This window comes from Ursus arctos, unplaced genomic scaffold (genome assembly GCF_023065955.2).
Source record: "Ursus arctos isolate Adak ecotype North America unplaced genomic scaffold, UrsArc2.0 scaffold_24, whole genome shotgun sequence".
In the NCBI taxonomy this organism is placed as follows: Eukaryota; Metazoa; Chordata; class Mammalia; order Carnivora; family Ursidae; genus Ursus; species Ursus arctos.
In genome coordinates this window covers 10,772,483-11,304,516 of record NW_026622919.1, presented here as the reverse complement: position 1 = coordinate 11,304,516, position 532,034 = coordinate 10,772,483, and the positions used below count along the sequence as shown (strand labels likewise).

General features: G+C 39.5%; 5 protein-coding genes, 1 long non-coding RNA gene and 1 other non-coding gene across 28 annotated transcripts; all 7 read right to left on the bottom strand.

Moving 5' to 3' along the window:
• Positions 1 to 125,136: 125,136 nt before the first annotated feature.
• On the bottom strand, positions 125,137 to 138,233 carry LOC130544710 (uncharacterized). Of its 2 annotated transcripts, XR_008961202.1 has the most exons (6): positions 138,161 to 138,233; positions 137,536 to 137,636; positions 134,184 to 137,369; positions 128,155 to 128,256; positions 126,675 to 126,772; positions 125,137 to 125,423 (listed from the first exon to the last, which is right to left on the bottom strand). It is a non-coding gene; the product is annotated as an uncharacterized LOC130544710 (long non-coding RNA). The 2 variants fall into 2 exon arrangements; XR_008961201.1 differs by having other exon boundaries at positions 134,184 to 137,636.
• Positions 138,234 to 150,046: 11,813 nt separating this feature from the next.
• On the bottom strand, positions 150,047 to 215,472 carry LOC113265233 (ABC-type organic anion transporter ABCA8). Of its 2 annotated transcripts, XM_057317846.1 has the most exons (40): positions 215,079 to 215,321; positions 213,659 to 214,007; positions 209,293 to 209,394; positions 207,997 to 208,201; positions 204,554 to 204,718; positions 201,793 to 201,896; positions 200,177 to 200,403; positions 198,497 to 198,638; positions 197,974 to 198,159; positions 196,024 to 196,171; positions 193,323 to 193,491; positions 191,443 to 191,501; positions 190,589 to 190,699; positions 189,381 to 189,556; positions 188,768 to 188,887; positions 188,195 to 188,333; positions 187,515 to 187,605; positions 184,081 to 184,220; positions 180,434 to 180,553; positions 178,139 to 178,337; positions 176,024 to 176,190; positions 173,034 to 173,167; positions 172,375 to 172,512; positions 169,524 to 169,631; positions 164,747 to 164,920; positions 164,437 to 164,550; positions 162,321 to 162,440; positions 161,419 to 161,484; positions 160,869 to 160,960; positions 159,539 to 159,659; positions 158,563 to 158,680; positions 157,806 to 157,897; positions 155,596 to 155,756; positions 154,878 to 154,953; positions 154,710 to 154,804; positions 153,868 to 153,987; positions 153,557 to 153,697; positions 152,125 to 152,204; positions 150,545 to 150,600; positions 150,047 to 150,419 (listed from the first exon to the last, which is right to left on the bottom strand). In XM_057317846.1, exons 3-40 carry the CDS (start codon positions 209,386 to 209,388, stop codon positions 150,321 to 150,323), a joined length of 4,869 nt encoding a protein of 1,622 aa, XP_057173829.1. In that variant the 5' UTR covers positions 209,389 to 209,394; positions 213,659 to 214,007; positions 215,079 to 215,321; the 3' UTR covers positions 150,047 to 150,320. The 2 variants fall into 2 exon arrangements, with proteins under 2 accessions (XP_057173829.1, XP_026368156.2); XM_026512371.4 differs by lacking the exon at positions 213,659 to 214,007 and having other exon boundaries at positions 215,079 to 215,472.
• Positions 168,724 to 168,828, bottom strand: LOC113265708 (U6 spliceosomal RNA). Its single transcript, XR_003320115.1, has one exon. It is a non-coding gene; the product is annotated as a U6 spliceosomal RNA (small nuclear RNA).
• An 18,811-nt stretch (positions 215,473 to 234,283) lies between the features above and the next one.
• ABCA9 (ATP binding cassette subfamily A member 9) lies at positions 234,284 to 297,466 on the bottom strand. Of its 12 annotated transcripts, XM_048225825.2 has the most exons (41): positions 297,337 to 297,466; positions 294,161 to 294,450; positions 289,523 to 289,618; positions 288,990 to 289,091; positions 286,722 to 286,929; positions 284,703 to 284,867; positions 284,037 to 284,140; positions 283,218 to 283,444; positions 274,531 to 274,672; positions 274,089 to 274,274; positions 273,081 to 273,228; positions 272,508 to 272,676; positions 271,838 to 271,899; positions 270,965 to 271,075; positions 270,371 to 270,546; positions 270,050 to 270,169; positions 269,697 to 269,835; positions 268,946 to 269,036; positions 266,413 to 266,552; positions 263,523 to 263,642; positions 262,127 to 262,325; positions 260,073 to 260,239; positions 258,647 to 258,780; positions 255,804 to 255,941; positions 253,909 to 254,016; positions 253,131 to 253,304; positions 252,830 to 252,943; positions 250,800 to 250,919; positions 248,209 to 248,277; positions 247,671 to 247,762; positions 246,402 to 246,522; positions 245,700 to 245,817; positions 244,700 to 244,791; positions 242,485 to 242,645; positions 242,014 to 242,089; positions 241,847 to 241,941; positions 240,926 to 241,045; positions 240,613 to 240,753; positions 239,636 to 239,715; positions 236,733 to 236,788; positions 234,284 to 236,607 (listed from the first exon to the last, which is right to left on the bottom strand). In XM_048225825.2, the coding sequence occupies exons 2-41, from the start codon at positions 294,197 to 294,199 to the stop codon at positions 236,509 to 236,511; spliced, it is 5,019 nt and encodes a 1,672-aa protein (XP_048081782.1). In that variant the 5' UTR covers positions 294,200 to 294,450; positions 297,337 to 297,466; the 3' UTR covers positions 234,284 to 236,508. The 12 variants fall into 12 exon arrangements, with proteins under 12 accessions (XP_048081782.1, XP_044245040.2, XP_048081784.1 ...); XM_044389105.3 differs by having other exon boundaries at positions 241,847 to 242,089; XM_048225827.2 differs by lacking the exon at positions 253,909 to 254,016.
• Positions 297,467 to 306,774: 9,308 nt separating this feature from the next.
• Positions 306,775 to 379,500, bottom strand: ABCA6 (ATP binding cassette subfamily A member 6). 5 transcript variants are annotated; one of them, XM_044389100.3, is made up of 41 exons: positions 378,750 to 378,845; positions 378,149 to 378,228; positions 372,307 to 372,458; positions 366,449 to 366,552; positions 364,724 to 364,922; positions 363,505 to 363,666; positions 361,920 to 362,023; positions 361,319 to 361,545; positions 357,590 to 357,731; positions 356,630 to 356,815; positions 352,177 to 352,324; positions 350,445 to 350,610; positions 348,294 to 348,352; positions 345,058 to 345,168; positions 344,267 to 344,442; positions 343,945 to 344,064; positions 343,555 to 343,693; positions 342,911 to 343,001; positions 341,675 to 341,814; positions 338,396 to 338,512; positions 337,191 to 337,371; positions 336,642 to 336,808; positions 333,727 to 333,860; positions 331,528 to 331,665; positions 327,913 to 328,020; positions 326,927 to 327,100; positions 326,385 to 326,498; positions 323,973 to 324,089; positions 322,335 to 322,412; positions 320,965 to 321,056; positions 320,144 to 320,264; positions 318,765 to 318,882; positions 317,578 to 317,669; positions 316,938 to 317,116; positions 316,408 to 316,483; positions 316,240 to 316,334; positions 312,861 to 312,980; positions 312,295 to 312,435; positions 310,818 to 310,897; positions 308,988 to 309,043; positions 306,775 to 308,856 (listed from the first exon to the last, which is right to left on the bottom strand). In XM_044389100.3, exons 4-41 carry the CDS (start codon positions 366,542 to 366,544, stop codon positions 308,755 to 308,757), a joined length of 4,866 nt encoding a protein of 1,621 aa, XP_044245035.3. In that variant the 5' UTR covers positions 366,545 to 366,552; positions 372,307 to 372,458; positions 378,149 to 378,228; positions 378,750 to 378,845; the 3' UTR covers positions 306,775 to 308,754. The 5 variants fall into 5 exon arrangements, with proteins under 5 accessions (XP_044245035.3, XP_057173830.1, XP_044245034.3 ...); XM_057317847.1 differs by lacking the exon at positions 378,149 to 378,228 and having other exon boundaries at positions 366,449 to 366,549; positions 378,750 to 379,500; XM_044389099.3 differs by lacking the exon at positions 378,750 to 378,845 and having other exon boundaries at positions 366,449 to 366,549; positions 378,149 to 378,237.
• Positions 379,501 to 379,580: 80 nt separating this feature from the next.
• On the bottom strand, positions 379,581 to 446,789 carry LOC113265664 (ATP-binding cassette sub-family A member 10-like). The gene is given in 40 exon segments (XM_057318210.1): positions 379,581 to 379,660; positions 380,911 to 381,095; positions 381,217 to 381,272; positions 382,158 to 382,211; positions 382,214 to 382,236; positions 385,102 to 385,242; positions 385,434 to 385,455; positions 385,458 to 385,552; positions 386,095 to 386,189; positions 386,264 to 386,339; positions 386,643 to 386,821; positions 388,132 to 388,223; positions 388,602 to 388,665; positions 388,667 to 388,720; positions 389,342 to 389,461; positions 389,603 to 389,678; positions 390,357 to 390,448; positions 393,392 to 393,478; positions 394,894 to 395,076; positions 400,895 to 401,008; positions 401,439 to 401,609; positions 402,432 to 402,558; positions 403,499 to 403,716; positions 405,093 to 405,102; positions 405,168 to 405,359; positions 406,970 to 407,193; positions 408,023 to 408,157; positions 408,329 to 408,504; positions 408,866 to 408,910; positions 408,913 to 408,974; positions 410,214 to 410,300; positions 414,534 to 414,702; positions 420,774 to 420,948; positions 422,128 to 422,313; positions 422,532 to 422,673; positions 428,920 to 429,145; positions 431,416 to 431,547; positions 431,873 to 432,037; positions 436,019 to 436,164; positions 437,647 to 446,789. Coding segments are annotated over 38 exon segments (4,392 nt in total). The 5' UTR covers positions 436,047 to 436,164; positions 437,647 to 446,789; the 3' UTR covers positions 379,581 to 379,660; positions 380,911 to 380,996.
• A 2,832-nt stretch (positions 446,790 to 449,621) lies between these two features.
• Positions 449,622 to 517,446, bottom strand: ABCA5 (ATP binding cassette subfamily A member 5). 5 transcript variants are annotated; one of them, XM_048225835.2, is made up of 40 exons: positions 517,115 to 517,293; positions 511,310 to 511,463; positions 505,084 to 505,200; positions 503,872 to 504,076; positions 501,821 to 501,982; positions 500,868 to 500,956; positions 498,912 to 499,141; positions 497,184 to 497,325; positions 496,060 to 496,248; positions 494,451 to 494,598; positions 492,357 to 492,525; positions 491,191 to 491,249; positions 486,193 to 486,303; positions 484,768 to 484,943; positions 484,100 to 484,219; positions 483,074 to 483,212; positions 481,988 to 482,078; positions 481,664 to 481,803; positions 480,629 to 480,748; positions 477,518 to 477,719; positions 475,076 to 475,245; positions 472,194 to 472,321; positions 471,649 to 471,786; positions 470,208 to 470,321; positions 468,404 to 468,574; positions 467,302 to 467,415; positions 466,787 to 466,921; positions 465,179 to 465,253; positions 464,581 to 464,672; positions 462,400 to 462,526; positions 461,969 to 462,086; positions 461,781 to 461,872; positions 456,236 to 456,411; positions 455,575 to 455,650; positions 455,362 to 455,456; positions 454,280 to 454,399; positions 453,045 to 453,194; positions 452,584 to 452,663; positions 451,545 to 451,600; positions 449,622 to 450,599 (listed from the first exon to the last, which is right to left on the bottom strand). In XM_048225835.2, the coding sequence occupies exons 3-40, from the start codon at positions 505,183 to 505,185 to the stop codon at positions 450,492 to 450,494; spliced, it is 4,929 nt and encodes a 1,642-aa protein (XP_048081792.2). In that variant the 5' UTR covers positions 505,186 to 505,200; positions 511,310 to 511,463; positions 517,115 to 517,293; the 3' UTR covers positions 449,622 to 450,491. The 5 variants fall into 5 exon arrangements, 4 of the variants coding, with proteins under 4 accessions (XP_048081792.2, XP_044245030.3, XP_026368144.3 ...); XM_044389095.3 differs by lacking the exons at positions 511,310 to 511,463; positions 517,115 to 517,293 and adding an exon at positions 517,336 to 517,446; XM_026512359.4 differs by lacking the exon at positions 511,310 to 511,463.
• Positions 517,447 to 532,034: the final 14,588 nt, after the last annotated feature.

Below are 532,034 nucleotides of genomic sequence, written 5' to 3'. Positions count from 1 at the left end.
CTAGCATGCAGATACAAACACGATGTCCTCCTGTTGAAAAGCCCGCGTGGCTTCTCGTTGCGTCTGGATCAGGCTACTCACTGGGACGTGGCTCTTCATCGTTTGGCTTCCGTCTCCCCTTCCTGCTTCATCTCTCAGCTCTCCTACGCCCTTCAGGTTTCACCCCAGAATACTTTCTGCAGTTCCCGAAGTGCTTCATGCTCTGGTAGACATGCCTTTATTCAAAAGCTCTTTTGCATTTCCCCACCTGGAGAGTGTCTATTGTCTGCCCAAGCTTTGGCCACTTGTCCTCCTTTCTCTGATGCTTTTCCTCATGCCTATTAAGCTCAGCGCTGTGTGCTTTCCTGTACCCCTGGCAACTCTTTGCATACACTCCGATTAAAGCATTGGCCAGGTTGTGTTCAGCTGTTTGTATGTGTTAGAGGTTGAATTATACCCTCCGCCCCACCCCTACCAATTTATATGTTGAAATCCTAACCTTAATACCTCAGAATGTGATCTTATGTGGAAATAGGGTCATTGCAGATGTAATTGATTAAGAAGAGTTCATGTCAGAACAGAGTGGTCCCTTAACCCAATAAAACTGGAGTCCTTATAAAGAAGGGAAATTTGGACCCAGAGCTATGCACACCGGGGAATCTCCATGTGGAGATGAGGACAGAGATCAGGATCATGCTTCTAGAAGCCACGGATCGCTGGAGATGGCCAGCAAACCACCAGAAACTAGGTAAGAGGCAAGCAGCTGATTCACTCTCATGGTCCTTGGGAGAGACGATCCCTGTCGACATCTTAATCTCAGACCTGTGACCTCCAGAACCAGAGACAATACACTTCTGTTGTTTTTGTTTGTTTGTTTTGTTTTTAAAGATTTTATTTATTCGACAGAGAGAGAGACAGCCAGGGAGAGAGGGAACACAAGCAGGGGGAGTGGGAGAGGAAGAAGCAGGCTCATAGCGGAAGAGCCTGATGTGAGGCTCGATCCCATAACGCCAGGATCACACCCTGAGCTGAGGGCAGACGCTTAACCGCTGTGCCACCCAGGCGCCCCAATAAACTTCTGTTTTTTAAGCGCCCAATTTGTGGTCCTTTGTGACAGGATCCCTAGACACCAACATAGTCCCTATGTCTGCCTTCCTCACTCAAGTGCGGACGGAGAATGTTACTTATCTCTGGGCCCGAAGCTCTGAGGACAGGACCCATCACCTGCAGGAGAAGTTGGCGCTCAGTGAATGAAGGGAAATCTTTGAGGGCAGGGATCTCAGGCTGTCTCTGCAACTGTAGGGTATCACATAGGGCCTGGTACATGGGAGGGGCTTCACTATGGGTGACAATAAAATGACATCATTTTAGGCTCTGTAGGAGACATAGGAGAAGTATCAGACATGGTTCCTGCCTTCAAGCATCTTTTATGATTCTTAGAGAAAAGAGATCTGTCTGTACCTACGAAACAATTGAGAAAAAATCTGAGGCATTATGCTAGCCAGATTAGGGAGTCCATGCCCCTGCATGCATTAAAGGAGCCAATGCAAAGGGCACCTGTGTTTCCTTTCATCTAGCTAAATATCAAGCTCTTTACTTCTAGGCATTAAATCATGAGAACAACAGAGTCAATATTTAAACACAAGGGTTCCTCAATCTGTGAAGGTTATACTCTGTTCTTATCTTGCACATGTCTGCATGTTGCTTGAAACTCAACTAGTTGTTTCTTATTTGTGTGGTTGGTTTTCTACGCTGGACCGTATCTCTGAGTACAGGGCCAGCACGCTTTCTTCTTTCTCCTGCTTCTATAGGATCTCGTGCATAGCAAGGCATCCAGCTGAGAATGAACCCATTCCTATGGGATCAAGGCTGTGTGTGTCTGGGGTCGAGGTGCGTTCATGTAGGAGGGGGATGATTACGAACTGTATTTAAAGTAAAAATCTGGACTTATAAAATCTGGCCCTAGATAAATGTTAGCTATTATATTTAATTGGAATATCTAAGTTTTAGGAATCTTAATGGACCTATTGAAAGGGCAATAGGTAAGAGACATATAATAAACTCTGTAGTAAGGCAGTTATCTGTGTCTCTAAAAGTTGTTGTTACTTTACAGATGTTACTGCTGTTAACTTCCAGCAGTCTCAGCTATCCCTTGAAAGAGAAGGAAGGCAGTTCGAGTACTATAAACGGTGGATCCTGAATGCAGTGAGATGAAGAAATGATTTGGTGTCATACCCATCTCTTCTTTTATTCTGAGCTAGAAAGAATAGAACTTCCTTTTCATGACCAAGACATAATGCTTCACTCTAGGCCAGACATTTCTCCAAGTGCAGCCTATGCATCAGAATTACCTGGGGTGTTTACAAAAATGCAAATTCTGGGGTCACACACTTGATCTAGTGAATCCAGAATCTTTGGAAGTGGTCCCAGGAATTTGCAATTTTGATAAGCTGATTCTTAACAGCTTATAAGTTTCTGTGCACCCAAGGGAACAATTCTGATAGACGCTGAAGTTGGGGAATCATTGGTTGAGAGGATAGTGCTAATGAGAACAGTCATATTCTTTTTTTTTTTTTTTAAAGATTTTATTTATTTATTCGACAGAGATAGAGACAGCCAGCGAGAGAGGGAACACAAGCAGGGGGAGTGGGAGAGGAAGAAGCAGGCTCATAGCGGAAGAGCCTGATGTGGGGCTCGTTCCCGGATCGCCGGGATCACGCCTTGAGCCGAAGGCAGACACTTAACCGCTGTGCCACCCAGGAGCCCCGAGAACAGTCATATTCTAAATGACCCAGCTAGGATCTATGTGCAGTGTTGGCCATCCAACTTGTGTCATAAGGCCATGAGGGAGCTTCTAGAGAGAGTGTGTTTGACCCAACAGGATCTGTCTCGGCTACTGCTGCTGGAGAAAACAAACACGCAACTCCTGTGCCAAATGGTGGTATGTAGCGTGATCTTGCTGTAAATGTCATGTCTTTGCTTATTAGTAAATTTCCTTTGGGAAACTGAATTACCTTCTCTGGCCTCGGTTTTCTCCTCTGAAACATGAAACAGAAATGAACGATCTCTGAGGCCCCATTCAGTTCTAAACAATGATTATTTTACCACTTTTTCTTGTATTAAGCATATAATAATCAAGGTTTTTTGTTTTGTTTTGTTTTGTTTTGCATAACCTATTCTCACTATATACCAAATAATTGAGATAGGAAGCCAGTACATTGTATAGGAAGAGTAAGAGCACGGAACTGACAATCAAGTTTAGATTTTGGTCCTGGCTCAGTGACATAGGGGCAACGTATTTACTGTCTCTGGGCTTCATTTTCCTCACATGTGCAATGAATATTTTAAGTGAGACAATTTCAAAATTCCCTTCCAGAATTAATTTCCTCCAGGAATGATGATGAAATGTCAATGAAAACTGAGAGAATCCATTGCCAGCAGACCTGTTCCAACAGAAACACGAAAGCAAGTTTTTCAGATGGATGGCAAATACTGCCAGAGGGAAACTTAGAACATCAAGAGTGAAGGAAGAGTAACAGGAATGATAAAAATCTGAGTAAATAGAATGATTGTTTTTCTCTTCTTAAGTTCTTTAAAATATGTATGATGGTCAAAAGCAAAAACTATAATTACGGAGTTTAAATACATATAGACATAATAATCATAACAACATAAGGGGAGGAGGGTAAAGGTATCTGTATGCTGGGAAGGGTTCTATATTCCACCTAAAGTAGTGAAATATTAAGTCTAAGTAGATCGAGAAAGGTTAAGTTTGTATATTCAATCCCTAACATGACCACTGAAAAAAAGCACACTAAGATGTAATCACAACTCAATAGACAGATTAAAACGGAACACTAAAAATATTCAAATATTACACAAAAAAGCAGGAAAGGGGTTAGAGTGGGACAAAGAACAGAGGGAACAAACAGAAAACAAATTATAAAATGGTAGACTTAAATGCAAACAGAAAAATAATAATATTAAATGTAAGTGGTCTAAATATATAAAATAAAAGACTGAGATCATCAGAATGGGTTAAATAAAACAAAAACAAACAAAACCCAAGACCAATAAATATTAAAGAAAACCCAGACCAGTGCTAAGCTGACTACAAGAAACCTGATGCAAATATAATGACACAGGAAAGTTAAAAAGGGAAGAATAGAAAATGATACAGCAGGCGAACACTCATCAAACGATATCTGGAATGCCTATATTAATATCAGGCAGAGTAGACTGTAGAGCAAGAAGGTTATGAGGGATAGGAAGAAACATTACATACCGATAAAAGGGTCAATCCACCAGTAACTATAATCCTAAGTGTGTATGTTTCTAACAACGAGCTTCAAAGTACATGAAGTAAAACTAATAAGCTTGAAAGAAGAAATGGACAAATCCAACAATTATAGCTGGAGACTCAAACTTTTTTTTTTCCTGTGCAATTAATAGAACAGGGATGTAGAAAATAGGCAAGGATATAGAGGAACTGAACAAGAGTAACAGCCAACTGGATCCAACCGACATCTGTAATGCACTCAACTCAACACAGTGCATATTCTTTTTAAGTGTAGATGACAGTTAGCAAGGTTGACTATATCCTGGGTTATAAAACAAACACAAATTTAAAAGAATAAAAATCATACAAATTATGTTTTCTGATCATAATAGAATTAGACTAGAAATCAATTACAGAAAAATAACTGATAAGTCCCTATGAATTTGGAAAGATAAACATATACTTACCATCTGACCCAGTAATTCCATGACTAGGTATTTACCCAAATTAATTAAAAACTTATATGTGCACAGGACCTGTTTATGAAGGATAATAACATCTTTATTAATAATTGCCAAAAATCATGGGGCACTTGTGTGGCTCAGTGGGTGAAGGTCTGCCTTCAGATCAGGTCATGATCCCGGACTCCTGGGACTGAGCCCTGCATTGGGCTCCCTGCTCAGTGGGGAGCCTGCTTCTCCCTCTGCCCCTTACCCCACTTGTGCTTTCTCTTTCTTGTTCTCTCTCTCTCAAATAAATAAATAAATAAAATCTTAAAAAATAATTGCCAAAAATCAGAAATAACACAAATATCCTTCCATGGGCAAAACAGATCGAGTGTTGTACACCCATACAATGGAATGCTACTTAGCAATAACAAGGAACAAAATATTGACATACACAACAGCATGGATGCATCTCAAGGTATTATGCTGAGTGAAAGAAACCAGTCTCAAAGGTAACATGTTGTATGATTATGATTATGATATCCTAGGAACAGGAAAATTATAGCAACAGAGAATAGGTTATTGGTTGGCAGGTGTTAGGGGCAGTGACAAAATTGTGACTACAAAGGAGCAGCCTGAGAGAGTCTTAAATTAGCTGTATGTGTATTTTTTTTTAAAGATTTTATTTACTTATTTGACAGAGACACAGCCAGCGAGAGAGGGAACACAAGCAAGGGGAGTGGGAGAGGAAGAAGCAGGCTCCCAGTGGAGGAGCCTGATGCAGGGCTCGATCCCAGGACCCTGGGATCACGCCCTGAGCCGAAGGCAGACGCTTAACGACTGCGCCACCCAGGTGCCCCTGTATGTGTATTTTGAATTGGAAGAAATCTATACCCTCGTGTGTGTAGCTGCCTTCGGATGATGTCATTATTCTAGGCGGCACCCTTGTGCCTGTTCTGTGAGCTTCATACACCAGACAGAATAGCAACAGGTGTGTATTGTCTGTTTCAGGTTTTGCAGCACAACTATTTTCAGAAGGCGGGTGTTGGGATTTGGGGGGATGGTCTTTGGACAGTCATGCCTTAAAGTATTTTAATTTTGTCTGACCACTGCTAATCCATTGCACGAATTCGCAGCCAGTGAGTGAGACAAACATTAAACAAATGAAACCCAAATAAATATCTTGTTCTGGCTCAAAGTTCAGTCTCAGACCATCAGTGCAGCTAAAATCAATAGCAATGACTCCAAAACACTTCGAAAATTAACATTGGTCTTAACTCCGTAACTTTCGAGGGAGTGGAGTCGTGAGAACCCAATTTCTGAGATCTGGGATGATTAGCATATCTTTTTAAACATCCTGAATGCATGTGTCTCTCTTTACGAAGTCCATGCTTTATGGTCTCTCTTTCTTTCTTCCCCTCCATCTCACACCTACAAACTCAAGCCCATCATGCCCATTCTCTGCTCTTTATTCCACCCACCCTCGTCTTTTCATCGGTAGGGCAATGCGCTCTGCTCCTGCTGGCTGCCATTTTCCTAGACACTTCCTACACAGTTCAGCCCAACAGGGGTCTATTAGCTGACTGGGTCATTAAAGAATCCTCCCTTCCTCAAAGGAGGATTTCAAATATTTATAGTACAATATGGCAGTATTGTAGTCCTGTCAGACAACGAATGATAAAATTGTCAATTGTGAGAAGTACAATTGCATTATCTTAACTGTCTTCGTGCTTTTTTAAAAGAAAAATGTGGAAGCAAAGATGGAAAGTGGAAAAGATGATTAATCACTCTGGAAGTAGGTAAATGACTGCAGCCCATCTCTGCGCTGACCTGGTCATGCAGTCTTCTCTCTGGGTCAAAGTCCCACACATCGCAAGCTTCTACTGTGTTCCCCTGATGGTAAGGAAAAGGCAGATGGACCCTATGGTTTCTACATTCTCCCTCTCATCTTCCCAACTTTTAAGAACTGAAAATTGGAACTGAGGATCCAGCTCATGGTTTTACACATGCTCTCACAATGAGACAGGGTGTAGAAAGTCATGGTTCTCCTATCCTTGAAGATTCAGGAACCATAGCGGCCATGACCAGGCACATGTGTTGAGCACTCATTTATTTTTGGTGTTCTAGGTGCAGCCTAAGTGAGATGAGTCTGTGGCCAGGACTGGGGCCTGTGGTTACAGATAGGTAGGCCCTCTCCAAAGCTCAGCCCTGCTCAAGAAGGCAACAAGTCTGACTAGCCGCAGTCATGTGTAGTCAGAGACAGGGCTCAACGGCACCTTAGTTTCATGATGTGTATATATTTAATTACATAAATAATACATGAATGCTTTCCCTTTGTAAAGTATGTGGACAATATGCAAGATCTTAGAGCAATAAGGGAAAGTCCCCCTTCTTTCTTCCTCTTCTTATCTTATTCCCTTCCCTGGAGGTAACCACTGTTGCTCTGGTATGACTCCTTCCAACGCAATATACACTCAAATTATTTTTCCTCTACCTTACTAGTAATCAAAGAAATGCAAATGAAAACAATTGACAAGGGGTTCCTTCTTTCTCATTGTATTTTCTTTGCTGAAAATGAATGGAAATATCTAGAGTTGGTTAGGGCTTGGGGAAGGGATTGTAAATTGGAGCAATTGTTCTGGAAGTTAATTTGGCCACGTAAATGCATTTAGACTTTGGATCAATGAGGGTCAGATGAGTTAGGAGATTGAGAGTGCACAAGTTATTTGAACTGAGAGATTTACTCAAAAGAAGTGTTAACCAGCAAAAGCGGTGAGATGCCTCTAAAGGGTCTAGAAGTAGCATGTGCAGAAGCCAGTACATCTAGGCTAAGAAAGGACTAGGAGCTCTCAAGGGTGAGATTCAAATCTCTTTGAAGACCGTGTGTCTACCACTGGAAAACCTAGCCATGGGCGGTGAAGGAACTTTCATATAGCAGGCCATATTGATGTGCAGACATGCCCATGGGAGGGGGAGAAAGTGCCTGAGGGGGACATGGCCAGAGCTGCTTAGGAACAACTACCGATGGGGGTGGTGGTGTGGAGTGTGTCCTGAGAGTGTGTTTAGAGCTGATCTGTGAGGGTTGTGGGGCTCCCAGGTTGCATTAAAAAATTGAGGACTGGGGGCGCCTGGGTGGCACAGCGGTTAAGCGTCTGCCTTCGGCTCAGGGCGTGATCCCGGCATTATGGGATCGAGCCCCACATCAGGCTCTTCCGCTATGAGCCTGCTTCTTCCTCTCCCACTCCCCCTGCTTGTGTTCCCTCTCTCGCTGGCTGTCTCTATCTCCGTCGAATAAATAAAATCTTTAAAAAAAAAATTGAGGACTGGATCCAAAAAGGGAGTGTCCTCCTGCCATTACTGCCTTGCCCTGTGCCCTCCATTGACAAAGCCTATCCCATCATGTGCCAGCCCGTAGCAGGGAAAGTTTTGCTCCAGTGTCACAAAGCAGGGGAAGGAAGGGTCAGTTTGGAACTGAGAGATAAGAAATTGATAACTGGCACAGACTTTGACCTCCAAATTTGATTTATTTTTAAATTTAAGGGGATAATTAAAAGTGTGCATAGGTATTTAGTTAAAGAATGATTATTGCAGTATAGGAAAAAAAAGGGAAACAAGCTCAATGTTCAAATACTGAGAATGGCTTGAGCAAAATAGTGGTTCGTATATAAGAGGAAGACATATTCATTTATAATCATGAAAGATGTTTATATTATTAGGTTAAAAAGTGTGTTGATAACAACTTTTATTTTGTGACCCATTAAAATATTTATACATATATTTCCATGAAAAAATCTTGGAAAGGTTTGGTATCTTATTCATCAACTCTTTGGTAGAACATCTGGCTCCTAGTTGTTGTTTAGTAAATATTTACTGAACAGACGTATTGTTTTAGTTTCCTGGGGCTGCTGTAACAAACTGCCACATGCGTGGTAGCTTAAAATATCAGAAATTTATTCCCACAATTCTGGATACCAGATATCTGAAGTAAAGGGTTAGACTCCCCCCAAGGCTCTAGAGAAGACTTCCTTGTCTCTCCCAGCTTCTGGAGGCTTCAATATTCCTTGGCCTGTGGTGGCACCTCTCTACTCTCTGCCTCTGCCTTCACATGGCCTTCTTCCCTGCCTATGGTTTTCCTCTCCTAGAGGAACAATTGTCTTTGGAGTTAGAACCTACCAGATAATCCAGGATGATTTCATTTTGAGATGCTTAATGTAATTACATTGGCAAAGAACCCCTTTCCAAAGAAGGTCACATTCACAGGCTCTGGGCAGATTTATCTTTTGGAGGGGTGGTGAACCAGCACCGTTCAACTGATTACATGAATGAATGAATATATAATAACATTTTATAGTGGTTTCCTTGGGTGGTAGGATTTATGAATAATCTGAATTTTCTTTTCCCCTTCTCCTCCTCCTCTGTCTTCTTCTTCTCTTTCTCTTTCTTCTCTTTCTCCTTCTCCTTCTCCTCCTTCTTCCCCTTCTCCTCCTCCTCCTCCTCTTTCTTCTTCTTCACCTCACTTTCTTCTTCTCCTCCTCCTCTTTCTTCTTCTTCACTTGACTTATGCAAAGATCTTTATATTACTTTTGACATAAAAAGAAAGTGAAAAAGTACTTGGCATATGAAAAATGAGGAACTACACTGAGAAGTCCTGATTTCATCATCTTGAATATATGGTTGAGCCCATAGTTCACAAAATCCCAAACAGCTGTACCCACTTAGAGAAGGAAACAGTAGGAGAAAATAAAAACTCAGCAGGAGGGCCAGATTCATCACCGGAGACCTATGTTCATTTATGCCCCAGGGCAAACCTAAAGAGTTCCCAGCTGAGATCCTCGCCTAGCCTTCTGGGCAGCTGAGTTGGGCAAACTTGTGGTCTGTGCAACACCCCCCATCTACAGCCACAGACCGAGTTCGGAGTCTCCCCGCATTGCTTCTTCAGCGCAGACCTCCCCCTTCTCCTTTTTCTCCTTGTTCTCCTGCTCTGATTCATTGACGAATTCCTGGGAAGATGTTGGTCCATTAAAAGAGGAAGGCCTGTGACATCAAAAGGCATTTTAAAAAGCTCTCATCTTCTTTTACGGACAGAAGCAATCTTTCCAAAAGGAAAGAAAGGAAAACAAGCGAGTTTGGGCGTAATTACCTTTTTATTTCTCTTAAAGCTGTAGATGTTTTATTTCCAGCCTCTTCGGAAAGCTAACCTTTTTTTGCTCTTAAGCTAAAGTTGAAAGCTAGCCTAAAACATGGATCATTATCCAGTGCTGAACTCGAGATTTGAAATGTCTTCTGGGTAGGAGATCACTTTTTAAAATTCAGGTCATTTCAAAATAATAGTCACCTATTAATGTAAAGAAAAAGAGGGCATTTATTACGATCTTTAAAGTTATTGTCTGAGTTCAGATTGACACTTAGTAGTGACGTTAACACACTGAGATGTCAGTTAACATATTAAGAATAAATAATAATGAATGAATAAATAATGAATGAATGGATACCTGAAATGTAAGAACAGATCATGCTTTTTTTTTTCATAATTGAAATATTTTTATTTTATATACAAAGAGTTAGCATGAAGGTAGATATTTTGGGTATCTGCAGTAAGGTGTGTATCTTGGATGACCCATTCAAGGAAGTTCACTTAATCCAACTTAATGAACCTGTATCTTTCGCCTACCAGTGCAAACATTGGCGGCTCATTTTGAGACCATATTTCCGGAACAGACTGTGCTGGTTTGAGCAGATGTGACAAGAACGAGAACCCTGGCTGAATTTTCTCGACTCCAGTAGAGCTGCTGGTGACCCATCTTGCTTTCTCGGAAGCAATGAAGCAAAAAGATAGCAGTAGGATACTGGATACTAAGAAAAACTAGGACAGTTCTTCTGTTAAGGGCCAGAGAGTAAATATTTTAGACTTTGTAGGCCAGATGGTCTCTGATGCTATGATTCAACTCTCCCATTGTAGTAGGAAAGCAGCCACTGACAATACATACACGAAGGAGCATGGAGCGTTTCCTGGAGCATTCCAATAAAACTTTATTTACAAAACCAGGTGGTGGGCCAGATTTCCTCCATGGGTAGTAGTTTGCTGACCCCTGAATGAGAACCTCAGAGAGTTGCAGAGGAATACCAATCATAGTGGCTCTCCAGAATCGGAGAAAGCAGATTTTTATCTGCTCTGTTGTTTCCTTGTAAGAAGGAAATGCCAACATACTGGCAGATCTATGTGCTTTTTTGGGAAGATTAATTTGGGTTAAGTGATGATTGACGCAAAAGGAAGAATGAGAAAATGAGCCTCTGTATTTGTGAAATAAATGGTTTGATTCTCAGAAGCAAGAATCTTTTCAGTTAATTCTATTGGCAATACTTTTGGCCATTATAATCTGGGAACACATTTAATATTTGCCTTATAAATTCATCTTATTATTATTAAAAAAATTTTTTTTTAAGTAGACTCCATGCCCAGCATGGAGCCCAATGTGGGGTTTGAACTCACAACGCTGAGTTCAAGACCTGAGCTGAGATCTAGAGTTGGATGCTCCAACCGACTGAGCCACCCAGGTGCCCCGTAAGTTCATCGTATCATGTGAAGCTTTTGCCATACAGAGTTATGTGTTGAATGACTGTGGTTTATGCAATGATACAGCCGAATTGGGAAAATAGCCAGGAATGACACACACAAGGGATTTAAATGAAGTCCTTTACCTAAGATTTATTCATCCTTGTTCATTTTTTCCTACATAATATTTGATTGTAAGATAAAATTGAAGAGGAAAGTAAGACACTAGAAATGGATGATCTTTTGGAAGGATTTTTGAAGGAATATAGTTATATTCTGGATTAAAAGTGATTTAAAAAAAAGAAAAAAACAAAACCCAGGGAGGAATGAGCATATTAATTGGAAAGTGAATTGCTTGAGTAAGAATACTTGTGTTTGGTGGCGTTAGCTAGTTGAGGAGATCCCTAACTTCCTACATCTTCACTTTGAAATTGCACGATTTAATGCTCATTCAACCAAATCAAATAATACATGTTGACTCATGTAGCCTCTTAATATCCTTTGCACCAGTTGGGTTCTCTGGGATGCAGAAATGCAGAGGTAGGAGTGCAGAAGATTTACTGCCCAGAGGGAGCCATCTGGCTGCACTGTGGATCTGACGGTCCCGTGAGGAGCTCTGTAGCAAAGAGTGCCTGTTAAGGGAGTCCTGTGTTGGTGGGGATTTTGTGCCATGCATTGCTCAGTCATTGGCAAGACTGCCCTAAGAAGTGGTCTTGGCTACCACTGCCTCACTCAGTTAATGGCTTTAGAAGCTGAACGGGATAAAGAAAGGGGGCGGGTAATCAGAAGGCGGAATGAAGCATGAGAGACTATGGACTCTGAGAAACAAACCGAGGGCTTCGGAGGGGAGAGGGGTGGGGGAATGGGATAGACCGGTGATGGGTAGTAAGGAGGGCACGTATTGCATGGTGCACTGGGTGTTATACGCAACTAATGAATCATCGAACTTTACATCAAAAACCAGGGATGTACTGTATGGTGACTAACATAATATAATAAAAAAACATTAAAAAAAAAAAAAGAAGAAGAAGCTGAGATGGAGCCAACAGCTGGAGGCTGTCAACTGGCCATACAGCTAGGCAGTGAGTCCTTTCTTGAATGGGGGGGGGGTGTCTGAGTGGCACATCTCCAGGTTTGACACATTATTTTAACTTTCTGACTCTTCCTTTCAAGTCTCACTAGCTGATTTGTCTTCTCTGCCTTTTGCAGTGAAGTTCCCAGAAATCTCTGCTCATTCCTCTCTCTGTTATAGACTCTTTCTAGAAGATTTCTTCCACTTACATGGCTCTATTGTGGCTTATTATTCTCACCTACACCAGGGATTACCTATACATTTATAACAATTTGGGGTATTAGATAGAATTACAGTTGGGGGCATAAAACATAAAGCCCAAATAACAATGGTTTAAAAGTAAAATGAATTTGGATATTCTCAGTCGAGCAGTGGAATGGTGGCTGTCTGTTCAGAAACCCAGAATCCTTCTATCATTCTACCCTGAAATCCTAGTGTATGGCTTCCGTATTCAAGATCACATCACGGTCAAAATGGCTGGTGAGGTTCCAGCTATCACATCCTTGATCTTAGCAGAAGAAAAATGGGAGAGTGGAAGAGCAGAGAGAGCCTACCTCCCATCTGACTAATCCAAATTTAAGCGATTTTTCTGGAAGTCCATTACAATATTCCTTTTACACCTTTGGTTACACCATAGTCACATGTCTACATTTAGCTACCATGGAAGCTAGAAATGTAGGGTTTCTTTTTGTTTTTTGTTTTTTTTAATTCTAGCCTCTGTAGGAGAGAAAAGCATGCAAGAAGAGGATTGAAATGGATTTTGAGGACCTATATCCATAGTATCTCTCACATTCCCAAATAGGTGTTTCCCAATCATAAGTTTCTTCTGAGTTGAAAACATGCATTCTTCTGTCTCCTAGACATTTCCACCCAGATGTCCCAAAGACAACTCCCTTTGAACATGCGCTAAACTGAACTCCATTATACTGACCCACGATAATGATTATGTTTCCTCCAATATAATTATGCCACTACCTGGTCATCCAAATTCTCTCAATTCATACTCTTCTTTTCTCCTCACTTTCCATATTCAATCTGTCTCATAGTCTTGTGAATGCTTTCCTAGTTATGTTTCCAATATGTCTTTTCTTCCCCATTGCCACTGCCAGGATCTCAGCTTAGGACGTCATTATTTGTGGCTAGAGGATTTTTATACTGCTTTACTCATCTCAGTCTTGAACCTTCTGATCCATTCTTCATGCTGTTGCTGAAGCTGTTTATGCAAAATGTAACTCTGATTACATTGCTCCACAGCTTAAAATCTTACACGGTCTACACAACAAAGGCCAAATGCTTTAGGAAGGCAGGTCTCATGGTCTGATGACTACACTCACTTTGACTTTATCTCTGGCCTCCTGTTGTATATCTTGCGTCTCATCCATGTTATTTTATACCTATATGCCATTGCGAAATACCCAGCATAGCTAGACAGAGATAAGCCCCCTTAAGACAGAAATCTTAAGTTCTGTCTTTCCTGTCGTCATAATGGCCCCCCCTCCAAACCCCGCCCCGGGAGCTCTAGGTTAAAGCTCATGTTCTTCTAATGATGCTCAAAGGGGTTTTTAATCTTTAGGAAGATTACAAAAGGCTGGCTGATTTTAGGAGGAAAGATGATGAGTTTGGATTGCAACATGTTGCATTAAGCTGATGATCTGAAATCCAAATGGAAACATCTAGCGTTAGGAGATTATTGGGGGGGAGAGACATTTGGAGACAAGACTTTGATGAGGTCAGCATAGACTTCACAATATGTTCTGTGAGTAGAGCTGAGGTGGAGAGTTTTGAAGGAACGCTTCAGTGTACTTGGCTGCAAATAATACAAATGCAGCCAATAGCTGTTCTTGTGCGTCCAGGTCTATCGTCGGGCAGGCATGTGGGTAGTTGCTGGCTTGGCTTGGCAGTTCCTTGATGTCAGGGTACAGACTTGGCTTCTGTACTCTTCTCTTGACCTTCCATCATGGTGGCAAGATGACATTGCTCAATGGGTCACGTTCTTGTGTGGCAATATCCCAAGAAAGAAGGGATGGGCAGGAAGAAATGGCTTTCTCCTTATATGCCTCTTTAATAGGAAATACAAGATTTCCCAGAACACCTCAGAGGTCTTCCCCTTATCATTGATCAGAAATAGGCCACATGTCCATCCCTCCACTAATCACTGTTAAATGGGAGCAGTTTGCCATGAGTGGGCTGAGCACCCTGTTCTGTTAGTGAGATAGCAAGTGAGATCGGCAACCGTAGGTGCCGCCATAGGGTCTATCAAGACTCAGGACTGGATCACAGTTTTGAGAGAATGAACATGAAACTACAACAGGAAAAAGACAGGCCAGTAGGCTGGTGTTGGTCAGGTAGCCCTCTTCACTTAAGAAGAGGGGTCAGAAAATGGTCAACGGTGTCAAATGTAGTGACGAAGTCAAGAAGAATGACTGAACAAAGACTGAAAAATGTGACTTGCAGAAATTCTTGGTGAACTTTAAGAGCAATGCGTTCCATTGGATGCTTGGGTTGGAAACAGAAAGTCATGGAGTAAATGGAGGAATCCAATGACGTAGACATACAGGCAGAATGTGTACAGTGACATCAGGTTTTTGATGGTGAATGGAAGGCAGGTCAGAGGGCAAGGCAGCTAGCCACGGGCATCGTGGAAAGTGAGAGGTAGGGGCGCCTGGGTGGCTCAGTCATTAAGCGTCTGCCTTCGGCTCAGGGCGTGATCCCGGCGTTCTGAGATCGAGCCCCACATCAGGCTCCTCCGCTGGGAGCCTGCTTCTTCCTCTCCCACTCCCCCCGCTTGTGTTCCCTCTCTCGCTGGCTATCTCCCTCTCTGTCAAATAAATAAATAAAATCTTAAAAAAAAAAAAAAAGAAAGAAAAGTGAGAGGTATTTCACAACAGGGAGGTCCGGGTTCATGATAGGTGGGTGTGAGGGAGTCAATGGGGAAAAGGAAATAGAAAGCATGCAAGAAATGGAGAACAAGTGACGTCCCAGAGGCTATGGAGGAAAGAAGTGAAAAGTTCACTTTTTAGAGGAAGAGAAACACATAATCAGAGGCTGGAGGGAAGGATGACAAAAGCTGGTGGATATTTTGAGAGGATGACAAAAGAAATACAAAAGCTTAAAATGGATCTTAGAGAAGCAGGAGGTTTGGTCATCTCTGGAACTTACTGAGACTAAAAGTGGAGAGTAGATAGAAGGAAGAAATGGGTTGGAAGTGCTGGATTGAGGAGCGAGGAGGAGATGTGGAAGATCAAGGATTGGGAACAGTTTACAAGTCTAGAACAGAAATTAAAATAGGAAGGAAAAAAAAAAAACTCCTGGGAAATTAAATTTGATGACCAAAGGGAAAAGGAAGCCAGAAACCTATAAATTTCCCTGAGAAGGGAAGGATTTATAGAGGAAGAAAAATGTGATGTGGAAAATCCATTTTTGGCTTTTCCCAGCCTCCTGCTGTTTGTGAAATAACAAATAATGTTTCTCAAACCCCAAATGTTTCAATTTCCTTAGTTGAAAGATGCCACGTTACCGTGATACTATTTATAAAGTGAGGCTTTGTTTGCTCAATCTTACTCAGGATGACAAAGCCAGAAATAAGTCTCTGGGACAGAATTCAAGTCAGTTAAATCAAGGACACATATAAGGTCCACATCGTCTGTACTAGACATGAGGCTTTGAGATGACCTACAATATAATATCCTTTCACCTGCCTTAATTGGGAAGATTTAAAAAATAAACATAAGCATCAGAGAGATAGAGATGAAGATATCAACATTTTAACTCATAAACCACTGTATTGGAGGTTGGGGGTTAATCTGGCCTGTAGGCTTGTTTATACTCCCCTGGATCGAACTTGCATCCCTTTCCCAATCTGGAGACCTTCTTCGCTGGAATGGTCCTGCTACAGGAAACTTTCTGGATGGCCACGAAGACGCGAGAATTCTGTGAGAATAGAGGTAAACAATAGGTAGCTGTTTCCTGAAACAGAGAATGAGCCAACTCAGATCCTTTTGCCAAACTCATGAATCAGGGAAGTCATCTTCTGCTTCCCTGCAGGGGGGAGTCATTGAGGGGGAAAGAGAGAGTCCTGAGTCTAATTAATGTCCTTTCCTTGGAATGCGTATTAAGTATCCCTCCCCAAACATGGCTCTGTGTCAGGCCCAGGGGTACAAGGGGATATAAAGATAAATAAGACATGCACAGCATTTAAGAACTTACAATCTAGCACGAGAAAGAAGAAATAGCCTGGTGGACGGACAGAAACACAGAGACCCAAGAGCATGGGGCGAGTGGCATTCAGTGTAGGGGGAAGGAAAAGGAAAACAAGGAATTGAAAGGACCCAGAAGGTAGAGGCCCTCACAAGTTTTACTAAGGAGTTTTTATGACACAAATCATAAGAAGGCATGGGAACTTCTGAGCAGAGGAGTGAATAAGCGAGTAGGAGAGTGTAGGATGGTTGAGAATGGAGGACAGGCTTAGGGGGAGAGGCAATGAACACTTGAATAAGGCGCTAATCAAGAGAAACGTTGGTGATAGAAACCACAGTGGAGGGTTGGCTACGGGGTGTCAATAAATATGGGGCAGTTAAAGTATCTTCCAAGGCAAAGCAGGGAAATGGGGAGAAGACAGTGAGTTTGGTTTTGTATACATTGAGTTGGATAGGTTGGAAAGGTCTGCACTGTTTTGGAAGGGAGTTAGAAATAAACAAAGAAACACACATGGACAACAGTAAACAAATGAGCATTTGCTATGTGGTGAGCCCTGTCCTAGTTACTGGAGACACAGCAGTAAAGCTGTCAGATCTTGTCCTCGTCCTCATACACCTTACCATTGATCCACACCACTCCCATCTGTGAGTGGCGGCCCCTCGACCCTCCTCCTCGCTGTTTGCCAGGCACTTAGGGGAATCTCCAAGCAGATGGGCCTGGAAACCAGCATACGTCCTGTAGTTGCCACATTGCCCTGTCCTGCCCACAATCCCCCGCCCAGCCTACTTGTTCATGCTATTCCCGTGGCCCCCAAACCCTGCGCTTATGAGGGCACCGGTGTCACAAGCAAGGGTGTGGCTTTGTACGCTGTGTCTCCTGGGCTTGCCAAGTTCCACGTTTTCCGTCTGGACTTTCACAACTCATGGTCTTCCCTCCCCCATGGAGTTCCAAGGGACCCAGTGCGGTGGGGTGGGCAGTGCATAGACCTTGTTCCATTCTCCCTCAGGCTTCCAATAGCACTTCTTTTGGTTCATTTCCAAAATTTCCTCTTTCAAATGCCTGCTGCAAATAGAAGAAGCTCCCATGCATATGAAAGGAGACAATAGTGGGGTATATATGTATGTGTGTATATATGTGCATGTGTGCACGTGTGCACGTACGTGTGCATGTATATTTGCACGTGTGTATACATGCATGTGTGTATATGAGCATGCGTATCTATGCAAATGTGTGTATGTGCATGTGTGTGCATGTGTATATGTATGTATATGTGTGCATGTGAATATATGTATGGGGGGTGTGCTTGCATGTGTGTGTACATGTCTATCCTAGCAGCAGGCATATCAAAATACATTGCTACTCAAGTAATTGCAACAAAGTAGAATGACTGTGGTGTGAAGGGAGGTAGGGGAGCCGTGGAAGCAGAGGAGGGGACACTACAAGACTCTAGGACAGAGATTCCCAAGCTTTGTGGGTTCACAAAATTCTTAGTGCCTTAGTAACCCTCTTCTAGCATCCTAGGCTGAAAGAAATACCTAGGGGTTCTGTTCAAATGGACAGGTCCAAAACACCAAGTATTCAGGTCCTAATGATTTGGTAGCTGTTTTTTTTTAAATACACATAAATGGAAAAAAAAATTTAATTTTATTCTTAAAAACCATTATAAATGACCCTTGAGCATATGAGTTTGAACTGCATGGGTCCATTTATATGCAGTTTTTTTCCAGTAAGTATAATACTGTAAATGTATTTTTTCTTTCTTACGATTTTCTTTAATTTTCTCTAGCTTACTTTATCATAATAATACAGTATATAAGTTATACATGCTAGTTATTTATGTTATCCGTAAGGCTTCTGGTCAACAGTAGGTTATTGGTAGTTAAGTTTTTGGAGAATCGGAAGCTACAGGGAGGTTTTCGGCTGCACAGGGGTAAGTGTCCCTGACCACCACGTTGTTTAAGGGTCAGTTGTTCTTGCTAATGACATGTCTGTGCCTGTTGAGCTGCCCAGCTTCTTGAATCTTGAAATCAGATTGGACACCATCACCCTCGTGAGCCCTTTCCATGTTGATTTGCATGTGGTGGTACTTGCCTTTTTAAATCACATCGACTTCTAGATTTTAAATCAAATCTAACGTCTCTCAAATTTGATGTCACCAAAAGGAATGTAGTGATCTAATGTCGAAACTGCAAAATACCTTGAACTAGGAATTCTCACAGTGGCCAACAGATGTCAACCGTCGTTGGATTTCCCTTGCAATGTAACGATACCCCAGAGTTCTCCCTGTGCGCTCATTACAGTGCCCGGAGGCACCTTGATCCCTTAGTGTAGGGGCATCAAGGGAGGGTCTCTGGGACAAAAGGAGCTTTGAACCAAGACACTAACAATGAGAAGGAATAGTCCGGACAAAGGGGTGCTTGCAGCAACTTTGCAAGGAGGGCAATGTTTTGTGAGGAAGTCTCATTCCTGAAGGAATGTGATGAGTTTGAGCAACTTGTCCGCATTTAAGGGTATTTATCCTATCTGATTTTATATGTAAATATACATATTCTTTGTAATACATTACAATATGACATACATTATGTTCTATATATTATGTAATTGTATATATATAAATACAGTATATTTATATACATATATGCACACACATATACATATATATACACACACACATGTACACACACCCATATCTATATATATATCTACAGTATACGTATGAATAGATACTCACATCCAGTTGTTTTCTCACTGCTGTGGGGGACAGCTAAGGGTGCTCACCGGGCAGGAGCCCTGGAGGGTATTCAGCGGAGGCTGTGAATCTTGGATTTGTAGCAGAACCAATCGGCATGGGTTTACAATTTCCTCCAGCCATATTTGGCAGTCCGGGAACAGGAATAGAGAAAATAGATGGTTGGCTTTATTCAGCGTGAGGAATTGGCAAAATAGATGTGGCAGAAAATCAAGGGGTCTGAGGATGTGAGGATTTAGAAAGTTCGCTGTCTTAGCCTCAAAACCTGATTTACACAACGCTTTGGGGGAGCTATTGTTGCCCGCGGGAGGCCCTTTGTGGCTCTTTATCCCTGATTGGTAAAAATCTCTTTTTGCTTCTGACGCTGGACCCCTCGTATGATCTTTCACACCCCAGAGTCTCCTTTCACTCTTGTAAATATATGTTTTTCTACCTGCTGTTTTCTGTTTGGAACCAGAAATCATGTTCCCATTATTTGGCTGTTAGACCTTCTGGACTGATCTTTTCTCTCATGTCTCTTCCCTCTCCACCCAATACTTTCAACTCCTTATTTCTGTTTTTTGTTTTTGTTTTTTTTTTTGGAAAAGAAACTAGAATGAACTTTATCTTCAAGGTCATCCATGGAAATTTTTATTTGGGGTGCTTTATATTTGCTTCTCTGCTCTGATAAATAAATTCTTGTTTTATGGGTACATTATCTTCTCATAACTCTCCAAGGACGTAATTTAGTATTTAAAAAAATCCTGCACTCTCTGTTTTCCTTCCTTCTTTTCTCTCTCTCTCCCTCTCTTCCTCCCACCTTTTCCCATCCTCTCTCCATTCCCTCTGCCTCTGTCCTCCTTCTCTCTTCTTCTTTTCCTTTTTTTTTTTTTTTTTGTAATTAGCCCAAGTTCTGGGCATATTGAGAAATAAGGTAAAAAAGTAAGGTAGATGTGAGATCAGAATACCACTTTTGGGGGCACCTGGGTGGCTCAGGCAGTTCGGCGTCTGCCTTTGGCTCAGGTCATGGTCCCAGGGTCCTGGGATTGAGTTCTGCATCGGGTTCCCTGCTCAGCAGGGCGTCTGCTTCTCCCTCTCCCTCTGCCTGCCACTCCATTGGCTTGTACTGTCTCTCTCTCTCTCTCAAGTAAATAAATAAATAAAATCTTTTTTTAAAAATACCACTTTCATTAAACTATTGAAAGTTCAGGTAGGGATATGGCTTAGAGTGAGAGTCAAGTGGGCTTGATGGAACCCGATAATTATAGACTTCTGTACTCAGTCATGGGCAACGCTGGACTGAGACAGGCCTCCTCTCATGGTAAGACATTGGGGAAGAGCAGGAGAAAACACTCTCTCTGTTGGACAGACTCTCCTCCAAAAGGAAAGAGTGGAGCTGAACAAAGCCTGGCCAGTTCTTCTTCCTCGATTTACCATTCCTGCTCTGCAGAAGGATCAAGTGAGAGATTGGGAGAGGCCAAGAGTGTCACATTTCTAATTGGAAGGGGACACCAGAGCTTGGTAAGTTTCCCTGCTAATGTCTCCCTGGAGCAGAGGGTGATGGCCTGGCTTCTGTCACTCCGTACCCAGGAGCCGGTGGGGCAGGTGAAGGCGTTGACTGTGACGAATATTGACTTCCATCGTATCCTCCAGGATTACTCCTTCTGTCCCTCCCACCACACTCTGTGATATCAGGTGTCCTTGGTTTCTGAGTCTCTCTGAGGTCCTCTCCTCAGTCCTCTGCTTTTGTTCATGGCCTTGTGGCCTGTTAAAAAAAAGTTACTCCCCCTGCTTGCTTTCCATTCTATACACCCTTGTGGCTCTCTCCCACTCATCGATATTCCTGCTCCTGGAGTCTCTGTCCTGGAGAATTTATATTTTTATTCCGTTTCTGTGTAAAGATGTGCACAAAAGCAGAAGCTCTAGATTCTTACTCTCACTTCAGCACAAACCAAGTATATGACTTTGGACACTTGTTATAAGGTTTAAACATTATAATATGTGTAAAATGCTCAGATCCATGACTGACACAGTGATAAATGTGAGTTTCATCATGATAACCTCATTGTCTTCTTAGCGGAGTTTTGGGAAGGGTAGGAGATAAACGGGAGTGTTCTATCACCGTCTTTGTAGGGGGTCTTCATAATTCTAATTTTTATTGGTTTTCGTCCACATCGTTATTTCCATGAAGGCAGGATCCATGTCTCTCCTATTCTTACTGTAGCCATTGCAGTCGGCACACCACATAGCATGTGGTATTGTGTTCAGGCACTATTTGTGGGTGAATTACTGAAAACGGGTTCACTCATAATGCTCCTTGTAGGAGGCAAATTATACAGGACTTAAGAACATGGGCTTTTGAATTAGCCTTGTTGAGCTTGAATTATTGCTGGGTCATTCACTGGTTCTATAACCTTGGACGCGTTCTTCATTTGTCCAATTCTCAATCTCTTCACCTGTAAAATGAGGATGAAAATAGTGCCTACTTCATAGGGCTAATATGAGGACCAAAAGAAATACATTGGGTGAAGCCCTTAGCATAACGCCTGGCACATAGTCGTTGCTCAATAAATATGAGCTGCTATTATTATTGTTCTTCTAATTGTTTGTTTTCTACATGCCAGTCACGGGGCTAGGCACACTTAGATGCATCATTTATTGAGTGCCTGGAGTTTGGTGTTTCCTGTACTTAATCCCATAGTAGTGAAGAGTGTAGTTTCTAGAGTCTGATGGCCTGGGTTTGAATTCAGGCCTCAGCTGAATAATTTTGAGCGAGTTACTTAAGCCTCACTACCAATGTTTGGAGAATGAGGGTAGTCATGAAGCAAACCCCATAAAGCCCTTAACACGTGGTAAGCTCTTAGCCCATAGTAAGCACATGTTCAGTAAATGCTAGTGATGATGATGGAGAAGGTGGTGATGATGGTGACAGTGATGGTGGGGATGACCCTGATAAAGATGAGGAGGATAAGAATGATGGTGGTGACACAGGGATGTCAATGACCATGTTGATCATGATGCCGGTGACAAAGATGGCTACCCTGTCTTGAGAAACGCCAGAGGGCAGAGGGGTTGAATATCCATCTAGCTTCCTGATTGTGTGACCTTGGACGAGCTACCTTTTCTCCTTAAATTTCAGCATCCTCCTTCGTAAAAACAAGCAACGATCCCATGGGGCCATTGGGAAGTCCGGATGGGACACTACCTGTCATTAATTCCAGGAGGCATATTGTTCCTAGCTTCACATCTCTGCAACCAGGGATGCACCTTACAATTCCTGCCAGATGGGTGAGCCTAAGTTTGGTATTTATACAGCAAGTACTCATCACTGGAGAAATGACCACAGCGCCATTTTTTTTCTTGCAAAACAATGACTGCTTCACGAGATCTAAGAAAGATATTCATGAGTAGATAAAGCCGTGTTATTTATTTATTTTTCCTGAACTATGTGCAGGAGGCTTTCTTATCCCATGCCAAGTAATGCAATTGAAAGCAGGAGACATTGTGACATTCCACAGACGCCCGATGAAAGACATTTCAAAGCAAGGAAAAGCTGTTGTGATTGATTGTAGCAAGATCAAGACAACATCAACAGCAAAACTTGCAGAACGGGTGTCAGTGTTAGAAGAATAGCCCAGAGGAGAATCGTTGACAGCATGAAGGGTGATTTTGTGTGGAAAAACGTGGACGTTGATAGCTCTGATTTGAAAAGCAATTTAGAACATTCATACTTCGAATGTTCGATCTCTCTTGTATTTTTTTCTCATTAAGACATGCAGCTCTCTATAGTTAACAATGGCTAAATTGTAAGTCTAAAGCAGCTCTTTCAATAGGTAGACAGTAAAAAATTCATCTCATAATTTTATTGCCAATGTCTTATTTACTTTTAGCATGTATAGAGAACAATGGTATGTCCTTTGGTTGATGACATTTTAGATTTGATGAAAAACAGTAATATATGTAGAATTCTCTGCACCGTGCCATAGTTACTTTATTTTTGTCCCATTTTATCTCAATAAGATTTACAAAAACTTGGAAAAAATACATTCCTGTGGTAGCCAGTCTTCACGAGGCTTGCCGGTGATTCCTGCCTCCTGGCTTTCATGGCCTTACGTGATACCCTTCTACACTGAAGAGGGCTTGCTTTTGTGGCTAATAGGACATCTCAGAAATGATAGAGCACGGCTTCGTCGGCTCGGTAATTCAAACATTGCCAAGTCCGTCTTACTGTCTTAGATCACTCGCTCTGGAGGAACCAGCCACTGTGTCATTAGGCAGTCCTAAGCAGGAGCTATAATGATGAGGAAACGAGCCCTTTTGCCAACAGCCACAGTGGTTATAAATATTTATGTGAATAGTATCATTCTCTTTGTGTGTTTCTAAAACCTACATTTTTATACAATAATCGTGTGGATCGCTTTCCATGTTAATAAATAGAGACCATCATTGGGAATGAATGCTAAGTACTCCTTTGTCTGTATCTGCCATATTTTGCTTATCTAATCCCCTATTAATGGACTTTGAAGTGACTTCTAATTTTTCTCCACTGTAAAGTGTGCAGCAATAAACATTCTCGTATAATTGCTAGTGACTGCTAGTTAAAAGCAGCACGTGTTCTTTTTTTTTTTTTTAAGATTTTATTTATTTATTCGACAGAGAGATAGAGACAGCCAGCGAGAGAGGGAACACAAGCAGGGGGAGTGGGAGAGGAAGAAGCAGGCTCATAGCGGAGGAGCCTGATGTGGGGCTCGATCCCATAACGCCGGGATCACGCCCTGAGCCGAAGGCAAACGCTTAATGACTGCGCCACCCAGGCGCCCCAAAAGCAGCACGTGTTCTGATACGTGTTGGCAAGCCACCTTCCAGAAGTTTTTTTTTTAAGATTTTATTTATTTATTTGAGCGAGAGAGGGAGGGAGCACACAAGCAGAGTTAGGGCCTGATCAGGGAGGTGAACACAGGGCTCGATCCCGGGACCCTGAGATCATGACCTGAGCCGAAGGCAGATGCTTAACCGACTGAGCCACCCAGGAGACCCGACCACCGTCCAGAAGTCTTGCCCACCACTGTTTTATTTTTATGTAATAAAATTGATCTCTTTACTTTTTGAGTTCTGTTACTTCAAAACTTAGTAGAGTATTTGTTTCAAAGACTTGGCGTACCTTTGTGTCATTTTCCTATAATTCGACTAGAAAGATAAAACTTTCATCTAACTGGAGCACACGGGTTTTTGATTTCCTTCTTTATCAGGAATAAAGTGACAACGTTTCTTCAAGGGTCAGGTGGTTGAGGTAGGGTTGATTCTGGATAAATCTGTATTTACTCTTCTTATTTCTACAAGTTATTCATGACTCGTTCTCGGAATAAATGCAAAAGCAAACACATAGAAAGAGATGAATAAAAAACTCATGCTCTTCATCTGTCTCTCTACCCCAGGGGTAACTGGTTTTATGACTTTGGTGTGTACCCTTCCGTTCTTTTTCTTTTGTATTCACCTATATAACACGTGCATGCAACAACACGTGGATCTGTTGTGTGCTGGCTTTCATATAAATGTGATCCTCATACGTATTTTGCAGAGTGCATTCTCCACCCAGTACTATGACGTGGTGGCATTTCCATGTCAGTTTCTTTCTTCGTTTCCGGACCTACCTCATCCCCCTTCACGGATATGGAGTATCTCATAACACGGGTGCACCATAGTTTTTGTCACCATTTCCAGCTGACGGACATTCAGGTTGTTCCATGATTAAAAAAGATAATGCAGGGGCGCCTGGGTGGCACAGTGGTTGAGCGTCTGCCTTCGGCTCAGGGCGTGATCCTAGCGTTGTGGGATCGAGCCCCACATCAGGCTCCTCCGCTGGGAGCCTGCTTCTTCCTCTCCCACTCCCCCTGCTTGTGTTCCCTCTCTCGCTGGCTGTCTCTATCTCTGTCGAATGAATAAATAAATAAAATCTTTAAAAAAAAAAAAAGATAATGCAGTCAGCAACTTTGTATGCATGTGTCTTTTGGGGACCCTTTCTCTAGGAGAGATAATAGAAGTGGAGTTATTCCGTCAAAGGAGAAGCATATTTGAAATATAGTTTCATTGAGACCTCAGTGTTTCTCCACCATGTTTTCATTATTACCCCCTTCTAAGAGAAAATTAAGTTAAACAGAACTTAGTAAATTTGGAGCGCCTGGGTGGCTCAGTCGGTTAAGCGTCTGTCTTCAGCTCGGGTCACGATCTCGGGGTCCTGGGATCAGTCCCACCTTGGGTTCCTTGCTCAGAGGGGAGCCTGCTTCTCCCTCTGCTTCTGCCTCTCTCCCTGCTTGTGTTCTCTCTCTCTTTCTGACAAATAAATAAATAAATCTTAAAAAAAAAACCAAATTAGTAAATTAACGACTTAAATGAATTAAAACCAAAATAAATTAAATTCTCCCTGATGAGACACATCGAGGGCTAAAGACTAAGGTTTTGTGGGGGTAGAGTTGAACATTGTAGTATCTAAGACATTTTTTGCCTCCAAGAACCATTTTTTGCCCCCTTGAGGGCAATATTGCCCTTGCCCGAAAATGCACGATTTGGATAAACGCAAGCTGAAACTTTTTTGTTGGGTGAACCAATGGAAAAGACATCTCTTTTTTGAGAGGGCTGTGAGATGCCACCTTTGAGTCTTGAACTCTTGTGGCGGTTAGCACTTGCGGCTTTCTGGGACCCCTAAAAAATATTTACCAAATCGAACCGAATGATGACAACACAATGTCCAAGAACATTATTATGTTTGCCACAAAGCAGAGCAGACAGACTGCTCATTTGTTCTCCTTCTTCAGCCATTAATTGATATTGTCAAGAATCACTAGGCTATCACTGGGTAATTTACGGAGGAAAAATACACGGAAAAGAAATAATTGAGCTAGAGGCTGTCACTCCCGGGAGCTCGCTCATGCATTCCTTTTGTAGCAGCTTTGCATGTTTAAGGAGAACGGAATCCGGCCCAGGAGGCTTGTCCTTTGAAATGCGCTTTGCAACAAGGAGAATGGCCGGAAAACCAAGCCGTTGCTTTGGTTATGTGAGAAAAACCTTGATGGCTTTGAAAGAAATCGGGGCCCTTCAACATCGGAAAACTGCAAACATGAAAAACATTTAGAAATGAGGACTTGTAGCTCTGTAGTACGAACCTAAGAATCGTACCGATGTGAAAGGAAGGGGGGCTTTAAACAGTCACAGGAACAAGACAGAAGTCATTAGCAGGGAGGCTTGGAAGAGCGGTGCAGACACAGCTGTTATCTCGGTGCTGTTGGGGGGGGGGTTGGTGGGAAGGGGGTCGGGGGGTAAGGAGGCTTATGCCTCTGTGTTCTCATCTTTCTGCCCTGCGCCGGCTGTGTTATCCTGGGCAAACCGCTTGGTGACTCTGGTCCCCAGCTGAGCTGGACGAGCTGGAAGCCAAAAGGTTTTGCTCAAATCACTTGGGTGGAGAGATTTAATGTCAAAACATTTAGAACTGCAGCTGAGAGCTAATAAAATGCTAATGTTGGAATGAGGAGGCTTCCTGGAGTCGTAAGGAACGTTTTTATGCATGTGTGAATGTTTTCATTTCCATAGTTATGGTTTCACTTTAATGTGGATGAGAAAAAAAATACAAGCACATCAAACTACTGATTCCATAGATAGTATTTATTACTTAGGAGGTAGCTTTTAAAAAACAAATTCGTTGTGAATTGATTTAAGTAAAAAAAATATGTAAGGCTTGTGTATGGAAATGGTGTTTTTTTTTTTTTTTTTTTTTTTTTAAAGAGTGAAGATGTTTCTGGAAGGAGTACAGTTTGGGAGCAGTGATTTAAGCCGTTCCTCCCTGCGACTGGCTACACTACCCAGCGTGCACCTGTCAGAAGTGGTTAAAATCATTCACTGTGTCTTCTGTAGCTGAAAAGGAAGAACACGCAAGGAATTTCCAAGATGATTTCAGCACCCCTGTTAGGTATCCAAAACGCAAAACACTTCTTAAAAACAGTAAAAGCCACCATTTATGGAGGGACACTTTGCCCAGCGCTATTCTAAATGTTTCATGTATAGGGTTTCATTGAATCCTCACAACAGCCCTGGGAACTAAATTCCATTATGACGATCACTGTCCCCATTTTACAGATGAGGAAATGGAGGCCCAGAGAGCACTTTGCTTGGGGGTCTGGAGCTAGTAAGTGAAGAGGGCAAGATTTGAACTCAGGCAGATGAATTCTGGAGCCCGCCCTGTTCTCCACGTTCATTATATAATTCTGCACAACTCCCACCATAAGACATCCCTCCTGCTGGAACAGTTGGGGGCTTCATTTTTTTTTTTTTAAAGACTTTATACTTTTTAGAGAAGTTTTGGGTTTAAAGCAAACCGAGAGAATGGCACAGAGATTTCCCATAAACCGCCCCCTCCCGCCGCTGCCCCAACACATGGCCTCTCGGCATCGCTCCCTAGAAGGGTCGGATTGTTATGCCCGCTGAACCCACACGGACACGTCGTCATCACCCAGAATCCATAGCTTACCTTAGGGTTCACTCTTGGCGTTGCGCATTTATGGGTTTGGACAAATGTATGATGACCCCTAGCCCTCGTTATAATATCATACAGACTATTTTCGCTGCCTCAAGATCACCTGGGGCATTTTTGCTCCGCCTTGAGATGGGGCCCGAGATCCAGCGTTTTAACAAGCTCCCAGGTGACGTTGTTCCTGCAGGTCCTGGGACCACACTTCGAATAGAAAGAACCTTTTGTTCTTGCAGGAGGCATGGTTCTTGTCCTTTCTTCACTCACACTGTCTCCATGGCATCAGCGGAGCTCGGCGTATGCATGAAGTTGGACACAAACTCGTGGCAGTGAAACGGGATATTTGGCAATCGGAGGGGAGCTCGATTCAGCACATATGTGTCTACGGATTTCTCCCTTCCTGCGTTTGTTGGCTAAAAAGGGAGCATATTTAGCGTTTCTCCAAGAGAAAAGCAAACAACGGGCTCAGATTCACAGGGCGCAAAGGCGTAGCCCTCTCTTTTTAGGGAAAGAGGGTTCCTAATACACTTGGAGAGGGTTCAGCATTGGTCTTGGGCTGCAAACTGGTTTTTAACTTTATGTAACATTTTGGCCCTTTTCCTAAGTAGAAGTGTTTCGAAATTGTTTGACGTCCCAGCTCTGGGATGTCTATAAAGAGACAAATTGTCCTTTCATATGAGCTGACTTGGCAGGAAAGCATGGCTTGTCTCTCTTGCTGTCCAGAAATCTCCTAAACTTGTGGCCTGTAACCTCTTCTTTTTGATCTTTTCCCAGGGTCTGCTTTGAGCCTGGAGTCTGCCAGTAATGCTCTCCTGGTTTGCATTCAATTGTAGAAAATTGTCGTAGGTGGAACTCTCAGCCCAGAAGCCTCAGTGTATGAGAAGAACAACTTATATTTTTGAAATTCGGTCTCATTTCCATTTCAAGCCCCCATGTCACCAGGGTGGAAAACATTATTTGCAGTTAACTTGGGGTTTCTTCCCACTCCAGGATTGTATTTAAATGTGGGGGAGCTAGAGGTCTGATGATCTTAGCTACGCTTTAATGTACTCTTTTTATATATATTTTAAAGATTTTATTTATTTACTTGAGAGAGAGAGAGCAAAAGAGAGCACAAGTGGGGGAGAGGGGCAGACGGAGAGGGAGAAGCAGACCCCTAGCTAAGCAGGGAGCCGGCACATGGGGCTCAATCCCAGGATCCCAGGACCATGCCCTGAGCTGAAGGCAGACGCTTAACCAACTGAGCCACGCAGGTGTCCCAATGTACTCTTTTTATAAGGGTGTTAGATGAGACATCTGCCACCCATTCTGGTCCTCCCTCATTGGCCTAGCATGTCACCATAGAGACTTCCTTGTTCCCGTTTGTATGGTTCCTACACAGCTTTACTTGCCTTCAAGATTTCCAATGAATATTTTATCTAAGCTGATAGTCCTTTCTAGGCCTAGGCTTTTAAAACATTAGAGCCAGGAAAATATTATTTTTTCCTACTGTTTCCTTGTTTACATCATCCCCTGAACTAATAAGCATAAAATAGCTTTGTTGTGAAAAAAACGGAAGAAGGGCCAAAAAAGAGAAAGCATGGGTTCAATTTGAAATAGATGACCTTGCTATAAAATCCAATGCCCTAGATGAATGCCATGCAATCTGCATAGATCTAGGTGCATTTTTTGACTGTGTTCCCACCCTCGACATGTTTTAATGATTCCACCATTCCCCTAAATACTAATCCTCATATTTGTTCTTCTATATTCAGGTTCACCTGTTGTCTGCCAAAGAAGCACGGAGTCCCACTGGAGGGAGATCCAGAGCTGGGGAAGGAAGGAGGATAGCAGAGGACACCTGAGAACTTTGCAGGGTCATGGCTTGGAAACTGCGGCTTATACCGATTGGCCTAGCCTGTGTGACTGTGCAGCAAGGGGAGAGAAACTAATGGTAATTAACCAGTGATTGAGATAATACCAGGAGCAAGTTTGCTTTCCTGTGTATCACAGGGTGGTGGTTAAGGATATTGGCTTTGGAGTGAAAAAAACCTACATTTGATTCCTGGCCCTGGCACTTCCATACGGTTGACTTGGACAAGCTACTTCACCTCGTCGATTTTTCAAACGTGGATAATAGGGGCATATGGTAGGACTGTTGGAATGTTTGAATGAGATAGCGTAATGCATGCTAGGAGCTTGGTATACGGAGTGTCTGGCCTTTTGCGAGCACAGAATAAATGGTAACCTAATATAATCATACACATAGGGTTGGTTTTCTGAAAATTTCCTCTATTTAGTTATCTTCCAGGAGGTCCTTTGTTTGGTCCTTATTTATGAAGATGGAAAAAACCTAAGAGGGACAAAGATGTCTATTGAACTATGCTTAAGGCCTGTAAGTAGGCATAGCCACTGATAGAGATTTGCCATCATTCCTTCTACCGTAGAAATTATGGTGCTAACACACTTTATTTTGAACATGTTGATTTAGAAAGCCTAAGACCCTAGTTTTCATATACAAGACTTGATGCAACTTGTAAAATATTCCCAAATGCTTCTTGTGGGAAGACTAGGGTAGGCCATACTTGTGGAATCACAGCTGGAATCATAACCGAAAAGTAAGACACGTGGTTTGTAGTTGGCAAAGGAAAGGATATTTTCACCCTAAACATGCAGCTCATTTACATGAATTGAGGCCAGATATTTACAAGCTGCAAAGCTCTAGACAGGTTCCCAAAAAGTCCATGAGCAGGGTCTGGTCACATTTCTAGTGCTCTAAACTGAGTTTTACATTACAGAGCTCATAAATATGGATGAATCTCAGTCTGTTGCCATTAGCGTGGTTTTGGGGACTCTGCTCTAAATTTCTGGACTCCCTTTATCCAGGAACCTAAGCTTGGAAATGACAAACATTTACCAGCCTCTGAGTTCCAACAGAGATCGGCTGCTATGACGTCAGCCAGCTAATCTCTTGGGATGTCTCCACGGACCCCCTCGTCCCATGTATAGGTCCTCCTCCACCTTTTGTATGTTCTCCTCATCCTTCCTTCCACCTTTGCTTTTTTCTTTCTAGCTTATTCTTAGACAAAACAAAATAAACATAGAAATTGACCAATATCATCTGGTATGGTAGAAGTTCTATCTTTGTGTAGTGGTATAGTTAACTTGCAGTTAACTTCTTTCCAAACTTACTTTTTTTTTTTTTAAGATTTTATTTATTTACTTGACAGAGAGAGAGAGAGACAGCCAGCGAGAGAGGGAACACAGGCAGGGGGAGTGGGAGAGGAAGAAGCAGGCTCCCAGCAGAGGAGCCTGATGTGGGGCTCGATCCCATGACTCCGGGATCACGTCCTGAGCCGAAGGCAGACGCTTAATGACTAAGCCACCCAGGCGCCCCTCAAACTTACTTCTTGATATATTTTTTTACGATTTTATTTATCCATTTGAGAGAGAGAGAGCGAGAGCACAAGCAGATGGAGGGGTAGAGGGAGAGAGAGAAGAAGGTGATATAAGAACTCTAAGTTTGTATGCATTCAGTAATATGTCATCAAAATACATAAGGCAGTATAATTTTTATGATAAAAAAGAAAATATCATGCAGTTGAAAAATATATGTATAAGGCGAATATGGACAGAACCACAATTGTGTTGGCAGATTTTAGCACATCTGTCTCAGTGGCTGGTAAAATAAGTGAAAAAAGAAAACCAGCATCAACATACAGAATTTGAAAAACCAATTAATAAATTTGATCTAAGGACATGTAGGGAACATGTAGTCAACTACTACAGAAATCACATTGATTTCAAGTGCACAATAAAAATTGTATGTGGACACATAAGGAAGTCTTATCAAATTTGAGAGTGCAAACCAGTGTTTGACTTCTAAACAGAATTCAATAAAATTAAAAATCAACAACAACCACAAATGATGTTGGAATAACTAGACATGCGTATATAAAAAGTGAACCCCACCCTGTATATGGGGTTCACTCTTTGTGAAATATATATATATTTATATCACATTATATACAAAAATTAATTCAAAGTAAATCTTAGATGTAAAGGTAACAGCTGAAATTATAAAATTCTGGAAGAATCCATGGGAGGAAATCTTCATGGCCTTAGAATAAGCAAAGATTTCTTAGGATAAAAAAAGGGCACTAATCATTAAATAAATGAATGTACTGGACTTCATCAAAATTAAAGACTTTTAATTCAAAAGACAATGTTAAGAAAACAAAGAGGCAGACCATCGACTCAGGAAGTTTTGGCAATACGTGAATATGGCAAATGATTTATGTTAAGAATAAAGGACTCTAAATAGCTCAATGGTAAAAGGGCAATAACCCAATAAAATTGGGCAAAAGATTTATAAAAGAAGATATTTTAATGGTAAAGAAGCAATAAAGGGATGTTGAACATCGTCAGGCACAGATAAATGCAAATTAAAACCAGTCGGATGGCTAAAATTAAAAAGGCTCACACTAGCAAATGTTGGTGGGGATGCGGAAAAATTAGAACCCAATGTTTTACTGCTGGGAATGTAAAATTGTAGAAACTCTTTAGAAAAAAAGTTGGATAGTTTCTTCTCTCTCTCTTTTTTTTCTTTTTAATTGTATTTTTTCCCTTTGTCTATTTCACCCCTCCCCCCACCCACCTCCCTTCTGGCAACCACCAATTTGTTCTCTGTATTTAAGAGTCTGTTTTATGATTGCTTCTTTTTTCTTTGTTTGTTCATTTGTTTTGTTTCTTAAATTCCACATATGAGTGAAATCATGTGGTATTTGTCTTTCTCTGACTGACTTATTTTACTTAGCATTGTACCCTCTAGGCCCACCCATGTTGTTGCAAATGGCAAGTTCTCATCTTTTTTTATGGCTAAGTAATAACCCATTGTATATAGATGCCACGTCTTCTGTATTCATTCTTCTGTGGTGGACACTCGGGTTGCTTGCATATCTTGGCTATTATAAATAATGTTGCAATAAACATCGGGGGGCATATATCTTTCTGAATTAGTGTTTTTGGTTTTTGGGTATAAATATCCAGTAGTAGAGTTACGGGATCATATGGTAATTCTATTTTTAGTTTTTTGAGGAGCCGCCATACTGTTTTCCACAGTTGACTGCACCAATTTGCATCCCCACCGACAGTGCACGAGGATTCCTTTTTCTCTGCATCCTTGCCAATGATTATTTCTTGTGTTTTTGGTGTTAACCATTCGGACAGGTATAAAGTGACATCTCATTGTGGTTTTGATTTGCATTTCCCTGATGATGAGTGATGTCGAACATCTTTTCATACGTCTGTTGGCCATCTCCATGTCTTCTTTGGAAAAATGTCAATTTAGGTCCTCTGCCATTTTTTAATCAGATTTTTTTTTTTTTTTGGTGTTGAGTTGTATAGTTCTTTATATATTTTGGATATTAAGTTTCTTAGAAAGTGTATACATTTATCATATGATTCAGAAGTTTCATTGCTAGGTAGGTACATAAAAGAAATGAACACATATATCCACAAAAAGAACTGGAGATCTTCCTCGACTTATGATGGAGTTATAACCCAATAAAGTCGAAAATATCATTAAGTTGAAAAAGTGTTTAATACACCTACTCTCCTGAATATCATAGCTTAGCCTCGCCCACCTGAACTTGCTCAGAACACTTCCATTAGCCTACAGTTGTGCAAAATCATCTAACATAAAGCCGATTTTAGCTCATGTAACTTCCTGAATACTGTACTGGAAATGAAAGCAGTATGGTCACGGGGGATAGAACGGTTGTCCGTGTATCAGTTGTTTCCCCTCCTGATTGCTGGGTTGACGAGGAGCTGCAGCTCGCTGTCCCCGCTCAGCATCATGAGAGAGGATTAGACCACATACTGCAACCTGGGAAAAGACCCAAATTCAAAATTCAAAGTACCGTTTCTACTGAATAAGCATCACTTTTGCACCATGGTAAAGTCTAAAAATCGTAAGTCGAACCATCATAAGTCTGGGACCATCTGTACAGAGAGATGTTTATTGTCATTTTATCGATAAAAACAAAAAACTGGAGACGACCCAGATGTTCGTCAGTGAACGGGCAGATTGTGACATAGCCATTCAATCAAATACTCCTTCAGCGCTAAAAAGAAACAAGCTACTGATACATGTAACGACACGACTGTGTCTCGAAAACATTATGACGCATGACAGAAGGTCAAGAGTATATGACCTTATCCATGTGAAATTCTCTGGTGGACAGAACTAGTGTGTAGTGAAGGAAAGCAGTTCAGTGGTTGTCTGGAGCTGAGGGTAGAGATGGAGAATCTTTTCGAGGGAAGAAAATATTCTGTATCTTAATTGTGGTAGTGGTTATGTGTTTCCATTTTTCAAAATTCGCTAAACTGTATATTAAAATGTGTTATATGGTATGCAATTATACCTAAATATATACCTAAATATACTAAATAAAATTATACCTAAATAAAATTAAAAAGAAAAAAATCAATGACAAAAATATTAAGACACACACTTCTAAATAAACCGTGGGAGAAAGAGGCTACAGAAACGTAGTAGGAATCATTTAACAAAATTCACTGTTCATACGGAACTTACCTTTTGAGCGGAATTCTAGTGTAAATTTAATGGGAAATAAGATTGTTTCCAACTCATCACTGTTACTGTTAAGGCCGGACAAAATTTACAGTGGTGCAAATAATTGGAGAGAGGCGCTTACAGAGTTCTAAATGGTTGAACCACATATAAACCCTAGTCTGGGATGGAGAGCCCGTATTCTACTTGCTTTAAGCTACGTACGCCTCTCATTGAGATGCCAGCTGTCAGAACAGGCACCTTATAGAGCCTCCTTAATTCTTTGCATCTCGCTCGCAAGGCGTACAGCGTTGTATGGCTGAACTTACAGCTGTTCCCATACATTGTCTTCCAGAAAGTGGGGAGGCGGAATATTTGACTCAACTCCGAATAATGAGCATATTGACCTTTGGAGAGAAGAAAGCTACCTTCAAGGTATCAAAGAACCCCCCTGCAAATGTTTGCCATAATTATGCTACGTCCGTCAAATTCGCCTCTCCTTAAATTTATGTTTCTAAAAAACATGCAGCAGCAGGGAAAATGCCTGTGATAGAATCCTCAGTACAAAAAAAAAAAAAAAAAAAAGCCCATTACAAAATTCGATAGAGACCTTCATAACAACTGTATATGAAACAGAAGAATAAGATAAAAGAAAGGGGAAATGTAGCAAATTCTTAACCCTGGTAGTGCTAGGATGGTAGGATTTGGGGTGAAATATATGTTCGTTCCCTTATTTTTTACCAAAACAAAGGAAATTCGAATGCATCAGTGCTGTTCAACAGCAGGACCCACTTCCTCCATTTCAGAAATGCCTGTTTGGGAGGCAAGGTGGGAGGGAAGATTGAGTGTGTTGACTTTCGGCAGACAGGAAGGACTGAAATTGACCACCTGCTTTTCAATCTTTAAGTACACAGTCAAATTATACAAAGGTAAACAGCAGGCATCCTTTCCAGCCTTGAGTCTCAGAAGAGACTTACCAAAAGCTCTCCTTCCCAAACTTCCTCTCTCACTGACCTGCTATGACCTAGAGATTTCAGGGCTGTGGCTGGGAACAGGGTTCTGGTCCGGAGCAGAAAAAATGGGAAGGCACATAAATCCTAAGGGAGCATAGGAGCAGGGAATGAGTGGGATTGTCTCATGAGATAACTTCTTGCCCAGAACCAAGAAGGAAATAAGCAGGACCATACACCCTGATAATTCAGGCTGCCACGGGCTCAGACACATCCTGTGCGCAACAGCCCCACGGAAGGAACTTGGACTTCAGAGTTAGATAAACGTGGGAGGAGAACCATTTGACCTTGGACAAGTTAGTTACCTTCGCTGACCCGCAGCGTCTTCCTTGAAAAAGGTGGGTAGTAATAGCTATCAATATTATCCAGACTTTTTTGTTACAAACACGAGAAACTCACTTAAGCCAACTTCAGCACAAGTTGAATTTATTTGAAGAGAATTTCAGGAGAATTTATTTGAAGGCTGCTGGGGTGTCCTCTAACTTCAGAAGAAAAGGAAGGAGGAGCAGAAAGCCACCAGCAAACCAGGGACAGTGGTGTCTCCTTTCTTTTCTTACTTTTCTCTTGCTCATGTCTTCATGCTTCCACCCCACGCTCCAGGCTGGCTTCTGAGCTAATTATGGGGGAGGGTGGGGGCGGGAGGGTGGGAGGACTGCTGTATAAACTTGGCTGTGAAAGTGGTTATTTTAAAATACTTGTTTGGGGACTTTCCGTATGGGTGACACAGGTCTTCAGAATTGTTTCTCGTATTGACTGAAGTGCCACAGGGTGTCTGTTTCTTGCCTAGGCTGCTCCAGTGGTCCGCCTCAAGTGCATAGAAACAGCCACACCATGTTTTCCATTGCATCTCAAGTGAGCTGTTGGCCTAGGATGTGATCAGTCTCTGTCTTCTGTGTGCTGCTTTGTCTGCCACAAGCTTGTTTTGTTGGCTTGTAAAATTTCAACAGCTGGTGACGAGTGGGGGGAGTGGCTGAGAAAGCCCACCCCCTTTTTTTGAACTTGCACAACAGTGGGAGAAATTGTTCATGACGAGGACTAATGTTTTGTGAATTTATCTACCCCGTTGTTTATATGTATATTACAAAGAGACTGACCAGAGAGGGAAGGGAGGGAGAGAGACTAAAGCCAGAAATGCTAACAGGTTATAATTCTCAACTTACCTCTACGGATAAATTCTATCCTGAGTCAGAAAGGCAAAATTCCCACTTCTTCTTCTTCTTCTTCTTTTTTTTTTTTTAAGATTTTATTTGTTCATTTGACACAGAGAGAGAGACAGCCAGCGAGAGAGGGAACACAAGCAGGGGGAGTGGGAGAGGAAGAAGCAGGCTCCCAGTGCAGGAGCCTGATGCGGGGCTCGATCCCAGAATGCTGGGATCACGCCCTGAGCCAAAGGCAGACGCTTAACGACTGAGCCACCCAGGCGCCCCCAAAATTTCCACTTCTAATAACAATAAAGAAGGTTGTTACACCGTTTCATAGTTAAAATTGACAGCCTCAGTCCACAGAGAGGCTGGCTTTTTCCAAGTTCTAAGAAGAGACACTTGGATTAGACCAACTTGGACAAGCTTCCCCTTTCTAGACTGATCATCTGGGGCCAGGCAGTGAAGTCTCACCATTCAAATGGCTTCTGAGGGTTCACCACTCTGCGTAAGGGGCACAGCGACAGGGCCACGGGATGTTGGACCTACACTCCGCCACACATCCTCAGAAGGTAAAGATCGGGTTTATGTGAAAACCCCAGCACCACGTTTGAGATGAAACAAAACAAGCATTAGTTTCCTTTCCTGAAGCATGACCCTGTTTCCCAAGAGCTCAGAATGACGTTCCCGATGCTGGTTACTCTTGGCTCTGTGATGTGTCTGTACCGAGGAGGGGGTAAAATGGTACGTGTTTCTAAGAACCCGAAGAAACTGCTGACGTAAGCGATGAGCTGTCAGGGCTAGCTTTCAATTTTCATTTTATTCTTGAAATACTCACTCTCGATAATACTCCAGGTCTACACAGAGCTAAAGCTCGACCTTCCGGGTTATTTCGATAATCCTCACGGGGGTCCTTTGGAAAGGGCAGACATCACAATCCTCATTTTGCAAACATGTTCAGTGGAGCTCAGGGAGGTCACCTTGGAGACTTGTCCAAGGTGACGTAAATTAGGGGTGCAATTTCACTCAGGTCCTATCATTCCTTTTTTTTTTTTTTCAAGATTTTATTTATTTATTTGACAGAGAGACAGCCAGAGAGAGAGGCAACACAAGCAGGGGGAGTGGGAGAGGAAGAAGCAGGCTCATAGCGGAGGAGCCCGATGTGGGGCTCGATCCCATAACGCCGGGATCACGCCCTGAGCCGAAGGCAGACGCCTAACGACTGAGCCACCCAGGTCCTATCATTCCTAACCTACTGTCATGTTGGCTAGACAAGGCAGCGTCCTCTTGGGAGTTTCACACTCGTCGATAGCTCCAGACATTTATTTTAGCAGAATTTGGTGTATGATCGAGGCTTGGCAAGGCCCGTTCAATCCGTAATGACCGTTGGGTGTGGGCTAGACGTACGCGCCCTGCCTGCAGGTGGCTTAGAGAACAGCGGCAGGGCTCTAATATTGTTGAACAAATAGTTCTAGGGCTGATTAATTTATTTTATCCTAAAATCTACTTAGAAAATGTATAGAGTATTTTGAAATAAACCAGAGAGAAAGGAAACTTGAAAACCTTCCTACCCTTTGACCAAGCATCCTACTTGAAGAGGTTTCCAATTTTTTCGCCATTACAAACAACTTCGTGGTGAATCTTCTTTTCCTTCTTCTTCCTACACACATCTTCGTAGTACTATTTCTGGTATTTTCGGAGGATAGATTCTTAGAAATGGAATTTTGGATTCCATGTATATGGGCATTAATTAATTCACTAATTAATTAATATTTGTGGGTTTACAATCATAGCAACAATGTATGAGGGTGTGTTTGGTTTTGCTTTCTTGCTAACAGTGGATGTGCTCAACATTTGCTAAATATTTGTTGTAATAATTATGATCTCTTTACAGTCTAAGTGAAGTGTAGCATATTTTCGTGTTTGCTCAGGATTTGTGTTTCCTTGCCTATAGTCTGGTCGTACCCTTCACTTAGTTTTGTTTGTTTCCTGTTGAGATGTTAGCCCATTTATTGATTTGCAGTAACTTTATTTTTTTTATTTTTATATTTTTTAAAGATTTTATTTATTTATTTGACAGAGATAGAGACAGCCAGCGAGAGAGGGAACACAAGCAGGGGAGTGGGAGAGGAAGAAGCAGGCTCATAGCAGAGGAGCCTGATATGGGGCTCGATCCCACAACGCCAGGATCACGCCCTGAGCCGAAGGCAGACGCTTAACCGCTGTGCCACCCAGGCGCCCCTGCAGTAACTTTATATTTGATATTATTTCTTCATCCATTGTAGCAGCCAAAAACATTTTCTTCCGGCTGCTATCGGTCTGTTTGTTTTTAACCTCGTTTTTGGTGCTATTTGTACTGTTTTTGTGTTGTCAAATCTGTCGGATTGGTTCATTTACACCTTCTCAGGTTTATATCTTACTTAGGCAGCCTTTCTTAGCCTTAAATCAATAAAAATACCTCTCTGGTTTTTTCTAACGCTTTTGTAGTTTTGTGGTTTATCTTTAGGTATTTAATCCATCTGGAATTTGTGTTTGTGGATGGCATGAGGGAGGGATCCAACCTGTTTTTTCAAAACGGAAAGTCTCAACACAAGGATTCAATACTGTTTCTTTTTCTCTCCACTTTAAAAATGCTACCTCATGCACCATGTGCTCACGTATTCATGCTTCTGTTTCTGGGCCAAAAATCATTGATTCTAATTTGTAACTGTCACCCAATCGGTGTTACTTAGGCAGATACACAGCTTCCTAATATCAAAACCAAACTACTTTTGAAAGGAACAGTCCTGTCTCAACTGTGATAATTCTTTTATCCCTCAGGTCTTCAGCATTTATGGCTGATTTTCTTTCTTTTGTTGCACGCGGTTCTGTTACTCCTGAAACATGTTAGCGTGCATATAGGCCTGATTTGTCCCATAAACGTGGCAAGTCTGGTAGCTTTTCCTCTTGCATATTCCCCAAGATTATTAGGTTTTATGTGGAGCCCTGAACTTAGCCAATTTCAACAGGCTTTTCCTTGGGATTATTCTTTAGGCCTTGTTTTCTTTTGCTTCCAGGAGAAATCACAATATCCTGGATTTTTTTTTTTTTAAAGATTTTATTCATTTGACAGGATAGAGACAGCCAGCGAGAGAGGGAACACAAGCAGGGGGAGTGGGAGAGGAAGAAGCAGGCTCATAGCGGAGGAGCCTGATGTGGGGCGTGATCCCGTAACGCGGGATCACGCCCTGAGCCGAAGGCAGACGCTTAACCGCTGTGCCACCCAGGCGCCCCAATATCCTGGATTCTTAAAAGTGAGAAGGAGTCATAAGTCATCGGAAGCACGTACAACTTCCTACGTCCCACTCTAACACTTCTGTTTGGCTTGAGGGTGAGCCCTAGAATCTGCACTTTTAAAAAAACCAAGTCTTTTCTCTTCCTGTTGGCTAGTCTCTCATTTGTAAATAAGGTGAGAGTTGGACAACCAGAGCTGTGAGAACAAAACCTCTGGTGTGGCAAATGATTCTTTAGGGCCACTGTTTCTAGTTCCCTAACAAGAGATGCTGCAAATAAACGCTTGGGTCCTATTGTTGCAAAGGAACAAGGTCCTTGTTCCAAGTCTTGTTGCAAAGACTTCTTAGACATTTACTTCAATGAAACAAACTGGAGATCTTCTAACAAAATGGAACCAGCAAAGCCAAGGAAAGAAAGACAAGAAAAATCCAAAAGCACTAGATTGTGAAACTACTCTGTTGAATGTCTTGCATCCTTTCAGAATAAATGGGGATCAGGCATGACACTTCTAGAAGTTTCTCTCCTCTGAAGGCACCACCAGAAGAAAGATTCCAACGCTAGCATCAGTCCGTTGCCGTGGAAGCTGACCCAGAATGAACCGTTGCTTTCTTTTTCACCGCCCTTTCTTCTGGAAATTATTAAGAGATAGATGCCAGACAGCAGAATTTGAGAAAATGCCAGAAGTGTGTCTGATCTGGTTCTTAAGAGATGCAAATGCGTGAAAGGAATTACACACACAATGGATGGAATCATAATATTTTATGCTGTCCTCTCTACATCAAGGCTTAATTGGACCTTGTTTAACAAAAAAACAAGAAGACAAATGGGCGCTCTGTTTGTCAAGAGGAGAGGAGACTTCTAGATCTTTCACTTCTGATAATTCAAGTCCAGACTCAACCAATTAGTGCATTTATAAAGGATTCCATTTCTCAGTGCCAATGTATAGACAGTTCCCGACTTACGATGGTTCGACTTAATGACTGACATTAAGATGGTGTAACAGCAAAACATATTCAGTAGAAACTGTATTCTAAATTTGAATTTTGATCTTTTCCCAGGCTAGTGATAAGTGGTACAAAAGTGATCTCAGGTTTTTTCCCTTTGGCTCTTTTTTTTTTTTTTTTAAGATTTTATTTATTTATCCGAGAGAGAGAGATCACAAGCAGGGGGGAGGGGTAGAAGAAGCAAGCTCTCCACTGAGCCTGATGCGGGACTCAATCCCAGGACCCTGAGATCGTGACCTGAGCCGAAGGCAGACGCTTCACCTACTGAGCCATCCAAGCGCCCATCCCTTTGCATCTTTTATGGAGCGGTGTCTATTACAGTCTGAATTGTGTCCTCCCCATCCACAAAATTCAAATGTTGAAGTTCTAACTTCCAGAACCTCAGAATGTGACCTTATTTAGAAATAGGGTCATTGCGGATGTAGTTGCTTAGGAGCAGGAATTACCGGAGTCCTACCGGAGTGGGGCCCGCACACAGGGAGGAGGCCATGTGCAGGTAAAGGCGGAGATCAGGGTGGCACACAGAAGCAAAGAACTGGCAGAAATTGCCAGCAGGCCACCAGAGGCCAAGAGACAGGTATGGAATGGATTCTCCTTCCCAGTCCTCAGAAGGAACCCACCCTGCCAACCTTGATCTTAGGCTGCTGGCTTCCAGAACTGTGTAAGAATACATTTCTTTTATTCTCAGCCACCCAGTGTTTGAAGCTTTGTTATGGAAACCCAGGAAACTAATTCAGCGCTAAATTTACTTTCTTGGAAAGTAGTTGATATTTCAGGTACGGCTGGTCGAACCAGAGGAATCAGCTTTGAGGCCAGGTCATTGGAGACAAGTGATAAAGACTGATTTACAATTTGATTTAATTAAAAGAAAACTTTTATTTAACATTTGCTCTGTCAAGGATTGGACTGGATGCTCAAAGGGGCTATAAAGGTAAGACACAGATCACCTCCTTAAGGAACAGTCTAAGAAGGGATAGGAAAACGTAAGAAAAGTTGACATGGCTACATAAAATAGTCCTGTAATACAGGTCCAAATGCTGCTGGACTTAAGCAGATCAAATTACGTTGGGAAGAGTAAGACAAGTTTTGTTTTGTCTTTTTAGAAAAGGTCATATGTGATCTAGTTCTTAAACGTTGGTAAAATTTAGACAGGTAGAAATTGTTGGGAGAAGGGGAGAAAGTAGTGGGAGAAAATTTCAAAGTTGTTTTAATTTGTGTGAACCTGAATTGTGGGGATTTGAAAACATGATGTTAATAAAGTCCCATTTACAGCACAAAATTTGGAATTGTTCTTATTCTCCAAATTACAAACACAGCTGGTTGTATAATTTCTAAACAGGCAGAGCTGAACGGATAGTAAACTGTGTTCAACTTATTACTAAATGTCGATGCCTCTCTTACCGGTAAAACCAATTACTCACTCTTCCATGTTGTTACTGTAATTAGTCCAGAAACCAATCTGTTGTTTGTACAGTTTGAAAATTCTATGAATGATTGTGGCAATTACTATGCTATTATTTTAACACCTACAATTATTAATAATTTAAAGTCTTTACATGTTAGGTAACAATATTATCTAAGCTTTTATTATGTGCTGGTGTTAAGCCAATATGGAAAAATGTGTCTAAAAACGATCAATAATTCTGCAGCAATGTTAGATATGGTATAATACGCCAAAGGCGAGGGCTCGGTGGTTGTCATACACAATAAGGGTAATTTAGAAGAATTCTCTCTCAAAACACGAGCGCTAATGTTGAGCATAAACAAAACAAGTGGGTACACCTTGGGTTCACAAAAACTCTATAATTGGACAACATAATGAGGGTACGTGGAAAAACGGATAGCTACCCATCTGAAAGAAAATTTTGCTTGTAGCTGTATGTGTTCGGAGAACGTAGACTCCAAACTTTGTAGATGTTCCCGCAGGATAATTTCACCTAAGATACATGAATCGAAGAAACACATTCCTTGCGCCAAATCGGACCGCCTCTAGCTGAGAAGGTCCACTGGGGATGGGAGGCAGTAAAGGTGGGAAAGTTGAACGAACTAGAGAAAAGGTGAGCGGCGTAGCTTGGTGGGAGCATGGAGGAGAGGGAACTGGACTGGAAAAGGGTGTCAGGAGCACCCACGAACTGTCTCCATCTCCCAGGTAAAGCAGGCAGTAGGGCAAGCCCCGAGCAGGGCAGCGGTGATGTGTCTGAGAAGGCAGATGCTTGCCAAAGCTGAACACTAAGTGAATGACTCCTCAGAGCCATCCTGTGGAAAGTTATCACTACCTACATGGGCAGACATGACGTGAGATGTCCCCAGGTCCTGAGATCCATCACAGTCCTCTCCCGCCCAGCTCCAGTATGTCATTTTCTCCATCCCTGCCTTTGGCAGAAGGGGAAGCGACAGGCACCTGTTCCTAATTCCTGGAGTCCCAGAATTCTAGGAAATCAAGGAGAGTGGCTCTGAAATGCATTTGGTCCGTATAAATGACAACTCTTTTCTTTTTTTTAGGGTACATTGCTGGCACAATCACACAGCTGTTTCCTGAATCAAAGATCAACTTGCGAGATTCGTTTTTACTGGTGGCCTAGGGGTAATTGCTTCTGTAAAACATCTGCTCCATAATTAGGAAACAAAGATTTCTTTGCCCCGACTTTCCAAAGGGAAAGTTTCAGGATCATCATCAAAACACAATGAGGGTTGTTTGCAGGGGGATTTTTCTTTTCTATTTTTTTTCTTTCTAGAAAAGTAGCGAGGAGACCCCAATGAATTAAATCAGTCAATTCAAAGGAATTTCATTCTGAAAGGAAGTGAGGCCATATTGGAGTTAGGGGCTTTCCCTGCCAAGTCCATACATAGTGGTCATTCTAGGGCATCATTCACCCCCTTGAGTTTAAGATCTGCTTTAGCAAAAAATACGATTTGGGGTGCCTCGGGCTTGCTCTGATTTGCAGTTCAGGTCCATGTCCTGTGGCTGCAGGCTGGTTATGCTTCCATCCCCCCGAGAGAGCTACTGTCGTGTTCGATTGTCAGCTGTCTCTCTCCCCTTCTCTGTATGTCACTTCTGCCATACTCACGACTGCACACCTCTGCCTCCTGAACTCTCCAATCTTCCTACAGTTCTCCCTACATCGTACCCAGGCCCTGATCCGACTCTCTTCATTCACTGTTGCGAGCTTCTCAGTCTCAATCCTAAATGCATCCCGTTCAGATTTCTCGCTTCTGCCTTGCAAGTTTCCCAAAGCAGATTCTCTCCCAGAGCTCGTGTAACACGTTGAAGGACATTCGTTCCTCTCTCTTTACTCTCCCAAACTCCTGTCCTTTGCAGGCCACTCTTCCCCTGACCAGGAATGCTGGTCTTGCCTGCAGTTCCGCACTACTACTCACTACATATTCCTTCCCAGGGGGACCTCATCCTTTTCCCCCCGTCACCGTCTATTTGTGTGAATTTGCAGTGCATACACTTGTCTTCTGAGTTCCAGATCCAGGGAGCCAACCAACCGAATAGCTCCTCTTCAATGTTGTATCTGTTTCCTACGGCTTCTACACCAAATTCCTACAGGCTGGACAGCTGAAGACAATAGAAATTGCTAGATAACATAGTGCTGTTGGAATTACTTTTAGGTAAAAATAATAGCTTGTCAACTAGCATGAGGACTGTTATGCGTGATCTCTCACTGGAGAAAGGAAAGTACTCGGGTTTTGTGTGTTGGCTAACATGGCTTGGAGGCACCCCTTACCGTGAGCAGGGTAGGAGAAGCTTGCAAGGTGGGAGCCCATTCTCTTAGACTGAGAATCTGAGGCTGGGTCCTTGAATGATCTCGTGTTCAGCCTCTGACTCCTGAACGTTTCTGGGTGCCTGAATCCAACCGAGAGTAGCTGAATGGTGCTTCTGGAACATTGTAGTGATTGTCTCAGTCAAAACTTTTCTAATTAAGATGGTGGTTCGTAGCTCCCAAAAGACAGAGAGCTGCAACTTCATTTGAGTCCACAGAACAGATTGCATGAGCTGTTTTGTATCTGCTCGCCAATAAGTGTTGAATAAATGTCCAGGCAGGAGGAAGAATTTGGTTTGACATTTTCTTTCCTTATGACCTAGCAGGAAGGTTGGAAAAGAATAGCTAAAACTTCCCCACTCCAAATTTTAGCAGCTATCATTACCTACAAAAGGAACTTAGAAGTTGGGCAAGATCCTTTGGCCAGCTCTCAACATAAGTATATGTAAAAACAATAGACCACTCGTCATCAACTTATGAATTGAAATAGGCTTCAGACAGAAAAGAATGAAGTTCTTTATTTGGACAATTTAGAGTTGTTGCTTTAAAGAAAAATGTCTTTTAAGCCCCAGGAAATATCTAGAGGAAGGTGGAAGAGGAGGAATTCAAAGATTAGTGATGGCCACATTAAAAGCCAAGAGGGCAAGGATGCAGACACCCACTCTGGAAAGACAGCTGTGGCTGAGGCTTGGGAGCTGGAGTCCTCTTGAATCCAAGGGTAATGAGGAAAAAACTGGTCAGGAAAAATATGTCCAATTGCAATTATCTTTGCCAATAAGGATTTGTGACTTATTTGTTTCTTTTTAAAAAAAATTCTATTTAAATTCAATTTAGTTAACATATAGTAGGGTTCAAGGTAGAGTTTAGTGATTCACCAGTCGTATGTAACACCCAGTGCCCATTACATCCAGTGCCCTCCTTAATGCCCGTCACCCAGTTACCCCTTCCTTCCACCCCCTCCCCTCCAGCAACCCTCAGTTTATTTCCTATGATTAAGTCTCTATTGGTTTGCCTCCCTCTCTGTTTTTTTTTTAAAGATTTTATTTATTCATTTGAGAGAGAGAGAGACAGAGAGAGCACAAGGAAGGAGGGGCAAAGGGAGAAGTAGACTCCCTGCTGAGCTGGGAGCCCGATGTGGGGCTGGATCTCAGGACCTGGAGATCATGACCTGAGCTGAAGGCAGATGCTTAACCATCTGAGCCACCCAGGCGCCCCTCCCTCTCTGTTTTTATCTTATTTTGTTTTTTCTTCCCTTCCCCCATGTTCATCTACTTGTTTCTTAAATTCCACATATAGGTGAAATCATATGGTATTTGTCTTTCTTTGACTGACTTCATTTAGCGTAATATCCTCTAGTTCCATCCATGTCATTGCAAATGGCAAGATTTCATTCTTTTTGATGGCTGAGTAATATTCCGTGTGTGTGTGTGTGTGTGTGTGTGTGTGTGTGTGTGTGTGTGTGTATGATATTTGCTCCTCTTAAATCAAGACCAGACAAGGGCCAGATGCCAGCAAGGCCATGACAGTAGTGACCTACAAACCAAATAGTAGGACAGTGGGGTTAAGGACAGACCCATCTGGCCTGAGGAAACAGCAGTTAGGGTTCAAGCCCTGCCTTGTCATTTTCTTCCTGCCCTGTGTTTCCTCTGGTTTGAGACACAAGGTTGGTGTTTTGGGGACCAAAAGGCAAACAACAAACAAGAGGAGATTTTATTTTGGGGTGAACATAGTTTCAACTAATGAAATATTTCACTGTGTATTTTACTCTCTGGACAGGACAGTGGTAAGAATGAAAAGTGGGTAAGTGAGGGAAGGATATGCCCTCCATTCCTCCTTCCCTAGTTTCATTTTTAAATGTTGCTTAACTGATCCCACATTGACTTCCTTTCACTCCACGGCAAACTGCTTTATTTCTTATTCAGTCATCATAGCATACCGATTTGTCCCGTGGCTTCTGGATAGATGGTGTTTGCAACCTCAGCAGGGGCATGAAGAAAGAAAGAAAAAGAAAGAAAGAAAGAAAGAAAGAAAGAAAGAAAGAAAGAAAGAGAGAGAGAGAGAGAGAGAGAGAAAGAAAGAAAGAAAGAAAGAAAGAAAGAAAGAAAGAAAGAAAGAAAGAAAGAAAGAAAGAAAAGAGAGAAAAGAGAGAAAGGGAGACTGGTTACTCCAGAAAGGAAAGGGCTAGAGGCAATATGATTTTGATAAACTTAAAGGAACAGCTGGTAAACCTTCCTGAAGGCTATGGCTCTTTATTTTCCAGATGCTAACGTCTCTACCTTAAAAAGAAGAGCAGAGAGAATCATCCCGGTTGGGAGGTAAACCAGCTGGGTGACGGAATAGCAATGATGTACACATTGGCTCTTCTCCATTCCAGCTTCTGTGGCAGGGCTTGACATCTTTACACATGGCATGATGGCTCTGGAAACCTGGAACACCTTTCTGTGCAATGCTCCCAGGCCATGTCGGTATTTCGAGTTTGGAGGTCCCAGACTACATTTTTAAAATTAATTAATGCTCTACTTTCTTATTTAATTTTTGAGGTATAGTTGACATATAACATGAGTTTCAAGTGTACGACATACGTTCGATATTTGTACATATCGTGAAGGAATCACCACAGGAAGTCCAGCCACCATCCGTCACCATACGTAGTTACAATTTTTTTCTTGTGATGATGACTTTTGAGATCAACTTTCTTAGCAACTTTAAAGTATGCAATATGGTATTATTAACTATAGTCATTATGCTGTACATTAGATCTCCATGACTAAATTATTTTATAACTGGAAGCTTGTGTCTTTTTACTCCCTTCCTCTATTTCTCCCATCCCTCATCCCTTGCCTCTGGCAACGACCAATCTGTTCTCTGTATCTACAGACTTGGGGTTTTTTGTTGTTGTTGTTTTTTCAAAAATTCCACATGTAAGTGAGATCGTATGGTATTTGTTTTTCTCTGTGTGGCATTTCCCTTAGCGTACTGCCCTCAAGGTTCACTCATGTTGTTGCAATAACAAGATTTCATTCCTTTTTTTTTTTTTTGAGAGAGAGAGACAGAAAGAGTGCAAGTGGGGGGATAGGAGCAGAGGGAGAGGGAGAGAGAGAATCCCAAGCAGACTCCACGCACAGCCCAGAGCCCAATGTGGGGCTCGGTCTCGCAACCCTGAGATCATAACCTGAGCTGAAATCAAGAGTCAGATGCTTAACCAACTGAGCCACCAAGGCACCCCAAGAGTTCATTCTTTTTTATGGCTGAATAGTACTCCATCACACACACACACACACACACACACACACACACACACACACACACACATCTTTATCCATTTGTCCATAGCTTGGCTATTGTAAATAATGCTGCAATGAACATGGACGTACATATATCTTTTTGAATTAGTGTTTTCATTTTCTTAGATAAATACCCAGAAGTGAAATTGGTGGCTTATCTGGTAGTTCTAATTTTTTTTTATTGGAGTATAATCAACATACAGTGTTATGTTAGTTTCAGGTGTACGATGTAATGGTTCAATATTTCTGTGCATTACTCCATGCTCACAGCTCACCACCATAAATATACTCTTAATCCCCTTTGTCTATTTCCCTCATTGTTAGCTCTTTTTTTAATTTGTTGAAGAACCACCCTACTGTTTCCACCGTGGCTGTATCATTTTACACTCCTTCCAAAAATGCACGAAGTTTCCAGTTTCTTTACATCCTCATCCACACTTGCTATCTCCTGGGTTCTGTTTTGCTTTTTTTTTTTTTTTTAAACATTTTATTTATTTATTTGAGAGAGAGAGAGACAGCCAGCAAGAGAAAGAACACAAGCAGGGGGAGTGGGAGAGGAAGAAGCAGGCTCCCAACAGAGGAGCCTGATGCGGGGCTTGATCCCAGAATGCCGGGATCACGCCCTGAGCTGAAGGCAGACGCTTAACGACTGAGTCACCCAGGCACCCCTCCATTTTGCTTTTTAACAGTAGTTGAACTAATGGGTGTGAGGTGGAGAGCAACGACATTTGAAAGTAGCTTTGTTCTCCACTGGACAACCTGATGATGCTGTTTTACCCACATGCGTATGAATAAGGATACTTGTCCAATCTACCGCTTAGTGTTTGACTATGGTGCTGTTGTTACATGAAGAATAGACAGGTGGATTCACACTGAAAGACACTGTCAGGGGCCTGTGGCATAAGAAAATGGGAAAGAACCAAGCAGGGCGCAACTTCAGCGAGCAAGGGAATTTCAGTGCAAGTGTGGACAAGGCTGAGCTGAGCTGGTGAATGCTTCGTGGTAGACTGGTCAAATTATATACCTTGGACTCAGATCCTTATTAAAGGCCTGCACCTCAGAGACATTTCGGCCGACTGAGGCACATCATTATGAAGACTGGGCATGATAACAGTAATTTAAATGAAGTTAAAAGAGCGGTCTAAATTAGAACAGGTACTCAGGTTTCAGCGGCTCTCAAGAAGAGTCTCCATGGGTTGAAGAAAATTCGCTGGAGGAGTAATGAGCAAAATCATCTTTTGAAGGTGAACTTTACCAGCCCTGGTGAGCGAGGGTTAGAAACAGGTAGCTCGTCCCGGGGCTCGAAGGGTTCTATTGTGTTCTTTCGAGTCATGCCAGGACAGAACAATTTTCAGCAGCAGCTTGGACTACCCTGTGACTCAGTTATGTTCTGTCAGAGTTTTGCATCAAATGCTGCCTTGTCCCTTCTGGCACAGCTAAATGGTTACCCGGTCCCGGATGAGGGGAGCTGCAGAACCGCTCTCTCAAGGAATCCCCGATGGAGAATGTGGCATTTTTCCCCTGCACCTGTCCCAAGCTGTGCTTCGCCGCTGTCTTCCAAACACTCTGTACCCATCGGGGTGATGGCGAGCTTCTTGGGAGGAAGGGAGGAGTCGTTTTGTTGCCGCACTCTCTTGACACCCAGCAGAGGAAACACTCGGCAGAGGTGTGGGAGTTTGGCTGACTTGTGGTAAAAAATAAACATGGTTTCCTGTTTGCCTCTTATTTTCATTCCTAAGTGATGAGGAGCTGCTGGTACTTCCTGCCAGGACTCGCAGTGTATGCAGGCAAAGAAGGTGTCATTTGGGGACCAAAAAATATCCATACCAACAACCTTGCAAAAATCCTCACCTCTCACTGGTCAGTGTCATTGCTTAAAGTAATACTGAGTATCTAAAATGGGGCTGAATCATTGTGTTACTTGGAGGGTTGAAAGACTGACACCTTGAAGCATTATAATTTTCTCATGCATCCAATTAGCTTGAAGCAATTCCAAGTCCAGCCAATATTCAGCTGTCCATCCGTCCATCCATCTACCCAACCTCCATCCATTTTTTTAATTGCCTCTTTACTCCCAACTGATTTTACACAATCTAAGATTGATCTTACATGGTCTTGTGACTTTTTAATAATTCCAGGTGTACATACTAGCTTTTCCGGGGAGACTGCAAGCTTCTGAGTGAAGGGAGACCATCTAATACTTGGAAACGTTCTCACCAGAGTGCAGAGCAAAAGGCTGGGTGCCCAATAGGTGTACGACCTACTCGTGTTAAAAATGAACGAGACCTGGGTGCTGGTCTGCCCAGCCTGGCAGGGTTGGAAGGCCTCCACACCAAGCCCTCCTTCTCTCTCCCTGCAGGACTGCTGCAGCGTGACTGTTTTCAGACTGGTTTATGAGACTGCCTCAGTGACTCAAACACACAGGGCTACCTCAGGGAAATGCCTGCCCATTGCAGGAGAGTCTGCTGACGTCCACTTTTCAGTCTTGGAGCTTTCAAACCTCCTGTCTGCGCTCTGTCACGGCACATTCGCCTCTGAGTCACCTGGTGGGCTCACTGGCACCATCGGTAGTCCGGGTAACAGCTGCCTCATTAGTGCAAAACCACACTTGGTGTCCAAAGCCTGGGTGCCATGTGTCATTTCATTCCTCACTCCTTCGCCGGACGTTTAATGAGCCATCTTTGAGTACCAGGCATTGGACAGGGCGCGGGGGAATACAGTGGGGCATCACACGTAATCGCCACTCTTTGGGAAAGCAGAGCCCTGGGGCTGGACAGCAGATGATCCCAATTCATTGTGATAAACCCCGGAACCGTGGAGAAAATAGAGAGGAACTAATTCCACACGTAAGCGAGGGGGAAGCTTCCCCGAGAAGGTGATTTTCCAGTTGAGTCCTGAGGCTCAGCGGGAGTCCCCCAGGGGAGAAGGAGAGGCAGGACAGTGGTGACAGAGGGGATCCGTGCGCACAGGTGGGAGCAGTGGAAGACTCCAGGATACGCATCAGTGAGACGCAGCTGGGTGCGAGTGCCGGAGCGTGGGTGTGAGGGGGTGGAGCTCCAAGGGGGTGGGAGAGCATGGGGAGGGGAGGCTGGAACAGGGGCAGGAAGGCTGTGGGTGGGTGGCATGCTGGGGATGTGGGCTCTGGTAGACAGACAACGGGGAGCCATTTATGGAGTGGGGAGACACAATCGCATTTGAGCCTCAGAAAAATCTTTCTGAGATTTGGCTCAGAATGGCTAGAGCACTATAGTAAGTGTAGAGAAGGGATGGTGAGTGTGAAACTCGGATAGTAGAGGGAGGCTGGAAACAAGAGACATTCTTTGTTTGAAAGATGCTTAGAAAGTGGAGCCGTAGGTGAGCGACACACACACGCACGCGCGCGTGCGCACACAGATGTTAAGATCGACCCCAAGATTCCAGTTCCAAGAGCTTGACAGCTTTATTTTATTTTTTTAAGATTTTTATTTATTTATTTGAGAGAGAGAGAGAGACCAGCAAGAGAGGGAACACAAGCAGGGGGAGTGGGAGAGGAAGAAGCAGGCTTCCAGTGGAGGAGCCTGATGCGGGGCTCGATCCCAGAACACCGGGATCAAGCCCTGAGCTGAAGGCAGACGCTTAACGACTGAGCCACCCAGGCGCCCCTTGACAGCTTTATTAAACGAGATGGGGAGCGTGGGAGAGATTGAAGCTGTTGGCGGGAGTGTTATGTTTTGGGCTGGACATGCTGACCCAGAGACCCCCAGGCAAGTCTGGAACTCACAGGGGGAAGGACGAAGGTACAAAGGGTGTTGTTTAAGGACTATAGAACTCTGCACTTGACTCCCAGATCACAGCTTTAAGGTAAAATGGGGAGCTTTATCTTCTTGCGCATTGGCTCGGCTTGGGTGCGAGTCTATCACTGTAATTTACTGACAGCCTGACCTTACGGAAGCTAACCCGCAGCTCCCAGCCTGCTCGCCCGTCTGAAAGATGGGAGGATATGAGCATCAACCCATAGTGTTGATGTATGCATCCAGGGTTGTGGTGATGGGCTGAGACCCAGGAGACCCTCTGCAAACACTGTAATCAGCACGGTGCAGAGTTCTGAAAAGACCTTACTAAGCACTCAAGTGGGCTCTGTGCAAATTTAGTTATTCCCCAAATTCTCAATTTAAGAAAAATTCCAGAAGATCCTTCTGGCTCCTGAGCTAGGTGCAGGGTTTCATTTTGCTTACCAAAGCCCTATTTCCTCGCCTTCATTATTCCTTGAGGAAGGCTGTAGCTTCGGAAGGACACTGGGCCCTGACATTCAGCTCACGTGTTCCCTTTCCTGGCATTCCAGAAAAACAAATGTTGGAAAAAAACCCCAAAGCCTACTGTCCACACAGCAGTCCTCAGCGATTCCTGCAATTGCCCGGTTCCATGGCTATTCACGACGTGCAGATTATAGGGTTACATCGCTAAAGGCTCTGTGGCTCAACCAGATAAAACTAAATAAAAAAGAAACATGCAAACGTTGGATGTTTTCTGAGCATATGGCAGCAGTTTCCTCTAGCCAGCAAGAAATAGGAACAAAACCAAACCAAACTGTGAGGGTTTTTTTGTTTTGTTTTGTTTTGTTTTGTTTTTTTCTGTTTTGTGTTGCTTCTCAAGGATGTGGATTATCTGGGACCCAGGAGTGCTTATAAGGAGCAGCCCCGTGTGAAAATACCTTGTATTAATAAAAAGGGTAAAAGGGCAGGATTTTTGCAGTGTGTAAGTGGGCTGTGTTTGGGGGGTGGGTGTTAGACCTGTGTTGTGGAACTTGCATAGGGTGGCGGGCTGTAGGTCTCCAGGCCAGCCTGGGCAAATACACCTATTCCAGCAAATAGCACCACCATCCACCCTGTTCCCGAAGCAACTGTGTGCTGGTTCTGAACAGGTGTAAAACAGAAGTTACTGCTCGTTGGGGCTATTGGGTGGAGGACAAGCCTGGGAGAGCATGTCTGGGCTCTAGAGGGGGCTCGTCAAGTGCCCACGTGAGAGAGGAGGCAGGTGTGTGATGGCACTGTTATACTTCCTTGAGACTTAAAAATAGTGGATTATTATAGTGGAACAAGAGTGTGGATGAAATGAGGTAACTCCACAAAAGCCTTTAACCCAGTGCCAGGAACAAAGTGATTACTCGGGATATGCTGGCTGATGCTGTCATTATTACTTCTCACTTACGAATCTTGCCTTGCTCGAAGCCGATAGTGGAAGCAAGCTTTGTCTACGTAGATCTTGCTTTGTGTATTAATGGGTTCCTGCAAAGCTGTATAGAAATCAGATTTATTGTCAGTTGTGAATTAAATTGATAATTCTTCTTTTTAATGCTGGGGCACATGGGCTAAGTGTTGGAATTCTCCTCGGTGGGTCTCAAGCTTTCATTGGCTTCCATTGTGACAGTATAGAGCCTTTTCTCTTGCTTGGGTCTGGGTGGAAGGCTACACCTTGTTTAAAGGAAAACATGCCCAGGTTGGGTAGCACTGATGTTAAGCCCTCACTAGCGCCCATACAGAGCTTGGCCTGTGGTATGGAATCCTCTGCCCGAAAGCAGCAGCAGGTGGGAAGGAGTGGAATAAAAGGAGAGAAAGCCAGAAGCTTACACACAAACTGCCATGTTATGCACAGGGTATGCAGGATGGTTCCTTAACACATATGGCCAATTAGCCTGCAGGCAGGTAGAATAGTGATGGGGGCAGCATTAGACAGCCCTCTGCCATAGATCCTTCTAGAAAAGGAACTGGATAAGTTCTTCACTTCCTTTGCTGGTAATTTCATCCCTAAGAAGGTAGACGAAGCCACACAGAGGACTTCCACTTGGGACTTAAACCAGTAAGGAAGACTGGCTGGGAACATAAGGGCGAGGGCAGCTTTGGGGGAGAATGCCCACTGGGTAAGCAGGATCCCATAGTGGTAGGAGCCTAGGTTCTGGAGCACCATCTCCTGGGTCCAAATTCCGCTTCTTCTACTTATTAGCTATGTTCCTTTACCTTGCCTTGACTCTGTTTTCCTCTTTGGAAAGTGGGGATAATAGTAGTATGTACTTCATAGCACGCTCGCAGAAAGTCAATGCAGCAACACACTTAGTACATGGTAAGTATTAGTATGCGATACATTTTAGCTGTTAGTGTTATTGTTACTTGAGTTCATATTTGTGATGGAAAATTTAGATGGACATAATCATAGACTCAAGACCTTAGGGAAAAATTTTAAAAACGTGAGGTCAGGAAAGCAGGTAGCTTAGCCAGAAATTATAAAGGGGAATCTGGGTTAAGACAGCTCAGCAAGGTTTTCCTGTAAAGGGCCAGATAGTAAATAGTTTCAGCTTTGGGTCTCTGTTGCAACTAATCAACTCTGCTCTTGCAGTACAAAAGCAGCAGTAGACAATATGTAAACCAATGGGCATGTCTGTGTTTCAATAAAACTTTATTTATAAAAACAGGAGGAGGGCCAGATTTAGCCAGAGAACTGTAGCTTGTGGATCCCTGGCTCAAGCAAAATGGGAAACACTAAAATATAAAATTCTGCCTGTGTAATTGTAAAAGATGTCAGTAAGATGAAAAGCAAGCAAGCAATTAATCAACAGAGCTGCAAAGGGAGCTGTTTGCCTTAGATTGAAAGAGGATAGATTCCAAATGACATATTTGAGAAAGGGTTAGTATCCAAAGTATATAAAGAACGTATACAACACAGCACCCCCAAAACAAAGAATCCAATTAAGAAATGGTCACAAGAAATGAACAGACATTTCTCTAAAGCAGACATCCAGATGGCCAACAGACGTGAAAAGATGCTCAGTATCACTCATCATCGGGGAAATGCAAATCCAAACTACAATGAGATATGACGTCACACCTGTCAGAATGGCTAAAATCAAAAACACAAGAAACACGTGTTGGCGAGGATGTGGAAAAAGGGAACCCTCATGCTGGTTCAGTCCCTGTGGAGAACAGTACAGAGGTTCCTTAAAAAATTAAGATTAGAATTACCCTATGATCCAGTAATCACACTACTGGGTATTTACCCCCAAAATACAAAAACACTAATTTAAAGGGATACATGAACTCCTATGTTCATTGCAGCATTATATACAATAGCCAAATGATGGAAGCAGCCCAAGTGTCCATCCATAGGTGAATGGATAAAGAGGCGATACTTGTATATATCCATCTGGATGTCTTCTTTGAGAAATGGAATATTACAAACCCATAAAAAGAATGAAATCTTGCCATTTGCAATGACATGGGTGGAGCTAGAGAGTATAACGCTAAGCAAAATAAGTCAGTCAGAGAAAGACAAGGACCATATGATTTCACTCATACGTGGAATTTAAGAAACAAACCAAAAAAAATGAGCAAAGGGAAAGAAAGGACAGAGAGAGACAAACCGAGAAACTGACTCTTAACTATGGAGAACAAACTGCTGGTTACCAGAGGGGAGTGTGGTGAGGGGATGGGTGAAATGGGTGATGGGGATGAAGGGGGGTGCTTGTCATGAGCCCCAGGTATCGAACGGAAGTGTTGAATCACCCTGTTGTACCCCTGAAACTAACATAACACCATGTGTTAACTATACCAGAATTTAAAATTAAATTAAATTAAATAAAAAAAGAAACTCCAAGAAAAAAAAAAGATAAAAGAAAAAGGACACGTGCCCCAAAGAGGAGGAACTATGTCTTCTGCACACATACAGTTCAGAAATGTCTGAAGGTCAATAGCTGTCCTAACAAAAAGATGAAGCCCTCCATGAATTTGTGAAAAAAGTTAAGGATTTTTTTTTAAGAAGAAAGAATAAGTTTTGTTTCTGTTTTGGGGGGTTGTGTAGTATGTTCAAAAGATGGAAGCAAGAGAAGGATACAGCACCTTCCCAGGGACAGGGCTGTAAGGAAGCACCCTCCATGGCTTCGGTAACCATGGCAACACAAGAAGGGGCCTGGAAGTGGACCAGGTGGCCTGTCAAGAGAAGTCAGGCAATGGTGGAAAATGACAACCCAGGGAAAACTAGGGAAAGAGATTGAGGGCCAAAGGAAACCCGGCATTACCAATAACGGCAAGAGAATGAAAAGCAATCTAAAAGTGCCGAAGGGCGGGGGAGACGCCTAGGTGGCTCAGTCAGTCAAGCCTCTGCCTTGGGCTCAGGTCAGGATTCCAGGGTCCTGGGATCGAGTCCCACATCGGGCTCCTGGTCAGTGGGGAGTCTGCTCCCTCTGCCTCTGCCTGCCACTCCCCCCGCTTGTGCTGTCTCTCAAATAAATAAATAAAATTTAAAAAATAAATAAAAGTGCCCGGATGAAACACTAGTTGTCTCTAAATGGTGTGATTTGGGTCATTATTTTCTTGATTGGACTTTTGAGTAGTTTTTATTATAAGCATCCATTACTTTTAAAATCAAAGGAAAATGAAAGCTAGTTAAGGTGGAGGAGGCTTCTGGGGAGAGCATCCTTAGGATGGAGGCTTAAAAATTATACGGAGATAGATTTTCACCCAGCATAAATAGAAATTTCTCACTGTCATGGTCTGACCTGCAAGCTAGTGACTGTCCACTGTGGCAGACATGGATGGCTCCCCCATCAAGCATTTTATTACCTTCTTTTAGCGATGGTAGAACTTGCATCCCAGTAAACACCCAATACTTGCCTCACCAGCTTCTTGTGGTTATGGCATGAGCAAGCTGCACCATCCTGGCCAAGGAGAATTGCTGAAAAATCTGCTGAGTGGCTCCCAGGGGCGGTTCTCTCTCTCTCTCTCTCTCTCTCTCTCTCTCTCTCTCTGTGTGTGTGTGTGTGGTGTGTGTGTGTACACTTGTGCATGTATTTATAGCACGAGAAGAAACTTTGGCCTTCCAGCGTTTGATGTATTGATATGAGGATGTGGTGTTTGGTGCAGTGGCAACCACTTTGTCACCACGAGGAGTGAATCCCAAGGTTGCCATCCAACACTCTGGTGATGGTACACCAGGAGGATGGAAAGAGTGGGGTCCCCGAATCACTGAACTATAGCCATCCCTCCCCCATCTTTAGACTTCTGAGAAACACCTGTTGAGGATTCAGTTCTCATTAAGTGTTGCAGCTCCTAATTGTCTCCCTCTCCCCAGAATATTCACACAGAGGCATGTAGGTGGCTCTCAAGTTAGCTAAATGTTAAGTCAGATTTGAGAATGTCTCAGCATTCCTGAGTCTCTGGGCTCTCACTGGGTTAATGCAAAACCTTGCCGTAAGGGGCTAGAACACAGTTTAAAATTTTTTATTATTTCATGTCATTAGATTTTGTTGCTTTAACTATTGGGGGGAATAAAGGCATTTTAATGTGACTCGCTGGCTTCTCTTTCTCACAGTGGCTGCCATCCTTTCTCACGCCTAGCTCTGTGGAAGACAAGGGTAAATCCTGGAGAGTCCCTTCAGTGGTGCAGGAAATGCCCATTCTCTGCAGGGACGGACCCATGGGCAGGTCCTGGGGAAACACCAGTCTTCGCATCTCCTGTGAGGTGGAGAATAATGGCAATGACGTACAGTGTGGGGGTGGGGAGCACCAGCTCCAGCACAACAGCTTCACCTCCGGTTCTGCATGGAGCCACGGTAATCTTGGGCAAATTACTTAAGATGTCTCAGCTTTTCTTGCTTCATCGATAATGTGAGGGTGATGTTAAATGTGGTGGGGGTCATGACCATTAAGGATTGGTAAAATCTTTAACGTTATACCTGGTGCGTGGCACAAACCCAACACCTGGGTGAGGCTGTTCCCAGTCCATGGGAAAACCAGGAGGAGTTGGTCACCCTGCCAACCGATGAAGTGAACAAGGTTGGGAAGGAGGCCCCAGTGACAGTGAACAGAGAATTTGTTAACAAAGGAAATCCTGGGAATTTACATTTTAATCAGGCTTCCCACGTGATTCGTATGCACACTCAAATGTTAGAATCATAAGAATGTATGTCTAGAAAGACATCACAGCAATGGTTTTAAGGAAATGCATTTTGGAATGGTCCCACTTGAACTGACTTGAAGGTCACAGGTGGGGTAGAGGGATAGGAGCCAGACCCATCTTCCCTTAGCACGCGAACCTCCCTTTTCCCCAGACCTCTCTCTCCTCTTGAAATGGTCTTGTTTCACAACACCACAGCTGCAACTGTTTGCCCACGGCTACCTTCCACTAGGTACTAGGCTATATTCAGTCTCTTGTGGTTATGGGATTATTGTTCTCAGTTCTTTACTCCCTCCTACCTACAAACTTGCAGTCAATAGAAACGGAATGAGCATCTTTTTCTGCAGGCCGGCAGGTGAGAGACATGGGTAGTTGCAATGATAAGCCAATAAATTTTAGGGTCATTTGTTACACAGCATTTTTGTGGCCAGAACTGACTACTACATTTCTTAAAAGGGGAAAGAACTGGGGTTTGTCAGTGTTCTCAATAAAAGACTTAAAAACCCTTTTCCAAGGCGAAGCTTGCTCACCGTCATGGCGAGGGCCTGGAAAGGGGAGAAGATCTGCCCAAACTGATAGCACTTGTGCATGCTGATATCTCCAAAGCGACTGCGACGCTCCTTCCGGCCGGCCATTCTCTTCTCTGCCTTCAGGTCCATGACGTGCCGGAAGGGGCCCTGCTGGGGCAGACGGGCCACATGCACCTGCAGTGAGGAGCCCAGGTAGCGTGTGGTTACCAAGTCCCACGGGCTCACACCAACACTAGGTGTACTTTTTAAAACAGCCAGCTCTTGCTCATGCCTCTTGATTCTTAGTTGGATTTCCATTTACCTTTCTTAATTTTCTGTGGCCTTGGGAGACGGATCAAAGGGCCATCCCTTCTGTTTGTTGCTGGGAGTCAGGCATGCTGGATTGGGGGTCAGGCACTGAGTTCTAGTTATGAGCTTTCCACTCGCTACAGGACCTTGACTGGTCACCACCCACCCGCATGGTGGATTATTTACAAGGTCTTTTTCCAGCCTTGAAATGGTACGGTTTATATGGCACTGGAATGTCAAGAATGGCATGGGTGGAAAGCCATCCTTCTTGGAGGCAAGGGGCAGGAGGCGGGGTGCGACATGTGTTGGAGGGTCCTATCTTGCGATTCTACTCTTGCTTCTATTAGAAACTGAGGAACACAGGAGCCCTGACTGACTTCCACTATGAGAGACACCACCGTAAGGTGCACAGTGGATTTCCCAAGCCAGAGAGGTCCCCTTCACAGCGCCCCTTGCCTGGACCCAGCCCTCTCTTGCAGGGTCCTGCTGGGTCGCGACAGTGCCGATCTGTGCCTTCCGACTGCTGTGATGCTTGTTTTCACCTGCTCTTCCCGCTCCTGACGATCTCACCCTCACTTCGATCCCTCTCCTGCCCTAGCCTCTTTGGGCGGACAACAGAGCATCAAATTCTGCCGGCACATCAGTGTCTCCAAAGAGCTGATCCCTCCTCCTGCTCTGCCCGTGTGTGGCCAGTGGGAGGGTGGTGCCCAGCCTAGATTCTGACCCCGGGGCCACCCCAGCACGCCCTGCCCTCCCTGCCTGCAGGGCAGGCTCAGCAAACCTTGTCTCTATCCACCTGGTGATTCTTTTACGCCCCAACAGAGGCAGGGACACGGTTGGGAACATGGGGAGGGGAGGGATTCCTGCTACTAAAGGCCACCCGTGCCCTTCTTCCTGCAACACACCTGGGATGGTGGGGGCTGCTGAAAAGTGGGCGGCCGGACACGCTGCAGGAACCTCATCCCAATTAGGGGCTTAGGCCATTTCCTGCCTCCCACACAGCAGGAAACACAGATGCGCGTTCCAGCATTGACCATAAGGAGCCAGAAAGACACTGTGATAGCGGCTCTGGAGGCCGGTGGAGGAGCGGACCCAAACCAGAGGCCACTAGGGATTCCAGTGTTCAAACAACCCACTTCCTGGATGGAGAAACTGAGACCCAGCCAGGTGGGAGGACTTTGCTGAGGTCTCTCTGTTACCTTCTTTTGCATCGAGGATCAATTCACTGCATTGCTTCAGGGTGGGGACTCTGTTCCGAGGAAGGTGGTGTCCAGAGCCCACCTTGAAGAGCGATGCATGAATACTCGGGAGCATGGACGGGGTCAGAGCACCCCCCCCCCCCCCCCCGCACCGGGAAGGCAGAGCATATCTGCAGGGCAGAATGACAAGCCTCCAGCTGCCTCCTCCTTTGCCTGGCTTGCCACGTTGCCTCCCTCTGGGAGAGCCAGCATCTCCAGCACCATCATCACCTTCTTAGCACAATTAACATGAGCCTCTGTTTCTGCCTGGGTCTCTCCCCGCTCCACCCCTGCTCCTGCGCCCTCCCCAACTCCTAGTCATCTTTCAGGGCTCTGATTTTGGCTTCCAGTGAGGGGCCACCTCCATTAGAGTTAAGCCCTAACCCCCCAGCTCATCCTCCTCTGGGCTTCCAGACTATTTCCCCAGGGGTCTGTGTCCCCCACTTGACTTCCTGTGACTGTCTCACTCCACTCACTCCTACTCCTTTGGTCTTTGTCAGCACTTCATTTGCTTACCCCTGTGTGGGGCACACTCTCATTCCTCAGTGTGTGAAGGATAAGGGGGAAAGGGATCCTTGGAAGACTCACGTCACGTATTCGTAAGCTCTTTGCTATTGGAGGAGAAAAGTCCCAGCTTCGTCCCGCAGCTTTGGTGGAGCTCAGACTGGAGATTGATGGTGGATAAACAGGTCCCAGAGGGATCAGCAGCTTCCAGTCTGTTCCAGGAAAGCGAGGAGGGAAATGCCATGCTGTTAGGATCCGTGCACAGCGCTAGATCTAGGGTTCCTTTCTTTGTGTTTGACCCACCCACAGAATAACCAGGGAGGTTCGAGCCACTGAGAAGGAGACAGACCCTCGACCCAGAGCCAAGAATGAATGCCCTCATTCGGAGAGACACATGGAACCTATAGGAATATTCTGAATGTTTTCTGGAATAGGATAAGCACGGTGGGCAGTTCTGTTTGCTAGGAGCATTACTGGCAAAGTGTTTTGCTGATGCCACATGAATTACTTATTGCTCTGGGGGCTTAACTGAGTAGAGGAGATCCTTACGGGCTCCAAGACGGTCATTTAATTAGGTTAATTAAATAACGAATGATGTGACCCTCTCACTTTATGGATTTGTGCAGAATTACTTTTTCATATTGGCGCAGAAGTCGGCAAACTTTCTCTGGAGGGGCCAGGTGGTAAATACGTTAGGCTTTGTGGCCATATGATCTCTGTTGTAGCTACACAACGTGGTTGTTGCCGCACAAAAGTCGCCACAGATAACAAGTCAGTAAGCAGGTGTGGCTGCGTCTCAATAAAACTTTATCGATAGGCAGCACATTCAACTTCCGCATGATTTTCATGTGTCGCAAAATATTATTCTTTTGATTTCTTTTTTTCAGCCATTTAAAAACGGCAAAACCGTTCTTAGTTTGCAAGTCATCCAAAACAGACGGCAGGACAAATTTGGCCTAATGGGCTGGAGTTTGCCAAGCTCTGCATTAGCGAATGCTTCAATACGCCCCTGTTGCAAAGAGACAAGGGCTAATTTCCAAAATAGAAATGAGGATTCTGAAGTTTTCTCAGCAATTTCAGAATCGCTGTGCAAGATAGACATCTGGCCCATGACCAAGCCTTGAGCAAACCAAGCCAAGGCTGCCTGGCCTAATTCAATGACAAAAATCTAGGGTCCCAAGGGACCTCGAAGCCATCCAGTTCATATTCTAGACGTTATGTGTGACCACATTTAAACCAACTTAGATACAAGGCTCATTTAGAGATACAAGGCTCTCCAGTCCTAGAGTAAATGATCTCATCATCGTGACCCTTAATCACTGATTTTCACACTGACGACTTAGAAGCACGCGAGGCAGTTCTGTGTAACCCACCTTCCTAATGATGTTGGACCAAATTGCTTCCCCGCCCCCACCCCCCTCCCCCGCCACATGCACCAGAGGCATAACTAACGGCAAGACTCCACCTCCAGGTTTGCCTCTACCGAGCCAGCCATGACCTTAGGTGTTGCTTGTTTCCTTTTCTCTAGATTCTAGGAGCTGGTGCTGTACACAGCCAGGGTGGGAGACCTGGGTCTGCGTGGTATTTGCTCGTGTGGCTCCTGAAAGCTTTCAGCAACCCGGGGATGAAGCATTGCTCTTCCAATAGAATTTCATACTAGAGAATGGAGTAAGGTTGACATAGCAATTTCCCCAGGATGCCAGAGTAGGTAGAAAAAAATAACTCAGAATGATTCTTTCTGGCGTCTGCCAGAATACTTAATTTTTGAGACCATAGTAAGGTTCTGATATTTTAAAAAGCTTCATTGGTGGTGGTGGGCGAGCAGAGCCTAGCCCAGGGTCTTGGATGCAGTGGATTCCCAGGAAGCATTTATAGGGCAAATGAAAGGGGGGAGGCGTTTTGGGGGACACCAAACTGCCAGCTGAAGCCCCTCTCAGGTCCCTGTAGGAACACGGTTTATTCTGGGGGGAAAAGGTTCCCTCTAGACCCAGGCAGACCAAATCCTGTCCTAACTTTACACCACCAGCTCTGTCTTAAGCAGCTCCCACTGGCTCAGTGTTATCTTCAAAGAGGAATCCAGGGGCGCCTGGGTGGCTCAGTTGGTTGAACGTCTGACTCTTGATTTCAGCTCGGGTCATGATCTCAGGGTCGTGAGATAGAGCCCGGCCTCGGGCTCTGAGCTGGGCATGAAGCCTGCTTAAGATGCTCTCTTCCCCTCTGCCCCTCCCTCCCCACTCTAAAAAAAAAAAAAAAAAAAAAAAGGAATCCAGCTTCCCTGGGCTTTGCCAAAGCCTCCTCAGTCAGTAAGTGTCTGCTTTCTGCTGCATTGGCAATCAGTCCTGTTGGAAGCAGGGGCTCTTTGGCAGGTGGAAGGAGCCAGGATGCGTGCCTGGGTTGCAGAGTGTGCCCCTTTGAACAGGAGAAAAACTCTGGAGGGTTAGAAGTGGTGGAAGGGGTGGAGGCTGGGGCTTCACGTTGTTCTTTTTCCTTACGGAATAATTATGACATTTCGGCATTTTTAAATATTCTTCTCGGTAATTTTTTTGGGGGGTGGGGTAGAGGGGAACAGAATGGTCGCCAGGGAGATGGAGGGGAAGTTGGAAAGAGGCTGCCCTCTGGGAGTGATTAAACCCTGGAGAGAGATACACGGAGTCCTAGAAGACGGAGAAGGTTTTTAAAAAGATTATTTACAACATAAAAACTAGCTTCCTGCCCTCAATCCAGAAAGCACTTCTCATCTGGTCCAGGAAGGACATCTTTGCATCTGGGCATTAGACTCTGAGCTCTTGAAGGCACAGTCTGGGTTCTGCTGGTCTTTGAAGCCCCAGCATCCATCCCGAAGCTTGGCATGGAGTAGGTGTTCCATACTTGCAGGTGACAGGGTAAAATAAAGACTGAATGTGCAAGAGGAAGACATGCTGAGCAGCAACTTTCTGGGCAACGTATTCTGTGCTCAGCACGATCCCAGCTACTCCCCAGCCAGAGGCGGGCTGTCTGCGAAAAGGAACAGCAGTCCAGACCTGGGAGAGCGGCTTGAAAAGGTGTGAAATGTGTTGAATTTCAGTCTCTTTGCTGCAAGTAAATGGAATAATCCTTTATCGCTGCTCACATGTCTGGCCTGTCTTGTCTTCAACCGTTTCTCTGTAAGGGGAATTTGGTTTCAGATTGTGGGCAACTATGAGACTTTGGCTCTGGCAGAAATTCTCATCCCTAGCGGTGTATTGGAACATCCTGGGAAGGGGAGGGGGTGCTTAAAAAATCCCAAAGCAAAGCTGCGTCCCAGGCCAAATGCACCTGTGTTCTGGCAGGTGGGACCCTGGACAAGCCCTCCAGGGGATTCGACCTTGAGCAGCCAAGGCTAAGAACCACCAAGGGAGGGTCGAGTTCACCTGTGCTGACACTATTACCAGACAGCAGGTCCTCGGACTGCAAGTTAGCGGCCAAACCAGGGGGGCTTTTAAGGGTGGAAATAATCATCCCATGGATTAGAGTATTCGATTGGAGTCAGCACTTTTTATTTTTGACAGTGGCTTCAATAAGCGAAAAAAACCCCTGAGACTTTGTATCAAAAAGTCACTTAGTTGGATTTTAAAGCTTTATTACTTTTGGCCAGCTTTGGAATGGGGTTGGAGGTGGGGGGGGGATATTTAGTGTTAAGAGAAATGCCATGATTTTTTTAGAGCAAAGTTTACGTTATTATTTTCTGAATCCCCAGCCCCCAACGTGGGGCCTGCCATGTAGGAGATACTTAGAAATGCTGGAATAATTATAGCAGCTGCTGCTTGCTGGATGCTTCCTGTTATAGCCACCATCTCATGGACTCTTCAGAGCCACCATATAAGAGAGGTTCTATCTGTATCTTCATTTAATGGGGTGTGGTAGGCTGACTTCTAAGATGGCCTGAGATTCTGCCCCCTATTATGTATGCCCTGTATAGTTCCCACCCCTTGAGTGTAGGCAGGACCTGTGAATATGATGGGATATAGCTCGTGATTATGTTGCATCATGGCAAAGTTGAAGGGATTTTGCAGATGTGATTAGGGCCCCTGAGCAGTTGACTATAAATTAATTAATAGGGAGTTGATCTCGGGTAGGCCTGACCTAATCAGGTGAGCCCTTTAAAAGAAGTTCAGGGGGCTCAAGACTTAAGTCACGCTGGCCATACAGAAGCATGCCACCATGATTTCTTTCTTTTCTTTTCTTTTTTCTCTTTAAAAGATGTATTTATTTATTTGAGGGGGTGGGGAGAGAGAGCAGGAGGGGCAGAAGGAGAGGGAGAGAATCCCAAGCAAACTCTGCACTGAGCACGGAGCCTGATCCAGGTCTCGAGCCCATGACCTCAAGATTATGACTCTGAGATCATGACCCCAGTTGAAACCAAGAGTCCAACCCTCAACCAACTGTGTCGCCCAAGCGCCCCAATATGCCACCAAGCTTTCTAAAGCTGCAAGCAAAAGGACTCTGGTGACAAGTGAGTCTCAAATAAGAGCTGAGCAGAGGACCCAGCTGAGCTGTGCCTGACTCCTAACCCACAGAAACTGAGATAATGAGAGGGCGTTGCTGTACGTTGCTGAGTTTGTGGTAATCTGTTACCCAGCAGTAGGAAACTAATACACTAGTGAAGGAATAATGACGCAGAGAAGTCATAGGACTTGGCCAAGGCTGCACACGAGGAATGGTGGAGCTGCAAGTGGAACCCTGCCGTTTCTGACCCCTTGTATGACACTGACCCCAGCGTCGGTTTGTGAAATAAAGCTCATCTACTTCAGTGCACGGATTTTCTGTAAACTGTAAATGGGACAAAACCAAGGCTGATCCCTAAGCCTGTTGCTTTGTGAAACAAAGTGGAATCAGAAGCAGGCGGTGTCAGCATATACCACTCTTGGTTTCTACACACGGTGGGGATTGGAGCCACAGGCATGGAAAGCGTGTCTTCTCAGACTTGCGCGCCCAGCTGTCCTCACACGTAGACACATTTGGAAGTCATGCACCGGAGAAGGGCTGAGGAAAACTCTTTTAATAAGGACTGAGAGCACAAAAGCCAATTTACCAAACATCAAAGAAACCTCAAGAAAAAAAGAGACATGGCTGGGGTCACATGGTGACACCCATCTGTTTTGCTCCCGCTAGGAGGATGCCGACCTACTTTTCTGATTGGATCCAGAGTTTAGACCATCATGATTATTAGAGTTGCCCTTCCTTAAAGAAAAGCTAATCTTTACTTCTAGCAGTGGTAATGTACATTTTAATCCAGCTTTTCCAGTGTGTGTGTGTGTGTGTGTGTGTGTGTGTGAAAGTTTGTTGGGTGTCTTGGAAAGTTACTGTTTTCTTCCAGTAGGCTAGAATGTATCTTTCTCTTTTCTCTTCACTCAGCTGTCCTTTTTCTGCCTGGGAAGTAGACGCGATGCACAGAGGTGAGCAGCCATTTTGCGAGCATGAGGACTTATCCTTGTGATAAGAAGAAGGCTATGAATGGCTTGGGTCTCTGATGCCATCACGGAGCCCCCTACCAGCCCTGCACGGCCTTCCTCTGAACATCTTGTCATATGGGGGAAATACCCTCCTCTTTCTGTTGGTGGAATTTTTTCTTTTTATCCCTTCAGGGCAAATGTTTGTCTGATATAAAAATCTAAAAAATAAGTTACACTCCCCAAGTATTTGAAAAATACTTGGTAAACTGTCCAGTGTTAACATATGCAAGGAATAATCCAACATCTTTATTATAATTTAAGGATCCTTTTCTAGAGTTATAATCAGAGTGAAAGGGGGATTCAGAGATGCCTCTCTTCTTCATTACCGACTCATGGGAAGTATGCATAATGGCGTGAGATGGGGAATAGGGTGGCTGAAATAGAATTAGCCACAATAACGCATCACTCATTGGCCCTGAAGTGTTTAATTTTGTCAGAGGCACAGGAGACCCAAGCAATTGTTCTTTGTCTTTGAGCAACCCTTAAGTGAGTATCTGTTTGGGATCTAAAAAGTACATTCAGGTTTGGGGTAAGATGAGTGGGCTTAGCCAATGTATATGCCAGGGAGGCGATCGTCTGCATCATTAGACACAGGACCTGCAACAAGAAGGGGGCAGACCTACTTTCCCCTTCCTGGTCCGATCGCCGCTGGATCACTGAATTCAGCTCAGGAACATCTAGACAGACTGTCTCTCATTCAGAGGAAAATGATGGCCATGGTGCAGACATCAAAATCCTAAAACACTCTTGTGATTTGGGGCTTGGCTGAAGGAGGTGGGAATAATTAGACTGAAGAAGAGTGAACCCAATGGGAGACACGGCAGTTATGAAAGACTGCCTCATAGAAAAGTGACCAAACCCATCTCGCCCCAGCATCTCACCCGCCCCAATGGGTAGAATTGGAACCAGGGATGGAAGCTTCCAGGAGGCAGTTCAGGATTGGGATTTGGCTTTGCTTATGATGCTAAGGCTACAGCTGCCGAAGACAGAGTGGCCCATCTCTGTCGATGGTCACGTCGCTGCGGGCACTTTGGATCGAACGACTGCTTGCGGAGATGGTGTTCAGGGATCCCAACGTTCACATGTTCGCTCCTTCACTCAATGACTTCGCTGACGGATTAGAATTACTTAGTGTCTACTATGTGTCAGGCTCTTAGTGGTCAGACTATGACCTTGAAGATCTCTCCCATCTTGGTGATTCTCGGATGCTCTGAGCACGACAAGCTCCGTTTTGCACAAGGCAGAACCAACGCACCCAAATCTGAGACGAGTTGCACAAAGCCACGCGGCATGTCAGCTGTGGACCCGTCACTGTCTTGAGCCTTGGCTCTGTCTCCTCTCCTTTCTTTTTCAATCATCTGCTGCTTTCAGAGAGAACCCAGTCATGCTCTGCTAAACCATCAAGGCTTGGGGAGCGTGTTTAGACAGGATGTGCAGTTACCCAATACTGGCCTGAATGATGTGTTTTCCTGACTCTGACAAATTGAAGCAAGCTCTCCTTTTGATCTACAATCTTCCAAATCGCCCCAGATCCCCCCGAGCGGAGGCGGGTCATCGGCAAGGGATGTGGTTTGGATTTCATGCAACACATGGCTTTCTGAGTGGGGAGCGGCTGCCGATCCTTCGGATGCCGTCACCCCTGCTCTGCTCTGCCCTGAGATTCCGAAAATTGTTGTGGAAACCGCACATTTCCAAGCGAGCCCATTTCACCCAGTTCTTAAACATGTATGAATCTCCCTTCCTCCCTTTTTCTTTCTCTCTGTCTCTCTCTCTCATGCACGTACACACACACACACACACACACACACACACACACTCCACCTCTCCACTGTCAATCTTTACCTCCTACACCTATAGATGTTTCCTGCAGGATCTCTTGCCTGGCGGCCCCTCCGTGGGGGGAGGAGCGCCGCTCAGGTGGCGAAAGGCAGCCTGGCTTCTGCAGCTGGCCATTCCACAAGCAAGCAAGGGGCCCTTCAGTGCAGGAGGCCTCTCTCCCTTCTGACTGCGTCCGGCTTGCAAGAGGTTAGCGAGAGCAAATTGGCAGCTGTGTAGGACTGTCTGACGCTGGGAAAAGCATCTGTTGGAAAACTTGCTTTGTAATTTCCTGAGCCTTTTGGGGTCAGAAGTGGGTAGAAACCCCCAAATGGAAGAAAAGCCTAATTACTTTCAAGTGGGAGGAAAATAAGAACCAGAAGGGCTCGCCTGGGTGCAGTCTGTGGATTCTGAACTTCAGGCTCCCAGGATAAATGCTTCCAAAGCTTCCCCAAGCACCACTTTCTTCTGGAGCAAGCCCTGGCCTCCTCCTGCGATAATGGATTTGGCCCAGACTGGACCGTCTGGGTGGGAAGGCTGCTCACATTCACCCTCTGCCAACACTGCTCTGGAAGGGGGGCGGGGAATGAGCTGGAGAACAGCACGGGGCCCCTTCCTGCATTCCCTGCATGCGTGTCTTTGATTACGGGTTGGATTCACCAAGGTATTTTCAGCAGCGGAACAGAGCCCGACCCGGAGTGGGTGCTCAGCAAAGAGTCACGGAGTGAGAGAAGCACCCATTTTTGCATCCCGTGCACTCCCTAAAGTTCTTGTCGCTCAGCTGACTTTGTATAAATGACTGCTCTGGGAAACAAAGGTCAAAAAGCAAAGGGGGCTCTGATCACTAAACAGAACTGGAAAGGGTTCTAAATCGGGAAGGTCGGAAGAGTCGGGGAATGGCATACTGCTCTGGGGAGGTATCTGGAAAAGCCGGGGCTTCTGTGCATGCCCTTCCCAAGCCTCTGAGCTTGGAGACGGGAGGAGGCCAGAGATTGCCCCCACATGCCTTTGAAGTTCACAGCTTATCCTCCACTGTGTCCGCAACAAAGATTTTGCAGTTGCTTGGCTTTGAGGCTGAGGACTTTATCCCAAAATAAAGGGTCTCCCCTTCTCTCTCCTACATCGCTTTGCTACGTCTCTTCTCTTCTCTTTCCTTACTCTGCAATTCTCCCTAATTACTAGTTTCAGTCCCGGGGATTAAGACCAAGCTTTGCAAAAAAACCCACTTTTCAAGCTCTCCCTTATCTGGTTCCGTGGTCACAGCTTTCATTGGCCCGAATGTGACTAAAACCGAGAAGGCTTTTAGGGAAGCGAAACTCTGACTTTTCAGAAATGAGCCATGGCTGCATAACGAAAGCCCTTCGTGATTCCGTGAGGATAGGTCTCTGGGGGTAATTAGGAGAATTCTTGTATCCCCTTCTGGCAACTATCATTCGTCACTGCGTTCAGTACGTGGAGTAAGTGATGGCTCTATGTTAATGATCAGAAAATGTTGCATCTTCCTGTTAGCAAATGGGGCTTCAAGATAACTTTTCATAGGAAAAAACCCCCTTGCTCTCCCCTGCCCTGTCCGGGGGGGGGGGCACGCTTGGCAGAAGTGCCGAGTAGATGGATTTGCAGAAGGAGGAAGATGGAGAGGCAGAGAGGACCCCCCTCCCCCCCGCCCTCTGGGCACAGACAACACCACGCTACTCCATATGCTTGGTAAATTCGGGTTGGTAAATTAAAGCTTGAGAGCCACAGGCAAGGGTAAGCCATCCCTTGGGGAATAGGTAGGTGAGGCAGGGGAAAATTCACAAAAGGAGAAGCAAGAAGACATGCTTGCAGCTGGCTTAGCTGCCCTCCTGTGGATGCGCTCCGTGGCTGCTGCTCCCACTCTGAAGACACCTGCCACTGACGCTAAGTGATTCGTTCCACATACTTGAAGGGAGACTGAGTTGGCCAGTGGCTGATCCCAGCCTCCATGGGACATGTCTCGGGTGCAGATCTGTGCTTTGCTGGGCTAACAGGCAGCTCAGCGTGGAAGAGCCCAACTCAGCAGAAGCAAAGGTGATCAATGGGGAAAGGGGTGGGGTCCCTTGGCCAGAACAAAGCTGTCCCGCAGGAATGGTGCGCTCTGCTTTTCCTCCCTGAGAAGGTGAGGCTCCTTGCTTCTGGGGCCCGTGACACAGAATGTGGCCACTGAGCTAATCGGCGTGCACAGCCTTTCATTCCCCTGCTATGGTTCTTTCCGGCCCAGCCCCAGAGCCTACCTAAGCATGGGAATTAGAGCTTTGGAGCCAGAAGTTTGGTCATGAATAGCAGGAGCTCTGCAAACTTCCTGTTCGCAACCACAGTGTTTTTCCTCCCCCAGCAGCTCTGCCCCTGTGTGAGAAGCCCCAGCTCCAGGACCCCATGTTATAAACCCCCTGCAAATGCACGGGGACGGGGTCTGTCTGCAGCCCCAGGCTGACCTTACCCTTAGCATCTTTTCGCAGTTCTGTTCTGCCAAGAGATGGGCCTTCCTTCGTAGCCTTGTCACCTCCTGCGTCGTTTGCTTTGTCCTCAGAGATCTGGGCCCCTTCCCCCTTCTGCAGCATCTGCCCATCAGGCAAGGGCTGGTCTTCAGCGAGATCCTCTTGCTTCTTGGTCTCCTTCTTCCTCTCATGGGGAGCTCTAAGGATAAAGAATCCACCATCAGGTGTGATGTTCTGTGTGACTCCGTAACCCCCAAATGAGTGGCCTGGTATGAGGCCAGAAGAGGAAGTGGCTGAACCAGAATTTTCAACTTCATGAAAAATCACTGAATCTGGGAAGAAAACAAATCGATACTGTCAGCGTATTCTTGTGTATTTGCGCAGCGTAGTAATGAGAGAGGGTGGGACTATCTCCCAAGTGGTAGACCAATCGGAGAACAGGTGTCCCACATAGAATGCTTCCAGCCGTGCCGCTAGAATTACACACATACACACATGTACATATCACAAAGAGAACAGCTCCTACAGGGATGAGACATAGGAGGTCAGGAAACATCTAAGAGCTGGTGTGTGTGTGTAAATAATATATATATATATATATATATATATATATATATATATATATATATGGGAGAGAGAGAGAGGGAGCACAAGTGGGGGGAGAGGCAAAGGGAGAAGCAGACTCCCCGCTGAACAGGGAACCCGATCCCAGGACCTCAGGATCATGACCTGAGCTGAAGGCAGACGCTTCGCCCACTTGCGCCACCCAGGCGCCCCTGGTGTGTATATTTTTATTATGAAGCAATTTTTTTCCAGGTCTTTTTTTTTTTAATTTGGGTATAGTTGACACACAATGTTACTTTAGTTTCAGGTGCATAGCACAGTGATTTGGCTTCTCCACGCTTTATGCTGTGCTCGCCACAAGGTAGCTACCGTGTGTCACCACAGTATTTCATTTTTACAGGATAGTATTAATATACGGCTCATCAAACTATGTTTTCTGTTTCTTTTTTGTCCATTTCCCATTACATCAATTATTCGTGTTTGGGGAGAATATTAAGCAGTTCTTTAGTGACTTTCTTTCTTTCTTTCTTTCTTTCTTTCTTTCTTTCTTTCTTTCTTTCTTTCTTCCTTCCTTCCTTCCTTCCTTCCTTCCTTCCTTCCTTCCTTCCTTCCTTCTTTCTTCTTTCTTTTCTTTCTTTCTTTCTTTCTTTCTTTCTTTCTTTCTTTCTTTCTTTCGATTCTATTTATTTATTTTAGAAAGAGACAGAAAGCACAAGCAGGAGGGGCAGAGGGAGAGGAAGAGAGAATCTAAAGCAGACTCTGTGCTCAGTGTGGAGCCCAAGGCAGGGCTCGATCCCAGGACCCTGAGATTATGACCTGAATCGAAACTAAGAGTCAGATGTTTAACCCACTGCACCACGCAGGTTCCCCGTCAGTGATTTTCCAACATCCAAGTCACCCCACTGGCCAAGACCCACAAGATCCTGCCTGATCTGCCTCTGCTCCCTTCTCCATCTTCTGTTCTACTTAATCTCCCGGCCCCCCACTCCAGTGCTCTTTCTCCAGGAGAACCATCCCAGTGCCCCGGAAATGCTGCTGGCACTTGGGCTTCTGGGATTGGCTTGTCTCTCTCCCTCTGCCTGGAATATAACACTTTCCCTCCTTCCGTTCCCTGAACGCTCATCCTCCTGGGGAACTCCTACTCATCACTTCCTCTATGGTGCTGTTCATGACACTCCCCCCCCCTCCCCGCAGTTCCCACACTGAGATATAGACTTGCCCTCCCTCTGGTCTCTGGTCTCTGTCTTTCTTTTTTTTTTTCCCCAAAGATTTTGTTTATTTATTTGAGAGAGAGAGAGAGCATAAGCAGGGGGAGCAGCAGAGGCAGAGGGAGAAGCAAGCTCCCCGCTATGCAGGGAGCCCAATGTGGGGCTCGATTCCAGGACCCTGGGATCATGACCTGAGCCAAAGGCAGACGCTTGACAGACTCAGCCACCCAGGTCCTCTCTGGCATCTTTCAAGTATCTCCATTTTAGTAGTGACCAGTTGTACAATAAATGGTCTGTTTTCATACCTACTTCCACTGTTAGATTTTATGTTCTATGAAGTCACAGGCTCTGTCTTGTTCACCAATGTCTCCTTAACACATTGCACTATATCTATCAAGAGGCATACCCTTCATCCATATTGGATGGGAGGTTGGATGGATGGAAAGATGACAAGGTATTGAATAAAGGTAGAGAAGAACAAAAGACAGTAGATTCAAAATATTAACTATGTGGAAGGGAATGTCGGAGGGACAAATGTAACCAACCTCAGATCCGCAGGGATGACCAGGGTTAGTTAGGAGCAGAAAGTCCGAGGGTGCTTCTGTACCCGTGAAGGTTGCATCTGGGATTCATCAAGAGTGTCTGACTACAGTAAGGGCTCAGAAAGCAGGACGTGATTTTTGCTTTGGAATTTTGTGGTTAGCACTAAGTGGCAACATCTCTGGTGGATTTAACTTTTTTCCCTGAAAGCCAAAGAAATTTAATCTGAAAACTGGCATCCTAGAGGTGATAATTAGAAGAGAATGGTTAAGGGTATAGAAACATCAGTCTCTGCTTGGAGCCTCAGGTTAGGACCTGTCATTGAAATATCCTCACTGATATTGGACAGAAACCTAAACATTTCTCCGTGCCATGCAAATTTTTAAAAAGTGCATCATTTTTCTTTTATGAGTCTACACTTGGTTTCTGAAGTTGTGGTTCCTGAAGCTTCTCTTCCCTTAGGATGGTTCTCTTGCTCCCCTCAAAAGATCCACTTCAGCAGTTCGTATGCCCCATAGCTGCAAGGAGGTGGGAAGTTTTTTAGGAAAACAAAATTCTTCAGCTTAAAAGAACATCTGCTCTGTGTCTGATCACCAGATACCTCCAACTTTTCTAGCAAGTTGTAACATTTGTACTGACAACCCTAAGGTGTATTTTGGCACATTAAGGAAATCTACACTCAATAAATGTGTTATTATACATGTCTCTAGTGCCCTATTCAAGGACCCTAACGTGCCTCACTCACTTTGGGATGCTTGTTTATAAAGTCGTAGCTGTGCCTTGCCATCAACCAGACCCAGGCAGATAGGCAAACGAGCGCGGGTCCGCAGGACGCAGTTAAGTCTTTCCTTGTCATCAGGTGATGGTCGGGGAGCTGGGGGTGTCCTCCACGAGAGCACATTCTGGCACTTAAAAAATTAAGCGCACAAAATGTTGAAGGGAAGACAATACTTCTTCAAGGGCCCCAAGTCAAGTAACCAGTGACCAGATTCCCATCTGTTTCAAATTAAAGGTGTTTATTATCTTTGCATCTCATTCTGCAATTGCACATCGCCAGTTAGAAAACATCTTCTGGGATCTTATGCACAAATCATGTTTTTATAAGTTGCACTGGCTGTGTGTTTTCACACTCAGGCAACGGTGTCTCTCCCTTCACTTTGACTCTGTGCTTTATCGGAGCTGTGGGAGAGTGCCTGTGGGCTCTACTCACTCGACACTCGTGTTTCGTTGTCGTTGTCATTGTTTTGTTTTGTTTTTCTTTGTTTCGTGATGTCCCAAACTCTATGTTAGTTGTTAGAAGTGGAGTAAGTATAGAAGTGAAGTAATTGTAGTTTGGGAAAGGTGCCAGAAGGAAAACAAACAAGGGTGCCAGCGAAGACAGTCCTTTGGAATGGGTGGTCCCAAAAGCCTCTTTGGGTGAAAGAATTAGGAGCTTCGACCTGAAGGTAAGAAGAAGCTGTTCGAAGAGACACTAGGGGATGAGCATCTGGGCAGTGGAGACAGTCACAATCAAGGCTTCGAGATAGTCCAGGACTTGGAATATTTGTGGAAGAGAAAGCAAGCCAGTGTGGCTGGAGAGGACAGAGAGAGGGAAAGTGGTGTGATTTGCAGCTGGAGGGAGGCCAGAGTCGGGTCAGGCAGGGCCCCACGGGGAATGTTCAGGATTTTAGATTTTATTCCAGAAGCAAGTAGAGAGCCAGCAGAACATGCCATGCTTGGATTTGCATTTCATGAGGATTAGACTGGCCAATCTGTGAAGAAGGGATTGGAGAGGAGGAAGGGGAGGTGCGGGGGGGGGGGCTGGGTGGAAGGTGGCTGCATCAGCCTCCGTGTGAGAGGTGTGTCGGTGGAGGTGGGGGGGGAGGGCAGGATGGAGAGGTTTGGGGAGTAGACTTGGCAAGGCCCCCTGGCCAGAGGGGACAAGGGACAAGAAGACCCAGAGACCCGCTGGTGTTCTGACCTGAACAACACGTGGATGCCAGTGCTACTTACAGGGAACGGGCAGTCCTAGGGGCGCAATGGCCGTTGTGTGGAAAGGTGGGGACCGGATATCTGTTTTGAACGTATGAACCAGGGACACCTGTTTCTAAGCTCTAGGTAGAAATGGAGAAGTCTCTTGGCAAGAAGTCTCTTGGAAGGGTGAAGTTTATCACTTATTGTTGTCACTTTAGAAGTAATGACAGGAACGTTTGGAAGAACATGCCATGGAGCTCAGGACAACTCAGGTTGGAGAAATTGGGGATGGCTCAAGGGTCAATAATAAATGCAGTGAGTGGCATAGTGTGTGGAAATACGTAACAGTGGATTTTCTCCTCTGCAACTTCTCATTTGATCAGACTTCCTTCCTGTGCTGGAATAAAGGTAGGTGCTAGGCGAGAAGTGGGTGCAGGGGGTCCGAGAGCTGCTGGTGCTGAGAAGGATGGCAGAAACATCCAGAAAGGAGGATGAGAAACATGACGTGGAGAGAGAAAGAAGGACTTGGGGCTGGGAAGGCATGCCTAGGGGAGGATACACTCTACCTATTTAATATTGTCCTTTGAGTGTCAGCGAGTGGAACTCTTTTTTTTTTTTTTTTAAAGCAACTCTACAAATGACATTTGCTTTGTAAAGCAAGTAGGAAAAAGCATGAACTGAGGGACCTCGTCTCATTTCTTCGCTGCGTCTCAGCCTTTCTATGCATTTTCCGCAGATTGTTTGTTTTTCCACCAGCCTGCCTGCTTCCGAGTACGCGCCGTCCCACTCTTTACTTTGCTTATCTCCTTTTCTGTTTGCTTATCTCCTTTTCTTTTCTGGATGGTGCTTTTAGGAAGCATAGTATTTGGACGGTGGGGGAGCAGCCTGCAATGCAAAATGCACGGTCGGGAGTTTCTCACCGGCACCTGACTTGGAGGGATAAGATTGTCCCTCTCGATTTCTGGTTTCCATATCTACGATCTCAGAGTCGGGATGGGGAAAGTCTTTGACTTTGGGTAGAAGAAGCCTAAGTTTGGGAGTTACAGAGGCCCGAGTTGGTCCCTTAGCTCTGCTGTTTTCTATTTTGTGACTTCGGGCTTGTGACCTCACGTCTCCCAACCCAATGTTTTCATCCGCCAGGTGGGTAATGATATACATGCAAATTGTGGGGCTGATGTGGAGTGTAAGTGATATGACACAGGTGAAGCTCTTAGCATGGTATTTTATTCATGCTGGTAACCACAAATAGCCCATCATGTCGTTCTTATTAAACTTGCCAACATAAGGGCTGTCAGTCTGACTGGAAACAAACACTACCGGTAGCCTGTAAAGGATGCTGACAAGCATTACGCTGTGCGGGGAGGGGTGCTGGGGTGCTGGGTGGGGTTTCTCTGTCACCGTCCAGCAAAATCTGAAAACAGGAGGCTTATAGTGGGTTTAAATCACCCATTTGTGAAATTGGATAAAATATTGTAATTGAACAATTACATTAAAAAATGGGGGCCTTTCTTATGCAGTGTGCATCACAAGCTTCTCTTAGAACACTGAGCTGGTGACGTGGGGCCCCCACCATTCCAGACGGTGACTGTCAGCTGTCTGATGCTATGATAGGAGGTGCTCTTCCCAGCTCCCCACTGTCCCTTCCCAGCTCCCTGCCCCTCTTAGACAGCCTGGTCTCAGATCTTATATGGACTCTCGACTAGCTTGTATGACCTTGGACAAATTATTTTTTTAAAGATTTATTTATTTATCTGTTTACTTGAAAGGGAGAGAGAGCAAAAGCATGAGCAGGAGGGGCAGAGGGGGAGGGAGAGAGAGAATCTCAAGCCGACTCCGTACTGAGCGCTGAGCCCTGCATAGGGCTCCATCTCACGACCTTGAGATCACGATCTGAGCCAAAACCAAGAGTCAGATGCTTAACTGATTGTGCCACCCTGGCCCTCCTTGGACAAATTCTTTAACTCTCTTAGTCTCAGTTTCCCCATCTGTAAACTGGAGAGAATGGTAATGCTTACTCCAGAAGGTTCTCCTAAGTATTAAATCACATCAACAAAGAGCTTCCCAAGGTGCTTGGCCTGCAGAAAGCACTGGAGGTTAGCTATTGTTATCATCAGAACACTTTGCAAATTTGTGGTCATCTAATGGAAATATAAGCAGGAATAGAATAAGTTACCTTCATTGGCAATTTTTTTTCCATCTGCCATCAAGAAGGAATGGGAACTCCAGAGTGAGAGAGTATGATGACCAACCATGAGCTTCATTTGTTCAATACCTCTGAGTGTTCTGTGTAAATTTCGATGCTCTCTCCTTGACTTCCTCGCAAGACTGACCCTTTACATTGGACCTTTGTGCCAGAGCTGCTGAGTCATATTAGGCGTGGTGAATGCATTTACTCTAATATGGTCATTATTTTTACTTATTGAATCATCTTAATATTATATTAAGATATAGAACATTGAAGGAAATTAATACAGAAAAATATCCACAACCCCTCTGACCTTATCACAAAGGCAGTCACAATTTTTTTATGGCTTCTTTATCCATGTTGTTAAAATACTGGGTGACAGACAGGCCAAAGCCTGTGCTTAAGAAAGGCTGTGCTCCCAGTAGCCAGAACTTGCCCCTGATGACATAAAGGAAGAGAGAGAGGAGCTGGTTACCTGACATTGTCATACGGCATCAAGCTTTTGCTTACTTGGGAGACCTTCCAATTAATGAAGTGGGACATTCTTAGGATGGTGTCCAGAGTCAACAGTGTTGATAGGATTTCACACTTTATTTCCTACTCTTTAGCCTTTGCCCTTAGACAGAATCCCAGGATTCATGGGGATCCCTGTCCATCCTTTCCCTGGCATCCTAGACTATGATTCTGGGGTCTCTAGCCTCCCTTGGAATGTTGACATTATGATGTTCCCAGAAGAATTTTGCAGATGGAATTCCCGGGCCTGTTTTACCGGGAGGCCTCGGGAAGAGATTTTAGGTAAGCTTTGCTTACCTCTGCATGTTTTCTCCCGCGTATGTTCTAATGCACCAGACATTTTTAAGGAAGTGTTTTTCTTGGGTTGGAAAAGGCGCTCCGAAGCAAAATACATCCCCCTGCTCTCATGGGTATCGCTCTGATTTGGAAGCATATGCTGTTCTAAGCAATTGCCTATTCATGTGCTTTCGTGTGCTTGGATCTCTAAAGAAGCACGATCAGATCTGCCCACATCCATGAGGAGCAGAGATGTGTATTTATTTCAACAAGATGGCCGACCGGGGTGAATCCGGAAGTGATACTATGGATTGGGAAGCCTATGTGTGATGGATGAAAGCAGCCGTATTTTGAGATGTCATTTGGCTGTCTGTGTACATACTCCCAGGGTGTTTTCTCAGCAATCCCCGCGGTTCGCAGAAGGGCCTTGGGACAGCCTTGGGGTCACGTGACAAGTACTCCACACCTGTGGGCTTTTCAACTGCGAAGACTGGGGGGCTTCTTAGAGGAATCCCAGGGAAGAAAGTGGGGGAAACACAAAGTAAAACCTAGACACAAGATCTGTGGACAAATGGGTGAAATACATACGCCATTTAAGACTTTATAGTTTTTCCCACTACAAACCAGGCTCTTTGGTACCTGAGGCCTACTGTATTCGTTTTACTAGCATTACCAGATGTGAAATCACACCAACTGAATAAAATGGGAAAAATCAGACCATGATAAACCAGCTTGGCATTATTCCTAACTTCTGTCAGGATTTCCTTCTTGACTCATCAAGAATTGAGAATCACTCTTTAGTTTCCAAACACACAGGGGTGGTTTGGGCTGGGTTTATTTTTTTATTTTTATTTTTTGGGAGGGGTGAGGAGGGCAGAATTGAGTTCTTATTGTGTTGTGGTCAGAGAATATCGCCTGTAGGCTTTATCATACTTTGATATTATTCGAGATGTCCTTTATGGCCTAGCATGTGCTCAATTTTTGGAAGTATGCCCTGAGAACTTGCAAAGAATGTGATTATCTAGGAGTTGAGACAGTTCTAAACATGTGGATTTTATAAAGTATCTACATTATGCTCTTCAAATACCCAACATCGTTATTAATCTTTTGATCACTTGATTAGTTTGTAACAGGTGAATGTTAAAATCATACATTAAGAAGTCCAAATTTTCCTAATGCTGCAACTTTTATGAAATCACTGCTTTTATAGGTCCATGAAATATTGACAGTTTCCTGTGGCTCAACCTAATATTTTGAGGCTGTGTCGCTGATGTTCACTGTCTCTGCTTTCTTATATTTTTCTGGTTTATTATGTGATAACCTTCCTTGTCCTTAAATAATATCTTTTCAAGTCTATTCCATCTGACATGTATATGGTTAAAGCATCTTTATTTCTAGGGTAAGCCGTGTGTCTTTATTCTGATGAAGCTCTATTTGGACTAATGTCTGGCATGCTTTTTTTTTTCTATTTATTATACTTTTTCTTTGCTCTCTGCCCCTTCTCCCTGCCTTATTTTTGACCTTTTAGTCTAGTAGATTTTCTTTAATCTGTTTATTCCTTGCCTGTAAGTCTTTGGAAGTTACATATTCTATTTTTTTTAAAAGATTTTATTTATTTATTCGACAGGATAGAGACAGCCAGCTAGAGAGGGAACACAAGCAGGGGGAGTGGGAGAGGAAGAAGCAGGCTCATAGCGGAGGAGCCTGATGTGGGGCTTGGTCCCATAACGCCGGGATCACGCCCTGAGCCAAAGGCAGATGCTTAACCGCTGTGCCACCCAGGCGCCCCTACATATTCTATTTCTAAGATAGTCTTAGCAACAGAATCACTCTGATGACTTCATTTTTTTTTTTCCCCAGCAAACCCTTGAGCTGCAGGGTATGTTCAGGAGCTGGGATATCTCACATGTGGATAAATCCACCAGGTTCTCCAGAAACCAAGACGCTTTTATTTGGTCACTTATCAGCCTCACATATGTAATTAGTGGAGAGAAGCATAAAATGTCCCTGAGTTTAGTGGAGAACCAAGAGCATTGAAATCCATCTCCTCTGGTGATAAATTTAATAAACTGAGTTTCATGAAATTGTCAGTATTCAATTGGTTTTGACTCAAAAAATGTCAATGTAATGGAGTTCAGGTCCATATTTTACTTCCCCACCACATTTTTATTATTATCAGCTTTTTAAATTTTATTATTTATTTTATTATTTTTAATGAATTAATTAGCTATTATTTTATTTTTATTATTTATTTATTTTATTATTTTTTAATTATTCTTTGCTTCTTTCTTGCACCCTTTCTCTGTTTCCCACCACAAATCTCTGTGTCTCTCTCTTACATGCTCCTCCCTGGCTCTTGCCTTGTGTCTCTTCCCCTGTCTCCAAAACTCTGGGAGAGGAAAGAGGAGAACTTAGGAGTTGAGTCGCTACAATATAGAGGTTAAGAGTGTGGCTCTGTTGCTGGATGGCAGGGCACTGTCCCTCTGAATGACTCTGGGTAAGTCACTTACCCTTTCTGTGCCTTGGTTTCTTATCTCTGAAATAGGGCTCCTAATGGTTCCTGTCTCGTGTTGTTGTGAAGTTTAAATCAGCAAATGTAACCAAAGGATATAGAAAAACACAAGTTGGATGGTCAGTAAATATTAGCTAACCTCCCTGGATCAAAGTCTCCTTTTCTTTCGTTTGACAGGATGAGAAATTGAAAGATGGTCATCATATGTAATTGAGCGCAAAGAGGTCATGAAACAATAAATGCAATATAATTTCAAGTTGTAAAAATAGTACCTATATTTATGCATGCGAAGGAGATACATAGAATTTCCTAGATTATGGCTTATTTATATCTTCCTTTGTGCTTTCTAATTTTTCTACAGTGACCATATATTCTGTGTAATAAACTACACTTTAAAAATGCCTTGACCCGGCTTATTTATGGCTGCTCCATGCAGCGTTTAAATGAGTGAGCTTCGACGCAGAGACTGGGTATGTAAGCGGGAGGACCGCGGGGGTCGATGTGGCCGTTTTAGTCGGGTCCTGACTGTTGGCAGACAGCTAAATTCGATGGGTTCAGAGATTTAGAATTTGGAAACTGAGGCACAGAAACTAAAGCAGTGAGCCGTGGCGTGGGGAACCGGAAGGTCATACATTGGAGCTTGATACGTTGGTCACCGGTGCCCCGCGAGTGAATGAGTGAGCACAAGCAGGTGCCAGGGTGGAACTCGGTAGGGGGGGACATACAGCAGAGACAAGAAAACCTGCAGCCCCAGAGAGAAGGGTGCGGAGAGAAGCTGCCTGAGGTCCTGATGGCACCCCAGCTGTCAGTCCCCAGGGCCCCCAAGGGAGCCGTTGCAAGCAAGCAATGTCCGTGCAACCTCAAAATCCATCTCCCACTTTGGAAGCGAGATGGAGTGAGTTTCTGCCTCTTGCCCACAGAGGCCCAGGGAATTTCCACTGGCTGTTTACCGCAAACCTCGGCTCCTGTTCTTACCAGCCACTCCTCCAACGCACCTGACTGCTTCATCTGCAGCGTTTCAGTCTGTTTTACAGTTGCAGGGTGAGGGAGAAGAGCCTCGCCGCGTTAGCTGGAGGGTCGGCTCTGGCTTCCCGCGGTACCAAGAGCCGTTGGCCCCCGTCTGTCAACATAATTACCGAATCTTAAAAAGCACTAGAGATGGTAGCAAACTTCTCATCAGGAATCTCAGTCTTTCAGAAAGAAGCAAAGTCAGGACATGCCCCTCTGAGGCAGGGCGCGAGGGCTCCGAGCCGTGAAATAATGAGGCCAGGCCTGGCTCGTGTCATTTTCCTTCATCTCGAACTGTCCGCGTCAGACTATTACAACAGGAGATTGCAACCCAAGAAACGTAAGCCGATTGCACTAGGCCGTGGTGATTCCCTCTGAGTCAGACAGCATATTTGAGGTCCCTTAAAACCGTGGGGTTAGAAGATTTTTTTTTAAATACAGAGGAGGAAGGTTTCACTTAATGATAGAACCAGACCTAGCATTTTGCTCTCTTAATTCCAAATTCACGGTTCCAGCTACGAATGTGAAGGCCACCCATGTCCCCCTACCTCCGCCCCAGGGCACCCTGTGCCTCGAGGCCATGGCTCTCTTGAACCGTACCCCTTTTCCTCCCCAAAGATACTCCAGCAGTGGAGAGACCCCGAGTTGGACCTTTGTGGGACTGACTGCCCCGTTCTTCAGGGAGGAATAGGCAGAAGGATGCAGGAGGGGCATCACTTTTCCCAGGACACCACGCTGGGAGAAGAAGTTTCAGGGGTAGTCATTGCTCAACCAGAGACACAGTTGAGAGCGGGATCTGCGGGAGCTCACGAGTTCATTCTGCAAGGTGACTCACTCCGCCCCCGGGCCGCTCTTCTAAGTGAAAGTTGGGGTCATTTATTCTCCTTATCTCAGCTTCTTATCTGGGTACGGAAATGGATTCCAGCTTAAACAGAAAGCATTACACCCAACACAACTTAATGTAATTCACTAACTCAGAGTTATTATCATGTAGATACAGAAAGGCCTGCATACTCTTTATTTTTAAAAAGAGAGAATAAGGAGAGTGAGAGACATTTGAACTAAAACAGTACATTTTTCTTCTACTTAAAAAATATCTACTTGATGATGGATCTGTGGATTGAATATTATTAGTCTCTGCACATTAAAATGGGTTTCCAAAGTATTAGTACTTAAAAAAAAAACAACCTCTTAGCTCCGTGGAATTGACTTCACACATGTATGGAAAAAGAATCGTCACGAATTTCTTGAAAATTCACTAGATGCTTAGATAATCTCATTTATTCATTTAGCCATTCAACAAAAATATATTGAATGGCAACTCTGCACCTGGCATTGTGCCAGATTCAAAGTAGGGAAGTTTCATGATATAAGAGAACAAGTCTGGGACATTCTCCGTGCCACAGAGAATGGGGCCATGGAGAATCAGAGAAGTAAACGATTTGGGGGAAGAATGAAAGCATCCAGGCACTCTGGTGAGGATCTTCATGCCGGAAAGGTTTGGGGAGATTTGGAAGTACTGCAGGGGACTACTGAGTAATCAGGGGGCTTTTCCTTCTGATTGCTCCTATCTCCAAGGGGAAAGGGAAACTTAGGTTTACCGGGCACCCGCTATGGGATAGTCACAGTATTTTATTAAAATTTCCATTTTAACAAAATTATAACAAGTAGCTTCTTGCTTAACTGCTATAGGTTAGATAGGATGGTGGTTAAGAGCAAGGTTTCAGTAGCCAGAATGCCTGGCTTCGAATCCTGTCTCTGCCACAAACCAGCTGTGTGACCTTGAGCAAGTGACCTGACCTCTCTGTGCCTTGATGAGCTCATCTATAAAATGAGGCTAATAGAGAGCCTACATCATGGGCTTGTTCAGAGAATTAAGTAAGTTGATATTTGGTAAGTACTTAGTAAGTTATGTATAAGTACTTGATAAAATAAAAATCTTTTGGGTTCTGAATAACAAGGAAAACGGGGCTCAGAAAGGTCAAGCAGCCTACTCGGAGTCACAAAGTTAGGAAGTGGCTGTGCCTGGGTTTGATTCTGGGTCAGTCTGACTCCAAAGCTCGGCTCTGTGTGCCGTGCTGTCTCCCAGCGGGGACCTACTGCAATTCAGCCAGGTCCTAATTTGGCAAATGACACTGCATTTACCCTAGTATTGAAGGGTGTGTCCGAAGTCTGGAGGGTTGCTGGGCGAGTCTGTTTGCAGGAGGCCTGAGAAGCACGTCCTTCGCAGAGGCCAAGAGACATACTAAGGGTACAGCAGGAGACACTCTCGGGGGAGCCCTAGGCTTTCTCCAAGGGCTTCGCAAGTCGGAATCCCAGGGTGCTAGTCACGTGTCCCTTACGCCACACAGATCACATAAAAGCTACCCATGTCCGTGAGCTTCCTGGGCTCTATGTATTGTTCTAGACGCTTCATACATCGTGCATTCGGAGCATAGATAATAATCTGAATTCCCTCGGACGACCCCCCACAAGCTCTAGAAGTCTGAGTCTTCCTGCAGATTTACTGCCATTATTTTTCACAATCTTTTGCTAATAGAATTGCCATGGAACTGATTGCATCAGCTCTAGAGTGAAATAAAAACCAGAAGGAGGCAGGTTGTGTGGGCGACCCAGTCATATATAAGGGCGAGAAGTTGACTGCGTTACTGTTCTCTCTTCTGGACCAATGTTCTCAGTTTTCTCAGTCAGGTGCGGCCGAGCCCATCCCACGCATATGAGAAAGTGCCGATCTCACATGATGTCAGAAGGAAAAATAAACATGGGAGTGATTACAACTCGCCCTTATTCCTTAAGGAAGAATTTTTTTAAAAGCTTAGCGACTTTGATGCAGAAGGAAATACTTATAAAAAAAGAAGACCTGGTGGCATGTATATGATCCAAGAATCTTTGGTCCTTTCTGGTTTGACCAAAGTATATTTCTGAGCTGCAAAGCTCCATGGTCAAATGCCGCACTATGACGTTTTGATGACAGCGGTGGGATTTTAGGAAAGCCTAGATCTGGATTTTATGACCCTCTCCAACCTGCTGGCCAGTCCCCTGTGATCACAGGGGAGGGTAGAAACGCCAGCAGCAGCGCTGGACTGAACATCGGTATATCGCTTCCATCACAAGAGATCCATGGGCATTTTCCCATTTGAACTCTTCAACTATTCTGTGTGGGAACTGTGTTTAGCTCCCTTCCGAAAGTGGGAGAAACTGAAGTCCAGGAGCTGATGAGACCTGTGTCCCACTGCGTAACTGGCTAGTGGTGGGTCCGGGATCTCTATGTAAGTATTGGGGATACTCCTATTCTATGCAATTGTTGCTGATCAAACAGTAACAAAGGTCTGCTAGAAAAGTTTGATGATCTTAGGCCACTGGGCTGCTGTAACAGAATGCCTTAGCCTGGGTGACTTCCAAAGAACAAATTATTTCTCCCAGGGCTGGAACCTGGGAAGTCCAAGATCAAGGCACTGGCAGATTCGGTGACGAGTGAGGGCCCCTTTCCTGGCCATAGATGGTTGTCTTTTTGCTGTGTGCTCCATGACAGAGGGGGCACGGGAGCTCTGCGGGATCTTTTTTACAGAGTACTAATCTCGTTCACGAGGGCTCTATCCTCACATCCTCCTCCCCTCCCAAACACCCCACCTCCTGATACCATCACATGGGGCCTTAGGATCTAACGTATGAATTTGGGCATGAGGACACCAACATCCACTCTACGGCATTGATATTCATAAAAACAGAGCACGATACTGAAGATAGGAACTTACAAGTCAATGCCCCCCAAAAGTTTAATTCATGAAATTATGTTAAAAACAGCAACCTTGTCCCTCTGCTTGTGTTCCCTCTCTCGCTGGCTGTCTATCTCTGTCAAATAAATAAATAAAAATCTTAAGAAAAAACACAGCAACCTTAGATCCTTGGGGGATTATACATAGCTTTTGCAAAGTTGCCCAATGGAATGGTTTAATGCTGTAAGAACAAATTTTCCAGTTTTGGGGGGCCATGCTGCAACATTGCCAAGTTGTATCATCTGCGAATTCTTGGGATAGTCAAATATAGAAGGGGAGGCCTGCTGATGTGCCCAGTCCATTAAGATAACATTGCAAGAAGAAGTTAATAAGAATCTTTCATATAAAATGACATTTCCTGAGATTTATGTAAAAGTAGTGAATATAAATGATTATGGGGAAGACAGCTTATTAGCAGAAAGATTCCTTTTTCACCTAATCACCAATTATTGTAACCTGGGGGGAAGCCAGCATGGCATCTGCTCACCTTCCTTTGTCATTGAGTGTCTCTCTCTGAGAGGGACACCCACCGACTTGGTGAGGTAGCCAGCTGCCAGCTGGGGGTCCACGTTCCACACAATGATTTCTCCATCCAAACTGATGGTAGCAGGGAGCTCAAGAGGTGGGCAGTCATCCACACCCAAGATATACTCCATGTGGAGCTGTCCTTCCTTCCAAGAAGAGCAGCAACCACGTGAATGTTCTAGAAAGACCACAGAGGGAGCCCCACGTGGGTTCCCAGAGAGGGTAGGTCACCCTCGTGTGGTGCACTGGTGGCTGTTGACATCCCCACATCCCAAAGTGAGCTCTAGCAAGTCTGGAGCCCGGCTCTGCCGACCCCAGCCCTTCCCAGCAGCGGGCAATGTCGCTCCGAGGTCCACTCCAGACTGCTCGCTGGGGTTTTCTTCCCTGGGTACTAATGACTAGGAGAAGCACAGACACAACAACCAGTATCTTCTCTCCCAGTGATCTTGTGGTTCATTTCTCCCACCTAACCCATTCATTCCTCCCCCTCAACATACTCAGGGAATTACTGTATTTTTCTCTGCGTGTTTATGCTGATTACATATTTGTTGGTCTTGTCTCCCGTACACCCTCTTTAAAGGGTGGGGACGGGCCCCTTCTCCACTATCCATTATCTGGAGTGTCTACTCTCAGGACTTCATGCCTGGCGAGGGGTGGGAGTGGGGGTGTGTGGTAAAGACTTGTTTACTGCTGTTCAATGTCTCCGCGTGCCCTGACTTGTACCCCGGGAGCTAGTCCGACCAAACCATGGATGGAGTCTGGTCAAGGCAGTCCCGGTCAATGCCATGCGCAGACAGGAAGTTTCTCCTGTGACTGGAGCACAGGTCAAGGCTCTTTCAGTGGATAAGACATAGTCTGTGCCTTCCAGAGCTTTTCAGGCCAGAGGAGGCATTAGTGAGACCCTTTGCACCTTTGCTCTTAACACCCTCTGGTGGGTCCAATTCATTGTGCAAGGTGTCACTTAGTGATTTGTTACCACTAATAAAGTATTGGATGGGGAAGAGTTACTTTTAAAAGTAAATTTCAGTGGATTCAGACTTATTTTTCTCATAACCCCTCGCAATTTTTCTAGCATTAGTGATGAGTGTGAAACTTTGGGGCTTACGACCTTTTTTTTTCCTTCTGAGGCACATACCTCCCACATCCCGATGGACCGATAGAAGGATTGGTTGCTTCATTCTGGCAGAAACATAAGTAAGAGGGGCAGTGAAGTATGTACAGAAACCGGCTTACCAGCTCTGGCCCCCTTGCCTTGCTCACCAGGGCAAGACCGCGAATCTGAATGCAAGTCACGAGGGGCATGTTATCACTGATGCCATCCGATTATGGGGAGAGGGACGTAAATTCTGATGGGGAAAGAAAGGGATTGGGTGAGGTTCTTGGATGGGACAGATCAACGTTGGGTCTTGTAAGGCAGCCCCAACTTGGGCCGAGAGTTCTGGGGTGTGGGGTCCACCCAGCAGTAAGACTTAGGCAAAGCTGCCACGGGGGAAAGTTTGGAAAGTGTCTGGGATCCTATGAGTAATCCAGAGTGGGAAGAAAGATGGTGAGGAGGGATCTAGACTAAGCTGGGGAAAATCCTGAAGGGTTTTCGATGGAAGATGGAGGTGTCTAGACTTTATACGGTATTCAGTGAGTATCACCTACATTTTTCAAATTTGGCGAATTAATGTGTGTATGCCTGTGTGCTGGGCACATGGAATAGTTCTTAAAGTGTCCTGGGAGGGTTTAGACATGTCTGTCTGCTTTTGGGGGCTGTGTTTATTTCTAAACATAGCATAGTGGTCAAGAGTCCTGGCTCTAATTTGGGTTCAAAAACCGGCTCCTTCACTTATTAACTATAGACCTGGGCTCACCGTGCCTCAGATTCTTCATCTGTAAAATGGGGATAATAAAGGTGCTTATTTCATGGATTTGTTACTAAGTAAGTATTACTAATACTAAGTCATTAGTATTTGTTACTAATGTATTAAGATGTAAGTGCTTAGTATTAAGTAGGTTAAAATATATCTTAGCCCAGAATAAGGGCTAAGTACCAGCCAGCTGCTAATATGATTATTGTTACTATTATCTTTGCTGTGGGGCACCTGGGTGGCTGAGTGGGTTAAGCATCTGCCTTCGGCTCAGATCATGATCTCAGGGTCCTGAGATTGAGCCCCACATCGGGCTCACTACTCAACAGGGAGCCTGCTTCTCCCTCTCCTCCCTGCTCATACTCTCCCTCGCTATCTCTGTCTCTGTCTCTCAAATAAATAAATACAATCTTTAAAAAAGCTATTATTTTTACTGAGTAAGTAGGTGGCTGTTCTCTGGTTATTTCCTGATGATGTGGGTGAAAGAGGACACATCTTCATGAATCAACCCCTATTTGTTTTTTTTTAATGATTTTATTCATTTATTTATTTATTTGAGAGAGAGAGAGAGTGAGTGGGGGGAGGAGCAGAGGGAGAGGGACAAGCAGACTCTGCACTGAGTGCAGAGCCCAATGAGGGGCTTGATCTCACAACCCTGGGATCATGACCTGAATCAAAAATCAAGAGTCAGTTGCTCAACCAACCGAGCCACCTAGGCTCCCCTCAAACCGTATTTCTTGAGTAATCATAGCAATCACTGTGTTATGTTCTGCGAGGGATATAGGGAAGCAAGTTGTGCTCAAAACCCTCAAGGATGTTCCAGTCCAAAGAGAACAAAAAAGACCAAGTGTGGAAAAGCTGAGCAACAGCAAAGCAAAGTTGCCTCAGTTTACCAGGTAGCATGGTCCTGTGCCAGACGAAGCGTCTGACAGCGTGCTTCTCCAACAGTTTGGAGAGGAGGTGATGGCATGTAGGTTGGAGTGCTTTGGGAAATCTGTAAGGATTGAGGAAAAATTGGATGCAGGGATTTAAGTTTCAGTAGGAATTAGATACCCAGGGAAGAGGAGGAGGTGTGTCTGATGCCTTTCTGGGTGTTTGTCACTTTTCACACTCTTTCAGTCATACATTGGTTGGTAGTTTAAGGTGTTCTTTAAATTTTCTCAAGTTCCACGTGCCTATGCTTCTCATGCTTTCTTTATCTTTAAGGCATCTTCCTGGTCCCCACTGTGGGGGCTCTGTGTCATTCTGCATTCAAGAAATGGTCCTTCTCCGGTTTTAGAAATTGTAAATGTGGCCATAGGATCTAGCTCTTAGAGATCAATTAATCTGCACAGACAGATCTTTGCATGTTTCCTAGTTTTGAGAAACACTTTTCCCTCTGCCCCAAATCCCTTTTTCTGTTAATTGGTCGGTAGCCGCTGGTGAGCGAATCCCCATTTACTCCACCATCTGCTTTTTAAAAATGCCTGAAAAGCTTTGCATAAGAAGTTCCACTGATTTGGCCAAAAGGGAGGGAGGAACTGGGGGAAAGGAACCAAGAGGGGGTACCATTGTTCAATGTTCTTAACAGAGACCAGGAAACCAAACATAAGAGAAATGGAACTCAGGAATATTTGAAATGGGTGATTGTCAAGAAAATGGTACATTCAATCCTTGCTATTTGTTGCTTGTGAACATTCTTATTTGTACTTATCCTAATATCTTCTGAAGGGGCTAAACACCGTAGACGGAGGGACTGGACATAATGTGAGACAGGTGGCCTTAAGCGCTCATAAATGTCTGCCGGGTGCCTAGGGCAGCAGAACCAGGAGGAGCAGAGTTCAGTGAAGGACAGAGAGTCATTCGGACCGCTGTGGACAACGATGGGACTCACACGCAGAAGATTCCATGAGCATCTCTGGGAGATGCTCTTCATTCAGGAATACAGAGTCTTTAATGACCAAAGGGCCCAGGCAGAGAAAAAGAAGGAAGGTATTTGGGAGAAGGAAGAGTTACTGGTTCAAGAATCAGGGAAATGAGTGGGAGAGAACTCTGAACAAAGCAGGTGGCCCCCTGTAATGTGGGTGGGCCTTGTCCAATCAGGTGAAGGCATGAAGAGAATCAAAGGCTCACCTCCCTGAAGCAAGAAGGAACTCTGCCAGCAGATGGCCTTTGGGTTTCACTTGCAACATTGTCTCCTCCTGCTTCACCAGCTGACTGCTTTTGGACTTGAATGGGACTCACCAAGCTTCCACAGATGCGTGAGCCAATTCTTTAAAATAAATCAGTCTGTCTCCGAAGAATCCCAACGAATCCCAATTCAAGGTCACATAGCTACTTGGTGGCAGAGACAATATTTAAATCCACTTCTGGCTGACTTCAAATCCCTTATTCTGCTCACCAAAATGTACTCCTTAAGATGCAGGGAAGGGCTTTAAAACAAACAAAACTAAACTAAAACTTGAATCCCTGCCTTCTGATTGGTGTGAAGATTCAAATGGAACCTAATAGGAGATTTAATGGAGGCTCGAGTAACTGGGCTCCCTGCCTCACTGGGCTGGGCTGGGCTGGAGAAAGCACAGCTGGCCTCCAAGGCTGAGAAAACACAGCCTTGGGTCCTTGCCAGCTGGGGTTGGCTGGAATCAGGGTGACCCGATCCTTCTGAGCCCTTCAGTTTCAGTGGAAGGAGTGGTGATGTTTCTTTCCATCCCAGGTGCCTGGAAGTTCAGCTGGGGAGTCCATTATCCCACCAGCAGCTTGCCAAAGAGATACTTTGCTTTTCTGTTCCTTCTCAGTATTTCCTGGCAGCAGACTCCCCCTGTATTCCTGCCCCTCTCGGTCTAAACGGGGGACCTGGACCGCACAGGGGGGAAGTGAACTCAGGGTTCCATGATCTAGGAGAGGAGCTACTGGGTTGAGGCATGACAATACTCTCCCTTATTAATCTTCCCTACTTAGGACCAAGAAGCAGAAGGCCTGAGATAAGGAGGCAATTTTCTCCTGATTCCTTTCTGTCTGTTGGCAGCTTGAGTGGCAGGACTGTAAAACCAGAGAAGTTTTTTCCAATTGCCTTGGGCAGCGGAGTGAGTCCCCATTGTCACATGCCTGAATTCTCCACTTCTGGAAATTAGGGCCAGCTGCTCGGCAGCCAGCCGCTGAGAAATATGGGGGCACCCCTGGCGCAAGGGAAGCACGGAATCCCACCACTCTAACTGGCTTTGTGCTCTTTTGAACGTTGGGGAAAGAAAGGAGGAAGGGAAGTATAATTCTTTTCTCCTGTGGTTTTCTTTCAGGAGATTCTGTGATGTAACTTCAAATAATAAGAATGATCTTTAAAATATTCAGTATACCGAAAGTTACACACTCCAAGGAGCGTTACGCACATTAAACCCTATCAAGGCGGCCATCTTGACTACGTGCTCATTGAAAATCTTTGCTGGACTGTGTGTCTCTTCTGTAGGTGAGTCTCTGCCTCCAGAAACTCAGACTTTGATCATCACAGAGGAAGCAGATTAATTGTATCTCCCGTGTCAATAACCGTAAACGGGTTACATTATCAAGACGTTAAAAATATGGCTGGATTACAAAGTAAAACCCAACTATAAGCTGAGAAAAGGGATATATTTAAAATAAAGTGGCTCACAGAAGTTGACTGTAAAGCCTGGGACAAGGCATGCCAGGCAAATGTAAGTTAGCAGTAAAGTCAGACAGCATTAAAGTCAAGGCAAGGAGCGTTAAATGAAACAAAGTATGTTACTTTGCATTCTTAAAGAGAACCACATTTATGATCTAACAAATATGTTCCATGGTCCATGGGGCCAGGGAGATTCTTTTTCTTTGTTTTCCTTTTTCATCCAGTACTTTGGTGAAAAAATAATAATATTTATTTATTTGTTTATTTACTTACTTATTAAGATTTTATTTTATTTATTTTTAATTTTTTTATTTTTTAAGAGAGAAAGAGTTCAAGCAGGGAGAGGGGTAAATGGAGAGGGAGAGAGAGAGAGTGCAGAGCCCGATACAGGGGCTCGATCTCACTACCCTGAGATCATGACCTGAGCCAAAGTCAAGAGTCTCCACACCCAACGTGAGGCTTGAACTCACAACCCTGTGATCAAGAGTCACGTGCTCTACTAGCTGAGCCAGCCAGTTGCCCGCCAAATTAGAATTTATTGAGACACTTTAAAAATCAGGTGATTTCAAAGTAAAGAACACTCTGTATTTCCAGTTTCTCTTGTAAAATCAGGAAATCCGACCATACTGGGCCTGAATGTTCATGTCACATCCATCAGCCCAGCCAAGGTTGGCAAGCTGCGTCCCGTGGGCCAAGTTCAGCCCGCCACCCCAAGAAACCCACACCAAAGACATTCATGCCAAGACACATAATATAGGGTCAGTATAGAAAAATCAATAGCATTTCCGTGTAATACCAACAGATAAGTAGAAAATGATGTTTTAAAAATAATGTCTTTATCCTAGCATCAAAAATGTAAAAGAAATAGGATAATGTACCTAGCCCAAATTCTAGTACCTTCACATAGAAAACTACAAACATACTATTGTATTCGTTTCCTGGGTCTGCCATTACAGATGACCTAAAACTGGGTGGCTTAAACCAAGCACTCCTTGTTAAGAAACAAAATTTATTCCCCTACATACAGACTTTTTCAGCCCAGGTTCCACGAAAGCATTAATCCCTACAGAAAATGCTTTCAGTACAGATTTAGGACCATTCTAGATAGAAAGGAGAGAAGTTAATTCATTACATACAATACATATTTTAGGGTATTAGGGTTTAATTCCCTGTGGGATCCCTGGTTGGGATGGGTGGTCAGATTCGTCTCTCCTGGAAGTATGGTGGGAGGTCGAGAGGGGGAAAGCGAGCGTGGATATCCTTACCCAGTCCTGCAGGCTGCCTTTTGACCGTATCAGCATGACAGTCATTTCTTTCCAAATACTGGAGAGTGAGTTTTCAACATTCAGGAGGTAATTGGGCCATGAAACATTAATTGTGTACTTAAGAGCTTCTTTTTCCCTTCTTGCTCAAAATAGTCTCTTTGAGATGTTGGCTATGCTGGGATTTCCTTTTCTCTATTCTGTAGCACTCACTTTTGCCACTGCATGATGTTTTCTATTTAGGAATCACAGTTGAAGAAGTGTTTAAGCCACTTATGCTTCCAGGAACCACCGTTGGAGCGATGAAGGCTAAGCTGAGAAGGGAATCACAAGTGGGCTTAAGTGCTTACAAAGTAGGGATCTACAGCAGATCGCCTGCGTCTGGGCATTTCTGGACATTTCAGTAACAGTCTAACCTGGTGGTAACTGTGGTTATACAAGACTCACCCAGTGGGGACTTGGTGCAAGTTGGCTCTTTGATGACCTCGAGCACAAGAGTACAAGAGACCAAAAGAAGGGGGGCAGGTTGCTGGACACACGGAAGAGGGGTCTCCTTTCTCTGGAGGGTGACCCTGTGAGATATAAAACTCCTTCAGCGTAATAGTCTGCAGGCATGTGTGTGAGAGAATGTCCTAGACCTTCATCACCTAAGAAAGAAGATAAGCCACCGTTTCCATGGGGTTCTGGATTGTGTTCATGTTAAAGCATCCCGCACAGGTCAGTTGTTGTGCGTAGACTTCAGTGCCCTTCTACCTTCGTCTGTTAATGTCTAATGAAGATCCCAACCCACTTCTAAGAAGGTTATGTACCCAGGAGGCTCTGAACGTTAAATATATAATAGTGGGTTGAATGGTGGTTCATCCTATGACAAACCTTTTAATTTGCTGGCCAAAGTACATACGCGGAGTGGGGATAATGTTTCGGGAACAGCTTATGCTGATGCAGTGTAGACATGAAGGACGGCAGTCGCTTGTCTCTGGCAGTTGTCGGAGGCATGAATCAAGAATGGGGGCGCCTGGGTGGCACAGCGGTTGAGCGTCTGCCTTCGGCTCAGGGCGTGATCCCGGCGTTGTGGGATCGAGCCCCACATCGGGCTCTTCCACTATGAGCCTGCTTCTTCCTCTCCCACTCCCCCTGCTGGTGTTCCCTCTCTCGCTGGCTGTCTCTCTCTCTGTCGAATAAATAAATAAAATCTTTAAAAAAAAAAGAATGGGTGTTTATCATCCCTTTGTATCATTTAGTAAATATTTATTGAGTATTTACTAGGTTCTGGGGAATATGAAGACAACTCTAACCTCAAGGAACACTCGATGTAGTTAGGAAGACAGACATCTAAACTAATAGTTCCAATGTCATGGGGTAGGGTTCATTAGATCAGGGAAAACATCAGAGTGTCTCTGGATGCAGAGATGCTGGAAGGGAGCCCAGTAAAATGAGTGGACGGAACAGGATGTGCAAAGGAGTGATCAGAAAGACCCAGATGTGTTTAGACGAGTCATTGGGTAAAGCCAGGCAATAAGACAGAGAGAGAGAGAGGAGGGACACCGCCTGTGCATGTGTGGTGCTGGGTGGTAGACCGAGAGAAGAGAATGAATTCTGAAGCTGGAAAGATGGCACAAGGCCCTTAAAAACCATATTCTAGAATTCAGACTTTCAGAGCAAGCAGGTGCACCCGGGAAGCTGGTTCTTGAGACCAAGAACCACTGTAAAACCACTCAGACCATAATTTCCTTTCCGGATTGGTTGGTGACATCAGTCCACGCTTCAGGAATAAGCAGTTGTGAAGGGGGGCGGCTCAACCAGCAAACACCTAAGGCGCTAAGATCGTGCGTATTGAACGGCCCATAACAACCCTTCTAGTCAAAGGCAATCCAAGAAGTGTTGAAATTGTATTTTTTCTTTTCTTCTTCAGGGTTTTAAAGACTTGACTTACCCAGATACAGTCATTTTTTTTTTTTCTTTGTTTTGTTTTAAGAAATGAAGAGGGCCTCAAAGCTTACTATGTGACCTTGTGGAAATTTCTTTTTTTTTTTTTTTAAGATTTTATTTATTTATTTGACAGAGAGAGAGACAGCCAGCGAGAGAGGGAACACAGCAGGGGGAGTGGGAGAGGAAGAAGCAGGCTCCCAGCGGAGGAGCCCGATGTGGGGCTCGATCCCCGTACGCCGGGATCACGCCCTGAGCCAAAGGCAGACGCTTTAACGACTGTGCTACCCAGGCGCCCCCCTTGTGGAAATTTCTTAATCCCACTAAGCTTTTGCATTTTCTCAGCTCTGAGGATAATAATGGTCTCCCCCGCCCCAACCCGCAAAGAGTTTCTGAGAAGCTTTTGTGAGAAAGTCTATGTAAGGTGCTTAGTATAGTGCCTAGAACATAGCAAAATTGTGATCAATGATGAACTCTGATGGGGGTTTCTTTAAAAAAAAAATCTTTATCAATCGATTGTGATTCTTTGATCCTGTACCCTTCACCCTCTCTAAAATATCCTATTGGCTTGATCTCGTTTTCAAACCTTTTTCTCTCTCTTTAAGGGCAGTTGAGTCTAAAACATGGTTGAGACACTGAACTAGGATCTCTTCTGCATGAGGGCCGCCTTCTGATAGAACTGATCCACTCCACTCCTGTTACGAGGGTGAATCAGGATGATGAGCAAAGAGCTTGGGAATCCTGGCATGAGATCTGTCCACAGGCTGCTGCCGCTGGTATGAATAGCTGTGCATCTCCAGGTGCTTTGCTAACGCACCACACCCTAGAGGAGGGAAGGTAGCTAAAAAGAAAACATGGCGCTCTCTCTTCACTGTGGGAAGAGCAAGGGGCATGTTCCATGGAGAGCAAGAGCCAGTGAAAAAGCAAAGCTCACCTTCTGCATCCTTGGAATGGTTGGAGAACCCGCCCTTGGGCTTCACAGATGGCGATTCCCAGAGTGTCTATGCCATGTCCTTGGAGAGTGGCTGTTGGGTGATTGATGATGTAGGGACTCCACAGCTGTACAGAGCCATCGGCCCCTCCTGGGGAAGCTCAGAGACTTGCAAGAGCCAAAGCACATGACCCCTGGGAGAGTGGGCAATAACACAAGGGCTTACAAATGGACAATACAGCCTAGAAGAATGGCTCTCCCACTGGCCTTTCAAAGGTATTTGGGGGTAAATCTCAATCTTGCCCTTTTAACATGCTTTTTGGAGTTTTCCGATTTTGGTCAACGTCTACAATTACTATGAATGCCTTGGAAACTTGCAGAGAACGAAATGATCTGGGTCTCTGGAAAGCATGGTGTTGGGAACGGCTTCACGGCAGAGACTGGACAAGTAGAGATAGCTTAGAAGTTTGGCTGTGATTTTATCTGTCCTGGTTGGGGGTGGGGGGCGAGGAGAAGAAGATGAATAGTAAATGCTATTTTTTGTTGAGAGCTTACTATCTGTGAGGTATTGCTCAACGTGCTTTGGATGTATTTTCTCAGTTAATCCACATGACAAGATACAGACGAGAGCTATGATCACTCCCATTTTGTGGTTGAGGAAACCAAAATTTAAGGAGGTCAAATAAATTACTCCTCGTCACAGAGCTAGTATATAGTAGAACAGGGTCTTTGAATACGGTCTGATCCTGGAGGCTGGACTTTACCCACTTAGCTAAAATATCATGAGTTTTTTTTTTTTTAAGATTTTATTTATTTATTTATGTGACAGAGAGACAGCCAGCGAGAGAGGGGAACACAGCAGGGGAGTGGGAGAGGAAGAAGCAGGCTCCCAGCGGAGGAGCCTGATGTGGGGCTCGATCCCAGAATGCCGGGATCATGCCCTGAGCCGAAGGCAGACGTTCAACGACTGCGCTACCCAGGCGCCCCTAAAATATCATGAGTTTTAACCTGATGGAGAGAAACATTGGCCTAAGCATATTTCTTCAAGAGCAGCACCCACATCTTTGATGAATGTCCTTGACTCTAAGCTTCCAAAGGACAGAGTCTGTGTCTTATTAGAATTTAGTGTCCCTGCAGCTGGCCGTTGGCCCGTACTTGATAACCAATAAATGTTAGTCAGCTCAACTGACTAAATTGATGAGTTCTATATAACAATTTCTGAAAGCCAGCCTTGCAAATGAAGAAATGTTGCCCCTTTACCTTCTTGCGAACAAACAAAAATCACTAACCTCTCTCAAGATTAGAATCCAATTCAATTAAAAAACATGATTTATTTATCTCTGGCAGAAGTTGAAGTTAGAAACATCGTCCTTCTCCCCATTTATTTGCCATAAATTATTAACTTGCGTTAGCATGGTACCTGATACAAATTTGGATGGTATTAAGTAACGGTGGCTTAAAAATATTTGTGAAAACATCGATGTGTTCTTTACAAGACTTGATTTAAATATGTCAGGAGACAGGACTGCTGGCTACCAAGGCAACGTCGAGGGAACCCATTTCATGTGGGTTGTCACATTCGGGCACTTCTCAAGCCCAGGAATGGGTTGGGACAAAACTCAGACCTTTATCTATAATTGTGTAAGCACCAGTGGCTCTGATCAAGTTGAAAGTGCGTTTCTCCCAGGGGTGTGCTGGCAAACGTCTAACAAAAAGCTCTCTCAGGGGGAAAAAAAAAGCCCTAGTGTGTAGCATTGGCTGGTTTGTGTGATATGACTCACTCCAGGTTGATTTTATTTCCATCGAAGATGGAGTTGAAAAGAGATATACATAATCTTCTCTCTGAAAATGGTTTGAATGGGCTCCAACATATCACTTATTCCTCTAGAACTTCTACCCTGGTCTATGTGGGATTCCCGTCTTGCCATCAATGCATACAAATGGCGGCTGGGCTGGTTCCGTTATTGTGGCTTTTTGTCTACTGAGCACTGGAATTTCGTGCGCCGGATGCTCAGGATTAGGGTCCGGATTCATAGGCTAGACAATCTCCTGCGATGTTTTACCCTGAACAGAGAAGTATCTAGAAGGTCCCTGAGAATCCGTATGGCCCAAGACTTTTCAAACACAGTCATGAGGATGGTGGAAGAAGAGTACACTCAGTCTTCACGGTCATCTCCCCAGCATCAGAATGAATAGCTCTTTAGGGACTGATGGGTGGGGGAAGGAGCCCTGTCAACCATCACATGCAGGTTGAGTAGGGAGGGCTATGGTCTGCCTTGATGAACTCTACAGGCAGCCATTTGTCATCTCCCATCCTTGAATCCCCAGAATCCTTGGCCTGAAATGTTCAGTGTAGTTGAGTAAACCGTTATGTGCTAGACCCACAAAGGTGAATGACTCCCAGGCCTTCTGCCAAGGCGCAGGGCAATCAAACGCTGCAGTACACACGCAGGTGACTGGAGAGCTGTCCCTCAGCTAAGGGCTCAGAGAAGAGCATGCCTGAAGCAGACTGAGGTGTGTGGGGTGGTAGTCAGGGAGGGCTTCTTGAAGAAGGCAGGTCCAGATGAACTCTTAAGGGATGAGTTTTTTCCTCCATAGCTTGGTTCAATAGGACTCAAGTCATTCAAGTGAGTTGGACTCTCATTCCATAAAATCTTCATAAAGCAGTCTCTTTCATCTGTTTTAGACCCCAAGCTTCAGGAAGGAAGAAACATTTGGTAGGATTGTCTCTAGATGTAGATGTTAATAGTCCTGGAGCTATAATGAATTTTTGTTGGGAGAGTAGAGTTGGGGAATTTCCTGGTTCTCACAAGAACATACCTGATCAACAGAAATCCAATTTCTACCAGAAAAGGGGCTGAGGGCTGATCCTATAGGGTCCCCTTGTCCTCTCAGACTTAGCAACTGTACTTGTCTAAAGAAGCACTAAGATTATTATTGTAAAACGAAGGTCTACAAGAGCCACTACCTGCAGACAAGTCTTCTCGAGGCTCATGAAGGAGCCAGAGCAATTCGCCCAGCACGGGATGGCCACGTTGTCCACCAGATTTATCCTTCTAAGCCAGTATGTTTTCCTGAGATGAGCTGGGAAACTTCCACCGAGTTTGAAAATGAACACGCACATGGCTGTGAGGTCTTCGGCTACCACAGGAAGTCAAAGCAAGGACATGCCTTGTCCCAGTTCCTATGACGGTGGACGATTACCAGGGGTGGTGCAAAGCTGCCCACTCTTCCAGACAAATAAGAGGGATGAAGTGTGTGTTCTTAGGAATAGTTAGGCAGGATGACTGCCTCAGGGTGACGGCTTTGGTTTGGGGAGACCCAAAGAACTGAGCAGTTTTTTTACGGAATATCCCAGTTACCAATTTGTCTTTCCATGTGTCTTTCAAGGGACTGATGGTGGCCAAAGGACACTGCCCAAGGACTGGGAAGGGGGAGTCTCCACTGATGCCAACAGTGCAACAGCTGGAGGGGACTCAGGGTGGCCTTGAGTAGAGATGCCCGTGTGGTTTAAAGGCACATCCCGTCGGAAGTAAGAGAGAGTACTAGCTAATCTACTCTCTATTCCGTAATCTCAGGTTTGGAAAACTGCCATGGGACTTGGCTTTTGTCAACCATTGAGATGCCCTGGGAGACCCCCAAAATCCAACTAACTCTATGAAAACAAGTTCTGTGAACTTTAGCATTCCTCTGGGGGGGGGGGCAGGGCAGTGCCTACACACCCGACCCTACACTGCAAAGAGATTATAATTTTATTCAGCATTTCCAAAAGGCTATTCTGGGGAATATTGTTCCGACAATATTAAGGGAGAGGTGCTGTGGAAAAAAGTCATTTATGTTCAAGCAAGTCTGGAAAATATGTAGTTAAATAGAGTTAAGATGTTTATTTCCTACAGGCGTTTCAGGGTTTCTCAGTTGCTCTCCTGAATTGTGCGTCTCTAAGAGGGAGACCGTGTATATTTTCAAAGTCAGGTTCTAATGTAAAAGGTAGGCGATGTTTCTACTTTGGGTTACGCGGGTAACACAACATCACTGGCACATTGGCACATCCTTAGGTGAATGTGTGTACTTTAAATAAGAACCAAACAAATACCATATGCACAAGGACAGGATTGGTGGGGGCTGGGGAGGGGGGGGAGTTTTTCGTGGCAGAGATTTAGAAATCAGCCACCTCTGATTGAGGGTCAAGTGCCCATGATTCTAATTCTTTTTTTTTTTAAGATTTTATTTATTTATTTATTTATTTATTTATTTATTTATTTATTTAAACAGAGAGAGAGCGAGAGAGCACAAGCAGGGGGAGTAGCAGAGGGAGAAGGAGAAGCTGGCTCCCCATGAGCAGGGAGCCCAAAATGGGGCTGGATCCCAGGACCCTGGGATCATGACCTGAGCCCAAGGCAGACGCTTCACCGACTGAATCACCCAGGCGCCCAACATGATTCTAACTCTGAATTACTAGGTGACCTTCGCAGGATCACTCAGGGTACCTGGTTCCGTTTCCCCGTATGCAAAGCAGAAATTTAAAAAGTAAAGTCATCTCAAACTTTTCGTACGGAAGTTTGCAAGGATTGAACAAGCCAGCGCTCGAACGCGTGCTGAGCTCTGCGGTCAAGGACATGGCCTAATGACAGGGCGCAGTGCTGACCCCCAGCAGGATTCACGCAGGGGGTTGCAGGGCAGGCTCAGACAGAGTCTCCTGCCAGGACCCGGGACAGCCGGCACCCTGGGGCTCGGCTGAGTCACGCGCGGGGTGCATGGACGTGCAGACAGGTTCGTGCGCCGCACCCTTGGGTGATACTGGCTTCCATCCCCAAAGGACAACCCCGAAGACCTGAAAAGACAGAAAACCAGAACAACAAGCCGGCGGCCCGTATCCTGTAGCAGGCGGAAGGATAACAAAACGGCCGGTCAAACTTTAGCCAGCTTGGCGTCTCCTTTTCTACCAGATCGGGGGCTTTCTCATTCACTGGGGTTTCATGGGACGTGCCCAAGGGGTTATGTGCTTAGAGTCCCCTAAATCCTACCAAAGGATGGCACTTCCAAGATAGCACGCGTCTAAAAAGTGTTTTCTTGTTTTGTTTTTTTTTTCAGTTGGTGGTGATGACAAACTTGTGTACCCTGGGCACGTAGGCAGTATCATTTGTTCGAATTTTATGATTCCTGTGTTCCCATTGCTGAGTCATTGGGGTGTCTTGGAATCTGAGGGGAAAAAAAACCTATGAGGCGGGGCCGGCAAAAGGGATGCCTGAGCTTTTTGAATAGAGCAAGAGCGCCACCTTGCGTTGCGTTGCAAGTGAGCGCTGCAGTCCCTACTTGTGTGATTAGCAATTGGGAGGCGGGACAAAGCGGGCTGGTTCCCTTTTGCACAAGCAGAAGTAAGGCCTGGGCTACCTCTATGACATCCTGAGTTATTTTTAACAAAACGTAGTGTATTTGTCACGCTTGTTCAGAGGAACATAACCAAGGTGTGTATACTATTAAGAGATTTTAAGGAATTGGCTTACACAGCTGGGGAGGCTGGCAAGTTCGAAATGTGTAGGGAATGCCAGCAGGCTGCAAACTCAGGCAGGAGTTGATGTTACAGTCTTGAAGCAAAATTTCTTCATCTCTGGGAAACTTTGGTTTTTGTTCTTAAGGCCTTCAACTGATTGGACAAGGCCCACCCACACTAACCAGAGTGATCTCCTTTATCTAAAGTCAACTGATGGTGGATATTAACCACATCTCAAAATACCTTCACAGCAACACCTAGATCAGTGTTTGATTAAATAACCGGGTGTCCTTTTTTTTTTTATAAAGACTTTATTTATTTAACAGAACAAGAGAGTGGGAGAGCACAAGCAGGGGGAGAGGAAGAAGCAGACTCCCTACTCGATCCCAGGACTCTGAGCTTATGACCTGAGCTGAAGGCAGATGTTTAACTGACTGAGCCACCCAGGCGCCCCAATAACTGGGTATTATTAGACAAACTGACTCATAAAACTCACCATCATAGGTAGCATTGTCAGAGAGGAAGAACTTCCTCTGTCCCCTGGTCCTTCTCACCAAATTTAGAATTAAACTTAAATGAGACAGATTACAAGGAGAAAATCCAATGTAATAGGCTGCCTCTGGGGAATCCACACAGACACCAAATTCCAAGACCATGAGGCAACCAGAAGTGTATAAGAGCTAATAGGAGGGTAGGGCTTGAGAATACAAAGGGGAAGGAGGCCATTAGCAAGAAGGTGATGGAGGTGTTTGGAAAAACAAAGGTGGCCCTTTATGCTGTAAGTTTCTTAGGTAAACGGGAGTGCCTGTTAATGGCTTGCTTCCTGATGCAGGCTCAACTTCCCAGTGCAAATGTCGGCAGTTGAAGGGGAGGTGGAGAGCTTCTCCTGTCTCTGCTGGGTTTTGATTACTTTGAGCTCAAAATAATCTTTTTTTAAAAAAATTATTTATTTATTTATTTGAGAGAGAGAGAGCGAGAGAGAGCAAGAGAGAGAAGACAAGCAGGGGGAGCGGCTGAAGGCAGAGGAAGAAGGCTCCCCACCAAGCAGTGAGCCTGAGGCGGGACTCCATCCTAGGACCCCAGGATCATGACCTGAGCTGAAGGCAGATGCTTCACCGACTGAGCCACCTAAGCACCCCTCAAAATAACCTTTCTGCCAAAGGGGCCCATCTTGCAGCAGCCTGTCCTCTGCCCCTCCAGCAACATTAGCACAGGTGAAAAATATATTTTTTAACATTAACAGTATGAATTATTCTTCACTTGTTTCATGGTTCTATGACTTCGGCAACACCCAGGTCGTATTAGGTGTACTGCCATTGCTAGTTCCTCCTTGTCACAGTGCATTCAATTCTGCAATGTCGCTACCAGCTTGAAATGTGTATTGTGTGACTTCCCCTAATGCCATCGTCACGAAGATATGTGGACTGTGAATACATTTCACAACAGATAGAGTCTTTCCCCAAGTTTGATATTTACCGGTCTGCATGGGTGTGTCATTCCCCAATCAGAATTCTTTGCCCTGCAGTATAAGCAAAGTTCGAGAGGCTGGTGCAGCTTCTCAGAAGCTGATGACTTCTGCCCAGCACTCCTGGAGATGAGGGAACAGAAGGCAAGCTGAGGACAAAGCAGAAACTGACCCCCGCCCCCCATGTACGTGACATTCCTCAGGCACTCCCGGCTGCCCTAAAGGACAAAGAAATAGTTACCGTATAGAGAGCACAATCCCGCAAGACTTGAGTCTCCCTCAGTTTCCAAATGTCTTAGCAGTCTACAAGAACAAAGCATTTCTATCAATAACCCAGCTTCCAGAAGGAAATGTAAATACAATTGAATCTTTGTAGCCTGCAGCCCATAGACAGATACCCATAGACAGAAGCGGGCAGAGTGTCATGTTCCTCCAGGAAGTTCCTGACTCTCTTCACGTTAATGCCTACCTAGAGGGGTCAACAACCTTAACTTGACAATGGCAAGACCTCCGGGACCTGTGAGTCTTCTTTAACATATGAAAGTACTCTCTTGAAACCTCCCTTGTCCTTACCTCCCCCAGCCCCAAAGTATATAATCAGACACCCCTCACAACCCTGGGCAGCCGCTCTTTCTGCCCACCGGTCCTGTCCCTGTGCTTTCATAAATGCCATTTTGCACCAAAGACGTCTCAAGAATTCTTTCTTGGTCGTCGACTCCAGACTCCACCCCACTGAACCTCACCGATATCCCACAACCTCATCCCTGGGAGAAGTGAAGAGTAGAGCTTCCTGCCTGCGTAAGCATCCCACAGAGTGAAACGGCTACTCAGGGTAACTCTTCCATTTGACTTAAAAAAAAAAAGAAAGACTTCTGCTTTGATGGCTTTTTATCTCATATTGACGTAGGAAAGATGTTAGGGTTCAAAACCAACGTCCAAGAAAGAAGTCTTTAGACGTCTTTGGTGCAAAAAGGTGGTTTTATTAAAGCACGGGGACAGGACCCATGGGCAGAAAGAGCTGCACTGGGGTCATGAGAGGCGACCCGTTATATACTTTCAAGTTGGGAGGGAGTTAGGGATAGTGTAAGTCTCTAAGGAATTTCGGAAGCAAGGTTTCTGGACTTTGAGGGGGCTAGCTATTGTTGGGAAAGGGTCATTTATGACTGTCTAATAAAACCTGAATCATGAGACCCTTCAGATGTATATCGGTGGGTCATATCCTTGGGGATGATTGCCAACCCCTATTTTGGGGCCGGAGAGATAAAGGAAGTTTCCAAAGGCATTTTTATGCGTTAAAGTAGACTCACAGGATCCTGGGGGTCGGGCTAAGATTGCCTTGTGCCCTTAGCAAAGTATTAACATCAAAGCAGCTGAGTTCTTAGAGGAAAGTCACTCAGCCTGTTTTAAGGACTTGTCAATGGGCTGTAAGTAGTAAGGAAACATCAATATGATGTTTGAACGAGGCATGCACAGCCCCAAAGACTGAGTATCCATCCTGTGCAGACCCTCAGATAACACGGAGGAGGAGGACGGGAAATCATCAAGCATCCCATTGATGTAGGAAACAAAAGCAGAAGAAAAATTATTAAGTTTTCTTACTACCTGGAGCCTATTGACAAGTCCTTGAGGTGAACAGAGTGACATTACCCTAGGGACTCAAATGCCTGGATGTTGACACTTTCCTAAGGGCAAAAGACAATCGTAGCCCAACCCCCAGGACTCTGTAAGTCTACTTTAACATGTAAGAATTCCTTTGGAAACTTCCTTTATCTCTACCCCTCCCCCTCAGCAAGATGCATGTTGGCAATCATCCCCCAAGTATATGACCCACCCATGTGCATCTGAAGGGTCTCAATGACTAAGGGACAGGTGGGGCTAGGTAGGGAGAGATAGGTTAGGGGCTACGGATCAGGCTCACAAAAACCCCAGGAATGCTGAGGCATAAGGAAACCAGGGAGAAGGGAACAAACCAGACCACCTTGCCCTGAGCATCAGAAATGGGGTCTTTTTATGGCAGTCCCCTTGTGACCAACAAAGAATGACCAGACCCCAAAGAAGAAGTAAGCCATTACAGATGTGATCACCAGTCCTGACTCAAACCAAGACATCACAAGAATGATATGGCCACAAGCAAGCTCTGTGGTCAGTTCTAAATAAAAGACTGTGGGTGGAAGCCCACCTTGGCAACCCTGTTGGGACCCCTCTCACTCCTGAGAGCTTTTTTTTCTGTGTCCTTGTGTAATAAAACTCTATCACTTTATTCACTCTTCTTTGCCCACGAGAATCGTTCTTTGGCTCCGTGAGACGAGAACCCAGCTCTCCCGCTTCACCATGGTTGATTCTTGCTGGAAAGAGAAAAAGAAGACATTGGATCTTAATTGGGACTCTCTGGCCAGATGGCAGAAGCAGGAAAATCCCACAGAATCAGCTAAGAGAGAGGTGGAAGGTACAACATCTCTACAGATCATACTTATTGGTATGTAACTCTAGTTTCTAAACTCATTTCTGAAATGTGCATCTCCCTCAAATTCTTATGTTGTAACTGTATGGAGACAAGACCTTTGAGGAGGTGGTTAGGTTGCAGTGAGGTCACTAGTGTGGGTCCTAATTTAATGATTGGTATCCTTACAAGAAGAGGAGGTTAGAATAGACAGACCCAGGGGAAAGACCACATGAAGACACCTAGAGAAGAAGACATCAAGGAAGCCAAGGAGAGAGGCTTCAGAAGAAACCATCCCTGCCGCCATCTTGATCTCTGACTTCTGGCCCCAAATGGCGAGCAAATACATTTCGGTTGCTTAAGCTCCCCACTTTGTGGTACTTTGCTATGGTAGCCCTAGCGAATTGATAAACAAGACATTTCAGTATTTCCTAAGCCTTAACTGTTCATTATCTGCTTTCATGTGTGTAGACTTGTAGAGTTGATGAGAATTTTAATGATTTGACATTTTAAAATTCTCTTTTCTCTTAGGTTTCTGTGAGCATGGAGTCTAATCGTCACATAATAGGTTTGAGTGTGCATGACCAGCAGACAAAGTCTTCTTTGCATTCAGGTCCTGGACTTCAAGTTTTTTGAATTGTCTGTAACACATATATTTATGTTGTTACTAATACGTGCACATCCCCAGAGGTAACAGGAGTGAAAGTTTCATGAAACAATGCTTTCTTTTATTTATTTATTTATTTATTTATTTATTTTAATGATTTTTTTATTATATTATGTTAGTCACCATACAGTACATCCCCGGTTTCCGATGTAAGGCTCGATGATTCATTAGTTGTGTATAACACCCAGTGCACCGTGCAATAAGTGCCCTCCTTACTACCCATCACCGGTCTATCCCATTCCCCCACCCCCCTCCCCTCTGAGGCCCTCAGTTTGTTTCTCATAGTCCATAGTCTCTCATGTTTCATTCCCCCTTCTGATTACCCCCCCTTTCTTTATCCCTTTCTTCCCCTACAGATCTTCCTAGTTCTTATGTTCCATAGATGAGAGAAATCATATGATAGTTGTCTTTCTCTGCTGAAACAATGCTTTCTTATATTAAGGACTGATACCAGTTTGAAAAGAGTGTGCTAATGGTTACTGTGCCTATAACGCGAGTTGCTGCTACTGATGTAGTTTCTGAATGTAGGTGAGGTGGTGTTGGGGGGTGAGATCCGGAGCTGATGGCCAAGAAAGGATTCTTCAGACATCTCTGGTGCAAAATGGTGGTTTTATTATAGCATGGGGACCAGGACTTTTGGGCAGAAAGAGCTGCACTGGGGTTGTGAGGGGTGACTGATTATATACTTGGAAGTTGGGGGTAAGGGAAAAGGGAGATTTTCAAAAGAACTTTGTATCCTGAAGAGGACCTCCAATGAACTACCCTGTCCACTGAGCTCTGGCCGGGGAAGTACATGAACCAGGATGTGATTTCTGAAATGCCTTCCTATGGCATTTCCTTTCGTGAGCTCATGGACGGGCTTTCAGCAGGCTTGGCAGGTGTTTGCTACGTAAGGAGTAAGGAAGGTGAGGAAGGAGTAAGGAAGAGGAGGACATGATGAAGAGGCTATCACATCTGATGGGAAGAGGATAATGTAAAGAAATGTGGCCTCTGGAAGCTGAGGTCAAAACCTCAGGTATGTAACAGACCACAGGTATCCACAGAGCCCCAGCTTCAGCAGGTAGGCAGCTAAAGAAGAAACACAGCAGGTGAAGGAGAACCTTCTGTTTGGAAAAACCCATTAATTACCAATCAGCAGATGAATCTTGATATTGATACGTGACCAGATGTCTGTCTGTCTCTTCCACTAACAGAACTATAAACTCATGTTTCCCTGCAAACAAACAAATAAACAAACAAACAAACAAACAGGCAGGGAGGGATAAGACAACTAGTTTAATAATGGAGATTGAAGTTCCCATGCCTCCCCATAATACTAGGGGCCCCAAACATCCCTGTGCCCACCTGATCTGGGAAACTGTGCTGGATCTTTTTTTTTCTTCCAAAAAGAAAAGAACTTTAAATATGTTTCTTAGCATTATCTCTCCTTTTCCACTTGAGCAATAAATGTGTGCAGAAGTCATTCTGGTTGGGGCGCCTGGGTGGCTCAGTCGTCAAGCGTCTGCCTTTGGCTCAGGGCATGATCCTGGGGTCCTGGGATCGAGCCCCGCATCGGGCTCCTCCGCTGGAAGCCTGCTTCTTCCTCTCCCACTCCCCCTGCTTGTGTTCCCTCTCTCACTGGCTGTCTCTCTCTCTCTGTCAAATAAATAAATACAATCTTAAAAAAAAAAAAAGAAGTCATTCTGGTCAATAAGATTGTCACTGGCTGTATTAGCTTCAAAGTAAGAGAAGTCAAGAGGAAACAATCCCAAAAGAGGAATATGCTGTGCTCACCAATGGTAGCCTAGGAAATGCTGAGATTCACAAGCCCTGTAGAGGGCAGCATTTCTCCTTGCCCAAAATGTCTTTACTATTTCAAACACATCAATAAGGCAAAGTGGCTCTATTCAAGGAAGTTAAGGAAATCATCTGGGTTCAGGAATGACCGTAAATGCCCCCTGGAAGGGAGAAACCATTGATGACGCACTTTATTATTGCTAGAATTGGTTCCTTCAGCTTCCTCAGCCAGAGTTGAGGGTTGAATTAAGGAAGAAAGGGATAGAATGGAAGCAGACAGAGGATCAGAGGATGAGAAACCATAGATGCCCCGTAAGAAGAAGGTTTCATAGTGACAGCTGGGAATTCACGCTCTCATAAGACCAAGCAATGACCACAATCTCTATTTTGGATTAAGTGTTGGTGCCATCCTGTTCCTGGACCAGAGTTCTCTTACCTTCCGCAGGATGCCTGCCCCATACTCCATGCCCACAAAGGTTTAGATTTTAAATTTCTCGTGGAGAATGAATACCTTATTGAAAAGGAACGCCAGCAATCTCAATACTTGAGGCCCAGTAAGTGAGATAGAGTCTTCTGGAACTCTTGAAGAGTCAAAATTCTACGGGACAATGTGGTAAATTTCCTTGGGGGAATCTTGTCCCAGAGCGTCCCCTGGGCTTTCAAATGTTGGGTTGTTTTTTTGTTTGTTTGTTTGTTTGTTTTGGGTTTTATTTCAGAGTCCTAAAGAGAAAAGCAAACACCCTGCAAATGACAGACATCCAGCTCCTCTGAGGCTTTTCTCTTCACCTTAACCACAGCAAGGTGGAGAAAAACACTAGCAAGGGCTCATCAGCCAGATGAGCACATCTGCCATCTAGAATATTTGTAATTGTGTAGGTCCTTGGAGACAGGTGGGGACTCAAACGGATTGGCAGGAACTTCTTTGGAAAAGTCCAACAGTATCTTCAAATACACAACAGTACAGGACTTACTGAGTGACGGATGGCAGTTAGTCTTCTTGATAGAGTCCAAGATAGGTCTTTGAATTTCATCTGCCCGCCACCCCCCACCTCAAATTTCTGATTTGTATTGCTGCATGCTGGTAGCAATTTGTGATCAGAAATCACCTGATCTTTTGGTCAGTGTGGGCAGAAGTGACCATGGCCACTCCCTTGACTCTGTATAGACGTTCCCATAGCAGAGTGGAAAAGGACTGGAAAGATCAGGTCTCTCATCCTTGCATGAAAATAAAGACTGTGTTCATGAAACCAGAAGGGTAGCTCCTCTCTGACCTTTACTGAAAAGAGTGACTCGCAGTCATATGACCGTCCCTCCTATAGATGACACATCAGGTTGAGCTCCTTGGTGGGAAAGAGATGAGATCTCCTTTCCCAACAGCATGGGACAAGTCTCCTGGGAGGGGGGGGAAGTGGTCATCAATGATGTTTAGTACAATTTAAGTGTTTAAGAAACCCAGAGTACCTATCAGAAATAGACAGAACACCCATGCAAAAAATCGACAAAGAAACAAGGGCTTTGAGGGGCGCCTGGGTAGCGCAGTCGTTAAAGCGTCTGCCTTCGGCTCAGGGCGTGATCCCGGCGTACCGGGATCGAGTCCCACATCGGGCTCCTCCGCTATGAGCCTGCTTCTTCCTCTCCCACTCCCCCTGCTGTGTTCCCTCTCTCGCTGGCTGTCTCTCTGTTAAATAAATAAATAAAATCTTTAAAAAAAAAAAAAAAAGAAACAAGGGCTTTGAATGCCATACTCGACGAGTTGGACCTCATAGATATATATAGAACATTACACCCCAGAACCAGAGAATACTCATTCTATTCTAATGCCCATGGAACATTCTCAAGAATAGACCATGTTCTGGGACACAAAACAGGTCTCAACCGATACCAAAAGACTAAAATTATTCCCTGCATATTCTCAGACCACAACACTTTGAAATTGGAACTTAACCACAGGAAAAATTTGGAAGAAACTCAAACACTTGGAGACTAAGAACCATCCTGCTCAGGAATGATTCGATAAACCAGGAAATCAAAAATCAATTTAAACAATTTATGGAGACCAACGAGAATGAAAACACAATGTCCAAAACCTATGGGATACTGCAAAGGCAGTCCTAAGGGGGAAATACATAGCCATCCAAGCCTCACTCAAAAGAATAGAAAAATCTAAAATGCAGTTTTTATATTCTCACCTCAAGAAGCTGGAACAGCAACAGAGGGACAGGACTAATCCATGCACGAAGCAGTTGACCAAGATTAGAGCAGAAATCAATGAACTAGAAACCAGTAGTACAGTAGAGCAGATCAACAGAACTAGAAGCTGGTTCTTTGAGAGAAGCAATAAATTTGACAGACCGCTGGCAAGACTTATCCAAAAGAACAGAGAAAGGACCCAAATTAATAAAATTATGAATGAAAAAGGAGAGGTCACAATCAACACCAATTGGAAGGATTATTAGAAACTTTTATCAACAGCTTTATGCCAATAAATTAAGCAATCTGGAAAAGATGGAGGCCTTCCTGGCCTTCCTGGAAACCTATAAACTACCAAGACTGAAACAGGAAGAAATTGATTTTTTAAGCAGGCCAATTAATTATGAGGAGATTGAGTCAGTGATAAACAACCTTCCAAAAAACAAAACTCCAGGCCCAGATGGTTTTCCTGGGGAATTCTACCAAACATTCAAAGAAGAAATAATACCTATTCTCCTAAAGCTATTTCAAAAAATAGAAACAGAAGGAAAGCTACCAAACTCATTCTATGAGGCCAATATTACCTTGATCCCCAAACCAGGCAAAGACCCCATCAAAAAGGAGAATTACAGACCGATTTCCCTAATGAACATGGACGCCAAAAATCCTCAACAAGATCCTGGCTAATAGAATCCAACAGTACATTAAAAGGATTATCCATCATGACCAAGGGGGATTCATCCCTGGGATGCAAGGGTGGTTCAACATTCACAAATCGATCGGTGTCTTAGATTTTATCCAGAATGAAAAATTCAAAAATCATGTGATTCTCTCAATGGATGCAGAAAAAGCATTTGACAAAATACAGCATCCTTTCCTGATTAAAACCCTTCAGAGTGTAGGGATAGAGGGTACATTCCTCAATCTCATAAAAACTATCTATGAAAAGCCTACAGCAAATATCATTCTCAATGGGGAAAAGCTGGAAGCCTTTCCCTTAAGGTCAGGAACACGACAAGGATGCCCACTCTTGCCACTATTATTCAACATAGTACTAGAAGTCCTTGCAACAGCAATCAGACAACAAAAGGGATAAAAGGTATCCAAATCGGCAAAGAAGAAGTCAAAATGTCTCTCTTCACAGATGACATGACACTCTATATGGAAAACCCAAAAGAATCCACGCCCAAACTATTAGAAATTACAGAGCAATTCAGTAATGTGGCGGGATACAAAATCAATGCTCAGAAATCAGTTGCACTTCTATACACGAATAATGAGACTGAAGAAAGAGAAATTAGGGAATCCATCCCATTTACAATAGCACCAAAAACCATACGTTACCTTGGAATTAACTTAACCAGAGACGTAAAGGACCTATATTCTAGAAACTATAAATCACTATTGAAAGACATTGAGGAAGACACAAAAAAGATGGAAAAATATTCCATGCTCATGGATCGGAAGAATTAGCATAGTTAACATGTCCATGCTACCCAGAGCAATCTACACTTTCAATGCTATCCCGATCAAAATACCAATGACATTTCTCAAGGAACTGGAACAAATAGTCCTTAAATTTGTATGGAACCAGAAAAGGCCCTGAATCGCCAAGGAACTGTTGAAAAGGAAAAACAAAGCTGGGGGCATCACAATGCCGGATTTCGAGCTGTACTACAAAGCTGTGATCACAAAGACAGCATGGTACTGGCACAAAAACAGACACATAGACCAATGGAACAGAATAGAGAACCCAGAAATGGACCCTCGGCTCTTTGGGCAACTAATCTTTGATAAAGCAGGAAAAAACATCCGGTGGAAAAAAGACAGTCTCTTCAATAAATGGTGCTGGGAAAATTGGACAGCTACATGCAAAAGAATGAAACTTGACCACTCTCTCACACCATACACAAAGATAAACTCCAAATGGATGAAAGACCTCGATGTGAGACAGAAATCCATCAATATCCTAGAGGAGAACATAGGCAGCACCCTCTACGACATCGGCCAAAGCAACGTTTTTCATGACACATCTCCAAAGGCAAGAGAAACAAAAGATAAAATGAACTTGTGGGGCTTCATCAAGATAAAAAGCTTCTGCACAGCCAAGGAAACAGTCAAAAAAACCTAAGAGGCAGCCCACGGAATGGGAGAATATATTTGCAAATGATGCTACAGATAAAAGACTGGTATCCAAGATCTACAAAGAACTTCTCAAACTCAATACATGAGAAACAAATAAACAAATCATAAAATGGGCAGAAGATATGAACAGACACTGTTCCAATGATGACATACAAATGGCTAACAGACACATGAAAAAATGTTCAAAATCATTAGCCATCAGGGAAATTCAAATCAAAACCACACTGAAATACCACCTTACGCCAGTTAGAATGGCAAAAATTGACAAGGCAAGAAACAACAGTTGCTGGAGAGGATGTGGAGAAAGGGGATCCCTCCTACATTGTTGGTGGGAATGCAAGTTGGTACAGCCACTCTGGAAAACAGTGTGGAGGTCCCTTAAAAAGTTAAAAATTGAGCTACCCTATGACCCAGCCATTGCACTACTGGGTATTTACTCCAAAGATAAAGACGTAGTGAAGAGAAGGGCCATATGCACCCCAATATTCATAGCAGCATTGTCCACAATAGCTAAATCGTGGAAGGAACTGAGATGCCCTTCAACAGATGACTGGATTAAGAAGTTGTGGTCCATGTATACAATGGAATATTACTCAGCTATCAGAAAGAACGAGTTCTCAACATTTGCTGCAACATGGACGGCACTGGAGGAGATAATGCTAAGTGAAATAAGTCAAGCAGAGAAAGACAATTATCATATGATTTCTCTCATCTATGGAACATAAGAACTAGGAAGATCGGTAGGGGAAGAAAGGGATAAAGAAAGGGGTGGTAATCAGAAGGGGGAATGAAGCATGAGAGACTATGGACCCTGAGAAACAAACTGAGGGCTTCAGAGGGGAGGGGGGTGGGGGAATGGGATAGGCTGGTGATGGGTAGTAAGGAGGGCACGTATTGCATGGTGCATTGGGTGTTATACGCAAGTAATGAATCATCGAATTTTACATCGGAAACCAGGGATGTACTGTATGGTGACTAACATAATATAATAAAAAAAAATTAAAAAAAAAAAAAGAAACCCAGAGTAGGTTTTCAGGGCATAGTGTTTAATTTTTTTTTTTTGCTTAAAGTAGCAAAACACAGGGAACCAAATCCAGAGGAAGTCTCTGTGGGAGACGAAGGTCAAGTGGGAGGAAGAAAGTGGCCAGTTTATGATTTACTGCTCTTGAGAGGCAAAGCAAATTGCATTTCTCCAGGGAGATTTTCTCAACCCTCAACAGGTTCAGCCAGAGAAAACCATTCGCAAATCCCCAGACAATGATTATGGGACACACTTCTCCTTCCCTCACCCAACCGGGAAACACAATACCGTATGCTAGTAACCCAGCAATAGAAAGTACTCACGTCTAGTATGGAAAATGTACAAAAATTTCTGTACAAGTTTAAATTTCTAGGAAAGGCAGCAAAAAGGCCCACATGATGGATTTCTTTTTTTACTGGTCACGAGTGCTATGAACTCTTAAGCCTGGAGGGGTCTTTGCAAGCCACCCCAACCCATGTGTTCTCATTTGGCACAGAAGAAATAGGAATCCAATCACTTTTGAAAGAGTGATCTCTAGCGCGAGAATTCTAGGAGCTTTAGGGGAGCCAGAATGTTACTATACTCACGTTAGAATCCAGCTCTTCGCATACCACTTAGTTGATTCATGTTCTAAATTGTTTATAGGGAAGCTGATTTTGCTGTAGTTGTCATAACTACATGCTGTGCTGTCATTTCCTGGAACCCGGGGCATTGTTATAGGCAAAGCTTAGTACAATACTATAGATGGGTCTCAGCAACTCAAGGACTTATTGGTTCAGTCTCTCCTTTCTGCTCTCAGGTCATGGAGTTGTTTTCATTGTTGCCTAGCAACGGCACAGTGGCCCCTGTATTGAGGTCCATCCCTCCTGCTTCTAGGAAATCATCATCACCACCCACAAAAAGCTCATATTCTTGCTTGTTTCATGAGCAGAGGTTCTTACGGCCCATTTCTTAGGGCACAGGATCCTTGACATCTTATTAAATTTCCTTACATGAGTATTTCTTGGCCCATGAAGTTTGAAAATTTTGATGTGAAGCGAATTCAATCTGTTAAAATTTTTTTTAAATAAAATTTCATCTGTTAAAAAAGTTTTCCTTAACCTCCAAATTTCTCAGATTCTTCATGAGCTTACGCACGTTGTGACTCTCTTAAAGGCAGATAGAACACGGAGTATTTCCCCAACTTTTTGGATGCGGACACCGTTTTGGCCAAGCATCTTGCGGGAACGACGCCCCCAGGAACCAACGCTGGGAAACGCTGAATTACTTCAACCTGTACCTCATATTTTCCTGGGAAAAACCCTTACAAACTGAAGTTTTCATAGACAATTGTGTTAAGCAGTATACAGCCATAGAGCAAAGATCTACCTTATGACAAACCAGGTACTTATTCAGTCCTTTGTATACATATGCTTTCATATTAGGCTCCTTTTGAAAGCATCTACAGTGATACGTGTCATGGAGAATAACTCATTCATACGGCTCTTTTCTGAAATATCTATCTTCCTCAAAAAACCTTATGTTTGGAAACATGTGCTTCCTATCTGCACCAGAAGATCCCGACAGGTGGCCATGCTCCAGCTCTCTGAAAGACACCACTTTCCAGCATCAGCCGTAAGGGCGCCTTCCAAGTCCTACCTAGTTCAGATTCAAAAAATGCTCTGACTTTTGTGCTGGTGAAAGCGGCCGGTCCCAGGGAAGAATGAAGAGCATCCTTCTTCCCTCACTCTTTCATCAAGAGGGGCACTGAACAGGGAGTTTTGGGAGTATCCCCGGGGTCCAGAGCTGGTTTGAAGGTGCTGCGGAGACAAGCCCAGGGCTGAGAGCTCTTCATATGGTGTCTCAGCATGCCAAGTCTTGGGTTTGCCTTCTTAAGGGTTCGGTCTTTCATGAAAGCCTAAGTACCTGGTCAGCGTAGAGCTGTCTCCTTCCTGGGTAAAACTGCCTTCTTTCTCTGCTGGACCATTCTGGGAAGGCTGGAATAGATGATTTGATCTAGATTTTTTGAGCTTCAGGAAGAAACTTTGTTATTTTGGGGACTCTTTCACTGGGGTTCATTTTTCCTTGCCTTCTTTCCACATACATGGGCTTAGATTAGATGTGAGTCCAAGGAGGTCACTCAATCTTCTGACTTTTGGGCTCAGGGCAGAGGCACAAATGGAGTCCTGGCGGTTTGGATGTAGAAAAGGTTTTGCATAGGGGTTTGGACCCAAAGCTTGTGGTGATAAATGACAGAGTTTCTCCAGAATGGCTCCTTTGCGTGTATCCTGGGTCAACCTTCAATCATAATAGCAATCACAATAAAGGGAGTCAAGTGAATATTTTGATTTCTCAGTGCATAGAGAATGCATGTTCACATGACACTGTGGTCTATTAAGTGTGCAATAGCATTATGTCTAAAAAAATATACGTGTTTTAAATAAAAAGTATTTTATTGCCGAAAAATGCTGACCAGCTACCTGAGCTTTTGGTCAGCTGTAATCACTTCTCACAAATACAATCAGGATGAACAAGTTCGAGATATTGCGAGAATTACCAAGATGTGACACAGAGACACGAAGTGAGCAAATGCTGTTGGAGAAATGTTACCAATAAACTTGCCCAATGCACGGTTGCCACAAACCTTCAATTTGTAAAAAATGCGGTATCCACAAAGTGCCATAAACTGAAGTGTAATAAAACAAGGTATGCCCATAAATAGATGGGGAATTTCAGGTCCTGGATCCCGGTTCTCTGTCTCTCACTCTCTCTTCATGTTTCCTTATCAGAGACACAGAAGTAGTTTTGAGCCTGTTCAGACAACTAAAACCAAATGGCTTATACATCTGATGACATTGGCAGCTGAGAGCATTTTAGAAAGGTCCCCATTCAATTTCCCTTCCCAGAGGTTGAAACTACTTCGGAACATAATGGGTAATTATTCTTCAGTGGGTACATGGACCTCCAAATAAATAAGCACTGAACTCTTGAAACTCTCCTGAGGCTTACTTTGAACGCAGTTCAAGCTGTCACCACCCAGGAGGCCCGGATTAAATTCTAGGGAGAGAAGTGCTTCTCAAACGCAATACATGAAAAACAAATAATCAAACAAAAAAATGGGCAGAAGATATGAACAGACACTTTTCCAATGAAGACATACAAATGGCTAACGGACCCATGAAAAAATGTTCAAAATCATTAGCCATCAGGGAAATTCAAATCAAAACCACCTTGAGATACCATCTTACACCAGTTAGAATGGCAAAAATGGACAAGGCAAGAAACAACAAATGTTGGAGAGGATGTGGAGAAACGGGATCCCTCCTACATTGTTGGTGGGAATGCAAGTTGGTACAGCCCCTTTGGAAAACAGTGTGGAGGTCCCTCAAAAAGTTAAAAATAGAGCTACCATATGACCCAGCAAATGCACTACTGGGTATTTACCCCAAAGATACAGATGTAGTGAAGAGAAGGGCCATATGCACCCCAATGCTCATAGCAGCATTGTCCACAATAGCCAAATTGTGGAAGGAGCCGAGATGCCCTTCAACTGATGAATGGATTAAGAAGATGTGGTCCATATATACAATAGAATATTACTCAGCCATCAGAAAGAACGATTACACAACATTTGCAGCAACATGGATGGGACTGGAGGAGATTATGCTAAGTGAAATAAGTCAAGCAGAGAAAGACAATTATCATATGGTTTCACTCATTTATGGAACATAAGAAATAGCAGGGAGATCAGTAGGAGAAGGAAGGGAAGAATGAAGGGGGGGTAAACAGTAGGGGGAATGAACCATGAGAGACTGTGGACTCTGGGAAACAAACTGAGGGCTTCAGAGGGGAGGGGGGTGGGGGATTGGGATAGGCCGGTGATGGGTATTAAGGAGGGTACATATTGCAGGGAGCACTGGGTGTTATACGCAAACAATGAATCATGGAACACTACATCAGAAACTAAGGATGTACTGTATGGTGACTAACATAACATTAAAAAAAAAAAATTGGGGCCAAAAAAAAAAAAAAAAAAAAAAAAAGTGCTTCGGGTCCAGCCTCCCTGATGGCGTAGACTGACTGCTAGGCCGAAAGCAAGCAAGAAATCGGCCGTGTTGGTTTCCATATCTGACCAGGAGGTGGCGCGATTGGAAAAACCTATGTCTGCATCTCACTAGAAACAAGAAGTTTCTGTTATTCACAGTGAGGTCAAAGACCAAAGCAAAACTGGAAGAAGACCAAATATTGTCAAAGGCAATAATTCATATCTTGAAGATTCTTGCAGTCCCTGGGTGTATGTCTTGGGGAGGGTCCAGAGGAGAAAGGCAATAAGAAATCTCCTATGTACATTCTGGGAATTGTAGAGACGGCTTCCCGTGTTCTTTTAGAGAAAGGTACAAAGACAAAGCGCTCTTATGTTGTCGTAAATAATAAATGGGAGTAGAGTGGGAGAAGGACTTTTTATTCCTTTTCTAGAAAGAAACAGCTTCATGATTCCCGTGCCATGACCTTTCCTTTTGCCCTGGAGGAACAGAAACTTCCTGAGTTCTACAATTAGACCATTTGACATTTCTTACTCTCATGGTATTTAAGACCTGGGAAGGATTTTAGAGAATATTCAGTCCAAGGATTACCCAGCACAGGAATCGATCTCATGAGTAGATAGTAGACACGCTATTTGCAAAGGTCACCAGGGCCAGTGGTCCATTGATACATCTTTCAGTTCATCCTTGGACCTGCATGTGAGGTTTTTGTTTTAACTGAGCTCCTAATGCTGCTTATTCAACACTCTATTTATTCATGATCCATTCATTAAATGGATATCCACTTATGTAATTAATATATGCCCGTGGCTTCCCATGCCAGGCACTGAACAAAACAGGTTATGTGCCTTACCTTACTAAATGCTGTACCCAGCACCTGAGACAAGTACTATTATTTCCCATTTGCAGGTAAAGCAACTAATACTCAGAAAAATTAGGTAATTTGTCCACAGGGACTACCGCTAGCAAGTGGTGATGGTCATGGCAGGGAGCTTGCTTTGAGCCCTCTGACCAACCCAGGGCTCACATACTGAGCTACAATGTTCTCGCTGACCCAAAGTGGGTGTGGATGGCCCCGGAGGGACCCTGTCTTCTCACCCGGCCACCCGAGCATTTTCATCTCAACCCTGCTGGGCACATCTGTGCTGCTGGGCACCTGGATCGATCTTAGGCTCTTCAGTCTAATGCCCCTTCATCCACACGCTAACCTTTCAAATACCTGAGTGCTATGAACATATCCTGGCACTCATTCTATCAATTTTTCTTTTAAGGTTAAACAGACCCAGTTTTCTTTTTTTTTTTTTTTTTAAAGATTTTATTTATTTATTCGACAGAGAGAGAGACAGCCAGCGAGAGAGGGAACACAAGCAGGGGGAGTGGGAGAGGAAGAAGCAGGCTCCTAGCGGAGGAGCCTGATGTGGGGCTCGATCCCATAACGCCGGGATCACGCCCTGAGCCGAAGGCAGACGCTTAACCGCTGTGCCACCCAGGCGCTCCTAGACCCAGTTTTCTAACTGTTCCCTAAAAGACATGGCTTGTGCCCTCTTACTACCCTGTTGGCTCTCTCTGTAACCAAGTCATTTGTCAATGTTTCTCTTTTTTAAAAAAAAAACATGACTTCAGTAGAAATAAATCAGTGGGCGTGATTGCTTTCTTTGAGCCACACAGCATCCTGTCCAGAGTGGGAGGGTATGGGTTCTGATGATATTTCTAAAACCAAACCAGTTATCCTTTGGCCCTGGGTAAACCACTTAATCCCTGTGGGATTCTATTTCCTTATTTGTAGGTCTCTTTGTACTCGTTGTAACCTTCTGAGACTTGCCATTCCTCGTCCATGGGACATCTGCCTGTGCCCTGTGAGGACAGAGGCTGCTTGGGGCTGCTCTCTCCGCCCTTAGAGCACCCCACGGCTGTTTAACTGGCAAAATAATGGATTCCCCACATGGGAATAATTATACCTTCTCTTCCTCCTTTACGGGATTGTGGTGCAAAACAAATGAGAAAAAAGCACTCCGCTAAAAATAATGCTGCTCCCATTACCCACAGACTCTACTGCTTACACTTTTTTTTTAAAAGGCGTATAATTGCTGTGCATGGAATATAATACTCCCTGAGTAGTTTTTCCTTACTTTATTCAACTGTTCATTCATTCTTTATTTTTTAAGAGTCTACTATGGGCTCAGATAATGCATTTTAGTTTAAAGGACTGTTTATAAGCCCAGTAAATTCCTCTCCTCTACTCAAGTTGCACTATTTTCCTTGTCTAATCCTGGCACTCTTTCTTTTCCTCCATCTACTTCTATCACTTACATGTGTACAGTCTAAACCTATTACTTTTACTGCAGTATGCAGTGACTGAGTTTGGTTTCGACTGCATTCGTTAGACATAAAATCCATGTGTTTGTTTTTTTATTTGTTTGCTGGAAAAAATCGTATGGGAAGAATGGGCTGTAGGGGCTCTTTCAAATATAGGAAGGGGCTGATGTGTTTTAATCTATTTCTCCTGATGGAATAAGAAAAGGAAACCATGAAAGCATGGCTTAAAGTGATCTAATTACACCAGGCAAAAATTTTTATTGTGATTGAAAGTTATCAGTCCCTACAGTAACTTGCCCGTTTTAGGCTGAAAGGAGTCTAAAAAGTAAGGACCTTAAAAGAAATTGATACTGGGGATGCTGGTGTATTTTTCTTTTCCATGAGAAGTCTTTCAAAGCAGGTGAAATGCCTTTTTCACTTCCTAATGTTTCCTACAAATGTGTTCCATGAAACTCTGTAATTAGATTCCTTGCAAAAGACTTGTCTATTGGGGCGCCTGGGTGGCGCAGTTGTTAAGCGTCTGCCTTTGGCTCAGGGCGTGATCCCAGCGTTCTGGGATCGAGCCCTACATCAGGCTCTTCTGCTGGGAGCCTGCTTCTTCCTCTCCCACTCCCCCTGCTTGTGTTCCCTCTCTCGCTGGCTGTCTCTGTCAAATAAATAAATAAAATCTTAAAAAAAAAAAAAGACTTGTCTATTATGTGCCCTTCCGAGAGATCTATAATGTACCCCAAAGAAACCAATATAACTTTGTTTAACCCAATGTTGTCCAATCTTGACTTTAGAATCTTTTGTTCACAGAACATGTTTACCATCTTGGGAAATGCATGCATGGAATGATTTGGGACAGATTCAGCTCTAGAAGCCAAGGGGTCCCACCCAAACTCTAGGGGTCTTTGCCTTCTAGATAGCCTTCTTCATTCCTAGACATATGCTGTTTGCAAAAACCCTCCAGCAAATATGAAATAGTCTAAAACAAGTCTTTGCTTCCTATAATTTGAGTCTGAGGTGCAAATATTAGATGAGGTCTCAGAATCCTCTATTACCGTGATTCAGAAAGGTCAACGTAAGACCCAACCAGACTCCAAAGTCTTTCAGTGCCTCAAGATATTCCAAGCACGTTTCATGGAGTTGTCTTCCAGCCGTGGGGGGCTCTATTCTTTAAGTTTGGCCAACACAGTCAAGGAAGTTGCCTCTTTGGGGAAAGTCGGCTGAGCTGAGGCAAGTATTCCATCCATCCCAGACATCCTCCTGCAGAAGATGGAGCCAGGTGCTGCAACCACCCAAGCCGCAGGCCCCGGGCACCTCACTCTATCCAACACTCATGATGTTTTACCTAATCGCATCTGGCCCAGAGTCATGCCAAAGGGAAAGTGAACTTGCCATTGCAGCCTGCGGAGAATTCGATCGTTCTACTCTGCTTCTCCCCTGTGGGATCTCACTAGTTGGGGCTCGGAGTCCTTTTATCTGTCTTACAACAAGAAGACACTGCTGCAGCACCATGATTCTGAGACTCAGTCTTCCTCGGGGCAATCTCTGCTTCCCAGATCTTAATCCTTGCCTGTTGTGTCATAGTCCCAGGACCACAGCCTCACTTCCTAACCCTTCCAGGATCAGAGCCCAATTTTCCCCAGCAGCTGATAGGACAGGTTTTCTTCCCGAGCATTCACATACTGGCAGACCCTGATTCTTCCTGCTCCGAAGCCAGCCAGCAGCCACACAGATCTGAGTATAACCTTGCACTTAATGCTCCCCTTGGTAGAGAGGTGTTTACTGTGGAATTGTTGGGTCATATAGGAACTCTATGTTAACATTCTGAGGATATGCCAAACTTTATTTTATAGTGCCGAATCCTTTTACGTTCTTAACAGCAATGTATGAAGGTTCCAGGACCTCCACATTGTCACCAACACTTGCCAGTTTCTGTTTGTTTGCCTTTTTACCTGGAGACATGCTAGTGGGTGTAGAGTGCTGTCTCATTTTGGTTTTGGTTTGTACTTCCTTATGCCTCATAATGCAGAGCTTCTTTTTATGTGCCTATTGGCTATTTGTAGATCTTGTTTAGAGAAATGTCTTTTCAAATCTTTGCCCTATTTTAAAATTGGGCATTTTATCTTTTTTGTTGAGTTGCAAGATATTTTAAATATATGCTTTGGGTACTCAACCTTTGTCATGTTTGATTGGCAAAAATTTTCTCCCTTTCTGTGGGCTATCTTTTCGTTTTCTGGATAGTGCCTTTTGACACAGGACAGTTTTGAATTTTGAAATCCAAATTATTAATTTTTCCTTGTGCTTTTTGTGTCGTATCTAAGAAATCATTGCCTAATACAAAGTTGCTACGATGCGCACATAGTATACTTAGATTTATAGCTTTAGTTCTTGGGTTTGGTTTTTGATCCATTTTGAGGTAATTTTTGCATATGGTGTGAGGAATAGGTCCCCTTCCATTCTTTTGCATGGGAATACCCTAGAATGTAATCTTGCCTTGTACTTCTATGTTGGGAAAAAGCTTTGTAAAGTCCTTGCAATTACACAATTTCCAAATCAGGAAACTGACTACTTGATTGCAGTTATGAGTACGTGTAGCTGGACCTGTGATTTGGATGCCAACGGTCAGAGGACAGGATCTCGTTCTAACCAATCCCAGAAGACTCTTATGTTATCATGTGGGCTTTTCAATGTAGAGTTTCTGTATGGACTCAGAAGGCCTCAGATTATATTCCAGCAAAGGGCGGCATTTTCCAGGAAGGAGACATCTTTTAGGCAGATGGAGATTTTGGCGATGATGGCATTTAGTTAATGGCATTTGGCTCGCAGGGATCTTGCAACATTGAGTCCTGGGACTGAAGATAGATCATATGATGATAGAGTAAGTTCATGGTCCAATTTCAGGGAAGACAGCAGGATTTTTTTCTAGGGAGTTCTTTTTTCTGTATGCCATCGGCTCTTAAAAAGATGAGACATACCAGACCCAGAAAAAATGCTAACAATCTTGCCCTTTCCACAAGAGATTAGGAGACTAAAATGTGTATCATCAAGAATTTTTATTCCTGCTCAGCAATGGATGAACTAGTTTTTTTCACCCTTGATGAGAGCTTTGTTTAGTTTCATGGGGGTGGGGGGCCCTCATTTTTTGAACCATCTCTCTACTCTTTGATTTGATTAATATTAAATGTCCAAAAATTTAATTAAGATCAATACTTGTGACAAGTGCCCTCCATCTCTCCCAACAAAAAATTGCCACTGGAGTGCATTTAAAATGTGAGTCCGTCTTGACCTTGGGTTCAAGCGAAAAGGTCCCACACAGACAGATCCTTTGACTAGGTGAAGGGGTTATTTGTAGCTCTGAGTTGCTGTGTTTCTTATGAAACAAGAGAGCATTGTCCTGGCCCGTGTGCAGAGACTGGAATGGAATGTTGTGTCACCCCACAGGGTGATAGGAGTTGGGTTTCCCTGTCATGAAGATTGCCCATCTTTGATCAAATGTCAGTTCTAAGGATGGAAGCTTCCTAGAGAAGGGACCGCTTGTTCCCTTGGCACAAATCCAGCTCATGCTGTGTTTGTGTCTCATCGTGTACCAGTGTCCAGCAGCGCCGAGGGGACCAGAGCATACCACCGTAAGACAGTCTCCAAGATACTGATGGCCAGGGTCATGTGACCATCCTGTGAGTGCAATGGCTTTAAACACTGGGTAGAAAGGGGATAACAGAATGAGGAGCCAGGGATTGTTTTTTTTTCACATAAAGTAAAGGAAGTCCTTACCACTCTAAGAACTTGTCCCTTTGGTGTGAAAACTTTTTTCCACTCTATTTATCTCGCTCACTTACTTGCTCCTTGCAAGTAGTTTAAGCATAGTAAACATCTGAGTGGAACTGATTCTGACTAGTTCTGAATTCCTGGTGGAAAGCACAGAATTAGAGCTTCAAGAAACCCCTGCTATGAAATACATAGTCATTATCTTTATTCAAGGTACCGTAAGACACTGGGTCCTGGCGCGAGAACACGATGGAGGTCATCCCACCATTTGATGCTTGGAATAGCAGGAATAATAGTTCTGTTCTTCCCCAATTGAGTACAAACATAATAGCAAGTTGGACAAAAATATATATTCATCCCCAGCCCCCACCCCAACAAGGGAGGTGATTTGAAAAACAAACGTGTTGGGAGAATGGAACACATTCTTTTGGAAATAGGATACTCACAGATAAAAATGCAGGCACAGACCCATACTAGCTGAAATGAAGCGAATTTTCACTGTACCTACCAGCATTTCTCCCCCACCCCACACCCCCTGAACTTAACAGCACCAAAATCTCCTTTCCAGACTGTCTGAAAGATAGAGTCCAAATCTATTCTTCACTGATCATATTCGATCTTTAATCTTGACTGCCGTTATTTTATAACATTCAAATCAGAGACGGTCATGTTTTCTTCATGTAAGTTTCTCTTCATGCTCTAGAATTTTATATTCTGTGCTACGATTCACTATTTTAAAGCCACATGGTGCTAAAGTTTAAATTTTAGAGCTTGTCTACTTTATTACATACAACTTGAAAGGCTTTCCTTCCTTTTTTCTATTTCCTCCTCTTGACTGAAATAGATATATTAAATTAAATCAAAGCAAGCTACGAGCACCTGACAATGAAAAAATATATTTGAGGCAGTCAACAAACAGTGATGTCTGTGACAGTATGTCAGTAGAAATGATGGCTTCATAGTCAAAGCTTTGAGTGTCCACGAATTGCCATGAACTCTTCTTCAGAGTTGGGTGCCACTGATGGTGGTGATGCTTTCGTTAACATTTACTGACTTCTTATCAGGATGCAAATATATGTTCGAATTAGGCTTTCTGGTCGTCATCTCAATCGTTGTGATTCAATTATAAAGTAGGTACTCTTATCAACCATATATTGTACATGAGGAGATCAAGGCTGGACAGACATGGGAATGCAAAGGACTATGGATAGTGACAAGTTCCCACCAGTTCCCACCAGCCCTCCCCTCTGCCCCTGGCAGCTCAGTGGTGACATGAAAAGGTCTGTGTTAATAGCCGGGGAAAATTCTAGTTCAGTCTTGCATCTGGGTTTCAAGATTTTAAAGCTTATGAAAGGAAAGGATAAATGACTGGCAGAGTTCATATTCAAAGAGGAGACTAAGTGTGAAGGGCTACAGACTGGAAATGCGACTATGGTGTCAGCCACAGTGAGCCATCATATAGCACAGATGGGGCCACGCACTGTGGATTGAGTCAGGAAAGATGGGTCGGTGTGCCTTTCATTTTGAAACTCCCTATGTCCTGGGAATCCTGTGGCTCAAAAGAGACATCAGCTTAGAGAACACTAGCACATGGGCCCCGGGACCCTAGACTGCAAAGTGGATAACGAAGAAATGAGAGGAAATACTTTTTGGCTATTTACCTCTAAAGTCTAAAACTGTATCAACAGCTGCATGAAATCAGCAACTAATACCAAACATCACATTTACCTAAAACGTCCAAGCTAGAAGAAGTAGTGTCCCAACTATTAAGTTCTAAGCCTGACTTAGAGATCTTTGTGACAAGATACAAAGAAAGTGCAATCATTCATAGATGCTGGGCAGTTTCTTGAGCTAGTCCTCACATGATAAGTAAGGCATTTCATTTGTTATTTGTGACGCATATATTTGGGACTCAAATGAGGCATCAAACAATACTAAATGTTCTGTGAAGCAAGAGGAAAGCCAACAGCTTCTGACTTTTTTCTATCCTTTCTCCCTCATTTCAAAACAAAAATGTTAATATCACTCCAAGATCCGTAGCAGATGATTAGGTAATGAGAGATGGGGGTGGGGTGGGGGGGAGAATAGAGTCATATCAGCAAGAAAAGCACGCGTGATGGCCATGCATCGAGAGGCAGAGTGAGTGAGAGAACGAGTAATGGAGCCCAGCCATGCAGAGGATTTTATAGTTTACAGACGTTGTTCACATTTTTCTCACGAAGTCAGATGGAGAAAGAGCAGAAAAGCAGATGGTGTACAGGTCAAAGCAGAGAGAAAGACACTCAAACATCCAGTGCCTCATCTACCTAAACTTACATAGACAGCATTTGGAACAATCAGAATCCAAGTAAGACCAAGAAGCAAGAAAAATGCTTTTCTCATATACTGGGTTAGTAAGTGGCTAATTTCGTATTGTTATTTTCATCAACATTGTGAGCAGAAGGCCTTCGTTTGTGAATAAGAGATTTGGAGGATTCTGCATTTCCCTTTTATTTGGTGGTTCCATAGACCACGAGATAAATCTCGATAAATCCTTAGGATAAATCTTGATCAATCTGAACGAAAATCAGAATTTCAGCCATTACTTTCTGCTGTCTTTCTTTGCTCTCATAAACCAGAGGTGACAAAATTTTGACAATGTACATATTAGGTCCTCTACATACCGATTCTTGGGCTTGGGGTCCAAGATTTTGTGCTGTAAACATGGGCTATCTATCATGTTTCATCTTTCTGCCTCCTAGACTTTACCTACAATAGTCACACCAAGGAAAACATAATACACCAAAGTTAGAAAGACAACTACTCTCTGGGTTTAGTCCCGTGGATGTGAGATCACGCTTGCTGGCAAAACCGCGTTTTGGTGTCTTTACCACTGTTCAACCAAACCATAAACATCAGGTGACACTTGTAGGTCCCCAGAGCCATGACCTTTTTGTGAGTTCTGTTGCAGGTAGGGTTATTGTTCTAGTCTACAGTAATTGACTAATGAATGCTCGATCCCAAGATGAATTCAAAGCCAGCCTTCAAATTCCAGGCCTAAGGAAGAAATTTAATTCTGGGGTTACTTCTGGAAATAAAGTGTCCTTTTGGTAATCTTGACTTATCTCAGGGTTTCTGAGAGTGATGACTGGAGTAAAGAGTGTATCAAAATAGTATTCACAAATTTAAGAACAAGTGATTGGATTAAAAGTTCATTTTTTTAATCTAAAAGTTTTTAAAAAGAAGGCATATAAGTAACTTCCAGAACTCTCCTTTCACAGTCAGACATATTAAATTTTTGAGTGCTTTTTAAAAAAATAAAACTTTTCTTCCTCTGGGCGTTATTGATTTATTTTTTAGAAGACAAGTGTATGTCCATGCCCCAAGGGGGTAGAATTTAGTGATTTCCAAGGCTTCTTCCTCCCTCAGATGGAAATTTTTTCTCCTGAGTATTTCTTGAGTGCCATGTGGGTCATTATAGATTCTTGCTGCAAAAAGGGTCAGAGCATCCCAGTGAGAATATGTTTAAAAAAAAAATGTACCAACCATCATAATAATTCCCTGTTTCTTTTTCCCAAATCACTCAGATTGACCAGAAAGCCAGAGCCCTGGGCTCCACCTAATAAGTCATCTGACTTCCAGATGAGATCCTAATGTTGAAAATTTGCAGTGCTTAGCTAAACAAGGAAGACCCCACCAATGTGCTTGGGAAAGTCTTGGAAGTAAAAAGCCTCCTTGGCATTAAAAAAAAAAAAAAAAAGATTCAAGTGAAAAACGCAACAGGAAGCAGAAACATGAGCAGTTTGTTCTCAGGCACTTGTCTTTGGGTGGATTTGGGTTGGGGGTCACAGAGCCAGTGGGCCGGCATCGGGTTGTTTGAATGGGAAATTTCAGGGCTTTGCAAACAAGCCATCAAAGAAGCGTGACTCAATGCGCGAGGAATCATTGGAAACCATCAGAGCTAGAGATTAACCACTAGGAAACTGGCCCATGTTTGCAAAAGGTGGCCAGGCCGTCCAAATAGCACAGAACCACAGCCTCCACTGCCAACCGGGGGACATTCCGTTTAGTACGGGCTGCCACTACCCCAGGAATGTTCCAGTATGTTCCAGTATTCTTTCCCACGGCTTCCATAATTCAAGCTTCCACGGGTGAAGAACTTAATTCTGCATCATTTTACTATTTAAATTGAGGACTTGTTCTTGGATGTGCAGGGTGGCCCAAAGACAGCACAAATGCTAAAGGTTGACACAAGAGGGAGCACTTGTAACTTTGAAATAACAAAAACCACCGTGTCCCCCTTTAAATAGTAGAGCTTTGTTTATTTATTTTTTTTAAAAAACAGCTCTTTTTACAGCTGCACACAGCACCAGATGTTCTCGCTGTGCGGTTCGGGCATAGAAAACCCTTGGAGGCCCCACGCTCATGTTTGTTTCTAGAACTCCCACCTACTCTCTCCCTTTCCTTATTGTTTACGAGAAAAAAAACCATTCTTCTTCCCGCCAGGCGACTTGGAAGGCTGTGTAGGAAGGCTGTGTAATCCCTTCAGGGTAGAAAAAATAAACGCAAGCAAGCTAGAAAGGAGATGGTGGAATAAGGGTAAGAAACTGGTAAATCCTAAATCAGGAGAAGAAGCCATCAGGGAAGAATCTGGAAAGTGAGGTGGAGGAAATGACTGCGTTTTGTGAAGACAGTTGGCTGCAAAGTGAATACAACAAAACAAAAAAACCCCAACTTACCCAAACCGGAACTATTATGCCTTTTGTTTCCGATATGCAAAACATGAAGTTTGATAGGCTTTGTTTTTCCATCAAGACAATTTATTTTCATGCTACAGCTGCAGACAGAAAGGGGAAATATTAAGACAATGAGGAATCCAGGTGTCAGGTCACATGGCTTTACTATTAGGTCCGGCCACGTGCAATCACCAATATTCAACTTCTTGACCTACCGAACTGGCAATTTCATACAGTTCATCTTTTTTTTTTTTTTTTAATGGGCCTTGGTGTTTTTTTTTTTTTTAATTTTTAATTTAAAGTCAGTTCAGTTAACATATATAGTTTCAGGGGTAGAATTTAGTGATTCATCAGTTGCGTATAACACTCAGTGCTCATTCCACCCAGTGCCCTCCTTAATGCCCATCCCCCAATCACCCCATCCCCCCACCCACCTCCCCTCCAGCAACCCTAGTTCATCTTCATATATTTGTGAATGAGACAAGACTGGGTATACTGGGTAGAGTGTGTACAATGGCCACCTGGGTCACAAAGGGATCTTAACCAGTTTGGTTATTACAGTGATTAACTTCCTTCTGGTAACTATCACAGTGAAGATTCTGTCTTGGCCCATGCTAGATCTGACTTGTTTTTGGATAGCCCATGAGCTAGGAGTGATTTTTATATTTTTAAAGAATTGTAGAGAAAAAAAAAGAATATGCAACGGAGACCATATGTAGCCTGCGAAGCCTAAAATATTCACGATCTGACCCTTTAGAGAAAAAAATGTGTGACCAACAGAGTCCCCAGGAGCACCCAGCACCCACACTGCTTTTTCTTGACTCGTCTTATTTTATTTTTTGCTCTTATTGTGATAATCCCAACCTAGTATCTACTGAAAACCAACCACATGTCAAGCACCGTACTAACCAGGTATATGTTAATCTATGTTAACCAAACCGTGGAAGTAGGGACTATTATTATCACCATATATGCAACTGGGAAGAGCTAGAACAGGGATTTGAGACCAGGGACCCGACTTTTGCCAACGTAAGATGTAATACGATTTCCTTCTGGTGTGATTTCAGACTTTTTGTCACCTATATTCTGACAAATGCCTGTAGGGGCCAAGGGCAAACTGCGCAAGTGGACCCCTTGGGCATAAAGATAATTTCGAGTTAAAAGTAATCAAAACCCAGCAGATGCAGGAAAAGCTCTCTGTCTCCCCCTCAACTGCCGAAATTTGCATCAGAAAGGAAAGCCTGTCCCATTAACCGAGACTCCCCTTTACCTAACAAACTTATTGGGCATAATAGGGCAACCCTGTTTTTCCAAACATCTCCTTTCTCCTTCCTGTTAATGGCCTACCTCCCCTTTGTATCCTCAGACCCTACCCCTCTCCTTAGCTCCTAAAAGCTTCTTGTTGCCTCGATGCCTTTGGAATTTCGAGTCTGTGTGGATTCCCCGCACATATGCCCATTACATTTGATTTTCTCCTGCTTACCTGCTTCATGTTGGTTTGATCCTAAGTCCAGATAGAAGGACCACAGGGCAGAGGAAGGTCTTCCTCCTCGACTGTACATACTAGTGCTTTGTAAAGTGGGAGCTGAGGAAGGGAGAGAAATTAACTTTCTAAAGCAAATTAGATATTTTATCCATTTGCATCTCAGTTGTTATGTGAACGTATTTGACTTAGTGTTTAATTCAGCAGTTGAACAAATATTCACCAGGTGATGATGTTGTCTTGGATCTTTGAGAGCTTTAGGGCCTTCTGATCCTCATCACGTAAAAAGAAACGAACCAAATTGTATAATGAAGGAATCGAGAGCCCAGCAGAGTGGTTATCTTAGGTTGGCTCTGACTCCCAGAGTATGACTGGTTGTCTTCTCATCGAGTATTCTTGGGATTAATGGTGCACTTAATGCATTTAGCACTGACCTGCATTTAGTCTCCTCTTCATGGCTTCCAAAAAAAAAAAGAAAAAAGAAGCGTGTGACCCATCCGAAGAACTACTGGTTGAGATCAGGAGGGGTTAAGCATTGATGGTCAGGGAGCCTCTCCTGTACCTTTTGCTGAAGCCTTAGTCCGCCTGTATTGAGACTCTTGGGTAGAAGGAACAGCTATGTTGGGAACATGGTCAAAATGCTGCATTTTCTTCAAATAGACTTATCATTTCTGGGTTGTATGTGTGTGTGTGTGTGTGTGTGTGTATGTGTGTGTCTAGCTTTGTAAAGCATCTGGGGTTTTTATTCTTTTCTTTTTTTTTTAAAAGATTTTTATTTATTTATTTGAGAGAGAGTGAGTGAGAGAGCAGAGCAGGGGTAGGGGCAGGGGCAGAGGGAGAGGAAGCAGACTCCCTGCTGAGCGGGGAGCCCCATGTGGGGCTCGATCCCAGGTCCCTGGGATCATGACCTGAGCTGAAGGGAGACGCTTAACCGACTGGCCACCCAGGCGCCCCATGGGTTTTTTTATTCTGAAAAATAGAAGGTGGAGGTCTATTTTTACTTTCTCAACAATTTTTGGAATGAATCTGGTTCCAGACAATTTCTCCAGCACTGTTGACCAAACATTCTATCTTGTCCCCATGAGGAAAAACTCTTACCTGTGTAGAAATACGTGTGTAAGAGAAAGTTCACAGTTGCTTTCATAGTAATAAAATAAAGAACTTAATTCAAATGTCTGTCATGACTTAGATGTGTTTTAATGGTGTTTGTGCTGCTTTGGCTTCATTGAGGGTCTTGAATCCATAGCCTAATACTTGAGTCGGGTTGGGAGAATTCTCTGTCTTCATCCAAGTACTGTTTCTGCCCCATTCAGTCTCTCCTTGGATTCTGGGAATTGCTGTTATATATATGGTAAACCAGTTGACTACATCGCATGTATTTCTTGGGCTCTGTTCCATCTTTCCTTTCTTCTTCTCTTTTTGTGCTTTAGTTTGAATATTTTCTGATGACTTGTCTGTGAGTCCACTAATTCACAAATAGAGGTGTTTCCAAACCCCTCTGACTCATCAGACTTTGCAAGGATAGCGTAGCTGCTGAAATCCATTAGTAATTCAGTCTGCCTCTGCTGCTTCCCACTAGATTTCTTGGAGGGCCAGTCTACACAGCCGTTGAGCTATACACCAACGATTTCAGGATCATTGGTGTGTAGAATTGGAGGTTCACGCTTTGTGGTTCCTTCCTGTCCAGGATTAATTTCCAGTCACTTATCGGAGCCATGAATCCTGAACTCTGTCTCCTAAATTCAGTATGACTGTTAACTTTCTGCTTAGGCTCTATTCCCAGAATTGGAAAATATTTCCCTTAGGGGAAAAGCTGGATAAATATGGAGCATGTCTAATGTGCACCCCTTCTTTCAAGAGTCACAGCCAATCCAGTTTTTGTATGCTGTAGTTGTCCTCCACTGCCTTTGAATAGCCCCCACCCCGACCTCCAAATTTCATAATTGTTATCATCAGGAAGGTTACTTTGACAAAACTATCTTGTCTTGATTGCAGCTGACATACGCTGCTAAGGATTTGTGCATTGCACTCAGAAGAGTAAGATAGGACTTTAAAAGTTGACATGATCCATGATGTAGTGACTCAAATAAGTAAGTGGAATGACAGCATTTTGGGTTGGTATTAGCTTCCGATTTCGAGGTTGATGCCATTTTGAATATGTATGAGAGGCTGGAAAGCACATGACTTGGGACTTTGGGTTCCTTGGGCAGGAAAGAGCACTACGGGGCAGCAACCTGTCCCCAGTGCAGAGACTAAGTGCATTTGTATCACATATGTTGACACTTAAAAGCTGCCTCTAAATCTACAAGGCATTACACTTTTGCAATCCTCATCTGTTGGAACGCGCTTCCAGCCAGGGCCTGCCAAAAAGCTTGGGTCAGATTCTCGGAAGATGGAGACATTTGATGCCACCCAGGTGGTTGGAAATAGAAAGCAAGGATTTATTCATGCAGCGCCGCTGAATAGTAAGCTTCTAGAAGCATTCTGGAATTGGAAGTCCATGGGTATTTCAAAATCAGACCAAAGGATGGCACCCTTTGAAAATTTAGCTTGGTACATGAAAAGAAAAAAATACAGGAAAGTGTTCTCTATGTCGATTTCAGAAGTGTAAGGCAGAGAAAAGAGCAACACTGTATTAATGACCTTAAAGAACATCTTAATGGTTGTTGGAGGGACTTTTGTTGTTGTTAAGCTGTTTTCAGTTTTGAAAAATTGGCAAAGGAATCTCATGCATTTTTCTGGGAAAGTTGGAGACATTTTACCACGTTCTCGAGAAAGTTGCAAACAAAGCCTTTTTTGTTGATGTACATAACAAGATGGAGTCTGAGGCTTTTTTCTTTTCTTTTTGTTTCATTCTTTCTTTCCTAGGTAATAATAGCTACTAGATAAAGAGGCAGGAAGTAAAATAAGGCTCTAAACCATGAAATTTTCTGCACCAATGTTACATGTAGGTGTAGTGAGTTGACTTTCTAATACCTGGCATTAAGGTTAATTATTTCTTCCCATCATAAACCAAGAAGGCCCAGTGTAGGAATTTAATTAAAATCCTACTATGCTTAGAAGTTGTAATGCATGGGAATATTTTTTCCTGTTCTTTTTTTATGATGCTTCCTCAAAAGTAGTGATGTTACTCTAAGTAGAAGTGAGGTTTAGTTTGTTGGATAGAAGAAGAGGAGGAAAAGAGGTAACTCTAGGGAAAAGGGTGATTTTTTTTTACAAACAATGTTTCTTTTTTTGATTTAAGATTTTATTTATTTATTTGTCAGAGAGTAAGACATAGCACAAGCAGGGGCAGCAGCAGGCAGAGGGAGAAGCAGGCTCCCTGCTGAGCAAGGAGCCTGATGTGAGGCTCGATCCCCGGACCCTGCCCAGGCATCCCAAAGGGTGATTTTCATTAGCAAGAGAGTCCTATATGGAGTTACAATGGAACGGAGAGGCCATGAAGGAGATGGGCCTTATGTACATCCTCACGGGAGGAACCATATTCCAAGGACTTGGCCCAAACACCTGCAAGTGGCCTACGATAGGAGACTCTGCCTAGTGACAGCCTCGGCAACCAGTTATATCATATTTGGTCAAGATTAGCCTTCTGCAGCCATCACCATTCAAAGTCTCTGTAAATGACACCTACAAGCATTCCCTTTTGTCTTTAAAAACCCTTGACCAGGACCCCTGGGTGGCTCAGTCGGTTAAGTGTGTGCCTTCGGCTCAGGTCATGATCCCAGGATCCTGGGATGGAGCCCTGTGTTGGGCTCCTTGCTCAGCAGGGAGTCTGCTTCTCCCTCTGCTTGTGCTCTCCCTCCACTCTTCCTCTGACAAATAAATAAATAAAATCTTAAACAAAACAAAACAAAACACAAAACCCTTGACTCGTTCCTGGAGGGAATGGGACTGTTGGGGTTACCGCCCAATTCTGCATTCCCCAAATGGTAATTCTGAGGCCCCAAATAAGGGCTTTGTTTTTATTTTAGCTCTGCCTCTTTTCTCCATGAATAAATCACATGAAGAGCCCCCTTTCCTCAAACCACTCGCCCTGGTGCATTCCTGAGTTTGCTTATCCTCTTCTCCAGGATTCTAGCTTCTGATGTTTCTGCTCTTTTTTCTGTTTGATTTTCTGGACTTAGTCGCCTAACTCTCTTTTCCTAGTGGCAAGCCATAATCTAGAATTCTCTCTCTATGATAATATATACAACAATGTTATTAATTATATTAGTTGTATTATGCATATAATTACATACATCTGTAATTATATATTATAAAATTTATATATTATATATATTATATTTATATATTACATATTATATTACATATTATATGTATTACATATTGTAATATATGTAATATATATTATATATAATGTATATATTATAATTTTATGTAATATATGTACTATTTTATGTATTTTGTATAATAGTATATACAATTCTAAATTATGGCTTATAACCAGGAAAGATAAATGGATGTTAAGTCCAAAGAATGAAGTAAAATTTCCATATATTCTATACAAATATATATAAAATATTAACATGCATAAAACAAGGATAACTTTTATCTGCTTCTTATAAATTTGATAGAATTTATCCCTAAACCTATCTGGAACCGGGCCTTTCTGGGTGTAAAGGATTCAATTATTATTTCAACATCATTAATGATTTTTTAAAAGATTGATTTATTTATATTAGAGGGTGAGGGCAGTGCAGAGTGAGAGAGACAGAGATTCCTCAAGCAGACTCACTGCAGAGCAAAGAGCCTGACATGGGGCTCAATTCCAGGACCCCAAGATCATGACCTGAGCCCAAATCAAAAGTCAGTCCCTCAACCCACTGAGCAACCCAGGTGCCCCACATCATTAATGATTATTATTCTATCCAATTTGTTTTATTGATCCTTGCCTGTGTCAATTTTGGCATCTCCGATAATTTTTCCAAAGATTCTAGGGTTCCGTTCTCTTTCATTTGTTAAGAAATTCATGCTAATTCAATATGACCCATACATATATTTACGTTTTGCTATCAATTAATGCTATCACGTCAATATTCTGTCCTACAAAAGATGTGTCTTTATTTAGTCTAGCCTCTGTGGGTCTCACCTTCTCCCTTGTTGGCATCCTGAGTATAGTTCTGCAGCGTGATGAATAAAGTTGGGGTGAGGGGTTTTCGTGCTCGTTTAAGCAAACATAAGGTCCATGAGGTCACTGACTTGGTCTTACTTCTGCTATCTCGCTTCCTCCAGCATTATTTTTCTCTTCTGCTCTAACACGTCCTCCAAGAATGTGTCAAGAAAGTGTTTGGTAGACTCTGAAAGGTCTTGGGGGTCTGAGAATGTCTTTATCTCAGTGTCACATTTAAATGGTAGTTCAGCTGGTATAAAATTCTAGCTTCAGAGCTTCTTTTTTGTTCAACCCAATGAAAACACCGCCCCATTCCTAGTCTATGTCCAATATTCCCATTGAAAGATTTTTAACAATATCATCTTTATACGTCTGTGGTTGATCTGCTTTCCCTCTTACGGTGCTTTAAATTTTTCTTTCTGTGTTTGATGTCCTGAAATGTCATGACAATGTACTTGACTTTGAGTTCATTTTTCTCATCTCTCCTGTTTAGCGCTTTACGCACGTTAATTTTGAAGCTTTTGTGTTTCTTTTTTTAATTTTTTAAAAAGATTTTATTCATTTATTTGACAGAGAGACAGTGAGAGAGGGAGCACAAGCAGGGGAGTGGGGGAGGGAGAAGCAGCCTTCCCGCTGAGCAGGGAGCCTGACACAGGGTTAGATCCCGGACCCCGGGATCATGACCTGAGCCGAAGGCAGACGCTTAACGACTGAACCACCCAGGCGCCCCTATGTGTTTCTTTAATTCTGGAAATTTTCAATTGGTATTTCTTCACGTATTTTCCCCTGTGTTAATTTTTTCCTTCTTAGGCAGACCCTATTCGATTATTCTGATGCTTTTCATCTTGCAAATGCCTCAGGTTTCATTTTGTTTATTTTCTTCTGGAACTTTGGGTGAGAGCTCTTTGATTTGACTCACTGTGTTTCAGGGGAATCCCATGTGGGGTGCTGGAGACTGAAGTCTGAGATCAGGGTACAGGGGTGGTTAGGCTCTGGTGAGGGTCCTCCTCCTGGTTAGTGCAGAGCCATCTTCTCTCTGCCCGCATGGCCTTTTCTTGGCACCTGCTTGTGGGGGGGAGAGAGGGAGAGTGAGAGTAAGAGAGAGAGGGGGAGGGAGATCTCTCTCTCTCTCTCTTTTTTAAAAGATTTTATTTATTTGAGAGAGAGAGAGAGAGCACAGTAGGAGAGGGAGAGGGAGAAGCAGACTCCCCAGTGAGCAGAGTCTGACATGTGGCTCCATCCCCGGACCCTGAGATCATGACCTGAGTTGACTGAGCCACCCAGGTGCCCTGAGAGGTATCTCTCAGGTATAAGGCCACCTCCGATCTCATCAGGGCCCCACCCTTATGACGTCATTTAACCTTAACTACCTCCTAAAAGGCCCATCTCTAAATACAGTTGTATTGGGGGTTAGAGCTCCATATATGAATTTGGTCTGGGGGAGACACAATTCAGCCCACAGCACCATCTTTTATAATGCATGCATTTGGAGATAATAGAGACAGTAAATATCTTTAAAAATAATACTATATTGATTCTGTTAACTTCTCTTAAGCTGTGGTATAGATCTGCCGAGGGTCATTAGCTTGAAATTTGGCCTATTTTGTACTGAACTGTGTTTGTCCTCAAAGAGCATAACTTTAGTTGTTGTGGAGGTTACTTAAAATTTGTAACAGTAAAACTATGTCATTGGCAGAGAGAAGAATGCTTATCTTTGGATTTGCTAGGGCAGAGGTCATGCTTTAGAAATTGCAACATCTGTGCACCATTTCCAAGTCCCAGGAAGTGTGAAGGGATTTGAAATTAAACCATACACAAGGGTGGTTCTGTCACTTAGCTTTTTTTTTTTTTAAAGAGTGTTTTTTCTTTTTTTAATTTTATTTATTTATTTGACAGAGAGAGAGACAGCCAGCGAGAGAGGGAACACAAGCAGGGGGAGTGGGAGAGGAAGAAGCAGGCTCCCAGTGTAGGAGCCCGATGTGGGGCTCAATCCCAGGACTTTGGGATCACGCCCTGAGCCGAAGGCAGATGCTTAACGACTGAGCCACCCAGGCGCCCCTGCCACTTAGCTTTTGAGCCTAGGGAAAACTTCAATGAAAACTTGTTGAGCTAAGCCTCAGTTTACTCATCTTTAAAGGATGGAGAATTACTCTTGTTTATTGGGTGACGTTGGTAATCCAGTAACATATGGACGCTCTTAATGTAATATAAAGAGTTTTACATATCAGTGGTAGGAGTAGGAATCCATATTTCCTGTATCAAGAGAAACTAAGGAAAGCCTTTTCTTGTGTTGAATTCCTTCATCTTTTATAAGAGTTTCATCCCTCTCCAAATTCAAATACAGAGGCTATTCTGCTCCTTGTTCAAGATTTGCCATTCAGAGGGTTTAATGACCAAGTTTCTGGGAACCAGGCCAAATGCCTAGGACAACCCTCTCGTATCATTCTAGCTTATTCCCTCAAAGTTTTAGAAATGAAGAAAGAGATCTTTTCGGCTAGTGAATTTAAATCTAATATTTTTATAAAACTATTCCTTCTCTGAAGCCGGGTCTCAGAGAATCTCGGCTCTACAGTAAGTTCAGAGGAATGAGTATCACAATAGGGAAAAAGACGTAGCAAATCGCTGACATAGAGCACAGACTATGAGTGTTCTAGACATTCTAGATGCACACCTAAATGTTTAAATTGTGACAAAATACACGTAATATAAAATTTGCCATCTTCACCATTTTTACGTATACAGTTCAGCAATACCCGTGATGCCCCGCAACCATCACCACCTTCCGTCCCCACAACTAACTTTTCATCTGGCCAAATTGAAACTCTGTACCCATTTCACACTCACCTCCCATTCCTCTTCCGCCATCTTGAAGCAGAGGGGATTTGGAGCCCAGACAATCTGAGAGTGGCTTCTTTCTAGCTTTGTGACCCCACAACCTTGCCAGACCTTGGTTTTCTCTTCCATCCCACTCACCTGCTGGGTTGCTGTGGAGCTCAAGGAGATGTTGTAGGTGCTCTCCTGCATCCTAATATTCCTTACACACAGTCTGTAGAAGCAGCAAGTCACATGCAGCTGTGAGCAATGTTTGAAATGAACCAAACTAAAGGTCCTGTCTAACAGAATCTAAACTTCGCTGTCAAGCAGGTCACAGCTCCCTGAGTATCTGTTCTATCCCTCCTGCTACAGAGATTTCAGACACTGATGGATGGGTTGGTTTAATGATTTTTCCAGGATAGTAAATCCATGTTCAGAGAAGGTTAATAAATCCATTGACCACGACCATACAACTACTTATGAACCCCACCAGGATTAAAACCCAGAGTGGCCTATCATCAAGCTGGTGGTCTCCCCACCGCCCCGAGCTGCTGGAGCACTCACCAAACACTGAGTGAGGGGACAGTGGACCTAGAAAACTCAGTCCCTTTCCTCGATTTCCTCACAATTTTATGAAGAAGACACATTACAGATACTTAATGCAAACCAAGGAAGAGAGCAGAACAACCCACCATCAGATGTTTCACCGCCTTGTCCCAACGAGTGTGTCATCAATGAGAATTCAAGGAAGAAAAATACATTGTGGGCTACGCAGAACTGACAAAGCCTTTTATAGGTAGTTACACCTTTGAGCTTGATTTTGGAGAAAAAAGCACAATTTGGAGAAGAAAGATAATCTAGTTAAGGAGAAGTCAAAGAGTGTAAGAGCTCATAATGATTCTGCAGTAATATTAAGGAACGTGTTCTGAGTCTACAGCAAAGCTAGAGCAGAACACCTGGTTCTTATGCTAATGAGGTTTTAATCCAGGTAAGAAAAAAAAAATGGTCTGTAAGAAACAATTCAAGACCCCATTACGTCACTGAATATATTTCTTGGACAAAATAAGTCCATTATTTATTTGCACCATTCCGAAGAAAAGGCAGTTCTGATCCTAGAACAACCTTCTAAACATAACTATGACAATAATATCATCTCAAATCCTCCCCAAGATGACCCATTTCCCCCTTTCCTACCAGCATCCTTCCAGCACAGCCATTTGCAAGACACTTGGAGACTCAAGAGGGACTTTCAAAATGTCTCTTTGGTTCGCTGAACTATGAAGCCCATTTTCTGCATAAGAAAAAGGCAGTCAGAGCTTGAGTGTGAGCTGGGATGGGATCTGACGCCTCCGGCGCCTGCGAGTTGCCATGGCAACAATATGGCGGAACTGGAAATGATCCTGTAAAGTATCATTTTCAGTGCCCCTTTTAATCAGTTTTTTTTGCAATCCTTTTACCTGTATGTCTTCCCAGCGTGGATCTTTCAAGAGAGTTGTGACGGCAGTGTCTGCTCAGTCAAGTGTCTTCTCCAGTAGTATTTTGCATCCATCAACATTTGCTTGAGACACAAAGACAGACAAGCCACATTCACGACCTCAGCTGGGTTACATTCAGGCTGCACATGTTTCAAGGACTCAATGAATGAGGCTCATTACTAAGAACAATTCATGATTGCCACTTTTGGAAGAACATTGAACTGGCAAAGGTAGGTAGGTGGTAAGTTCAGAGGATGCTGATACCAGGAATATTGGTTGCATACATTTTAGAACAAAGAGTAGCAAGCAGCAAATGAAATGCTTTCTCCCAAGGGATGTTCCAGTGAGCCTTGGTCGCATAACCTGAGGGCTCAAATAAGACCTAATTGTAATATTACCTTCACACCTTTTAATTTCGATCCTACATCCCTTGATAGGAGAATGACCTGATAGGCCGTATCTTCTTGTTCGCAAAGTTTTCTTAAAGTTCATTTTGAAGCAAAACGGGATGATTGTTTTGTTCGACTGCCCCGTTTAATGAGAGTGACATAAATTTGGATTTGCAAACTTTCAAATTGCCCAAATCAGCTGGAGACGATGGACTTACCACTTCTATGCAGGACTGTGAGGCAAGATAGTAATAAAAAGAGCAGAGCTCTGATGTTTCTAGCCGATGTCAGTTAGAGATTTTTCAAAGCTGCAGCAAGTCAACAACTTAATAAGAAACATCACAAATATTTCATCTCTCCAGGGTATGTGCAAGAGTAAATTCCCACATCGGCAGAGAGACAAACAAAATGGTTTCTGATTTGAGCAACAGGAATCACAGCACAAGACAACCCCTTCCTTTGAAAGTGATTTTGGGAAGTTAAAGCAAATTATTATTACTTACCTGCCCCAAATGCTTGGGGCACTTTTTTTAAATTTTATTTTTATTTTTATATTTTTTATGTGAGGCTCTGAATCCTCAAATATAGTTGCATAAGTAAAAAATAATTTTTAAATGGATTTTTCTTTTAATTTAGGTTGAGAATTTGAGATTTTTTTTTTTTAAAGATTTTATTTATTTATTTGACGGAGACAGCCAGTGAGAGAGGGAACACAAGCAGGGGGAGTGGGAGAGGAAGAAGCAGGCTCCTAGTGGAGGAGCCTGATGTGGGGCTCGATCCCAGAACTCTGGGATCACGCTCTGAGCCGAAGGCAGACGCTTAACGACTGTGCCACCCAGAAGCCCCGAGAATTTGAGAATTGTATTTAATAAGATAACATGAGAGATCTATACTCTCCTTCAGTCTTATGGCCTTTTAGGGGAGAAAGGTGGTGGAGGGGAAAGGCTCCCAGGAAGAACTATTAGCCCCTTCTTCTTTGCTTCCCTAACAGGCTAGACACATATTAATTATAGCAGCCTTTACATTTTATTGGAGTCATGTATTCTTTTTGCATCTCTCCCATTCAGCTGAACTTCTCGAGGGCAGAGAGTAGTCTTATTGATCTTTGCATCCCCAGATTTTAGCATGTTCATGGCGCAGTACAAATTAATCGAATAAATGGAGCAAATGGCTGAAATATTGGGGAAGTAGAAGGAATGCTATAAGTACATATGAGCATGAATAGAAAGAGCCATGATCCCAATGACTCGGAAACTCATAAGAAACCTTGATGTTATGGAGACTTTTAACATTGTGTTGCGATTTTGCAAAAATAGCCATAGTGGATATTGACATTGCATGAAGACTAAGGCTACTTCATATGAGGTGGTTTTCCACTCCCAGATTTGTTAAGAACCTCCTGAAATGTAAGGCTTTGTGTGGGACCTCAGCGTTTATCCCCGCGTGCGGCCAAGGGCACCCAATGAGCGGTGAGGGACATAGGTCTCTGGTCCCAGAGGGTGGAGCCTGAGGCAGAGCCCAGTGGTGCCCACGGAAAGCCTTCGTCTTAGGTACTGTGCTAAAACAATCAAAAAGTCACTCATTTTAAGAGATTAATGGACCTAATATTAAAGGATTGAATTATGAATACCCGGCACAAAAGCACATCATCCCTTATCAGAAATAAAATGGTCCTATTCCTCTGAGCAAATGTTGCACGAGCCGTGGCCATCTGCCTTGGCCTGTCTTGTCTGTAAACAGCTGTAAGAGAAACTTAGCATGGAGCCAGGGATCCTTGAGCTCCAAGGAGGGAGCCGCTGTCTTTCCCCCCTTTCCGTTTTCCGGCCATGAGCACAGGTGTCTTGTCTGCATGACCGAAGTTGTCAAATGGCAGCTCTTGTCGCCGCGGGCTCCTCTCTCACGGTGCCGTCAGGTGGTACCGCAGTACAAAGAAATGACAAGGACGACTCCCCTGTTGGAGGCCCTTCTCGGGATCCGTAAGTTTGGAGTCAAACTGTCCATGCCCTTGAGTTCGTAATTTGTTCAGTTCCCAAGGGAGTTAATTTAACATCCAGTATTTTCTTAAGTGACAGTAGAGCAGAGCAAGGAGCAATAACGAGCCCTCCTAAAAGGAGACCAGCCAAGGAGGGAAGGCAGCCCCTCTGGAAGATTCCCATCGCTTTCCGAAACAGGAAGTCTTCCCAGTCCCTGGGGAATCCAGGCACGAAGCTGAGGCGAAGGTGCTGTTTTTGTATGTTTAGTGTGATGAAGAGAATCTCCCTGCCTGATGAAAAAACTAATAAGGCCCTAAGTCAGTAAGGTACTACTTTTGGCACATATCTCGAGAGTTCGGCACTCAAGGCTCACCTTCCTTCGGGCTCCCAATCTCCCGGGCAGCCCTGGAGACACGCACCTGTGCTGAAGTGACGAGCAGACTTATTATGAAGCTGAAGTAGGTTTTTGGGCTGCTCTGGTTCCGGGCTGCTCCACATGAGGTGGGTCTCGCTCTGGGTCAGCAGACGTGGCTGAAGGGAAATCCTGCTTTCCAAAATGGCTGCACACTTTTTGCACTCCGAACCCACTATTGTCACCAAAAGGTGCCAAGCCCCTCAGCTAAACTTGGTTTAAAAAAGCCTTGAGGTTTGTGTCATCTTTGAACAAGGCACACATTCCACCTTCTGCTGGACAAGCCCCTCAGTGCCGGGTCACCGGCAGCAAGGGCAGCAAGGTGAGTGCAGTGTCCAGGCAGACAGCGGGGGTGGGGGGGCACTGCCACACGTGTGCCACTTGCTGTGGGAGCTGGGCTGGGCCTGAACTCAGAATAAGAGGCAGCTACAACACATAGACACGTTCAGAGCAAGAGGTAAGAAGGGCCCAAATTCTTGATGAAGCTGACACAATGCTTCGATCATACTTGTAGATACACAACACTACTTTAATTTTTTAAAAAGATTTCACTTATTTATTTGACAGAGAGAGAGCACAAGTAGGTAAGCAGCACACAGAGGGAGAGGGAGAAGCAGGCTCCCACTGAGCAGAGAGCTCGATGCAGGACTCGATCTCAGGACCCTGGGCTCATGACCTAAGCCAAAGGCAGACACTTAACCGACTGAGCCACCCAGGCAATCCCAAATTTAATTTTTTAAAATACTATTTATCTCTAGCACTCTCGTCTCAGAAATCACAGCCCCTTTGGTCAGGAGCCATGCTTGCATCCTCAGAAAACCAGCTATTAAAATTATTCTTTGTCTAATTACATAGTAGTATAGATTACACTTATTGTGAACTCCAGACTGATGTAATTCCAATCGATGTTTAAAATGTGATCATTGACATACTAACCAAAATGACTATATTTGATGGAACTATTATGTCTCATATAAGGTGTTTTTGTTTTGTTTTGTTTTGTCCAAACAGCTTTCAAATCTATGGCCACAGTTAACAGGAAATACCCACTACTGGTCTTCCTGGCTCATTTCTCCTCTGTCTACGTATCCCAATAGATGCTATGTTTAAATCTGTGCCTTTGTATGAGTTGTGGCCATTAGGAAAGGAAGAATTCCAGTAACGGGGAATTCTCTGGGAATTTGTACTTTGGGTAGAAGGCAGAGGTGGACACATGGCAGAGAGTGTGAGCCACTGGCGATGCCAGACAGAGATACTCGGAGGCAAAGACGGGTCACGCGCCACGTCCACACTCCCAGCGTAGGAGGTGATGAATCCTGAGCTGCTCCAGAGAAACCAAGGCTGGGCCATCCCTCAGAGACCAAACAACCCTCCATAGAACAAGACTGATTTTGCTAGAAGGAGAGAGAATCAAGCCGGGGAGAGAATTAAGGACAAAGTTTAATGACTTCAGTGGGGAAGAATTTATCTCTAATCTAGCATAAACAACCCGCTCATATGGAGAACAGATGTGGCTTCATTCAAGTAAGCACCAAATGAGGTGAAAGGCTTGAAGACAGATGGAATCAGGACTGATCTCTCAGAAATGCAGTGTTGGTCCCAATACATTCCCACACCTCAGCCTGTTGGGTCACCCACTGACCTCTTCTCTCTGATGTCTGCAGCCATGGGCATGAACAGTCCTGGCCCAAACGGAGGGTGCCGTGCAGGGTCAACCTTTCTAAAAAATCATCTGCTCTTTGGCCTTGGGCCACGGTTACTCTTGGTATCACCTCTGCTGAATGTGGAGCATTGCATCACTCCCACTTTTTCTTATAGCCCCCTCTGATCCCCATGTTGGGGTAAGTTTCCTTTTTTCAATGTGTTTTAGGTAGCTTTTATTTTTTCTCAGGATGTCTTCACAGTTCCCGGTTTACCAGTTGTCTCTGTTTTTTCTCATGCTCACCATTCATTAGTTTTTGCATCTTTTTCATAATCTCTGAGGAGTCTGAGTGGGAGGGAAGGATGTAGTTATTTATCTTGAAATAGAAATCTTCCACTTAAGATTGAGATAGAAAATAGCAAGGACACCAAGCATCAGCCTCTTTCCGTTCTCCCCTTCCCCCACAAAAGACTCCCCACCTTCTAGTATATTTCAGAAAGATTGGGCATATCGTTGTACATAAAGACTTTACCGAACAATTGGAGCAGTCAAGGAAAGAAGTGTGAGGCTCCACTGTCTTCCTGTTTAAGCAAGATCTTGAGTCTGTGTGTGAGAGGAGTGAGTTCTTCAAGGCATCATAAGACGGGATATTGAAAACTGGATTTACTCTGTGCCAGTCTCAAGAACAAGCAAAAGGATAGGGGCACCTGGGTGGCTCAGTCATTAAGCATCTGCCTTCAGCTCAGGGTGTGATCCCAGGGACCTGGAATCAAGCCCCGCATCAGGCTCCCTGCTTTGCTGGAAGCCTGCTTCTTTCTCTCCCGCTCCCACTCCCCCTGCTTGTGTTCCCTCTCTCACTGGCTGTCTCTCTCTCTTTGTCAAATAAGTAAATAAAATCTTAAAAAAAAAAAAAAAAGAACAAGCAAAAGGATAAAAAGCACTTGGTTTCAATTGATTTTTTAAAAGCCAAGTTATGTAAGAGCCCCAGTGGTTTGTTTGCCTTCCAGCGTTTATCAATGATACATAGGTTCAGATCTGAGCCTATTTTTCTGACTGTAAAATGCACAAAATCAGTCAGACTCCATTTTTAATGACATGATGACAGAGTTTCTCAGTTGGTTTAAAACAAAAACAGTATTGTAAAGATTTTCTTTTGTTGGCTTTATTTAATCGAAAGTTTGTGAAATTTTGGATTTCCCTCTTGACCTCGAGCAGCTTTCAGGTGGCAAACTATCCAAATTGTAGATAGCCCTCGTTGAAGGAAGATCTCAATGTTTGGCTCAAAAATGTACAGGCATTGCAAGTTTGGATTTCAGGAAAGAAGGGGGAAGGTACCAGAGTATGGTTTAAATGGAAAGTTGGAATCCGATAAAATTTTTGGTGATTCTGGAAGGTCTCAACTGTGTTATCACTGTGTCATTAAAGAGTGAATCAGAACTAGAACAAAGTGGTCATCCATCTTGTCAACATGCAGGAAGTTATTTGAAATCCCAAGGATGCTTCAAAAGCAACCAGCATCGTGGTTTACAAGTACAACAAAGTAGATAGAACCAATCCTTTGTGGAGGCCCTTTGGTTATCATGTTGGGAATTATCAATTAATCTAAGGAATCAGTCATCAACACCATTTTGTTATTCTTTTCTCCATCATACAAAAACATACCTAAAAGCATTAAATGAGTAAGTTTTCTGAGATGAAGGGTCTCTTTAGTGAATTTTTTGGGGTTCAGGATATTTTATTTGGGTATGGAAGAAAATCTCATATGAAGTCCAAATATTTAAAATCTTTAAACTGAAGATAGCTAATAATTGATGAACATCCAGAAGAGTATGGAGATCCTGGAGTGGTGACAAACAACAGACCGCAAGAAAGAATAGAACAGGAAAGTCCTGTGATGAATCTGATTTTTTCTGTGTGTGTTGAGTGATCTTTATCCTCTCATATTTTCACAGCTCCTGATCTTCCAGATGTTCTCTCCCGTGAAGCTTTGTCTTTTACAGGGTATGTGTTCCTTCTATGATAAGTCCATCTTTTCCAATCCCTGAAGCATTGCTTGCCAAAGCAAGCCATTTTCCTAATCCTCATGCAAACTTTCTTAAATTTAGTACATCTCTTTCCAACACTACACTGAGCAAAACTGATAAAGTTTAAGCCTTGGTGGAAGGCCTGATTTGGGTGTCCACCATGGATGCCAAATGGACCCATCTTCCCTCTCAATCCCTCCAGTAAAATGCTCCAGCTTGAGTCTTTGAACCCAGGGGAAATGAGGTAAAGAAGTAAGGATAGTAGAGACAGTCTTCGTGGTGGCATGCTGGAGGTCCAGCTGAATTTCCATATGACTTCAAGTTCTCACATACCAACCAGTGTTTACGCCTTTTGCAGAAAAAAATCAAGTTTTTCTTAATAGAATGTCGCCATTATGGAAGTATTTTCTTACCTACCTACAAGGGCAATTTATTTCCCCTATGTTTTGTGGAATGTTCCAGGCTGATACAGCTCACTCTCCCAGAGGTCTTTTGCAGCTGCAGTATTTCCAAGTGTTCATTTATTGTGAAATCTGGCTGGCCAGATTAGATGAATTCCTTTGAGATACGGCTACAGCCATTTTTAATGTTGAAAAATTATTCTGTTCCCTCTTAAACCCATTTGCAAACATGGCGTATCATTTTACACGTGCCTAAATTTTTATCCACCCATTTCCTCCTGTGTGTTTTTTTGGTTGTTGTTCTAGTTTTTCTGTTCTTTTACCCTTGTCCTCATAGTCGGATTGTATTTTGTTTAGTGCAAGCTATCTCAACTCTTTCTATCAGTGTGAGATGGTATGAATAATAAGTAATAATAAATGAGAATATTATATTCAATAATTCAATCATTTTCTTCTAAAATTCTTGCACATTTAAGCTAAGAGGCAGAGTCATTATATGGGCAGCCACAATCTTTGAAGAACCAGCCTTGTACTTTCTGCTTCTACTTACAAAAATCTCAAGAGTGCAAATCACTGACAAGGAACAAGTAAACCCCTCAACCTGTGTTTTTGAGTCTTTTAAAACCGAGTTCCCTTTACTTCCCAAGTTCACTCTCACTGTGTTATTGATGTTAGGTGAAATGTAAAACAAACAAAATATAATCATCTTGCCTCATTTGAGGACACCTCAACCTATCAGTTCAATCTCTTTGAACCCCAGTGGAGGAGGTAGAGTCCTAATATCCTGTTAGAACACTTCTCAGCTTCGACTTTAATTCACAAATGAAACTAGATGCTCTGAGAAAAAATTGAGCTAGCTTAACTTGGTATTATCAAAGGCCTAAATGCAACATGGATCCATTGGGAAGGGCAGACAGCCTGGATCCCCATCTGCTCAAGTGGCCCGTGACATTACTACTAACTCTATAGTTACCTGTTAATGGTACCGAAAGGAAGGGAAACAGAATCTCACTAAGCCCTTATAAAATTCCTGCCCAGAAGTTTAGAGCATACAATTGAGCAGATGGGTTAATAAAAACAAAAACAAAAGCAGTGTTATTTTTGAAGACTTGGTCATTAGAGGTAACTTGCACGGCGATTTTGAGTGCAGAAACAATGTTAACATAGTTTTATCTTGAATAGGGATATTTGTACTAATTGATCTTTCTCACTAGTCTTAAAGGCTCCAGTAGCTTAACAGACCTTCCCTAGTTCCTTGTATTCAAACTTTGCAAATTTTGCGAACATTTGTCCTTCGAGAACTCTGGCAAAGTCTTCATTAGTGCACAAAATGGCAGATCAGCTCCCTCCCTCTCTAGTCTGGGGTCCCTTGGCACCATCCCTCTTTCTGCCCTGCTGGGATTTCTTGAAGGAGTCAGGCTCTTCGCCCTTATGAAGCACAGAACACAGGTTCTTCATAACATCCCATTTTTTTGAATAGCAGATACACAGCATAGAGTATCCAAAATCTGTATTCACATAGAAATAGCAATCTCTCGGTGTTTGTTTTTAAGCCTCTCTGCCCTTCAAAATCCCTCTTCAGAGAAAACAAAGGAAATGGCCATTTACAAAGGGACCCACAGAGTGTCCAACAAACACAGACTTGATGTGTCACTGCTTAGACAGCTGCAGCTAAATGCCCAGCTGCTGTGGTTTGCATGTTGCAACAAATCCAAGAAAATACACTGAATGGCCACAAGCCATGGCCATGGCCATTATACCAAAAAATGGGCAAATAATCATGGGTTCCAGGCTCAGATCTGAAAAAAGTGGCTCTGGGAACTTTTTGGTCTCCTCTTTCCTATCCCCTTCCTTCAATTCTCTAGGCATGCTTGGCTCCTGATAATCCTTCAGGCCTCAGCTCAAATGTCTCCTCTTCTAAAATATCCCCTTGACCACCTAATCTAAAGTAGCTCCAGTCACTCTCACTTACTATTTGCCCTGCTTTATTGGAGAGTTTCATTGCATTCAATAAATTAGACTCCAACATCTATTCCATCCTCCTTCCTGGGCACTTTCCAGTATTGTAGAGGCCAGAAGTTTCTCCTCTCTTTCGTTTTGGGGTCACTCCAACCAGTCCAGGGAGTCAGATTTCAACTCATCAGGATACTAAGAATTCTTGGCACTTTCAATGGTCTGTCCTCATGAATGCTCTGACTGGTGGCAGCAGAGCAGTACCGGCCTGTCTAGAACCTGGGTACAGGCTACCTCTCAATCCCCAAAGGGAGACTTAGATCATTCAGGCTTCCAGGGGTTAAGACCTCAACTCTAGAATCTCTACAATTTAGATGACATGTGTTTTTTTTCTTGGACATGAAGAGCAGGAAGAAGACACGAGTTTTAAATCACTGGAAGAACGTGAGGACATTTTGGAATTTAAAAAAGAATATTAAGCCTCCCTCCTTCAAAATGTTGCATTTCCTCTGTGTTACATGATTGGTACCGCTTTAGTTAGCCCTTCAATTCTTGCATATCTGTGCATATTCTTCTTGGATGAAGCAGACAAAGGACGTCTCCTGAGACACTTGGTTCCCACCATCTTAAAGTCATTGCATAACTTTCCTGATGCCTTTAGCATTTGTTATTCAACATAATGTATTACTTGACCTCTTTGAGATCTTGGAACACTGTGCTTTTTTTTTTTTTTAATTATGGGAAAAACTCTCCTCCACCGTTTTACTTCAACATTTTAGGAAAGGCTCTGAAAGTGGCATAGATCTGAATAGAAGGGGGTGAGACCAAAAAATGAGCTGGAAAGGAATCAAGCACAAAGATTGGAATAAGACGGAGTTGGGGACAGTGAAACACAAGCCATGTCTCCTTGACATCATACAACTGGTTGAAAATAAAGATATTGGTCCATTAGCTGGGGTATTGCCAATCAGTTTACTTTAATTGAATGTTTCCTTTGAATACTATTTTGTTGGATCTCTATACAACCAAAGGAAAGGCAAAACAAACAAAAAAACAAAGGAAGTTAGAAGAATATTATAGGCTACAAGTGAGATGAAGAGGAAAAGGATGGATAGAGTAAGATTGACCGTAAGGAGCAAAAAGAGTGATTTTTAGCACAGCAATGCTCCCTGTCCTATGTGGCCTGCAGATATAATGGGCTCTTCCAGGTTGGGAGTAAAACCCACAGAGCTAGTCTGTGCTTTTAGCTTCTGGCTTCCCCACTGGCCTCAGAAATGTCTACATCTGCCACGGAGTCACCGAACATTCGTAGTTCACCATGCTCTGTGTGGCCCCATGTCTGTGATTCAGCAGATATCCTCTGCAGGTGCACCAGGTGAGGCCAACGCCAGACGTTGGTCCCACACGAAGCCACGTGAAGACTTTTCCTGGAGAAAGAGAAAGTACAAAACTAAAACTCAGGGTTGACACAAGTGTCACTTTCATTTGTCCACAGACCTGGTTGTCTGTAATGTCAAGGTTGATTCAATCCACAGGCCGAGTAAAAAGGTGCTTAGTGCTGAAATTCTGCTCACTTCAGGATGTCTCTCCCGCTGACCTCCCAGATAACTTCAAAGAAGAAAACAGAGTTAGTTTGTATTATTTCTTTGGGTTGCAATGTGAAGTCTTCTATGGCTTTGTTTTACCTTCCCTTGGTTGTGTAAAGATCCAACAAAATAGTATTCAAGGGAAACATTCAATTAAAGTAAATTGATTGGCTTGGTAGAAACAATACCCCCGCTAATGGACCAATATCTTTATTTTTCAACCAGGTGTAGGATGTCAAGAAGACATGGCTTGTGTCTGAAAATAAGTCTGTTTGGTGTTATTTACAGATACCTTGGCTGGCCCTTAGGAAATGTGGTCAAAACAGGTCCATGTAGATACATCCTTGAGAACTAAGGGTCTAGGGGAGAGAGAGGGAGCCGTCCGGGGCGGAGGAGAGCTTCTTGGTCACTGGATGCTGGTTAACAGCTGGACAGCAGTTGGTGCTGTTACTGCGTTTGTAGCTTTGGGTGGTCGCAGTAACCCTCTGAGGTGGGTACTGGTAGCTCATGTTGGAGATGGTAAACTAGGTGTGCATAGGTAGTAAATGGTAGACCCCAAACTGAATTTAGGCCAACCTCTAAACCACCGTGCCACACAGCAACAGTCGCTGAAGGCAGGAACTGAGTCTTGCCCATGTTTTTGTTCTTAGCTGTGTCGCCTAGACTCTAAGCTGAGGGTAGGTGATGGCCCAGCGAGACTGAAGAAATGGCCCAAGATGGTGATGGAGATGGAGGTTTATCGGGGGGAACTTATGCACTGAGTGTCCAGGAGCAGCAACTAGACAAAGTGTCCACTGCGGAGATCCGCCCACTGCAAGGTTATGTAACATAGCAACTCGCTTCACAACTACTTGTTGCTTCTCCCTTTCTTGCATGGGCAGCATTCCCAGGAGACCAAAGCCTACCATCTGGATATTCGTTGTTACGAAGGAGACGCTCCAGGTTGGCCACCCCCAGAGCCCCTGACCTTGGACGCTGAACAGCACGTTCTTTTGCATAGTCTGCTTGTAGGGAATGCAGAGGAAGGATGGGATCCCCACCTTCTCAAGATAGCGATTGAAGGGGCAATCAGGGTGTGCTTGCACAAACCAGCACAAGATGAGCAAACAGACCTTGGGAAGGGAGCATGGGAGCCATGCTCTCCAGAACAGAATTTTCTGAGCTGCTAAAAATTATCTGAGTCTGAGAGGGTCAGGGATTCCCAAGGGAAGAAAGGACACACAAAGTCAGAACTGGCAGGAAAATTTGCTCAGGGAATCATCTCCACCACTCAGAAAATCTTGTTTAACTACATTTTACGCATGGCAATCACACCCGGTATTTAAAAACAAAAACCAAAAAACAAAAACCACCGTTCTAGGAAATGTCTCTATTTCCCACCACCTTTAACTTCTTTAATCATGGTGTGGTGTTTTTTTGTTTTTTGTTTTTTCTTTACATTTGGTAACATGTTGATGAAAGCAGTGAACTAGCTCTTATATTCGAATTTTTTTCAACTTGATGTCAAAGAATTTGTAAATAGGGAGGCCACTTTGTCAAGAAAAAGACACGTGAAAATATTTGAAATAGAAAATGTACTTCAAAACTGCACATATGAGATTTATGTTTCCCACCAACTTGGTCATTTGATTTGTTACTAAATGGATCAACATTCTTAGACCAGGTGGCAAACATACACAAAACGTCAGTTATAAAAACAGGCAACTCTAAAGCCTCGATTTTAAAATACAATGAAAGTGGGACTTCATTGATTTATAGAAATTTTAAAAAGTACAATAAATTCCTAATAGCCAGTATCAGACTAGGTCTATACTATTGATAGTGTTACCAGCGGATATGGTTTCAGATATACTGATATCAGATATTATGGCCAATGATGGTTTAATATTTTTAGCCAGAAGAATATACATGAAAATTTATTTTAAAAAATGTGTGATGCTTTTAACATGGTCACTTAAAGTTCTTACTAAAATATCAGCTTCACAAAGTATCAAACTTGTAGAAGAATAAATGTACGGACTTTCTCAGCCTAGGTTAGAAAAAAGTATTTTATGGTTTTGATAAAAAATTAAACAAAATGTGTTTATGGTACTCAGAAAATGACATAACCCCATAAAAGTAAATGTATTTATTCAGTATTGTACAGGAAGGTGGAATCAGGGTGACCTGCAGAAACACAGAGGTGGTGACTGGGAGGTGGGCTCAGCCACATGCCTCTGTCCACATGGTTGCTGCAACTGCCCAGCCCTTGCTCCTCCTCTCCACCACAGGAAGAACCATGTCAGTGTCTATAATACGGTTTCTAAAAATATGACATTGATGCTATAAAAATAAATGTCTTAAAAAACAACCACAGGCTTGAATGGAAACATAGGGTATTTGGGGCTTCAAGGGTCTTCCTGTGGGAGGAGCTTCCACTTCACTGAAGGGTCAAGTTCCTCATCAAAGTCGTCCAGCTCCTGCTCCTTGGAGAGCTCCAGGAAAACCTGAGAGGGACAAGAAAGAAGGAAGGATGTCACGCTGCCTCCTGTAGCTCCGAGTGAGTGCAAAGCGTATGCACACGCTGTACATTTGCGGCCCGCGGATGAAACAGTCACTCACACTGACCCACCTGCTCCAGGGTGGACTGGGAGAGGCTGTACTCCTCCAGGTCGAAGCTCTGTTTAACTGCAGAAGGACGGACGGATGTTAGGAGTTCATCTATTTTTATACCCAGACGGTCTTAGAAGTCCGCATACCGTACGAACAGCAATTTTTAAAAACATCTTAAATAAAACAGTTTAGATAAGAATGCTGCTGATTTAAGCACATGCAGTTAAAAGTGCACCCATGCATTCACTGGGGTCTGGGGAGAAGAGTACATACACTGTGCTCATTTAGCACAGAGCTGGAGATTTCTATCTAAGAAGGAAACAGTGCTGAAAAGGTTTCCTTCCGGGTACGTGGGAGCCAGCGCTTTCCACATTCAGCACAGAAAGAGGCTGAAGGAAGACACGTTTTGCAAAAGGAAGCCTCAGAAGATTATGGAGAAAGAACGTCTGTGGTTCCCTGGGGAGTAGATATCCTTTGACCCTCTTTCCACTGTGACTGCTTGCTCCTAATTGAGTTGAAAACCTTCCTCCTTGACCAGAATAGATGGGAAGGGTGGTCACAGCCCTGATAGGAGGCAGCAGCCTGGCAATGTCACCAACAGTACCAGGCCAGTACTGGTCACAGTGCCAATCTGGGAGTGTCTGCATGATCACGTGGTCCAGAAAGTCAGGGTGCTCCCCACAGAGAATGGAAAGGGGGTGTCACCATGACCATGAATGTTATCAGCAGGAGTACAAAGAGCCTTCTAGAACCAGGAGACTTGAATCTCTTCCCTAGGGAAGGTGATAAGCAAGCAAAAAGAGCTGCGACAATGAAAAGAGCATATAGGGAGGGAGTTCCGGCTAGCGCAGCTCAGGGAGGCAGAGTTAATGAGCTCAGGTGGCAAGACAAACACGGGGCGGTGGTGACAGATGCAGTGTGGTCAGTTGTGAAGCACAACAGACACAGGAAGATTGTTTTAATGACCAGACAGGAGGCCAGTTTCTTAATACACAGCCTAAGGCCACAAAATAATACGCCAAGTCCATATAAAATTAAATTGTAAATACGCATCATGCATCAATGTTCCCAAAGAAAGCATCCTCCTTGAATGCATACACAACTGAATTTTGACTTAGGTTTTCCCAATATATATATACAAAAACACATGGAAAAATCCCACAAAGCAAAAGTAAAATCACTCTCATTAACCCCTTGCCCCTCAACACCCCAACACACACAGAATCCTCCACTTCTTTGCTTTTGTGCCCCTAAAATTCAATTGGAGATTTTTAACTTTAAAAATTAACACCTTAGAGATGCCTGGGTGGCTCAATCAGTTAAGCGTCCAGCTCTTGATTTCAGCTCAGGTCAGGATCTCAAGGTCGTGAGATTGAGCCCCGTGCTAGGCTCCACGCTTAGCAAGGAGTCTGCTTGAGAGTCTCTCTCTCTCCCTCTCCCTCTGCCCCTTCTCTTGCTCATGCTCGCTCTCTTAAAATAAATAAAATCTTTGAAATTAACACCTTAGCTCATGTTCCATTTCTGTCAGGCCGATGGATTAGTCTATGATCTGGAATTATCTGCTTTCCAGGATGTTATTTCAAAATTTATTGCTCTTACCCTTCTCTAATGTGAAGAAGGCTTGTGCTAAGGGCCGCACATCTTCCACTGGCAGTTTATAGACCATCACAGAAGAGTACCTGTGGGAGGAGAGGCGGGGCTGAGGCTGATCACACCGTTGCAGGTGCAAGCTGGCTTCGACCCTGTCTCTGGTCGTTATCCTTAAATAAGAGTCAGTGTGGGGCCGGCGAAATGCCTAGGGTGAGGCTGTTCACAAGGAGAACAGGGGATGGGAGAGGCTCATGTCCTTGGCTCCCGGGATGGAGAGGAACAGGTGCAGAGGACACGTGGACATTTGCCCAAGTTGCCTGCCACCTTGTCTTTTCAGCTGAACACTTGCTTCTCCAGCTTCATCTGCCACCAGGGACCGATGCCACGTAGTTTCTTAAAGTCACCCAACTCAGGTGGGGGTCTAAGTCTTTTCTCTAGAGAACTCGTACCTCTCCAGCCTCACCCTGTGCTAGCCAAACTACTTTTCTCATTTAGGGTATCATTGAGTCTGTGATGAGGGGACTGGAAATCACCAGGAATTCAACACCTAATAATGTTCAGCAACAATTTTTAAAAAATAATTTGTCTCCCAGATGAACGTTTGTCTTTTTATCATTTGAAAATCAGGAAGATTTAGATTTCGTTGCATAAGATACTATTTCCTCTATGTATGGGACGGTCATTCTCATCTATTCTGTTCATTCCCTGTGCCTTTGTTACCTGTTTCTGTTCAGTCACGGGCTGCACACAGAAGTACAGCATTTGCTTTGATATTTACACTCCAGGGTAGAAATATTTCCCCACCATATTGTTATGACTTATTATTACTCTTTTCTATCAGTTTTCTCTACTAACTCCTAAATTGTCTGTCTTCTGCAGTAAATTCTAGGCGTTAAAAGTGACCCGAAAGTTAATCTTTGATTTTTTACTGTATGATTTTCCTGAGAACTGACCCATGACCAGACTGTATGTCAAACTGGAAGTGTTAATAGATTTGAAAGAAAATAATTAGCTTTCTATTCCACCTATGCCCCTTGTTAGCTCTGTCATGTGACCTAACTTCTCAGTTTCCTACACTTAAAGATAACATTCAATTCCATTTGTTAAGGTCCTTGTAGTGGCCAGCTGCTCACAGTGCTTTTTGGAAGTCATCTCATTTTTCACTGCAACAACAGTGTCTACCTTGGCAAGTCTCAGTGCGGATGAAACAAGAAAGCACGAGACCACGACCGTGTCTGCAGCTAGTAGGACCCCAGCACATGCTATCTCCGATTTTCCATCAGCTCTCCTCTTCTCTCATTTAGTTTCTGCAGTGTCCCACAGATGCTTTCTTTTAGGTTTCCTTTGGGGCTCAATGTGGACTCTAATGATGCCAAATCCATGACACCAGCAAGGAAAAGCTGACGTTCGGTATCAGCTCAAATCCAGCAGCCCTCTTTACCTTTCCTGGCGGGCAGCCTGGGGGAAAACCCTCAGAACTTCCTGATGGAGGCTTTCCCTCTGCTCGGGGGTCTTCACCTTCATCTCCAGCAGGTAATTCTTGCCAAATTTACTCTTCAGGTGCTGGATGGAACCGATACATCTGGAGGTCGTCACAGAAAAGGGGAAAGGGACGGGGCACACGATGTTTTGAGACTTGATTTGCTGCTGGGGTTGTCTCCAGGCGTCACTGTTAGACCCGGATACAGTGGGTCTAGCTCGGCCGAGCACTGTGCAGCTGGGGGCCGAGGGTGGGTTTGGACGGGCACCCACCTCAGCTTTCCCGACACCATGATGGCCACGCGGTCACACACGGCCTCGGCCTCCGCCATGTAGTGGGTGGTCAGGAGGGCGCCCCTCTCTGTGTCTTTGAAGGTGGCCCGGATCGCCTGCCTACATCGTCAAAAGACCATTTGCAATTAAGTAAGACTTCTAATTAATCATAAATGGGCGGAGAAAAGAATTTTTAGCGGCCTGCGGGTGAGTCATTAGCAAAGGGAGCTCAAGCAAGGGAGGACCCTGGAGAGGGCAGGTGGGACAAGGAGGGTGAGCCAGGTAGGGCCGCTGGACGCGAGGCAGGCGCTGGAGGAGAAGCAGTCACCGGACACGGAGTTGATCACCAGGTTGTGTGGAGAGAGAAATGCTGAGCAAGAGATTGTTAATGAAAGGGCCGTGCCAAGGAACAGAGACAGAATTCAACCACAGGGGCGTCACAACCTAGTAGGAGAAAATACATGCGGAATAAATATTCAAGACAAGATCCAGAACCCACGCCCACCTTTCCAACCTAATGGGAATGACCATTCCCCTCCGGAGCACTGGCCACGACGACCTTGGCCCACAGACGCGCCGCCCGACCTCAAAGATCAGTGGGGCAATGGTCCTACTTACAGTGAGTGTGACTGGGTCCGGCCAATGCTTAGTTTTTCTTCAATGATGAAATATTACCAGAGAGGGTTTGTGTTTGTTTTTCAAAATATTGGTGTTACTAATATTGAGAGGTGTTCCCCCCCCCATTAAGAAACAGTGTAAGGGACCATTTTTACACAAGTAAAACACTTCACAAATTTCCTGCAAGGCGCTGGAGAGGGCCCTGGCTGGGGAGCGCCCCTCACCACATTTGCTGCTGCCCCTCGGGGTCCATGCCGGTGGACGGCTCGTCCAGAAGCACCACCGATGGGTTTCCCAGGATGCTCAGCGCGAAGCACAGCTGCAACGAGAGGAACAGCGAGTCTGGCACCGACCTGTGGGGTGCGCAGAGTGACACTGAGCCCCCCTCTTACCTTCCTCTTTATTCCCTCGGATAAGACCTTCACGGGCAGCTTCAGCTGGTCCTGCAGCTTGAGTGCATCCGCCAACCTGAATTAGCAAACACGCAGGAGCATTACAGTAAGGAAGTAAGGTAGGAGGATGGGCCACGCAGCACAGGGATAGGGAGCAGAGCTCAGAAATGCAGTTCGGAAAATAGATGCCAGGCAATTTTGTAAACAAGATTTTATTTATTTATTTGAGAGAGAGAGGGAGCACAAGCAGGGAGGAGGGGCGGAGGGAGAGGGAGAAGCAGACTCCCCACTGAGCAGGGAGCCCAACACAGGGCTGGATCCCAGGACCCTATGATCATGACCAAATCGGAAGCAGACACTGAACTGACAGAGCCACCCAGATGCCCTGATGCCAGGCAATCTTCAACTAGCTGGTCTGATCCCTCCAGATAGAAAGTTTTCCCTTTTCAAAGAAAATAAGCCCACTTCATGATTTCTAAATAGTTGTTCTATGATAAATACTTTATACTTAGATTTTAGTATTTTTGATAACATTCACCAATGATTTCTATTTTTATATTTAATATGAGAAGAAAATTAACACATCCAGGAAACCAGTTTCTAGTGGGGAATCTACCCTGTGTGATCTGGGTCTCCTGTTCTGGACTGACAGTGAAACTCCTCACTCCCAACCATCTCCCATCCCGGCAGGTATAGAACACATGTGGCTCCCACCCACCTCGAGATGGTGACTGCTGCGTCCGCTTTCCTCAGCCCTTTGATGGCAGCAAACACCTCCAGGTGTTCCTTCATGGTCAGACTGGGCCAAAGCACGTTCTCCTGGGGACAGTACCCCAGGAAGCCCAGGGAGCCCTCCCCAATTCTCCCTTTTAGTAGCACCTGCAAAGAGAAGCGCAGTCTCAGAGCCTGCCTCTGGGTTTGTTTTTCCTGCATATCTCAATGGCCTCTTCTCCTTACAAACCTAGACAAACTAGGCACTCTCTAAGTCCTAACTGGGCTGAATAATCTGTAATCATTCTGCGCGGAGAGAGGCTGTCACAGAGGAAATACATGAAAACAAGTGTGTGCACCTTCTCATCTAAGCTGAAAAGTCGGGTATCTCGCAAATATGTCTTGCCATCATGGCCACCAGGTTATATCCAATTTTTTTGTCATCATAGTCAGGAAACAAGTATATGAATTTATGAAATTTTCATTCTGCTGAGCAAATTGGGCAATAAACAAGTAGAAAAATGAGCGGCTGGAATACAGACAGCTGTCTGTGGTGCTAAGTGGTGCTCTCACGGAAGTAGTCAGGATGCCGGGTCGGGACTAACAGGATGCTGGGGGCGGGGACTAACAGGATGCTGGGGGCGGGGACTAACTACAAACATCACTAGGTAGGATGGTCAGAGACAGCCCCTCTGCTGAGGGACCACTGGGGCGGAAGTGGGACAGGCACCTGCCACGGAAAAGCCCGGAAGAAAGGAATTTGGAGCAGAGCAAAGCACCAGTGCAAAGCCCTGTTCCGTGATGATGCTCGATCTGTTCTTAGACCCGAGGCAAAGCTGGGGGCCTGGCGCACAGTGAGGAAGGCATGTTACAATCGGCCCCTTGAGACAAGCCAGCGGGGTGCAGGGAGGGGCAGTAAGAGGTTGTTGAAAATACCAAAGTACGATGACGATGGCATTTTTTATAAAGATCACACTGGCTGATCTGATTAAAGCTCATTCCATGACACCCAAATAGTTCGCTTTGTTAACTTGGATTTTACTTACCTTTTAAAATAGTTCATTACCGTCTATCTATGCACAGTTGCTACCTCCTTTTTTCCCCCACGCTTAATGAGAAATCAAATAAGGATTTAGGGCCCAGATGGTGACTGAATGGGAGTGTGGGCTCCACTGAGCTAAGGAGTCCAGTTACGGTTGAGAGAGCCACCAACATCCCTGAGCGGACCCGTTCACCATTACGTGCTCTCATCTCAGCTTCGGAGGGACTGTGAATATTTGTTTCCTCTTCCCTCTTTGGTGGGATAAGTGTCAATCATATTCCTGGAGGTCTTTTCCCTTCTGGGCTTGAGCACCACTCCCTCTCCCCTGCTGTGGTGCCACAGACCTCTGCCTTGTATTCCGTTCTCCCCAATCCCTGGACATCCTTTCCAAAGAAGCTCTTAAAGTTGTCTATTTGCTGCCATATAATTTTGGGGGAAATATGTTCTCTATACCTCATGTTGTCTCTCTCTTTACTAAACCTGAGCTCTTTTTCTGGTGTCTGAGCACCTTACGCAGGTCAACTGCATGTACGAGTCAGGTTGACTTCATATCCCTGTTGCTCAATTTTGAATCATTCCTTGAAAACACTCTCAAGAAATAGTGTATTTCTACAAATATATGTCTCAGTATCCAAGCACTTTGTGAAGGACAAGGAATATAATGGCTTAATAAAAGTTTTTTTTTTTTAAAAACCATTTTAATTCAAGATTAAAGCATTACATACTAGGAAGACAATACCCATTGGAAGTACAAATCCTGTATGTCAACTATACTTCCATTTAAAAAAAAAAATCAAAGCCAAAAATGTAATGTGTTACACTGCACTCACTCACTGTTAACAAATAGAAGCAAAGAGTTTGCCAAGAAAAAAAAAAGTGCAAATCCATGTGTTTTATGTTACGATACATAAGGCTTATATAGATTCTGATGTTGATTTCTGATCTGATACTAGACGTTCCCTCTAGATGTCTTTGAAGGCCGAAGTAATTCTTCCCTGCCAATGATTAATTTTTCCATGTATGAGCATGTGAATTTTGTGAATGTGTTATCCCGCTACTTTCTCTACTGCACTCGTCTAGTGATGAAATGAGATTTGCGCTTTACAAAGTTTTCACGTCTTGTGGGTTTATTCGGAGCATCACGAGACAACGCATTCTCCACCGAATTCCCCTACCTGTCCCGCAGTCGGTGTGGTGTCTCCAGTTATCATCTTAATGGATGTGCTTTTACCAGCTCCGTTGTGTCCTAATAATCCTAAAACCTCACCTGAAAAAAAATTGTTTACACTTAATATGAATTGACTTGAAGAGTAAAATTAAGACTAAAACATAGTGTGAAGTCTTGCGATGTGACACGTGTTGTGCTCTGTGCTTTCTATATGGTAGCTCATTTCCTCATCAACCCTGAGAGGTTGTTATCATAATCCCTTTGTACGTATTTGGGGACGGCTCTCGGAGATGAGGTGAGCGGCCCCCGGTCACACGGATGGGAAGGGGTAAAGCCCTTCTTGGAAGCCAGTGTGTCAGACTCCGTCTCCCATGACCCTAAGCACGGCGGGATTAGGACACGAAATGAGGTCATCTCGCAGCAGCTGGTCAAGCCTGCAGGCTGCGCTGGCACAACCCCAGTTCGTTCTCCTGTGAAATATAACAAACACTAGGAAATCGATCATGCGCGTGAAATAGCAATGTCATGGCTTCAGTGGTTTGTTTTAATAGAGTGCTTACGGTTTCCGTGTAGATGTGATTCCGCCCATCCATGGGGTGAGTTACTTATTCTTACTGAGAGATGGGACGTGTAAAAGGTGCTGTGAAGGTCACCTGCTGATGGGTCTGTGTGTGAAACCACGAGGCAATGTACAGAATGACTCTCGTCAAGACATAAAGCTCATGAGGGCCAACAGGGGAAGGGCCGGGGGGGGGGGGTCAAACCTTTTCTAACACAGAAAGAGACATTTCTTGCGGCGATTTTCTTCTTCCTCTTGGAAAAGCAGCATTTCCTTTTCCCCAGATACTCTTTGCGTAGGCAGCTGGCAATAATGACTGGTTTCTGTAAGTGACAAGTAAACCTCATCAGACCTTAATTCTCTCCATTAAATTTGAAGCTCTGTCTTCCCACTTTCTACGCCATCACAAAAGACCTTCCATGAAGGGACATGTTTACTGGCCATTCTCTAATCCTGGTCCTCGGTTTTGGAGAGAAGAGGTGGTCATTTTCCCCTCCTACCAAGGCAGTTACTCAGAAGCACATTATTTTGTGCGGAACAGGAGCAAAGAGACTTGGAGAAGTACTGAGTCCTGCTCTAAGGACAAGACACGGGCTGCTGGCCAGACTTTGCCCTGAAGTCCGTACAGTGCAATTCTCCAAGGAGCAGTGCTATGTGTCACTTTGTTCCCATTCTAAAATTAACAAGTTCTGGGGCGCCTGGGTGGCTCAGTCGGTGAAGCATCTGCCTTCAGCTCAGGTTACGATCTCAGGGTCCTGGGATCGAGCCCCGCCTCAAACTCCCTGCTCAGCAGAGAGTCTGCCTCTCCCTCTCCCTCCGCCCTGCCTCCCCTCCCCCTCACCCTAGCCCCCCACCTTAGCCCCCCACCCATGTGCACCCTCTCTGTCTCAAATAAAAAAAATAAAATCTTTAAAAAATAAAATAAAGTTCTTTCTTGGCTTTTGCAGCTTCGGTTGTACTCCACTTCTTGTTTTTTATTCCAAGAACGACAAACTGAGGTAACGTGACTTTTAATCTGTTTCGATGTAAACAAGATGACTACTTACTATAAGGAAGTCGTGATGTGTGTTTGTACGGGTCAGAGGAACTCAGGACTTTCTGAGGGTCAGACTTGTAGACTGACTACTTTCACTGACAAATGTTTGTGTTAATTGATGAAATAATTACTTCATAGATTTTACCTCATCAGAGTTTGTGGAATTCAAGGCATTTGCTGTTCTCATTCTTTCCATTTGAACATCTTCATCCTCTCCTTCTGGAGCCTCTGGATTTTGACACACATCATTGCTTCTCGGAGAAATTCTAGAGCCAAGAGCCATCCATGAATCATCAATATGGGGTTTTCATCCTTGTATTAAGAATACTGCATTCTTTAAATCTTATGCTTTGAGTAGGTTGGGTAATTAAAAAACTATCATAACTTCGTTTCAGTGAGGTGACTCTTCCTTTCTTCCCAACCTAGTTCCTGTCAAGGGTACTGCTATATTTAGTGACCCTTGATTTGTACGTACCTTTCATCTTACTTATCTATGGAAAGTTCCTTTTCCATTATCACTGGACAACTTAGTATCTATTATCTAATGGAGGATTTTAATAGCATAGTTTAATGATGTGATTTTTCTGGAAACCTTAACTTTAACACCACTGCCATGTTGGCATTATTACATTCTCATAGGGATAATGAGCTGGAGTATTTGAAGTCAGGATGGTCTCCAAAAATACAAGTTGGATGCTTCGTCTCTTTTGAAACCTGGCCATTTCTTGGAAATATGTGTCAGATTCACTTTCTCCTCCACTTGAAGTCTGGTCCTTCATACCCATATATAGGTCATTCTGTTCTCTCTTACCTCAACCTAACCCCCCATACTGATCTTAGATTTCTTAAAGCTCATCTTTCACCTTGCCCACTCAACTGTCTGTAATAGTTAAAGATGAATAAATAGTTAAAGGTCATCTTGCAAGTTGCCCACTCAACTGTCTGTAACAGGTAAAGATGAAACCAATGGGAGACACAGAGGGAATAAGATGCTTATGGCCGTGTCCTTGCACAGTGCAAAAAGACGGTCTCGGCTTTTAAGTCCCATTAATAACTGGACCAATCTGTGATCCACCAGTTGGGCTTCTTACTACCACAGGAAAAGAGCACAATTATTGCTGTCGTTGGCCTATTGATCATTCCATTCTTCCTTCCTGGATTGGCAGCCTTCCTTCAACTGCCAATCTATTTCAATGGATTGATATTTAAATTGAAGTAGTGACATGTAGCTTCCCCCCCTTCTACTGCATGTGGTGTTAGAGCCCTTAGTAATCAATGTTTCAGGTCTGTCTCCCCCCTACTTAAAATCCTCTTTGATTTAGGTACTTGGATCTCTATTTTTTGTATTGGCACATGGCTGCTACCTCAGCCTATCCCAGGACTTGGCAGTTCTTTACTGATTGGTTAATTTATGCATGAAAAAATTTTAAGTATTAATGACTGAAATAAAAGAAGCCAATCTGGTTTCTCCCAACCTAAAGAAGGGATCCTTCCTCATTGATTTCTTTCCAAACTTCCATTCCAGACATCGAAGAATAAAAACGAAGATGATAAAATGAAGGAAAGGCTAGGAAGAAAGAGAAAGAGAGAGATGCGTGATTAGAAGCACTCAAAGAAGAACGTTTCACATCAGGATGAATCAGAAGTAGTCTGATTTCTCCAAAGATACAGTTGGAAAAAACATTATGAATTTCCAATGATCTATTTGTCAAATCGTGAAACTATCAAATTCATTTTCAATCTTCTTTACAGAACTCAGGAAACAAATATAATTATGGAATACCATTACTTTATGTTACTTCCTCTAATACTGGTACAGTGTTTTCAAAATTTGGGAAGCATACTTTCTGGTCAGTCAGTCTTTAGAGAAAAATTTGTTCCATACTTTACAAATACTTTATCTCCATGGGCTACAAATATCCATATGTCTACCTTAACAAAAAAAGTTTCACTGTGTGTACAGGGATTTAAAAGGTTCAGTATCGTAAAAGACACGAAGATTGTTAAAGACAAGTGTGTTCTTACAATTAAGAATACCAGAAATGACACCACACCTCCTGGTTCTTCATCCCCGAAATAAAATATGACCGCCTGCAAAAGGAAAAACAATGGTTAAATAGGAAGTTTTTTGGTTTCATGAACTTTGTCTATATGAATGTGAACTGACCCACTGAACAACCCTATTAACACGTGCCCTGATTTCACCATGGGTACTGGTAGATGTGCATTCCAAAATGTGTAGCAAGAAGTGGTATTCCTTCCTCCCAAGGTCTGTGAGGCACTACGCTTTTATTTGAAGCAATAGGATTAAGCAATTACTCCTTACCTGGCGAGACAATCCTGGGCCTCTGTGTTAGCTTCCTCAAATAATGAGAGAGACACAGGGTTTCCCCTTAGTCCCCAGAGATTCATACACCTTCCTGTGTCCACTGATCCTTCCGAAGTCCTCTTCCTTTTTTTCCCCTCCCTTTCCCCATCTTCACTCACATACTGTATCTTTGCTCCTTTTGTAGAAGTCTATACTTCTCCATTTCTATCTATCTATTTGTGGAAGTTGATACTTCTCTATCAATCAGCTAGAAAAAAAGAGGGGGATTTTATTCCTATTGAATGCCTCTCTAGAAGCTCAGGATCCCAAGATCAGGGGTACTTCATTTGTCTTCTCCTAAAGCTGAACATGCCCAGGAGTGTAGACAGGCTGCTCTATTTCTCACCACCTATTACCCTGTCTCCCACACATGGGCCAAGGCCAGGTTTTCTAACTGGAGCACACGGCCCTATCTGGAAGGAATTCAACTGGAATCCATGAGGTAGAAATCTTTAAATGTCGTGTATATTCATCATGGAGGAGAGCCCCAACCCCAAGCATAGCTTCCACAACTGGTTAAGAATTCCAGGACGCTGGGGCAGACAGAGGCATTACTTACGTGAAAATATAAGAACATACAGCCAACTAACGTGGCATGTGGTACTAAAAAGGTGACGCAGAACAGTGTGACATGTCCATATTGGTCAAACAGCAATATAAACACTGAGAAGATGGTGATCTAAAGAAGACAGAAACATGCATGTTAACCACTCTGCACTTCCGTAGATGTTCCAAATTGAAATGGCTCATCTTGAGGATATTCCTAATTTCACCTCCCACCTCAGAAACACAAGGGAAATCAACATATCTCCATCGACGCGCTCTCTCAGTGACTTAGCCAGATTCCTTTAACTGGGAGTGTCACGAATGACGCATGGCTGGATAAATCTAGGATCTTACAGATAGCCTACTTGCATTACAGAAAAGGAAGAGTGTTGCATTAATTGGTTTTGGAGGTAAAATTAGTAGATAAGCAATAATCAGAGGGAACATAAATTGACATCTGCTGGAAATGACACAACGGCAACAACGAGAGAAGACTTCTGTTAGGGACACCAGTGGGGAAACAGAAGCATGGAACAACCCAGAGTGGCTTCAGCGGAAGTACTCAAATTCAAAATTCAGGGATAAGAGATAGTTACAGGGACAATGGGAGCTCTCAGACCTTTTCTTCTAAAACATTGCATTGATAAAAGCTTCCTAAAAGTTTTTGTACTTCTTTGTATTACATATCACCATTTTTATGGCATTCAGTATATATTTGTAAAAGCATATTTCTTTTTTTAAGATTTATTTATTGATTTGCAAAAGTGGGGGGAGGGGGCACAGGGAGAGAGAGAATCTCAAGCGGACTCCCTGCTGAGCGTGGAGCAGATGAAGGCTCCATCTCCTGAGGCTGAGATCAAGACCTGAGCTGAAATCAAGAGTCTGCTGCTTCATCAACTGAGCCACCCCAGGTGCTCCTGAAAGTATCTTTCTGATCGTATTTCTGTTCTGCACTATAAGCTTCCACGGCTTCCCACAGCCTGTAGAATAAATACTTAAGTGCATCATTCAAGGCCAATGTGGTTCCAACCAATGTTTTTACCATAACTAGGGCCACGGCCACACTGCACATGGTACCCATGCCAGATTATTACCAGTTCCTAGGACAAGCCAAGACTTTCTCCCGAGTCTCTGTTCATTCACTGAATCATCGGTCTTCTCTCGCTACTAAAATCTTAACTCTTCAGGTTTCAGTTCCCCAAGGAAATCTGAGCTCTCATTTTCATGAGTTAATATTTTCCTTCTCTGGTTGTCATAGAAATAATCTTTTAAAAAGAGATAATCTTTCCCTTATCACTCTGTGTCAGTAAGTGGCTGTTGACTTCTCTGTTTACCCTCTGAGTGTCCTCTCAGGGTGGAAACTGTCTATTTCTTCTGCATTATCGGTCTTAGTTTATGACACATGGTTGGAAGCCAATTAATATTTGTTGAAATGATAATTTACTTTTTGGCAGCTGAAATAACAGGAAATTAGCATAGATACTAGGAGATGACACATATTTTTCCTTTCTTGTTTAGATAAAATAAGTGTTGTTTTACGGCATTAATTCTAGGAGAGTATGGAGTAGTTTCTAGTTTTAACTATGCCAGCAACAGTATTTGTAATTCTGTAGAGCTTGGTGGAGGTCTTTGGGCTTATTTCTTTTTCAGTAAGAAGATACAAATGGTTTCCATGTTCCATTCTAGCAAATACTTTATGGTTCTAGAAAAAATTTAGTGACTTTTAAAAAAGACAAGGGTAGAAATTAGGAAGAGGAAAAAGATGCAGATTTTGAAAAGGATCCTACCTAAGGAAAATAAAATATTTTAGACTGTAATACTAAGTTTTCATTCTACTGAGGGCACATTTTAAAGTACTAGCTCCGGGGCACCTGGGTGGCTCAGTCAGTTAAGCGTCTGCCTTGGGCTCAGGTCATGATCCCACAGTCCTGGGATTGCACCCCGTGTCAGGCTCCTGCTCACAGGGAGCCTGCTTCTCCCTCTCCTCCCTGCTCATGCCCTCTTCTTGCCATCTCTGTCTCTCTCTCTCAAATAAATAAATAAATAAAATCTTTAAAAAAAAATAAAGTACTGGCTCAGAATTATATATTTAAATACATAAAATGAATATTCACAAGAAATATACTTACCATATAGAAGCAAAGAGACCAAATGCCACTATTTCTTTTCCCCTTGCGAAAAATGAATGAAATCACATATGTCAAGAAAATAAGGGAGGCAGCATAGCCAACAGCACACAGGATCTGAAATCAACAGGAATGTTTAGTTAATGACAAATGCAATCTAAGAAAACGTTAAGGTTCAGAAGATTGTCAGAGCATAGGGTTCCATACTTAGTTCAGGCATGACAATGTCGAGATCAATGAAAACAGTTTGCCCCTTCAGTTTTTTTTCACTAAATCGTATAATGATATTTGTTCCATGAAGCTGGCCACTTACTTGCATAATCTGATCGACACCTGTCAACAGAGTCTCTGGGATGGTTAAGCCGTATTCCACCAAATACATGAGCAGGATGATGAAGCTGTACATTGGAACATCCACCAGCCCCTGCCCAAACCAGTAAGCAGAAGGGAAGAGGCCCGAAATCCATAGCTGGGACTGAGCTTTGCTCTGTTAAAAAACGGCAAAAATACAAAGTGGTATTTCAATTAGAGGTTTAAGAAAATGTGGCTTATGGGGGCGCCTGGGTGGCGCAGTCGTTAAGCGTCTGCCTTCGGCTCAGGGCGTGATCCCGGCGTTACGGGACCGAGCCCCACATCAGGCTATGAGCCTGCTTCTTCCTCTCCCACTCCCTGCTGTGTTCCCTCTCTCGCTGGCTGTCTCTATCTCTGTCGAATAAATAAATAAAATCTAAAAAAAAAAAAAGAAAGAAAAAAGAAAATGTGGCTTATGTAAGGAAATAGTCAAACAAAATTTTCATTTGTAATAATTCTGCATCATGCTATAAGCATCATCCGGACCAAGGGATACGGAGAGTTCCAAACATGAATGATCAGTTTGCTGCTTTGATGAACAGAGAGAGAACACCTGGTAGAAATATGTGAAGGAAGATCTAAGTGTAATCAAGGTATTGATGCTGCGGTAAACAATATGGAGATTATTGATGTATGGGAGCGTAAATCAAATTACATCTCGGGCAGGAGCCTCATTTAGCTAATCAGAGACCATCAGCAAATTAACTATTTTTTCTAAAGATTTTGTTTATTTGAGAGAGAGAGAGCATGAGTGGGAGAGGGACAGAGGGAGAAGCAGACTCCCTACTGAGCAGGGAGCCCGACGTGAGGCTCGATCCCAGGACCCTGAGATCATGACCAGAGCCGAAGGCAGACCCTTAACCGACTGAGTCACCCAGGTACCCCGAACTTAACTGTTTTTAAAAGAAAAAAATATTCAAAATCATTTAATTGTTTATTATAATTGTTTAATTTGTGCCGAACGCCACATCACTTGATAAGTAATTTTAAAATACGGGATTTGGTATGTTTATTTAAAGAATGACAAGTAATACAAAATACATGATCTATATGTATGTAATAATATTGATGTATGTGTGCATAAATATTTGGATGGGTAATAAATATTTGAATGTGCGCTATGCCAAAACTACCCTAATGCATCATTTACTTATAATTAAAAGAATAAAGCAATTTTATATGTATGTAAGAATACATATAATATTATATATTTATGTAGGATATAATCATAAATAAAATATAGTATTTTGTATATATAAAATATATCATATTTGGGGAGAGACTTGTGCTCTCTCTTTGTATATAATATATATAAAATATTATTACATTCATAAATATTATGTATTTTGTATTCCTTGTCATTCTCTGAATATATACTAAATTATATTTTTAAAAACTACTTATTAACTACTTAAAAATACTACTTAACTACTTATAAATGCTTAAATTCATTTGCTGATGGTCTCTGATTAGTTAAATGAGGCTCCTGTCTTAGACGTAATCTGACCTAAAGATACGTAACAAAATCGCCCAGCAAAGGCCTGTTCAGTTCACACAACTGACAAGGTTCTGGTGATGGGCTGATCTCTGGGTGAAGCCATGAGAGCGACAAATTGTGGTTTTAGGTTCCTGACAGAGCACCTGAGTGCCTGGTGTTGCCATCTATGGAGGCAGGAAATACGGAAGGGGGTACACATTCAAGAATATCATAAATTCAGCTTTGGAGATGTGAAGTTTGAGTTTGTGATGCTGCTCCCAGTGGTGACCCTGAGAAGGGAGTTCAGATCAGCCCTGGAGGTAATGTTAGAAATTAGAGATCTGGGCTAGAGTCAAATCTGTGAGTGACGGGTTAGGTAAAGGGGTTTGAAGCCCTCGGGTTCAATGAGCTTGCCGAGGAGAGAGTGACATCTAGCAAGAAGAGAGAGCTAAGGGCTGAGATCTGAGGAGTTCCAGAATTTAGAGACAATGGGGAAGATTTAGAAGTTCCAATGGAGGCAGACAGACAGTGGCCAATGTGTCGGGAGAACTATGACGGAACTGTGGCATCACACAGGCCAGAGAAAGAAAGCGTGTGCATTTCCTATGACAGACATTTTTATATTAGGACTCTGTTAACACCAGGATGACTGACAGTACATCAGGCCAGCAAATGGCATTCTCCAAGATTCCTGGAGGTTCTTCTAGGAAGAGAAGAGGACATTATCCGGATAACACTCCCTTCTCTTGGACAACAGGAATACTCTGGAGAGGGAGGATGTTTGAAACAGACAAAGATGCTTCTGTAAGGTCATTTTGTGTAATAAAGTTACAAAAATGGAACCATTAAAGGATCTTCTATTAAGATTTGTAAATAGGGGCACCTGGGTGGCACAGTCGTTAAGCGTCTGCCTTCGGCTCAGGGTGTGATCCCGGCGTTATGGGATCGAGCCCCACAACAGGCTCTTCCGCTATGAGCCTGCTTCTTCCTCTCCCACTCCCCCTGCTTGTGTTCCCTCTCTCACTGGCTGTCTCTATCTCTGTCAAATAAATAAATAAAATCTTAAAAAAAAAAAAGATTTGTAAATAAAGCTAATGCGAGAGTTGGCCTGGGTTGATTAGCCATATAAATTCACCACCCCATGACTGCCGCTCAAAATTTGTCTCCACCCAGAACTACTGAATCAGAATCTTCATCTTACAAGATGCTCCAAATTTTGTAGATACACTAAAAATGCATTGGGATTAATGAAGGAGTGTCTGTGAATGAAAATGTATAAGCAGGTTGTCCATTAAACACTGAAATTTGTTTTTTATCTAAGTTCTCACATTTTCAAAATACCATTTTCTTTTCAGTTATCTCAATGCATTAACTTTTTTGAAATGTAATTTCGAAACAATAAAAAATATCCCTGTCAAGTATACAGTTGCATGGGGTTTGACAAATGCATGTATTCCTGTATCACACTCATCATCAAAGTATAGAGCATTTTCATGACCCGCCAGCCCCCAATTTCCCATGCTCCTTTGCAGTCCATAGCCTCTATCACTGGTTGCAAGACACCACAGGTCTGCTTTCTATCACTACGAATGTTATTTCACCTTTCTGAGAATTTCCTATGAATGAAATCCTTCAGAATTTACTCTTTTCTGTCTTCAGAGTTGTATCCATGCTGACACATTTTTAGTTGTTCCTTCTTTTGTATTGCTCATTAGTATTCCATTGTATGGGCACACAAAAATTTATCAATTCACAGCTTGATGGAAATTGGGCCTGTTTCAGATCATTGGCTATTATGAATAAAGCTACCAAGAATGGTCATGTACCAGTCTGTATGTGGAAAGATGTTTTCTTTTCTTCCAGGTAAATACTTAGGGGAGAAATTCTGGGCCATACAAGAAATGTATTTTTACCTTTATCAGACAAAGCCAAATTGCTTAGCAAAGTGATCGTGCCTTTTACATTCCTGCCAAAAATGCATCAGAGTTCCAGTGTCTCCGTATCCTCACAAACTTGGTCTTTTCAGCCATGTTAATGTTATTCGTTTTATTTAATGAGCAGAGGGACTTCACTGGGGCTATCCTCCTGATTACTCATGATATCAGCCATCGTTTCATGGGAGCGTTTTCCTTCTATATATTTTCCTTGGTGAAGTGTTTGTTCAAATATTTGCCCATCCTTAAAATTAGGCTATCTTTTATTATTAAGAGTGCTTTATATTTTTCACACAAATCATTTTTTTTCTTTTCTTTTCTTTTTTTTAAAGATTTTATTTATTCATTAGACAGAGACAGAGACAGCCAGTGAGAGAGGGAACACAAGCAGGGGGAGTGGGAGAGGAAGAAGCAGGCACCCAGCGGAGGAGCCTGATGTGGGGCTCGATCCCAGAACGCTGGGATCACGCCCTGAGCTGAAGGCAGACGCTTAACGACTGTGCCACCCAGGCGCCCCCATTTTTTTTTTCTAATATGGAACGCTTCACAAATTTCTGTGACATCCTTGTGTAGGGACCATGATACTATTCTGAATATCTTTCTAATTTTAGTTTATGCGCTGCCAAAGCAAGCATGATACCAGGCTTTTGTTAGATGTATGAGTAGTGTGAATATTTTTCTCCCAGCCTGAAGCTTTTTATTTTATTATTGGTGTTCTACAAAGAGCAAAAGATTTTAACTTTGACGAGTTTCAAGTTCTCATTTTCTTTGAAGGTATATGCTTATTCCGTTCCTAGGAAAGAACTGTCTACCACGAAATCTATGATTTATTTCAAAATAATTTTGCATATGGCGTGAGGTGAGTGTTGAGAACGTTTTTCTTTCCTCATAGCAATATCAGGTTGTTGTTCTGGTAAAATTTGCTGAATTCCCTGGCACTTTTACTGAAAATCAACTGATAATATCTGAATTGTCTATTTCGTTTCACACGCCCATATGACTCTAAATAAATACAACACATTCTTCATTCCTGTAACTTTGTAGTAAGCCTTGAAGTCAGAAGCATAACTCACCCAACACTGTTTTTTCTTTTTCCACATTATTTTGTCTATTCTAGGCTCTGCATATCCGTGTAAATTTTAGAATCATTCTTGATCTGTAATCTATTTAACCCTATATTTATAAAGACTTAAAAAATTTTTATATCTCAGGACTTATTGCTGAGTTGGCTGCTCTATTAAACGCATATAAATAGCCCTGAGGAAAATCCTGTAATTATATTACCTTCAGTTTCTATTCATACAGAGTAATGAAGGTTTCATTATTACCTTATAATCATCAATGCTTCTCATGGCAATATAAGGAGAACAGGAGGATATCGAAATCAACCAGAAGATGGTATATGCCTGGAATTCAAATGGATTATTCTCTCTTTCCTGAAAATATGAAGAATACAATGAGCAGAATAACAAACTTAAAATTGGTTTTCTGGAATACATTTTAAAAAATATTAAATGGACAATATATACTCCTGCCTTACGTCCCTGCGGAGGTTTCCAAACTCTTTCATTATCCATCCAGTTTTGAAGCTTAACTCGTGGCTGTCTATCCAAATTCATGGATAAGGAAAATGATTCAAAGACGGTGAATGAATAATATGACACAGTTGGAAAATGAAAAAGGACTGGATTAAGAAGATGTGGTCCATATATACAATGGAATATTACTCAGCCATCAGAAAGAACGATTACACAACATTGCAGCAACATGGACGGGACTGGGGGAGATTATGCTAAGTGAAATAAGTCAAGCAGAGAAAGACAATTATCATATGGTTTCACTCATTTATGGAACATAAGAAATAGCAGGGAGATCGGTAGGAGAAGGAAGGGAAGAATGAAGGGGGGGTAAACAGTAGGGGGAATGAACCATGAGAGACTATGGACTCTGGGAAACAAACTGAGGGCTTCAGAGGGGAGGGGGGTGGGGGATTGGGATAGGCCGGTGATGGGTATTAAGGAGGGCACATATTGCATGGTGCACTGGGTGTTATACTCAAATAATGAATCATGGAACATTACATAAAAAACTAAGGATATACTGTATGGTGACTAACATAACATAATAAAAAATTATTATAAAAAAATAAATAAAATTTTAAAAAAGGAGTAAGATTTGTCATCTTCTTATGTTATGCTCCTAAAATTTACTCTGATGTTAAATAATAAATAGTGATCATTCACAGTTGAAACATTCCATTTTTTACTCCTATTTAATTATTTCAAATGTGATAGCTTGAGTCAAAAAATCATATCAGATGTTTTATAGGCACAGTGGCGATAAGTATCTTTCTAGGGACACCACGAGACCAGATAAATATTGGTTGAGGGTTCAAAAGTAGAGATAAAGTACAGTATGAGAAGGGGAAGTGAAATCTCCAAGAAAAATCTTCGCACTTGGCTACAGGGATTGTTGTTCCTGTTTGGAACAATCTTTGAGGACAGAAGATTCACAGACTGCCCTGAAAGCAGTTCCCATGTTACTTTCACGATCCACATAGCTGTTGTTTGATTACGCACATTACTGAAAGAAGTTATAAGCAGAGTCTGGTCGTCTTCAGCCTGGACATTAGAGACACACTTGCTAACTACAGAAAGGTGAGATTTAAGCCTATTGATAGGATCTTTTCAGAACACCTTACGTGCTGGGTTGGTTCGGTACTCAGTGGTAAGTCCGTGACTTTGAGCAGGACAGACACAAGGTCCGAAACTACAGAAAACTCCTACTTGAGCAAGGAATAGGTAAATTCAAATAGAATAGGAAGTGAGTTGCTGGAGATATTAAAGTTCAGATGTTGGGCACATAAGTACAAGGTCAAATAAAGAGGTTGGTATCAACCTCCTCATAGCTAAAAGAGAATGTTTTCGGAGATGGAAGCTCAAGGCAATTTGCTCAATTTGTATCCTCCCTCAGAAACCAGAAAATGGATAGAAGGCAAGTAAATGAACCATAGCATAGGTTCTAAAATTAATTAATACTTGATGGATGATTAGAACTTTTTGCTTTAATGATTTAGCTTCTTACACATTCTTACTGAAAGGGATTTTTATTTTCTGAACACACCAAGAGGTATGTTGTGAGAGGCTAATTCAAGATCTTGCAGGAGTGTATAAAAATAATGGTGGGTTCACTTTATACACACATGGGTAACTGGTCCCTAGCCGTATATATTGTCATAAAACCCTATAGTGGAATGGAATATAGATAGTTTGCTGACCCCTGACATTCATTTATACATATAAAAAATAAATTAATTAGTGATTATCAGGTTCCAGCCCCTACCTCAGGTACAAAATATTATGTAGTGTTAAAAATACATGGTCTCTGTGTTCAAAGAACACTCTTAGAGGAAGAAATATATTTAGGAAATAATCAAAAAGGAATAATTACAAACTCTAATAGGTATTCTGGTTTCCAAACTTAACAAAACTATATACAGTCTAATCACCTGGGCTCTTTTTTAGAAATAAGGATTTTTTTTTTTTTTTTTTGCCCCAGGTATGAAAAGGCTGGTTTGTTAGGTCTAGGGTTGGCTCAGATAATGAGTATATATTACAAGGAACTGGAGTAATTCTAATGTAACCAGTCTGCAAATTTTGGCCTGAACTATGTCCTAAATTTTTTCCTTTTGTAGCATCTCTCAAAGTACTAATAAGACTTCAATTTCTTTTCTTTTCCTCTCTGTCTCCCTCCTGCCTTCCCTCCTTCCTTTCCTTTCCTTCCTTCCATTTTGTGTTATTTTTGTGCTAGTCTCAGTGCTGCATGAGTTCACTTTCATTACCTCACATTCTCTTTGAAAAATATTTTGTTAGTTCTGTTTTGCATTTAAAAAATTGAACCTCTAGGGACACTTGGCTGGCTCAGTTGGTAGAGCATGTGAATCTTGATCTCGGGGTTGTGAGATCCAGCCCCATGGTGGGTGTAGAGATTACTTAAAAAATTGAAGCTCTAAAAAGTGTATTGATTTTTCAATACCAGGAGCTAGCATGAATCCAAATGGTAATTTATTATGCAGTAGTTTACTCAACAAGAACGAGATCACAGCACCAAAAGAGTGATCTGGGAGATCCCTGATGGAGAAGAGTTCAGATCCTGATGGAGGAGAGTCAATATACTTACCCTTAAAAGTGTACTTCTGTCAGTTTGGATATGTGCTGATGGTGTAATCATTCCAAGTAGTGCATTACTAATAACATCCATAAGAACTGGGAAGCAATTGAGTCTTTTGGTATTGCATGCTAATGAAAATCTGTAACTCTAAAATGTAAAAAGCAAGGTTATAAATTCTCAAAGATCTTCCTTTTTTTGCTGAATTCAATATTTTCATGAAAAGATCATGTTTTTAAAATGATGTCAAATAATCAAAACAAAAACAAACACTCTGTAAGTAAAACAAAACATATAGGTAGGCTGTATCTCATTTTCAGGACACCAGACGTCTGGCTTAACATTGGAACCAAGTACTACTGTTTCAGAATAAAACAGAGGTTTCAGAATATATGTATTATAAAACCCCCGAGAGGAAATCTGAGTTCTTTGGACTCAAATATGCACATGACAGTAGGTATTATATAGTATTTATTTTACTAATACACACAGTTTGTCCTGGTGGACAATGATGGAGATACGAATTATTCATCATCTTAATGACTACCATTCACTAAGTAATAAAAGCAGTATTTGTTTTTCATTTCATTTCCTACAGGGGAGAACCGAGTACACTGATATTATATTAGCTTTCCACACCTTTGGGAGACATGAAACAGAGATCAGCATACCTTTGTATTACCAGACACTATGATGGCTCCATTGTAAGATGGGTCATCCAGGCCATTTTTAGTTCCAAATACATCCACCTCCAAAGCTATGTTCTGATGCTCCACAGAACGTATAAAGTCATCAATACTTGCCCCTACGTTGTAGTTAAATATATCAGGTATATCACAAATCTTAGAAAGTCAATATCAAGTTGTAGAGTAAAATTATAATTAATGTCATTATGTGATCCTTACTATAATATGGACTGTCAGGATATTTTTCCACAGAAGAACATACTGGCTACTGTGAATTTAAAGTCTATTCACTTGTCGTATGTTTATTTGCTTCTGATTACTGCTAATGTGAAAGGTAACAGTCTTTTTTACCACCATATGGCATTTGGAATAGGTGTTTTCCCCTAGAATATTGCAATGAGTGGCCACAACAATTAAGGTTTTAATGACACAGATAATCTCCAATAATTAACCACCAAAATTGCTAATCTCACTTCATGACTGGTACATTTATTAACTGACTTTCAAAATGTGTCTTGAAATAGGAAGACAACTTGTTGGATGAAGGCACGGAGAGGCTCATGGACCTTCTCCCAGAAAAGCAACCATAAATTGTGAAAATTACTAAAAATCCAACAAGTTAAAATCTCTTGACTGTCTTAAGGGCATATAGGAAAAAAAAGCCACATTTATTTAAGAAAATCTAATAAATCTGGGTAAGAACACTAAGAAATTGGCATTTGAGCCAAAAACCTATACCTTCACTCCCTGTCCTCGATTAGTATGACACAAGCTCCACTCTGACTGGATCTAGCCAAGAACTTGTGCCTAGGATACAGCTTCCATCTTATGAGTAGGGGATGGATGGAAGAAGAGAACTCCAGACCTCTCACTGCGTGGGATGGAGTTTCTGCAATGCAGGACTGGAAGGAATGAGAGGGCTAGCCCCTCCTAGGAAGATAACTGGATAGCCATTGAAGTTGCATCCCTTCCTCACACCATACACAAAAATTAACTCAAAATGGATCATAGACCTACATATAAGAACTAGGAATACAAAAACCTTAGAAGAAAATAGAGAAATAAATCTTTGTGATCTTGGGTTAGGTAAAGCTTACCTAGATATGACATCAAGCAAGGGAAAAAAAATAAGTTAGACCTCATGAGAATTAAAACATTATGTTTCAAAGGACACCAATGAGAAAATGCAAAGGCAATCTACAGGGTGAGGTGAAATATTTGCAAAACACTTGCAGTTGATTCTTATTATTCATGATACATATATTCTCTAAAGTCACCACAAACAGTGAATTAGTGAATTCTTAATTATTGCTCTGAAGGGGAACACAAGGTTGGGTTCTTGTGAGCCTCTGGTCACAACAGTTTCTTTGACCAATCAATATATCACCATATTTTATATACGTTTTGGTATATATATTGTTGATTCGCTAACATTGATCTCACAGCCAACAGCACTATAGCCCATGCCTGAACAAAGTTTATTTAACACACATATTTTCTCTGTAAGTCACAGTCTTCCCGACATAGGGACACTGGAAAGCACTTCCACACTATTCTTGGGGGCCATTTTCAACAGCAAAATCACCCAAAAAAGCATGAAAATTTGAAAAATATGGCCCTGAATAGACTACAGAAAGGACACTTATGTACAGTATGAGAGCTGAAACAAGAAGGTAGAGTATCACCTTGTACCTCAGATGGAAAGTGTGCAGCAGGTGACTCAAACTTTTCACTTCTCTGAGCATGTCTGTGAATGACTACGGAAGAGCCATGAGTATTGGTTTCAGGGTCACAAATAAATTTTACTGACTAGACGAGTTTGTAAATACAGACTCTGTGAATAGTGAGGATCTCTTGCATCTAATAAGAGACACACATCTAAGAACATAGATAAAGAACATTTAGGACTCAATAAAAAGGACATACAGCCCGTTTTTTAAAAAGACATTTCTCCAAAGGTAGATATACAACTGGTCAGTAAGCACAAGAAAAGATGCCTAAGGTCACTAGCTATTAGCAAAATGCAAATCAAATCACGAGATACTCCTTGATTCACACCAGGACGGGTATGACAAAAAAAGAAAATAACAAGTTTGGAAGAAACTGTGTAGAAACTGGAATCTTCACAAATCGCTAGCATAAGAATAAATTGGGGTAGTCACTTCACAAAAGTTTGACTGTCCCTCAAAAGGTTAAATATAATCGTCATCATATGACCCCACAATTCCATTCCTGGGTTTATATCCCAAAGAGATGAAAAAAAAATGTTCATACAAAAACTTGTACGTAGACCTTTATAGCAACATTAATTCATAATAGCTGGTTATTGGGGACTATACCCATCATCTGATGAATAATAAATAAAATATTGCATATTCATACAACAGAATATTATTCCACAACTTAAAAATAAAATACTGAAACATTCTACAACATAGATGAACCTTGAAAGAAGTCAGTTATAAAAGATCATACATTGTATAATTTTACTTATATTAAATGTCCAGAGTAGCAGATCCTTAGAAACAGGAAGGAAATTTGTGGTTTCTCCGAGCTGGGGACAGAGTGAATGGGAGTGACTACTCAACGAGTATTGGATTTCTTTTCGAGATGAAAATGGTCTAAAATAAGGTAATGGTGGTCACACAATTCTGTGAAATATACTCAAATCCACTGAATTGTACACTTGCAATAAATGGAATAGCACATGAGTTATATCTCAAGCTGTTACACAAAATTTTTTTGATACAAATGCTTTCGTTTTGCACACACCCTCCAAAAAATTAATTTCTCCTCGGCAAATCCTTTCCTAGTTCCTACTCCATTTTGGGCTTCTATTCATCTCCTCAAGCCTCATGAAGAAGTTTTATGATGAAGAAGTCCAAAGCTCATCTTTCTCTCTCATATTTTATGTTTTCTGGGTTCTGCGTATAACAGTGAATGCATTTGGGAATAGAGTATTCACCCGTCATTACCTGTTTTATTGATGATCAATAATTGAGTGAGAGGATCGTGTGGTTGTTGTCCAGGAGCAAGAAAGTATAAATGAGGAGAAAGGTCCCAAGTGTAGCTCTTTTCATATATTTTCATGATGATACTCTTCAAAACAAGAGGGCAAATTCCAACTCCTAAAATCAAGAGCCTACACAGAAGAAAAGGGCCAGCGTGAATGCAGTCATTTCTGAACCTTTCAGAACTGTCGGAGCAGATGCTGATGTCATGCGATCGAGAGATTATGAAAATAAAACATAGAGCTCTCTGCCTCCATTTCTTGAGTATTTTGCCCTTTTCCTACCTCTTAAAGATGGTTAAAATGGGGATTGATCCTTTGCTCACTTCTCTTGTTACTCTCTGGCCATTGTATATCCCGCACAGTTTCAAGGGGGCAGGTGTCCTTTAACTGTGTGTGTAGATTTGGCTTCTCCCTTGAGACTCCCATTCTTTGCCCTCCCTTCCTGCTAGTTAATCCATCAATGCTCTGTACTCAATTTTCTTCACATCTACTCCTCTTCACATAGTCCCTATTTCTGTTAGTGACAGCAGGATTTCTTTAGTCTCCAGGTTCAAATTTTCCATTATTCTTTATTCTTTATTGTCCTGTATTCTCCATTTCAAGTAAGTAGCATTTTTTTTTTTTAATTTGAGAGAGAGAGAGAGAGAGGGTGTGAATGGGGGGAGGGACAGAGGGAGAGGGAGAGAGAGAATCCCCAAGCAGACTCCCTGTTGAACAAGGAGCCTGACACAGGACTCAATCTCACGACCCTGAGACCATGACCTGAGCTGAAACCAAGAGTCAGATGCTTTACCAACGGAGCCACCCCGTCACCCCTCAGTTGAAAATTTTTATCGTTCCTTCATTATATCTTGCCTCAAAACTTTTCTCTATTCCTAATTTCTAGTTTTACAATATTATATCTTGTTTGAATTCTTGCTAAATGCTTGGCATCTCTCCAGATTTTTCTTAAATCATTCTATCTCCTTGTCAAAGATTCTCAATGAATTCCCATTACTTATTTATTTCAAAAGTATTTATTGAGACTCTACTATGTGCTAACTAGCCTCTTATCTTTTTGATGCTTAACTGATAGCCCAGGTACTGATTGACAGCCAAAGTGCCATAGACACAAGGGTGCCAATGAGACGTGATGTGACTCTGAGGAGCAGGGATAGTGCCCATTGTGCACACAGAGAGTATGGGGAGTGAGGGGCGCCTGGTGGCTCAGTCGGTTAAGGGTCTGCCTTCAGCTCAGGTCATGATCCCACGGTCCTGGGACTGTGTCCTGCATCAGGCTCCTTGCTTGGCGGGGAGCTTGCTTCTCCCTCTGCTTGTCACTCCCTCTGTTCGTGCTCTCTTTCTGATAAATAAATAAATTCTTGGAAAAAAAAAGTGAGCTAGCATCACTTAAGAGGGCTGGTGGGAAGTTATGACATGTAGGTAAGAGCAGCTAGAACGCAGCGGGAGAGTCAGGACATCCAGGGAAGTCAGGAGCATTACTGTATAGTATTCAAAATAAGGCATCGGCATATGGGTATGCTGGGGGGAAAAATCCACATCCCAATATTTCAGTCACTTACCCTAGTGGAAAATTTGAAAGAGATGGAAAAACACAGGAAAACTATATTACTTCAACTTTTTTTCTGAAAATTGCCTCCAAAAACTTTACAAATTTCCTCGGCTAGAATGTTGATAGGTAACCACTAAAACCATTAACTTAACTGGATATTATTCTCTATCCAGTTTTGTAGGTGCAGACATTTTTTTTTTAAAGATTTTATTTATTTATTCAACAGAGATAAAGGCAGCCAGCGAGAGAGGGAACAAAGCAGGGGGAGTGGGAGAGGAAGAAGCAGGCTCATAGCAGAGGAGCCTGATGTGGGGCTCGATCCCATAACGCCAGGATCACGCCCTGAGCCGAAGGCAGACGCTTAACCGCTGTGCCACCCAGGCGCCCCTGTAGGTGCAGACATTTATTTTTATTTTTTGATTGTCTTCTCGGTTTTTACATCTTAGATTAGTTTTCTAACGTATTGATTGGAAAAACAACAACAACAACAACAACAAAACACACCCGTGGCCCTCCGACACTCACAGCGATAAGAAAGCTTTTTTTTCATGCTTTAACTTCAAGAAGCGAACCCGTGCAATCGTGCAGACTTGCTGTCTCCAGAGAGCCAGGCCCCCTATTGTCTTTGTCATCTCATTGAGTGAACTAAGAACTTGTTCCGTCTCAACAAGCCTCTCTGTGTCTTCAGTGCTTTCTGCCTGTGCTTCTCCCAACGTGGCAACATCTGCAAAATACAAAAAAACCCCACAACAAAACAATTCATAAAATCCCACTTTCGATGGACCTTATGGAGCTTACTGGAGGAGTTGTTTTACCAACGACATCACAGTCTTCTATAAAACTCTAGGCATTATGTAGTGCTACTGGCTGCTGCCATGAGCTAGAAACATCAATGGAAAATTCATTCCTTGAACAAAAAGAGTAGAAAGGGGATCTTAGATCACTTGGATACAGACAATACATTCAAGAGATTATGATAATATGCAAGATCACATAGTGCCACCCAGGCGCCCCAGAGACTGTCACCTCTCTGACCAAGAGAATAATACCCGCTATTTTTAACCCACCAGATACACGAAAGCACAAGGAAAGCAAAATAATAATAATAATTTTCATAAAGGGAAGAGCCATTCCTGGCGAGATGATACGTATGGGTGTTTTCACATCAGGGGCATGGTAGAAGGAAAGAACAACTTCAGACACGAATGAGAAGAGAGCATTAAACAAACTCTTCTGGTCACATGTGGCCTTGTACCCAAGTCACAAACTGAGTTTACACCTTTTACCAATTCTTTCCCATAAGAACTTCACCAAATGCATGGGAACAAAGGCTGGAGATGGAAAGAAAAGCTAAGAAAGATGCACACCAAGTTACACAGAGTCTTGTGCAAGATATCATCAAGGTACATGGGGCCTTCCTTTGTGAAGGGAATCCACCAGGGGATGGGTACTGGACAAAAGAGCAGAGAGAGCTATACTGAGGTCGAATGGACCTTGGCTGGGTGTAATACATCGACGGGCTAATGTCTGAGTGTAGTGTGGTAAGGTGGAGAGATCTCCTAAGACATGGCGAGCTATGGTCATGAGTAGAGAGTCAGGTTAACTCCGTAGTAATAGAAAAACTGAAGATCCCCCCCAAAACAAATACATTTAAAAAATGATAGCAAACTGAAAATCAGGGAGACCACTCTTATTGTTGAGAAATTGGGCAATGGGGCTGTATAACATAGAGAGAGGTCTTGAATTTTGCCTGTGCTGGAATATGATTTTAATGTCAATAACAATCTGGGAAATCCACAAGTATTTGTACATTGAATGACACATTTATAAATCACCAAGTGTTACAATACTCTCTCATCAAATAGGGTGTATAATGAGAAGTGTAAAATTATTTAAAATAACCAACTAGAAACTTTGGAGTTGAAATGTATAATAATTGATTTTAAATAAATAAAAATAAAAATATAATAAATAAAAGCTCAACGGATGTCTTCTGGTGGAAGAAAGAAATCATGACATGACAAAAGATAAATTGAGATTATTAAGTGTAAAGAACAGAAAGAAAAAGGAAGGAAAAAGTGAAGTCTCAGAGAAATGAGAGACATTATCCAGCATACTAACATACACTACCAGGTACATTAACGAGAAGTTCCAGAAGGAGAGTTGAGAGAGAAAGGGTCAGAAAGTACAGTTGAAGAATGAATGGCTAAAAACTTCCCAAATTTGATGAAAAACATTAAGCACACATATAAGAAGCTCACCAAACTCCCACCAGGATAAATGCAAGGAGAGCAACACCCAACGACAGCAGAGTCAAGCTGTCAGACGCCAAGGACGGAAACAGAATTGGGAAAGCAGCAAGAGAAAAACAACTCATCATACACAAGAGATTCTCAGTAAGATCTGAAGCTGACTTCTCCTCAGAAACCATGGAGGCCAGTGGGCAGTGAGAGGACGTAATCAGAACGCTTGAAGAGAGAGACTGAAAATCAATGTGTCGTCTGAAATTGCTCTTGGGAAGCGGGATGAAGGCAATGAGCCCTGGTTAGAAGAAAACGGGCCATCTCTAATAACAAGGTAATGTTGGCAGTAAAGGTATCAGAAATCACAGGGATGCATTTTGGCTTTATTTATCCCTGTCTAGGAATGGACTTGTGTCTTATGGAAATATATGTTGCACAAATACCGTTACATGTTCATGCATGTATTTTACCTGATTCATCAATAGCTGATTTTCCTTCTAGTTTCAGGAACACTTCGTTCAAGGTGTCATGGAAACTCCGTAATTCATGCATTTTATTGTTCATGCATTTTATTTACCTGATTCATCAATAGCTGATTTTCCTTCTAGTTTCAGGAACACTTCATTCAAGGTTGTCATGGAAACTCCGTAATTCTCAATTCCCAGGCCAGGACACCTATCCAGATCCTCATACAGTGCTGCAGGACACATACAAAGAGCAAATCAAAACAAAAAAAATCGCTAGTGCGCTGAGGACAACTTTTTAAACTAAAAAGCACAAATATATGAAATCACACTTCTGATAAGTCAGACATTTTAAAACTCACATTTCCTAACACGTAACCTTATTCTTCAAACTCTCTATGTTATTTTCCATTGTATATTGTGTTACAGCCCATGTATTAACTTCTTTTGATCAAATATTCATTTATAGTCATTCATATTAAGATTTATTTTAGATTTTTTTTCCTGGCTTGCTTTTAACATTTAATTACCAGTGGAACTTCAGTTTTTTTCAACTTGAGTTAATTGAAGACTCTTTTCCAGAGCCATCTGTGTTTTAACTGACCCGAGGGAAGAACTAATTTTTTGAGAATTAGTTGGATGGTGCAGAAGTTATTTCAGTTCAGAAGATCTCTGTTAAAGGGAAGATATAAATTATAAATCATTTTTTAAAAATTTCAGCTTTTGATGGTGGAAGAAAAAATTCACAAGATCTCACAGAGAATGCACAGCTGACCCAGGGCATCTTGGAATAGTAGGAAAGTGGTAGTCAGTCTCCTGCTAGCAATTCTGTATCCACTCATCCTTTACTATTTTCACCAAAAATACTTTCGGTATTCTTATAACAATGAACAAGGTCCCTGCCTACATGGATCAGAATAATAATTAATTCAATGAAGCTTGAATAAAAACCTAATTTTAAATCCTAGTATGATTATAGACGTCCTGAGGATTCCACCTGCAGCTTCTCGTTGGGCAAAAGGATAAGTTGAAGGCTTTCCATCTTGGTGAGAGTAGCATATACAGAAGAGCAGAAAAGAAGTAAGATTCAAACTGTGAATGAGCCTTAGGTGTCATTCTTCATTTTACCTAAAATTTTACAGACCTCCTCTAAATTATAGCTTGTATGAAAACACATTAATTAGGGTTCAATTGGTATTTTGCCTGATGGCTCTAAGGAATACTTGTGCTGTCACCGTAAAATGTGTATTTGAATGACTTCGTGGGGTAATTTATGTGTCTGTTAACCACACGTATGTCCAGGCTAATTGCTTCAACCACCCAGTGCGGCCCTCATTGTGCCCTATTACCAGGGAGCAAATCTTCTGAATAACATACACAATAAGTAAACTTTTTCTTTCTTTTTTAATTAGACTTTTTATTTTGAGACTATTTTATTTTATTTTTATTTTATTTTATTTTATTTTATTTTTTAGAGACGAGTGAGCAGGGGGAGGGGCAGAGGGAGAGGGGGAATCCCAAGCAGGCCCCACACCCAGTGCAGAGCTCAATCTCATGACCCTGAGATCATGACCTGAGCCAAAATCAAGAGTCTGACACTTAACTGACTACAACCCAGGCGTCCCTTGAGATAATTTTAGATTCACATGTGGTTGTAAAAAATAATAGAGAGATCTCAGTTTCCCCCGATGGTAATATCTTAAAAAGCCACAGTAGGCTATCACAACCATGCTATTGACATTGACACAATCAAGATACAGAACATTTCCATCACCACAAAGATGGTGCTACCCATTGACAGCCACACCCATAGAGCCTGATCCCATCTTCTCCCAACCATCTGCTCTCCACTTCTGTAATTCTGTTACCTCAAGAATGTTATATACATTGAGTCCTAGAATTGGCTATTTCCACTGAGGATAGCTCTATGAATATTCATCAAGGCTATTGCATATGGCAGTCAGCAGCCTGTTCCTTTTTCTTGCTGACTGGCATTACATGTCATGAATGCGCCACAATTTCACCATTTCCTTGTTAAAGGCCATCTGGGTCCTTTAAGCTGTTGTCTGTTCCAAATTAAGCTGCTATAAACATTCATGTACTGGCTTTTGTGCGAATATGGTTTCATATCTCTAGGATAAATGTCCAGTAGTGAAATGATTCAGTTGTATGGGAGCTGCGGTTTAGTGTTTCAAAGGAACTGCAAACTTTTTCCCAGAGTTGGCTGTGCCATTTTACACTCCCATCATCAATGTAGGAGTGATCCATTTTGTCCACATCCTAGCCAGCATTGGATATTATCACTGTGTAAAAAAAATTTTTTTTAGCCATTCTGCTAAGTAGGTAATGAGATCCCGTAGTGGTTTCAATTTGCAGTTCCCTACTGACATATGATGTGCACACCTTTTCATGTGCGTCTCTGCCACCTGTACATCGTCTTCAGTGAAGTGTCTCTTCTTATCTTTTGCACATTTTTCAATTAGGTTGTTTGTTTCTTACAGTTGAGTTTTCAGAGTTCTTTATATGTTCAGATACCAGTCCTTTGTCAGATACATAGTTTGTGAATACCTTCTCCCAGCCTATGGCTCATTCTGTCATCTTCCTAACAGGACCTTTCACAAAACAATTTTTAAATTTTGATGGAGGACAACTTACAATGTTTTGCCTTTCATAGACTGTGATTTTGGTGTCCAGTCTAAGAACTCTGCCTAGCAGTAGATCCTGCAGGTTTTCTCTTATTCATTTAAAAAAATTATGGCTTTATATTTTACATTTAAGTCCATGATTTACATTAAGTTAATTTCTGCATAAGGTGTGAGATTTAGGTAAAGGTTCATTTTTATGCCCATGGATCTACTTGCTCCATTTGTTGGAAAGGTTATCCTTCATCCATTGAATTGCTTTTCCACCTTTGTCAAAAATCAGTGAGGCGTATCTGTATAGGTTTATTTCTGGGTTCTCGGTTCTGTTCTATCTTTGTGTTGATCACTCTGCCAATAGCACATTATCTCGATTATTCTAGTTCACGTAATGCTATAACTCACTCCCTTGGCTCTCCACAGAGTGCTCTGACCAAAACCACAGCTGCCTGCTTCAAAAGAGTTGATGGGGGTGCTCAGAATCTCTGACCAGGCTGATTGCTGGGTGTCTTCTCCTGCAGAAAGTCAGTCTCTGAAGACTGGAAGAGGTGCCTGCTTTATCTAGTGCATAGGCTTTGACACAGAGTGTCAAGGAAAATGAAAAATCAGTAGAAGATGTTTCCAAAAGGGAACAAGATAAACCTCCAAAAACAGACCCTCATGAAATGAAGCTATATGATTTACCTGACAAAGAATTCAAACTAGCTGTCATAAAAAAAAGGAAAAAGCTGCCATAAAGTAAACTCTTATGCATTGGCCTAAAAACCCCAAAGTTATCACAAAAGTCTTGTTAAGAGAAGAATCATGGGGTTGTTTGTAATGGTTAAGCCAGAGGTTTTCAATCACTTGTATTCATTCACAGTTATGAACACTAGAATATTCTGCTATGTACTACAAAGGGAATGAAAGACAAAAAAGCTCCCTAAGATACCCAGACATTGTAATGCAACTATTAGAATATAATATTTCCCACTGTAGATAAAATCATCCAGTTACTGTATTATTCTTTGCATCATGTTTCAAATAGCTGAACGCATTGTAAGCTCTCAATATATAAGAATTATCATTATTACTATGAATATTATTTACATATTTCATTTCATTGTGTTCTTGTACATTACCTGGAAATCTATTTGTTCTTTCTAAAGGCAATATGTAGACAAGTTTTCCTTCACTTTCTGCTGATAATTTGGCATCGGGGATGTGCTGTTTAATAAGTGATGTTATATTTTCCTGAACGTGCATTTCATTCAACTGCAAACTGGTGTTTGAAAAAAAAGATCTATGTTATTTGACATAGTCTCCAGTGGCATGAGGAAAATTAGTAGCTTCTAGGGGACAAAGAAAAATCAATTAAAATCTAATGCAAGAGATAGGCCATTGAAACATAAATGAGAGGACAAAAAAAATCAGATCATGTAAATATAATGGGAGAAAGCAGAGGGAGCTAATCAGAACTACTTGTCAGGCATTCAGGTTATGATGCCCAGACAAGGTTGATACTGACTCAAGTCCTTAAAAGGAAAATAGTGGCAGAGTACAGATACCAGGGACACAACCAGGATTACACCAAATGGAAAATGGTGTAGATTTTTTGAAGGGAGTTTAAGTTGGCTTAAGAGGATTATTGTATTGGGCAAGGAGAAGGGATTTTTGATAGGCAAAGATAAAAAGCAGATTCAGGTATTCAACGGATTCTTTCATGCAGATTTATTAAGTTATTAGTATGTAACAAAAATATCCCTAAATGCTGAGGGTACAATGGTGAATAAGAGAGCATTGCTCTGCTCTTGTGGAGTTGACCATCTAGTGGGGAGACAGGGAGAAAACAAACAGATAAAGAAATGATTAACAATCGTAGTAAGTGCTAGGAAGGAAATGGGTTATAGGTAGAAATTAATTGTGGATGAATGTAGGTATGGGTTGTTGAGGTCGCTAATTTTTGCTTTCTTTGTATGCTAATCCCAGAACTTTGACTAAGAGCAAAGTATCATAGAGAAAACAAGTCTATCCATTAAAAAATACCATGTATAGGGGCGCCTGGGTGGCACAGCAGTTAAGCGTCTGCCTTTGGCTCAGGGCGTGATCCCGGTGTTCTGGGATCGAGCCCCACATCAGGCTCCTCCGCTGGGAGCCTGCTTCTTCCTCTCCCACTCCCCCTGCTTGTGTTTCCTCTCTCGCTGGCTGTCTCTATCTCTGTCGAATAAATAAATAAAATCTTTTAAAAAAAATACCATGTATAATTCCCCAGTGTTGGGAAACAAATAAAAATATATTGAGCAAGGTTATAAAGTATGTAGTATCAGTAGTGGCTTGGCTTCTAACCTCGGTTTTGCCATTTGAAATGTGTTACTTAACTTATCTGGACCGTTTGCTCATTAGCAAAAATGGAATAATGATTCCTAACATCTAAGGTTGTCCTAAGAATTGAATAATAGTGATGTCTGCACTTAGCAAGTCCTTTAAAAATTCCTATTTTATTTGATCAAATGCTTATATTGAAATTATGCTATTTACTCAAGTATTAAGAACATCTGAGAATTTATGCTATTATTAGAAGCTGTGAAACACACTGAGGGAATGAAACAAAAACCAAAAAAATCATAATTGTTCTCCATGATGTTGCTGCCCCCTGAAAGAACAATTTAAGAAATACTTCTTGGTCACTTACAAGCATTTGTGTAGGGTACTAGAGAGGATGGCAGGAGCAGTACATGTATCCTCTCTCGAAGACTGTATAGCTTGGAAATGGAGATCAGTGAACTTTTTCTGAAAGTGACTAGATTGTAAATATTTTAGCCTTTGCAGGCCAGTAGATCTCTACTGCAATTATCCAACACTGCTCTTGCAATGTGGAAGCAGTCACAGGCAATATCTAAACACATGCGTATGGCTGTGTTCCAATCAAACATTATTTCCAGCAACAGGAAGTGGGCTGGCTTTGGCCCATGAATCATAGTTGGCTGGCCCTGATTTAGAAGAAATAAGGTAACTACACAAAGTATTGTCCAGGAGCCCATGAAGACACTTGTGAATCGGGCAGGGAACCTGATGAGCATTTTTAATTTTGAGGACATATTCTGTTGCTATGCTAAGTGCAGGTGCCAAGTCATTTACTTTTCTTTAACCTTTACTTTCAACTAGGAATTGTTATTCCCACTTCATGAGTAAGAAAACTGAGTTTCAGAGAGTTAAATTAATTTCCAAAAAGCAATTCAAACAACGTGGCTTAGGAAATGAAATATTGGAAAAATACACAGAGCTGGAAGATTAATAAAGACTACATGAGATGGCATTCAAATAATGCTTTAGGACTTGAACAGGTGGTAATGGGTCCAAGAAAATGGCAAAGTTCAGCAAATAACCTCAAACAAGGGGAAATGTAGGTCATAATAGGACATGTACTGTGAACAATGAATATTTCATTTTTGGCTAAAGGATATTGAATTGGCTAAGGGCAAATAATAAGGAAATCATGATAGGTTGGGCCACACCAGCATCACAGGACTATAAAATTCGGATTCCAATAGGTAAAATATAACCATTAAAGTTTTTTTGTTTGTTTTGTCTTGTTGTCATATATTTTTTTTTCTTTTTAAGGTATAGATGGTCTAAATCAGAGCCGTAATTTAGACAAACTGACCAATTCACAAATAAATTAAAAGGTAATTTAAAATATGGGCTTGGATATTAGTCTTCGGCATTAAAAATACCCAGGTTCAATTCCTGGCTCTATCGCTTATGAACCTAGGAAGACCAAATGTTTATCCGTAGAGTAAAAGTAACAAGAATTTCTATCTCAAAAGACAAAAGATCTAAATAAAATAACGTTAAGTATCTTATCTCTGAATGACTCAATAACAGCTAGAATATGCTACAATTCAAAATAATGATAAAAATAAAATGAAGTGGATGGAAAGAAGAGAAAGCACAAGAACAGGACAACTGGGAGGAAGAGGAGAAGCAAGGAGCCTACTTAAAAAACTATGTAAACAGGTGGGAGAGAGGAGGAGGGTGTAAAAAAAACGTGTCATTTGTGAAAGTTTCCTTAGTACAAACCTTCCTTAACAGTGTGTTGTGAATATATTTTCTATCACATTTATCTTAATTTTTTTGTTAAGTTATCTTATATTTTCTTTTCTTTTCTTTCCCTTTATTTTGTTTGAGAGACTGTGCATGCCTGCGTTTGAGCTGGGGTGGGTGGGGCTGGAGGGGCAGAGGGAGAGAGAAAGAGAATCTTAAGCAGTCTGCGCACTCTCACAACCCTGAGATCATGACCTGAGCTGAAATCAAGAGTTGGACACTTAACCGACTGAGCCACCCAGGCAGACACCCCAAGTTATCTTATATTTTCAATCTCTACAATCTACCAATCAGTATCTCTCATACACACACAGCAATTCCATATATGTACGCAAGTATCTCCAACGTATGTATATGCCAACATCTGTGTGTCACAAATCAGGAGTTTCTCCTGTGTTGTAATGTGCTACGTCAAGCATCATGCCGCCTCCAGCTCACTTCTCATTCTCCCAGCCTCCGTACGTGGCTCTACCTTAAGTGATAGCCAATGCCCCACTTCTTCTTTAGGAACAGAGAAGAGCCTGCACACCTCAGCTTCCCTTTGGAGAGAAACACTTTCCTATCTGAAAAGGAAGAAGCAAAGAAGAAAGCTTGTTAAGAAGACGCCCATTCTTTCCCAAGAAAAGACAGGTAATCATGACCCAACTCTAATTGAGTTTTGCATGTTTAAATCCAGGGTTTAATAAAGACTCATTGAAACAGGCTCCCTTTAATCTTATTTGTATACTTCAGGCTATTTTGCCATCCAGCCAGCGAGGGAGGTTATAAGGCTGTGTCTTCTGATATAAACTACCATTATATTATTTATTTTAATGGATCACACGCCAAAATTATTTGAATATTTCAAGTTGATTCACTTTAATTTTGTGTAAAAAGATTAATGTATTAGAATACAGACTCTCACTTCTCAATAATTGACTTTCCTGGCAGATCATGCCCCTGTGTTATCAAATGATATAAAATTCAAAGAGACACATGGAAAGGGTTGGGAGTGAGACTCTTTGGGCCCAGTTCACATCATTACCAGTGGTCCAGATTGCCCTGTATGGCTAGATGACCACATTATGAAATAAAGCTGGTCAGAACACCAATCCATATTTTTCAAGTCTCATGAAGACCTCATCAGGACACTTAAGGGAAGTCAGCAGTTACCAGCCAGGATGTCAGCCTCATCCATGAACTGGGTACTGAAGAGGATCACACGGTCTGCTTTCCGCTCCTTCAGGAGGTTCCAAACCTGGTGCCTTGAAAAGGGATCTAATCCAGCAGTTGGTTCATCCAAGAGGAAAACCTACCAAAGACGGATGTATATAAAGGGTATTTCCAGGAAAGTGCTGTTCTTCCAGAAAACATGCTGAAACCATATTACTTATATATTTAAAAGGATATTGTAGTTAGGACCTGGTTATTATATTTAATGCTCTATCACAAACATTTTATCATAGATGTCCTTTGCAAATAAAAGAATCTGAACTACTAAAAGTTTCATTTTTAAAAAATTGAATTCATCTCTAAATTTACTTATTTATTTATTTTTTGATGTAAAGTTCGATGATTCATTAGTTGCGTATAACACCCAGTGCACCATGCAATACGTGCCCTCCTTACTACCCATCACCAGCCTATCCCATTCCCCCACCCCCCTCCCCTCTGAAGCCCTCAGTTTGTTTCTCAGAGTCCATAGTCTCTCATGCTTCATTCATCTCTAAATTTAGTCTGACTTACCTGAGGGTCTCCTAAAATGGCAGTTGCAAAGCTGAGTTTCCTTTTCTGTCCACCACTTAAGTTTTGAGCCAAGACGTCTTGAATATTTTTCATCTCCAGTTCCAGCAAAACTCTTTGTATCTAGCCAAATGACAACATTTATGTCACAAACCAAGATCCCATCCCTCCCCTCTTCCGTCTCCCTCCCCTCCCCTCCCCTTCCCTTTCCAATTTGAAAATACAAGGCTGTAAAGTGTAGTGGTTAAAAGCACGGATCCTGAGGCAAACTGCCTGGATCTGAAAACCGCACCACTTTAACTAGCTGCGTAATCTTGGGCAAGTAACTTGCTTTTGAACTTCAGTTTCCACATGTGTAAAATGGGGATAATAATAGTACTTATTTCATAGAGTTGTTGTGAGGAATAAGTCAATTACTATATTTGAAATTAAGGATAATGCTTGACACATTGTAAATCATACATATATGTTAGCTGTTATCTAAATTAGATTTTTTTTGGCCCAACATTTAGACATGATTTGCACAAATATAATTTAATGAAAGCATAAAGAATTCCATGCAAGTAGAGTTAACAATCTCATTTTGACCAGTACATTCGTTCTAACTATTTAGTACCTCTTTGTCCAGTTCACGGGACCGAATTCCTTTTATTTTAGCAAAGAGCCTGAGATTTTCTTTCACAGTGAGGAAGTCAAACTGCACATTGGATTGTGGACAAATTCCAGTGAGCTTGATGATATTCTCTAGGTCAGTTATTTCTGAAAGTTTGTTGTTATAAATGGTGACTGAACCTATAACAAAGGTTAAAAGTTAATATCAGGGTAATGCTTGAATTAAGATCTTTCTAGACAGACTCTTAACTATAGAGAACATGCTGAGGGTTAACAGAGGGGAGGGGTCTGGGGGGATGGGGGAAATAGTTGATGGGGCTTAAGGAGGGTGCTTGTGATGAGCACGGGTGTTGAACGAAGTGTTGAATCACTATATTGTACACCTGAAACTAATATTGCACTCTATTTTAACTAACCAGAATTGAAATAAACACTTAAAAAGAAAAGCTCTTTCTAGATGAAAAATCACTATACATTTATTAATTACATTTTAGGCACATGATTTTCTCTTCAAGGTCTTTACAATTCAGGTATTATGAGCTTCTGTTATAGTTGTATGGTATACTGGAAAGAGAAAAAAATTTCCATCTGCAGCTTTTCCCATCAAGCTGTCATCTATTTATCCACCCCTCCCATTTAGCCTTGGTTATGTAATGAACAGAATCCTAGCAAATGGGATAGAAGCAGTGACTGTGAAGTTGCCTCTGCACGGAGATACGCCTTCTCTTTGCTTCTGGGATCATGGACCCCTGGGTGAAGAATCCCAACCAGATTCTTGGAAGATGAAAGTCCATGTAAGCAGAAGGGAGCAGCAGTCCTAACTGAAGCCCCAGATATGTGAATTAGGACACACCAAACCATTCAGCACCAGCCAATTAAATCCAGAAACACTGCCAGTCAACCCTCAGAATCATGAGAAATAATAAAACATTTTTATATTAAGCCAATTAATTTGGGGGGATGCTTGTTATACAGCAAAACTAACAGGTACAAATTCAAATGTCAGATAGTAACTAATGACCATGACAATGATTCTCATGAACAACTCAAATTTCACACATACCAATTAAATACTACATACCTCTATAGAGGAATACCGTAAGCTAACCTCCATTTTTTCATAGTTGTCTGTGTTTGTGATTGATAATCAGAAGGACTTTATATTAACAGCTGATTTATATGTTGACCTGACTTTGGGAAAAAACCTCTTACCTTTGGTGGGAACAGATAGCCCGCTAAGAATGTTTAACAGTGTTGATTTTCCAGCTCCACTGTGACCAAGGATTGCTGTGATCTGGCCTTCATATATGTCAAATACCAGATCTAGGAAGAAAAAAGAGAGGGGAAAAAAGATGGGAGAAAGGAAGGAAGGGAAAGTAGTAGGGAGACAGGAAGGAAAACAAACTCAAAAATAAAACTGTATTACGGAGCTAATGGGTTGCCTTTTTATGTCCTTGAATGGCCTTGTTTTCTAAATATGAATACACTGGGTCATTAAATTCAAAATAAAAATAATAAAATGTGCTCTTATCAGTTTATATGTCTATCCTGTTTTGAAATTTTGAAATTATATGGTTTCACAGAAGGTGACAAACCTAACAGTCCCAGGTTCATTGACATTGCCTGGCATATGTGGGTGGATGTTAATATTTATGGACTAAATAACAGATTAATGGTTCAGTAAATTATTATGTGGCTAAAAATCTTTTGAGATAAATTGCTCTTTTTGCACAAAAGAAAAATATACAATATCTACAACAGCTTTGAAATGACAGGAGAAAAATTTGAATTTGTAGAAACCAGCCCCCCAAGAAAATCCTTAGACTACCTCACTATTACACAATGTACCTTTCAACTACATCTAATTCTAAAGCATAATCATTTTTCCCCTAACTTTTATGCAGTCAAAGCATGTGTTAGAAGGTAAATTTTATCATGTGGCTCAAATAATTCATTTCAAATCTGAAATACCACCAGTAATTGCTCACCATGAGCAAAAAATAAAAAATAAAACCAAATCACAAATCAATATCAATATAATAACTAAATGTTCTTCCTCCCCTTACCTTTCAAAGCTTCTATTTTATCAGGCTTTCCTTTATATTCTTTTGTAACATTTCTGATTCTGAAAAGAAAGAAGACACTTCAAGATATAACAATCTTCTTCAGTTTGTAATTCTAGGTTTGGTTGAGAGGATTGAATAAATCTTATGCTCAGGGTACAGGAAGATGTGGGATTTCACTCTCATGAAGTCACGGCTATGTGAGAGCATCAGCTAGAATACTGCTTCCCAGTCTTGGCTCCACATTAGCATAACCTGAGGATTTTTATAAATTTACCTATGCTTCTATCCCATCACCAGATCGTCTGATTCCAAAGCTTAGGGTATGGTCTGGTATTAGTATTGAGGACAGGGATCATCTCTAAACTGCAGAGCCAAGAAAGCTAGACCAACAGGTAACATGGCATCCAGTACTGAAAGGCTCATTATGAACTGCTGGCTCAGCTTTGGAGGTATCTTTGGTTATCTTGAGTCAAGGTCTACAGAAGTTGCTTAAGAGGTACAAGGGTGGAGTAAGGAAGAGATGCAAAGATGTTAACAGTGACAACATGGGTTTTGCAGTCTTATCTAACTGAGCTCATACTATCTATACCAGTTAGTAGCTGTTACCTTAACCAATGTACTTATTCCAGGTAAGTTTCAGCTTTTGCAGCCTGAAACTTTTGAGTGTTTTAGGGTTGTGTTGAAGGATGAGTGAAGTATTTCATCTTGCATGCATAGTGCTTGATACATGATAAATATTCAATAAACATAGAATGGTATCAGTTAGATTACATTGAGTATAATAGAAAGGAATAGAATTAACATACGCTGGGTGCTATTACAGGTCTGGAATCCTAGGAACTTTACTGGTTTGATTCTATCAGGTAAATATGTAATCCATAAACGAAATCAAATTTGTTTTATTTTGTCATCTATTCATCAAAGGATTCAGGGGCCCCATTCATACTGGATTGTTTGATTAGATTCTTCACTCTGTTTTAATCCTATTTACTATCACTCCATAGCACTTGTAGTTGGGTGAGATGATAAAGAGATAGAAGAAATACAAAAAAGAAACACAGAAACACATTAAATAAAGCCATTGCTTTGCTACCTTCCAGCTGCTCTGCTGGAAGTTAAACCTAGCTTAGGTCATAGGACAAATGTAAGGATAGAAGATAAATATGGAACAGGCTAAAATAAAAACTGACATGGGCTCTAGAAGCTCTGTAGGCTGGGGTAATCTGAGACCATTCACAGAGGGCTGACAGGTGTCCATCACTGATGGACAAGTAAGATGCGAGCAGTCAGGGATCTTGAGGACTTTCTTCCTACTTTCTTATTGGAAAGAAAAGTTGCAAGCACCAAAGGAAACACATATCTGGAAACGAAGATGTGCACGACACTCTGACACACCTTCCTCAATTCTCTTTGTGTCTGTCTATAGATCCTTTCTCCCTTCCTCTCCCCTACTCTTTCATTCCCTTTGAAAAGGCAATTAAGAGAAAAGGAAAGAGAAGTTTAAAAAACTGCGAGAAAAAAAAATAGGGAGTATGGTAAAGGAGGTGGGGCAAGGTGTGAATAAATGAGACCAGGCAAAGAAACGAGAGAAGCTAAGGACGGAGAAGAGAAACAGCAGAGAAAAGATTGAGAATCCAGGCAAAGTTTTCATTGGATTATCTTTGTTCTTGAAATCTAAGTTTATATTTAATGTAAATGTCAATGATGTAAGATATAACAGGTTAAAGGAATTTTTCTCTAAACTTGAAGTTGAAAATGATGAAAGTAGCGTGGAGGGGGTTAGGTGGGAGCTGTCCGTAGGGCACAAAAGAGAACTGTGCTGGCCTCGGGGCTGTTAGCTTCTCAGTCTTTGGCCTGCTCTCCATCTGCATCCTTGTTACCTGATGGCTTCTTTCCCATGGAATTCTGGAGGCATTGGTTCAAAGGAGTCATTAGATGAAGGATCTGAATCGATTTCATCTTCGAGGACCACACGATCAACTTCTTGTTGCCGTGACCAAAAGGAGGACTTCAGGAAAAATAAGAGGGGATATCCATGTCCATATTCATCTACACAACCAGGAGACAAATACTGGGTCAATCACCAGTTTAAGGGAAAGAGTCACCCTAATAAAGTAGAGCAATGTCATCTCTTTTCCCAGACACCTGAACACGCCATCAACACAGGGATTGCACACGTTTTCCTTGATAGGTGTAGTCACATAAGGAAAAAAAAATCATTAAAATATCTCTATTATAATAATCGTTCCTACAGGAGGAAAGGAAACTGGAATTTTTAAAAATCTAAGGGGACTTAAATAAGTGTTAAGACTATCTTTAACCCCAAGAAAGCCAGCTATTGGAATACAAATGCAAGATATGCTGGCCATGCTGAATGCTATCTAGGAACCCAGGTGTCATGCCATCGGCAAAGGAAGAAGAAATTGAGAAATTGTGAATTTGTATCCAAAGTCACTATTGGATACAAATATTCCAAGAGAAAACAGAACAGGATTTAATGAAAATGAGGGATACACTGTAAGAAAGGGGCAAAATAATTCATTGAAATTTAACAGAGTGGAATTTTTTTTTCTATTTAGGTTATGTGAATTTTATTTTATTTTATTTTATTTTTTATTTTAATGTTTTTTTATTATGTTAGTCACCATACAGTACATCCCTGGTTTCTTATGTAAAGTTCGATGATTCATTAGTTGCATATAACACCCAGTGCACCATGCAATATGTGCCCTCCTTACTACCCATCACCGGCCTATCCCATTCCCCCACCCCCCTCCCCTCTGAAGCCCTCAGGTTGTTTCTCAGAGTCCAGAGTCTCTCATGCTTCATTCCCCCTTCTGATTACCCCCCCCCCTTTCTTTATCCCTTTCTTCCCCTACCGGTCTTCCTAGTTCTTGTGTTCCATAGATGAGAGAAATCATATGATAATTGTCTTTCTCTGCTTGACTTATTTCACTTAGCATTATCTCCTCCAGTGCCGTCCATGTTGCAGCAAATGTTGAGGACTCGTTCTTTCTGATGGCTGAGTAATATTCCATTGTATATATGGACCACAACTTCTAAAAGCTACTTTGTATTTATGCTGTATCTCATCCCCAAATAATAAGTTTCATCTGAAGCAAATTTACTCTTCATGACCCTCTTTCTGGAAATTAATCCACAGTGTATTTGCATTTAATTGTCATTTCTGTTTCCCTACATGTTGAGAGACATTATGAAATGAAAAAAATACATATATTTCACTAATATTCTGCAAGTGACCTCCAGTGTAATAATGACGGGTTTTTAAACTTATGTGCACTTTTTACGTGTTTAGTCATTCCTTCATGCAATATTGACCAAACATTTGGTATCGAAACACCTGCCATTTGGTATATTATTAGTTAGGACTTATCTTTTTCCCTTTATGAGGAAATCCAGCGAATGAAATTATATAGCTCGATGGGGTCCATTCTATCACCAGATTCACTTTATTATGTCATTTTAGCCAGTTAATTTTCCTTTCTCCCATTCATACTGCTTATCTTTCAAAGAATTTTGAACAAAGTCACCTTGTCCGAATTCAGGCTTACATTCAGTCTTAATGAATGGATGATGCAAATAATTCCAAGTGTATAATAAATGTTTTAGCCAAAATGGTAGACCCTGGCATCTATTACCCTAGACACTTCTGAAACGCAGAGACAATTATTGTTCTTAGGGGATTATCTGAAAACAACAACATGATCAATTCACTGCTTCCAGATGTTTCTCTGCACCTTTGCCCTCACTCTTTCTCCTTTGTCCCTTTGACCAGGTGTTGAATCCTTGACTTAAAAAAAAATACGCTCAATATGTTTATTTCATTAGTAACTTCTATAATTTTTACAGCTTGATTGAATTATGATTGACAGATAAAAACCGTATACATGGAAGGTGTGTAAAGTGATGTTTTGATACAGGCATATATTGTGAAGTATTATCACCATCAAGCTAATTAACATATCATCACCTCACATGGTTATCATTTTTCTGTGTGTGTGTGCGTGCTGAAAACACCCAGGATCTACTATAAAAGCAAAAATGTATGACTTATTGACTTTCTTATTGTGGAACTCTGGGGAGATTTTTAAAAATATAGATGCCCTGGTCCCACCACTGATGAAATGAATCATAATCTCTTTGGGTTGAATTGTGCTTGTTTTTTTTTTTTGTTTTTTTTTTTTTTTTTTAAGTTCCCGAGGTGGTTCTGAAATACAGCCAGGGCTAAGAACCACTGAGCAAACTAGCTAGGCAAAAGCAATTGTAAATTTCCATGATTAAGTACCAAGCCAGACCCATACAGGAAATAGCTTTCTAAGCATCTCTTTAAAAAGAAACAAATGACATTTAGAGCACAGTGAAGTTCAAAGATCAATGACCCTATAAACCAAATTCAAGTTGTAGTTCTGACCGGTCAAGTAGCAAGAAATAAAGAACTAATGCCCTTGTTCATTGCCTTCCTTCTGATGCACAAAGTAGTTTTTAAAATATAAATAACACATGTGTTAGGAGATTCATCTTTAGGAGATAATATTTGATTTTAATCATATCAGTACTCACTTGGCAAAATTTTCTCAAAATAAATCGTCAATGCCACGTAAAAGAAAAGATCAAAAGCCAACATGAAATTTGTTGCTATTATCAGATTGGTGTAGTCCGACGGATTAGGAAATGCATTAGAATTCAAATCATAGTCCAAGTGCAAAAGCTGAAAATTAAAAAGTAATTAATGGAAGGATGTTAGGTTTGTGATAAATCGTAAACAATTAGGTTTAGCATAAGGGAGCATAATAGATACCTTTTGCCTCCCACTGGGAACACAAAGTTGAATGAAACTGCCTTCTTTACAATTCTCAAATCTTTTGGAAAGCACAGGTGTGTGACTGACTGTCATGGAATTTAGTAACTGCTATGATTAAAGCATGTTCCAAGTGAAACTGGAGCATTAGGAGTGTTACGGGATTTTTGTTCCCTTAGTGCCCATGGTTCTTTGTTACACAGCTTTGAAGAATGAAGAGTAGACCAGATGAAGTGTGGTGGGCAGCAAAGCAAAGCTTACTGAGCGATAGTATAAAGCTCCCGGAGAGGGAGGGGACCCGAGAGGGCGGCTGCTCTGGCATTTAGATGTAGGGGTTTTCTAAGCTCTTTTGCAGATGTATCTTGAGCATCCTGAGTGTGGGCCCCCTGTGGACTGGCCACTAAGGTGTGCCAATCAGGGCTTTGATCATGCACCCTTCTACCTATCTGGATGTTGTTCACGTGTTGATGGTCTTTTGGGCTGACATTTGGACACGCACTGCCTCAACTTGTGGTAATGAGCCACGTTTTATGGTTCATTGTTTTGTTTCAGGATGTTTTGCAAAAGCGACTCCAGCAGAGGCTGGTAGACGGGGTGCCATCGTGGTCCTGTCTAATCTGTAAAACAGGATGCTAGTGTGGTTTCGTCTTAGCTGTCCTGGCTCCCTGTTTTCTTGTTGGGGACCCTGGCCCTGACTACCTAAGTGCCCAATGAACTCCTAACAGGAGGAGGCAGGGAAGTATGGGAAAAGGTGACATTTGAGCTCAACCTTAGATAAATTTTTAGCAAATAGGATATAGGACAAACATGTGGTCCTCCTTGAAAGTGGCTACATGAGAGAGAATTCATGATCTTGGAAGAACAAAACAGAACTGGTGTGTTTAAGGAGAACCTGTGGGAAAAGTGGGCTTGTCTATAATGTTCAAATTAATGGGTCTTTTATAATTAATAATCGTTTCATCAAGAACTAAATAACAGTTAAGTATGCAATGATCAACATTGCCATTTAATTGGACGGAAAGCAAAGCGAGTTCACTGTGAGACCCAGATAAAGAGAAATGGCGCTTGATGAGCAGAGATGTAATTTGCTGGTCTATTAATGTGTTTTTAACTTTTGATTTTTTTTCATTTATATGGTGATTGATACATTCATGTGTGTTGTTCAATTACGAAGTCAAAATAAGAGCTAAAATAATTAGAATTAGATTTGCAGTATCAAATCCATATTTAATTAATAGCCAAAGAAAACACTTCAGATCATCTCTGAAGAATGATATGCTGACCTTCCATTTTTTTATTCACCAAATGGCTTATTTTGCTGAGCTCAGTATGCCCAAAGCTTTAAAAGTTCATCTTTGGGGGGGCGCCTGGGTGGCTCAGTGGGTTAAGCCACTGACTCTTGGTTTCGGTTCAGGTCATGATCTTAGGGTCCTGGGATCAAGCCCTGCATTGGACTCTGCACTTAGCACAGAATCCATTTGGGATTCTCTCTCTTTTTCCCCTCTGTCCTTCTCCACTACTCTCTCTCTTTCTCTCAAATAAATAAATAAATAAATCTTAAAAAAAAAAGTTTATCTTTGCAATGTCATGGTAGTTGCACTGAGGCTTTAAATCTGACAATGCTAATCATAGAAAAGACTATAAATAACTGAATTCCAGACAAGAAAGATGTTTCTGAAATGCCATCAATCAACAATTGGGTTGTTTCTCACCTGGGCCATTCCAAGCATGAAGGCAAAGGGGCTAAGAAAGCTTAAAATCCACTCCAAGGACGTAGGAAGTTGCCTGTACAATACTGTAAATCCCAAACTTCCCCAAAAGACGGTGAGAAGGAACACGACCAGACCAGTGAGGAAAGATTTCTTCACCAAGACGCTCATCAGAAAAGCCAAAGCTATCTAAAATGAGAGAAGATCCAGTTGGTTTATATTTCTCTAAGGATTATTCTTAGCATAACACAATAAGGGACTGAATATACAAAATCAGAGTTACATTTTTTTTCCTATAATACAAAACTGTGCTCTACAAATTGCACTATAAACTGGCATTACAAAATACTACAAATCTTTTTTTAAAAAAGCACTACAAGTCAAATACACAGATGTACATAGATGTTCTCGGGCAAACAGCAGACAGTGAAGAAAAGGGATACGGAGAATAATTACCTATTTAGAAGCCAACACTTGATCCTTAGGGTAAGAGTTGAATGGAGAGCTATTCAATTTACCAACTCACCAAAGACAATCCATAGAGGAAGAAGAGGGTGAAGATCGCCATGAAGCCAGTCAGAATGACGAACTGGACAGATTTTATAATAAGTGCCAAGAAAAATGCCATAATGAAGATGAAAACAGCATAGAGCAGACCCCAGGAGAGCCTAGGATGGAAACAAGATGTTATCTTAGAATTTTATGTTCCATTGAAAGGAGGATCCAGAATGGATTCTAACATTATTCATTGATTCATTCTTTCTTTCAGTAGATATTTATTAAGTTTCAGGATATATAAATACAAGGTAAATGTTTTGGGAAGAATTCTTTAGGACTTAGGGATATTTTTTGTCCTAAAATGAATGCCAGAAATACACACACACATATACCTGTACACACACACACATCATTGTGGGATAAAGGAGAAAACACTATTCCACTCTGATTGATTTGGGTTCAAACATTTTTTTCTGCTGCATTCATACTCTGTGACCTTGAGCAAACTCTGTCATCCCTCATAATTTTTTTTATTGCTCTGGACACTAGGAATAATACCCCAGGATTAGTTCAAAGAAGTTATGTCTATGTGGGACACTGTCCTAGTACGTGGTAACCCCTCAGTGAATCTCAGATCCTTTTCTCCTCTCTAGGGCCTCTCTAGGGGTGAGGAGCTTCATGGATTTCCTCAGACATATAGGAGAGTTCACTTTCCTTTCTTCAATTCTTTTATCATGTTGATTAACATTCTTTGAAGGGTATAAAGAAATAATGAAAAACAAAACAGCAGCAAAACCAACAAAATAATAGCCCATACATACAGCAATTACTCTATGCCAGAAAGTGTTTTATGAATTTAGCAAATATAAAATCTTCTTATTTTCACAAAGGCTCTATGCAGAAGCATCGTTATTCTCTTCATTTTCTAGACAAAGAACTTACTGAACAAAGATGTTAAGTAACTATGATTTCAAGTCTAGGCATTTTGGCTCTAGAGTCATTAGATTTCACTGCTGCGCCATACTTCCCTCCAATATTAATTCAACAAGCAGTTCAATATTGACTTATAGGATTTTCTTCCAGACTCCACATCTGTTGCCATTTGCATATTCCACCTGGCTTCCTAGCCTCTGTGTTACTTTACTTTCTCTTCACTACGAGCAACACCTCCATGCTTTTTCAGTCATTATCAAGTTCTTTCTCACACAGGGCCTTGTCCATCCTTGGGATTACACAGCTTCTGACAATTTTTAAATTCAAACTACCCAGACCCTATTCACAATCCTGTTTTGCCAGCTTGTTCCTTCAAATATATTCATCATACCTGATCTTTAGTCTCAAAAGAGCTCCTGATCCTTGACCTCTTTTTCTCCCCTTTCAGTCCTGTGCTGGCTTGAATTCCTTCCACTTCTATCTGGCTTAGATGCCCAAATCCACCATTTCTACTGCACTCTTACCAGTAGACTCAATGGCCATCCCTCATTATCCCTACCTCACAACCACCACGCAAACCCAAACCTGCTTTTCTTTCTTTAGTCTGAGAAGCACGGTAACCCACAGCCTTAACTTGGCAAGCATTACATCAACAACAATTTATCCCATTCATAGGGAAGAGTTAGAAAATCATTAGGTTTGAATACTTATGCTTTGAAGAGGCCCACTTCCCCTGAATCCCTACATTTATTTATTTGTGCTACACTTTACTCACCAGAATGCCGAATCGCAAAGACCCATCATCCTCATCAAGCCCTTCATCTTTTTCCTCTCTCTTGTAATGTTAAGAGAGGCATAATAAGTGAACGAGGAAAAGGAAATAATGCAGAAGAAAATGAAGAAATCAGCTGCAATTCCTCCTTGACTGACGAAGGGATGTGTCTTCATGTTTTTTCCAGTAATGGACATCAACTCCTCCATGACTGAATGATTTGTTGCAGTCTGAAGAAATACATTAAAAAACAAAATTTGTATATTCATGGATGGCACTCTCTTTTTTCTTTCAGTCATCTGTTTTCCTCTGAACACATAACTGGTCAGTCTGGATCTGAGGCTAGCCCAATTTTCACTTCCGTGCTCCACCATGGGCCCACTTGGGGCCCTGACTCCAGGCATTCTGAGCTTCTCACAGTTCTCAAAATGTACAGTGTGCTTTATCACCTCCCTGCCTGACACTGCCTTATAATGCATTTGAAATACATTTATGACCTTATATACTGGCAAATCTTATCTCAATCTTCAGTTTTAAATGTTACTTCAATTAGGAATTCTTCCATGGCTCTGGGAAACAAACCGAGGGCTTCAGAGGGGAGGGGGGTGGGGGAATGGGAAAGGCTGGTGATGGGTAGTAAGGAGGGCACGTATTGCATGGTGCACTGGGTGTTATACGCAACTAATGAATCATCGAACTTTACATCGGAAACCAGGGATGTACTGTACGGTGACTAACATAATATAATAAAAAATCATTATTAAAAAAAAAAGGGAATTCTTCCATGCCATTCTAGGCTGAGAAGTTAGGCTTGTTTACTTACAGACACTTTATACCTTCCTGATACCCTACTTTTCCCTTTCTAATAATGTTCTTTTTAATTTTTTTAAAGTTTTTATTTAAATTCTAGTGAGTTAACATATAGCATAATACAGATTCAGGAGTAGAACTTAGTGATTCATCATTTACATACGACACCCAGTGCTCTTCATAGCAAGTGCCCTCCTCAATGTCCATCACCCAGTTAGCCCCTCCCCCACTCACCTCTCCAGCAACCCTCAGTTTGTTCTCTACAGTTAAGAGTCTCTTACGGTTTGCCTTCCTCTTTCTTTTTTTTTCTTCCCCAATGTTCATCTGTTTTGTTTCTTAAATTCCACATATGAGTGAAATCATATGGTATTTGTCTTTCTCTGACTTATTTTGTTTAGCATAATACACTCTAGCTCCATCCACGTCATTACAAATGACAAGATTTCATTCTTTTTGATGGCTGAGTAATATTCCACTATATATATATATATATATATATATATATATATATATATCTCACAACTTCCTTATCCATTCATCAGTTGATGGACATTTGGGCTCTAATAATGTTCCTATTAGATGCCTGGCTTCCTGACAAGGTTGAATTCTTGGGAGAGAAAATTTCTCTTCTATTTATGTCGGTAGCTCCTAAGACACATAGAAACTTAAATAAACTTTGTTCTAAAGAAACCAGTGATTAAGTGAAAGAACAAGGCTACCCATTTATATTTTATTTCATGAACCTTCTGAGGCCTCTACTACCATTAGTCTGCACGCAACATTAATTAGCACGGAACATATGTACTCACTTCTATAATAGCAGCATTGATAGCAGCTTGAAGAGCCACGAAACCTCTCTCCCAGTATTGTGAAACTTGGCAGTAAACATCTCCACCCATTTCAGAACAATGAGCTTTAAGAAAAGAAAAGAAAGCCATAAATACCATTATGGATTATTTCAGTCCTGATTATAGGAAACAGTGGAGTTTACAATGTCCACATATTCCAAATGTTATTTTGACTCAAGGCCTATGAAAACATAAACTGGAATAATGATTCTCCAAGCAGGGTGGACAGAGCACTGGCAGGGGATATTCTGCATTAAATTAGAATACACTATGCTTTCTCACACCATCTTCCCTGCTTCTTCACCCGTCAAGAATTTTGTGGAGCTCTTCTCTTCCGTGACTTTGTATTGTCCAAACAATCTTTTTATGTTGTTCAAAGGTTAGTAGGTCTCATATGGATTGAGAAGCATATGGATTGAGAACTAAAGCTTTGCCTAACATTGCATACAACACAGGCAATAATGAGCAACTGGGAGTTCGGAGGAGATAACCTGTTATGTTTAAATCATGTCAATCAGAACATCTTCTGAAGAAAAAAATCTTAGAAAAAAAAAGCACCTACCAGTCCATTGAGTATTAAACTGCATTAAAGAGTTTATATTTAATATGATATTTAATATGAAAAAGTAAAATTGAGTATTGGAAATAAAGGCACATTTCATAAACATCTTAAATATTTAAAAGTCATTTGGAAATAGTCAGGCCTACAAACAATGATATAACGAACACATATGGCCAAATTTTACCCATGGCCAAATTTAAAATATGAATAAATCATTACAAATACGATTGGAATCCCTGTATATTGTCTACGATCTTATTGCTGTTCCTAGCACCAAGCTTCTAACTGGCTAGCTGCTTTCCTGAACTTTGTGTTTATATATGCCATTAAGCTTCTATAATGTATCCCCAAACTACACATGTAATTTAACGTTGTTTAACTCCGTATCTTCTATCTCATTATAGTCATCATTCTGCATTTTGCTTCATTTGTTCTATATTATGATTTTGAAATTTATATAAATGGCCTTATTTTTTCTTCTTCTTATGATTGTGGAGAACCACATGGTAGGTATGCAAGTCAATGTATTTATCCATTCTCTCACTGATGATAATTTGGTTAATTTCCTTTTCCTTTTTGCTATTACAAAAAAAAAAAAAAGCCACGGCTATGGAAGTCCTTATATATGTCTTCTCATGAGTATGTATGTATCAGTCAGGATAGTCTATGATATGCCTAGTAACAAACAACCCTCAAAATCTTAATGTCTTATCACAGCAACAGTTTACTTCTCAGACTATAGTTTCGGCATAGGTCTTTGGAAGGAGGGGAGTGAGGTCCTCTGTTTCACATCTAAGGGTTCCAAGTTGACAGAGTTTCCATCTAGCTTGCAGAAGCAGGTGAGGAAAGGGTGTAGAGAACTCGCATCTGTTTTTCAATGCCTTGAATCTAGGTATCTAATTATAGCCACAAAACAATTATTCTATGCCCTCAGAAGGAGAGGAGAATAGGCTGCAAACCTTTAACACAGGGATAAGACTTTCACTAATAAAATTTCTATGATGCTGGGTTACAGGTTACACACATCTTCAACTTAAAAACAAAATTTCTCCACTGTAATTATTTAAAATATTTTATAATATTGGGTTTTCTTTGCTGTGTATCCTTGTCAATACTTTGTATCGTTCTATTTACTGTTTTTGGCCGGTTTGGTTAAATATAAAATGGTATCACATGTAGTTTCAAAATGCATTTCCCTGATTACTAATGGATCTGCATTAGTTTATTCTTGATCTGTTTCTCCTTCTATGAAGTTCCTATTTATATCTTTCACTTCTTTCCTGTTTCTATGCTTTTTTTCTTATTTATTCAGAGAAAATCTTTATATATTCTGATATTGATCTTTCATTAGTTTCATTTGTATAAATATTTCATCACAAGTTTTGCCTTCACTTTTCACTCTCTCTCTGATGTCTTTTGGTAAAGATAATTCCTTAATTTTGATCTAGTTGAAATTAGGAAACGTTTCTTTTATAGTTTGCGTATTTTTTGTTTTCTATTCTACCCCACAGTTACAAAGATATTCTCCTCTACTGACTTCTAGAAAGTTTACAGGATGTTTTTTTCATTGAGTTCTGTCCCTGGAATTGGTTGTTTAGTATGAGATAATTTCATTTTGTTCTCTGTGGAGAGATGATTTACCCACAGTGTCTTCTCAGTCATATGTTAGTTTTCATGTTTACGAGAGAGCTTTCCACTGGATTTGGTGCCCTCTTCATTTTGGGCCCTCAAAAATAAGTTTACTCAGGCATTTGAAGAGAAGCTTCTATTTTATTCATAAACAAATTTACTTTCCTTTAGCAATACTATATTATAACCACATATTGCATCTAATATATATGTATATGTACACATGCATATTTGGAAATGTATAAATAAATATATATTTATTTATATAACCATATATATATTTATTTATAAACCATATATATATTTATATAACCATATATATATATATATATATATAACCATACGTAACCATCTAATACAGTATGTTAACAAACCCAAAACCAATGTACATTTTTAAAATGTGTTGATTATCCTGTTGACATAAATTGCAGATAGGGATTTTTAAATTTGCTATATTAACATCCATTCCTATATACAATTTATGACATAACTGTAGTGGAGGCCACTGGAATTACATAGCTGGAAAGTTACCTTCATGGTCCCTGTGTTCCTTCTTTATTGGGATTCTGTATTCCAGTGAGAATTTCAAATGATATGAGAATGTATTAGTAAAGATGACCTGTATTACTTCCTCATGATAATGTAGCATTAATTCTTTAATATTTTCTTCATTGGAGAGCCCCAAAACTTTTGTACCTGTCATTACAAGAAGGGAATATATTTGTTAGTAAATTACTAGGAGACCAACTTCAGGATGTCATGATAAATTACTTTTACTAGAGTTCTTTATGGAAATAAAACAAAATCAAATATCAACTTTGAGTAGGTCAGGCAGAGTAAAGTTTGGGAAGAGACATTGTTCTTCAGAAGAACTACATGAAAATTAGTTATTTTATTTTCATTTGTAGTACCTGAGCCAATTTCAATCACATATAATATCATTCCATACCAGTTAAACTATTCACAGGAGAATTAGCATTGCAATAAATCTACAATGGTAGTAAAAAAATGGTCATGGATGGTAGTCACTGTGTTTAAATCACAATTAGGATCTGGTTTACAGCAGATGGAAATAATTATAAAGATTCATTTTCCTTTAACAATCTTGACAGTATGGTAAATATACTAAAAAAAAAAGGAAGAATGAAAAATTTAATACGTTAATTGACTATATTGACATCACTAAAATAATCCCTCTTTTCAGCAGATATTGTGTTCGATGCCATACAGATGTCTCATTAAGACTGAAAGAATGAGAGGGCATGCAAAGAAAGTCCTGGATTGGGGTGGGAGTGTTGAAGATGCAACTGGAGGAAAAGACAGCATGTATTTTGATAGAACTATTTTTTTTCTGTAAACTATCCCTTAAACCCATGTGATCTTGAGCAAGTCATGTAAGCTTTATCACTCAATTTCCATTATTTGTGAAATAAACAATAATATCTATTATTAGTACAGAATACTACTATAGAGTACAGAAAAATATAATACAAAATAATATTGTTACAAATAATATTCTATTACTACAGAATAAAGTCTCTATAAAATCTAGCACATGAGAGCATTTAATGAATATCATAATTGCAGTTAAATTATTTATAAAACAAAGATAACAATGCATTCATTGTAGAGATAAACTTGATGTAAAGACCTTGCACACAGTAGTCATTTAATGAATATTTATTAACCCAGTTGCATGGGACCTTGAACTGGGTTGAGAGGGTGTTGTTGAGAGGCACAAATTTATGGCATTGTGAATCACCCCCCCCCCCCACTGGAGAACATTTGTGAACCAGAGGATGAGGGCAAACACATCTTGGGATAGACAGGGAGACCAGACCTTAGGTGGACAGTGCAGATCAGTCTGTGATCTTGAATCAGAAATGGAGTCAGGGTTTGTAGGCAAGACACACAGTGCAGACATGCCAGTTCAGCTGGGAGTAAAGCAGTGGTGCTTGGTGAGGCATGATGGGGAAGCAAGTTGGATGTAAACCATCCACCTGTCTTGGCAGTGTGGGATGCAGCACGGACAGGAAGGAAAAGTCCAACATAATTTGGGAACTGCGGCCATAGAGACTCAAAATAGCAAGAGCCTGAACACAGATTACAGAAAGGTGGTCTTCTGGATACTGAATACAGTTAGGGGGTCAGGATCCAAGCACAAAATTAATGGTTACATAAGTTGTAGTAGAATCATGGACATGGGTTAGCAAAGAGAAGAGACTTTATATAGACTTCCAGTGATTGGGTGGAACAAGATCTAGAAGTTCCCCTTAATAATACTCTTTGTGGGGGATTATGGTATTTAAACTTGATACTGAGTACCTTCCAAGTCACTTTATTTATTTATTTATTTATTTATTTATTTATTTATTTATTTATTGAGTGTGGGGAGGAGCAGAGAGAGGGAGAGAGAATCTCAGGCAGGCTCCATGCTTAGCATAGAGCCCAATGTGGGGCTCAAGTCCATGGCCCTGAGATCATGACCTGAGCGGAAACCAAGAGTCAGACACTTAACCAACTGAGCCACCCACGTGCTCCCAGGTCACGTTTCTGTGTTCCTTTTTTAATTGACATATAAATCATATAACATAAAATTCATCCTTTGAAACTGTACAATTTCATGATTTCTAGTAGATTCACAAAGTTGTGCGAACTCTAAACTGTTTTTAAATTAGAACTCAACTCAGATTTATGGGCCAATCACTGTAGATTTCCCTTTAAGGTGTGCATTTATATTTGCAAAGAATTGTTTTTATTCGCCTGACATTCAGTCCCCCTTCTAGTAAACACTCTAAAATTCATTTGAGATGCGCCCCTCTTCCACTCACATACCATGTCTTTTGGATATGGTCTGCAACATAGCCTAGGAACCCAACCAATGGGCAGTGACAATACTGTATTCTTCTATCGAACGAGATTAGTTCTTGGTGGACCCAAGACCAACACTAATCCAAAGAAGACCATCATTCTAATGGGTCTAATCTCTGAAATTATTTTGAACTGTTGGGAAAGATCTGTATACTTTTCACTGGAGTTGTTTGTGGTAGAGCTTAAATGTAGAGATTCTGCAGGTAAGTCTGCTTCTATTTGGGGAGATTCAATCTGAGAATGAGGCTGGCGCACCATACTATAGACCTGACAATTGGAGACATATTTCTTCCTCTATTGCTGACCCATCTCTATCCATACTCATTTCCTTAAAGTGAGACAAAAGATGTCCCCCTTTCTTTGACACAAGTTGAATTGGGATTCTCTCATTCTCAACTGAAATATTCATGAAAAATATAGTACTGTCGATCTTATTTTGAATATGGTGATAATGTGGCTCAGAGGAGTTGGTGACTTGTAAAACGCACAGCAAACCCAGTCACCGAAGTACTTTTAGTCAAATGTGCTTTCACTCTAAGACTAGCTCTCTTGCCTCTGTTGCAGTAGGCTGTTTTCCCTCTGATTTCAGAAAATTATTCTTCAGGAAAGTGACCTTGACAATCATAATGCTCTTCTCATTTTTCATTGATAAGTATCTTAACACTGAAGGGTGGAAACTTGAAACACAGAATACTCATCAATAGAATCTTCAAATAGAGTAAGACAATTTTTGGTAGTAAAAAGCTGGAGATAGAATTCCCATAATCAAATTCAAGAAAAGACTCATTGCTTTTGTCTCTAATAACAAGCCAATGCTAGAGTGACAGTCTCATTCTAGTAATAATGCTTCCACAGCCAAATGCCAACAATTCCCTAAACACGCCTGCTTTTCAAAGTCTGCCAAACTCTATATTCCATGCTTCCCCCAATGCTATGCAAGATCAAGATTTCTTTGTTGAGAGACTGTGCACTCAATTTCACATAATCTATAAATTTTGACAACACAGTTTATCAACTGAAACGCAAATTAAATGCATGTATCTGGAGTTAAATGAACCAAAAATTGACATCAGAAATTCCTCTTTGGTTGCTAGAAAACTCACCATTCATGAAGGAGGCCAAGGCTACTTTATTCATTATCTGCTGGGTTGTATTTGTGACAGGTGTATATATAAGAGAAAATGCAGAGTCTTTAAATGAGTCTACTGGTCCCAGGTCCACGGCAGGCAGTGAAGAAAAATCATGAACTTTATGATCAGTAGGATACAGATATAAACAAAGTAGGAGGAGCAATGGAGTCAACCATTCCTATACAATCCAAGAGAAAGAATAAAGAAAATTATGATTTTGAATTAGTTATCCACAATCATTTGGTCATGCAGTTTGTCTTGTGCATTCTTCTGCTTTCAATATACGCCACATTATGAACTGTCTGAACTATGTACAGTATAAAATTCAGCAGTCTGAGTAAATCCAATGAGCTCTTATAGGTATTCAAATGTATTTAACACCAGTCTAAAGCATGCACTGATCATGAAAGTATGCGAGGCAACACTGGCAAGCTATTATAAATTATTACCAGCTGGTGTGAGCTGCTCATGCTGTATCTGGTTCTACTGAGAGTCTAGCGTTACATGAGGCAGTTCCAAGGCACTGCTTAACTTAGTAATAATATACTGGCTACGTGCCAAGATCCTGGTATTGGAAACTCAGCACAATTCAGGCAATCAGAAAAACACTGTCTTGTTAGTTATCATTACTAGTCACCTGTAAACTTCCAATAAGACATCACTTTATTTCCTAAATGGGTGATGATAGAAAAATTCACAATTAGATATACAGTAAAATTCTCATTTAGTTAGAAATGCTGCTAATTTATATCTATCTGATTTTCAGAAGATATCAAAGTTCAACCAGGATTTTTGTTACATGGTAAAATGATAGGAGCTAATGCCAATTTTCTTCTTGGCACCAGTGACATTTCCAAGTTCTCTACTCTTTTGAAGAGAATGATTTATTTTTAAAAAGAGAAATTCAAGGGAGAACCTACCAGTTACCCACTTCGTGGGTTTGTTAACCATGCCTTCAGAATCTCAGTGTTTAAACCTGACTATCCACTAGTAGGAACCCTAGCAAACATGTGACCACTGACTTTTAAAACATGTACTGGATTTTCTATTGCTGGCCTGCTTCAGGGCCTTTAGACCTCGACTTGGGGTCTGTGTCGACGGAAATGTCTGAAGACAGACTGAAGTTTGAGGAACAGCTCCTTCTCTTATAGAAAGGTTTTCTGGTTTGGTTTGGTTTTTGGAAGGGGGGATGAACAAAGTGTAGTTACTTCCTAGGGAATATACATTTTCGTATTGTAAATAAGAAGTGACAGAGATATTGAATCATACCATGAAGGACTCTCTTTTCATTCTCCATTTTTTCAGAAGGTTCTTGCATAATAATGCCCATGTCTGCTGACACACACTTATTTCTCTCTTAATCATTTTGCCCTGTTTAATAAGAAAGAAACGGAGAAGATAACGTAAATGTGACGATCTCCGTGAGAAGAAATGCCCTGCAAACAGAAAAAGAGCAGCCTGATAATTGCAGTGCTACAAACGAGTGCTTGGAATCTGTGAGTTCCGGAGTTAGCACGTTATGAGTCCTCTGGCTTTCTTTGTTTCCCACTTGCAAACTCTTTACTTTCTTATGTTTTTGGTCATGCATTGTGTCAGTGATCAATGCATTGCCTCAAAATTCATTCTTTGCAGCCTGCTCTGTGAAAATGGATCTGGGCCTTTTAAATCATTTTCTTTGCCAGCTGGCATGATGTAAAGCTGTGTCAGGAGGGAGGACTGAAAAGACATTGTAGGAGGAAGAGGCTCTCCTTTTTGGTGTCAGAGTGGTTCATTTTCCCTGTTACTAGAGACAGTATTTTTTTTCCCGCTGCTCAGACTAAATGATTTTCTCCAATGTAAAGTGCCTGGATGGTAAAGGTTTCACTGTGTGTATTCAGTAGCTCTTGACTCAAGAGCAGTAATGTATCTGGGAGCCCCAGAGAGCTAGAGCCTTTCCCCCAGAGCTTTGTTTCCTTCAGATCCCCTATTGCAAAGTCAGTGCACTCCTTGTGCCCATGGCTTGACTTTCAGTGGGCTGCAACAACACCCGTCCAAACACATCTTAGTTGACGCAACATGACCCTTGCATGGAGTAAAACAATAGCCATCTACCACCACCAGTGGGGTGGGAAACCTCCCTGCCCGCATTCCTAAGCAAAGGTGAGTTGCTCCTGAGGTTTGCTTGGGACCCAGCATTGACACAAAGCAGAGACAGTCTATCCACCAAGGAAGGGAGAAGCAGCTCTCGTATATCCAAGACCTCCCAACAGATACAAGGATAGATTATACAACAGGTCACAAAACAAGTTATACAGAGTATCTTTTCTGACCATGAGGATAGCAAACTAGAAATCAGCAACAAAAGAAAAGCACGAAGGACATTGAATCAGTGATCAAACACCTCCCAACAAAGAAAAGCCCAGGACCAGATGGCTTCTCTGGTGAATTCTACCAAACATTTTTTTTTTTTTAAATGAAGGGCACCTGGGTGGCTCAGTCAGTTAAGCATCTGCCTTTGGCTCAGGTCATGATCCCAGGGTCCTGGGATCGAATCCTACATCGGGCTCCCTGCTCAGCAGGGAGTCTGCTTCTCCCTCTCCCTCTCCCTCTGCCCCTCCCCTCTGCTCATGCTCTCTCTCCTGTTCTCTCTCTCTCAAATAAATAAACTCTTTAAAAAAATTAAAAAATAAAAAAGAATGACTGCCAGTCCTTCTCAAAGGCTTCCAAAAAATTGAAGGGGAGGGAATACTTTCAAACTCTTCTGTGAGGCCAGCATTACCCCAAGGCCAATGCCAGATGAGGACACTATAAGAAGAGAACATTACAGACCAATATCCCTGAGGAATTTAGATGCAAAAACTCTCAACAAAACACTAGCAAACTGGATTCAACCACACATTAAATGGATCATACACCATGATCAAGTGGGATTCACTCCTAGGGAGCAAGGATGGTTTGACATATGTAAATCAATAAATGTTATACACCATGTGAATAGAATGAAAGGTAAAAATCATATGATTGTCTCAATAGATGCAGACAATGCATTTCACAGAAGACAACATCCTTTCATGATAAAAACCCTCAACAAAGTAGGTATAGAAGGAATATATCTCAACATAATAAAGGCCATATACAATAAGCCCACAGCTAACATCATACTCAATGGGTGAAAGGTTGAGAGCTTTCCCTCTAGGATCAGAACAAGACAAAGACGCACATTCTTACCAAACTCTTGTCCCAATCCCTCATCTTTACTTTTGTCCACACCTTTTGTCTAGTATCTCTCGAGTTCCTTCCTTAAAGGCAGACTATAACTTTGACTGAGAAAGGAGTAGAAGTGACTATGTGCCACTTCTCAGCCTAGCCCTTATGAGGCCTTGGGTGTATCTGTCCCCTTATGGCTCGGTCATTGCTATAAGAACATACTGGGCTAGCCTCTGGGACATGAAAAGCACACGAGAAAGAGCACAGTCATGCCAGTCATGCCAGTATAGAGTAGCCTACATCAGACTATGGCCAGCCAGACTCTAGGGATCTGAGCAAGCCCATCCAAGATCAGCAGAACCTCTGAAAAACCACCCCATGCATCCCAGCGATAAATGTTTATTATCGTGTGTCATTTGTTGTTACTTTTTCTTTTGCTGTGCAATGTAAATGCAGCTATAGACAACAGATATATTACGTAGGATTCCTTATTTAGCTTCTACAATACCATGTTTCTTTGGTTTTAGTGACCTTTTATTTTCGGTTTCTGATTTGATCATGCTATGGTCAGAGGAAGGGCAACTCTGCAAGAGACTGCTTCCTTGAAATTTCTTTCTTTCTTTTTTTTTTTTTTTAAGATTTTATTTATTTATTTGACAGAGAGACAGCCAGTGAGAGAGGGAACACAAGCAGGGGGAGTGGGAGAGGAAGAAGCAGGCTCATAGCGGAAGAGCCTGATGTGGGGCTCGATCCCATAACGCCAGGATCACACCCTGAGCCGAAGGCAGACGCTTAACCGCTGTGCCACCCAGGCGCCCCTGCTTCCTTGAAATTTCTTGAGACTTCCTTGGTGGCACAGCATATTTTAATATTTGGAAATAGTCCACGGATGCTTGAAATAAACATATGTCAGCTTTTAGTTTGTTTTACGTATCTTTATAATTGTGTTCTCTGAATTTTCAGCATCCTTTCTAATGTTATGTTTACGAGATCAATCATTTCATGATAGAATTCTATTAAATTTTTCCAGGCTGATAATAGATTTGCCAATTTCTTATTGTATCTCTGTTACTTTTTACTGTGTGCATTTAAAGGCTAAGAGGTTAGGTGCATGAAATATTGCTCTACTGCTCATATTTTAATGGTAGGTTGCTTCTACTTCTGATAATAGCAGAGACATGAACTTTCTTTAGCTTAGTATTTACCTAATGTAGATTTATCTCTTTCTTTATTTTTAACCTTTTGCCAAATTTTTAAATGTGTGATTAATGTAAGAAAGATTCAGAATTTATTTTTGGAAATTCAAGCTGATAGATAATTTTAAGAAGTGAATTAATTTAGTCATGTATAAATTTCCATTTTGGATGGTCTTTCACTGTGTTTTATTCTCACTTGAAGTCTGCTTTTCCTCTGCTTCTAGTTTTGTCCATATTACCTTCTATTGAAATTTATCAAGTTCCCCCTGCTCCGCCCCAAGTTTTCTTCCTGTCCCAAAGATATAAAAGATATTTACAAAAGTTATTCTTTTGAAGATTACTCTTAATTTTTGGGCTTTCCTGGAAAAATAGAATCTTTCTTATTCAAATGGAAACTCCATGTAATGTAATAACCCTATACTCTTATAGGAAAAGACTTTCTAGATACTTATCTCTCTGCTGAATCTCAAACCCAATCATTCCGGTTATTACTAAATAGAAATTTGGTTCAATTTTTAATTTAAAGAATACATAAAGTGAATTTATTTTAGCCACCTATAGTCAATTAAATTTGCTAATGGATTACCCAGGTTACTCTGGGGAGGCTGTGATGTATTTGAGCTTGTACTTGTGATGGAGGGCAGACACTCCACCTGAACTAGGCTTGGATAGGCTTTAGCCAGGTTAAGAACACAGGACCGTCTGATTTGTGTGCAGGCTAGTTCACAGTGAAAACATCCCATGGACTCTACCTAAAATTGCCTGCAGAGAGCAGCGTTATTCTTCCATACATACCACACCAGCACCAGAGAACTATGTAGCAATAGATCAGGCCTTTCCCCTGAGCAAAGGGCATATATGAATGTGTGTGTGTGTGTGTGTGTGTGTGTGTGCATGTGTGTATGTGAGCTGGTGGTGGTGGATTAGGTAGGGAAATTTATACTTTTTTTTTCTTGCAGAGACCAAAAATACCTCCCAGGAGGAAGTTTCTCCGCGCATAATAATACTACCACATCTTTCCAAAGCCTTAACCAACCAATACTACACAAATATGATTTGCTGAGCCTCTCCAAACACCTGCGGAAATTGAGTGCTTTCAAAAGGTCCTCACTACACGAGGAAGCAGCATATCTAAGCTGAATTACAGAAAGTAACTATATTCTAGAATGATCATCAGTTTTCTGGAAAGCATGCCAGGGACCTGACTTGGGAGGATGAGTCGGGACTTCGGAGCACAGAGCCAACAGATCCACCTTGAACTGGTTCTTAAGTCCTGACTTTGAGGCAAGCGTTCTCCTCCTCCCATGTGTCTGTCATGCTGGCCAAGGATAGAAAACCATGCGGTTGCCATGAACTTCCCCATCGTGATGAGGAATAGATGTGCCCCTGCCCGAAGCTGTCATTCCATTCACACCACAAATGACGCTGAGGGCTCTGCTATTTCCTGGAAACAACACTCAAGGAAGACGTCCAGAAGCCAGTTCCAATGGGAGGTAAATTAGCCACGACAGCCTCGGAGAGCAGTGCCTGGGGAAAGATCTACACATATCTGCTGATGAGGCTGACAGGCACATGTAGGTGGAAGCAGGTTGCATGAAGAGGCTAGAAAGCCCAGGGAATGGCAGTGGGTGGGAGGAAGACAGTTCCCAGGAAGAAAACGAAAAAAAAAAGCATTAGGTCGGGTATCCAGGGATACGGGATTGACGATCCCTATAGGCTATTCCTAGTTTAGCGACTTCAGTGGGGGAACTTTTAAGGGGACTGTGCAAGGTTGGGCAGGAGGGCAAGCTGGCGAAAGAGGTGATCTCACTGTGGAATCTGCCACAGCCAGATAGAGCACGGAAACATCTGTCTGGCTCCAGTCCCTTCGATTTTCCATCAGAAATTAGCGTTGCCTACTTTATTTCCCCCCAACTCATGTATGTTCTGTAGTTTATCCAAAAGACTAAGAACAACTTGAACTCCTTCCTATGCATGCAGCAGACAGTTTCAAGTTGTGAGGACTCTGATTTTTCTCCTCGTATACGGTTGTTAAACTCAGAGCAAAATGCTCACATTGGAGGAGCTTGAAATCTCTGTTTATGAAAATAAGTGCATTTGAAATAATATTGTGATAAGGAAACATGGCATTTTTCAATTGTGGTTCAGTACATCCTGGGCACAGAGTAAAAGATACTGGAAAGCGTCTTACGTTTCCCAAATTCTCATAGCCCGAGAGTGAGAGCCAGAGACAAGACAAATACTTCTGCAAATGCTTCTGGTAAACAGTCTCAGAGTCTAGAACAGTTTATTCAAAATGCCCTCACATTATTGTGCAATAGAAGTAAATAACTATCACTTTGCAAACAACTGAGGTTTACAAATCAATTCTCAAGATACTTAGTTTTTCCAAATTTCTTAGGCAAATTTCGGCTTATTTCCATGCTCAGTTTCTGGTTAAAAATCATTTAAACTCAGTTAAAAATATTTTCACTCAGTGCTTTCCTTTACATAATATGAAACACTGAGTGTTCGAAAACATCAAAATAGCCCATTAGTTTTCAAAATGATTTCCCCACAAGAGGGTCAGCATTCAATTCCCAAAGGCTTATTTCTAATTTTGCGAGAGGATTAAAAGCCAAAAAGGAAACCCCCAACACAAATCACAACACAGACAAAATACAATGAACTTACTTTTGAGACTTTTGAAGCCAGGACTCTGGAGAGGCACAGCGTATCCACCGATCTCCTTATTTAGAAGAAAACAATTCACATTTTTTTCCCCTGGTGTCTACCACATGTCCAGAATCTGCTTTAACTGTTTGACTTCTGTGAAACGTTCCTGCGAGGGCCGCCTTCAGAAGTCACAGCCCGAGCTCTGTGGGCCCTGCCAAACATCGCATTCACGTGACCCCTCTTGGACTGTTGATCTTCTCATTGACATTCGGCCAGTTCCTGCAGAGCGCAATGGCATTCACACTTGGTGGCCTGGCCATATCATAGTATAAGGAGCGTCTTATCAGGGAGCTCCAGTACTCCTAAGCTTTTCTCTATGCTGTCCCAGGTCATTGTTAGCTAATATCCCCATTTAAAGCAGTGCCTTTGAAGGGAAAGTAAACAGTTGAATCAGAGAAAAGCTCCTCTCTACACAGAGCTCTGCACTGCCTGATTGACATCACCCCTTAGATAATCAGGGTTTTCATTTCTGTTTCTCATTTTTACTCAGCTCAGAATATTTCTAATTTCCCTCATGACCCACTCTTTGACCCATGAATTAGGGAAACGTGGGTTAATTTCCAAGTCTCTGGAGATGCTCCTGTTATTTTTGGTTATTGATTTCCAGTTTAATTGTAGGATGGTCAAAAATTTATTTTGTAGGGGCGCCTGGGTGGCACAGGGGTTAAGCGTCTGCCTTCAGCTCAGGGCGTGATCCCGGCGTTATGGGATCGAGCCCCACATCGGGCTCCTCCGCTGGGAGCCTGCTTCTTCCTCTCCCACTCCCCCTGCTTGTGTTCCCTCTCTCGCTGGCTGTCTCTATCTCTGTCAAATAAATAAATAAAATCTTTAAAAAAATTTTTATTTTGTATGTCAGATTTGTTAGGACTTGTTTTCTGACCCAGGATATGATCTGGCTTGGTGAAGATTCCACATGCACTTGAGGAGAAGTGCATTCTGCTGCTGAGTGCGTGGAGGATTACACAGATATCCTTTAGATCTAGTTGGTTGATGGTGGTGTTCAGTTTTTCTATATTTTTGCTGGTTTTCTGTTTACTAAGGAGGGAGCACTGAAGATTTTAATGAAAATTATGGATTTTTCTGTTTTCCTTTCAGATGTCACTAGTCTCGTCCAATCACTTTCACGCTGTGCTGTTAGGTACATATATAGTTAGAACTGGTATGTCTTCTTGGTGAATTGGCCTTTGCATCATTATGTAATAATGCTGTCTCTATGCCTGGTGACTTTCTATGCTCTAAAGTCTACTTTGGCTGATTTTAATATAACCATTCCCACTTCCTTTTGATTGGTTTCCATGGTATATTCTTTCCATCTTTTTTATTTCCAACTATCTGTATCATTCAATATGAAATGAGCTTCTTCTAGACAGTCTACAGTGATGTCATTTTTGTTCATTTCTTTGTTTAAATCCAATCCAGTAACACATGTCCTTTAATTGGTGTGTGTAGACCAGTTACATTTAACCCAACTACTGGTATTTCAGGATTCAGGTCTGCCATGTTATTATGTGTTTTCTCTGATTTTCATTCTTCTGTTTCCCATTTTCTGCCCTCTTTTGTCTTACCTGAAAATTTTAAGTATTCCAATTTACCCACTGTGATATTAAAGCATATATATTTGTGTAGTTATTTTAGTGATTGCTCTAGGGATTACAAGAGACACACTTAACTTTACACAGGCTGCTTAGAAGCAATATTTTACCACTTGACATAGAATGTAGAAGCCTTACGCCCATATAGGGCAGAACAGGTAGGCAGCCAACGGGGTGCTGCTTACTAGCTACAACCAGAACGAGTCAAGAATGGAGATAAGAGGCAGTCCCCATCACTCCAATAAAACGTTATTATTCCTTGTGTAGTTCCCAGTCCTGAGCTAATTTTCAGATCCAGAATCCTCTGTCTGAAGGATTAGCCAGAAGGAAGAATCCCAGAACATCCTTACAAGTATATACTCTGATGGTTTCCCCTAGTCCTTACTCAAAGTGATCTACGGCCATTTACTTGGACGACTGTGCATTGGAGGAAGAAAAAAGTCCTCAGACATTTCAAGAGCTATTGGGCATAGGGCCTCAATGGACACTGGTACCTAGAAAGCTAAAATGTCACAATGGCCTCATTGTTAGAATGGGCGCATGAAGTCAAGGTAATAAATGGGGTTATGGTCAAAGCCTAGCTTTATGTGGTCCCGCTGGGTCTATGAACACACCTAGTGGCCATTTCTCTAACAGCGGGTATATCATTAGAATTAATATACTTGGGGACACCTGGGTGGCTCAGTCGGTTACGTGCCTGCCTTCAGCTCACGACATGATCCCAGGGTCCTGGGATCCCTCAGGTCCCTCAGTGGGGAGCCTGCTTCTCCTTCTCCCTTCTGCCAGTCCCTCTGCTTGTGCGCTCTCTCTCTCTGATAAATAAATAAATGAAACCTTTTTTTTAAAAAAGAATTAATATACTTGGTATTGGGAATAACCCCCATATTGGGTCCCGAGCCTGTTGGGTAAGAAGTCTCACATAATGGGGAAGGGAAAGTGGACACTTCTGATAATTATCTCAACCCACCCCCAGCCAAGACACTGAGTCAAGAACAACACTGCCTCTTGAGGAGAGGGAAAGTAGAGACCATTCATGACATACAGGACACAAAGGAAGTGTATCTACCACATCTTCATTTAATTTACCAGTCTTATGCCTCCAGAAACCAGATGGATCCTGAAGAAGAGCCAGATTATTGTGAGCTCAAACAGGCAGCAACAGCTGCTTTGCCAGACATGGGATCTCTTCCTAGAGCGTGCTATTCAGCTAGTGATTCTTTTCTATTCTGATTAGGAAAGAGTTCATATTCAGGTGAGTTATACAGTAATATTCCTTGGTAGTTTTGCCTCAGGGCTATGTTAATCGTCTTGCCTCTGCTACAGTGTCAGAGATCTAGAGCCTCTCCCAGAACATCATAACGATACATCGGTAGCATCATGCTGATCTGTCAGGACAAGGAGAGATGACCAGGGCATCACTGGCAACATGGGGAAGACCCAAGTGCTCCAGAGAGTAGGCAACACATCCTCTGAGGATAAGGAACCCATCACGTCACTGAAGGCGCTCTGGGTCCAGTGGTCAGGGGTGCATATCTCCTCCAGAGTAAGAGATGAACTGCCACATCTTGCACCCCCTACCAATAGAAGACCGGTACCTAGTATGGCTTTGTGGACTCCGGAGGCAACACATTCAACAGCTAGTAAGACTTCTCCAGCCCATGCACTGCCTCACAGGGAAGGCTGCCATCTTTGATTGAGACCTGAAGTAGGAACGGACTTTACTTCAGAGTGTTCTGCAAACAGTTGCCGCTCCCATCATGTTCTGTTAAAATGAGACTCTTTCGTTGTGTGGGCTTCTTGTCCTTGGAGAATTGATCAGAGACTTGCCAGTCTGCAACCGCTCTAACAGTAAAGATTTCAGGAGCTAACGGAAATCGCTTTGCGTCATCAAGGTCACACATTGTGTGAATGTGCATTCTGCTTTGGTAGAAAAGTTGCGTAAAGAGCTTCATGGTTTACAAAAGTTTCCACCTACGGTTTCTCATCTGAGTTCCATACAACCTAGTGGGTAGATAGGACTAAGAGGACACTAGACTTAGTAAGGTTATGCACTTTGGGGCTTTCATCTCAACCACATAGCTAGAAAGAAGCCAATGCCGTCTCAGATGACCCAGGATTCTAAATTCCAACCTCTTTCTCAAATTAGGTGTTTACTCTGCATTAGCAAATAGATTGTTGAGGGTTATACTCAAACTGATCACCATTTATGGTTTTTGGGGTTTGGGGGTGTTTTGGGTCCAGGAGATAACTGGAATTAGTATTTGGTTTTTATGTTGAGCACATAGGATAACCATCAGGCCAAGATCCCACATTGACCTAAACGAGAGCTGCATGCTTTTAAAGCTGAGTCCTGTACATTGTCAGTTTGATTTGTTATCAAAGGTAACTATCTACGGTCTGTCTATCCACTTCACCCCAGCACCTGCCCTTCCTCCGGCATGAAGACTCATCTCAGCGTCTCTATGTAAAATCATTAACATGAGTTCCACGATAGTTTATACCAAATAATTGGTATAATCATTCAACATTAAGGCATCATATTGAAGCTACAAAAATAATTCTCTTACAAAACCACAGAGGCATAAACAGAACCGATGGGTATTTGGGCTTTTGGGGTCTTCTTGCAGGAGCTTCTGCTTTACCAAGGAATCTATTTTCTCATCAAAATCAGCCAAGTTCTCCTCCTTGGAGAGCTCTGGGACTGCTGTCCTCCTCCAGATTGAATTTCTAACTCCAAAACGATGGAACTATTATTAAGAGTCCATACATTTTTTCACCTTAAAGTAATATAACATTACGCGTCAACTATATTTTAATTAAAAAAAAAAAGGGTTCGTACATTTTTGTGTCCAAAGGATCTGAAAAAGCAACAAAGTATCAACGTTAAGGAAAAAGATAAGGTAAAAAAAGTTTGTGGACTGAGTTTGTCACAGGGTTAAAATATATAATGCATTTGCTTCTGTTGGAGAAAACAAAAAGTGCTTAGATACGGCTTCTGAACTTAAAGGTTCCGTCATGCACATGAGCCAGTGTTTTAACATTCAGCACAGTAGCAGGAAATGGTGGAAGGAAGAAACATTTGAAAAAGGAGGCATCAGAAGATTATAGAGCTGGTTATCTGTGGTTTTTTAGAGCAGATATCCTTCCGTGTCTCTTTCCAGAAACCACTGCAGCTGGCCCTTAACGGGGTGGAACGCCCTTGTTGTTGACCAAAATAGTTTGGGAAGGGCAGTGAGAGCCTGAAGAGGAGCCCAGCAGACTAGACTGAAAATACACCACCAACAGTGGTGGGTCAGTCCTGGCCACAGCGCCAATCCGAGGACAGTGACCAATCAATGACCATGTCGCTGAGACAGTTGAGGTGCTCAGCTTAATCAAAGAATGGATAGAAGATGTGTCCCTGCTCTGAAAAGGAGTCGGGAGTTTCCCAGAACCAGAAAACCTACATGTTTGCAGGTGACAAGCAAGCAAAGATATCACCGAGCAATAACACGGAAAACAGCACAACGAGGAAGTTCTGACTAGCAGAGCCTGTGAGCTAAAGTAGCAAGAAAAACAGACAAAAAACCACAAGACGTTGCTGGAGGGAATGCTCAAGGATGCTCAGTTGTAAACTCAGTTGTAAACCAACCAAAGGAGAACATGTTATTAGCATCTAGGTGAGCGACCCATTTCTTAATCCATGGTGTAAACCGATAAAAGAGTATCAATTACAAAGGGATGTATCTTATATTTTGTGCTTAATGTGTGTGTCTCTACCCTGTAAAAAAATAGTATCCTTTGATGAATATATATAACTGGGTATGTAATCAATTAAGTTTTGTTTATCTTGTACGAACTACTTGCAAAACAATGAAACAAAACACCAAAAAAAACCAAAAAACAAAAAACACAGAGCAAGAGACGAAACCATCCCAGCAACAATATACATGCCTATAACAGAACACCTTACCTCCTTGGTTGCATGGTCTTGAATTTCAGATTCTATTTATTTATTTATTTGACAGAGAGAGAGAGACAGCTAGTGAGAGAGGGAACACAAGCAGGGGGAGTGGGGGAGGAAGAAGCAGGCTACCAGCGGAGCAGGGAGCCCAAAGCGGTGCTCAATGCAGGGTTTGATCCCAGGATCTGGGATCATGCCCTGAACTGAAGGCAGATGCTTAACGACTGAGCCACCCAGGTGCCCCACATGCTCTTGAATTTCAATTTGAGGTTTTTACATTTTCCATATGATTATCAAATTCAATGGATCATAGACATGGATTATTTTAATGTTTGAAATAATCTGCTTCCCAGAGTCTCATTTCAATATTATATCTCTTACCTACTTTTAATTTGAAGAAAGTTTGGGCTAAATGTTGCATAATTTCCCCCAGAAATGTGTAGACCACTGGGGAAGAACCCCTGGGAGACTAGGCTGGCCTCCAGGTTGTCAGGCTACTCCCTATGACGAATGCAAATCTGCAGAAAACTTCTTTCTAGTCTTTATTTGGTAAATATGAATCTGTTCGGTATAGTCACAAAGTCTAGAGTGAATTCACGGTAAAGAAAAGGATTTGGATCATAAGAAGGATTTGGGGGACAAAAGGTAAATCCAGTCAGTTTAGCATCTCAGGGTCCTTGGAAAGAAGCAGGCAGCGCCAGTCCAACTGCCTTTTTGATATCTCTCACCCTACTTTCTAAGCTGCATACTTGACCCTGGGAATCGCTACTCCAATCAAGAGCTCAATGTCCTCATGACACCTGCCATTTCCAAAAAGTTCCCAAGTATACTGGAAATGTAGGTCTAGTCTCTCTTCCCTCCATCTATGCCAGACAAACTGTATTCCTTAAGCATGGGGCAACATGAATGATTTTCTGATTGGGAGGCTGAAAATATTTAAGAATTCAGACTGAAATTCTGTTCGGAAATGTTCAATATTCATAATCTGTTACTTAGATAAATAGGTCACATTTGAAAATCAGAAAGTACTGGATTCCCTTTCATAAGATTTGATTCTATGTATTTGTGGGGCAGTAAAGCTCATTGACCATGCTTATTTACGGTACCTTCGTGATATTCTTGTGTCAGTGAGCTGTACCCTGATTGAGTTATGATGTTCCTTTCCTATTACTGTGGTAGACATGAAGCTCTCATTGAATCCTCCATTCAAGGAAGAAACTGTTGCCTAGCTCTGGGGAGCAGGATCAGTAGACAGCCTCCAGCTGTCATTTCCTTCTGAATCTGCCTTCCCTGTAGAATCCCATCTGACATACGGTCACATTCTTCCTGGACCCATTGTATCCAGTGACTGAGTGAAGCTGGGATGAGGACAACCTTGCCTGCAGAACTCATCCGGAGTCCTCCGCCAGGAAAGCCTGAGGCTTTCTTGCTCTGCTATCACAATTCCACAACCCGTTTTCTCCCATGCTCTTTCTTTTAAAAGGCATGAATCCCTTATTGATTACCTTGTACTCAAAATGCCAATTTAGTGTCGTGCACTAGAGATTCTAACATTTAATATCCGACACGGTCCAAGAAAGCAGGCAAGGAGATGGGATTTTGACATTGGATCGCTCATTTCCTCGCTGGAAATGGAAACCTCCCTTATTTGGGTAGTCTGGTGGTAGGAGAACGCAGACCCGTGCACAGGGGGGTGGGGGGCCAAGGGTTCAAACTTTCACCATTGGAGAATGAGGAAATGCAGTGGTGGAAAGGAATGCACTAGCAGGTACAAATCTCTAAGGCATCTGAGACCATGGTCTCGACAACTGAATACAAGAGTGAAGATATCTGATGGCCACTGCTAAACCCCATTAGCACACTGTAGCTGAGCCCCAGTAACAGACAACTGGAAACCACACAGGAAAACCGTGAGGACACTTCAATTGCACGCAAGAGCCCATGCTGGTAATAAAGTTCCCTCTGCTCTCACATATGCCGATAGGTTTCTGTATTTGTAAAGTATGCAAATGACAGTATGATCTCCATGGACAATTTCAGGTCTGTACTCTATGATTATATTCTAATACTGGCTGAAATGCACTCTTGACCCCCAGGTGAGGAGTTGTATTTAGTCGGGCTACCAAAAGAAGGTGCATTATCTCACCGCAAACACATGGGAACTTCTCAATAATGATTTTTCTGGCTAGCACATTGAAAGGAGAGCCTTCTGCATCGGTTCCTGGAGTACCTCCAACTGATCAGATCACTTCTCTATCACTTACACATTCTTTGCTACAATTAAAATCTCAGAGCTCACATTAATCAGTATATGCCGCAATTCACTTGCTTGCTTGCTTTTCTCACGCATAAATGATTTACAGATGATTGAACTGCTCAGTTCTGAGTCCTGTGCCCTTTTGCAAATATTCACAGACCCATGAACTTCAAACAGAAGTTTGCTGATGCTTCTGATTTTAGACAAGAGGTAGCAGATTGTGTCAAATCACTGTCTCTACTTCAACTCTACAAAAAGCCAAGTTCATTTCTTATCAGAAACCATGCAAGCCAATAGCCAATGGAGCCACATTGTTATAGTAGAAAAAAAAATTAATCCGCTTACATTTCTAATGAAGTAAAGGAAGACAAAATAAATGCTTTTCAGAAAAACAAAAAACAGCTGATAGAACTGGGCACACTGCAAAAAAATAAAAAGAAACAAAGATACATGATGTCAGACTTAATTTTAAAAGTATGACATAAATACATGCTACCAACAAAAAATGAAAGCCCACTTTAAATTTAAAGACCTGAAGATGAGAACTAAAATAATGGGAAAGGTACACTGTGGAAAGGCTTATCGCAGGAAAACTGGAGTGGTACCATTGATACGATACACACTGTACTTCAAGATGAGAATTATTGCCAGCAATGGAGGAATACTTCCTAATAATACGGGGGTTAAGTCATTAAAAGACATGAAAAACCTAAATGGACACAGACCTAAGAGCAGAGTTGGAAAACTCATGAATGAAAAAACAGAACTCCGACAGCTTTATTTGTTTAATAAAAATAGGTGTAAAGAGAAAAGAAAAGAAAAAAAAAAAAAAGGAAAAACCAGAACTGAAAAGACCAATTAAAAGTCCACAGTTATAGTTGGAGATTTTAACATCTCTACCTCAGTAGTTGATAAAATCATTAGATTAAAAAGTCAGTAAGTATATAGGAAATTTGAACAACACAAGCTACTTGAACTCATTGGCCCCTACTGAACACTCCAGGCAAAAAACAAAACAAAACAAAACAAAACAAAACAGATTAAAAAAATAATAATAAATGTGGGGCACCAGCTTGCCTCTCCCTCTCCCTCTGCCTGTCCTGCCTCCCTACCCCCCGCTTGTGCTCACTCTCTCTGTCTCAAATAAACAAATAAAATATTTTTAAAAATAAAAAAATAAATGCACATGGAATATTCATCACAATAGACCTATATTAACCACAAAACAAATCTCAATAAATTTACTAAATTAAAAATATTTTAAAAGTGCACTTGACCAAAAGGGAATTAAATTGAAATTAATCATAGCAATATACCCGGAAATTTCCCAAATAGTTAAACAACATACTTATAATAATGCCTATTTCAAAGAATACATTAAAAGGAAAAATAAAATATTCAAGTGATAAAAATAAAATGCAACATATCAAGATTTCTGAGAGGCAGCTAACACAGTACTTAGAGGACCATTTATGGTTGTCTGTGCTAGTGTAAGAAAAAAGAAAAGTCTAAAATTAACATGGAGACTAGAATAAATAATAAAGGAAAGTAAGAGAGAAATTCAATGAAAGTAGAAGAAGGGTGTTTGGAAGGACTGATAATACTGATGACCTCTGGCCAACCTAATCATAAACACACGCAAACCAACCCATAAATTGTCAGCATCAGGAATGAAAGAAGACTGGCAAAAATACACCAGGTAGTTGGTAAGAAATCCTAGGTAGCAATACTGACATCAAGCTAAATATAACTCAAAGAAAAAAAAATTGAACATGACCATTAATTTATAACAATTATGATATTTGTTCACCAAAAGCCCAGCAACCCGTTTTATAAAACAAAAATTACGAAGAGTTGCCAGGGAGATACGAAGAGGAGTATCACAGAGTGAAATACTTCAACACGGCACCTTCACGAGACAGAGGAATGGGACAAAACACAGTGAGGATCCAGACGATCTGAACAACATATTTAAAAAGGTACGACATAGAGATAGAGATACAAGGAAAACTATAGCTGTACGTGTATATATTTCTATCTACCTGTTTTAAACATTGCAGCAACGAGGTACGATGCGTACCGCTGGGTCTATGTATGTGTCTGTGTATTTTGCATGTGTGCATTAAGTCTGAATTTATGTTGCTATATATTTTTTAAAGATTTTATTTATTTATTCAACAGAGACAGAGACAGCCAGCAAGAGAGGGAACACAAGAGGGGGAGTGGGAGAGGAAGAAGCAGGCTCATAGCAGAGGAGCCTGATGTGGGGCTCAATCCCATAACGCCGGGATCACGTCCTGAGCCGAAGGCAGACGCTTAACCGCTGTGCCACCCAGGTGCCCCTATGTTGCTATATAGTACGTCATTAGAAATAACTTGACACCCGACCACAAGGAACCCACCTTCCTCTGTAATGCACGTGGACCCGTCAGAAATACTGATTCTATATCGGGTCACAAGATCAATCGCTAAGTTCTACGGAAAATGGAAATATTATCAGCAATATTCTGAGAAAACGATGTGATAAGCCTAAGAATTAGCAGCAGAACCTAGAAGGTGTTCCATCTGGAAACTGCATAACCTTCTACTAAACATCTCTTGAGTGGAAAGGGACATAAAATGGGAAGTTGCTGATTTTGTAAAAGGTACTACTCCTAGGACACGACAGGTCAGAATCACTACAAGACCGAATCATAGATTTCGGTAAGTGATAAAAGGAAACATTCATGGCCTTACAGTGTTGGAGTTCTCTGGGTGAAATATGAAACTTAACGCCCCAACCCACCTCCCCACCTCTCACCAAGGCCGAGGGCCAGCAGACAAAGACACAGGCGGGCCACTGCATAGCAGGTGGCGGGTTTAAGAAGCAAGGGGACTTACTTAGAAGGCTTGTCTCCCACACCGCCAGACGAGTAGATCTGGGACCTGCCACCAGAATCTTAATTGTTTATGCAAAGGCCTTAACGGGGTTCAGTCGTGTACACCCTCCATATGGTCTCAACAGCACATTGCCCTCGGAAGGCTGAGACCTTTAAAACGGCCCTGACGTGGGCGAGGCAGGTGGGTTACACATTCCAGGGGCAGGGGAGGAGCGAGCAGCCTGGGATTGCTGGGGCTAGCCCTGGGGGCCTGAGGCAGTCCTGTCCTTCTCGTGACCTCTTCCAACACACACTCCTATCGGAAAAAAGAAAAGAAAGATTTAATTTCACTCACAGGAAGCTCGTAAAATCACAACGAAATAAACTAGAAAGAAGGCCAAAGCAAAGAGACAGCAAAAAAAAAAAAAAAAAGTAAAGATTAGTAGGTGGAGAAGGAAAACAGTAGATCTAACTAATTAACCAAAACTTTTTAATAAACAAACATTTAAAAATATGTAAACCGCTAGCCAACTTAATTATTTGGGGGCCCAAAAGGAAATATAGATTAAAATGAAATATTTAGGGGGGCTGGGTGGCTCAGTCGGTTAAGCATCTGCCTTCAGCTCAGGTCTTGATTCTGGGGTCCTGGAATCCAGCCCCACCACTGGCTTTCCGCTCAGCAGGAGTCTCCTTTTCCCTCTGCCTCTGCCCCTCCCTCCTGCTCATGCTCTCACTCTCTCAAATGAATAAAAAAAAAAAGTTAATGAAATATTTTCTAAAATAGAATAAGAATGCATGCAGATGTGTATACAAACACACATGCATGTGTGCTTCCACAGATGTTTGGAAATTATGTAATGCCATTTTAAATAAGAAATTGGGACCAAAAAAAGATGCCACAATGATATTTTAAAAATATATCAAAATGAAATATTAGAAAACATTATTTCTTAGTGATAATGAAAATACAACATATCGAACTCAGGATTATATCTAAAGTAATGATTAGAGGGCGATTTATAACTCTAAAGGCATGTATTAGAAAAGAAAAAAGGTTGAACATCAGTGACCAAAGCGTCCGTCTTAAAATGCTAGAAATAGAACAGCAACTTTAACCCAACAGAGAAGTCTAGTTGAAAGACAAACAAAGCCAGAATTTGATTCTTGAAAAATAATAATAATAATTGTTAATATACTAGGAGGGCTGAGTAAGAAAATAAGAGAACAGAAAACAAATTATTTATATCAGGAATGAAAAGGAAAGTTTATAAATCCCACTAATATCAAAAAGTAATGAGGGTCTTATAAACTACTACATCTTAATAAATTTGAAAATTCAGATTAAATGAGAAATCCTTAAAAATACAACCTACCAAAAGTAACACAAGAAGAAATTTTTTAAAAATCTAATAATTCTATATCAATTTAATGTAATTGAATTTATCACCACTAACATTTCCTGGGAGGGGAGGAGGGAAATATCCAGGTCTGGATGGAAAATTTTTCTAAATACTTAAGGAAGAACTGGTACACTCTTACAGAAACTTTTCAGAGACTAGAAGGAATACATATGCGGAGAGTTACCTTACTGCTAGACTGGATGGGTCCATGTTATCTCCAGGGACATTGGAAGTTGGCTACTGACCGTTGGCCAGGAGAAGACTAGAAGGGCCAGCTAGTAATTTACAATGTGCTGCTTAAAATGTGAAATGCCCCTGCCGGTACCTGGGGCTATCCTGTCTTCATTGTATGGAGAATATTGAGGTGATAGTTTACATCTAATTTAACCAGTTACAGCCTGGTTTGGATGAATCACCAGTGGGGGATAAACATGTTGCTGTATACTTTCACCTGGGCTCTCCTGAAGCCAATATTCCTTGTACCTATTTTGGTGGCTGATAATTAAAATACAAAGAGTAACCCACGTGACTGAGAAAGGACGGTGAGGACTTCTGGAATTCTCTCAGGCCCCAGATATGTTCCCTGCCCTTTGCTTCCGCTGCCGTACCTTAGCGAAATACACCCAAAGAGACTTGTGCCATCTTTCAATGATCTGCCTCTCTACAATTTAAGGAATTGACACTGTGTACAAGATTTTTAGAAGTATCCTTGGCTCTGCAATTTTAACAATGGCTGTAGCTTTGTTTGGGAGAGAGACAAATGGAGAAGTTTGCCGAAAGAGTAGGTGTTCTGGAACCCCTGGTGCCAGCTGGGTTTCGTGGCATCTCTGGGGTGAAGTCGCTAAAGCACCTCAGTCATGGACAAAAGGAAAAGCTTATCTGGGGCTTTGGTGTTGGTATATCTAGGGCCAAAGATGAATTACAAGTACATTGTAAAAGAAATCCAGGCCGAGGTCAGCCGAGAAAATGGTACCTTGGCTGCTTTGGGCTCCTTCACCGAGAATGAAGGTAACTAAGAAACAGCCCGAGGCCGCCAGAACCACTGAATTATGGCTGGTGATTCAGTCTGTAAGGGAGGGACATAACGTCATAAAGGAGTTTGGGGGAACTCTGTTTTGATGGGAATATGGTCCCTGTTCAATCAATGATCGCCATGAAGATGATAAAGGTAGCAGTGGGGGAGAGTCAAGACTACCTCAACATGGGGAGTTGTGGTCAAAGACTTAGGCTGCTTTGTGAGCCAGCTTAAGGAACTCCCTCCCTCTTGAGCAACTGTTGAAGTGGATTTTACACAGGACTATCAAAGAACTCTTTTTCTCGCACCAGATCCGCCTAAGTGGAAGGGAATGCTCAGTCTTACTCAGACCGTCAGGTAGCACCAGCTTTTGCAGAAATTTGTATAAAGGGACAAATTCCCAATCCCCAGTTAGTTAACCAGGGTAAATGTGGGGGTTGTATAAAGTACAATGAGACAGGAATTGTGCAACTCCAGTCACACATATAAAGTGGAATACGTCTTCTGAGGCTGCCAAAATGTTGGGAATGCAAGCAACTTTAGACTTGGTAACTGGTGAGTCTTCCGTTTCTTTTTATTTTGTCTTTACCTCAATTGATGTAGGATGCTGTCCTAAAAGGGCCTCCCACTGTTTGGCCCCCTCATAGGCCTTTATTGTCAGGGGGATAAGATGGAGGGAGGGACGTTACTGCAGACCTCCTCACCCAGCTACCACAAATGCGTCTGAAAAACGGGGAGGAAATGTCCGTCATTCTGGAAGAAAGAAAATCAGAATAAAAATGTGAAAAACAAAACCCAAAAAACCTTGGAATAATTAAGTCATGTAGACTATGTAGAAGGTTAATTAAAAATGGAAGAAATGGGTAATTACTAAAACTGGAATGGAAAACGAAGGAGCTTAGATGATTCAGATGTCCCACCAGCACTGAGCGCTGCGACAGGACCATGGCAGATGCAAGCCATTTATGCTGGCCTCAGTGACTTTGACACATTCGATGATCACTCAAAAGAGGAAACTACAGTCAATTCAAAACCAGTTTCAAATGAAATGGTGGGAGACAAAGGCCAGAATTATGATCCTGAGCGACGCAAGGGCGAGGGTCTCTTGGCCCAAGTCCTGAAGATAGGTTGGCGTCATGAGCAGTGAGGGATCGGAGATCTTGTTGGAAACGTTTCCCCAGACTTCCCTGATGTCAAATTTCTTACACATACCTTCGTAGATCCTAAATCAAAGAAGCACATCCCACGTGACTAAGAAAGAAGCCTAAGGCACTATTCTCAGAGCCCACTGCTTGCCTATGCTCTTCCCTGGTCTAGCATATCCTTTACCTTTAAAAGCTCACATGAGGAGTCTGAGCGTCCCTTTAGACATCTGATCTTGTGTGATCCACGCAAGTTCCCAATGTGTTTTAGGAGGCCAGCACTACTTTAATACCAACATCAAACAAGGGTATTATAAGAAATGAAAATGATAGCACAATACGTCTCATAAGCCATAAATACAAAATCCTAAGCAAATGTTGCCAAATCAAATCCAGATAATCATGGCCAAATTGGTCATCAACTGGTCCAAGAATGCAAGGCTGGTCAGCATCCAAAAATCAATCAATTTAATTAATCATATTAACCACTAATAATTAATGATTATTTCACTAGAAAAAAAGAAATCATTTCATAAAATTCTATACCCGTTCATAATAAAAACTATCAGCCGACTAAGAAGGGAATTCTTCAATATGATAAAGGATTTTTTTTTTTAAAGATTTTATTTATTTATTCGACAGAGAGAGAGACAGCCAGTGAGAGAGGGAACACAAGCAGGGGGAGTGGGAGAGGAAGAAGCAGGCTCACAGCAGAAGAGCCTGATGTGGGGCTCGATCCCATAACGCCGGGATCACGCCCTGAGCTGAAGGCAGACGCTCAACCGCTGTGCCACCCAGGCGCCCCTGATAAAGGATTTTTTAAAAAACACAGCTAATAACACTCTTCATGGAAGAAGTATGGAATATTTTATCCCTGTGAGTAGGAAAAAGAAGGACGTTCACAATCAGTGGGGTGTCTTCAGCATTGTATTGGCGATCTTACCAGTGCCAAAATGGAGAAAAATGAACTAAAACATAATTATTAGAAAGGAAAAATTAAGACTTATTCAGAGGAATATTTTCATAACATTGAGAAAAACAGCATTTTTAAGGCAACGCTAGCCATAAATGAAATTCTGTTCATTAAAAGGAAGTATGATGAGCATGAAACTAAAAATCACAAAATAAGAGAACATGTGTACATTCACTGCCCAAGTCAATAAACAAAAGGCATACAACATGATTTTTTTTATGAACAAGAAATCTCAGTGCAAAAAAATTTCCAAATGGCCAATAAATGTGAAAAGATATTTAACATCATTAATCATGTATGCAATGTAAATTAAAACCGTAATAAAATACTCATATACACCCACCAGAATGTCTATTATTAAACAGATAGGCAACCACGTGGAAGGCTCAGAATTCTCATATACTATTGATATGACTCGTGTTAATTTGCATGATTACTTTTCATAACCGTTTGATAGTATCTACTATGGGTAAGTAAGTGCCTACTCCATGGCCAGCAGTTGGACACTAGGCATTGGTACACAGAAACGGATGCTTATTTCCACCAGCTGGATGTTCACAGCTGGTTTATGCACTATAGCCTGAATGGATAAATAAATTATGGTAGATTTATACAGTGGAATACCACAGGACAATAAATAAAAGTGATCTGTTGCCATGTAGATGGATTTCACACATAATGTGAAGTTAACAAAAAGAAAATTAGACGTGACCTGCAGAGACAGAGAGGCAGTGACTGGGAGGTGGGGTCAGCCACGTGCCTCTGTTCACACAGTTGCTGCAACTGCCCAGCCCTTGCTCCTCCTCTCCACCACAGGAAGAACCATGTCGTGTTTCTCAGGAAACACATAACATTATAATTATAATATCACAACTTCATCACCCTAAAACATTTTTAGTAAGTTATAACATTATACTTCTTTTTAGAAACATAGGGTTTTTAGGGCTTCAAGGCTCTTCTTGCGGAAGCGTGCACTTCCCTAAGGGGTGAAGTTCTCAGCAAAACTATCCAGTTCCTGCTCCTTGGAGAGGTGCAAGAAAACCTTTCCAGGAAAGCTGGGCAAGGGATAGAGAGAGGGATGTCATGCCTCCTGGAGCTCCAAGAGAGTGCAAGGTCTATGCACATATTGTACATTGATAGTCCATGGATGATAAAAAAAATCACTCACACTGACCCACCTGCTCTAGGCTGGGCAGCAAGAGGCTGTACTGCTCCAGGCTGAATTCAGCTCTGGTTAACTGCAGAAGGACACCATGTATTAGGAGTTCATCTATTTTCAATCTGGATGGTTTACGACATCACCTTAGGGTACAAACAGAAAATACAGGCAAATCTTAAATGGAGGGATGGACAGAGCCCTTCTTGTAGCTAACACACAAACGTGCTTGCTTAGGTTTGGGGGAAAAGAGCGTGTGTTATGCTTGCATGTTGTCCACTTTGCGAGATCTCTGTTTAAGGGAGGAGACACCCTGAGATGTTTTCCTTCCCTGCACGCGAGCTGGTGTTTTAGCAGACGCAGCACAGCAGCAGGAAGCTGTGCGAAGAAGAAACATGTGGAAAAGGCAAACGTCAGGAGATTAGAGTGAAGACAGTTGTGGTTATCTAAGGAACAGAGAGCCTCTTGGGCTTTTTTCCAAAAGCCAATACAGCTTGCCCCTGGTGGAGTTGAAAATCCTTCTGGTTCAACAAAACAGCCTGGGAGGCACAGTTAAGGTCCTTACTGGAGCTCGGCAGATTGGCAATGTGCCACCACATGTCCCAGGCCAAGAGCAGCCCCCGTGCCAATCTGGGATGTACTGTGAATGACCATTTTGTGTCTCCAGTTAACATCCTAATGGATGTGTTTTACTGGCTCCGTTATGTCTTACTAACCCTAAAAGCTCACCTGAAAAAATATATATTAATGATAATAGAAATATTTTTAGAGTTTCAGTATATGGCTGGCTCAGTTGGTTAAGAATCTAACTCTTGATTTTGGTTCAGGTCATGGTCCCAGGGTCATGAGATTGAGTTCCATGTCGGGCTCCATGCTCTGTGCAGAGTCTGCTTGAGATTGTCTCTCTCCCTCTGCCCCTTCCCCCACTCACATGCTCTCTCTCTCTCTCTAAAATAAGTAAACCTTAAAAAAACAAAGTGTGGCAGGAATATACAAAGGGATTCACGATAGGAACAGAAAGCCCGAAAATGAGAGGGAAACACAAAAAATCCATGAAGAAAGAGAGAACTTAAGTAAATGGTGTTGTGACAACTAGCTTGACAAACACAAAAGAAAAAAGTTAGATCCCCACCCTGTGCCTCACACAAAAAACAAAGTGTGGGTGGATTCATGAGAAAATGTGACAGATAAAATTTCAGAGCACTTGGAAGGAAATAGAGAAAAATATACTTTGACTTCCAGAAAGGAAAGTGTTCCTAAAACAGGACATACACAGACACACAATCATAGAGCAAAAATTATAATGTTCAATCATAACAAAATTAAAACCTCAATACAACAAAAGAAATGATAAACAAAATTAAGATTAAGAAAGTTGAAGAGCTGGCAAATGTGTAAAGTTGTCTGAAGCAAAGAACACAGAAAAAGGAATATCCAGAATAAAGATCTCCTAAAAATACATTAGTTTTATATATTTATTTATTTTTAAAGATTTTATTTATTCATTGGAGAGACAGCAAGACAGAGAGCACAAGCAGGGGGAGCAGCAGGCAGAGGGAGAAGCAGGCTCCCCACTGAGCAGGGAGCCCAACACAGGACTTGATCCCAGGACGCTGGGATCAGGACCTGAGCCGAAGGCAGATGCTTAACCATCTGAGCCACCCAGGTGCCCCCAAAATACATTAGTTTTAGAAGTCAAATAAGAAGGTGGGCAGATAATACAAAAGGACAATTCACAAAAGAAGAAAGCTAACTGAGAAGATACTTGACTTCTCTAGAAAATAAGGGAATACAGCCTCAAAGAGCAATGAAATACTATATACCCTTATCAGATGGGCAGACAGAATGGCAATACTCAGCACTGCAGTGGATATAGGAAAATAAATTCTCATATAGTTCAGGTTGGAAAACAGAGAACACTGGGGATACGGACACACACATACATGTCCCTACCCAGTAATTCTGCAATTCCTCTTCTAGGTCCATTATCTAGACATATTCTCTCACACATGCATTAAAGATCTGTGTTATTCTTGGGGTAATCCTTACACAGTCAAAAGTCACAGAATCGTCAAAAGGCACAGAATCATCCAAGTTCAAAATTCTGGTAAGTTTTCTATTTCAACCCTGCAGTATTTTCAAACAAAGTGAAGATTATGTTTTCGTCACAGGGAAAAGAGAAGCTGAGAGTTTCCCTACGTCAAATTAGTGTAAATAAAACAACCTTGAAGAATTAACAAAGTACCCCTTAAGTTGTGTTAGATAACCAATTTCTGAAGATGGGTATTTACCAGTGTATTAACATGGCTAAATACTATGCAGAATCTCAGATGTGTTAATATGTATTTATGGAAACAAGAGACATGTACTTTTTATTTATTTATTTTTCGAGAGAGAGAGGGAGAAAGCCTATGCCAATGGGGCAGGGAGGGGCAGAGGGAGAATCCCAAGCAGGCTCCACACCCAGCATGGAGCCCAACCAGGGCTCAATCTCACGACCCTGAGATCATGACCTGAGCCAAAAGCAAGAGTCAGTTGCTTAACCAACTGCCTCATTTAGCTTTCAATGCTCTTTGCCACACTTGGCGTTTTCAGAGGTCCCTCTGCTTCGGGACACACCAGTTTTTGAGGTTCTTCATTTTCCCTTACCGAAATAATTCACAGACCCTTGTGCAACACGTTACTGAGCCTTGTGCTCTCTTTAAAAAGTTCAAAGAGATGAGAACTTCAAACAGAAGTTACTCCAATGCTTACAAATTTTAAAATGTATTATTGACCATTTTAATTGCAAATTTTCTAGATTGCTTTAAAAAGAACAATTTCGTAGTTTAGTCCAGAGTATTTAATGCAAGACACCAAAACCCCCAAATGCACAAGATACACTGTCTTTAATTCATTTTTTACTTTGCTCCAAGATGATAAAATTTCCAAGCAGTTGGTATAAGGACATATCATTGTAATGCAATGGCGTGACATTTGGACAATGTCTGGAGACATATTTGATCGTCACACTCAGGTGGAGATTGCTACTGGCACCTAGTGGGTACACATCAGGATTGCCATTGAATATTCTACAATACACAGGACAGCCTCTCCTTTCTCCCTACCCCAACAAAGAATTATCTGGCACCAAGTGTCCACAGTACAGCTGTTGAGAAAAACACATCTAGTATGAGAAAAAAAAAAAAAGAGTATCATTAAAATTATTTATTCATAATCACTGCAATGTTTTCCTTTATTAATCCCTTGGAATGAATTACTCTTACTCTCTACTTCAAATACTCCAAACATTCACTCAGTAGAATTTTGTAGATCTGGATTAGGTCATCCCTTCTTGACTTTTTACAATACAATGAAGGGTAGACTCTTCCAAAGGCATCATGTCTTGGGTTGGAAGTTACCGTGGTTTGGCTACACTTTGAGGCTGGTGTGGCACAAACGGGTTGAAAGTGAAGGAAGGGTCACCCTTGTAGAGTTGATGGAGGCAAGGACTGGGGACAGGCTGCTTGGAATAGTTCAAAGGTCTTTGGCAATTGCATCAGTGTCCCAATCAAGAAATACTTAGTCCAGGATTTTGTCCCCACCCGTTTCCTGGAATGATCTGTGTTAGTTCACACAATGTTGACTATCTGGTGTAACAAACCACCCCATAATCTCAGTAATCTCAGTAGCTCGATACCACAGGTGTTCTGTAGGGGTTTCATTTTTTGGTTTTGCATTGGAGTGTGTGTAGGTCTGTGTTTCATGCCTCAGTCCTGCACGGTCCAGAGAGCTCTGTAGGCAGCTCATCTCCAAAGGGTGACCCCCAGGCTAGGCGCCAGAAAACTTGGTGACATCTCTCTTCCCGGCTTGCAGATAGCTACTTTGCCATGGCCTCATGTGATCTTTTCCCTGGGAGTGCACAGAGATACGGTGTGTCTTCCCCTTCCTGTAAAGATACCAGTGCTGTTGGATCAAGGCCTCAATCTTATGACCTCACTGAACCTTTATCTCCTTAAAACCCTATCTCCAAATGCAGCCACACTGGAGTTCGGGGCTTTAACATATAAATTTCGGGGGAACACAATTCAGTCCATAAGAGCTCACAACAACACTAGCAGCAAGAACAACAATAAAAAACTTACCTAAATAAGAGTATACAAGTATATTGCACTGTTTTTAAGGTGTTTACAAGGTCACCAGTTGGAGAGGTCATAACGTACATAAACATGAGAAATTAAGATCTGCATAAGAGTAGACCCTTGCATCACAAGAAAACATATCAAATCAGAAATATGTTTCAAAATTGTAAGATAGGTCATTTTAAAACTTTCATCAACTTGATTATTCAAAACTTACTGAAATTACTTATTTTAACAGGTTTCAAATTTCCTTTACAGTGCCAACAGACAAAACATAGACTTACAAAATAAAATGTGAAAAATGACAGAAAAGAGAAATCCGTGTATTATGAATAAGCAAAAAAAAAAAAAGCAAACAAACTCTGAATTACAAGAAGCAAATGCTTGTTGGATAAGCCCTGGGTATTGTATGGAAGCGCTGTGTCACTGTATTGTACACCTGAAGTTAATATTACACTGTATGTTAACTAACTGGAATTTAAATAAAAACATAAAAAAAAGAAAAGCAAATACCGTGCAGCTCTGCAGTCACTGTGTCCCTTTCCCCTAAAATCAGGATTAGGTCTTACTTTGTCCTTAGGCACTTAATTCAAAAGTATAAGAAAATATTCAATATTTTGATGTTCAAACAAAGAAAATAAAGTAACCTCTGTATCATTTTGAGAAACCCTAACATCCTAAAACAAATGCATTTTTAATTCACTTCCGTATGACATGTGGGATTTAGTTGCCAGTACAGAGGCCCCGTGGTCCGGTTTCGAGACTGTTCTCACCGACTTAGTCCTACTATACATCACACTATTGAGAAAAATGGTGATATGAGTTTCAGAAGCATTTTGCATCATATCTGAGATAAGATACATTAATGACATAAAATATTATCTTTACAAAGAGGCATAAGACGAAAAAGAAACATAGGGTATTTGGGGCTTCAAGAGTCTTCCTGTGGGAGGAGCTTCCACCTCACTGAAGGGTCAAGTTCTTCATCAAAGTCGTCCAGCTCCTGCTCCTTGGAGAGCTCCAGGAAAACCTGAGAGGGACAAGAAAGAAGGAAGGATGTCACGCTGCCTCCTGTAGCTCCGAGTGAGTGCAAAGCGTATGCACACGCTGTACATTTGCGGCCCGCGGATGAAACAGTCACTCACACTGACCCACCTGCTCCAGGGTGGACTGGGAGAGGCTGTACTCCTCCAGGTCGAAGCTCTGTTTAACTGCAGAAGGACGGACGGATGTTAGGAGTTCATCTATTTTTTTATTTGGAGAGTTTTACCAAGTTATGCACAAAATCTACATACAAACAGATTTTAAACATGAAAGATAGGGTAATAAATAGTCTCGGACTAAATACTGAAAGACACGTGCTCGCTTGGGCAGCACATATGCTAAATATGGAAAGGCAAATTCACCCTGTGGTCTTGTACCAGGACGGAAATAAGTCTCCCATTGTCTTAGAGTTTGGGCAGGGGAACACCAGACTGGAAAACAATGTGAGTGGTCCCAGACCACCCATGCAGGGTGAATGGAGAGACGGTTCCCTCTGCGCTGGGTCACTATGACATCTGCCTTCGCTCTCTCTGCTCTGCTCTTCGTTCCGCCAGCTGACTTAAGAGGCTTTTTCTGGTGGTTTCCACTAGTGGTAGCTCATGAGGAGGCACAGGGGAGAGGGGAGATCAAGGCCTTTATTCCTTCACTCCCTCCCTGACATCAACTTTGTTCCTTGATTGAAAGTCACTGCTTCTCATGAGGTCGATTCTACTCCTGTGTTCCAGCCACTGCTTTCTTTCTTAGTCCCTTTGGACCTGAGAACAGCAACACTTCTGTTGTGCTAGCCTTGGGTCATCGCACTGTGCCTTGCCCTTTGGCAAACGGTTCCTGCCTAAACCAAACTTGGTTGAATTATCCTACTTTGAGCTGACCATCTGTTATCAATGCGGACTGTGATTAAGACCCCCAAATGAGCAGATACATAAAAGGAAGAAAATAATGAACCGAGAGGTAAGACTAGAAAGCAAAGGTTTCTTGTGGGCAGTTGTCAGATTGCTGTGGCATTTCCTTTCTCTGCTCGGTGGACAGAGGATATGGGGGATTGGCCTGCTACCTGGGTACATGGGATTGGCCTGCAATCTGGGGACATGGGATTGGGTGTCTCATGTCTGGGAACACATAAAAAATTGGGGACAGTGATGGCCCTGTACTTTCAGAGTTTGGAGAGGCCAAAACGCTGCATTCAATGGGAGGTCCTCCAAGAGATCTCTTGGACAGGGAAGGGAATTCCAAGAAGTGGCCCAGGGGCTTCAAGAGACCAAGAGACCAAGAGAAGAAGGCATCACCACCCCAGACTGGAAGCTTTAGTCCGAGGTTACAGATGGAAGGGTAAAGGGAGTGTTCAAGGAACTCCTTGATGGATCAGGGGGCCCTGATGCCATAGTCTGGCTCTAACGAGCAAATCAAGCTTTGCTCTCATATTATCTCTTCTTCCCTCTCCTTACACTCCACACTGGAGAGGCTCAAAACATCAGCATATGAGCAGAGGAGGGAATAAGATAAGAAAGAAGATAAGACCAACCCTCCCACCTCCCTAGCTTCAAGTCTCCAAATATTAAGCAACTCTGACCTGGGCTGAGAATGCAAGGCTGGAGTTCTGTTGCAGTTTGCAATACCGCAAAGCAATCTGAAGCTATGGGAGAATGAGTCTACATAGCAGGACACAGGAATAGTCACAGGTGTTGTGCTATTGTGCTCGCACACTACAGGGTCTAACTCATTCAATAAATGTGTTGCGGCTGAGAGGGCAACTGTGTCTCACCTAACATTTGGAGGGAAAAAAAATGCTAACTTAATTTCCACCACACAGTGGGCAGAAAACTGTGATAAAAAGTTAGGTTTTCCCCTCAAAAGCAGAACTTCAGTTTTAGCAAATGAAACACAGCAGAAAGAATCTGAGGTAGGGGGAGGGAACATGTTTAAAAGCAGAAACATTAGAAGGCTCTGAAGAAAAGGCTCACTGTGCTCGAGGGACTCAGCCTCCCTGGTACATCTCCCTCCCTGCTCCAAATTGGTCATAAAACACTTCATGCTGATCTGAGTCTGTTGTGGGAATCCTTCCCACAGGAATGATGCAAAACCGGTCACTAGGCTAGAATGGCCACTGTGAAAAACAGTCACATGGGCCGTAAAGCAAAGGTGACCAGCAGAAGGAGGAAGTAAAAAGAAAAGCTATCTGGGGCAATGGTAACCTTGTATCAAGCAGAAACATTTCTCTAAGAACTAGAATGTCTGGGGCTTCTAATGACAGACAGGTGACATGTAAGAAAGCACAGATCAAGGAGAGGGGGAAAGGGATGCTTGGGTGTTTCAGTTGGTTGAGTGTCGGACTCTTGATTTCAGCTTAGGTCTCAATCTCAGGGTCATGAGTTCGAGCCCTGTGTTGGGGAGGGGAAGGTGTTCAGCTTTTTATCAGACTTCATACACTGGTGTGATACACAAAATCAGAGCCCATGATAGATCAATGCCGTATACATAGATCACAATCCAATAGTCTAGAAAGAGTAATGGCTTAGCCCACCCCAACAGAAAGGGACCACCTTAACATCTAATGCAATCTAAGAGTACATACAAACAAAAACAAATGTCTTTTCTTTTTTATATAATGAATTTGTGGACACTCCAGCCCCCAATGCCAATGATCTCTTCCCTCCAGAGCCTCACGCAATTAGGACAGGATTTCACAACCTTGGCACTAATGACACTTCGGTCTGATGCTTCTTGGCTGTGGGAAGGGAGTGACCTGTGTGCATTGATGGGTGTTCAGCATCATCCCTGGCCTTGATCTACAAGATACCAGTCGCACCCCCCAACTCCAGCCCTGGTTGTGACAACCAGTTATCCACAGACATTGCCAAATCACTCGTGGTTGAGAACCACTGGATTAAAAGTCTTAATACTTTATTTCTGATATAACAGCACAATTTCATGCCCATGTACCTCTTACACTGGTTTTATGCAAGATTTGGATTTCTCTGTTTCCCAGAGTCCTAGCTCTAAACAGTCACTCTTACCTATCTCTAATTTGAAGAAAGCTTGCGATAAGGGGCGCACATCCTCAACAGGCAACTTATAGACCATCAGGGAGGAGTACCTGGGAGGAATAGAGAGGAAGGCTGAGCTCCAGGTTTCAAGAAGACAACCATTGATGGATGCCTGTCTAAAAAGCAGCAACAATGTCACCAACAATTTGTTTCAATGGAGGTGTCTGCAGAACCACGGACAGAGCGGTAGTGGGGATGTTCTTTAATCAACAAAAGGTCACTTTACTCAAGCAGAAGCAGGAGGGGGCTCCCACAGTAAGGCTCCCTTTTATTCTCCAGAGGAATGGGAGACAGAGGAGACCAGCAGCACTTGCACCCCAAGAAGGGGAGAGGCAGGATTACTTATGATCCTTCTTTAAAGAGAAAAGAATAGCATCTAAGTACAAAGAACTAACTTCACCTCCTGGCTCCACTGCTAGGATTTGGCATGATCGAACCCATCTGAGCAAGTGCCATTACCGATAATAACAAAAATGCAAAGAGCTCCCACTCACTGGGCTTTGACTGATGCCTGGCACCGGGTCTCGGCTTTAGACAAATGGTCACATGTAATGGGGATGGTTTTACCCTCTAGAAAGGATCCTGATGACCTAGGTCCATGTACACATCAAGACCTGGCACATGATAGAGCTGCCAGGAATATGAATTCCCTTATAATCAGTTTCCAAATCAGTACTTTGCTCTCTTATTTCCCTCCTGCAGAAGGAAATTCCCTTGGAATTGGGCCCTTCTCTAATAATTAATTAATTAATTAATTAAAAATAAATAAAATAATAAATAAATTTAAAAAATAAAATAATAAAATTGATAGACTAATCTCTAGTCCATCAATTAATTAAATCACAATTACCGTAGAGTTTTAAAAAAGAATGATCGAGTAAAGCTTTTATTTTTCTTTGCCATAACAGAAAAACAAAAAGATGAAACAAGCCAACATCTGTGTTTACCTTTCCTGCCGAGCAGCCTGGGGGAAAAGACTCAGAATTTCGCAGTGGAGGGGCTCCACCTGGGTGGGGGTCTTCACCTTCATCTCTAGCAGATAATCTTTGCCAAATTTGCTTTTCAGGTGTTGGATGGAACCGATACATCTGGAGGTAGGAGGAGGATGTAGTCAAGCAAGAGAAGGAGAAGATGAATCAGTTGCCGGTGACTCTGAGCCCCGGGAAGCCAGGGCCATGCAGAGCGGGAGCAGCCCCAGCCCCTGACAGGGATAACTCTGTGCAGGGAAACGTCCTTTGCTCAGGGCCCACGGGCACCCACCTCAGCCTTCCCGACACCATGATGGCCACGCGGTCACACACGGCCTCGGCCTCCGCCATGTAGTGGGTGGTCAGGAGGGCGCCCCTCTCTGTGTCTTTGAAGGTGGCCCGGATCGCCTGCCTACAGTGAGGTCAGGGCCAATGTTAGTTGGTGGGAATGTGCCAGGTACGATGAGAAGACTTTTCAACTAGTGAATTCAGCTTAGACAAAGAAAGGAGTTTTGGAGGGACAGCAGTCATGGAAATACCCAAACTACTGGGTAGAGTACATCATTCAGAACACGGCTGGGGCTGAAGGTAGAAGATGAAATTGGGTAAAAGGTCATTTAGAAAAATACTGAATTCCAAGGATATGTGTGAAGGCAGTGGGAAGAAAGACAGAAAACGGGGAGCACTTGTTTAAAAGCATGATAGTAAAGATATAAACCCTAAAATACAGCAGATTTCAGAATCATTTTAAAAACTTGGGATTTTCTTTCCTCATAAGAACTGTGTATCAGGCTCCCAGCTCAACGGAGAGTCTGCTTCTCCCTCTCCCTCTGCCTCTCCCCCTGCTTGTGCTCTCTCTGTGTCTCTCTCTCTCAAATGAATAAATAAAATCTTAAAAAAAAAAAAAAAGAACTGCATATCGGGTGATGCTGTAGAAATTGGAACTGAGTAACAGACTGATGTGGTTGAGTATAAAAATGGGCCATGCATACCCGAAGATCTATGATGAAAACAAGATTCTCAAGAGTATTAGGCAGTTAGAATGATCTTTTCCTCCATAATAAAAACTGGCTGTGATAGGGCATCAGATTTTCCCCCTTAATATTGCATTTCCTGATAATGTGTGGTCTTTTGCCTTATAAACAATGATTTGGAAGACCAGTTGTTATAGGACTAATAAGTTCACTTAGGATTACTCAGGACGTCTCCTCACCACATTTGCTGCTGCCCCTCGGGGTCCATGCCGGTGGACGGCTCGTCCAGAAGCACCACCGATGGGTTTCCCAGGATGCTCAGCGCAAAGCACAGCTGCAACGAGAGGAACAGCGAGTCTGGCACTGACCTGTGGTGTGCGCAGAGTGGCACTGAGCCCCCTCTTACCTTCCTCTTTATTCCCTCGGATAAGACCTTCACGGGCAGCTGCAGCTGGTCCTGCAGCTTGAGCGCCTCCGCCAACCTGAAGGAAGCAGAGTGAGTCAATCCACATTAACCCCACACTATGGGGAATGTGGGGGGGGGGCAAATCAGCACAAACACTATAGTAGAGACATTTTAAAAAGAGTATTCTGAGTGATCAGAAAATTGAAACTGCCTAGGATACTTCAGGAGGCTTTCATAGTGGTCAAATTCCTATTTTTCAATGATGTCTTTCCATATTAGGAATAATCAATAACATTTTTCTCTGCAGGCTTAACGTGAGAGAATACAACACTCCACTGGCTTCTTGATAACTACGTCTTCTCCCACAGGTGTGGAGTCATTGGTTAGAATCTCCCTTCCTTAATTCTCTGTAATCATCATTCCTATTACACACACCCCCAGAAGAGAACAGGTGTGTCTCCCCCCACGTACTGTGTGATGGTGACTGTGGCGTCCCCTTTCTTCAGCCCTTTGATGGCGGCAAATACCTCCAGATGCTCCCTCACTGATAGGTTGGGCCAGAGCACGTTCTCCTGAGGACAGTATCCCAGGAACCCGAGGGAGTCCCCCTCACTGTTCCCTGTCAAAATCACCTGCACAAAAAGTTCATTCCCACATTCAGTCCAAACTTGTGTATACATGTGTATGGGCACATGAGTGCATAATTCAGTGATGTCCTCCTCTTAGACACAAGTCTGCCAAGATGGTGAAAACTCAATAAATCAAAAGGAAGATATTCCACACTGTCATATCTCTCTGTAGAGTTTATTTCCAAGTCTATGACCTTGGTTGGATTCAGGGTGGCTTACTTGGTTGTTCATCGTTTGACTTCCTTCACTGATCCAAACATTCAAAGGATTAGATAGTTGTTGAGGATTGTACTTCCCCAATGTTAAACTTGCTATAATTATAGGATCTGTTTCACAAGTTTACTATGAGCATTAATAATGGCAGTGGTTCTCAAACAGGGGCAATCTTCCTTCCAGAGGATATTTGGTAATGTCTGGAGATGTTTTTGGTTGTTACACTTGGGTGCTGCTGGGATCAAGTGGACAGAGGCCAGAAATGCCGCATAGGACAGTCCCTCACACACAAAAAATGACCTGGTCCAAAATGTTACCAGTGCCAAACTTAAGAAATCCTGAACTAAGATAATAAATGAAAAGTCCTTGGCACTAGGCTGGCACATAGGAACCAATAAATACTAATAAATAGCCTTTATTATTTTTATGAGCCAACCACTGTGCTCTATGATAATATTAACAGATAATGTGTACCAGGGCTTACTATGGTGCTAGAATCTAAGCATTTTATATGTTTTGAATTACTTTACCCTTAGAAAAACCCTATATGACTCAGGTATTAGTTTTATCATCCCCGTTTCACATAGGAGAAAACTAATATGTGCACAGATTTAGAAACTTGCAGAAGGCCACACAAGGTAAACCTGGGGGTTAACATTGGACTCTGCCTTCAGACTCCAAGCCCTTGACCTCAACGCTATGGTGTCTTTCCCCAGTACAAAAGAAGAGAGAACTAGTTAACATGGGCTCACAGGGTTTTCAATCTAGACAGAGAAATGGAAAATAAAAACAAGTAGACGTGTACAGGGATGAATTATAGACCCTGCTTAATGTTTTCAAGGCAATAAATGCAATAAAGAATAAAAAGGGAAGATCCAGTGTAGCTATGAGCATAGTCAGGGAAAGTCCTTTTGGGGAGGTAAATTTTAAAGTGATGAGAAGGAGGTAACTAAGTACAAAGCCGAAGGAGGAACACTCTAGCCAATGGAAAAATAACCCGAAAGGTCCTACAGAGGGACGATGACCAAAGGCCAATGTGAGCAAGGGGTGAGCAGAGCCCAGATCTTACAGAGCCTTTTTTGGCCATGCTAAAGATTTTGGATCAATTCTGACTGAAGGATGATAAGCAGGATAGTGACATGATCTCAGCTGCATACTTTAAGAACGGCTCTGGCCACTGTGTGGACCAAGAGGAGAAATGGAAAGACAATTTGGAAACCTCTGTTGCAATCCATACCATTAGACAGCCTCTCTTCATGGTCACTCCCTCTGCTCTCGACCTTCTGTCAAATGTCAGCAGCAGGTCCTCCTCAGTGTTGTGGTCCCTGCGGACTGCTGGCCATCATTCATACAACTTGACCCAGACGTACCGCCAAGTGGCATTCACATACCATTCTAGTTTTTGAGTAGGAATTTAGACTATTTTTTTTCCTCTAATCTATGATCTCTCTTTTCTGAATAAATCCTGGATCTTGGCAATTCAATTCAACAAATTCTCAGGATACATAAGTCAACAAAAATAAAAAATAAAAAAACCCAAAGATCTCTGACCGTGAAAAAAGCTAATGTTCAGCTTTACTTACCAAAACATTTCCTTTAAATGTCACTAATTTATTTCGTTCAATAAAATATATGGTGTAGATAAGATAGAGCCCTCTTCGGCACCTAACTATTTTTTGGCATTAAGGAAAGACATATTTAATTAATCCTCTTCATTCCATGCATAACTCAATGGATTCATAAGAAAGGATCATTTATGTATTTTTAAGGCTGTCCTCAATGTTCACGGGTGAGAGCTCGTTCTAGGCAGCATTAATGACGATATTTCTGTGTGGTTTACTGACCTGCCCTGCGGTTGGGTTTGTGTCTCCAGTTATCATCTTAATAGTTGTACTTTTACCAGCTCCGTTGTGTCCTAAGAGCCCTATAACTTCACCTGAAAGAAGTAAGTATGCTTAGAATTATAACTTCAAATAATTACAATAAACATAAAGGCAAATACTATTGGAGGGTTCATTATGTATCAAGCTCTTTGTCAAGTGCACAAATGCGTTAATTCATCTCTTCTTCACACACACCCCCCTAAGTGTTATTACTGGCTTCATTTTATAGGCAAAGAAATTGAGGGGTAAGCAGGATACATAACTCCCCATGGTCATACAGCCACTAAGATGCTAAGCGGGAACTGAAATTTTGATCCAAAGTCTGTTGCATTTCACAGACACTTCCACAAAATGTGCTCTTTGTTAGAAGGGAGACTGCAGGGGCGCCTGGGTGGCACAGCGGTTAAGCATCTGCCTTCGGCTCAGGGTGTGATCCCGGGGTTATGGGATCGAGCCCCACATCAGGCTCCTCTGCTATGGGCCTGCTTCTTCCTCTCCCACTCCCCCTGCTTGTGTTCCCTCTCTCACTGGCTGTCTCTATCTCTGTCAAATGAATAAATAAAATCTTTAAAAAAAACAAAAAAAAGAAGGGAGACTGCACTGCTGTGCCCCAATGAGTTCCCGCCCTACATTCCCTATAGTGAAATTAATAATATTACTTCAAAAGCTATAGCATCCTTCTTAACAGAAAAACTCCCTCTTTTTTTTTTTTTCTGTTCTTTTTTGTTTGTTTGCCTGTTTCAACAGAACACACGGAATTGTCTTGTTAGGCAAAGAAAAAACAGTTATCACAACTGAGGCTTTTAAGCAGGGGGGACCTGCGTGTGCCTGTGGATGAGCGGGCCGCCTTTCCTGATTATCAACAGATGGCCCCAGATTCAGGGACTATTATTCCCTCCCAATGACCTCATCTCGGGAGGTCAAGATAGCTCCGCCAACAGTTAAAACTACCGTCTCCAACCTTTTTTAACACAGAAAGAGACATTTCTTATGGCCACTTTTTTCTTCCTCTTAGCAAAACATTTTCTCTTTTTGCCAGCATATTCCTTCCGTAGACAGCTAGCAATGATGACGGGTTTCTGTAGAGACAAGTAAGTAACAATGGGGCTTTATTCTTACCTTGAAATGAGTGAGTGTGACATATTCCCTCCAACCACATTTTTCCCTGTACGGATTCATGACTCAGACAAGTCCTCCCCCCAGAAACTGCTATTTGCAAGTGAGCTCTCCCAATCTATATTCCCGCAGGGAAATAACATCTGCACCGTATCGCACAATCTGTACTTGCCCTTCTCAGAGAATAGGAATAGAGACATCCACCAAACCAGTAGGACTGTTAAGACACACACGCACGCACACACACGTGCCCACACGTACACAAACACACATAGACCTCGGATGGACTCTCTCCTCTTGCAGTAGGCTTTACTCAGTTCATAAAACTCACAGTTAGGTTTTGTAATGTGTAGCTTTTCTTACCCAAACTACAACCCTGAAAAATAAATTAACAAGTACGTCTCTGCGCATATGTGTGTCTTTTTCCCTTGTTCTCCTAGCTCTGCGGACATTGCATATTCACTGAAGTCAAGTAATGAGCTACGTGTGTAAGGACCAAGGAACCACAGGACCAAAATATTCAGATGAACGTTTTTAGTCATTCTACCTCATCAAAATCTGCAACAGTCCCAGCATTTGTGGTTCTCCTTCTTTCTATCTGAACATCTTCATCCTCTCCTTCAGGTTCTTCTGGGTTTGGAAAAATGCCACTGCTTCTTGGAGAAATTCTAAAATCAAAACAGTGTGATAATCACAGGTTTCCAGTTGAAAAACTTGTAGCAAAAATAATGAGCTTTCTGTAGACTGCTCTCAATTATGTGAATAGATTCGCTGTGAGTACAACATAACCCCCATTTTTCAGCTCTGTGCCATCTGCCTTGCAAACAGCCTGGTTCCCATTGATGAGTCAAATAATGCTACTCTCGCTTTTTGCCTAGGTTTACTTTTCCTTGTTGGTTGTGACTTTTAAAAAAATAGATAAATAAAACAGGACACATTCTCTGGCAAAAGATTTTGGGGCACAGTGTGTGAGAAAGGCATCTAGGAACTGTAATTTTGGCATAGATATTTTGGAATTCTGAAGACTTTGCGAGAACTGTGGATTGAAACATTTGGAATTTGAGACACACCCCAGAAAATTGAGGATACATAATCACTAGTAAGTGTCACTTCTTAGGAATATGTGTCAGAATCACTCCTTCCTGACTGCGATCCATCCAGTTCTTTCCTTCATCACCCCCACGACTGATAACTGCTGATTCTCATCTCCCTCCTCCATGCCATCACAACTTGCTGCTGTCCCCTGATTTCCTGAAACATGGCTGTCATCTTGTTGCAATCCTGCCCTACCACCTACTTTACACTTGAACTTGATTCATATTTTGTGAGTTAGGCGAGGTTTCCAAAACACACCTGTCTTGATTTCCCATTATGTAATTTGCAAAATCTTCCATATGCTTCTCTACTGCAAAGCCCTCCAAAATTAAGCCTTAAATTTTCCATTATCTTCCAACACAAACCTTCAAGTTCTTTCCAGCTATTTTCTCAAATCTATAGAAAGGTGGCATTTATATTAACTTCTGTTCTTTTGCCCAGACTACCCTACCTTTCTGGACTGGCTATACTTACCAATGATTTATCTATACTGGCCCATTATTTTAAAGATTTTTACCTTTCATATATAACTTCCTTTTAGAATGTCAGTAAAATTATGGTCATTAAAGTATCATGAATTATAATAATTTTGTATACTACACAATTCCTTAAAAAACAATCCTCTGGAGTAATTTTTCCTTAATTAACGTCGGCATTTTAAAATGCTTTTAAACAATTAATATTAAAATAAAACATGAAATTGTATTTGAATTTTCTCAACCTGAATACGGGATCTTTTCTCATTGATTTCTTCCTAAAGTTCACTTCCAGACACCGAAGAGCAAAAACGAAAATGCAAAAATGAAGGTAAGGCTAAGGGGAGAAAAAGACAATTAATATTAGAAATCACCACGAAAACAAGTTCCATGTTGGAATTTATTTAAGGAGTTTGATCATATGTACAAAGATAGATCTGATAGCATTTTGACAAGTTTGAAAGACAATCTATTTACTATCTAATGAAACTCTCAGAGCTAGATTCACTGCTCTTCAGAGAAGCTGTGACAGACAAGATAGTAGTAAGTTGGTACCAGGACTATTCATGCCATTGAGAGTCTGGGCTCTACACTCCATGTCACATGATTATTATAAAGATAGCAGTCCAAATTTTAAAGCCTGTGTGTGTGTGTGTGTGTGTGTGTGTGTGTGTTGCTTCAGATTGCATTTTGAAGTGCCAAAATTAAACTTTTTAACTTAATGCTAAGCCTACGAATGTGTCCACCTCATGCAAAAACACTTAAATGCAAATGTATTCTTACTATTAGCAGTGCCAGAAACACAATTTGCTGTTCTGAAGTTCCTAAATAATCCATGGAGTCAGGAGAAATCTGTAAAATGAGGAAAAGTAGGTTTAGATGAACCTATGTCTGTTCTTGAATCTCATCTCAGGTGTAAGATACATTAATTTCCTTTAAATGACTTTGTAAGTGTTCTCTTGTGCAACAGGTAAAAGTGAATTTCCGACTGCACTATGTGTCTTCCTTGCTTCCAAAGTCACTCAGGGACCTCCTCTCCTGTGCTGGACTAGAGGTTGCCATGCTTTTAGAACACTGGGGGTCAGCAGGATTCGCCCTGCTAGGAGAATCCCGGGTAGTGCTGGAAGTACCCATTGAAGCCATGGGCAAGACTTGTCTTAAGACAAACCCTCTCCCCTAACTTTTACCTGCCTTTCTCCCTACATCTGTGCTCCTTCTCTAAGAGCCCTGGAACCATTACATTGCTCTGTCCCTTGTTCCACGCACTCTTAAGAATAATCACGACAACCCCTCATGCTAAAGACAAAGCTCTTCACCTGGAGTTTTGCACGGTTTTCATTAGATTTAAACACATGCATAATATACATAATACACAAGCATAATACATAAGTGCATGATTTTCATTAGATTCACAATACATTTTGAAACATCCCCCAACTCCTTAGTAAATAAAGAGTAAAGAGCCAATTTTGTTTCTTGAGCTTTATTTCCCAGGACTTTTTTCTGAGCAATGTTAAGCAGACATAGTAAATCTCTATCACAACCACCCATAATCATCTAGAAAAGATGATTATGTTTTTCTCATTGAATGGTTTGCCAGGACCCTGACATTATTTCAAATGATGTTATTCTCCTACATGCCTCGACGACCCACTTCCAAAGACCACATCCAAAATCACCTTTAGGCCCCCTAATCTTTGCCCTGTCTACCATGTTTAATTTTTTCAGTTTCCTTGCTCTACTATCCTTACTCCATAATTTGGAGTTGGTGACTCCAACCCTCCAACTCTGCCCCTGTCTCACTGTTCATAACCCTCCTCATTTCCTTAACTTTGTCATTCTCCAGCTTAGAAGCCATGGTCCATTGCTACAGTCCCTCCTTATACAGAACCACTGCTCCATTATCCTTTTCTTTGTCAGACTCACGGGGCAAAACACTAATCCTGATTGAACCCAACTCCACCTGCCCTGAACTGCATCTGGCAAGGGGACTACGAGAAGAAAAACTATCAGCTTTGCTGACTGCACTTGGAAAGTAGGGCAAGGGGTCTTTTAGCACTGCCTGTCAATTCTACTGACCTTCTTTCTGAAATAATTTTTCATATCTTTTCCTCTATCCTCACCACCCCAACGCCCTGTTCACCTCACTCTAAGTTGATAACTTCATCTCTTTCCCTGAGAAAGTGAGATAACTCAGAAAAGAATCATCCATTTTACTACCATCAAAGCCACTAAACTATCTGCCTCTGGCTATGGTCTTGATAAATAGATGGAACGATCCTGCTTAGATGGAAAGCAACCTCTCTGCTTGGGCACTATATGATGTTTGTTTCTCAGCTATTCAAGGAGTTGGCTTCTTAAGTAGTTCATGTTTGTCTTTTTATGTAAAATTTCTCTCCTATAAGCATGTTACCTCCCTTCTTAAACAAAAATGTATTCTCCTCATTCATCTACTTTTCCACCTCTGTTACTCTTTTCAGTGAAACTAGATGTTGGTGTCTCTACCCCCACACTACTTCCTCATCTCACTGTGTCTGCTAAGCTTACTCTTGTTAGGTTTGGTGTTCACTCATTCCTTGAATTCTATCTGGTTAATATCACCAATGACTTCCATGCAGTTAAATCCAGGGGTCTCTTGTCTCAGTCATCAACTTTCTAGACCTCTCATTTGATGGTTGAATCACTCGCTCCTTCCTGAAATATTCTTTATTGCCATCTGGCACGTATCTTTCTATCCAGATACTTTAAGTGTTTAAGTAGAGTTTCTGAGATTCTGGCGCACAACAGTCCCCCACTTTTTCTCCTACCTCATGAGCTCCTCCTCAACCTGACTTGCTGACTCTTCTTCTTACCAATCTTTAAATCTTGGAGTCAAGGCCAAATCTTTGGCCCATTTTTTAGTCTAACTATACTTACCCTGTAGGTTATATTACCTACTGCCATGGCTTTAGATATCATTTATATGCTGATGGATCTCAAGTAACCACATGCTGGATTTCAGACTCATACATCCTACTGGCTATTTGGCATTTCCCATTGCATGTCCATTAGGAAGCTTAAAACCAATATGTCCAAAATTAACAGAAAAAGTACACCTCATTAGCCTCCCAGTAGGGTCATTTGTCCCCAGGAGAGAGGGTTATCATGAGAACTATAAAATTCCACTACTGCGGAGCTGCCCTTGACCTTTATGAACCAAGGCCGTGCTTTTTATTGAATAACATGACTCTTGCCTGTGGTAAGAAAATGATCTTTCCAGAGACAGAGACTTCACATTTTGTAGATAAGGACTCCACCTACATTTTTACAATATTCTAGGCTATCTCCAATGGCCACGCATTTCATGACCTGAGGACAGGCATGAAATTACTCACCTCAGAGAAAATGAATAGAGAACCAATCAGTGCGAAAGGCGGTATTAATATGGTGCAGAGAAATAGCCCTAGAAACCCATATTCATTTAGATCCGCAGCAACTATCGAGAAGATGGTGATCTTAAAAAAAAAAAAAAAGGTGCAGCTTAATTTCACTAAAGCATAAAAAATCTGAATTTTAGGATGTTTTCCAAGAGGGTAGGAATTTATCTTGTAAATGTTCTCATTTTCAGCTTTCCCCTCACAAGGCAGGACTGCCACCATGTTTTTTTCTTTGCAACACAAGATTGTGTCAGAATTCTGTATTTGATTGACTATGCCATTTTTAAGATACACCAGGGTTTCTCAAACTCAATATGCATGCAAATCAGTTGGACTTCTTGCTGAAATTCAGATTCTCACAAGAGGGTCTTTATCACACATTGGTCAATATTTTTCTTTTCTTTTCTTTTTTCATTTCATAGGAGGTCATAGACACCTGTTTGGGTTTATACATACCAGTTATTCATTTTCACAGCTGCATAGTATTTGAGTGGATATGCAAGAATTCAACAATTTTGCCTTCAGAAATGTGTTGTTTCAATTTCTCTGCTTCTATACATAATGGTCTACATAACTCCTTATCTGTTAACAGTCTTAGTCCTTATTTTTTTTTAAGATTTATTTTATTTTGGGAGAAAGAGAGAGAGAGTGAGCATGAGTAGAGGGAGAGGGAGAGAGAATCTCAAACAGACTTCACACTGAGCATAGAGCCCAACACAGGGCTCAATCTCACAACCCTGAGGTCATGACCTGAGCTGAAACCAAGGGTCTGGTGCCTCACTGACTGTGTCACCCAGCTGCCCCAACACTCTTAGTCTTTTAGGAAAGATTCTGAGAGGCATAAATGCAGGTTAAAATTTACATGGATTCACATTTTCAACAATTACTAACAGACTTCAAAAAGATGGTAACAGTCTATGCTCTTACAAACATGAATGGGTGTGCGTGTTACACCACCTCACTGACACTGGGTGCTATAATTAATTACTGTAGGTGTCCTTGTGTTATTGCTGCTGTTAGGTGGATAGCTACATAAGTTTACTATGTCCTATACTATTTGCCATTGGTTTTTAGTAATTTGTCCTTCCTGTGCTTATACTTTTTACTGGGCATTTTTAAAGGAACTGTACAGTGTTTTCTTAATTCATGCAGTTTTCCTCTGTTAGTTTGATAGCTCCTAATAGTGAACCATCATTGCAATCTGAAATAAATCATACTGGACTATGCCTCTTCTTCTTCTTTTAATTTACTTCTGGGTTTGCTTTGTCATCTTTTTATTTAGAGAATTATCTTTGATTTTCCAAATTAACTTATCAATGATTTTCTTTTTCACTCTTTCTTTTTTTTTTAATTTTATTTATTTATTTGTCAGAGAGAGAAAGAGAATGAGCACAGGTAGGAGAGCGGCAGGCAGAGGGAGAAGCAGGCTCCCTGCTGATCAAGGAGCCTGATGCGGGGCTCGATCCCTGGACCCTGAGATCATGACCTGAGCTGAAGGCAGACTCTTAACTGACTGAGCCACCCAGGCATCCCTATCTTTCTTAGGATTTGTTACTAAAATTATGTTCACTTTATAAAAGGAACTTTGTGGATTTTTTTATATGAATATGTTGTAACCATGATTTTGCAAAGTTTTGCAATCTTCATGCATGTTTAACAGAATTCAGTGGTCCCTATCAATGCTTTTATAGCATATTTAAAATTTTTTAAATTCTTTATTCTATTTCTTGATCAGATTAATTTCATCCTTAAATGGCTCTCCTTCCCCCCGCCCCGCTTTATTGAGATATAATTGACACATATGGTTTATAAATATTTTCCCCATCCCATAGGTTGCTCTGTCATTTTGTTGATTGCTTTGTTTGCTATGCAGAAGCTTTTTAGTTTGACATTGTCCCTCTTGTTGATTGTGCCTTTAAAATATATATTCTTAAAATGATTTAAAACTGATTTAAAAATCAAATAATATACACTGTCTGCATACTTACAATTAAGAAGAAAAATGACCAAATACCACTATTCTTTCTCCCATTGCGAAAAATGAATGAAATCACATATGTCAAGAAAACCAGAGACGAGATATATCCAATACTACACAAGATCTGAAAATAGAAATATAAAGGTCAGATAAGGTAAACACTACCTAGGAAAGCATTCATACTTAAACCTCAACTTTCCAAACTATGCTATAGCAAAGGTAATCTGAAGTTCTTTAGTTTAAGATTGATAATCTCATTGCATTCTTGAAATATAGTCTAATAAAACTATCTCATAATTTTTGCCACTTACCTGAACTAATAGGTTCTGAATTATAAATATAATCTCATCTGGGCTAAAAACATAATCCATTATTTGCATCAGAAGGAGGATCAAGAAGTAGAGTGGAATATCCACCAGCGCCTGGCCAAACCAGTAAGCAGAAGGGTAGAGGCCTGAAATCCGTAGCTGGGAATGAGCTTTCCTCTGGGCAAGATAAAGAAGAATCATCAAAAGTGAGGAGCTGAGGCTCGAGAAGTTGCAAATATGTGGTCACAAAATCATTCGTTTTTTTCTGTGTCCCTTTCGTATATTATGCCGATTTAGTCAATGGTACTGTTACTGGCCACACTCCTCCTTCCGGGGGATCGATAGTGCTCCAAACCACATGGTGACCTCATCGTCCAAAGGAGAAATGCAGTAATGTAACCAGCTCACATTCTTTTTCAACAATAAGCCAAAATGCTGTCGTGAGTTGGTTAGGACTGTTTAACTGACTAACTTCACCACCATCTTAAAGCGACCAGAGGGTCGGGGCTACCAATAAAAATCTAAGCGATAAACCAGGTGAAACCTGCCATTCCCTGTTAGCTGATGATACCTCCTCGGCTGTCCTTCCCGAGGTCTCATAGTTGGTCAAGAAAAATAGCACTTTCTTTGTATTTGCCAACCTTTTATTAAAATGCTTAATGATGCATTGTTTCAAACCAATAAATTAGGTGCGCCACCTCCATATAAATGTACCGTCATAGCGTGGAGAAGGGGTTTCTGAGTCATAACAACATGCAAGGGCTTTGTTAACTCTTCTTACTTTATAGTCACCAATGCTGCCCATCGCAATGTAAGGAGCGAAACAGGCTGCCACAGGTATCCAGAAGAAGGCGTTACTCAGGTACCCATGCTCGTAAGACACGTGCTCCTGAAATCATGCAGAACACACGAGCTGCTGGCGACTGGACGTGAGGTTCCTTTGTGCTTAATCTGAACTAAGTCATTCAAATATGTGAATTGGTGCTATGAAGAACGTGGGGGAGCCCCCACCGCACCCCAAATCTCTATAGCTTTCCAATAGTGTGCAAGAGGCACTCCACAGTTCTTACAGCCCTTTCTGAAGAGGCACAGAGGTTACCGAGGTTAACGCGGGGGCGGAAGTTGTTAACTACCTGCGGGACAGCCACATCAAGCAGTGAACAAGGGAAAGGGGAGAGAGCTTGACAGTGAGGGCGTCTCCGCAGCAGGTGAAGGGAAATTCGGCTCTGCATTGCATCTTCCTCTATACAAGGGACTGGCGTCAAAAGCTAAACACTACCCAAGACCATCACACAGGTCACCTAGGCTGTGGCGGCCACATAGGTAGAAGCGACAGGTAGCAGATACAACAAGAGAAAGCAGGATGTCTCCAGAGCACCAGTTCTTCCTCTCTTCATCTCTCCATCTTTCTTCTCTGCTTCCAACCCCAACAGTGGAGAAAAAAGGGGGTACGGAGTCCAGAGCGAGGTCGCGCTCCCTTTTCTACTCCAAGATGTTAGACTAGAAAAGGAAGGGGGGGAGGGCAAAGCCCGCCACTGCCCACCCACCCAGTTCACCCCCGTTAGGCCACGAATTGACCCTGCGGTGTTTGAATTGGCTAGGAAATTGAAGTTTTGGACAGCACTGGAATAATTCTCAATAGTAAAGAGTGACCAGGGAGCTGAAGAGTATGCCCATGGTGTCATTTCAAGAAGGCGAAGGGAGATTCAAGATGGCACAATGATAGAGCTGCACACTCTTCCCCACTGTGGAAATTCTGACTGAGGATCGGGGCAGGCCTGGCAAACTATATTTTAAATAAGAACTGCTTCTAGTTCAAATTCAGCCTGTCTGCTGACCTAGTCAAAGCTGAACGCTCTTTAATGGAAACTCGATGCGCTCCTAAGAAAAATAATATGAACAGCAATAGTGATAATGAGCGCAATTTATCCAGAGCCTGTGGTTTTCTATGTTTATGTGCCTTAATGCTTGTCTATAACTCAGTCAACTGGACCTCGTGCTCACATTGCCTTATTTATTTCTTGAGAAAATTTTGTGATGACGTTTTTGTCTGTATTTTTTCCTGTGGATTGCTGAACCAAGAAAGTCAAGTTGTTAAGGCCATATTGTCTGGCCTTTAAGACTCTGGCTGTTTCAACAAGGTTCCCTTCCCAAGTGCCACAGATGGTGACGGATCTAAGATTAAAAGCTGCAAGTTCTTTTTGCCCATTAATTGTCTTTTCTGCTGTTCCACTGACCCCGAATCATCCAATTCAGGTTATGATGTTACATAATCATTGCTGCATCGTGCATGTATGTATGTGTGTGTGTGTGTGTGTATGTGTGTATAAACCCGTAAATGTAAACTACATGTTTGTAAAACATACACTTATTGAAGAACAAGTTCACAAAAATTAATATGATGATATTCTAGCATTTCAAGTGTCTTCTTAAAAACTCCTTAGGGTTCAGGATAAGTGAGATAATATTATACTTACTTCAGGGGCACCTGGGTGGTGCAGTTGGTGAAGCATCTGACTCTTGATTTCGGCTCAGGTCATGATCTCAGGGTTGTGGGATCGAGCCCCACATCGGGCTCCAAGCTGGGCATGGAACCTGCTTAAGACTCTCTCTCTCTCTCTCTCTCTCTCTCTCTCTCCCCCTCTGCCCCTCCCCCCTCTAAAAAATTATACTTACTTCGAAATATGTGCTTCTGTCAGTCTGAATGTGTTCTGAAGAATTAAAAATTCCAAGTAGCCCATTGCTGATGATATCCATGAGGACAGGAAAGCAATTCAGCCTTTTGGTGTTACATGCTATTGAGAATCTGTGATCCTAAAATATAACAAATATGCATTCTAAGTCCTCAGAAAGCAAATACAAAATTTAATGAAAGAATATGGTAGGAAATCGCTCAAATTATTGGCAAAACAGGAAGGCTAAAGCACTGATGTGATTAATATCACCATCACTCCTATTATTTAATTCCTGATACACTGCAAGGAATTCAGTGTTTTGCTCTCTACTGCCCACAGCATCAGCCATGTGGCTATTTGGGCCTAAACACTCCCAAAACGAAATGCCTCAGATGATTTTTAGCAGCAATATCATAAAACTCCACAAAGTGATGTCTCGTTAACATGGCCATAGGCTTCCTTTCAAAATGCGATACATGCATTTTATAAATTAAGAATGTGTGGATACTTGGAAGCAGAAGGCAGGCAGCTTTGCAATGAAAGCACAGGTTTTCACAAATATGCAGCTTGCAGTAGCAATCCTGCATGTAAAATCTCTTTTCAACATTTGCTGCAACATGGACAGGACTGGAGGAGATAATGCTAAGCGAAATAAGTCAAGCAGAGAAAGACAATTATCATATGGTTTCACTCATTTATGGAACATAAGAAGTAGGAAGATCAGTAGGAGAAGAAAGGGAAGAAGAAAGGGGGGGTAAACAGTAGGGGGAATGAACCATGAGAGACTATGGACTCTGGGAAACAAACTGAGGGCTTCAGAGGGGAGGGGGGTGGGGGATTGGGATAGGCTGGTGATAGGTATTAAGGAGGGCACGTATTGCATGGTGCACTGGGTGTTATACGCAAGTAATGAATCATGGAACTTTACATTGAAAACTAGGGATGTACTGTATGGTGACTAACATAATATAATAAAATATGTTATTAAAAAAATAAATAAAATGGCATTTAAAAATCATTTCAAGTATATGGAAGTCAAGTCATTATGCTGTACACCTTAAAGTTATACAGTGTTGTATCTCAATTGTATCCTAATAAAACTGGGGGGAAATATATGGTAAAAATGTTACATCTCTCTCTCTCTGTCTCTCTCTCTCTCTATACATAACATATGAAATGTTATACATACAAATACATAAGATGATTGCTTCTTGCCCAAATAAAAAGAATATAAGTAAGTTATGATTTGGGCATGCATTTTTGCAAACACAAATAAATCACATGGATTGTATCTAATTTAATTACTCAAAGTTTATTGATCTTAAGAATGCCATTTTTTAAAAACTATTTTTCTGAGCACACCCAAAACTAACCTAATTAAGACATACCAAGGACTAGTTTGATCAAAGGTAATTTCTAATTTTATTACTGGCACAGAAATTATTTCTGAAAATGAACTACAGCAAGTTGCAAATGGTCAAGCTCTGCACCACTTACCTGCTGTGATTTACACATATAACACTGTCTTGTCATCTTTTTCCATTTGTCTACCACAGGGATCTCTCCCCAAACTCCCACAGGGCTAGGGAGGTCATATACATGGGTGAAGCAGCGTGGGGATGGAGCAACTTGGCAAGTCAAGTCCAAGTCTAAACTGGGCAACCGTTTCTCAATTCCAATCACAGACTGCCAGAATTAGCATATGGAGGGATTTTTCAAGAGAAGCAGAAATGTAAATTTTCATAAGAAATACACCAATCTTAAATATAGCCAAATAAGGCAGTCCTTCTCAAACTTCAGTGAGCATACTAATCTGCAGATTTTATTAAAGTGCAGATACTCGGGGCGCCTGGGTGGCTCAGTCTTTAAGCATCTGCCTTCAGTTCAGGGCATGATCCCAGCGTTATGGGTTAGAGCCCCACATCAGGCTCCTCTGCTGAGAGCCTGTTTCTTCCTCTCCCACTCCCCCTGCTTGTGTTCCCTCTCTCTCTGGCTGTCTCTCTCTATGTCAAATAAATAAATAAAATCTTTAAAAAAAATAATAAAGTGCAGATACTCAGTAGGTCTGGAGTGGGGGCTGAGAGTCTGCATTTCTTTTCTTTTTTTCCCCCAATATCTGGCACATAATATTTATTTATTATTTATTATTTTGTATTATTATTATGTTCAATTAGCCAACATATAGTACATCGTTAGTTTTTGATGTAGTGTTCAATGATTCATTGGTTGAGAGTCTGCATTTCTAACAAGCTCCTAGGTGATCCACTGTCGTTGACTCATGAACCGCAAGTTGTAGGAGAAACCAAGAAATTTTTTAATATCAGATAGCTGAATATAAATATTTATCTGAAGATTCGACCCATTTGTGTAAAGTTTAGCAGGCAAGACGTGAGCTTTTTTCCCCATAAAAAATACACAAAAATCTACTGTAAAAAATAATGAGAACTATTATTTTTTTTTTTATTTTTTGGTAATGGAGCTGAGTTCACAATAGATATTAATCAGACTTAATATTAGAGGGTTCATCGAAGTGTCATTTGAGTTGAAATCCAATTGAGAATCAGATTCAAATTCATTATTGGAATGGAATACAGTTGATAATAAGATTTAAATTAGTTATTAATAGTGTATAATTTAATAAGGAATAAAATCAAACAGCACTTCCTTTTATTGGTTATAATGGAGGCTGTGGGCAAATATTTGCAGTACAGCTTCTCCTCTTAAAAATGAGAGACATCCCATCTGTTTGTGTGAAATTGGCCTTTTATGTCCATTGTTAGCTATTATTCAAATGGCAGCCATACCCCATCTTTGGTGGAATGCAACAATCAGAGCCCAACATACCTTGTCATCACCTGACACAGTGATAGCACCATTGTATGATGGCTCGTTTGGGCCACTTCTAGTTCCAAAGGCATCCACTTCCAAAGCTATGTTCTGTTGCCTCAGTGAATGTATAAAGTTATCAATGCTTGACCCTACCATGAAGGTAAAAATCAAAGAAGCAAGAGGGAAGTGAAACAATGGTTAAGTAATACTGAAAAAAAAAAAAAACCTAAAGTAAATGATGTCACCCAAAGCATACCATAATAAAGACTATCCAAGGATTTCCTTAGAAAGGCAGAATTGGTGCTGTGAGACCAAAATCCATTCTGATATCAAAGATAGGACAAGATTACTTTCCCTAGAGCCTAGCCATTTGTATATAATTTCTGTTAGTGTAAAAATACTATTTAAAATGAACATTATAATCCTTAAATATATTAATCTTCCATTTTCTTAGAAATTTGGAACAGATTTTTTCCAGTGCCCAAGAATGCGTAGTACTTAAAAAAAAAATGTGGAAAGACCTCAAAGATCAGTCAGTGATTTATCTTACTAAATCCCCTTTTGTTGCTTGGTGCAATCAGCTTTAGGATTTAAGTAACCTTGCAAGATGTGTTTCTAAAATAAACTCCCCAACCTTGAATTTTTCATTCTTTTAAATTAATTTCCTCTTTGGCCTCAGACATGTTTTCTTTTTTTTTCTTCTTCTTCTTCTTCTTTTTTTTTTTTTTTTTTTGATTCCGTACCTTTGGTTTATTTTTTATTTTTTTTATAATAATTTTTTTTATTATATTATGTTAGTCACCATTCAGTACATCCCTGTTTTTCGATGTAAAGTTCGATGACTCATTAGTTGCGTATAACACCCAGTGCACCATGCAATACGTGCCCTCCTTACTACCCATCACCAGTCTATCCCATTCCCCCACCTCCTCCCCTCTGAAGCCCTCAGTTTGTTTCTCAGAGTCCATAATCTCTCATGCTTCATTCCTCCTTCTGATTACCCCCCCTTTCTTCTTCCCTTTCTTCTCCTACCGATCTTCTTAGTTCTTATGTTCCATAGATGAGAGAAACCATATGATAATTGTCTTTCTCTGCTTGACTTATTTCACTTAGCATTATCTCCTCCAGTGCCGTCCATGTTGCAGCAAATGTTGAGAACTCGTTCTTTCTGATAGCTGAGTAATATTCCATTGTATATATGGACCACAGCTTCTTAATCCAGTCATCTGCTGAAGGGCATCTTGGCTCCTTCCACGATTTAGCTATTGTGGACAATGCTGCTATGAACATTGGGGTGCATTTGGCCCTTCTCTTCACTACGTCTGTATCAGACATGTTTTCTAAGGCATAGAGAATTTTTTTTCTTCTCATGGTTTATGCTGTCTGGGGAATCTCTCAAGAAGAGCCACACTGAAAAGTTACATTTTAGCTCCACGTTTACCTGTTTTATTGATGACCAGCAAGTGGGTCAGAGGGGCTTGAGGTGGTTGTCCTGGCGAGAGGAAGTACATATTAGGAGTCAGTCCCCAAGAATAACTTTTCTGATATAACTCATAGAATAGATGTTCCAAAAGCTGAGGGCAAAAGCTGATGCCAAAAAGCAATAATCTACATGGAGAAAAATGTAAAAGAATAAAACTCATCTCTAGTAATTTTTGTAGGTTTTTAAGTTTGAGTAGATAATGGGTATTAAAATAGAAATAAATTCTAAACACGAATCAAATATAGGAATCATGCATTCCCCCCCCCCACCGCCACCCCTTGTTTCTTTTTTCTAAAATGAAATGGTCTCTACATATCTATGTTTGGTCTTTCTATTTCTCTAAATGCCTCTCCCCCCTCACCACCCCCTGCCCCCATTTTGGACATGTCACTCAAACTCATGATGTTGGCTGGGTATGACTCTTAAATCTCTCTCAGATTCCCCCTTCTTCCCTTTGTTTCCATCTTGCATTTCTTCTTTTTTCTAGACCACTGCACACTGGCATACCACCAACACTCAGACATACTACACTCTGAAATGTTTTCCCCTCCTGGTCCCAATTTGTATAAATTACAACATTTTCTCATTCACTCAAGTTCCAAGGACCATTTTCCACACATCTGTCTCCTTCAAGTCCCTTTTCCAAATAGCTGAAAATTTCTATCATATCATCATTATTAGGTGCCTAAAAACCTTTTCTCTTCCACTTTTCAAGTTTGGACCTTAATTATCTCTCTCCTGACCTCTTTCAATATTGTCCTTAATGACTGTTTTCCTTGTCTCCAGAGTCCACTATGTCCAAACCGTTTTTGCACTGCTGCCCAATTAAGTGCAATTTGGCAATCTGTTTATTTTTTTATTTTAGACAGAGAGTGAGAGTGAGCACAAGTGAGGGGAGGGGTAAAGGGAGAGAGAGAGAGAAATCCCCATGCAGACTCTGCTGAGCACAGAGTCTGACACAGGGCTTGATCTCACGACACTGAGATCATGACCTGAGCAGAAATCTAGAGACAGATGCCCCACTGACTGAACCAGCCAGGTGCCCCCCTGGCAATCTGTTCTAATTATGTCAATCATCTTTTCAAATAAAAAAATAAACTTCAATACTTCCTTATTATTCATAAAGCCCAAACTCTTCAGTTGTATGTAATACATTATCAAAATGATTTTTACTTTTCTGTAGACTTTATGTTGTAATCCACTCAAATTGATAGCAGCTCTTCTGACTTGTCATGTATCTCCAAACTCAGTATTGCCCCCTCTGCCTGCAGATTTTCCATCTTTTTTTCTCTCCTTGGCTAACTGTGACATTTTCCTACACCAGGTTCCAATTCACCCTCATATACAATGATTTTTCTGATGCCCATATTGGAACATAATCTTTCCCATACTGGATGTTCTGGTCTACCTTATAGTCTAATCTTACAGTATGGTTTTTAGTGTACTTCTAATTACCCTCAAGAGCCAAATCTCATGTCTGCTTTATTTTGTTAAGTGTTACAGATATTTAACATTGAGTGTTATACAGAGGTGCTAACAAATATTTTTAATGAATGAATCCTGGCTGGAGAGCAGGGTTTTTGCAAGGAGGTATTACTCAGTGAAGAGCCCGAAGCTATAGGGAAATGTGTGAACCATGAAGGGGATTCCAGAGAGTGGATGGCTCAGATACAGCCTGGCACAGAGCTACTCGGGGAAAGAGGAAGTTCTGGGGATGGGACCCAAGTGCTAACTTCCATGCTTCAGAAAAACAATTTCAACTCTTGGATAAGTGCAGAGTCTATGTGAAATTAAAAGAAAAAGCCCAAGCTTGACCAGGTTTAATTACTACCCACCAAAGCAATTAGAAATTGTTTCCTATGTTAAAAAAAAGACCACATGCAATTACTGGAATTTATCTCAGAGGTTTTTGTGGGGTTTTTTTTTGGTTTTTTGGTTTTTTGGGGTTTTTTTCCCCTTGAATTTATTTTGAGAGCACTGACGCAACATATCTGAAACACTTGGGTACTCACATGGTCAAGAGAGTTTTTTTTTCATTCTTTAACTTGAGGAAGCGAACTTTTGCTATTGCACAGAGCTGCTGCCTCCAAAGAGCCATACCACTGATGGATTTCCTTGTTTCCTTAAAGGAAGACAAAACTTGTTCCAGCTCAACAAGGCTTCCTGTGTCTCTTGTCCTATTACTTTGTAACTCCCCCCAAATTCCAGCATCTATAACACATAAAATCAATAGTTTATAATGCGTCATTCTGGATGTGAATTACTTAGATTTTTCTATGACCATCTTTGCACCAAATGGTGTCAGAGTAGAGAATCTTGGGCAAAGATGCTAATAACTGAATTCATGGCATTACAAGAGTAACTACCAAAGAAAGGAAACAAAACAAAACACAAATATGGTATAACACAAGAAGAAAAACTAATGACATAGTAAAAGAAATCTCGTATTTTCTTTTCTAACGCTTTGTGTCTATAGCTTTAAGGACTTAATTCATCCTAGGTAAATCAATGAAAAGAAACCCATATTTAGCCTAGAAAAATCTAGTCATTGCAAAAGATAAACTATCAGTATTTCTGAGTAAGGTGGAAGAGCTGGTATATATAGAATCTTCCCCATCCCCTTCCAAGGATATGAAATTGGTAGAGACAATATTTTTTCCTGTAGCCATGGTTGAAAACAAGAAAAAAGTTACCTCTTTTGGAAGACAAGCCTAGAGAAACTGATCAACTCTAGACTTTTAGAAAGCTATAATACATGTATATAAAAAGTTAAGCATAACCACAGTATAGAACTTCAAAAGTGGATAAAAGAGGGAAAGAGGTATTTTTAAAAACCCACTCAATCAATAAAAAGATAGAAAATGGAAGAAAAAAAAAGAACATAGTAAAGAGTAAACCAAGCAAGATGTTAGTAAACCAGAAACAAGGAATTATCTTAGGTCAAGTAGAGAGGACTTTCCAAGGAATAGCAATTATACTGACAGCAAATCTTCTGATAGCAACAATGGAACCCTGAAGACATTGGAACAACGTCTTCTAAATGTTATAAGAAAAGTTAATTGTCAACATACAATTCTAATTTCCTTCTCTCTATCACACTTACATTACATATTTATTGTCTACTCCATGAGAACCTAGTTTTTTTTTAGTACTATATCCCACACCTTTAGTAAAATGCATAGTACAAAATAGGGAATTTAAGAGGGGGGACCAACATTGGGAGAAAAGGGAAGGAGACAGAAATACATCTCTTCTCTGCTCTAAGGTTTCCTAAGACCAGTGGAATCTGAGCACCCCCAAAAGCATACAACCTTATCATTCACAGTTTATTTTCAAGATAGAATATTCTACAGAAAGATAAAATTGAAGTTTCTTCTTCTTCTTCTTCTTCTTCTTTTTTTTTTTTACCTGATTCATCAATAGCTGATTTTCCTTCTAATTTCAAGAACACTTCATTCAAAGTTGTCATGGAAACACCATAATTCTCAATGCCCTGGTTAGAGCATCTATCAAGATCTCTGTAAAGATCTAAAAGTCATCAAAAAAATGCATTAGAAGAATATAATTTGTAATGAGATTGTTTGTAACTATATTTTTCAACGATAGAGAACATGTATGATAGGCCAAAAGCATTCATAAGAAACGAAGCTATGATATAGACATTCTCTTATTTCTAAAATAACCTATACAATGTGTTTCCACGTCTTGAATATAAAATTGTAATCATCTATGTTTCATTCTTGGAAAGCTACATATTCAGAGTTCTTTAAGAAATATTATGTTTTGTTTATTCTGCTTAAAAAATTAATTCTCTTTGATTATGGGGAATGTAATAAATGAACTGAATGCTTGTGGTCTCCCATAAATCCATATGTTGGAAACCTTACCCTCTGGTGTGATGGTATTAGGAGGCAGGGGGGCTTTGGGAGGTAATTAGGATTAGATGAGGTCCTGAGGGCAGGGCTTTGATTAATGGGATTAATGCCTTTGAAAGAGTCACAGGAAACCTGGCTTCCTCTCCCTGCTCCCTGCCATATGGGAATACAAGGAGAAGTCTGCACTCTGCAACCCCAAAGAGGTATCTCACTAGAACCCAAAGGTGCTGAACCCAGATCTTGGACTTCGCAGCATACAGAACCATCAAAAAATCAATGTTGACTGTTTGTAAGCCCCCTAGTCTATGGTATGTGTTATAGCACCCCCAACTGACTAAGGTAGGAAATATTAAATTTTAAAACCCCATTAATTCAGAAATATTATTCCAAAAACTGAGAGAAGAATGCTCTTAGGAATAACTAGTAGGCAGTAGAATAACAAATGCAAAAGAACTAATGTTTATAGAAGTAATTAGGTGCTGCACAATCTTCCCTAGTTTAGAGAAATATTTAAATTAAAGGAAAGGACAAAGTATGTAACTTTGCATTACTCTATCTCTCTTTTCCAGCTTCTGACCATGGTATGATTACACAAGAGCCTTGAAAGAAGGTAGGTCTTGAGAGACAAACTGCAAGAGACTCTTAACTATAGGAAACACACTGAGGGTTGCTGGAGGGAAGGGGAGTGGGGGGATGGGGTAACCAGGTGATAGGCATTAAGGAAGGCACTTGATGTAATGAGCACTGGGTGTTATATGCAACTGATGAATTACTGAACTCTACCTCTGAAACTAATAATACACTATGTTAATTAATTCAATTTAAATAAAAAAATAAAAGACATCATGCTGCAAAAAAATTTTTAAAAGAAGGTAGATCTTTCTAGGGATTAGTAGGCCATTTTGAGGTTTTGTTTTTTTTTAAAGATACTGGGAATAATTTGGGGACAGTTCAGGAAAATTTGAAGTAGAATAAAGGATAAACTAATTCAAATATTAGGAGAAATTAAAGGTTTCTATCTTAATGGGGTGTTAGATAAATAAAAATACAGATGTAGTCACAATTTCTAATGAGTTCTAAATGTTGGCTCTTTTTCAGTCTTTCTTTAAATTGTGCATTCCCCTTTGAAATGCATTTAACCAATGATCAGGTAACACTCTGCTTCTGTGGGTTTCATAAAGATTTCTGTTTCCATACATATATGTGTATCAAAGACATGGTGCACACATTTAAGACTGCAGTTATCTCACTGATTTTAAGATAAATACATTTCACCATCTTTTACCGTATTTGTAATGAGCATGAATCATAAATGCTGGTATATCATTGTAAGCAGCGGCATCATTTCTTTCTGTTTCTTTCTTGGTAACATATCCTATAGCTACGGCTGCCTTAGACTTGGAGAAATACCATAGCTTCTATATCAGGTATGATTCCAGGGGTTGTGCTTATTTTTAATACTTTAATAATACATTTAAATATATTAAATCATTTAATCCTCATGAAAATCCTATAAAGTTAGTACTATCATTATCCCCTTGTTACAAATAGGGAAACTGAAGTACAGAAAGGTAATATAACCTGTCCAAGATAACGGAGCTCATAACAACCTTGCTGAGATTGGAACCTACCCAGTCTGGCTTGAGTATCCCGGCTTTCAACCACTGCACCCTACTGTCTAGTGCTACATTTCCTTATGAACCATGATTATGGCAGGCTTATTGATCCAAGCAGGCAGCCAAGGAGCCATTATCCTCCGTTAAAAGCTGGCAAATTCCTTGAACTCAAAGTAAACACATTTTATGGTTATACCTTTTTTTTTTTTTTAAATGCAATCTGCCTCAAAACTCTTGGCAAATGAAAGCATATTGGGAGACCAGGGAGACAAGTGGGAATGGCAATGAACCTCCAGGCTCCTGTATTTGCAGCAAAGTTGTGAGTTTAGAATGTTTGGCAACATACAGGTTGATTGTAATTACTATTCAGTTACTTAGATTATGACATTTTGCCATGGTGTTTATAATAAAACTCTCTGCATGTGGTGGTGTACCGGTCCCTTAGCTCCTATTTAATACTGTATGCTGTTTTCACAGACCCCCTCCTCGCCTAGACCAGGTGCTCTGATTCATTCCTGAAATAGATGTCCCAAATATTCCTAATTTTAGCTTGATGTGGTTCTGTATCTCTTAACTGCCCAGATTGCCACTTGAAGCATATTTAGCATCTTTTGCCTCAGTTTACTCATAAGTGATCTGGGGATAATATCAGGGGCCGATATTAGTAGTAACTCTGGGGAATAGTAAAGGATTACACACAATGCCATGCACTTAGCAAGCATAAAGATGTCAGCCGTCATTCTCAAGGCCACTGTTATTGTTAGTAACTTCGTTATAAATCATTCTGTGGTCTTTATGTTCTGTTACCTGGAAATTTGTTTGTCCTCTCCAAAGGCAAAATATATACAAGCTTTTCTTCACTTTGTGCTGTTAATTTGGCATCAGGGATGTGCTGTTTGACAAGTGATGTTATACTGTCTGGATCACACATTTCATTCAGATGCAAACTGACATTTAAAAAGAGCATGTTAAAGCTATTTTTACCCAACACCATCTCTACAAACAACCTTAGTATGTTTGTCACTTCATTAATAGTTATGAGACTATATATATATATATATATATATATATATATATATATATATAATCTAGTGGAAGAAGCAAGACTTAGAAGTAAATGGTCCAAGTATAGTCCAAATTAATATAGTCCAAACTGTATAATCTAGAGGCACTAGTATAAGGGATAATAACTCAAGGATTATTATTTGGAGGAAGAGATCTTCAGCTGGATGTTGGCTGGAGTGAGGTGGAGGAAACACCTGATTTTGTCTCCATCTATCCCGAGGCTCTGCTTTGAATTTTCCCTTTGCAGTACAGTACGGGTCTTGTAAAAACTAGGACTTGAACATGGTAAACAGACACAGGGGTAACTTGATAGAGTCATTAAGAACATGGTCCTAATGTCCCACTGATCCACGTTCCAAAACTCAGGCTTAAAGTCTTCTGGCATGAGAGACTATGGACTATGAGAAACAAACTGAGGGCTACAGAGGGGAGGGGGGTGGGGGAATGGGATAGGCCGGTGATGGGTAGTAAGGAGGGCACATATTGCATGGTGCACTGGGTGTTATACACAACTAATGAATCATCGAGCCTTATATCGAAAACCGGGGATGTACTGTATGGTGACTAACATAATATAATAAAAAATCATTATAAAAAAAAAAGTCTTCTGGCATCAATTTTCCATCAAAATTCCAATCAATGTTCTAAGACTCAGCTCTCAAAGAATTTCGAAAGAAAGAAAAACAAAGTATGCATGCGATCACACAGAGCCTTGCACCAAGTAAACCCTCACTATATGTTAGCTAATTTTTGTTGTCCAAAATTTATTCAAGTCAAAGCTGATCTGTCTTCTTGGTGAGAACATGTAAAGTTCTTCATGAAATCACTGGATTTTAGAAGTACCGTTATTAGTCACATCCATTAAAATTTACTGAGGCTATCGAGTGATGAGGACTTCACTTTGATGACACAAACCTAAAAAAATCAATTTTAGATAAAACTATTCTGTGTTTACAAGGCCTATGCAATACATGATCCAGGATTCTAAACAGAAAGAATACAGAACCTTCCCAAGAGGAGTTTGGAACATAGCAGTAATACAAAGCAGCGTATTATCAAAGAAATGAGGGAGAGGGAAGTTAAGTCAGTTAAGCACTTGGAACCTTGTCAAATATTCATTCATTCAATATTTTTAGCCTTAACTGCAATGTGGGTATTATTACCGCTATTATATAAATGAAATTATTGAGGATCAGAGACCGGTTAATTAAGTTGCCTGAGGCAATGATTCAAAATAGTGCTTCCCACGTTCCAGAAAGGAGGATGCTTATTAAAGGAGAAAATATTGAGAAAAGACCTTCAAGAATGGATAAGATTTGAACTTGGTTAAAATGGATTGGAAGAGGACATGTCAAACAGAGGTCCTACCTTGAGCAGAGAGAAGACAACTAAATCACAGAACATACTTAGAAAACAGTGAGTGGTTCATTTTAGTTGGAAGGTATTGATTCAATTAGATTGTACCAAGCAATCATGAGGGAATGGTAGATTTGATCAGATTAAACCCTCAGTATATAATGTAGGGAATACATTTAACCTCTGAGGATAAAGCACCTTAAATTATTTTTAAGAAATACTAATATTTTAGCAGGAAGTATAGGAAGAGATTCATATCACACCTGTAATCTTGGCCCAAAGATTCTACCACTTTAAATAATGTGCAGTTGGGCATATTACTAAAACTCCCTGACATGTCAAAGGCTAACAATACCATCTTCTTACAGCTATCTGAAGGATTATATATGATTATATGAATATTCCATATGTAAATATCTTAGCAAGAACGTAGAGCATAGCCAACATGGAATAAGTGATAGACATTACTTAATAAAACAATATAATAATGATAATGATGATGATGATGATTAATAATGATATTAATTACTATCAGGAAGAGAAGGAGATAGAAAAGAATGAGGGAGAAGATGAAGTCAGGGAAAACAGGAGACTTGAAATTGTTGCAATGAACAAAAAGAAGCTTTGGAAAAATGATGAGAGAAGGTTGGAATGTCACTAAATTTCTCTTTGCAAACAATGTGTCATGAAAATATTTTCCAAAAATGTTGTTTAAGCTTAGCTTAATCATTCTTGTAGTCTCCATGTCTACAATCCCACCTGCCCTTCGTTCTAGCTAAGAAAGAGAGCAGTTGTGGTGGTGTTCTAACATGGCACTCTTGAAAGGATTTAATAATTTTGTAGCCTACTTTAACATACTAATACTGAGATCTCTTGTCTGCAACATGTTCTAAGATGTCTCCAACAACACAGGTTGTACCTTAAATGGTAGCCGATGCCCCATTTCTTCTTCAGGAATAGAGAAGAGCCTGCACACTTCAGTATCCCATTGGATATGAACACCTTCCTATCTAAGCAGAAAAGAAAAACAATGCATTGTATTAAGAGGTTATTCTCTTAATATTTTATTCTTAATGTTTATAAAAGAACAAATCCATTAATAAATCATGCATTTTAGGAGCATGACCCACTAGAATATTTGCATTCTACTTCTGGTCATATGTAAGCCAATTTCTTTGTTATCTAATAACTAAAATGATATGTTAGCTTATTCTCTAGTATGCTGAGAAAAATTATACAATGGAGGAATCTGTTTCAAGCCAACTGACATTCCTACTGAATAAAACATAACATATATTTGAGAGTAAGCTATATATTTACAACGAATGAGTTGCTTTGCAATAGGCTCAGAATACATCTATGGAACAATGTACGTGGAGATGTGGACGTTCAAACGGATGACAGCAAGAATCTCTGTCTTCACAACAGTCTCACACACACACACACACACACACACACACAGGGCAGATGTGTTGGAACTTATCTACACATATCTCACACATGTCCCTAATTTCTCACTATGATACATGAGAGAAAACCAAGAACCACCATGAAAGGCCATGGATGGAACTTGAAGGCATTAGGCTAAGTGAGATAAACCAAAGAAAGGGAAAGACAAATACTGTATAATCTCACTTATACGTGGTATCTTAAAAAAAAAAAAAATTCACCAGCCAGGATGTCAGCCTCATCCATGAACTGGGTACTGAAGAGAATGACTCTATCAGATTTCCTCTCTTTTAGGAGGTTCCATACTCGATGCCTTGAAAGAGGGTCTGACCCAGCAGTTGGTTCGTCCAATAGCAAAACCTGCATAGCAGGGGAACATAAAGTCATTTTCCCCTTTCAGGTAAACAAATTTTTAAAGCAATATATATGCACAAGTGTTTGGGAGAAATATCTCACTACTTCATTTTTCATTTGAACAGTTCTTTTACATTTACCCTTTGCAAATTCGGTCTGATGGAATACAAGAGTTCCACAATCCTCAATCTCATTCACTAGTAACTGTGACTTGACTTACTTGAGGGTCTCCTAAAATGGCAATCCCAAAAGTTAGTTTCCTTTTTTGTCCACCGCTTAAATTTTGAGCAAGAATGTCTTGAATATTTTCCATCTCCAAGTCCCTTAATACTTGTTGTACCTAACCAAAAAAAATGAAAGGATGTTTAGTCCAAAACCCAGCATGTTTGTTTTAAAAACACAATCATTTTGCTGTTCGTTGCTAAGGGCCTTTTTATCCTTTCCATGATGAACCATGTAGAGATAACACAAATACATTTAGAATTTTCTAGATAAACAATTTCATGTTCATGGCTGTGTGACGTCTCGTATATTCCTCTACCTCTCGTTCCACTTCATGTGGCTGAATCCCTTTTATTTTAGCGAAGAGCCTGAGATTTTCTTTCACAGTGAGGAAGCCAAATTGCACGTTGGATTGTGGACAGACTCCAGTGAGCTTGCTGATGGTTTCGAAGTCAGCCATTTCCGAAAGGCTGTGATTATAGATGGTGACCGAACCTAGAAGTAGGAAGGTTGACAGTTAGCATCAGCATAACATGCCATGCTTCATTTAAGATATTTTTAAGTGAAAAACAATGTGTGTCAAACGCTAGAGACTTTGAAGCATAGTAACTCTATGGAATACACTATTGGTTGAAAATGTAATGTTCACAATTCATCTGAACCAGTTGGAGGGCCCATTCATAAAGCTCCTTATCTTGAAATATTTAAACCACAAAGATTTTCCTAAATAAATGGAACATACATCTATTAAAAGAATAACTTGAAGAAAGTTGTAAAACTTGTCTCTTAAGTACATGAATGTGACTAGTAGTTAATGAAACTACTGATTGAAATTAACCAACAAAACGAATTAACTAATGAAATGCACAGTTAATGCATTTGCTCATGTTCTTGCCTGTAATTATCTTCTCACCTGACGTTGGGACAGACAGTCCACTGAGGATGTTTAACAGGGTCGTTTTCCCAGCTCCACTGTGACCAAGGAGGGCAGTGATCTGGCCTTCATATATGTCAAATACCAGACCTGGCATTATTACAAAAAAAAATCCTACTCAGATCCTACATATTAACTTTACATTCTCCAAAAATTTTTTTTTAAGATTTTATTTTTTTATTTAGAGAGTGAGAGCACAGCAGGGGGAGGGACAAAGGGAGAGGAAGAGAGAGAATCTCAAGCAGACTCCATGCAGTGTATGGAGCCGGACGTGGAGCTCGATCTCACGACCCTGAGCTCATGACCTGAGCCAAAATCAAGAGTCCGCCACTTCACCAACTGAGCTACCGAGGTGCCCCACATCCTCCAAAAGTTTTGTAATTTCTTACAGCATGGGTGTATTTGGCTAGCAATATTCAAAATAAAATCCATCCCCAAATTCTTCCCTTTAAAATTATATCTTCCGTGATACACACTTTATAGCTATAGCATTGTCATGATATATTCTTATGTAATTGACAATTTTTTTGGATAAGGGCAGTTTTGTCATTAAAAACAGGCTGACTATAATAAAGTTCATTTATTAGGATTAGGGAGTGTGATGATTTGAAAATAAAGAACTTCATGATGCAGCCTTACATCTTTCAGACCTATAATGTATCAATGGTACACCCTGACTTTCTCAAATTGTTCTATGGTTTTACATTTACTCAGAAGGAAACACGATGTGTTCAAATGAAGGAGAATTGTGGTGTCTGGAATATCTGTTCTTTATCCCCACAAAGACAGTACAACAGTGAGGCATAATCACCAAATCGAACAGCCTTGTTATTAATGATGTTAGTTCTTTACCTTTCAAGGCTTCCACTTTTTCATGATTTCCTTTTCTGTATTCTTTCTTAAGATTTCTTATCCTGAAAAAAGAGAGGAAAATGTTTTAAGGACATTGTGGAAGTAGACAGAGAATTGAGAAATCAACAAAGCAATCAGCATTGAATAAAACACATCCATGCTCTCAGAGCGAAGATATGCACAGCATGAGTACCCTGATTTAGGTTTTCTTCCTATCTCTCTGGATGCCTGTCTCCCCTTTTCTGCATCACCTGCCTCTTCCTTCTCCTCTTCTTCATCAGGAAGCAAAGAGGAGAGAGACAGAGTAAATTACAGAGAAAAGGAGAAGAATGACAAGGGACACAATGACAGTGTCTGTCATAAAGAGAGAAGGCACAGAAAGAGAGAATAGCACCAAGAAGACGGAAAAAAAGAAAATGAGAATATGAAGATTATTTATTCCTTGATGTTTGTTGTTCTGCAATAAGATATTCGTAAATATAAATGCTGACAATGTGGGAAAACAAAGTGCTTTTAACAATAATTGTGGTCTTTCATGAGTGGAACAGCTTGGATGTAGGTGGGTACAAAGAGGCACCCAAGAAATCTTTGTCACGTCTGTGTTTTGCCTGATAGACCTCTCGTCCCTTATCTGTTCTCCATTTGCAACTTCGTGTAATTTACTTATTACCTGATGGCTTCTTTCCCATGGAATTCTGGAGACACAGGTTCAAAAGAGTCGTTGGGTGAAGAATCTGAATCTGTTTCATTCTCAAGAGTCACATGATCAGCCCTTTGGTGTTGAAACCAAAAAGAGGATTTCATGAAAAACCAAGGAGAACGTCGATGTCCATATTCAGCTACACAGACAGGAGGCAATGGAACATTGCATCAGTCACCATTTTAAGGATTACTGACCACAGGACAGCTTGTCAAGACAACTGCTTTGGGAAGCATTTAGACACCCTTAAGATCCAGTACCAAGCACTAGCTTTCTTCATCTAGCGCTAATACAAGCATTAATAGTATAATGATCCTTAATCTCTTGCAAGTGTCTCTTTTTAACAAGAAACAATTTAAAGTATTGTGGTAGAATGAGATCTTAGAAAGCAATTCTATAAACAAAGTGCAGGATACTGTTGGGCTCATTTTAGAAATTTTGGAAAAAATGCTTGATAATTTATATTCGAAATGTTGTCGACTGTTATTTTAAAGAAATGCACTGAATGAAACAGCATTGAATCACCATTAGGTTACTACTTACTGGGCAAAATGTTGTCAAAATATAATGTCAAAGCCAAATACAGAAGAGCATCAAAAACCAACATGAACAGAGTAGCTATTATTAGGTATGGGTTGTCTGAAGAATCCAAATGGATGTTAGAATTCACATCAAAGTCCAAATGTATAAGCTGGAAAAAAGATACATACATTGAATTTTAAAAGGATAAATAGAATATTAAGACTTTTTATTGTCTTATTTCTGCTGACCACTGGGATTGAACAGATAAATAAAACATGGCTCCTGTCTTCACAGAGCTCTAATCTATTGGAAGACATAGCAGTGAATCCATCTAACTACAAAGCAATTTGGGAAATTAGGGGAGGTAGGTACTAAGGGCTTAGAGACCATGGGCAGAAGTAGGCAAACCCTCTGGGAAGTAAAAACTCAAAGGAGGGGCTTCCTGAGGATTTCATCAGGTGTAGGGTGGGGGCAAAGGGGACATTTAGGAAGGGGACACTATTTGAAAGTCAAAACATGAAAGGCTAAAAGTACTTCAGTGGTTGAACAGAAGACAAAAGAATAATTTCTTATTATAGAAATTACAGAGATACAATTACATTACATATAATGTAACCTTTTATGTAGCATTTTATGGTTATGATGTCACACTTAGAATTAAACTTTCTGAGAAGAGGTTCAGTTTCATGTACAACTGGCCAATTAAAAATAAAAATTTATTTCTTCTGAATTCCTGGTTTTCAAATACTTGCAATAATATCAAGGGTCATGTTTCCTGTGCACTTAATTAGTAGAATGTTCATTGGGACAACCCATTGAAAGCATCAGTAATAGAGTATCAACATATATTTAGTGACTTAAAATAAAGCCAGTTACTCTGAGAAAAATAAAAAACCTCCCCAATACCTTAGATGTATATCTTTACAAAAGTGGATGGGAATTTTGATGCTTAGAACATAGAGCATGTATTCCTCAGAGAGGATTTTTTTAATGTTCTGTAAAAAATGAAATAATTATATTAACTCTTACCTGGGCCATTCCAGCAGTAAAAGCAAAAGGGCTAAGAAGACATAAGGTCCATTCCAAAAATGCAGGAAGATGTCTGTACAATGCAGTGAATCCCAGACTCCCCCAAAAGACAGTAAGGAGAAAGACAACCAACCCAGTAAGGAAGGGTTTCTTTATCAACACGCTCATCAGGAAAGCTAAAGTTATCTGAGAGGAGAGAAAAACTTCAGGTAGTATATGATTCTCTGAGAATCATCAGTAGTATAATAAAAATAATTTCATAATACAAAAATACATAACATCCATTCCTCCGCCCCCACCCCCAAATACTGTCTCATGCAAATACTCATATACTGCAAACAGAAACAGAAGAGGTGTGACCAGAATTAGTGAGAAATGACTGGTAGGTTTCTCTGAGAGAGAGAAAAAGAGAGAGAGAGAGATATTAAATTCACCAACTCACCAAAGACAGGCCATAGAGGAGAAAGAGGGTGAAGACCACCACGAAGCCAGTTAGGACGACAACTTGGGCGGATTTTACAATAAGAGCCATCAAAGTAGCCACAATAAAGATGAAGCCAGCATACATCAAACCCCAGGAAAGCCTAGCACAGAAACTAAGCATCAGTTCAAGGGCTGGTACTTTATCACTTGATTTATGCATTTACTCTGAAAATGATTTGGGAAGCTTACCCTCTATCAAGCGTAAAGGGAATATAACAGCTAAGAGATTAAAAAACGTCTCTGTCCCCAAAGTTCGTATGCTACTGGAGAAGGTAGGCAATAACAAGTACAGAGATCAAGTAGGTAACTAATTGCAAAATTAGAAAAGAAATAGACTGAGTCAAATAATGAGGGTAATTGGGAACAGTTTTCTGGGAAGACATCTACGACCTACGTGTCCATTCTGGACTTCTTTTCAGTAAAGTATAAACACTATGGACAAAAAACAGATGACGAAGCAGGGATCAGCAAACTTTTTCTCTGATGAGCCAGATAGTAAATCTTTTAGGCTTTTCGGACCAATCGGTCTCTTGCAACTACTGAAGTCTGCCTTTGCAGTCATGGACAACATGCAAATGACTGGGCTCTGTTCCAATAACAATTTATTTGTAGACACTGACATTTGAATTTCATATAAGCTATTATATGCCATAAAATATTATTGTTCTTTTGATTTTTTTAGACATTTTCATAAAAGCCATTCCTAGCTTGCAGATTGTTAAAAAAGGGTCATAGTTTGCCGACCCCTGATGATTAGATATAGATTAGGTATAGATCAGATATACACATAGACATAGGAACACAGAGATACAGAAAGGTAGATGGATACAAAGATGTGTTTTTCTTGCTATCAATGCCAAAGAAACAGGAAGAAAGCTTTTTATAGGGGAAAGAGAACAAGCTTTCTAACTATACAGATGTAGGTTCGGTTTTCTGTGCTACATTGTCACTATATGATCTGAGAGGTAGTTACTGAATCTCTTTAAATTTCCTTAATGTCTATTGAAAAATAAGATAATTAAATGAAATGTTGTATGTTATGTGTTTAATGTGACAACTGGTTTATAACAAGTCCATGACGAACACTTAGCTTTCTTTCCTTCAAAGTATAAAACGCCATCATGTTTTGGGAAGTCTTGCCTAGTTGTAATGATGCCCTTTGCTCAATCACGTCTGTTCATCTGAAATTGTTCATCTCTCCGAGTCCTATAAACTTCTTAATTTCATTCATATGTGGTATCAATAGAATGTCACAGCCTTTTCTTATGGGGGAAAAGTCCTGATTTTTTTAACCTTCCCTCATTGGATTTATTTGGTTTCTCTCTTCATCATATTGTTTACTTTTCTTTGACTCTCTGTAGATTTCTATTTTAAAAAAAATATAGTGAGCAAAATTTTCTTCAGCATTGAGCTCCAGAATTTTAATACAAAGAGACACCAGCAAAAACTCCCATTCTAGACCAAACCAGCAATCCATTTCCTCCACTTTTGCACTCAGTTAATTGAACATTTCTGGAGGAAAAAAAAATAAATTGGTTTAAATTGGCAGCATTAAAAATGTGGGGTCTTCATATTCAACTGAACAGTGCCTTTTATTTTTAATTTATTTTTAATTTTTTAAAACTTTTTATTTTTAAATTCAATTTATTAAAATATAATGTATTATTAGTTTGAGAGGTAGAGGTCAGTTATTCATCAGTCTTATATAACACCCCATGCTCATTACATCACATGCCTTCCTTATTGTCCATTACCCACTTACCCCATCCCTCCACTCCCCTTCCCTGCAGCAACCTTCAGTTTGTGTCCTATGATTAAGAGTCTCTTATGGTTTGTCTCCCTCTCTGATTTCATCTTGTTTTATTTTTTCCTCTCTTCCCCTATGATCCTGTTTTGTTTCTTAAATTCCACATATGAGTGAGATCGTATGATAATTGTCTTTCTCTGTTTGACTTATTTCACTTAGCAAAATACTTTCTAGTTCTATCCACGTCATTGCAAATGGCAAGATTTCAGTTTTTTGTTGGCTGAGTAGTATTCCATTGTATATACACATATTCCTTATCCATTCATCTTTTGATGGACATCTGGGCTCTTTCCATAGTTTGGCTACTATGGACATTGCTGCTATAAATATTGGGGTGCAGGTGCCCCTTTGGATCACTATATTTGTATCCTTAGGGTAAATACCCAGTAGTGCAATTGCTGGGTCATAGGGTAGTTCTATTTTCAACTTTTTGAGGACCCTCCATACTGTTTTCCAGAGTGTCTACACCAGCTTGTATTCCCACCAACAGTGTAGGAGGGTTCCCCTTTCTCTGCAACCTCACCAGCATCTGTTGTTTCCTGACTTGTTAATTTTAGCCATTTTGACTGGTGTGAGGTGGTAGCTCATTGTGGTTTTGATTTGTATTTCTCTGATGCTGAGTGATGTTGAGCATTTATTCATGTGTCTGTTGGCCATTTGTATGTCTTCTTGGGAGAAATGTCTGTTCATGTCTTCTGCCCATTTCTTGATTGGATTACCTGTTCTTTGGGTGTTGAGTTTGATAAGCTCTTTATAGATTTTGGATGTTAGCTCTTTATCTGATAAGACATTTGCAAATATCTTCTGCCATTCTTTTGGTTGACTTTTGGTTTTGTCGACTGTTTCCTTTGCTGTGCAAAAGCCTTTATGTTGATGAAGTCCCAATAGTTCATTTTTGCCTTTGTTTCCCTTACCTTTGGAGATGTGTCTAGCAAGAAGTTGCTGTAGCCAAGGTCATAGAGTTCACTGCCTGTGTTCTCCTCTAGGATTTTGATGGATTCCTGTCTTGCATTTAGGTCTTTCACACATTTTGAGTCTATTTTTGTGTGTGGTGTAAGAAAATGATCCAGTTTCATTCTTCTGCATGTGGCTGTCCAATTTTCCCAACACTATTTGTTGAAGAGACTGTCTTTTTTCCATTGGATATTCTTTCCTGCTTTGTTGAAGATCATTTGACCATAGAGTAGAAGGTCCATTTCTGGGTTCTCTATTCTGTTCCATTAATCTATGTGTCCATTTTTGTGCCAGTACCATACTGTCTTAATGATTACAGCTTTGTAATAGAGCTTGAAGTCTGGGATTGTGATGCCACCAGCCTTGGTTTTCCTTTTCAACATTCCTTTGGCTATTTGGGGTCTTTTCTGGTTCCACACAAATTTTAGGATTATTTCTTCCAGGTCTGTGAAAAAAAATTGATAGTATTTTGATAGGGATTGCATTGAATGTATAGATTGCTCTAGGGAGCATAGACATTTTAACAGTATTTGTTCTTCCAATTCATGAGCATGGAACATTTTTCCATTTCTTTGTGTCTTCCTTTCTTTTATGAATGTTCTATAGTTTTCTGAGTACAGATCCTTTGCCTCTTTGATTAGATTTATTCCTAAGTATCTTATGATTTTGGGTGCAATTGTAAATGGGATCAACTCCTTAATTTCTCTTTTTTTCTGTCTCATTGTTAGTGTATAAAAATGCAACTAATTTCTTTTTTTTAAAAGATTTTATTTATTTATGTGACAGAGAGACAGCCAGCGAGAGAGGGAACACAGCAGGGGAGTGGGAGAGGAAGAAGCAGGCTCCCAGCAGAGGAGCCCAATGTGGGAGTCGATCCCGAATGCCGGGATCACGCCCTGAGCCGAAGGCAGACACTTAACTACTGCGCCACCCAGGCGCCCCTATTTTCTGTGCATTGATTTTATGTCCTGCCACTTCGTTGAATTCCTGTATGAGTTCTAGCAATTTTGGGGTGGAGTCTTTTGGGTTTTCCACATAGAGTATCATGTCATCTGTGAAGAGAGTTTGACTTCTTCTTTGCCAATTTGGATGCCTTTTATTTTCTTTTGTTGTCTGATTGCTGAGGTTAGGACTTCTAGTACTATGTTGAACAACAGTGGTGATAGTGGACATACCTGCCATGTTCCTTACTTAGGAGAAAAGCTCTCAGTTTTTCTCCATTGAGAGTGATATTCACTGCGGGCTTTTCATATATGGCTTTTATGATATTAATATATGTTCCCTTTATCCCTACACCATGAAGAGTTTTAATCAAGAAAGGATGCTGTGCTTTGTCAAATGATTTTTCTGCATCTTTTGAGAAGGTTATATGGTTCTTGTCCTTTTTTATTAATATAGTGTATCACATTGATTGATTTGCAGATATTGAACCACACTTGCAGCCCAGGAGTAAATCCCATGTGATCGTGATGAATAATCCTTCTAATGTACTGTTGGATCCTATTGGCTAGTATCTTGGTGAGAATTTTCGCATCCATGTTCATCAGGGATATTGGTCTGTAATTCTCCTTTTTGGTGGGGTCTTTGTCTGGTTTTAAGATCAAGGTAATGTTGGCCTCATAGAAAGAGTTTGGAAGTTTTCTTTGCATTTCAATTTTTTGAAACAGCTTCAGAAGAATAGGTATTAATTCTTCTTTAAAGGTTTGGTAGAATTCTGCTGAGAAGCCATCTGGCCCTGGACTCTTTATTGTTGGAAGATTTTTGATCACTGCTTCAATTTCCTTGCTAGTTATGGATCTATTCAGGTTTTCTATTTCTTCCTCTTTCCGTTTTGGTAGGTTATACATCTCTAGGAATGCACCTATTTCTTCCAGATTGCCTAGTTTGTTTTTACAATTGTTTGTATTTCTTCAGGGTTGGTTTTGATGTCTCCTCTTTCTTTCATGATTTTATTTATTTGGGTCTTTTTTTCTTTTTGATAAGTCTGGCCAGGGGTTTATCAATCTTATTAATTCTTTCAAAGAACCAGCTCCTTGTTTTGTTGATCTGTTCTACTGTTCTTTTGATTTCTATTTCATTGATTTCTGCTCTAATCTTTTTTTTAAGATTTTTATTTTTATTTATTTGAGAGAGAGAGAGAGAGCATGAGCAGGGGAGAGGTAGAGGAAAAGAGGAAGGGAGAAATAGACTCTCTGCTAAGCAGGGAGCCAGACGTGGTGCTGGATCCCAGGACCCTGGGATCATGAGTTGAGTCAAAGGCAGATGCTTAACTGACTGAGCCACCCAGGTGCCCCAATTCTGCCCTAATCTTTGTTAATTATCTTCTGCTGTGTTTAAGCTTTATTTGCTGTTCTTTCTCCAGCTCCTCTAGATGTAAGGTTAGGTTGTGTATTTGAGACATTTCTTGTTTCTTGAGAAAGCCTTATATTGCTATATACTTCCCTCTTATGACTGCCTTTGCTGAATCCCAAAAGTTTTGAACAGTTGTGTTTTCATTTTCATTTGTTTTCATGATTTTTTAAAAATTCTTCTTTAATTTCCTGGTTGACCTATTCATTCTTTAGTAGAATGTTCTTTAGCCTCCATGAATTTGAGTTCTTTCCAAATTTCCTCTTGTGATTGAGTTCCAGTTTCAAAGCATTGTGGTCTGAAAATATGCAGGGAATGATCCTAATCTTTTGGTACCAGTTGAGACCTGATTTGTAACCCAGGATGTGGTCTATTTGGGAGAACGTTCCATGTGCTCTTGAGAAGAATATGAATTCTCTTACTTTAGGAGGGAATGCTCTGAATATATCTGTGAAGTCCATCTGGTCCAGTGTGTCATTCAAAACCCTTGTTTCCTTGTTGATTTTCTGCTTAGATGATCTGTCCATTGCAGTGAGAGGGGTGTTAAAGTCCCCTACTATTTTTGTATTATAATCAATGCATTTCTTTAATTCTGTTATTAATTGGCTTATATAATTGGCTGCTCCCATGTCAGGAGCATAAATATTTACAATTGTTAGATCTTCTTGTTGGATAGACCCTTTAATTTTAATATAATGTCCTTCCTCATCTCTTATTACAGTCTTTGGTTTAAAATTTAATTTGTCTGATACAAGGATTGCCACCTCAGCTTTCTTTTGATGTCCATTAGCATGATAAATAGTCTTCCATCCCCTTACTCTCAATCTGGAGGTGTATTTGCATCTAAAATGAGTCTCTTGCAAACAACATGTCGATGGGTCTTGTTTTTTTTTAATCCAATCTGATACCCTGTGTCTTTTGATTGGGGCATTTAGCCCATTTACATTCAGAGTAATTATTGAAAGATATGAATTTAGTGCCATTATAGTACCTGTAAAGTCACTGTTTCTGTAGATTGTCTCTGTTCCTTTCTGGTCTATGTTACTTTTGGGCTCTATTTTCTCCTAAAGGATCCCTTTTTAAATTTCTTGCAGGGCTGATTTAGTGTTCACAAATTCTTTTACTTTCTGTTTGTCCTGGAAGCTTTTTGTCTCTTCTATTTTAAATGGCATTCTAGCTGGATAAAGTATTCTTGGTTGCATATTTTTCCCATTTAGCACTCTGAATATATGATGCCATTTCTTTCTGGCTTTCCAGGTCTCTATGGATAGGTTTGCTGCCAGTCTAATGTTTCTTGTAGGTCCTTGTAGGTTAAGGACCTCTTGTCCTGAGCTGTTTTCAGGATTTTCTCTTTGTCTCTGAGATTTGCAATTTTCACTATTATATGTTGGGGTGTTGACCTAGTTTAACTGATTGTTCAGGGGGTTTCTCTGTGCCTCCTGGACTTGAATGCCTGTTTCCTTCCCCAGATTAGGGAAATTCTCTGCTTTAATTTGCTCCAATATACCTTTTGCCCTCCCCCCATTATTCTAATATTGTTTTGCTTTATGGTATCATTTATATCTTGAATTCTTCCCCTCAAGATCCAGTAGTTGTTTATCTCTCTTTTTCTCAGCTTCTTTATTCTCCATCATTTTGTATTCTTTATCACTAATTCTCTCTTCTGCCTCATTTATCCTAGCAGTTAGAGCCTCCATATTTTATTGCATCTCATTAATAGCCTTTTTGATTTTGACTTGATTAGATTTTAGTTCTTTTATTTCTTCAGAAAGGGATTCTCTAGTGTCTTCTATGTTTTTTTTATAGCCCAGCTAGTATCTTTACAATCGTTATTCTGAATTCTAGTTCTGACTAGCCATAGCCAGATTAGGTTATAGCCATACTGATTAGGTTTCTGGCAGTCAGTACTTCCTCTTGTTCTCTTTTTCAAGGTGAGTTTTTCCATTTTGTCATTCTGTCTTGCAGAAAGTGGTCACTTTTCTATTTGTAGTTTTGCATCAATTCTTTTCTTAGATCTCCAGTTGAGTTCATAGGTGCTCAGAATGGTTGGATAGCTATCTAGCTGAATTCCTGGGACCAGATGAAACTGAGGTCTCCTACTCCTCCACCATCTTGGACTCCCCTAACATTCTTTTAAAAACTATATGGCATATGTCCAGAGCTATTCTATACATTCTAGAAATCTCATTTACCATTGACAATAACATCAGTGTGTCAAGAAACCAAATTCAGGGGCGCCTGGGTGGCTCAGTCGTTAAGCGTCTGCCTTTGGCTCAGGGCTTGATCCTGGGCATTATGGGATTGAGCCCCGCATGAGGTTCCTCTGCTGGGAGCCTGCTTCTTCCTCTCCCACTCCCCCTGCTTGTGTTCCTTCTCTCACTGGCTGTCTCTTTCTCTGTCAAATAAATAAATAAAATCTTAAAAAAAAAAATAAAGAAACCAAATTCAAACCATGACTTTTTCAGTCCAGAACTCATGCTTTTACTATTCTATATCTCAAATACATCCCTTGGCTAAACTCATTAAATATTTTTGTTGCTAGTTGGGATTCACTCCTTGGTTTCTTGTTGTTGTTGTTGTTGTTTGTTTGTTTGTTTGTTTTTTAAGATTTTATTTATTTATTTGACAGAGAGAGAGAGAGCACAAGCAAGGGGAGCAGGAGAGGGAGAAGCAGGCTCCTGGCTGAGCAGGGAACCTGATGAGGGGCTCGATCCCAGGACCCTGGGATCATGACCTGAGCTCAAGGCAGATGCTTAACCAACTGAGCCATGCAGGCATCCCTCACTCCTTGGTTTCTTAACTCACATCTATTGTCCTCTCAGACTCTGACCCTTCCCAAATTTCTATCAACTGTCATCTAATATTGAGTGTTTAATTTTTGTTAAGCTCAATGCAAAGCACTTTAAATACATTCCCTTCTTTAATCTCCATGGCCAATGAGAGATAGATGCCATTACCAATGTTTTACAGAAAATGAGACTGAGTTTTAAGAAATTAAGTAGCTTGTTTGGAGTGGTAGTGCTCAGATGGAGAAGACCCATGGCTTCTTGCCTCCCAGGATTGTGTTCTCAACACTCTGTTAGTCTTCCACTAAGGAAGGTCTGTGCTGAAAGAGTATAACAGGATTTTTTTCCATCAGTGTCATTAGAGTGATGATTCATTCAATGCGAGGGCTGTATCAACCAGCCAATCTCACAAAATATCTGAAATGTATATTAAATCGAACATTAGAAACCTTAAGTTCTTACATATTTGGGTGCACTCATGTCTAGCAACTAGTGACCGAGAGTCATCATTTTTATTTCTTAGTGACTTGGGTATCAGCAGACATCTATGAGATCAGGCTTTCTTTAATTTAAAGAAGTATGAAAAGTTTCATTTACCAGGCTTACTTGAATATTTTCCATTCATTTATAATGCACTGCTTTAGGAAAGAATCAAGTTTAAATACGATACTTCCTAGGCTTAGGGAGTCCAACCAGCTAGCTTGCTGTGTTTACCTATGTTGCGTGATAGATTGTGGCCATGTAACTTACCAGAATGCTGACTCTCGAAGGCCCATCATCATCATCAATGACTTAATGTATTGTCTTTCTTGTGTAACATTGACTGATACATAGTAAATGAAAGCAGAAAAAGAAATAATGCAGAAGAATATGAAAAAGTCAGTCGCAACTCCAGCTTGGGCAACAAAAGGTAATATCTTCATATTTATACCAGTAATTGACATCAGCTCTTCCATCACTGAGTGATTTGTTGTGATCTAAGGGAAGGTATCAGTGAACACGCTGTTATCATCATGCCAATTATAACCTTGTGTGTATTTTCTCTCAGCTATAAGAAATTATGTGCTTTCCACATTTAAATATATATGTTCATCATGATCTGGCCCCTTGCAGTTCCTGAAACACTCCAAGTTCTGTCCTGACTCCTTAGAACATTCCTATTTACCATCTTCACTGGACATAATTTTACTCATGCTTGAAGGCATGACTGAAATGTTGCTTCAGTTAGTCATCTTCTCTGATATTTCTCATCAGAGTATCTTCTGCTTCATTGTTTGCTTTGCACGGCATGTATAATTCCACGATAAGACCCGAATTCTTATTGTGACTTCATATCCATGTTTCTGTCCCCTCACTATCCAGGATCCCTGGAGAAAAGTACCTGTGTTCTACTTATTTCTTGATCCTCAGTGCTTAGTGTAATGATTTACATTATCAGTTGCTCAGTGTATTGTGCCAAATAAATTAAGTGACTCAATTAATTAAATGCTAAGGTAGGGCAATCCATTATATCAAAATGCATTAAAATGTAATTTACAATGCAATTAGTTTTTTTTAACTAATACTCACTTCTACGATAGCAGCATTAATGGCAGCTTGAAAAGCCACAAAGCCTTTCTCCCAGAACATTGAACCTTCACATGTGATTTTTTCATCCATCACTTGACAATGAGCTTTCATAAAAGAAGAGCACAACCATTTATGATGGGATGAGACGATTTTGGTTATAGGTAAAATCAAAACTTCTAATGTTTCCAAATGCACTACAAGTCCCCAATAATACAGTGTATGGTAAAACTTCTCTGGTAAGGTTTGAAGAGCACACCCAAGAAGAATACACCAGAATTGCTTGATGATTGTTGTTAAGACCGTTATCAAGAATTTTCATTCAATCTTACCTTTCTCTGACTTAGCCAAGAATGCTTATTTGAGCTTTGTTCTTCTGTTGCTTTTGCCAAGAAAGCACTACATATTTTTAAACGTTTGGGAATCAATGAGCAAGAATCTTTCCTTCAGGTTATATTTAGGAATAGCACAGGAATAATAGCAAATGTAATTTCTTAATAAAACAACATGCTTAAGAACACAGGCTTTATTTAAATAAGAATGAATCTCATTTATGTTCAGAAATTAAGTACACCCAGCATATGTTTGTGTTGACTTCAGCGATCACATGTGCCCTCTAGTGGCTAATGGTATAATAGCAGAAAAACCACCTTTTAGTTGGAAAGTTACCTGAATGGTCTCTATGTTCCTTCATCTTGGGGATTCTCCCTCCCCAGAAAAACTTCAAATGATATGAGAAGGTATCATTAAAGATGACTTTCACTGCATCTATAGAGTAGTTTAAATCCAAATCGTCCATGCTTTTCTCATCTGGCCACCCCATGATTGTTCTTCCTGGCATGTGAAAGAAAGAAGTAGCTAATAAGTAAGATTTCTATGTGATCCAACGACAGCAGGCCATATTCAATTATATTAAAATAATTTATGTTAAAGCTCTTTATTGACTAAAGGCAGGGCTGGTCCTAAATAAGAGACTCATACGAGGGGGGAGTGTCTGAAATAGTAGATAAAAATCGGAGTTATGTGGCAATCACTTTTATTACAAATAGATCATGCCCTTCCAAATAAACTTTTAAACTGATGATTTAAAGCATTGAATTTGGAATAATAGCAATACCACTACTATACCAGCAATACCCCTAGCAATACACAGACCTATCCAAAGTGGAAATATATCCTATAATTATAATACATATTTTCATGTGACCATGGTGTCAATGTGGCCAAACCTCCGAAGACAACATAAATTTGTTAAATTTGGAGAACAGTTTTTCAAGATATCCACAAGATATCATGTGAATTAATGACTGTTACTGACCAAACCCAGGCCACTTAAACCACTAATTCCCTGCAGCCTGGATTCTGATGGACGCATGCTTCTAGTGCAATTGTCACGCTCCTAACCCTCTGCATCTCCTGCAATCTGGCAGCTGCCTCCAGAGGCTTCATCAGACTCTGGTCAAATCCCTTTGGCAAGACTATAGGTGGTGGTGTTTTCTTTCATCAGAGTGTCAGGATTTCCGATGATCTGATGTTTGGTGATACTATTAGCAGCCATGGACGCTCAGAGCCTAGATCCATTAATTCAATGGGAGTTTCAAAATGGTGACATTATATTGCCATCATTTGTTTTTTCTTTCCTGGTAGAAACCATTTATAAAACAGTACTCTCCGTCCTCTGTTTGATTATCCACTAGTACAGTTCATATAGGATAAATACTGGGTATCTTCCCTTTATATACGAATTTTCATAAGAAGAACTGATTTTTTTTTAAGATTTTATTTATTTATTTGACAGAGAGACAGCCAGCGAGAGAGGGAACACAAGCAGGGGGAGTGGGAGAGGAAGAAGCAGGCTCCCAGCGGAGGAGCCTGATGTGGGGCTCGATTCCAGAACACCGAGATCACGCCCTGAGCCAAAGGCAGATGCTTAACGACTGCGCTATCCAGGCTCCCCAAGAAGAACTGATTTTGTACCATTCTCCAAAAGCATTTTTTTTCTTTTAATACATTATGAAATTTTTCTTTACCCTGTAAATTTCCTGTCCCAGACCCTGCATCTCCTTTCCTCCAGGACTGAGACTCCTGGGTTTTCAAGACACAGGGGTGAGAGTAAGAGACTATTCCATAATTACTCGTTTGGTATATCCCACTTCCCATATGTCACAGCTTTGGAGTAACAGTCTAACACTACCCTACCAGTACAGTAGCTGAAAATGGTTTTGGTTGTTTGCAGATTGGCTTACTCTGCTTTCCAGTGGGTACTGTCTTCCTCTCCAGAGGTTCTTCTCAGGTCCATCAGATCCCCCACTGCTCCCCTTCACTCTCCTAACACCCCAGGGAGAGATGCCATGCAGGCTTGGCAGCTGTTGGTGCTTCTTCCCCACCCACTTATATTGTGGGATTTGGGGAAACACCTTACCGTCCAGTTTTGTTGGTAACTACTGCCCATGATTTCTTGGTGCTGCCATCTAATTTCTCTCTCAATTTTTTATGTATTTGAAGAGATTTAAAAACCATGCTGTCAACACTGTGCAATATTTCCAGAATCTTCTCACTAACATATATTTGAATAATACCGGACTGTCTCACTTTGATACGGACTATAATGAGGATAATAGGAAATCCCCAAATCAGTTTGTGTGTTTTGCAAATCAGGAAAACACCAAGAACTGCTGGAGAACATACCTTTCATGAATGGGGCTGAAGCCGCTTTGTTCATGATCTCCTGGGTTGTTTTGGATTCAGGTGCAAATGCAATCACATAATTAGAATCATTAAAATTATCTACACGTCCCAGATTCATTGCAGGCAATTGAGGAAAGTCATTAACTTGATGTAAATTGGAGGAAAGTCGGTATGCAAACAATACTAGAAGAAATGTGAAAAACCATTCCTACACAGCAATGAGAGAAAAATGAAGCAAATCAGCAGTTGCTCATCCACAGATAAATCATCCATGAACAACTTCAAACATATAGTTTTGTTATGTAGCTTGGACCATTTTTTCCTGTCTCCCGGTCTCCAAGTGTTTCCGCTTTCATTTGCCCCTTGATTAGCATATTTTGAAATATGGGCATCACCCATCAAGAGAGAGTTGTGGCACTGATTCCAGTTATACCTGAGAGTCTAAGTTTATCATACTTTAATGTGAGTGTTAGAGGCTAGGTTGCTTCAGGAATGACCCAGGGGTTTACAGTCACGCTGACACCGGAGTGTCAATGATAGAGCAATGTTAGGTGTCATGAAATTGGTTTCCAGCTCTCTTCAACAGGAGTGAGGTCCTATTTTTATCTGCTGCTCCTAAAATACTGCTCATAAAAAGAATTTTTAAAAAAATCTTTGTCATTGTGACAACATTCCGAAATTGGAAATGCAACAGAATGCATTTGAAGTCTGGTGTTAAGAAGAGACCCTATTTCATCAAACAATGAATCATGGAACACTACAACAAAAACTAATGATGTACTGTATGGTGACTAACCTATAGTAATAAAAAAAAGAAGAAGAAGAAGAGACCCTATTACATACTTTCGATTCTAAATACAGGGGCTTTAAAATATCTTATTTACCATTGGACCTTATTTTAGTATGTATGTTGCTCTATATCGAGATAGATCAATTGACAGATGTGATGCTTATATTAAAAACATTTAGGGGCGCCTGGGTGGCTCAGTCGTTAAGCGTCTGCCTTCGGCTCAGGGCGTGATCCCAGGGTCCTGGTATCGAGCCCCACATCAGGCTCCTCCGCTATGAGCCTGCTGCTTCTCTCCCACTCCCCCTGCTTGTGTTCCCTCTCTCGCTGGCTGTGTCTCTCTCTGTCAAATAAATAATAAAATCTTTAAAAAAACCAAAACATTTAAAAGGTTGGAAGTAACACATCTATATATGGTAGAAGCCAGCTTTTCTATTTATACTTATATAATCTTTACTCCATGCAGGGATTTTTGTACACTTTATTTACTGTCAATCCAAGCATTCAATATGTATTTGTTGAAAGAATACACACACAATGTTCATAAGATCAAATGCTAATACATTAACCCTTGAACGATGGGTATTTTATAAGTGATTTTTTTAAGTTAAAAGTAACTTTTTTAATGTTTTTTTCTCAATTTACTTAATTTTCTACACAAAGTATATCTGATCATTCTGATCGGAAGAAAGTTCAGTACTGGCTTAATAGAAGCAAAAGTTCAAAATGCCATTTTCTTTTTCTGTTTGTTTATATACCCGTTACTTCTCTCAAATTGACATCGTCTATAGCCTTAGTACAGTTGTGTAGAAATGCTACAATTTGTCTTTTGGAGATTTTTTTTTTTAAATTCTAGATTAAATATGGATGAAATTTGCTTCTTTCTTTGACTTTGACCCTTAACTTTTGTACCTATTCCTTCATGAGTTTCTAATGACTTCAGATGTTAAGAATTATTATCTCTGCAATACAAAGACATGGTTTTATTTTTCAGGGAGCTTCTGAATATCAATTATGTAAAGAATGCCTCTAGTCAGACATAAAATAATAATATATTTATTATATTATATATATAATATATAAAATATATTATATAATGTATTATATTATTTTATTATATGTATTGTATTTATATATTATATATAGTATGTATTATATATAATGTGTTATATAATATATTATATAAAATATATTATATAATGTATTATATATAATACGTTATATATTTGTTATATATTATATAACATATAATATATAAAATATATTATATAATATAATATATTTATTATATTCCATTATTATTATTATGACTCTCATTTGAAATAATAGCAAAGTCTAGAATTGGAAAAATTTTCCAGGCTGTTGGTTAAAAATAGAACATATATATGAAACATTAAATAATGAAGACAAGCTGTTTGCAGTGTCCCAAAAAACACATTTCTCCTCTTTTAAAATGAGAAGGTGTAGACTCTGAACCATACCAAGAAGGTCTCTCTCTTCATCCTCCATTTCTTCAGAAAGTTCTTGCAGAGGAGAGCCCACGTTTGCTGACCCACATTTATGTGCCTCTTGCTCATTCTGACCTGTTTGTTTTAAAATAAAGAAGTAAAGGAAGTAAACGTGAAGGTCTGAAATAGGAAACATTGTGCAATCAAACCAAAAAGAAACATCGTAACAGCTATTTCCAATTGCGTGTTTAGGAAAGGGAGCCAGAAGTCTAAAAACATACAGAGGGAAGTTCAAGTTAACTAACAAATCAGTTAGTTTAATCCTCATAATAAACCTTTGGGATAGATCCTATTATTCTCCCCATTTAAAAGATGAGGGATAGGAGGCACACAGAGGCTAGGTGACTTGCCAAATACAGCTAATAGTGGCAGAACCAGAGTTTAACCTGGATGACCAAGTTCTGGAGACCTCACTTTAACCACTGTGTTAATGCTGTTATCGAAATTTGTCTAAGGATTGTGTGGATCAATTCTGCACTTAGAGCACGATTAGAAATGTTACCAACATCCAGACAGGGGGTGAGGAGCTCGAGGAGGGATTCACTCAGACTACTTAGCCACGGGCTTTGGTCTGTGCAGTCATTATCAGGAGCCCCCAAACGCTGGAACATAAGGAAAGATTAATTACTCTCAAGAGGCAGAGAAAATACATGATTTTTCAGAAGAAAACTTTATTATAATAAACAGAAGAAAAGTTTTTAAATCTTCCATTTAACAACTATAATAGAATTCAAGAATGGAAGAAGAAATGAAAAGCAAATTACATATTTAAAAACCCCCTTGAAGTCAGTAAAGAACATAAAATCTATGAAACAGAGAAAATTTTCATAGTCTTGCCAGATTTTCAAAGAAAATTAAAGCTCATTTAAAAATGATGAGAGAGAGAAAAGTACATAAAGTAGAAAGAAAAACATAGGATCAAAAGTAAAGTATTTGGTAAAGAGAGACCCAGAAAAAAGAAAAAAATAGTTGGGAGAAAAATATATTGGAGAAAATACATTGTAAAAAGGCCAATGGAAATTAATCTTTCGAGGAAATGGGAAGACATGTATATTTTCCAGAAAGGCTCCCCAAGTACCAAATACAATGACAAAAAATAATGATAGTTTTAAAATTAAAGGATAGAGGGGAAAATTAGAATCAAGTTGTCAGGGTAGAGGTGGGGTCGTTCTGGAAGGAATGAGTAAACAGTTTATAATGGAACAAAAATCAGCCTGATATCTTCAAAGTGGAAGTGAAAAAGTGATTTGCCCATTTTCCTTTGAAAAAGCTACCCAAAGGGACAAATACAAAGAACACTGAAGAAGTTTCTATTTGCAATAAAATTAGAATAGGATTTAACCCCAAACCACAGATACTTCCCTACGAAATGTCAGCCAAATTATTAAATTTTGCCTCCAACTAAGGAATACACACAAAAAAGTTTTTCGACTCTCCTGAGTACAATGTGCATATTAATTAAAGATTGAGAAAATTAATTTAATCTAAAATTATGAAGAAATCCCTGAAACCCACACAATATTCTCTCGCTTGAAACGACCGGTAGGGCTAAAGGCCATGGCAGAAGCTTGGCGTCTGGTTCCACCTCATGGAATGTCAGGGAAGTGATGAGAATCTGCAGGAATACGATATCATTTTGTTCAAGTCCCCAGCTGAGATATAGAACAATGTGGAACATCCTTACACCAATGGTAAGAAACAACACAACACAAACACAATTAAAACCATATTTCCCATAGCATGAACAAAAAAACCACAGATGCAAGACCTTAATGAACTGAATTCTCAAGAAAGACAAGCCCATGAAGGGTGCAAAGAGAACCACCCTTGCAGCTTCCATAGCTGGGGTAAGCACCTCATTTGGGTGTGGGCAGAGAAATAAGGTGCATCCACTGGAAAGAATATTTGCAAAGATGAGGAGGGAAAAAAAAGTCAACCCTTAGGTGATGTATGGGTGGGATGCAAAAAGTAGAATTGAAAAGAGTTGAAAATGCCAAGAATAAAAACAGCCTAACCAATTTTGTCTTCACCCTATAGCCATGCTGGATTTTCACTCAAAAGAAGTGAAAGTGGTGAAAAAGGTCCTGAAAAATAGAGAGAACCTCTTGAAGTTCTGTGCTTTCTCATGCTGTCCAATTCTGAGACCCTGCCAGAGTTGGACCCAGTGGTGTAAAGGTGCTATTTGTTGGAAAAGTCTGAGCAGAAAAATATGGTTATTGTGGTAGGGTCTGTTGGGTAAAGAGTTATGTGTCGTGTCATTACAGACAAATTTGATTCTTGCAAAGTTGCAGGCCCCATTTTATTGCCAGTAGAAAAGAGCACCTAAAATAAATTTCAGATCGATGATGGCTGTTACTCCCGCATGCATATGAGTGGATAGGTGGGAGGTAGAAATAGGGAGAGAGGGTGAGCAAACAACAAACACGCGAATCAGATAAATTTGTATTTGGAGTTTCTTGAACTGGAACTCATTCTAACAGTATATTATTGGAGACGATTTAGGCCTGATGATTTGCAGGCACCCATGTTGCTCTGCAGTTGTCAGTGGAACGGTCATCCATTGCCTCCTATTTATGGGCTCAACCTTGGCCTTGGGGGTATTCCATGTAAGGGCTTAGGCTCACAGGGAGAGAGCATTAGCCTTTAGGCTTGCACACAGGTCTACCAGTCAGCCAGACTGTCAGTTTCCAATAAGTAGGCCCAGTCATTAGCAACTCCTTATAGAGTTTTTTGCAGAGGACATTATGTATAGAGAACGTATATAACAACAACCATTCAGGACATAGCAGTCTAACAGCCATTAAATGGTCTCTTTCAACTCTAGTGAAGGCAGCAGATTCCAGATATAACGCTCAATCTGGTAGTGGTAGCATGATGTAATTATTTATATGGTCATCTTAGTGCAGTCCAAGAATTACTAGTGTATCTCCCAGAATGAGCTCCATAATTGAATTGCAAGAAGTCTATCTCATTATTTTCCCATCAGGAAGAAAAACAAAATTACCCTGAGATTTGTAAAACATAAATGCCCATGATTTATCGTAGTCAATAAAGAAAACATAAGGTGTAATCTTAGTTAACAGAACCCAACATTGTAGGAGGGGAATTGGTCCAGGAAATATTCTAAGAATAATGGCTTGAGTTTTGGCACAAAGCTTAGAGCACAAGTCAGTTGGTCAACATGACCTGGGTTTGGGGGGTCGTTGTGTCTCCCTTTGATGCCATATTGAAGAGGGATGGAAACCATAGAATTGCTATTGTCTCTTCCATCATATTACTAATAAGGTGTTTCTCGCTACTAGATTCAGGGGCTAATGCTGATCTTATCCATGGGGCAAGAGCAAAGCCATGAATACGCTGGTCCCTACTGGAATCCAGGAGGCAGCTCAAATGGGAAGATCACTTACTCAAGGCAGAGCTAAAACCTAATCATTGTATATTACAGGGAATATTGTACACCTGCCATTTCAGCCTGAAAGGCAAGGAATAATTGAAGAGGAATAAGGCAGGCAGAAGAATGGTCCCGTTCTAATCATGGAACTTGTGAATATATTACATTTCATGACAAAGGAGAATTAAGGGAACAGATGGGAGTAAGGTTTCTAATCAACGGACTCTAAGTCAGGGAGATAATCCTGGGTTATCTAGGGGGACCCAATGTAATCACAAGGGTCCGAAAAAGTGGAAAAGAGAAGTAAAAAGGGCAATCAGCATGAGGTGCTGTTAAAAGGACTCAACCCATTGCTGACTTTGAAGATGGAGGAAGGCCGGCAGGAACTGAGGAATGCGGGCAGCCTCTGGACGCCGGAGAAGACAAGAAAACAGAATCCTCCCTCGCATCCTCCAGGAAAGAATGCAGCCCTACCAGCGCCTTGAATTTCATCCAGTGAGACTCACATCACACTTCTCACCTCCCAAACTGTAAGATGATAAATCTGTTTTGTTTTCAGCCATGAAGTTCATGGTCATCTGTTACAGCCGCAACAGAAAATTAACACAAGTTGCACAAAAGGAACCTGAGAGCGTGAAGACTGAGATTAAGACAAGGACAAGGGCTTTAGGACGTAAAGAGTTGCCTTTATAGGTGCCCACTTGTGGAACAGAAATTGTCCGGAAATGAACGAAGGGATTCAGAAGCTATGAGGATGAGCTCCTGACGATAGTGTCACCGTTGCAGGCTGTGACGGCCTGGAGACCCCAACTCAAACGAAACCGCGACATTACCAATTAAGAAATCAGTGCCCTGGTAAACCGTGGTATCTGAGAGGGTTAAATATGTTGCCTACGTGCCTACTCTCCTTTCTTTCTGTGGAGGAATGCGTGTGGTAGAAAGTATTATTGATGACTACAGAAAAGTAACATGATCTGTCACGATTGTGGTTATTTATTTCTGTCTGTTAAGACTGATTTTTTTCTCCCCACTACACATCCTGATGTTAAATATCAGGGAGAAAAATTACTATTCACCAAACGAGCACAAAACATCTAACTAGCTTAAATTGCTCTGATTAGGAGGTCGTGTGATCTAGAAATAATAACGTGGCTATAAAAAGCCAGTCACTCCACCACATAGAATTCCTCGTATTCAGAAAATAAACACATTGCACAACAAATTAGATCAAGGTTCCCACAGCTGTAGTATGATAAACAAAGTCAATAAAAATACTGCCCTAAGTTTTCTTCATGAAAATATTCTCAAGCCAGTTAAAACAATTGAAAACTCAGAAAATCCTGTGTCCCTCTCCCACCCCCCACCCCCAGTGCTTGCAAATCTTCTGACTGTAATTGTGAAAATAAACAAAAAAGAATAAGTAATTCTAAATCACTTGGGAAACAGCCCAACATACTTGCAAAGAGGCAACATAAAGTTATATTCCTTTCAGTGCACTCAATACCCTTTTAGATAATATATGCTATTTGTCCAAATATGCTTTAGTCATGGGGTGAAAATGAAAAAAAAAAACAAACAAACCCCACTTAGGTTTTTTAGCCATACAATATAAAATACTCGATGACTTGGAAAATCAAAACAACTAATAATTTACCACATTTACCAGTTCCCATCCAAATGTTTGGCATTCCCTATTTGAAATCATAAGTTAGTTTCATACACAAAACAATCACAATTTTAGAGATTAACTTACTCTCAGGAAAGCTGGAGCAAGAATCTGGAAACAGTTCATCCACAGGTCTCTGCATGTCCTGGAGAAGAATTCACATTCCTTTTGGGTCACTACTACATCATGCTTTTAATTTCATGTTTATTGTGAATAGTTCCGTTTTAGAATGATTTCCGAAAAGGATTATGGTCTTAATTCAGCCAGGCTGCCAAAAACTCTGGGGCTCACATCACATGGTGACTTCTTTGCTGTTTTCCATTTCTTTGTCTCCTGGCCAGCAACTCAGCAGGGAGTTTGTAGTTGCAGATGGCTGGCTGGAAATATCAAAACATTAGGAGCCATCAAACCAAAGAGAATCTAGTCTTTCTCAATTAGCTTTTTCATACAAGGCCCTAATGGGAGAGTGGGCCCCCGGGACAGTCTTTTTAAAGAAAGGTAAGTAAAGAGACAGTTCAGAGAAAAGCAGGGCAGAGAGAGGTAGAAAAAGAAAAGATTTAAAAAAAATGATAGCTATCAATATAAAATCAGGTCAGAAAGTAACTCAAAACACTCCACTTTAGTTCTTAAAACCTAGGTATAGAAATATGGCAATGAAGCCATGCAGTTTTTTCAGGGTAAAAACCATGAACTCTGAATTTTTATCTGCATTTCAGTTGTATTGCATGCAAGGCAACCACAGCATCTCTCCTGGAGTGCAAAGCAGGCGTCTTTTCAGCAACATCACGTAAAAGCACTTGCATTCCCAAGATATATACCGGCTTGTTCTTTCCATAACAAATCCCAGCAAACAAACCACTTTCTCTATAACCAATTGCTGGCTTTGAGTAGGTCCAGTTTTCCATATTTTTCAAGACACATTTTTAATAGGTGAGAGTTGCCATTCTATCTTCTTTGAGCTTTTCATTTAAGTTGAAGACAAGGCAATTCCAAAACTGCTTGTAATGCATAGAGTTTGTTTTTGGCTGAAAAAGAAAAGTGAAAAAGGGCCACTCTCTTTCTGCTCGCCCTAAGTCTGCTCCGTGCCTCTGCGCTGTGATTGCTTTCTGAATACACAACTGAAGGAGGAACAATGTGCTGTGTGTGCAATTCTTAAATCGAATGGACTCATCTGTGTCCCACTGTCTACGGTAATTACATGAAATCTTCTTCACCTACTTCCCATCCCTCCACGTTTATTCAATCACGTGTGCTCTTTTGCCAACTGTGAGTTCAGAAATTGCTCAGCAAGCAAAACAGAGGCAGATCGAACTCATTAATGCTTGAACCTGTCAAACTTAAAAAACAAAACAAAAACCAAAACTTCTGAGTGTTTCTGCATGTCTGTCGTCTTCTGTAGAAGATACAAAATTATCACATTTAATAACATCACCCGCATTTTGTAAACAGAGAATATAATTGAGGAAATGCTTTTCAGTAACTTTTTTCCTAGAAGAATTTTGTATCAAGGATGAAGCTTATGCCTCTGGAGCTCATGGGCTCCTGGACTCTATTCTCTTTTTTTTTTTTTCATTGAAGCAGAGTTGACACACAATGTTGCATTAGTTTGAGGTGTACAACATAGTGATTCGACAAGTCTATGTGTTATGCTGTGCTCACCATAAACATAGCTACAATCTGTCCATACAACCCTATTATAATACCACCGACTCTATTCCCTATGCTGTGCCTTTCATCCGCATGACTTATTCATTCCATAACTAGAAGCCTGTCCCTCCCACTCCCCTTTAGACACCATTCTTTTCCTTCAAAATGTTGGCTTCTTCCTTATGTGCCACGCTGCAATCTCTGTACCACTATAACCGAGCAAGGGCGCTCTCACTAATCTTCTTTTCAACATGTCCTCAATGAAGCCATATGTCTTCACTCACCTAAATAAGCTTTAGAATCCACTTGCCGATTAAAAAAAAATCATCCTCTTGGGATTTTAAAAACGGAATAGCACTGATTTTATGCAGAAGATCATTACTAAGCAACCACATATGGCACTTACGACGTGCAGGGCACGCTTAAATATTAACACATTTAATCCACATGATAATCTTATCAGGTAGGTGCTATTATAATCACCCCCATTTTACAGATGAGAAAAACGAAGCCCAGAGAGTTTAAATGACTTGCCCAGGGGCGCCTGGGTGGCACAGCGGTTAAGCGTCTGCCTTCGGCTCAGGGCGTGATCCTGGTGTTATGGGATCGAGCCCCACATCAGGCTCCTCCGCTATGAGCCTGCTTCTTCCTCTCCCACTCCCCCTGCTTGTGTTCCCTCTCTCGCTGGCTGTCTCTATCCTGTCGAATAAATAAATAAAATCTTTAAATGACTTGCCCAAATTCACACAGCTGGTGAGTAGCAGATCCTGGGTAAAATATTCAGACCCTCTCCAATTTGTAGCTTAAATAACAAATGCTATGATGTCTCATTTGTGTGTGTCTCTGTTCACTCAGTGATTCTCACTTTAGGTACATACATTTTTATAATTTGCCTCACTTTTTGCTTCATATATTTTGCAACAATATTATCCAGGGCCAGAAGCCTTGTAGATTTCATATGGTGTGAAACAGTCCTTTGAATTCTTTCCCGGCTGCTTGTACAGAGTACTTAGCTCCGTGGATCTATGTGCAGCCTCAACACTGTGTGCAAAAGCAGAAAAAAAACCCAGTTTGCAAAGGAAGAAGAGTGGAGCCACCCAGCAGCCTGAGAGAGAGAGAGAGATAGAGACTGAAAACATCTGCATGTTTCCCAGGAACTTTGCTGTTCTTGCTTTTTGTCCTTCCTCAGACCCAGCTGCGTAGCTGCACTTGGGTTTTGGCAAATACTCTCCAAAAATTTCTGTTTGTTTTTTTTTAAGTATAAGAAACGTATTCTACTTGGTCCTGTTTTGTGCTCTCTCTCTTTCTCTCTCTTCCTGCATTGAAACATCCTTTGTACGATATATTCCTGCCCTTGATTTTTTTTATTAAGATTTTTATTTATTTATTTGACAGAGAGAGAGAGACAGCCAGCGAGAGACGGAACACAAGCAGGGGGAGTGGGAGAGGAAGAAGCAGGCTCCCAGCGGAGCAGGGAGCCCGACGTGGGGCTCGATCCCAGGACTCTGGGATCACTCCCTGAGCCAAAGGCAGACGCTTAATGACTGAGCCACCCAGGCGCCCCCTGCCCTTGATTTTTACTTGCATTTGCATTTCTCAGATATATTTTTACCTACCTCTGTCATCTGCCTACAGGATGTCTCTTGAAGCAGTATAACTTTATTTTTCTTTTCACCTAGTCTGTAAATCTTCTACTTTCTGTGAGAGATCCAAGTCCCTGGAATAACCAAGTCATTTTGTCCAGTCATCTCATTCTGCAGTCTCCAAACTAAGCTTTACTGGGGCTTCCCTATTTCTCCATTTCTACACTGATCATGTTTTTTTCTCTGTTCCTCTTCTTAGGTTCCCCTTGTCCTTTTCTCCTCTCCTGTGGAAAGCCCATGGGTGAAAACTTTCTAGTCTTTCATTCTACTAGTGATCACCCTTACATGTGACAAACATACTTGAACCTGCCTTACTCTGGCAGGGGGAAAAATCAGCCTAAGTCTCTATCTTTCCCCCATGACCTGTGATTTCCATGTCCATATGCCACCCTCTATGGGACAAGTCTGCCAGGATATTTGGCCTTGAAGCCCAAGCTTTACTCCTTACAAGCGCTGCAATGCTGGGCAAGTGACTCATCCAGGAGCCTCAGTTCCCTCACCTGTAAGATACAGAGGATATGATACTATGCAGTATGGTCTTTTAGGATTTGAAAACCTAGAATTTGAGGTAGGATTAAAGGAAACAACACATGTAAAATATTTAGCCCGTACCAAGCACTGAGTGAGCACTCAATAAATGGTAGCAATTACATTCTCCACAGCCTTAGCAAAACTGAAAATTATAGGTTGTTTTCTTGTTTTTTTTTTTTTTTTTTTTTTTTACTTAGAGTATAATTAACATAGAGTATAACATTACTTTCAGGTGTATGCTATAATGATTCAATGATTCTATCCATCACTCAGTGCTCATCACAGTAAATGTACTTTTAATCCCCTTTGTCTAGTTCACCCACCCCACCCACCCACCTGGAAATTATAGGTATTTTAAAAAATTACTAATCTGATTGATTAAAAAAAAATACTACCACCTTGATGACTTAACGTACATTTCTTAGGTTACTTGTGATGTCAAGCATATTTTAATATAATTTCTGGCCATTCGTATATTGACTAATAAATCTGTCCTTTCTTCTCTACCTATATTTCTGTTTACTCTGTCATTCCGGATTTTTTGTTTATGCTTTTGTTTTTGACCACGACTGAAAATACCTTAAATTATTTATTTAAAAAATAATGTTACTGCCTTCTCACATGTAGTTTTGCTGATAAGTATGCTTATCTAACTCTGATTTTCATTAACTTAAGGTATTTCGTTGTTCTTGCTAGGTTATTTTAAGACTTTCTCATTAGTGGCAAATGTATGAAATTTCACAAAAATGTGCCTAGGTGTAGGCTTTGGTGTTTGGTCCTGCATGGCACTCTGTGGCCACTTGCAATCAAAGAACTTGTGTGTTTCGTTTTGTTTTGTTTTGTTTTGAAGTTCTGGGAAATTCTCAGCTAATATTTTGGTCCAATATTGCTTCCCTTTTAGTCTTTCTATTCTTTTTTCTTGGAAATTTATTAGGTATTTGAGATCGATTTTCTTTATCTTACCTTTTTCCTATCTACTGTCTTAAAACTGGAAAGTAGGGGCGCCTGGGTGGCTCAGTCGTTAAGCATCTGCCTTCAGCTCAGGGCGTGATCCCGGCGTCATGGGATCGAGCCCCGCATCGGGCTCCCTCCTCCACTGGGAGCCTGCTTCTTCCTCTCCCACTCCCCCTGCTTGTGTTCCCTCTCTCGCTGGCTGTCTCTATCCCTGTCAAATAAATAAATAGAATCTTTAAAAAAAAAACAAACTGGAAAGTAATCCATTTTCACGCCACATAAATCTCTTCAACGTACAATTTTTATTATGTCTCTCCCATCGCTTCCTTCACAGTGTCCTGGCTTCTTTGCAAAAGTACACAAGGCTTTTATCATCTGGTCACTGCTTCTCTCTCCAGCCTGCCTTTGCCTTAACCCTTCCTCCAACCCCAGACATACTTAGACATGATTTTTTAAATTTATTTTTATTTTTATTTTGAGAGGGAAAGAGAGAGCATACTCGAGCATGCAGGCAGAGGAGGGGGCAGAAGGAGAGGGAGAGAATCTTAATCAGGCTCCACCCTCAGCACAGAGCCTAACACGGGGCTCAATCTCACAACCCTGAGATCAGGACCTGAGCTGAAACCAACAGTCGGACACTTAACCAACTGTGCCACCCACGCACCCCTAATTTTTTTTTAAACGAATGCATCATACTCTCATTTACCTCTGTTTGCTCCCCTGGAATCAACCCCTCCTCTCAACTGGCCTTCCCATAATGACCTTACAAATGATCGTTGGAAGACCTAGTAGTTATAAGTAATAATTAATGACTATCCTCCTAATTCTTACTTGTCCTTCAGGTCTTGGGTCTGACTTCTCCTCCCAGAGGAGCCTTCCTGACCCTCGTACCATGTGGGTTAGATGCCCCTCTCAGGGGCTCCCGTGGTACCATGTACTGCTATGGTAGTATGTACCTCACCATACTCTAATCATACTGACCTCTTTCCCACCATAGGCTGTAAACATCTGAGGAGTATCACAGATGCTTCACTATGGTTCATATCACAGAGCCTAGGGCATGAAAGTTGCTCGGTACATATATTTTGAGCGTTAGATGTATGGTGCTGGTGTGAGATAGGGAAGCAAAAACAAAACAAAACTATGATGTATTCTTTCTAGAAGCCTGGTTATGGAAGAAAGGCCATTGGTTGGGTGGTAGCCAAAATGAGTTGCTTGGTTCAAGAGTAGGTTTTTGTTTTGTTTTTTTTTTAAAGGTGGTGTTTAGAGGGGAAAGTAAGAAAGGAAATGCTGAAAATCAAGTAACAAATGGAGCATTGCTTTCTCTTGGTGGGAAGAGGAGAGAGGACTGGGTCAGAACCAGATGACAGAAGAGTCTTCCACAGGAGATGAGAGAGTTTCTTTGTCACAAGGAAAAAGGAGGCGAAAGAGAGGGCTGAGTGAATTTTTAAATACAACAACACGAAGTAAAGAATTCACCCCATGAGAGTTAAGATTTATTTTTCTGTGAAGCGGAAGGCAAATTCTAAGAACCGACAAACAGATGTGCTTGGCAACTGAGGGCGGTGTTAGGAGTCTTGAAAGGGAAGAATGGAAGTTTTCCTTAGACGTGTTAGTAAGTCTCAAGTCATGCTGAGAGCCCTGCAGAGGTTGGTAGGACTCCGTAACACAGAAGGAAAATTTGTGAAGTTTGCCTCTGAACTGACGCTCTATATAACATATTTTCGGAAGTTGTTTATCGTTGATTAAAAACATTGGTGAATCAAAAAAAAAGGATCAATGGCTACTGAATCTGATAAATCATGAGTTAAAGACTTGAAAATGCTTAAAATGAGCAAGCAAGAAAAGACATAATTACCAAACAAGATGAGTTACTCAAACTCAGGACACAAGCCTCAGCACTGGCAGCTCAGTGACGAAAACAGCAATACCAAAAGTAAACGTATCGTTGAATTTTGTGACATTTTTGCTCTTTCATTCTTTCTACAAAAGGTAATTTGCCTAATGTATAATTAAATATGACTTCATATTTTTACTTCTATTCACCAGTTTTGAATTTAGGAAGTCATCGGGTCTATACGAGTTTCTCCCTTCTTTTTACTTTACGTAAGCCTGTTAAGCCCGGGGCTTTTTGAACATTACCACCAATTATAAGTACGTCATGACAAGCTATAGATAGATTTGCAGAAGCTGCACAAACAGCTCACTGGGTTTGAAAGAACTACGCAATACTGACATTGAATTTCTCTTTGACTTTTGTTGACAGTGGGGGAATATCTCCGGGCAGTATGTGAAAAGGAGTTTGTTAGTCATGGTAGATACCAATCTCAGTGCAGCAAATCTGAATGGAGAGGGGAATCCCAGCTCCTTCTCTCTTATCAATTAGGAAATCCAAGCCTCAGTCCACAATATTTTTGGTTACCAATCTTTCCTATATGTATCTTTTAGATATTTGATTAAATCCATATATCCAGAATTTTGCAGGAACTTTTTTTCCTTCACAGCAGTTATTTACTATTATATAAGAAGCTCAGAAGCTCAGCCTTTTTGTAAAAGATAGTCAATGAGAACAAAATTAATTTGTTGAACAAAATCAAACAAGAATCTATTCTGTTACTGAAAAATATTGCTTACGACGTACAATTATTATTTTTCTAAACCCACCCCGGGAGCACTTTTGCAAGCTTCCCAGTCTGCTTAGTGTAAAACCTAAAAAGCTGGAGGAAATGTTGGGCCAGTTATCTTTTAATTGATTGTTTGCACCAAAAGAGCACATGGTATAATTTTAAAAGACAACCACAAGATTTCTACCAGTTGCTGGACTATGCTATTGTGTTTGTTCCCTCAGCAAAGACATAAAATGGATGAATAAAATATAACAAAAATTCAAAGAAAAATAAATATCCGGATGTCAGAAATAAAACAGTAATAAAAAAGCTAAAACAAGATTGCGATTTTAAGCCAGTTAAGTTTTAGGTGGTTTGACAAAGGCTGATTGGTAAGGCAGCTAAAATATAATTCATGTGTAAGGATAAAAGAGTCACATCTTTAAACAAAATCTGGGATTTCTCTTTTATAGATATCACTGAAAGAACTGATAGATACTCCTCAAGAAGAAAAACACTAAAGCCAGAAGGAAGTAGTTGATTGTTGAAAACTAATAAATATATTGATAAACTAAATAAATATTGATTGTGCAACATAATGGTGACAGTGATTAATTTGTGTTTGGGGTGGGAGGAAGATGTTAGTTACAATAGGGACTAAGATATCAGACAGTAATTATGTGGGGGAAGCAGGAGAGGTGATCAGAATTAAGCTCCCTTGAAATCTTTTTGTTCAGGATGAGGACAGAAATACTGATTAACTTTAAAAATGCATTATCCAATATGGTAGCCACTAGCCCCAGGCAGGTATTCAAATTTAAATGTTAAGTTTTAAACCAATAAGATTTAAAATCAAGTGTCTTTACCTCTGACAGTCGTCTTGCTTCTAACAATAATGAAAAGCCAAGCAAACTGGGGGTGCCTGGGTGGCACAGCGGTTAAGCATCTGCCTTCGGCTCAGGGCGTGATCCTGGTGTTATGGGATCGAGCCCCGCATCAGGCTTCTCTGCTATGAGCCTGCTTCTTCCTCTCCCGCTCCCCCTGCTTGTGTTCCCTCTCTTGCTGGCTGTCTCGATCTCTGTTGAATAAATAAATAAAATCTTAAAAAAAAAAAAAAAAGCTAAGCAAACTGAAAATCAATGATGTTTCCTGGACCCCTCAGAGATCGAGGCTTCAGAGCAAACCCCAGCCTTGAGATCTGGAATCATAGGAGTCCAAAAGCATTGCGGGACCTACCACTTCTTATGATTCAGACTTTTATTTGGGTCCCCACTCAAATATGCTTTCTTTCAAGGAACTAGTAATACTCCCAGATGTGGAATATGCATTCCCCAAATCCAAATAAAGCAACCAAATGCTGGGCTTCTTATTCGGTCCTAGGGGTTAGGAAAAAGTCATTTGTGGAATATCCCGGGTGGCTTCTACCCAGGTTGTTCCTAAGAATGTTATCATTAGGGCAGGTCCTTGGACCTTTGCTGGATTTATTAACCAGTCGTATAAATGTAAATCACCACTGCATTCAAATCCATCCCCAGCCTTCTCTTAGTTTCCAATATTATCATGTCATCAATGTGGGGTATTACTACCCTGGAGACCTGTATCAGGTCCACATCCCTTCTGAGCGTAAGCTGTTGAGTTCAGATGACCCATGATGGCACAGTGACTGTGAACTGGGATCCTTCCCACGTGAAAGTAAACTACGGTTGGGTCTCTTCCAAGATTGAGATACAGAAGAAAGCATTTGGAAAAAAAAAAAATCACTGGGCACCTGCTGTATTTTGTGGGTGGTTGAAACTGTGTCTGGAATTTATTTAAGCCTCCATGGTCCACTGTTAGTCTCCATGAGCTATAAGACTTTTCCACAGGCCCCAGAGGGCTATGATACAGAGAATTCATTGCTGCCAGCGTTCCAGCTTCTAACATATCATCAATTAAAGAGGTAATTTATTGCCCATCAGGTATTCTGCATGTTTTAAATTAACCACGTGTGTAGGCTTGAGAAATTCTAGTGGTCCCCATTGAGCGTGTCCAATTAAGACTGGCCTGAGGGCGGACTTTCAGGCCTTCTATTTACAGTATTAGGTAGGGAAGTAATTGCTAGTCCGACATAATATCCACCCAATTAATACAGTCAGGTAAAGGAAAACCAACCACCTCACATAAAGTTTGCTCAGAAATCCCAATTTTCATCTAAACTTTCACCTTAATCCCATCAACCTTTTAATCTCCATATCTTCCATGATCTAAATTAAGCCACCTTTAGGTGTCACCAACAGGTTTCAAATCACAGCACATTGACTCTTGTGTTAAGGAGTCCCCCAAGAAGTTTCCCCTCCTCTCCTTCCTCTCTCTGGCCATTTTATCCACACATGTGCCTATGGCCTTGGGTCCCCACCAGACTGGGCCAGAAGACCCTGGCCTCTCCTTCAATATTTACTTTGATTAATCTGCTTACTCTATACCTCAGGCAATTATGTGTGGCGTTTCTCACATAATCTTTGCTCTCTGGCTTTTTAAATTCCTCCAAAGTGGGGTAAATGGACAGAACCTGTTTGGGGCCTGCTAGTGATGGGGGACCCACGCGGAGTTTCACTGGTGCATACAAGCTTCAATAATGCTGCATCAACACCTATGTTTCAACACCATCCGTGTCCACCACATCCATCCCTTTTTCAATAACCATCTAAAAACGTCCTTACTGCTGGGTGGAGTCCATTGACTCTCCTTTCCGTCTCTCCCATTTTCTTTTTAATTACTTTGGTGACCTTGGTATCAGTAAGATCCAAATGAGGAAGCTAAGGCAGCAACTCTGATAAAACTTCCCAGACGGCTCGATGTTGCAAGAGTGCCCATGGGGTGCCCACGTAACAGGGGCCCCCTTAATCACAGCATTTACCATAACTGGTAATGGGCATATTCAGTGGGCGAATATCCTAGTTACTATAAAGCCAGTCCCACACGGCTTGCCTGCAAAGCATGTCAGCTGCTTCATCTGAAGTGTTCCACTTGGCAGTTATAGGGGGAGTCGGGCAGTCTTCCTTCTCAGGTAAGCATACCTTATGGTGGCTTTTGTCCAGTTCACCAGGAATCCCTCAGGAATAATCTTCTGTGTGTCTGGATCACATATAACCATCTGTGGTTGTTCAATAGTGGGCTGCAGATCCTGTATCAACCGAGACATGCTCTTCCACTCTGAAACATTCAAAACCAAAGACAGACCCCAAATTAGTTACTCTCATAGTCCATTTTGGTAGAGATTCTTCAGGAAGCTGATAATTTGATCCACAAAATGAGACATCTCCTTCACTTTATACTCCCTGGTTTTAGTAGTTTTTTGGTTTTGCCCTCCATCCACCACAATGACTACCTCTTTGGTGAGGTACCTTCCTGGCATAATTTTTCCCTTTCTGAGCAGCTTTGAGGCTAGGGGCCAAAACTCAGACTGACCCAGATTTGAAATTGTTCCAACATCAAAGTCCAACTCAGAACTCTTATTTGAGCTATTACAGATAATAATAGCCAAGAGATTGTATATTGAACATGCTTATTATTTTACATTTCCTTGCATATTGTTGGGTCTACTCTCATCTCTAATTCATAGGTAACTTGTACTCTTAGTAACTGATGAAAGAGCAGCAGCAGTTTTATGCTATGAGTGACTAGGTAGCCATCCAGAGACTAAGGGTTCCTCATCTCTGCCCTCCATTCTTTCTGTTCCCAAACCATGTGTTTCCATGACCCAGAGCAGTTCTAGCAAATTCCACTTCACTGACACCAAATGTCTAGGAAAAACTGTTTTTTCCTTTGTGTTTTCCTTTGCTCTCATACTTTACTTCTGGACACCAAATGTGTGGTGGTGGTGTTTTCTCCCCCTCAAACTGCCCAATTCTCCAACATCAGCTGGGTGTCCTACAATTTGATTTATCTGACACTATCTGTCTGGAGTTAGCATCAGATCCCACCTGTCAATAGCCCTGTCTTCCAAGATTGCCTCTGATTCAGGTGCCAATCACAAGTCCCATGTCGTCTCCTCTACTTCTGACTTTCCAGCTATAAATGGGGTTCCCATGACCCCATCCTTGGGTTTGACAGTTTGCTAGGACAGCTTACAGACCTCAGGGGAACACGTACTTATGTTGACTGGTTTTTTATATAATAAACAATATGATAAAGGATTCAGATGAATAGCCAGATGAAGAGATACACGGGATAAGGTCTGGAAGGGTTCCAAGCACAGCAGCCTCAGTCACCCTGGAACTGGGATGCACCCACCTTCTTCCTAGCATATAGATGTTCAACAACTTGGATGCTCTCTGAATGCAGTATTTTTGGAATTCTTATGGAGGCTTCATCAGATAGGCATGATTGGCTATCAACTCAATTTCCAACGTTTCTCCCACCTCTGGAGAATAGGGATGGGGCTGAAAGTACCAAGCTTCTAATAATGGCTTGGTCTTTCTGGTGACCAGTGCTGATCCTGGAGCCCACCAGAGTCTGCTCATTAGAACAAAAGATACTTCTATCATCCAAGGGACCCCCCAGGGCTTAGGAGCTCTGTGTTAGGAACTGGGGTCCAAGACCAAATATTAGAAGGAACTGGGGGCAGAGACCAGTATATATATATACATTTCTTTTCTTTTCTTTCATTTCCTTTCCTTTCATTTCCATTCCTTTTCTTTTCTTTTCTTTTTATGCAAGTGAATACAGAGAATTGCAGCCAAGACCAGCTTACCTGGAACAGAAGCCAGTAGAGCCATAAACTAGGAACAAACACCTAAAATGGTAATTCTGATGATTTGCTGAAGTGAGGACAAGGTAAGAGTAGGACATTCCTGGGGTCAATAGTGTTAGAGGGGCCAGAAGCAGATGCATGTAACTGAAGGAGGGCAAACGTTATAGGCCTGGAAGGGTACATCTACTGCTTGAGATCTGGAATTAAAACGAGGGCAGGAGGGAAGAGATCCTCTGACCTCTTTCCTCTTCTACCTTCACATCTATCGTTGCTTTTTCCTGTTGGATTGGTCAGACCCAACTGGAAGCCAACCATGAAAGTGGGGAATTGGTGATGCAGTCCACAGTGGTCAGTCTCCCTTGGAAGGAGTATAGTAGGAAAATAACGAACAAAACCAGCAAGGACCTGTCTACAACAGAGTTAGAGATGATACAACTATTCTTCCTCTTGAAAAAAATCCTTTCTTTTGTTTTATTCTGATCTCTTTCCCTTTTCATACCCATTTATCTGCTAGGTATATGGGTATCTGTATATTCTTGAATATATTCTTAATAAAAACCCAAGTTTTCAAAAACACCCATATTATGATGGATTTAGCAAACCATGTCCAATTTAATCTTTTAAAATATGTATACATCTGATATTGGTTATTCAGTACTTTGTAAACATATTTCTACAACAGTTGAGAAAATTTATAATCTATAATGAATATAAGCAAAGATTTCATCATATTACTATGTGAAATGGTTACATATGTTGTGATCTTATACAATTGAGCAAGACAGGAGACTTTATTGCTTGAATTTTAGAAATAATTTAAACCCAACTCTCATTATGATATGAATTTGCCTTTATAGGGCACTAAAGTATCCTGAATAAACAGTAAGCAATTGATTATTTATCATGGATTTGGAAACATAATGTTTTAGATATAATTATGATATGTAATATATGCAGATAAAATAACTATGTGAAAAATGGATTAGAAAAAGATCAAAAGACAAAAATAAATGAACAAAAAATACAAATAATTAACACAAAATAAAATACAAACTTATAAAACTGGAACTTCACCATAAGTTTAAAAGTAAATTAAAATAATTTCAATGTTATATCAGCCAATATGCACATACAGTAAGAAATTACATATACTGCAGTGATTCCACCTATGTAAAAGATATACTAAAGAAAAAAGAAACTGATTTTTTTTTTGGTATGGAAAAAGTGTGGTGAGTCTTTCATTCAATTTTATTCAATTTCTATGTTTTTCTCTGTTTTACAAAAATTCTTCAATGAGCATAACAATGTATTTTAAGTTATATAACATATCACCAAAAAAAAAAAAAACAAAAAAAGGCATCAAGAATACTACTTGGTCTTCAAAAAAATTTTCTCCTGATATTCAAAATGAAATAGCTATTATTTAAGGAAAAAATTAAATTACATGTAACGCTCATACACATTTTCAAAATTTAGGAATACAAATGATTTATGCCTGCATGTGTATAGATATAAAAACACATATACATACGTAAGAAGGAAATGATTTAAAAAGAGCAGTAAATACAGCTGACCCTTGAACCACATGGATTTTAACTGCACAGATTCACTTCTATATGGATTTTTTACTGTACAATACAGTACATGTACTTTTTCCTTATGATTTTCTTAATAACATCACCTTTTCTCTAGCTGACATATTGTAAGAACACAGCATATAATACATATAACATATGTATAACATACATATAACATACAAACTGTATTCATTGACTATGTTTTTGCGAAGGCTTCTGTCAACAGTAGGCTATTAGTGGTTAAGTTCTGGGGGGAGTAGAAAGTTATACGTGGATTTTTGCACGGAGGGTTCAGCACCCCTAACCCCCATCTTGTTCAAGAGTCAACTATACACAGAAAACTACTGATGAGCTGATGAGGGAGATCAGAAGCCCCCACAATCATGAAAGAACATTCAAAATCTTCAAAATCTGAACACATGCTCCTTATTTTCACAAGGTATGTTTGAATGCTCTTCCAAAGCACATGCTTATTCATGGGTGAGTCCAATGGACTCCTCACTTTGTGAATTTCAAAACAATTTCCGAAAAGGCTTCAGAGGAAGACTCTTGGGTTTTACTTGTGTTTTAAAGCAAACTCATAAACCTGATACTTCCCAAAGGTGTGCAGCAATCTTGCAGCTTCTGGCTCTTGAATAAACCCCTCATATATTTCTGCCAGGGCATTGCTTAGTAAATGTCATATTTCAAAGTGATACGCCATGTTTGAAGTTGTATTTCAAAAAAATTCCAAATTTGTGGTTTTATTTCCACAATACCTGTTATCTGGTCTTTGAGTAACTTTATTAACACTTTATATTGACTTTATCACACATTTTCTATCATTCCTAAATTTAAGGGGAAGAATACTTTTGATATTTATTCATTTGTTAACCAAATATACAAAATACACCCTGACATCGATGTTGATGATTTTTAAAATTATATATACTGCCAATTGTTACATATAACATCAGCTTATATGACGCAAAGAATTGCTAGGTTTGAGCTTTTAAAAGTCCTCTGAAGGAGAGAGGAGTTCCCATCTCATGGTTGTATCAATTTCTTCTTCAAAATTTCCCAGCTCCTGCTCCTTAGAAAGCTCTAAAAATACCTAAATAGGAGACATCACAGAAGGAAAAAGAATTATCAAGTTGTTTATTGTCTTCCAAATAAATAGGAAATATGCATGTTACTTTCATGTGAAATTTACAGGAATGATACAAACCATAAAAGCGGACCCACCTTTTCCAATGTGCACTGAGAGAGGCTGTACTCTTCCAGGTTAAAGTTATGTTTCACTGCGGGGAAAAAAAAGATTACTAGTAGATGCCTACAATTTATTACCAAGCATTTTTTCAAAGTCATAAAAGATAAAAATACACACTATTAATATCAATAGAATATAAAGCTGAATAAACAAATGTTTGGTGAAAGAATGGAATCATGAAAAGTCATAGAGTTAATATAAATACAAATGAAATTAATCTTGGTATGAGAACTTTCTCATATTACATTTTGATACATTTTATTACATAGTCTATGTGTCCTGGGAAACATAAGTTCCTTGAGGAACTACTTCATTGATTGACACATTCTTATACACAAGGAAGATTTCCATCCTAATTCCTTTCCCTTTGAAAGGACCCAATGCTTCTGTGTAACTGGCTTCAACCAGTTTATCTGCTGTACCCTGTTCAATGCTGGGTGTCCCTGCCAGGAAACCAGATTTACATATTCACGTATTCACAGTTCACCACATTGAGAATCTTCTGTGTGTGTGACACGCTCGGTACCAGGGACAGAGTAGCAGGGAAAACAAAACCCTGCCTTTGTGTATAAAACTCTGCATTCTAGTGGCAGGAATATGGGCATTACATAAATAAGGACTTAAATATATATTAAAGGAAATGATGATTGCTACTACAGAGGAAAAATAAATCAGGTAGAAGAAACAGGAAGTGCCAGGCAATCTTTTTTAACAGGGTGGTTGGGGTTGCCTATAGTTATAAGGTAAGAATAGAGCAGAAACTTGAAAGAAGTGAGACAACAAGCTGGATATTGGGAGGCAGTAGAATTTCAGCAGGAAGGATCAGAAGTGCAAAGTCCTGAGGCAGGAGTCCGCATGTCTGGTAGCATTTAGGAAGAGCTAGGAAGTCAGGGGGTCCGGAGAGGAGGGACTACACTGGGGATTCATATTCTCTCAAAGACCATCAGCCTGGTACACGTCTAAACACTTTACAAATGAATTCATTTAATCTTCCTAATGACCCTGCCCAAGTGGACACTGATATTACCCCTCATTGAGAGACAGATCACCTAGACGTGCAGGGAATTCAACAGCTTTACCCAGTGTTTCCCAGCTGGGAGAGATGCTGACACTGAACTTGGAGCTCTTCACCGCGAGGCTGTGTAAGAAATTACTCCATGATGGTCTGCTGCTGGGACTGACTCAGTTGAAAGCAGAAAAATGAGGATGAAGAGAAAAAATAGACAATTTCAAATGGCAAGAAGAGTCATGCAGGATGGAGGGGACGGACGTCAGCGGTAGACACAGACAGTTCATTCACCGTAACAGGAAGGCAGAACACACGGCCCAGACGCAGGGAAGCGGATGCATGGGGGGAAGGTTTTCTGTGGCTTTTATTTTATTAGTGAAATATAAAGCAAAGGCATCAAGTGAGGGAGAAAACAGGAAGGAGATGGAGGTGTAAGGAGAGACAGTGAAGCAGTAATTTAGGACACGTGGTGCACACAGGGCTGTGCACACACAGGCAGTGCATCCCCCACTAAGGGGCTTTGTGAGGTTAATGTTACGAATTCACAGTAAAACCAGCCAAGCTCAGGGGTGTGTCTTCCATACCTTCAGTCCCTGCCCGGGAGATAAACCTCTTTCCAGAGACCTGGATTAACCACAGTTGGGCTTAAATCCCACCATTACCTACCCTTAGAATTCTTAAAACCATTAAGAATTTGCATATGTTTAAAATGTATCACACAGTTAACTACCAGGAAATTATTACCTAACGCCGAACTGTTGCTACAAAAGTCTTATTGTACAATGGTAACTCTTACCTGCCTCTAATTTGCGAAAGGTCTGAGACAGAGGGTAAACATCCGTCAAAGGCAGTTTATAGACCAAGAAGGTGGAATACCTGGGAATATGAAAATGTCATATTTGACCTTGAGTTTCAAGGGGAGAAACTGACCATCAAAATGAATACGGACATTAACATCAATTTCCTTTGATGAAAATAAAAGTAATGCAAAGAAATGTGTGGCTTACATATAAAGGAAGCAAAATGACTGATGGAAAATTCTTAAAATGTCTTTGGTGGCTGGCTATGGGAGATAATTCCTCTAGCAGTAATCCAGCATAATTGCATTTACGCTCAGTGTCTGCAAAGCTTTTGTTGTTGTTGTTGACCTTAGTTCAGACATCTGAACTAATCCCTTTGCTTAGTTTAAATTAGGTTGCAATTGATTCATTCATCTCATATTTCATCCTTGTCACCAGAAAGCTAAGGAAAGGGAGATGTGAGGTTAAGAGAGAGGGACCTGATGGGAAGGTTCAAAAGGCTTTAACTATAAACTTTCCAGACCTGTGAGGAGAGGAGGAGCCAGCGGGGATCTGTGGCATCTTGCTTCTGTGTGTCACTTCCAGCTGGATGACCTCATGCCCATTCTTAGCTCATTCCCAAATAGTGTGATGCCCCAGGGAGGCCCTAAACCTGTCCAGACTTCCACGCCTGGCCCTCTTCAGCTCAGCCCCCGCCCTTTCAGCCTTGCCACTCATGATCTTCCTGCCTACATTGTGACACCAAGAGTGTGGGGACAGGACTGAGTTACTTGCCCTGGCATAGCCTCCGATTAATCCATTACATTTATACTGTGCTAAGATGGAAATAGCACTTGCTTCTTTGGTGTGCTTACCCTGCCAAGGAATTCCAAATTCAGTTCTCGCTTCACCTCCTTGGCCCCCCACGCCCCCAACACACAGACATGCACAAACACTCACATACATATAGGTGTACACACACACACACACACACACACACACACACACTTTTCTATTCTTCATTTTGAGGCATGAAAACTCGTTACAGGGAGACTATTTCATTATCTTAATTGCTATTTGTTTCTAAGAGGGGAATTCACCTTAAATAGTTACATCTTTTAGATTGGTGTAAATATTTACATCCTTTAAATATTTTCAGGGAGGTCTGTGGAGGATGCCATGGGTCCAGCTGTGGCCCCATGTGGGTTCCAGGCATGAGAAGTTCCTTTCCCCTAATTTTTCCACATCCTCCTCTGAGCCCAGACTTGGATGGCTGAGTAGCCCCATGTAAGCTGTCCCCAAGCTTTCCTGGGGGGGACACAGCTTCCTGGTTGGCTCCCAAATCTCTTATAATCTGGAAGAGTCAGTAAATCAGTTTTTGAGGTCCCTAACTTTTGTTATGAAGTTAAATCACCCTGAAGTTCTCACGGAGCAGAAAAGAAACCACTGAGTAGGTAAAGCCAACAAGTTTCTCCATAATCAAAGCGCCTTCACCTTTCCTGCTGTGCAGCCTGTGGAAAAAGCTTCAGAATCTCGGCATGGACCCAAGTCACTTGGGAAGCTTCCTTCACTCTCAGTTCTAGAATGTAATCCTTGCCAAGTTTGTTTTTCAGGTGTTGGATGGAACCGATGCACCTATGGGCAAGAAGGAAAACAGGTTGGAAAAAACACTGCCCCTTAAATTTTTTACATTACTTTTTTAAAGATTTTATTTATTTATTTATTTATTTATTTATTTATTTGAGAGAGAGTGAGAGTGAGCAAGAGAGAGAGCACGAGCAGGGGGAGCAGCAGAGGGAGAGGGAGAAGCAGACTCCCCACTGAGCAGGGAGCCCGATGTGGGTCTTGATCCCAGGACCCCGAGATCATGACCTGAGCTGAAGGCAGATGCTTAATCGACTGAGCCACCCAGGTGCCCCAATTTTTTACATTCTTTTTAAATTTCAAATGTAGGGAAAAAGGCATCACTGAGCAAGCTGACAGGTGCTCAGAGTGATTTTGCTCTTCCCACAGGGAATTTCATTTTGAGGGTCAAGCATGGCCTTCAGAAAGACACCCACCTCAGCCTTCCAGACACCATGATGGCAATACGGTCACATATGGCCTCGGCTTCAGCCAGGTAATGGGTGGTCAGGAGAACCCCTTTCTCTGTGTTTTTTATGGATGCCTGGATCATCTGCCTGAAATGACCCCCCCAAAAAAATCACTGTTAAAAAAAGGGTAGAAAAAAAGAGAAATGGAAGGAAAATTGTATAGATAAAATATAGTTTATGAATCATATTTAAAAGTCATATTTCTATTTAAAAAACCAGAAATGTGAATACTGATTAGGTGTTTTGATAATATAAAGAAAAGCGTTTAATATTTTTAGGTATGCTAATGGTTATTTTGGTTAAGTTTTTTGTTTTTTTTTTTAAAGATTTTACTTATTTGAAAGAGCGTGAGACCGAATGAGAGAGAGAGAGAGACCATGAGCGAGGAGGAGGGACAGAGGGAGAGGGATAAGCAGGCTCTCCACCAAGAAGGGAGCCTGAGGTGGGTCTCAGTCCCAGGACCCCAGGATCATGACCTGAGCCGAAGGCAGATGCTTAACTGACTGAGCTACCCAGGCACCCCATTTTGGTTAAGTTTTTTTAAAAAAAAAAATTCTTTTGAAGTAACTGACATATTTATAAATAAAGGACAGGCTGCCTAGTATTTGCTTCAAACTAATAGGAGAGTGGAGAAAAGGAAGTGGGTGGAGGTAAAATGAAACAAGGTGTGATTTATATGGGTAACTGTTGAAATAAGTCATGGGTTTATTCGGTTCCTAAATGGTTCTCTTTACATTTGTATAAAATTTCCACAACAAAGTTCTTTAAAGAAGTAGGGAAACTATAGGACGGTCACAAATATGAAATTAGATTGGATGACTTTATTAATTCAAATGGTATATCCTAGAAAGAAAAGTAAAAACAATTTAAGAAAAACCGAATAAGCAAATTTGACAGATTTGGTAAAGGGGGGAAGAAAAGGAAATGGAGAAAATATGTAAGTTAATAGCCTCTAAAAAAAAAAAACAGTTATATATACCTCAATAATTAAAAAAAAAAAAAAACCTCCAAATTACAAGACCACAAATTCCAACAAAATACTTAGAGGGTTAACGTGGCAGGATACAAAATAAATGCTCAGAAATCAGTTGCATTTCTATACATGAATAACGAGACCGAAGAAAGAGAAATTAGGGAATCCATCCCATTTACAATAGCACCAAAAACCATACGTTACCTTGGAATTAACTTAACCAGAGACGTAAAGGACCTATATTCTAGAAACTATAAATCACTCTTGAAAGACATTGAGGAAGACATAAAAAGATGGAAAGATATTCCATGCTCATGGATCGGAAGAATTAACATAGTTAAAATGTCCATGCTACCCAGAGCAATCTACACTTTCAATGCTATCCCGATCAAAATACCAAGGACATTTTTCAAAGAACTGGAACAAACAGTCCTTAAATTTGTATGGAAACAGAAAAGGCCCCGAATCTCCAAGGAACTGTTGAAAAGGAAAAACAAAGCTGGGGGCATCACAATGCCGGATTTCGAGCTGTACTACAAAGCTGTGATCACAAAGACAGCATGGTACTGGCACAAAAACAGACACATAGACCAATGGAACAGAATAGAGAGCCCAGAAATGGACCCTCGGCTCTTTGGGCAACTAATATTTGATAAAGCAGGAAAAAACATCTGGTGGGAAAAAGACAGTCTCTTCAATAAGTGGTGCTGGGAAAATTGGACAGCTACATGCAAGAGAATGAAACTTGACCACTATCTCACACCATACACAAAAATAAACTCCAAATGGATGAAAGACCTCGATGTGAGACAGGAATCCATCAAAATTCTAGAGGAGAACATAGGCAACAACCTCTACGACATCGGCCAAAGCAACCTTTTTCATGACACATCCCCAGAGGCAAGAAAAACAAAAGATAAAATGAACTTATGGGACTTCATCAAGATTAAAAGTTTCTGCACATCCAAGGAAACAGTCAGAAAAACTAAGAGGCAGCCCACGGAATGGGAGAATATATTTGCAAATGACACTACAGATAAAGGACTGGTATCCAAGATCTACAAAGAACTTCTCAAACTCAATACACGAGAAACAAATAAACAAATCAAAAAATGGGCAGAAGATATGAACAGACACTTTTCCAATGAAGACATACAAATGGCTAACAGACACATGAAAAAATGTTCAAAATCATTAGCCATCAAGGAAATTCAAATCAAAACCACACTGAGATACCACCTTACGCCAGTTAGAATGGCAAAAATAGACAAGGCAAGAAACAACAATTGTTGGAGGATGTGGAGAAAGGGGATCCCTCCTACATTGTTGGTGGGAATGCAAGTTGGTACAGCCACTCTGGAAAACAGTGTGGAGGTCCCTTAAAGAGTTAAAAATTGAGCTACCCTATGACCCAGCCATTGCACTACTGGGTATTTACCCCAAAGATACAGACGTAGTGAAGAGAAGGGCCATATGCACCCCAATGTTCATAGCAGCAATGTCCACAATAGCTAAATTGTGGAAGGAGCCGAGATGCCCTTCAACAGATGACTGGATTAAGAAGTTGTGGTCCATATATACGATGGAATATTACTCAGCTATCAGAAAGAACGAGTTCTCAACATTTGCTACAACATGGACAGCACTGGAGGAGATAATGCTAAGTGAAATAAGTCAAGCAGAGAAAGACAACTATCATATGATTTCTCTCATCTATGGAACATAAGAACTAGGATGATCGGTAGGGGAAGAGAGGGATAAAGAAAGGGGGGGTAATCAGAAGGGGGAATGAAACATGAGAGACTATGGACTATGAGAAACAAACTGAGGACTTCAGAGGGGAGGGGGGTGGGGGAATGGGATAGACCGGTGATGGGTAGTAAGGAGGGCACGTATTGCATGGTGCACTGGGTGTTATACACAACTAATGAATCATCGAGCCTTACATCGGAAACCGGGGATGTACTGTATGGTGACTAACATAATATAATAAAAAATCATTAAAAAAAATACTTTGAGGGTTGTTTTGGTTTTTTGGGGGTTTTTTTGGTAACATTAATACCACATGAATATGATACCACATCAGAGAATCTATTTGTGAAATATTTATTTTCCTAATAATATGGACTATTTCCACTAAATTAGAAATGAGTGGATTTGATTTTCCAAGGTCAGTTTTTTTTTTTTAATTAAAAAATTTGTTTTAAAGTAAGCTAAACCACCCAACGTGGGGCTAGAACTCACAACCCTGAAATCGAGAGTTGCATGCTCTACCCACTGAGCCAGCCAGGTGCCCCATTCAAGATTGGTTTAAAAACACAACTTGTACATGAGGTTTATACTCGCGGCTCTGAGGGTTATGATGATGCTCACCACATTTGCTGCTGTCCTGCGGGGTCCATGCCTGTCGATGGCTCATCCAGGAGCAGGACAGGCGAATTTCCCAGGATGCTCAGCACAAAACACAACTGAAAAGCGGAGAAGCACCTTATTTCCTGCCACCACGTCAGCGCGCAGAATAACATCACACATCCCACATACCTTTCTGGTGGCTCCTTCCGGTAATTTCTGCGCCCGCACATTTAGCTGTTTGTGCAGTTTGAAAGTATCCACCAATCTGATGGAAAACAGGAGGAGAATATCAGCTCAAAGAGGATCTCTGGAAAATGTAATCCCACGGAAGAGTAACAGCATTGGAGGGAAGCTTGGCACTATTATTCTGAAACTCACGATCAAAGAGAGAAAGAGTTTGTTTTGGAACAAGAAAGATTTTTCGTCTCATAAAAAGTTCTAAAGAATAACTAGAATTTTGAATTTGGGCCTGAAATGGATGATTATTCATGATTATTCATTCATTTAACAATGTCAATTATTTTATGCAATTATTTTTAAAGATCCCTCAATCAAGGATGCAGGAAACAGCTCCTGTCCCTCCATCCCTGCTCTACCCTGACACTCTCTGAAAAGGTGCAGACATCATTTCTCCTCTCCATTCTTTATCAGTGAACTCGTCATCAGAGGGTCAGCCTCCCTGCCTCTGGACACAAAGGAATCACATGACCTCTCTTTACCGTGAAATGGCAATGGTGGCGTCCTCTTTCCTCAGCCCTTTGATGGCGGCAAACACCTCCAGATGTTCCCTCACTGTCAGGATGGGCCACAGCACGTTCTCCTGAGGACAGTATCCTGGGAAGTTGACCGTGTTGTCTCCCTGATGACCCCAAACTGAACCACATCCTTTCAGTTCTACCTAAGAAAGTAAACCAGTTTTAGAAACACATGTAGCCTTTTCTCCAATCTCACACTCAAGAAACTGACATACAGCAAATAAATACCTAAATTTTTTGAGCATCAAAGAAATATTATAGGAGTGAAACCTTATGGTAGTTGTCTTTCTCTGACTATTTCACTTAGTATTATACCCTTTATAATCTACATTGTTGTAAGTGATAGAAATATTGAAATCATTATATTGTACACCTAAAAGTAATATAACACTGTATGTTGATTGTACTTCAATAAATTTTTTTAATTAAAAAGATAAATAAATACATAAAAATTAAAAAGCTAAAATAAATATTGTAGAAATTCATACATTTATTATAGAAAACTATTTAAATTACTAAAAGTAGTGTCTTACAAAGATATAACCTCCATTTATCGTGAAAGGTTTATTTTGGGAATGAAAATCATTGTGTCATTTCTTATTACCTCTCCAGCTGTTGGCTTCGTGATCCCAGAAATCATTCTAATAGATGAGCTTTTACCAGCACCGTTGGGTCCTAGCAATCCCAAAATTTCACCTGAAAGAGAATCTCTGATTAGCAATCTGGGAACTGAATTATCATAAACCTATTTCTTCAAAGTTTTTGAGATATGCACACCCCTCAGTACTATTTTGAAATTTTTAACACATACGTAATCCATGTCATCAAACCATGTTCTCGAACTCCTATAATTACATGAAATATTAATGAAAAGCTTATGGATTTCTTGTCAATAAATCTTGTGTTTTCCAGATTACTTTTTCAGTTAAAAATGTGCCAGTTTCTTTTTGGTAGTAGACGGCTGATGTGCTGAGTACATGTTTAAGTGATTCCTAAACTTGGACAATCAGGGACATTTTCTCCATCCCAAATTCCCCCACCTGCATCCAAGCCACCATCATCTTTCATCTAAACTGATATATAAGCCTCTTGTCAGCCAACCAAATTTACGAACAATAGCCAACGTGTTAATTTTTTCAAAACTTCAATGGTAATAAAAAGCTAGCCAAAAACCCTCTGGTGGCATTCCACTAATTTGGTATAAAAATCTAAACCCTTTGCTGTATTTCACAAAGTGGGGACCCAATCTGGCCCTGCTCCCCTCTTGGACTTCCTCCTTTCCACCTGTCGATGCATCCACTGTCCCTTCACGCCTCGATCATTCCAAAGGCTTCTGCCTTGACTCTTCTCTCTGTCTGGGTGTCCTTATCTCTGTGTGCTCACATAGCTGAGCACCTTTCTCATCACCCAGGTCTTGTCTTAAATGTTACTGCTCCAGAAAGGTTTTCCCGAACCCTAAGTGAATGCAGCCCCAAGTCGCTCATGTCCTTTCACACATTTGAACGCTCCACATAGAGCTTGCTTCTGTGACACCTGACACTTTTCTTGATAAGTTATTTTTGGTTTTTGACCCTCTCTTAGGAAGTAAAATCCATGAGAACAGGGACTTTCCGATTTCTTTCACGATTATATTCCAGAACCCAAAGCAGTCCCTGGCATGCTCAAGAAATACATGTTGAATGAATGAGAGCATACATGCATGCTTCAGCAAGTGCAATGGTGCCTGTAACAGAGATGGTCAGTGGGTATTTCTGAAATAATGGTGAATAAAATTAAGGGAGTCTTCCAAACCTTTTTTAACACAGAAGGAGATATTCTTTGTTGCTATTTTCTTCTTCCTCTTTGAGAAGCAACTTTTCTTCTGACCTGCATACACTTTGTGCAGACAGCTAGCAATTATGACAGGCTTCTGGAATAGAGGACAGTGTGATTTTCCTCTTAACCTTCACAGACTTTATGTTCCTATGTTCTCATTACTGGAAATTTTCTTACTCTATGTCATAAAACAAAGTATATTTTATTTTCATTTTTTTAATTTTTTAAAAAGATTTATTCATTTATTTTAAGACAGAGAGAGAGGGAGAGAGAGAATCTGGAGCAGACTTTCTCCTGAGTGCAGAGCCCAACATGGGGCTTGATCCCACGACCCCTGAGATCATGATCTGAGCTGAAATCAAGAGTCAGATGCTTAATGGACTGAGCCAGCCAGGAACCCCAAAATGAAGTATATTTTAAACTGACAGTAATCCATATTGCTTGTTTCAAATGTAACCTGCATTTGCTGATATCAACAATATCTCTAAATCTTCTAAATGTATCTTCTAAAGTATAGGGGTGGCTAGGTGGCTCAGTAGATTAAGCGTCTGCCTTTGGCTCAGGTCATGATCCCAGGGTCCTGGGATCGAACCCTGTGTCGGGCTCTCTGCTCAGCGGGGAGTCTGCTTCTCCCTCCCCCTTTGCCCCTCTGCTCGCTCATGTGCACCACTCAATCTCTCTCTCTCTCGAATAAATAAAATATTTAAAAAAATAAAATAAAACAGTATAGCTTCATGGAAACTGGCTCATTGCCTCCCAGAAGGGTCTAGGCTCATGGGCACATTACGACATCTAAGTCAGACAAAAGAATAACCTTTAAAATCCTAATCCCTATCCAGCATTTTATAACAAATCTCACATGAATTCTCCAACTCATGAAATTTTTGGTTTTGAAATTACACCTCTACTTACCAAAGCCCGTTTTTCTCTAAAGAACAATAAAACCATGATGTTCTGTGTGCTCCTTTGGCTTCTAGGATACTCCAAAGAAGCGCCTACATATTTAAGAATTATGAAAATACACCAAGCTTCAAACTTTCGAAATGAAAACCAGCATATCGACCTTTATTCTTGATAGTTCTTGAATATGGCTCCATTAACATCCACTTTGTCACCTGCTTTTCTTTTTTTTGAATTTTTAAATGATTTTTGCTCATTTATTTGAGAGAGTGAGCGAGCAAGAGAGAGAGCATGAGCGGGGAGAGGAGCAGAGGGAGAGGGAAAAATAGACTGTCTGCTGAGCAGGGAGCCCGACACAAGGCTCGATCCCGGGACCCTGGGATCATGACCTGAGCTCAAGGCAGACGCTTAACTGACTGAGCCACCCAGGCACCCATGTCGCTTGCTTTTTCTACCTCGTCTGCATGTGAGGTGCTTAGGGCAGTCGCTGCTCTTTGCCTTTCTGCTTTAACATCTTCATCCTCGTCAACAGTTTCTTCAGGGTTAGGTCGAGAGCCTCTACATTGGGGGGAAATTCTGTGGAGAAAATGAAATATAGGACATAGGAGTTTTCATTAGCAAGAATATCCCCCAAATCAGCTTCTCTGTGGTTTTGCCATCCTTTCTTTCCATACACTGGTGATGATAATGGCCCCATGAATACTGCTTCTGCTCTTTCCAAGCATTCCCATCCCCGTTGCCAAGAATCCCCTTCTCACTGTTGTCATTCTTCCAGCCAGAAACTTTGACCCTTGCAAATTTGCTGGCTACTACTGCTGCTTCTTTAAAAATCAGGTCACCTACATTTTCTCTGTTGACCGTGAGCCTATCTTAATCACACCCGGCATTTGCCCTCAGCATCTTTCACTATTCACCCTCCTAGAGCCCCTGCGTAACGTCCATCTTCTGAAACACGCTGAACTATGGTAGGTTGCTCAACCCATTCCATCCCATCTCCTCTGTTCAAGGATGTGTGATCATCTTAGATAGGAAAATGGCATATTTGAGTACTCATTCAATTTCTGAGGAACTGAAAACCTCCCTCCGCTGGTTAGTGGCAGAACTCAGACTGAGAGTCCTATTTCCAGGCAGTGAGCCAGCAATCGACGGACCATCATGAAAATCAGCACACTGCTTACATTGTAATTATAAAGCCACATTAACAGGTCAGTAGTGCAGCCATTAGGGAGGAACGTTAAAATATGATATTAAGTTCGAAATTAAATTTTATCCCAACCTGAAAACAGGATCCTTTCGCATTATTTTCTTTCCACATTTTGTTTCCATGCATCTTAGGATAAAAACAAATATCAAAGCCTGCAAGTAAGGCTAGGAGCAAAGAAACACAGTTATATACAGGCATAAGTTCACAAATATTACCTAAACATCTGAATTAAATTGGTGGCCTTTGTCTTCAGGTAAAATACATGTGAGCCATTTTTACAAATCAGGGGAGAAGCCCAGCTGTACAATGACAGCCCAGCTCAGTGCCACCTGCCTCCTTTCTTTTCACAATCCACATCCTGTGTGTCAGCAAATTCTATCTGCTCTGCCTTCACAATTACCCAGAACCCAACTACTTCTCACCCCTGCCTGTGCTGCTCTCACCCAGGTCCAGGCCATCATAATTTCTCATTATAATATTGTAACACCTGCTACCTGGTCTCCTTCCTCTTATCCCCTGGCCCCAAACATCTATTCTCAACACAGTCACTAGAGGTACTCTTTTAAAAAGTTAAGTCTGATCATCTTGCTTTGCTTAAAACCCTCATGACTCCTTGGTTACTCAAAGAAAAGCTGAAGTCCTTATAGTGACCCAGGATGCTCTGTGTAGCCCATTCCGTCTACCCTGCACTTTACCCTGTGACTTCCATGACCTTCTCTTGTACCACTCTTCCCTTGGTCACTTGGCCACAACCACACTGGCCTCCTGGTTGACCCTGGAACAAGCCAGCATCACCTGTGCTCCTCCTACTGGAATGCTCTAGCCCAAGCGGTCCCTGTAGCTTGCCTCCTTGCCCCCCTCAGATCTTTACTTCTCAATCAGGCTTTTCCTGACCGCCCATCTGACACAATATACATTATCTATTTAGTTTATTATCTGTCTCCTTCCCCCACAATGTAAATGCCACATGGGCAGGCACCTCTGTCCATATTTGCTCCTATGCCTAGAAAAGTAGGGACACATTGTATTCAGAGACAGTAGCTTTCTTCAGCTATATATATATATGTATATATGTAAAATCATTTTTCCCTTTCATTTTTATTATTCAACTTTGCCCTTTTTATCTTTAATTCAAAAGATTTCAATACATTGCACCTGTATTTCTTACAATCTCTCTCAAATTTGGAGGTGGCAATAAACAGGATAAATAAACATGAAAAACTAATTTTATATTAGACTCTGGACCTAAACAGTCCACTCACACACATAAAAACTAACTTATGATTTGGAATCATGTCTGAATTGTCTTATTCTGAGTCTATTCTGAGACTATATTAAAAGTGCTTTCAAAGTTGGCACACATCGGATAAACCAAACAATTATCATGGTAAATGCTAACTATCAAAAAAAAAAAAAGTGGAGAGGTAGAAAGGCTTTCTTACTATTAGGCATACTAGAAGATCAACTCCACTTGGGTCATATCTGTGGTCTGGGTATTTTCGTTGGTGCTCATAAGCTCTCTGCAAAGACAAAAAAGAAAAACAGCTAAATGCAAATTCATCAGCTTTATGATTTGCATTTCAATAATATGGAATTCCACATATTGCATATTTCCCTCATTAAGCATGCACTGGTGACAACCAATTCCCTGCAGAGAAGAAAGGGGCCCCCCATTCAACACTATCTCTCCGTGAACAGGGAACTTATGTCTGTTCCTCTTTTCCGATTTTTTTCTTTAATCTTTTGGTTTAAGGTTTGCCTCAAATCTGCTGAAAGCATAACAGAGAGAGGAGCCTGCACTGTGAAAAATAATAGTGGTTGACAATATTTGTCCTAAACGCCCCTCAAGAGCCTTTTCAGGGCCCCTTCCTACCCCAGTGGTGACTCGCCCACCAAAATAATCAGCCCCACCATGTTAGTCTTTCTTCATCAATCAATGTATTCAGAAAGTAACTCATTCCTCTTAAATAACGTATGACAGATTCAGGTTAATGTAGTTCACTTCGTAGGTCTTAGGTTATATAGTAGGAGAGAAATGCCTTAAGCAAAGAATTGAATTTCCAGTTGAGAAATCTAAGTGTTGCTCAATAATGGAAAAATGCTTTTGCAGACAGAAGGCTTTCCCAGGTTCCCAAGAACACAAGCGATTAGGACAGTGTTCTTTACTTTCTTTGAAGTATCATCCAGGATGATGTGGGGCTCTAAATGGTATGCTCCTGGCTGAGCTCTTGGGCTCATCCCATTGTACATTTCTTTCCATTTGAATCACACCTTCTTTAATGCCTCCTGGTCTCTCCAGCTTCAATGCCTTAGCTTCTCTCTACAGAACATACTTACTTTCGGCCCCACTCTCCTGCTAATTAATTCTGACTCATTCTTCAGGATTCTGTTTAAGCATTGCTTCCCGCCCCGCCCCAGAAGAATTCTCGGAGTCCCTAGATTGTGTCAGCTGTGCTTTATACCCTGCCCTTGGCACTTTGCCCTTCTTCTTTGGATCCTTTAAGCCCTCTTGCATTGACTTGTTTGAGGTCTGTCTTTATCTCCACCAAGCTCTGTGAAAGGATGGATTGTGCTATCTTGTTCATCAGGTGTCCCTGATGACCAGCACAGTGCCTAACACAGAATACTGTTTAATATATATTTTTGAATAAATGGTATTGTATATGATTTTATCCTTGCAATGGATAATGAATACCCATTGAACTAGGAAACATTTTTCAATCTGGCATTAGTTTTGAATAGCATTTGACAACACTTATGTTTTGCATAGAGCATATGGCAAAGCTTTCTAAACAGGTTTATTGAGGTTAATTTTTCATGCCGTAAAATTCACTCATTTTACGTATACAATTCAAGGATTTTAAGTAAATTTACAGAGTTGGGAGAACATCACCACAATTCAACTGAATAACATTTCCATCACCCCAAAGAGATACCTCATATGCATTTGTGGTCAATCCCCATTTCCACTCCAACCCCAGGAAACCACGAGCCTGCATTCTATCTTTATAGATTTTGGGCAAAGCACTTTAATAGGCTGCGTATTCAAAATTAAGGACACTGTTGGTAATATTTCTTACCTGTGCCAAAAAAGCTAGAAATCCACCCATGGTAGCTGAGGGAACTAAAACCATGCTAGAAATCAAGGTAGGCAAGTTGAAGTGAATCAGCATAATGTCAAACATGATGATTGAGGTCTACAAGGCAAGTTAAAATATATTGCATGTCAGACATATTCATTGATATTAGGGGAAATATTTAAGATGTAAGTGTTCTCATCGTATGTATCAGAATTTTCCCACATACAGATTCACCACTTTCAGAGGGAGAAGGGAAGTGCGGGGTTTTTGTTAATGAGAATAAATATGACCTTTAGCTACTTGACAGAAAAATTTTTGATAAAAACCTGGAGATTAAGGTGAATGCTAAAGTGACCAGGTAGACTTTCTGACAGTACATTAAGTGTAATCTAAGACAATAGGATAAAGAGAGAAAATACCTTTTAATGCTAAGGTAACAATATTGTGAATGTATAAAAACCTATTAAAAATGTATAGGATGGAAAGCTGGACAGGTGGTTATTTTAAAAAGTCCATACTGCCTCCCACCTAGACTAAAGCTTTCTAAATGTCATCCCTGCTCCATTTCTTCCCCATTCCAAACAAATAATTTTATTGATACTGTGGATTTTGACTGCAATGGACTTACTTTCTTGTAAGATACTGGTAAATGTGGGATGGGGGGATAAAAATAATTTTTCATTGTTCTGTTTTAAGGATCAGTTTATCAGTCAACAAGTGTGTGTTGAACACTGTATTGAACCTTTGCTGGATCTTATTAATGTATGAATTATAATAAAAACACTAAGAATTGTAACTACTAGATTCACTGAATATTACCCCAACACCAGGCATTAAGAATTTAGCATGCATTGTTTGCTTTAATCCCCACAACAACTCCATAATGTGGTCATTCTTACTAGTCCTTCCTTACATATGGGAAATCTAGGGTTCAGAGAAACAAATATCCTCAAGGCCACACAGGTAGTGAGTGACAAAGTGGGAATTCAAAACCCTATGTGTGTGTGATTCCTAGGTCTTTAGATCAGAAGACTATACTGTTTTGTGGGATTGTTATATAGGGGAATGCTGTGTGACTACTAAGTGAACGTACAGTTTGGGGGGGGAGTGTGTAATCTACATATAAAAAACAATTGGCAATAAAACCAAATAACTTGTAATCAAGTGTTCAGTAAGCGTACAATAAGCATTTTAGGTGGTGAATCCAAAAAACTTTTCTTATTTTGCAACTACCACGATCTCTCTGCAAAGGTATCGCGTGATTATCCACGTTTACTTGTTTCTCTCTTCTTGGTTTCCATGACTTCGCACGTGTCTAATTTTTCTCCCAGCTCCTTATTTTTGATAACTAGAAGTCCGTTAGTCCACTTAGCTAACTACTTTTATTCTACCAAGCCTCCAAGTTTCTTTTGTGAGTTGTTTTTTTCCTCCTTTCTCATTCACTGGAACAAGAGAGGATTGCAAACTGCACCAAAGGAAACGTGCTATGGCTCAGCGCGCTAAGATGCAGTACCATACCTCCACCATAGGCTGAAAGGTACTTCCTTATTAGACTAGGGCCTAAAATACCCATGAGGGACCACACCCTGCGGGCTAGGAGAGTCCACTGGACTCTAGAAAGAAATTAACAGCTGAGGGTGGCTTCACTCAATAATGAGGGGACCTTGCTATACTTTCCTTCCAAATTTACCCAAGATCACAAAAGGACAACTACACTTACCATCATCTGATACATTTTTATATATATGATCTGTGAATCCTAAGACTAGCATAGTTTAAATTGATACTAACTGCATGATGAAAGATCGATTATCACAGAACATATCCTCAACACATATTTTAAATGAAACTACAAGTTCTTTATATCAGGCATAAAATTATTGTTTTGATATGTTTTTATGCCTGATATTATTTATATCAGGCATAAAAAAACTGTTTGAGGTCTCCGTGGAGATGTACAATTTAGCCCACTAAACTCAAGGTGTTGATCAACATAAACTTTAAAATAGTATTGTCAACTATCCTACTACCTCATAGTTTTTGACATCAGGAATGACATAAGTTCTGAGACTTCAATTTTATTCTTAGATCGTCACTGATTTTTATGTGGCCTTAAACAAATTACTCAATTTTCCCCCCTCTATAAAATGAGGTGAATTATACCAAATGATGTTAATTTTTTTTTCAAATCTGACAATCCAATATTCCCTAAGTATGTAGCTTTTCAGTGGTATAAAAATGCAATAGACAAGGACACTGAAATAGATATATATGTAAAAGAAAAAGGGAGAATAATTAGAAATTGTAAGCATGTTATATACTGTAACATTTCTCAAGGCAAAGGTGATTATATTTAATGTTACACTGAAAGTTACTCTATCTCTCTGTTTATATGTTTGTATATGTACTTACAATATAGAAGCAAAATGACCAAAGGCCACTATTTTTTTTCCACTTGCGAAAAATAAATGATATCACATATGTCAAGAAGACAAGTGAAGCTGCGTAACCAAGCCCAAATACAATCTGAAAGTAATACAAATAATATCAAAGTCAAACACTGAAGTATTAGTGGAAAGGAAAATTAAATTACAAACATTTTTAAATATCTTATTTCAGGGGTGCCTGGGTGGCTTAGTTTAGTGTCTGACTTCAGCTCAGGTCATGATCTCAGGGTCCTGGGATCGAGACCTGCATTGGGCTCCCTGCTCAGCGGGTAGTCTGCTTCTCCCTTTCCCTCTGCCCCTCCCCCTGTTCGTGCTCTCTTTCTCTCTCTCTCAAACTATAAATAAAGTCTTAAAAAAAGAAATCTTATTGTATATGCACTTTGAACTTTTTTTGTTTTAGTTTATGACAACATAAAAATGAAAATGTCTTACTTATAGAAAATATAAAATGTTATAATTTATCATGAATTACTTTATAAGACATTGTCTACATAATGTGTTACTTACCAAACCAAACACAATTCGACTTGTGATGTTAATCTCCGTTATGTTTGCTATGTAAAAAATTAAATACATTGAAAGGAGAAGAAAAATGAAGAAGCTAATATCCACCAGGGCCTGCCCACACCAGTAAGCAGAAGGGAAGAGGCCTGAAATCCATAGCTGGGATTTAGTTCTCTTCTGATGAGAAAACACAGGATATACATAGACTCAGTTGAATTCCAAATCCAAAACAAACACGCTGGGAGAGATTTTAAGATGAATATAATCAAATCATTTAAAATCTTCTAATAATTTAATTATGTATATACTATCTGGAATCCGAGGTCAAAGAGCCAATTCCATAATGATGGCCATTGTGAAAATGAATATTATTTTATTTTATAGCTCTGATTCCCAGCACCACTTTAACTCATGCATAATGAATAGAAAAGGAGATCTTATAATAATCAAGGCATAAGATTCCTTCAAAAGAGATATTATCCTGTGATCTGAAGGACAATAAATTATCCATTATCCAAATATGTTATGGGGGTTACTGGCTCAGAATAGTGAAGGGTGACTTACCTAAATCTGATTTAACTCTTTTGCCTTGGATAACAGACATGACCAAATACAGATATAACCGAAAATGTTATTTGCCACAGTAGAAAGGGGATTTAAGTCTTACATCTGGTCCTGAATTTAAATATCAATGATTTCTTCCTTTTCGCTGGGAAATAATGTCGTCAAAAGTGGTAGAATAGCCCCCTTTACAAGTTTAGATTAATTTGAGTCCCTGTAAAATTATTGCATGTTTCCTGCAATTTTGAAGTAAAAAATATTTTGTATTTTTAGAAGTAAAGGTTCTTGGTAGAAATAAGCTTCACTACACTATATAAATTAAACATATGCTTATATGTTTTTCTCACAGGGAAACATTTTGAATACATAGCATTTAAATCACAATTACTGGAGTCCCTGAAGTTTCTCTTTTTGTCCCCTTCTCTTACTTTGTAATCGCTGATACTGCCCATGGAGATGTAAGGCGAAAAGCTGCACACAATCCAAAATAAGAACATGGAAGCTTCCGGCAGCCCCATCCAGAAGAACACATAATTCTGCAAGTATAAAAGGTACTTTAAACTTGTGAATATTTAAAAAAATGAAACAAACACTAATGTGGTGTATCCCATTGATTTGAGGATGTCGAGCCACCCTTGCGGCCCAGGAATAAATCCCACATGATGGTGGTGAATAATCCTTCTAATGCACTGTTGGATACCATTAGCTATGTTGGTGAGAATTTCTGCGTCCATGTTCATCAGGGATATTGATCTGGAATTTTCCTTTTTGGTGGGGTCTTTGTCTAGTTTTGGAATCAAGATAATGCTGGCCTCACAGAAAGAATTTGGAAGTTTTCCTTCCATTTTTATCTTTTGAAACAGTTTCAGAAAACTAGGTATTAATTCTTCTTATAACAGACCCATGAAAAAATGTTCAACATCACTTGGCATCAGGGAAATACAGATCAAAACCACAATGAGATACCACCTCACACCAGTCAGCATGGCTAAAATTAACAACTCAGGAAACAACAGATGTTGGCAAGGATGCAGAGAAAGGGGAACCCTTTTACACCATTGGTGGGAATGCAAACTGGTGCAGCCACCCCAGAAAACAGTATGGAGGCTCCTCAAAAAGTTAAAAATAGAGCTACCCTATGACCCAGCAATTGCACTACTAGGTATTTATCCAAAGGATACAAACGTAGTGATCTGAAGGGGCACCTGCACCCCAACGTTTATAGCAGCCATGTCCACAATAGCAAAACTATGGAAAGAGCCCAGATGTCCATCAACAGATGAATGGATAAAGAAGATGTGGTATAGACATTAAACAACGGAATATTACTCAGCCATCAAAAAGAAAGAAATCTTGCCATTTGCAATGACATGGATGAAATTAGAGGGTATTATGTTAAGCGAAATAAGTCAGTCAGAGAAAGACAACTACCATATGACTTCACTCATACATGGAATCTAAGAAACAAAACAGATGAATATAGGGAAAGGGAAGGAAAAATAAAATAAGATGAAAACAGAGAGGGAGGCAAACAGTAAGAGACTCTTAACTAAAGGAAACAAACTGAGGGTTGCTAGAGGGGAAGCGGGTGGGGGAGGAGGGGTAATTAGGTGTTGGACATTAAGGAGGGCACTTGATATAGTGAGCACTGGGTGTTATATGCCACTGATGAATTATTAAATTCTACCTCTGAAACTAATAAAAAATTAAAATTAAAAAATGAAACAATCACTATCATAAAAATGTGCTTTTTGAAGTATTGAAAAATAAAAATAAAAGTGTACGCCTAATCCAGCAACATCTATGCATGAATGTAGGAAGGGAAATGATTTCTGATCATTTAACATGAGGCTTCAACTCCTGGGAAAAAAAAAGAGAAGTAAAATAAAAGAAGTGAAAAAAAAACTCAGGACCCACTTCAGGGTGTATATCGAAAAGAATTGAAAGCAGAGTCTCAAAGAGATACCTTCCCACACGTGTTTATGGCAGCACTATTCATAATAGCCAAGAGGAGGAAGCAAACCAAATGTTCATAAATAGATAAAGGGGTAAACAAAGCATGGTATCTACACACAGTGGAATATTATCCAGCCCCTAAAAGGAAGGAAATCCTGTCACATGTTACAACATAGATGAATTTCAAGGACATTATTCTCAGGGAAGTAAGCCAGTCACCAAAAACTACACGATTGTCCTTATCTGAGGTATCAAAAGTAGTTAAATTAATAGAAACAGAAACTAGGATGACGACTGCCAGGGACTGGGGGAAGGGGACAATGGGGCATTCTTGTGTAATGGGTATGAGGTTTTAGTTCTGCGAGATGAAAAAGTTTTAGAGACCTGTTTCACCATAGTATGAATATGCTTGACACTACTGAACTGTGCACTTAAAAATGGTTAAGATGGTGAATTTTACGTTATGTGTTTCTGCCACAATACAAAAAATAATAATTTGGGAATTATGATCCTAGAGAAACAGATCCTTCAGGCCTGAGTAGCACGTCTTTCTCAGCTAACATAGTGATGGATACGTGAAGCCATCAGTAGCTGGTCAGATGTGTTCTGAAGCAACAGAGTTAAAAAGAAAACTTGATGCCACCAAGCCTGTGGGCGAGGAGATGACCTTTGAATCACCATCCCCAGATCAGTGGCTGCCTGAGGCTGGGCCCATGAGTGGGTACAGGACTGTCTCTTGGATATAATCACAGCTCAGCAGTGCGGTAGCCTGTCTCAAAACAATTCCACAGTTCTCAAGCTTTACTTAAAGCTTTAGAGGCTACAATGATCCATTTGAATATTTTGCCAGGTACAAAAATCCATTACCGTCTTCATAAAAATGGTTGAGGGAAGAAAGGCATGTGCCACTGGGGATGCCTAAGAGAGTAACCAGGATCAAACTTTATTTGATCCTGAATAAACAAGTAATGAAGTGAGGAAACTAAAGGACCAAGAGGGGATAACATCTATGTCTTTCTACTGCCAGTTGGTTCTACTTTCTGGAGAGGTCCCTTCAGACCCCGCTACCCTTGCACTGTCCCAGCTCTCACGGTCAGTGGTAGCTTCAACTCATAGGTGCATGGCTCCATCGCTGACCACTCAAGTATAATCTGTCCATCTGCTTTAGCACATACCCCCAGCACCTTGAAGCAGTGAAGCCAAAACCAAATTCAACCCCCTTTTCACCAAATGGGCTTCCCTTCCTGATGGCTCCATTTCTAATCCTATGTATTGCTCTTCCATTCTCCTGGTTTGGAACAGTATGAGTCAGCTTTAAGAGATCCCTCTTGAGTATCAGGGTCTAACCAGAAAACCATTACTATCTTCAGGACTTCAAATAGAGAGAAAGTACTCATGCAAGGGTTACATGTGTGGGAAGTTCAGAGAAGCCAACGAGAATGAAGCAAGAAGACACTGTCTCTTCTGGGCTGGGCTGGGGGCAAAGGGAGGAAGCAATGTGACTGGAGCCCAGGCTGCAGAGTCCTGCTCCCACTACTGCTTCCTGTCATCGAAATCCAGGCTGTAGCCAGCTGACAAAAACCCTGAAGTTGCAGCCCGTGTACATCCGAAACCCCTGAAATGCACACAACTACGGACAGGTGAAGGAATTCATCAGAGAGCATACAGCCCGAGAACTGGCAAATTCTCCTTCATATCAACCTACTACTCATTTAGTCAGTGATGGTCCACAAACAAATTAGATTAGATTTACAAGATTCTAAAGCTGTTTTACAAGTGTTCTTGATTTCCAATTCAATGTACACACACACACACACCCTCTCCAATACACTTCTGCAATCAAGTCTGTATCTTTGCAGAAGATTCTCTAGAAGACTATGACATGATATTGAAAAGTATTCCCCCATCATCATTCTCTGATAATACCAAGGGAAAAAAAATGTATTTTGTTAGATGTAATGTTTAAAATGTTAGGACAAAAAAAATTTTCAGGATTAACAATCAATGATGAATATTTAAAAGCGAAAGAAAACATCAGTTGCTTGCCAAATTCTTCATTGTTTAGAATGAGTAAATCCAATACTTACAAAAGGATATGGGCTTCTCTCAATTCGAATATTTTGAGTACCATTAAACATTCGAAGTAGCCCATTGCTAATAATATTCACAAGAATAGGAAAACAGTGCAGTCTCAAGGTATTGCATGCAACTGAAAATCTGTAATCCTTTGAATAAAACAAAAATAAAATGATGTTAATTCTAAGTCATTAAAGAACCAAAAAAAAAAAAAGGTTTATATTAAAATCCCCGAGTTCCACACTCTGTAGTATCATCCTCAAGGTAACTGACCTTTCTGAGCCTCAGCTTCCTCATTTGTGAAAGGGGATAATAAGTTGGTTGTTTAGTCAGTAATATGAATTTTTCTTAGTATTACTAATTTTAGATCATTTTTGTCCTCATTTTGCTGATGAGGAAATTTCAAATAACTGAATATAAAAATAACCCCGACAAGGAGACACTGTCAGTTCATAGTGAGCAAGCACAGGATCTCTGATTTCCTGGATAGGAGATAAGCATAGGGTGCATAAAGTATTCATGGTTACACTGCCAATGAACCATTTTTATGCTTTCTAAGACAATGTTTATATCCTCCAGGTTTATGAAAATGTTCATACATTTATCAAGAGGCTCAATAGTGTTTAAACATTCTATTGGTTCATGTAATAAATATGTTAGATAAGTAACAAAGCAATGGCCAACCAATGCAGTTTCCTACAGTTGGCACAAAGAGTTACTTTTTTAAAAAAAAATTGAAGTAGAGTTGACGCAAAATGCTACATTAGTTTCAGATATGAAACAGAGTAAGATTGCATTTTTTATGATGTACTTAGTTTAGATGAAACTGAATTCAATGATATATCTTACAAGGCTTTTGTTTTGGTTTTTATTTTCCTTGTAGCAAGAAATAATGAGGTAGGTTCATTTCATGTGGCTCCCTGCTTTTCATTGTTTTTTAAGTAAGACTCAGAGTTTTACTTAACAATTAGGATGTATTTTCAACAGTCTTGTACCTGGAACAGTCTCCATCCCTTGGACTCTTTTACCCAAATTGAAACATGTTAACAGTAGACTGAGAAGACTTTTCTCTCAGAGATTTCATGGGGCCTTTATACTATTTAATGTATATTCTCAATACAGTTGATCCTTGAACAACACAGTTTTGAACTACACTTTTCACTTATATGTGAATTTTTTTCAGTACAGTAATGTAAATGTATTTTCTCTTCCTAATGGTTTTAATAACATTGTCTCTTCTCTAGCTTACCTTATTGCAAGAATACAGTATGCAATACAGATAACACACAAAATATGCATTAATTGACTGTTAATGTTATTGGTAAGGCTTTCAGCCAACAGTAAGTTGAGTCTTAGCAGGTAAGTTTTTAGGGAGTTAAAAGTTATATGTGGATTTTCAACTGTGTAGGGGTTCGGCACCCCTAACACCCATGTTGTTCAAGGGTCAACTGTATAAAAAACAACTTTTGAGTAGTTAGCCATTGAATAAAATTCTTTAAACTCATGGTTGGTAATTATAAGGTCTAATATTTTATTGAATCTGAATAACGCAATTACACTTAGCTATTTTCAAATGTAAAAATCATCTAATTCTAAAGTTAAGATTGAAGATGTTTTACAAAAGCTTATTTAAACTTCACAGCTTATTGAGGGGCCTGGGTGGCTAAGTTGGTGAAGCGTCTGCCTTTGGCTCAGGTCATGATCCCAGGGTCCTGGAATCCAGCCCCACGGTGGGCTCCCTACTCAGCGGGGAGTCTGTTCCTCCCTCTCCCTCTGCCTGCCTGTACCCCTGCTTGTGTTCTCTCTCTCTCTGTCAAATAAACAAATAAAATCTTTAAAAAAAAAAAAATCTTCACAGCTTATTTAATAATGACCCAAAATGTTTTTAAATCAAGTTGCTATATACTAGCTGTGTTGACTGCCATTTAAAAGAGTTAAAAATGGGGGCGCCTGGGTGGCTGAGTCAGTGAAGCATCTGCCTTCGGCTCAGGTCACGATCCCAGGGTCCCAGGACCGAGTCCCGCATCGGGCTCCCGGCTCAGCAGGGAGTCTGCTTCTCCCTCTACCCTTCACCCCACTTGTGCTCACTCTCTCTCTTGCTCTCTTTCTGGCAAACAAATAAATAAAATCTTAAAAAAAAAAAATAAGAGTTAAAAATGTAGCACTTTTTAATTTTTTTTTATGAAAGCAAAACCAAGAGGCCAACGTACCTTTTGTTTACCAGACACTATGATAGCTCCATTGTATGACAGGTCATCAGTGCCGTTTCTGTTTGCAAAGTCATCTACTTCCAAAAGTATATTTTGATGCTTCACTGACTGTATAAAATCTTCAATATTTGATTCTAGTATGAAATCAATAGCAGAAGGCCATAGAAAACAAGAACATATATGTCAAATTTTTAACATAAATCACATACACAATTTGAAGTCAATATCTACAGAATAGTATGTGAAAGCATATGTCTTTGGGCATCATAATAATAATATTAGCTCATTCTACCATCTTTTATTTATCAAATCCAATGCTGTGATGAGTTAGCTTTATAATTCCCTTTTAGTGCACGCTAACACGTGACTATTAAAACAAGATAATTCTAGGGGTGCCTGGGTGGCTCAGTCAGTTAACCGTCTGCTTTCAGCTCAGGTCATGATCCCAGCATCCCGGGATCGAGTCCCAAGTCCAGCTCTCTGCTTAGCAGGGAGTCTGCTTCTCCTTCTCCCTCTGCCTGCAGCTCCCCCTGCTTGAGTTCTCTCTCTCTCTGTCAAATATATAAATAACATCTTTTTTTAAAAAAATAAATAAAACAAGATAATTCTATTTTATGACTCTTGTTTAAAAAAATACATTTGAACTCAATAATCTGTGGAAATGCAATAATTTTGTGAGCAGTACTTCAGATGAGCCAGCCTAAAATGGACAATAATAACACTTCCCTCTCTCCCTTATTCTTTGAAATAACGGAAAAGTAAATACATGTATGTGTATATTAACATATACATAGGGGTGCCTGGGGGGGAACAATCAGTTAAGCATCTGACTCTTGCTTTCAGCTCAGATGGTGATCTCAGGGTCATGAGATCAAGCCCCACGTTGGGCTCCATGGTCAGCGCACAGTCTGCTTGAGATTCTCTCTCTCTCCCTCTCCCTTTCCTGCTCCTGTAAACTCTCTCTCTAAAATAAATAAATCTTTAAAGAAAAAAACATACATCTATTCTACATACATATCTATTACCTGTATAGTATATATATCTATATAAATGTATATATAGTAAGAAATGAAGAGTGCCACTTTCAGACCAAAGTTTTTGATATGTCTCTAATGAAGAAAGCAGATGAGATTGTTGACAGAGAAATAAGAGCAAAGAAAACCCACAGCCAAGAGCTCACAAGAGCAAACAACTACAAAGGTAAAACCAATGTCCGGGATATGGAAAAACTCAAGGGGGCCAAGTGGGCCCTGAAGCCACAGCCATGCTCATTAGCTGGTTAACCACGCCTGAAACAAAGTGACCACAGTTCTCTCCCCATGGTCCACATGGAACAGACACCAGCTATAGTTATCCCCAGCATATAAGTCCTCAGACTTAATTTTTAAGAGATACTATTTGGGGAAAACAGCAGGGCAAGATCTAAAGTAACTCCAGACAATTAAAAGGACAGGATGGAATGGGAAAAGAGAAAAAGAGGACTCTCATTTTTTGCTCATTTGGACTTTGAAAAGGAGTTCATACTGGGGACACCCAGAAAGGGGTTCTGGGATCATAAAACAGGATGAAGGCCCAGATGAATTAGCATTCCCACCAGGTGGGAAAGGAATGTTTACATAGAAAATAAGCTTTCCAGGGCGGCTGGGTGGCACAGCGGTTGGGCGTCTGCCTTTGGCTCAGGGCGTGATCCCGGCGTTGTGGGATTGAGCCCCACATCAGGCTCCTCCACTATGAGCCTGCTTCTTCCTCTCCTACTCCCCCTGCTTGTGTTCCCTCTCTCGCTGGCTGTCTCCCTCTCTGTCAAATAAATAAATAAAATCTTTAAAAAAAAAAAAAAAGAAAAGAAAATAAGCTTTCCATGCATCCATACTCCATCTCCACAGTCACCTAAGGTAGGAAACGTTAATGGTTACCCACATTCCCTTAGGTAAACAGGGATTCCCTGATTTAAAGATGAACATCTTACCAAGAACCATCATATTTTGAGAAAAGAGGAAGAAGATGGAAGAGAAGCTCCAAACTTAAATCACAAAATACCTCACAACTGAGTACAGGGAAGAAAAATAAGTAAGCTAATCCAAGTATATTGTTCTTAGAGTAACTGGAGAAGGAAAATATATACATGAGATAATAATAAACTGAAAAATAAAAATGAATAGGCTGATAATGATTGGCTGAAAATTTCTAGATCATACAAATAAAATATATAATTCACAAGAATTTCCATTTTAAGGTAGCAGAGTGAATAAAACTTACTTTCTAAAACCCAAATTGAAAAGAAGAATGAGAAACAGAAATTAAAAGACCACTTTTGATTAAAGGAGGTGTCATAGCTGTATATGAATATTAGAATGGGCTGGGGTACTCATCAAGAGAGGTCTCCTATGCTGAATATATATATATATTTCACGTCTTAGGTAGAAATAAAAGCTTCTTCAAAGTTAAATAAGCAGTTAGACAAAACCAATTTTTTAGGATAACAAGAACATGCATTCCAAATTGTCTTAAGGAACCTTTCTAGATCCTGTTGGAGGGGCATAGGGTATAAAAATGCATTCTTTATATATCAGTCAGTGTGTATAATATTTATGGAACCGGTTAGGCTGCTGCAACAAGGAGATCTCAAATAGAGTGGTTCAGTCAATACAGAAGTTTATTTCTCTTTCACGTAAGAGCTTACGGTGGTCAGGTAGATAGGCAGTTCTGCTTTAACCAGGTTATATAGTGACTCACCCATGCTCCTTCTGTCTATCCCACCATCTCCATCATCTCCAAAATCAGAGCAAATAGGCATTGTACCTCAGCTGTTTTCTATAAATGAAGTCTAAGTACACATTTTCTTCTCTTATGTTTTGTTTTTCCCCCTCTACATAAAAATAACTTATTTCTGGATTAAATTTTCTTTTTCTCTTCACCTGTGTTATTGACGACCAATAGGCTGGTACGAGGGTCTTCAGGAGGTTGTCCAGGAGAGAGGAAATACAGTTCAGTTTTAAATTCCCAATCACTCTTTTGAATTAATAGAGCATAAAGTATCTTCTCCACAATCAAAGGGAATATTGCGATCCCAAATACCAAGAGTCTACCAATAAAGAAAAAATAACCACATGAATCTGTAGCAATTTTATTTGTTGACAGATATTTCACAGTATTTGTTGGGTACGAACTCTGTGTCAGCCAGGAGTATAGGTGCTAAAATTTTGAAAGTGAGGCCTCAGTACTCCACACAGTACTAAAAGGCATCGCTATATAAACACCAGGTATCAAACCATGAAAACTAAACAGACCTGTGTATGAGGCTAATCAAGTGCTACCATACAGGCATTCCTACTGTCAATAAAATGAAATGTATTTATCCATTTTCCGGCAGGAATGTTGGATACTATGTTCTAGTTTTACATTCTCTTCTGGTTTAACCCTCTCTTGAAACTCACTAACAAAAACCACAGTACTCTGATACTCACAGGATCAAAAGCTCTCTCCTCCCACGTTTTAACTTTAAGAAACGAAGCCGTGCTATTGTGCAGACTTGCATTTTCCAGAGGCCCATGTCACTCACAGCCTTCTGCATTTCAGGGAAAGAAGAGCAAGCTGGCTCTATTTCATGTAGGCTTTCTGTGTCTCTTATCTCTGCTTGTTCAAAATCTACACATACACACACACACACACACACACATTATTAATGCCATCCTTGGACATCACAGTTTTCTCTTTTTTGCAACATTAAAAGTTGTTTTACAATGGTTACAAAGCAAACAATATAAGAAACAAATTATGTTTATAACGTCCACATTCAATAAACTCAATGATAAAATATAACTAAATTCATACCCAAAGAAGAATTCAGTAAAGTGTGACCTCATTATGCCTAGCCTTTGAAAAGGTATAGAAGGTCCCATATATAACAATATTCTGAGGGATTTCAAGAAATATTCTCCATTGAAATAGCCAATCGTTGATGCCTAAATGTCAGCTATTAAGCTGTCAGTAATTTCAGAATGTAGGTGAATGATTTCGAGCTCTGAAGCCACCAGACCTGTATCTCATTCCCAAATACATGATTTGTAAGTGGCACGATTTAGGACCAATCACATAATTGCTCTTAGGTCTAGTTTTCTCCTATGTAGAATGGTGCCAATGCCTTTTGCTGGAAAGGTTTTTGTAGAAAGGTAATGCACTATATCCACACATTGATCAAAGGTTCTGGATAGAGGCTCCCTAAATAACTGTCCTTCTCATTATTACTATCCATTAAAATACACAGGAGATGACCCTAGCTTTTTCTCCATTAAGACCTTAGTGAAATTTTCAACATGAACAAGCTAAGAGCAATTTTTATAAGAAATATCTGCTCAGACTTCACGACCTTGATTGAGAGCCTTTCACATCCTCAGAATATCCAAGGAGCAGTGAGCATCTGGGGATAGGAGAAAACTGCTGAAATAGGAAGCAAATAGTTTGCAAAGAGAAATTTGTTATATTCCAAAAAGGGATCTGTGTTCAGTCCTAGTAATGATGTTAGAAAACAATACAACCCTTCCCAAACAGCAGTCAAATTTGGAATTACTCATATTCTTTAGTGTAAATCATGCCTAATGCATTATAAAATACTAAATTAATACATGATTATTTGGAAATTGATTTTCTGTTACTTATACAATGAATTTACCTTGTTCCATAGTTGATTTTCCTTCCAGTTTCATGAAGACGTCATTCAGAGTTGACATGGAAATGTCATAACTCGTCACACCCTGGCCAGAACACTTATCAAGATCACTGAAAAGGTCTAAGGCAACAGACCGGAATAGATACATTTTAAATATCACATTGATAACAAAATCCAGTAAACTAACACTTATTTACAAGATGATCCAGAATATTGTTCAGAAAAATATGTCTTTGGCATATCACAGGAAGCAAAAGCAACATTTTATTAAAATGTTCTTCTTCTCTGAAATGAATATGTCAGAACTTTCCCCTCTACCCTCAATCCATCTGTACTCTACTTTATATTCTCAGCTCATGAACTTCCAGAACACTTCTTTGAGGAAATACGAGCAATCAGAAAAAACATCATCTTCTCACCTCCACACAAATCAACATTTATTTCTACCCATATTCTGGGTCTTGGTTCTGTACAGGTGGAAGACTTAGAGCTGCGCCCTCCAAGGCTACCTCTTTGACTTGTGTTCTGAATTCCATTCCATTCTGGCATCTTGAGGACTTCCTAAAGTAATCTCCTGCCCTTTTCTGGCCTGTATCATCAGTTTCTCCTACATGTACTGAGCCATTCCAAACAGCAGGCAAAATGCTATAAGTTAACCCGTTAAACAAAAACAACAACAAAAACAAAAACCCAATCTCCCCCCTCCCCAGCCTCCCACTACACACATGCACCCATGGCTCAAAGGTTTGTCTACCACTTTTAATTTGTCACATCCTATTCAACTGAACCCCCACAAATCCAAATGCTATCCCTATCCCTCCATAGAAACTGTTCTTGCCAAGGTCATCAATGATTCCACATTTTAAATTCAATGGACAAGAGCTTTTTAACAATTCTTTTAACCCTTTCTCTCTCTCATTCAGGGACATTTGAAGCTGTTGACTACTTCATCCTTCTACAAACACTGTCTCCCTTGAGTTAATAGAAACATACATATTCTTTTGTTTTTCCTTCCAGTTCATGGGGGGTTCTTGATTTCCACCATTCTCTGACTCTTCCTCTACTTTCTCCTGAGGACTCAGTCCTGGATCATCTTCTCTTTTCAAACACTCTTTCCATACACTCAAATTTGCATTAAATCCATCTGTATGCTGTTGATTCCCAAGTTCAATTCTCACTTTGAGTGTTCTCTGACTTCCAATATCCCATAACCAACTGTATACTTAGCCACTTGACATCTCTACTTTGAAGTCTAGAAGCATCTCAAAGCAAACATTTCTAAGACAGAACATTAATTCCTCCTTCTCCATCCTACCCAACTGTCTCTCTCATCATTTTATAACAAATGACACCATCTTCCACCTGGTGATTTGAGCCAAAATTCTAGAAGTCCCTCTGGATTTTTCATCCATCTTTCAACTGGCACCATGGTAGCACAAGGATCAACATCTTTCCCCTGTAAGTCTGACATGGTCACATGGCTGGTCTCCCAGTGCCTACTCTTCTTCTATATCCAGAGTGCTCTTTTATAACCAGAGAATGAAAATATAAGTCACATCACATCAATTCCCCACTTAATGACTCTCAGTGGTTTCTCAGTGCATTTAAGATAAAATTCAAACACCACATGACAGCCTCTGAAGCTCTATATGCACAAACCTTCATCTATCCCTACAACCTCACCCATCCCCACTTGCCAGTCTCCTCCCGCATGCACTGCACTCCAGACATCTCTTTCCTCCCTTTGCTTGGAATGCTTTTGATCGTTTTCTTCTTTTGTACTTCTGGCAATCTATATAAACCCCAGCCTGACATGAGTTTTCTCTCTAAACCATATGACTTTGTTTATTATTGCATTATACAATGTAATATACCTTGGCTTATTGTGTGTGTCCACTTCTCCCCACCCAATGGAATGTACCCTCCATGAGGGTAGGGACTCAGATGTCTTATTTAACTCTGTATCTCTAGTGCCTCAAGCAGTGCCTTTTATGTAATAGGTTCCCAATAAACATTTACTATTATCTTTCGTATTTCCTATAGGACATAAGAATGTCACTGGACTTGCAGAGGCCTAGGGTCAGAATAAAGAGGCTGTCATAGACCAAAACATCAACACCAGGGACTCTGGTGTGACATGTTCTCATGGTGGTATCAACATATAACTCACTATTTTCCTTCCCCAACCAAAAAAAGGCTAGTTGTATCTCACTGGACAGAATAACACAGTATAGCCTATCGACTTGAGAACACCACCTTACAGCTCCTACAAGGACACGGAGAGCTGCCTTATTTGGAGGTGAGACTAAATCTGAATTCCTGAGTATTTGCTTAATAAGACTGAATCATACAAATGAGCCTCTTTAAATCAGGCCTGCAGAGAGTTAAACCTTTAATAAACTAAATGTTTAGATAAAAAGGAAGCTTTTAAATTAAAAAAGACATATATTTCCTCATTTGTAAGACAGGGAAGACTATAGCACCAACCTCACAGAATAGTTGTAAGACTAAATGAGTTGATATATATGCAACTATTAGGAACAGTGCCTGACTCATGGCAAACATCGTACAAAGAGTTAGCTAATATTAGAATTACTTATCAAACAAATCCTAGGTTAGGACTGCTACTCAGCAGACTGGGAACCTATGGTGAATACTTTTGCTGAATAAATTAACTATTTTTTCTGCAAAATATATATACACACAATTAAATTAAAATATAAAAGGGAACCTATAGCAGACACCTTGAAACCCTGCCCCCATCCCTTCTGTACTCACTTATACACAATAAATCTGCTTATTAACACCTGCCAAAAGGCATTTTGTTCTGGGCTGTGATGTATGCTAAGCTCATGTTAAGTACAAGCCATATGAGTTAGAAAATTAATGCTCCTGAAAGCATCTCAACCAGTGAAGGGTAGGGAGTGGCAAATAAATACCCCAGCTTTCTCACCCCTCTCCTGATATAACACTGAGCCCCTTGCTCACTTATTCGGTTATTTATTCCAAAGGTATTACATCTCAATTTCATATTGCAACCACCTGCTCAATAATGCAAACTTCCCTTGCCTCCTTCGCTCCCCACTCTCATGTCCCCATTCCCTCCTGGTGTTTCTAGGCATCAGTTACCAAACAAGGTGAACTCAAGTCCTCATTTCAAGTTCTGCTTTTTAGGGAACCCAACCCAAGACAAAATCCAAATCCATTAAATAATGAAAGCTGTAATAATGAGGTGAACACTTGTTCCCAAATTTCATTCCATCATAATCATATTTAAGTTACCTGGAAATTTATTTGTCCTTTCCATGGGCAAAGTATACACAAGCTTTTCTTTGTTTTCTGTTTTTAATTTAGCATCAGGGATGTAATGATTAATGAAGGATGTTATTTTTTCTGGATCACATACTTCATTTCTGTACAAACTAATATTTAAAAGAAAAGATCATTGATTTGTGTTTTCTCTACTGCTATCACAAAAGAAGGGCTTTTACTGAATACCTAGCCTCTGAGTACTACCTTACTTGGCTTTAGGGAACAAACAAAATGAGTGAATAACAACAACAACAACAGAAATAATAATAATGCCATCAGTTTGAAAAAATCTTATGATCTATGTAGAGGAGTTGTATAAATTCAGAACAATTACAAATATACAAACGAATGCATGCTGTAAGTTAAACTATATTTCAAGTAGGAAGATAAACAGAGCAAGGCAAGTACATTAGGTAGAAGAAATTGCTTAAGGAAAATAATTACACCAGATTGTGTAGATATCAGGAATTAGTGACTAATAGGGAAGTTTGGTCTACATGCATGTTTTGTTTGGCCATAGGGTTTTTGGTTTGGGTTTTTAAAAATTCTTTTCACCTGGACACACTTTCTTGTTAGATACAGTGCTCTTTACTCTCTCCCATTTTTGATACTAGCTTCTGAAATTATTTGATTTTGTGCCCAATGAAAGAATGAAAATATGTTACAAGATCATCAGAGGGAGATAGAGGGTGGGAAGAAGAGAGAGATTTAGGATGCCCAGAGAGGCTACCTAGACAGCAGTCCATGAAGTAGCCCTGCTGGGATCTGTAAGCCTGGGCTTATACCTTTGAAATTTTGCTTATCATTAGCATTAATAAAAGCAGGAAAAACATTTGGGAAACACTAGCTAATAGTTTGACAAAGATGAAGCACAAGGTCAACTGTCCCTCCTAATTGTCTGCCTTTTTGATATACCAGCATTGAAAACAAATATATGGGGTGCCTGGGTGGCTCATTCGGTTAAGTGTCTGCCTTCTGTTCAGGTTGTGATCCTGGGGTCCTGGGATCCAGGAGCCCCATGTCTGGCTCCCTGATCAGTGGGAGCCTGCTTCTCCCTCTTCCCCTGCCCCTCCTAACTCCCCACTCATGCACTTTCTCTCTCTCAAATAAACAAATAAAATCTTTAAAAAAAAAGAAAACATACATATATATATATATGTGTGTAGATATATATGTATATATCCAAACTATCCCCAAAGTCTTTACCTTAAGTGATATCCAAGACCCCATTTTCTCTTCAAAAAGACAGAAGACCCTGCACACTTCAGTCTCCCATTGGACATGATCACTTTTCTATCTGATTAAAAAGAAGCAAAAAAGAAAGGATGATGGGAGTCATTTCTTCCCTCTCTAGAAAATATAGGTGAGAAGACAACGCTCAGATTTCCAAAGGAGAAGTGCGCTACAGGAAACAAATGTAACTAACGTACATTAAGAAATTTGAAATACACATTAAAATTGATGCATTTAAAATAAGCTTACGTGTTCCAGTCTATTTCTGTGCCTTACAATAAAAATTCTTGAAAAAAAAAAAAAAAACCCAGAAGTTACATTGGCATATTTTCCATTCTGTATGCTAAAGAATAAGTGGATATTTTTCAACCAGATATATATTGATTTCAATGTTTAAATTAATTGAAACAAAAAAAGCCTTACAATATTTTATTAGTGGTCACAATCTAGCAAATGTACAGTCAGTGAGGAATTCTAGGCGGGGATTAGACTCTTGTCATTCCCCAGAATACTATGGAATGGAGCACACATGAAAGTCCTGGGAGCACAGTGCTTGTCCTAGAAATATACATTTCCCAAATTCTTTACTATAAAACTGAGATAAAACCAACAAATACCAGCCAGGATGTCAGCCTCATCCATGAGATTGGTACTCAAGAGAATCACACGGCCTGCTTTGCGTTCCTTGAGGAAACTCCATACTCGATGCCTTGAAAAGGGATCCAACCCAGCAGTTGGTTCATCTAATAGCAAAATCTACAGAGGATGAAAATGTATAACATATATCTCTCCCACATTAACTCTTCCCACATGGTAGCATGGATAACAATAATAAATCAGATAATAACTCTCCAACCATTTAGGTCGGATATACTTACATTCATAGTTTAACAGCAGATTCTGTCCTGATACATTACAATGAAATCTCTACTACTTTTAGAGATAAAAGAAGAGCTTGACTTCTTACTACTCAATCTGCATTCCGCGGCATGCAGAATCGCACTTACTTGAGGGTCTCCTAAAATGGCAATCCCAAAGGTCAGCTTTCTTTTCTGTCCTTCACTTAAATGTTTAGCAAGGTTATCCTGAATGTTTTGTATGTCCAATTCTAATAAGATTCTTTGTACCTATGCAAGAAAACACACAAAGCTTAAAATCCAAGACAATTCATATTTTACAATTTTAATTGTCCATTACAGCGGATCTTTTTTATAGGACCTCACTACCTAAATTGTATTCATAACAGGGCAGGTAAATCACTAAGGCAAATTCTGTGGTCATGATTTAACTTGGCAAATTTAACTTGCTAATCCAAGCATGGCCATTTACCTCTTGTTCCACTTCCTGTGGCTGAATCCCTTTTATTTTAGCAAACAGCCTGAGGTTTTCCTTCACGGTGAGCACCTCAAATTGAACATTGAATTGAGGACAGACACCAGTTATCCTTTTGATTTCCTCCAAGTCTTGCATTTCAGAGAGATTTTTATTATAGATGGTAACTGATCCTAAAAATAGACGTTAAAATAATTTAACATTGGTAAGATAATATGTTTTATTAATGCTTAGAGATCTTATTCAGGAAAATATTGGCATAGATTCACAAATATCTAAAATAACGACTTCACAATGTATTAACAACTACAAATTAATATTAACATAAATATATGTTCAGGATGGAATATCTTTTCTCTGGAATATCACATAGCAATGGAATAAGGCTAATGATTTTCATAAAAATTTGGGAAATATAAAGTATATTCAAAAACCTATAGTCTGAAGCATGAGAGACTATGGACTATGAGAAACAAACTGAGGGCTTCAGAGGGGAGGGGGGTGGGGGAATGGGATAGACTGGTGATGGGTAGTAAGGAGGGCACGTACAGCATGGTGCACTGGGTGTTATACACAACTAATGAATCATCGAACTTTACGTCAGAAACCAGGGATGTACTGTATGGTGACTAACATAATATAATAAAAAAACATTAAAAAAAAAACCTATAGTCTGGTAAACGATGTTAGATAAACACTGTTTTCTCTTAAGCATTTTAACCTTAAAATAAGAAAGGCAACATATGACCTCTGGGCATCTTGCCTTTGAGAAATTTCTTTTTGCTCACCTTCTGTTGGAACAGACGACCCATTAAGGATGTTCAGTAATGAAGATTTGCCAGCTCCACTATGACCCAGAACTGCTGTGATTTGACCTTCATATATGTCAAAGAGCAAGTCTATTTTTAAAATAAAATATTAGCATTATAAATAAGAGGGCATTAAAAAGAGCTGGTTCTAAGAGTAGAACAAAAAATTTATTTTAGTTGTATATTCTCAAGCATTTAAATAGTTTAAAACATATAATATCCAATATTTTCCTGGCTGCTAAAATAACCTGGTTACTGTAGAATGTTTGTAAAATAAATACAACCACGTAAGATAAATTTAACTATAATTTCAAATACTAACACTGTAATACACTTTCTTCCTGTGTATATGCATGTGCATATATGAACATGTAAATATATATATATATATATATATACACACATACATATATATATGGATTTTGATCATACTCTATTCTTTCCTAGCTTACATTTGCAAATGTTAAATGATAAACATTTTTCATGGCATTAATTACCTTCCAAAATATATTCACCAAAACTGTATATTTTCCCCTGTTATAAATTTTCTATTCTTTTACTACAAACCTTTTGCATTTAGAGGTCGGTAGGAAAAAAATCATTTATTTAAGAATCCTTTACTATTTTTTTGTTTGTTTTCTTTACCACCAAGTGAAAACCAAACTCTGTTATGAAAAGTTGTTGGATAAAATTTTATAATTTTATAAAATAAGAATTTTATGTTATATCTAAGAGATCAGGTTCCTTCAATTAAATTATGTGACCTACTTTCAAACATTACTGAAATTAATTAACAACTGGGATGAATTCCAGTTCATCCATTTCCATCTGGATGATCTTGGATAAACTAAACAGCTATTAAATGTGCTGGTAATAATAATTACATCTAAAGAGAAAATTCTTCCTATTATAATACAATCCATTTAAGTTCTCACTTAAAATTCTACTAAAAGATTCTTTAAAAAATTGAAAAAATTAGCTCAAATAATTAAGAAAAATTAAGGAATAGCAAGATATTAGTTTTGACTACATGGTATTAAAATATGTTGGAGAACAGGGAGCCTGGGTGGCTCAGTTGGCTGGACATCTGCCTTTGGTTCAGGTCATGATCTGGGGTCCCGGGATCAAGTCCCATGTTGGGCTCCCCACTCAGCAGGGAGTCTGCTTCTCCTTCTCCCTCTGATCCCCCTTCTTGCTCTCTCACTCTCTCTCTCCTGTCTCTCTCTCTCCAATAAATAAAATCTTTAAAAAAATGTTGGAGAACTATAGTAATTAAAATAATATGTTAGTAATACAGTAACCAGTGGAGTAAATATCATAATTAAAATAATGTTACTACTCCAGGATACACTGACTGATAGAAGAAAAAAGAAGCCTAAGATGGAGCGAAGTAGACATAAAAAAAAAGGATTAAAGAAACAACCTTTTAAAGTCATCAAGAAGATGAATTAATAAATAATATTGGGACAACTAAACAAATATGTCAACAAATTTTACATTTACTTAAGTTTTTAAATGGAAAAAAAATGGTGTTTTCCAGGGTAACAGAAAACTGATGATACCTATCTTGGAACTGATCTATACTAGCTGGAAAAAAAAAAAAAAAAGAAATATAAGCCTCAGTTTCTTCATCTGCAAAATGGGAGATTTTGTATGAGATACTATGTATCTCATAGGGTTAAATGAAAAAAAAGTCTGTGTAAAGCACTTATCATAGTTGCCAGCACACAGTAAGTACTCAATAAACTTTAAGCATTTGTTGCTATTAATATTATTGTTGTTGTTAATTATTGTTATTCCCACAAGTGTATAAATTTTTATAAGTTTGAAGGGAAATGATTTGAAATATGAATAAGAAGCTTAAAAACATAGTCTCTTTGAATAATTTACATTTAGAAATTTATATACAGGAAATAATGATATTTACAAAGATTGAACAAGAAGGCTTATTACAGTTTTTTTATGATAATGAAAAATTGGAAACAAGCCAAATTTTGTACACGAGTGTAAGGAAATCGAGGTAGCCATACAACAGGATCCTGTCAGCCACTGAAAGATAGGCTGTAGGTAAGGACTTCAAAGTGTGTTCCCGAAGGTTCCAAAGTTACTACAGGAGCTAGTCGCATGGAGAGAAGGTGGAGAGAGTGCAGCTCCCCCCTTACTTCCCAAAGAGCAGCTGTAACTGGTGATTTCATATAGTTTTCTATGCACTGATATTCATTGTTTTTCATTTTTAGGGTTTTTTTTGAAGATGTCTAGATGTAAAAAGTAGTTCGTGGTTATTGATGAGTACAAAAGTAGTTCATAATGCACTCTGGAAATTGAAATGACAATTTTAAAAAGTACTTAAATACATCCTTGGCTAAAATTAAAGAAAGAGACCACAGATCTAGATGGCATTGGATGGACAAATCTGGGGTGAGAATAAATTTGCTGACCCAGGTACAGGAAACTCTCAAAGTGAGAAATGATCTCAGAGGAATAAATAAGATCGAGTTAAGGGACACTATCTGCTAGAAAGTAAATGCAATGCACATGATGAGAACTCTCAACCTTAGGGGAGGTCTGTGGTTATGCTTTTGTAACTTTTAAGGCTTCCTTCTCTTGTAAAAAATCAATTACAGTCTTCTTAAAAACCATTATTAATAAAAGCAAGCTGTCCTCTATGAAATGCAGCCACTAACTTGGATGTTTACTTCAATGCTTGTTATAGAAAACTATATTTGTTAGAATTTAGTATCAGATACATTGGTTGATTCAAAATTATAACTGTGTTTGCCCTGGGGATAGCGACTTGTGAAATTTAATTCATTGTCAGTGGTGTTACTCGTCTCGTTTTAGTTAATCTCACTGGTACATAGAAACTACGTAGGTTCCCTGGCTGGTATAAAAAATATATAAATTTTAAGTCTAGATGTTTTTTCCTCACGGTGCAAATGAAATACAATATGTTTTTTTGCAAACTCATCTTTAAAAACAAAGTGAAATCACACTTTTCACTGCATGACCCCGTTCTTGTAAATTAATAGATCCATGAAACATCCAGAAGGATGTTATAGCCAGCTCTTAATCACGGTTAATCTCCAAGGGATGGAGTTAGATTGTTTGTATCGTTTTCTTTTTCCGTTTTGCTTATCTACATTCACAAAGTTTTCACACGGAATTTTCCCCGTTTTTTGTAATAAAGAAGTCAACAAGACAATGTTTGTCTTTACCTTTCAATGCTTCCATTTTCCCAGACTTTCCTGTATATTCTTTTTGAACATTTCTGATCCTGAAATGACAGAAGTGGTGTTACTCAGCCAACACAGAGTAGGGATCAGGAACAACCCCAGTCAAAGTGATAGATCCATCAACCTCTTTATGAGAAGTAGGGGATGGCATAACCAGTGTACTCAGAAAGACAAAGACTTATTTTTGATTAATCATTTCCCCTGAGAGAGAAAATGAAAGTGTCTCTTTGGAAAGTTACAACAAAATGATTAGTGTTTTGCTTTAGAAAAGCAGAACACTTTGAAATTGTTCTCACTTCTTTCTCTAGCCCTAGAATACTTGGTGTTTCCTCCTCTGTACAAGATCAGCTCATTTATCTGTACTCTTTGACTATCACCTCCCACCCCACCCCCATTCCCTTCAAACTTGCTCATTAATCAGACCTTCTATCACCTGCATTTTCTATAGTTTCCTCTCTGATAGTTTCCCTTTGGCCCGTAACTCTGCTTTGGATTCAATCAGATTTCTCTCCTCTCCATATTTTTAAACATTTTTGTCAAAGTAAGAATATAAACTTGCCATGTCCACCTTCTCACTTTCTCCTCAATTGCTCTGGTTTCTGAGTCCATTACTGTAGTGAACCTCTTCATACTAAAATCATTAGAGGCCTCCTAAATCACCAAATGTAACAAAGACTTTTCTAGCCTTACTTATGGGATTACGAGTTGCTACTGGTGATGTTGTCCTTGTTGAAAGTGCCTACATTCAAGGTAACATTTGACTTACTGGTTTCCCTCCTATCTTTCTAAATGTCCTTTCTCTGTTTCCTTCTTAAAATTATTGCGTTCAGTTAGCCAGCTTATTGTACATCATAAGTTTTTGTTGTAGTGATTAATGATTCATTAGTTGCATGTAACACCCAGTGCTCATCCCGACGCGTCCTTCTCTGTTTCCTTGAAAGGTCCTCTTCTTCTGCCAAATACATCATCTTGGTGTTCCACAGGTTCTCCATGTACATTATGGTCTTTTCACTCTAGACTCTCTTGATGGGTTATCTTATTGATCATCATGGTTTCAACACCAACCTAATGTTGACCCTATCCTTTTCCCTGAGCATCAGGCTCCCACATCTAAAGGTTTCATCTGAATATCACACACATGCACACACATACACACACACCTCTCTAAATGAGTGATTACCGAACTTGAATGCACATTAGAATCCCAACGGAAACTAATGCAGGACAAGGTAGGAACCAGGCTCAACAGATTAGAGATGTCATGACTACATAAGATCATGTACAATGCATTTTCAAATTCAAAGGGAAACAGAATTTAGCCACCCTTTTCTCTGAGCACAGGTCAAAATAAACATAAGGAAATCTATCCAACCAGGATGCTGGCAGTGGGGGTTTAACCAAAGAGTCAGGAAACATAAAAAGAGAAAGGCTTAAAAGGTATTGAATCTGACGGGGTATTTTATCGCTGCCTTTCCTTGCACAGGGGGATGGACTCCCATTGAAATGGGGGTTTTATGTTTTATTTTAATAAAGAAACTTCCATCTAGGAGCAGCCGGTTGCTTCTGGATTTCAGAGATGAAGACAGCCATTTGTTTGGGGCAGACATTCTGCTTATGTTCTGGGAATGCTGCATGAATAAGCAGAAGTTATAGAAATGGATAGTTGTGCATACAAATGCCCCCAGAGAAGGAAAATTGGGAGGGGGATAATAGCTGAGAGGGAGCCAGCTGTGAATAAAAAAATAGATATTTTTACATAGCCAAGATACTGGTTCTGGTTAGAACTCTGCATGAATTTCTCTATACTTCCAGATGTGTATAGCTAACAGGTGGCTAGGGAAAGAGGAAGTGCTCATTGGTTATAAAGGCGAGAGCACCTGTGAAAAGGGGAATCAACACAGAAATAAGGAGGGAGATAAGGTGGAGGGTGATGTGGTAACATTATATGGAGCCAAGCAAAGAGAATTTTCCTTTCAAGGAGCAGTCAGGAGATATTGGTGGTCACGTGGAAGAGTTCAAAGTAACATTCACAAAGACAAATTTCTTCTTCAATATTTTGCCCAGGCTCACCCTGCTGCTGTTGGTCAGTAATTAATTTGCCTTGCACCCACATGTTGCTGTAAGAGTGAATACCTGATGGCTTCTTTTCCTTGGAATTCTGGAGCAACTGGTTCAAAATAATCCTCAGAGGGATGCTCAGGATCTATTTCTTTCTCGATGACCTTATTATTAGTCCTCTGATGTTGGAAACAAGATGAGTTCAGGAAAAATAATGGAGAATAATGGCGCTCATCTCCATCTAATTAATCAAGAGGCAATAAAATATTGGATCAGTCATATTAGAACAATGAGTAAAGAAGCCTTATTCAAAATAGTGCAGAGTATCTTAAACTTTTAAGCATCGTAGAGAAATTCTTTTCTAACTTCCTATTATTGAAAACAAAACTTGTCATAAAGTAAAAATGAAAATTCAAAGGAAATAACATATGATCCCAAAAGTTAAACAACATAATAGAACTTTGAAGAAAGTATATATAAACCAAAGTTCTGAAAAAATGTGATCTCAAAGGTATTTAGGATGAATGAAACCAAATATTTAGGGGGAAAGCCCTAATCAGCAAATAGAAACAACTGAAACATGTTTGTGAACTTAAGAAATCACTTGATCACAGGGGCTCCTGGTTGACTCACTGAGTTAAGCAACCAACTCTTGATTTTGGCTCATCTCATGATCTCAGGGTGGTGAGATCCAGCCCCACATCAGGCTCTGTGCTGAGCATGAAGCCAGCTTAAGATTTTCTTTCTTCCTCTGCCCCTCCCCTCACTCAAGGTGCTCTCGCTCTCTCTCTGAAAAAAAAAAATCACTTGATCACAACTATATGATTGGACATAATACTGAAATCCATATGGTATGTGAATGCAAAGTACAGGAAGAAATTGTATCTGTTCAGGATAAATATATTATCATTTTCCAAATTTAAGACAATGAAGTAGGATTTGTTACTAAGAGCTTTCAGATATTAAACCAGAAGTCACAGAAAGATAGAAATATATTTAATAATTGCATAGAAACATACATGACAGCTTTAAATACAAAGTGGAAAGAAGATAAAAAATAAGATAAATAAATAAGATTGTGCAAGGAAAAAAAAGCATTCTGATGCTAGCATGTGTGAAGGAATTCTGGTCTGAGATCATGACCTGAGCTGAAACCAAGAGTCAGGTGCTCAACTGACTGAGCCACCCAGATGCCCCAAGAACTATTTATTAAGAAGCACTTTCACCATATGATGGCTCTACACTAGCCAAAGCCATGTTAAGAACTAATTTATTTCAGCTTGTACTGAAACAAATCTTTTTTTTTTTTTTTAAAGATTTTTTTATTTATTTATTCAACAGAGACAGAGACAGCCAGCGAGAGAGGGAACACAAGCAGGGGGAGTGGGAGAGGAAGAAGCAGGCTCATAGTGGAGGAGCCTGATGTGGGGCTCGATCCCACAACGCCAGGATCACGCCCTGAGCCGAAGGCAGACGCTTAACCGCTGTGCCACCCAGGCGCCCCATGTACTGAAACAAATCTTAAATACCGTTCTTTGAAAACATGTTCAGGGATTCTTGAAAAAAAAGTAACATTATTTAATTACCATATATTTGTAATGTATATTATTAAAATCAGAAGAATAACTGTTTTTACATAGAAATTCAAACCATTAAAACTCTGAAGTAGAAATAAAGAACTCATTCAGCTTGTGATGGGAAATATTTGCTATTCTTTTTTTCTTAATATACATTTATATAACCTTCAGTAAAAATGTATAATGTGATCAATATGTGCAGAGGTCAGAAAAAAGCCACTTTTACTTACAAGGTAAGATTTTGTCAAAGTATAATGCCAATGCCAAGTAGAAAAGTGCATCAAAAGCCAATATGGAAAAAGTTGCAATCATTACATATGAGTCTCCTGAAGGGTCAGGAAAAATTATACCATTCATAGTATTATCCAAGTAGATAATCTAAGATTCAGACAAAAATAATAATTAATAAATTTTTAAGAAAAATACATACAAATAATTCAGCATAGCAGCAAGAATTATCACTTTATTAAACAGCTGTTTTGAGAAACACTTATAATGAAGCTATTGGTGTAACTATTTCTATTTGACAGCAATCCAAGGATTATAAGAAGGAAATACTGACTTAAAAAACATGATGCTCTAAGAGCAGGAATTTTTTAAAAAGATTTTATTTATTTATTTATTTATTTGAGAGAGAGAGAAAGAGAGAGCATGAGCAGGGGGGAGAGGGAGCAGGAGAAGCAGACTCCCCACTAAGCAGGGAGCCCAACACAGGTCCTGGGATCATAACTTGAGCTGACGGCAGATGCTTAACCAACTGAGCCACCCAGGTGCCCCTAAGAATATGAATTTAAATGATAAGTCATTTTTTTGTGTTCATAAAGTCATTGTAATATTGCAAAATATCTACTCTATGCAGCAGAAAATACACATTTTAGAAAGAATATGAAGAATTGTTTGAACCATCATAGTAGGATGATGATAAGAGAACTTCTTTTTCTAGTTATTACTGCAAATAAAGATATGTTTATAATTCTGTCATGTAACAATAGGTGTTATGTTCTAGGTGTTATTCTAAGACTTTTTATAATATCTCATTTAATCCTCACCTAACCCCCCAGGGCAAACCTTATCATTTTTATGTTCATTTTACATGTGGTGGAAGTGAAGCAAATAGAAATTGAGTAGCTTAACCCACTAAAGTCAAAATCACAGTAAGGAGCATCAAAGGTGAATTCAGAGCACAGGAAGTCCAGCTCTCAAGCCCAGTTCCTCACACAAGGCAATATACAACTCTATTTGTGTTAAAATCTTAACATTTCATGACAAAGTTGAGTTATTCTGGGAATGCAAGTCTGGGTTGACATTTTTTTTTTTAAAGATTTTATTTACTTATAGACAGCAAGAGAGGGAACACAAGCAGGGGGAGTGGGAGAGGAAGAAGCAGGCTCCTAGTGGAGAAGCCTGATGTGGGGCTCGATCCCAGAAGGCTGGGATCACACCCTGAGCCGAAGGCAGACGCCTAATGACTGCGCCACCCAGGCGCCCCTGGGTTGACATTTTAAGATCAATCTATGTAACTCAATATAAAACAGATTGAAGGAGACACTAATGTGGTTAATCAATTAGATGAACAAAAATCATTTGATACAATTTAATACCCACTTATAATAAAGAAAGTCTCTTCACAAATTAAACAAAAAAGCAATTTTCTTTAACCTGGTAAAATAGATGTACAAAGACCAACACCAAAAATCATGCTTATTATGAAATGTTAAAAGCTTTTCCTTTACTTGTATTTCTATTCAACACTGTACTAAAGGTCCCAGTCTCTGCAATAAGACAAGAAAAATAACTGGCATTAGAACTGCAAAAGGAAAAAATAAACCTTCATTATTTGTAGACATCATGATTATATGTAAGAAAATCCCAAGATAAAGCCCAGAAAAATACTAGTTTTAATAAAAGAATATAGCAAGAAGACTGGTTACAGTGCCAATTTACAGAAATCTGTTGCATCTCTCTACATTAACAGCAAACATTTAAAAATAAGAATTTAAACACAGATGCTATTTATAATGGCATCAAAAGTATCAAAAACTTTGGAATATATAAAAAATGTGCAAGGCTCAATACTTAAAACTAAAACAATTACTAAGGGAAAGTGAATGTGAAGATATGTTATGTTCATGATCAAAAAAAAGTATCAGGGTGCCTGGGTGGCTCAGTCAGTTAAATGTCCAGCTCTTGATTTCAGCTCAGGTCATGATCTCAGGGTCATGGGATCCACCCCCTGAGCTGGACTCCGCACTCAGTGAGAAGTCTGCTTGAGATTCTCTCTCTCCCTCTTCCTCTGCCCCTCCCTGCCACAAGTGCTCTCTCTCTCTCTCTCACTCTCTCTTAAATAAATAAATCTTTTTAAAAAGTGTCAATTTCAGGGCGCCTGGGTGGCACAGCGGTTAAGCGTCTGCCTTCGGCTCAGGGCGTGATCCCGGCGTTCCGGGATCAAGCCCCACATCAGGCTCCTCCACCATGAGCCTGCTTCTTCCTCTCCCATTCCCTCTGCTTGTGTTCCCTCTCTCGCTGGCTGTCTCTATCTCTGTCAAATAAATAAATAAAATCTTTTTTTAAAAAAAGTGTCAATTTCCCTCAAATTGATTGAAAAATTCAACTGTACCAAAATGTCAACAGCTTTGTGTATACATATATATGTGCGCGTAACATGATAGGTTAATCCTAAAATTTACAGCATTCAAAGAACCTAGAATAGAAAAAAGTCCCTTGGAAAAGAAAATCAAGTGGTAAAATTATTACTACCAGATATCAAGACATATCAACAAAAACAATTAGGACAATGTGGCAACAGTGCAAGGATAGACAGATGGGTCAAGACATGATTGGCTGAGCTGTGACAAAGGAAATACTGCAATTCATTCAGGGAAAGGATGCCTTTTCAATAAATGAAACAGACGAAATTGGATATTCATGTAGAAAAATTAATACCCTTCTACCTATAGATACACAAAAGTTATTTTGAAATGGATTTTATATCTAAATATAAAAGTAGAATCAACTGAGCTTCCAGATAAAAACATGGGAGATTATCTTTATAACCTTGGGGAACGCAATGATTTCTTAAAGATACAAAAGCACTCGACAGAGAAGAAAACTTGACAAACTGGACTTTATCAAAAGTAAGAACCTTGTAAATTAAAAGCACCTTGTAATGAACCTTGTAAACTAAGAGAGTAAAAATGTCAGCAACAAATCACTGAAAAATGTCTCATATCCAGTGTATATATAAGAAATCCATACAAAGTAACAAGGAAAGATACTAAGTCAGTTTAAAAATGGGGGAAAGGGGCGCCTGGATGCCTTAGTTGGTTAAGTGTCTGCCTTCAGTTCAGGTTGTGATCCTGGGGTCCTGGGGTTGAGCCCTGGGTCAGGCTCCCTGCTCAGCAGGGAGTCTGCTTCTCCCTCTGCCTCTGCCCCTCTTCCCTGCTCAAGTGCTCGCTCGGGCTCTTTCTCTCTCTCAAGTGAATTAAAAAAAAATATTTTTTAAAAAATGGGGGAAAAACCTGGATAGGCGTTTTACAAAAGAGAAAAACCAAAATGCCACTATGCATATGAAAAAGAATTAAATTTCATTATAAAATCAGAAAAATGCAAATTAATACCAAAAGGATTATTATTGCAGATCCACCAGAATGTTTAAAATTTGGAAGGCGGACAATACCAAATGCCAGTAAAGATTTGGAGCAACTGTAACTCTGAAACTCTTGGTGCAAAAGTAAATTGATGCAATCACTTTGGAAAAATATTTGGCAGTAGCTATGAAGATTAAGATATACATACCCTAGGTCCTGCTATTTAACTCCTACATATATACCAAACAGAACTGAATGCCCATTTTCACTAGGAAATATGCATAAGATTTTTTTTTCAGAGTTAACATTAGTCAAAAACTGGAAAGTATTTTTGTTCATCAATAAGAAAATCGATAGCATAGTCACGTACTACATAACATACTACGTATGACACGGAGTCACATACTATGTAACAGTCTATTACAGCAACACTCCAACTATGGATGAGATCTAAAAACATAATGTTGGGGAAAAAGTCAGATTTTTAAAAAAAGCACTTTGGAGAGTATCACTTATATAAAGTTGAAAGCAGGCAACACTAAAAAAATTATACTTAGGAACACACATTAGGTGATAAATGAAAAGGCAGGAATTGATGATCACAACACTTCTATCTTTAGGAGGAAGGAGTGTCTGGAGGAGTTTCGGAGTTGTGGCAGCCTTCTATTTCTTGATCTGGTTCATGAATACTTTGACATACTTTATAAGTATTTGTTAAACTCTTTATAGTCCTGAAAATGTTCAGATTTGAGGTTTCAAACAGAGGTTTACACAATAATTAGCTAGAGAATGCCTTCATTATATAAAGTACGAGGAAAGGTAAACAGTTGCACATGAAAAACAAGAAGAGAATACTTCAAAATGAAAATACACCTGAGAGGTGAAAATCTGTCCTAGTCAAGACGTTTTTATTTAAGTTTCCTTGTGTGATGGTGATTTTTCTACAATGCAATAATAACACTTTCAAATCTAGCTTTAGGGGAAAAATTGTTTAGAATAAATGCTCTTAATTTGAAAGAGTGTTTGATTATAAGGAATCACGCAATATCAAATTCTTTTGAAAGTTCAGTAATAAACCAATGAACTACTTTCTTACCTTACTCATTCCAGCAGTGAAGGCAAAGGGGCTGCAAATACTGAAAATCCACTCCAAAGAGGAAGGAAGTTGTCTATAATATACAGCGAATCCCACACCCCCACAAAAGGCATCGAGGAGAAACAGAGCCAAATTGGTGAGGAGAGTTTTCTTTAACAACACGCTCATCAGGAATGTTAAAGTTATCTGAAAGAGAGAAGACATCTGGTCGTTAAACAGATTTAGTTCACTGAGAATCATTGGCAGCACAATACAATACGGATCTTTAGATCATAACGTAAGTATTTATCAGTGAGACGGTGATGAAAATATTTAGGTATAACAATGCTCAGCCCTTTCCTCAACCCTTTTGTAAAGAGGATCCTTTTCTGTCCTCCTCAACTACTCTGGGCTTTAGTTGCTAAAGAAAGGGCACGGAGAAGCTGTGTGAGAGTTGAGGAAAGAATAGAAATGCAGACTTGGAAACACTGGAAGAGCCTACATTAATATATTAACAAAGGGCATCCACATACCCTCTGCAGAATTTAGAGGCTCTTGTTTTACACGAAGGAAGAGGCATGACATGGGGAGTGAGGGCAAGGTGGAGTGTCAAGAGGGAAATACTGTGAAAGCCACCATGTTACAGAGAACCTTTGGGGAAAAGAGATGGGTCCTCCCCTCAAGGGCATCCTCACTAAAATCTTCTAGAAAAGCCTTAGAGCCAAATATTTTCAGAATCAGAATTTTTTTTCTTTTTGATGCATCATTTCATTAATTCAGAACTCTATGCAAAAGAGAGGTCCAATTTTATTTACTTTACATCATTTTCTCACACTATCATAGAGACTTTCTCTAGCAAACACACACACACACACAATGGACATTAAGGAAATAACTATAATAACCTCCAGAGAAATGAATTTTTGCTACAGATAATTAAGACCTAAAGCAGAGAATGTGGTAATAAATGTATGAACTTACCAAAGATAAGCCATATAAGAAAAAGAGTGTAAATATGACCGTGAAGCCCGTCATGACTATAATTTGGGTAGATGTTATGATAACTGTAATCATCATGGAAATAATGAAGGTGAAGCCAGCATAGATTAAACCGCAGGAGAGCCTAAAAAAAGACAAAAAGTTATTTCAATTATTTTAACTTCATTATGAAATATTTAAAACATACAAAAATATCTAAAGAATAGTACAATATTTAACCTTCTACTTGCCACTTAGATTAATAACTACAAGATTACTAATATCACATTGGCATGGAAGTAGACAGCAGCTCTGTGTTCACATATTGTATAAACAGTATGAACACTACATAAATAGTATCATCTTGAATGTGTTCTTCTGCTTGCTTTTATCAATAAACATATACAATATTATACACTGCTGTGTAATATTTCATTGTCTGAATATATCCCAAAGTTTTTCTGCCCATGGACATTTAGGTTGTTTCCAATTTTTATTTCTGATGCATTGTTGCTAAGAGCACTCTTGTACTTGGGAAGGAAAAATAAAATAAGATGAAAATTGAGACTCTTAACTGTCGGAAACAAACTGAGGGTTGCTGGAGGGGAGGCTGGTAGGAGGATGGGGTAACTGGGGGATGGGCATTAAGGAGGGCACTTGAGGGAATGAGCACCGGTTGTTATCTGCAACTGATGAATCACTGAATTCTACCTCTGACACTAATTTAAAAAAAGAAAAGAAAAGAAAAGAAAAGAAAAGAAAAGAACACTCTTGTACTTTTCTTTTTTGGAAAATGCACAAAATTTTCCCTAAGGTATAACTGCTGAGTTAAAGAGATTAAGTTTTTTGTATCTTTAATGTTATCACATATTACCGAGATGTTCTAATTGTAGAAGTGGGAGGAAATTTAACAGCTGCGGACCAATCAAGTAACCATGGAAGCATTGGGGGCAGATGATAATTTGACCATTTTTTGAGGATCTCAGCTGGCAGGACCTCCACTCTCCCTCCACTCTCCCTAGTAGTAGAAAACGGAAATTTTGTAACTCCACAAAGCCCATCCTACTATTGCTATTTCTACTAACAATTTCTTTCTTAAACTGATCTAAATAATGGTATACCCTTAAGTGTTCACACTGCTTTGCTTTAGATGAGCTGGTGTTCACATGATTATGAGGTAGTTACTAAGAAAGAGTATTCAGTCTTAGATCTAACAAGCCTGCAGGGTGTTTGAGTCCAAGCTTCTCATTTTCCAGATAAGTAAACTGTAGTTCCTATTATTACTTAATGGGCCTTTTCAAGGTCAACAAAGTAAATCAATAACAAAGCTAAGATTTGTTGCAGTCCTTCCTAGGCCACAGATCTTTTCCTCTACATAAAATTGCATAACTAAATAAGAATTCAACAGCTGAAAAAAACAGCGAGCCTATTAAAACCAGGAACTTGCATGAATATGTCCCAGTACAACAGGTTTAATTACTGCTTATTCGACTTCTTTTTAAAGGTCATGTCATTACAATGATTCAGACTTTGTTAGAAACATCAGCGTTTTTGGAAAGCATTTGGGCATTCTGCACAATCCACTTCCTGAGTACAGAAGGGAACTACTATAGGTAGGAATTGAAAATCTATAGAGTAGGAGAATTACAAATGAAGGAACTTAAAACATTACCTAGAAAAGGGAACTCATTGCAGGGAGCTGGGGTGGGGGGGAGATGTTAATAAAGCAATGAAAACCTTCATGATAAAAACAAAGCAATGCAGGCATCACACTGAAATAATAAATGTGGATGCATTTCACATTTATTGCATTACTTAAAAAAGAAGGTTGCCATAAAATTCATTTCCAATAGACACCGCATACTTAATAAAGACATTTCAGATTTGTTTTCCTTCTTAGTTTTAAGGACATATAAATTCATTTTGCTAAATTTAGGTTACATGCATACTAGGAAGCATTTATCCTGAGAATGAACCCACATCTAAATACCCAATACCTTTCTGATTTTAAGGTAGAGTTGACTTGTGCCTGCCTATTCTCAGGTAACTGCAGGATGCTGCCTCACAGGATATTCCCTGGACTGAAAAATTGTCCTTTTTACACAGATTTCCTGCCTCTTCCCTCCTAACAGACCTCTATTCAGTCCTTTGCATTTGCCAAAATTCACTTTTCTACTTCCTTTTTTGTTTCAGAAATAGTTTCCTCTTTTTCTATTTCATGATTAAGGTATATTAGAATCAAAACTCCCTCTTTTTTTTTTTTTTCTTAAAGATTTTATTTATTTATTTGACAGAAAGAGAGACAGCCAGCGAGAGAGGGAGCACAAGCAGAGGGAGTGGGAGAGGAAGAAGCAGGCTCCCAGCAGAGGAGCCTGATGTGGGGCTGGATCCCAGAACGCCAGGATCACGCCCTGAGCCAAAGGCAGACGCCACCCAGGTGCCCCAAAACTCCCTCTTTTAATCAAATATACTTTATATAAAATTTAAAATTTCCTTGACCATAATTTTATTTCAGAGAACATGTGGCTTGCAAAGAGTTCCTTACCCATTCCAGATAGTCCTACATTCCTAAAGAGTAATTCTCTTGATAGGGAGACTATACAAAGAAATATCTTCCAGGATTCAATATTGAAAAATGTTAAGTTTTTTTTAGGGTAAAAGAAACAGATTATTTCTCCTTTTTTCCTTTTCCTAGACAACATGAATATTGTAACTAATTACATTGCAGAATTCTCTGCTTTGGCCTGTTGGAAGCTTCGAACTTGTATGATTTGCATTTTTTTTAAAGATTTTATTTATTTATTCGACAGAGATGGAGATAGCCAGCGAGAGAGGGAACACAAGCAGGGGGAGTGGGAGAGGAAGAAGCAGGCTCACAGTGGAGGAGCCTGATGTGGGACTCGATCCCATAACGCCGGGATCACGCCCTGAGCCGAAGGCAGATGCTTAACCGCTGTGCCACCCAGGCGCCCCTATGATTTGCATTTTTATCTGCTAGTCTTAGCTACTTATCACTTTGTTAGGTTCTCATTTCTATTCCTCAATTATTTGTTTTTATTATAATACAAATACATGTAGACAGATATGTAAATAAATATAGGTATGTTTAAATATATCTATTTTTAAATCATTTAAATCATTAATGAACGAGGCAAGACACAAATATATCAGTGTATGAAGCAAATGCTCTTACTAAGACCTTATGTGCCATCCTAAGTGCTGTATGTGCTGGGCACATTTCATGCGCTATCTCAACTCCAACATATGGCACTTAAGTGCTGCAAAAAATACACCCCTGGTGACTAAACCTCTGACCACAAGCTAGCCATTATAGGATCGTACTTTTTTCAACATGAGGAAGCATGGAGAAATCAAATGATAACTGTGGGCAGACCAAGCAGGAAAGTTGCAATCAGGGCAGCTGGGCTGGAGTCCCAGCTCTGGTAGACATCATCCATTTGACATTGGGCAACTCTTTTACTCTCTTTGATCTTCATGGAACCTCTATCACAGCATTAGCTTAACATACTCATGGCATGGAGAAAGTGCTCGGCAAATTACAATCGCTATTTTGCATAGCAACATTTTAAAAGGAGTAAATAAAAAACGAGAACAAAAGAAGAGCGAGGCAATGTGTCAAGCTTAACCCATACTTTTTGAAATAATAACTTTTTTACTGCTTCCAAATTTGTGATTATTCATTTATTAGCACTGCTTGAATCGCTCACTCACCAGAAGGCTGATTCTTGCAGACCCATCATTTTCATAAACTCCTTGCACTTTTTTCTCTCTTTTGTAACATTAAGTGATACAAAATATATAAATGGAAAAAAGTAAAGCAGGCAGTAGAAAATAAACAGCTCCTTTTGAAGAACACCTTTGTATATAAAAGGCAAAGTCTTCATATTTACAGCAGTAAGTGACATCAATTCCTCCACGACGGAGTGATTTGTTGCGATCTACAGCAGGGTTTAAACAAATAAAGTCATTATTTGACAAACAGAAATCTGAATAAGCTATGGATATTATACCAATATCAATTTCCTGATTTTAATATTGTTCTGTGGTTATGCAAGATAGAACAGTTAGGAGAAACTGGATGAAGGGTACATGGACCTCCCTGCACCTTGTTTTTGCAATTCCTTGACATTCTGAAACTACTTGAAAACTTAAAGTTAAAAACAAAAACAATGTGTTCCTTTGCCTAAATCCAAATTCCACCTCTGTGCACCTGCTTCACTATATAAACATGAAAACCTGAGTATATATCATCTTCCATCAAAATCTGATGCCTATGGAATTAGCTTACTTTAATTATTAGAACTTTTCTTACTTGTATGATAGCAGCATTAATTGCAGCTTGTAAAGCCACAAATCCACTACTCCAGTATTTGGAAAGAGAACAGGAATGCCCATCATCCATATTCCAACAATGAGCTATAAGCACAAAGAAAAGCATAACCAACATTATCAGATGAAAGCAATTAGAGAATAAAAAACAAAAATCCAAGAGAAAACAATCTAGAGGAATCTCCACCAGTCAGAACGTATAGCCACACAGAAGAAGAGCAAATGAAAGTTCTTAATGAGGCAATTTTATTCATGGAGACCATAGTTAGCAGGCATAGAAAGTCTTAGAAAATAAAAAGAAGATGAAAGCAAACACTCTGATCCAACCATACTGGATTGCTTGCTCTGCCTTAAAGTGCTAAATGCATTCTAGTGCTACCATTTTTTTTTCTCATATGCTCTCCCTACAGATGGATCCGTGGCTCACTCTTTCCCTCTATCCTTACCTCTTCTCAAAAGCAAATTCAACACAGAGGTCTTTCCTGGTTACCACAAATAACAACATCTAAAAGAGCGTTCAGGCTCTATCTTCTAAGCCTGCTGTATTTTACTTTGTTGTTTTATCACCACCTGGCAAAGTGCATTGTTTTTGCCCTCCCCCATCCCTGACTGGACCGATTCGTGCCAGCAGGCTCTAATGCTCACTTCCACCCCAAGGCCAGAACAGTGCAGGACACATAGTAGACACTCAGTGAATGAATGGAAAAGAACCAACTCTATTAGTCATATCAATTCTGCTTCCTAAAAAGTCCTCAAACCCATTCACTCTCGTCGGCTGCCTCCACTCTGGTCCAAGCCGCCATCAGCTCCTTGGTATGCTTCCTTGCGTTCTCCCTGACCCCTCTGCAATCCATTCTCTGGGCTATATCTGGAGAGCTCCCTTGGGCTTGGGAATCTAATCACTTCTCTGCCCTGATTAAAGTACCTCCACAGCCCTCCATCACCCTAGGTTTGTAGGACGTCACAGGATCTAGCCCTGGGGTAGCTTCAGCCTCATTCCTTTCAGTGTTCTCTGTTCAGCTAAACTGCTCTTCTTCCACATATACTAACAGATGCCTGTTGTCACCCCAGGACCTTTACACTTGCCCTTCCTCTCTCTGAAATACAATGCCTTTAGTAGCCTCCACCCATGTTCTATTCCTTCTCATTAGTTTAAACCTCACTTTGCCAGGTAGGGCTTCTCTAATCCCACAGCCTATCAGAAACCCCTGGTCGAAGCCTCCCATCCTCAGCACCTTTCCTTGCACTTGTCATTAACTGTTCAATGTCTGCCTTTCCTGCGAACCTGGAACCTCAGCTGAGGCTAGGACCTCTCAGTCTTGATCCCTCTCTGCATCCTCTGCAATGAGCACCTGCACATTCACTTTACAGCTGTTGGATGACTCAGTAATGTTTGAAGAGTCATCTCCTACTGGGAAGATATGATTGACCTTGGAATAAGTTTAGCAATAAAATGTGCTTTCTCTATCTTCTCATGTTCTATCAAAAGCATCTCTGTTGCCCATCCTGACCTATCCCTTATGTTAAAAACATGAAAAATGCTACGATATTTTTACATGGAAAGTCACCTGCGAAAAGATCTTCCTTCAAAAATGGAATGTAATATCCCGGAAAAAATTTTAACTTATAAGAGAAAGTGTCATTAAAGACAATTCCCGCGATGCCAGTGATATTGTCTAGGAGTATTTTATCCATGGATTTTTGATTCGGTACTCCAATGATCCTTCTTTCTGTGAATGACAAGGTAAAAATAGACATGCAGGATTATACAGTTTCACCACAATGGAATGTGATAGCCAACTGTGTCGTCATATATTTTTCACTGGAATTAAACTAAAATCATTTTCCATTTAAATTAAACTTATCCCAAAGGGAAGGAGGGAAGTTTTTTTGGTTTTTTGTTTTTTTTTTTTAATGTTTTAGATTCTAGAATCAGGAGATATGCATGAGAATGTAGTGTTTTCTTTTAATAATGGCAAGTATTATGACAAGTTTCAGGTATATAAAATATTATGCTAGGGTAAGTATGCATAAGAGAATTGGGATACAAAAATAGAGGTAATCGGAGTAGTTATTATATAGTCAAGGGATTCCAGATGTCAGATTTACTGAAGCAAAGATACCTCATCTGATCTTTGCCTTGTGAGGAAACTAAGATCACAAAGTGACTCTAAAAGTCGGCAATGTCACTTATTAAAAATTAAGGATTAGGGAGTAGACAGCGAAACTGCACCCACTTGCCCTTGAGTGAAATACACATTTTACCTTAGTTATCTCAGTTGCATAGTGACTTCATTTAGAGTGAAGGTCTTTAAAGATGTTTACAAAGTATACCATATGCAGACAGGATAGCGTTAGATTATCCCCCCTTCCTTTTCATGGTTCTGAAATTACTGCTTAATAACCGTGACTTCATTTCTTTTACTTAGATGTCTTTTCCTGAGTTATCAACCTTAATCACTATATTTCCATGTTAAGAACATCTGCACCCACAAATGACATATTCTTCTAGACACTATGCTATAAATCTGAAATTATACATTTATTGTTTTAGGTAAATTCCAGTAGAAATGTAGACCTCCCTACACTGGACCCCCATCAAGCTGAAAGGGTTTAAAAGGCTACTTGTTATGAGAGAAATAAAACGCTAATTAAATTTGTAAGCTGTCATGATGCCTAAACAATTAGCATAATAGACCACTTTAAGTTCAAATTAAACATGTATACATCATATCAAAAAGATATAAAATAATATCAGTAATTCTTTTTTGCCATTAATACACCTACCTTTCAAAAGAGCAAATGTTGTTTTATTCATTATCTGCTGGGTTAGATCAGAGATAGGTGTATATACAAGAGCTAAAGAGTTATTCACATTATCTGCCCTTCCCAGATCTTGAGGAGGCAATCCAGGAAAATACATGTTTTCTCTGAAATGTGAAAATAGTCCCATGTACAATCCCAGAAGTATTGGGAGTGCCCATTCCTATAACAAGGGAAAAAAAGAATGAATTTAGATTATACTCCCTTAAAAAGTTCAGTCAATATCAAAGAGCCGTTGAAGACAAATTCCAGTTTTGCCACATGGTTGGCTTGTCTTTGCTCTCCGCTTTTCAGAGCAAAGGGAACCCCACAAAAAATGCATATTGAAATAGTTGCCACATACACCATTCTCAAAGACTAGAACTAAACTTTTGCATTAAATCATGAACTGCTGCAGAAGCTATCATAGAAACTAACAGAGTGGCTAATAGGATGACAATTCTGATGCATGGGCATCTGACTTTACAGTCTATAAAACGGAGACTATCCCAGACAGAGTTCATGGCGGCAAATAGCAACATTTTTGTCAGTTGTCACACTCTTGTATTGGAAATCAAAGAAAAAGAACAGAGTGGTAGAGACTGCCTAGTGGTTCACCAATATCAGTAATCTCTTCCTGCTTAGCACAATGCTGGACAACATTCCTAGCCTCTGGAAATTAAGTAGTACCAAGTGATTGAGTTCTAGCCAATGGAATGTGGGCAGAAATGCTATGTACCCCTTCAAGGCCTGACTCGTGGAATCATGCACAACCTTCTATATTTTATCTCAGTCCCTGTACTTCCAATTCTTCTTTTTTTTTTTTTTAAGATTTATTTATTTATTTTAGAGAGAGAGCGTGGGGGTGGGGAGGGGCAAATGGAGAGGGAGGAGAGAGAGAGAGACTTTCAAGCAGACTCCCCTCTGAGCACGGAGCCCGTTGCGGGGCTCAATCCCATGACCCTGAGATCATGACCTGAACCGAAATCAAGAGTCGGCCACTCAAACACCTGAGCCACCCAGATCGCCCTGTACTTCCTGATCGTCTGACTGGATGCAGAGGATCCCAGGGAGGTCTCCAAGGCCTAGGGAGATGACAGAGTCCCTAGATGAAGAAGGCTGGGTCCCTGAACGATTGTGTGGAGGAGATTCCTTCACCTTCCAGACCCACTTCCACCTTATTTCACTGCCAACCTTATTTAGACTATGAGCAGAGTGAAAAATAAATCTTTGCTGAGTTCAGCCCCTGAGATTTGGGGCTATTACCTATAGAAAGCCTACCTACCTAATGCAAACTGACCATCAGTGGTGTTACTTGGTCATAATTCTTGCAAATAATCACTGTGTAGAAAATTCATGGCTTTGAAAATAAGTCCCCCAAATTCAAATTAATCAATCTGCCAGGCATCCTTTTTATTATTTCTTTAATTTTATTACATATGGTAGCAGCTTTAACAGTTGCTATAATTTACCATACAATTAAATTTTCACTTACTCTCTTTTAAAAAAAATAAGAAATAGTTTTAGTCTTTGCAATTCTACATTGTTTCACAGACTACTATGAGTCTCTCAGTTCGACACATACAATGTGAGGCAACCTTAAAATCAACAAATCCAGTCTGTTACTTAAAATATAAAATAAGAGCCTCATTAAGCAGTGAAATAAAAGAATAATGTGAGCTGCCGAGAGAGGCAGACTTTTAAACATACCAATAAGCTCTCTCTTTTCATTCTCCATTTCTGAAGAAAATTCTTGCACAGAAGCGCTTGAGTTTGCTGATACACACTTTTCTGTTTCATATGCATTTAGTCTGCTATTAAGAAACAAGGAAAAGGTAAACAAGATGGAACATAAACTAGAAAAATAAGTGTAATAAGAAAAACCTTGGGAGGTGGGGAAGAAAAGAAAAAAGAAAAATCTTGATCATATTTTGGGGAAAATATTTAAAATATTATTTTAATAACACATGACTGCAAAATTTTACGTCAAGTATACTCATAGTAAGCTATTTGGAAAAGTGGGTAACGGTGGGGAGATAATGGCCAGTATCACAATTTTACAAAAATATAGAGTATAACAATAGAAAAGATATCATTAGATTTTAGAACTTGTAAGATACTTCACATTCTTTTACCTTTTATAACAGAAATTCAACAACATGAATAGAGTAATTGAATTATATCTCATCTGATTAATAATAATTTTTTGTTCTTTGCATTTAAATAGAAATGCCAGAGCCCATCAAAGTAATCAAAATTCTGATTAGTTAAATTCATTTGAATAATTAATTATGTCTATTAGATGTAACCCCAATGAACTGTTTTCCTATAGTATTTAACTTCCAGATTAAACTGAACAGCTTTAGGCTCAGCTAGCTGAATCCAGACTCAGAATAGCTGAAACCTGATTGTGAGACACAAGAAGAAACAAGTCATCTCACTTTTCTGAATTCAAAAGTTTCTGAATAACTGAGGAAGCAAACTACGAAGTAAGGAAGGAAGTAAACAAAGAAGAAAGAAAGAAAGAAAGAAAGAAAGAAAGAAAGAAAGAAAGAAAGAAAGAAAGAAAGAAAGAAAGGGAGAGAAAGAAAGAAGGAAAAGAGTGGGAGAAAGAAATCACATGGAAAGTAATTTTGCCCAAATGTTTGCAAATAAGCCAACAGAGACGACTTTTTCAGTTTTTCTAAACTCAGAATCAAATTATTTTAGATTTGCATAACAAAATATTCAGACAACTCTCCCTCAGCTAGTACAGAAGCAAATTTTACGATTTTCCTATATTCTACTGTTGTATCTACACAATACAAGTTGATTGGGAATAAACAGAAAAAGTTTCTCATTAGGTCTTCAATATAATACATATGAGTATTTGGAAACATCTGAAAAATAGGCAGATTTTTAACAGTGTCCACCCACATACTTGGCATAGCACAACAAAACAGAGCTTTACTTACTGTCAGAAAAATTAGGAAAGTACTCTGGAAACACTGTCAACGCACAGTTCCCTTTTTGTGTACAGCAACAATTAAAATCTCCTTATTGCTACTTCTTCATTTATTCCTTAAATGGGTGCCTTACCCAGGCTGCTTTCTGAAAGGGGGTGTAGTCAGACCAAGCGGCACATGATGAACTTGTTTTGTTTTCTGCCTTTTCTTCCCTAAGCCAATCATTTGCAGGGAAATGATGGTTCAGTGGTTGGTTGGGAATAAGACAAACCCTGTGTTTGTGCACTTGGCCTTTCAACTTCAGGGATAAGGGGTAAAATGGTAAACAAGGAAAATGGAACTAGGCCTGTTGGACATGATGAGGCCAAGATGCGGAAAGAGCAATAAACAAGTAAAAACAATCACTAACCAAACAAAGTAGTTAAATGTGTATGAGAAATCTGTAGCTATTTTTTTTCCCTCACAACTAATGCCTAAACACAACTGCCAATGATATATTTGACTAATTGGTACTGAATGGACAGAATGTGCTGAAGCTGAATCTTTTTTTTCCTAATAAAGCTAAGCAACCCATAGTCTGCCTCAGAAAAACACTTAATTTGGACAACTGAATAATTATGAACAAATCCCTTTCTCTGTTCTGCTCATAAGGAAGGAGGATTTCAGAAGACATATGAACAAAATGAAAGGAAGCAGATTGCCAAGGACTAAAAAACATATAAAAAGATTCGGGTCAATTTTTTATGCATGAAGACTGAGGGGAAAAAATAAAATTTATTCAACTCCCATTGCATAGTCTATCTCTCTCTGTAAAGAATTGCAAACTTTTCTTGACCTGCCAAAGTAAATGGCGAAACAGGAAGCCAAAGTCCATGAATTGGGAAATCTCAAATATTTGACATGGCTCCCAAACCACAGATGTTAATAATCATAAAGCTGAGAGTTGTTCTGGAAAAAAAAAAAAAAAGAGGATTTAAAATTTAAGAAAAAATTAAGCCATGTATTATATAGGTATAGTTCTCTCCTTGGTAATTAGTTCTATTTTTAAAAAGAGTCAACAGTGAAATATTACATGTCTTTTACATTAAAAATTGGCAAAAACAAAGGTAATAAAGGTGTCCTAAAGGTCTCGTGGTGGGGGGAAGGTCAAAAACACTGTTAAAATTTTTTATTAATAATAAGTCAATGATCCAAGCAAAAATTCTGTTTCTTTTAAATCACCTGGAATATAGTTCAGGTTTTTATAAATTTTGTTGTTGTTTTAGACCCTATGTGCTCTATTTTAGACATCTATTTTAGGCATTTTCACTTTGCTTAAAATTGTATTAAAATTCACAACTACAATATCAATAATTATTTAGATTATATTTTATTAGTTTTACTTCTTACCATTGTTTCTTATAGATGGTTTTTGTCCCTCTTTCTTGACTTATTTACTCTGACTTTTTTTTACTTGGGAGGTCATTTTCTTTACTTAAGCCTGAAGATTTCCCCATAAACGGTAACCCAATACAGTGAAATACCCAAACTCTGCCTAGGAGTACGTGGAAATGGTGGGTAAAATATATCCAAAAAAAAAAAAAAAAAAAGGAGGAGGAGGAGGAGGAGGGGAAGGAGAAGAAGAAGAAGAAGAAGAAGAAGAAGAAGAAGAAGAAGAAGAAGAAGTTGTTCAAATATATATCCAAACTTTAAAAAGAAATAAGAAAAAGGTAAAGAAAAGAAACCAAGAAACAATGGAAGAAATAAAGAGAAAGGAAGGAACATCCTCAGGTATTAAAAATAAAAAGAGAAATTAGAGCCAAAACTATGAACAGTATGTCAGCAATCCAGCTGTCCAAAGAGGTGACCTAGACTTGATGGGTTATGAAGCTGTATTTCATATCTCTGCATGAATCCAGAAGATTCACAGGAGTGCTCAGTGCTAAGAATAGAAACTAGTAAAACCACAGACCACCCCAAGGAAGAGTAAGGATGTGTATTCTTTGCCCAATCTCTGAGTTAAAAAAAAAATATATCCTCCATAGAAAATGAAAAGCCCAAGAATATGTAGAACATGCCAGATACAGGACATAGAAGGATCTTAATTTCTTCTTCCTGTATAATAATACATCTAGAAACACAGCAAATATCATAGCAGTTAGTTGCAATCTGGACCCAAACTTGGGTTTGAATTCTAGTTCTGCCATGTATTAGCTGTGTGACTTTGCACAATCTATTGAAAACTCCCTGGAGATAATAACCGTGTATGTATGTATGTATGTATGTATGTATGTATGTATGTATGTATGGTTACTGTGAAGATTAAATCCATTAATATAAGTAAAGTTCATAAAACAATGCTTGGAAAATCATAAAAACTTTTAAAATGTTACTTTTTGCTGATAATCCTACTCCTCCTAGTCTTCTTCCTCCTTCCCCTTTTCCTCCTCCTCCTCTTACTATTACTTTTAATCTGGAGAAGATGCAAACAATTCTACAGAGATATATGCAGGATTCAGGGCACAAGATAATAGAGTTAAAGAAATATTCCTCCTAGTAACTAAACTCATAATCAAAAGTCCACCATGAAATGGGGCACCTGGGTTGGCTCAGTCAGTTAAGCATCTGCCTTCAGCTCAGGTCCTGATCCCAGGGTGCTGGGATCGAGCCCCCTGTCAGTCTCCCTGCTCAGCCGGAGAGTCTGTTTCTCCCTCTGCCTCTCCCCCTACTTGTGCTCTCTTGTACTCTCACTTTCTCAAATAAATAAATAAAATATTTTTTAAAAATGTCCATCCTTTAAGAGAATCAGCAGGTGAACAAGATGAGACTATTAGTATTAAAGAAGTAATATAAGTTAGTTAAAACAGGAAGCGATGACAAGGAAGACTAATAGGAAAACAACCCATTAGAACTTACAGAAATTTAAAGAGACTAATAATAGTTAAGATTAAAAATTTAATGGGTAAGTATTATAGCAGATTAGGCACAGCTGAGGAGAAAATTAACAAACCAGAAATAGAACTGAAGAAATTATATAAAATTTAGTGCAAAGACGGAACAAGATGGAAAAATATTGAAGACAAATTAAAAGGCATAAAAGACAGAATGAGGTGTTCAGGACATATCTAATTGGCATTTTATAATGAGAAAAATAAAGGGGATAAATAAGGGGAATTTTCAAAAATAAGACGGACGAAAATTTTCCAGAGTCGAAGAGATGAGCATCAGGTTAAAAAAAAGAGAGAGAGAATGTGTCCTGTGCAGAGTTAAAAACGAAAATCCAACAACTAACTTTTTTTGTGGTGAGCTTTCAAAACATGAGAGAGAAGGAGAGTGGAGAGAGGGAAATACTAAGAAACAATAAAACAGAAAAGACAGGTTATCAACTAAGTTTCAACAGTTAGCCAAATGATGTCATAAACAATTGAATACTGTTGTCAAAGTGCTGAGACAAAATAGTCAACCTCAGATTCTACACCCAGTTAAATGTGCATGAAATAAAGATCTCCTCAGAGAGAATTTACCTCTTACACAACATGGCTGAAAGAAAACTAAAAGATGTACCTCAATTAAAAATAATTTTTAGGGGCGCCTGGGTGGCTCAGTCAGTTGGGCATCTGCCTTTGGCTCAGGTCATGATTCCGGAGTCCTGTGATTGAGTCCTGCACTGGGCTCCCTGCTTGGTGGGGAGCCTGCTTCTCCCTCTCATTTGCCCTCTGTGCTTGCTCTCTCTCTCAAATGAATAAATAAAATCTTTAAAAAAATTAATTTTTTAAAAACAGCAAGAGTTGAGTCTCAGAAGTGTTTGATAAATAAGTTGTCAGTACTAATTATTTATTGACTGCAAACAATATTTTGTGGGAGAGGAGGCATAACCTCCCACTAGCCTATACATTTCTTCAGTCTCTGCTAATGGAATCTTAGAGGTATATATGATTTTTTAAAGATTTTATTTATTTATTTGAGAAAGCGTGAGCATGAGTGGAGGGAGGAACAGAGGAAGAGGGAGAGAATTCAAGCAGACGCTGCCCTGAGCACAGAGCCCATCTCGGGGCTTGATCTCACAACCCTGGGATCATGACCTGAGCCACAACCAAGAGTCAGATGATTAACCAACTGAGTTACCCAGATGCCCCAAGATGTCTATGATTTTCAGAGTTTTAATTGCTAGTTAAGAACAGAGACAAAAAAAGAATAGAAAAGAAAAGAACAAAGACAGAGTTGACATGGGAACAGAGAACGCTAGGGATTTTCACATGGTACTATGCCATTGTTTTCTCAGAGTTTGTTGTGGGGGCCCAAAGTTATCTGGATTACTGTCCTCAACTCTCGGTCACTAGAAATCCTCCCATTTCACTTAAAAAGCAGTCCTTATGTGGTGATGGGTATTAAGGAGGGCGCATATTGCATGGTGCACTGGGTGTTACGCACAAATAATGAATCACAGAACATTACATCAAAAACTAAGGATATACTGTATGGTGACTAACATAACATAATAAAAAATTATTTAAAAAAAGCCGTCCTTATGAATGAACTATAATTTTAAAGATAATGCAGATGGGGGCAGGGATTTGACAGTGTATATTCATGAATGGGGAAATGGATGATGATAGGATCACATGCATGGGTGTGAATACTGACCTTATATAGGAATGCTGTTCATTCACACTAAGAAGAAGACAGAGTATATGGGTACATTGAAACCTGGTTGGTCGCTCAGGTTGTGAAAGCTTGTGAAAACACTCTTCTAATTGCTTCCATTTTCACAGTTAAGTGGGAAGCAAGGTCTTCTGCTGAAAGTGAAAGAGGAGAGAGAGATGTTGGAGTCTGAGAAACAAGAAGACGTGGCTAAGTAATGTAGTCATCCAATCCAGTGAAAGAGTGAACAGATGAGGGGAATGCAGTGCAGTTGCCAGGCAGAAGGCTTGAAGACAGGCAGTGGCCATTCATTTAAAGTGAGACTAGTTATTTTGTTCATGTGTATTTTCTACCAGTGTTCATCTCCTAAAACAGGTTTAACCAAGATTGAGGTTTTGCCAGGCAATTATGACGAAGGGTGAGAGGGTCAGGCATTGATGGTGTATATATGGGAGTGGCTATCGGCAAAGGTAAGCTTTTCTCTCGAAAGGCCGTGGACTCCAGAGGCGCCTGGGTGGCTCAGTCCTTAAGCGTCTGCCTTCGGCTCAGGGCATGATCCCAGGGTCCTGGGATTGAGCCCTGCATTGAGCTCCCTGCTTAGTGGGAAGCCTGCTTCTCGCTCTCCCACTCTTCCTGCTTGTGTTTCCTCTCTCGCTGTCTCTCTCTGTGTCAAATAAATAAATAAATAAAAATCTAAAAAAAAAAAAAAAGGAAGAAAGAAAGAAAGAAAGAAAGAAAGAAAGGAAGAAAGGAGGGAGGGAGGGAGGGAGGGAGGGAGGAAGGAAGGAAGGAAGGGAGGAAGGGAGGAAGGGAGGAAGGGAGGAAGGGAGGAAGGGAGGAAGGATGGATGTGGACTCCTAAGTGGAGATGGTAGATGCCTCTTCTTTCTTGCCAACTTTATTTGGTCCATTGGCTCCCAGATTATACTTTCAAGTACATGGCAGAGAGCTGACTCACTGTGTCCAGAAAGGTTGTGGATTTGGGGAGGTTTGGCTATCCAGGACTATATCAAAGCTTGATTGAGGCAAAAGAAAGTATGTGCTCATGATTCACTTTCTAGATAAAGAAAAAATTTTCAAGTAAACTAAAACTTAGGAATTTTGGCAGCATACTAGAACTACAGGTTTCCTGGAATTTTAGCTGCGGCAGTAAATCTAGCATTCTATTTCTTCTCCTTTTGCACGTTTTCTTCTTATAAGGCTCTGTATGTTGCTTATCTGCTTTATGAAGAACATGTACAAATACCCATTTTGTGGTCAGAGTGACTAGGATCCACTCTCGGGATGAGACCATCATTACTCTAGAACAAAAGCTTAGCACCAAGAGTTAGTGGACCTCTCTATGGACCTATGCCAGGTGCCAGCATCTCTGTTCTTGCTCAGACCTCTGGGATGGATCTTAGGGGATTCCAGCCTGGATTTGGTACTGCTCTGGCTTGTCTATTGTAATCGTTAGTCCAGAGTCCCATGATGTAGGTGCAGCTGCTAGAGGCCCACTCTGCCAGCTGCCAAAAAGAGATAAAGCTGTCCTTAGAGAAGGAAAACTTGTAAGGTCAGCAAGCACTTCCAAATGTGACTAAAACAAAACTCTAAATAGTATTTTAACGTCTTCCCTGTTTCTGAAATTGGCTGTGTTTCCTTCTTTAGAAAACTTAGCTGACTATTCTACTAAGTAAGGTTCAGTCTTTCTGTAGTCCAATTCTCCTCATCTGGCTGATGATCTTTCTCATTAAGGACACATATCATAAGGGTCTAGACTGTGCAGCAGGGCAGTTGGTTGTTGTTGGACTCTCTCGGCAACTGATTTGGTCAATGTTACCTTTTTTTGCAGTGTCCTTAATGTACTTATCATCACAGTGACAGTGTTAACCAGGCCACAGGGCCCGGTGAGACACATTTTCCCCCTCTCTGCTATAGGGATAAAACTGCCAAGTAGATGGTGCAGACATACACCCGTGTCCCCACATGCAGAGGAGAAACATGGCTAAATTCTTACAATCCAAGCACTTATTTTCCATGCCCACTATCTCTGTCAACCTGCTCATACATGTTATTTTTTTTTCCATCTCCAGACACTTTGAGTACGATTTCATTATAGATTGAAGTTTACAAACTGGTTTACACTGAATGCATTTCACATAAGTTCTACGCTAATGTCAGATGGGAGAGGAAAATAATCAAAGGAGTAAACTGTCTCCAGTTCCAACTTCTAGGAAGTTTGCCTGTAGACGGAAATGTCATTGATAGAATTTAGACACTAATGACCTTTAATTCCAAAAGGCCTGGGTATCTTTGACCTTATTTTCTTGACCTTCTTCCATTACTACATCTGTAGCTACCATCTGGGGTCTGCAGCGTTGTCTATTAAACACAAAAACTAGACATGAACATTTTTTAGTTGCCTAGCACAGGGGATTATATGGTAGGTGGTTAAATTTTTGCTGAAATAAAGTAAAATAAAGTAACATTTTAAATATATACATTTTATCACAAACATGTTTTATTTTTAGAAGAAACAAGAAAAAGAAAATTAAAAAGCTAAAGAGATTATTTATGTAAAGAAATTGTAGGAATAGCCTCTCAACCTAAACCCTACTGTTGGCCCATTTGAAAGCTCACGAGGGCCTTAAGTTATAACATAATGGGTAAAGCCTCCCCCTCAGATCTCTGATAGCCTCCAGCAATATTGTAGAATATTCAGTGTCATAGAACCTCGAGTCAACTTTCAAAGTTGGGGACTCCTTTATGTCAGCTTCCACTATAAAATAATAACCTTTGGTGTTTTTGTTTCTTCATCAATGCATCTGTGGTAGAATTCTGGCCACAGAACTCAGATTTTTGGTTGATATAGGATCTTACGTTTACTAATAACTGCCTTGTTGATTTCTTTCATAACATCATTAATTTAACAATAGGTTAAGCAAGATTTCATACATGCAGGAGTACCACTGACCTCATCAGGAATTATAAATGGCATTTCTTTAATATTCCTTTTGATGAGCAGAAGGCTAGCTGTGGACAAAGTACAAGCTGACACCCTGCAACCTAACCTCCCCCAACTCTTGGGTGGGATATGTGTGATGTTTTCTCCAGGGAGCTCCCAACTGTCTTAACTGTTAATGCCTTGCTAGAAGGAAAAACAACCTAGACAATGGCAAGGCCTCCTGCATCTTGTAGGTCCTCTTTAACAAATGAAAACCCTTTTGAAAACCTCCCTTTTCCTTACCTCCCTCAACTCCCAAGTATATAATCAGCCACCCCTCACAACCCCAGTGCAGCAGCTTTTTCTGCCCATGGGCCTTGTCCCCGTGCTTTAATAAAACCACCATTCTGCACCAAAGACGTCTCAAGATTTCTTTCTTGGTCATCGGGTCCAGACCCCACTGCTACAAACCTCACCTATACTCCAAAACCACACCACTTAAAAAAAAAAAAAAAAAAAAAAAAAAAAAAACACCTTTCTATTTTTTTCTCCTCCCCCCTTTTTTTTTCTCGATGCGTGTGTGTTGAGGGGGTGGGGATGGGGTAAGCTAACCCCATTCTTTGCTTTCTCCTCCCTTTCTTTCTATAAAATGAGTAAATACAAGATCGCTCAGAAACAAAGGCCCTCTTCACTTAAATTGCTGCTATGGCCTGGGGATAGCTTTCGCTGAGTATCTGAAGTTTTTCCTAGTATTTTTTTTTTTCACTCCACAGGATCCTCAAGCTGGTTCTGTGGGGAGAAGGGGGATAGGCTTTCCTTTGGCTTGACTGTGCTCTCAGGACTTCCCCAGCTGAGGAAGAAGAATGGAACAGGGGCTTTCAGATTCTGCCTCACTTGCGGCTGGTTCCACATTGCTCACAGACTGGAGAGACAAATGCTAGCTCCTGGCATCTTCCTTTAGCCAAGTAAATAGTTGTTTGAGATGCCAACAAAGTTATTTGGGGGTTATAATAAGAGTCTGGGACCTTTCCTAATTCTACATCTACCATCTTGTTTTTGCTTTGCTTTTGTTTTCGTTTTAGCAGGTAAGAGTGAGGGCATCATGGAAATGATGCTTCGGTTTGTCATTATCGCTATCGGTAATTCTTTCCTTTCTTAGGAAATTTCTGCTTCTGAGGAGCTACCAGGGGGAAAATCAGGGAAATGGCTGGAACGTACAGATGAAACTCCTCAGTGAGACTTCTATTGGAAGCTTAGGAACATAGAGAACCTTCAGCCTGCATGTTCTAGGAACGCATTCAGGTGATTAGGTACTTAATTGCCAAAGATCTACATGCCACATTTTCAGTGGCAGCATTTTTTACAACAGGGAAATTCAGAAACAATCTATACATCTTTCGATTGATTTTTCAACTATAACTTTTTTATATATTCAAACATTAAGATGATATATAGGTTACAAAAATGATGCAGATATATAATAAACTGGGAAAGTATGATGCTCACAGTATGTTTTTAAATAAGGCAAATACAAAACAGTAAATACAACATTACCTGCAGTATGTATATGCATGCATGGTAGAAAAATGTGTTAACTAAGCAAAAAAAATTCTTCCATATTCTACACCTGTAAAAATTGTATGATTTTCTTACAGATAACATGTACCATGTCAAATTATTTTAAATTATACTTTTAAAAAATTAAATGGATTGAATTTGCTATTTTAACCATTTTTAAATGTACAACTCAGTAACATTAATTGCATTCCCAATACTGTACAACCATTATCACTCCAAAATTTTCCATTGCCTACACAGGAATGTTTTTTTTTACGATTTTATTTATCTGTCAGAGAGAGAGAGAGAGAGCACAAGCAGGGAGAGCAGCAGGCAGAGGGAGAAGCAGGCTCCCCACTGAGCAAGGAGCCCAATGCAGGACTCTTTCCCAGGACCATGGGATCATAACCTGAGCCAAAGGCAGACACTTAACCGACTGAGCCACCCAGGCATCCCCCTACACAGGAATTCTTTATTATGCAATAACCCTCATTCACTGGTTCCCTTAGCTCCTGCTTAGCTCTAATCTACTTTTTGTCTCCATGAATTTGCCTACTCTAGATATTTCATATAGGTGTTCATATTCACACAATATTTATATCTAGGTTATTTCAAGCAGATTTTATGTTGTACATCTATTTTACCATATTTTTAAAAGATCAAATGAACTGAGACATTAAAATTTTCTGGGCAATAAATGCCCATTCATATTGCTTACAACCATTGGTATTTTTAACCTAATCCAGAGTAATCTTGCTAGATCTCACAAGGCATTTTCAATGGGAGGATAATCTGTGTAAAAAGACATGAATTCTATGTGTGGGTTAAACTCTATGTATCAGTATTTTTTTAATGTGACAAGCACGGTGCTTACTAACTTCTTGCTGTTTCTTGGAAACTGCCCTCCTGAGGGATGACGGCCCAGGCTGTTCTTAATGTAAAGGTGACCATAATTTGTATCACTCTGTCCTATGCGAGACCATAGCACATTCAGCCTTTGTACTGTTGGTCATAAAAAGCTCAGCTCAAATAGAGACAAAACCAATCACAAGCTTTGATTCTCCAGAAACTGAACCAAGCAATATAGATGAAGTTAAAAGGTGCACAGAGAAAGGCAATGAGGCAGGAGGGACCATGGATAGGCCATGGATAGACCAAGGGAGGCCATGGGATAATTTGAAGATAGAAGTAAACAAAAGCTTTAAGTAAGCAGAAGTAGGTTGAGAAAAGCTGTGCCAGGCAGTGGGTGCTGTAGCCAGTGAACTGGGTGAAGAAGACTATATTTCATGATAGGCACGGCAGAGCAAGAAGCTGAGTCTTTATCATGGGTAGAGTACTCAATAGAAATTTCACAATCTCCACTTACAAAAGATACCCGTGGCTGTCTTGAATTCACAATAACCTTCAAGCTGTCTCTTTCAGAACTGTCCTTATTCTTGGATATGTCTGGGATTACAACAAGCCCCTTATTAATGCACATGACAACCCAAGGAACACAGAAATCACTACCAGGAATGGGGATTTGTGAGATATGAAATCACCAAGAATGGGGACTTTTTGTAATTACTTAAGACGTTATGGTTGGAAAGCATTGAGAGTGTTCTACTTATTCCAAAACTAGGTTTTCTTGGTAGTCATACCATGTAGCCGAAGAAGATGAGGTTATGAGCAACAGTTGCCAGGCAACAATTTTAAGGGCGCAGGAGTGAAACAGAGCACAGTTAGATGATTTTAATTTATAGAAGCAGGAAATTCACCAAGTTAAAGTCCAGAATGCCTATTCAAACCAGCTAAAGGAAGCTGTTAGAGGAAGTACTTTTATGTGATAGCCGGCAATGCCTATTGCCAAACAGCTGCATCAGAAGACATCAATCATAGAACTTTGCTGTATCTTTTTTGGCCAAAGTAAATCACCGTTCAACAGAAGTAAGGACATTGGTAGAAAATGGAAGGTGTTATTTTCTTACTGAGCTTCTCTTTTTGGCCAATTGTGATAATCCATCACAAATATGAAGCAAGCACTAGTTGAGCCATTTTTTCTAGTTGAGCCATTAGGACCTGCAAGAAAAGACTCAAAAAACAGAGTGCCTTGAGGATCACAGACTACATAGGGATGTGAGATAGTCTCAAATGCTAGATGATGAATAATCAAAGCATAGAGGATGAGCTCACATGGTTAACCAAAATCAGAGTGTCTCAATATGGGCACTACTGACATTTAGAGCTGAATAATTCTTTTTTGTGGAAGACTGTCCTGTGGATTTTAGGGTGTTTAGCAGTATCTCTAGCCTCTGCCTCCTGGATGCCAATAGCAATCCTCTGTTGAGATAACCAAAAACAACTCCAAATAATGGCAACTGTCTCCTATGTGGGGGGCAAAAGCAATTGCCCCCAGTGAGAACCACTGAATTAAAGCAACTGAATAGGTATGGTAATCTAGGGATATAAAATTACTCATCTACCAAAATCATAAATATATTTCTTTGTTGGCTTTAATTATGCAATTAATAGAGTGAATGGAATTTCCTTTTTAGGAAAATTTGAACATTACAAATAAAACATCAAATTTTTATACACATTTTAAGCATTCCTATAAGTTAGGAGGATGCGCTTCTTTTACAAATTACCTGTGGAATTTCTGTTTGTAGGAATCAAGGTAAGGAGCCAAGTTCTACCTTTAAGTCAATGCCAAGGTAAGGGTAAAGGAATTGCCACAGGGGTGCCTGGGTGGCTCAGTCGTTAAGCGTCTGCCTTTGGCTTAGGGAGTGATCCCAGAGTCCTGGGATTGAGCCCCATATCGGGCTCCTCCGCTGGGGCCTGCTTCTTCCTCTCCGACTCCCCCTGCTTGTGTTCCCTCTCTCTCTGGCTGTCTCTCTCTCTGTCAAATAAATAAATAAAATCTTAAAAAAAAAAAAAAAAAGGAATTGACACAAACCACGGACCAGATAATAAGAGTTCAAACAGATGAGGAAAGTCAGAATCAGGATGAGTACAACATCAAAATGTCCTGTGGGGGTTTCAGAAGCTTAGGATGGGTGCTGAATTTTTCTACTGGTCAGAGAACAAAGTTACCTAGATCTCATAGAGCAGAGAGCCGTCCATTAATATTGGAACTATTTACCCTAAGACTATATAATAAAAGAAGACTGTAGAGAAGTTCATCACAGCTTTATTTATATGAGATTAACTAGCATATAACCAAAAATGTCAGACAATAGTAAAAAGGTTAAGTAAAAACTATGATAATACATCAAAGGAATCCAATGCGGGTATTCCATAACCCAAAGGCATTACAATGATATGCAAAATGTTCATGAACCGTGCAGTGGAAAAATATAGGAAATTACCATGCCCACTGATGTCGACTTTGAGAAAGTACTCATAAAAAGAGCATTGATTATAGGTAGGCCAAAATATTGACTCTGGTGTTTTACTACAGATTACTATTATCTTCGTCCACATAATTTCTATATAACCTTAAATGAGCATATATTTATCTTATAATCAGAAAATATAACTATATTTAAAGGTTATACTGTGTAATTTCATCCATCAACTTCTTAGATCATCTTCTGGTCAATGTTATATTAAATTGGTATTTAAGTAAATAAAGCTTTAAAAATAGCTGATATATTTAAAGTTCGGGTTAGAAAAACCCTACAATGTTTTGTTTTGTTTGTTTGTTTTTTGAGAGAGAGAGAGAGAGAGAGAGAGAGAGAGTGGTGGTGGGGAGAGGGAGAGAGAGAATCTTAGGCAGACTCCCCACTGAGCACGAAGCTCAACACAGAGCTTGATCTCACAACCCTGAGATCACAACCTGAGCCAAACCAAGAGTCAGATGCTCAACTGACTGAGCCACCCAGGCACCCCCTTCAATGTTTTGTTTGTAATATGTGCTCAGCATTCAGCTATCTGGAAATAATTTTTAAAAAATGGACTAATACTATGTGATTTTTGAATTAATACTGAGCACAAAATAGGTCTTATTAGTTATTAGTATAATGTCTGCTTATGTTAACGTGCACTACCTTTCCCTACCTTTGCCTCTCCCTTCCATTTTAAAATTTAAAAAACCATTTAAATTCTTAATCATTTTTGAATGTTGGAACTACTAAGTGTGTTTGTTACCTGTGGCAATACGGAAGATTGTTCTAGAATTCTGGAAACTAATGATGTAGTAGGACCTAAAATCTAATGTTAGGAGATTCAGGGTTTTAAGGTTCTTCCTGTAGGAGGCGTTTCCAACTAACTTTTGTATCAACTTCATCATTAAAATTTCCCAGCTCCTGTTCTTTAGAGAGTCTTAAGAATACCTAAGTAGGGTGAAAATAAATAAGGAAACAAAAATGTCAGGGTGTTTCTGAAAGACTGATGTGTACAGAGATTCACACAAAGGCTCCCTGGATGATGCCCACTGGTTTAAAGAAAACTCACCTGTTCCAAGGTGGCCTAAGAGAGGCTGTATTCTTCCATGTCAAAGGTCTGTTTCACTTCACTGAAAGAGACTCACATTAATGGCTTACATGTTTTTTGCCAAAAGCGCTTTCAAAGTGTGCAATATAAGCAGCAACCTCAAACCCATGAGATACTTTAAGTTATAGGCCAAGTCATTACCTTTTTTGGAAGGATAAAGAAAAATGTGAATATGGCTAAACAAAAAGAGAGCAATGCATCTATGTACAAATTATCAGTAAAGTCTGAAGAGCTTCTCGTGGCCTATTTCAATACTTCCCATTTTGATTCCTTACGTATGTATTGTTGGACTCCAAATCAGCTATTGAGTGTTCTTGGGTTTCTATACTTACAAATCTATGAACGAGTACCCTGTATGCGGGTCCCATTTTAATGAATCCCACATTTCTATGTGTCAATGCCTCATAAATACCCAGTGTGACCTCCAGTCAGTGTGTCTAGAACTAGTTCAACCCCACCCTCACCCCCACCAATCCTAACTTGTCACATATCAGCCCTGTGTACCTTCCTTCTCTGGCCTTCCATTTGGGCCTCTGGTCATCATCTCCACATTCTTGCTCCTCATGCCTCTGACTGATAAATATGGAGACGCAAGAAGCTCAACTCTGTATTCTTTGGGACAACATGTTGATAATTATCCCCTAATACCATGCAATGGAACCTGGGCAGAATATTCAATCTTATTTGCAGCTGAGTCTCCTTGTTAGCAGAGGAAAAATCAGGTGGAGTAAACCTGAGTGTAGAGCCACGACTACACACTCCCCATAGAATTTATAAGATGAATCCAGTGGAGATTTTCTAAGTTTTGAGTGATTATGTAATTTTTCTACTTGAACTCATATAGTATATATTCCATGTGAAAATATGCACAATAAATAAAGTCTAAGTATGTCTAAACTTACCTGCCTCTAATTTGAAAAAGGCCTGAGATAGAGGGTGAATGTCTTCCACCGGAATTTATGTGCCATCATGGAGGAATATCTCGGAAAAGGAAAAAGTCAGATTTACTGCAGTGTTGTTATAACATTGGGGAGAAATTGACAGCCAAAAAAAAATTTCAGTTTCCCTTTTTTTTTTTTAAGATTTTATTTATTTGAGAGAGAGAGAGTGAGAGAGACAGAAAGAAAGAGAGAAGGAGCAGGGGGAGGGGCAGAGGGAGAGGGAGAAGCAGACTCCCCGCTGCGCAGGGACCCCCCGCCCCCAACATGGGGCTCCATCCCAGGACTTCAGGATCATGACCTGAGCTGAAGGCAGACATTTAAGTGACTGAGCCACCCAGGCACTCCAAAAGTTTCAGTTTTCTTTAAATAAAAAGGTAAATAGTTTAATTTGATAGAGCATTAATCTGAGCCAAATAACTTATCTTTAGTGATAAAAATCTGGTAACAACAAAAATCTGGTTGCTCTAAATTTAATGTTCAAGATAAATTCTGAAAAATAACTCTGATAAACAATCTTTCATATTCAGCCCAAGCCATCTTTCTTCCTGTGCTATATTTCTTACTTTCAAAAGCTAATACTTTAACATGCTTTCTGGAACCCTTTCATCAGATTTTCCCCTCTGCATTTAATTTTCAATCTCCCTTATAATATTAAAACCTGTTGAACTCTCTCTTATTAAAAAAAAATTCTTTCTTGACCTCCAGCTCCCCTCTTTCCAAATAAGTTCATCCGAGACCTCCATGTTGCACAACCCAGTGAACACTCATCAGTTCCCATTTTTTAGACTTCTCAAAAACATTAAATAAAGTTGTAGACATCCTCCTTAAAATTAACACGCACACTCTCTGTCAGCTTCTGAAACAACCAAAATTTATGACTATCTTTCTAACCCACTAGACCTGCTCTGTTCCAGTATTTTAGCTACTAGCTACCTGTGGCTATTTAAATTTAAATTAACTAAAATAAATAAAATTCAATCCCTTGGTCACACTAGCCACATTTGAAGTATTTCATAGCCACATGGGTATTCGCTGCCATATTGGACAGCACAGACAGAGGACATTTCTATCATCACAGAAATTCTGTAGGATAGTGCTGTTTTAGACACACTTTTATATTTGTCATTATCTCTACTGTGGTGGTGGTTTCCCCACCAGCTTTTCGTCCTTAATCCAGTCTCAATACTGAGAGTTCCTGGCACCCATCCTAGACCTTCTCCCTTTTACATCTCCCTTGTTGACTTCACCCACTCTCCTAACTTAATGGTCTTCTATTCAGTAAATATGCTCCACATTGATTATTGCCTTTTTTTTTCTGATCCAGAGCCCTACATCTCTGTATTTTGGCATCTCCACTTGCATATCTCTTTACACATCAACTATACGAGCTTTCTTTCCAACCTCTGCATGTATAAAGGGTTTTTTTTTAAGATTTTATTCATTTATTTGAAAGAGAGAGAGGTCAAGTAGGGGGAGCAACAGGCAGAGGGAGAAGGAGAAGCAGATCCCCCCCCCATTGAGCAGGGAGCCCCAGGCAGGGCTCAATCCTAGGGTCCCAAGATCATGACCTGAGCCAAAGGCAGATGCTTCACTGATTGAGCCACCCAGGCACTCCTGCATGTGTAAAGTTCATCTTGACTTAAGTTCTTTGCACATTCCGTGTTCTCAAGAGTACCTCTTATCCCCATTCTTCAGTAGCCAAACTTTGCTCAGTCTTAAAGTCATACCTTAATGCCATTTCCTCATTTCTTTGTATCTTCATTTACTTAATATCCTTGTCCCCCCAAAACTGTAAGCACCATAAGTATCTTCTCTATTTATTGACTACTCTATACATGGTCTCCAGCATTTGGTAGGTATTCAAGAAGTATTATTTTTTTAAGATTTACTTATTTATTTTAGAGAGAGGGAGAGAGCACAAGTGAGTGGAGGGACAGTGGGAGAGAATCTTCAAGCAGATTCCTCACTGAGCGTGGAGCCCAATGTGGGGATTGATTCCACAACCCATGAGATCATGACCTAGCCAAAAACAAGGGTCAGATGCTCAACCAACTGAGCCACCAAGGTACCCCTCAGTAAGTATTATTTTTTAAAAAAATTAATAGAAATAATACATAAGAAAACCCTGTACATTCTTCTTTCTTTTTTTTTTTTTAAGATTTTATTTATTTATATATTTTTGAGACTGTGAGCAGGGGGGAGAGGCAGAGGTAAAGGGAGAAAGAGAATCCCAAGCAGACTTCATGCTGAGCATAGAGCCCATCATGGGGCTTCATCTCATGACCCTGAGATCATGACCTGAGCTGAAACCGAGAGTTGGAGGCTTAACCAACTGAGCCACCCAGGTACCCCCAATACTTCTTTCAATTCAATTCAACTTCATTCTGCTATTCACGTGGGTTTGGTTATACTTGCTTATAACTGATAGCTAACCATACAAATTTAAAATAACCATAGAGAGGATTAAATGACCAATAATCAATCACTTTAGGATAGAGTCAATCTTTCTCAAGCATATGAGTGTGTGTTATTGGAGCTCTTAATGCAATTTTACATTCGATAAGATGTTATAGGTTGATGCATCATTATCATTGCCTATTTAAAAACATTAAATTCATGGTTTTGTTTGCACTTTGTTCCTAATTTTTGAACCATTCCATCATTTACGTACACAGGCACATGTATGCACACACACCCCATCCACCTTTTCTGAGATATGAAATACTCATTGAAAATAACTTTTCAGTTGCTCTTTTTTCTATACATCGAAGTGACCTCCAAACAACTTGTTTTGTAATAACTAAGCCAGCTCAGCCTTTCTCTTCCTGTCCAGATTCCTCCAAGACTAAATTAAGTGTGCTGGAAAACCTGTACGCTTGTCACCCAAGCCAAAAACATCCTTTACCTTTCCTGCTGAGCAGCCTGTGGAAAAAGCTTCAGAATTTCTCTGTGGAGAGGCTCCGTCTGTGTGGGGTCCTTCATTTTTACTTCTAGAAAATAATCTTTACCAAACTTGCTTTTCAGATGTTGATGGGAACCAATACACCTAATCCAGGGAAGAGAAAAGAGTCAAAATTTAAAAAAACACTGGTCTTTTCATTTCTTCCTCAATTGCAAAGGCAGAAGAAGGTGTTTGATCATAGATCGAGGAGGTGAAGAGAACCAGCTGGTCACAGTGAACTGTAATTCTCTCTTTAAGAACTTGAGGCCCGAGTGAGAGTAGGGACAGGTACCCACCTCAGTCTTCCAGACACCATATGGCCACACGGTCACACACGGTCTCAGCCTCTGCCATGGAGTGGGTGGTCAGGAGGGTGCCCCTCTCTGTGTTTTTAACAATGGTCTGAATTGCCTGCCTAAAGATAAAGTAAGGGATTGTTTGCATTTACAAAGTAATTTGGGAAAATAGGTGAACGGAAAGATGTATGAGGAATAATAGAAAATTTTGTATTCAGTTACAAGAAAAAAATCTTTGCTCTAGAGAGAACGAAAAAAATTATATTGCATTATATAATTACATTACCACATTAACTGGCTTCATAGAATGAAAAGTTGAAGATTGGGAAATAGTGAGTAAAATAATGTTTGCTTAAAAAGCTGGAGTGCAGAGAGACACCACATTGTAGGATTGTCAATAACTGAAGAATAAAAGAAGAAGGATGAGGCAGGGGAAGAGGAGTAAGAAAAAAAAATTCAAGCAAATACATGCAAGTTCCTATTAGATTCTTAAAATGTCTATTGTTCCTTCCTTGGGGGAATTTTGAGCACTGTATTGAGTTTCACTGAATTAAATAATAGAAGATGTGAGCCTCAAAGATAAAAGGAGCAAATGTAAAAAATATATATATAAATTCTAGATTCATACTACTAACTCTACACTTAATACGACGTCCTTCACCACATTTGCTGCTGCCCTTCAGGGTCCACCCCCGTGGATGGCTCATCCAGGATCACCACTGACGGGTCCTCCAGGATGTTCAGTGCAAAGCACAGCTGGAACGAGAGGAACAGTGCGTCTGGCACTGATCTGCGGGGTGTGCAGAATAACACTGAGCCCCCCCTCCTACCGTCCTCTTCACTCCCTCAGATAAGGACTTCATGGGAAATTTAAGTTGTTCCTGGAGCTTAAGAGCTTCCACCAATCTGACAAAAAAAAAAAAAAAAAAAAAAAAACCACTGTGATTATACATAAGGCATATGTTCTTACCTAAACCAACAATACAGAAAACCTTAACACCATCAACCTGAAAATAGTATATTGAAGGAACATTAACATTATCACAAACACTAAATCTTATGATTTGTTTCTTCTTCAGATTTTCCATCATTTTATTTGCACAAAAATTTAAAAACCTTGTTTATGATCTCCTTTCCGTATTTCATGAGGAAATGACATGTTCCTCCCTTCCTCCCGCTACAAACAGTGAATGAGCCTTCCCTCCCTACCGTGAAGCACTAAGAGCAGCATTCTGTTTGCCTATTCCTTTCACTGCAGTGTACAACTCCAGGTGTTCCTTCACTGTAAGATTGGGGCACAGTGAGTTTTCCTGAGGACAGTATCCCAAAAACTTGAGGGTGTCATCTTCCAGTTGCCTCAGTGATGTTCTGCGGCCTTGTAAAACCACCTGCATCGAACAATGAAAGTCAGATCCACATCCAGCTTTTGCTCCAATCCTCCTTCTACTAAAGGAGATAAAAGTGGCCATTAAGCCTCGTGCACTGTTGGTGGGACAACAAACTGGTGCAGCCACTGTGGAAAACAGTATGGAGGTTCCTCAAAACGTTAAAAAATAGAACTCTCCTATGATCCAGTAATTCCACCGCTGGGTATTTAACCAAAGAAAACAAAAATACTAATTCAAAGAGATAAATGCCCCCCTACGTTTATCTCAGCATTATTTACAATAGCCAAGATATGGAAGCAACCCAAGTGTCCACTGATAGATGAATAGATAAAGAAGATGTGGTGTATATCTACAATGGAATATTACTCAGCCACAGAAAACAATGAGATCTTGCCACCTGTGACAATGTGGATAGACCTAGAGGATATAATGCTAAGTGAAATAAGTGAGAGAAAGACAAATACCATAGGATTTTACTCATCCATGGAATTTAAGAAACAAAACGAATGAATGAAGAAAAAGTGAGACCCACAAAAAACTCTCTTAAATACAGAGAACAAACTGGTGATTGCCAGATTGGTGGGGGGATGGGAGAAATAGGTGAAGGGGATTAAGAGTAACGAGCACTGGGGTGCCTGGATAGTGCAGTCGTTAAAGCGTCTGCCTTCAGCTCAGGGCATGATCCTGGCGTTCTGGGATCGAGTCCCACATTGGGCTCCTCCGCTGGGAGCCTGCTTCTTCCTCTCCCACTCCCCCTGCTGTGTTCCCTCTCTTGCTGGCTGTCTCTGTCAAATAAATAAATAAAATCTTTAAAAAAAAAAAAAAGAGTAATGAGCACTGGGTGATGGATGGCTTTGTTGAATCATTATATTGTATACCTGAAACTAATATAATCCTGCATGTTAATTTTACTTGCCTTAAACAAAAAAGTGGCCGTAAGGGCACCTGGGTGGCTCAGTCAGTTAAGCCTTCAACTCTTGACTTCAGCTCAGGTCATGATCTCAGAGTTGTGAGATCGAGCCCTGCATGGGACTTTGTGCTGGGTGTGGAGGCTGCTTAAGATTCTCTCTCTCCCACTCCCCCTTCCCCTCCCCAGTTGCATGCTCAAAAAAAAAAAAAAAAAAAAAGGAAAAAAAGTGGCCATTAAGCATCACTATTTTTTGAGCATGCAGAGATATTTTATAAAACCTCTCATTTATTTATTCATTTTCTTAAAAAAATCATTTGATTTACTGATAGAAAAATATAAGGATGCTATTGATATTTAAAATGAAATTTCCCCTGGCAACGAACTTGGTTCCTTCACATACTACTCCTGCAGTTGGCTTTGTGTCTCCTGTTACCACTTTAATAGAAGTACTTTTACCAGCTCCATTGTGTCCCAGCAATCCCAAAACTTCACCTGAAAGAAAAAGTCACCACTGATGTTTGTACTTCAAAGTCTGACTAACCTAAAATCACTTAGTTTAGTAACATTTTGAAATAAAATAACATTTTCAAACAACCCATTTGCAATCTTCTATATTTCAATGTGAATGGAAAGACTGGATTTACAGTAGAATGAGCTGGGCTCCCTGATCCAAGACTGGGTTTCTTACTATTTGAATTGGGACATGGTTTTGAGACAGAAAACGTTTTTCTGTGAACATGTCAAGCATTTTTATAATTACATGGTAACCAAGATAGACGAACAATCTCAAAGAATGGAAAATTTTCTCCTTTTCACAGTCCCAAACCTAAATAAATAAGGAACATCCTGATAAAGGGACATTGTCCAAACCTTTGTTAACACAGAAGGAAACATTTCTAATGGCTATTTTCTTCTTTCTTGTTGAAAAGCAACTTTCTTTTTTTCCCTTTATATTCCTTATGTAAACAGCTTGCCATTATGATTGGTTTCTGGAAAACATGACAAAGCATAATTTTCCTGTTAAATCTCAGATATTTCGTGCACTCATGTTTTATCTTTCACGTCCTAGGTTATGAATATAACCAGATTTTGTTCAGTCTCTTTTTCTTCAAATGAAGTGCCCAAATGTGTGTTCATGAGTAGAGATTACTTTACTACTTAGAAAACTAATTCCCAATCGAATGCACTGTTTGCATTTTGCCCTTGGCACTTTCATTTCTGGTGTGTTTCTGATTGATTTCCAGTGTAAATTTACTTGCTAGTTACAGTTACTAATGTCATGACTTCAAAATAATGCAAAATGAAACTGTAACTCTTGCAAAAGATGAGAGATTTTGTTAAAGTTGATAAAAATATCAGAGAATGTTTTGAATTACACTGATGAACGAAGATGTGGCAGGTTAAGATCCACAAAAAACTGAAGAAGAGAAAATTAAAAGAGTCGTGACAAGATAGATACTTCAAAGGATGTGATTTAAATATGACCTACAAATGCTAATGTTACAGAAACGAAAGCAAGTTTTGAGAATTAAGGCCAGGAGTTCATCAACGCTACAGGACAAGCGACCTAGCCCAGGGTTTCATAAAAGGTTCAATATACTTGTTTTCACCTCATTCAGGTTCAGGGTAGTGAGTGCACTTGCTGAGTTCACTCTTTCAGCTTGAACATCTTCATCTTTTTCTTCTGGGTCTTCTGGATTTGGATGATTTTCCCTACTTCTTTTTTTTTTTTTAAGATTTTATTTATTTATTCGACAGAGAGAGAGACAGCCAGCAAGAGAGGGAACACAAGCAGGGGGAGTGGGAGAGGAAGAAGCAGGCTCATAGCGGAGGAGCCTGATGTGGGGCTCGATCCCAGAACGCTGGGATCACGCCCTGAGCCGAAGGCAGACGCTTAACCGCTGTGCCACCCAGGTGCCCCGATTTTCCCTACTTCTTGAGGAGATCCTACAGAGAAAATAAAATAACATAACAATGCGATTCTAGCTGTACGACAACTATCAAGAGAATGTAAGCCTCTACACTTAAATTATTATCCTCTGCTTTAAAAAAAACAAAATGATTAGTTTACTACCTACAAGATTCCCCTTGTAGGTAGCCACATCCCTTGAAATATTCTCTTTGTTGTCTTTAAAACCTTTTATCCCATCTGTCAACTAGCTCTCTAAATTCCCTCAGATACAGACTTATCAGTGTTTCAGTCTGCTGCCATCCAGATCGTCCTCACATTACATCATAAATGATCACCAGAATTGGCTTCTCTTCCCTTTTCAAAACATTCCACACACATACTGAACACACCAGCTCACTATCGTGCCTTCTCCTTGGGGACTGAACTTGCTGTAAGCAGGAGAAAAAATAAGCTTTGGTGCCTAATCACTGCTAAGGGAGATGCACAGAACAAAAACTCAACTTGCCCCAAATCAGTAAGACCATCACTTCAAAACTGTGTATCCCTGCATTCAATCCAATGCTGTTTTGGGTTTTTCCCCCAGAATAACAATGTCTAATGTGCCTGGCTAAAAATTGGATAGCAAATCTAACTTAATAAGTTGATGTTAAATGTACTGCTACCAACCTTAAATATTTAAATTATATTCAGATGTTAATAAATGTTCTCCTGACCTGAAAACTGGATCTTCCCTCATTGTTTCTTTTCCATACTTCATTTCCAGACACCTTATAATGCAAAGGAAAATGATACTCTGAAGGTATGGCTAAAGGCAAAGAACGAGAATGAGAATTAGCATCATCATGGAATTCAAATTCAGTAGGCAATATTTGCCTTTTCTCATGGAAGATTTGATCATTTTCTTATAAATTTAACAAAAATCTTATAAAATATTCTCACAAGAGAAGTTTATCCAAACCAACCCTCCCATGGGAGGGGGGGACAACTAAAAATCCTGCATTAAATTAAAAAAAAAAAAACTTTTTTAAAACATAGGAAAGCTGACAAGATAGTGAGGACTTTTTTTTTTTTTTTTTTTTTTGTAAATAGTAAGGATTTTTTAAGCCAAATCTAAGTGGTTGTAGGAGGTAGACTTGACAACAAAGCAACTCTCATCCTGGAGTTATTTTCCAAACATTGAAACCTTCAAACTTCAGTTTTCACGGCATGTACAGGAGAAGAAGACAGAAGAAAGTATATGAGTATAGAGTTTTCTTCCAACAAGGAGTAGAATAGGCGATCCTTTCACCAATAAATCATGGGCCTCTAAGGGTTTTACCCTTAGTGAAGGATGTAAAGAACACCTGGGAGATTTCTAAGGTAGTTGCCTTGAGCGCTGACTATAGGGAGTGAAGTGGAAAGAGAAGCCAGCCTTTGCACAGATTTGTAGCCCAAATTCACATCACCTGAATGGTCCAAAAAAATGTCAAGCCCGGAATTTAGTTAAAAGCAGTACCAAATGGGTAAGCATCTCAAAGAACTTGGCAGAAGCAAACAAATTGGAATAGATATCCCAGAAATAGACCCTGCATATGTGGGGATTTTATATTTGAAAAGAGGTGGCCCTGAATATCAATGGAAAAGCACAGGCTTTTCAATAAGTGGTGCTGGACAATTGGGTATCTCAAAAGACAGAAATGAAATAGGACCCTTACCTTCCAACACGGAAAAAAATCAAGTTCAGATGATTGAAGACACAAATGTATAAGGAAAATATACATCTTTTAGAGGACAATATAAAAAAATATTTTGATGACCTTAGAGGGGGAAAGATTTCTTAAGTGTTATGAAATATGAAATAAAATGCATTCATTATCTTAATGGATTTAGTAAAAAATTTTTGATTATTCTTTTTTTTTTAAGATTTTTGTTCATTTGTCCGAAGGAGAGAGAGAGAACGAGCACACAAGTAGGGGGAGCAGCAGGTAGAAGGAGAAGCAGGCTCCCCGCTGAGCAGGGAGCCCGATGCAGGACTCAGTCCCAGGACCCTGGGATCATGACCTGAGCCGAAGGCAGAGTCTTAACCAACTGAGCCACCCAGGCATCCCATATTTTGATTATTCCTGATGCACACAAGCTTTGATAAAATTCAAGATTTATTCTTGATAAATAAATCAATAAGCAAAGACTAAAACCTCTAGTAAACTAGGAATTGAGAGAATAAATACTTGATATTGTAAACAGTTAACAGAATGCTAATGACTAAGTACTAAGATGATTCTGAGTACAATCATAAACAATGTAAGGATGCCTGCCAGCAACTGCATTACATTCCAGGGTTGGTTTGTTCTGTTATCCAGAATTGCACATTGTAATGAATATATGCCCTAATCAAACAATTGTATGACTTTAGTATTTATTAGTGGGCAATTAAAAATAATTGTGTGCAGAACATCTCCACATTTATTTACAAAACAAAGAATATACATTCAATATACAAAGACGCACGTGGAAATGTATATAATTTCAAAAACTTATAAATTTATAAAAACTTAGGAAATCTTCTCCCTCAAGAAATACTCTTCTGACATTAAGAGAAAAAAAAGAGTTCTGGGGCGCCTGGGTGGCTCAGTCGTTAAGCCTCTGCCTTCAGCTCAGGGCGTGATCCCAGGGTTCTGGGATCGAGATCTGCATCAGGCTTCCTGCTCTACTGGGAGCCTGCTTCTTCCTCTCCCACTCGCCATGCTCGTGTACCCTCTCTCGCTGGCTGTCTCTCTCTCTGTCAAATAAATAAATAAAATCTTTAAAAAAAAAAAGAGGTCTGTAATCCATTTTGTTCCTCTTTTCTGCCTCAGTTACCATAATGCACAGATACAACATTTATATTTTATTTCAGTGTCTTTCTCCAGTTTAAAATTCCACTTAAGTGGTTCATGGGTGGCTCAGTCAATTAAGTGCCCTACTCTTGGTTTCATCTGAGGTTATGATCTCAAGGCTGTGAGATTGAGCCCCGAGACAGGCTCCACATTCATCAGGAAGTCTGCTGGAGATTCTTTCTCTCCCTTGCCTTCTGCCCCTCCCCCCACTTGTGCACACTCTCTCTCTCTTTCTCTCTAAAATAAATAAAATCTTAAAAAAATAATAAAAAAATAAAATTCCACTTAACTTTTCAATTTTCTTTTTCATTACTCAAATTAGTTTATCTTTTTATCCATATTTAAAAGAATTTTAGTCATACAGCATTTGTGGTATTTCTTTATAAATCACCTCAAATTGTCTTTGGATACATATCATATCAATAACATATATTATAATAATAGCAATCAAGTCTTTAGTGTTTCTGGTATATATTATACTGTCATTGACTCCATATAGAAAAATACCCTTGGGGAGCCTGGGTGGCTCAGTTGGTCAAGTGACGGACTCTTGATTTTGGCTCAGGACGTGATCTTAGGGTCATGGGATTGAGCCTCACTCAGGCTCTGTGCTCAGCAGAGAGTCTGCCTGGGAATCTCTCCCTCTCTCTCTGCCTCCCTGCTCCCATACTCTCTCTCTTTCTCTGCCTAAAATAAATAAATAAATCGTTAAAAAAAAGAAAAAGAAAAAGAAAAATACCTTCAGGTTTTGCTGCCATTATATCTGAATGTAGGATATAGTAAGAGTGAGTATTTTTAGGATATTCAAATTGGCCGTTATTTGAATAAGATCAAGTATATTACACAGTTATGAATTCTATGCAATAAACATTCTGGTATAAAATTTTTCTTACAATTAAGACTGTTAAGAGAATGCTTTCATGGCCTTCCTTGATTTCATTTTCCAGACCTTCCAAGTGTCTCCTATACATATGGGATAGCTATTGAAGGAACACAAAGGCTAAATGAAAGTCTCTCTGCTTGATGCATATAAAATCTACACACTAAATATGCACACACTGTATGCTCCCTGGGGCACCAGGGTATAGTCCATGAATTGGGATAAGACTTGTTCTCTGATACTAAAGTCTGTTGATGAGCTGACATTCTACCTTGGTTGTAATCACCGGTACTTTCTGTCTTCCAATTTTATGTAGTAGGGATTTGCAGATTTCTTTTTTTTTTTTTTTTATCTAGCCTGATATTATTTTTAACAGGTAAATACTGTATATTTTGTTTGGATGTATCCTAATGTCTATGAAAATTCTCAGTACTTAGAGGCCTTGCTGTATTCTTTCTGGTTACTGTTTTGTTTTCATCAATCTCATCTCCTTCCAAAAACCAACCGAAGCTGATCAGAATGTTAAAACCCAAACACAGGAGACAGCTAATTTTTTACAATTGTAAAATAACTAGAAATAGATGTGTTAAATATCAGAAAAAGATAACTATTGAAGCTAAGCACTAAATTTAGTTTTGCATCTCTTATAGTTCTAGAAAATAGGTAAACAAGGGAGAGGATATAATTCTCATTATTCATTTCATTAAAAATGTATGTTTCCTTAGAAAAGTCGAATATTTTCTCTGCCAGTAAATCTTAAAGAGATTTTTAAAAATTATTACCATTTAGTAGGCTTGGCAGGATACATATATTACATTTTAAGAACAAACATCACTTTAATCCTTTTAATAGGCTCAATGGAATAAAATAAGATATCTTGACTATAGCTTTACAATTATTCCAATTCATCCTTCAAATGAATATTTTTTATCTGCCTTAAAAAAACACTATATAGCATTAACTATTCTTTTATTTTATTTAAGTTTTTATTTTAATTCCAGTTAATTAACATACAGTGTTATATCAGTTTCTGAAGTACAATATAGTAATTCAACAGTTCCATACATTACACTGTGCTCGTTAAGGAGAACACTTGCAAGTCTCTTGTTAGTGGAAGTGGTAAAGTACAGAACTGTGAGGTAGATGAGATTTATCAACAGTTGCCCCACATTTTCGGTAGTGCTTGGTTTCTCCCAGAAGTGCTTGGTTTCTCCCAGAAGTGCCTGGTAGCCACACACTTTTCTTCCCTTAGCAATCACATCTCCATAGCAATTTATTGACACTAAGTCGCAAGCAATCAAAGAATGCAGTATGTCATATCTTCCATGCAGTCTTACATTTTAGGAAAAGGGACTTAAACACAGGTATCAGCCTTATTCAGTTTTGCAATCTTAATTTCAGAATTTATCAGCATTGACTAACTTCTAAATTTTACACCTGTTCCAACATTGGGCAAAGATTTTATTAATGGGCTACACGGTTAAGGCCAGTCACACAGTACGTAATATTGCTTACCTTTACTAAAAACACAAAAAATCCAATTAAAGTGAAGAAAGGCATTGAAATCATGCATAAAATGAAACTGGGTTTTTCAAATTCAACTATTAAAGTGAAGAAAGGCATTGAAATCATGCATAAAATGAAACTGGGTTTTTCAAATTCAACTGATGATAGGAAGTTGAGTAAAAGTAATGAGACCTAGAAGAAAAACAGCCAGAGGCATTATAATTTTCTCAGTCATATATAATATTTTAAGCTATTTTCTATGAATGATCTGTTATCCTAGGAGACATTCTCATTTTCAATTTTCACCTTATATATAGCAATATTGTTAGGATTTCCTCTTTAGGAAGCATGATACTATCATTACAACTGAAACACAGGATTATAAAAAAGTCTGACATATATATATCTAAAAGATTTTGCACTATCTGACATGGATGGAGAGCAACAATAAAAGAAGGGGATGTAGCATTATTTACTTTATCACCCAAATCCTCAAATGCTTTCAGCATCAGGGTATAATTAAGAATTAACTGCCGATATGACTTGGGATTTAAAAGATAAAAGGACAAAATAAATACTGAGGTGAGTATTTATAGCCATGTTCAAGCAACAGGAGAAATACAAGAATTATCCGTTTTGATACTAACGTAGGAATATTGAAAGGTTTGAAACATCCTCAGAGGAATGACTAAGTCATGGGGACAAAAGGCACAGCATTAGAAATAGAGTCAATGACATTGTAATAGCATTGTATGGTGACAGATGATAGCTACACTTACGGTGAGCATAGCATAATGTATAAACGTGTGGAATCACTATGTTGTACACCTGAAACTAATGGAACACTGTGTGTCAACTATGCTAAAAAAAAAAAAAATCCTCAGAGAAAAATAATAGGGACAGCATAGCACTGCACATGCAGCAGCCCACCCATATTCCCACTGAGACTACTTTGATAGTTTCCTAAGCGGACTCCCTGGCTCCTGTTCTCCTTCCATAACAAATCCAGGGGACATTCTGAAGAATGGTTTGGTTTGGTTTCATTTCTTTTACATATTCCATTGAATGTAAGTCCTCTGATTGCAAAGACTGTTTTTTTCAAGCCAAGTGTCTGGCATGAAACAGAGAAATGCAATTAATATCAATGAATGAATATTGGGAAGGCATTGAGTAAGGAGGATTTATCCTTTTTATGTTTTTTATTCATCAACAATCAAAAAGATACATATTAAGGGTCCAATTTATGCAAAACACTTTGTTAAGTGGCACTTCAGTTACTGTAGTTGTAAGAAAAGAGGAGAAAGAGAAGAGGATAGGAGCTCCTATTGAGTATCTATGGAGATTTACTGTTTACCAAGTACTTTGATGATAGTTAATGTGCTTTGAAAAACTCAATCCTAACCCTTTAGAGTACTATTGTTATTTCACATATTTTCTGAAGTTCAGATAACTGAAGTAACTTGCCCAATGACTTCTAGCTATTGTGTGCTAGATCAAGGACTCAAACTGGGGGACTATCTGACTCCAGAGCCCAAACTCTTAACCACTATACTTTTTGTTGTATGAGTCAACTGTCCATACATGAAGTCAATGTACAATATGGTGGGTGTCAAGATACATATGAAACAGATAACAGAACAAAAAAGCATATAAATAACGTTCCCTCCACAAGCACAAGCAACATTTTCTGAAGGAAAAACACAAATGGAAATAATCTTAGGGTTCATTAGTTTATTTTATAGCCTTGTATCCCAATCTTCTTGAAGATTTATTGCCCATACCATTTATAATGATGAAAGGTTTTGCTTTAACAAAACAAATAGCAATATATCTTAAGTTTTAGAAAACTGAAGTTAAATGTTCTAATTCTATAAATGCAATGAAATAACTTATCTTTGACCACCCTACCTCCTTCCTCCTCTTCCTTTTCTTTTCATTATCTTCTTGCACTAATTACCTCATCTATCTTGTCCCAAACATCAGGAAAATAAAAAAGAATCCTCCCATTAAATCTTCCCTCTGGCAAACAATAACAACATTTTAAGGAGTTCTAAAACACTTCCTGTTTCTACTTCCCCCTTCTATATTTACTCCTCCATCTGCTGTAAACTAGATTCTACATTCACTGCTTTACAAAACTGCAGTTTTACAAGTTAGTGGTGGACTTCTATATGTAGGAATATGGAGGAAGAGATATCCCAAAAAAGACCTTACCCATACCATTTAAAACAAATGTCCTTCAAATAGTACACTGCTAGTCTCAGAAAAACAGTGAGGGAATTCTTTAAGGGCAAAAACAAAGTCTGAAACATGACTTGGACCATTAAGTAAACACTAAATCTGAGCAACCTGGGAACAAATGCCTATTCCAGTTCAGGGATAGACAGGCAAAGACTTAGGCCCTCCTTAAGGTCCTTCCCTCCAAGTACCTTCAATAGAATAAAAAGTAACCCTCTTTACAATATTCCTTGCAAATCCCATATGAAGGCATGATACTCTAAGATGGCTTATGCAATCCTACATGGGTTCTACACTATTCTTCTTGCAAAAGTAACTGAAAATTCTTTTAGGATGAAGAGATCCCCAATTTGAGATCTTGAGAGTTCCATACTTAAAGGTCAACTAAATAATATAATAAAAAAAATTTTTTTTAAAAATAATAAAGGTCAACTAAAAATGTGCTCCCAGTTAAAAAAAAAAAAAAGAAAAGAAAAAGGAAAGAAAGCCAAATACACAGAGCAGCCAGCCACAATAAGGGTGAAACAGGAGGGAAAAAAACAAAAACGCAAAAAAAGACACATACACACGTATTAAAACTATCTGTAGACTATTAGAATTGTCAAATAGCAAGTACAAATATTATTTTCAATTAAATGTATAAGGAAATCAAACTTGGAATAAAGAACACAGGCAAGTCACGAAAGACCATGAGGAATAATTGGACATGTCTGAAAGAGAACCAAATAGAGTCTTAGAAAAAAAAATTATTATTAAAAAAAAAAAAGTTGAAAGTTTTAAAAGTCAGCCAACCATCAGAAAAAGCTTAGAAAGAGCTGAATAAGAAATAGGTGAGTTGGACAGAAAGTCTGGAGCATTTCCCAGAGTGCAGCAAGGACAAGGACATAGAAAATTTGCAGAAAATGCTAAGAGATGTATAGGATAGACTGAGAACAACACTAATATTATCTCAGTAGAGTCCAGAGAGCAAAGAATAAATGTTTTATTTTTACTTTAGTAAGAGAGGTAATATTTGAAGAGATACTGGCTGAGAATTTCCCTGAACTGATAAAAGAATTTATAGATTCATGCAGCATAATTCACTTTAAAAAAAGATAAATTAAAAAAAATCCATACCTAGAAACACTGTAATGAAATTAAAGACGCTAAAGTCAAAGACCTTAAAAGCAAAGACGGATCTTCTACAAAGGCATGGCAAAAGAACTGACAGCAGACATCTCAATAGCAAAAATGTCAGCAAGAGGTTAAGTAAATTTATGAGATAAAAGAAGATAATTGTCAACCAAGAAATGCATATGTGGTAAAATTAACTTTTAAGAATGAGAGTGAAAAAATTATAATAAAAAAAAATGGCCCTAGTGAGAGAGAGAAAAGACTAAGCTCGAAGTGTGAATGGTGAACAAAGAATGGCCAACAAAGTGTCTACGAATCTTTTTTAACTTCTTAAAATTAATAATAATAATAATAATAATAATAATAATGTTTATTTGTGAGATTTAGCAAAAGAAAGAACAAAACACTAGAGAACAGCATGTAAGTAGGGTGAGCAATTATTGATCATAAAGTCTCCAAACATGGTGTTGGAAGTAATTAGGATATTGGCTAACTTTAGGCTTTGTTAAATTTAATACGGGGGGAATAAGTCATGGACATCAGGGGCTGAACTGCATCCCCTTCAAAATTCATATGTTGAAGTTCTAAGCCTAGTAGAATATGACTGTATTTGGAGATGGGGTCTTTAAAGTGGTAATTAAGATTAAAGAGGTCTTAGAGGTTGTTCCTAATCCAATTTGACTATTGTCCTTATAAGAGGAGGAAATTTGGACACAGCCACACACAAAAGACCACATAAAGGCACTGAAAGATGATGGCCATCTACAAGCCAAGAAGAAGGCCTCAGAAAAACAACTCTGCAGACACCTGGATCTTGGACTTCTACCTACAGAATTATAAAAAATAAGTTTCTGTTGTTGAAGTCACCCAATTTGTGGTACTTTATTGTGGCATTTGCAGCAAACTAATGCAGAGTACCACCAAGGTAATAAAATCTGGTTTCTGACTTCCAAAACAGAAGAGTATAAAATGTAGAATAAAAGAGAATAAACGAATTTGAGTGAATCAAAAACCAAAAGCAAGAAAGACAGGAAGCCACATAATGCATATAAATATATAAAGCCATAAAATAAATATGACATAAAGCCATAAAGTAAATATATAAAAAAATAAAGCCATAAGTAAAATATAAAGTCATAAAGTAAAGTGATATAAACAAATTGAATTATATTAATAATCATACGAAATTCATTAAATTAAAAGCATGGATTGTCAGATTGAATTTAAAAACAACAACAAATAAAATCCAACTATATTCAGTTGACAATAGACACACATTGAAGCATAAGGGATACTGAAAGGGTGAAAGTTAACACATGCAAAAAGATTTACCAGGCAAATACTAAATAAAAGAGATGTGGTGTACTTTTATTAATATCTGATATATTGACTTTAGGACCAAAACCCATTATTAGAATAAATAGGGTCAGTACATAATGATTCCAGACCCGAATGCCCCAATGAAATACAGTCGACCCTCTAAAAACATGATTTTGAACTGTGCAGACCTGGAGAGAAAAGACTAAATTCTGGAAATGTATCTTTTCTTCCTTATGATTTTCACCTATAGTCTCAAAATATATAAAGCAAAAATTGATTAAATTAAAGGATGAAACTGACAAATCCACCTTTTATTGGGAAACATAAGGGAAAAAACCAAATAGATCAAGGACTAATTCCAATAGTTAAGGAGGCATTACCTTGTTAAGACATTTGACTATTGTAGCACAACCACTTATAAAGTTGACCCAAGAAATTATGATTAGGTATTGCAGGGAGGACCTAAGAAGCAATTTAGTAGTCTTTAGGATTTCTGCTGGCATGCTGAATTGTCCAACTGGTTGTATTTGTGACATTCCTGTCCACACTAAATCTAATCTTTGGATATTATCCACAAAGACCAGCCCCTGTGACTATAACAGCCCGAAAGAAGTAAGATGTTGGGTCTGTTTACCCCTAAACCCTCCATCCTGTCCCCATGATATACAGGAGAAAGGGAAATCCAGAAGAAAATGGAAGAATAAAAGGATACCTTGCTCCCTTTCTCACTACTGGTCCCCAAACTAAGGACATGTCTGAAATGGGATTGGGGACAGAGCTATCTATACACTGCTTATGAGATTAAAGTTATGATTTGGATGTGGCTGGCCTTGTTAGTTCTTAAGGTGAATCTTAACTGTTTTAATATCCAATATGGTCAGAAAGCTATGTTATCTTCTCAAAATGTCAACAAGACATATTATTAATCAAACATTTCCATGTTTGTTTGATTATGTAACTAGTCAATATGGCCACCTATCACACTTCTTTTTTTTTTTCTTTTTTTTTTTAATAAGTAGAATTATTCAGGAGGAAATTACACTGGGTGGAAAGGCTTGGGTTCAGGCATGATTCTTTTAAGTTTTTCCCACTCTGTAAAATGAGGGAACTGTCCCAAGTGATCTAGTCTTTGATGATAGATGAGCCATGCCAGGATTTCTACAGATATTTTGCTCCTCTCCAAAGAAACAGAGATATAAAAGAAAAACCTCAAAGAAGAGATGGAAAACAGGAGAAAGAAAATGAACAATAAAGTGTATACACTTAACTGTGCATTTTTTAAAAATAAGCTTTAAGAAAATTTAATATAAATGTGCATATTGCATAGACAGGTACTTACAATAAGAAAGCCAAGAGACCAAAAACCACTATTCTTTCTCCTGTTGTGAAAGATGAATGAAATCACGTATGTGAAGAATACAAGAGAGGCTGAACAACCAGCTATGCAAACCACCTGCGAACAATAAGGTCGACAGCAAGATGAGAGCTGGCTGGTCCCATGTGTGACAGGGAATGGAGAGATAATTAGCTTATAAGGGTGTGTAAGGTGATTTTCTTTCTTTCTTTTTTTTTTTTTTTAAGATTTTATTTATTTATTTGACAGAGAGAGAGACAGCCAGTGAGAGAGGGAACACAGGCAGGGGGAGCAGGAGAGGAAGAAACAGGCTCCCAGGGGATGAGCCTGACGTGGGGCTCGACCCCAGGACTCTGGGATCATGTCCTGAGCCAAAGGCAGACGCTTAACAACTGAGCCGCCCAGGTGCCCCTGTAAGGTGATTTTCTTACGTATGCCTTTTGTTAATAACACAGTGTTCATGAAAGTAGATTATTTGTTTTGATTCTATTATTATATTTGGCCTGGTGAAAAAAAAATGATCACTTACAAGAGCAAACATGAGTCCCATTGAAAAGTTGAGTTCCAAAATCATGAAGTAGTTAATTAAATATATTGAAAAAAGAACCAAGCGGTATAATGGAATGTCCACCAGAGCCTGTCCAATCCAGTATGCTGAAGGACACAGGCCTGAAATCCATAACTGAGACTGAGTTTTTTGCTGATAAAGAAACAGAAGGGATACAGAAGGGTTTGAAACGTTAGGTAGAAAAGGTATTTCATTTATGCAAATATATTAATTTTTTATAAAATTGAGAAATAGCGTGTTGTAGTAGCAGTTAGGGTTTTTTTTTTTTTCATCTGTATTATTTTATATGGTGAATCTGAGCTTCAGTAACTTTCTCACCTAAGTTTAGGTAAACAGGCTTCGGCACAACTAAAATACTAATACTATCCCAAAGAAAACCGTGTCTCTGTGACTGGAAAATAGCATTCTCCTAAGTATCTGACACCCGATGTGGGAATGTATAGCCAATGGCTCAACAGGAAAGGTCTGACTTATTAGTAAAATTGATTTGCCCTTTGATGTAGAGAAACAAAAATGACTATCACATAATTTTTTAAAGGCCAATTTATAAAAGCATAGTTAAAGCTTTGGAAACATGGTATATCTTCTATTTGATGCTCTGTTAAAAAATACAAATTCCCTTTGAAATCATGAAATAACAACATGACGTCGAAACATAGCACATTTCACTTCTACAGTTGATTTAGTATGATTCCCTTTAAAGGTGAGGCAAGTTCACTGTGTTGAATAGTTAACTTTCTGACCCCTTTGACATCAAGATTAACCATTTAATAAAATCTATGATGAGATTAGAGCAAATGACATAATTTATGTGTAAACATATTTTTCTTGAAGAGCTATCCTGAGTGCATAGAACAATGAAATTCTAACTACTAAAGTCAGATAAAATCATGTTTCTCCTCCTCCCTTCCCCTCTCCCTCTGTTCTCTCCCTCCCTTCCCCTCCCCCTCTTACTTTGCAATCCCTGACGCTGCTCATGCCCATGTAAGGAGAAATGCAGTTTGCAAGGACCAAGAGAAATAAGGGTCCATTCAAAGAACCAATGCCCACCATTAAGACATTCTGGAAGTTCAAAGCACATCTGTAAGCTGTCGAAATTGTTACATGTCATACAATCAAACATAGTTTTATATGTTCTTGAGAAATAATAGTGAAAAGTTCAGAATGGAAGCATATACCTAATTTAAGAAGCAAACAAAGAGAGAAGGAACCATACTTTGTTACCCCTAATAGCAGGTCCCATTCCCAGAACTGCATGATATCAAAAGAAAGTTTAAAAATCTGAATTTTATAGGCGTGTATTTAGAGAGCATGAGCAGGTTCTCTTTCACATTTGCATGTAGTAATTGTTAAATGAAGACACATACTATTTGGAGCACACTGATATTCTCGGAAGCTGCCATTTTCAGTTTCCTGTTTCCCAGTAGATGAATTATAGATAACAGCCACTAAAACTCTAATAGTAATTGTCTTAAAGCTGTTCCTCTGTTCCTGTCCCTAGCTGCAAGCTATAATTAGAGGAGAACAAATCTGTCCTGCATAAATAATTTCTTGACTTCTAGAAACGTTTAATCTTTAAGGCATGGATGGGTCTTACTATAAATCTAAGTTGTTTTCCAGACAGGATAATTTATTACTATTATAACAATAGACCAAAAAGAAAAAAGAGTACAGAAATTGCCTTATTTCATATAAAAAAAAAAATACCCCTGAAAGTACCAGGTAGACAAGAAGTATTTGTAGAATAAATGAAAAATGTATATGTCAGGCTCTGTTCTAGGTACTTAGGAAATTCATTTAATCCTCACAATAATCATATAATGTAGGTACAATTATATTCCCCATTTTACAGATGAAGACAGTGAAGCAAGGAATGGCTAAGAAACTTGCTAATAAATAGGAAATACATGAAATAGGATTCAAACCCAGGTGGTAGGCTATAGAGTTCTTGCCCTTTATCCCTCGCTAAATTGTCTCTTACACAAGTCAGTACCATATTTACAAAAGGCAATATGCTTCACTCTGTTTTAATAAGTTCCGTAAAATTAAAAATTCCAAGAAGGGCATTGCTAACAATTCCCATAAGAACAGGAAAACAAGTCATTCTCTTGGTATTACATGCAACTGAAAATCTGTAATCCTTTAAAAACACACACACAAATATGAGTTCCAAATTACTAAAGTAAATATACTTATTGTATAATTTATAAATTACCAGGGTGGAATTAGGTTGAGGAGACTATTAATTTTTCTTTGACACTTCAGCCTTTTTGAATTGTTGAATTGCCGTAAGTGCATTATTTTGGTAATCCAAATGACTTATTCTATACATGAAACAGATGAACATTCACTAGCATGGAAAGATGTCAAAGATTTAGATCTTGGGGCGCCTGGGTGGCACAGCGGTTAAGCATCTGCCTTCGGCTCAGGGCGTGATCCGGCGTTATGGGATCGAGCCCCACATCAGGCTCCTCCGCTGTGAGCCTGCTTCTTCCTCTCCCACTCCCCCTGCTTGTGTTCCCTCTCTCGCTGGCTGTCTCTGTCAAATAAATAAATAAAATCTTTAAAAAAAAAAAAAAAAGATTTAGATCTTATGTGACAGAAAGAATTGTAGGACCCTTTGATACAATTCCAATTCAGAAAATATATTTTCAAATATAAGATGGTTCTATAAATAGTGAGTTTATGTTTTTATAAAGGAAAAGAGTGTAGAAGACATTTACCAAATTATTAACAGTTAGATGGAAAAATAAGAAATAAAATTAGAGGGGTGCCTGGGTGGCTCAGTCAGTTAAGCGTCCGCCTTCCTCTCAGGTTATAATCTCAGGGTTGTGTGATCACCACCGCCCCAACGCCCCCCCACCCTTGGGCTCCCTGCTCAGCAGGGGAGTCTGCTTCTCCCTCTTTCTCTGCCCTTCCCCCTGCTCATGCTTTCTCTAATAAATAAATAAATAAATAAATAAATAAATAAATAAATAAAATAAAAAGAAATGAGAGAATTTTACCCTCTATATTACATATTTTAGTATTGTTTCAATTTCTCTATTAAACATGCATTGCTTTTTTCTGCTTTATTGAAGTATAATTGACAAACAAAATTGTAAGATACTTAAAATGTACATCATAATGATTTGACATACATATACATTGTGAAGGGATTTCTCCTATCTCGTTGACATATCCATCACCTCACATGTATATATTTGTATGTGTGTGTACACATGTGTGTATATATAAGAACGTTTATGTTCTACTTAGCAAATTTCAATTATACTATACAGTGTTATCAACTATAGCCTCCATATTACACATTAGGTCTTTAGATCTTATAGCTGAAAGCTCATACCTTTTTACCAGCCTAACACTATTTCCCCTACCCTCTAGTCCCTGGCAACCGCTTTTCTACTCTCTATTTCTAGGAGTTGGACTATTTTTTTCCCTACTTATAAGTGATACCATGCAGTATTTGCCTTTCTCTGTCTGGTTTATTTAACTTAGCATCATGTCCTCAAGATCTATCCACATTGTTGCAAAACATGCATTGCTTTGACAACAAATAAAATCACTAATAAAAGATGATCTCTTTAAGAGAAAACATGCTCTTTAAAGGATTACAATTTTATACCTTACCCAAAAAAGACTCAAGTTATACTGATATAGAACAGTTGAGTTGCTTTTTACTACTCTTACTTACTAATTGAATCCCTATTTCTCACCTGTATTATTGATGACCACAGACCAGTAAGAGGAGCCTGTGAGGGTTGTTTCAGAGAAAGGAAATACATACTGGATGAAAGCTCCCAACAATGAGTGTAATTAGATACCACATCCACTATCTTCTTGAAAATGGTGGGGGTAAAAGGAATACCAAGTACCAGTAACCTAAGGAAAAGAAAATTAAAATGCAAGTCTAAAACATTTTCCCTCTATTTAAGTCACAGACATGCTATATAAATGCCAACCTATGGAAATTCAACATACAAATATGGCCTTCAGTTACATAAAGTGAAAATAAGACTAATCTGAAAACAGGCTCAAAATTTTCCATAAATCACTATCACTTTGCAAGATTGCCAAGGATAATAGAGCATCAAAAAGAGAAGGTAAGATCCAAGTGGGTTCCTCTGTGGGTGTGATGGTTGACAAGGACAACAGGAAAAATGGTTTGAAGATTTGACGGGATGCCAGGAGCCTCCAACAGCCTGCCTAGGTAGTTTTAAAGGGAAAGAAACCTGATTTCATACTGCCCTCAGACTTGTAATGTGCACAATTTCAAGTTAAATTTTAACTTTCATCAGCTGCTGTTTTATATGTACTTTAACTTTCACGAAACTAGATGCCACATATAATGCACTATTTTCAGATCCTAAAATTCATTTTCCCAGCTGAAACAATGAGTAAAAGTCTTTCAAGTAATCTTTTTGTTTCTCTAATAAGGTTATGAGTCCAGTCTTTGCAATGACTACTTTCTCATCAGACCTCAGGCTCTACCTCCTTCTTCCTCACTCTCAGCCTCATATTTCATAGGGAAAAAATGAAGTCCATCAGACAGAAAGCCCTCCTGGTATTATCACCTCCCCCCCCCCGCAAAAAAACCCCAGAAAACATCCTTTCAGTGTTCCTTTCTGTTGTAACAGATGCTGTTTTTGCTCCCTATCAAAGTCATTTCTCAATATAGCTCTGGATCCAGACCCTTGCCACCCTACCTGAGACCTTGCTCAATTTGCTCATCTTCCATTATTTCATCCTACTGGCATATTCCCATCATGACTAAAGCATGTTCTAATGTCTCCCATTCATTAAAGAACAAAGAAAGGAAAAAGAAACTTCCTCCTAATTTCAATCTCCCTTCAGCTACTACTGCTCTTTCTACTCTCTCCATGGTCAAGCACCTCAAAAGAGTTGTCTACTTTCAGACCTTCTCTTCTTAAAACCTTTGATGATTCCCTTTTGCCAAACACAGTTGATGCTTTCTGCTCTAAACTGGTGTTCTCCCCCTTTTATTTGCTTGGCTCTTCCAATCTTGGCTCAAATGTGACCATTTCAATGAGGCCAACACTAACCACCTTATTTAGAATTACAATGAACTCCTAACTCCCACCAGCCTTTCCCATCCCCTACTCTATTCTGCATAATCTATTATATAATTTATTTAGTTTTTATATTTGTTATTTGTTACCTTTTCCTCCCAACCAGAAGGTAAACACCACAGCACCTAAAACAATGTCTAGCACATAACAGGCTTCAATAAAGATTTGTGATATAATGAACAATTAACATATTTATTGGGTAATTATTTCATGGGTATTTTTCTCCCCCACAAGATGTAATTTGAAAGACCTTGTCAACTGTGCTCACTACTGTAGGATAACATTTACAGTCACTCCAAAAACTTTGTTAAATGGGTGAAGAAGTTAATAGACTTATTTTCTTCACATTTAAACTTTTTTTCATACATTGACTAGAGAGATTTAAAGTAGTCTGATACTTACAAGGACAAAAGTGCTTTCTTTTCACGCCTTAAGAAGCGAAGCCTTGCCATGGCACAGACCTGTTGGTTCCAGAAAGTTCCAGTACTAATGACCTTTCTCAATCCAGGAAGAGAACAAGGACCCTGTTGCATTTCAGACTCAGTTCTAGTATCTCTTGTCTCATTGACTTTCTCCTGTTTCCGAATGCCAAAATCTGCAACCATGTAATAAACCATTATAATGGGCTATGTTATTTGCCCTTTCTCTTTACGAACTTTAAAAATACACTAGAATATTTGAAACAGCACTTCTAACATGTTAAGCTACTGATATCCATAACTCATATTCAAAATCTGTCCTTCAGAAAACTATAATTCCAATGAGAGAGTAAATTAATTTTTGAGGATGGATTAGGCTTCTTGGGAAGCATTTATTCTTTCATACCAATAGCAGCAGCTCTTTACTAAGGCATTTTTGCAGAGCAAGGTTTGTGCAAAAACACAAATATAAATGTATGTAGCTGAGTTTCTTTTTTTTTTTTTAGATTCATTTTATTTACTCATTCGAGAGACAGAGAGCGCGTGTGCACGAGTGTGGGGAGGGACTGAAGGAGAGGATCTCAAGCAGACTCCATGCTGAGCGCAGAGCCTGACGCAGGGTTCAACCCCATTACCCCAAGATCACGACCTGAGCCAAAATCAAGAGTTCGATGCTTAACCCACTGAGCCACCCAGGTGCCCCTGTAGCTGAGTTTCTAAAAGGTCTCCTCTGTCATCTAGAACTCCTCCACAGGATTAGTTCATCACTGATGACTGACATCCCAATGACTATTTCCAGACACTGGTTTTAAGTAACAGAAAGTCTGCCTTTGGCTCAGGTTATGCTCTCAGGGTCCTGGGATCAAGTTCTGTGTTGGGCTCCCTGCTTAGTGGGGAGTCTGCTTGTCCCTCTCTTTCTGCCCACCCCCTCTGGCTCATGCTCTCTCTCTCTCTTGCACTCCCTCTCAAATAAGTAAATAAAATCTTAAAAAACACACACACAAATTAATCTCAAAAAATATTTTTTTCCTCTTACCCGAGGATTTCCTAAAACGGCAATCCCAAATGTTAGCTTTCTCTTCCGTCCACCACTTAATTTTTTAGTTATAACATCTTGAATGTTTTGTATGTCCAATTCCATCATAACTCTTTTTACATATTGAAAAAAAATCTACATAATACAAAATATTTTCATCAGTTCTTCTAATAATTAGGAGAAATCTATTTTAAAAGAACTTCATCAGTTAAGCTTTATTTATTAAAAATAAAATAATAAACAAAAATATGGTCAAGAGCAAAGTAAATTATTTTCAAAGGCATTAGTTCTAATATGTTCACCTACCTCTTCTTCCACTTCCTCTGACTGAATCCCTTTTATTTTAGCAAATAGCCTGAGGTTTTCTCTCACAGTAAGAAAGTCAAATTGAATATTGAATTGTGGACAAAATCCAATGTTCCTTCTCATTTCTTCCACATTAGTTATTTCAGAGAGTTGAGTATTATAAGTAGTGACTGATCCTGTAAATGGAAATTTTAAAGTATTCAATACCAGGATAGTAACTCTAGGAAGAGTGGTAAGATAGGATATTAGTTGAAGAAACTTCACATTTCATAATTGCATAATTAATACATTGAGAAATTCAGATTATTCTTAACATAAATATCAGGGTCCACATCGACGCAAAGTAGACACGGAATAACAATAGCAGAGTGGAGATAAAGCTTTCTCATGAATTTATATAAATATGAAATAAATATTTCCTATTCTAAATTCCTCAACTGTGTAAAAAGGTTGCTTTAGTGAAGGGTTTTTGTTTTACACAATCTGATTGAGGAACCTGCTTTATCAGCCAACTTGCTTCTAAAATTATTTTCTTACCTTCCATAGAACCACACAACCCACTCAGAATGTTTAGCAGTGTCAATTACCAGCTTGGCTGTGTCCCAGTATTGCAGTGACCTGTCCCCCATATATGTCAAGAAATATGCTTGTTTTAGAATAAAATGCGAAAATTAGACTTTGGATTATTTTCAGATGGAATGGACATTACAAAAGTTTTTAAGAGTCAAAAGTATCTCAGAGCTTCATTTATTGGTATTCTATTATGTGCCCTCTAAAATTATATATTTAATTGTGTCTATTTATGAAAGACAAAACCTTAATTTCTCTGGAGAAATTGGATCAAGACTGAGAATATAAACTTTTACCTTCCTCCTTACCCAAATCCTTCAAATGTCAAAGAATATATTGATTCAATGTTAAAGAACAGAGCAAAGGCTACCAGGAGTAAAGCAAGTGAGCAGAGTATTTGCTCCCTGGGCCAAGGAAAGCAGTGTGACTGAAGAAACAGTCTCCCAGACGCTCGCAGAGCTGAGACAGAAGGGCCAGGGACAGAGGCAAAGGGGTATGTATTCCATATTTGGAGGGAGGGAGAATGGTTTAAGGAGAGGATGGTAAAGTTTCCCCTGGCACTGGTCAATCCTCTATTTTGTATCACAAAAGTTTGGGCATGGTCTCTAGACGGGTCTGTGGGACCCAGGACATGTCACAGGCATTTTTCTATATGAGTGGTTAGGACTTGATAATTTTTTTCTTGAATATTTGAAACATTATCTAACTCCATGGAGAAACAATAGGGTTCCATTAGCGCCCTAGAAAATTCAAGAGATTCTCTGAAGATAGACAACACGTGGAATTATATTGTCAGAGAATCAAAAACAAGACAAACCACAGCCCAAAACAGGTGATGAGAAGTCCTATAAAAGTAAGAACAATTCCAGTGATACTGCAAGCTCAGTTTGACAAATCCAAGTCAAAGATTATGAATCAGCATATGCAGTACAATCCTATTTTAAAAAATGTTATATATGTGGGGCGCCTGGGTGGCACAGCAGTTAAGCGTCTGCCTTCAGCTCAGGGCGTGATCCCGGCGTTACGGGATCGAGCCCCACATCAGGCTCCGCCGCTATGAGCCTGCTTCTTCCTCTCCCACTCCCCCTGCTTGTGTTCCCTCTCTCGCTGGCTGTCTCTATCTCTGTCGAATAAGTAAATAAAATCTTTAAAAAAAAATGTTATATATGTGTAAATATATTATCGATGACTATCCCTCAGAGTAGAAATGTGGGCTTTTTAAATTTTTTATTTTTATCTAGACTCATTCTCTAATTTGCTACTATGGAGGTCTGTATCTTCAGGAAACAAAAGAAAAATTTTTTTAATTAAAAACATCAGAACAATGAAGTCTTTCTCTTTACCTTGCAAAGCTTCTACTTTTTCAGATTTTCCATTATATTCTTTTGTAACATTTCTGATTCTGAAAAAAAAAAAAAAGATTAAGCAACTTTGAGGTAAGTACTTTTTCTAATAACACAGATTATGTTAACCACCAATACTACAGTTTGTGATTGATCCTGAACCTCATCAGGTAGGGTGTCACCCTCATAACGCGATCCAAGGAGAGCAGTGGTAAAAGCTCACACCACCCGCAAAGAGATTTGCACAGACCTGCTCATACCTTTATCAAACTTGGCATTTCGCATATTCCAGCTGTTTCTCTCGGTTGGCAAATGAAGGGAGAGCTACCATTGAAAGGACAGAAAGAAAGAATAGGAGAGCGAGGAAGGGAGGAAGGGGGAGAGGCTTTCCCTCAGTCCTGCACCCCTCTCTAGCTATTATTTAATTGTTCTTCTCCTCCACAGGCAAATTTATCAAAATACAGTCTCTCTACTCTGTTTCCAATTTTTAAAAGATTTTATTTATTTATTTATTTATTTATTTATTTATTTGAGAAAGAGAGAGTACATGAGCAGGGGAGGGGGACAGAGGGAGAAGCAGACTCCCCACTGAGCAGGGAAGCCTAAAGACACGGGCCTAGATCCCAGGATCTTGGGATCATGACCTGAGCCAAAGGCAGCCGCTCAACTAAATGAGCTACCCAGGTGCCCTTATGTTTCTATTTCTTTATCTCACATTTATTCCCAGCCTAAGACAACACAGCTTCTGACCCAACAACTCCACTGAAACTATCCTCAGCGAAGACACCGATGACAATCTACAGAATCCAACGGACATTGATACTTTCTAGTCACTGTTTAATAGATATTGTATTAAACAGCTGCTAGCTCCTTTCTTCTTGCAAGACTTTATTTCCTGGGTTCTGACCTCTTGGTTTCCATAACCTTCTCCTACTATTCCACTCAGCATACTTTATGGATTCCTTAAACTGGATTCCACACTTAACCAACTATTTTTCTGATTCACAAATCTTTGCCATATAATTTTGCCCACTCTCATTGCTTCAACTCTTACTTAGATTCTAATGATTCCCAAATTTGTGTCTTTAGGCCTTTCTTCAAAGTCTCAAACGCACATATTCAGCTTTTTGCTCTGCATCTGCACATAGATACCACACAGGGCGTTTTATTTTTCCCTCTAAACCAGTCCCGCTTCTGTTCTCTTAGTTGGTGTTTTCAGCATCCACCCAGGAATGCCAACTAAATGCTTAAGAAACATCCTTGATTCTTTCTTATCTCTCTCTCACCTTATCCTGTGGTCCACAAAATTACTATCATTTAACCTTATGGACTTATGAATTTAACGCTATGAAATCTCTTTGAATTTATCCCATCATCACTTGTCTATGACCTTCTAGTCCAGATTCCTATCATCTCTCACCTCAATCTCTGAACCTGATGGTGTTTTCCCTTTCCATCAACCTAGCCCTCATCTCCTGCAATGCAGAGAACATACCAGGAACTACACTTCCCAAAAATCCTTCTCTATATTGGACTTGAGGAGAACTTGGGCTAGATCTGGAAAGCAGAAGTGAAAAAAGGCCATTTTTCTCTGAAGGTCATGGGGGCAGACACATGGGCAGACTCTAGGTTTGTAGCAGCTTCTCAGACTTCTTGACAAGCTCTGCTTTGCTGCTGGAGATTAAGAAACCCAGTGGGAACTTTCCCACAGAATCCCAGCAAACTTAGTGAGACCGACCCACTTCATGCATCGGGATAAAGTCCTCAGTGGCTGTTTCCCTGACTTTCTGGCTACAACTTTCTTGACCCTCCCTCTTCCATTCTTAGTACTTATGAATTACTAAGTCCCATACCAAATCCCTTCACTTATACAATATTTCCAGCAACTCACTTCTCCTGACCAAACCCAGACTGACACAACCTTTGGAATGTTTCCCATTTCTCCAGTTGTGTCTCCTTCAAATCTATTCCAGAAAGCCGTCCAAGTGATCTGCCAAAGATCCGGCTGTCTAATCTGCCTCCCTAAAACCACTTGGTGATTCCCCATACTATACAGGACAGCCTGTCCTTCTTGGCAAACAAAACCTACGTGATCTGATTTGGCCCATAGCTCTTAATATTTACTTCTCCCTCTTCTAGCCTTGTACTTTAAGCTCAGATATGTCAGCTTCTTCTCATTCTTTAGACACACACACACATTGTTTCTTTCTGCGCTATGTTGGTGACACTGCACTCCCTGTTTGGAAGAACCTTCACATGCCCCATCATAATTTATGTGACCTTTTCCTTCCATAAGACTCACCTCAAGAGTTACCTCCTTCTGACCACTCTTAGACTGGGTTGGATGATCGTTCTCTATGTTTGGTTATTCTTGCATCCATCTCTACCACTCTTTTTACTAATTATCTATTTAAGTGCCTGTTTCCCCCTCAGGCTCGGCCTGTCCTGAGGTTAAAGACTGTCATTCATCTTTGAATCCTAGTTCTGGCAGAGGGCTTAATGAATGATGAATAAATGTAACTAATTTGCCCACAGAAACAGTTTTGTCCAGAATGGTCTGAGGAGCTGGTTTGAGGCACGTTGGGCTATCAAGCGTAAAAAGAGGGGCTGTCAAGGTAGAGGACAGAGTGTGCAGGCTTAGAAAGGCTAGAACTGTTATATGTACACCTGGGGGTACACTCATTTCCTGTTAAAGTATTAACAGCAAATTGGATCTAAGACCACTGAATAGGATGACTGGTGGTATCCACTTGGGAGAACTGAATGACCACACAACCATACCCATCTTCACTGCCCACTGGATGAATAAGAGTCAGGGTTGAGGTTCTGGGCATTTATGGAACCATGTTGCTAAAAGGTGAGTTTTGGGCCTAATGTGATTTAGTCCTGATTTAGCTTGTTAATTTAACTAAGTTTTCTGGTGTCAACATAGTTACTGTAAGTTAATGGTAAAGAACAGGATAAATGGAAATAGCTATATAAGTTTTCACACAGGAGTTACAGCTTGAAAAATTACTAGAAATGGTAGAATTTAAGAAGTTCCAGAGATGGTTTTCTCTCTGATCTTTCCATGTCAGGTTATAGTTTTTTTCCTTTCTCTGTTGTCTCCCTGCTCATTTCCCCTTCTCCCAGATACTTTTGCCAATCATCTTTGACCTAACTGTTTCAAAATAAGTGAACTGATACAAGAATATCTGATTGAATTTATCTGGGGTAGTACTAAGAGCAAACAGTTACTGAATGCTTATTATGGGCTAGGCTCTATTCTAAAAGCTTTATGCATGGTAGCTCATTTACTTTTCATAACAAACTTATTACCAGTGTCATGCCCATTTTTAAGATACAGAAACCGAGATACAGGCAAGTAACTTAGCTGGGATTACACAGTTAACGAGCAGTTAAGCCAAGATTCAAACCAGGTGGTTTAAATCCATGAAGCACATTGTAATCACTATGTTCCATTTTGTCCTCAGAATACACTTTCAAAAAAATAACTTCACATAAATGGAATGTCATTTAGGAGTATTTCTCAATAATCTCCTTCAATAAAATAAGCAAACACCTAGAGAAGCATGCACTAAATTATGATGAAATTAAGAATTAGGCAGTCATTGTCTGTACATCTTCCTGGTTTCCCTTGAAAACTTTTACTAATGCTTTTCTCTACATTATTTCTTATTTCTATGCCCTGTCAATCAACCACACCCATATGGATAAAGATAACTAACATTTATCCAGTTCCTGTTACCTAACAGGCATATTTAATTATCTCACTGATTCTTCAAATTCCTCAAAAAGTCATTGTACTGTTGAGTTATATTACACATTTCTTAGAAAGGAAGAAAATGAAGTTTAGAGATCTCACATGGTTCAGCAAAAATGACCAAGCTACTAAATTACAGAGAAATCTTTTGACTTCACAACTTTAATCCATACACTCCCTAAAGGCAGATAATCTACACGTGTCTATTTTATATACTATATGTGTACATACATATCATACTGTGTGTGTGTGTATTAGAAGAGAATGCACAAAGGAGATTATAAATGGTGGGGATAGAAAGTAGAAGAGGAAAGGACAAGAAAATGAATAGAGTTACTGAATTTGCTGCTGACAATATCAACATACTTACTTTTAAAATGATGAAGGAACATTTAGAATGATGGCAGAAACACCTGAAAGAAAGGAACTTTCAAAAAACACATCATCTATAACATCGACCTGTGGTTGGCCCTGTTGTACCTTAGTTTATTAAACTTTCACCTGTGAGTGCACATAATTTGTTAGTTACCTTATAGCTTCTTCCCCATGGAACTCTGGAGGCACTGGTTCAGAAGAGTCATCAGAGGAATGCTCATGATTTATTTCGTCCTCAAAAACTTTATAATAAGTGTTTTGACGTTAGGACCAAAATGAAGACTTTAGGAAAAACAATGGTGAATGTCGGCGGCCGTCTTCACCTGATCAATCAAGACACAGTTAGATACTGAATCAATCATCTACATCAGGGAAGAATGGTATCTGTCCTAGTGTAGCTTGATACCAATTTTTTCCTATTTTTTCCATTTTCTATTTTCAATTAATGATTTATTTTTCCAGTTTTATTCAGAAATAATTGACCTCTATAACTGTATACGTTTAAGGCACAATGGTTTGATTTACATACTGTAAAGTGATTACTATGATAGGTTCAGCTAACATCCATCATCTCAATAGATACAATAAAATGAAAAGAATAAAAAGAAAAAAAATGTTCTCCTTGTGATAAGAACTCTTAGGATTTAGGTTCTTAACAACTTTACCATGTATCACACAGCGGTGCTGACTACAGTCCTCATTTTGTACATGACATCTCTAGGACATATTTACAACTGGAAGTTTGTACCTTTTTTTTTTTAAGATTTTATTTATTTATTCGACAGAGAGATAGCCAGCGAGAGAGGGAACACAAGCAGGGGGAGTGGGAGAGGAAGAAGCAGGCTCCCAGCAGAGGAGCCTGATGCGGGGCTCAATCCCAGAACCCTGGGATCACGCCCTGGGCCGAAGGCAGATGCTTAACAACTGAGCCACCCAGGCGCCCCTAGAAGTTTGTACCTTTTGATATCCTTCCTCCAATTCCCCCTTCCTCCAGCTGTAAGTCTGATCTCTTTTTTTTTTACAAGTTTGGTTTGGTTTTTTTGTTTCTGTGTTTTACTGGTTTTTTTTTTTAGATTCCACATATAAGTGAGATCATACAGTATTTGTCCTTCTCTGTTGGTATCAATTTTGAATTTAAGTTATTAAGTTGGATGGGGCGCCTGGGTGGCTCAGTCGTTAAGCGTCTGCCTTTGGCTCAGGGCGTGATCCTGGCGTTCCAGGATCGAGCCCCACATCAGGCTCCTCCGCTGGGAACCTGCTTCTTCCTCTCCCACTTCCCCTGCTTGTGTTCCGTCTCTCGCTGGCTGTCTCTCTCTGTCGAATGAATAAATAAAATCCTTAAAAAAAAAAGTTGGAGAATTACATTTACAATGTTAAAAGTAAAGTATTATAAAGATTTTTAAGTTAAGACAGTGTTTTGGCCTTTGATGAATTCCCAGCTCTGCTTCACTAAAAAAAAAAAAAAAAGTTTATCAAAGAAGATAAAGTGGTAGCTCTTGGAAATCATACCAAACATCAAGAACTTCCTCATTCTCAGGATTTCTAGCCACTTGGATACTTAAAAAGAGAAGTTATGCAAGCTGATTCCTGCCATCGTAGATGAAGAAATAAATATTATTTTGATAATATAGAAAAACGAATGTTGAAAATAATGAGCATATCAGTCATTATAAATCCAAAGTCAACATTTTCAAAGCCCTAAGAATAAAACAAAAGCAGAAAAAATAGTTATTAAGAACAGAAAGGTAGACAAAAGGCTGCATACGCACTGGTATATAGAAAAAGGAAAGAAAGGAAGACACTTAAAATTAAGGGATCGGAAGTGGAAGGATGGGAAATATTAAAAACCCATTAAGAAAATGAAATAAATATAAATCAAATTGTTGCTGGCATATCTTCATTTGTTTTATTTTATGTAGATTTTTTCAATCAGATAGATAGATAATCCTTAAAGTTTTGAATGGCCTCATGAAATTATACAGGGATTTTCATCAAGGTAGTTCATATCACTCCAAGGTCAAATGGGTTGTATGTAATACTGATTAAAAATTGTTTGATATTTAAATGGACTTATAGTTTAATGGTAAGAAAGGAAAACAGAGCAATAATTAATAGGAAGTTCAGTTGTGGATCTAAAAAACCAAAGTAAATAAAATGAGATGACATTTTAATGATGTCTCCCCAAAATGTGAATTTATTAGTGATAAGAGGAGGAAACTTAATAGATTTTTCAGAGACTATAGAGTAATTTAAACAACACAGAATCTTCTCATGTAATGTCACATGACAAGCTATTACTGTAAGCTAATATAAGGGGATAAACTTGAGCAAGTATCACCCCAAAAGAAGAGCTAAAGAGGAAGAGATACAACAACATATAACTTCTAGAAGTATGAAAACAGAAAATGTTGGAGGCATATAGAAAAATATACGGAAAATGTATAGCTAGAAATTGAGTGTCTTCGATAAGAGAAATGAAAAGGATCATGTATTATGGTTCTAGAGATATAATGTGGGAGAGCAGAAATGCTCAAGAATGAAAATATGTAGAAACATCCCGAGCTGAACTAGCCAGAAAAGGAAATTACACTTTTCTGGCTGAAAAAGCAAAGGAAAATTTTTAAAAGAGAAAAATTAAAATTGAAAAATTCGTTTTATTCATAGCATTTACAGCATTTAAAAAAATATGTCAAAAATTGAATAAATTTTGGATACTTCTCTTTTGCTGCTACTGACCTAGTTAAGAGACATTTTCTCTACCCCCTAGTAACCAAAACTAGAAACCAAAGCCACCCTCATCCCCTCCCTTTCTCAGTTCCTCCATCTAATACATAACTAACCACCAAGTCAGATTGTTCTATCTCCTAAGTATTTCCTGTGTCTGTCCTCCCTTCTATATTACACTGGTCCTCATGTTGGTCCCCTCCCCCCTCTCTAACACAGATTATGATATCCACCTGCTTTGAGCCCATCCTCCAAACAGCTGTCAAAGTGGCCTTCCTAAAACACAAATCTCATCAGTGAAAGGTCCTACATAGATTATATCAATCTGTCTTATTTCCTGCACCAATGTTCTAAGGTTCTTAGATTTCTTGGGTGAATAATATTTTTTAATGAATATAGTGTGTTCTTTAAGGACAATTTTAAAAAAAACCTCCTATTGTAAAAGAGAGAAAATATTTTCATAACAAAAGTATAAATATTTAAAGGCTATAATCTCACAATATGAAAGACAACTTCCAATGAAAGAATTAAGGTTTATAAAAAGCTTCATATTGTTTTTCTCATTTCAACAAAAACAAGAGAAGACGTTGTCAGGGATCACCACCAATACTGGAACTGACTAGAGGAGAGAATCCCAAATTCTGCATGTGATCTGTGGAGTTAGCAAGAGCAGACACCTACAGAGGGACTTCACTGGAGGTGAACCTCAGCATCATTGGGATTTTACATGCTGCCCTGTGCGTAGCTGTGCACAGATGCGTATTTGGAAAAAAATCTCCTCTTGTAATTTCTTGTTAGCTGGTTATGAATTCCTACACTAGAACCACATTTGACACCCAAACTATGCACTAGTTCTACCTAATAACTTTTCATTTCCTGACACTGCAGCTGTTTTCCATTGCTGGGCACATGTTATTCCTTTTGACTGTAAAATTCTTTGTGCACTCTTGTCCGCCAGGTAAACTTTCTTATTCTTTAAATGCAGCTGAAGTTCTTTCCTCCCACCAACCCGAGGTCTTACACTATCATAGAACTTTGTGGTATCCGCTCCTATCACACTTCCTACACTATATTTAATTAATGCTAACTTGAAGCCTTGAAGACAGAGACTGTTGACCCACATAAACTTAATCAGCAGTTATGTATTAAATAGATACATAGATGAAATCTGTTTTCTAATTAGTACCAGTTTTATGGGAAATTTTGGTTCAGAAAAAGAATTATGAAGTAAAAACATTTAAATATAACCTACTCTAAAAATGTGGATTTGAAAGATGTTTATAAAAATTAAAGAATACATATTGTACCCAAGTAAGGGGAAGTGAGATTGAATCAGATTTGTGGGAAAAAGGAAAAAAAACACACAAAACCCAAGGAGGAAGAGAAGGAGGGGTAGTAGGAGAAGAAGGAAAAGAAGAAATAGATTTCTTATTTGAAGCTGAGGGAAAAAAAGAGGACATTCTTGTATTCCTTCATCAAATATTTATTAGAGTTTTTTTGCACCAGGTGGTCTCTAGATGGAAAAACACATTGTTTATCCTGAAGAGAGTTAAAATAAGAAGACAAATATATGCATTTATGTAAGTTACCAGGAATTTGTTGAGGACCTACTATGTGACAAAGACTGCTCTAGATGCTTTGGAGATATCAGTGTAATAAAACACAAGCATCTCTTCCTCAGGGGACTTACATTCTAGAGACAAAAATACAGGACATAAACAATAAATATAATGAATATTGAATTCAGTGGGGGGAAAAAACCCAAAAGGGGAGTATTAAGTCAGTTTCAAAGTTTCCGTCCAAATTCTGCTAACTTTGTTTTTGGGCCAGACATATAACCTCTCCAGACCACTGCTTTGGCATCTCTAAGATGTGAGGCTTGTACTAAATGCTGAACTAAATACTCATTGGTAAAATTTTCTGATTATGTGAATACATAGAAACAGAAAAAAATTAAATTCCATTCTCCCAGAAATAAATATTACTCATTGTGCCTTCCCATAGTAAAGGGTGGGGGCTAGGGAAGTTATTTGAAAAGTAAGCTAATTATGAATGAGTAGAGAACTTAGTAAGAAAGAGTAGGTATTTACCTATTAAAGTACGAATCAAATTTTAGATGGAAGTATTGGAGAAAAAAATTTTAATGTAGAAAAAACCCAAAATCTTAGGACAGGACAAATAGGTAGTATGGTACAGAGTTGTGACAGGGGAAAATTACCTTTGGAGCGTTAACTATGCCTTCCTTCAATCCCAAGAAAGAGTTTCAATTTTATCTACTAGGCTCTGGGGCCTGATGGGCTACAAACAAACTCACTTGATTTTTATACAAAGGGTTATAAACAATGGGCAAAAGAGAAAATAAGAAAATCCAAAAAGAAAAAGATGATGAGAAAGTGGAGAAGATCCTAGCCCCAGTTTAGCTGGGGACACTTTTAAGGGTTCAGCAAAAAGGAATTTTTAAGACCTTTGCTATGTGTATGAACAAGGGAGTGAGTGCATACACCAGGAGATCAGATCTGGGATTTGAATTTCCATGTTGCAGGTTTGAGATGACAGTAAAATTTTCTGATCATTAGACACTAGAGTGCTGATTCTTGTCTGTGACCTGTGCCAAGGCACATGTGTTAACTTGGTTTCAGGGATTACATGTATTATATACTACTTTTCATTCAAAGAAGAAATTTCATTTAATTTTAAGAAGTTGTTCATTCACAAGAATAATTCTGCAAAATAATTTTGAAGCCAATTTGCTAAGTGCATAAGAAATGCATTATTTCAAAATGACAGATTATGGAATTATATTAATGGAACAAATAAGAGGCATAGGGGATAAAATCCTAAAATAATACTGTAATGGAGATAAAGAACATGAAACAAGTAAAAGTCTAAAAGAATACTATACATATCCTAAAAACAGAATACCTGAATTAGAAAACGTTTAAAGAAAGACACCAAAATAATAGGGTTTGAACAGCATAGACCTCTTCAGATTCTGCTGCATGAGAAGGAATTATGTATGAGTACAATTTGTGGATTTTATGTGGGCAGAAGGGAATATATTAGTTCCTGGGATGCCATATGCATTCTACACAGGAATTTAACAATAATTACTTAAAAACTATTTTTTTACTAATTTTATGAGTTTATTTTACTAATTTTTATGACACTCTATAAAGTGTTATAAAGGTCATCCATTAACTTTATACTGTTTCCTTCATATTCTTGAGATGCAGAAAAACAAGTTTCCTAGAGCCAAATATTAGCAAGAGCTGTTTAATGAGCTCTCTTAATGTCCATGAGTTCAATTCAAACTAAAAAGCATCATCATGTTCAATAGCTGTTAAAGTTGTTTCCTTCTCTCTCCCCACCTACCAACAAACACACACACGCCAACACGCACACACATACACACACATGCAGGCCCTACCTTTATAAAAGATAAAAACCAAAAGAAATACAAGTTACTTTTAACTAAAATGTTTTTACCAAACAATTCTGGTCAGACCATTAAATTAGTGAGATGAAAATGAGGAGACTATTAATTTTTAAACTGTTTCCTTCCCTCTGCCATCAGAAATGCTCCTTAAATTACAAGTAAACAAATAGTAAGATATTACCTTATAAGAAGCATAGTGGTTTTAAATTAAACTGTAACCACACTATGACTTACCAGGCAAAACTCGCTCAAAATATAATGTTAATATCAAATAGAGAAGAGTATCAAGTGCCAGAAGGAAGAAAGTAACCATCATTATGTATGACTCCCCAGACGGATCGGGAAAAATAAAGCCAATCATGGTAATAATGGTACCATGGTACACATGGTAATAACCCATGTGTAATATCTGAGATTAAAAAGAATAAAATAACAGAAGATGAACCTATAAGGCTAAAGGTTTTCTTTTTTTTATTAAATGGTGCTAGATAAATATAGTTCATATTTTAATAGCTTTTTCTTCAAAAAGGCACAGTGAAGTTGTTAGTAGTAGTGTTGCTTTTTACAAATAAAATTATTGTCACGGAAGTGGGAAATGCTATCTGACAAAGTAAAGCAATTGAAGAATAGAAATTTAACTGACTAATTGATTACCACATAAGTTTTAAAGAAGGGGATTTAGAGAAGTGGTCAAGGAGCCAAAAATAACATATTGTAGGAAGAGAAACTCAGAGCGGGCAGTGAAACTGGAGGACATATAAAGGAAATATAAAAATGCTAAGGATAAGATATTGTAGAAATAATCAAATATTAAATAAGTACTGAAGACTTGAAGAGATTGATTTTAAAGATAAGAAAGATAATAGCTCACATTCACATAGCATGTGTCAGGAACTGCACTAGCATTATGTGTAGAGAATAATACAGTCAGCCCTCCCGCTTACCCCCACTGAGGTGACTCCTACTGACATCCCCCTTCTGCAGAAGAAGAAAGGAAGGCTACAGAAGTCAAACGACTTGCCCAAGGTTACCCAGCTAGTACGTGGGCAGAGCTGAGACTGATTCATGCATTATTACTTATTCACTATTACTCAGAGCTCCACATTTTATTGCTTCTTTAAATGGGGACATAAATCAGACAAACTGAGGGGTCAGATAATGGGCAATTATTTTTCTTCTTTAAATTTTTTAGGATTTTACAAATGATCTATCTGCTTTGCTTATTACTCTGGTGAGAATTCACAAGAGAATGCAGCAGAACTTCTTAAAATACAAGGTGATTGGGGCGCCTGGGTGGCGCAGTCGTTAGCGTCTGCCTTCGGCTCAGGGCGTGGTCCCGGTGTTCTGGGATTGAGCCCCACATCAGGCTCCTCTGCTGTGAGCCTGCTTCTTCCTCTCCCACTCCCCCTGCTTGTGTTCCCTCTCTCGCTGGCTGTCTCTCTCTGTATCAAATAAATAAATAAAATCTTAAAAAAAAATTTTTTTTTAAATACAAGGTGATTGATCACTAAGTTTCGTGAAGTTACCAAACCCTTCAATAATTTTGAAAATCTAATGAATAAAATAATAAAATCATTGTGCTCCTTACCTGGGCCATTCCAGCAGTGAAGGCAAAGAGGCTAAAAAGGCCTAAAGTCCATCCCAAAGATGAAGGAAGTTGTCTGTATCATACAGTGAATCCCAGACATCCCCAAAATATAGTGAAGAGAAAACCAGCCAAACCGGTAAGGATAGGTTTCTTTATCAGCACACTCAGGAGGAAAGCCAATGCTATCTGAAGGAAAGAAGAAGTGTTCCAATTGGTATATGTGTTCCCTTGAGAATCATTTTTAGCAATAGTAATCAATTTCTCACACTGTCAAAAACTTTCTCAAAACATAGAAAACAAGATACCAAATTAGTGACTATGCCAAACCAATATCCTGAAGAAATATCATCTACTCAGTTATCTGAGATGTGAAACAAATTAAGAGATATGTTTTGCCAATTCACCAAAGACAAGCCATATAGGAAAAAGAGCGTGAATATCACCATGAAGCCAACAATTACTACAATTTGGATAGATGTTATGATCAGAGCCATAAAAATGGACAGGATAAATATGAGGCCAGCATACATTAATCTCCAGGACAGCCTATGGTAGAAACAAGGTGTTACTTCAGAATGTCACACACAGGTAAATGTTTGGAGAGGCAATATGCAAAAGAGTTATGAGTACAAGTTCTGAAATATAATTTTTACAATTGTTGAATGAATTAAAAAATTCATATAATTACACATAATCTGATTCTTTCAGTCAAGTGACTAAATATGAAATGGAAATATAATAATTTTACCTTTAAACTCTCTTAGACTAAGTTCCTTTTGGTATAAAATTATTCTTAATGTTTAATTGAAATCTCTCTGATATAAGGAAAGCTCATTTTATTTTTTATCCTTATATGGCTTTTGACATTAACCGTTCAGGGTATTGTTTTTAGAAATTAAAGTACTACAGTGTAGCCAGAAAACACAAAACTAAAGGAAAGCAAAAGGTGTCCTGGGCGTTAACAGCTATATAACAGGGATACTGCATCACAGTGGTCAAAGCATGGTTATTTTTGAAAATTTGAGGACATAGATCAAAGATATGTTTAAACAAGAAAATGGTTCTCACTTTTAAAAACTGACCTTTCATGAACACAGTAATAAATTGTCAAGTTCCCTTTAAATTTACATAGGGTTTTCAGTTCAAGTGTAGAACTTTATACAGATAATGCATTTGAAATCCTTTTATATCATCTTGTGCAGTACATAAATTTGTACTATCACATGTAAACAGCATTTTCATGTATACAAACAGTAAGGTTAAATGATTATAGTTTTCCTAGTAAGGAGAGTCCTCAAAAAATTACAAACAGAACTACCAAATGATCTAGCAATTCTACTGCTGGGTACTTTTTTTTTTTTTAAGATTGTATTTATTTCTTTGAGAAAGAGCGAGTGCAAATGGGGAGGAGCAGAGGGGAAGGGAGAAAGAATTTGAGGTGGACTCTACACTGAGTGGGAAGCCCAACACAGGGCTTGAGCCCACGACCACTGTGAGATCATGACCTGAGCTGAAACCAAGAGTCAAATGCTTAACCAACTGTGCCACTCAGGTACGTCTCTACTTCTGGGTATTTATCTGAAAGAAATTAAAACTCTAACTCAAAAAGATATATGCACCCCCATGTTTATTGCATTATTTACAATAGCCAAGACAAGGAAGCAACTTAAGTGTCCATCAATGGATGAAAGGATAAAAAAAAAAAAAAAGTGATAGAGATATACACACAATGGAATATTATTCAGCCACAAAAAAGAAGGAAATCTTGCCATTTGGGCTAACAAGGATGGAACGTGAGGGCATTATGCTAAGTTAAAATAGACAAAGGTTAATACCATATAATCTCCCTTATCCACAGAATCTAAAACAAACAAACTCATACATACAGAGAACAGATTAGTGGTTGCCAGCGGTGGGGGTGCGGAGCAGGCGAAATGGGTGAAGGTGATTAAAAAGCACAAACAAGTTATAAAACAAATCATGGGAATGTAATGTGCAACACAGTGACTGTAGTTAATAATATTGTTTTGTCTTTTTTAAAGTTAAGAGAGTGGATCTTAAAAGTTCTCATCTCAATCTGCGTGGATGATAAATGTTAACTAGATTTATTGTGGTGATCATTTAACAATATAACAAATACTGGGGGCGCCTGGGTGGCACAGCGGTTAAGCGTCTGCCTTCGGCTCAGGGCGTGATCCCGGCGTTATGGGATCGAGCCCCACATCAGGCTCCTCCGCCATGAGCCTGCTTCTTCCTCTCCCACTCCCCCTGCTTGTGTTCCCTCTCTCTCTGGCTGCCTCTATCTCTATCTCTATCGAATAAATAAATAAAATCTTTAAAAAAAAAAAACAATATAACAAATACCGAATCCTTGCATTTTCCACCTGAAACTAGTATTATATATCAGTTATATCCCAATAAAAAAAAAAAGATCATAGTTTTCCTCTCCCATGCTCTCATTTTTCAATTTGTGGAATTTTAAAAGTCTTTTATAAAACTAAATACCTAACTATCTTATTCAATTAATTTTTTGAAGATAGGGTAAATCTTTCACATATGAAAACATCTACTCTTAATAATTCATTAATAATAATTTCTCAAAAGAGCTGGTCATAGATTGAAGTAAAGAGAGCATGAAATATGAAGATTAATTAAGGAGAAGTAAGAAAAATGGACAATATTATGTTCAACGAATTAATAAGGACATTAGATATATAAATTCCAATATATGAATGGAAGCATAAACCAAGTCAAATACAATTATTTTCTATCCTTTTGTCATTTATACATTGCTGGTGGCAATATAAAATGGTATATCTACTCTGGAAAACAGTTGAGCAGTTTCTTATAAAAATAAACCACCATACAACCCAGAAATTATACCATTGGGCATTTACCTCAGAGAAATGAAAACTTATGTTCATAAAAATACCTGGACATCAATGTTCACAGTAGCTTTAATTATAATACTCATAAACTGGAAACAACCCCTACCTCTTTCAAAGGTTAAACAACTAACCAAACAGAGATATTGCTACCATGGAATAGTTCTCAGCAATAAAAAGGAGCCAACAATTGATAAATACAAACTTGGATGAAGTGTCAAGGAAATTGTACTTAGTGGGAAAAAAAGCCCCAAAAGGTTGTGAACTATGTGATTCCATTTACGTAGCATTCTTGAAATGTCAAAATCATAAAAATGGTGAAGAGATTGGTGGTTAGCAGGGTTAGGGATGGGGGATAAGGAAGAGAGTTGAGTGTGGCTATAAAGATGGAACAATGGAACTGTTCTGTATCTTGACTATATCCATGTCCACAATGAGACTGTGACATCATGACAGTTTTGCAAGATGTTATCATTGGGGGAAACTGGGTAAAGGGTACATGCAATCTATTTCTTAAAACTGAGTCTGTATCTACCCAAAATAAAAAAAAATTTTTTTAAAGATTTTATGTATTTATTCGACAGAGACAGAGACAGCCAGCGAGAGAGGGAACACAAGCAGGGGGAGTGGGAGAGGAAGAAGTAGGCTCATAGCGGAAGAGCCTGATGTGGGGCTCGATCCCATCACGCCGGGATCATGCTCTGAGCCGAAGGCAGACGCTTAACCGCTGTGCCACCCAGGCGCCCCGAAAATAAAAATGTTTAATTTTAAAAATTTATAGTTACCTGAAGAACTAAGACTAAATGATGTTTTAAAAGAAGGTGTGGTCTGTACTGTGTCAGTATAGACTCAGTACACTATAAACAATTGGGGGGGTTGGGAGAGCATTTGGGAAAAAAGTCCTTTAACTGCTTTCAGTTATATTGAAGTAATACTATTAGTATTGTTAGATATATTATATGTATATTTCTGGATTAAAAAAATCAATAATTAGGGATATTCTAATTCTCAGATTAACTGTATCTCTCCTGGAGAACCAGAATTCTCAGGGCATAAGAAAAGAGATACAGTTGTAATATGGGAGAGAGCTCTGTAGTACATATAGAATATTTAAATTATAAATATCAGTGTGAATTCAGAAGGCATTTATCTTTAATATGTGTATGTTATTCTATATATAAAATGTAGAAAATATATCATGATTCTATCTCTGCTATTGAAAAAGGCTAGATATAATGACCAATCCAATAACAAAAAACATTTCCAGTATGCAATGCTCCTGAAATACTTTTTCTAACTAAAAGAAATCTTGCCACACAAAATAGCAAGGAATTTATTTTTGTCAAAAATCTACTTAGAATCTTGTCAAAAAGAACCGTCAGCTCCCTTTGACCAAAGATGAGACAATTTGAGTTTCAATGAGAATAATAATTACAATGGCTTGAAACCTATTAGACACGTTTAGATCCATGAGTTTATAATGGTATTTTAAATACCATGAAGAATGTTAGGTAAACAGTTAATTATCTAACAAAGGAAAAAGTTAAGCAAAAAATTCTGTTTTCAATCATTTGTTTTATCTGTTTTCCCATTCCACCGTCTTAAAAAAAATTTGCCCAATAGGAGCAAATCATAACTCATGTATATTTAAACCAAATTCTCTGAACTGTTAATATAATTATGGTTCATACAACTAAAATTGCTAGAAATTCATATAACAGAAATGTATAGTTGGAAAGATTACTATAAATAATTCTCATCATCTATTCACAATGTTTTATATAAGAAATTACTCTTGAAATCCTTTGAAAATTCTGCATTCTTTTTTTGTTGTTGTTGAAAGTTGAAAATTCTGCATTCTTGAGCCTTATTTGGGTTAAGTACATTATAGCAAAATTTGTGTGCAATCAGGAGGAAAGTGGAAAAGCATAAAATATACAAGAACTGCAGGGACTTTGTAAGAAATGTATCAGTTTCACCCCAATAACTGGGATGCCTGCCTGCATCTGGTAATGGTATTCTCTTTCAAGATAAATTGTCAAAGCCATACTTTTTTATGTGAATTATTTCATTTTAAAAATCTCTTTTCCTTGTATTTCAAGACACAGCATATGTAAATAAACACTCTCCCCAATAGCATGCAATATTAACTAATTTTTAAAATCTCCAGCCAATGTAAACCCTGCTAACTTGGACAGTTCTCTATCAGGAAAACTTCCGAGCTATGTTTTCGCTCAATTTGAGGCACTTAGCAAGTTGAATCCAAATGTAATGTTTATCTCAAAAACACTGAAGACAATATGGCAGGCATTTCTGTTGGCACATTTCACTAACAGCTTTTTCTATCAAGGGGAAAAATACCACCTTGTCACTAATTTCATTTTATTCATCTTTTTGAGTTATGTAGCACAGTGGCTAAAAGAAAGGAGTTTCTTAGGCAAAAATCTTAACTTTTCTGTGCTTGTTTTTTTTTTGTGAAATAACAGCACTATATACGGTGAGTGATCCCTGGAATAACATAAGTTCAATGTTTGCTATTATTACTCTCAAAGTCTATGGGGAAAGGGACAATAGATAAATGGAGAGAGAGAAAGAGAGATTCATTTTACTTTGTGCCTTGTGCCTTACAAGCAGCAGCACCGTGTAAGTATTTTAAAGATATTGTCTCATCTAAGGGTGCCTGGGTGGCGCAGTTTAAGCGTCTGCCTTTGGCTCAGGACTTGATCCCATCGAGCCCTACATCAGGCTCCTCCTCTAGGAGCCCGCTTCTTCCTCTCCCACTCTCCCTGCTTGTGTTCCCTCTCTCGCTGGCTGTCTCTGTCAAATAAATAAATAAAATCTTTTAAAAAAATAAATAAAATAAAAAATAAAGATATTGTCTCATCTAATCCTTAGTCTTACCCAAAGAACATCTTTATTGACTCACTGCATGAATTGGTTTTAATAACATTATGGTAAATTAGTTTACTGTTCAAATTTTCAATCCTTCTTCCCTGCTTCACTTCCATGAAGGGATAGAATTACCCATATATCACCGATCCTGGGCTTGTCTCTTCGACTTGCTCTGGCTTTATGGTGGGCAGAATGTACTTTTTTGCCCCTTGACTTTGGATTTGTTCACAGGACTTGCTTCAACCAATGGGATTTTTTTTTTAAGATTCTTTTTTATTTATTAATTTGACAGAGATAGAGACAGGCAGCGAGAGAGGGAACACAAGCAGGGGGAGTGGGAGAGGAAGAAGCAGGCTCCTAGCGGAGGAGCCTGATGTGGGGCTCTATCCCAGGATGCTGGGATCACACCCTGAGCCGAAGGCAGACGCTTAACGACTGCGCCACCCAGGTGCCCCTCAACCAATGGGATTTTATCAAATATGACTTGAGCGGGAGCTTGGAATGCCCAGTGCAGCAAGACTTGCTCTCATGCACTTCTGTGACTGAAGGAGAAGAATATGTCCAGCTATGCTGCTGACCCAAGGAGGATGAGAGCCATATGGGGCAGACTTGATGCAACCTGTAACTTGGATCCAAGCCCAGCCCAGCCCAGACTAGATCTGCCAGACTCCAGTCATGCCACGGACAAACGAGAAGGAATAAATGAGTGTTGTTTGAGGTTATTGGGTTTTGGGGTGGTGTTTTACGCAGCGTCTTTCTGATAATAGCTAACAGATACAAGCACCATATTTCTATTCTTCAACTCAGGGAAGCATAAGCACAATCCTTACTTCATTTCTACGGCCAGCATCTTAAAATGTAATATGGGTAAGCTAATTAAATTGAATGCATGCAAAAAAAAACCCCAAAAAACAAAAAACGAAACCCAACTCCTGAATGCACCTAATTTCTTTTATAACCTAATGGGTTTCTCTGTTTATTAATGTGTGATAGGCAAGAAAGTAACTTAACTCACCAGAATGCTGACTCTCACAGACCCATCACTGTCAGCAGTTTCTTAAACTATTTTCTTTCCTGAGTAACATTTAATGATGTGAAGTACACAAAAGAGGAGAAATAAGCCACACAAATAAAAGTAAACCATGTATTTATAATTTCTCCATTAGAAATGAAAGGCGGCATCCTCATATTGATTCTAATCACTGATATCAGTTTCTCCATCACAGAATAATTTGTTGTGACTTACATTGGGATGTAAAACAAATTCATTACATTAACTATAGAAAAATATATTGGAAAACTACATACATTTTGTTTCTTTTCATTTTCAGTACTTACATATTCCCATCATTTTAAAATATGGTGAAGTATTACTATCATCAGAATAGTCTTGATGAATTTTGGTATTAGTAATGTTGACATTACTTATAAGAGTCATTTAAAAAAATTGCTAGCTATCTATCATGCCCAGTGTGATGGGTGGTGGAGAGATAGAAGCGACCCACAGGAACACTCGTCACTCTCACGGAGCTTTACATTTCATGGTGGAGCAGAGAAGGAAGGCCAGACATCAAACAGCCCATTGCACAATCAATAGTTTGATTATAATTGAGCAACTACATTAAAGGAGAAGTAGAGGGTGTTCTGAGAACAAAAACGGGGAAGGCTTCCCCGAAGAAATGACATTCATTTTACAGTGATCTTACCTAAACAAAGCTTGGGCGGAGAGGGAAGTTGAGGATGGAGAAGAAAAATCTGAGCAGAGGAAACATCATTTGCAAAGGAAGGAAGGGGTATAGTGCATTGAAGGCACAGGAAGGAGGTCCTTAAAGCAAAACCGACAGGGGGAGAGGGAGGGAGGGAGAGAGATGAGGCTGGAGAAATGAACTACTCCCACAGTTCAGGCAAAAGATGGCAATGGCTTAGACTAGTGCTGGTGGCAGAGTTGAGAAGTATGTGGATTTCAGTTTAGGATTAACAGGGCTGGATGAGAGATTGGAAGAAATGGGTAAGGCGGAGGAAATTGTCTCAGCTAATTCCCCAGTTTCTAATGGGTCACCTTAGGTGGGTAGCCTTGGCATTCACTAAGATAGGAAAATTCTTAAAAGACTCAGCCACACAAAAAGAAAAATACACACATTCAGTTTTGGACATCTGATTAAAGTCGTTTAGGAAGCATCAAAGTAGAGATATTCGGCAAACAGATACATGGAACTAGAGCAGAGGTTAGTAAACTACAGTCCGTGGATGAAATCTGGTCCACCACCTGCCTTTTGAAATAAAGTTTTTATTGGAATGGAGCCATACTCATTTCTTTATGTACTGTCTATGGTTTCTTTCACGTTACAACAGCTGAGTTGAATAGGTACCATAAAAAAAGTTTGGCCCCCAGAGCCTACAATATTTATTACCTGGCCCCTCACAGAACAAGTTTGCTGGTTGCAAACTTCAACGAGTTGAAGTAGGGTTCTTAGAGTTATCAGCATGTAAACTGTAGTTAAAGTTATGGAAATAAATAACATTGTTTAGAGAAAGTATATAGGATGGGGAAAGATGCCTAGGTTAGAACCTTGTGGAACTACAGATTTAAAGAAGCACGAGTGTGAAGTTGGCTAAGTTGGCAAGAAGACTGAGAAGGAAAGGCTAGAAAAGTGCATGAAAATCAGGTGAAGGCTCTGTTATTTAGTTAAAAGATCAAGTAAGATAAGGAATGACATATGTCAGTTGTTGGGGAGCCTGGGTGGCTCAGATGGTTAAGCGTCTGCCTTCGGCTTAGGCCATGATCCTGGGGTCCTGGGATGGAGCCCCATGTCAGGGCTCCCAGCTCAACAGGGAGTCTGCTTCTCCTTCTCCCACTGCCCCTCCCCCTGCTTGTACTCTCTGTGTCTCCCTCTCTCTCAAATGAATAAAATCTTTAAAAAAAGAAAAAAAGAAAAATGTCAGTTGTTAATTGACATGGGAGTTGTTACCGACCTCAGAAAAAGCCATTTAGGTGGAGTGGTTGGGGACAGAAATCATTCTGAATTGAGTGGAGCCTAAGCGAAGGTTACCCTTTCAAGAAACTTAGCTGTTAAGAGAAGGGAGATAAAGTACTTGCCTGAGGAGGAAATAAGGAAAGGTCCTGATAATATGTGAAGAAATTCATACTTTTCAATTCCAAAGAGAAGAATCTAGTTGAAAGGAGGAAGCTGAAGAAAGAGGAGACAGAAGGGAAGATCCATTGTCCAACCTTTCCGATCATGTTGGAAGGAACAGGATCCAGCCTGTGAGTTGATGAAGGACATCAGACATGAGACAGAAGGAAAAGGATGGGTGTAGTGAGTAGTAGGTCTGTAGTTTAGCAGGGTTTGTGTTGGGAAGTGGGGATATTCCCGTCAGTTTCTTTTTTCTCTGAGAATAAGGGGCAGAGCATAATCCCCTAAGAGTATAGGGGCAAAGTAGAGGGAGAGGGAGAGACTGAAGATAGGAAGAAAGTATAGAAAATATAAAATAGATGACTTAAGTTAGGCACTTACTTCTATAATTGCAGCATTAATTGCAGTTTGAAAGGCCACAGACCCATTTTGCCAGTATCTTGTCACATAACAAAAAATTTTATCATCAGTATCCCAACAGTGTTCCTTAAGGAAGGAGAAAAACATGCCTGTCATTATGCAATGGAATCAATCAATGGAATTAAAACCTTAACTTTGGCTCTAAAGTGGAAATATCTACATGCCTGTTCAGAGCCCATGATTATACAATCTAGAGCATTTTTAAGACATTCTGAAAAACTGGAAGAAAGAAGCATATTATTGAATGGTGGCCAAAATAATTGGACTCATTCTATAGTAAAGACTGATCACTAAGTTGAGGAATAAAAACTGCACTACTTATTTTCTTGATTTTATTAACGTTTCTATCAGTCATTCCCAACTGGGGATTTGATAAAGTAGCAAAAAAGATTGAATCAGTTCTTATATAGTTACCTGTGTGTTCAGAGTCTTCTTCCACATTTGGGATTTCATGTCCCCAACTAAACTTCAGCTGATATGAAAAAGTGTCATCAAACACAATTCCCACAGTTTCATGACAGTTTTCTGAAAGTACCGTATCCATCATTTCTTTATCAACAATCCTCATGATTCTTCTTCCTGCCATGTATGAAATAAAATCAATAATCATATCAACTCATCACCAGAGAACACAAATCCAAGTTCCAATTGTTTAGGCTTATTGGTGTCACATACTATCCCTAAGTAAGTGTCTCTAAATTAGCTACTGAAAGTCTTTTCTATTGTTTTAGGCTCAATGTAAATACGTGAAGAGATATAAATGAGGTGTCTTTCAAAAACCATTTGCAGGGGCGCCTGGGTGGCTCAGTCAGTTTGAGCGTCCGACTCTTGGTTTCAGCTCAGGTGCATGATCTCAGGGTCGGGAGGTTAAGCCCCGCCGTGGGCCCTGTGCTCTGTGGGGAGTCTGCTTGAGATTCCGTCTCTCCCTCTGCCCCTCCCCCTGTTCTCTCTCTCTCTAAAGTAATTAAATAAATGAATAAATAAATCTTTAAAAAAAATTTGTAGCATTTTTTTAGTGTGATCCCATTTCAGTAAAGAAACTGCATCTGTGTGCCTATATACATATATGAATATATATGTGTATATATGCGATCAGGTGTATGTGTATGTACATATTATCCTAAAAAGATACACACAAATTTAAATGGGATGTATGGTAGGGAAGGAAGCTGTGGCTAGGATAAAAGCAAAAGCTCTCTCTTTTCCTTTTTCTTCAGTTCTTATTGCTTAGCTGTTGAGGGTGGCTATTACCCTGGTGATTAAAGTAATTAAAAAATTAAAAAGAAAAACTATTTAAAATAATCAGTGGAAATACTTGAGAATTCAGTGGTTTTTTTTTTCTTACCAAGAGCACTAATTTCTATCACATGAAAATACTATGCCAGTAGAAATAAATTGCATGAAAATAATCAGAGTACAAAAATCGCAAGTGAAGTTACAGTCCGCCTACAGGTTCTTTGGAGTCAAGAACACTCCTTAGAATTGAGCTCAAAACATTCATAATGGATGAGTTCATAATCTGCAGAAGTAATCCACCCAAAAAGTGGTTAATTGACCCATTACTAATAGAAACTTTGGAAACCTCTGAAGTCTAATTTATGAGCTCCTTTTTAAAGACTTTTTTATAATTTCATGTATTATGTTCTAAGATTTTTATTAATTTTGACGCAGTATTTAAATCTCAGGACAATGTCTACTATGAAGAAGGAAAAGGTATTTATTTTCATTGTGTAGCCACATTTTTCAAAAGTATTCATCCTTCCAAACATGGAATAAGGCTGTGACATTTTTATGAGGACAATGTTAATTTCACTGATTTTCTCTGGCAGTATACAAATACTGTCAAGGGCAAAACATGAGTATTTGGGCTGAACAGCATGAGTCAGACAAATGTAGAATGATACAACAGGAGAGGAGCTGTGATTAGAACAGGCTGGCATGGCAGGTGAATTGGGGGCTTACATTCAAAAAGGACAAACTCCAATGAGCCATGGGACTCCAAGGATGGAAAGCAGGAGAGAGCATGCACGGCTTCCCAAGTTAAAAAGAGATGTGGAAAATGATCAAATGGGGGAGGCATGGAGAACCAGATCAGGGTAGAATGAACACGTCAGTCAGAGCACATGGCCAGCATGGGTAAGGGAGATGGGCAGAAGTCAGGGATCAAGAAGCTGCTATGAAGAATCACAAAACAGAAGAAAGTGGTCAGGGAATAAAAGGCAAAATCATCTAGAATAGAGTTCAAACTTTTTTTTTTCCTATTCCAACCTTACTTTTTGGATTACACATCATACAATATAATGACCTACAGCAGCATAGATTTCAAGAATAAGAGGGGTATGTGATTTAAAAAGCCCCCAGTTAAGTCTCTATATCACTTCTCACCCACCTACCCTCACCTGTAGCCCCACATCAACCCCCTCCATGGCCTGTGGAATAAGGGAACTACCAAAACATAGGCTGAGCAAAAAAACTCAATTTGCAAATGAACGTCATTTAACATGTGCAGGTTGCATAATAATGCAACACTGGTGATTGGGCAATACACCTTTCATAAAGGAAGGCAAAGCCATCTTATCCATTATCCTCTGTGTCATGTTAGTGACTGGGGTATATGCCACCACCAGATCAGAGTCATTAAACTCATCCATGCATCCCAGGACATGAGGAGGCTGCTCAGGAAGATGGGTTGCTCTGAAGGGTTCCGAAAGACGCACAAATATAGCCCTAGAAGCAATGTTATTGTCCATTCCTCCGGCACACAAAAGAAAAATGGGCCAAGTTATAATGTGGTCCAGATATCAAGAAACATTCAAACACAATTTAAGACAGAGAGTATTGTCATCGAGCATTGAGCTTCATTTCTCTGATTTTTGCCTTCCCCAATTACTACCTATCCTTTAAAGAAAACACCATTTCAAAAACATACAACTTTGAGATAATATCAAATGCATCCATTGATCTTAACCCACTAATACAGCAACCCCAATAGTGAACCACTATTGAATGCATGCCCTCATCTGTAATGTAAGTACCTAGCATCACATCTGAGATGTTCCTGCCAAAAATGTCCAACCTGAAGTTAATCCTGTCTTTCAATCTAATTTTCTGTTCAAAGAAATGTAAGAAGGCGAAGGAATGAGTTAAATGACAGCATGAAGAAAGAATCATCACATAAATACAGACCGTGAATATTCAACAAGATATGAGATGGTCTCATTGGTTCTGGGCTTATCAAAACCAACTTTAAAAGAATTTTTCAGGGGCACCTGGTGGTGCAGCCAGTTAAGCTCCTGATTCTTGGTTTTGGCTCAAGTCGTGATCTCAGGGTTCTGAGATCAAGCCTCACTTGGGGCTCTGCACTTAGGACAGTCTGCTGGAGAGTCTCTCTCCCACTCGTGCTCTCATTCTCCCTCTCAAATAAATAAATAAATAAATAAATAAATAAATAAATCTTTAAAAAAAATTTCCAGGAAATTTAGGAAACTGAACTTGAAGTGAGATAATTACATATGCAATTTTAGCTAATTTTGTGAAGTGTATTAGTGGTTATATAGAATAGGTGTTTAATTTTTGTAGATTCTAGCTGAAGTATGACAGTAAAGTGTCATATACCTTGAAAGAGGAGAGACAGATGAAGCAAAGATGGCAAGAAGCTAGCAACTGTCAAATCTGGGTTGTGGGTGAATAGGATAGGATGTGGCTCTATTGGACCAGTATTTCTACATTTTCAGATTTAAAACATTTTTGTTAAGTTCTTTTAAAATTCTCGTGGGTGATTATTATAAATGTACCCTCCATCAACATAACAGCTAAAATATTCAAACTGATTTGCTTGAAGAGCTATCACAGAGTATGAAAAGAATGATGTGAACTCTGCTAGCTCCCATGGAAATGTTACTATTTTTAAACAGAATACAGCCTCAAGGTGGCCAAGGCAGCCCCAGACATATCTCAAGGAAACAGAGCCAATCTCTTTATACTTAATGTCCATGTCCTTATGCTAGGAACTCAACAGAATGCAAATATATTGACAATCAGAAATCTGGCTCCCTAAAATCAATCTATGTTTACAAAAAAACACAGTCTTGAAAAGAGATCCCAAAAAAAGTTCCCTAATTTTTCCTCATAGAATTTGTTACCCAGCTCTCCCAATTAATAGAATCTTCATCAAAATGTCCCCAGTAGAGTGCTGTCATTTACTCATTCAGAATCTATTTCATTTTTTCCCCCTAACACTGAAGTTGGCTTAAAGTAAATCAGAATGGCTCCACAAGATCCAAATGGAGTAATTATTTGGAGTTCTATTCAATAAAATGTTACTTTGTTTTTCAGGAGCTGTCCTGAGTTCTTTAGTTAAACTCGTCAATTTGCCATAAGTAGTACCCTTTTCTGCAATATATCTTACATCTTATTCGGCAATATTTGCAAAATACTGTATTTAGAACTCCAAATCAACTAACCTGTGGAATTTGTGAATATAAAAAAGCAATAAAAATAGCATAATATTAAATGATGGATTTTCATTTACTAAATACGGAAAAATATTGTGAACCATACCAATAAGCTTTCTTTTTTCATTCTCCATTGTTTAAGAAAATTCTTGTATAAAAGAGCCTGAATTTGTTGATACATGCTTATCTCTTTTTTAATCATTTTCTCCTGTTCATGGAGAGAGGGTGAAACAAAATATTGTACAGCAATAACTAGAAGAAAAAAACAAAAACAAAAAGTCCAGTTACAAAAAAGCTTCCGAACACTTTGAAAACATAACTTCAAATGCACTAACTTGATGCCTTACGTGACACTGCAGAAACACATGCAGTAGGGGTTTTTGTGAGAGTATAAAATACTAATGAATGTAAACTCTCCTGTCAGCCAGTATTTCTCTCCAGGCTCTCATGGCTGTGGGTAATGAGGGTGGTGGTGTAGGAAGTCTTTCCTCTTTTGTCTCAAAAGTAACTTTTTTCTGCCAAATCTTGACATTACAATAAAGTAAATCAGGGAGTAAGATGTTAGCAATGTTTAGAATTCAAAAAAACACTTTGCCCTTTACTTGGTTTAAGAAAAGAAATATAACAGGGGCACCTGGGTGGCTCAGTCAGTAAAGGATCTGCCTTTGGCTCAGGTCAGTATCTTGGAGTCCTGGAATTGAGTCCCGTATTAGGCTCCTTGCTCAGAGGGGAGTCTGCTTGTCCCTCTCCCTCTGCCCACCCGTGTCTGCCCCACCCCTGCCCTGGCTTCTCTCTCTCTCAAATAAAGTCTTAAAAAAAAAAGAGAGAGAGAGTATAACAGGAATAAAACCATACCCAGTTTTTTTTTGTCAGAGAATTGCCCACGAGCACTCTATACTTTGGCACATTTTTGCATGCTTATTTAATATCTAGGTACCACTGAGTAAAGCAAAGTCGAATAACATCATCGTCATTATTAGAATCCCAAAGAGCTAATTTCTTCTCTTAAACCCATGCATCCCCTTTTTTGAACTAAGAATGTCAGACAGATGCAGATGAACACCAGAAACATGCTAGTGGATACAACCGAGGCAATTGGTTTGTAGATCACCACGATGTGTAACAGGGGTCCTTCTGTTTTCAGTTTGAAATTCCAGAGATGATTTGGTATCACAACTCTGGTTACGCAAATTCTTTTGAATAAATGTTGATGTCATATACAAATTACAATGTTCAGAGAACTTGCTCTATTTTCTTTTTCGACAAAAGAAAAGGCAAAGCGACCAAATATCAAAATAATCTCTAAATTCTAACTTCAGGAAGTTTTTAAGTCAAAACATTCATCTTCACCTTGTGGCGATACAGGTCTGTTTGAACAGCTCAGAAAGCTACCCACAAAGACATTTTAAAAGAAAAAAGAAGCCACAGGGGAAAGTAACTTGTCCTAATGCCTACACATTCCCAAGAACTAAAACCTTACAAATTCTCAAAAGGCTACCCAGAGAAGTATAAAGCTGACCAACATTAATTATATTTGTACACACTTCTGAGTCTCTCTTACATTTTGCTATCACACTAAAAATACTAGATAACTGAGTTTAAAAGATTAAATCACTCATTAGGTCTACAATATAAAACATACATTAATTTAGAAATATCAGAACAATATAATAATTTTAACAATATCAATCTATATATTTGGCGTTGGCTATATGTACTTTATGTCTTACTCACCTTATGCAAAGTGGAAGGTAAAAACAACTTTGACTCTCAGGAAAATGAGTGAGGAACTTAGAAGTACCTCTGATTCACTGTTTTCTTTTTTTCTGGGAGAACAGCTAAGATTCCTTCAAGGGCTCTTCTGCAAATGTTTGCCTCTCTTAAAACTGTTCTTACTCAGTTTGGCATCTGAAAACAGGACATAGTCCGTGTGTAAAAAGCCTGCCAAATGTTCTTTATTTGTTAAGTTGGTTTGTGCTTGTTTGTTTGTTTTTTCCCATATCTTTCTGGTCCAATTACTCTGCAGGGACTGTGTAGTTGTGGATGGTTGGCTAAGGTTGGCACGTGGTATTTATTGTTCTGTCTTTCTGGCATTCATAAAAAACTATCAGATTCCAAGTGGAAGAAAAAAACCCACGGTGTTGGGTAAATCTTTATTAGCTTTTCATGATTAAAAATTAGACAGCCAAGTCAAAAAAAAAAAAAGCAGATTAAAAAGAAAGGGAGTTGAGCAGAAAGAGGGAAAATGAAGCTCAATCATCTCAGAAATCAGAATAATTCACACAAGAAGTCTTCACCTAAAACTTAAACTTCAGTTAGGTGGCTCCTCGTGCTGACGGAATCCTGTGTACTAGGAAGTATACGGAAGGGCTTACCATGAATTTCCTTGTTTACTACTGAAAGTAAACCTATGAAGTCCATACTATAGTCACAACCATGTTACAGATTCGAAAAGTGAGGCTTACAGGTGGAAGTTATCTGCAGATGTTCAAATAAAGGCAGATCCCACATGTGAGTCCAGAAGAGTGTTTGGACCCCAAGTCCCTTGCTCTCAACGACCGCTACGAAAATTACATTAATCAAAACAATATCTAATACCCATTTTCATAGTTTAATAGTTCAGACGAGATGGTGAAACTTTAATGATCATGTTACTTTTTTTTCAGCTGCAAATAAATGGGACATTCCCAGAATTTTAAATAATCCCTGCTTATCAATCCTGAAAATCTCATTCCATGATTTTTCTGTAATCAATACATTTCCTAGATGTATACATGAGTTAATAACCATTCACAAAAGAGGACAGAAAAACCAGTGAAGCACCCTGAGACGATTTCAATGATTACCATTTTCACTAAGAAAATGGATTTAAACATCGTCATTGACTTTAATTGTATCCCTCTCCTTTGTTTTGGGTCACATCTCTCCTCTCGTTTTGCCAGTCACTATTAGAAGTACAAGTCCACGAACAAAACACCACCAAATATTTAACCTGGTTCCAATCCCAGACATTAATGATGAGATTTATTTTATATGGGTGGGAAAAAAACAACAAAAATCATATTATAATACATAGACACACTTTCTTATAACTAAATTTAAAAGCTTATTTATTTCCGTCATTTCAGGGATTTTAATCTCCAATAGGGTGCAGTGAAGTGCTTACAAGGTTAGAAGTCTGAGACCTACATTCCAAACCTGTCACTCATCGGCTTGGACAGGTGACACAGAATCCTCTGCTAAGCATTATGGGGGCTGAACCTTCTCTGTTCGGAGCCTCTGCACATTGATACTTGGGTATTACTGCTTCTGGGTCCCAAAGCTGAACTCCTCCAAACTTGGATTTGTGGGGGCCCATGTCACATTAAGCCAGCCCTCCTCAGCACACTTCACAGATCTTTTAATCTACTCCTTTGTCCTCCTACTCTCCCTGGGTCCTCAGCCCTACTTCTGAACTTCTGTTTCAGTACATAAATTTACCGTTTTACTGAAATCTCAGAGACCACTGGGTGGAGGCTTCCTTCCCACCGTCTCTACTTCCTGCGAACTTCCCAGAGGAAACTGGGCCAGTCTTTGCTAAACTCAATCCCACTGCTCGATCTCTCAACACAGTCTTATAACCTACCCTAAAATCCGGCTTCCTCTTTATTTTATGACTTCTAATATAATATCTTCTCCCCTCCCCCCCTTTTTGAGACATGCTAGCTACTTAATCATATAAACTTCACATATTAGCTCATCTCACATTCACTGTGCAAATCCCCATGGTATTAGATTTTTGGGGGTGCTGTAACAAGGTAGCACAAACTGGATGCATTAAAACAATAGAAATTTATTCTCTCATAGTTCCAGAGGCTGGTAGTCTGAAATCAAGGTATCATCCTTAGGGCCATGCTCTCTCCTGGCTCCCGGTGTTTACCAAGCATCCTCACATGCCTCGTCTTTGCTCCATCATCACGTGGTGGTCCCCTCTGGGTGTGTTTTGTCACATCTTCTTATACAAGGAGACCAGTCATATTGGATTAGGGGCCACCCCTCCTCCAGTATGAGATTATGTCTATTAAAGACCCTATTTTTCAAATAAAAACGTATTCATAGGTACCAGGGGTTGGGACCTCAACGTATCTTTTTGAGGCATACAATTGAACCCATAACAAACACATAGGCAGTACATAGTCAGCACCTCAATTTTTACATCTGATGGCCATCTGACAGTTTTCCTTACCCTGGTACCCATGCCAATGAAATTAAGCTCTCAAAGCTTGCCAACAGCTTCCGACATCTTGACATCAACATCTTCAGTAGCATTTTCTGTTTTTTTAAACCTTTCTGAAGCATTTGACAGTGTTGAGACCCACTGCTAGGAACTCTGTTACAAGTTAGTGTTCTCTTCCCTGACTTCTCTTTTTCTAACAATCCTCAGTTTATTTATATCCCTTGGCACTTTTTATTTCAAGTTTTGACCTTTCCCTTAATAAATATATCCACCCTTTCAGCTTTATCCTAGATCTATGTTTCCAGCCATGACCTCCCTATACTGGATCTATCTATTCCATTTTAGCACGTAAAAACTCAAGTTTATGATTTATCTTCCTAATACACTTGGCTCACTCTGTCTTGTCTTTTCTCTAACTAGACACCCAGTTCAGAATTTTAACACTTGTTGAATGAATAAAGAAGAGGTGGTATACATACACAATAGAATATAACTCAGCCATCAGAAAGAATGAAATCTTGCCATTTACAACGATGTGGATGGAACTAGAGGGTATTATGCTGAACAAAATAAGTCAGAGAAAGACAAATACCATATGATTTCACTCATATGTGGAATTGAAGAGACAAAACAGATGAACATCAGGGAAGGAAAGGAAATAAGATGAAAACAGAGATGAAGGTAAACCATAAGAGACTCTTAACTCTAGGAAACAAACCGGGTTGCTGGAGGGGAGGTGGGTGGGGGGATGGAATAACCAGTGATGGGCGTTGAGGAGGGCACTTGACAGAATGAGCACTGGGTGATATTTATATGCAACTGATGAATCACTAAATTCTATCCCTGAAACTAATAACACACTATATGTTAACTATATTGAATTTAAATTAAAAATTTAAAAATAAAAGAATTTTTACATTTGTTGTGCACTCTCAAAATATTTTTGCATTGATAGTTTAAGAGCATTCACTTCTTCATAATGTTGAATTTCCCCTCCCCTGCAACATGATGAAACTCTGTTTATTTGGCTCACTTCTACATCCTTCAATAAACTGTGTATGTTTTACTTTAATAGTCTTCCATGTCTATTACAAGTGGACCCCACTCATGGAGTTTCTGATTTGGTAGTTCTGAGAATTTACACTTGTAACAATCCCCAGTGGATTCTGACGTGGCTGGTCAGAGAACCACTGATCTATATATAGTGCACAGAACAGAACAATGCCCTGCACAGAGTAAGCCCTCAATAACTGTTAGCGATTACTATTTCTAAAGCTTAGTTCTTAACATATCAAGTCTCTTCTAACAGTGGGAATTATCTTACTTTAAAAATACTCCAATAAAATGACACTTTTGTTTTGACTCATCTTGATGCTTTTGCCCACCTGAGAATCATCATCGAAAACATGAATTTTCTCAAATATGTTATCACTGGTTTTACTATTTGAAACGAAGTGAGAAGTAAAAATCAGATTAGAGACTGTAATTATCTTTATTAACAATGTTATCCCAAAACATCTTTTCGGGCAGTTTCTTTTTACCATCTCTGCCTATCTGCCTCCCACTTATCCTTATCAATAAAATTTACTTCCCAGATAAGAGATAACACAAGATTCCCTGCCCACCTTTTGGAGAGTACCTGAAAAGTTTTGGATTTTGTGTCTCCTTAAAATGAACAGGAGGGATTTAAAAATCCAGCCTCAATCTCTGTCTACCACACACTTCCTGTCGTTTCGAACCTCTGTCTATTCTGCCTTTTTCCACTTGATGAATGGCTAGGACTATCTTCTGGCTCATTCCTCATTTCCTGTTCTTTGTTCAGATATCGTGAACCCTGCTGTCTCCTCACTACTTCGCAAATGAACTAGTACAAGGACGACCACTTGACTCTGGAGTTCAGCCTCAGGCTTCCCATACTGCCTTGCTGGCTCCAACTTGGGCTCTTTGGCCGTGGCTCAGGGGGCCCTACTCCACCCATTTCTGGTCCTGGGAAAATGCCCTTTAAGCACAGCCTTCTGCTGCCATCTGGTGGTCGAAGGGGTTCACATCTTGCTGGGTCTCTACTAGCCATCTGTGCAGGTTAGTTACCATGCTGTGCTGCTTTCACCTGGCAAGCTGGGGGAGGTGGGGGGAAGGGCAGGGAGACTGGACCTTAATTGTGAAGTTTGAGATAAAATGGTTTTGAATAAAAAACCTGCCACATTTCCAATGTGAGATTCATTCTTCCCCAGCACAGAGTCTGCATTTAAATTGTAAATTATTATTCTAAATTCTTTTGACTTTCAATTAGGCTAAAATGACCATGAAACTTTCAGTGGCTTTTTTATGCAACTTGGTTCTCGTCTTTTTTCCCTCAGTGATCTGTTAGATGGGCCTTGTATCTTCAACTGCATGAAAACATCCATGAGGGCCCAGAGAAGACCCTGGGTTTGCATCTTACAATAACAATACGTATGATTATAAGGGCCAAAAAGTCAGATAGTATTTGTAGAATTTCTTTAAAGTTTCTTACCTTGAACTTCAAAATGTAAGCAAAGCTATACCAATGTGTGGATCTGCCATACTGTCTTCAGAGATAATTATGTTCATCTCGGGAACTAATTTCTAATATTCATAATGTAGGCTTAAAAATGGGGGTGCCACCTCCCTCAAAATAAAGTCCTAAATTGGGAACCTCATTAAAAATGGGTTAAGAATAGCAGATAAACAACTTAATATGTAATAAATCACAAAATAATCAAAATCTAAGAGTAACTCAAAATAGCACTGAGAAAACTTCATTATGCACACAAAGACCTTCAGAGTAAGTTTGCAGATACTCTATAAAACCCTGAATGTTTGTTTTAAAAATTAGACTTTAACACCTGAAACTAATATAACATTGTATGTCAACTATACTTTAATAATAATTTTTTAGAAGAAAAAAAAATTAGAATTGAAAAGATGTGTCTATTAATTCGATCGGACTGAACCAGAACCAGGAACCCACTTCCCTTGAACACAGAGTATGAAGCATTACCTGTGTGTGGAAAAACCACAGAATAGTGTTAAAGACAACTTTTCCAATGAAAATTTTGGGTAAACGAACTCAATCTACTTTCAACCCAAATCCATGCATTAGATCAATGTTCTCATTTGACAAAACCGAAGCATTGTTTTTACTGTGCTACTGGCATTTAACAGGAAGAGGCCAGGGATGCTGCTGAATATCCTACATAGCACAGGGCAGCCTCCCACCCCACCCCCAGCACATACCGCAAACAAGGATCCAGTCCAAATATCAATAGAGCCACGGTTAAGATACTTGGCATTAAACAATCATAAATCATCTTTGTGCAAAACTGTAACAAAAAATCCAGTATATGTTGGACAGTAAAGGGGAAATGAGAAAAAGTTATTCTCCAGTAGAGCATTATTTGTGTTGCATTTTGCTATATCCCCTCTGCAGCAAAACATATCACCAAGGCCTCCAATAATACTAACCACTTCTTGTCTGATGTCAAGAGTAAACAGTGCCATGTTCTTTGGGATATCCAGCTGATCCATGTCTCTTTGGAATATGCTGAAGGTGGGAGAACTCTAGACTAACCTTAGGGCAAGACTGAAACGTACACTTTCGACCACTCCATATTAATGCAAAATCTTCCTGATTCTGAGTGGAATAGAAAAAGCATTCATCGAGTAAATCAATGGTTGAATCCCATATGACAGAAACTATTCTTAATCTGCTCTTGCAAAACAGCATTAATCTGGCTAGGGTGCTAAGTAAGAGCTACTATTTGGTTGAGTTTGCTGTAGATTATCATCTTGCCAAATCTGGTTTTTGCAGGGGCAAGATTAGTATATTAAAATGGAGATGTAATAAAGGCCACTTCTACCTGTATCTTTAATTTCTTTGATTCTCTCTCCATCCCCTACTCCCAGAATGAAATATTGTTTTTATTTCTTATCCTGGCCGAGAAGAGGGCAGTTTTAGAGGCTCCCATTTGGTCTTCCCCACTGTACTAGGTTGAATAGTGTCCCTTTCCCCTCAAAATTCCTCTCTTCTGAGACCTATTTCTAAGTAGGGTCTTTGCAGATGTAACTAGTTAAGATGAGGTCATATTGGAGTAGGTTGAGTCCTCAATCTGAAACGACAGGTGCCCTTAGAAGGGAACACACACCAAGATAGACTCACAAGGAAGATGGCCATGTGACAAGATTGGAGTTATGCAACTGCTAGCTAGGGAACTCCAAGGATTTTGAGCAACTACCATAAGCTAGAAAAGAGGCATGGAACTGACTCTCCCTCTGAGCCCCCAAGAAGGATCCAACCCTGCCAACACCTTGAATGTGGACTTCTGGCCTCCAGACTGAGAGAATAAAATTTGTTATTTTAAGCAACTCAACTTGTGGTACCTTTGTTATGGCAGCCTTAGGAAACAAATACACCTATTATAATAGTTCTTAAACAAGCCAGGGAAATGTGTGCAAGTTATGCCAACTCTCAAGTCTAATCCAAGTATATATTCAGAGACTAGACATGAACACCAGATGGATCTACAGACTAGTAGACTATGAACTGGATCTAGGCCAGGATTTTATTTATTACCTGGCCCTCAAATGCCCCATCTGTGACACAGGGGCCATGACAATGCTTTGGGTCTCTGTATCAACTTCTATCCTGTGTCCAATAGACTTTAAAATATTTGGGCATTCCCCTTTTCCCAGTGTACATTTACCTGGGTTAATGGCCAGAGATCCCTTTGGAGGAGGTCTGGGGGACAGATACCATGTAAACTTCCCAAGACATTGCTATTTGTGTGCCTAGTGATGTAATGACTGCACACCATCAGCTCATAGGACAGTTTCCACTAACCTTTAGAGTGATGTTGGTGTGCCCCTCACTAGCACATTCCTTGTTGCTTTTAATTTAACCCTCTACTGTATTCTCCAATCTCATAGTAAACCTCATGCATACCCAATTTTCTGAATCTTTTCACTCCTTTTCCATCACGTACCATGGCTTTTTGGCATTTGTGACATCGTATGGGCCACTGCTTTTTTTACGCTTCTAGGAAAAGCTCCTCTTAGCAGCATGTTCACACCTCCTGGGGTTCTTGCCAGGGTGTTAAAAATCCTGTATGCCCAAAGAGTGCTCCCAAATATTCTTTCTTATCTAACTTTGTTTAGCACCACTTCATCAAGTACCCTCAGAATCCAATCCTATGTATACTGTCCTAGCTCCTGGGGTAGATGTGGCGAGGTCCTGCAGCTGTGTGGGAAAGCCCCTTTCTTCCCTGAGCAAATCCCGCATAACTCTGGCCAAGTTATTTTATGACTTAACCCTTGTTGGATGAGTGAACAAACAAATATCAACTACATAATCATTACACAATAAGAATAATTTGGTGAAAAAAGCTACTAGCCAATACTTAAACAAGAGAATCAGCTTTCACGGTATCTTCTCCTACTATGTGGTAGATTTTATATTAATAGATAAGAATTAGATAAACTGATCCAAAACAATGATGTCATTCTGTTAGTAAAATGACCACAGTATTATGGTTAATGCACATATAAGAACTACAAAACAAAAAGGAAAATAAAATTGCAACCAAAGTGAGGGATTCATTTAGCTAGTGTTTAACTGAGAAAGGTACACTATAGTCAAGACACAGAACTTGAAAAACCTTATCATAAATTTCAATGAAAACTAACAATAAAACTTAAGTGATATCTTGTTGTAGAGAAAAATAATTGGGTTGCAAAAACCTGAAACTTAGTTAAGGCACAGCTGAAAGCTCAAAGTCAAAGCTTGGAAATAAAAGAAGGACCACCTGAACAGCTGCCAGTTAACTCTTTGAAGGTAGATCCAGATTTTATGCTCATATTAGCATTTCATTTACTTCATAGATAGTCCATGATTCGTTTCAATCATTAAATGAACAACCTAACCACCATCCATGTCTTAATTTCTAGTTATCAAGAGGTAAACTTTGGTGACCTGAGATGGCCCTTTTATTGGTAAATGTATACCCTGGGCAGATATAGGTGTAGAGATGCTAAAATAAAAATTAGTTCAAATTATTATATTGACACTTCTTTTGAATCCTGCATTTATGCATGTGTGGGACCAAGCCTTCTAATCATGTAGTTTTGTGCATGTTGTCCATTTTTGAGTTGCTTGAAATTAAGTTTACTTGCTTACTTTTAAAAGGGGACTAGATTTGCATGCATATCTTAGGTTCGTGGGAAGAATTTGTCCATTAAGTTTAAAATCTTGTCTAAGTGGGAGAATCAAAGTTATTCAAAAATTCTAAGGAAACTGATAAATATATAAGCAGTGTTAAGCATTTGGGAATAATTTACTCTGTTAAATGTAATAAAATGAAAAAGAAAATAGTTGCTTTATATTTTCACAAAACAGAATTGAGATAAAAAGATGTACAAGAATACCTTGTTTAAGCTTAAATTATAAATGTGAATGAAAACACAAGTAACTGTCAATGTTCCCTCTGTACTTGAAAACTCCCAACAGAGACTAAAAAAATAATTACTAACATTCTTAGTGCCAGGTTTTTTCTTCATTTTTAATGAGTCACTCATTATTCATTTATCAACACTAAATAAAAAAAATCTATTTTGGTATACAAAATGAAAGGCTATCTTAAATTTTCAGTTCTTAAAGCTTATTAATAATATTTATTTTTCTTAAAGAGTAGCATTGAGAATTACTTACATAACACATTATGAATAAGAAATAAGTAAACTTTTACCTTAGAAAAATAGCTGATATAAAAATTATTCACCTGAGAATTCTTTCACTGTATGTAAGATGTTCTTTCGGAAGAGAAAATGAAAAATGGATGTTAGCAATATTAAAAATACATTAAAGAGCAGCATTCCTATTTTTCAAAAAATAATGCCTTTTTATGTGCTACAATGAAAATACAGAATGGTATCTCATCAAACTCAGAGTACAATCAGAATGAAATGTATGACCAACAGAACAGCAATAAAAACAAGGACAACACCTACCCTAAGCAGAATTAACTGTGCTCCAATGACTAGCAAAGGATCTGTGCTATTAGAGTTACATAAGTGTTGATCTTCCTCCTACTAGATTGTAAGATCTTACAGGCCCAAAATGGATAGTCATCTTTCTATCCAAAGAACCCACCGCTTTTAAAAGATTGTTACTGAAATGGTCTGAATTAAATTACTCTAAAAATATTTTAATGATTAAAATCAAAAAGATTTAAGGTTGTTTGTGTCAATTTAAAAGAAAACTGTTTTTAAAGAAAACCTACAGCCTTTTGTTGTTCTCTATTGAAAACACACTCAAAAAAAAAATTAAGAGCCCACAAAGTGAAATGTAAAGTACACTCATCATAGTGTTTTCATTGATACCACCTGCTTGGTTCCTAACAGCTGCAGACAGAGGTTTACCTTATCAGTCAGTAACCAGAGTCACTCAGTAAAATCCAGGCTTTACTTTTAAAATTTGATCATAGATGGAAAGCATAAACTAGGTGATGCTGTTTTTTCCAACTTTTGCATAATGTATTTATATTTATTATTGGCATAGGAAAAATGTTAAGATCAGTAATTTAAGACATTCTGAAATAAAATGTGTTCAAAAACATGAACTGTCCACTGTAAATAAAGATAAACTTCCTATTTGACTTTCTGTCTCCTTTTATTCACCCCAATTACTCTTGCTTTCCTAAGTATTAGTTAAATTATACTTCTGGAATTTAAGTAAAAACTCTAAAAACTTGTATTTTTGAATAAGAAAGATTTTACTACTGTGAAAAAGGGAATACTCCCACATATAATTTAATTCATAATCAAAATATATTCACTCTATGTAAAAACTAAAAAAAATGATTCAAATGTCCTTTTTAAAAAAATGCTTACAACAGCACAACAGTAAAGTAACTGAACAAACATAATGGATAAGAACATGATTACAACTACTCAGCATAACCTCAACTTGCACTTCCCTTTACGTTGGTCACACGTTCACAGATGTACAGCAAACGTGGGAATTCTACGTGCAGAAGCAGGTAATGTTCTCGGTTAGTGATGGTCTATTTAAAATAACACATTTTCGCGGGTGCCTGGGTGGCTCAGTCGTTAAGCGTCTGCCTTCGGCTCAGGGTGTGATCCCAGGGTCCTGGGATCGAGCCCCACATCAGGCTCCTCCGCTGGGAGCCTGCTTCTTCCTCTCCCACTCCCCCTGCTTGTGTTCCCTCTCTTGCTGGCTGTCTCTCTCTGTCAAATAAATAAATAAAATCTTAAAAAAAAATAAAATAACACATTTTCCTCAGTATGGTCAGGTCCTAAGAAACTACCTTGTTGTGACTGTCCCAGCAAACTAGAGATCACTTTGTTTCTTACCCCAAGTTTAAGTGCTCCAGGCAATACACGGCTATGAAGACATAACCCAAAAAAGAAGCCCCTGGGTATTTATATGAATACTCGATACTGAAAGGTATCTAAATTTACAGCACCATTTAGCTGTGAGTTGCTTTAGAAAATGCAATGTGCTATTTAATTATCTACAGAGGTAAAGATTTTCTTTCAGATGCATCTTGGGTTGTATTCATTATGCAGTACTAAAGCTCAGTAAAAGTTACAACTTTTACTAAAGATGTAAAAGTGAGATTCTCAGGTGAAGAATCCAAAAGCTTGGTATTATGAGGCAAGCGGCTGTCAGCTGCTGACAGACCATGAAAAACTAGTGCCAACTAAATCTTACAAGGAGAAATAACTTAGCTGTGGGCTGTAAAATCCAGCAGAGACCATAAAACAGCTCATTTAGATGAGTGATAGATTACGTCAGATTATCTCTGACAAGCTATCAGAGATAGCCAGAAAAGCAGGTATCTTTAGGAATGTGTACAGCAATTGCCAAAACAATGGGGAAAGTATAAGTCATGGACCTTGGGCTCAGAAAGGAATACTATTTTAAATCAGCTGCTAGAGCCTAAAATCACAGATGTTTTATTACACAGTAGTGTTAAAAGTTCACTAAGTTTATTTAAGTTAAAGAGTTAACAGTATTTCAGTAAAGGATTCGGCTAGTTAAAGTAACTCAGTACCAAATTCTGTTGTTTTTTTAGACTCTTTAAAATGCAATAATCACATTCCCAACATATTTGTCTTTGCAAGTTAATACTTTCATTCATATGGCTGAAATAGAATGTCAGCTGGTATTATTTATACTACATTATACCTACAGTCCCCACATGGGTTCGACAAGGAAGTATTTCCAAGATTACATTAATCATAACCTTACTTCAACTCTGACAGAGTAAAATTCTGCTTTCTCATTATAGTGAATTATGTATAGTTTACTTCTAATCCTTAACCCCCCAAGGCTTATTTATCTCCCACCATGTTCCAAAGTGAATCTGAGGTGAGTTACTAAGTAAATCTACACAGATAAACTTTAAAACTCTATAAAGGAAGAGATTTAAATAATAAAGTTTACCAACAAAAATGATTACCCAACAAATTATTTTATTCTATAATAAAATATAATGTGCCCTTTGGGAGAAAGATGACAAAAAAATTTATATATTCCATGAGGGGTACAGGAAAAGGTATGGCCGATTCTTCCAACTGTGTAGAGGATGTCATTCTAACCGCAATCAGGCTATTACATAATAAGACTCCAGACAAATTGCCCCTTTAATTATAATTAAAACACCTGTGAATTTTATTGTAAGCAAAAGAAATGTTTCTTCAAAGACCTAAGTCACTTGTGTCTAACATCACCTAATAGAACAAGGTCTCATTTCATTTATGATGATAAATGAGTGCCATCTAACGGATATCACCTCCCGCAAACCTCTATCTGCACGGAGACTACCTGGTGTTTGTTGCTTTCTGGGATGACAACTTCCACTCAGTTTCTTTAGATATTAAAAGGAGAAGCAAGAAACTTTTTCTTTATGTTTCTTTTCTGTATATTATTTATGTATTAGTTCTTTTTATTTAGACTGGGATATCACATACTTACGTAACAAGATGGTATAAATTTAAAAATAAAGATAATCATTAAAGATAAAATTATTCTATCACTATTTCTTTAAATCATAAATTTAAGAGCACTGTTTTTGAAAGATAAAAAAGTAAATATTCGACCTCACATACAGACTGCAGTTCAATATACTTCATGTACAAACATGCAGTTTCAATTATTTATACACAAGTTTTATTCAAAGAAAAGCAAAACACAAAACCACAGCATTTCCATCAAGGAACTTAGGAAAATCCCAAGTGCTTTCATGGTTCTCCAGTTACCAAATAATATACCTTTTAAACCAGAGTTAAAATAAAGGAAGAAATTCAGTAAGCAGACTGAACGGCTTCAAAACACTACTCTGTCTTCCTGTGTTCTTTCCCACCAAAGTGTGCTGTTTAAAGTTCCACAACTGTTATCTTCTTCCTCTTGTTCTTTAGTGAGCTCTACAAAAACCTAAATGAGAGTAGATAAATGAATACAGTATTCTGTATTGTAATTATCTCAAAGAATTTTTAATTAAATCAGAAACAGTGTAAGGCTACATCTACATACATTAACCATTCAACTATCAAGAGATATACTGGCATTAATATTATTTAAACAGAATAACTCCTTTAATCACATACAAAGATGAATGCTATGAGGATTAACAGATTGTTTTTTGATTAATACATGTAAGTAGCAGTCATAAAAAATAATTTATAAAAATTTAAGCAATGTAATTTCAGATACATGAAATAACGTCAACAGCACCCATTTTTCTTTTCTTTTTTTTTTTTTTTTAAGATTTTATTTATTTATTTGACAGAGAGAGAGCGAGTGAGAGAGGGAACACAGGCAGGGGGAGTAGGAGAGGAAGAAGCAGGCTCCCAGCGGAGGAGCCTGATGTGGAGCTCGATCCCAGGACTCTGGGATCACGCCCTGAGCCGAAGGCAGACGCTTAACAACTGAGCCACCCAGGCGCCCCAACACCCATTTTTCTTTACTAAACAAACAATACTGAACTTTTCAAAATAAGCAGATGGACAGCCTAAAGTTGTTTAAAATTATACAAAGTTTAGGCATATTGTATAACAATTTGTCTCTGGTTCATAAACACCCCCCCTCTCCAACATAAATAGAAATAATTAGGGGTGTCTTGGCAGCTCAGTCGGTTAAGCTTCCAACTCTTGGTTTCAGCTCAGGTCATGATCTCGGCATTGTAAGATGGAGCCCTGCATGACTCTGTGCTCAGCGGGGAGTCTGCTTCCCTTCTCCCCCTCCCTCAGCACCTTCTCTCACTCCACACATTCTCTCTCGAATAAATAAATCTTTAAAAATAAATAAATAAATCTAAACAATTAGATATCAGACACTTTCTTCCATAAAAGAATTTTTAAAAATTTAACTTTATAGTACCTGTTCCAGCGTTGCTTGAGAAAAGCTATATTCTTCAATGGCAAAAGTATGTTTAGCTATTAAAATATGAAAACAATATTTTACTCATTAATATTTCTAAAGAATAAAAACAGCAGTAACTAAGTGGCTAACAACCTGTTTTAAAAAAAAGAAATCTGTAATCAACTTATTTAAATTTGAAGCTGCCAAAACATGTTACTTTCCTCTATCTCGGTTCCCTGAGGCACCCTACCTGCAGTGTTACTCGCCTCACCTCGCCTTTTCCAAGCATCTCCCTGTTTACCCTCATCCGTCCTTTTCTCATGACTTCTTTGGCTCCCTGCTCCCTATCTCCCCTTCTCCAATTTCTATTACAGCCTGCTCTGAACTTCTTGAACTAGATTTTGGATATAGCTCCTATGTCCATCTACTTTTTTATATTCATTTCAGATCCTTTTGCAGTCTAATCGAACATCAAATTTTCTGGCTTTCTTTTCATTCCTGAAGTGAAATTCTCCCCAAGCATTATTAGGTTGTTTCATAGTTTAGAAATTCCATAAAACAACTTCTATATGAATACCTGTTCCATCCAGGAGCTTACCTCTCACCACCTGCTACCAGGGTATCTTTATCCTACCAACCATTTATTTTAAAAAACGTCAAGTTTCTATAAGCTTCTTTAAGCTTTTAGGAATGTGCACATGCCTACACTATGAATTTTCCTCTCCTCTCTCCTGCTGCCACTGAAGTTTTGCTACCATTGCTACTTCTAGGGCCTCATACAAAGTGAAGGTGCTGGAAACTCAATGTTCTCACTTCTGGAAGAACCACTGAGCGCTAATTAAACCGAACTTTCTCACAGATGCAATGTGAAAAACCATGGTGATGTCAACTAAAATAGTAAAAGGTTTATGCTACAATATAGCTGACCTACCAAACCTCTACAATGTTAATATTTATCTCACAATAGCTTCCACAATAAACAGTCTCAATTTCTAAACTTTTAAATAAAATTCTTTTATAAATTGAAAGCTACTTTACAATGTTTTTCAAGTCTTACCTTCTTCTAGCTTAGAAAAAGATTGTGAAAGGGCTGGAACATCTTCCTTAGGAATCTTATAAGCCAAAATAGAAGAAAAACTGGAAACAGATAAATATAGAAAAATTTAAAAATGATTACTAATATGTTCTAAAGCTAAAGTTCAAACTTCATTTAAAGTTCAAAATTAAACTCCAACAACTCATTTTGATACATATTTAGAAAAGAATTGTTTTAAATCTTAAGATATTTCCATGCAAAACAACCCTCTCATTACTACTGATATGAGAACTTTCCAAAGTTTAAATACTATTGAATATTGTAATATCTAACACTAAATTAGATACAAAACTCCAGTCATCAGACTTAGTCCAATACTGGTGATATTAACAGACCTTTTTTTTTCTAATTCTTAATGCAATAACCAATTTTTATGATTACTGCTCTAACAAAAAATATAACTAAATTTTTAAAATCTTTACCTCTCCTGACGGCTTGCATTTGGGAAAATATACTGAATTTCTCTTTGAAGGCGGTCTACTTCTAGGTTTTCTATCCAGTCCTTTAACTTTATTTCCAAAAAGTAGCCTTTTCCAAATTTACTCTTCAGATGCTGGACGGTCCCAATACATCTGTAGTGATTTTTAAAAGAAAGCTCAGACATAAAATGACAGTTTCAAAGAATGATTTCTCAAAGGATGATTTAATTAAATGTTTGATGGGATACTTTTAAACGTATAGAGAAGTTGCAAACATAATACAGAGAGTCTCCATATACCCCTCACCCAGTTTCAGTTTCCCTAATATTATGATCTTATATAACCATAGCACATTTGTCAAAATTAAGAAACCAACACTGGTATATTACTATTAACTTTATATTTGAGTTTATTTGGGTTTCACCAGTTTTTCACTAATGTCCTTTTTCTGTTCCAGGATCTACCCAGGATATATACTGCACTTAGTCCCACAGGTCTGTGACAGCTTCTCACTCTTTCCTTCTTTTTTTGCCTTTGATAGTTTTAGGAACTGGTCAAGTGTTTTGGTAGAACGTCTCTCAATTTGGAGTAGTCTGACAGTTTTCTCATTAGACTGGGGTTAGGGGTTTTGGAGGAAATGCTAGAGAGCTGAAGCACCTTTCCTATCACATCCTATCAGGGGTACACAACATCCACACGACACCGCTCTTCTGTGAAGTTACTATCGCCCTCTTTCTACACACTGGAAGAGACTGGCTAAATTCAGACTATACTTAGGAAGTGGAGGATTACCCTCCCTTCCCAGAGGGAGCAGTATCTACATATACCATTTGGAATCTTTCCGTAAGGAAAATTTGCTCTCCTCCCACATTTATTTTATTTATTCAACCATTTATTCATAGGAGTATGAACTTGAATTATGAGTGTATTTATTTTATACTTTGGATTACAACCCAATATAATGCTGAGCAATTTTTTAAAATAACAAATATGCACGAAAACAACATTACAAGTTGTTGAACCATTAAACTAATGACAATTGCAAAGTAGCTAGCCATTTCTTAGAAATAAACTTACATATTTCCAAGTAATTCTACAGAAAGCTAACAGTCAAAACTCAAGTAAAGACACTTTTTTTTGCATTTAAATTTATGATTGTAAGTTTTTGAAATGATTATTCAAAACCCACCTCAACTCCCCAACCCCCCCGCCAAACGTCATAGCTTTCAGACATTTACCTTAACTGTCCAGATACCATGATGGCCACCCGGTCACAGACAGCCTCTGCTTCCTCCATATAATGAGTGGTCAGAATAGCAGCCCGCTTTTTGTTTTTAAATGCAGTTCTAATTGCTCGCCTATAAGACGTAAGTAAAAATAGAGTGAAAGTATCTGAATATTAATGAAAATCCAACTATTTGGTCAATTAAGATTTATCAATATCTACTGCTATAGTTATTACATACTGCCTAACTATGATTCTTCTAACTTCTTTTCCTTTATTTTTGAAAGTTTGTCAAATAATCAGAAATTCCATGATTTCAAATGTTTCTATGCATTAAAAAATAAATTATAAAATTAGACGCTTTTCATGTTGTAACTAAAACAGCCATAAAATCACAGGGAAAATTTAATATGCTTTACCCCACACCTCACATTTTGTAGAGATGGAAATGTAGGCTTAAAGAGTTGGTCAACTAACTAGCACCATGAATTTCTAGGCATTCCAACATAAACTCAAGCCAGTGTTATTAGTATGAGAATTAGAATTTATGTTTAATGACTAGGAAAAAGATATTTTAAAAGCTATTCAGACAGCAGTACTCTTTATCTTAGTAATTACCCATATATTTATTTTTATTCTGGAATAAATAAAGTATTATTAATACTTCATCAAAGTATAAAGTATGATAAAGTTTAAAAGCTTATGGCAGGGGTGCCTGGGTGGCTCAGTTGGTGAAGCATCTGCCCTCGGCTCAGGTCATGATCTCAGGGTCCTGGGATCAAGCCCTGTGTTGGGCTCCCTGCTCGGTGGGGAGTCTGCTTCTCCCTCTTCCTCTGCCTCTTCCCACTGCTCATGCTCTCTCTCTCTCAAATAAATCAATAAAATCTTAAATAAATTTAAAAAAAAGTTTATGGGATTCTCTAGAAATCAAAATATTTAATTTTTAATGACTATTTTGTCATTTGTGTAAGATTTTAAATCAATATGTATATGTAACTAATATAAAACCATTAGTTATAGTAAAACAAACTATTCTTTTATTCTAAAGTATGATATGGTATAATGTGTCTCAAGTATCTTTAATGTCATACTTACCACATGTGCTGTTTGGCTTTAGGATCCATACCCGTAGATGGTTCATCTAGCAGGGTAATGTGAGGATTCCCCAGCATACTCAGGGCAAAACACAACTAGATAGAAAGAAAATGGGGGGACTAATAAGGCTTCACATAAGAAATTTTATCAAGACGGTATCAGGCTCTAAACTATGAATAAGACATACACGTATCTGTTGTTTAATAAAAGTACCTTTCGCTTGATTCCTGCGGGTAGTTTCTTTATAGTTTTCTGAAGATGTTCTTTTAAATCAAGTGCATTTGTTATCCTGCAAAACAGGTAATACAAAAAGATTGTACTATCACTCACTGTTCATGATCATTGACGGTCTTTTTTCTAGAACACTCAGTTGGAGTTTAATATATAATTAGACTTCCAATTTACATCATCTTAAACAAATCACTACCTCGATAAAAAGGTTCACTTTAAGTTTGACATTTATAGGTATATTCATTCTATAATTAAAAATAGAAAAATTACCTTTTTATTTTTATAACTATCATAATTCTGTAAAGAATATATGAAAAAGTAATGACCATTTTCTATGAAAAGTATGAGCCACAAAAAATGCTTTTAAAAATTAAACTTTTAGGGGCGCCTGGGTGGCACTGCGGTTAAGCGTCTGCCTTCAGCTCAGGGCGTGGTCCTGGCGTTATGGGATCGAGCCCCACATCAGGCTCTTCCGCTATGAGCCTGCTTCTTCCTCTCCCACTCCCCCTGCTTGTGTTCCCTCTCTCGCTGGCTGTCTCTATCTCTGTCAAATAAATAAATAAATCTTTAAAAAAAAAAAAATTAAACTTTTAAAATGTGAAATGTAAACCTTTCTCTGGGTAATAGAAGGTTTTAATTTTACCGATTTATGACTTCTTTCACATCACTTGCGCTCATTCCTTTCACAGCTCCATAAATTTCAAAATGTTCCTGCAATGTAATATCTGGCCACAGTGGGTTTATCTGAGGACAGTATCCCATATACTTAATGGAACCATCATCTTCAGTTGGGTCTGAAGAATAATCTCCAAGAAATACCTACAGAAATACAAACCAATTTTAAATAACTTTTGGCTTAATTTACATTGTGAAGAAGTGGTAAGTGAATTAATTCAAACTCTTTCCTAGAACCAGGGTAATAGTAAGTCAAATTTCTATTCGTTTTGATGAAGAAAAGACATACATAGTTAAGTCAGAGTTCAGTGACATTGCCCAAAAGTACGATCAGGAATGCAGGTTGATTGAAAAGGCAAACTCCAATTTAAACTAGGATGATCAAGGGACCTCATTGGAAGGTGTTATTTGTGCCACAGAGGTAAAGCAAATTAAATCATTTGAATTTCTACAGGGTAAGGAATAACCAATATAAGGAACAGTTAAGGCAAAAACCCAAAGAAGAGTGTGTCTGGCATTTTCCAGGAAATCAGTGGGCCAGTGCGGTTGGTGTAAAGTAAGAAAGGGGGAGAGGAGCAGAAGACAGGATGAGAGCAGTTTTGTGAAGTTTCCACAAAGTGGTAATATGCTTACAATCAAAGGCTAATTAATGGCAGGGTCAATATTAGCTCCTATATCTCCTGAAGTTAATAAGATTGTCTTCTACAGATCAAGTTGGCAGCAGATCCGTCTACTGAAACCTGGCAGGTCAGAAAGGAGTGGAAGGAAATATTCAATGTGCTGAATGAGAAAAATATGCAGCCGAGAATTCTTTATCCAGGTTGTCATTCAGAACAGAGGGAGAGATAAAGAGTCTCCCACACAGGGGCACCTGGGTGACTCAGTTGGCTGAGTGTCTGACTCCTTGATTTTGGCTCAGGTCATGATCTCATGGGTCATGAGATCAAGCCAGACCATTGGGCTCCACATGCAGTGGGGAGTCTGCTTGGTGGTTCTCTTCCTCTACCCCTCCCCCACTCCTCACTCTTTCTCTCTCTCTCTCTCTCTAAAGTAAATAAATAAATCTTTAAAAAAAAAACAAAAGGAGTTTCCCAAACAAAAACTACTTTTATTAGTTCATGACCATTAAGCCAGCCCTGCAAGAAATTTTAAGGTGGACTCTTTGAGTGGAGAAAAAAAAGAAAGACCAAAAGCAACAAAGACTAGAAAGGACCAGAGAACATCATCAGAAACACCAATTTCACAGGCAACACGAAGGCACTAAATTCCTATCTTTCAATTAAATCACTCTGAATGTAAATAGACTAAATGCTCCAATCTTAAGACATGAGGTATCAGAATGGATTAAAAAAACAAGATCCAGGGGGCGCCTGGGTGGCTCAGTTGTTAAGCGTCTGCCTTCGGCCCAGGGTGTGATCCCAGGGTCCTGGGACTGAGCCCCACATCGGGCTCCCTGCTCTGCTGGGAGCCTGCTTCTTCCTCTCCCACTCCCCCTGCTTGTGTTCCCTCTCTCGCTGGCTGTCTCTGTCAAATAAATAAATAAAATCTTAAAAAAAAACAAAAAACAAAAAAAACAAGATCCATCTATATGCTGCCTATAAGAGACTCATTTTAGACCTAAAGCCAGAATAGTCATATTTCCATCAGACAAACTAGATTTTAAAACAAAGACTGTAAAAAGAGATGAAGAAGGGCATTATATCATAATTAAGGGGTCCATCCATCAAGAAGATCTAACAATTATAAATATTTATGCCCCCAACTTGAGAGCACCCAAGTGTAAAATTCAATTAATAATAAAGAAACTCGATGATAATACAAAATTGTAGAGGAATTTAACACCCCACTTACAGCAATGGACAGATCATGTAAGCAGAAAATCAAGGAAACAATGGCTTTCAATGACACACTGGACCAGATATACTTAACAGATATATTCGGAACATTTCATCCACCCTAAAACAGAAGAATACACATTCTTTTCAAGTACACATGGAACGTTCTCCAGAACATATCACATACTGGGTCACAAATCAATCCTCAACAAGTACAAAAAGACTGAGATCATACCATGTGTATTTTTAGACCACAATGCTATGAAACTTGAAGTCAAACACAAAAAAAAATTTGCAAAGACCACAAATACATGGAGGTTAAAGAACTTCCTACTAAAGAATAAATGGGTTATGGGGTGCCTGGGTGGCTCCGACTATTGAGTGTCTGCCTTCAGCTCATGTCATAATCTCAGAGTCCTGAGAATAAGCTCCACACTGGGCTCCCTGCTCAGCAGGAGCCTTCTTCTCCCTCTCCCTCTGCTCCCCTGCTCCTGCTCTCTCGTTCACTCTCTCTCCCTATCTCAAATAAATTAAAAAACAAACAAAAAAGAATGAATGGATTAACCAGGAAATTAAAGAAGAAAAAAAAAAATACACGGAAGCAAATGAAAATGAAAACAAGACAGTCCAAAACCTTTGGGATGCAGCTAAGCCAGTTCTAAGAGGGAAGTATACTGTAATACAGGGCCACCTAAAGAAGCAAGAAAAGTCTCAAATACACAACCTAACCTTACACCTAAAGGAGCTAGCAAAGGAAGAGCAAATAAAGCCTAAAGCCAGCAGAAGAAGGTAAATAATAAAGATTAGAGCATAAATAAACAATATAGAAACAAAAAGAAAAAAAAACGAACAGATTTTTTTTTTTTTAAAGATTTTAAGTATTTATTTGCTAGAGACAGAGCAAGAGAGAGAGAGAGAGAGACAGTGCACAAGCAGGGAGAGCGACAGGCAGAGGGAGAAGCAGGCTCCCGCTGAGAAGGGAGCCAGATGTGGTACTTGATCCCAGGACCCTGGGATCATGACCTGAGCCAAAGGTTAACTGACGGAGACACCCAGGCTTCCCAAACAGTAGAACAGATTAACAAAATTGGGGCACCTGGGTGGCTCAGTCGTTAAGCGTCTGCCTTCGGCTCAGGGCGTGATCCCAGAGTCCTGGGATCGAGCCCCACATCAGGCTCCTCCACTGGGAGCCTGCTTCTTCCTCTCCCATTCCCCTTGCCTGTGTTCCCTCTCTTGCTGGCTGTCTCTTTCTCTCTTTCTCTGTCAAATAAATAAATAAATAAATCTTAAAAACAAATAAACAAAAACAAAACAAAACAAAACTAAGAGCTGGTTCTTCGAAAGAATTAATAAAATTGATAAACCTCTAGCCAGACTTATCAAAAGGAAAAGAGAAAGGACCCGAACAGATAAAATCATGAATGAAAGAGGAGAGATCACAACCAACACCACAGAAATACAAACAATTTTAAGACAATGCTATGAAAAATTATATGCCAACAAACTAGGCAACCTGGAAGAAATGGACAAATTCCTAGATACCTACAAACTAACAAAGCCAAAACTGAAATAGTAAGAAATAGAAATTTCAAACAGACCCAAAACAGCAAAGAAACTGAATCAGTAATCAAAAATCTCTCAACAAACACAAGTCCAGGGCTGGATGGATTCCCAAGGGAATTCTACCAGGCATTTTAAGAAGAGTTAATACCTATTCTCAAACTACCCCAAAAAACAGAAATGGAAGGAAAACTTCCAAACTCATTCTATGAAACCAGCATTACCTTGATTCCAAAACCAAAAACCCCACTAAAAAGGAGAATTACAGGCCAATATCCCTGATGAACATAGATGCAAAAATTCTCAATAAAATACTAGTGAATCGAATTCAATAGTACATTAAAGAATTATTCACCATGATCAAGTGGGATTTATTCCTGGGCTGCAGGTGGTTGAATATTCACAAATCAATCGTGATACACCACATTAATAAAAGAAAGGATTAGAACCATAGGATCCTGTCAACATGTAGAAAAAGCATTTGACAAGTATAGATCTTTCTTGATAAAAACCCTCAAAAAGTAGGGATAAATGGAACATACCTCAATATGGCCTTCGTATAAAGGCCATATATGAAAGACCCACAGCTCATCCTCGATGGGGAAACAGAGACTTTCCCCTACAGGCAGGAACAAGACAAGGATGTTCTTTCCCGCCACTACTATTTAACATAAGCCTTACCTCAGCAATCAGACAACAAAGAGAAATCAAAGGCATCCAAATAGGCAAGGAAGAATTCAAACTTTCACTATTTGCAGACGACATGATACTTTATGTAGAAAACCTGGAAGACTCCACGAAAACATTGCTAGAACTCATACATGAATTCAGCAAAGTTGCAGGATATACAACCAATGTGCAGAAATCTGTTGTGTTTCTATACACAAACAACGAGAGAGCAGAAAAATAAATCAAGGAATCGATCCCATTTGCAACCGCACCAAAAAGAGTAAGATACCTAGGAATAAACCTAACTAAAGAGGTAAAAGATCTGTACTCTGAAAACTATGGAAGATGCTCAACATCACTCATCACTCACCATCAGGGAAATACAAGTCAAAACCACAATGAGATGCCACCTCACACCTGTAAGAATGGCTAAAATTAACGACACAAGAAACAACAGGTGTTGGCAAGGATGCCGAGAATGGGGAACCCTCTTACACTGTGGTGGGAATGCAAACTGGTGCAGCCACTCTGGAGAACAGTTTGAAGGTTCCTCAAAAAGTAAAAAACAGAACTACCCTATAATCCAGCAATTGCACTACTAAGTATTTACCCACAGGATACAAAAATACAGATTCGAAGGGGTAATGCACCCTGATGTTTACAGCAGCATTATCAACAATAGCCAAACTATGGAGAGAGCCCAAATGTCCATCGACTGATGAATGGATAAGGAAGACACACACACACACACACACACACACACACACACACACACACACACTGGAATATTACTCAGCCATCAAAAAGAACAAAATCTTGCCATTTGCAATGATGTGGATGGAGCTAGAGTATATTATGCTCAGTGAAATAATTCAGTCAGAGAAAGACAAATACCATATGATCTCATTCATATATAGAATTTAGGAAAGAAAACAGATGAACATATGGGAAGGGGGAAAAGAAAAAAGGAGACAGGGAAACAAGCTATAAGTGACTCTTAATGATAGAGAACAAACTGAGGGTTGATGGAGGTAGGTGGGTGGGGATGGGCTAGACGGGGGATGGGTATTAAAGAGGGCACTTGTGATGAGCAATGGATGTTGTATGTAAGTGATGAATCACTGAATTCTACTCCAGAAATCAATATACACTGTATGTTAACTAACAAAACTTAAATGAAAGAAAAAAAAAATAAGATTGTCTTCCATTAAGTAGGCAGACAAATCACCCATGCATGTAATAATTATAAAAGCAGAAATACTATGTGTGCATCTGCACGTGTGAAAATTTTGTGTATATTATTTTCAAAGATAACCAAAAAGATCATAATTTGATTAAGCTATACTAAAAAATTAATACTAAAAACATAAAATCCTAACTTGTCATTAAAAAATTTACTTTAACTAAAAATGTAAATCATAGCATCTCCCACACCCTTATATATCATACCTGGCCTGAAGTTGGTTCAATATCACCAACCAGAATATTGATAATTGTGCTTTTGCCGGCACCATTTGGACCCAGTAGCCCCAAGATCTCTCCTAAAGAAATTGAAAGAAAAATCATTATACGTAAATCAAACTAAAAATGGAAATTACTCTTCTGGAAAAATTATTTAAGAAAAAACAAATACCAGCCTTTTTTCACACAGAAAGAGACATATTTAGTTGCCACTTTCTTTACTTTTCTTGTAAGAAGAAAATCTTTCTTGTCATCATATTCTTTATGCAAATTGCTGACCATAATGGCTGGCTTCTAATAAGGGAAATAGGATTTAAAAAGAGAATAATAAATCAGATATACCTATCATGAAATGACAGGTCGCCTACAATTCATGTTCATATATCATAAGACCTATATTCACTAATAAGAGGTATTATGTAAATAAATATCCATTTATGACTGAAATAATGGCTTATTCAGAAGTAAAGAGACAAATATTTTTTCAAAGAAAAGACTTTTTTAATATTGATTCATATGAAAAGAGAAGTATTTTTCAGATTAATTCCTACACATGAGGAACTAATTATTGCACATTTAATAAGACTTACAATAAAGATTCAATTACCTCCTCACAACACTGGCAACTCATTAGCTCTTTGACCTTTAGTCTTTCAGCCTTGACATCTTCATCTTCATCCTCATTATTTGGTGGTTCTGGATACTTCCTATTTTTGGACTTTGTTGAAAGAGTCCTAAATATATAAAGATAATAGATTTTCAAAAAACTAACAGTAAGAAATTCAAGCACTCCATGGAGAAAACACCAAAAACATACACCAATCTGAGATCTGTGATCTTATTTCTGGAAGGTGGAATTACAGAGCTATTTTTCACTCACGGATCCATTTGATGATGTTACCAAAATTCATTCATTTTTCAACATTATATATAACTGGTATGTGTCATGCACTATTTCACACAAACAAAAGATTAAAAAAAACATGTACCCATCCCTCAAAGAATTTACAGTTTGGGTATAAATGACATTGCCCTGGGGCAGAGCAGATGTAGGGGGCTGAACTCAGAACTCACAGGAACTCTAGAAAAGTAGGCAGAGAAGAAAGTTCTTCCAAAGGAAATTCTGAAGTGTAAGAGAGGAAAAGAGGTAAAATAGGGAGTTGACATTATAGACAACAAAAGAACAAGAGAAAAGTATAAATAAGGAGGAAGAAGTCAATCATACTAAAGTAGCAGATGAGGTGAGTAAGTAGAGTCTACTTGATAAGACACAGAGGAAATCATTAGTCACCTTACTGAAAATAGCATCAGCAGAGAAGCAAGTGCAGAGACCAGACTGCAGGGAGTTAAGGAGTGAATGAGAGGTGAGGAACTGGAAGTAGAAGCTTCTTGGCTATGAAAGAAAAGACATATGAGACAAGAGCTAGAGGGATTGAGGTTTAAATGAGATTTAGGAGTTCTGATGTTTTTAGTTTGTTTTATATGAGAAAGGTGACTCCCTCCTCAGAGAAAAATACCCTATTTAGATCCACAAGGGAAAGATACAGGAAGAGAAAGTAAGATTGACAGAGCAACATCCTTAAGTAGACAGAATAAATGAAGACATGGATAACAGGAGGGGTGCCTCTCCTTCTGGGACTAGGAAAAGGCAAAAATGATGAAAGAGGTGGATGAGTGTGTAGAACTTTCCAATTAAGTGCTTCTGTTTTCAGAGATGGCAAGATCACCTACTGATAAGTAGAAAAGGTGAGGTGAACTGGAGAATTTGAGGAATACAAAGAAGGCTTGAGATAACTATCGAAAAGAGATAAGAAGAAAATGGGATAACAAGTGTTAAAACAAAGCTGAGTTTATACAGGATAAATCCGTGATATTAGCAAACTGCACTTTTATGTTAATATTCTCCAAACTATAATTAGACTTACCAAAATTATGATTTTTAGCAGACAGGTCAAAGAAATACAGAAGTTGAATACAGAGTGCTGAAAGAAGGGGAAGTGATGAATCACGTGAGTGAAGCTGAATAGAGAAAAGGTGAAAACTGTGATTAGTGGATACGTTTGAGAACAGAAAAAACTTAGGGGTAGAAACCACAGCAGAAAAGTCCAATAAGAGTAATAAAATAAGAAAGCTGAAAAGATGAATGTTACTGATAGTACGGGACACAGATGAAGTGAAGAGCAGTGATGGCAGGGCTCTGACCCAAGACAACACATGAGATGTAAAGGACACAGAAGTCATGAGCGCAGAGAGAATGAGAAACTGAGCGGGAGGATGTTATCCCAGTGGATGCGGATTCTTCCCCAAGATGACAGCAGGAGAAATAAGGAGAGCCAGAGGCTAAGTCCTCAGTGGATATGGGGAGTATCCAGTGGTTAATAAATATGTTCACAGCAGCATTATTCATAATGGCCAAAACACAGAAACAACTCAAATATCCATCAACTGATGAACAGGTAAATCAAGTGTGGTATTTCATGCAACGTAATATTACTAAAAAAGAAAAAAGTAATGAAGTATTGCTATATCATGAACCTTCAAAACATGGTAAGAAGCTAGACACAAAAAGACTATATATTGTAAAATTCCATTTATATAAATGTTCAGAACTGGCAGACTTATAGCAACTAGATTAGATTAGTGGTTATACTGGGCTGGGGGCATGTGCAAGGGGGGCCACTGATGACTCAAAGATTTTTTTTGAGAGTGAAGGAAATTACCTAAAACTAGATCATATACTACATAAATATACTAAAAAACATTAAAACTTTTTAAAAAATTAACGGACCTGAAAAAAGGATCCTTTCTTATTGACTTGCCTCCGTATTTTTTCTCATAGTACTGTAAGAGGAAAATCCAGAGTACACACTGCAGGTAAGGCTACAAGAAGAACATATAAGAGCTCATGACTCGATCTTTTTTTTCCCCCTCTATCAATATAACAAAGACCACATATATCAGGTTCCTTACCATCACCAAAACAATTAATCATTATTTTCTTCACATGTCATATAAGTTAAGAATTTTAATGCAAGCCAAGGTAGATTTTTAGTAAAATAATCCTTCACATATTTTCCTACCTCTGTAAAGTTCATTGGTTGTCAGCTTCATAAAATACAAAGAAAAAAAATGTTTTTGTTTCTGAGGAAGCCAGAATTATAATTAAATAGAATAACATAAGAGAGCCAAATATATTAAAATGGACATATTCAATAAATGTATTACCACCAAAATGCATATTGGCTGGCATTAACTAACACACTTGACTTTCTGAGGCACCTTCATTCTTATGCAACATGATAAAAACTAAAAAGAGAGTTAAAATCACACAACCAAACTGCTCTTAAGGTAGTATGCTAACGCCAGCATTTTTGTTTATTTCTTACCGATATAACAGCCACCAAAAGCCTATCCCATGGATTATAGGTGTCCTCATTTTTTCGAATATTCTTCCAAGAAATCTAAGACACAAATTTTTGAAAATTGATATGCTGCTGTGATAAGATAATATAATGGTATTTGGTCTTTGACCCAGTTCCCAGCACACAGGTTCTAAACACCCTTGGAATTTCCTGAGTGACAGAGGTGATAGGAGCATCTTTTGTTATTTAAAATAAGCCCCAATCAACCCAAACCCTTTATGCTACAGAGGTGACTCTTGAAGGATGATGCTGGTTGCCAGGGGAACCAACCAAGTGATTAGAAGGTGGGAACTTCCAGCCTCATCCACTGATCAAAAGGAGACAGGGGCTTGAAGACTGATTATCTCATTGTGCCTCAGTAATGAAACGTCCATAAAACCCTCCGTGAACACAGGGTTATAGAGTTTCCAGGATGGTGGCTGCATCCACATGCTGGGAGGGTGGCACACTCAAAACTCCATGGGGACAAAAGCTCCAGTACCTGGGACCCTTCTGGACTTTGTCTTCCCTATCTCTTACTCTACTTATTTACGTATCTAATATAATAAACTGGTAAAAGTCCATAAAGTGTTTCCCTAAATTCTATAAGCCATTATAACAAATTATTGAACCTGTCAAGGGGTCATAGGAACCCTGGATTTGTAGCCATATCAGACACAAGCGTGGGTTACCTGCAGACCCACTACTCGGATCTGGCATCTGAAATGGGGCGGTGGGGGGGGGGGGGCGGTCAATCTTGTGGGACTAAGCACTTAACCATGAACGTAGCCCTGAGTCTGCATTAACTCCAGGTAGTTAAATGTCAGAATTGCTTTATGTGAGGGAAAACCCCACACATTTAGTGTCAGAAGTGGTGTGAGTAGTAGTTTTCTTATAGCTGCAATGTGTAGGAATATTTAGATTAAAATGCATTTTGTTTACCAAACATGTATTCTCTATACATAAGATAGCTATAAATATTAATAGCTATGATTTCTACTTAGGTTAAAATCTTCCCCATGCTAAAACATTTCTACCTGGGGATGTATAAATTAAACACATTAAAATGAAGCAAAAAAGAAAGCAGGGGGAAGGGGTAGGGGAGAGGAGGGTCGGTGCATAGAATTAGGTCAGCAATCATTCTAAATCAATATCATCATTTAATTTTCTTCTAATCACATGCAAATATTTCAATTATCCAGGCTTAATAAAACGAATGTTTTATTTTTTCTTTAAAAGAAGTCTCTTACACTTTATTTTTTTCATCCCTTAATAGTACATTATTTAATCCCTGAAAAACTCCCTCAAAACAAATACTGACTGAAGTCAGATCATACTTGCAATTTATATACATCCTTTTGGGAATCAAAGAACAGGTAACAGACGTACTCCTCCTCCTTTGAGATTTTACGGCTTAAAGACATACTTGGAAAGATTTCACAGTAATCTTAAACTGCTGCTTAATAACACTCAAATCAAGTAAAGAGCAGCTAAGCTGATTTTGTTTTTTACTATATTCAATATAAGAAATAAGATCTCAAAGTTTAGGCAGTATTTATGCTTTTCAAATATTAAAACATATAACAGACATACCTTTATGAAACAAATCAGACAACCCAGAAGCGGATAGATTGGAATGACTATGGAAAAGGTATAATGGAGAACAGCCGTAACTGTGTATCCCATAAAGAACGTTATTTCAGTGATTGCAATGCAAGCCAATGCTGTCTAAAGAAAAAAATGAGAAAACAAGTGAAAAAGTATTTAGCAATTTCCTACAAACTCACTTGCAAGTTTGTGTCATTTAAAATGTTTTCTAACCTCTAATGAAACATGGAACCAGAGATTATACTTAGCCGGGAGGCGCCAGGCCCAGCTGTCTGCTGCTGGCATCCTCGCCATGAAGTTCTTAAATGCCTTCAGTACCATCCCTTCGTGGAATGGATGATGCAGAAGACAAACACACACAGAAAGATGCTGCCAGCTATCTACCTAAGTTCTGTGCTTGGAAAAGACACAATAACATTTTGAACATAATCCTGAAAGAGTTCATGACGTTCAAGTAAGCTATGAAAAGCTGGGGTGAAATAATACAAAACATGACTTACCACAGAATAGATAAATGACCAAAACTCTTTGGTATTCAAAATTTTTTTAAAAGTGAAGGAAGTAACATAGGTAAAGAGAATGACTGATGGAACATAACCAATAAGGCAAAAAACCTGTAAAACAGAAATGTATATTTTATGTAAAAATATGAATAGCTAGCAGTACATATGCTATAAAAGACCAGTTGTATCAAAATATTAAGGAATGATTATTCTTCAAATTTTATTGCTCAACCAATCACTCCAAAAACTGAAATTGTAGTTACTTGAAGAATTACCATGCACATTTTTCCTAAATCAGTAAAACTCATACTTTTAACTACATGTTAACACAATCCTGAATAAATAATTTACACTGAACACTATTTGTAGTTCTTTTTTATGCCAACCAAAATGTTATCTCTAATCATGTTATAAAAACAAGTACACTAGCTGGTTACAACTTTATCCTTCTCAATCAACTATTAGCTACCATTTCAGTATACAGCACTCAATGCATTTGGTAACTATTTAAGAAAAACATTTATAAATTTATAAGGCAGAAATTAATATGTATAGTCAGTATAATCTCTGGCAGAATGATAAAATTACTTTCAGTAACCCCAACATCACCTAGTTCTATTTTCCCTTTTTCCTAATATAAATCATTCACGTGAAGGGTCTAGTATCAGTCATGTACATGTGAACATGAATGCAAGCCATACTCTTCCTTAGTATTTAAAGTGATATTTTAAATTACGGAGTGGAAGAGCTTTTTTGTGAAATTAGTTTCAGGCATAGAGACAAGGAAGACATTTTAAGGAAGGCCTGTTTAATTACTCCTGATTACACACAAGTAGGCAGTCTACAGAAAAGACCACCTCAGTCTCAAGGAATTATTTTATAATGATAGTTAGTTGTTGTTTTTAAAAATCACTTACAGTCATATAAATTGCATTATCAGTATCATATACAATAATTAAAATAGATACTGGTTCTACTTTCTATAAAAAGATTAATATCCAATTTACTTGATGAACCACTTGTCATGTTTATAAATACTTAGTTTTTTAAAATAACATTTCACTTATAAATAGGATGAGTATGAGTAATGTTAACTTACCACAGAAAGGAACTTCACAGCATAAAAATATAATCCATAATGAAAGGCAAATAAACTTCCTAGCATCAAAATAAGAACAAGAAAAAATAAGGGGATATCAACAATAGCTTGTCCAATCCAATATGCAGATGGCAAAAGTCCTGAAAGTTTAAGTTGGGTATATGCTTTGATCTACAAAACAAAAAGAAGGAGGAGGGAAAACGGATTATAATTATAAACATTTTACACCCAAAAAACTCTAGCAAATTATTGTAGAACTCTTTAATTTTACATCAACAAAAAATACAGGTCACATTCCAGGTCTCTAGGTAATAAAAATCCTCCTACAATTAAATATAAATTTCATATAGTCTTTAATTTGTACAAGTTTGGCTTGTTCTGCAATGTACAATTTTGACAAAATTTTTCAGCATCAGAATACAGTACAGCTAAGAAACACAAAACTAAAATAAAGCAAAGGTGTCAAGGGGGTTATAGCAATAGGAGGGATCTCTGTGGTGAAGCCACTGTCCTCCTGTATCTTGGCTGTATCAACATCAATATCCCAGGATTTTACTATTATACCACAGTTTTACAAGATGTTATTATTGAGGTGAAGTGAGTAAGATACAGAGGATCTCACTATATTCTTTCTTACCACCTAATATGAATCTACAATTCTCTAAGTAAAAATCTGAATTAAAAAACATTTAAGTTGAAACAAAAAAGAGAAAAATGCAATTGTCTAGTAAGTTTCATATGTGAGTGGTGGTGGTAAGGGTATTTTTTAATTTTCTTATGCTTTTCTACTTTTTTTTTTTTTAAGTATTTGAGAGAGAGAGAGAGAGCGCACAGTGGGTGGGGAGCAGCACAAGGAGAGGGAGAAGCAGACTCCCTGCTGAGCAGGGAGCCCCACGTGGGACTCCATCCCAGGACTCCGAGATCATGACCTGAGCTGAAGGCAAACGCTTAACTGACTGAGCCACCAGGCATCCCTTTCCTACATTTTCTAAGTTAGAATGAATATATATAACAGAAAAAAATGAATATATTTTTAAAATATCTCCTGAGACTCATGTATTACTTTTCCACTAAAGAAAATTATTAAAATATGTAATTGTCTGCCTCTCATTATTTGTCACACTGGGTAAATTAATTTAGACAAATCTGCTTCCGCTGACTTAAGAAGACATGTGGAGAATGAGAATTTTGATTAGAGGAGTAAGAGAGCGACAAGGTCAGCAGCGTGGAAGGGTGGAAGGCTTTGAACAGCCAAGGGACTGTACAAGAGCACCATGTGCCTGAGGACAGAAGAGAAAGAAGCAGAAAGGAAAGTAAAAAGGATACCGAACAACCTCTGTACACAAAGCAATTTTTCCTAGGCTCTGGTGATCACAATCATTATCTACACATTTTTTTCATTTAGCAAAAATTAAGTACCTCGTACATTCAACACATTCCATTAAAGGTAAAGGGGGAGAGGCAGGTTAGTGTACCAATTATGAACATAAGGATCTACTACTTAAATGAGATGAGACAACTGGGCACATGATATGACCACTCCCATCCCTACTTCTTGACCTATAAATAAAGTCGGTAACATAAAACTTACATCACAATGTTGTAAGGATTAAAAGATATAACTTTTGAAGCATGTGACAGGGACTCAAGTAATAAATGATAGGTATTACTATTACTATAGTATGTGTATTCTCCATTTACTTACTCCTAAAATATAAGTCTTGCACTCATGCAAAATAGGTTATTGTTTTGTATGAGATTTCTTACTAACAAACTTTACCTGTAATTTTAACTCAATCATTACCTTATGATTCTCTGCATTTTCCATGGCAAAGTAAGGCGGCATTGCAGTAACAATGATTCCCAGTAAAGCTGCTTGAAAATACAGCTCAATTTTAAAAACTATGTCCGTAATTTCCTGAAAGATAATCACAGAGTAAGAAATGAAACTGAGAATCACTTATCATCTTAGTACTTTCTTAATGAAAGACTATCAAAACCTCTGAAGAAACACATCAGGATACCTATCCTAGGCATAGTCTATATGACAAAACAGGAGGCAAGACAGTGAGTTACAGGACCAACTCAGCCACTTACTAAGTAGCTACATAATCCTGAGCAAATCATCGTATTTCCATTTTCTTATTTACAACACAGAATAAGAGGGCATTTAAAATTAAGCTTTACCATTTAATTAAAAATAATAATGTACATGAAAAAGCAGTTAACGTCCACCAGCAGTCCTACGCAATGAACAGGACCATGTCAGAATGATGTTTGATGCTTTCATTGGTCGCTGGGACTATGAGCCATTTGGGATCTCGGGGCCGTCTTTCTTTTGAAAAAGCTGTACTTTGGAACAAACTCAGCCTCATATAAAACAGGAGTTTCTTCTCCGCAGCAGAGGGGGCTATAATTCCCACAGGCCTCAAAGGTTCCAAGCTGCCCCAAAGATCCAAGTACAGAAGGAAACTTTTCCAGACAACTAAACAGCTGGTGCCCCAAATACAAACTACCCAGAACCAAGTGCACTGTATTACCCCCACCCTCAACAGGTACAACGGTCTTCTGGAGGGTGGGAGAGACAATGAAATCTAGAACTGATGTAGTGACGGATGCAGAACTCTATGAACATAATAAAAATCAGTGGATTGAAATGAGTTAATAGTATATGAAGTATATCTCAATAAAAATGTTAAAAAGTATAGCAATAGAAAGTAAAAATGCTATGACAGAAAGATATTTTCCATTTATTTTTCAGTATGTGAAAAATAAAACATCAGGGTGAGAGAAAAATGTTGACTATTTTTCTGAAAACTTAAGTTAATTTTCACATTTATAACCCAATAGTCCTATCTAGAGGAAAAAATGACTGTATGAGCAACTTCTCAAGTTTCTTTCAATACCCCAGTAAGAGATTTTAAATGGACAATATTCATTTTTAAATTATCTTAATTTTTCTTATATGATTAATACAAAAAATACTTACTCTTTATAAAAATATCAGTACCATGACAGAACCTCCTTGACCTTGAAGCAAACTAACCCTGGGCACTCCTAAACCCAGATGTAAAGTATCCCCAATTCAAGTTTTAGTAAGACTAAGAACTGCCACATGATGAACATCTACAGATTTCCCTTATATTAGCCCTTGGCTTTTATTACACACAGGTGCATGCAAACACACACACACACACACACACACACACACACACACACACACACACTTTTTAAAGTTTGCTTACTTGAAAGAATGGGGTATTCCAGACCTGGATGCTTTCGGTCACATTTAAATGATAAAGATAATAATTACTGATAATATTCATTAATACAGGTAAAGAACAAACCATAGTACTGTTGAAAACAGCTGTAAAAACATAGTCCTACAATTTAAAAAAAGAGAGCGTTATTACATACCATATATAAATACACTGCTACTATGTACTAAGTTTTTCTCACAGACTAAGGAAATCCTCACTAAAAGTTGATTCAACAAATTATAGAAATAATATTCAATAGATAAAGATAGATAAAGACAACCTGGTTTGGAGTCTATAAATATTTTGGCATTTTAAACAAAAATATAACACAAAGATTAAATTTTTAATAGTTTTATTTATTGGTCATCCCCCAGGTCATAAAATACATTATAAACATAGCTAGCTATGTCCAAAAGTAAATTCTAATTTCCAACTAATGAGGTCAAATCAGCAAATGATTAATTTTAGAGAAAATATCTTAGTATTCTGTAACTCTCAAATAGGTATTCACTCACGTATATTACTCTTACCTTTTCCGAATACATCACATTTAAAGCTGCACTATGGGGAGCAGCAGACACATAGTCACTGTCATTAAACATTGTCACCACTATGTTCTGGTTTGTGAAAAAGCTAGTAAGATCGCTGATATCAGAGTCTGATATGAGAAAATAAGCAAATAATAAATAATCAGTTTAAATAAGAAACAGGCACAGACTTTTAATAACATTGGAAAGAGCTTTTTTAAAAAAAAGATTATCTTCATTACATACGACATGATTAAGAATACCGGCTCTGGAGCCAGTCAGCCTGGATTCAGATCCAAGTCAATATATACACAGGCTTTAGTTATTTTTTTTAGAGATTTGTTCCGTTTTTGTTTTTTTTTTTTAAGATTTTATTTATTTATTTGATGGAGAGAGAGACAGCCAGTGAGAGAGGGAACACTGGAAGGGGGAGTGGGAGAGGAAGACGCAGGCTCCCAGCGGAGGAGCCTGATGTGGGGCTTGATCCCAGGACTCTGGGATCACGCCCTGAGCTGAAGGCAGACACTTAACTACTGAGCCACCCAGCGCCCCTATACACAGGCTTTAAACACAGAACCTGGCACAGTAATTGTACAAATTTTAGCTCCTGCTGCTGCTACTATTGTTACGTTGAAATTTAACCTATAATACTCACATGAAATTTGGTTAAATTGTGAGAATAAAAATCTGGCAATTTTCTGTGATAAGAGGGCCTGCTAGGCTCAGAAACGTAGACCCAAGCAGGGTGTGGAGTCAGGTAATACCACTTCTTAGAGGATTTCTGTGTGCTTTGAGCAGACAAATTTTATAAATGTCAATTGCCTTAACTGCCTTAAAATATTAAAACACATAATCAGGTCTCCATCTACATTCTTTAAATTGCCTGGAGCCAAGGGAAAGATTATGAATCCTGTCCGAGGTTTAAATCTATACCAACAAGTCTGATGAATGGAAACTGTTCCCCCTCCATCTTCAGAAAAACCAGAAAGGACAAATGTGACTGAGAGAAATCAAAATCAAACAAAGGAAACAACTATCAGTAATTAAAAATAGTATGGCAGGTGGATCAGACTCAGCACCAAACTTGAGTATCAGAGAGACTGGTGCTTTTAGTGCTTGCTTTTTTAGATACTACATTTACTCCTGATGTAGAATCTCAAATGATCTCTCTTCTCTAACTTGCCACAGTGGCTCTGTACTCTAGAGAAGAGAGCTACATTATAACTGAAGGAACTATATCACCTGTGATACAAAAAGTTTTGCAAGGAGGATCGGATATGCTTCAATATAGACACATAGAAGCCAGTAATTTCCAAATGAAACATGGCTTTATTTAGTACCAAAAAGGCCTAGGAAGATATAGGGTACATATGTAAGCAATTCTAGAAATACTAAAAAATAACAAAAGGGACAAAACTTTGAAAATACTAGTATTTCTGCAGATTAGTGAGAGTGAACTCAAAACAAAATGATTTGAGATATATATACAATTTCCCAAACACACAAAACATGTCACTATAATGAGTATAAGGCTCTATGCAGCACTATATTTTACCAACATGAAATGTGTATTAAAATCAAAACAAAAATTCTAATGAAAGAAATTATAAAACAACACATTTTCTACTCGAGTAGTTTTGTCATGAAATATATCGTTTCTCCAAAAGAACAAAGATTATATAATAAACTGAGTCACATTTTAATAGTGATTATTTTTTTTAAAGATTTATTTATTTATTTATTTATTTATTTATTTATTTATTTATTTATTTGACAGAGAGAGAGACAGCCAGCGAGAGAGGGAACACAAGCAGGGGGAGTCGGAGAGGAAGAAGCAGGCTTCTCAGCGGAGCAGGACTCCTGGGATCATGCCCTGGACCGAAGGCAGATGCTTAACGACTGCGCCACCCAGGTGCCCAAAAGTGATGATTTTAAGAGTTATTTATAATCATACCTAACTACGATTATTATCTAACACTGGTCAAAGCTCTTCAGTTAATAGTGAATCAAAAAGGAAAGATACTAGAATATAGGTAAATGTTGGAAAATATTAAACCCCAAAGAGTTTGTGAGTTATATAAATGACTATATTAAATACAATTTTCTAACCTATTGCAGCAAGATAAGCAAATAAAGTTGCCCCTGTTTTGCTGTAAATTTGCCAGAGTTAGCTAACCTTGATTTACTCTTCAAGAACCTTGGGACTATAAACTATCTATGCAGATGAGAGATTCTGTAGGAACTGTTCATATATGAATGAAATTTTATATAAGGTTTTATTATTTTGAAAAGCAGAATCTGATGTCAATTTTTTTTACTTGTTCTGAGTCTTGCTCAAGACCATAGTTCTTTATTTTTTTTCATATTTAACAACTATGTAATTAAGAATAATCAACAGCAAATTCAAAATTTTTCATAATCAATTTAATGTATTTGATTAGAAATATTTATATTTAATGCCATTTTTCTTAATTCTAATTTTTCACAGTCCTTGAAAAATTACCTAAACATTTCTATTTAGACATCTAACTGCATAAATATTACATACTGCAACTCTTTCTAAAGGTGTTTCAACTTAAGTTTATTTTGCTTGTCATAAACTTTAATATGAAACACACTACTCTAAGAATATGTTGCTACCATTAAAAAAGGAAATCTTAATATCATAAACAGTACAAGGTTAGTTTTAAAAACTGTAATCTACACTTAACCAAACTTTCATTTCTGTAATACATTACTCAGCATCAACAAGTAGTTTTTAAAACTTAGATTTGTACAGACCATGCCTTTACCTTACATCTATTTCTAAAATCCCAACCTCTGACCTATACCCCACACCCCATGCCCCAACCAACACACATTCACAGACCTTCACACACTCTCACCAGTAGAATTTTGAAGAAGCAGACTTGTTTTGTATTTATGAGGTTTATCTCCAGGTTTTAAGAAATATAAGTCCGGAACAAGTTTGATGGGAACCACAGCATTTTTAAAAGAGCGATGTACCAAAAACATAAAAATCTGAACTGCGAAAAAAATTAAAAGCAGAAGCAACCTGAAAGGAAAAAAATAAAACAGCAAAGGGCACATTAATATGTAAATCTATTTTTAAAAATCCTCCTTCGAATAACAGTCAAAAGTACACATGTGAAAAAAAAGAGAGAGAGAGAGAGAGAGAGACAGAGGGAGGAGAGAAAAAAGAAAAACCTGAAAGGAACAGCACTTGGGAATAGAATTTCTACTCTCCAAAATGATCTCATGACAATACCGGACAGAAAGCCGGTATTCAATGACAAAATTAAAAGTTATGAAACTAAGATCAGAGTCATCCTGAAACTTTTATAGGGTATGTAAACTTGTGTTTATAGTTCTTTAAGAACCAGATATTATGCCACATTTACAGGTCTATTGTCCTGAGGGAACTACTCTATTTCCTGCCCCAAGTTTTAACTATTTACTCCCCTATGTATTAGGAAAGTTACAACACAAAAATATTTTAGATACAGAGAAGGAAACAAAAATACAGGGAACCTTTGTTTTGTTTTTAAATACAGTGAAACTCTGAATGACTGATATCTTTGAAATGTCATCCACACCATATTAATTTCCATTGTTCCTCTAGAGAGAGGCAAAACAAATATACTACAGTCAGTTACAAGGATCATTATTTGCTGTTGGTCAAGTACATAATTCTATTATCTATTCAAAATGCCCTTCTATCTGGAAGACAGATATCCTTTGGTCTTATCCTACAAAATATTTGCTACATTTTATGGGATAGGTGAAATAGCAAGTGGGTAGAGAGAGCTTAGATTACCACAGTTTAGCATTTTATAATTTCCAGAAACCCTCTAATTTTTAAAAAATTGCTCTTTTAAATTGTTGTAAGTATACTGAATCAGCATTTCCAAAAGCATACTGCATTAAACCTTAGTTCCATAATCAGTTAATAGGTGTTTTACGTTAAAAAACTCATGATTAAACAGTATTTGTAAACTCTAGATTTAACAAAATTGAAGCAATTTCTTTACTACAGAACCTCTTATGTGTTTACATATGCTAATAACTCCTTAGGACAGGAAATATAAGATATAGTATTTCCTAAATGCGCAGATGGTCAAATGAATATTTGGAATACTTTTTGATAGGAACTGAATGTTTGTGTCACCCCCCACCCTTGCAATTTATACGCTGAAGCCCTAACCCCCTGTGCGGTGGTATTAGGAATAAGGCCTTTGGGAGGTAATCAGAATTTGATGAAGTCATGAGCATAGAACCCTTGAGATAGGATTAGTGCCCTTCTAACAGAAATCAGAGAGCTTGCTCTCTGTCTCCTGTGCATCAACAAAGAAAGTCATATGAGCACACAGCAAGATAATGGCCCATCTCTGCAAGCCAGGAAGACTGCCCTGAGGACTAATTTTGTACCTTAATCTGATTTCCAACTCTCCAAAACCATGATATAATAAATCTCTGTTGTTCAAGCCACCCAAGTCTATGTTATTTTGTTAAGGCAGCCTAAACTAAGACTTTTATTATTTTTCAGGGAGTATTTTAGGAGAGTAGTGTTCAATTAAATAAACTGAAACATGTTGATTTAAATAAATATTTTTCTTTTAGTAATGCTGAGACCAGAATATATAAGACCCTTGACTGACATTTCTTTGATACTGAATAAACTAGGGCAAAAAAGCAAATGAATTCAGCATATCTCAAGCATGTAACAATATTCTTGCTTATTAAATTTTATTTCTACTGCCATTAGGGATGTAACAAGATCAGTTTGTGTTACATGAAAATATTTAATGTTACGTCCCAATAATTGAAAGTCTAGCACCCATGGGAACCTGAGAGAGGTACAGCAAAGTTGAAAAGATATCATTTTAATCCCAGTTCTACAAGCTATAAAGCCTTCTTTGTATTTCCGTTTCTTTATCTGATACAGAGATAAAACTTACTCTTCCTGCTGTTTACAAAAAGCAGTTATACATAAGGGAATACATACAAAACAACTGTGTAAAATATAATCGCAAAACAAAATTTAAATAGTGATAATAATTCAAAAATTACACAACTGAAGAATATTATGACAGTCCCTCATTTAGATGAGACAAAAAATGCTACTTTAAAAAAAGAGTGAAAGCTCTAGTGGTATTCAAAGAAATCGCTAAATGCATAATTCTTTTCTCTGACATTGTGAAGTTATAGTCTTAATCTTTCAAAACTACACAGATTTACGTATGTCTACACTTAAAAAATTAAGATGACAAATTGAATTTATAGCCTTAAAAAAACAACTCATCAGGCAGGAAAGTGATCATACTTACACTGATCTTACTGATTTACTTTCCCGTTTCAAGGTAAGCAAATGAAACTTTGCTATTGTATACACCTGCTGTTTCCAAAGGCTCATGGTGCTCACAAGAGAAGCCTTGGTTTCAGAAAGAATAAGTAAGCTCTGCTCCATTTCATCAAAAGATTTTGAATCCATTTCTTCCTCTGGTGGTTGCTGAGTAAATACACTATAATCTATTTGCCAAAACAAAAGAAAGGCAGAAAATTATGGGATAGTCCTTAAAAGAATGAAAATCTTTCCGAGGCATGTAAATTTTAAAGAAGCACACTTCTGGTGGTGATGCAGGACAAAGAGAACTCTCATATACTTTGGCAATGTTATTAAAACTGAACACATGCATATCTTATACCCATAGGTATAAATGCAACAAAGATACATACATAGGTCCACCAAAACACATATACAAGAATATTCTTACTAGCTACCTGTCAAGAATAGCCATAAACTGGGAAGAACCCAAATGTATACTAACAGGGTAACGCATAAGCTGTGAAATACTCTTATAATAGAATAGTCTAAAACAATGAAACGGAATAAACTACTATACAACCACAGTTCAAACCTTATAAACATATATTAGGTAAAAGAAACTAGACACAAAAGAGACATACACATGATTTTTTTTAAAGATTTTATTTATTTATTTGACAGAGAGAGAATACAAGTGGGGAGGAGGGGGAGCGGGAGAAGGCTTCCCGCTGAGCAGGGAGCCCGATTTGGGGCTCGATCCCAGGACCCTGAGATCATGACCTGAGCCAAAGGCAGACTCGTAACTGACTGAGCCACCCAGGCACCCCCATACTATATGATTTTTTCATGAGACCAAACACATATAAAATTAATCAATGAGGAAGCGTTCTACATCCTGACTTCTAACTTCCTCTATTTCTATTTCTACACCTTTATCTCTACTCAATTTTATCAAACTGGACACGTCCATATCTGACATCTTGTTCTCTCTCCAATTATATAAGATCTAAAACTTTTATGTGAACTTTCTCTAACTACAGTCTGATATCACATCCTCATCATAAACCTGACTTTTGTCCTTTCTCCCTGTTTGAGAGAAACATCCTGTTTCCTTCACCCTCCTGACCCACCACCACCACCATCTCGCTAACTTTCAATCGTAAGAAAAGTTTCCTCAACACACATTCTCACCTTAAACTTCACAGAACCAGCTTTGACCTTTACCACACCACTGAAGTGGATACTGTCAAGGTCACCACTGACTTCCACACTATCAAAGCCCTCACTGTCTTCCCTGTTACCAAAACCATCTTTTCTGTTCTTATCTTATTCTTCACAGCAATCAGCAAATAAGGATCACCTCCTCTTTCCTAAAACACTATTTTGTCTGGGTTTTACATCTCCTTTTGTGAAGAGAGAAAATGCAAAGATGGGTCCTTCTCAGTCAGCCCTACTGGCCCTTCACCACTCAACCTCAGGGCTTGCCTGTCCACTCTTCATCTGTACTCTTTCCCTGAGTAATTTCATCCAAACCCATGGTACCATCTATCTGTGAGTAACTCCAGAATTTATATCTTAAGCCCTAACATCTTCACTCAGCTCCAAATGTGTTAATCCAACTGCCCACTGTACACCGCCACTTGGATGTCCAATAAGCATCTCAAACAATATACCCAAAATTCATGCCGAGATTCCTCCTTTCCACAAACTTGCTCCTTCCCCACTCTCAGGAAATGGCAATTCCTTTTTTTTTTTTTTTTTAAGATTTTATTTATTTATTTGACAGAAGAAGAGACAGGCAGTGAGAGATGGAACACAAGCATGGGGAGTGGGAGAGGAAGAAGCAGGCTCCCAGCGGAAGAGCCCGATGCGGGGCTCGATCCCAGAATGCCGGGATCACGCCCTGAGCCGAAGGCAGATGCCCAACGACTGAGCCATCCAGGCGCCCAGGAAATGGCAGTTCCATTCCCAATTCTCAAGCAAAAAGCTTAGGAATTATTCTTGATTCTTCCTTTTCCCTAACACCTGACAATCCATCAGCAAGTCATCACCAGTACTGTGAATATAGTCCAAGTCTATTCTGTTTCCCTATTTTCACAACCACCCTATTTCAAGCTAAGATTAAGTATAATAGTTTCTTAACAGTCTTCCTGCTTCCACACTTCCTTTATAATCTACTCATCATTTAACAATCAGAATGCATTTTTAATTTTTTTATTATTAATTTATTTTCTTACTTTTTTTGGGAGGAGAGGGGGCAACGGAAGAGGGAGAGAGAACCATAAGCAGGCTCCACATCCAGTGCAGAGCCAGATGCGGGGCTCAATCTCACAACCCTGAGATCATGACCTGAGCTGCAATCAAGAGTCGGACGCTTAACTAACTGAGCCCCCCAGGTGCCCCCAGAATGCATTTTTTAAACATGCAAATCAAGTCATGTTACTCCTTTGCTTTAGAACTCTCAATAGCTTCATATTGCACTAAGAAAACAAATTATTTTCCAGATATTCAAAGACTAAACATGATCTGGCCCCTGGCCCTCCCCTCTGACCTCTCTTTGGCTCTCTAAACTCTATCCACAGTGGCCTTTTCTCTGTCATCAAACACATCCAACTCATTCCTTACAGTTTCTAGGGGTACCTGGGTGGGTCAGTTAGTTAAACGTCTGCCTTCGGCTCAGGCCAGGATCCCGGGGTCCTGGGATCGAGCCCCGCATCGGGCTCCCTACTCAGTGGGGAACCTGCTTCTCCCTCTCCCTGTCAAATAAATAAATAAAATCTTTAAAAGAAAAAGTGTGCAGTAGCAGTTCCCTTTATCTAAAAAGCTTTGCAATAAAATCCTCACACATTTAGATTTTTCTTGCCATCCAAGCCTGAGTTTATCATCTCAACACAGTTCCCCTGACGATACAAACTAAGTTATCTGACTCCCAAGACCACCCCATTATTTCCTTCATAACTCCTACTGCTATCAGTAAATATCTCAGTTACTTATTTACCTATTTCTATCTACCCTTTCTTCCTCTAAAAACATATTTCACATGTTTATATAATTATTTGTTTACCATGTCTCTGGTTCATTGCCTAAAATTTTTTGTTAATTTTGTTTTTACCTGCTTGGTCAATTTCTGCTTCAACTTCTAGCTTTAAGAACACATCTTCCAAAGTCGTCATTGAAACACCATAAGAAATTACACCCAAATTTGAATGAGTGTCTAGAGCAGAAAATAAACCTAAAAGAAAAAAAATGAAAGAATGTTGTGTAGTTAAGCACATCATCATGAATTATTCTAAAATACTCTTTTAAAATGGGATAGGACTAAATTTACTCTGCTAGCACAGTAGTTCTCAAACACTTTGGTCTCAGGACCCCATTAACATTCCTAAAACTTGCTAAGGACTCCAAGGAATGTTTGTTTATAGAGATATATCTAGTGGATATTTATCATATTATAAATTAAACCCAAGAAATATTTTACAGAATGACAGGCAGGGTACATTAAAGTTGACCTATGTGGTTCATCCCAGTTAATTAAGGATTCTTCTTTTCCCTAGGAAAAAAATCAATTAAATTAATATAGAAAATCTCTGTCTAAATGAGATAAATGTTATGGGAATTCTGCACAACTTATCTGCATCAATAATATCCTTTTGGTTATTAAGAGATTCCCTAAACAGACAAGAAGACTGAGTATGAGTTCCTCATTATAAAGCAGAAAAATAATGCCACTATTAAAATAATTCAAGGGTTTACATATTATTATGTCCTTCATTATAGAATCATAAACTGGAAAAGAACTTCAGAACACATACAAACAACTGTAGGTGTATGCGTGTATAATTACACATTCCCAGGAGGCCTCTGAGCCAATGGAGCAATCTTTCTTGATTACAAAGCAAATACATTTATTTAAATTAACATATTAGTTACAGTTTCCTGCATAGTGTTTCTAAAAAAATGGAAAGAAAAAAACCCAAGTTAGCTTATAGTTTCTGACTTTCAAAAGTAAAGCAGAAATGTAAAAGTAAAGTAAAGCCATCTGGGAACATGTAAATATTACACAGAAAAATATACAACAAAGTAAATCAAGAAAACGTATTTCCAATGCAAGATCCTGGTTCAACAATCAGGAAACTGAAAGTAATACCTGCAAATTTGTCCATGTCCTTAAAAGGCAAGCTATACACAAGTTGTTGGTCATTCTGTTGTAATAGGGTAGCTCCAGGTATATGTTGTTTAACCAGGGAAGAAAGAGATTCAGTGGCACAATATCTGTCTATGTACATGCTAGAGAAAACCAAAAGTCATATTTTTTTTAATAATTAATAAACAACCAAAAGTAAATTCTGAATGCTTGAAGTAAAGTTAGTTCCATAAAAATTGGCCAAAGCACATTATGGCAAATCTCAAATATAGTAACAGTAGATCAAGAATACTCTAAAGAATAAAGTCAATCAAGAATGAATGATACCTTAGGCGGTAGCCAATCCCCCATTTACTTTTGAGAAAAATTGAAGAACCAACACATTTCAACATTCCTTGTGATATGACAGCTTTCCTATCTGCAAACAGAAATTTGCATTTCAATTTTTAAGTTAATAACAGCATTTGCATTTCAATTTTCTAAGTCAGTTGGCATTTATATTTTGGGAACTACCACATAAGACACTATCAATAAGTATCATTAAATACAACCTTATTAGAAAGAAATCAGATTATCACTTCCTGGTTTTTAAATGAGAACACTGAGGCAATGAGAAAACATACCATTCGACCATGTTTCACGTAGCTATTAAGTAACAAAGCCAGACATTTTACCCACAAAGTTCCAACTCTGGAGTCTACTTTCCTAATACTGTTCCGAATATCTCAGACTCTTCCTAAAAGGCTCACCATTGCAAGAATGTTCACAATTTCCTTTATAATCAAATGTAAAACAAAAAACAAAAACAAAAAAATGTCAGTTTGTTGGGTTTTCTAAATACTTTAAAAAAAAAAAAGATACTACTCACAAAATGAAACTACAATGTACATTGTGCTGAACACTTGCTTCCTTCTGGGAGAGTGGAATTTAGGTACATGGCAGTCAGAAGCTGCCTCTATGACCAGCACCCACTAAAAACCTTGGGCACAGAGTCTCTAATGAGCTTTCCTGGTAGACAACATTTCACATATGTCATTAACAACTCCTTGCTAGAGAAATTAAGCATATTCTGTGTGACACCACTGGGAGAGGATTTTTGGAAACTCATGTCTGGTTTCCTCCATGTCCCACATGCCTTTTCATTTTGCTGATTTTGCTTTGTACCCTTTCAGTCTTGTGGTAAGAACTCGTAAGTATAACTATATGCCGAGTCCTATTAGTTCTAGCAAATTACTGAATCTGAGATGGTCTGTAGGACTCCCAAACACAAAAATATGTCATTTTTTAAAAAGTTTAAAACACACAGCTGTGAAGATTACACAGCTTCTTTATTCCTCGGGATTTAATATCTCTTTGTCCATATCCTGTTTGACCCCATGACTTTATCCTTCAAAAATAAAATAAAAATCTCACCAGCAAGAATGTCAGCTTCATCCATGAAATGAGTACTAAACACTGTTACCCGATTAGATTTTCCATATTTCAGAAGATTCCAAACAATATGACGAGAACAGGGGTCCATTCCAGCTGTTGGTTCATCTAGCAATAGTATCTGTGTGAAAAAGAGCAGGGAATGGCAGAGAATCCTCAGAAAAACTAAAATACACAAAATTTATGCACATTGGGAAACCTTCCCATTTTAAATTATTATTCCAACAGGAAGTATATTAGATCTGAGTTTTTTATTCATATATGAGCTAGCATAAATTTTTTTAAATTATCCGTTTGGCAAGTGAATATTTTCCTTGTTTCAATTTTAAAAGACTAGTTATCGGTAACATATAAGACATAAGTGTATAACAATCAGATACATAAACTAAAAAACAAAATATTTATGGGGGTTGAGAGAAAGATAAATTAACTTAAAGCCAGAACCCAGAGTCATCCCAAGCTATAGCAGCAAGGAGAAATGTAGCAGGATGGCAAGGACCAAGAGGGCTCGGGCTGTAGCTTTCTAGCCCTATGCCAAGCACTGTAACAGATGGTTCTGTTTTATAGGACAAAGAGGAGCACAGAACAGACAAATACAAAATAAAATCAGCAGAACAGTGAAAAACTGAACTATTCCTTTGGTTTTGTTCTGTTTTTTAAATTTTATTATGAACTATTACAAACATATAGAAAACTAAAGAGAGAATTAGAACAATACTGTTAAAACCACCAGTGAAATGCAACAAATGCCATTTTTTAGGCCATTATTTCCTGCAGATGTTTTTTTAAAGAAATAAAACATTGCAAATATAACTGAAATCCATCCTTTCCATTCCCCTTCCCAGAAGTAACCACTATGGTATGTTTTATCTTTATGACTCGAGTTTCAAACCTTTCCATTATAATCACATCCATAATAATATATAACGTTTTATGCATACTGAAACTTTACACAACGCATTATTGTATGTAAATACAAATTATATTTGTGTATTAATATTTATTTACCTTTGGATTCCCAAGAACAGCAATTCCTAAAGACAGTTTTCTTTTTTGACCACCACTTAACTTTTTAGCTTGATTATCTTTGATAGCCTGCATGTCTAAATCCAGTAAAACCTTCTGCACCTGTGAAGTGAGAACAATGTTATTTTTTAAATTATATGATTTACATAATTATCAATATTAATTTTAAATGTCCCGATTTTAATATCAACTTAAAAAATGTTCTTTTAGTACAGACTTTAATTTTGACATTTATTCATATATAATTTTGAAATAACAGATAAAAAGATTCCTAATTGAAAGGTCTGTTTTACTTTGGAGACTTCCTGGGTAGTGGTGAAGGGATCAGTTGGAAAGCTGTGTGTGTGTGTGTGTGTGTGTGTGTGTGTGTGTGTGTGTGTGTAGGAAAGGAGGCAGATGTGAAAGGAAAGGAAAGGAAGGAAGAAAAGAAAAACCTATATAGAGAGGCTAGTATCCTCCAGATGAAACAAGGACTATTTTATATGTACTAAAATATTTACTCTAAATTCCATCGAATTCTTTGTAATAAATTTGTTTACTGGCTCAGAACAGGTTATTATTTAGATTTTCATGCATTTTTTTACAACAGTTATTACAAAAGGTTAGTAATTTATAGGTAATAAAGTAAAATTTCTATATGAATGACATACTTCTTGTATTACATTATTGGCTGGTATTCCTTTGATTGAAGCCAAAATGGATAAGTTTTCTTCTACTGTCAAAACATCAAAGTGTATATCTAACTGTGGACAAATGCCAATCATTTTTCTTGCTTCAAACATTTCGTCTATTTCTGAGACTCTGTGTCCATATATAGATGCAAATCCTAAAAGCAAAATATATATTTAAATTTATACTAACTATATTAAGTAGTAAAAAGTATATATGCCTTAATGTACACCAATAATTTAGTTACTTGTATACAGTAAATATGTAAGGTATGAGTTAATATAAACTTGGAAGATACAACAAACCCTTATTTCCATACTATTGGTGATCTGCTTCCACCTTATTTCCAACCTCCTTTTCCTTCATTTTCAGGTAATATTACATAGTGAAAAGAGCAAGGAACCACACAGCTTAACACTAAATATAATTGTATACTGGTACATTATTTACACTTATATTCCATAGCAATTTTCCTTCATTTCCAGGCATTATTCAGTAGTGGAAAGAAGAAACTAAAAATCTTCCCCTAACTAGATGTATGGTCTTGAGAAAATCAATCTGAATTCCAGCTTTTCTCTTCTATAACCTAAATACAAATATATCCTACTTAATTTTAAGAACTATTAAATCAATGTGATAATGTATGGAGAATTGTAACAAAAATCATAAATTCCTATTAAAGATAAGATATTACCACTATTATTAAAAATGACACAATTAGGGATAAGCAACAAAACAAAACTAATTTTAAAAGTTAAGCTACATTTTAAGAAATGCAGATTTAATACATGGAAATTCAGCCTTTCTTAAAGTAAAATATTTATTGTACTGCCACTCTATTAGGTTATTGTGGAAATATGGCGCTGCCATATTAAATTCTCACCTACAGGGCAATCACATACAAAAATCATATGTTTAAGGTATTGCTCTTATAATTCTATTTTAGGAGATGGTGTTGCTATTTACCATTCTTTCCTTTTGAACTGTTATTGTATATTTAGAAATCTGTACCTACAATCTAAAATATCTATAGGTCTCATTTAATTTCCAATTAATTACTGATTTATCCTTCCTTGAAAATGAAAAATACACACAAATATCTGATAAAATAAGTAACAAAATCAGATCCTTTTTACTTCATTAAACATGACTGAATCATTTTTATTTTCTATTGAAAAATATGTATAATAAAAAAATAATAAAACACATTTATAGACACTGTGGTTGGTCTCAAATCATTGAAAAAAATCAATCTGTACATGTTTGGATAAATCCAGGATAAATAATAAATCATATATATTTATATAAATATAAATCAAAAATAAATAATTATTTAGCGGTACCTTGGTTAGTCACATTAATAAACCAAAGTAAGAGATTTTTTTTTTACGTCCAAAAACTCTCACCATCAGAAGGTGGGCATAGTCCACAAAGAATATTCATCAATGTACTCTTTCCTGTTCCACTGTGGCCAAGTAATGCAGTAATCTGACCCTCATATATGTCAAATGACAAATCTAGTTCAGAAAAGAAGAAGACTCAAATGTGATTTTTATTTCTGTTGAGCTATGCAAAATAATACATAATACTTGAATACTTTTGAAATAAATCAGTAAGTTTAATGTTAGATTTAAAGTTAGCATATTTAACAGCATAGTACTTACAGGATAAAAATTCCTTGTTACAGTCAATGATATGGGCAACAAGAAATGTAATAAAAGTAAACATTTTTTGTTATACTAACAGATTTCAAGAACATACAAAACATTGGGGAGGGTTTCTGTGAACCCACTTTTGGGACTTTTTAAGGTAATTAAAACAAATAAGGGACAAAAATTTGTTCCCAACGGTATTAACTAGGTTAAACACTGGCAAAAACCTAGAAATTAACCAAAAGCATGGGAATGGCTGAGCAAATGCTTGAGAAATTCAATTTAAATAAAAAGAACATGGGGCACCTGGGTGGCTCAGTTGGCTGGGCAGCTGACTCTTGATTTATCATCTCAGGTCGTAAACTCGCGGTCATGAGATAGAGCCCCATGTTGCACTCTATACTCAGTGGGGAGCCTGCTTGAGATTCTCTTGCTCCCTCTGCCCCTTCCCCCTTCTCACTTTCTCTCTCCTCTAAAAAAATAAATTAATAAATGAAGCATAAAATGAAGAAATATCACTAGATGGATGTGTCAATGATTAAAGAAGGACAAAAGACAAGGATCTGAAAACCCAGCTTTGAATCACTGTAGACCCTGATTTGATGATGGTAACCTGGGATTCTGAGTTATCCCTAGAGCTTCAGGCCAGAAGCAAAAATAAATCCCCTCTAGAGGAAGATCACATCATCAGAGCATCAAATAATCTCTACAATTTTCATAGGCAATACACAGTACTCAGTCAAAAACAACCAGGAAGGAAATAGCAAGAGAAGATCAAAACCCAACAGAAAAGACAGGTGACAGAAACAAACCGAGAGAAGATTTAGATATTGACACCATAAGATTCTAGAACAACCATGCTATCATGCTCTCAAGAGAATGTTGGCAAAGAACTAAAAACCACATAAGAGAACCAAGTGGCAAAACAAAAACTGGAAAGGGTAAGTGAAAACTATTTCCATACACAGTTTAATCAGGTTAGGCCGAACTACAGATAATTAGTAAATGACAAGAAACGTAAGAAAATATCTAGACTAAAGCACACAGACAAAACAATAAAAAATTCAGAAAAGAGAATAAAAGACAACTGGGATAAAATGAAAAGTCATAAACCTGTAATAATAAACCTAAAGGGAGAGAAAAGAGAAAATAGAACAGAAGCAATACTGGAAAAGAAATGGCTGAGAATATTTTTAAACAGAAGAAAGACATCAAGCCAGAGAGTCAAGAAGCACTTATATACTCAAAGTGGAATAAATGTAAAATAAACAAACACCACCAAGGCCAGTGGTAGTAAAACTGCTGAAAACCAAAAAAGATCTTTAAAAACAGCCAGGGTGAACTGGCTCTGCAGCCAAAACAACGGAAACAAGAAGACAACAGATTACATTTTAAAGTGCTGAAAAAGACTAACCGTCAAACTAAAAGTACATATTCAGAGAAATATCCTTCAAAACTGAAGGTGAAAGAAAGATATTTGCAAACAAAAATGGAGAGACTATATCATCAGTAGACCTGCATTAAAGGAAAAGAGCAAAAACATCTTTTTCATGCACAAGGAAAATTATTCTTAGATAGAAGATCAGAAAAGCAGCAAGTAACAAAGATAAATAATGTGGTAAATATACAGGTAAGTATAAATGGAACAGTCTTTTAAAAACAATGCTAATAACAATATCTCCGGTTTAAAATGTACGTAGAATTAAAATACATGAAAACAACAGCATATAAGTTAGAATAGGGATAAGTAAGAATAAAAGTAAGGTCCCGACTTCCTTTTCTTGCTTTACTATTCTACAAATACTATAAATTAGTAAAACACTAATTTATAATTCAAGAATACATCTCATAATATCAAGAGTAATTTTTTAAAAAGGCATGTAAAACTAAGAAGCCAACGGGGGGAAAATAAGAAATGGCACAAAACAAACATACAAACAAAAAACTCAATTGCTTCCAGTTCAATGAGCCTATTGAAGGATGAGAGACCATATTGAAAAAAGGCAAATTATCCCACCTACAGTCCACTAGACAAACTAGCCTATTAGCCAATGATGTGCCCAGATCACTATCCAATCCCAGATAATCCACGGACTGGTTGAAGAACTCTCCAGGCAAACTGGAGATTCCTTAGCCACAGTAAAATAATGGTTGCCCTCTGCCATTGAGCATTAGGGTGGCTAAAGCTTAACGGTTAGAGCAGAGATAGATAAATGATTCCATACCGAGAAGCTAGGAAAAGTAGAACAAATTAAACCCAAAGAAAGTAGTAATACAGAAATAACAAGGAGAGTAACACAGCTCAATAAACTGCAAGCAAATATATGATAAAACTAACAAAGTCAGGGGCTCAGTCGTTTAATAGTCTGACTCTTGGTTTTGATTCAGGTAATGATCTCAGGGTTGTGAGATCAAGCCCTGTGATGGGCTCTGCACTCAGTGCAGGGTCTGCTTGGATTCTCTCCCCCACTCCGCCCCGGCTCATGTTCTCTCTCTCTCTCTCTCTCTCTCACTCACTCTCTCTCTCTCAAATAAATAAATAAAATCTTAGGGAAAAAAAGAAAACCATCAAAGTTAAAAGTTCATTCCTTGAAAGATTAATAAAATTGATAAACCCACTATAAAGCAAATGAAAAAATAATCACAAATTACTAAATGAAGAGAGGGAACATCATTACAGACTCTACGGACATTAAAAAGGTAAGAAGAGATTACTATGAACAACCTGTAACTATCAATTTGGCAATTTAAATGAAATGGACAAATCCCTTGAAAATAACTCACCAAAACAAATACAGTGCTGAAAACTTATAAATTGATTCTAACATACTTCCACATAATTCTGTACATGAGAATACAAAGTGCCCAAAATACAATATTTAAAGTTATCAAGACTAACTGTAAAGCTACAATAGTTCAAAGAGTTAGAAGCAAGGACAGATAAATAGATCAGTGTAACAAGAGTTCAGAAGTTAAACCACAATTTATAATCACTTGATTTAAATTATTTTTAAGAGGGGGGTGGTGGGCAGAGGGAGAGAGAGAATCTTAAGCAGGCTCCATGCCCGGAGCAGAGTGTAACACAGGGCTCGATCTCACAACCCAGAGTCACTTGATTTAATTTTTAAAATAACACTATTGAGATATGGTTGACAATAAACTATACATATGTCAAATAATCTGCTAAGTTTGAATGTGTATATAACCATAAAACCATCACCACTATCAAGATAATGAACATATCCATCTCCACAAAAAGTGCTGTCTCCCGCTTTTGCCGGTTCTATCTAACTCCACCCATCTCCAGGTAACCACTGATCTGCTTTTTTTCACTAAAGATTAGCTCTGCCTCTTCCATAATTTTATACAAATGTAATCGTATGCTATTACTATTTTATTTCTGGCTTCTTTCACTTAACAGAATTACTTTGAGATTCACCCATGTTGTAGCATGTATTAAGAATTCATTCCTTTTTTTTGCTGAATAGCATTCCATGGTATGGGTATACCACAGCTGGTTTGTGTATTCACCTACTGATAGGCATTTAGGTCGTTCCCAGTTTTTGTCTAACAAATAAGGTTACGATGAATATTCATGTGTAAGTCTTTCTATAAAATTATGCTCTTGGCCAAATACCTAGAGGTAAAATGGCTAGATCACATTATAGGTGTATATTTAACTTTTTTCAAAAGCTGGCAAGCTGTTTTCCAAAGTAGTTGTGCCACCTCACGTTGCCTCCAGCAGTGTATGAGTTCTAGCTGTACATCTTCACCAACACTTGGTATGATCAGCCTTTTCAATTTTAATCATTCTACAGTGCTGTGTGGGGACAGATGGTAGCTACACTTGTGGTAAGCACAGCGTAACATATAGAAAATAATAATTTTAATCATTCTACTAAATACGTAGTGATATGGTTTTAATTTGCATTTCCCTAATAAGGAATAATGTTGGACATCTTCTCATGTGCTTATTTGCTATCCTTATGTCTTCTTTGGCAAAGAGTCTATTCAAATATTCTACCCATTAATTGGATTGCTTCTTATTACTGAGTTTTGAGAAATTTTTATTCTGGATCAAAGTCCTTGATCAGATACATGATTTACAACTATTTCTCCCAAGTCTGTACTTTGTCTTTTCATTTCCCTTAACGGGGTCTTACAGAGAATGGAAGTCTTTTTAATTTTTATAGTCCAACTTATCAATTAGTTATTTTATGGTTTGTGCTTCCGGTGCTGTATCTGAGAAATTTTCTTGAACCCAAGGTTTCAAAGCATTTCTCCTATGTTTTGCTCTTTTTGAAGTTTTACACTTTTAGGTTTTACATTTAGCTATATGACCCATTTTTCAGTTAGTTTTTGTCTATGGTGCTGAGGACAAACCAACACTCACTTTACCTAATTGTTTCAAGAGCATTTGTTTAAAAGTCCATCTTTTCTCTACGAAGTTATCTTTGTACCTCTGTTGAAAATCAGCTATCCATATATATATGGGCCTATTTCTGTGCTCTCTGTTCTGTTTCACTGATCTATTTTTCTGTCGTTTTTATACCAAAATTACACTGCCTTGATAAGTGGAACATTTATATGAAGTCTTGAAAAAGGTAATACTAGTTCTCCAACTCTGTTCTTTTTCAAAGGGGTTTTGAGTATTCTAGGTCATTTGCATTTTCATGTAAATTTTAGAGTCAGTTTGTCAAGATCTTCAAAAAAAAGAGTCTAACAGGATTTTTAATTGTTTAGTTTACTTACTTCTCAAAGCCTCCACATTTTCACCTTTCCTTCTGTATGTCTTCTGAATACCACTGATTCTGAAAAACACCATTTTCTACTTAAGTATTTAAACTAAATTATAAGGATGTGTGTTTCCATGCATAATATTTTTATCAAAGCTGTCATATTTAATGGGAAAAATAATAAAGTACCTTTCTACTAAAACAATAAACCTAAGAGAGCTGACAATAATTATAGAATTATTTTAAAGAAACCACAGAAGTATATAGTACTCCTCTCCATTTTAAGTGTCATTCATTCATTTTTCATAACAAGCCAACTTCTAAAATACAGCATTTGGCCCAAGCAATTTATAGATTCTTTTCGTCTTTGATACTTTCCTATTTATAATTTATCAAATACTTGTTACATCGGTTAAGGGAGATTAAAAATCAAATGCTATAAGTCACATCAGCACACATTTCAAACTATTTATAAATGTGAAGTGGTTCTCTCATTCCACTTTAAATGTCTTAACATTTTAAAGAATTAATGGTTTCTTTAACCAGTTTAAATTTTGCCCTTGTGAAGGCAGACCATTAGCCCACTTATTACATCCTAAGTATTTGCCTCTCTCTTGCTTTTATATATTTCTCTTAAATTTGAAAAACACTTTACTTTTTCTTCCATTTTTCTTTTATTTCTTTTCTCTTTCTTTTTCCTGTTATTTTTTAAATTTAGTTTTGAGTGATCTAGCAAGCCACAGTAGTGAATTTCTTTGGTTAATGGAAATTAAACTGATAACTTTAATTATCTCCCAATACCCAAAGGTCTATGAAATTAACAAAGGATAATATAGACAACGTAGCCTGAATAAAATTATAAAGTTAATATTTATTCTGTTTCAATCTACATAATGGAGCAAATTTTAAAACAGCTTAACTGTAAAATAATAGGTGTTACGACTTAAAAAATTTCCATTGAAACATAAAATTTCAAACCTAGCACCTTATTCTAAATGGTTACAAAGAAAATAAGAACTTAAAAGAAGTAGCCCATATTAATACTGTGTTTTAAAAATCATGAGATGTGTGCCAAATCTCTTAAGATATAATACTTATATACATTTTAAAAAAAACATTATTTAAATGTAGCAGGTTCCATCAATACTTCTTATACCTAAATTGCCAAAGATTAAATGGTACCTTATGGCTTCTTTTCCCATAAATTCTGAAGAAACAGGCTCAACAATTTCACTAAAACTAATATTCCCATTAACATTGCCCTCTGATAACTCCTTATAATTTCTTTTGCTCTTTGACCAATATGATGGCTTTAGAAAATATAAAGATGATCTCCGTAAGCCAAATTCCCCTGAAAAATAAAAAAAACTTAATTATCGTAACAAATTATTTCTAAACACTATGTTTTAAATCATAAAAGCAGTACATGAAACTTGTGACCTAGATCTAAAATTTACATAAAAAGTATTAAATTGGCATTGTGTGAAAAATATGTTTTATGACAAATAATTTTAGTCCATAAACAGTTTGAGATACTTAGAGCGCATGACGATATGAAGGTGAGTGAAACGCATTTTCCATTCTAAGGTAACTTATATCTTTATCGGTACACATACATAACAAGCAGCTAGAACACAATGTAGAACATGAAGCATGTCATGCATGGTGCTAATAAGAGTTCAAAAGAGGAAAAGTTTATACCTAGACAGGGAATATATCCTGAAGGCTTAAATGAGTCTCATCTTAGAGAGTCTTTGAAAACAGCTAGTATTTAATACTTAGAAAAGTGGATACAGTTCATGGAGAAGACTTTTTAAAATCAGGAGAGTAACACAGCAACAGGACAGGAATAGAAGACTTAGACACAGTAGACAGTGCTGGTTGCTCACACAGTATATATCCATTTTCACCTCCTTCCTCCCAAAAACAGACCCTTCCCATTTTTTTAAATATCCACTCCTCTTCTAGAGGCCCACATCTGATCTGATCACAACTACAGAGATCCTAACTGATCTACTCAGTATGTGGCATTCTCTGGACTGTTACTGCTCCAGCTGTAAGCATGTAAACAATCAGACAAAAGCAAAGATTTTAGGTGGGGCAAAGATTCACCCTCCCTCTTCCCCTGGACATGAAGAAAGAAGCATATATAACTACAACCCATGAAGAGAGCAAACCTGCCAGACTCAAGACACAGGTGGCCAAAGCATGGAGAAAGTGGATCCCTGATGACACAGTTGAGCAAGTCAACCAATTGGGATTCTAGCCTATCTCTGGACTTCATTTTAAGTAAAACAATCAATTTCCTTCTTGTTTAAGCCAATTAAAATGGTTTTCTGTTAAGAATAACTAAAAACAATCTGATCTACTGGAGCTGTATTTAAATAGGTAAACAGGATTAATACAGAATACAATACGGAGGGAGAGAGTGAAAAGAAGGGATTAAATATATAAAAGTATTGTGAAGGACATTAATACATAAGGAGTTTCTATTTAATGCACTAGGATATGCCCAGCAAGATGATTTCTGAGCAGGTGAATAACTTGATTAAAGGGAATGGTGAAGTTTTAGATAGACTGAAGGCAAGTAATGAGATGAGAGGCATTACAATGGTATAGACTAGTACTGCCCAACCTAATCCCTGCAGTGATGGAAATGTCCTCTATCTGTACTGTGCAATATGGTAACAGCCACACGTGGCTACTGAGCAGTCAGAAGGTGACTTGCGCTACTGAGGAAATGGACTGTTAATTTAATTAATTCTAACTAATTTAAATTTTAAAAGCCACTTGTGTCTAGTAGTTACCATGTAAGCGCAGGTCTGAACACAGACAAAAGTATAATGAGAAACTCAAAGGAAAGTCAAGGGAGTGCTAGATATTTTAATAATATTTTGAATCTACAGGAGTTGGCTAGAGATGCACAATAGATAAGGAAAATGGTAGGAGTTATAAGATGACTTCATAGTTTTGTACCTTAGATGGTAAAAGCAAAATACTTTAGCCAAGAAAGACTGACACAGGGAAGGACAGAGATAAATTCAGTTAGAGACGTAATGTTTTCAAAGCAAACTGCTCTCTTTTTAACAGACTCTCCTTATGTTCACTAGTGGTTAAGACACAGGTACAAAATATACTTATTTAAAATTAAGTTAAAAGCTTGGACAACAAATATGACTTAGGGTACTCTGGCTAGAAAAAAAAATTTTAAGTTGACTCTGTGTGAGCAAATAAACTAAGAATCTTTAAAGTAAAATCCAATAACTACCTGCATACCTGGAATGACTTGATCAAGATAGACAGCCAAGAGGACATAGAATATACTATTAAGTGCTAGCATGACAACAGTAATAATTAGAGGATATGGGCCTTCAGTCAAATTAGAAAATAAAGCACCTTCATTAAAATCTTCTAAGTGCATGACCTGAAAAATAGAAACACCAACTTTATTATATGAAAATGATAAAAATAACTAAAAGCTAACACTAGAGTCACTCATTATATCCAGACTGGTGGTAACCAAACTGGGCGTTTTAACAGATTAAACAATCTACCAACTTAGTAGTATGAATTTACAAAGAAAACAACAGAAGCCTTACCAAAATATAAGTTTATCACAACAATCCATTTCAATCCTTTTTACTGTTATGTTTCTAAAAGTAGTATATATCCACTCCTGGGCTTTTTATTCTAACGCGAGGAGTATCAAATGAAATAATAATAAAGTATGCTATTAATACTAACTGATGCAAACAAATGGTCCACATGGAAGTCAAACAAATTAAGTATTAGAGGATAAAATTATGATCATCCTTTCAATGCTGAAAAGGGAGAAGGTATTCTGAATAATTAACACAACTATTACACTGTACATAGTACATATACGTAAGAGAGCAAAAAGAAATATACTAGAGGCTGATGCCTCATTTAGGTCGCAAATCTGCCATTAGGTGAATAAACCTTAATCACACCACTCTAGATCTCACTCTCCTCATCCGTGAAATGAAGACGGGTTAAATAAACACTGAAAGTCCTTCTCACAACCAACAAAACATATGAATCTATAATTCTACTTCTCTAAGTGAAGGAGAACTCAGTGGACCCTTAAAATGTGTAAACAACAGTTCTTAGGTCCAACGTAATTAAAACTTGTTTAACTCAATGCTCATAAACAATCTATCTTAGATCTCACAAATCAGAATATTCTATCTAGTCAACATGAATCATCTCTTACATTAGTAATTACATTTTTTCTTTATACATTAACCAAATTTATGTTCTATTATATAAAGCAGTTTCTCTTAAGAATTTTTCCCTTAGAACCTGACTGCCCCTATAAAGATTAATAAAAATCAAATAAAAACTTTAAAAATAAATAAATATAAATATTATTTAGATGAATGACAATCTCAAGAACCCTAATAAAATAAACCCAATAAAATCCACCAGGTCCACTTATTTCACTAAGACAGTTATGAAAATTTCTTTTACTCCACACACAATTTTCTGCCAGGTACACATCCAAGATAAATTTACCAAAGTAGCAATGTAACCAGGCCATAGTGCAATCCAGATTACCTGATGCTTAAAACAACAACTTCTAACAAACTGAGTTATTGCAGTGAAACAGATTACTGAGACATACTAATGCACAGAGTAGAAAACTTGTAAACAGATCATATAAAGGAAAAACTTAGAAACGGAGAAAATGTAAATAAAACCCAGATAAAATGTACTCCAGTATTCAAACAGCATTCCTTTCTCATGTGGACATTTTAAAATAATTTCTTTGCAAATCCAAGGTAGTATGTATTGTAGTATAACAGCCCTCACAGAACTGAAGAGAAAAAATTTTTAGTGAAAGCAAGATAAATATATCACCTACCTGTGCAATACCAATCAAAAAAGTACACTGACAGAAAGGACTGAAAAGCCACACTAATGATTTGGGAAAACTTTCCATGAAGACTATCAAAAGGCCAACAAATCCAAAAGCCACAGTGACTAAAAATTCAACTATTCCCACATGTTTTGATTTTTTAAAAAGAGGTGTCAGCATTAAAGCAAAAAATATCTGTAAAATATAAATATTAAGGTTAATGCATTGTTTATATACACTGGTATGAAAATAAAATTAATTTTACTTGTGAAATAATAAGTTATTTTCATTGGAAATTACATTCATTGAAATACTTTCTAAATGCAATCAATGGTATTTTATTTTCAGGTAAAGTCATGATAAATACATAACAAAATTTAAGATGACAAACATTAAAAACTACAATTTATCTATAGGAAAACATGATTACCTCTACACTATAGAAACCATAAGCAGTCACATGTTTCTGCAGTTAGATGTATACATATGTGAACAAAACAATAAACCAACCAGCTTTTAAGCAGAGACCGTATCTTTTAAACTCGATAGGTTAATAAGATACAAAATCAGGTAATTGTATATAGAAGTCTGAGTTGTTTGTAAGTTATCATGTTAAAGAGCAAGGATGATCATCAAAAAATTTAACCGGTATAGCACAGGCATATAAGCCAATCAAAATGGAAACTGGAACCACTGGAAACAAAGGCTGCATTCAGCCAATACACTAAATGAATATCAACACTGCCAAGAACTATATTTAGAAAGGCATATCCTTATAAATCATCATCCTTTCACATAAATTAAATTGAAATAGTCAGGATTTCATAAAAACAAAGGGTTTGAAAAAAGTCTGGTATTAGACAACCTTAGTTATACACATAATTTGATCATATGAAGATAGTAAAAGATAGACTCAGAAATTGTATGTGAAAGACATATGAAAACAAGTTAAATTTGAGACTATTTTGTACCTTTCCTAAAAATATGGAGGTACAATGATGCTATATACAATTCATTTATCAGTAACCTAGTAACAAATCAACTGTTAAGTTAACCAAAGAATAATACTTTGCTATATTAATCAATTACTGTGACAGTTCTTTATTCCCACTTCAAGTTAAAATACTCACAGAAGATAACCCGTACAGGAAAAAAAGTAGAAATATCACAACGCAGCTACTTTGAGGGAATAACGAAGAAGCTGTTGCAATGACTGCCATAAGAAGGGACATAAGAAAAATCAAACTTGTATACAGAAGAACCCAGGAAAGCCTAAAACGAGAATACAAACATGGTTAAATGCACAGGCTTTAACAGTTGAAAAATCATTTCAAACAAAACTTCAGCTTTATTTTAGCAATTTTATTCTTAAAATTAAGTTTATTCTTTCCTGTGTATGCTCATTTACTGAAAATTAATGCTCTTATAACTAATTAAAAATACATTAGTTAAGTTAAAGGTAAAAGTATAATCTGACATAGAGATAAAACAGTGATTATCTTTTTAAGAGTCAAAAAAACTTTACAAATTAATAACAATTCATGACTAATTTAAATCTAATATTCTCAAAAGTTCAATAATGTGCAACATTTCCGATTTTCTTAAAATACAAAAGAGTTTAATGACAGTTTTCTTATGGCCTGGGCTATAATTAAACTCCTGACAGCATTTGGTACTTTAAAACAACACTAATCAACTAATTAACACAGTCACTAATCAACAACATACTACATTTATACAATGTAAGATCAAGATCAACAATGGACTCACTATATTTATTCAAAATGTTTTCCCAAATCAGAGTTCAATGGAATTGCTACAGTACTTAGGTTTGTTTGTTTGTTTAATGTAAGCAGATCATGATTTAATGTGTGCTACCATAAAAGCACTGAAATAGGACAAAAAGATACCTCCATTACCAAAACTAACTCCATCATTTAGAGAGGCAAAACTGAGGCACTAAGAAATTGATTTGCCTAAATGTTTCCAACTACCGCTTCCTCACAAAGCACTTTAATAATTTAACACATCTTAAAAACCAATCACTACTCAAATGACAGGAGAAAAAAAACATGCAAAGAAAATATGTTATACACAATGACCCCATTATGTGAAGTGTCATTATTAAAGTGTTATCATTAACTGCTGCATTGGGCTAAATGGAATATAATTTTGTAAAATGGACTATAACACCAACTCACATGCACAGTATTAACTTCTCCCCCAAAGTGAGGTCAAAATAAATTTTCCTACTACACAGTGGGAAAAGTAAGGAAAACTCACTCAGAATTATTTATAAAAATGCATGCCTCTATAAAATCATTATATAAAAATGCTGACACATGAAAGCTCACTTGTGAAAACATTTTTCAAATTTGTTTCTCTATAAGTTATTTTGTCTATTTCCATCTTAACTCACACAAATAATTTTTTCCCCAGGGGGAAAACCCATATATCACATATGCAAACTTCAATCATTTTAATTAAATTTTTAATAACATGCATAAGTTATGTTATGGGGGAAGACTATAACACGTAATTTCTAACTTTCCAATACCTCATATGTTCTATACACTGAAATACATAGAACACACCTCATCAATTAAGACAAAATGTGAAATAAAATTTAAACATGTAATATCAACATCAGTTTTCCAAATCCCACTTCCCTTATGGTAAAAAAAATAGCCAATATATTGCTAAGCTTATTGCCTAGTCTCATATTTTAAGACAAAAGTAATCACTGTAAGTAAAAGGATCAGCACCTCCTCAAATTGAGCGAACTACAAAATTACAACACTGAAGATCTTGACACTTAATTATTAATCATACTAAATAATAAACTTATAATAACATACCAAAAGGCAGTGTCATGAAGTCCCATTATCTTTAAAAACTCCTTTAACTTTTTCTCTTTTTCTGCTACAATATGAATTGCCAAAAAGTATCCAAAAGGTGAAAATGCTATAACTAGGTATATTAAAATTACTCCTCGGGGAAAGGTATCTATCTCAACCACAGCAGTTTCTCCCATAATGACAGCTTTAGTTGACTCCAGTTCCTTCCAAAAGGAAACATTGGTCTTCAGCTAGAATTGGAAAATACAATCCATGAATTTAATTCTGATAGTGGCCCCCAATAAAATGACAATTACACCCCCAAATTTAGTATGAACCTATTACAAATATAATCCTCAAAACCACATCTGAAATAAAGTGACTGACCCCAATATCATGATATAGCATATATTACTGCTTTATTCATTCTGGTAGCATACCATAAAGTCTATAGTTGAAAAGGCTATAAATTTTGATGAAATAACTTGTCGAAGAAAATAAAATTGAACAATTATCATCTTAAGCAGACAATTATATACATCTTAACAAAAATATGCATTTATAAAATTGAGGAATTAAGGAATGATTATTAGTACCATGAAAGACTCTCTTTAAAAAAATCTTTTAAATAGTATGTCCTATTGTTTTAAATCTATATATGCAGCATGTATAGACAGAATAATGAAACTTTATGCCATATGATACTTCTATCTTGTCTAAAATAAGATTTGTTCTGCCGATCCATCCAGTGTGGTCTGGGCTGTGGATGGCTAAGGTCTTTGGCTAAAACACAAATAAGTAGTGTAACATTCTCAAAGTGATATAGATCCTATATTTCACTGTCTTTACCTTAAACTTCTATATTATTGAATTTGGGTAATATTAATATATTTATACCATCTTGTAAGAGTTTATAAGACAACCCTACACCTATCATTTGGTTCTTACAACAACCCTGTCAAGTAAAGCATTATAATTGTAGTTATTTTACTACATAGCAGTCTAATGACTAACAGAGATAGGTCTCCTATTCAAGATCTCCTATTCTTTTCTACTAAAATGTGAGACACTCAATAAGGTCTAAACATGTCTTTAGATTATAACTGTAATAGTTATATACAACCCTAGTGTCAGTACTGTATTAAAACACAAACTTGGGAGCCAAAAAGCCAAAGTTTGCATTAGCTTTGCCACTAATTAACTGAATTTTGGAAAGTCACTTAATCTCCCTGTGCTTCAATTTCATATGTAAAATAGAGACAGTAATAGCACAAATCTCATATGGTTGCTACAGATTAAATGAATTCATATTAGTATATCACTTAGAAGCAATGCTTGGCAGGCACCTGGGTGGTTCAGTCAGTTAAGCGTCTGCCTTCAACTCGGGTCATGATCCCATGAGCCCATCGTCGGGCTCCCTGCTCCACAGGGAGCCTGCTTCTCCCTCTGCCCCTCTGCCCCCCTGCCCCCCTGCCCCGTCTCATGAATAAATAAAATCTTTAAAAAAAAAAACGATCCGTAGCAAATAAGTGATAAATATTTGTTACATAAAAAATGAAATCTACTATTATGATTAGCATAATAAAAATACTGACTTTCTTTAAACTAACTTATTTTTATTCAAGGGGAAAAGTCTGTAACTATACATCTTTCAAAAATATTACCTATGGTCAACACAGATACAACAATATAGATATATGGAATGCTAAGTTCACATGCTTAGAAACCATCAAATAAAAGTGGGGTCTGAAAGATATTAAATCAGAAAACATGACTTCTTCCTTATCTTTCCTCTTAAAGGAGGTGTAACATGTATTCTGTACATTTGAAAGTACACAAACCAAATCCTAACTGTAAAGATTTAGGGCATATTGTTAAAATATGGTTTGGCTTTCTCTCTCTCTCTCTCAAATAAATAAATAAATTTTTTTTTAAATATAGGGTTTGGCTTTATTATTCTTCCTTCATCATAGTTACCTCTATAATGGCAGCATCTATGGATGCTTGTAAAACTGTGAACCCTGAGGTCCAGTACTGAGCAGCCTCACATGATGTTGAACAGCCAGCTATGGGGACAAAATGTGAGACGTAAGTATTTGCACAACATGTAAGTGCTTTCTTTTAAAGATAACCTATGGAGGGTTACTAAAGCAATATAATTAATCAATCTCCGTAGAACCGAAGAAAATAAGCAATTGCCCTTTGAAGGCAGAGAACAGCACACTCCTGATTATTTATTTGAAATTTTTGAAATAAGAGTTACATAGAAATAAATTAACTGTAAACATGGTTATTTAAAATAAGTCACTTTTCTGTTTCAAGGTAAGTCATTCTATAGTGATGTAATCAGATTCAAAGCACTTCCAGATGCCAGGACACGTCCAGGTTAAAAAGACAGGAAAAAAAATTTTTTTTTTCTAAGGGCCTTTTGGAATTAAGTCACAACTTCAGTATTCAGCATGAGGGACTTTAACACTGCTCAGTAAATGTTTGTGGTTGATAGAATCTCTTCAGAGGTTTAAGCACTGAAGGCTGTTTTCCATGATATAAACATAAACAAGGTCTTGGTCCAAGACCTTGAAATTTTAGATATGTAGCACACCACATGTGAAAAACAATTACATGGAGAAAAAAATACCAATTCAGAAAGTCATATAATTCAAGATAAAATTTTGTTTTGTTATTGTCATTAAAATAATATAAATGTATTAAAATTAAAATGGATGTTATATAAATTATATTTCATATTACATGTAGATGTAGACAGATATTTGTTTATATATATTTATGCTACACTTGAAGTTTTCTTCTCTGAACAATTAAGTACAATTGAAAATGCCAATGTTGGACCCCATCAAATTTTGCATATGAACCAAAAGCAGCAAAGACATGCATTTATTTGATTTAGAAGATTACTTATAGCTATTTACCTCTTGAATCCATATAAATAGAAGATACTGGAATCATATCAGGAAAAAAACGGAGTTCGTAGGACATGAAGTCTTTGAAAACCACACCCACAAAGTTGTTGGGCTTAGAAAGACTGGATACTAACAATTCTTTTTCATTTGCATATTCTTCAGTAATTATGACTGTAAAATATTGTAGCAATAAAGTTAAGTCACAAATTAAAAGCTTATTACCAAACAATAGACCAAATTTAACATATTTGATGAATATAGTATTTTATAAGCACTTCTGTTTTATTCTCTTTCAAGAAAATAGAGCCATTCTAAAAATATACATGATAATGAATAATAGTACAATTTCAGACACTATTTCTCAGCTGTCATCTACGTACATAAATTATGCATCTGTGTAACACATAAGTTACTAATATGATGAAGTTTAGCACATACTTTATTATGCAGTTTATGCAGTTCATTGATCTATTTCAAAGTAAAGCATACAAATAGCTCCTTGATAAGCGAATAGATATTTTATTTTCAAATATTTCTTCTGAAGAAGAAAATTCCATTATCCTCAGAAACCAAATATGTACTCTGGTAACTAAGACACAACTCTTCTTTGAATAAAAATTGCCAGTTCAACCCCATATTGCTTGTTCCTTTCCTAGAAGATATATGGAGAAAACAATCTCTACTGAGATTCCTCTCACATCAGCTAATCCCAATTTTTTAACATTTTCTTAGAGTTTTATTTACAAGCAAGTAGTCTTCACTACAGAAGCTTCAGATCATGTGGTGAAATGGAAGAACATAGGATTATGTGCTTAACTGTGTTACTTATTAGCTGTGTGAGCAGAGAGAAGCAATTTAATTCTCCAAACTTCAGTATCCTCATCCTTGATACCTAGCTGATCACACTGGTTGTTAAGATCAAATGCAATTTCAAACATAAAAATGCTCTGTAAATTATAAAGTACTACTTCAGTGTTAATTGTCATGATTTTTCTGGACCTTTAAGTGGACACAGATTGATCTGAATAAAGAGAGGGTTAGTTCAACATCTTACCAGTCATGTTACCATATATGGATGCATGTCCCACTTTCAGACAGTTCTGTTGTTACAAAGACAGAACTTTAAAAAAAAAATCTATATATATTTCTACTATTTTAGCCTCTAAGTTAATACGTACTGACTTGGATATCTTTGGTGTATATGCTTTCCTCTAACTCAGAATTACCAAAGAATTTTGTTCTCAACGTTTCTGATCAGTTTTTCGAGCTGGCTTGCTAAATGCTTATCCATGCTACTTATGCTTCAGTAAACCAACAAACATATACTAATAAGATATTAAACAGTAATAAGTAAGAAAGAAACCAACAGGGAAAAAGTTATCTGGTTCCTGATTGTATAAGCATTATCTATTCATTCAGTGATGCATTATCCAAAACTATGATGGTACATACTAGAAGTTAATTAAAAACTATCTGATATAAGACAATATGTTAATCTGTTATTTTCAACAATTTAGCATTTCATTAAATTAATCATCATAGTATAAATTGTCACTTTCTCTAGTTCTTGTCTTGGGTTCTCTCACAGCCACCTTAGGCTCATTAGTACCACATCACTCACACTCTTTTCCAGTCTATTTCTTGTGAGAAGTACAAACTGAGAGAAATAGACTTAGGTACTTAGCCACAGTCATAGTCTCCAAATATGCACCACTTCTGTTTACACCATATACCTCCATAAATAGGCAAGACAGTCTGAAATGATTACTGCTTTGTAATCTTTATACCTCTAGATTATATGAGTCAGAATCAAAATGAAATATGCCTTCAAATCTTTTATTCTGTACAAATGTGCTTATTTTATAAACGGTCTCAGAATTAAATATAAAATATCAGGACCTTTAAAACATGCTTCAGCAGGATTGAATGATTTTAACAATTTTTATTAAACTATTTTTGGCAAAGGGACATATCTTTAAAGTGTTAAGAATGTAATTTACTCAATAAAGCAAGCAGAAAAATATTGTTATAGATAGAATCCATATATAAGCTCACAATACCCTCAGGAAGATGGTCAGTAGAAACTTTTTGCATGATGTTTCTTGTAATATTAGTCACTGGAGTATATCCCAGAATTAGGTTAGAGAGAATAGATTTGTCCATAGGGTTAAGTTCTATGTCAGGCACTTCTTCGTATTTCTTATTTGGATGCATCATACTAATTAATATTAACCAAAATAAAAAAAATAGTGGAAAAAGAATTTCCTATAACAAAGGAGACAAACAAGATGGTTACAAAGTATACCAATGGCAGCAAATATCATCAAGATTTCTATGCAAACAATGTAATACTAAGGAAAAAACATGAGGAATTTGGGTCTCCTTTCTTAAGCACAAAAAGTAAAAGCAGTTCTATCCTGAAAAAAATATTGTGTTGAGCATCTCACCTAACTCAACAGGAATATTAGACAATTTTTCCTTTACATTCAGTTTCACTGAAATGCTTTAAAATTCAAGTCACATAATAAATGAAATGACATAAACACTAATATTTAAAGATCTTAGATTACTAAATGTAAAATATAATAAATTTACTTCCATATAACATTATTTAAATTAACTTACCAAACAGCCCTCATAGGGCTCACCATAAAAATTACTTTATTCAAATCTGATTTAAAACTCATGCCTTAATTATACCTAAATGTCTACTATTAAAACCATACTCTGTTAAATTGAATAGGGATAAACTATTGTTTTACCTTGCAGTTAATTGTTATGCTGGCTTCAGAAAAGGAACAATATACTGGTTAGCCAGAGTTATTACTTTCTTTTATCTTTTAAAGTAATGTATATTTGTTGAGAACAAATATGTGACAAAATTTTAGTAATCTTGGGTAATTCAATCCAGAACCCAAAAGATGGGAAGTCATGGGGAATAAATTGTGGAAAAATATTCCAAAGTTTTTTGTGGAATTTTTTTAATTTCATGAAACCTGGGACATACATGTCTAAAAATTCAAACTTACACAATGATATCAGAAATTAACTAAATTTATGAATCGTTATTAAAATGTTTAACATTCAGAAAGCATTAGGTAATTTAGGTACTTTTGTGTGCTGACACAAGTTTTTACTTCCCAAGCACATTAGAGAGACCTAATGACATAAAATTATAATAAAAATGTATCCAGAAAAATAAATCCTCTCTTAAAGATGGAATATGTCAGTGCAAAAACTGCAAGAAGGCATAAGAAAGTCATTTAACTTACCTGAACACTACTTTTTTTAGTCCTGCATTTGATTAGGTAATTCTTCAGTAGGAGTGTTCTGGTCTGTCTCCAAACTCCCACCTCCCTAATTGCAGTAGCCATGTTTTCTGGATCAGTCTGTTAAAAGAGAACATGAAAAAAACTGGAACCACATAATCAAGCACATGCCATTTAATAGCAAAAACAAACGGATAGATGTTTCAGTCTCAGGTTAGATGGAATTAAGCATACTACAAGCTGTCTCTCCTATCTGGACAGAAAGCATGAAACAGCAATTTGAAGACCCTGAAAAGTACATAGCAGCACGTGAAACAAGAAGGAACCAGAATTCAGAATCCCCACAACCAACAGTCAGTTCACCACTTTTTCTCTTTTCATATCCCCCAAACTGAAATGCACTGGAAGTAGGCACTGGGGCAGAAAAACCAAGGTCCTAAAGCTCTCTAGTTCTGGCTTGACAACTCGGAAAGGAATGTCTTTTGCTCAGGGAGAATGCAAAAATACCCAATCTTTTTTTCTTTTCTACATTCTCCTTTGCCCCCATCTCCAAGCAATTACCTGATAACAGTGTCAGACTGCAGTAATGAAAGGTTAATGCAGCCCCAACTCTGAGGCAGGGAAACCTTTCTCTCCAGTAAGTGGAGCTATAGCTCCAAAAAGGTGGAGCCAGATCCCAAGGCGTTCTCATTCTCTGCCACTGGGCCCTGGATGTGGTGGATGCAGTTGCACAAGTGTGTGCCCCAATGGGGCAAATAAACCCTAGCATTCTGGCTGTAGGATGGAAATGAGAAGCCATAGGGAATCTGAAAGTAGAAGGGAGAACAAATATGAAGGAGAGCTCTGGAAACCAGCATGATAAAGTTGTTTATTAACTTCTGGACTAACTCCCAAGCTGGGCACACACGGATCTAATCCTATACTGTGTACCCAAGACCTGAGGAACTGAACTAAAAGACAGACTACTGCCCAGATCCAGACTGATCATCAGGTGGCCTACACAGGACAGATTCAAACGATACTACAAGGGCTTTTGAAAACTAAACTGAAATTAGAACCACAGCTCAAAGAATGCACACATGAAACCTGTGACCTGAACCTAACCAGGCTGGCAGCATGCTAGACGAAATTATCAACACTCTCCGTATAATCAAAACAAAACCCAGTGTCATACAATCCAAAACAACTCAGCAAAAGAAGTGGATGGAAAATATCAACTCTATTAAGAAAAGAAAAATCAAGAGATGCCAATGCCAAGATGACAAATTTTGGAATATTCAGACAAAAACTTTAAAGTGGATATTTAAAAAGTGTTCCAGCAAACAACAGCAAGCGCTCTGGAAAACAATGAAAAATAAAAAATATCAGCAAAGAAACAAGACATAAAGTAGCACCAAATAGAAACTTTAGAACAGAAAAACACAATAACAAACAAATAAACCCCATGGAATGGGCTCAACAGTAGAACAGAGATAAGAGAAAAAGTCAGTGAACTTAACAGACTAATAGAAGCTATCCAGCCTGAACCACAGACAGAAAATAGGTTTTTAAAAAAATTAACAGTGTCTTAGAGAACCATGGACAACAACAAAGGTCTAACATTCAAATTATCAAAGTTCCAGAATAGAGAGAAGAAAGAGTGTTAATGATCAAAAATATTTTGGGCAAGAGATAAAAATCTGTAAGTTCCAAGAAGCTTAGTGAATCTCAAACAGTATAAATCAAAGTAAATCCATATCCATACATATCATAATCAAACATTAAAAAATAAAGACAGTAAAAAATCTTGAATGCAGTCACAGAACCATGTTTTACCTATAGAGGAATAATGACTTGAAGGAGAGCAGATTTTTCGTAAGAAACTCTATGGCAAAACTGGAATACTCCTACACTGCTGCTGGGAATGCTGGCTCAACTGCTGAGGAAAACAGTTTGTCAGCTCCCCAGAAAGTTAAACATAGAATTACCATATCACCCCACTATTCCACTTCTAGATATATGCCCAAAAGAATACTTCGAGGTATATACCCCAAAATACTGAATACAGGGAATCATGTGCATGTTCACGCAGGTTCTTAGCAGCACTCTTAATAATAAATGCCAAAAATAGAAACAACCCAAATGTTCATAAAGAGATGAATGGATAAACAAATTGTGATACATACACACAATTAAATATTATTAAGCCATAAAAAGGAATAAAGTACTGACATATGCTAGATGAACCTCCAAAACATTATGCTAAGTGAAAGAAGCCAGACAAAAAGATCAAACATTATGTGATTTCACTTATATGAAATTTCCAGAATATATAAAGCCATAGAAATGAAATAAAATGGAGATTAGTGGTTGCCAGAGGCTGGGGAGAGAATGTAGAGAAACTGCTCAATGAGTAAGGGGTTTTACTTCGAAGTGATAGAAGCAAATTTCACCTTAATTTTTTTTTTTTTTTAACGGTATGACCTAGGGGCGCCTGGGTGGCTCAGTCGGTTAAGCATCTGACTTCAGCTTGGGTCATGATCTCAGGGTCCTAGGACTTGAGCCCCAAGGCTGGCTCAATGCAGAGTCTGCCTGTCCCTCTGCCCCTCCCCCCAGCTCATGCTCTCCCTCAAATAAATAAAATCTTTAAAAACAAAAACAGTATGACCTAAATCATTGTCACAGGTCCAGTATTCCTCTTCCAGCCTAACTTTACCCTTTGAAGGTCCTTGGAGCTCCTTCTGCCAGTGGACCTCTTTTGGAGCTCTCTCAATTTCTCAAACAGGTTATATTAAAGCTGAACTCAAGAGAAGTGGTCAGAGTCTCAACTGCAATCTCTGTGGTCTTTATTCCAATTTGCTTACCCCAGTAACCTAGAATCTCTACACACCAAAGGGTACTGAGACGGCAGCTTGAAAGAGACAACAAAAAAGTCCTGTTAGGCCATCTTCTAGAACATTAATTGTTGCCTTGTTGTATATAAACTTAGTTGATGGGGGCCACTAGTGTGACCTCCCTCCAAAACAAGAACAACCCATTCCAAGCTGACTGACCATATCCACCCAGATTAAAAAAAAAAAAAAAAAAAAGCAGGAAACATTTTAGAGGCAGCTCGTCTTACTCAAAAAAGTAAATATAAATTAAGTTTCGATTAAATAAGTATTCTCTTTAAGTGCACAAAGACGAGAGATTTTAACAACGGAATTATAGACAACTTACTTTCTTTGTGCTTTTTTTCCATTTTCTCAATTTTCCTATTAATACGTGTTACTTATGTGCTAAAAAAATTATAGCAGTGCCTGGCTGGCTCAGTCAGAAAAACATGCACCTTTTGATCTCAAGGTTGGTAGTTCAAGCCCCACACTAGGTTTAGAGATTACTTTAAAAAATCTTTTTTAAAAAATCACACAATTAAACATACTGCAAAAAATATTAAATAAGTAAATTAAAAACAACTAATAAAGCAGTCAAGAATGGAGGATACATTAAAAATAAATTCTTCCAACATCTCATTAACGTTATATCAGATTCTGTAAAGAACTGATAATCATCTCTGGGCCAAAAAGAAGAAACAAACAAAAAAATAAAAACTACTCATTGAAGGATGATTTACTACAACACAAACAGAAACATTAACCAGTACAGCAAGAACATTCTCATTATCTGCCAAAACACATTGATTTAGTGGGCACCAATGAATTATTCATTCAAACTGAATGCTGAATGCTTAAGTAAGTCTTCATTTTTAGAAAACAGGCTCCTCATAAAGTTGCTGATGGACTCACAAATATTTTTCTTCCTTGAGAACTGCTCCTTGTACTCAGGGTTTTTGTCTTTAACAGGCTTGTCTGAAGTTCATGAAAACTTGCACCCACCCCACCACTAGTCAGGGCTTTTTACAGCAAAACTTACTTCTACCCTCTGATGTGGGAAACAAAGGCAGAAGGAGATATAGATAAAATTAAATGTCCTTATAACCTGCAGCCCATCGACAATAACTTGAGGCAGGCAGAGCATAACATTCCTCCAGGAAGCTCCCAACTGTCTTAATGTTAAAACTTTGGTAGAGGGAAAAACTACCTCAGATTAACAGTAGCCAGGCCTCCACTATCCTAAGAGTCTTCTTTAGCATATGAAAATCCTTTTGAAACTTCCCTTTGTCTTTACTTCCCCCAACCCCAAAGTATATAATCAGTTGCCCCTCACAATCCCAGGACAGCAGCTCTTCCTGCCCAACGGTCCTGCCCAAGGGTCCTGTCCCACTTCTTTAATAAAACCGAAGACCTCTCAAGAACTGGCCGTCAGCTCTGGACCCCAACACTACTTCAAAAACACATCACCCTCCACCCTCCCACCATGCCAAGAGATACACAAACCATTCCCATCCCCATACCACTTCTACAGCCACCTCTGATCTGTATCAATTCAATTTTCTCCTGGCAGTACAGAATTTTCAAGAGATCAGGAGACTGGACTCATGTAAACAGTTACATTAATGGAAACGTTTAAGAAAGAAAATTCAGGGGCCCCAGTTGCTCAGTGGGAAGAGCATGCGACTCGTTGAGTTTGAGCCCCATGTTAGGTATACAGCGTACTTAAAAAAAAAAAAAAAGAAAGAAAGTTCATGCACTCTTGGTACTATGCTGTCCCCTAAAGTATGATACCTCCTGTGCCCAAAACTTGGTTTTTCTTTCTTAAGAGTATGTGAAATGCCGTTATCCACCCAATAAATTTTATTTTCACATAAGCTAGCAAGAATCAGATTCTGTTCCTCACAACCAAAAACACTTAACTAATGTAACAGTGTAACGGAGTATTCATAAGGACAAGAGTGATTTTCAAAGTGAGTATGAAAAGGGGAATGTTAAAAACCTGTCTACCTCCCCTCCTTACAAAGTGAAGAATTCCACTGATACTATTGGGAGTGCCTAAGGGCAGATAAAAAGTTGAGAACCACTGAATGATGTAGAGTTCTTCAAGTTACTTTAAAATAATATTAACAGGGTAATGTTTCTATAGAAGAGAACACACAGTAACTAATCAAGGAAGTCACTTTGGTGTCTATCCAATTCTCCGTTTTATGTCCTTTCCTCCAAAGCATAAGATGCTTTCATGCTGTTTCCCTTCTGCTCCTGAGCTCTCTATTCTTTAGGTAGATTTTTCTGTCCTCATCCTTTTCCTTAGTCAAATCGTCCTGCATTACGTTGTCCCCAGGTCTCTTGGGGAGTATTTCCTACTTATTGGCTAGATAATCTCATCAATCTGAGGCTGAGTTGATCCATTATCATCTGTCATTCTCCTCCACCAAAAAAGATTCAAAATCAACGCAAACGTAAATGGGGCTAACAGCTGTTTTAATATTTATGGAAAGGAGATACTCCATCTACATTTGACTTTGAATCTTTAAAAAGATTTCTATTTTGAATTAAAATAATACCTTTTAAAGAAGAGGTTAATTTATCAGGTAAAATCCCAACCTCACCTCTTCATCTACTTCCCTCTGGAAGAGCAGGTGCCTGTATTTAAATTGAGAGGCAGTGCAAGCCATTAGGTGGCTTCTGACTTTCAGCAGGCTGGCACTGTTGTCCCCTGCCCCAACACACACACAATCAAAAAAAACAACAGGCCATAGTAAATCTAAGCAGCATCTTCAGACATGCTGAAAGAAACTGAAATCAGTAAGCATTTACATAAAAATAATACCAAGAGGAGACACCGAAGTCTACAATCCCAACAACTGACAGTACAGTATAAGAGTGTGACCTCTGGATGCAAACCAATTAAAACATGAATCCAGCCTGTGCCACTTACTATTCTTGAGACTTTGGGCAAGTTATTTAACTTTTCTATGTCTAAGTTTTCTCATCTGTAAGTGAAATAATAATAGTATCCACTTCTTTGGTTTATTAGAATGACTAAAAGAATTAATACACGTAAATAAAAATACATGAAAATGGTGTCTGATGTATGGCAAGTATTCATACACATTGAAAATCAGTACAACTAATATCCTCAAAAGGATAACAAAGAATATCATATCCATGAAATGAAAACAAGGCAATTAAAAAAAAAGCTACCTGGAACCTGGAAATGAAGCAGATTAATAGAAATAAAATTCTCAGTAGATGGGGTGAACAGCATCTGAAGCAAATCAGTGAGTTAGAAAGAATGCTGAATAAGGAAATCTCCCAGAATGGATGGTAAAAGTGCAAAGAGCCAAAAACGATTAAGAAATCTGTTATAGGAGCACCTGGGGCACGGTCGTTAAGCGTCTGCCTTCGGCTCAGGGCGTGATCCCAGCGTTCTGGGATTGAGCCCCGCATAAGGCTCCTCCACTGGGAGCCTGCTTCTTCCTCTCCCACTCCCCCTGCTTGTGTTCCCTCTCTCGCGGGCTGTCTCTCTCTCTGTCAAATAAATAAATAAAATCTTTAAAAAAAATCTGTTATAAAATTATAATGATGGATCAGTATGACTGACTGTGGAGAGCAAGATGAAGTCACCCATGCTACGCAGGAGCCTGTGTCAAACAAGAACACAATCAATTAAAGGTACTGCAGCTAGGAGATATCACCAAGATCAGCAGCAGCTGATGACACTCCGAACTGATACCAAGCAGAAGCAGAGGAGGTCTGCGGGGGCCCAAGACTGATTAAATCCCTTTAAAAACGGAGGATTTTTGCGGTGAACTGTCAGACTGTTCAGACCTGACCCCTCTATGTCTGACCACTTAAAAAGGCAGCTGCCGCTGCAGGCTCTGTCCAACTGATCTCCGAAAGGAACCGAGATTCTTCACTGCTCAAACACAGTAAGCAGTAAGTGCCAATAGCTGACCTGGACAAAACAGATGCCTTATCTCAACTGTGAGCCTACATACCGACTTCACGTTTGGTTCGTTAACTTCCTACCCTCTGTGTTATCTTGTTTGCAGTGCGACTTGTCTAATGTCCTGCTTTGTGTGCTAAGAAGCCAAGTTAATCACATGGTGAAATGTCATTGAGTTTGGAATCCTGTAACCCCTTTATAATAATGTTAACCTTGCTTCATGACTGAATAAAACAGACATTGTGGAAAGACACAACTTGGTGTGTGCACCTTCAGTGTGCTCATAACACTGGCCTAAACATAGTAATGTTTCTTAAATTCACAAGCTCTAGTCTAATCATGTGAAAACGTTACATTTCAATAACCCTGAACTTCTATCTATTCAACTTATTCAAACATCTTAAAGAAGAAAATCCAATTGGCTGCTTGTTTCCTTCGTGATATGAAACACCTGGTCTGGCTCTTAAAAAATGAAACATTCTTAACATTGATTTTTCACAAACTTTTTAGTTTAATGTTATCTAAACAGTAATTTTAAAGCTATAGCAGGTTTTTGTAAACAGACACAACAATGGACTATTTTGTCCTCCTCACCCCCACCACCCACAGTGTCTAAGCAGGCCCAACTGAAAGGGGCCTTTGGGATAAACCAGGCAACGTCTGCTCTGCATAATAATGTGAAGTACTACTCTACTGTAAAAGATTCCTTGCAAATTATGGGTGTTTGGGAAAATATTTTGCTTCCTCTTCCAGTGTCCAGACCATACTGGCTCTGAGTACGTTTGCCCTTTGGGAAGAAGACAGAAAGAAAAAGAATTAAAAAAGGGTGCCTGCGACTCCCACTGGTAGGGTAAATCACAAAAGTCCTTTCTTCTCACCCTCATCCCCAACTCTTCTGCAGGATTTCAAATGGGAAATTAGAGTGGAGGAAAGACGTGGGAAGGCTGTGCTTTCTATACTGAACCGAAAGATAAACAGATGGTCTCTGGGATGAGACCAACTTCTATGGGTGGGTGAATGAGGTTTCCTGAAAGAGGTGGAGATCCATCCAGCAGAGGTGACATGCAAGTGGTGCTTCTGACAGACGTGTGTAAATGAAAACAAGGCTTCAAAGTTAGAAATGAGTTGTGGCCAGCGAGGGGACATCTGTGAAGAGTTTAACTTGTCAGGTGCCTTCTCCTAAACCAAAAGAAAAGCCTAAATTATTTAGCACAGGGCTCTAAATGTCTTCTTTATGCACTATAATTCTCTTTAATTATCTCAAACCTTATAGCCTTATAAAGGCATTCAAAAGAATAAAAGGAAAAGGCAAGAAAGGATGCTTAGCCAGCCCCACATTTGACATCGTCTGTAAGCGGGAACAGGATCCAGGAGTTCACTCACTAGTGATGGAGTTCATGAAAGCCACGGCAGAGCTGTGAATGGTGCAGAGGACTACACAACATCAAAAGGAGCTTTCTGAATAGACAACACATGGGACTTTCTCTTTTGCAGCATATACCAGAAGAGGATCCTTGAAAGCACAGGCTAACAACTGAAATACAATAAAACTTCTAACGACATAGTTTTAACAAATCATACTTTTTGGAAAACTTATAATACCTGATATAGTTCCAGCACAAAGACGTACCAGACCAGTATCTTAATTGCCTAACAAAGCCAATTCTTAAAACAATGCTAAAAACAATGACGGATACGCAGAAATAAGAGCACACAATTACTCTTAAACATTTTAAGTTACTTCCATTGCTCAACAGCATACCTGGGGAATGCATTATGTTTGCTGTAGAGCTTTTAATAATAATTAGATAAGTTTTAAACACCTAATATCACTAAAGGTTTAATCAAATATTTAACTTTCCTAGATAAAAACAATTCATACTAAATCTATAAACTGCAAGAAAATTCAAAGCCCACTAAAGCCTATCTTCCTTTTCTAATGTACTGATAATTGACTTAAGACTAGAAATGATATAACCCAGTATTCAATATCAAATATTTATTTATTCATCTATTAAAGAAATATTGATTACTACATTACACCTGATGTGAAATATATTTTACCTTTCTAAAAGCAATAAAAAATGTTAAGGACTGTTAGAAATAATTGTTAGAAATTATTTGGAATGTATTAGTTTTATTTGAGAGAAATGAATGAAGATTATATCCTATAAAATAAAGAAATTGAATCATCCTGATAAGAGATGTGGTCAATCACCTTTTTAGCAAGCTTCAAAGATTTCTGGAAAGGCTCTTTGCTGAAAATGTTACCCATCTCCAACAGGTAACTGTCAGAGGTTACTCCTAGTCCACCAAGCAAAGATGATTATCACTACTTTCTTCCACTTCCATATCCAATAAGTAAACTAATTGCAGTAACCATACTGTGTCCTCATTATTTTTGTTTACATGCCTTAATCTTGAACTCGACGATGAGATTCTTGACCAAAAAAGACTGCTTTATCCTCTTACTGCAAATTCCTTTATCAGGGCTTGCTAAGAGTCCTTATAGATCAAAGGTCTGCCAACTACCATGAAGGAGGTAGGAGCTAAATCCAGGGCAGCGCCTGTTTTGTACAGCCCACAGTTAAGAGTATTTTTCACACTATTAAATGGCCAGGGAAGGGGGGAATCAAAGAATAATATTTGTGACATGTAAAATTACATGAAATTCAAATTTCATGACTATAAATAAAGTATTATTCAAACACAGCCATGCTCACTCGTTTCTATATTGTCTATGATTGCTTTAGTGCTATAACGGCAGAGTTAATTGATAGAGACCATATGGTCCACAAAACCTAAAATATTTACTATCTGGCTCTTTACAGAAAGTTTGCTGACCCCTGTTATAGATTAAAGGAGGGAGAAAGAAGAAAAGTGGCCAGTTCATCGAACACTTACTAAAATTTATGCATCAAACAATGGGGAAAAATAGACAATGTCAATGACTTTGCAGATAGATAAAATTTAATATAATGTAATAAGTCCAATTGGGGAAAGAATGGAAAGGAAATTTCAGGCAAAGGAAAAAGAAGGGGAAAGCTAGAGTCCCAGAAGGGCTTTACTTGTATAAGGAACAGGGATTCCTGTGACATGGCTGAGGCATGGACAAAGTGAACTGGGGCTAAGGGGGCAGGTGTATTGCTCTAGATGACACTGAAAAGACAGGCACTGGAGACGGGTTGTGAAACACGCAGTACGCAAAATTAGATTAGACACCTTTACTTTGTGCACCCATATAGAGTACCCTGTATTTCCTCTACTTTGTTTTTCATACCTAAGAATAATTGTTTAATTGCCTGGTAATCATGTATTTCACTAGCCCATCCATTCTCCCAATCCCCAAACCACCACTCACTTCTACCAGCAGCATCACATTCAGATTAAAACCTTAATTCTTACTTCACTAAAAAACTGAAGCAATCAGAAGAAATTTCCAAATGTCCCACTATCCTTCCTATCCTTCCACCTATAACTATGCCTACAATAATGCTAAATATTTCAATAATATTCCATTTCTGGCTAACCTGATAACTCTGTTTTAGTCAAAAATCTGAACCATAAAAGCTTAAACAGAATCTGGCGTTTAAGGTTTATTTTTTGGAAGAAGAGGTTAAGAATATATTTGGCAGATGACCTGAAAGAAATTCCTGCCAAATTACATCACTGGTTTCTCAACTAATAAAAGCACCATAAAATTTAACTTAACAGGGGGTAAATCATAAATACTCTCTTCTTCTCGTGTTTTAAAATTTACTGAAGCTAATGTAATAATAAAGCAAAATACTGTCAACATTCTTTAACCTGAATTTTATGACCATATTTTTTTGTTGTTGAATGGGAAAACAATGCAATGGTGTCCACATAACCAGTTATCCCATCCCTTTTCTTACATATAATAGGTTCCTAAAAGCTTGAGCTCACAACTATTTAAATCCAATTAATTCGCATGCTAGTAAAGATTATGATTTAGAATATTACAAAATTATTTTACATGATCATCCTCTCAATGAACCCTAGGGCAGAGATTATAAAAACTGTATTCATCTTTGTACTCTTCCCACACAGTATATGGAATAGGAAAGACATTGAAATAAACATGTATAATATTAATAGATTTGCTTTGACCCCAGCTGTAAAACTGCTTATTCCAAACCCTGTTTAAAGGGAAACAAACTGGAACAGCACACAGTCAAGGATTATTGCCTTGTTAGTTTCATTTCAACCCAAACATCCCAAGGGCCTTAACTGCCCTAACAGTGTTCTCTTGTATGGAGTCTTCCCTGAAGACACCCATTATACGGCTCTCTTGGGCAGACACAAAATACGGTGGGTAAAGAAAGCACCAGAATTTAGAGTCAGGCATCCCTAGGTTCGAATCTCCGTTCCACCTTTTTGCTAGTTGAGACCTTCCTAAGTCACTTAACCTCTTTGTGACCCATTTTCAACCTGTACCCAACCTCAAAGAGGTTGCGGTCAGGACGAAATGGGATTAACACGGAGCCTGGCTCACAGTTGGGAATCCGACACATCTCTTCTCCCCTTCTGTTCCTTCCGAATGTCCTCGACAGAAAGCACATCTTCATTCTTTCTGACTTACTTCTTCAAAAAGGCCCATGTTAGCCTCGGGCGCACAGGAGAAAACCCCCTCCGACCTACTAGCGCCTCAAACCCATACATGGATACCTCCCGCCTAACCAGCTTTCTGGGACGCGGAAATCTTTTCGTGCCCGAGCTCTGCCTTGCGTTTTTGAGGAATCAGGGCATTTCCCCCCAAATCATGTCATGAGACCTGCGCACTCTCCTCTCACCCAAACTCTCCTAACACCAGGGTCAGAAGCGCCGCGAGAGCCCCAGGGAGTGACCAGAGCTCAGCGCCTGAGGCGTTTGGAGGGAAACGTACTCGCACAGCATTTTCCCTCTCCCGCCGCCCTGCGAGGGACCCGCAGCCGTCCCGCGACGCCCCCCGCACCCGCGCGCGACACCCGGGCAGCGGCCACCGCGACCCCATCGCGGCCCCCAGCAAACCGCGCTTCCTCCCACCAAGGGGCTCTTCCCGCCCCCCTCTGCTCGCCGCCTGGGCAGCCACCGAGGCCCGCAGCACCCCGCCCCTCGGTCCCCTCCCCGCCACCCTTCTTCCTCGCCCGCCTCTCCTCCGCGCCTCACTCTCGAAGGGGCGGCGTCCCCGCGGGCGAGCCGCCGGCGCCGCTGCCCTCCAAGCCCCCCTCACCTCAGGGCCGAGCAGCAGTGCGGTCAGGCCGGGACACGCTCCGCCTGGGGAGACGCTCCGCGCGGGTGACGGAAATGGGAGTGTGTGTGAGAGAGAGCGCTGCTCCGCGCGCGCGCCCCCGCCGCTCGGCCCTCTGCGCCCCAGAGCCGCAGGGCCGGCAGCGCGCCTGCGAGGGGAGCGCGCCGCGCCGGAAGCCTCGCTCCGCCTCCTGCCGAACGCACCTGGGGGCGGGGCTCCCGAAGGACTGGGATCTGCGGACACGCGCGCTCCCGGCGCTCGGCCCCTCGCGTCCCCGCGAGGGCTGTGGGGCTGAAGCACCCGTGAGGTCTGCGCACCTGGGGGCGGGGCTCCGAGGGGGCGGGGCGATGGGGGCGCGCTGAGTCCCGGGCATGCGCGCGCGCGCGCCCAGCCGCAGAGCCTGAGTGTCTCTGGCCCGGGCCCTGGAGCTCGGGATCCGTATGGTCTGCGGAGACCTCGGCATGCTCTCCCTGGAGGCACAGGCAAAACAACGGGCCTGAAGTCAGGGGCTAGCGTTTGAGTCCAAATGCTGCCGCCTCCTGGCGTTTGACCTTGACCTGCAGCCCTCCCATTAGCCTCCCCCGTGGCATCAAGTTTTAGGGAACCCTTTCTTGTCTTTCCCGGCTTTTGAGTGGCCCTCTCCCAGGACTGCATTTCCTTTCACTCCACTGCCCCTTGTCCTCGCCGCTGCAGTGTCTGGGTTGCAGTGTCCTCGTTCTCTCCCAACTGCTGCCTAGTTCCCCCATCAGACACCGACCTGAGACATCTGGACACCGAGGATGCTTTTACTTTCTTAAGTGTCCTCAGGAGAGTCTGGGAATGTGGCGGATCCTGAATTTTCCAAACGGCCTGACACACAGGCATCTGTGGGAGATTCTAAACCGCACTTATTTTTGCTAAAAATATAAACCGATGTTTTGAGTTTTATTGCCCAAAGTGACCTAAATGGTAGACAGAAGTTATTGTAAAGGAAAGAAAAGCTCAACGCTCGCGTTACAGATTTTCTTCTCCAGATTTCCATACGGTCACATTTCTTGCAGTTATTTACTTTGGGGGAATTTAACTATTTAAAGACTTTTTAAAAATTCTGTTAATCCTGTGTATACCATGTATTTTTACATATCTCTGTTTTTCTGCTTCTCAAATTTAAACCAAATCTCTCCAACCGTCGCTGCTAAATTCTACCAAAAAAGGGGGGAAAAATCAAGGAACCGGGTTTTATTTCTCCTACCCAACGGATTAAATGAGAAATTCAAAGAGGTTTAGCAGAGTCCATGATGATTAAAAATCTGGCAGTGGGAGCTCAGGAGGGGAAATAGAAATGTCCTAGAAACTATGCAGGAAAACTGAAGAAGGCAGGTAATAAAAACTATTCAGCCCTATATTTTTTGTCTTTTGAAGTATCTAAGACATACTAGTTACAAATTCAGAAGAATAAATTCCCGATGGTCTAGGATTTGTGCACACGTGTGTCGATGGAGGTCAAAGATAAACTTGGTAAAAATGTGTTACCGGAACATAGTCACCTCAACTCGGCAATTGTACTTCTCACTAGTAACCTCAACCTGCTCTAACTTCAGAAGTCTCTTCATCTTTTCTATCACCATGCGAAGCATTCGTTTCTTGAGTTTCCTCTTCTTATAAGGCTCTCTGTCATTCATTCTGTCTGCTGGTGCTTTTACTCTTGTTTCAAGACCAAAACCTAATTCCCCGAAATCCTACTCACTCCAGGCAAAATGATCTTCCTTTCCTCAACTGCACACATGTCCCCATCTTGTTCACCATCATTTTACTTATGTACTGTCTCTTTAATTAAATTGTAAGTAGTCTGGGATTAAGAGTTTCTTCTTATATCAATTTGGATTTCCAGGTCTTACGCATCATAGTGTGCAGTACGTGTTGTTGATAACGCTGGGGTTGAAAAACCACTTGTATAAGAGGTAGCAAATATTATTGTCATTATTATCCCCACAAAATAGCACCACTCACTCAACAAAATCTACCTAATAAAAGAAAGGGAAGATATTACATTGTTCTTATAGGGTGGATCACAAAATCAGGATAATAATATGGTTTGGGGAATTATAGGGAGAGAACACTAAGACCTTTACATTAAAAAACTGCTGTAAAAAAATATATTGACCATAACATATTTTACTGTCTCTTTGAGACAGCTATTTATTGGTTTTTGTGTACCTTGTAAACAATTTAGCCACATAATCTCAATCTAAATTTCCATAGTTACCAGGTCCCAGTACTAAATAAGCATCTGCAGGGAAGATGTTCCTTTCTGAGCTTCTGTATCTAAGAAATAGCAAACAAGCCATCCTGCGTGGTTGTCATGACGGCAACCCAAATCCCCATATCTCATTAATAGATTTTTTAAACAAGTAAATCACATGGGAATACATAGATCGTAGAAGTCATAGACTGAGATTTAACAAGTTGCCTAGCTGAACAAAATAAATGGTGAACCAGAATTTTGACAGTATTTAATTTAGAAAAGAGAATGAAGCTTTTCCCAGTGTTACATCAGTACCTTATTTTGCATGATTATCAATGCTTTGAAAATTACATATACCATTTTTAAATTATCACTATTAAGTACTTTTTATAATTTCTTGTTTTTAAACATTTACCATTTCTCCAAGCTAAAAAAAGTGCCAAGAGAAGGGATGTGGTTTCTAAATTCAGGGTTTAAATTAGGTATAATTTAGAAGAGCTTCAAATTAGAATCTTTTTCTAGAATAAGGCCAGACAAATAAAGAAACACAGCCTTGACTGACAAAGTAGAAAGAAAATCTTGTGTCTTTAATGATAGAATTCCAAACTGCCATCTCAAATGGGGCTGAGATTGTTATTAAATAGCTTAGAGAAATGATTAATTAATAATCGGTGGAAGGTTGGAGATGAGAACGACTTCTAAAGGTAGTTTTAGTTTGCTTGGCTTTTATTACAGGAAAATTAGTCAAGGAGATTAATATGTGAAGAATACCTAGCCGAATTTGATATTTAAAAAACTCAGCTAACCCACAGCATATATGGAGAACCTGGTATTCTTGCTTTGCAAGAACCCTGACTTTGCAGTTGAACAAAAAAAGGCAAAGAAGTCAACAACTATTCTAAGAGACAACAAAATACATAATTAAAGAGCATCAAATGGAAGGTGATACTTGTTCCACCGTTAAACGCTGTGGTATAAACTATAAAGTGCCGTAGAGAAAACATTGAGGGCTGGAGTTACCTGGTACCTTCAAGAGGAAAAGGTGGGAAGGTGGGTTTAACAAGCACGGAGTATGATAGAGGGCACAGAGAAATAATTATGCCTGCCTAGGCTTTTATAAACGTAAAATTATCAATTTACCTAAGAGAATAATGTAAAGGCTAAAAAGGAGAGTTGACTCGATCTGTGTGTTTTTTCTTCAGTAAAGAAAATGGACTTTAAGGTGGTAAAGGTGAAACGAAGTACAGAAAGAAGTGAAATTCGAGAGACGTGAGGGGACAGAAGTCAGGCACCTATCTGTTTCAAACAAGTTCACGTTTCCGGGCACAAATTACATCCCACAGCTATTCATGGGTAACCTAAGATCCATGACTGGTAAGTTCGGAGAAACTGTAAAAAATGAAAGAAAGACGACACATCACCTGCGTTCGAAAACTGGTTTAGAGGTAGACACTAAAATCTTTAAAACAGAAAAGTAAAATTCCAGAGTTCACAGTTAAATATATTTTGTGAACATTTAGAAGACGGGTTGGTGGTCACTAAGAACTAGACTAACTAAAGATAAGTCATACTGTTCTTCTTTTTTTATGTGATTTTGAATTAAAATGGGAATTGTATAATCATGATAGAAATTAATTTCAGCAAAGCATTTAATCCAGTCTTTCCTGATATTCGTGGATGAGACTCCAACATAATGGCTTGATATAATTATAATTAAGTACACTCGAAGTAAGTTGGATAATTGTAGCCAAAGTTCTGTTCTGAAGACAGGACTAGGAAACAAAATTATATTAACAACTCGAACTCTGTGCTAAAATATAAAGATAAAATTTAACAAGAATATATGAAAGTCCCTACATTGGTTTACATTGAAAAATGAAAGCACAAAGGAAGTACAAAATAGGATTCTGGTTTAGCCATGTGAAAATCATCAAGAGGTTTTCTTGTCTGCCAAAATCAATGTGAGTTAATAATATATGTCAGATAGCCTGCAGCAATCCCTCTAACATTTCCAGTTGAAAACATTGTGCCCGGAAGCACCTGCCCCTCCCTTTCGTCCTTGGGGATCCCTTTCCTAGTATTCCCCTTAGAATTCCCTATCCCTTTGCAATAGGCAGAATATGGCCTACAACCTGCCCAAAGATGTCCACACCCCGATCCCTGGAACCTCGGAATATATTACTTTACACGGAAAAAGATTAGGTTTGCTAATCAGCTGAACTTAAAATAGGGAGATTATCCTGGATTATCCAGGTGGACCCGCTATAATCACAAGGGTCTTTAAAAGTAGAAGAGGGAAGCAGAGGAACAGGACAGAGTGATGCAAAGTGAGGATTCAACCCACCACCGCTGGCTTTGAGGCTGGGCGAAAGAATGCAGGTAGCCTCTAGAAGCGGGAAAAAGCAAGGAAACACTCTCCCTGAGAACCTCCAGAAAGAAATGCAGCCCTGCCAACGCCTTGATTTTTATCACAGAGCAAATCATATGTTCTTACCCAGAGAACTATAAGATAATAAATCCAGGTTAAGTCACTAAGGTTGTGGTTATTTGTTACAGAAGCAATAGAAAAATAATAACACCTCTTACAACTTGGTTTCATTCTCTGCCTTATAGCCTTTTTACTATTTAGCATCCAAATGTCCTTTCTTTTCTTCTCTCTGTCTAAGTAAGCAACAGAATGCCATAGAAAGGGCAACGAATTATTACTTCGATATTGTGGATTCATAAACTTAACAACTCATGTGACTCCATAATCCTAGATGCGTCGTTAGCCTCTGTGATGACTAGTTTTCCAACTTGTAAAATAGGATAGAAAATATCTACCATCTTTGAGTAACTGGGTTGCTTCAAAGGAGTTTTTGAGATGAGGTGACTGAAATCATAAAAGCCAACTATGAAGCACGTAATATGTGTTTCACGCTGCTGTATAGGCCTCCCATGTAGTCTTTTATTTAATCTCTACAATGACAGTGTGAGCTATGGACTATTATTTCCCCCACCAAGGCAGAGAGAAGTATTTTGAAAGTTAGAAGGCACCAGAGATTACAAATAAATGGACATCATGGAGGAATCGATATACAATGAAAAAAAAAAAAAAGCTTTTTTTCTACTAGTAATATGCCTAAAAAAATGTTTTTTTCATTTAAACTTTACCGATATTAACTCTCAATATTTTTTCCTTACACATTCCCACCACAGCTATTCTCTTCATTAATCTGTCCATTCATTCTGTAAGTCATATCTGTCAGAATGCCTATTATATGTTAGGTACCCTCCTAAACATCGGGTAGAGAATAGAAAAAGAAAGAGGCAGAGTGCAAGCTGTTAAGAAGTTAAATCGTAAGGAGGGTTTTCGATAAAATCGGGAGTGACGGTACAGTGTGGTCGTAGCATCATGGCCATAGTCGTCAGTAGGAGGAGGTAAGTGATTCGTCTAATACAGACCTGAGAGGTGAAGGAACATTGTTCACAGAAAGTCACATTAGGGTCTGAAGACTGAATAGGGGTTAGGGAAAGGAGAAGGACAGAAAATTCTGGAAGAGTACTGTAATCTGCAGTAGATCAGCCTCTTCCTCCCTTACACTGACTTTCTTATTCTCAGCTCTCTCTACAAACTCGGATAGATCCTGCCGTAAGGTTCATCCCAAAATACAATTTGATGTTAAGTCTCAGATGTGAAATTTTCACGTTTCATACTGAATAAGCCCTTGGTGTCTAAACCATTTGTATCTGATTCCACATTGTCTTAACCCAATGATCATGCAGTACTGTTTTAAACCACTTTATTTCCTTATCCAGTCAGAACTTGGCCCATTTCTATTAGCTAATCGTAATATAAACAAGTGAAAAATAAACAAGGGTTTCTAGAGAGAATTGGGATTACCTGTCATTGCCTGCTGTTACCACTAGATGACGCACGTGTTCCTGAAAGACAAACATGCTGATTCAGTTTCCCTCCCTTCCTGGGAACTAGAGAAACTAACCAATCAGAGGCTTGGGACGTGGGGAAGAAGAAACTGCCCAAACTAGATTTTAAGTGATCCTGGTTCTTAAATGCATCCTTAAATAATAAACCCAACATCTTCCTTTCCTTTTGGATAAATGGGACGGTAAGAAATTTAAAATTTAATTACCTGTACGTCCATCCACATCCCCACTCGTGCTTTATTTCCATTTCTTTCATTTTTACGTTTAAAAAAATTTTTTTTCTTTTTAAATTTTTTTCAAATATTTTTTTTTTAGTTTTTACTTTCTAAGAATACTGTCATTCCAGCATCCTAACCCGTCAAATTGGACTACTTGTTCCCTATATATGCCCTCTACTGACTCGTATCTCCTAATCCAAGCTTATGATTTTCCCTCAATTTGGAAGAGCCACTCTCTCTCCAAATACTTTCCCCTATATTATTATTACCTTTAGAAATCCCAAGGGGCGCCTGGGTGGCACAGCAGTTAAGCGTCTGCCTTCCGCTCAGGGCGTGATCCAGGCGTTATGGGATCGAGCCCCCGCATCAGGCTCCTCCACTAGGAGCCTGCTTCTTCCTCTCCCACTCCCCCTGCTTGTGTTCCCTCTCTCGCTGGCTGTCCCTATCTCTGTTGAATGAATAAATAAATAAAATCTTAAAAAAAAAAAAAAAAAGAAAGAAATCCCACTCATTCCTCCAGACACCTTTCAACTACCACCTCTACCATGACATTTTTTTTCTGTTACTACCACTAGAAAATGCCTTTTTTCAGTTCTCTTTTCCTTCTCTTAACAAGCTTTGTATTTTGTTTAATAATAAATGTATCATGCATCATTCTAAAGCTGTATGCATCTCTGTAGCACTTAAAGACTTTTTGCTTCAAGATTATTTATGAACCTTTCATAATCTCCCTGCTCTAAAAAGTTTGCCTTTTGAGAACAGAGACCACCTTAGTCATCTTTATATGTCCCAAAGCATTTAGCACCGTATTATTTATTGATTTGCTTTGAATGGTAGTCTCTATAAGACTGTTGCCGAAAACTCCAAGAATAAAAAATGAGATGATGATTCTTAGTGATAGTCTCTTAGATAATTTGGATGAAATTTGTTAGCAAGATCGGGAGAACCAAATCATCTTTCCAAGTAGAAATCACAGCCATGGCATGTGACTCACACCTCCTCTAAATTTATAGAAATAATGGATAGAACATAACTATTTTAAACTATAAAGCTGAGTTCAAAATTGAGAGAGTAAAAACTTCAGACACCAGAAATGAAGAAGAAATTCAAAGTCATGGTAAGCAGAGCCAGGAGTTAAGTTTTAACCTCCTGCAGGACCAAGAGGTGAGGCCCTAGAGCCACTCAATGAGTCTGGAGCTAAAACTGCTGCATAAATTAGGACCCTAAAGAGGTTGTCACTTTTTGAAGCCTAAGGAAATTGCCAAGAAGCTTATCTTCTACCCAGTAGCCTAGGTTGGATAGAGGTTGGGGGGGGGGGGGGGTGTCACGGTTCCCATGAAAAGAGAAAGTCCTAGTCTATGGATATCCAGTTTTACATTTGAAAACAGAAGCCCAGCCTTAGAAACAGAGAAACTGCCAACCCCCTAGAGAAACAAATATAAAACTGTGTAGTAAGGACACTTGCACAACTCAGGGCACAAAGGAATCCCACAGAATAAACTACCTTCATTGAAGATAAGTTCTCAATAGAATGTGCATGCCTTGTACACAAGGGAACAATCCACCACAAGAGAGATTCAGCAGATATACCAAGTTGAAAAAAAAAAAAAATCTGTGCCCAGATAACTTCTGTTAATAAAACACCTTAATATGACTACAAAAGAATGGTTAAAAACAAAAAAGGAGGAACATAAAATAAAAATAAAGTGAAAGAACAAGATAAGATTAAAAAATAGAAATATTGGGGGGAAATTTTTGAAAAAAATTAGACTTTATTGATTCATTAGTTCTTTCAAAAAAAATATTTATTGACTATCCACAAAGTTCCAGCACTCTCTGAGAAGATAAAATGGTGAACGAGATATACAAATTCCCTACTGTCATAGAATTCTTATATTCTATTGAAAATAAAACACTCAACGGATGGGTTTAACAGATGGACTAGAAACAGTAGAAGAGATGATTATTTAACTGGAAAATAAACGTGAGAAAATTACCCATAGTATAGCACAGAGGATTAAAACAACACGGAGAATATAAAAGTGACATTAAGAGATATGGAGAATAGGGATGCTTGGGTAGGTCGGTTGGCTGAGCATCCCACTCTTGGTTTCCGCTCACATTGCCATCTCGTGGTTATGATCTGGTGGCCCTAAGATTGGGCCCCACATTGAGCTCTTTGCTCAGTGTGCAGTCTGCTCGAGATTTTTTCTCCTTCTCCCTCTGATCCTCCTGCTTGTGCTCTCTCTCTCTTAAATAAATAAATATTTAAAAAGAGAGAGAGAGATGGAGAATAGAATAAGAAGGTCCAATGCTCATCTAAGAGAAATTCCAAAAAGAGGGGCGCCTGGGTGGCACAGCGGTTAAGCGTCTGCCTTCGGCTCAGGGTGTGATCCCGGCGTTATGGGATCGAGCCCCACATAAGGCTCTTCCGCTAGGAGCCTGCTTCTTCCTCTCCCACTCCCCCTGCTTGTGTTCCCTCTCTCGCTGGCTGTCCCTATCTCTGTTGAATGAATAAATAAATAAAATCTTTAAAAAAAAAAAAAGTTCCAAAAAGAGAGAAAAGAGATAATGCGGAAGAGGCACTTTTCAAAGAGAAAATGGCAAAGAATTCTTCAGAAAGAAAGAAAGACATGACCTGTGGTATAATACGATGAGTCCTCAACAGGATAAATTTTCAAGAAGTCAATACTATATCCAGAAACTTCTTTTTAAAATTAAAGAACACCAAAAACAAGGGGAAAACCATAATGGGGGGGGGGGGAGGAAAGAAAGAAACAAAGAAAAAACATCTACAAAGCGTCTAGAATGACGAAAAAAAAAAAAAATCCAGCAACTCATTGTAAGATAAGATGGAAATAAAAATTTTAAAGTGCTCAGGAAATTCTCAGCTAAACTGTCTTTCAAAATGAGGATAAAAAAGACAGTTTCAGGAAAAAAAATCAATAGAGTTTACCATTAACAGACCTAGGCTACTAACAGATGTACTTCAGCGAGAAAAAAGTTGAATCCGAAAGGACAAAGCGACGGTAAGAAGAAGGACTGAATAAAGAAAATGTCTCAAAGGTTGGGAGAAACCAAATAAGTATTGACTGTAATAATAATACATTCTAACCAAGAAAATGAAAACAGTGTCACATGAAAGAAGTAGGGTTGAAACATTTTGTGTTTCTAACTTCCTGAAGTTTTTTGAGAGGAGGCTGCAGTTACTACCAATGCTACCACATAAGCACTAAATAAATATTCATGAGACCCATGAGGCACCAGACATTGACGAGGAACGCCCTTTGGCCCCATGGGTCCTCTGCTCAAGCCAGTTAGATAAAATACATAGGAGCTCAGCAAGTCATCAGTGCTGAGTTACAACGATGGCCCCACATACCAGTCCTTGGGTCTGGTAGAGAAAATACGAATTGGCTCTAGGTACCTTCGATTGCCGGGTCTTCTTACCTCACTCTCAGCTCTGGTTCTCATAGCCACAACATTAACGGGGAAAGCTGATGTGGAAAAAAAGGGGAGGTAGGACATATGAACATTTCATAACACAAGAGTCAGGTAATTTAGTTCTTCCCTGTCAATTACACCCTTTCCAAACTACACTATTAATCTCCTGCATCTCCTCCCCCTTGCCTCTTGCCAGATGCTTTAAATGGATTCGACAGTGTGATTTCAACATCTTAATTTGGTTTGTCAACCTTTCTGGTCAGCCCCTTGGCAGTGGACTTGGAGGCTATCATTGCACCAAGGTAATTTCCCGCTGACATACCACTAAAAAGTAGAGAGAAACATATAACTCGTAAGCAAAGAAGGGGGAGAAAGAGGAAGAAAAAAAGCACTGAAGTGGAAGGAGGAAAGTACTAAAAGGACTTAAGAAGTTACATTAAAAAAAAAAACTCGAGTATCTTTTCCTTTATTTCAAGAATGGATAGCCAATTTTTTATTCACATGCTGCTCCACAGAATTTGTTCGTGGCTGTGTGGAATGTGGGTTAAGAAGCGTTCTAGGGGCATCTGGCTGGCTCAGTTGGTAGAGCGTGCAGCCCTTGATTTCAGGGTCATGAGTTCAAGCCCCACATTGGGCATAGACATTACTTTTAAAAAAATTAAAAAGCAAAGCAAAGCAAAGAAGGATTCTAAAGCGAAGCCTCACTTAAGTGAAAAAAGAGTGCCCTCTTCTGTTGCAATGTCTCCTAAGAGGCACTGGAAATGAGAAGGAAGAATATGAGGCACATATTTGCCTTCCTTGACCCAGGTTTTCTAAGCTTTAGAAATCACTACCAATTCCCCGAGCTTTCAGCAACTTGATATTTTCTTTTAGTGCTTTTTTTCAATGGGTGCTCTTACACTTAATCATTTTACTAAGAGAAAAGTGAATTTGTATACTACTAGCGCAAAGAATATTTACAATATCTACAATTGCATCAAAATCATAAAGTTTTATATATATATATTATGTATATAATATATATATTGCTACTACACAGAAAAGAAGGTAGAATGATATGCCTCTAATTGGCAGGAACTTTCAGCCATCAGTGCAATTGAATTCTACAAATGCCACTGAGTTCTTACTGTGATATGTGCAAGGCACAAGAGAAAGCAGTATTGAAAAACATAGTTCCTGTCCTTAGGAAACTTGAACTGCAGTGGAGGAGAAATCCACGTATACAACTGTAAAACAGAGTATGATGTCAGTAGATCCTAAACCTAGCTGGGCATCAGGATCATCTGAGAAACGTCTTTAACAAATTGAAATACATTTGACATAGAACATTGCTTAACTAAAAGCTGTCTAGCATGTCGATTTCGTACACTGAAATACTGCAGTATGGGTGCCATCGTAGCACTAGCCTCTATTTATTTATTTCTTGTGGTGGGAATAATGAAGATCTAGTCTCTTAGTAGGTTGGATGTTTATAATGTTTATGCCTTGATACATGAATCGCAATTCAGCTGGACACAGAATTCTTGTGTTTGTACCCTTTCTCCTCAAAACGTTGTGGACACACACATTGCTTTTATTGTCTGAACCATTTGAGAGTAAGTAGCATACATTATGGTCCTTTCCCTCTAAACACCATGGTGTCTATTATCTAAGAACAAGATACTTTCTTAAGCCTCCTCAGTTGAACAACATAGGTTTGAACTGCGCGGGTCCGCATAGATGCTGTTTTTTTTCGATAGATAGAGTACAGTACCATAAATGTGTTTTCTGTTCCTTATGACATTTTTAATAACGTTTTCTTTTTTCTAACTTACTTTATTATTTCTCTAGCTTACTTCATTTACGAATACAGTGTGTAACACATACAACATACAAACTATGTTTTAATTGACTGTGTTACTGGGAAGACTTTAGGTCAAAAGTAGGCTATTAGTTAAATTTGGGGGGGAGTCAAAATTATATGTAGATTTTTGACTGCACAGGGGTTCAGCACCCTAACGCTTGTATTTTTCAAGGGTCAACTGTATAATTTTTAATCTGTTTCGTTTCACTCTTCCTTGTAAGAATATAAACTCCACTGGGACAGGAACTACTTCTCTGTTGGTCCCTGTTACATCCCCAGGGGCTAGACTAGTACCTGTCATTTATAGAACAAGGCAGGCAGACTTCTTCTAGAAAAGGCTAAAGATATGTATTTTAGGTTTTGCAGGTCAAGAGGCAAAATTCAAGATTATATATATATGTGTGTGTGTGTGTGTACATATGTATATAAATAAATATATATGCACAACGAGAGAAAACCAATTTCCACAATTTTTAATTGATAGAATTCAAAATATAATAATGATCATTGAATACAGTTTTTGTTAATATACAGGGCTGGATTGAGGGGAAGGCAGAGGGTAGGCAGCAAGGGTTTGGCCAACAGAACATCGGTGAAGCAGCGATAGCTCTTTGGAAGGGAGAACAGCATGGGGAACAAAACAGCACTTGCTGGTGGCAGCCCCAGGACCCCTCCAGTCCTAAGAGGGTTCACAGGGGTTCTGTTATATACTCAGAGAACTAAGGTGATTTCAGAAGGCTTTCGGTTAGTGGGAGTCCAGTGAAGCGGGATCTAGGAAGGAGTTAACATATGTAGAAGAGAAGGAAGGAGGTAAAGGGCAAAGAGATCAGACCCAGTCCGTAGCAACTACCCAGCTCTGCTGTTGTAGCAGGAAAGCAGCCATAGACAAGCTGAAAACTAACGAGCATGACTGCATTCCAATCAAATCTTATTTATTGCACTGAAGTTTGAATTTTGTACAATTTTCCCATGCCACAAATTTTTTTAAAAATAAAGTCACTAAAAATGTGAATATCATTCTTAGCTAGTAGGCCGTACAAAAACAGGATCTGGGCTAGATTTGGTCCTTGTAATAGATGCTAAAATGGAAGAAAGGAATAAAAAGGAAAAGTTAAAGGGGGAACATATTTTAATGGTGAAATCATGAGTCACATACAAATACAAAATGAACACATGTCAAAGATTTTATTTAACTCATTATATAATGGGGGAATCCGTCAGATGTTCCCCCTGGTTCAAAGGAGAATTCAAGCAACACACGTGTGCGCACACACACACACACATACAAATCAGGAGTGCTAAAATAGATTTACTCATGGATGCAAAACTGGTCTATATCCACAGGGTAATAATCATTTGCATTTCTCTGGACAAAATTCATGTGCATTTCTAGAGACAAGAGTCATCTGCATGAGTCTAACATTTCTGCAATTTCCAGAGTTGCAAAACAGTTCAAAGACAATAAGAAGCCCATGACTCTATATTCACAGCTACGTTAGGGAAACCAAGACCAGGTGCCAGTTAAAAATTCAAGCATGAAGAGGGGCACCTGAGTGGTGCAGTTGGTTAAGAGTCTGACTCTTGGTTTTGGCTCAGGTCTTGATCTCAGGGTATGGGGATCAAGCCCAGTGTGGGGCTCTGCGCTCAGTGGGGAGCCTGCTTCTCCTCTCCCTCTGACTCTCCTGCTCATGCTCTCTCTCTCTTTAAAAAATAAATAAGTAAATCTCAAAAAAAAATGAAGCATGATGAAATCTTAAGAATGTCCTAGTTTGGGGGCACCTGGGTGGCTCAGTTGGTTTCGTGTCTGCCTTGGGCTCAGGTCCTGATCCTAGGATCTTGGGATCGCCTGCATGGGGCTCCCCGCTCAGCAGGGAGCCTGCTTCTCCCTCTCCTTCTGCCCCTCCCCACCTTGCTCGTATTCACTCTCTTTCTCACAAAAATAAATAAAATCTTAAAAAAAAAAAAAGAATGTCTTGGTTTCAAAACATCAAATTTATACCTTGTGCTGCTTTATTGGGAGTGCTAAAACTTTGTGTCCAGTTTGTTTATAAAACACTATATCACTTAGTAATATGGTAATCGCAGAAACCTTATAGTCCAATTCCTCTATCATGAGAATACTGTGTGTTGCCGAGAGGACTTTGTGTAGGACCAGAGGCAAGAGTAAAGTATCTTTCAAGAGATAGATCTCACTCACACATACACACCCAAAATGTACATCACAGTTCCAACACATACTGGCTGTGCGATCTTGGTGAAATAAATTAACATCTCTTAGTCTCAGTTTCTTCATCTGTTAAATGGAAATAGTAATGGTAACAATTTCATAGGGCTGGTATAAGAATTAAATGATGTGATAAATGGCCCACCTAAATACAGCCTGGCACGGAGTAATCACATAATATGGTTATTATTTTTCTTTTAGATCAGGGCTTGATACCATCTAATAGGTCTGAAATGTGTCTGAGCTATCATTTTGGGCAGGCTTGATAAAGCTGCGAGTTACTATTTTTTATGGCATGTTAGTATGTTACTAAAGCAAGTTCTGTTTTCTGGGGGAAAACTGATAAACTTCATTCTTTAGATCCTGGCTGCAGTGTCGTGACATGGAATTACTGTAGCTCCCCTGGGCTACCTCACCCATCAGGGGTAAACATGTCAACAGAAAGAGGAGAAACACCACCTGATTCTCTATAGGAATCAAAATGTCCTTTGAATTAGACACAACCCTTTTTCTTAAAGTCTCCACGGAAGCTACACGAGTATTATTTTCCAACTGTATTAGATCCTAATATAAGGAAACATCATTTTTTTTCTGAAAGATTATTAAAAATCTGGCATTTTCCACACTACAATGAGCACAGAGGAAGCCTTAAATTTGAACCTAATTTCATTTGAAGTAAATTACACACATTAAATTACATCTTTTCTGTTCAACTTAAAGAGCATTAGGCATTTAAGAAATTAAAATTGCTATACCTGCACTTCTAAGTTGAACAAAACAAGAATCACTGAAATGACTTTTTTTTAGAACCGGAAGAGTTTTGTTTTGTTTTTTTTCTTTTCTGAAATAGAACATTTTTCTATAGGAAGAACTGGCATTTTTATTCCATACCATACCTACTCATCACTCTGCCCAAATTATCTTTCCAATTCCTCAACTCAGTGGTTTGTTGGTTTGGTCTTGTTTTGTTTTCTATTTATGGTAGATGAAAACCAACACAGATGCTATAAAAATAACATTAA

What these genes read in the sequence shown, in the direction of transcription:
- ABCA5 (XM_044389095.3), bottom strand. Translation starts at nt 505,185, where the DNA reads ATGGCTACTGCAATTAGGGAGGTGGGAGTTTGGAGACAGACCAGAACA. An exon ending in GGACATGGACAAATTTGCAG is followed by an intron (nt 480,749 to 481,663) that starts GTATTACTTTCA and finishes TTTTTCTTTTAG; the next exon opens with GTTTATTTTCTGCTCTAGAC. An exon ending in AGTAAATCAGTAAGATCAGT is followed by an intron (nt 475,246 to 477,517) that starts GTAAGTATGATC and finishes TTTTCCTTTCAG; the next exon opens with GTTGCTTCTGCTTTTAATTT.
- LOC113265233 (XM_026512371.4), bottom strand. Translation starts at nt 209,388, where the DNA reads ATGATTAAGAGAGAAATAAGTGTGTGTCAGCAGACATGGGCATTATTA. An exon ending in CTTTGCGATTCGGCATTCTG is followed by an intron (nt 198,639 to 200,176) that starts GTGAGTAAAGTG and finishes TTTCCATCCTAG; the next exon opens with GCTCTCCTGGGGTCTGCTCT. An exon ending in TTTTGAGAAAATTTTGCCAA is followed by an intron (nt 193,492 to 196,023) that starts GTGAGTACTGAT and finishes CTGGTTGTGTAG; the next exon opens with ATGAATATGGACATGGATAT.
- ABCA6 (XM_057317847.1), bottom strand. Translation starts at nt 366,544, where the DNA reads ATGCATATGAAACAGAAAAGTGTGTATCAGCAAACTCAAGCGCTTCTG. An exon ending in AAAATCAACTATGGAACAAG is followed by an intron (nt 337,372 to 338,395) that starts GTAAATTCATTG and finishes GTGTATGTGTAG; the next exon opens with ATTTTGAACAAGCAGAGATA. An exon ending in ATCTTCTAGTATGCCTAATA is followed by an intron (nt 321,057 to 322,334) that starts GTAAGAAAGCCT and finishes CTTTGCTCCTAG; the next exon opens with CCTTACTTGCAGGCTTTGAT.
- ABCA9 (XM_044389105.3), bottom strand. Translation starts at nt 294,199, where the DNA reads ATGAACTGTTTCCAGATTCTTGCTCCAGCTTTCCTGAGA. An exon ending in GGCATCGGCTACCATTTAAG is followed by an intron (nt 266,553 to 268,945) that starts GTACAACCTGTG and finishes TTTAAATGTCAG; the next exon opens with TTTGCATCTGAATGAAATGT. An exon ending in CAAACCCAACCGCAGGGCAG is followed by an intron (nt 242,646 to 244,699) that starts GTCAGTAAACCA and finishes CTTTTTGTGCAG; the next exon opens with GTGATTTTGACAGGGAACAG.